Source organism: Lissotriton helveticus, chromosome 3_2 (assembly GCF_964261635.1).
Source record: "Lissotriton helveticus chromosome 3_2, aLisHel1.1, whole genome shotgun sequence".
NCBI classification, from domain to species: domain Eukaryota; kingdom Metazoa; phylum Chordata; class Amphibia; order Caudata; family Salamandridae; genus Lissotriton; species Lissotriton helveticus.
In genome coordinates, this window is record NC_136062.1 from 127595623 (window position 1) to 128172338 (window position 576716).

Below are 576716 nucleotides of genomic sequence, written 5' to 3' on the forward strand. Positions count from 1 at the left end.
CTTAATCTCGGTATATTGTGCAAAAACCCATGTTTATAATTTACTAGTTCTAAATTAAAAGACCGCACAAGACAAAATGTTTACGCCAGACCGTTTGATGCATTTATTTCTCTGTTTTTCGTTCTTGCTTCGAGCTTTTTTTCATCAAATAAGTCAACTTATTATATGTTTTCTAGTATTGCTCATCCACGAGTATTCATTCTAGAGCTATGGGTACTATGGTTGGCTTGTATTCCTGATGGAGCTCCAAAATTAATTAATAATAGTGAGCATGACTCATTCATTACACTTTGAACCACTCAACGCCACAGCACCGCTCAACGCGACAGCACCACTCAAAGCCACAGCACCACTAAATGCCACAGCACCACTCAATGCCACAGCACCACTCAACGCCACAGCACCACTCAACACCACAGCACCCCTCAACGCCACAGCACCCCTCAACGCCACAGCACCCCTCAACGCCACAGCACCACTCAAAGCCACAGCACCACTGAACGCCACAGCATCCCTCAACGCCACAGCATCAATCAACGTCACATCATTACTCAACGCCACAGCATCACTCAGCACCACTGAACGCCACAGCATCACTCAGCACCACTGAACGCCACAGCATCACTCAGAACCACTGAAGGCCACATCATCACTCAGCACCACTGAATGCCACAGCATCACTCAGCACCACTGAATGCCACAGCATCACTCAGCACCACTGAATGTCACAGCATCACTCATGACCACTGAAGGCCACAGCATCACTCATGACCACTGAAGGCCACAGCATCACTCAGCACCACTGAAGGCCATAGCATCACTCAGCACCACTGAACGCCACAGCATCACTCTGTGCAACCATTCAACAACAACTGGTTCTAATATGTTCTCTCAATGTTTCAAACTTTATTACAAATGTCACAAAAGATGTTAATATTTCACTTCAGTTCTTGGATTTTCATCACAATAAAATACACGGAACATAATCTTCCCAAAAGTTATTTACAAAAGTTAATGCTATTGCCATTATACATTACAATAACTTTTATTTAAGTATTAATTATTAAAAAAATAAAACCCATTGTTATTTGTAATATTAATACATCTAAGTCATGTAAATACAAGACATATTGCATTACAAATGCTATAGGTGTCACGTTTGCAAAAGTTAAAACTATTGGCATTGTAATGACAAAGCTATTCATTTCGCTATTTTCAAAAACAACACATAAATAAAAAATTTGTCATTTACAATACTAATACCTCAAACTTTCCTGATGCAAGACCTATTGCATTGCAAATGCTTATTTTCCTTCACTGCCACCCGGCCCTCTTCTGCGTGTCCAGCTTTATTACTTTGTGACTTTGTTTGCTCTCCATATGCTTAACGCCACCTACGAGAGCCGTTCCTCGTGCTAACCCTGAGAAGCACATCCAGCATTGAGTTGTGGCACCCGCTCGAGCTGTTCCCTTTACTTTGGTTGCCATGGATGGTGCTCGCTAGCTCTGCCTCGAACTAAGGGGGGACCCGGGGAGAGCCGTGCGCGAGCCAGTCTCTCCCCGGGTAGGTTCGCGCGGGTCGATGGCCACGACAGGTGGGGCTTTGATTAGTGAGGGTCAGGTGGGGTAATTAGGGTCAGCGCAGGGGAGCATTGCGCACTAGGGAGGCGGGCGGCGAGGTACGTTTTTGTCCCACCCACCCTCCCCCTTTTTTCGTTAGGCCTTTTTTGTTTTTCCAGTGCTTTACGTGCTGGTTTAGTGTTTTTTATTTTGCAACTTTAAGACGGGTTGTTTTTTCTTTGTAGGTGGATTTTAGTGGGGGGTGGGCAGCCTGGAGCGGGTTGGTCCATCCTCAAAAGGCAGTTGTAGGAAAGGAAGGGGTATACATAAGAGTTAGGGGCTTCTGGTTTGGTTAGGGTTAACTTGGTGGGGGGTTATCAGTTGGTAGGAATGATCTGTTAGGCTGAGAGCAGTTTGAATCAATAATTAAATAAATAAATGAACAAGTTGTTTGAGTTCACACCTGTCTTAATAAAGTGGCCTTTCTTGCTGACTAAGAAGTTGTGGACAGTGACTTTCTTGCGCGATTGCAGCTCGCTTTAGCTTTGCCTCGCGCCTACCTTTCCACGCACTACCGGTACTAAACCTTGCGACCCGATCGAGCTGCATTTTGTTTTACTCATGTTGCCATGGATGGTGCACATCAATTCAGTGTATGCTCTCGGCATGCCTAATATACAAGTAAAGAAAAGATTTACCCACCAGCTTACCTGCTTCCTGCATTTCCTTCACCTTACGCAAACTACATGACCACGTTGGCTTGTCTCCTTTGTCCCAGATATGGCATATCAACGAGTTCCACTGGATTGTCTTCATTGTCTTCTCTGCACCCCGTGTGGACATTCTTAGTATCACGCGGGCATTCTATCCCAGTTTCTCCAGCACTCCCAGTGGACCGAATTCTATTGCAGGACCGGAGGCTCCGATTATGCTTTCTCATTTCTTTTAATAGAAATGCTCAGCAGCCAATCAGAAACAGTAAAGACAACAAAAAACTACAATACCCAGGAATACCAGGGTATCACATGATAGATCATGATAGATCATGGAGTCACCAGTATAAAAGATCAGAGGCGCAACTAGAGTCAAATTTCGGAGGGGGGGCTAAGAAAAAATTTAGTGAGGGGGGCTGAGTCTTTAGGCAATCGGCAGAGTCGAGCTGCAGGGTATCTTAGAAGGGGTAAAACAACAATAAAGCCCCATTAACATGCACAAGGTCTTTTAAAGACCTGTGAAGTGCTCGGGTGCGGCTGTGAGTGGGCCCGGGAAGTGTCTCATCCCGGGCTGCCACACACGACGGGGGGGGGCTGAAGCCCTTTGTGGCCAATGGGTGTTGCGCGCCTGTAAAAGGTCCCATAGAGCAGAGGTCTTCAAACTTTTGTAGGTTGAGCCCCCCCAGCTCAATTTTTTTAGCTGTTGGGCCCCCCCAACACCTGACAGGAATTTCTGGAATCAGGTACACTACATAATTGACCGTCGCGCGCATATCCTGGGCCGTATCCAGCATATAATGTTCAGCATAATAAGAGTGTTTAGTTAAGTGCAGGTTTGTGAGTGGATGTGCTGAAATGACAGATTATTACATAGCTCAAACCACCATTTTCCTAGATAAAATGTGCGCAAATTGTTTTTACTGGGATGGTTTGTTTTACATATGACATTGATTGATAGCACCACCAACATAAATGTGACGGGTGTGCCTGTTTTTTGCCACAGACAGTCAATCTGTGGATGGATTTTTGCTACTGCCATCCTCAGGTTGTGCTCCACATCCAGGGGCAGATTTACAAGGAAGTGCCGCAGAGTGGCACCGCAAGCACTTTGGCTGCGCCACGCTGCAGCACTTCCGTAGCACAGGGATGCGACATATTTACAAGAATATGACACCTCTGTGCTTCCCCCTGTGCTGGCGCACAAACTGCAGCCATGCGCTGGCGTAGGCATCCTTGCACCATAGTGCAAGGATGCCTGCATCGTGGGGAGTTTGTTTTTGTGCAGGAAGAGGCACCTTCCTGCACATAAACAATCACTACTGGCATTTCTCTCTTTCAATGCATGCTGTAGAATGCAGCACGCATTGAAAGAGGGAAAAATGAGGAAAAATGAAAAATTTCTCCTCGTTGCGCCTCGCTAAGACACCCCTAGGGCGGCGTAGCATTCAGACGCATTTCCAGATTTACGATTCCTCGTAAATCTGGAGATGTGTCTTGTTCCATGTGTGTTGCGTGGGAACCCCCAAAGCAATACCCATGGAACAACCCTTCAACACAAAGTGCTGTGTGTGACGGGGCCGTATTTACAAGGAGAGGAAAAGTCACGCAAGGTGGCTTTTCCTGTCCTTGTAAATATGGAGGAGCCCCCTGCGCCACCAGAACGTCACGAAAAGTAACGCATTGGTGGCGCAGGGTGCTTGTAAATCTGCCTCCTAGTCTTTAATACCACAAGTGCTGAGAACCCAATCTCGCATAAATAGGACGAGCTGAAAGGCAAGGCTGCGGTACAGGGTGAACAGTGCAAGTGCATTGAGTGCAGAGTGATCACTGAGTGCAGGGTAAGTGGGTGAATGGTGTGAATGCATGGGGATCAGTGTGAGTGCAGGGTGAGCATGAAAGTGAAGGGCGAGAATGAGAAGTGAGTTGTCTGAATGCAAGGTCAAGGTGTTTGAGGTCAGCGTAGGGTTTCAACTGTGTGAAACTATTGCTATAGAGGTAACCAGGGATCAGGGTGGAGGAAATAAATAATGTGGTGATCCTGCAACAAACTCCCAGTCTTGTGATTAGGGTTGCCAGCTCATTATTTTGATGTCCCTGGTGGTACAAAAATAAGCAATCACCTAAAGCTGTTTTGTTAGTACTTGTCCATGCATACTTTGAACAGCAAATATAAGTTGAAATAACTTTTACTTGTGTTCTAGCGCTGACAGAATAATCTATGGCTGATAATACAACGGAACAAGCTTCTTTATTTATAGACAAGCAATTTGCAGTCTGTTGGCTTCCATTTTGCGCGCCTGCCTGTGTAATTTTTATTTTTCCACCTACTCAGTGTTTAGTCAAAAACTTAAGTAATAAGAGATTTTAGCTTGCTTACTACAGTGGCAACACAGCAAAGCCACAAAATATCACTTGTGAGTAGTCCGCATACAATTTTTTTACAGTGTTTTTTGTAGTTTAGCAACTATGTAAAAATAGTCTCATTAAAACACATAAAACATTACAAATATACCACAGTGCTTGCTTGACATTCCAAGTGCATTCTGTATAAGCTTTATCAATCCTTTTTGTACAGTGATAAAACTATGCACCATTTTAATTAACTACTCTCGATTTTTAGTGTTACATTTTTAACCAGCTTTAAAAGTGTAGACTCCTGATTCACTCCTTTCTTAAAACTCTCAGATTTTCCTTCATTGTTTGCATCTGCTACTGTTATTTTAAAACAATTCATACAGGGAGTGCCATTATAAATGAAAAACAATCTTTTCGCTGTTTCATTCAATGCATACATGTCACCATTAAACAGAAGATTTAACACTTGCAACAGAAGCAGTAACCTGAATTGTTTACCTGCAAACAATAAATGAAACTTTGTCTCCTTTCTGGGAAGCGCTAACCCTCCCAGGAGGGGGTTAATTCATAGAGCTGAAATGCTTCAGCTGGAGTGAGAAGCAGGATGTCTCCTCTACTATAATATCGAATGCGAAGGAACGGGCCTGTCTGTTACCTTCAGATTTAGCAGAGGAGATTTCCTGCCTCCTCACTGCAGCTGAAACAGAATGAATTAACCCCCTCCTGGGACAGCGAACATAATAAAAGCATGGGCACTTCGTGCCCCGTCGATTTCCCCTCCCTCCTCCCTTGACTTGCGTCAGGGAACAAAGGTAAAATTAAAGTGGAGTGCGGGCCCCCCTAGGATGGTGTCGCGCCCCCCGAGGTGGGCGCGCCCCACAGTTTGAAGAACTCTGCCATAGAGAATGCCAACTCCTCTTTCTTTGCTGCTCCGCAGCCAGTTAAGTCTACATTTCCATATTACTGTTTTGCTATTATTGAATTTGGCTTATTAATACTTTGAGCGCTTCCGACTGTTACCGCTTCCTTAGCGCTGTGGTTGCGCGCTGGCAGATACCTTATTTCGCCTCACCGGTGCGTCGTTTTTTCATTTGGCAGAGTTCTGGCATTCTTGCACTTCGGCGGACTCGCGTCGCTTCAGGGGGCGTGTGGTCACCTCCCCGGATAGGGCGCACCGCGCCCGTGCCTTCTTTTACTTTGTGGAGAGGGAGCAGGGGCTGTGAGGCTCGCGCGCGGAGCGTGAGTGCTCTATTTGATTTGCTTGCAGGCGGCCGATAAGGTGCTTGCGCGGTGTCCATTTTCTATGTTTACATCCGCGTAGTTCACGGATTTCTGTCAGACAGGCAGCGTTTCACCGCTTCCAGCCCACTACCTGCGCATTTAGCCCCTAATTACGCCCAGAGCGGTTTCTTACTGGCAAGCCCTCCCTCCACCTTTTAATTTGTGCTACAATACAGGTTTCTTTGAAAGTTTGTTCTATTGGCTTGCCTTGGGGTGGTCAACCCCCCCTGCATTGTGCCTTTGGTATACCTATATATTTTATCCTCTGTGGGCATTTAATTGTTACACTTTGTGTAATCATGGAAGATTACTTTGATGAGGATGATTATTATTATGGGGAGGATGCCTCTGGCTCCATGGAGCAGGACCTAGTGGAGGCTTTAGATCAGGGAGTGCAGCACTCCGTTAATAAGGCGCTTGTCCGCGCAATCACTCCTTTGAAGCGTCATCTTTCACTCTATGCGCAGCAACAAGGTTGGTTGCCATCTGCTTCCTGCCATTCTTCCCCCTGTAAGTCCCGCAATAATCCTCACAAATCTGATTTTCAACGCTTGGCAAAGACATTGTCCAGCGACCAGTCCACGTCCAAAGCAACTAAAGGGGCTTCTACGTCACAAGATGTTCCGACGGATACAGGTGATTCTTCTTCATCTTCCTCTTTCAATCATGATGTACCTCCGCCATCTAAGAAAGCTGGCAAAGAGCGCTATGTTTTTTTTTTAACACACTTTTTTATCGACTGTATTACGTCCTGTGAGAATACAATATACACGTAAACATAAACATACACAGTCATTTTCATTATCTCCCCCATCCCACACCGGACTAGTGCAAAGCAAATCACAATTTTTGTACAAACTCAAATTCCAGTATCATCTAGAGCAATAGAATCATCCCCCGCCCTAGCATTACAGGGTCAAGTCATAGACAATCCGCTTCTTGGGGTTCTAACACGTATTAGTTGCAACAAACCATTCTTACTAAACTAATGCCACCCACAACTCTACCCGCCCCCCTCCCTCCACCCCATTCCTGGTCAATCCTCCCACAACATATAATACCCATGTATTCTTTAGGCATCACCTAGTTTTCAGGGTACTGTAGGCTAAGGAAACTCAAATGTAGCATTAAGAAAGGGCCACTACCCACCAGTCATCATAGGACAAACTGAAATCATTGGGACCCAGCCTCCGCAGGTGGGGGGAAGTCCATTTCTTCCAGGGCAAGCAATATAGCTTCCCATTCCAGTGAAATAGGGTGTTTACGTAATCCCCTCTCTTCTTCCCTACGTAGGGCTGCCCCTTCCGCCCGGCCCCACAACAGCAGGTCAGCTCGCCAATTTAGCACTGTAGGGGGTCTAGAGGATTTCCATCTCATAGTTAGGACTCTGACAGCCAGCACATATGCTAGATCTAGGAATTTTAATCCCACTTCCTGCTTCCCAGAACGGCGTCGCAGTCCTAACAAGCAGGATACGGCCTCCACCGGAGTAGGCAACTGAGTCAGTGTTTGAAGGGTGCAGCAGATCTCATTCCAATATGCGCCCAATCTAGAGCAGGTCCATATCATATGTATAAAATTAGCCTCATCCTCCCCACAGCGGGGGCACCAGTGAGAAGTGTCCGGGAACATAAGATGTAATCTCCTGGGGGTTAGATAAGCTCTGTGTAGCACCATTGCCTGAATAAATCGAAACCTAACATTTCGTGACACTCTCTTGGGGAGTTCCAGTATGGACTGCCATGCTCTATCCACTATTTCTGTGGCTGTGTCCTTGGCCCACTGCGCCCTCAGGGGCGTAAGCGAGGTCGCTGCATGCGTCCGAAGCCCAGTATACAGCCATTGGACCAAGTATCCCCCGGGTCCCATGTAATATAATAAATGCACTAGCTCATGTTGTGTTGGTTCAGTACGTTGTGGGGCCCAGGTGGTCCTAATAAAGTGTGTCACCGTGGCGTGCATCAAATATAAACGTTCCAGAGCCCAGGTATTTCGAGCAAATGTGTCATGATCCAGTAGCGCACCATCCCCAAAAAAGGAGTCTACGTCCTCTACCCCATTCTCAGTCCAGTCCTGGAGCCGACGGCGAGTGAGCTTACCCTGCGGGGTAGGGATGCCAAGTAGAGGGATATTGGCCGCGTAGGGCAGGATCACCGAGGTATAAGAGAGGGCCTTTCTCCAGCAGAGCAGAGCACACTTTAGCAAGGGGGGGCAATCTGCAGGGATCCTAGCTTTGGGCAATAATAAAGAATGAAGTTCGCCACAGCTAACGTTTTCAGGCGCAAATCCGATCTCAGATAAATTCCTACCCACGGTCCAATAGGAAAGCCATTGGAGTTGGCTAGCATAATAGTACCCAGGGAAATCCGGGGCTCCCAACCCGCCCATCCTCGTGCCCAACTGTAGCTTCTTGAGGCTAATCCGTCTCCTACGCGTCCCCCATATCAGGGTAATCAAAATGGAATCCAATGTAGTAAAATAGACTGAGGGAGATTCACTGGCAGATTTACAAAATAATATAAAAGACGAGGTAGTACAACCATCTTCGAGATAGCAATGCGTCCCATCACTGAGAGGGGCAACGAAGTCCAGAAGCCTACACTGCTCCGGAGTCTAGTGATCGCCCTCAGGATGTTCCCATCAATTTGATCTGCTGGCGATCGATACACCTGTATTCCCAGATATTTAAAGGTGTCATGGGCTACCGGCATATGGTAAGTACCGAAGCGGATATGTGTAAATTGCGGCTGTTCCCGAAAAAAGAAGCCAACCAATTTGGTAGGATTTATTGCCAGGCCCGATAGTTGCGCAAATGTATCAAAAATTTCAGGCATGGGAGCATGATCGGCTAATAAATCCCTAAAGTATAACAATATATCATCCGCATATATAGAGATCAGATGTTGCATGCCTTGTACTGGTATTCCCATACGATCAGCCAAGCGACGTAAGGAGAGTGCCAGGGGTTCTAAGGCCAAAACAAATAGTAATAGGGACAAGGGACATCCTTGTCTCGTTCCCCTATAAACTACATAGCTGTCGGATATGTATTTCCCAGTGCGGGCGAGTGTAGAGTAGGCGAACCCAACGTAAAAAATTATCTGGGAACTTAAAACGCTGCAAGGATGCGAACATGAACTCCCAGGACAGAGAATCAAAAGCCTGCCTGAGGTCTAGCGCTATGCAGCCCGCGTTGGGATAGGTATCCGGTGTGGCCGACATTATGGAGTGTAATCAACGAGTGTTTAGGGAAGTGCTACGATTTGGGAGGAACCCACACTGGTCCTGATGGATCAATGCGGGAAGGTGCGATTGGATCCGAAGAGCGAGTGCCTTACTCAAGATCTTGTACTCTGTCGATAATAGGGAAAGCGGTCTATAGTTGGACATGTCCAGGTCATCCCTCCCTGGTTTTGGTATCGACGCAACCAGGGCCTGCATAGTGGACTCAGGTAGACGGCCCGTATCAAATGCCGTCTTAAAGACCGTTTCCAGGACCGGGACTAAGAGTTCCAAATATGTGAGATAAAACTCCACCAGGAGGCCATCCATGCCGGGTGTTTTGTTGCGGTTAAGACACTTAATTGCAGCGCAAATCTCGGATTGGGTAATGGGGCCATGAATATCTTTTTGAACCGCTTCGGGCAATGTCAGGAACGGCAAGTCTAGTAAAAACCTGACAATCCTTGCATTATCTACTGGCTCGGGGGTGCGTATAGCGCCTGGAGGTGGGTGCGAAACGCAGAATTTATGTCTGCTTGTGTACGCTTCACGTCCCCAAACTGGTCACGAATGCAAGTAATAGACGGTGGGTCAGGCTGATCCCTCACTAAACGGGCAAGCAGAGTACTGGGTTTGTCCGCCTCTGTGTGTTTTCTACGTGTATATTCTTTATAATCTATTACCCGGAGAGTCTCTAACGTTTCAGCATGATGAATGTATGCCGTGTGTAAGTCGCCTTTCTTCTCGGGATCATGAGCCGCCTCCCTCTCCAGAACTCGGAGCCTATCCTCCACATCCCTCAATTTCTGGAGTATTTCTTGTCGAGCCCCCACCTGTTTCCCCATTGCGGCCCCTCTAATCACGACTTTTAGGGCATCCCATTCAATCAGGTGGGAAGAAGCCGTATTCCAGTTCTCGCGAAGGTAGTCCGAGAGTGCTGTGGACAGCGAGGATCGGAAAAGGGGGTCCTCCAGCAAGCGCGGGTTCAACTTCCAGGTGGGTACCAGAGTTGGAACTCTCCCCCAGAGAAATGCCATTGACAGGGGCCTATGGTCAGAGAATGTTTTTGCTAGATATTCTGACCCACCCACGTGTGTAATCAGTGCCGTAGAAAATAGGAAACGGTCAATCCTAGTGTGAAGGTTATGTATATGAGAATAGAACGAGTATTCTTTGTGTGAGTGATGGAGAGTCCTCCAAGTATCAGCCAGGGACCATCCAGCAACCCAGGAGCTAAACTGGTCAGTCAATCTATTAGTGCTGGAGGCCTGCAGTGGGGGATGTGACCTATCCAGTCCAACATCCAGAATCGCGTTCCAGTCTCCACCTATAATCCAAGGTATCCCATCCCAGTCCGCTAGTGACAAACCCAATTTCTGCAAAAACTTATCCTGGTCAAAATTCGGGGCATAAGCACTTCCCAGAACCAGCAGAGACCCATCTAACGTACCTTTCACTAGGTCATACCTCCCTTGATCATCCACCCGCCGGTCAATCTCTACAAATGGGACCCCGTGACCAATCCAAATAGCAGCTCCCCTGGCAAAAGCAGAGTAGTTAGTCGAGTACAAACATCCCCTCCATTTCTTTCTCATTTTCTGAGTCTCAGCATCTGTTAGGTGGGATTCCTGAAGGAATGCAATATGTGTTTGGTGTCTGAGGAGAAATGCATGGATGCAGTGGCGTTTGTGAATAGACCCCAGCCCTCTGACATTCCAAGTGAGTAAATTATAGGACCCGTGTGGTGGGAGTGAAGTAGCCATACCGTCGTTGAGGAATCAAGAACAGTGCCCGCGATGCCTGTACGGGTAAACATGACCAGAAATCCCCATCCCCTGAAACTCGAACTAGGTCTAGCGCAGCGCTCCAACTGCACTGAGCCCAACTATAATATAACAGAAAAAAACAAAAATCAACCATGGTGCGTACGCTATGAGGGACATGGCCGGCCGCCAGCATGGACATTATACAGACGTCCATAGGGCACCCGGTGGCTCTACGTTACCCCATCCCGGGGGAGAATTTGAAATAAGTAATGTAGAGGCCGTACCAAAGAGGGTCGAAATCCATATCGGGCCCATTATCATGGAGAGGCCCCTAAGGCCTGGGTCAGATCCTAGCAATCCAAGACCCGGAAACAGGCACAGGACAAAGAGGAGGGGCATACAAACGCAGCGACCCTCCCTGAATGATCCAGAAGTGCCTTCCGTCCTGGTCCCACAAGGACGGGCCTAAAGACTCAAACCACCCGCATTGTACAGAACCTCATCATAAAAGACAATAGCGACAATAATTCTGTGCAGGAAAGAGCAGAGCCAAACAGTACAAAAAACATTCAACAATTATCTTTGAGGTCATCAGCCAATCTAGGCGTGATGTTGGGAAACAATATGGCACTATGATCAGAGTCTGAGTGTAGGGTGCTGTCGTCTGAGTCTGTGGCGTTCGTGTGTCGGTCCTCGTGAAATGTTCCTGCCGTCTCCAGCGCCGCCTCTCGGTCCTTCCGCAGCTGCTCTTTCGAAGGACCAGCACTCCCCCCCTTCCGGCCAAGTCTCGGGGAGTCATAAGGAAATCATTCAGGGGATTCTCGCACACCCCTCGTAGAAGATTCCAGCGCACCAGCTTGGCTGGGGCCTATACTCATCACCTCTAGCCACTCCTCAACATCGGTTGACTTTCAAAGAAGTGCGTCTTCTTCTCATGGATAACTTTCAGACGGCCATGGTATAGCAAGGCATATTTGAGTTGTGCGGCTTGAAGCTTTTTCTTGACCGCAGAGTAGGAGGAGCGCTGCCTCTGTACTAATAGGGTATAGTCAGGGTATAAAGACACTCGATGATCCTCAAATTGAATAAGCGACTTCTCCCGGACTTTCTGCAACAGAGTGTCGCGATCTCTGTAATTGAGGATCCTCACTATCAAAGGGCGAGGTGGTGCTCCTGATTTCGGTGGACCAGTCGGGACTCAGTGTGCCCGCTCTACGCAGAAATATGGGGAGAGACCTTCAGGGGCCACATGGTCCTTAAACCATTGTTCCATATATTCCGCAGCCTTGAACCCTCACAGCGCTCCGGCAGGCCAATAACACGTACGTTATTGCATCGATTGCGCCCTTCTGCGTCTTCTGCTTGGTCCAGGAGCGAAGTAACTTGCAGGTTAAGCTGTTTCAGGGAGGCGGAATGTTCAGCCACCTTTTGGGCAAGGTCTGTTAGGGTCAATCCCTGATCCTTTACATTGTCTGCCAGCTTACCATGATCGGCCTTCAAGAGAGTCAATCCGGTAGTAAGGGTGTCCAGCTGCATCTCCATTGCCACCCTAGATTTTCGAATTTCCTTAAGGAACAGGTCCACTTTGTCCGGCGGTTGATCTTCCTCACGGCTAGGTGCGGTGGCCCCCGGCGATGACTCTCCGCTGACCTCGCCCGACATTGCGTCAGGAGCGGCCGAGCCACCCCTTCCCAGTTGACCTCTCCCCCGATTCCTGCCCATAGATGCTGGCAACCAGCAATCCGGGGGGGAAGGGGGAATGGAGGGGCAGACAGGGGGGGGAGGGCACTACAGCGGTCAGCAGGATAGGCACAAGCAGTCCAAGGCTCCTCCACGTCCGAGCTCGGGGCGATCGGACACAGCCTTCGGCAGCCTAGGCAGACCACGGTCACCAGCAGGAGAGTTGAACAGGACCGGGCAGTCAGCGTGTGAAGAGGGGGGATGTAGCAAAGCGAGTCCAGTATGCAGGTCCACACACTCCCCCAGGCCCCCCGATCGGAGCTTCACACCTCAGGGTGAGCAGCCAGGCCTGGTCCAGCCCAGCAAGGTCACACGCAGGATCCAGGACCTCGGCGTGCGCCGAGGACTCAGCCACACCGTGGTCTTCCACAAAGCCCTGCGCCTCACTCCCCAGCCGCAAGTCTTGTCAGGGCAATGCTCGGGTAATCAGCACTCACACAGGTCCCACAGCTGCTCCCTGCCTGCAAGCCAGCCTGTGCACAGTCCTCCAGGTGTCCTAAGGGCACCAACATGCTTCGCTCCCCATTCGCCGCTCCTCACCTCAAAGTGGCATCAGCCAGTGCCTCCCACGCGGGTCGAAGGCGCAGGCCGCCGGCGTCGGTATGGCCCCCTGCCTCAGAGCGGCTCACCCGGCCAGCGCAAACCGCGGGCAACACCAGTCCGTACCGGCTCCACCGCCTCGCGACTCCCGCAGCTTCTGTCCCGGGGTCCCCACAGCCAAGGAATCAGCCGGGGGGGGAAGGGGGCCACCACAGCCGCGTCTCAGAAAATGGCGGCTGCGATCTACAGCGCGGTGTCCACAGCCGCTCGCCCGGGGTCCGGCACCACGCAGCCCCGCCCCCGCCTTCAGGAGAGCTCCTGGCCGCGGCAGGCTGTCAGCAGGAACCAGGCCGCGACTCTCCTTAGCAGCGCCGGTCGGGCCACGGAGACCCTCTTTGCTGCACCACGACCCACCAGGGCGTCGACACTTCAGGCACTCTACTCGTCAGGATCAGGCGCCGTGGAGAGCGCGTCTACAGGGTAAATCTCCCCTGGATGGGACTGAGCCGACTTAGGCTACGTCCACCATCCTGGCTGGCTAGCCACGCCCCCACAAAGAGCTCTTTATTGATGCTCCAATGCATCCTCAGCTCCTCACCTTTGAACCCTCTGACATCGTTCATCCGAATTCTTCTTCTTGGCTCCCATCCCAGGCTGTGGCTGAATATGTTCAGGCTCATATTCGTCAGCCATTCGCGAAGGATGTCAGGGCTCACCTCCGTTCAGAGTGTCCCTGCCCTGATTTGGCTGACAATTTAGCCGACACTCCGGAGGTTGACCCTGCTATGGTGACATACCTTAAGAAGTATGCTAGGGATCCTAAAAAGGGTATCGACAGAGCGTGGCGTTCCAACCTAGATAAACTGCTGGATCTCTTGGGCCCTCTTACGAAAATCTTGGACCTGGGTTTTCAGGCCAAGGGAGCATCGTCTCTTGTGGATCCGGATGAATAAATTGAGTGGTCCCAGAGAGCGATTTGCCAATTGGGGAATGCCAATTGCGCTATGTCCTGTGAGCGTCGGCGCCCCATTTTGCTTAAACTTGCTCCTAAGTTGGCTGAATTGTCATCATCTGAATCCGGTCCCTTACCGCAGGGTCTACTATTTGGTCAGCCCTTCTTGAAGGAATTAACGAAGTTTGTGGCAACTTTTAGTGGGCTAGATAAGGCTCAGGCATCTATCAGAAGAGCCTTTCACCCGGTTTTTGCAAGGGCCGGACAATACAGAGGGCGATCGTTCGGCCGTGGATCCAACCAGAATTCCCAGCGTGGATTCCAGTCCCACCGCGGCGGAGTCCAAGATTCAGGCTACAACAACCGAGCCTCTTTCTATCCCTCCCGTAAAGGGAGAGGTAAATACAAAAAAGGACGCTACGGCGTGGCCCCGGGTGGACATCACGATTCCAACACTTCAGGTGAGATTAATCCCTGCTTCGGAGGTGGTCTTGGGGGGCAGAACTCAATTTTTTCTACCAAACTGGCATCTGATCTCCAGCGATGGAGACGGTTCAGGTTATAGGATAGAGTTCTACCATGCCCAACATCAATCCCGCCCGCCTACTCCCCTAGTTCATTTCAGCAGAGATCGATTCTGTTCTGAAAAAAGGTGCCATCACTCCGACTTCCCGACATCCACAAGGCTGATCCAGAAAAAAGGGGGCGGGTCCAGACTGTTACTCAATCTCAAGGATTTCAACAAAGGGGTGCTTTATCGCCACTTCAAAATGGAAGGTATCCATCTTTTGAGGGATCTTCTTCGAGAAGGGGACTGGATGGTCCGTCTCGATCTGAAGTCCGCTTACTTGTCGATTCCCATCTACGGGCCGCACCATCGGTTCCTTCAGTTTCATTGGCAGGGGAATTGGTTCAATGTCAAGGTTCTCCCGTTCGGCCTCTCGTCGGCACCCTGGTGCTTCACGAAGCTTCTGAGGCCCGTCGTCGAATCCTTGCGAGCTCGGGGTGTTCGTCTAATCATATATCTGGACGATATTCTGATCATGGCGGATTGCCCTCACAAGTTATTGATACACTTGGAATGGTCCATCGATCTCTTACAGTCTCTGGGTTTTCTGGTCAATCCTCAGAAATCGATCTTTCTTCCTTCACAGTTGATAGACTTTCTGGGTTTCCAGGTCAATTCCCTTTCTTGTCAACTCCTCTTGCCCAATCAGAAGATTCGGTCTATCAAGAGGGAGTTCAATTTAGTTTTGTCCAAACAGAGTGTATCGTTGAGGTCTATAGCTCGGATTGTCGGCCTGTTAGCCTCCTCAATTCAGGCGATTTTCCCGGGCCCTCTTCATTACCGGGCACTTCAGCATTTGAAGGTACGTCATCTCCAGAAAGGCCTTCGCTATTCAGATCTGATCCCTCTTTCAGAGGAAACGAGGTGGGAGATGAGGTGGTGGTTGGAACATATGGAAGCCTGGAATGGTCGAGCCCTGTTCGGAGCGTCTCTAGAGGTGGTGATAGAGCCGGATGCCAGTCTGTGGGGCTGGGGAGCCCGTTGCGGACTGTTGTCGACGGGGGGGTCGATGGTCTCAGGAGGAATTGTCTCTCCATATAAACTGTCTAGAGCTTCTAGCGGGCTCGTTTGCGATTCGTTGTTTATCCCCACGCCAGACCAATTGTTGCATACTTCTCCGAATGGACAACATCTCGGCGGTTCGGTATGTCAACAAATTAGGCAGGACTCGGTCCAAGATATTGGCGGAAATTGCCAAGGACTTTTGGCATTATTGCCTTCAGAAGAAAATCACAGTTATTGCAGAGTATCTTCCCGGTCGCAACATTCTCATTGCTGATTGGAACTCACGTTATCTTCGGGACTTCAGCAATTGGAGGCTGCATCCTCGGCTATTTCTCTATCTCTCCCGTGTTTGGGGCAGGTGTCAGATCGACCTGTTTGCGTCTCGCCTCAACACTCAGCTTCCCCTGTTTTTCAGCTGGAGACCGGATCCAGAAGCCCTGGCCACGGGTGCTTTTCTGCAGACGTGGCCATCGCTCCTGTGTTATGCCTTTCCCCCATTTATGATGATCCCCAGAGTCCTCGCTCGCACAAAGCTTTATCAGTCGGAGCTGATTCTAATCACTCCTCTGTGGCGGGCTCAAGCTTGGTTCCCAGTTCTCCTGGAAATGAGTTGTGCAGTGCCGCTCCTTCTTCCCCCGTGGTGGAATCTCTTGCTGGACCCTCTAGGCAATCCACATCCCCTGATCGAGTCAGGTCATCTTCTCCTAGTGGCATGGCGAATTTCGGAGAACTCTGGCAAGTCCCAGGCCTTTCACGAGACGCTACCAGATTTATCAGCGAGGCTTGGTCACCCAACACCCACAAACGTTATGAAGGGTCTTGGAAGTGATGGTGTGATTGGTCTTCAGCAGATATCTCTCTGATTGTTAATTTTCTAGCTTCCATCGCCTCGTCCGGTCTGGCCTACCGGACGGTTAATAATTTCCGTTCAGCTATTTCAGCAGGTCATATCAATATTGATGGTAAACCGGTGGGTGAACATCCTTTGATTTATAAGTTGCTTAAAGGTATTCGCCTAGTGAAGCCGCCTTGTCCGAAATACGTGACCCTTTGGGATGGTCCTATTGATTTGCGGTTCCTGGAGGCCTGGCCTCCCAACTCTTCTTTGTCCCGCAAACAACTTTCAGCGAAAATGACTATGTTATTGTGTCTTGCCTCTTGGAAACGCGTGTCTGATGTTCGGGCACTGGACCTGGCAGGTCTCAGTTTTTCGCCTGAGGGTGTTACTTTTGTTAACTCCAGGCACAGTAAATGCAATACGTCTTCGGTTACCTATCCATCTTTCCCCAATAATCCCAAACTTTGTGTGGTACAATGTGTTAAGGATTATGAGGTGAGCACTGCTCCTTTTCCTCAAGATATGCAAGGTCAATTGTTAATTGCATTACAGAAGCCTTTACGTCCTGTCACCCCGGCGACTTTGGCATGTTGGATCAGATGGCTCATGAGTGAGGCTGCGGTGAGGTAAGCGCAGCAGCGTGTGCACTCAGTAATCAAATTATCAAAATATAACAGGTAATAGCAATTTCTCCAAAAAATTTACATTGCGTGCAAAACGGTATAAAGGCCCTACTAGACCTTTTGGCTGAAAGCAAACTATAAATCCTGGGAAATTCCCAGGGACCTAATGCACAGCTCTATTCACTCGAACGAGTGTAAACAGTATGTTTCCAAATTATTGAGTGGGTTCATCGTATATGACACATATTTAACAGTGATATTCATACATGAAACAATTCAAATAAACATCGCGAATGCCGTAATCAATGATTTGTTGCTCTTTCGTTGTTTATTTGGTGTTCTTGAGATGCTGTTAAGTAGTCACAAAATCCAGAACTGAAGCAACACAATTTAATTATGTTTCCCAATGCATTTCGGGCTAAACAACGTGCCCTTCGTCAGGGGAATCTACAAAATAACAATTATATACATTAATCAATAGTGTCGGCAGTAGTCTATGAGCACATAATTTTAAGAGGTCGGGAGTTTATAAAGTTTCAAATGCGGGGCAGCATTATTAGAATGAATGGATGTTGAGCAATCAGAGAAAAGACCCATGTTCCCAAAAGTGGGGAGAACGAGCCATTTAAAGGTTGTAACGAGGTGACATGCCAGTAATGTGCTGGAAATAAAGTGAATGCTTACGTGTTCTAGGCGGGGGCGCAACGTGGTGCCAAACGATCTCGGTAACTGTGTTTGATCGATATTTCGAAAAAGCTAATGAAAGAATTGATGGTGGAATATTACCAAAAAACGCTCATCCGTATATGAGCAGATAGCGCATCATGGTACGAGTAAAGTATTCGTGTATGAACTCACCCGTAGGTTGGTGTCGTGAGTGGAAAGAGAATTCTCTTCGAGTTGGCGTCCCTAAAAGTGAACGGAAAAACATGCTGTAAATAACGTCTTAAGTGGCCGCATGGTCCGGTAGGACGAACATGCGAACACGGAGGAAATCTCACCAGAAAAAGTTTCTCGGTTGCGAGCTGAATGTCCAGGAGTCGCGGCGAGTAGGAAAGAGGCGTGAGTGAAAATGATGCGTTAAAAAGAGTAACTGTGCTAGAAAAAGGACTATCGAGACATGCACCATGTTGAAGCTGGAAAAACCACAACATGGTTAGAAAAACACCGAAACACAGTCTAATTGCCTGCATCAAACTCTCTAATAATGTTACAGATGCCCATCTGGTTAAGTCCAAAACAAATTAAAATAGGAGATATGAAATAACGAGCAGACGATCATAAGGTTAGATTGCCACATGCTGTCAAAAGTAAGAAATATGAGTAGAACCTGCCACTCGGCGTGTGCACAATCTTTCATATTCATGATTGAGGAAGATGCAGTGACAAGCAAACACACTGTGATTGTGAGGTTACAGAAAGGAGGATAATTCAAATTTATCATTTAACCCTGTTGGGACCAAAGTTTGCATAAACCAAATCCAATATGACTCTCTCTGTGAAAGTGTCTGAGCACGGTCACGTTCTGGGTTGGGTTCTATTACCTCGAGGATACCGAATTTTAGTTGAGCTATGTTATGTCTGCTAGAGGACCAGTGTTGTGCTAGTGGAGAATTTACGTTTTGAGTATGTATTCTGCTCTTGTGCTCAGTGATGCGTGTGCGTAAACTCTGCTCGGTCTTGCCTACATAATATATGTCGCAAGGACATTTTATATAGTACACAACAAAATTGCTGTTACAGGTTGCTGTGTATTTGAGGGAAATTAGTTTGCCGGACCTTGGGTGATTAATGGTTTTCCCTGTGATAGCATTATTACAGTTGGAGCAATTCATACATCTGTGTAAACCTTTATGTTGAACCTTGGATTGAGGAAGATGTTGATTAAGAATTTCCTTAAGGTTGCGTGCCCTTTTGTAAGCAAAAAGCGGTTGGGAGTTGAACATACCTCCAAAATCTGGTTCTGATGGTAATAGGGACCAACGGTTCAGTATGATGGATTTCACTTGTTTGGATTGGGTTGAAAAAGTGGATACAAACACTTCCCTGGGGCAAGATGTGGATTCAGTGCTTTTCTGTAAGAGTGCCTCACGAGTAACATTTGAAGCTCGATCAGCTGCTTGCGCCAAAACTGTATCAGGGTAGCCTCGCTGCTTGTATTTCTCTTTGTGGACCTCAATCGTCTGCATGCCTGTGGTGTGATCTGAGTTAATGCGTTTGATTCGGAGAAACTGGGAGTATGGGAGGTGCCTTTTTAATGACCAGGGGTGGAAGCTTTGGTAAGCTAAAGCATTGTTCCTGTCGGTGGGTTTAGAGTAAATAGAGGTCTCAATGCGCCCGCTCTTTACAGTGATCATGACATCTAAGAATGTGATTTGTTGTGCTGCGATGTGATGTGTGAATTTGATGCGGGGATTGATGGTGTTGAGCTGTTTGATATTGGTTTCAAGATCCTGTACTGTGCCTTGCCATATGATGAGAATGTCATCAATATATCGCTTAAACATTAGCAAGGTGACGCTCCATTGGGGTTGTGAGAGGATATTTTCCTGTTCGAATTTCATCATGAAGATGTTTGCATAGCTGGGGTCTCCCGAAAAGCCCATGGAAGTTCCATTAGACTGTATAAAAAAGCGACCTTGCCAGTTAAAGTAGCTGTGAAACAGACAAAAATGCAAAATTTCCATGAGGAAAATATGATTGGCTCGTAGTGTATCTGCTCTCAAAAGGGCCCATTCTATAGCTTCCATCCCTTCCAAATGTGGGATGGAGGTGTACAATGCTGTGACATCCACAGTGCACAGCCAGATCTGTTTATCAATGGGGATCGTGATTTCTCTGAGAATGTTGAGTAGATGGGTGGTGTCTTGTATGTATGTGGTACTCGCTTGGACGATGGGTTGAAGGAATGTATCCAGGTAGCGACCTAAGGTGTCATGAATGGAACCACAACCCGAGACGATGGGTCTCAAGGGGGGATCAATGAGAGATTTATGTGTTTTAGGCACCATGTAAAGCCTGGGTCTACGTGGGAACCTCGTTTGCAGGTATTCTTTTGTTTTAGGGTTAATCCATTTCATTTCAAGAGCATTCGTGAGAATGGTATCTAGGACCACCTGAAAGTCACTCGTTGGGTCTTTGGCTAGTGGTAGGTACGTGGTAGTGTCCTGAATCATGCTTTCGACCTTGCTTTCGTACTGACATTTGTCCATGATCACCAGGGCTCCACCTTTGTCAGCCTTGGTGAAATGTAGTGTAGGATTAGTCTGCAGTGAACGAAGTACAGACCTTTCTCCAGGACTGAGATCGGATGGCGATTTAGTACGATGTGGTATTTTAGAAATGTCTTGTCTTACTAAAGTCTCAAATAGGTCGATGGTCTTATGAGACATGGGAGGAATGAAAGTACTCTTTGGTCTAAATTCTTGATATTCTGTGTCCGATGTGCTGGACTGATTCATCTCTATTGTAGAGAAGAAATGAAATGACGTAGTCTCAACTTACGAGTGAATTTAAATACGTCTATTTGTGCATCTAAGCTCTTAGCTTGATTAGTAGGTACAAATGAGCATCCTTTATTCAACACTCGTAATTGTAGTTGGGTTAGTGGTTTAGAGGAGATATTAACTACTAATGTTTCTTTCTCAGGCTGGGTTTGCCTGGTCCTGTGGCCTCTCCTGGTTTGATGATGTTGGAGCCTTGTGGTGGTTCGTTTGAGGCTGGGCTGGTAGACAAAAAAGCTGGCTGAGAGGTGGTGGAACTGCCACTAGGAGTGTCAGTGGTAGATACTATAGTTGTTCCTGTGTGGGATGGAACAGAGGGACGAGTTATTCGAGTGTCGGTGTCTGATACTACACTTTCTTCAGAGGACGTTTTTCCCGGTTGGTTCCAAGTACGTTTTTGGGCATATACTTCGGCCCACGAGTAGACTTCGTCCAGCTTATAATCAATAATATCGCGGCGGAATTTGCGTACCTTGCGTTCATGAATGTCTTTGGCGTAGCCATCTAGTCTAGTATTAATTTCCTCTAGGGTGGTTTTCCAAAGTTCAGCTTCCATTCGCTGTGTCAAATTGTTGTGCAAATCTTTGATTTCTGATTCTAATCCTACTAGGACTTGAGACAACTCTTCTACGATTAAAAGAATAAGGTCGAGGGAGCACTTATTAAGAATGGCGTACCATTTCTCCATGAATTTTTTATTCATCTTGAAAAGCTTTGGTTTAATAGCCAAACGAACTTAACCTGATGGGCATCTGTAACATTATTAGAGAGTTTGATGCAGGCAATTAGACTGTGTTTCGGTGTTTTTCTTACCATGTTGTGGTTTTTCCAGCTTCAACATGGCGCACGTCTCGATAGTCCTCTTTCTAGCACAGTTACTCTTTTTAACGCATCATTTTTACTCACGCCTCTTTCCTACTCGCCGCGACTCCTGGACATCCAGCTCGCAACCGAGTAACTTTTTCTGGTGAGATTTCCTCCGTGTTCGCATGTTCGTCCTACCGGACCATGCGGCCACTTAAGACGTTATTTACAGCATGTTTTTCCGTTCACTTTTAGGGACGCCAACTCAAAGAGAATTCTCTTTCCACTCACGACACCAACCTACGGGTGAGTTCATACACGAATAATTTACTCGTACCATGATGCGCTATCTGCTCATATACGGATGAGCGTTTTTTGGTAATATTCCACCATCAATTCTTTCATTAGCTTTTTCGAAATATCGATCAAACAGAGTTACCGAGACCGTTTGGCACCACGTTGCGCCCCCGCCTAGAACACGTAAGCATTCACTTTATTTCCAGCACATTACTGGCATGTCACCTCGTTACAACCTTTAAATGGCTCGTTCTCCCCACTTTTCTTATCACTGTTGGGAACATGGGTCTTTTCTCTGATTGCTCAACATCCAATCATTCTAATAATGCTGCCCCGCATTCGAATCTTTATAAACTCCCGACCTCTTAAAATGATGTGCTCATAGACTACTGCCGACACTATTGATTAATGTATATAATTGTTATTTTGTAGATTCCCCTGACGAAGGGCACGTTGTTTAGCCCGAAATGCATTGGGAAACATAATTAAATTGTGTTGCTTCAGTTCTGGATTTTGTGACTACTTAACAACATCTCAAGAACACTAAATAAACAACGAAAGAGCAACAAATCATTGATTACGGCATTCACAATGTTTATTTGAATTGTTTCATGTATGAATATCACTGTTAAATATGTGTCATATATGATGAACCCACTCAATAATTTGGAAACATACTGTTTACACTCGTTCGAGTGAATAGAGCTGTGCATTAGGTCCCTGGGAATTTCCCAGGATTTATAGTTTGCTTTCAGCCAAAAGGTCTAGCAGGGCCTTTATACCGTTTTGCACGCAATGTAAATTTTTTTGAGAAATTGCTATTACCTGTTATATTTTGATAATTTGATTACTGAGTGCACCCGCTGCTGCGCTTACCTCACTGTTAATACATACTCCTGCTTAGCAGACAGCAATTGCACCACCCAGATTAGAGTGTTGTAATCACACGATGGCTACATTGGATGACATTGTTCACCTGACAGAAAATAAAGCCCAGACAAAAGTATATTCCGCTGAAGAAGCGGCAGATATCTATGGCCTCATTAAAGAGGTCAGGAAGTTTGATGCCACTTCAGGCCCCGTCCAGCAACAGATCAAACAACTAGAATACCTAATGAGGCGTGAGATCAATCAGCGCCTGCATGCCACTACCCTCATACAATACCATCGCGCTAGTCGCATACCCAGGGGGCTTCGTTTGGCTATTAAACCAATGCTTTTCAAGATGAATAAAAAATTCATGGAGAAATGGTACGCCATTCTTAATAAGTGCTCCCTCGACCTTATTCTTTTAATCGTAGAAGAGTTGTCTCAAGTCCTAGTAGGATTAGAATCAGGAATCAAAGATTTGCAGAACAATTTGACACAGCGAATGGAAGCGGAACTTTGGACAACCACCCTAGAGGAAATTAATACTAGACTAGATGGCTACGCCAAAGACATTCATGAACGCAAGGTACGCAAATTCCGCCGCGATACTATTGATTATAAGCTGGACGAAGTCTACTCGTGGGCCGAAGTATATGCCCAAAAACGTACTTGGAACCAACCGGGAAAAACGTCCTCTGAAGAAAGTGTAGTATCAGACACCGGCACTCAAATAACTCGTCCCTCTGTTCCATCCCACACAGGAACAACTATAGTATCTACCACTGACACTCCTAGTGGCAGTTCCACCACCTCTCAGCCAGCTTTTTTGTCTACCAGCCCAGCCTCAAACGAACCACCACAAGGCTCCAACATCATCAAACCAGGAGAGGCCACAGGACCTGGCAAACCCAGCCTGAGAAAGAAACATTAGTAGTTAATATCTCCTCTAAACCACTAACCCAACTACAATTACGAGTGTTGAATAAAGGATGCTCATTTGTACCTACTAATCAAGCTAAGAGCTTAGATGCACAAATAGACGTATTTAAATTCACTCGTAAGTTGAGACTACGTCATTTCTTCTCTACAATAGAGATGAATCAGTCCAGCACATCGGACACAGAATATCAAGAATTTAGACCAAAGAGTACTTTCATTCCTCCCATGTCTCATAAGACCATCGACCTATTTGAGACTTTAGTAAGAGAAGACATTTCTAAAATACCACATCGTACTAAATCGCCATCCAATCTCAGTCCTTGAGAAAGGTCTGCACTTCGTTCACTGCCGACTAATCCTACACTACATTTCACCAAGGCTGACAAAGGTGGAGCCCTGGTGATCATGCACAAATGTCAGTACGAAAGCAAGGTCGAAAGCATGATGCAGGACACTACCATGTACCTACCACTAGCCAAGGACCCAACGAGTGACTTTCAGGTGGTCCTAGATACCATTCTCACGAATGCTCTTGAAATGAAATGGATTAACCCTAAAACAAAAGAATACCTGCAAACGAGGTTCCCACGTAGACCCAGGCTTTACATGGTGCCTAAAATACATAAATCTCTCACTGATCCCCCCTTGAGACCCATCGTCTCGGGTTGTGGTTCCATTCATGACACCTTAGGTCGCTACCTGGATACATTCCTTCAACCCATCGTCCAAGCGAGTACCACATACATACAAGACACCACCCATCTACTCAACATTCTCAGAGAAATCACGATCCCCATTGATAAACAGATCTGGCTGTGCACTGTGGATGTCACAAAATTGTACACCTCCATCCCACATTTGGAAGGGATGGAAGCTATAGAATGGGCCCTTTTGAGAGCAGATACACCTCGAGCCAATCATATTTTCCTCATGGAAATTTTGCATTTTTGTCTGTTTCACAGCTACTTTAACTGGCAAGGTCGCTTTTTTATACAGTCTAATGGAACTTCCATGGGCTTTTCGGGAGCCCCCAGCTATGCAAACATCTTCATGATGAAATTTGAACAGGAAAATATCCTCTCACAACCCCAATGGAGCGTCAACTTGCTAATGTTTAAGCGATATATTGATGACATTCTCATCATATGGCAAGGCACAGTACAGGATCTTGAAACCAATATCAAACAGCTCAACACCATCAATCCCCGCATCAAATTCACACATCACATCGCAACACAACAAATCCCATTCTTAGATGTCATGATCACTGTAAAGAGCGGGCACATTGAGACCTCTATTTACTCTAAACCCACCGACAGGAACAATGCCTTAGCTTACCAAAGCTTCCACCCCTGGTCATTAAAAAGGCACCTCCCATACTCCCAGTTTCTCCGAATCAAACGCATTAACTCAGATCACACCACAGGCATGCAGACGAATGAGGTCCACAAAGAGAAATACAAGCAGCGAGGCTACCCTGATACAGTTTTGACGCAAGCAGCTGATCGAGCTTCAAATGTTACTCGTGAGGCACTCTTACAGAAAAGCACTGAATCCACATCTTCCCCCAGGGAAGTGTTTGTATCCACTTTTTCAACCCAATCCAAACAAGTGAAATCCATCATACTGAACCGTTGGTCCCTATTACAATCAGAACCAGATTTTGGAGGCATGTTCAACTCCCAACCGCTTTTTGCTTACAAAAGGGCACGCAACCTTAAGGAAATTCTTAATCAACATCTTCCTCAATCCAAGGTTCAACATAAAGGTTTGCTCAGATGTATGAATTGCTCCAACTGTAATAATGCTATCACAGGGAAACTAATTTCCCTCAAATACACAGCAACCTGTAACAGCAATTTTGTTGTGTACTATATAAAATGTCCTTGCGACCTATATTATGTAGGCAAGACCGAGTGGAGTTTACGCACACGCATCACTGAGCACAAGAGCAGAATACGTACTCAAAACGTAAATTCTCCACTAGCACAACACTGGTCCTCTAGCAGACATAACATAGCCCAACTAAAATTCGGTATCCTCGAGGTAATAGAACCCAACCCAGAACGTGACCGTGCTCAGACACTTTCACAGAGAGAGACATATTGGATTTGGTTTATGCAAACTTTGGTCCCAACAGGGTTAAATGATAAATTTGAATTATCCTCCTTTCTGTAACCTCACAGTCACAGTGTGTTTGCTTGTCACTGCATCTTCCCCAATCATGAATATGTACATGTATTTATAAAGCGCAAATCACCGACCCGGTATCTAAGCGCTTGCTTAGGGAACCCGTCCTGGTATTTCCCTGTGAGATACCCCGGCAGGGTATCCACAAGGTGAAAGCCAGGCATCCCGCCGCGATGGGCCGTAGTGGAGATTAAGCAAGCTATTGCCCAGAGTCGCAGAGTGTGACCCCCGTGAGTCGAGTAGGCACCAGAGCGAGAATTGTTGAGTCCGTGGAATTTTTTTGAGCCCGAGACCCGCCGGGGCAGGGAGTCGAACCCTGGTGCACGGCCGATCTCAGCTTCCGGGTCTGCCGCCTCTAACCACTGAGCCACGCTTCTCCACTGATGATATGAAAGATTGTGCACACGCCGAGTGGCAGGTTCTACTCATATTGCTTACTTTTGACAGCATGTGGCAATCTAACCTTATGATCGTCTGCTCGTTATTTCATATCTCCTATTTTAATTTGTTTTGGACTTAACCTGATGGGCATCTGTAACATTATTAGAGAGTTTGATGCAGGCAATTAGACGGTGTTTCGGTGTTTTTCTAACCATGTTGTGGTTTTTCCAGCTTCAACATGGCGCACGTCTCGATAGTCCTCTTTCTAGCACAGTTACTCTTTTTAACGCATCATTTTCACTCACGCCTCTTTCCTACTCGCCGCGACTCCTGGACATCCAGCTCGCAACCGAGTAACTTTTTCTGGTGAGATTTCCTCCGTGTTCGCATGTTCGTCCTACCGGACCATGCGGCCACTTAAGACGTTATTTACAGCATGTTTTTCCGTTCACTTTTAGGGACGCCAACTCGAAGAGAATTCTCTTTCCACTCACGACACCAACCTACGGGTGAGTTCATACACGAATACTTTACTCGTACCATGATGCACTATCTGCTCATATACGAATGAGCGTTTTTTTGTAATATTCCACCATCAATTCTTTCATTAGCTTTTTCGAAATATCGATCAAACAGAGTTACCGAGACCGTTTGGCACCACGTTGCGCCCCCGCCTAGAACACGTAAGCATTCACTTTATTTCCAGCACATTACTGGCATGTCACCTCATTACAACCTTTAAATGGCTCGTTCTCCCCACTTTTCTTATCACTGTTGGTAACATGGGTCTTTTCTCTGATTGCTCAACATCCAATCATTCTAATAATGCTGCCCCGCATTTGAAACTTTATAAACTCCCGACCTCTTAAAATGATGTGCTCATAGACTACTGCCGACACTATTGATTAATGTATATAATTGTTATTTTGTAGATTCCCCTGACGAAGGGCACGTTGTTTAGCCCGAAATGCATTGGGAAACATAATTAAATTGTGTTGCTTCAGTTCTGGATTTTGTGACTACTTAACAACATCTCAAGAACACCAAATAAACAACGAAAGAGCAACAAATCACTGATTACGGCATTCGCGATGTTTATTTGAATTGTTTCATGTATGAATATCACTGTTAAATAAGTGTCATATACGATGAACCCACTCAATAATTTGGAGACATACTGTTTACACTTGTTCGAGTGAATAGAGCTGTGCATTAGGTCCCTGGGAATTTCCCAGGATTTATAGTTTGTTGTCATGAGTGAGGCTGGCATTGATATCTCTATTTTTGGTGCCCACTCTGCACGGGGGCTATGGCTTCTAAAGCTTTTTCTATGGGAGTGACATTACTTGACATCATGAAGGCCGCTGATTGGTCGTCTGATTCTGTGTTTAAGACTTTTTATTATAAACCTATTGCACATATTGCTTCTGTTGTGGTGGATCAGCTTTGAACAAGCATAATCGGAGCCTCCGGTCCTGCAATAGAATTCAAAATTTGCGAACATACGTGACAACAATTTTCAATTCTATTAAGGACACGGAGGCGAGGATTATCTGCTTATGACATGTATTACCTTGTTATTGATTATTGCTATCTGCATATGACTATTGGATGAATATTGTTCCTTGTTGTTACCCCCCCTACTTTTTCTTTGACTATACACCAGGAATGTGTATTACGGCTTTATATCTCTTTTTAGGTTCAGATCCTAAATGAATGCTTCTGTCTCGTCCTGCCTGGTGGTTACCTGCAACTCCAAGTTGTCTACGTCTACAATCCTCTGGTTCTTTCATCCTGATGGATTTCTGCTGTTGCTGATGACCTCCCGGTTCTGTTCTTCGTATTGGACTGTTCCTTTGTCGTTTGAACTGTTTAGTCACCAAAAGAAAGAGGCGTTGGCATTCTCTATGGGACCTTTTATACTGGTGACTCTATGATCTATCATGTGATACCCTGGTATTCATGGGTATTGTAGTTTTTTGTTGTCTTTACTGTTTCTGATTGGCTGCTGAGCATTTCTATTAAAAGAAATGAGAAAGCATAATCCTCGCCTCTGTGTCCTTAATAGAATTGAAAATTCTTGTCACGTATGTTCGCAAATTTTGAATCGGTACTACCATTTTACTGAATTTTTTCTTCATTTTCCCTGGATGAAACTTTATTGATCTTCATTGGATTTAAAGTATAGTTTTTCACTGTTTTCTTCACTATTACTTAATTTTATCGGGGTGTTTGTTATTTTTCAGTTACTAACTCTTTTGCTTTCCAGGTTTCATTCTTAAAATGACATATTGTAGTTTTCTTGCCATTGCTCCACAATGCAAACTGTTACACTCCCAGACTTTTTCTACAAGAACCATCTTTGAAATGGTGTTAATGGTACAGATTCTTCAATGCCTACTTAGGTGCAACTGATGGACTTAAGTGTAAAGCAGATGGAAAACGCAGTCTGTTATATTATTACTTCGGTGTATTCGATCACTTACCTGAATACACAGGTCATGACAGCAAAGATCTTGATGAATTTCAATTAGCTGTGAAACAATTGAGTACATATTTTAAAGGAAAAGTCAATTTAGTGGTACACAGACACAAGTTTGTTACGTGTGTACAAACTCCTAATGAATCAATTGACTCCTATGTGACTGCTCTAAAAATGTTGGCTGGGTAGTGTGATTTCGAAGGTTTCACTTCATAACTCATTAGAGACCAGATTGATTGTAGATGCCACTCAAAAAAGATTCAACAGAAATTGTTGTCATGCAGAAATCCGTCCTTGGACCGTACATACTACATCAGAGAGACCCTCTATAAAATAGGGAGGGCCACACATCAGTTTTGCTTAAGGGAATGCAGGGAGGAGGGCACCTTTTTGCACACCATATGGCAGTGCCCCCAAATTACAGCTTACTGGGTCCAAGTAATGAGAACAATGTTACAAGTTGTGGAGGTGTCACTTGTGCCTGAACCGAGGCGTTGTCTCCTAAATCTGTGGGAACCTGATGATCTTTCCCACCCAGCTCCAGATTGGGTAACGTTGGGGATGATGTTTGCTAAACGTAATGGTGCCAGGAAATGGGGGTCCGGGGAGTCGCCGATGCTCCGAGTCTGGTGCAAAGATATGGGCGAGGCTATGATGGCAGAAAGGGTGGTGTACATTCACCGAGGGTGCCCCTGGAAATGGGAGAAGGTGTGGGGAGCATGGAACAAATTCAGGGGATATATCTGTGACCCGCCCATGCCAGAAATGGACGACGTGTCCGAGTGAGGGGGAGGTTGGGCAGGTGGGGTTAAGCAAGATGCCAACAGGAACATGTATGATGGAACATGTATTATTAATTTGTGTAGTGTCGCCGACATTTGTTTTAATAGGAAGTGATCATTGTAAATGCCATATGATATTACAATGCCCTGATTTCTTCTCAATAAAAAGTTTTTTTTTAAAAAGAAATCCGTCCTTGGACGAGACTACTGACATAGCAAAAAGTATAGAAAATTCACAGCTTGATGTTAAGCAGTTAGAAGTCACTGCGCCTCTTACTGGGGTAGCTGTTGTCAATTCGGCCACCAAAACTCCTTACTTGGGCAGCACTAGTAGTACCAATTCTAAAGGGGGTGTTCAGGAGAAACTAATATTAGAGGACCGAAATGCATGTTGTTGGACATAGTTTTCCTAAGAGCCACTAGTACACATTGAAATTGAAGGGTGTGATATTCCACTGGTGCAAGGATTACCAGATACAAAGAGTTATGGTCTCGCAAAATGTTACCGTCACAACAGTGTTCGAAGGAAGTAAAATTGAATTAGGGGGGTACTTTTGGACCAATATCAAATTTGAGAACAAAACTATTCATGGTAAAGTGTATGTGGCATTTAAAGGTATTAATGTTATGGGATGGTGGCATCAAGCAGAGTTTGGCATGATCATCAGACCTAGTCAGTAAAATCCTGTGTCTTTAGTCAACTCAGTAAGTGACCAGGTACCTTGGAAAAAAAAGTATGAGAGTGTGTTTCAAGAAAGAATTGGGCATATCAAAAAAATTCTCATTTAATCAAGGTTAGGGAAAATGTTTCCCCAGCTAAGCACAAACTTCGCATTGTTCCTCATAGTATCAGAAATTAGTTATCTGCAATGTTAACTGAATGCTAAATGAAGAGATCATTGAAAAAGTGGATGCCACTTTGTGGTTGTTTCCTATCGTTCTGGCCAAAAAGAAATCTGATGAGTTAGGTCTCTTAACAATGCTATTTGGGAGGGGGCGTGGCTTGCAGCCAACCAAGATGGCCATACATTAGTGGAGCTCCAAGGGTGAGACCGACTCCCCTAATGAATCCGGACATTTATCCGTCCTTAACACTGTCCCAGAGTTGTTATTTCTGCGGTGGAGGCGAAGCGGACCCAGATGATCCCTGTCTGAAGCCCCTCTGTTTCAAGACCACGGAGTACCGGCAGATGGAAGACTGTGGTCTCTGACCACCTTCTCAGGCACCGGGCTAAATTTTTTTTTTTTTTATATATTTTTTTATTTTAACAGTAAGACAAGAGCAGGCAATACAGATATCAGGTGTTTCGCAGCAAAATACAGAACAGGGCCAGGCGGGGGAAATATACAAACAATAATCACTGTAAGAAGTAAAAGGCCCATCACGGGTACATATAACGGAAATAGGAAATAAGCAATCTATTAAGCAATCAAAGCAATCCCACCCGCGTGACCTCGTCCACAATGTTACAGGATAATTAAGCCAGCGAAGACACCCGGACAATAAAGGATTCGTGAAAAATAAACAGCCCATCTCTCGTAGAAGGAAAAAGAAAAGACAAAAGGGGCCATAGAACAAAAGAAGGCAAAATAAAAAAAAACACCCCTAACCCCCCACCCTGCACCCCTGCAATGGCTACGGTCTAACCCCACTAGCAGCGTGCCTGTCGCCCAAGAACTACCCTAAAGGAAGGGAAAAGAGAAAGCGGAGGAGGAGAAAGCAAACACACTCCCGGTCTCCCGTACCCCCCGCCAACAGCGACCACCCGAAGACATGGTAAAATCAATATTTAGCAATTATACAAACCAGTCAGGGGAGGATAAACAACAACCACCCAATTCTCGTCACAATATAGGCACAACCCCGGCATCGCTAAAAGCTATTTTATTGGAACCCAGCGATAAAGTTCAGCCCTGGCCAGTACGGTCCGTCATAAGAGTCTTTGCCACTCGAGCCGCCATTTTGAAGGAAAAGGCAAAGCGTCCACAAAAGTTCTTGTCAGCACAGGAGGATCGAATACAGGATAAAAGTTCACGGCTCGAACGAGGAAAGGTGTCCAAAAACAGCGAGTATCCCAAACCATCACCAAGGAACTCGTAGCCACATGGAAGACCGTCTATAGATGCGTTAGGCGGCAGCAGGATCAGGCAAGAGACGCTAGCGAGAAGCACGGGCTGGCTTGTCGGTAATAGGGGACCGTCAAGGTTCATGAACTCCGGGTTATGCACGGGGACCTCGACCTCTGATGTGCAATGCACCCCTGGTACCATCTCTAGCTGGAAACCAATCGAGGTGTCGTCCTCAGGTTCCAGGATACCGTCCACTTTCACCATCAGTGTCCGGAACACAGCGACTGTGTGCGAATGGAGCGCCCCAATGGCGGCCACAACGGCCTGCAGCGATGGCGCGCCTTCCGTCCGCTCCATCCCCTCTCAATAGGCGACAGAGCCGGACTTGAACCCCGGAGGCCGGCTGCTCCGGAGTCGCAGGCCACGCAAATCTGATATCAAGTAATGGGTGCTCCTTGTCTTACAGAACACACCTTTGCCGTCAGAGAGGGCCCCAGCCCGTCGACCCCGGGAGGGCAGCAAGGTCTCCGGGCACCGGACCCCCACCACAGCAGCCGGCGTGGCACGCTGGTGTGTCCTCGGTGTAGATCGTTCAAAGGATCGTCACAAAAAGTCAACAATTCAGGCACTCTTCGGGAGACCGGGCTCAGTCCAGGTCTCACGGCCGATGTTGTTCAACTTTGACCCGGATAGTCTACAAATCGAGGCCCCGGCTTCCACAGGTTGTTAGGCCGAGAATGGAAACACGGCGTATCTTCGTCAGCCGATGAGGTAGAAATCTCGGGATTGCACCTTTAGAAGCAGTAGACCTTCATAAACAAGAAAATCAGGTGTAAGGTCAGGATTGAAGACAGGATAATCGAGCTGCTGGCGGAGGTCAGCGGAGCCGGGAGCTTATGCGGCCATCTTGATTCATAGCGTAGCTCCTCCCCCCACCGGGCTAAATTTTGAAGGCACCCCGGCGCATGGACGGCGCGGCTGGCTCGGCGCGGGGGCGATGCGGTTCTGAGCGCCGAAAGTGAAAAGCACGGACTGCCGAAGCGGACGGGGACTGCCTGCAGACGGTGAGAGGTGGAAGCTGGCACCCCTCCCCCCATGTTGATGGTGGCAAATGCAACACGAGTGTGAGACGGCTGACTGCCTGTGGGGAGCGGCGCTGTGCGGGGTGCGGAGACGGCACCATTGAGTGTCCATAAGCCATAATCACAGGATAATCTGTCCGCGCCGAGTTTAGCGCACAGACATAAGGGGCCTGAGCGGAGAAGATAGGAGCTCCGGTGAGTGATCGGGCCGGACACTTCACCTTCCCACTACTAGCTGATGCCTTCAAAGAGCCCCTCTAACTTATACTTGTCACAGGCGGCCATAAGCAGGGAGACTAGGGGACTATGGTGTGATGAGCACAGAGCGGACCGGCAGTGAATGAAGACTCCCCGCGACAAGGGAACAGACAAGATAGCCGCGTGAGACACCAGTTGAGATCCAGGCGTTGAAGGACTGGCTCCTGGAGGCCGAGAGTGGGCAGCTGCATGAAACACCACTGTGGGGGCGCGTGATACCTGAGCGGCCCACAGTGGAGCACGACACTAAGCAAGGTGCGGAGACGGCGCCATTGGGGGTTACCTCACCACACACACAGAATATCCTGGATATATGACCAGCAGCACAACGACCACTGCTAGGGCCTCAACACAGTCAATCAGAGCATCGGCAGGTGCAGAGCTCGACCAATCCCCCTCCACTTGTTTACTGTGCAGATCTTGGAGACTCTGGTCAGACTGGCCGTCTCGGGCGGCCCCAAGCAGGAAGACTCAAGATTGAGATAGGGGTCCTTTGAATAGCGCACCAGCGGTGCAAGACCGGACTGACAAGGTATACGGACCCCCCGCCCCGTCACGGGGGATCGCACAGACACATCCGTGAAACACCCGTTGAGAACTCTGGGGGAAGTGTGAGGCGGTGACCACTCCCGGGGGTCTGGAGTGAAAGGCAGCAAGAGATACCCCTGTATGTAAAACAGAACGGACAACCCTCCAACAATATAGGGTGCTTTAAACGCCGACGGCCTTCACAAAGTAAGTGGCAGTGTTGCAAGAATCCGTGGAAGCAGTTCTTTTCACGATGAGTGGCAGAGGCAACCGCGCGACCCAACAAGGCAAACTTGACAAGTTTGCATATGCTAAGGACTTTCCCCCATTGCCGGATCAGACAGGGGCTGGTACTAAAGGCGCAGAGGGGGGGGGACCCCAAAATAACACTGGAAGATGTCATGGCGGCCCTGCACCAGGTACAGACCATGGTGGGTATGATTTCAACAGACGTCACGCTCCTACGAGCGGATCTGCAAAAAATGTCTTCCAGAGTCACTGCGGTGGAGCAAGTGACGAGATCTCTCACTACGGACACGGCACTCCTGGTTAAGAGAATAACACAACTGGAGGAGGACAATAGGCGAATGGCGGACAAGCTGGACGAACAGGAAGGGCGCTCCCGCCGCAATAACGTGCGCATAATTGGGCTTCCAGCGTCGGAGGGGGGACCAGCCATGGACCACTACGTAGAGGATCTCATAAAAAATGCGCTACTACCTAAAGGCCTTTTGAACTTTTTCTCTGTGGAGTGGGCCCACAGGGTACCAGGAGGACGCCTGTGACTCTGGGCCCCCCCGCGCCGGTACTGGCGCGTATATTTAATTTTAGGGACCGGGACCCCATTCTCCAGACGGCGCGGGTGGCGCCGCCTATACGGATCCGAAATTCAGAGGTTGCCGTACTCTATGCTATTTCCAGCACGACTCAGAGTGGTGGCTGACAAGAAAACTTGTTTTTTTGATACACCAGAAGAGGCACACGACTGGCTTGAAGGGTGGTGATCGGCGGAGGGGTCAAGTCGACAGGGCAGAAGGCGAAGACAACAGGGAAAGACCGGCGACTCTGAAGAACTTGGACAGGAGGAGGGGAGGAGGCTAATATGAATAAGGACTCCGGGGAATTATTCCATCACACACAAGGGAAGTATTTTCCCCTTACTTTTGTTTATTATATGATGAACTGCATTGGGTTGTTGATTAGGGCTCATCTCCCCTGGCTAGCGACAATGGAACTAATGATGGATCTGGACTCAGGGACTGGAAGGGGATGATTGGTCTTCCTTGGACTTTCCCACCCCTGTTCTTATAAGCAACGAAGTTTCAGGGCGGGGGTATTAAGCACTCTGCTAAGTTGGGGTGGCGGGCAGTTCTAAGTCCGCAAGGCAGGGAGGAAGGGAGGGGGTGTGAAGGGGGGGAAAGTTCAATATATTTTTTGTTTATTGCTTATGCGATGCACATATGTGGTTATTCTTGCGCGGTATCACTACTCACAGAAACTTCTATTAGCCTTAATGCCAAACAGGTCACTTACAGTCCTGGATCCTTTCAATATAATAATGGGGGACGACTCACTACCTAGTTCACAGGGAGGGCCTGTTGCCGTAGCCCCGTCCCTGTCCATACTCACGTGGAATATCCGCGGACTCGGTGATACAATTAAAAGAGGCCTGGTTTTACAATGTATAAAAAGGGGAGGAGCGGCGGTGGTGCTTTTACAAGAGACACACATCACGGGCACGTCTACCAAGGCATTGGACAGATGGGGTTATAGAATGGCGATTCACTCTGAATTTACCTCAGGCTCTAGAGGGGTTGGTATACTGATAAAAAAGCAGTTCCCTTTAATCGTAAAGACAGTCAAGTCTGACAATGCAGGTAGATTTGCTGCCATACATGCACAGTGGGAATGGAAACCTATCAATATTGTTTCTGTTTACATACCACCGGCCTTGCAAGCGGTGGCCCTCACAGATCTTAGTGCATTCCTGTTGGGACTTCCGGAGGGGGAACTACTAGTTGGCGGGGATTTTAATTTGGTTGTCGATGATTCAATGGATAGATTCCCCCTAAGAGCAGCTACGTCAGGGATGTCACGTCTGGGAAGCTTCATGACCGCTATGGGACTTGTGGACATTTGGAGGAAGTATCACCCTTTGGACCGTCAGTTTACCTATCACTCTGGCGTTCATAACAGCCTCTTCAGAATTATTATTTTCTGGGGTCGGTGGGAGGCCTTTGCAGTGTTGCTAGTGCAGAAATCAAGCCAAGAGGCGTCTCTGATCACTCCCCTCTCCTGATTAGTTACATACACCACCAGCAGAAAGGGCGCCTGACCTATCCAATACGTCCTGGCTATCTCCACAATCCCAAGATTAGGAAGGAACTGCAAAAGGTGACAAAACACTATTTTCAGGACAACGCTGGTTCCGTGGCCTCTTCCGTCACATTATGGGAGGCTTATAAGACAGTACTCAGTGGGCAGGCAATAGCCTCTATTGTCAATCATAAACATGAGGGACAAACGGAACTTCTAGCTCTAGAAACTGCACTAATAGACGCGGAGGCACAACACACTAATGACCCAACCCCTGCAGCGGCCCATAGCTTACAGATAGCACAGCTCCAACACAAGGCATACCTGACTGAAGTGGCCACACAACAACTGGCTAACGCACGACACAAAATTTATGACGTCGGAGATAAGGCAGGTAAACTACTGGCGTGGTTAGACAAACGGGAGAAGCGAGACAGATGGATAGCGCAGCTTGCAGCGGAGGGAGGACAGCCTACTACAGACCCACACATAATAGTAAACATGCTAGTACGACATTACATGAAAATATACTCCTCAGATTCTACAATCTCAGAGGAGGAAGCATTAACATACATCAAAGACCTTAAGATGCCCAAATTAACCCCAGAAGAAGCACAATCCTTGGAGGGTGACCCCACGACGGAAGAGGTCATACTAGCTTTTAAAGCATTACAATCGGGCAAGGCACTGGGGCCCAACGGCATACCAGTTGAATTATATAAACGAATGTCAGACTCACTTGCGCCACATCTGCTGAATATGTTTGCTGAAAGCCTAGAGGCTGGAGAACTTCCACCTATCCAACGCACAGCTACCATTGTAGCTATATTAAAACCTGGGAAACCGGCAGAACAATGTACATCATATCAGCCGATTTCCCTCATGAATGCTGAGGCCAAAATACTCGCTAAATTGTTGACGCTACGTCTATCGCCACACTTATCTAAACTCATACATAAAGATCAATCAGGCTTCATGCCTGGCAGAAATACAGCACTCAATTTAAGGAGAGTACATGGAGTAATGGCGCGTGCGGAAAACCTCCAAGAACCGGCAGTAATACTCTTACTGGACACACATATGGCATTCGACATGGTCCATTGGCCATTTCTATTTGCTGTGCTGCACCATTTGGGTTTTGGCCCGCAGTTTTGTGCCTAGATCCGCCTACTATATACGAAGCCCAAGGCACATGTCACAGCTAATGGCCATATCTCAACAGATTTCCCCTTGGCCAGAGGCACGCGTCAGGGCTGCCCGCTGTCGCCACTACTATTTGCCTTGGTTTTAGAGCCTCTGGTGGAGTGGATAAGATGGGAACCTACTATTCAGGGCCTTTAGTGGACTAATGATTGGGAGGATAGGATCTCCCTGTACGCAGACGATATCCTGCTATATTTCACCTCCCCTAGGCGTTCTATAGTCACCCTTGTGGATGTCTGCACAGCCTATGGACGGGCGTCCGGTTATTCGATCAATTGGTCCAAGTCCATCATGTATATACTTCATGGCCCACCGCTGAGCCTACCGGACAGCTGCCCGTTGCAGACTGCAAACAGCACGTTTAAATATTTAGGGATTTACATCACAGCTAACTCTGCCGACTTCTACAAACACAATTTGCAACCCCCACTTGAACGTCTCAAACGAGACATACGACACTGGGAATCACTGCCACTAACTCTGCTGGGCAAGGCGGCGCTTTTTAAAATAACGGCTCTGCCCCGCTTTCTATATATTTTGGAAAACACGCCATACCCCGTGCATACCACCTACTTTAAAACGATTGCGGCGCAGGTATCGGTTCTATTATGGGGTCATAAGCCCGTGCGTATTGCACAGGCCAAGTTAGTAAGAGGCTGGTACGATGGTGGTATAGCGCTCCCGGACATATGTCTTTATTACTGGGCAGCACAATTAAAAATCATTAATCAATGGCTACATCTTCCGCAATATGAACCGGCTCTAAAGGCAGACAGAGCACAGTTGGGTCTGTCTGGTATGCTGGCTCCCCTTTATGATAAAAAACTATCTCTCACAAAATTTGGACCATTAATGCACACACTCACAATATGGCATGCGGCGCAGGCAAGATTGGGATGGCCGGGGGTATTGACACAGCTTACTCCATTGTGGGACGCAAAGAGGTTGGGGAAGCTTAGGCACACCAGGGGCTGCGACCGTTGGGATGCTATAGGCATATCAACGATTGGAGATATGTGGCAGAGAGGACAAGTAATATCCTTTGAGACCCTAAGACAGCAATATGATTTAGCCCCATCAGAACAGTTCAGGTATATACAGATACGCCTCGCATTAATGACAGCACTGACGCCTGACTCAGAAGTCCCAGAAGCGTCCCCTCTCGAGGACAGAATATTGACAGACTAAATGCCATCGAAAGCGACTTCCCTAATTTACCGTAAGCTGGTGAAATAATTTACCCGACCCAACAGGACCATTACGGGAGAAGTGGTCTCATGACTGTGGGGAAATTGATGACTCGGAATGGCAACAGGCGCTGGCGTCCCCGAAGGAAGTAGGCATCCCCTCACGTCTCTGTTTAGTGCAATTGCGAATATTACATCGTTCCTACTACACTAGAAGCACTTTACATAAGATAGGATGGATAGCTCATCCATACTGCTTGAGGGGTTGTGCGGAGGAAGGGACCTTTTATCACACCATATGGGACTGCCACAGAATAGCTGATTACTGGAAACAGGTAATGAGAACTATGTCTCAATCGAATGGGAGTTTCCCTGCTGCCGGACCCCAGGCGTTGCCTTTTACATATATGGGAGCCCAATGATCTTACACGTTCAGGACAAGGTTGGATGACACTGGGTATGATGATAGCTAAGCGAAACATAGCGCAGAGATGGGGTGGAGCAGAGAGGACTACATTGACGGCTTGGAAGAATGATATGGATGCAGCTATGATTTCAGAAAGGGCGGTGTTTCGCAATAGGGGCTGTCCTAAAAAATTGAATAAAATTTGGGGGGCATGGAATGCATATAGAGGAAACATCTGCGAACCTCCTTCAGATAATGACGATACCAGTTCAGATTCGGTTAGGCCCCTAGGAACAATGCATGCTGTGAGAAATCCTACCTCGACTGTTGAAATAAGATGTAATTATGACTGTACAATAATTGTAACCGTTTCTGATGGAATGGTACTGTGCAAAATGTACTGTGTATACTTAATGAAAGTTCTGATGTATTATTTTGAAATGCGAATAAAAATATTTTAAAAAAAACAAAAAACAATGCTATTTGGGCTGAAAGTTCTCCCCTCTCACGAATTGATGAATTAATCACTGCAGTTGGTCAATCCAAATGGTTTTCCAAGTTTGATTTGCCGGCAGCATATCATCAAGTGGTTTTAGATGAGCATTCTCGTCATTTAACAGCTTTCGTTACTACTGATGGTACCTTTCAGTTCTCTCGCATGCCATTTGGATTGGCCTTGGCAGCCTCGGTTTTTCAAAATGTCATGACCAACATGTTCAAGGATGTACCCAATGTTGTGATCTTTCAGGGTGACATATTGGTGCATACTGACACAATGAGATTATTGAACAAGTCCTTAACACATTACATATGAATGGTGTAACACTTAGAGATCACAAGTACATTTTCGCGGTGAATGAAATTGAATATTTTGGTCACATTCTTTTAGATTAGGGTGTCAAACCAAAGCCTAGTATTGTTGAAGGCATCGGAAATGCTCCTCATCCTAACAATAAGAAACAAATAGGATCTTTTACGGGTTTGTGTGATTTCAATGCCAATTAATAAAGAACTATGCTGATCTTACAGAGTGTTTTAGACGTCTTCTAAAGAAGAGTGCAGATTTTTGGGGGACTTCTACGTGTGAAGAGCACTTTGAATTTATTAAGGAAAGTATTTTGGCTGCTCCGGCCCTTCAAGCGTATGTTGAAGGTCGTGATACCTACACCACTGCTGATGCCAGTTCTTATGGCATGGGGGCTATTTTGTCTCAAATGGTGGGAAATAAAGAAGTAACAGTTGGATTTGCATTGAGAAGAATGAAGTAGGTGGAACTTAGATACTCTGTTGAGAAAGAGATGCTTGCTTGTGTGTGGGGAATTGAGTTCCAATCTTATGTATGGGGAAGAGAGTTTCATCTCAGCACAGACCATAAGCCTTTGGTGGACATTTTGTTGGGCAACAAAATTAGGAAAACCACAGCCAGACTGGCACGTCTGTCCACCAAACTGCTGGAGTTCAATTTTTCAGTGCTTCATATTGCATGTGTTAAGAATATAAAGGCAGTTTTCTTATCCAGACTTCAAGAGGATGGCGATGTGCATTATAAGAAGCTTGAGGATATTGAAGAGTGCATTATTGCAAGTGTTGAAGACACAGTAATTTATCCCAATATGAATGAATGGCTGAATGCATTAAAGGTTGATCCCATTTTGAAGCAAGTTATAAACCTAGTTGTTACTGGTTGGCCTAAGTAAAAGTCTATCGATATTGATTTACAGCCTTATTGTAAAGTGGCTGATGAACTTTCTATTGAGAACGACTTTGTCAGGGGTGGGAGGTTAATTCCTCCAAAGTGTCTTAGACTTAAAATCCTTGAAACTGCTCATCTGGGCCATGTGGGAATGACTGCCACCAAGCGCATGGTCTGCAATGATTTTTGGTGGCCCAGCATTAATTGAGAGGTGGAGGCTTTGGTGAGGGAGTGTCTGTAATCTTTCCCTTTGAACCATAATGCCGTCTTTGTGTGAAATTTACACGTTAGGGCTACAGTCAGGGCCTCTCCACCGGACAGGGAAAAAGGCACATGACCAGAGGGCTTCAAATCAGTTCAGGCTGCCGAAAATATGTCCGGATGGGATGGAGGGGGCGGCTGCAGTGAAGGGAAAACATCGGGCATCGGAGTCTGCCAGCACAACCTCACCGGCACGGCCCAGAACAACCTACGGGTTGCGCACGTGGCACCTGGGCAGGCTCGCAACAAGGGAAAATAAGACCTTCAGCCATCAATGTCCCAATCACTGTCGTCTGACCTAACATTACTGGCCACATGACAGACTGTTCGCCATAAGTTGCAGGGTATGCTCAGACGTTAGTCCCTTGCTCACTTTGCCACTGGATTCAAGCAAGCCTGGCTGAAGACGGCTGAAATGCCAGAAACAGGTCCTAGGAAGCTTGTTTCCGGTCCAGGGAAGGCATGGCTTGGCAGTTCGGGCTGGACTGTTCCTCTGAGGCACAGGGTCAGACTGATTTGCATATGGCCATGTCTGAACTGGGGTGGCAGAGTTGGCTAAAGAACGGTGATGGATTAAACCCAGATCTGTTGACTGGGTGTGAGTGTTTGATTGGTTCAGATGTGCCGTCCATCACCACCCCCTTTTGTACCAAATGACAGACTGAGGCAGTTGTGGGGATATGCTGTCCTTTATTCCCTGAGCACTTAATTAAATGCAGCTCCGATAGTTACTGCCACTCTGCTTCATCCCTTCACAGTGCACAGATGGTCAAGGCCCTATACGTGGGATTAATGCATTTTAATGCAATGATGTGGGCCACCCCAAAAAATGCGCTAGTCTAACACTTGATGCGTCGTATTAGGCAGTCAGCAGTAGACTGGACTACGGCAACGCACTCTACGCAGGAGGCCCGGCCAAACTCCTGAAACGGCTTCAACGCATCCAGAACGCCTCCGCTTGCCTGATCCTCGACATACCTCACCGCAGCCACATCACACCCCACCTGAGAGACCTGCACTGGCTCCCCATCAACAAGAGGATAACCTTCAAACTCCTCACTTATGCACACAAGGCACTCCACAACACTGGACCAGCGTACCTCAACAGCCGACTCAGCCTCTTCACCCCCATCTGCCAGCTCCACTCTGCAGACAGCGCACTCGCCACCCTCCCCCGCATCCGAAGAGTGACCGCCGGCAGCAGATCATTCTCCCACCTCGCCGCCAAGACATGGAACACCCTCCCCATCCGCCTGCGGCGGACCGAAGACCTCCTAACCTTCAGGAGACTCCTCAAGACCTGGCTCTTCGAACAGTAGCAGCGTCCCCCCCAAGCGCCTTGAGATCCTCACAGGTATGTAGTGCGCTCTATAAATGCCATGATTGATTGATTGATTGACTGACAAGGCTAAGCAATTTATGCTGCATTGTGTTAGTGGACTGATTTTATTACTAATCTTTTGCATTAGCCTTTTAATATTTTTTTATTTTGCAGCAGAGATTCAAATTGATTGTGATCAGTGTAAATGTGTAAAATTTCATTTTATGAGCTTGTAATAATTGTGACGGCGTTATGAATTGAGGTGCTGTTGTTTTCTTTTATAGAGTATTTGCACGACAATGCATAATTTGTATGCTCCTATGGCTATTTTGAACTGCCGAATAAAGTTTTGAAATCTGAAAAATCTGAATCTTGTTACGCAGTCTATTTCGCACACTTAAAGCAGCAACATAACCTCTAGACAGTAGAGGAACGGCCATCTTGAAATGGAGTGTGTTTGTGAGAAGAGAGATGGTAATGAATCAAAAAATGTGTTTACCCAAGCGTCACATTTATGTTCAATGTATTCAGTACTATAACTATCTTGTTTGAATGGATATTCACACGCGCAGTGTTCTGAAACAATCAACGCTTTATCTTATTTAAAAGACTACAGTACTGCAGGAAATTGTACTGAAAAAACACTGCCTACGAATTTACTCACATCGTTACCTCTTAAACGTAGGCTACGGACACAGCAATGTGCATAAACTTTTTCTGTGTCTATAATACTTCATCTCCCACACTCCTATTGTTCAAGTGAGCGAATTCCGCCCTTCACGCTTGTCCTACTTTTATGTCGTTCCAGTGTCAGCCTCTTCAGTTAGTCCCTTGTCTATGTCTCTGAGGGTGTGAGCTGCCCCAGCCCATGGCTGCCAGAGCAGGTTCACAGGTCCCCGGAGAGTACTGCCTGCAGTGCACCCTCCGGGGATAAAGTCGCTCTGTGGGATCCGATAGTCAGGCGCAGCAGAGGGCCGTTACAACCAGTCACGAGCGGCCACTGTTTGAGGGGGGTACTGCCGCCAGGATCCACAGTGGTGAGCTACGGGCGGTTCCTCACTTTCTGTCCCACCGGGAGACGACTATGTTTTCCATGAAACCCCCGAAGCCTACCTTCCGATCCTACCTCCTGCCCCCTCCGGTGAGTGTCCTTTTCGGAGGGAGGGGCAGCACAGTCGTCAAAGTGTCCGAATTATGATGTTGCACTTGTGCGTGATTTGTCTTCTGACGGGAATTTAGAGCGAAGCGCATTGTGTCCTTTAGCAGGAAGGTCCCAGCTGTGCTGTGCACCTGGTATTTCGTTGTGGTGGGAGGTGGGGGGGACTGTTCCTCTGTTGTGTACTGCACCTGCTGCATGTCAATTCAATGGACTTTTCTACACAACGTTGAGTTTTTTGAGGGGTTCTATTCGTGTTCGCGAATACTGGTCCGCAAGGTACACCGTGCATTGCACTTTGAAGGATTGCAGCGCGGTCCTAACTTTAATCGCTCTAAAGTGCCTTAATTTCATATTTAATCTCCACTTAGTCTGGAGTGATGAGGTGAAGTGCAGGTGCTTTGGAACAAAGTGCTTTGTGATGTGTATGAAAACGTGGCATTTTTTTTAAGTGAACAGTGTCAAATGCTACAAACACAAACCTTGTTCGCACAGTGTATTCAGGTGTTGTCACTAAGGGTAACAGTCCTACATTGTTTCAGGTGGTAGGACTAAACTGAATATGGATGTTGTTGGTTTCATGCTAGTGATCCAGTGTAAGTGGTATAAGTATTTCAAGTTTAACTTCCACTTCACTACTCACTCCTCTATCCCTCTAATTGCACTGGGCCTCCTACAATCAGATGGACTACAAAATTACCCTCACCATAGAGGCGACTGGTCCTGTGATGGATCTTTCTCTGCCGATAGGAGCGGTGGGAATTCGAATGTCGAAAACACAATTTTAGCCAACAAATGAGGACCATTAATTAGCAACTAACTCACAAATTTGTAATAAGTATAAAATACACTGCTCTCAGGACCATACTGTAAGAGTAAAGTATCACAGTAGGGAGACCCAATCTCCCAAAGAAATTAAGTTTAACAAGAACAAAACAAACTAGGAGCTCTGCTATTGCGACACAAAATAGAAGAAGCAGAACTGTATATTCTGAAAAGATTAACTGATTTTCCCTACAATGTATTTAGATTAAAGGAGTAATTCAATACAGTATTAAATAAAGAACACCAGGACACAATAATAGACTCGGGCAATTTAGGACGTTATTTATTGTATTGATGTTCCGAAATGTATATAAATGAGCAATTTCTTAAGCATCTCAGTCAAGAATATTAAAACAAGTAGTGCAAGACTACACATTTCATCAGTGCTTCAAATCTAAAGAAGATGGTTTAAACAAACATTAGATAGAAAGTTTACCAACTTCTACAACCATTAAAGCATTTAGTTAGTTTAGTCCTATCTAAAGATTCAAAGCAAAGGGGTAGAAGAATCAGTTTTAAAATCCTCTAAGGGCAAGGCCGTGAGCATTGTCAAAAAGAAGCTCAAATCAATTAGTTTGGCACAACAAATTTTAAGTCGACTGCATAAATGTAGCAGCGTTGGAAAAAAGCAGTCCACGTTAGGAAAAATGTGAGCGTTGCCTTGCACCAAAGGAAAATATAGTATAGCGTTTCATTACCTAAGAGGTGTTGGCCCTCCGTTGGGGTTTCTACTTTTATAGTGATTATGACACCTTAACGACATGGTCTCACTTCACTAGTCAGTCCAACGTATGTAACCACAAAATACATTTAGTTACTCATGCATTCTTTCCCAAGCATTTCATATGAACTCCTTGGCTTTCCAGGACTCACAGGTTAGTCAATCGTTGGAAATATACAATGTAATAGAATATGGCATCGGATGAGAGTTGATTTTCCAACCAAGCTATTCCACCATGATGTTTGAAAGAATGTCCTTTGTTTGTATTCTGAAACATGCACAGAACAAATAAAGCAACATTTGCAAAATGTCAATGAATTATTATGCTTGCTAAGGAAAAAAACAGCAGCTCAAGAAAGAACATGTTTTATGCTTAAAATGCATAATTCAGCTTCTAAGTGAATTTAACTTAGAATAAACTATAATGCATCAAATTATTCTTTAATAATAAAAGAATAAAAATGTTTCACCAGTGTATTACACAAAACTGATTAGCGTTAGCTATGGTCTTCCTCCACAGATGTTTCAACATCCATACATGTAAATTATTCTTAAAAACCATTTTACATAAAATCGTTTCTACATTCCAAAATTCATTAAGGTCTTGACTATCACCGGTCTAAGTTTCAACTTCCTAGCTCATTTTATTGTATACTTGCACTACAATTGGGTTTTTACTAGCCATGGTGTCTGAAACGCTAGGTTTTATTAAAGACACAGAGGCGAGTATTATGCTTTCTTTACTTGCTTTAATAAACACAGCAGCCAAAAGAAAATATCATTACCCTGAAAACCGTGGGAAAGGAGTACTGTATTACATCACAATACTGCATCCAATAAGATGTTGAGTATAACAATAACTATCTTGACTAAGAGCAACACGCTCTCTTTTCGTGCAAGAGTCAAACAAGATGAGGCTCTGAAGACAAAATCAAAACTAAACATAAAGTTAATATCATAGTCACCATATCCTTAAAGATGCTCATAAGGAAAAGAGTCCCAATGTCTGGAACTGCAAAAGTAGACTTAAGACCCTGAAGGTTGAGAAGTAAATTGGGAAAAGGAGGATTCTGCTCCGGAAGGTCTGCCGATAGTTCCAATCACGTTGGATACCAAGGTTCAGACTGCTAATTGGGGGTGATCAGAATAAGGGACGACTGATGTCTGTGGACTTGAGCAAGGACTCAGTCAATAGAAAGGAATGGAGGTAAGGCATAAAGGAGGGACAGAGGCGAAGTCTGAAGGAGCGTGTCTGTAGCAAGAGCTAGTGGGTCCAGTCTCCAACTGAAAAAGGAAGGAAGTTGAGAATTGACACAGGAAGCAAATCTGTCTATTCTAATAGTGCCAAAGATCAAAGTAAGTCGATTGAACACTGATGGATAAAGTTTTGAAATGCTCAAAACGTGAAGCTATCTGGAAAACCAATTAGCCACCGCATTCAATTTGCCTAGAAGATACTCTGCTTTGACAAAAATGTTCCTTTGTAGGCAAAATTCCCAAAGACTCTTGGCAAGAACTGCCAAAGATTTGGACCTTGTACTTCCAAGACGGTTTATGTACCTGACCACCAACTGATTGCCCATCCAGAAAAGTACTTGCCCTGTCTTTTTATAAAGGCCTGGATGGCAAAGGAACCTGCAAGCATCTCTAAGCATTGATGTGCAATTATGACTCCTTAAGAGACAATGTACCTCCATTTTAGGGTTGACCACAGCTTGCACCCCATCCTGTCTGACTTGCATCTTACTCTAAGATTAGATTTGGGGCAGCATGTAAAATCGTTTCCCGTTCCGAGCATCTAAGTGACTCAGCCACCAATGAAGCTCTTCCCTGGATTCTCAATCTAGAATTACCAGATCTAAGTAAGCAAAACGTTTGTTCAGATGACAAATATGTAGCCTCTGAAGGGCCCTGTAATGCAGAGAGCCGGGAAAAATGGCTTGAAAGGAGGAAGCCAGAAGTCCTACTAGACAAACTAGCGATCTGAGGGAAAACAGAGTAAGAGAGACCGCGTGATGCATCGCCTTCTTTATTTGATCCACTTTTTGTTGAGGGAGTTGGAGAATAGACTGAGAACCTAGAAATTCCAGATGTTGTGACAGAGATTTCACCTTCTCTTGAACAAGTAGAAATTGATCCTGTGAGAAACGAAGAGGATGGGGAACATGACACTGCGTCGGAATCTGAAAAAGATCTGTGCAATAACCCTGAATATTCGGAATGACCTAAGGATCTGAGGTTAAGAATAACGAAGTCCCTAATCAATATTCCAACCTGCCTCCCACGAGAAGTAGGCCAAAATTGAAAGTTCTTACCTGAGAACTGATCTCCGTTGGCTCTGTATCACCTTTTCCGGAATACACAAAACAGTGGGGTTTGAAATGGGGTCTGTACTTCAGATAATATTCTTGCTGGGAGCCTTGATTATAGCAGCCTCTACGGAGGGGTTGACCTCTGGCAAAATAGCGGCCGGCAAAGCGACTCCTACCTTTGCCGGCTCTCCACCCATTGGCAAGGAATAAAAGATCTCCACCAAAGAGTCCCTTCATGGGTGACCGTTGGGTATTGCACCGCTGACCTGTTGAGGAGCAGACCTAATGATGAAGCATGGGACCTAGCTGGCTGAGTGTGTGAGGGTCCTAATTCTGAAAAGAGGGATACCCCCCCCCCTTCCGCCTCTGTCTATACGCACAACCTGTTTTATCCTTTCAGGAACTGCATACCCCTTTTTAGGGCTCAAGACCTGCATTGCACTGGTGAAAAACGGGGTTTGTAAGATGGCCTAAAAATCGCACATGCTTGTGCGTGTGCTTTTTCTTTTGTGGGCAGCTATTGGCCTTTGCATGCGTCTTTTAATGAAAGACTGCACGCAATAGGCCACAGGCGGGCGCATTGCTCCGCCCATGGCCTATTGGTGTCTATTACGCTCTTGGTGCGCGTAATAGACACCAATAGGCCATGTGGTCACGTGTGTCGCAGTGGCGCACGCGCACCGCTCGCGGGCGTGTTAGCAGCAGAGGCGCTGCAACAGACACTGGCTGACAGACACGCTCGCTCTTTAACTTGTGAGCTTTTTCTTCTGAACATGCTTGTTTTTGTTTTTATTTACCTCCTTGATATCCCTTCTTCAGCTCGAGGCTGATGATTTGGAATCTGTGACTTTAAAAAAAACTGCTTAAAGTTTAAAGGTGTGTTTTCTTTCTGCCTGACATTCTGTCAAGCGGCAACCCCTTCCTCCCCTCTCCATCTACCAAGCCTGGCTATGTTCAGCTGTTGAATGAAGGGTGCCTCCTCCACGTATTATTATAAGCCAACACCTCTCATTTTAGCTGGCATGACTGTACAGGTCCCTCTTCAATGTGGCGAGCGGCTAATCTTGGCTAATGTAACCGCTTATCCAAGAGGGAGGGGTCTGTTCACCCAGCACAGCAGCCCCAGCGCATATTATGAATGCCTCTCACAGTTGTCATATTTCATATTTTTCCCTTAATCCTTGCAGAGCAAAATCTTCTCTTCCCTTTCCAGACTTGCACTATGTGCCTATTTAAAAACATTACCTTTGCAGTAATACATTAAAAAAGGGCGAGCATTGTTTTGTATTTGTACTTATTCAGTGCTTCATAAAACTGAGAGGGCGGGTTGTACTTGGCTGGAAGGGTGTTAGATTTTTTGGGTAACCTATGTGAGAAATGCTTTGTGGTCATGCATGATGTCGAGAGTTCTACACTTATCCTGTCATCTGCCGTTGCGCTTAAGTGAATATTAGATTGAGGACGTTTCAGCTTTATATTAACTTTATATATTGGAACAGTGCATTAGCCAGGTCTGGTGGCTCATTAGAATAATGCATCCACTACGGGGGTCTGTGCTTGACATCATGGTCACAGGTTTGAATCATTGTGATTAACCTCAGACTTTCATCTTCTGAAGGTGATAAAATGAGTGCCGTTGGGTAAAAATGTACATCTGGTTTTTTTTTTTTTTATTCAAATCTTTTTTATTGAAGAAAGGAACATAAGAGAAACAGAAAGTAAATGACAAAAAGCATAGTACAAAAACTACATACAATACGTACGGATATGGCTGACACTGAAGTACTTGACAGGTGATGTATAAGATAACATTGTAAAAATGTACATTTATGACATTATACCTGTATTGTACAGCCAAGAAATTGTTTTACAAACTGAGCCAAATATACATGAAATAAATAAAGTATAAAATACACAAGTACATGAAAGGTAATTTGAAATAGCACATACACTGGTACTTTACGTTAAGAAATCGAATAGAGCCCATGCTGAGTTCTTGTCGGTGTCGCAATACTACAGTGTAGGAGGAAGCAAGCCATCAACTATGTCTCTCAGAGCATATTCGGGTCACCTACATGCAAGTAAGAGAACCTAGTATTCCTTCTACGGAGGATCGAACGAAAAGGAGGAAGCATCCAGAGATTTCCAAAAGTTTTTTTAGTGGATGCACGCCAAGGGGAGGATTGTAGGGCATTATTGTCTACTCCTCTGATACAAGAAACCCACTCTCGCCACATCTTAAAGGAGCATTCTTCCATTTACACAGTATAACCTTACAAGCTAAGGTGAGAAGCAGGTCTAGCAGTTGTCGATCATACTCATTAGTCACAGTTGGGTCTACAGCACCTAAAATGACATTGATAAATTCTCTCCGCAGCTTGATTTTAAAAATATGTTCTATGCAGTTGAAAATGTTATTCCAATAGTTGTTTAGGGAAGGGCAATGAAAAAACATGTGTGACAGGTCACCTTCAGCCTGATTACAGTTCCAGCATTTTGGGGTATCCCTTAATTTAAGTTTAAACAGTTTTTGAGGTGTCCAGAACACCCTCTTAAGCAACAAAAACTTTGTTTGTGATAGGATTGGAGAAACTTTGTTCACAAGAGCTGTTGCATTAATTCTGTCCCAGTCAAGTTCAATTCCGGTATTGTTGGGTTCTTCTTTCTTAGTTCATTACGTTTTTGTGCTTTCCCGGCGTTTGGGTTAAGTAGTTTGTAGACTTTTGATACGAAATGACCTGCTGCTTGGAGACGTGTTAGTTGTGGTTTAAGCCATGGTTCAAGGGGTTTGAGTGAACGTGAAGCCAGGACTGTTGTACATCTGTTATTTTAATGCCAAGGTACCCTTCTGGGTGAATTTGTGCTTTACAAGTGAACATGTTGTGTGGGTTACAAGTATGCATACTGTTGTGCATGCTATGTGTCGGTTTGACTGACTTAGGGCACTAATAAAGCTCACAAATTTCTTGATGGGATCACTAGGCACTCATGACCTAAGCTGCTTCAGAAAAGATGTGCCCTCAGCAGGGGTTTGAAGGCATATAAAGTGAAGTGAGAGATACTGGTTCATGTGATAACATCTGCCATCCTCGTTCAGCTAATACCTTGGGTTCTTGGGTGGGCATGGTCTTCATTCCTATGATGGCGACAGACCTGGTGTGGCAATGCCAACAGATTTGACTTAAACAATGACAGGAGTTTGATATCCTTAAAATATTCTAGAAATAGCAGGACCAGTATTAAAGTAATTAGATGCCTTCTCGCCACCCACGCCCGCCCACCTGTTGTCCGTGTTCCCCCCTGCTCCTGTTGTCCGTGATGCAATGCATTAGGTCTTTTGTAAATGCGAGTCCTATTGCATTGCAAATGCTTGTTGTATTTACGTATTGCTGGGCTTGTATGCTGTACCTGGTGAAAAAAAGCCCCCAGTTCCCCTTTTTGTACGCATAAATTGATAAAATGTCATGTAATGTAGTTTTGAAATATTTTCTCTATAAAGCCCTGCTCTGATGGTGAATCAAGCCATCACAATATCTACTCATCAGATCTCATCACAGATAATGGCTTTGTTGTCTTTACCCTCTTCCTTCTACTCTCCTCCATGATTTTCATTTTGTCATAGTATTTACATTGTTCATCTTCTATTTCAAGATCAGTTCTTGTTCTTTTCACTTCTATTTCAAGATCAGTTCTTGTTCCTTTTACTCCTTGTTTATCTTTCCGATAATTGCAAAATTTGATAGATATCAACATTATTTACAAAGAGATCATCACTAAAGGTATTACGATGGAAATTACCAATCCGTTTCCTAAATTACCTAACTAGTTGCAAGCAGTTGACAATCCCGTACCCATTGTTGTCCATGCACCATCAGCTTTTAAATTATCATTTATATTAGTGATGTTTTTGATGTAAGTCTCTTAGCCTCTGCTTTTATTAGGTTTCGCCTGTCGAAAGCTGCGCACTGCGCAGCTTTTCGTGCAGGCGAAATCTTATGTCTACAGTATGTGTGTGTTGTCCCGCCCCTCTGTTCCATTGGCTAGCTTCATAAATGGAGGCTAGCCATTGGAACAGAGATCTGTCCGTCAATGCCGGAGCAGATTCGTGGGCGTTCCCGCAATTTTTACTCATCCCACCCCTTTTCGTACGTCATGCGGTGGTGGGCGGTGTTTTTTTTGTGGTTTCTTTTGGTCAGTTCTCTGAAGATGGCGGCCGGGCAGTAGCCTTCATGGCGTGGTCCGCTTTAACACCCGACACAATGGCCGGGCGGGCCGGGAGATAATGAAAACTCCAGTAGCTCTAAGAGCCTAGGAAAGCGAGCGGCGCCCACCTGCTGGGGGCTCACCGCTCGCACACGTCAGCCGAGGTAGGTCCTCCCTCGGGGCTCACAGTTCCGCTGCAATTCTATTCCGGCCATCCAGGAGCACTCGCAGGCCGCTCCCCTGAGTCTGGGCTCGTGAATGTGAGCGCTGCCGCAGCTCCGATCAGGGCTGCTCATACGCCCACCAGTCGGGCGATCCCCAGCGATCAAGCTGCAGCACTGTGTCCGTCGCAGTCCTTTCACTTTCGAGCCGCGCGTTTGTTCACTTTCGCGGCCGCTCGTTTTTTTTTCCTTTGAGTGAGGGCTTGTTTTGCCATCCCAGCAGTAATGACATTTTACCAAAGCCACTCCCTATAGATGAAGCAATAGTTGCAATTTATGTTGACTATTGGATTGTGTTCCATGGTTAAATTTACTCGCAAGTGGGATATGTGTAGATTTATTACACTCCATACATAGAGCTTGCATGCAACCCAGCACTGCAGCCTTCGAGAGTCATCTTACAGCTCACATCACCGCTGCTGAATCCGCAGCAATTAACCACCAGTAGGAAAACCCTTGCGTGAAAAGCGCTGCATTGCCCCAGTGCATTAAGGTAGCACTAGCAGCACAAGAACTGCCATTAACAGATGCTTTTTTGGTACAGAGATTTTAGAATTAAATAAATAGCGACACACCAAGTATTTTTGTTTCGTAATTATTATGCCATATCTGAACATATGTAGCAGCCATCTGTGTTCGTTTGGTTACTATCGTTAAGACTGCGTTTACAATTTTCTGCTGATCATTTGTAGATGCTCCCTAGGGTCCACTGGTCGTTCCACTCGACGAGTTTCTCTGTCCAGAATTCACGTGCCGTGCCCGTTCACTTGCACTTGAACCGTGTGTGCTTTGCAATAAATCAGACGACCGCTGGGATTGCCCGTAACCGTCTGTCTGAGGTCTGGCAGGGTGCCGCGCCTGTCACGTCTTTTGTTCAGCAGGTTTTTAGCCTCTAATTTATCCCCGTCATAACAGTTCATATAGTTTAGTGTGCTGTGCACCTCCTGCAGAGATGCGTGTGCACGTGTATAGAGTTCAGTTCACGTGCACCTCTTTCAATGACTACCACTGAGTCGGGTATTAATAAGAATCAATATAGGGTACCGAATAATTGCTTATTATTTAGTGATCAAATGCACACACAATTTGCTTGTGAAAACGTAGTGTGCAACATCATGGTATGTTATGTCATACAATGCACGCTGTGTAATGTGTTCAGCTGTATTACATTATGATAAAGCGGGCATGTTGCCTTATGTCATGTTACGTTACATTAACTTATGTTGTAGTAAGTTTTCTTATGCAATTTTAGATATCATTGTTATGTCCTGTTATGTAATGTTACTCTCAATCATACTTTGGTATGTTATGCTTTGTTGTGCTGTTTGCATGATGTTAATGTGTTTATGTTACCTTACATAGTATGTTACATTAGCTCATGTTATGTTGACCGAATATCTAGCTGCTTTTGACAGCATAAGACATTCAATTGAGAAGACACAATCATGTTAAATTATGGTGTAAAAATGCAATCTACCACTCTGCTTTAGCCACATATCTAGTTTAGCAAGCCCAGCAATGATTTTTAGATTTTATTACCATTTACATAGTATTGCTCAAACTGCTGCCCCATGCTTTAGTAGGCTGTTGTGAGCAGCTCAGGCATCTATATTTCAAGTACAGGAAGAAGAAGATTTCATAAAAACAGTGAGTCTCAGAAATGCTTCCTTCTTACAAATTTATCAGAACTAAAAAAAGTTAATCCCCTCATTTAAGTCCCAAAAAATAATCTCTAGCAGTTCATTGACTTGAAGTCTGGCCAAAGAGATTTCCCCAAAAGCCCACCAGTGGTGTTACTGCTTTAGTAATGCAGTTCATGTTTATGCTTAACTGGATGTCTGATATGTTCAGGTGGTCAGGTTAAAGAATGACAAGTAGGTAGTGATTAGAGTATGCAAAATGTTCTATAGCTGAGGTAGTCTGAGAAAAGGGAGATGCTCAAAACCTCCTTTCACTTCTTTATACTGTTTACAGCACCGTATTAGGATAGCTGGCACCTCTTGCAGAAGAGAGTGCACCTTTTTGTGTGGGGTTCTGTCTGTCTGTCTGTCTGTGTGTGTGTGTGTGTGTGTGTGTGTGTGTGTGTGTGGGGGTCTGTCTGTGTGTGTGGGGGTCTGTCTGTGTGTGTGGGGTTCTGTCTGTCTGTGTGTGGGGCTCTGTGTGTGTGTGGCTCTGTGTGTGTGTGTGTGGGGGTCTGTCTGTGTGTGTGTGTGTGTGGTTCTGTGTGTGTGTGGTTCTATGTGTATGTGTGGTTCTGTCTGTGTGTGTGTGTGGTTCTGTCTGTGTGTGTGGTTCTGTCTGTGTGTGTGGTTCTGTCTGTGTGTGGTTCTGTCTGTGTGTGTGTGTGGTTCTGTCTCTGTCTGTGTGTGTGTGTGGTTCTGTCTGTGTGTGTGGTTCTGTGTGTGTGGTTCTGTCTGTGTGTGTGTGTCGTTCCGTGTGTGTGGGTGCATGTGGCTCTGTGTGTTGCTCTGTGTGGGTGCAAATGCAATAGGTCTCGCATTTGCAAGAGATTAAGCTTTTGGCATTGTAAATGACAATGCCATTTATTTATCTATTTTCAAAACCAACACATAAATAAAAATGTTGTCATTTACTATGCCAATAGCTCAAACCTTTCAAAAGGCGAAACCATTGCATTGTAAATGCTTGTCTTGTATGTAGGTGCAATAGTGTTGAACCTTTAATAATCAACAGACTATGCCCTCCTTTACGAGAAGGATATCCGGGGCAAGTTGAATTTGAATCACCATTTATGTTATTGATATAATTTCTAGAACAGAAAACCCCCAGCTTTATTGGTGGCTAATTTATCAAACATAGTAGAACGTTGTTTAATTTTGAGTTTATTGCTACTCCTACTGAAGGTATTACGGCTCCAAAAAGATCACATACTATTTCATTTGCACCTCTCCTCATTCTCCCATTCTCAAATTCGTTTTCTCTTTCAAAATCGTATCTTCCCCAGTTCTCACTCATTTAAAAAATGTTCATATTCGCTAGAACCTACAAAATACATGTTAATAGTTGATATTTTCCTATTTGTACAAAGTTTACATTTATGTTGCCAATCTAAAGCTAGTGAAGCCATTCTTTCTAGTACTTTTTATTCTTGCGGTAGTTTACAAGGAGTTAGTTTAGGCAATATATCAGTACTTCAGGTTAAATTATCTCTGCTACGTTCTACTAAGTTTATAAATATTTTCTGAGTTCTTACTAATTTACATTTTAGGTTATTTCTGAGTGCATACGCCATGTCCTAAGTTTGAGTCTGATCTTGAGAATAATAATAATGTAAAAGACCCGTACCATAGAATAAGCTGGTTAATACACTGCATGAAATTCCATACAACAGAGGGTAAGCTATGATAGGTTACACCCTCAGCCACTGTTGAATGTATTTGCATACATACATAGCAATTACCAACATTCATGGCAGGGCTCTCAAAATCAAAAAATTCTTACTAGAACTGCAGGTCTAGTAACTTCAAAAATCTACTCAACCTATCTGTAATGCACTTGACATCTGTGGGCAAATGTGACAAGTTAACAAGATTTAAAGGCATTTTTATTTCTCAATCAGTTTGTGAGAAATAAAGTTGCCTTTAAATCTTGCTATCTTGACACATTTGCATCTGCTTTCAGAGACGGAGGCAAACATCAGTCTTCCTTCCTACTTGCCAGAAAGAGCGAGTAGGACCTAAAAAATAGCTCACCTTAATTCAATCTGGTTCGTAAATGCTTGTGGATTTTTCGAGCCCTGCATGGTATTAACATATTCACTTAGTAATCTATTATATACACCTGTTGACAAACCAGTTATTGTAACAATATTATACACCTGTTGACAAACCAGTTAGTGTAACATTATTACGTAAGGCTTTCGTATTCAAAGAGATAAAATCCATGTTGTTAATCTGTGCTGTTTCAGTAGAGATTGTAAAAACAGCAGGAACATAATGAGGTAAATTTAAAACGATAAGCAAAACAAGTAATTTCAGAGAAATAATAGAAAAGATTCCAGTATATACATATTTGCATTTAGGAGAGAGAGTCCAATTTTGACTGGGTACTCTTTTCTCTTTTCCATTTCCTCACAGTGGTTTGCTCCTCATCAAAATCACTTTGTTCAGGCTGCTCAGAACTTTTGGGAACAGTTAGTGGTACTCGTCCTGTTAGGCAGCTTCTCAGAATTTCGGGCAAGAAACCAAACCCCAAACGAGAAGGGAATAAATGTCACCTGCCTATGATATAAAGTGAGCGTGCAGCGTCTCAGGATAAACACACAACAGAAAAAGACCCAAAGGAAGGGATGCCACAGGAACCAAAGTGGAATAGAAGGGAAAGGATATCAGAAATGCTTTATACAAAAGTTTTATTGAAAATGAAACTCTTTTTTGTTTATTTAAATTAAATATATAAGTATATATTTTCAATAGTTTTTGAATATGACAGTCATAATACACTACAACATTCACTCATTAAATCAGTCCTACTTCAATCATGCCCATACATTAACCAAACTATCAAGACAAACTAATAAAAGGTAGCGGTTACAAACAGGCACCACTGCCCACACGAGTAGTGGTGTCAAAAACTAAGATATGGGAGAAAACAAATGTTCTGTACTGGTAGAGAAATGTTTTCCAATTAACAGAATACAGTGAGTATATATATATTTCTATATATATATATCTATCCTATATTATTCACAGATCTCTAAAATGTACATTTTCTTCAGTACAGTTGCATTTTCTTCAAATGTTATGAATAAACGTAGATAAGTTGGAAGTGTTAAAGTAAATCGAGTTCTTCTTTCTTCGGTAAATGCAGCACTACGTCTTGAGATATGCTGACGTGCGGTTTGGTGTTGGGTTTCAAAGAAGTCACCACCTTCTTCAGGGCACAGAGCGATTGAGAAAAAGAGAACTACAAAGGTGCTGGGGGCAGGGGGTTGGAGGTTGTCGAAGAGCGGATGTCAGGACACTGTTAAAAGGCAAGAAAATCATAATTTCACCTCTTCTGGGCCAACAGTCTCCGGGTACTACTCACTTTCTTGCTGCAAAAGGCTCTTCACTAGGGTCTGTATCTCTTTCAGTAAACTTTGTTTGCTTAGACCGTTCGATACTGACAGTTGACTATCTCTCAGGCCCTCTCAGGCCAAATGTGTGCTCTCCCAGCAGCCTGCTAGTCCCCAACAGCTTGACTAACCGGATCCCTCTTTCTCACTGTGGCCACCGGTACATCAGGAACAGTGTTGCTTGCATGTACCCAATTCGGGAGACCTCCGCACTTCACAGCAGTGTTGGTGATTAAGATCACCTGGAAAGGCACGCTCCAGCGCAGTTCCATACATGTTTTACGCATGTGTTTCTTCACCATTACCCAGTCACCAGGACTGAGGTCACGGGACTGCTCCTGTTCTACCCTAAAAGCAGTTTCGTCCAACCTGCTGAAACACAGAACATACCACATTAGCCAGTCCCTTGCATCAGTCCAAAATAAGATGTCTATTATGTTTACTCCATCAGAGCAGCAGCCAATTAACAACCAAGCAGAAATAATTAAATACTGGCTTAAATCTGCCAGTAACCGCTTCGCCCCCATTAAGAAAACCAAGATTATGAGACCTCCTGATGCTCAGTGCTGGTTTTTTGATGACCTAAAACTGAAGAAACTTGCCCTGCGCCAAGCAGAACGCAACTGGAGACAATATTACTCCTCAGACAAAAAGATATATTCCTAATCCAGCTTAAAGAATTTAAAAATGCCATTTTACAAACCAAGGCTGCCTACTTTTCTAACAAGATTTTAAGCTCTGCCAATAACTCCAAGGACATATTTGCTATTGAGGATGAACTATGTAAGCTAGATAGGGTCACAGCAAAACCTGCCCCCACTCGAGCCCTATGTGATTCTCTTAACACCTGTTTTATTGAAACAAATGCCATCATCAAGTCTAGCATTCCTACTAATACTTTTCTTAGAGCCCCACCGTTCATATGTAGGAACCCTCTATTGCTAGATCAGGTCCCTTTGATCTCCAGGGAAGTATTTTTTAGCCTGCTAAGGAAGGTTGGATCCGGTTCCGCTACTGATTGCTGCCCACCGCACATATTACGGGAAGCTTTTCACACCTGCCCGGATCCACCTCTTTCGCTCCTGAATAACTCCCTCAAGCAGGGCATTGTCCCAAATGTATTTAAAGATGCGGAAATTGTCCCAGTTTTAAAGAAACAAGGGTCAGACCCCCTAGCCCTAACTAACTATCGCCCTATCTCTCTGCTATTTAGCTAAAGTTCTGGAAGCACACGTGGCTACTTACCTCAACTCCTTTTATCAAACGTCATCCTCACGGTCGTGTACACACTTAGGAGGAGGGCTGATAAGCCCATCACCCTGACCCTGGTACTTCTTGATCCCTCTGTGGCTCTCGACATGGTCGACCATGACCTTTTGATCGACCGTGTCAGTAACACCGGGATCCAGGACCTGGTTCTTAAGTGGCTGTCAACTTTTCTCAGTAACCGCTCTCAAGCTGTTTGCCTTGCTAATATCTATTCCCACAAAATTAAATTGACCTGCGGAGTTCCCCAGTTCTTCTTTCACTTCTTCTTTTTAACCTGTACCTACTGCTCCTGATCCGTACTCTCGGAGAAAGAAAGGTTGGCACCTTCAACTATGCCGACGACCTCCAATTGATATTTGATATCGATCAATCGGCATCTTCTGTCCTCAATTTTCAATCCACCATGTGATTTATAAGTGAGTGGATGAACTCCGATAAAACGGAGCTGATCCTTACTGGTGGGCCAGCTAACTCCCGGAACTCCAACTTCTGGCCACCCTAATTAGTCCGGGTATTATCTGCAATGACCTATCGGTGAAAGCCCAGACTGGGACAGTGGTTTCCTCCTGTTTCTTCCAGTTACGAAGGATCAGGAGGGTCAGTAGATTTCTGACTACAGAATGTCAGGATGCTTCTTCCTCAGGGTCTGGAGTGATGACATAAAGGGCCCACCTCTCAATACCTCCAACTCTGATTGTAATGATTACACAGAGTATTGAAGTGATTAAGCGGAGGGGAAAGGGAATTAGGAAGGGAACAGCTGGGAAGGAGATCTGAAAAGGAAAAGTTACTCACAAACAAAAATACACTCCCTTTCCTTTGCACAAAGACGTAAACTAGGACATCAGATTCTGTCCTATCAGGAACTAGCTTAAGAGCTTCGTGGCTTGCGTTTATTCAGACAATCAGACTCTTAGTTGACCTTTCTTAGATCCGCTATATTGTGGCGATAATACTTCACTTCAGTATCAACTGCTCAAAGGCATAAGCGGCAGAATTTGGTTTAGGACTTTCTATGACTAGGTTTTTAATCACCTAAACAATCATGCAACTACTTATAGAACAAGAATCACACTCGCGAATATGAAAATGAGCTGGAGAAAACATGCATAGAATTTCTACTGAACAAGATTCACACTTGTGAATAAGGTAATGATCTTGAGAATCAAAACTAATGTTCTTAATAATTCACTGAAATGTTTTTAACAAGATATGCAATCTTACCTGTAGAGTATGACCTACTCTACTTCTGGGTTAGTGACAGGTAATCCCCCAAAAGCTAGCCTCACCGGGAGCCGATCAAGAAGAGAAGCCTCAGCAGATTCTAAACTCCTCCTGCAGCTCAGCGAGCGTTGTAGCAGTCTTCAGGCACCCAGCACACTCCACCGATCAAAAGAAGAAGGCTGGCCTCACCGAGAAACGGAGCCCCAAGATCCTCTTCCTCCTTCACCAAAAGATGCTGAATAGTGAGCACGGGGAACTGGGCGCGGCCGCTGACGTCATCGTAGGCACGCCCATGCCAATTCCCACGCATCTCGCGTGCTATGCCAATTCCCACGCATCTCGCGTGCTATGCCAATTCCCACGCATCTCACGTGAGATGCCAAATCTCACTCATCTCACGTGAGATGCCAAATCTCACTCATCTCGCGTGAGATGCCAAATCTCACTCATCTCGCGTGAGATGCCAAATCTCACTCATCTCGCGTGAGATGCCAAATCTCACGCATCCTGAGTGGGGAAAAAGGTTAGTAAAGAGAACAAACATACTAGGACAAAAGAACATGCATCTTTAATCATTTTCGCCACCACAATCCTCCAGGGGCTACTCTATGACTTTTACCACATAAAGGTTGATCGCACAGGAACAGGCGTATGTGCCTACAGGATGGGACGGGCCCTAGACCGCAAGCCGCCCTAGTCCTGACACAGAAGCCCTGACCCAAGTCATCCTGACTTTAGTAATCTACCGCATTGATAGTGCCAACTCACTTTATGTGCTTATTCCGGCTTATCAACTAAAACGACTGCAGCTTGTGCAAAACCAAGCGGCCAGGTTAATCTACCACCAGCCCAAATGGCACCATGTTACGCAATTAATGGAAAGTCTACACTGGCTCCTAGTAGCTAAACGTTGTGCATTTAAGCTGGGGTGTATCACTTTTAAAGCTCTTTATGGCAACTGTCATGCATTCATATCCTCTCTGATTCAGCTACAACCCTTCTCGGGACCTGGGGCCCTCTCATCTGAATTTTTGGGTCATCCCGTCCTTCAAGTGTAAGAAACACGGGAGACTAGGATTTGCAGTCTTGGCCCCTCAATTCTAGAGGAAGATTCTACCTGTGGAGATTAGATCATTGACCTCCTATGTGCAGTTTAGGAAACAGTTAAAGACCTGTTCCGCCAGGCTTATGACTAAACTTCTCCCTGCTGCAGCATTCCCTGGACTCCAGCACCATGAAACCCTTTGGTGTACGTACTCTTTACAAGCTCATTTAACATAACATACTAATGCATTAGTAAGAACAGCTGACAGTCTCATCACTTGCCCCATAATTACTTTGTGCACTGACAATTCTGTCCTGTGTACTTTTGAAACACATCAACACAATCTATACTACTATTATAAAGGAAGAACTTTGAACCTTTGAGGCGGGTAAACTCGGGAACCACAGCGCCAATCCACACACCCGATACATCGTTGTAATCGTCGGGGTGTGCAGATGGACATAGGCTATATAAAGTTAAAAAATATTCGTTATTTAAAAAATTTAGCGAAAAAAAAGTAGTCCTGTGGAAGAAGCGCCGGCCGCGACCTGCGTGCTGACGCCAGGAGCGCGAGGAGGAGCGGCAGACATGGCGCGGGGAGGAGCGGCGGACAGGCGGGGCGGAGCGGTGAACTGAGGAGAGGCGGCTGAGGTAAGGCTCCGGGGGACCCACGGACAATGTCGGGGCATGTGGGGGTCGGGGCAGGGGGGGGACGGGGCGGGCGGGGGCCAGGGCTGGCGGGGGCCCTGAACACTCATGGCATGGGGCGGGCGGGGGCCCTGAACACTCATTTCGGGACGGGCTGCTATGTCGGGGCGGGCGGGGAAGCCTGATTGCTCCCGGACAAGTTCAGGGCGGACTGCTAGTAGGCAATACATCAGGTGACTTTAAAGACGTTGAAGCACATACTTTCGCCAATCTGGATTTCAATGTACCATTAACTTGCTCCATCAGGCCAGAATCTAGTGCAATGGAGCTTCTGCTCAGCCTGTAGTGCTGAGCACAATATTTTCAGAACTTCATTATTAAAATCAGTTCCTTGATCTGACTCGAGAGGTTGAAAATCCAAAATGTGGAATCAACTCTCTGAGCAATAATTGCACTCCAGTCAAACTGTTATATCTCTGTGTAGGATAGGCATCAACCAACCATTTTGAAAATATGCATACAATGACTAAAATATACCTCAAACAGTTGCAAAGGGGCATTTCAATGAAGTCCATTTGCATTTGGATGAAGGGTCCTGCGGAACTATCCATGTGACTCATGACAACCTGTGTTTTTCTTCCAGGGTTCTTTTGTTGGCACAATACACACTGGTGACAGTATATTTGCAGTCACTCTGAATCCTAAATTAATCCACACCTGTTGGAAAAGGCACATCTTTGCATCTTTTCCCACATGTGCAGGTTCATGGTAATGTCTTGCCATATATGGTAGTACACTGTCAGTCAAATCAGGTCTGCCGTCAGTGTAAACTCACACATCATTCTCTTTTGTTGCATCCTGCTCTCACCCAACCTTGCTGTTCAGTTTCTATCACTTCCTCTCGTAGCTTCCTCACCTTGTCCAAGGTATGTACTGCTGAAAACAAATTGCGTTCTGTGATGTTTCGTGATTCTTTCAAGAATTCCTCATTAAAAGTATGCACAATTAAAGCAAATACTTTGCCATTTCATCAACACATCAATTACCAACGGTGATCTAGTCATTGCCCTGTCTATGAGCAATATACTTCATAACTGCAATTTGGGTAGGCAATTCTAGGGACCGCAAAAGGCTTTTCACGCACTCTCGTTTCGTACTCGCGAACCAGAGGATGTCATGACAACGCAATGTAACCATAAGTGCCCGAAGTCATGTACGACTTCAATGCCGTACTGACTATCAGTGTAAATTGTAACTAAGTTGCTCTGAAATGCTGCAAGCACACGTCAAGGCGACAAGTTCCACGACTTCGGAAGAATACACTCCTTGCATCCATGATGCTTCCACAACACTATCAACTGTACATACAGCATTAGCAGCTTTCAGATTTCCTTCATTGTGTCTCAGACCGGATCCATCAACAAATACACGATCGCATTGAGGCAAAGGTGCATCCAAAATGTCAGGACACGCCTTAGTACATAATTCAGTCACATCCAAACAATCATTTTCAACTTCATCAGCCACGTTCTCATTTCCAGGCAATGGCATCAAGGTAGCTGGGTTTAAAATCGTACATCTTTTGAGCATCACATTCTGTTCACGAAGAAAAAATCTGTTCATACTTGATCAGATGACTGTAAGATACTGTGCACGTGTTTACAGTATCTCCATTGAATGAGGTACAAATGCAGTCAGTGTAGTCTCATGACTATGCTTTCACACTGTTCTAGACTCGCATAGGCAATCGCTTTCAAGCATCCAGGCAGTGCAGCCACAACAGGCTCAAGAGTCGTCAAAAAGTAGGCCATGGATTTGCGATAACTTTCATGCACCTGTGTCAACACTGAGAGTGCAGCCTTCTCTTTCACTGTAAAACACAAAGCATTTTTTGTAATTAGGCATCCTCAATGCTGGTGCCCTATAAAGGCATTCTTTCAGCATGGTGTAGGCTGTCACACGAATGCCATCCCAGGGTACTGGATCAGGCACGTCTTTGTGTGTCAACCTCCTAATGAAAAATTGGGAATCCAATGCCGACACTAGCCCACCATTCCAAAGAACATGCGGACTTCTTTTGAGTAGTGGGAGGATTCATATTAAGAATCGCTGCAATCCTTTCTTGTGACACTTTTCTCACTCCTTTCTCAATGGGATGTACTTTAGTACAAGACTTCTATTTTGACAAAATTGTAGCTTTCTGTTATCTGCAGAGTGATTCAAAAGTGCAATAGTATCAATCTTGCAAGCTTCCTCTGTATTTGATGCAACTAGTAGGTCATCAGTGTTGGTTGTTTGACATTACCACGCATGGTTTTACCACACAAGACCTTCCATCACATTTTTTGCCCCAAATACCATTACTGCGCTTATACGCACACTTCCACCACAGCTACCATTACTTATTACTTTAATAATATTACTTTTATGCGTTATTTAAATTAGCAATGTTGATTAGACCTCAAAATTTGAAAAAGCAAGTACGACCTGTAACTTCCACTTGAGTGGGGGTTTTTTGCTCTGACTAGACTTTGTTAGTTATGATACACTGTTTGATTCCCATGTTGCAGCTGTGTTCTTCCATTATCGGACAATGACACCTTAGCTGGGCCTTTGCCCCCATACATGGCCTCTCCCTGATGGCTGGTGAGTACTTTCTCTCTGATGTTGCCTTCTAAGTCTTGGACGGTCGCTATGCCCTCACCACCTATGAGTTTGAAAAATGTCAAAAGCTGAATCTACTCCCTTTTTGCTGGGTCTTAAGACTGATGGCTTATTTTGCCGACGCTTTTTGTTACCCCCACCCTTGTCCTTCATTTTTTGCGGCATGTGTAATTTTCTATTTGTTGGTATTCAATAAACGGATATTAAAGAGAACATTTGAACAAGCTGTAATTAAAAGTAAGGATTATGGTTTAAACACTATACTTTACATGCAACGTAACACTGCCACCTACTGATGAATATAAGTAATATTACCAATTAAAATAACTAATTTTAGTAAATATACTAGGCACAAAATACTTACCTAAAAATACTTCCCTTGTACCAAATAAATTCTGCAGTCCTTAAATACTGCTTAACTCGTGCCCAAAACATCAGATTGATATAATAAGAGCCGACATTTCCACATTTCACGTGCTCGTTACAGTAATGTTGAATGTCAAAGAGGTTTATGTGCATAAAAACACATTTTCGGGCAGATAACCTAAAATAAATGAATCCAATAATAAAATGTGGCATAGATACACAAAAGAAACAGAAATATGAACTCTGATTCAGTAAGGGGATGTGGATTTGTGGGGTAAACTTGCATTGTAATGACTTGCGTAGAAACAGTAAGTACGGTGTAAAGAATGCATGGTAATTGTTGTTCGTTGTAAAAACTACATGGTATAGGCTGTTTCCCCGGCAATGTACTGCATTAACACTGAATAATGTGGCATTACCAGAGACTCAAGATTCTTTTTAAGTATCTGGTTAAAGTTTTAGGGGTTTTCCGTATACCCTGGTGAAACTTGGTGCCATTCCAATACACAACTGCCGAAATGGAAAGCAAAAAGATTCTAACTATCTTCATGCAGTGAAATTGAGAAAAATGCATGACATAAGTCAATAATGGAAAACCTTTTGGCTTCACATGGAATTCGGAGCAATATAACAGCTGGATTCGGTACCACAGAACAACATGGAACAACAATCAAATTAACCCTACGCAAATCCTGCACAATACAATACATGCCATTTGGCTTCTGTAAGCCCATAATAGGACAGTTACATGGACGTCCTATAATCCCCTTTAGGATTCCTTGCTCATTCATTGAGTGAATCACAGGAGTAATTCCTGAAATAGAATCTGGAGTCAAATTGTATTGTGGGATTCTTGGAAATTCTGCTTTTGGTTTTCCTATCATTCAGACTGGTTCAACACTTTTCATTAGTCCAATATCTTTATCTGTAAAGTCCCAGACTTCAGGTTACATGGTGTCTCTCAATTTAATGGGCAAATCCTCACTTGTCAGGAGAGGATACATTGTCATATCAGTTTTCTGTCGAGCAAGTTTAAAAACATCTTCTCATTCGTGTGAAACTCGATACCTCTTGGTGTACAGTTAGTCACTTACAAGTAAATTCACTGCCCTTGTATCTCACACCAAAAATCTATGACGTTCCTCAAAGGACCCTATTTTATCTGACATGGGTTCGGATATTGGTAGGGACCACTTTCTGTTCGTGATTCCTACAGCTTGGATATTTTCTTCCGAGAGGGATAGTTGAGAAACCTCTGCTGTTCTCACAGTAGAGCAGGTAGCTCCAATGTTGACAAGGAATGAGACATGATTCCCAGCCACTTCTCCATCCACATAGACCACACTGGTCTACCTCTAATGTTGCACCAGGTACGCAGCCGTCCTCTCCACCCAGGCAGTCAGGCTAATAGGTCCTGATCTAAATCATGTAACTGAATCAAATACTTTTGTGATACATTCTGTTCTGGAAATAATTTTTTCAACTGTTGATTCGGATTTACATTATACCTCTGCACCTGTACATTATGTGGAGACATCAGAGCAGAGGGGCATTTGCATTTAAGAGATGCATTGGAATTTTGCATTCTCTGAACTTGTGCCTGCGGAGTCTCTCATGTTATTTCCTTGAGACTGTGCATATTCTATGTTCTGCATCTGATTCCCTACTTTATTCACAATTAACTTACACCTGCGTTTCCAGTGTCCACATTTTCCGCAACCATGACCAGGATTCAATTTCTTCAAAAGCGAACCATCAACACCAGTTCTTAAATCAACTGGATTACCACAACCCCTACCTTAAATTCTGTTGCTGTGAATCATTCACACCCTGCGCCATCTGAACGTAATTATATCCTCCTTGTAGGAAGAGATGTTATCAAAACACATCTGAGTCTGACCTTTCTGCATTGCTCTTATTTGTGCAACCATTAACTTCTCTTTGGTTTTTATCTCCATTTCATCACAATATTTCACATAGTGCAAAATCTCGTCTAATAGTTTACTTTGCCAACAAAGCAATTTCAGTTAAATTATATTAGAAATTTCAGATCTTAAACTATGCACACATCTGTAAACAAAATGTCCCATATCCTCTTCTGTGACATTTTCCAAACCACCATATTGTTTTAAAGCCTGTAGCAATCTCACATAATAAGCATGTACTGTCTCTATTAGTTTTCGTGTTTTGTCTATCTGTTGCCAATCAATTTCTTTGGGGAAATTTTAGTTTTAAAATCATTTATCACCTGCTTGTATTTCTTTAATACCACTGGAGTTGGTGCTCCTGTTCTAGGCTCCCCCTCCGGTTCTGTCTCAGGCCAATCCACAGTAGCTGTACATTCGGCACAGTATCAAACAGGGTATTTAAATCGGTCCATAAAACGTTCGACATTTTCACACATCTTTCAATCTCTCTGTACCATTCCACTGGATTTTCTCTAAATTTTGGAAAATCATTTGTAACCGACAAAATATCAGGGCTTGTCCATGTTACATGACCAAAACCTCCACCAGGTACTTCTCTCATTGGGTGCACCCGTATCCCGCCTTCATTTCCATCTAGGGCATCAGGTGACTGCACCCGAAATCTTTTTCGACCATCTTCCTTTCCATTTTTCTCTCTCCCTCCATTTTGTAATCCATTTAATCAGTTCTTTAATCTGCAACTTCATTCAAGGAACTCTCAAATCCATAATGTCTTTATCACTAAAAACCAACCTATATGATACATGAAAAATCTTTGACATTTGAATATCTACATCTTATTTTGGAGCGAATTTGGTCAATTTCTCATGTGTTAATCTTGTTCATCAAGTAATGTCTTTTCAGAGAAACAATAGTTTCTCCTCCTGGTATGTATCGCATCATGAAGGGCTAATTGTTCCAAAAATCATCTCTTCCAGTTCCACTTTTAGCCTATTTACATCAATTGGCTTTCTTTTTTCCTACATCAACTTTTGAATCTAACTTGGAACTTAAATCGTAGTTGGGACTGAAAAAGAAACTGGATATTTTAATGGAACTGGATCTAACCTTGAGACTGAAGCTGAAACTGAAGCATTTTCAACTTTTTGATTTTTATTCGAAATGCTGTAGCCTCTTGAGGCATGAATCCTGATTGCTCCCTCAATGTCCTCTGACCCTCCCCCACCGCATGAGACAGCTGCTGGTGGCCCGCTGCCCGTGGAATCCCACCCACCCCGACAGACCACACCCAAAACCTCAGCATCATTCTGGACTCCACCGTCAACATAACTCGCCAGGTCAACGCCGTCGCCTCCACCTGTTTCAACTCCCTCCGCATGACCTTCAAGTGGATCCCACACAAAGCCAGAAAAACCCCCACCCAAAGCCAGAAATACCACCACCCACGCACTCATCACCAGCAGACTGGACTACGGAAATGCCCTCTATGCGGGAATCAACAAATCCCTTCTACAGAAACTCCAAACCATCCAGAACACCGTAGACAGACTCCTCCTCTGCATCCCACGACCAGAACACATGACCCAACACCTGCGAGACCTACAGTGGCTCCTCATCGAGAAGAGAGTAACCTTCAAGCTACTCACCCACGCCTACAAATCCCTCCATGACATCGGACCCAAATACCTCAACAAAAGAATCTCTTTCCACGCACTCAAAAGACACCTCCGCTCCGCCGATCTCGCCCTAGCAACTACCCTACGCATCCGCAGAACCAGAGCCTGGAGAAGAGCCTTCTCTACATCGTGGCCAAAACCTGGAACGAACACCCACTCAACATCAGACGCTACCTAACCCTGCACGCCTTCAGGAAGACCCTCAAGACCTGGCTCCTCGCCTGACCCGGAGTTGATAAACCTCCTCCCACCAGCACCTTGAGACCCTCACGGGTGAGTAGCTTGCTCAAAACCCCCTGAATGATTGATTAATTGATGTATTTTGATTGAATCCTCCATTACTCAAACGTGTCCTTGTTCCAGGTTGCATGTTTAATGCAGATCTAGAACTCTACTTCCCCTTGTCCTATTTTCCTAGTCATGTCAGAAGCGTGGTAAGTCATCTCAGGATGTCCACTCAATCTGAGGCAATAGAAAATGTGGCCACCTCCTGAACCATTCTGCTCCTCTGGACACATTCAATCTGTTGAACTATCACTACAAATTAGAACCATCGGTGTGTGAAGCAGTGATATGGTTGTCAGTTCTGCTGGATTAGTTTGTCCTACATGTACTCCAGTAGGTACAGTCAAATTTTGAACCGTATTTACCTGTAACCCAGATTTGTAAAGAGGTACAACAGGTTCAATAGTAAGAGGTACAGTTAAAGCATCTGGAGCATTTGAATCAATCTGAACTGGAGCAGTGAATTATGTCCTCCCTTTTACAGAAGTAACACGTGTATGTTCTTTAGGCAGGCCATGAATTGTAGGTGCATTTGGAATCTCAGCTGTAATAGCGTTTGTTTAAGCCTCACTTTGAATCTCATTGTAAGGTGGTGGACAATTTATCAATAAATCATCTAAAAGTTCATCATCTATGTCACTCTTTTCCTTGTTTCCCTTTGTCATTCTTTATATCTCTTTGTTTCTTTTTCGCTTGTAATCTCCTTCAACCTCTAACACCGGATATACTATTGTACCATGTACAATATCTGCTCCCCACCTTTTCTGGTGCTCATTCCGTCTTGCTTCTGCATAATGATTTATAGTTTTGCTATATCTCCCTTTGATGCCCCTCCTTCTCTTTCTGATGTGCCATATGTTTAAAACTTCAAATGCGGTAGGTATAGGTGGTGGTTTCGTTTCGTTCCTCCTTAAAGTTTCAATAATTCCCAAATTAAATGTCCTAGAACAAGGAAACTGTAAACCCTCGTCTTCTTCAGTACTTGTGTGCCAAAACTCAGCCATAAATATGGATGTAATCCTTGTCCATCAGGTGCTTCTACCTTTGCCCCAACAGATATAGTCTATTTTTTCTTTACCATTCTCTGTAATTCTTTGAAAATTTTCATTTTAATTCGGTTTTGTATTCACATATGTTTTCAGTAAAATCAAGGGAATTAATTTCTTCCCACAATTCACTTGTATAGCTATCTTGACCAATAACAGTGCAACTTTTATGATGTAGTCAACCAACCACAGCGTGAATTTACACATTCACAGCACAACACACTGTGACGTCAATCCTGCTCTCTGCAGCAGCTCTCCCTCCTTTACAATTTTTCTTCTCTTAGCAAAATTTTAATACAAGGCAAGCAACAAATAAACCGGTCTACTCCACTAAAGGAAATACTCTCTCACAAAGTAATTATACTTTTTACAATCATTCACTTCAATGAAAAATCGGCCAGTGGGATTTCACCCAAATTGATAGTTATTCTCTTGCACCTGAGAGAAACTATACCAACTGTTTACCTCTAACCCACAAAGAGAACCCTTTTCCAAAATGTTATTGACTTCTTATGACTAACACCACCCCGATGAGAAGGAAACAAATGAGTCAAGGCAAGACAATACTCCCGAAAAAAGAGGTGATAAAAGGAAGACAAAATATAGGAGAGCGCAACGACCAATCTATGATGAAACCACTGATCAGGGTAGCAATCCTGAGCAAGTCAAGGCTAAGAAAAGACATACAAAGAAAAACTCAACTCCTAAATTAGATGGGAGACCCCATCATAAACAATTGACCAACGAAGAAGGAGGAACCGAAAGCATGGATAAAGATAGTATAAGATTAGAAAACCATTCAGAAACATCCTTGAGTGATGTTCTCAAATCTATAAAGCACTTTCATGCGGATTTGAAAACAGATAATAAACGCAATCATGTTGCAATTCAAAAACTACAGGGCTCCATCCAAAAAATCGACAATACTTGTTCAGAAATAGTGGACAGAATGAAATCAATTGAAACTCGTACAGAGAATCTCGAGTCAGATGTACTTAATCTACAAACTAAGGAAAAGCAACAGTCAGGCATAATCGACGATCTTATGACCAAAGTGGAAGACTTGGAAAATAGAGGAAGGAGAAACAACCTACGAATTCTGGGAATTCCAGAAGGAGCAGAAGGAAACGATCCAAAGGGGTTCATATCGGAACTCTTAAAGACAGCCCTCCCAGAAATACAATCGTGGGATCTAGAGAGAGAGATTCAACGGGCTCATCGCTTTCCCCTGACAGCCCCGAAATATTCACATAAGGCAAATAAATACCCAAGAGCTATGCTGGTCCACTTTGGGAACTTTCTTTTGAGAAAAATTATTTACGATATTGCCAGACCAACTAGTAAAAGAGAATTTAAAGGAATCAGCTTCTTCGCACGCCCCGACTTTGCTCATGCGACAGTAGAACGCCGGTGGAGGCTGCGACAACTTTTTGCCCCTTTTGAAAAAATAGGTGCCACCGTATATCTACAAAACCCTGCAAGTCTAAAAATCATTTATAAGGGATCAACTAAAAACTTTACAAGTGAAATTTTGGCAGAGGCATATTTGAAAGTACTTACCGAGACTGGCTCTCATTGCTCCCCGAAAATCACAACTAATCCTAAAGCGTAATTAAAGACAGAGACTATAAATCTCCGATATGATGTTAAACCTAAAGGACTTAATGATCCCTCAAGTATAATTGGGCGGGAGGTGGATGTTAACCGAATAATGTAATTCTCTACCCTTTGCTTTCCCATCTCTTTTTCATACTTTTGAACTGAACTCAAATAGAGTAGGAATAAATAGTTGTATATTTGTAAGAACACTTACATACTAGTACATTGGGCCATCTAAGGTATAGATGCTGGGTCTCGGAGAGGGCAGGGAAGACCGGACCGCCCAGACACACACACTTGGGGGAACCATGACCCAAGACGCCTCAAGTAAGGGGGAGGGAGGGCATGCTCACCCTGAGCGGGGAGGGATAGGAAGGGAGAGGGAGGGGGGAGGGGGCGGGGCTCACCCAGCTTACATTACTAACTACTAATAAAATTACACATACTAGTAACTTTTCGTCAAGGCCACAAATACAACTTAGACAGCCAGAATACTCGGAAAAAAAAACCAAATTTCGATGGCCACACTAAAAATTGTTTCCGCTAATATCTGTGGATTAAATGATATACGTAAAAGACAAAATGTAGCTATAGCTCTCCGATCAATTGGAGCTAATATCATTTGCCTCCAAGAGACGCATATAGAAGGACGGGAAAAAAAACTATTACAAACTTTGGGGTACACATTGATCACAGCCACAACACAAGCTACTAAAACCCGCGGTGTTGCTATCCTGGCATCAGATCCCATACTCCTGAGGCACAGCCGGGAGCTCTGTTTGCATTTCGCTGCATTTTAAAACTTTGTGTGTGAATTGATTTTAAGAATTTCACTCTTTTCCTCACCTGCTAGGCTGGTTGGGGCACTCATTCTGTATCTTAAACACCCGGGCAGCCGATCTGAACGCTGCCACGGGGTTAGAAATCGCCAGCACCACCATTAGCGAGCGAGCCTGTTCACAGGCCACGCCCACTTCCGGAGGCCACGCCCCCCACCCTTTTCCTGTATAAAACCATGTGCAACTCCCGGACGCGCAGCGGACGGGCGCAGCGGGCGCGCCGTCAGCGCGCCTAAGGCAAGCCCGTCTGGGCCCGTCCGGGCCCAGCCGGACCCAGGCCCAGGTACTCTGCCGGATTTGCCTCATGATCGTCTGGTGTATACTAGGGATATGCTCTGGGCCTTCCATCAGGAAAAAAATCAGGAGTGCCACTACATCAATACTGAAGGTAAATCCTTTATTAACTGTGCACGATGCAACCCAGCCGAACATTGCTCGCGAAAACCAGGACTTGAGTTCTGCCTCCTTAACTGCCGCTCCCTCCCTAAGCACGCGCATGAAATCAACTTGTTGATACTGGATCACGGCCTGGATGCTTTGTTTCTCACAGAAACCTGGCTCTCTGATAGCACGGACTCTGATATCGTCAGCACCCTACCCCCAGGCTATCTCATTCAAACCCTACATAGGCCCAAAAAGAGAGGAGGGGGGCTGGCAATCATTTACAGAGGACACCTGGTTTGTAGGACCAGTAATGCCAATGTTGAGGATTGTGAAAGCTGCCACTTTGCCCTTCAAATTTCCCCGGTACACTCCCTCTCAGGACTGTTGATCTACCGTCCTCCGGGGACACCAGGGAACTTCCTCAACGCCCTCACTGATACGGTGTCTCAATTAGCATCCGCCGCCTCAAACTTCCTTCTCGTAGGCAATTTGAACCTTCACCTTAACGATCCCACAGACTCCTCTGCGTCGGATCTCCTTCAGGACCTTAGGTCATTTAACATCCGAATGACCAGCAACGAACCAACCCATGGTAAGGGGCACCTATTGGACCCCGTTTTTACCAACATCATGGATATTACCTCGGGCCCCCCATCCCTTTCCCTTGGACAGATCACTTCCTAGTCCCTTTCTCTTGGCACCTAGTCACAGCACCCCCTCAACCCCCGAAAATCCGTGTGACAGACCGACGCTGGCATAAGCTTGCACCAGTTGAATGGGCCAGTGTGCTCTCAGATTCCACACCTGTGCTCTCCATGGACCCGGTGGTGGCCGACGAACAATTTAATTCCTGGATCATATCCTCATTGGATAAACTCCTTCCCAATACCACCACTCTTAAACAAACGAAAAGAGTGACCCCTGCTCCCTGGTACACCCCAGCGCTCAAATCTCTATGACACGAATGTAAGAGAACTGAGCGCTCCTGGAGGAAGGATAAAGCCAATGAAAAAAAGGATGTCTACCATACCGCACTACAAAATTATAAAACCGCCCTTCGTAACACCAAAAGTCTGTTCTTTCAAGAAAGAATAGAACATTCTGCTAGCTCCAGCAAGGAATCATTCACCATTTTAAAAGAACTCCTTAAAGTCCCCGACCCCGGACCGACAGACCCACCAGATCCCAAGGCAGACAAGGAAAAATGCCACAAGCTAGCCAACTTCTTTCAGGAGAAAATTCAAAAAATCCTCGACTCCATCCCGGCTACAAATTTAAACGAGGAAAAAGAATCCAATAATCTGCCGACCCCCCCCCATGTCTCACCTCTTGGGGACAAGTGACAACAGAAGAGGTTGAAAATACGCTGAATATAATTAAAAGCGGATCACCTAGGGACCCTGCCCCCTTACGGATTCTAAAAAAAGTCGCACCCTCGATCGCACTCCCCCTCACCCACCTTATTAACGCCTCTCTTCAAGAGGGAGTTGTCCCACCCAGCTGGAAGGCGGCAGTGGTCAAAGCATTATTAAAAAAAAACCTCCCTCGACCCTGCCGACCTGGCAAATTACAGACCAATCTCCCTCCTCCCGGGAACGAGTAAGATCGCGGAAAAACTTGTGAACAGGAAACTTTCACAATTTTTGGAGAGCAATAACCGGCTTAAAAGCTCGCAGACGGGATTCCGCCCTGGACAGGGCACTGACATCGCCCTCCTTATGGCAGTGGAGGAGGCCAGAGCACTTTTGGACGAAGGAGGATCAGTGGCAGTGATCCTCCTCGACCTTAGTGCGGCCTTCGACACTGTCAACCACCAGCTCCTAATTCAACGACTCAGGAGTGTAGGTGTTGAAGGGACCGCGCTTTCCTGGCTATCGTCCTTTCTGAGTCACCGCTCTTTTCAAATTTGGGAGAATAACACCCGCTCCTCCGACACCCCCCTCCAATGTGGCGTGCCCCAGGGCTCCTCCCTGAGCCCCACTTTATTTAATATCTACATGTCCCCATTGGAGGAGGTTGTTATCCCGTTCGGAGTGAGCATCGTCAGCTACGCTGACGACACACAACTAGTGGTGTCCCTTTCTCACCCCAGCCAACAACCTGCGGATCTGTACAATTGTCTTTCGCAGATACAAGGATGGATGAACAAATCCTCTTTGAAACTTAACGGTTCAAAGACTGATATTCTCCTCCTTGGCCAAAAGGGGCCCTCCTTGCTACAGAACATCTGGCCATCCTCTCTAGGTCCGCTCCCAGACCCGAAACCAGAGGTAAAAAGCCTGGGTATCTGGCTCGATAAGGACCTTTCATTTGCAACACAAGCAAAAAAGGTAGCCGGGACCTGCTTTGGGCTCCTCAGGTCAATGCGAAAGATTCTGCCCCTACTCCCTCCCAAATCTCAAAAATTGCTGATCCAAGGCCTGATACTCTCTAGGCTCGACTTCAGTAACGTCATCTATCTAGGAGCGCCGGAGGCTACTCTGAACAAATTACAAAGGGTCCAAAACGCAGCCGCCCGGATCCTTACTAACACATCTGTCAGAGCTTCAGCCAAACCAGCGCTGAAGCGCCTCCATTGGCTCCCGGTAAGAGAGCGTGTGAAATTTAAGGCCCTCTGCCTGGCGCACAGATTGCTCCAAAACAAAGGCCCCCCAAGCCTACAAAAATTCATTAAGCCATATAAAGCCCCCAGATCCCTTCGATCCGACCAGGAAAATTTCAGTCATCCCCAGAATCAAGAAAGCCCGAACAGGTGGAAGGCGCTTCTCGGTTCACACTGCACGCCTCTGGAACACCCTTCCTCTTGACTTAAGATCTGAACCCAACTACCTACGGTTCAGGAAGCGACTGAAAACACACCTCTTCCCCTAATCCCGTCCCAGGCCCCCCCCCTTGCTGAACCTCAGTTGTATTGATCTTAGCGCTGGGATACTCATGGGTGACTACGCGCTCTATAAATAAAAAAAAAAAAAATTTAAAATAAAGAAATTAAATTTCCCCGCACTGCAGCAGATAAATTCGGGTGATGGGTGATCGCCGAATGCATTTATGGGGCTGGGAAGCGCATAACTATATGCTCCATTTATGGATATGTTACTGACGATCCAGATCTCCTGGAATTTATCACCAGCAAATTATCCGATTGGCCACTACCGATTGTTATGTGCGGGGACTTTAATCTAAACCTACCGTCGGATTGGACCTATGATCAAAATTTCAAATATAATGGTAGGAAGCCTAGGGTGTTTAGGGAATTTGTAACACTATGTAAAACACAGGGATTGACAGATTTATGGCAATATAAGTTCCCCCAAAATACGGGATACACCTATTTTTCACATCCCCATCAAACATTCTCAAGATTGGATTATATGCTAGTTTCAAATACTATTATAACAAAGTGCCACTTGGAAAAACTCCCTATGGTGTTTTCGGATCACAACCCCTTACTTTTAACAATAGATATTGATAGAATACAGCAAGATCAGGCTAATTGGACATTTGAAAGGACACTATTAATGAACGAAAAATACTGCCAAATGATGGAAAAATGGATACCAGAATTCCTGGAAGATAATATAGGCAGTACATCCTTAGATGTGGTCTGGGACACACTCAAAGCTGCTATCAGGGGTGAAACAATCCGATTTTCCATAAGATATAACAAGAAAAAAAAAAAACCAATAACTGAATTAAATAAGAAACTAGCCGAAGCGGAGGAGGAACTTGTAAAAACTGTTGTAGCGGGTCAAAACATTGATAGTGTATTACAAAAGGTGTCAATAGCCAAAAACAGAATAATTGAAATCTTTGCTACAAGAGATATTGACAAAGCTACCTCAAATAAAGAAAAGGCATACGAACTAAATGAACAAGTAGGGCACCATTTAGCTATCCGTACAAGAAACCAAAATATCATCAATACTATAAAAGAAATCAAAGATAAAAATAATCTATTAACGCAAGACCCAGAAGCAATTAAAACAGAATTCCAGGCATACTATCAAAATCTATATACAGAGACTGATAAAAATCAACATCTAATCAACACATACTTAGACCAAGAACCGAGACCTAAATTCTTACAAAATGATTATGACAGCCTTGAAGCTATACCCCAATGGATCGAGATTCTACTCTCTATCAACAGCTTGCCTTCGGGGAAAGCCGCAGGACTGGACGGTATACCAGTCGAATTTTATGTAAAATTTTATAAACCACTTCAAGTAATACTCACGGCCCTTATGATTCAAGTATTTATAACTGGAAAACCACCAAAATCCTGGTCAATGGCAAAAATAGTAATCTTCCCCAAAAAAAACAAGCATCCTACTGAACTCGGATCATATCGCCCCATAACTTTGATCAACTGCGATTCAAAAATCTATTCTAAGATGTTAGCCACCCGATTAGCCCCGATCATCCATAAAATCGTATCGGTACGACAACATGGATTCGTCCCCGGTCGCTCAACTACAGATCATGTACAAAGGGTGATTACACTATTCGATATAACAGAGATTACGGGAGACCCTATGGCACTTATATTATTGGATGCAGAAAAAGCATTCGATAGGGTCTCCTGGCAATATCTTTGGACAGCCATGATAAAAAGTGGAATCGGAGAGCAATTCATCAATGCTATTCAGAGTTTATATTATAAACCAGAAGCAGGTGTGATGATAAATGGCGGAATGACGGGCAAGATTAAAATAACTAGGGGAACCAGACAAGGATGTCCATGCTCACCCTTATTATTTGCAATATTCATCGATCCCTTTATCAGTAAACTAGAATGTAATCAAAATATTTTACCAATAAAAACACCGAACGGAAATACTAAAATATTAGCTTACGCCGATGACATCGCGATCACCACAAGCAATCCATATGTTACAATAAAGCTGTTAGAAGAAGAGGCCTTACGTTTTGGAGAAATCTCTGGATATAAATTAAACGAAAATAAAACCCAGATAATAATCAACAAGAATATAAACTTAAGCGATGAAAGAATAGTCAGAAATGCTACATATCTCGGCGTTAATATCACCTCTAATTTGGACGAGCTTGTCAAAATCAATACAGATCCCCTCCTAAAACAATCATCGGACAGCTTGAGCAGACTAAACAATTTACATTTAACTCTTATAGGGAGATGCAATGTAATTAAAATGATTTATTTACCGAAGTTTTTATATTTTTTTCGCACTATGTTTAAATTTCGATACACTAATATTCAAACAAATCGAAACGCTTTTTTCTCGATTCATATGGGGATATCAAAAGACACGTCGAGCATATAAGCTCATCTCACTTCCAAGAATGAGAGGGGGTCTTGCAGCCCCAAATCTTAAAATATATTGGTGGACTTCATTGTTGAGCTACAGCAAAGGCTTACTTATGTCGGATGATTCTCCGATTATTGAAGGGGACGTCCCTTCTCCTTGCAGACTTATTCTGGGAGCAGAAACTAGTGACCATTTATGGCGACTAACATACGACAATCACTTCAAAAAAGTTCGATTTAAAACACTGTTAGGTATCTACAGCGCTTGGTCTAACATCCGTAAATTACTAGGAATAGGCAGATACTCTCATTACACTAGTCTCATCCGAAATCATAACCTTCCAGGAATATTTCATGATACATGCACGATCAGATGGATCAATACTGGAATTACACATTTGGGGGTATTTTTTTCACCATTGGCCATTAAATCTTTTGAGGAACTAAACATGGAATTTGGGCTTGAACATAGGGATTTTTTTAAATACCTCCAAATTAGAGATTTCATAATAAAAAAAGGGGGAGGCAGGGCCGAGTTTCATAAAGTCCCGATTATAGAAGATATTATAGGCAAGACTCCGATTAAAATAGGAGATATTTATAAAACTTTAATCTCACTGCTACCAGATGATCTGGATAGACATAGTCTCAAATGGCAAAATAAACTAAATATCACTATAGACGGCGTACAATCAGCATTTCAACTCTCTCAAACATCACTAATATCTACGAAATTACAGGCTCAATATTATAAGACTCTTTCAACTATATTACACACCGTCTCAGATTGCCAAATGGAGTATGGGTAAAGGTACGAATTGTCCAAAATGTGCTACACATGCCGCCGATATAGTACATATATTTGCCACATGCCACTCACTAACTATTATCAGATCAGAAATTTCTAAATTTCTTTCTGAAATTTTTCAAAGTCCAATCGTTATCACGACAACAGAAATAATGTTGGGATTAGAACAAGGTCTAAGATCCAGGGAAACACAGGGCTTGATATCCATATCTATGGCCATCTTTAGGATCTGTCTGGCAACTGGATGGCTGGATCCAACGCCTCCGCTATTCCAACAGTGGCGGTCAAGACTTCTAGCTAGCTATAGCCTAGAAATAGCTATATACAGGAGGAAGGGGATACATAAGAAAAAAAGGGGTCTCGAGATTTGGGGCCCCCTAATTAATTGGCTGCAAAATAACGATAGGCAGCAAGTAACTTATACATCGTGTGAAAATAACATGACTTAATAACTTGCAAACGAATGAGTATGGAAATAGAATATAAATATCCCTAACTTTTATAATTTATTGATCTAATAATCTAGCTACTTTTTTTTTTTTTTTTTTCTTTTTTTCTTCTTTTCCTCTCCCTCTTTCTTTAACAATGTGCTAGTATGTCATTCATCATATGTTATCGTATTTAGCAAGAACTAGTGAAATAAGTGTATATATTTGTTTTCGTAATGAAATTCTTGATCAAAAAATGTATAAGCTGGCTGGGCATGGGTGGGGAGGGACTAAAGTTGGGAAGGGACTAATGCAAAAAATGTACTAAATAAAGAACTGTTTAAAAAAAAAATGACTAACACCACAAAACAGCAGACAACTTACTCAAGTGTGTTCTACACTGAGACAACACATAGGTTATATCTCGGGATCTTAGGCCACGAGATGTTGGCTTACAACTTCAGCTTTGCATTGATCATTCATGGACTTTAACCTGGACGCTAACCACTTCGCTCCGCTCCATAACACAAAGCCATTTCAAAAACGGCAATCTTAGAAAAAAACATCTGCAACGCACATCTCTATCGGTATTCTCACTCCTTCAATGCTACACGGTGAATTCATCAGGACAAATACTTCATCAGCATTTCATCAATCCTTCTCTTTGCCGAGGCAAAATCTTGGGCTCTTCCTTAACAATAATTATATTGTGTTTTTTGTTTGCACCCTAAAACCTCACTTCTCTAGGCAGAACTATCCTCTGCTACCACATTTTATATCCAGTGTAAGCGGTATAAATCTTTCAAGATTAATTTCCACTTCACTACTTAGTCTTCTAGCCCTCTAACTTCTCTGGCCCCCTACAGTCAGATGGATTTCAAAATTACCTGTAGGCTAGCTTGAATCCAGTTCAGGAAATCATTTTACTACGCATCTACTTACTCAACGTGCTGTGCCAGCCCTCACATTGGGCACCCGGCTGAGTCCCTTGTGAGTATTCCCTTTTTTCTTTTTCACTTGCCTGTGGCACACATACATCACGCGGCTGCGCAATCATTCTCTCAGATGTCCCTACATTCTTAGGTCCTGAAGAGACTCTACATTGCACAAAGGGTCGAAACGTTGTCGACAAAATAACTAAAGCGAACCATTACCCATCGCTTATCATTGTATATAGACTCTGTTCTTACTGTGTATAATTTGAGATGGTCGACTTTATGAAACTTTGGCAACCAAGCGCATATGTGACAAACATGTCACTGATCTTTTAGGTTCCATTTTCACAGGGGACACCACACACTATTGTTGTATCACTTTTTGTAAATATTTGCTTAAACCTTCATTATTAAAAAACAGTTGTTAAAAATAAGAAACAAAGGTGTATGCGGTCTCTTCTCATTTTGATGTCAACCTAACCCTTTCCATTGCGATTCTGCACACCCATACCAGCATACATTGTTGTACTATTCCACAGGAATCATTGTTTCTGCTGTTAATGTGCCTTCACTTGCAGCAGCCAAAATGAGGCTCAAAGATTTAAAAAAACACATATATTTGTATTATTTCTGGCCTTTAGCGCACAAGTATGATCCAGCGCCAATACCAATAATTGATCAGGGATCAATAATGGAATAACATCACACTACAATGGCCCATACAGATTCACCCAGAATCCCTTATGCCCTGGTTTCAATTTGTTCATACGTTCAAACAATTCCTTCCTTTTTTAGATTCAAATGAGTCTATTTTTCATGACTAATCTTTAATATCAACTTTACTTCTATTTGGTCTATGGACCAATTAGTTGAATAGTTGATGGCAATGATTACCACTAACTTAACAACCAGTTAGTTAATTAAAATAATCGCAGACTCTCGGTAAGGTTACTAATGAATTTAACTCAAATATTTAAGGATGATGCTAAATTGCATTTGGTCACAAATTACAAACACTGAATCTCACAAAAGGAGAAATTATATATGAAATACAAACCCATCCTACATTGCATAAAGTCATTACTTAATTTGAAGTGGATAGGGTAAGAGACAAAAGTTTAGGTAAAAATGTATGCCAAACTCAATACACCTAACGGACGGAATAGATGAAGAGACAACAGTTTCATCTAAATAATACATATCAATACATCATTGACGGAGTGGATAGGTGGAGAGACAAACGTTTCAGAGACAAAATACATCTATAAGTAAAATTTCTGGAAGGAGTTAGGCTAAATACAAACCTATCGGTCTGTAGGAAAACCACCCCCTCAGCCTAGGAGATGGTGGGGGTTCCCTGAAATAGAATCAGGGAACTAAGGGTATAAGGAAAGGAACAGGACCGGTCAGTAACAGCTCAGCCTTTCTGTAAACCGACGGATAGCGACGCATCTCTCCGGTCAGCCTAAGCTCCCACCACACCCCTAAATACACCCCAATTATACCCTGAAATTGATATGTCCATCCCACAATCGTTTCAACCTATTATCAACTCGCAAAGGGATTGGTGGGCTTGGGAGGTGGTGTTGTCACAACACTATGACTCCACCTTTAATTCAACTAATTCTTTGTTCTGTGTTAATTCCCAGGGTTTTGGGTCTTAGTTCGTTCTCACGTTCCCTTCATGTGATACAATTTTTAACATTTTATTCTTTCTTAGCATCAGCCGTAGAATGTGTCTCCGGTCCCACGACTTGGACTTCTATTGGCAGTTGTCCACTGTTCTGGCCTTCACCCCTCTCATGTCATCTGAGTTGTATGGCACATTTTGTCTTGCTTCTGACAGCGCAGACTCACTCCTTGAAACTTCTCCCTTCCACTTTAGCTAAGTTTAAAATATGTTTGCTTCATTTAGCACACTAAAGTAAATGAAAAATGAACATTTATTAATTATGTGATAAAGAAACCGTCACTGTTTACCACCCACCTTTCACTATTCCCCATAATGTTACCTAGCATAAGCTTTGTGCAAAAGCGGCATTAATAATTATTCCAAAGCAGGATGCAACATGCAGAACACTGATGCACATGCGGCCTATTCATGCAACTTCTTTGTGTTTCTTACAAAGCACAAAGGTTATTACAATATTATTTATTTATGTGTTAGTTCAGGCATGCACAAAGCAGTTCCCATGTTGGGTGTACGTTAATTTATCTACAACTACTGTTTGTTAGTACGTATTATGGGGTATCAATTCGAGCAGGGTTAATTTTTGCGAAACCCTGCTCCACCAATTCCCCTCTGAAGGCTTTAGGAGCCATCATAAAATATCTACCATACAGAGTGCCATCTTAATTCATTTTAAAACTCTGCATTCTTCTCTATTTTTATGGCACCCTCATCTAAATTTTCATAGCGCTCTCCTTTCATTTCCTATAATTCTCTCTTCTTTTTTTCTTTCTTGCTATTCGTTGATTCTGTTACTTCTTCTCTCCCACTTTTACACTTACAACACTTATATGCTGTTATTATTACTAGGACTTCCATAGCAACTGAAACTATTGCCATTATTATTTTTCCAAATAAACTACTTCCAAGGGTAGAAAACCATTTACATACAGAGGTGAAACTCGTACCAAGTCTCTCCCAAACATCATCAACCTCCAGTTGGGTCAAAAAGTCATGTACTTTCGTAATATTCTTTATATATCCCTCAATTACTTTACTCTTCTCAGGGATATATGTGCAGCAATGTTAAACCTTCATCATACAACAGACTCCACCCTCTTTTGCCAATAGGATATCAGGGCAAGTCGATTTTGTAAAACAATTGGCCTGATTGCAACCATTTCTCTGTCAATCATCAAGACCCCACCAGTAGTATCTGTAGATAAACAATCAACTACTGTGGACAATTTTCGAATTTTGTGTGAATTCAGAACGACTCCAACTGAGGGTATCTATGCACCAAAAATATCAACCACTATTTCTGAAAAACTTGCTCTTTGGTTACGTGTAATTCCCTGCTTTATTTCGTTCAGTTTATGACTACTTCGGTCAATGTGGTATACTTTCGGAAAGACAATAGCAAAATAACACATTCCATACCAATGTGCAGGCAACCTATAGTAGGCTTTCTTCCTACACACAACATCTCAGCACGTCTTTTCACGCACTTCTTTGCTTCTCCCTTACTCCTTGGAGTACCAATGTTTTTCAATATATGATGGAATGTTTTTGCGATTTATTGTACCTATGGGCACATTGTGATTAAATAACAGTAGATTTCCATTATTTCTGTTTTTTTAATTATATTGTGTGCTGGGACCCCTCTCTTCATGTACCGTATTTCACCCAGGTCCCAGTGACTTTAATGGGTATACCCTTTACCCGTAACGCAAGTTATTCTTATAAGCATATTCTATGTCTAAGGTTTTAGTAATAAGGAATATCTCTCCCATATACAGTGCATTCGTATTACTCAAAACTGTATTTAATTCCTTAATTACAGGAATTTCTGAGAATACTCTAGTTTCCCTGTTACATAAAACAGGTGAGGTGGTGGAGCGCCAAAGTGATGTCACTTACCTGGTGAATTTGCAGACTACAAGGAACCCTTTGAGGGTCCTCCACGTGAACTGCCTCAAGCCCCACTTCGATAGGTCCGAAGTGAGCATGCTCTTGGCGACAGATGATAGGGTGGAAGAGGAGAGTGAACCTCTACCTGACCTCCTGTGTACCAAGGAGCACGATGGGTCAGTGGAAGGTGTGATCATCTCCCCATATCTGACCCCATAGCAGCAGAGCTACTATCACCAGTTGCTGGGTCAGGTTGCCCCACTGTTCGCTCTGACCCCAGGTGTTACTCACTGGTGTACCCATGACAAGGACAGCGGTGACAGCCCTCCTGTGAAGCACAAGATTTACAGGTTGACTGACCAGGTCAGGGCCAGCATCAAAAAATAGGTCTCCAAGATGTTAGCGGTAGAGGTGATTGAGCCCTCCAACAGTCCTAGGGCCAGCCTAGTGGTCTTGGTCTCAAAGGCTACTGCACCCGGTGCCCCTCCAGAACTGCGGTTTTGAGTGGACTACCGTGGGCTCAATGCCATCACCAGGACTGACGTGCACCCCATCTCCAGAGCGGATGAGCTCATTGGTCAGTTGGGAGCTGCCAAGTTCCTCAGCACTTTTGATTTAATGTCTGGGTACTGGCAGATAGCCTTAACCGATGCGGCCAAAGAGTCTAGCATTCTCAACCCCAGAAGGACATTACCAGTTCCGGATGATGCCCTTTGGGTTGAAGAATACCCCTGCCACCTTTCAGAGGTTGGTGAACCAGGTGTTGGCTGGACTGAAGGGTTTCAGTGCTGCATACCTGGATGACATTGCAGTATTCAGTTCCAGCTGGGAAGAACACTCGCAGCACTTCAGGGAAGTGTTGGGGGCACTGCAGAGGTCAGGCCTCACTATCAAGGACAGTAAGTGCCAGATCCGGCAGGGTTTTGTGGTGTACTTGGGACACCAGGTAGGAACCTGCCTGGTAGCGCCCCTACAGCCCAAGATTGACACCATTCTGGCTTGGGACCCCCCAAGACCCAGACAGAGGTGAGAGCCTTCTTAGGTCTCACCGAGTACTACAGGAGGTCTGTAAAGGGCTATGGCACCATTGTTGCCCCCTTGACAGAGCTGACTTCCGAAGAAGGTGATCTGGCTGAGTCCTGCCAGAAGGCTTTTGATGCTCTGATGGCCGCCATGTGCACGGCACCAGTGCTCAAGGCACCAGTGCTCAAGGCATCCGACTTTGTCGTGCAGACTGACTCTTCAGAGCATGGTGTGGGAGCGGTGCTCTCACAACTGAACGAAGAGGTGCTAGACCAGCTTGTAGTCTTCCTTAGAAGGAGACTACTCCCCAGGGAACAGAGGTGGAGTGCCGTAGCAAGGGAAGCTTTTGCTGTGGTCTGGGCACTGAAGAAGCTGAGGCCCTGCCTGTTTAGACCTCACTTCCGGGTTCAGACAGACCACAGGCCCCTCAGATGGTTAATGCAAATAAGTGGTGAGAATCCAAAACTGCTGAGGTGGTCCATCTCCCTACAGGGAATGGGCTTTATAGTGGAACACCATCCTGGCACAGAACACGCCAATGCAGATGGTCTGTCCAGGTTCTTTCGCCTTAGTGAAGAGAACTCCCAGAAGGGTGGGTAGTTCTCCCTACTTTCAGCTGGAGGGGACATGTGTTAGACTTGCCATCTTTTGGCGTGTTTCCCCTGAGTTTTTGCTTTCTAACTTCCCGGTTTTGACTCTGTTTGTGCTTGCTTAGTGTTTCTGCGCACCTTTCTCACTGGTGATCAGTGGTAAAGTGCAAGTTCTCCTGTGGTAAAATGTATTTTGGATTGGTGTTTCCATGATTGGCCTGTTTGATTTATGTGTCAGTCCCTAGTAAAGTGCACTGCATGTGCCAGGGCCTGTAAATCAAATGCTGTTGGTGGGCTGCAACACTGGATTGTGCCACCCACCCAAACAGCCTGTAAATGTAACTCCGGCCTGCCATTGCAGAGCCTGTATTCAGTCTGGTACAGCCATGTTGACTTGGCAAGTGCACCCACTTGCCAGGCCCTAACCTTCCCTTTTCTTACATGTCAGTCACCCCTAAAGGTAGGCCCGAGGAACCCCTGTGGGCAGGGTGCAGGGTATGTGAAAGGTAGGATATGCCCTGGTGTGTGTGGCATGTCCTGATAGCGAATTACTGCCAATTTAGTTTTTAACTATTGCAAGGCTACCTGTTCCCCATAGGATAGAATGGGGAGTTTGTTTATAACATCTTATAAACATAACTAGCCCTGGGAACTATGTAGAAAATGAAGTCTAGTATGCCTGAACTCGGAATCTAAAGATGCATATTTTAGTGAAGGTAATTTCTACATTCTGTGTTTGAAAGTACCACTTTTAGAAAGTAGGTATTTTCTTGCCTTACAATCCAGTGTGCCTCTACTCGGTTGGTGGATTGACTCTTTGGGTTTTGGATAACGGGCTGGGGAGCAGGAGTGGCTCCCGATAGTCTAGCTGGGTCAGGAAAAAGCTGAATAGACCTGGGCTGCATTTAGAGTAGGGGGAGAAGATTTCCTTGCACCTGAATGGGCCAGGTCTGCCTCTGACAATGCCGTCTCCACCTCCTACCAGGAAGCCACACCAGAACCTGTTTTGGCTAGCCACTGACACTCTCTGCCTAAGAGATCAAAGGATATTGGGATATAAATATTGGGGCCCAGACCCCTGAACTTTAGAACTCTTTTGAACCAAGACAACTGCCAAGAAGAAGAGCTGGAGAAGCTGTGACGAGGAACTACCATATTGCTGTGTGCTTTGCTGTGTTGGCCTGCAGTGGCTGCTTCTGTCTTGGGAAGTGAAAGCACTGGACTGAACTTTCTGCAAATCTACTTTTGTGTGTTTCTCCAAGGCCTCCAAGGGAGGTAGAGCTTGCCCCCTGTTTAAGAAGTCTCCGGAATAGCAAAGACTTCAAGCTCTTCTGCCCCCAGCACTGGAAACTGTGTGTTTTGTGCTGCAACAGAAGAAAAATCAACCCAACACCGTCTACGATGCCGCTGCCGACTCTGTTTCCTGAAAGCACTGCAGAGGGCACCGCCGCAACACTGCACCGCTACCCTGGTCTCACTGACTACGCCTGCTGATGCCGCCACCGAGCGGCTGCTCGCACCGCGACCTGTTAGCACTGCACTCTGCACCACCTTTTTTTTTTTTTTTTTTTGCAGAGTTTTATATAGCGCGAACTCGAACCGAATCAGTTATCAGAGCGCTTTACATAGCACCAGTTACGTTACATGAGGACACACTTTCATTTTTTTTTTAGGCATGGGGAGATTAAGTGATTTGCCCAGAATCACAGGGGTTTTTTGGCGTACTTACCGAGACTCGAACCCAGATCCCCAGGTCCGAGGTCGAGCGCCTTAGCCGTTAGGCCAACCCCTCTCCCCACCTTGCTTCACGACGGCGCCTTGGTATCCCCGACAACGACACTCCACCTCGAAATCTACACCGCTGCTTGAACCGTCGTTCGAGGGCACACTCCGTAAAGTTACACGATGCATCGCCCTCATCCCGCATCGCAGCCTTGGCCTAGAACGCTGGTGCTATTGACTCCAGTTCGTCAACTGACAACAGCGCTTCAGTAATGACTGTGCCGCTGCTTGCACCTCGACCTGCCGGCACCGCGACGAGCATCGTATTCACTTCGCTCTGCAACCCTGGTCTCACCGACGATGCCATCTGATGCCACCACCGCGCTGCTGCTCACACTGCAACCTGAGGGCACTGCATGCGGCGCCGCTGCACTTCGCACCGCAGCACCCGACGCCTGCTGACGCCATCGCTCCTGACTTCAACTGAGATGAGTTCGTTCTGCAACGTGTGTGACTTTGAGGGCCCCGACGACTCCTGCACCGACCTCCGGATCAGACGCCTGCAGACGCTTTTCTTTCGGGAAGCTCCGCGAGAGGTCGCCGACACCATGCAATTCTAAGAGGTACTGTTTGCAGGTCTTCCCGACACCGTAGCTGGCCCGCGACACCGCGGTCAGCCAGAACTGTTTGGATATGTTTGCTCATGACGCCGTGATAGCCCCGGACGGAGCTATCGACATCAAGGAACTGTTTTTCAAGCATATTTTGACAACTGAAGATTTTTAAGTATTGTGTTTTGGATTTTTATTGTTTTTGGTCTTGTCTTAAGTATACAAAAATATTGGATATTTTTCTAAACTGGTATGGTGTCCTTTTGTAGTGCTTGCACTGTATTACTGTTGGTTATGTGCAAGTGCTTTACACACTGCCTCTAAGATAAGCCTGGCTGCTCGTGCCATGCTACCAAGGGGGTAAGCAGGGGTTATTTCTGGAGTGTAACTCCCTTATCCTAACTAGGCAGAAGGGTCCCTACTTGGACAAAGGTGCAAATCCTTGCCAACTAGAGTCCCCCATTTGTAACAGTTGTGTTTTGAGGGCTTTCCTTTTGCAAGTAATGGTCACACCCACACAAGTTGGATACCATTTAATCGGGAGCAGTGAGATAACCGAATAGTTAAGGATTTGTTATCTGGTGAATTTCTCCACTTTTTTGGGTTCCAAATGTAAGTCTGTGTGCAAGAAAGAACATATTTTTCAAAATGACCTCTGAATCACATGATGGTATGGGTAACCCTAAATTCAGAGTTGGTCAAATAACCACTATTCCTAAACTCCGTATCTAGGCCACATTTCAGAAAAGCATAGGGTTCCTTTAAACCCATTTTTCATTCATTAGATTTTACTGAATGAATTGCTGCATGGTGGTCATAATGAAAAATAATTATAAGCTGCATCTTGGCTGTGGCAATCTTTTGGTTTTGGACAAGCAGTTAACACCTGTCTGCAACCACAAGGGTTTGACTGATGTAATAGAATATTGCATTTGTACAATGACCATCAGTGCAAAACAGTTACAGATAAAAACAGTAGCCATTTCTGTTTTTTCTTATTTCTTTTAACATTATTTTGGATTTTAACTATTAGTTTTCTTGGAGAAACTATGAGTATTTTACACAAATAGCCTCTTGCTCAATTCAGAATTTTGTCTAGTTTTGAGAAATGTATAGCTCTTTTGGTTCATCCACGGGCTTCACCCCAGTTTCCACCACAAACTGCAAGTAGGTTGAAACTACAAAAACTAGCAAAAATGGTCTACCACTTAAAAAGTGCGAACACTCTGGTCATTTTTAATAACGCTGCTTGTTCCTGAAAACTGGAAAGATGGTAATAGTAGTTCACCAAATGTTTTGGTGATGCCCTTTTTAGAAAACCAAGCACACATTTTCAGCAGTCCACATTTTTCTCATAAACTCAACACGTGGGGAAAAAAGAATGCAAATTTGACTTTGTTACCCTTTGTGGATAAAAGCTATGAATGGTTTCGCACATCGTGCTCCAAACTTTAAAAGTATCGACAAGTCCTAGAGCAAAGAAACTCCTCAACAGCTAAAGGGAGAGAAGAACCCCAGTTGCAGATTTTACCTCGAGTCAGTGACCCCTTCTCAGAGGTGGAGCATCTGGGACACTCATTAGAAGCTCTGCTGCTTTAGCTCATTCATTAATTCTTTATGGAGCCTTCTGATAGGTGGGAGAGCACATGATGTACATCTTCACTTCATCAGAGTGTATAATGTACTGGCAAAGCAGCACAGTCACATTTGAGCACCCTCAGTGGGCTCCCAGATATTAACCCCACTGCAGCGAAAAACACCTCCAAATTAGAACAAAGAGTATGTGGGTACAGCATGAGGTCATGATCGTCTCGCAATGCCCTCCAGCGAAGCCTTGATTGGCTCACAACTGCCTTGATCGCAGGTCCTGGTTTATTCAGCATAATTTGATAAGACACTACATGCTCTTAGGTATATTGAGCAGTCCCACAAGGATCTCCGCCATCCAGCTCAGGAACGGTTCATAGAATGATTACCCTTTCTGTCCAGGAAGCTTTCTTTTAACCCCTTCGGCGCTGATGACGAGCTCAGCTCGTCATCAGTTGCGCCGCTCGCACGCTGATGACGAGCTGAGCTCGTCATGTAACGCGGCTTTTGGAAAAAAGCCGCGGAGCGCAAAAATAGCCGCAGCGCGCATGCGGTTAAGCAGGATGTGAGAGTGATGCCAGTTTCTCTGCCACTTCGATTTGGTTTATCTGTCAGCTGACACTGGTGTTACTGTTTACTGTTTTGCTTCACTTCGCTTTCGGTCATTTTATTTTGGTGCTTTTGGTTCCTCTTGATGTTAGGTGCATCTTGTTTCTCTGTGTCGGTCGAGTTGGCCCTTCTTGTTTCTCTGCATCACATGACATTTGCTACTGGATTGTCTGTCCCCCTTACATCTGTTTGCTGCAGTCTTTGTATTAGCTGAATTTTTCTTGCGGTGTTCTGTTATTTAGAGCTGGTACTGTAGCTAGCTTTACTTTCTTGTTTCTTAATTATATTTCACATTTCGTGTTTTTGCTAATGCATCAGCATACTCAATTTTTATATGAACTTGAAACTTTACTCGACCCTAGCATCCTTTATAGCTTTGTGCTGGTATACTTTCAGAAAGAAGACAAGATAAGCCCGGAAACCAAGATTAAGAAATTAGAAGCTGTTTTGTTGCCAGGTAAGCACATATTCTTCTTTTAAAAATTGTACTTACTGGTTAAACGTTTTGTGATCCAAAATCAACTTGTTTCAGCTTTGAATAGGGAGATTGTTGTGTTCTGGAGTACTGGTTATTAGATTGTTCCCATTCTTCTCTGATAAATAATTAATAATTCAGTAAGGAGCGAGTCCTTTTTTTAGGGCTCGGCTCAACGCGCGAAGCGCGTCTCCGCCGAGGCTCTTTAGTCGGCGTGTGTGCTTCCCAGGAGACAATCCTGGCCGCGCGCATCGCCTTGGAGGCGATTTGAAAGTGGCACGCGCCGACTGGCACGCGCCGCGCTCGGCCAGGCTGTTTCCTGGGAAGCACAAACATACCCAGGCACACCTCCCCCTGCACGCATGCGGCCACACACACACACGAGCGCACATGCACGCAGACAGAGACACTCCCCCCTCCCCCCGCCGTCGCACACAGACACACACACGAGCACATACACACGAGCACACATACACGCACACATACAGAGACACATGTACACACATCCACACCGTGATGCCTTTGAAGTGTGACGCGCATGCCCCTTGCGGTGCAGTTTACCCTATATCCAGGCGCGGCTCGCACCCATCCATGCCCGGTCGCCCGGCGCCCTCTCACCGTCCCTCCTCCGGGTCTTGCTCTGCTTCCCGCGGGTCTCCGGCTGCAGCGCGCCCGGGTCTCCCCTCTGCGGGTCCCCGTCCTCCGTAGCTCTCCAGAGCGACTCCTGGCAGAGAGTGTGTGTCCGTGGCCGCTACCTCCGGCTTCGCTGGGCAGCCCCGCACTCCTCGCTGCTGCTTGATCTGGGAGTCCTTGGGGCCGCCCGGACACCCTGTTGGTCCGGAGGTCTCGCCGCGCTCCGGGCTCCTCTCTGCGGCTGCAGCCCTTTGATCTCTGCCCCTGACCTCGGCCTTCATTGGCTCGCACACTCTCCGATCCCTCTCTCAGACCCCGGAGGTCTCCGCTCCTCCTCCTTCTCCCGGCCCGCACTTCCCTCCTCCACAACTCATCCCCCTCCCCTGATTTGGACATCCTTTTCCAGGACACCCCTCCCCTGCACCTCCTCCTCCTTCTCTCGGTCTCACCACCCCATCGGCGTAGCTAGGGGGGGTGAGGGAGGCGGTCCGCCACAGGCGGCACTATATTGAGGGAGTGGAATCGAGTCTGGGGAGAATTAAATCGAGATGAGTTCACATCCGCCAATACCAGACTAGCTGCTTGACACCTGACCTGACTGGCTGTTGCCCTGCTCTTTCAGAGACTTTCGCGGGTTGGTGAGCGAGTCTTACTTTTCCGTCAGCTATGTGTGCCCTGTAAGTAACAGAAGTTTACACTGGTCAGCAGCGTCACTCGGCAGAGCAGCATTGGATGGCTCTCCGTGATAGGCTTGTTTTATTTCTCCTTTCAGAGTCTATTAGCCGAGCGCTTGCCCAAATTTCTCCCCCCTCCCCCCAATTCTCTGATTGTTTCTCTCTCCACGTTTTGCCCCTAACGGCAAATTACCAGCGCTATGAATTGCAAAGTATCTGCCAGCCTGAGCTGAGGGAGCAGGCAGCTTGCCGAACACAATCCCGTCTCCTCATGTAAATGCAGGCATCCTTTTTATGCACATATTATACGCCACATTTTTACAGCCTTTACTGGTAGGGACGGCGAATACCTACACATATTCAGACCTGCTCAACTCCTAAAAGATGCACATTCACCGTCTCCGCTGCCCTGTGTGGCAAAATTTAACAAGACGCAGGCACACATGTGTGCGCACAGGCAGGCAGAGACTCAGACGTGTCTGTTGGGGCGCGCCTTACAGACCTGCCAGGGATGTGTTCTGAATTCCTTGCACCCGTTGACTGCTGGATGCCGGGTAAGTGTATATAAATTGCCTTTATTATGCTTTTAAAACGCGCATTTTGTCTCTCAGGCATCAGCCTGGGTTTAACTTAAAGCACAAATTAATTTAAAGCACAAATATGTTAAATCTAGTTTCTGCAGCCACATCGACCTCTGATAATTTGACAGAAGGCCGCTCGGACAGGGGATGTCGTTACCAAATTCTTGCCTTTGTAGTTTGCACAAAAAAAAAACAACTTTCTTTATATGTGTTTTCCTATTTAAAAAATGTGTTGTTTTGGTTCCGCTTAATGTTTGATTCGGGTGGGACCGGGGAACTTGAGAGATTCCGTAGAAACATCATCTGACATGGGGTAAAGGAATGGTTAGGCCCAACCAGGTGTACAGACACAAAATAGAAAACATAATAAAAAGCAGCCGTCGCAAAACGCACAGAGCGTCATTTGTGAGTGGTTTTGTAGGCACAAAAATATTGTAACTGTTTTTATATAGCGCCTACAACTCCTGACGAGGTGTTGAAGCGCTTTTCGACGAGTAGCAGGAATTATTGAATTTATTATACGAAGAACAAAGCCAAAGAATTCAATAACTGACACCAGGGAAACTATTTGCACTTCTGTGGAGAGGTGCAATCTCCCACATCCTGCAAACCTGTCCTCCTTAAATTAATTATCAATTTAGATATTAAAAAAATGATAGGGCCTAGAAGAACAGTATGCAGTGTCCTTATGCTTTGAAAGATAAACTGACAAAAACCAGGCAGAGTGAAGCGAAAGTTCTGTCTGTCCTCGGTACATCTGAAGCGCCCAGTGAAATGGCTTTTTTTTCGGATTTCTGTCTCCTGCGCTCTGAGGCTCTGCCTGTCGTTTTCCAGACACGAAAATGCTGCTGAACGAGAATACAGACTCCCCAGTGGATGGCGTGAAGGAAACAGGCGCTAAAACTTGCTCAGAAATGACCAGATGCTGTGTGTGGTTTTTTTTTGCATAATATTCTGGATTGTGTCCATATACTGGAGGTCATCTGCCACCCTGATTAATCACTGTGTTTTCCCCAGCCCAACCTACACACCGTTCACATGGAGGGGAAACACTGCGTGAAGGAGGGTGGGAAACCAGACTAGCAGATTACGTCAAAGGGTTCAGTAAAGCTTGCTAAAATATAGCTTTTTGAAGACTGTCCGCCGCTGGCACTGGTCGCCAGAGAAACTATGCAGGGCTAAACTTTGTCATGATTTCAGGCATTGGAGAGGCGCGGAACACAACAGTAATATGGTGCACATCTGTGGGAAGGCACAAAACTTGACGAATACTGGATTTTGGTGTGGGTCTGTTTGAAAGCTGCCCTTCATACGCCCCCTGCCTGCATGGCGCTGCTGCATGGTGTTTCATTTTTATGTGCACTAACAAGACATGTAAGATGATTGGCAATTGCATTGGGCATTGGTAGATTGATTATCCTACGTCACTAAAGGACAAGTACAAGCCTGACACTTTTATTTAAGTATTAGTTATTAAAAAAAATAAAAGCCATTGTTATTTGTAATATCCATATATGTAAGTCACGTATATACAACACATATTGCATTACAAATGCTATAGGTGTCACATTTGCGAAAGATATAATTATCGGCATTGTAAATGCCATTTATTATGATTTAAAAAAATAAATCATGCGCAATGCCAATAGCTCTACCTTTAATGCTGCCGAGACCATTGCATTGTAAATGCTTGTTTTTTGTTGCTATTGTGGCATAGTTTCTGTAGTCTTACAGCATTTTAAAGTTTAAGTAAATAAATAAGTGTTCTTCATTCAGTTACTTTGACATGTGAATTGCTTAGGACTGTCCAAAAACTACACTTGTGTGATTTATTAATTTGGTATTCCCATGTGCTTTATTTAACGAGCTGTGTAAAATGTCTACTAAAGATTATAAAAAGCAGAGGACGATTTTTGCATAGCTAATATGGTGGATGCCTAAGCAGAGTGCTCCCGGCTTGAGGCTTATTACTCCACCCAAGTTATTTACTCGGGGAGTCTCCCTGAGCCCAATCTGGAAAATGTTCCTCCTGGTGAATGGTTGGCCTTGGCGGCCTTCCGTGCTGCACGCCTGAGACTACCGGAGCAGCATTATGACTTGCGGGCCGATTCCACCTTTGCTGCTCCACGGCCATTGGCAGAAGTGTGTTGCTGCTGACTCCCAGGAGTCACTAGGCAGTGGTAGGAGAGGCCCCATCAATGCCCAGTGCTCTGTCTGACTTTAGGTCCCCGAGTGAGTTTTTGGGGCCTGCCTAGTGTGACTAACAGAGACTGCACAGCAGTTTGCTGTTGTGTGACTGCCTGCTTTGAGGGTGTGGCTGGGCCAGGCCGGGCTCCTTCCTCATGGCCTGCTTGGTGGCCGTACCACACATCAAGGAGGTGTGCCTTGTGCTGCCTGCCTAGTGGCACAGATGGCCATCACAGGCCTCTCCTGACTACGACCTTGATCCTTCCTAAAATGCGTCCTACGATGTGGGGCCCGCCTGCAGTTGTGGAGGGACGCCTCTGTCATCTTCTGTGAGACGACCACAGAAAACTTGTGGAACGGGTCACTCAGTCTGAAAAGACACTGGCTGACCTCAACCCCACACTGCAGATCTCCAGAAGAAGCACCAGGACCTAATGGAGTGGGTCGTGTTTATCGAGAATCATTCAGAACTTGCAAAGAGATGTGCTCGGTGTAGTAATATCTGAATTGTGGGCCCCCTGGAGGGCAATGGTGGCCCCACGGTGCTGGATCACATAGAAACCTGGTTTAAGGATCTTCTTGTCCCTAAGTACTCCAATGCAATGTTGGTTGCAGCCAAACGCCCTTCTCAAGGAGCACCCTCCCGCCCAGTTGTAGCAAAAATCCCTCACTGCCACAGAATGCCAAAACCAAATGCATGCACATTATGGAATAACATGCTAACAATTATAGTCCCTTTTAGTTAGAGCTCATTTCTGGTAACAATTTTTACTTTCATTTTTGCTTGTTTCCTGTTGTCTACTTTTCTGGATTTAGCGCTGTGGCTTAAACAATCCTTACCTGTCGATACGGAAATGAAAAGGCAACCTTTAGCAGAAGCGTCCCAGGTTGTTAGATTTCCCCTCTAAGTATTTTCAAGCCCCATTTATGATTTAAGGATAGGTTGCAATATTTCTGCACAGTGGAATTAGAGTAAGTGAATTTGTAATAAATTATGGCGATGCAGATATGAAATAAATGCTATGGTTTGGAAAAGTTTGCTACGTGGATACAGTGATCGGTGAAACTGAAATATCCATTGTTCGAGGGATTTTAAAGGTGTTTTACTGGTGATAAGTCTCCAGCAATATGTGTTTCATTAATAGGCCTCAATTGCTTGTTCTTACAGTTATTACATTGATGCCAAAAGATCAGCAGACGGGGACGTTTTTAACTAATATTGTTTCCAATGGCTTAAAGTGGGAAGCCAAATACTGGTGTGGGAGTATCCTGTATGACACCACCAGAATACAGCTGATAGAAAAGGGGATACCTCGCTGACTAGCAATTTCAACTGTTGGCGCCATCTAATAATTAATTTTTAATAACTGTTGAACCAGCCATCACTTTAACTGAATGACAGCTGTACCAGGGCTTTCGGTGAAGGTCCCTGGTACATTGGCTGCTGACCTCCTCTCATATTGCCTGTACCTGGGGCTTCCGATGGAGGTTCCTGGTACATTGGCTGCTGGTCTCCCTTCATATTGCCTATACCGGGAGCTTCCAGTGGAGGTCCCAGGTACATTGGCTGATGGCCTCTTTTTGTATTGCCCTTCCTTCTCCTGCTTGGTGAGGGTGGGGCTGTCGATTGTCGCTGTGACACATCCCCTGTGGGTGGTGTTTTCCGCGACGCTGAGGTACTTGTCTGCTTGGGGGGGACGGAGCTGTTTTCCCTGTCCCTGTGGCTCATCCCCTGTTAGGGGGACTGGGTTATTCACTGTCCCGGCGATTTGTCCCTTGTCAGGACCTTGGGTTCACCTGAGCTGGGAGGGGTCCTCTCGCAGACCCTCTTTCCCCTTGGTTATGGCTAGGGTATCTATTCTACGTTAAGGAATCTGCGGGTAGTAGTCTCTATCAGATGTACGAGTTACTTACCTTCTGTAACGATGTATCTGGTAGAGATGATTCTAGCCGCGGTTTACTTCATGACCCGCCCTTCCTCCCCATTCTGTGAGGGCTCTCTTGGGCTTCTGCACTCATCTGCTTACGGGTGGTTGTCTTTTTGCGAGTGCCCTTTTCCTCCTCCCTCCCTCTGGGAATGCTCGCCTTGTTGCTCCAATTTTCTACTTTTGTGGGCACTTCTGCGCCCCTGCACCCTGGTCTCCAGTGTGGGGTTCGCTCTTCTTCCCTTTGTTACTTGCACTTCTGTCTTTGGCAGTTCTTGGGGTTGAGGTGCCTTGGTTGGTCTTGACCTTGGCTTCGGGAGACTTTCTCTCTGCTGGTATTATCTGGGGCTGAATGGTCATTGCTCTCTGTTCTGATCTTGGTGCCCCCTTCTGTTCTGGGCGGTGGCTGTAGACTTCTTGGTCTGCCTTGTATTTTTTTACATGCTTTTGCCCCGGGGAGGCTGTTGTATTTGTTTACGGGATTGCTTTCCAGTGGCGTTGTCCTGTTCTTTCATTCCAGATCTTGGTGCCTCAGTACCTGACTCTATCCTGCATGGTGCTGTTCCTCACCATTGTTTTTTTTCCTCCTGTTTAGCAGGGTTTTTCGCACACTGTTCCAGTATTCTCACAGTTTTGTTTGTGATGGCTCTGATTTTTGGTGCGGAAAAGTTCTCCGAAGAAAACTGAATGTAGGCGCGCCGGGGTGGGACTTATGTTTCCTCGCTGACGTCATGGACGCGGACGACGTCAGGGCGGAGTCACGTGGTGGCGTCCCCCAGCGCGCAGGGATGCTGTGGCAAAAAGTTTTCTGGATCCAGTCTCACGCCTTGGGATAATTCTACGTTAAGGAATCTACGGCTAGAATCGTCTCTACCAGATGCATCGTTACCGAAGGTAAGTAACTCTTACTTCTGACTTTATGAAAGTCCCTGCAGAAACACAAAAATGGGGGCTGGTAGACAAAATGGAAGAGGAGTAGAGGCTAACTTAACAGAATACATTTTTTACCGTTCAACAATGCTGTCCCATTGGGCATTCTAGAATTCACTGGTCCTGACCGCTCAAGTGTGGGGGACGTCTAGCAATAATTTGCTGTGATAAATTCCTCACTAAGGAACTTAAATTGACAGAGTTTCCTCATGCTGAACTACTGGGTTGCTCTGTCACCACTCTGGGCTGCACTCTTGGAATAGGGTGCTACCTCCCAGAGGAGGAAAGCGAAACCATTTATTAACTGCTTTCTTAATGTTGTTACTATTGTCTTCATCTCATATAAATTTGCTGGTGCCAGAAGATTTTCGTTTATGGATCAACTCTGTCATCATCGGCAGTATTATTGCTTATCTTATTAATGGAATGGTCGGCTTGAAGATTATTGGCCCTACACATCAGTAATGGCATCAAATAAAGTTATGGATTGAATGCTTGAATTAATCTCAGTGTTGGAATTTTCATACCATGGTTCAGACATGTCATTATAGCATGATATCCTCAACTAAAGCTGAATACTACTACTCAAAGAAAAATTTGCTGTAACTCCAAACTTACCCTATTCAGCATCATCACACTCTGCACTAACAAAGACAAGAGCCCAGCCATCATCTCAACCTGGGAAACTCCTTACTACGTCGACCCTCATCAGCTTTATTCACACTGGAGCTTCCTGGGTCCCCTGCCCCCACGACATGTTTAACAAGGGAACCAACTCCATCAGTAAGGAGCTTACCCACATCCTTAACACCTCCATCACCTCTGCCCGCTTACCCACTGCCTGGAAGCATGTAGAAGTCAAACGGTTCCTAAAAAAAAAAAAAAAACTTTTGCAGACCTCAAAAACTCCAGACACATCTCTCTACAACACTTTCCTGCCAAAGTCCTATAAAAAGCAATAAACATCCAACTTACCAAACATCTTGAAACCAACAACCTGCTGTATCCCTCGCAGTCAGGATTCCTTCCCAACCATAGCACGGAAACATCTACATATGACATCAGAGCCCTCATCCTCCTCGACCTCTCTGCAGCCTTTGACACCGTGTCTCACTGCACCACCCTCCACATCTTCCACTCCCCAAGTGTCGCTTCATTTCTCACAGGCAGAACCCAAAGCATCCACCTCCCACCCTACTCATCAGCATGCAAAGACATTGTCTGTGAATTCCTCCAAGACTCCTCTCTTAGCCCCACCCTCTTTAACACCTACATGCCCCCTCTAGCCACCCTGGTCAAATCTCAAGAATGAACGTAATTTCTTGCGTGGATGACACTCCGCTCGTCCTGTCCCTATCCACCAAAACAAAAGTCAACTTCCACATGTGCATGACCAATATTGCTTGTTGGATGCAGAGCACGTGCCTCAAACTTAACACAGATAAAACCGGGATACTGCTCTGTGGAAGCAAGAGTGCCTTTATTGAAAACAAGTTCTGAAAAAGCCAGTTGCTCTTTCGTGAATGTTTAGAGGGTGTGAGGGAGGAAAGGGTAAATGGAGGAGTAGTTATGGTGCTGTGGTGATGTGATAACCAAAATTGTTTGGTTGTCCCTCAACCTAATTTGTGTTATTAAAAATATCAAGGATGAATAGTTTCCTGTCAACTAATAAGTGTTTAAAAATAATCTTTTTATCTTCTATATAATCTTATTACCAAGTTTTATTGGGGGGGGCATGGGTGGTGGGAACATAGTTGGTATGGTGCACTTCATAAAGAATGTACCTCTTTTCAATGCAGAATTGCAGTGAGATTATTTTTCTGGCCAAAATTTCGAAGGCAATGGAAGAAACGCTTGAACCTACACCACCACCTCTGCCTATGGCCCTGTGCTTCTCTTCTTCTTGGGCAGATGTCTCTCCTTGGACCATGCACTATATTACATCCGTGGAACTCTGAACTGCTGACACCGCCCACCCCGATCCTGTCCTAATCTAATCTGAGGTGCTTCAACCCCTCATTGGACTTGATGTGGCACTCCCTCTCTGGCCTCTGCACAGGGCCTGCAAAATAGTGCCACTTGTGAAGTCTTTTGAATAGTGCCTAGGTAGTTCTCAAGCTTTGATAAGTTTCAGCAGTTTCTTTTGTAAATATGTTCATTGCCTTTTAAGTAAGACCGGGGTATACATCACAATATGCCATACATAACAGGTTATGTATACTACTCAAGCCTGTAAATATTTTTTCCGTTTTTAAAAGCCAGCAAGGAAGGACCTGGTTTGCCAAAGCTTGCTCGTGTGAATAAAAAACTGCGTACAAAAATATCCAGGGGCAGCAGAGAATATGTTAAATCAGAAGGGAGACGGAAGAGCAAGATATTTAACGAGGTCCTACTCCTATGCTCCAGACGCGTGGGGAGATGCCTAGATGAGACGGCAGCGCCCGCTCTTCCAATCAGGTGGTCCCTACAGTGGTCCGGTCCCACCCCTGCGCCTATGAAGTAGTGTACTCCCACCATTGAGGTGGAGACTTTTCACTGATTCCTATCCAGGATCAGACGCACTTTGGACATCCTCTATTTACGGGGAGTCCCCCGGCCCCACATGGGGGCTAATACCTCCTGTTTATTAAGGTCCTGATGAAGTGCCGCCTGATGTTGGGGCTCCATAGGCACGAAACATGTTGACCATGCACATATAAAAAGCTAACCTGGTACCTTAGGAACTCTTGATTGCGCCACTGTTTTTACTTAGTCCTGGAACCTTTTTGAATTAATCGGTTTTGGGGTCCGGTGCCTATTTTAAGTCACCTTGCACAGACCACAACACTGCGCCGGTCTGACGAGGAGCGCCCTATGACGAAGCATGACATCCTAACTGAAGTGTGATGGCATTATGATCAGAAATTCAGATCTCCCAGCGACTTGACTCCATGCCAGATAGCAGCTCTCAGTGCACCGGCTATTTAGAGGAACGTTCTCCCTTTGCATCAGCAGCGATTACAACTGTTTTGCACCAGTTGTATGAGGATTGTTAAGCACACAAACATGCCAGCTTTTTATAGGGCAATTCATCTTTGGAATTTTTCCAAAGATGGTTCCTCGGCTTGAAGCAGTGGTTTGCACATGTGCAGCGCAAAACTTTGCTGATGTGTTCCTTGGTGTAATATGTCCTGGGCCGCTCAAGAATGTAATGAGGCCGGCTTTTGAATATGTCACACAAGAATGTGTTCATTGCTGAATATCATAACTGCCAGCTGTGTTCTCAAGTTGGATCCTTTACCGAATCTTTGCTCTTTTTACGGCTGACGGTAAACCACAAAACCACATCACTTGTGTGACCGCAGATTCATATAGAACTAATGACAGAGCATACGATGCCAGTGTTTTTTCTTTATTCATCGTCTAAACCAGAGTATTTTGCAGCGGTCCTGAACATTCTTTGCTGTACCAATCCCTGCTAAATCATCCTAGTTTGAGGTTAGATTGAAATTGTGAATCGCTTTCAAAAGTCAGTTTCTGTAAGGAAGACTCCCTTATGATGTTGATGAGAAACTCGCATCAGCAATGTCTGCAAAATCCACCTGAGGCGGCCACTGTTTTGAGTACCACTGCTCCTTAAAATATTTTTAGGCTGCATTTTGTTTTCATTTTCCTTGATTTCAGTTCTGGGGGCCAACAGTGCATTTATAACTTGAATATTTTTCCATTGTATGTGTAGCTTACTCAGGAAAAAAACTGCAAAACTAATTTGTGATATTTTGGGGGCTACTAAATTGTATGTGCAAAAGAAAGCAACTTGATTCTGGGCCTCCTGTGCAAAGCAATTTTGTGGATGTAACATCTGAACCATTGCAACTGCAAAATTGCATTTTTAAATGTACAAAGCCCAAATTGCGATTCAGTAACACATTACTAAATCGCGTTTTGGGTTTGCGAGTAGTTACAGAATTATTTCGAAGGGGCATGTAAAAGGGATCCCTTCCAAATACCGATTCCTTAAGTTATTTGTTAATGTTTTTGCTGCCGAAATCCAGTCACAAAACATTACTATATTACTTCAAAGTCAAAATTCGCCAAAGGGAGGGGGATTTTTTTTTTTTTACTGGGCTACATAAAAAAAAAGTGCTTTATTTAAAATTAATCAGAAAACTGGTGGTCTGCCAACCCCAAGAGGCCATCTTATCTGTGACTCTAGCCAATTGTAATGGGTCGCAATTTGCAACCTATCACATTCATATGAATGAAGTAGGTCAAATTGCGACCTACTATGATTTGGTAGTTTGTGTACTAACCAATTAACACATGGGTTTGTTAGCAAAATACCAATTAATTCGGTAACATAGGGTGTGCAAATTGTGACCACTTCCACAGAAAACATTTTAGTTCATTCCAAATAAGAAATCACAAATTGGAAATTATTATTCAGAATTTACGATTTATTACGTTGAATATTATTGCATTAGGCCCTTGGTGAGATAATGATAGCTTAAATTTCAAATGTTATTTATATAGGTAGCAATGTGTGTACTTTTTTTGCCTTTCTTTTTAGCTTTAGTCAAGAAGGTCAAGGAAGGATATAACGAGATGCCTTATGAAGTAATATTTCAGCGGTCTTCAATCTTAAGATTATTCAAATAGTCTCTGTGGCCTTTCAGGCAAAGACAGACGAGACTGAGTCTGTCCCCACATACTACACACGGGGCATCAGCTTTATGTAAAATTTCACTGTAATCCACTTCAGGGTTTTATTTTGTGTTTTTTCTCGGTGGATTCCAAATGTGTCCATTTATTACAGGTGCATCTAAATGGGAATTCACAAACCAGTAACTGTTTATGGCCATTTGGCTACTTATTTGCCCTACTAAGAAGAGAACCGCTTGCTTGGAGGAGCCTAAGTGACCTGTTAAAAGTTGCTTTTCTTTTGTAAATATGTTCATTGCCTTTTAAGTAAAACCGGGGTATACATCACAATATGCCATACACAAAGAACTTTAGATCGACCCCCACCCATCCCAGCCTGCCCCGCTCGGTTAAGTATAAATGGACTAAAAATAACACTTGAATGACTTGTCATCCATGTTAATGTTACTAAGATTTTTAAAGCGCTCTGTTACCCTGAGGTGTCCTGGCGGTATACGCTACCATCTGACGGAATCTGTGACTGTACATGTGGGCAAAAACAATCACCAGGTGTTTAATTCCTTACTAAACGAAAGCAGCTCTATCGAGTTCCTTAGAAGGAAAAGAAGACTGTTCCATGCTTTGGTGGCACAATAACAAAAACTCCTGCCACCCCAGCTCTGTTTATTGACGCGGGAAAGAGTGACTTGTTTTGCTTGCGTGGAACGTAAGGCTCTTCCAGGAACGTACCACTGAATAGATTGCTTCAGAAAGTCAGGGCCAATACCATTAAGGGCCTTAAAAACTAGACACATAGCCTTAAACTGAATCCGGAGTTCGACCGGGAGCCAGTAAACGGCTCGAAGTCCTGCCCTCACCGAAACAATCTTAGGGGTCCCTGAAAGCAGCCTGGCTGCCGCATTCTGCACAATCTGGAGTCTGGACAGTTGTCTCTTCTGGATGTTAATGAAGAGACCATTTCAATAATCCAGACGTGAGAGAATGAGCGCCGTGACTGCTATTTTCATACTTTGTTCCAAAAGGAAAATTTAGATTTTACGCAGGATACGCAGGATGAAAAAACAGGCGGAAACTACCCTACTGACCTGATCACCATATGCCAGTTTCGAGTCAACAATCACTCCAAGGTTTTTCGCCCTGCCCACTGGAGTTGGGGGCACGCCCATTGTATCTGGCCACCAATCAGGTGTCCACTGATGTGCCGTGTTCCCAAAGATGATAACCTCGGTTTTCCCTGCTTTAAGTTTAAGGCAGTTTGATGCCATCCATACAGCGATTGCCCTGCATACAATTATAGCATTTTGAGCCAGTCTCCGCCTCAGCGCCTTTTTGAATTGAATAAACAATTTGTATATCATCGGCGTATCCATGTGATTGATATGGGGAAATGATTACATAAAGGTCCAAGTGGAAGTGAAACATGAATGCCACCCATTCCATAACCAGAAACTACACCTCACCTCTCAGTCTCCCACCTCTAACTCACGGGGGAAGATCTCCCACCTCTAACTCACAGGGGAAGGGCATCCAGGCTCTCTAGTAGATCGGCCATCATTTCCGCCCATACCTGCAGATCATCTGCTAGCTTGCTGACTCTACGAGTGCGTTGCATATGAATTTCGTCTGCCACTGCCCATTCTGCCATATCTCTCAACCATTCAGGCACCTTAGTGGCTATGGGAGATAACGACCTGATGGCTATTCTCCTCTTCGCAGGTACCAATCCCAGTAGGATAAACTTCCTACTTAACTTTTTTTTTCTTGCGATAAACCCCGTCTACCCGATGTGTACTTTAAGACCAATTACTCCATATTCAGAGTTGCCAAAGAGCTTCCAGACAACCTTGTTCTATCCCAGGGGTCTCCAACCTGTTGATCGCCAGCTACTGTTAGCTTGCTGACAACATGTCAGTAGCTCGTGGCCTGGTGCTCACTTTTGTATCCCGTCATTTTGTTTATTTTTAGGCCTTTTTGGCCTCTTCTCCATTCTTGCCGCTGTAACACACACCAGCTGCTCCCATTGGCTATTGAGCTATGCTGGGGCTGGGTCGGGTGAGGCGAGTGACAGCAGTCCAGTCCAGTGTTAGACTGCCCACCTTCTGTGACTGGTGTGTACCAGTCCATGTTGACAGCTTCCCATTGGCTGATTTACAAGGCGGGATATGCAGACTTGGATGTGCTTACACTGCCCCTGCCAGTCCCTGCGGGCAGAGACTCTGTGCCTGCTACGCTTGAAATAATGTAGGTTTGCTAGTGCAGCGCTTGTGAATTTGAAGCTTTTTCTAGAAATAGAGGTGCATCACCTGCTTCAGAAACTGCTATTAAGCTTTTTTCTAGTAATAGAGGTGCATCAGCTGCTTCAGAAGCTGATTGAGCCCCCACTCCACCAACCTATTCTCTGGAAATGATATAGCTTGACACGCATATAGCCCCTCCAAGTGTTGCTCTTAGTTGAATCCAGGCAATTAAACGTCTAAAGGTAAACATTAATGCAGCTAAAAAGCCCTTTTGTGTGCATGTTTGTGCTTGCGTGTTTCCGTTAGTGTAGTGTGCCCTTCTCTTCAGAGTCAAGTGTCAGCACCCTGCAGCATGACCTTCTGGGCGCTAAGCACAATTAATAACCAACACAATCACCCCCGTAGCTAATAGCTTTTATGTTAGATTGCACCTGCACCTGCACAACCCTGTAAACGATTCCAGCTCCCAACTCTTAAACAATTGTGTGGCAGCTTAAATACATCAAGTATATTGCCAGTCGTTACTGGGCAGAAACCGGTACCAGTAACCTAATTTTACATTTATTTTTATAAAATTTAAATGACTGAGATGGTGCGGCCAGAGATGCCGACTTAGTAGCTGGGGATCCAGTTTCGAGTCTCGGCGTCTGCTTGACATCCTGTGATTCTAGGCAAATCACTTAATCTCCACATGCCTCTGGACAGCGTCTAAAGACCCTCACAGAAAGTATTATGCATTTTAATTAAATTTATTTATTTATTTATTTTAGAGGTTTTATATAGCGCTGGCTGGACCCGGGGGTATCAGAGTGCTTTACATTTTAGAGACAAGAAGGTCAATAAGACAGGGGACATACATAGCATCAATGTATATAAACAACATATAAGTCTCCGCCTGACAGATTTCAAAATGATAAATATGGGAAATAAGCACAACAAAATGTGGAAGATATGATAATCAAAAATATCAAAAGGCACAAATTGAAAAAAAGAGCCGGAAAATTGCAGAGTCCGGATAGGGAGGTTATTGGTAGTTAGGTTGGTAAGGAAGAGTAGCGGGAGGGGCAGAAGTGGGGGGGGGTGTGGGGGGGGCGTTGGAGGGGCGTTGGAGGGGCGTTGGAGGGGATGAGGGCTGAGGGTGGACAAGGGAAGGGGGGTGCAAGGAGGAGTGAAGGTGGTAAACAGGAAGGGGGAAATGACGAGGCGAATAATGACGTCATTACGTCATTTATATTTCATTTTCTCCTACTCATATAACCCCACAACTACACCTACCTCACACACCCCTCTCTCATCGACCCACCCCACCGCCCCTAACATGGAACTTACGGGCAAGCACACATACAAAATTAACTACCCTCCCGAGCTCACCCAAAAAAACGCCAAACGCTTCAAACACAACGTACTGAAGGCCCACCCTGAAACCCCTTTCGTGGACTCCTACTTCTCACTGATCAATGGAGCCACAAGCACCGATATCATCTTCTACACCACTCGTAGAGCACAATGGAGGAAAGCGCTCCTCTCCCTCCTCACTATCGCCACCACCAGGAAATCCGCTCATGGCCTAACACTCTCTTGCACACCATCCCTACACTTCCCAGGCAGAGCTACCATCACTATTTACAACAATGGGATCATCCTATTCCAATCCACTGATAAGAACCTTGACCTGCTCGACAACCTGTTCCCCACCTTCAAAGAACATATCTCCAACAGGCAGACCTCCAATCCAAGCACCTTGGACTACACAACACCTCCTACCTCGAATCGCCTATCTGACCCTCCTAACCGTGCTCAGCATCAGAACGACATGCATCCCCACCCCCTCCCCCAGCCTCCCAGACGTAGATCACTCCCCCTCTCACATCCCCCACAACCCCACCCCCCTACCCCCCACCTCGCACCTCCCACTTTCCCGCAGTATTCCCCACCCCCCTTGAATCATCTCCCCCTCCTCGAATCATCTCCCCCTCCTCGCAACATGACCTTCTCCCACCCTATCCCCCCCACTCTTAGCCCCTACTACACCACTCTCCCAACCTGTCTCTCAGAACACAACACCCACCCTACCATAACTCCTCCCCCTCTCTCTCCCCCCATTCTCAGCCCCCACCACCCTACCTGCACCCCAACTTTCCCTAGCCTAGACTCATCCCCCAACTCGCCCTCGCCGCCTCCGACCAACACCCCCACTTTTACCACAATCCCCCCTTACTCCTCTCACTCCCATCACCCAGTTACTCCCTCACCGGCCGAATACCATCCTACTTACCAATACCGCAAAGCCCTGCACTAACACTAGCGCACCCCTCCCCCCACACTCCAACCCCAGTTACAATCATCCACCATCGGCTCTCATCCCCAACACCACCTCCAATCCTACACTGGACATTATTATGTCCACCCTCCTCCAAGTCAAAGAAGAACTTCGCACCATCAAAGAACTCCTCCTCATACACCCCCCTACAAACACCACTTCCTCGTCCAACAAGTCCCACAGCGTCCACACTGCCCCTCTCACTCAACCCTCCCCACATTGGCCCGTTATCCCGGCGCGCAACCGCACCAACCGCCCCCGCCGCGCCCTCAATCCTCTTTCGGTCCACAACATTCACACCCTCCTCCGCTCATATGGCCCAGTTCCCGTTAACCACACTGCCACCACTCACCTCTCCATACCCACGATTCTCTCAAATCCCCTTAGGCCCCCCACTCAAAACAACGGAAGCTCCGTCCCAGATAACCTTAGAAAAGTCCCCCTCTCTAGAACCCTCTACCACCCTTTTCACCCCCAGACTCAAATGTATCCTACTCAACTGTAGATCAGCCCCTAGACACTCCTCCGACATCGCAGATCTCATTATAACAATGGACCTTGACCTAGCCATTCTAACGGAAACCTGGCTATCTGAATCTTCCACACCCATAATGGACATTCTTGTCCCCCCCAACTACCACATCATTAGACTCGACAGGTCCGGCAAGACGGGTGGGGGAATCGCATGCATTTTTAGGAGCAACCTTTCCATTGCTCAAGGCACCTCCCCTTCCCTCACCTCCTGTGAACTCATCTGCCTCGACGTCAACAGTGAGGGCAAACCTGTATGCTCTCTACATGTCTTTTACCACCCGCCCGGAGACAGCCTCACCTTCACCCAACACCTCATGGACACGATCTCAGCCAATTCCTGGCGACAGAACACACAAATCTACCTGGGTGACTTCAATCTCCACTGGAACGACAAGAAAGACGCAGTGGTGAATAGTCTTAAAACTTTCCTTAATGCGCTTGACCTCACCCAAATCTGCAACAGCCCGACACATGACAAAGGCTCCATCCTTGACCTTATCGCCAAAGAGGACTCTACCCAACTGGGGTCAATCCAACCCTGCGATTGGTCAGACCACCACATTATCACATTCTACATCAATGGAAAAGTCAAACTTAACCCGGCTCAGCCTATCAAATCGAAGATCTGGAAAAGGGAACTCAAGAAACTCATCCCCAACTCCCTGCCTTCTCACAGCTGCAGTCTCCTCCTTCCCCCCACCGGCGCATCAGACATCCAATCTCTGATCGACCTCTACCTCAACTCTATGACTTCAATAATCGACGAAGTCGCCCCCCTGCAGCTGAAGAGTCTCCACCAAGAACTCAAACCCATGGTATGATGGCAGACTCCATGAAGACTGGCGTGCCATGTAAATGTAAATGTACAGGAATTTATATAGCGCAAATCACTGAGCGGTTTCTAAGCGCTTGCTTAGGGAACCCGTCCTGGTATTCCCCTGTGAGATAACCCCGGCAGGGTATCCGCAAGGTGAAAGCCAGGCATCCTGCCGCGAGGGGCCGTTGTGGAGAGTAAGCAAGCTATTGCCCAGAGTCGCAGAGTGTGAACCCGTGAATCGAGTAGGCACCGGAGCGAGAATTGTCGAGTCCATGGACATTTTAGGACTCAAGACCCCGCCGAGCCGGGAATTGAACCCTGGTCCCGGGCTGACTTCTGCTTCCAGGTCTGCCTCCTCTAACCAGTGAGCCACACTTCTCCACATGCGAATGGCTGAGCGCACCTGGAGATCCGACCCATCAGCACTGCACCTTAAAACTCTTAAGATGAAGAGAAATGCCTATTTTAGGAAAATCAAGCGCTCAAAATCAGCCTTCTTCAGCCTCCAGCTCGATCAGGCAAAAAATAGACCGAGAAAATTGTTTGAACTAGTCAAAACTCAAACCAAGGAACAACCACTACTATCAAACACCACCTCAAGCGATATAACAACCTGTGAAGAATTCTCTGCTTTCTTTAAGAGAAAGACCGATACTATAAGAAGCGATCTCCTCAATGATGTTTGCCGTTACTCCAACCCCATCGGCATAACTCCCACTCAACCTAAAAACAAAGCGACATGGTCAACCTTTGACACCTACTCAGAAGATGCAATTAACAAACTGCTGGGCACCCTGAAACCCTCTAATCACCTCACTGACCCCTTACCTGCGAACGCTGTAAAAGACGTCACCCCCCTGCTCCTCCCACTCTGGACTAGAATCATTAACTCTTCCCTTCAACAAGGTCTCATCCCTGACTCCCTCAAGGTGGGGCAAGTCACGCCTATACTCAAGAAACCTACAGCTGACCCAGCTGACCTTAACAATTACCGCCCTATCACCAATATCCCCACCCTGGCCAAACTGTTGGAAAAATGCGTTCAACTCCAACTGACTAAACACATCGATCAGTTTGACCTCCTCAACCCACATCAATCAGGTTTCCGAGCAAGACACAGTACGGAAACGGCCATGACACACGTAATTGACGACGCCCTCCAAATCCTAGACCGCAATGACTCTTGCCTCCTCATCCTACTTGATCTCTCCTCAGCATTCGACACCGTCAAACATGAGAACCTACTTGAGCTGCTAAACACCAGAATGGGCTATCGGGAACTGTCCTCAAATGGTTCACTTCCTTCCTACATCACCGGTCTCAGAAGTTCAAGGTCAACAACGTGCTATCCTCAGCTGTGCCTGTCTCATTAGGTGTCCCTCAAGGATCTTCACTATCCCCCACTTTGTTCAACCTATTCATGGAACCACTCACCACCTTGCTCCCAGCATCTAATGTACACTTTCATATGTACGCCGATGACACTCAACTCTACCTCAAACTACAATCCCCGGAAGACATCAAACTTCTGAACTCTACGCTCAAAAACACCCAATCATGGTTGGCCGATAATCATCTCAAACTAAATGCTCTGAAAACTGAGTTCCTTCTAATCTCACCTCCGGCGAAAATCTCCACCACTCAAACCTGGGTTAAGCACCTAACTGTGTTCAATGTCCAACCCACCATCGTGGACTCCGTGAAATCATTAGGCATTACTCTTGACGCCAACTTCAACATGCAGCAACATATCAACAAAGCAACTAGGGGAGCTAACTTCCAAATCAACACTCTGAGGAAACTTAAACCCTTCCTCCCAGCTAAGGACTTCCAAACTGCAGTTCAAGCCCTAGTCATTCCACGCATAGACTACGGAATCGTGGCTCTCAGCGGACTCCCCCTATCTACTACAGCACCCCTAAGAGCCTCCTTGAACGCTGCAGCGAGACTTATCACCGGTTCTAGAAAACACTCGCATATTTCCCCTGACTTAAAATCCCTGAATTGGCTCCCCTTTGAAGCCAGAATACAGCTGAAAATCGCCTGTATGACACACATGGCTATACACCACAAGTCTCCCAGCTACCTCACTCAAAAGCTGACTTTATCAGGAGGCTCGAGAAACAACAGAAGCACAAAGAATCTCCTCCTGAAACCTCGAAGATTTCGGAAGGAAAAAACGTACAAGCGCTCCTTCTCAGGAATGGCACCCAGGATTTGGAATGCCCTCCCTCCCGAAACCAGGCTGATTTCCTCCACTGCACTCTTTAAGAAAGAAGCAAAAGCCATCCTTATGGCTAGTCGCACTTGAACCCTTTTTTTGGGGTTTTCCGAAGACTGTGCACTGACTTTGTATTATTGCTTATTCTGTTGTCTACTGTACTAATTTGTCTATCGGACTTTTACTAGCCGGTCTATCTTATTGTCTATTCGTTCACAAGTTGTTTATCAGGTTACCATCCTAGTATGCTACCCACCTACTACCCATTTCTGTGTTACCCACAAGTTTGCTTAATCTCCCGCTTGTTTCCCTTACCCCGTGTTTACTGTAAAGCGCTCTGATATCTGCAAAGATCTTGTCCGCGCTATATAAAACTTTGAAAATAAAATAAATAAATAAATGAGAGAAATGTAAAATAGGTTCCTGGCTTCAGTTTGTGCCTAAAGACAACTTGCAAGCTGTACTTTATTTAATGGAAATCCATTTAAAACGCAGCTTTAATTTAATGAAATAATTTGAGAAATGTAAATTGAAGTGGGAAGTGTGTGGCATAATGAAGATAATGCTTAACACTTTACATTTATCCCATTGAAAACAAAATACCTCGCCCCTGTGATTGCTATTTTTCGGTTTTAAATGTGGCCAATACACTGGGAAAGCTGTAACATGAACCAAGCGTAGGTATATGACCTTTTCCTTGCCAGACCACAGGTTTCGAAATAATGCAAATAGTGACACAGAAGTCCTACAAAAATTTTATTTTTAAAAATCACAACTTTTATTTCTCAAATATGCATGTCACTGCATGGAGAGGCATTTTTAGAAGTGTTGGTTTTTAAACATGAAACAGTATGGATTCCCTCCGTCCCTGATGACACTGCTATATTAATCAACAAAGAGGCAAGTCATGTGAATACCATACATGTGGCATACCTTATAACTACATGGACCAACTTCATAGTCTGTCTGGGGAGATTTTTGTATAGGCACAGAGAACGCCCTGAACTCTAGCATTTCAAGTTGCTGTCGTGTGATAATAAAGTAAAACGAGCATTTGCAATTCAATAGGTCTCCCCCCTATGCAATTTGAGTTATTGGCATTGTAAATGACTATTCCTTTTATTTATGTTTTGTTTTTTAAACCATAAATAAAAGGCATTCTCATTTACACTACTGATAGCTTAAACTCTCGCAAATGCAAGACCTATTGCTCTGCTAATGCTTGTTTTCAATGTTTGGATCACTGTTTTGTTTAGACTGTGCTGTGGAGAGAGGCCTTCTGGACAGACCTCCGCCACGCCCACTATTTTTTGGGGCATCATCACACAGCAATCACTGCCGCCTGGATGATATGAACGCATAATAAAAATGCACCACACCATACAGCACTGTCCGTGTAAACCTGCACTGTTATTCCCTATTCGTGTAAAACCACAAGAAGTAAGATCTCTGCACTCTTACAATATCACATATAGCAGTGAACCATAAGAGACCGCTAATCCCTTGTTCACTCAGGGTATTATGTCAAGTGCTCTGACACCTTCCGGTCGAGTGCCCCTGACTAAACATGCAAAAACATAATGGGACAGAATGAAGACGGAGGGTGAAAACGGCACAGAAGGAGGCGGAAGTGCAAGAGCGAGACAGTGAAAAGGAGAGGATAGATGAAAGGGGCAGGCCCAGATTGTGAGAGAAAAACGGAGAAGGAGAGAGGAGTGGAAAACTTAAGCATCGGTTGATGAGACAATTCAGTAAGCAATGAGCAGGTATTCAAGTGCACCATCTTAGAAGTTTCACGGGACGCCATAGCCATAAAAAAAACCATGGAAGTGGGCATCACGCTTTGTTTCGGCACGGTGCCCGCTTTAATGTGTTTAGGTCTCGCCTACGCAGCGCGCATGCGCTGCATCGGAGGAGACCTTTAAGAATTGATTCAGGTTTTGGGCCAAAAACGTGCACTCTTTGCATTGCATTGCTTTCAATGGCAATGCGTGCACGTTTGGCGATTACCTTGCGGGAGCGAGCTTTAAAACCATCTGTTTGTAATTAACTTGCCAACAGATGCAAGGCGATGGTCATCCCGCTGCTAAAAAAAACGGGGCTCGACCCGAAGGTCCCAGCCAATCATAGGCCGATTTCGCTGTTGCCGGCCCTCGTTAAAATGTGGAAAAGTAAAATTTGCCATGTTCTGTGTCCCTACGCGTCCTCCATCATATGTTATATGTGCATGATTAATATGCATATGTTATTCCCCATGTTTGATTAAAGACGCAATTACAGTTGTGTCCACCTCTAGTATGGCAGTTTCCAGTTCTCGTGAATACTACGAATATCAGGCCTATGTAAAGCTACGTTGCCACGTTTCTCAGTGTGCACGTTATTCCATTGTAAAGTCCCCGTTTCTAGGCCTCAAAAGGGCCCGGACACCAGATTCAGCTTCTGTCTCCTGAACCCTCGCTGAGGAGCGACACGGCCCCCACCTGTATCCTCGACCCTTCACTTACTTCCTGCCTCGCAGTGCCCGGTTCAGCTTGGCCCTGCCTCTGAGTCTGCCAAGAGTATGTTATGATTCCAGATTATCAGTTCAGTCCTCCTCCTCTGCATTCCTAAAGCTACTGAACTGCATCAATAGTTTCCGTCATTGTCTAGCCTTTACGGCCCCACGTTAGAGAAATACTGTATTAATGGTCATTTAATATTCTTCATCACGCACTACATGTAGAATAATGCATGGTCCAGTCTTAGTGTCTGTTAGCCTTTCCCCTCCTGACTTCTAGTTTATATCAACATGTTCCCTAAACATCAGATACTAGATAGGGTTTAGGTACATGTCGCCCTGACTCTCCAGACTTCAGTCTCTGCTCCTAGCACAGAGTTCGAAGCCCCCAGCTTCTCCTAGTGATACGTCATTGCCAGTTTGCGCGCACCATCAGGTTAGAGGTCCCGGCTCCTCAGGTAGCCCCCTCCATGGTTTCCGCCCCATTCATGACATATTCTGTTACGTTTGCATTACATGTCTATGTATATGCCCTGTTACACCTCTTTTCACCCTTATCTTTCGCGACTGCTACGCGTCACGCCTATTGCTCCACCCACCGCTACGCCTATTGCAATGTTATGCTATGTGTTTGCGTTATGTATATATGCTCATGCACTGTTATTAAAAAGTTATTCTTTCCGCCGTCATTCCCGATCCTGTCCCCGGCAGCTGCCATCCTATTCCCGTGCAGGTCGTCCTGTTCCTGTCCTTATGCTGTATTAAACCTGCAAAACTCCTACTACCTCGAATCTTGACTCTTATTTATTGAGCTATCTGTTATTCATTTATTCATTCAAAAATAGGGTATTATTTATTTATTTACCACATAATGGCGCCCGAATAGGGACTTGCCCTTTCCCCACGCGTCGGTGAAGCCACGCCGACCCCCTGACCCTCTGCAGTCGTGACGGAACTCTTCTGCGCACCGGCAGATATTTCTGCTTCAAGTATCCCTCAGGCCCACGGAGGAGACGGAGGAGGCGGTCCAGCATCCAGACGAGACGGTGGAGGAACGCGGCGAGTCCCGACCAGAGCCCAAGCCGAGAGTCCAAGGTCCGAGGTATCCGGAGGTCCACCCGTAACAGAAGTCCGAAGTTCGTCCGTCCGGCGTCGTAGCAGTCCAGTCCAGTCCGAGGCCTTCCGTTCTTGCTGCCCGGTGAGTACCATTACTGGGGTAGTATCTAGACAGGGTCAATTTAATTGACTCTGGTCCATGGGTTGGTGGTACACAGACTCACAAACGAAGTGTCCCTTTCGGTGGATGCGGGTCCTGACGTGTCTATTTATGAGACCGGTAAGTTTCGTACTGTTTCAGCAGTGCATCTAGTCTCTGTTCTAGTCAGTTCTGTTATCGAGAAAATTCATGTATTCTGTGTTCCGTATTCCAGGTAGTATTCTGTTCGAACTGTTATTTTAAATGTTCTTCATGTATTTTAATGTCGTGGTATGAATGGGGAATAAGTATCGTGTTCATTGTGTATTGTATTGTGTCTAGATTACAGTCCAGTCATGCCCTTGTTTTCCAAGTTACGTCAGTTAAAAACTAGAAAGGGTCTGCTGGAAGCAGCAGTTCCCGTTCCGCCTAGGGACAGTCCAGGTCATTTTATGTATCAGAAGCATGGCATAAGCGCCATATTGTATCTAGATTTATGGATAGAGTATACCAAACAGTTAGAAGAAAAGTATAGATGGCCCGTATCGGGCACATGGGATGCCGAGTGCATCATGCGAGTAGAAGAAGCATTATGGAAAAAGAAAGCCAGACAGTCACAGAAAGATGCCATCGAGTTATGGCGCAAAGAAGCTCATAAAAGAACCGAAAAAGAAATCAGAAAGTCAGAATTAAGTAGAGAATCCTCAGAACGAGCACAAGAAAAAGAGTTAATCGAGATAGGTGAACGAATTAGAACTGAACAATCAGAGAGACAGAGGAATGCTCTTATTAAGGGTATGTATCCTCTTCTTGCCGAGGGCTTGCCAAAAGCGACCCCGGAGGCATCCAGTAATTTCCCGCCACCATTAGTTCCGACCAAGCTACGTCACAAACCGACCGCAGCTGATATTTTTATTTCGTCCTATTTGGACGACACAGTCCCGGAATATGCAAATCCTGTTCGCGCTCCGCCAGTCCCTGTAAATCAGGCACTTCCCGCTCCTCCAGACACCGGAGTACCTGTTACGGTACCCCCGGTCCAGCCCGCCATACAAGTTCAGCCTACATTTCCATTTCCCACTCTGCCAGGACGAAGAGCATCAGTAGACGACTCTAGTGTAGGGGCCGCAGGAGGAGGTCCTCCTCAGACCCCGCCGCCACACAAGCGTTTAACGTCAGCCGAATTACATGCACAAGCGTCACAGCGTACGCCCAGACATCAGTCTGTAGCAGAAATAAGAAAAGCCCTTAATGAATGCGGCTATGATCCAGTCCCAGGAGAGGATAATATGGTTTTATATTCATTACGTGTAAGAAATGTGGCCGAGTATCTAGTCACCCTACCGAATATGAAAGAAGACCTAGACAGAATATATCGTTTCATCCGTACAGGGGATGATCCAGAAAGCATTGGCGAGGCCATGTCTCAAAGGAAAGCTGAGACCCAGCTCATGATATTAAAGTTTCTGATCAATTGTCTAATAAGAGAACAAGATTACCCGTCCAAAGATCAAGCCGAAATGAGAACCCTGACAAAGTGGAGTGATAATATAGCCGAGGGTAAGCACAGAACCATGAGTGCTATGGACAGTATGTACAAGAGAATTCGTAAAGAAATAATAAGGTTACACGATCAACGTAAAGCAGCACAAGTAAGCGAGAAAGAAAGTAACTCTGATACTGAAGAGGTAGAGGACGAGAATCCCGACAGAATAGCGTATGTAGGAAAATCTAGATTTCCAGATCGTCATTTACGCCTAGAACACAAGTCTACTTTCCATCATCCAGCACCAGAACAAGGTTCTCTAGAACAAGTATTCCAAGCTACCGATCACATTCTGAAATCACGAATCGGTTACAGTGAGTTGAGTACCATGCATGAACAAGAACTAGTCCGATCAGCAGTCCGATGGATTACTGATTCTACCACTTTTCCAGACGAAATAGTGGCACAAATGTTTCTGAAAATGCCCCCAGCCGAGCAACGACTGGCGGGTATGTATATGATTCAGCACCTCATTACATTGTATGAGGGTCAGCACTCTGATCCAGGCCCGTTACATGATATCCTGAACGAGTTACTCCAGTATAGATGGAAAGGTTTAGGTACCGATTTAATTAGTGTCGTTCTAGAACAACGTCACAAATATAGAACGTTTTTGAACCCGCATTTTGTTCATGTCTCACCCCCAGAAAGTAAACCATTTTACATGGAGAGACAGAATCCGTTACGAGAAGTCCACCCAGTTAGAGGAACGGGTGGCGAACTAGAACGAGTGTTTGTTTACACTCCGATTACAAAGATGGAACTCCTCGAGATGAAGAAATTAATCCCCTGTCATGATAAAGATCCAGCAGGGTTCCACCGAGAATTAAAAGACATGCTCCGTATGGGAGAATACACGTATCCAGATATAATTAAAATGTTAAAGGTTCTGCTGCCCGCAGGGGTGTATGAAAAGCTCAAGGAAAAAGAATGGGAGGTGGGAGAGAAAAAGATCGATTGGGCAGTTCTAGAAGCTGAAGATAAGGCACGAGTACCAGGTACCGGTCTTGGAGCGAAATGTAAAGAATTACCAGAATTATTAATACAAGTTTTACCCAGATTATTGACAACTAGAAAAGAAGACTGGGATGCAATCTCAGCCTGTAAACAGAAACAAGACGAAGATATTAGTGATTTTTATTCTAGATTTGAGAAATGTTTTAGCATCAACAGTGGTCTCAAGACAAGTAGTGAGTCATACCCTCACCTTTTTGTTACTAAATTAGTCGAGAATTCAAGCCCACAAATTAAAAATCGAGTTTTGAAAGTCGAAAGTACCTGGCAAGCTAATACCCCGTCCCAGATGTTGCAGATGCTCCAATACCACCAGAATAGAATCAGGGAAGAGCAAGAACACGAAAGAAAGCGTATGAAAGACACGAAAATGAAAGTACTAGTTGCACAATCTGTTCCTCAAGACAGTCAGAAGAGGGGTCCAAATCAAGCCAGTCATCCTGCAGCTCCCGTTAAAGGGAACTGCAATTATTGTAAACAGCCAGGTCATTTTATAAACGAGTGTGCAGTTCTGAAACATAACATAGCTACCGGTAAGACTAAAGAAAGACCACGTCCGCCTAGACAAGAACAAGTTTCACAGACTCCTCAGCCACAGAATGCACCACAGACAGTTACAGCACCGCAGCCCATCGCTGCAACACAGCATGTTACACAGCAGATGTACCAGTATGCACAGTCTGAGTATCCAGAGTACCAGCAGTATTCATGAAACAGCCTAGAGAGGGAGGTAGGCTTGCCTCTCATCGAGATACCTGTAGATCAAGAAGGTCCCTATGTTCACAGTCAAGTACTAGGGAAAGATAGAAAGTTTTTGATTGATACAGGGGCAAGTAGGACCACAATTAGTCACGCCGAAGTTCCAGGGGCTCCGCTCTCAGGCTCAAGAAATGTTTCCCTTGGATTTTCAGGAAAACCTATCATAAATGAAATATCAAAGCCAGTTACTCTAGAAGTAGGTCCATTGTCCCGTACTACTGATCTGTTACTTACTAAGTCATGTCCAGAAAACCTATTAGGCATTAAAACACTGAAAGAATTAGGTGCAGTTATATGCTGTTCCCCAGAGGGAATACGTCTGTTCCTACGTGACTTCAAGGGTCACTATGTATTACGAGATTTTGATCCCAGATTGTCTAATGTTCCGCAGCATTTATGGGCGCAAGGTCCAACTGATGTAGGTTACATGCAAATCACACCCCATCGTGTGACTCTCAAGCCAGGTGTAGTGTTACCACGAATCAGACAGTACAGATTGCCACCTGAGGCTGTAGCAGCCTTATCCAAAATTATTGACGAGCTCATCGCTCAAGGAGTAGTTGTAGAAACTGACTCCAATGTATGCAATTCTCCGATCATTCCAGTCATGAAACGTACCGATCCAAATGCACCCCCAGTATATCGATTAGTGATTGACCTACGAGAGCTTAATAAATGTATTATTCCCCAGTACCCAGTAGTCCCAGATATCTCTTCCCTATTAACAGCCATTGATTCCGAAGTCACATTTTTCACTGTCATAGACCTCAAGAATGCATTTTTCAGTGTCCCCATTCATCCAGACAGCCAGTTCCTTTTCGGATTTTGTTTAAATGGAAGGAGCTATATGTTCACACGAGCTCCTCAAGGTTTCACAGAAAGTCCTAGTATTTACAGTCAAGCACTCAAGAGACAACTAGACAACATTCACATGCCAACTGACACTGCCCTGCTCCAGTATGTCGATGATCTACTGATCACAGCCCGTTCTGAACGTGCTTGCGAGCGAGCATCCCTTACAGTCTTGTATTTCCTAGCCGAGATGGGGCACAAGGTGTCCCCTTCTAAGCTTCAATTCTGTGTCCAGCAAGTGGTCTACTTAGGACACTTACTGTCCAAGAGGGGTAGGCAGTTGACACCAGACCGTATCCAGTTAATAGCGAGTCTTCCTCAGCCCAAGACCCAGAAGGAGGTACGTGCTTTTATTGGCCTCACTTCATATTGCCGACAATGGATTCCTCAGTATGCATTCCTAGCCAAGCCACTGATACAGTTAACGACACAGGAGGCAGCCGTATCGACTGTCCTCCCTTGGACATCTGAACATACACTCAGTTTCAATGAGTTAAAGAAAGCCCTATGTCAAGCTCCAGTTCTAGCTACACCAAACTACAGTAAGCCTTTTACACTTTTCGTCACTGAACGTGAAGGTACAGCATTATCCGTTCTCACACAAGATCAAGCAGGACAATACAAGCCATGTGCTTATTTTTCGAGCACATTAGATCCTGTAGCCCAGGCTCTGCCTGCGTGCCTCAAGTCAGTTGCAGCCACAGCACTAGCTATCAGACAAAGTGATTCTATAGTCTTAGGACACTCCCTGACAGTACAAGTTCCACACTCCGTGGAAGTTCTTTTAAACCGAACACAGACTCAGCATTTGACAATTGCACGTTTAACAGGTTATGAATTGACACTGTTCCAGCCACACATAGAAATCAGACGCTGCAACGTTTTAAATCCTGCTACATTGTTACCATCAGTTACTTTAAGTCCGGACACACATGACTGTGTGGAAGTAGTTAACATTACGACAAAGCCAAGACAAGATCTGACAGATATTCCGTTACCAGATCCCGACCTGACACTTTATGTGGATGGTTCATGTATGAGAACAAGTACAGGAGAACTAGTCGCCGCATATGCAGTGACTACCGACACCGAGGTTATTGAAACACACCGTATTGACACCCTGTCCGCTCAAGCAGCAGAGCTAGTTGCTCTGACACAAGCCTGCATACACGCTAAGAACCGGAAAGTTAATGTTTACACAGATTCACGCTACGCATTCGGAGTTGTACACGACTTTGGAGTGCTCTGGCAGGAGAGAGGTTTCATGACTTCTCATGGAACCAAGATTCAGCATGGTCTCCTTATTCAAGCTCTGTTAGATGCCATACATTTACCGACATCCATTGCTATCATGAAGTGCAAAGCACATACGAAAGTTACTGACATTATTTCCCAGGGTAACGATCTAGCAGATCGCACAGCCAAGCTTACAGCACAGACTCCAGACATTCCAGTTAACATGACACACACTCCAGATCCGACTACATGCATGACAGTTAAGGACCCTACACAAGATGTCATAGATATCCAGTTACATGCTACTCCTGAAGAAATCAAGAAATGGTCCGAACAAGGAGGGGTCCAGACAGATCAAGGATGGGTGACGAAGGGTAGAGCCACATGGTTTCTCCCCGACTCTATGGTTCAAGTCATTATCAATACCGCACATAGTCCAGCACATTTAGGAGAAAAAGCTATGTTAGACAGTATCCAGAACATTTGGTTCAACAAGCATTTACGAGCTGCAGCCAAGCAGAAAGTCCGTACCTGTATGATATGTTGTCAGTTTAATCCAGGTAAAAGTGTCCCGGTGGAACAAGGGGGATTCCAGCCTCCTGACCACCCTTTTGAAGTCCTCCAGATGGATTATATTCAGATGGAGCGATGTCGAGGTTTCAAGTATGTCCTTGTAGTTGTATGCGCTTTGTCCAGGTGGACAGAAGCATATCCAGTCCCAGATTACACAGCTGCGACCACTGCCAAGCAGTTGGTTCGTGAGTTCTTCCCCCGTTATGGACTCCCTAGGGTCGTGTATTCTGATAACGGCCAGCCATTCTCATCAGAGTTAATGAAACACGTTTCCCTATTGTTAGGGTACCAGTGGAAGTTCCATTGTGTACGCCATCCTGAAGCAGCCGGTCTCGTAGAGAGACATAACCAGACCCTGAAAATTCGCATCGCAAAAGTGTGTAAAGAGAAAGGTGTGGACTGGCTAGTAGCTCTGCCAGTTGCCCTGTTCTATATGCGCATGGTCGCACATTCCAGATCAGGTCTGTCCCCGTATGAGGTCGTTTTCGGCCGCCCCCCTAACATGTGGGGTACTCCTAGACCCCGAAGTATTACCGATGTTTCAAGTAATATGCTGACAGATTACCTAGCTTCCTTGATGTCTGCCCTCAACTCTTGTCGTTCACAGGTTGCCGCCGCATTTCCAGACAATACCGAGGTGGCACCGCATGAAATCGTTCCAGGATCCATGGTCCTTGTCCGGAATTTTGACCGCTCAAGTCCGCTGGAGCCACGCTGGAAGGAGCCCCGACAGGTCCTCCTCGCCACCCGTACAGCCGTGAAGTTGGAAGGTCGCAAAGGCTGGGTGCACCTTTCACATATAAAGAAGTTTTATGGACTGAAACCCGTCTCAAAGAACATTTCCCAGGATTTGAAGGATTGCCAAAATATTGTTCTCAAGGACTGTCCCGCAAAAGACATTGCTACAAACCCTCCCCTGTTAGAGAAAACTCCGCAGCAGGAGTATAAACTGAAACTCCGGTCTAGTAAAATAAGTCAGCCAGTTTGATTGTCTGTCCTCCCCTAGGTGAAACGGTTAGACTGTTTCTGACATGTATAAAATAGACCCCCATAGTGAGAGAGTTAGTCAAAACTCAATCCGATGTATCATTTTTCTATGTTTCATATTATTTCTCAGCATTATGATTTCCTGCACCAGTTATGCATTTTACCTGTGTTTCCCAGTTTCTCATGTAAATACGTCTTCTAATGCTACAGTAGAACACACGTTTAGTGATCTGCCTCCTCATGAACTCTCTTACCGCCTCGCTATGCGAAATAATTCTTTTATCCGCATGCTACATTATTCACACCAAACCAGCAATGCCACTAATTGTTGGGTGTGTGGTCGACTCCCCCCTTTCCAGACACCGAAGGGAGTTCTGCCACTTTTTCCTTATCCGTTTTCACATAATGGTTCGTGTGGAGCATGGTCCACGTTAACGTCATCCTCAACAGATATGTCTTTTCTTAACAGTACATGTTTTCCAGACAAGCAAGGTCTCCCCCACAGAATCGGGTTAGATCTAGAAAATGAAGTGTATAGTTTAGGTAATTATTCTTCGAATTTCATGGTCCTGAATGTTCAGTCTGATTCCACTCCAGATCTACCTGCTATTTCAGTACTACCAGTCAAAGGCGAATTATGTGTCCGAAATAATGGTTCCGTACACGTAGGACATAGTGATTGTACTACTATTGTCAAGTATAGTGACAGTGGGAAATCTATTTTCAAAGCTTCACGTCATTCTTATTTTATTTGTGGTCAGACCGCATATATTCGTCTGCCCCTCGATTGGGAGGGAACCTGTTACATTGCCTTCCTACTGCCACCAGTTTTCCTAGCCCCATCTGATTATCATAGAAACACACATCTAGTACACATTAGACATAGAAGGGAGATCGAGTCCCCAATTGTCGATTATACTGAAACTGCTCTAGAACAGTATACAGATTTCAATAGAGGTTTCTTTTTCTTTATAGGACCTATCCAGAATAGTAAACTAATCCGCAGGTTAACCAGAACCCTTGAAGCTGTAGTAAATGAGACTGCCTCTGCTCTAGGTAACTTAACCGAAGAGCAATCTGCTATGAGATTTGTAGTTTTGCAAAATCGTCTCGTCCTTGACGTCATATTGGCCGATAGGGGCGGGGCCTGTAGAGTCATCGGATCTAGTTGCTGCATTTTCATTCCAAATAACGCGCCGTCTGTTTATTCAGCTATAACCAGACTCCATAAAATTGCCCATCTGTTACACCAAGATCCAGGCACCTGGACATGGTCCGGTTGGTTCTGGAATATAATTTCCGCCTGGGGATGGAAAGTCTTGTCCTTTCTAGGTATTGCAGTAGCAATTATATTCAGCTGCTGCCTCTGTATACAATGTGGCCCTGCGATTTGCGGCATTTGTGCTACCTCCTGTATTCCTAGTATAACTCCTAGTCCCAAGTCCCGTTCTAAATCCCGCTCAAAAAGAATTCGAGACGAGCAAATGATACTGTATGAAATGATAGATGGTATCATGAATATTGATGTTTCCTGAAGGAAACGTAGTGACAAGGAGGGAATGTGGAAAAGTAAAATTTGCCATGTTCTGTGTCCCTACGCGTCCTCCATCATATGTTATATGTGCATGATTAATATGCATATGTTATTCCCCATGTTTGATTAAAGACGCAATTACAGTTGTGTCCACCTCTAGTATGGCAGTTTCCAGTTCTCGTGAATACTACGAATATCAGGCCTATGTAAAGCTACGTTGCCACGTTTCTCAGTGTGCACGTTATTCCATTGTAAAGTCCCCGTTTCTAGGCCTCAAAAGGGCCCGGACACCAGATTCAGCTTCTGTCTCCTGAACCCTCGCTGAGGAGCGACACGGCCCCCACCTGTATCCTCGACCCTTCACTTACTTCCTGCCTCGCAGTGCCCGGTTCAGCTTGGCCCTGCCTCTGAGTCTGCCAAGAGTATGTTATGATTCCAGATTATCAGTTCAGTCCTCCTCCTCTGCATTCCTAAAGCTACTGAACTGCATCAATAGTTTCCGTCATTGTCTAGCCTTTACGGCCCCACGTTAGAGAAATACTGTATTAATGGTCATTTAATATTCTTCATCACGCACTACATGTAGAATAATGCATGGTCCAGTCTTAGTGTCTGTTAGCCTTTCCCCTCCTGACTTCTAGTTTATATCAACATGTTCCCTAAACATCAGATACTAGATAGGGTTTAGGTACATGTCGCCCTGACTCTCCAGACTTCAGTCTCTGCTCCTAGCACAGAGTTCGAAGCCCCCAGCTTCTCCTAGTGATACGTCATTGCCAGTTTGCGCGCACCATCAGGTTAGAGGTCCCGGCTCCTCAGGTAGCCCCCTCCATGGTTTCCGCCCCATTCATGACATATTCTGTTACGTTTGCATCACATGTCTATGTATATGCCCTGTTACACCTCTTTTCACCCTTATCTTTCGCGACTGCTACGCGTCACGCCTATTGCTCCACCCACCGCTACGCCTATTGCAATGTAATGCTATGTGTTTGCGTTATGTATATATGCTCATGCACTGTTATTAAAAAGTTATTCTTTCCGCCGTCATTCCCGATCCTGTCCCCGGCAGCTGCCATCCTATTCCCGTGCAGGTCGTCCTGTTCCTGTCCTTATGCTGTATTAAACCTGCAAAACTCCTACTACCTCGAATCTTGACTCTTATTTATTGAGCTATCTGTTATTCATTTATTCATTCAAAAATAGGGTATTATTTATTTATTTACCACAAAAATCCTGGAGAAGCAGGTCCAGTCGGTGCTCTCCAATTTCCTGGAGTCTCATGAGATCTTGCATGACTCCCAGTCTGGCTTCCGCACTAATCGTAGTACCGAAACCGCGCTCCTTGAGGTCTCTGAAACCATCAAGGGAGTGTTGGATACCGGGGGCAAAGTCATGCTGGTGTTGCTGGATTTGTCGGCGGCTTTTGACACCGTCCCCCATGATGGCCTTCTCGCAAGACTCTATGAGATTGGCCTGCGGGGGACGGTGCTCAAATGGTTTTCATCCTTTCTTGCCGACCGCCGGCAAACGATCTGGACGCCGCCTGACACCGCTGTGATGCCGCCATTGGGAGTCGGGGTCCCGCAGGGCTCTATTTTGAGCCCGACCCTCTTTAATATCTTTCTGTCCCCCTTGGCGGCGGTCGTGGAGTCTTTCGGTGTCCGGATCGTGTCATATGCCGACGACACCCAGCTCCTCTTCTCTTGCGAGAGAGGGGCTGACTTTGACGGGGAGAGTATCCGGAGTTGCCTTGGGGCTGTGTTTTCATGGTTCCAACTGCACAGCCTCAAGTGCAACTCCGATAAGTCCGAGGTACTCTTTTTCGGGTGCGATGCGGAGCCTAGCTGGCAGGCCTGGTGGCCCACTGACATGTTCCCTCCGTCCGGTTCTTCCCCTGTGGCTAAGAACTTGGGGGTTAAGATGGATGGGGGACTGTCAATGAAAGCCCAGATTTTCGGGGTGACCGGCACCTGCTTCGGCCTATTAAAAATGCTGCGGAGGTTCCTGCCTCTTTTGTCGGAGGAGCATAGGAGGCTGACAGTGCAGGCCCTGATAGGCTCCAGGTTGGATTATGCCAACATTCTCTACCTGGGCCTACCTGAGTACCTGCTGCAGCGGCTTCAGGTTGCGCAGAATGCGGCGGCCAGGGCCATTTTTGGTCTAAACAGGCGCGCCAGTGCCTCTGGGTTAATTAGGACTTTGCATTGGCTTCCGATCCGTAAACGGATCGCTTTTAAGGCCATGATATTGGCCTATAAGGCACTCCACGCTGTAGGAGCTAAACATCTCCAGAAGAGAGTGGTCTTTTACCATCCGGGCCGCTCTCTGCGGTCTGAATCGCTGCTTATGGCGGTCGTCCCTCGCATTAAGAGAGCTCGCCGGGGCGGCCGTTCTTTCAGTCTGCTAGCCCCACAGATGTGGAACGCGCTTCCACTCTCACTTCGGGGAGCGACTAGTCTTTTGGACTTCAGGAGAGGTCTTAAAACCTGGTTGTTCACCCAGTAGGCCTCACTAGTTGCTCTTTCTTGTTTCTTTGTGTGTGTGTGGTCTTTTTGTGTTCTTTTTAATTGCGTTATGTTATTCTGAATCTGTTCCCCTTACCCAAAGCGCCGGGACACTCTTTTTGAGTATCCGTTGCGCTATATTAAAAACATAAATAACATAACATAACATAACATAACAGATGGTGCCCCTGCTCGCTACCGCAAGGGAATGCTTTGTGTGCTCTCGGCCGCACTTCCCCTCCCCCTCAGCTGCATTCCTTGCATCCCACAGCGTTTTGCCTGCAGGAGCGAGCAGTGCCTTGTTTGTTTCTGTCTCTGTTTACTTTATGTCCTATCTCTTTTTCTTATTTTAATATCTCCCCCACTCTCTTATACGGACTCCCCACCACTTTCTACCTGTATCTGTCTCTTCTCCCTTCATTTGTATCCCTGAAAGTCTCCTCTGTCTATCTCACTTCCCTATGTTCAGTTACATCTTTCTGTTGCTCACACAGCATTTCCAGCTTCCTTTCCCAATGCTGCTCTGTGTGTATGAGTCGCGTTTTCTCTCTCCCAGCTCTCTCTCTCTCTCTCTCTCCCTCTCCCTTGATTCCATTGCCCCTATCTTTCAGCCTCTTTCTTCCTCCGTTTCCTTCTTTTAAGACTTGTGCCCTGCTTATCGATCTATAAATTACCAACTTTGCCCTTTCTCAAGACGTCACAGGCTGGGGTGGGTCAGCAACCATTACTGACCCCACCCTGGCCTGTGACGACTTGGGAAAGGGTGGGGTTATAGTGCGATAATGACATGACCTCGGGGAGCTTCCAGATGCCCAAAGTGCTCCTGTCGGCCTGGCATTGTGTTTCCCAAGTTAGATAGTTGGCCCGGGGGCTTTGAAGATAAGAACAGGCCAGGCCGCACCGAGAAAAGGAGGCTGGCAAAGGGAGGGGCTGGAGTCCTTTCGCAGCTCAGATACAAGCAGTTGCGTAGCGAAAGAACGGAATTGGGGTGGCTGTGTGGATTATACTGGGAAATTAGGTTTGCTTTTATGAAGCGTTTCCTCTCTGCTTTATAACCATTACCTCAATAATGTAAAACATTGCCATGGTTATAAGAAAGCACTCGGTAAACTGTTGTTTTCCGTTTATTACAATTAATGATTGCATTCTGCCCCATTATTAACCCCACTGGCCTCTGACAGAGCCAGTCCAATCAAACGTGTCTCTGGAATCCAGGCTTTTCTATTGCAAAGGCTGCATCCTGCACATAAATCTTTAACCCTTCCCCTCGCTTTTAAATTTGTCACCATTCACTTAAAACGCTGAAAGGAAGTGGTTTCTTCCCCACAATATCATTTCAGATCATTGTTTCATGCAGGATTTCGTTTATAATGTTCAATAACTTATTTACGGTGCCACCAGTCGCTAGCTGAACTTTAAGGGGAAAGATTTGTCTGACTCTGTCTGGCACATTTCCCAATGCATACTTGGGTGAAAGTGTGATTTCAACATATTAAGGCTGTGAGTGCGTAATTCGTTGAGTGGCGTTCCTTGGATGGGGCTTTTCTTCCATTTAAAAAAATAACTATTGATTTATTGTGTATAATTGGCACTACTTAATTTGTTCTGTGGTGGCAGGTGTTGGGCACTGGCACTCGTTTTTGGGACAGGGGCTAATTATACAACACATTATGGCCCAGACCTAAACAGAACAAGCATTGACGTAGCCAAAGGTCTCACCTTTGGGACCTGACTGGGGAGGGTCCAGGATTCTGTTTTCTTCGAGGTATCGGGTTAGCTGTCTGTTGATGCTTTTTCCGATGACCTTGGCCGGAAAGGGGAGCAGAGAGATGGGCCGGAAGTTCTTGAGGTCTCTTGGTTCTGCCTTAGGTTTTTTGAGTAGGGCAATGATGTCTGTGTGTTTCCAGATCTCTGGGAAGGTCGCGGTCTCGAGGGAGAGATTGATGACCTTGCGCAGGTGGGGTGCGATGGAGCTGCTTGCTCTGTTGAAGACGTGGTGCGGAAATGGGTTTGACGGAGTGCCGGAGTGGATTGTGCGGATAGTCTTGATGGTGTCATCAATGCTCACGTTGGCCCAGGCTAGCAGGGGCTCGTGGTCGATGGTGTGCGGAGGGTCTGTTGTGTTGCTGTCTGTTGGGGCTGTCTGGGTGTTGAAGCTGTCGTGGATGTCTGCTATCTTGCGGTGGAAGAAGGTGGCGAGGGAGTCGCACAGGGCTTGCAACGTCGGGATGTCGTTGGTGTTGGAGCTGGGGTTGGAGAGTTCCTTCACGATGTTGAAGAGCTCCTTGCTATTGTGTGCGTTGTTGTCGAGGTGGTCTTTGAAGGAGGTCCTCTTGGCCACCCTGATGAGGTGGCGGTGGTTGCGGATGGCGTTCTTGTGTGCTGTGTGGCTATTCGGAGTTTGTTCACTGGGCCATTTCTACTCTAGTTTCCGGCAGGCTTGCTTGGAGGCTAGGAGTTCTGGGGTGAACCAGCTGACCCTCTTGCTGGTGTCTCTGTGGGGGGGTTTCTTCAGCGGGGCGAGGGTGTTGGCGCAGGCCTTAATCCATCACCTGAGGCTCCGGGCAGCGTTGTTGGTGTTGGAGGGTGCGATGGGTGGGCTGAGAGCGAGGTTTGCGTGTAGTTGGTTTTTGGTGATTTTTGCTCCAGCAGGGTGGGGGATCTGTTGGGTGCGGTGGTGTGTGGTGGGTTTCTGGAAGGGGAAGTGGATGCAGTGGTGGTCGGACCAGAGGAGTTTGGTGGTTGTGGCTGATGGAGACGTGCAAGCTTGAAGAGAAGACTGGGTCGAGCATATGGCTGGCGGAGTGGGTGGGCGTTGTGACGAGTTGCTTTAGTCTGAGGTTGGCGAGGTTATCTATCAGGGTTGTGGACTTGTTGTTGTACTCAAGGTGAAAGTTAATGTCTCCGAGGAGGATGTAGTCGGTGGAGGTCAGGGCGTGCGTGCTGATCAGGCCGGCGAATGAGTCGCTGAACTGGGGGTGGGGTCCCGGGGGGTTTGTAGACGAGGGTGCCTCTGAGGGTGGAGTTAGGGTCTGTGTGAATCTGGAAATGCATGTGTTCGGCGGTGCTGAGCGCGTCGTCAGTACTAGTCGAGACCCTGATGCTGTTCTGTGGACGATGGCCATTCCTCCTCCGACTCCGTTGGTGCTGTCTCTGCGGGTGATCTTGTAGCCGTCTGGGATGGCTATGGCAATGTCTGGTGCGGAGGAGTCATTAAACCAGGTCTCTGTCAGGAAGGCGAGGTCCGGGGATGTTGTGTTGAGCTGGGCCCAGAGCTCGACGGCATGCTTGCATGTGGAGCGGGTGTTCAGTTGTATGCATTGGAGGTGGTTGGGGTCTTTCTTTCTTGGCGGGTGGATCTTCGGCTCTGAGGCTGGTGTAGCTGCAGTTCCGGCAAGTGAAGGGGCCGTGTGTGCGTTTCAGGGCGGCCTTGAAGCAGGTGTAGCTCCATCCAGTTTTGAGAGCATGCAGAGTGCTGGCATCGCCGTGGCAGGTGCGGGGGCCAGGAGTTCTGGCACTGGGCACGGTTTGGGCACGGTTCAGGCGCAGACTGACTTGCCTTCGGCGTGCCAGTGGCGTGCCCCCTACACACGACCGCTCAGCGTCTGGCATATATGGTGAGGTGGGAGAGAGGAGCAGCTGGTAGGCGGGGGCAGCAAATGGGCAGTGGGCAGTCAGGGGGGCAGGGCCGCAGGGGACGCAGCGGTGAGGGTTGTGAGGGACAACGAAGGTAACTGAAGGAAAAAGGGGCACAGGAATGAGGGAAACGAGCGCTATAGAGGGGAGAAGGGCACAAAAAACGAGTGGAACAGAGGGCAGAAGGGCACAAAAAACGAGTGGAACAGAAGGCAAAAGTGGCACAAAAACAAGGAGAAAAATTGTGGCACAGAGGCCAGAAGGGCACAGAAAAAACGAGTGGAACAGAGGGCAGAAGGGCACAGAAAACGAGGGGAAAACGAGTGGCGCGGAGGGCAGAAGGGCACAGAAAAAATGAGTGGAACAGAAGGCAGAAGGGCAAAAAACGAGGGGAAAAACGAGTGGCACAGAGGGCAGAAGGGCACAAGAAACGAGTGGAACAAAAGGGGCACAAAACAAGGGGAAAACGAGTTGTACAGAGGGCAGAAGGGCACAAAGAAAACGAGTGGAACAGAGGGCAGAAGGGCACAAAAAAAGCGAGTGGAACAGAGGGTAGAAGGGCACAAAACGAGTGGAACAGAAGGCAAAAGGGGCACAAAAACAAGGGAAAAACGAGTAGCACAGAGGGCAGAAGGGCACAGAAAAAACGAGTGGAACAGAGGGCAGAAGGGCACAAAAACAAGTGGAACAGAAAGCAGAAGGGCACAGAAAACGAGTGGCACAGAGGGCAGAAGGGCACAAAAAAACGAGTGGAACAGAGGGAAGGGCACAAAAAACGAGTGGAACAGAAGGCAAAAGGAGCACAAACGAGGGAAAAACGAGTGGCACAGAAGGCAGACGGGCACAAAAAACGAGTGGAACAGAAGGCAAAAGGGGCACAAAAACGAGGGGGAAATTAGTGGCACAGAAGGCAAAAAGGGCACAGAAATACCGGAAAATTGAGTGGCACAGAGGCATCAGTGATGTCATCAGTGATGTCATTTGAGATGTCATCAGTGATGTCACTGACCATGTCATGAGAGATGTAATATGTGACGTTATCAGCAGTGAATTGTGGGCGCGCGAGTTATAGTTAGTTGAACTAACTAAAACGGGGGAATTTCAATGGTTTTGTATGAGTTTTGTATGAGTTTTGTATGAGTTAAATGTCCAGCTAAATTTCTAAGGTGTTTTGAATGCTAATTCCTAACTATAACTTGGCTGAAACCTATGGTTTTTTTCAGCGAATTTCTAAGGTTTTTAAAATGCTAATTCCTAACTATAACGTGGCTGAAACCTATGGTTTTTTCAGTGAATTTCAAAGGTTTTGTAAATGATAATTTTATGTACTAATTGTTATATTTTTTATACTGATTTACTACATTGTTTTAAACTATTTATTTTTAGATATTTTATTTTTTAAATGACTACATATTTTTAATATAAATTGAAAAAAATGTTTTTAAAAATATTGAAATTGTAATAGTTGTTTTTTATTTTATATATTTTTTTATTTATATATATTTTATATAGCAGGCAATGATATCCTATGAAAGGAAATTCAAGTTACTGAAAGTACGGTTAGAATTACTTTTCAGGATCAGTAGTGGCCTGAAAGATGCAGCACTGAGGTCTCTCCTGATAACAGGTGAGTAAATCGGAATTCGTAGTTCGGCTGATTTTAGAGGAATTTTTTTAAGTTCCAAAACTCCACACTTGGAAGAATTTCCAAGTAAAACCACTCCATGTTACCGTGTGGAAGGAAATTCACTTAGCAGGTAAGTAGTGTTATCATTACTATTTCTTACTCAGTGGTGGATCCTGCATCCAGCACTGGTGCATCTCCTGTAAACAGTTGAAAGAATGTGTTCAAGTCATTCTTGGAAATTCCCCTCTGGTGCTTTTAGAGACCAGGTTTTCTGGGAGGAGCTCCGCAACAAGATCGAGGAGTACTTTGCTATGAATCAGGGGTCGGTCTATTCGCCAGGTGTTCTATGGGAAGCTTTTAAGGTGGTAACGAGAGGGGACTGTATAGCAATCAAAACTGGGGTACTTGGAGATATCCGCAATACGCTAGGCAGGTTGGAGCGGGAAATTGGAGAACTGGAAAGGTTGCAGATGCATAACGCGTCCCCAGGCACTGCGTCGAGTATACGAACCAAGCTAACAGAATTCCAGGCCGAGGCAGAAAGAGAGATGGCATACTTGTATAAATATACACACGCACGGTGCTATGGAGAGAGCGGGAGGCCGGATAAGACATTGGCGGGACTGCTTCGCGCACCTAGAGGTGCCGCATACATACCTGAACTTCACACAGAGGCTGGAGAGGTACTTAGAACTCCGCCTGACATATTGGAGGAGTTTGCACACTACTATTCTGACCTATACACTTCTAAAATGTCCCCCTCGCAGGCAGACATTACGGACTATCTAGCTGGCATAGGATTAGCATGGTTTAACGATGGGGCTCGTAGATATATGGAACTGCCGATAACGGTGGAGGATGTGAAGCAGGTGATCAGTGGCATGCCAGGGGAAAAGGCCCAAGGGGCAGACGGCTTGACGGCAGCCTTCTATAAGGAATATACGGACATGATGGCCCCCAGGTTATTGCAGATGTACCAGGAGGCTATGGAGACGGGGGTACTGCCACCCACTCTACGCAAAGCTACGATTATTACTATTTTAAAGCCAGACAAGGACCCCTCCAAGTCGGATGCTTACCACCCTTTGTCACTGATAAATATAGATGCGAAAATCAATGCCAAGCTAATAGCGAACAGACTTCAGCCTATGCTACCGCAAATTGTCCTGACAGATCAATCTGGTTTCATACCGGGCCGTTCTACCGCCCACAACTTGTGCACCATATTTGGCATACTACACTACCCTGCACCCCAGGTACAAGCCACGGCGGCCTTGCTAGACGCCACGAAGGCGTTCGACTCTTTAGAGTGGAAGTTTTTATTTGCCCTCCTTGTAAGACTCGGCCTTAGCCCAGTTTTTCTGAGAGAGATACAGGTCCTATACACGACCCAGACGGCGAGGGTGCGGGTTAATGGTCAGATCTCCCCTCCTTTTAGCATAACCAGGGGCACGAGACAGGGGTGCCCGCTCTCCACCTTGCTGTTCGCGATTGCCACAGAGCCTCTTGCAGCCAAACTTCGCCAACATCACACTGATAAAAGCATAGGGTTCCAAACGAGGGGCATACTCGTCTCAATGTATGCGGACAACATGACGATATATCTGACTAACCCACGTGATAACTTCGATGTGCTAATGAGGGAATTTATAAGATATGCGGGCTTAACAGGCATCCAAATCAACTGGAAGAAGTCCACGATGCTACCGCTTACTGACGACACCTCACCCTTCACTTCGGAATTCCCGATACAATGGGCGAGTGGTGCAGTGCATTACTTAGGAATATATATCAGCAGAACGATGCAGGACTTGTGGGCTGCAAATCATGGTAGGGCAATAGACTGGCTGGAGAGCAAGGTCTCCAGGTGGAAAACTCTCCCACTATCATTAGCGGGGCGCATTGCTATTGTAAAGATGGTGATTCTCCCCAAATTTCTCTATTTGTTTGTAAACATTCCTATGCCACTGAATGCATACTTTTTTAAACGATTACATACAAATATTATTGAGCTGGTATGGGCGGGTAAACAGTCCAGAGTCTCGTGGAAGATATTGACACTGCCTTTTTCACAGGGGGGCTTGGGAGCCCCAGACTTTGAATTATATGCTTACAGCGCGCAGGCGCAATTTCTACACTTTTGGCAACATCCTACGCCGTTCCAGCCACACGTTGCCGTAGAAATTGACAGTATAGCGCCACTCCCACTAAATACGGCTGTGTTCCAATCTTACAAACACAGCAACAAATAGACACTGTTGAGACTGTGCGATGGGCATGGAAAAATATTGCGAAGCGAGCTAATCAAGACGTATTATATTCCCCGTCAATGCCCCTGGGCGGAAATCCACTGCTTAAGCCCCGGCTAGACAAAGCCGTCACACTCAGGGCACAGGCACATAACCTAATCAAAGGGAGGGATCTATTCCCTGCCGGAGAGTTCCTGACAATACAGGACATGTGCAGCTCGCAGGACCCTACTGCCTCGGATATGCTGCTCTACTATTATTTGAGAGCGGCATATAAGTCCACATACAAAGAGTTTCCAAGCGAGCCTCCTGGCCTGACTGCATTGGAAAACGTACTGTCGAATCCATCGCCCCGAAAGCTTATCACACGTATCTATAGTATTACACAGCGGGAGTCTCCGCTTGTTACCACTAGCTCCAGGGAGGCATGGGAGGTGGAAGCTGCTCTGATCATAACGGAGGAACAATGGACGTATTGCAGTTAGAATCTCTCTCACCTAACTACTGTCTCAGGCTTATACATTTTAATAATCTACACAGACTGTACCGCACACCGGTGCAAATGCATAGGATGGGCTTACAGGAGGACGCTAGATGCTGGAGATGTTGCTATCCTGACGCCACATTTACACACATGGTCTGGAGCTGTGCGGGGCTGGCACGCTATTGGACGGATATATTCATACACATACGCCAGATAATGGGAAGGCCAGTGACGGAGACATTACAGCTTGCCTTACTGGGTTACGTATAGGAAATTGAAAGGGAACACCGCAGACTTGTGGCGATGCTGTTGCTAATGGCAAAACTGCAGGTAGCGATTCATTGGAGGAAACAGAGACCGCCTAGGATTGCGGACTGGATTAGAGAAATCACGTATTGTAGAGACCAGCTGGCGATCTTCTGGGAGTTGATGCCTGATGGATCTAGACCGTCGGACATATGGGCACCATTCACAGAGTGGCTGCTTTCGGGTGGCATGGACTACCAGGCTGACTAGAGAATGATTGACATGGTTTTTATTAACAGAGCATATGGTAGACAGACTAAAAGGAACCAGATTTAGGTGGGTATGGAACTGGAAGATAAGTTTAGAACTCACAGAGACATGGACGATTGACAGCAAGACAACCAGAGCGAGGCAGACTTTAGTACCCTTCTGGAGATATAAGGTTCAGAGACTTGTGACGGTGGGGGGGGGGGGAGTTGGGAGGTTGAGTGTTGGGTTTGGATTTTGTCACGATCATGCACACTGCAATTACCTCTTGAATATGTACCGTTATTGATATAATCTCGCTGCCTGCCCCCGAGGTTGTTGGCAATACAGCTGTGTGAAAAGTTTCTTGGATGTAGGCCGCCGGCCCCTTTGTTGTAAGCAAATGGCAGTGTATATTGTAATCTGTGCAATAAACTGTTTAAAACCCCAAAAAAAAAAAAAATTGGGTTTGCAGGGGTATCTGGGTTACAAACCATTGGGGGATCTACGCAGGACTCACCTCCCTGGACTCCCCCGAACGTCTAATTTTCAGAAATGTCTGGGGTTGGTAGGTTTCTCTAGATGGTCGTTAAGCCTGGGACCAATAGCACAGGTGCCCCTTAGCAAAAACAGGTTGGTTTGTGATGGTGTTTGTGCCCAGCATCCCCCAGCAAGCCTCAGATTTAACATATTTTCCACATTTCCTTGCCGTCATTCTGGGCTGCACCCAACCTTCTTTTAGAAAGGAAATAAAAAAAATCTACTTCCCAGGGAGGCAGAAAGACTTTCCCTTTTGTGTTGGGGAGTGGGGTAGGGGCATTAACATGCCCATTGTGGATAGCCCCCACCCCTCTATTATTATTAAGAAAAACATTAATTCCTGGTGCCTCGTGTGCTTTTGGAGGCTATTGCCCCCATCTGCACCCTGGGGGGTTTGGGGGGGGGAGTGGGTAGTGGGGCACAGAAAAAAGTTGCAAATTATGGGGAGGGATGGGGGCGTTATAATACCCATTTAGGGCCGCCTCATCCCTAAGCTTTCAAAAAAATAAAAAAATAATCCCTATAGTGTGCATTCTCCCTCCCAGGGAGAGGCAGAAATAATGAATATGGTCAAATTTATATGGGGGGGAGAAAATGCCCTTGCCCAAGGGGCCGCTCCTCCTCATTGATGTCTAGTGGGTGGATCCCTGCTTGGCGATCACCCTCTTGCGGTGAGCCCCAAGCAGTTATCCACTAGGGAAGGGAGATTCTTCACTTTCCAATGATACCTATCCCGCCAAGAAATAACAGTAAACATGAACGTCCCACTGACCCTCTTTGCCCCGACCCATCTCCAGATGCCACTCATCCCAATCAGAGTTAGTCATAAGTTGTATGTTGGAACAACGAGTTCCTTTACAAAAAACTAACCCGAATCCCCTCATACCTACAAATTAACCCGAACCCCTCCCACCCCCAAAAAACTAGCACTAACTACCCCCTCCACCATTGAACCCCTTTTACCTGTTCCTGTCTGGCGCTCCTCTGAACTCCGCTATGCACGAACACTAGACCGAATTAGCCTTCACCACGCATGTGGGTGGTTAAGGCTAAGTTGTTCGTGCAACTCGTCGTTCGGCTTGCATGACTCCGGAACTCTTTGTTCCGTAGTCGTCGTTTTGAGGATGTTCCTCTTACTTAGCCACATGATTAAATACCAAGCTATAAACTTCAGTATATCGGTCCACATTACACGTGCTCCCATCAGATCAACCCTTGGCTCTGGGACCAAGTATTGTCTGGTATTTCCAAAGAATAGTGCTGTATACATTTGCCACACTACATTTAGACATTGCTGTTTATATTAAACTCTATACTATTGCATATTTAAAAACATTTTTTTTTAATTAGTTTGCTAGGAGCTTAACCAATGCTGGGACTGGTGGCAGAGCGGACTAATGCGTCCACAGTAGGGGCCTGTGTTCGACCTCATGATCACAAGTTCAAATCCAGACTGGTCCAGCCAGCTTTTCATCCTTCTGTGGTCGATAAAATGAGTACCATTGAGTTTGGTAATTTATTTTATTTTTATTTTATTTCATTTATAGGGCGCACAGCTACCCAACAAAGGGTTTCCCGGCGCAACAGATCCCGATATGATACGCTATGGCATGCTAGATATTAAATAGCCAGGTTTTTATGGCTTTCCTGAATAAAACAATAACAATAACAATAAAACATCTGTTATTCAGCAACAAGTTACCCTTGGGTTAACGTACGCTTTACAAATACACGTCTTGTTAATGAAAAAAAAAAATTGAGCGATAAATGTGTTGGTGTCAGAATTTGAGAGGCACATGTTGGGGACCTGATGTTGTACATTAATATACGAAGTAACAAAGGGAAAATATAAGAGCACGGATGACAAGGAGGCAATTAACTAATGAAACAAAGTAAACCAGAAGACAAACTGAGGGGTTGGAAGCAAAAATTACCACTGATACTCTGCAGTTGAAATATACTATTTTTGTGAGCATGGTGTGACAACGCAGCTATCACTGACCTTATATGATAAAAAGAAAAATCGATTAAAGAAACACTACTGAGAGGGGGCCTGGGTTCCACTCAAACGTTGACTCTTGAGTATAGATTTTTATTAGGTTCCGCTGAATAATGATACTTGTGTTGCACTCTTGCTTTATCATCTAAACCATTATTACTATTTTTTTTTTATTAACCTCTGGTTTCAGTGTATAAAACAATTGCTGGGATGTGCACTGGAGAGTTCCTGATCTTCCTTGAACTCCCATCTCTGAATCAAGTTTCCTTCTACAGTGCCCGTAAAATGGCCGTGCTCTTCCCGTCTTAAAAGCTTCCAGGGATTACCTTAAGAACAAATTGATAAGAAACTAAACTTCAGTTTAATATCTCTGCTTCATGCTGGACAACCCACTTACTCTTGATTTGTCCGTGAAGGAAATCACCAGTCTTTCCATATATCGATGGGTGTTGCTGTGGAATTATAAACTGTGCATCTCCAACTAGTACTTTAAGGCAGATGTGCAAGCTCTATTGATATCCACATATCTGCTTTTCAGAGTGTAGCTACAATATTTTGCCCTCTAGCTACCCTGCAAGCTGCTCTACCCTCCGGTCCACAGCTAGGCTGGTCCCCAACAATAATAAATATCTGCTTTCTCCTGTTCTGAAGCATCTTAATTGGTTCGCTCTGTAATCATATTAACTGTACAAAGCAGTACATGCCTCACTTATAAAGCTCTATACCACAACTGAGTCTAGAGCTTTGCTCAGAAACGTGACTCCTGTGGAAACTAGCATTGACAAAGCCAATAAATAGGTTTCGCCTATGCAAGATCTTTTAGCTTTGTTTTTTAGACATTGTGCGGCAGAGTATGCTGCTGTGCAACATGGCTTCACAGCACTTTTGTTTCCTTTTAAGCCATGTTTCACAGCAGCCCACGCTGCTGTGCAGAATATCTAAGAAACCATTTACCGAGCCAAATAGCCCTGCATATGTGAGGGCTATTTGGCTTTGTTGATGTTTTTGTGGCGGACAGATGGTTTGGAAAGGACAGGGGGAGCTGTGGTGGTAGGGTTCGAGGAACATTTACACATAACACGTTTTGTTATTTTAGAAAATATGCTACACATGTTTTTATTATTCAATACTTCTTCCTAGGTTTCAGTCTGAACATCTCATATAAGGTTGAACAATGTCATGCCTGGTTTTTCTGTGGTCGGTCAGCAACATATTTTAACATTTAGACACATCACGGAGGTTCTGTTTTCCAACATGGCACTTCTTATCATATAAAGGAAGACTTGCCTTTTTGAAAACGGAGAGGATGATTTCTAACAGAGGGAAAGGTCCTGAAACTGTTGCACCAGTTTTGCACAACCTAAAATGCAGCCCACCTAACTACTAATACCAAGTATGGGGTCTGGTTCTAATGCAAGAGATCACTGATTTATCACTCTGCTTACATGGTGAGCATAGGCTTAGGCAGATGGATTGTTCGCCATGGTAGGGCTTTTCATTATATACAGTTTGCTCTCAATGCTTATTACTTTGCTCAGTTGTATATGTTTTCTAATTGAAGCACAGATGCTTCATGATGGAGCATGATAATTTCAGTAAATATTGTAAACTTTCCTTGTGTCTTTCTTTTGTTTATTGTAGACATGTATGTGTGAGAACATGAAGAGCAATGATCTGTTTCCATGGTTCCCTTGGGGACTAGAGAGTTTTGTTCTGGGTTGCCAATTTACTGATACTCTTGGAAGGTTGGGAGGGCAGTAAGGTACTATGAGCTAGTCTGATTTGGGCCCATAGGTACTGATGTGGTATGGAGATGGTATCTACATTCTGACATCCTGTGATCTCAGTTATAGTTTTGTTCAAAACAGAATCGCTGCAACATGGGAAAAGGGATGGAGCAGCAACACAACAGACAGCAGGAGGAGGGCAAGATGGAAGTAACAAAAGTAAGGGCGGGGAGGGAGATTAAGACAAGAGCATAAACAGTGGGAAGGGAGGAAAAGTTTTGGAGGGAGCCAGCAAAATGATGGACAGCAGGGGTAGCGTAGCATTAAGAACAGTAAAAAAAAAACGTAGCTGCAGTAGTGTGTGATGAGTGGAAAGATATTGGCCATTGACAGGAAGCTGAATTTGGTCAATGCTCCATAGCAGGGACACACTTGAAGCCCCAGGAGGAAGCAAGAGGCGATATCCAATAAGGAGCAAGGAAACCCGAGTGACGTCAAAGCCAACCAACAGTAATTAATGGTAAGTACTAGGCACGTCCTAAGCCCATTTTAAGCCTTTTGTTTACGAAAGATTTTTGCTGACAGCGCAAGCAATGACTCAGCCAAAACCGTGCAATATGGTGTGGTTTCCTTTTTCATCCTAAGACTCTGTGTTTCTGGAAAGCTACCAACCTAAGAAGGTCCATTTAGCCAGTGTTCCCAGAAATTGTAACACTATTTCTGTGCATGAAGACTTCATTTTTGCCTACAGATATAAAACCAGTAGGAAAACATACGTGATGTAACCGAACTAAACTCTTGCCCTGTTCTTTTTGTTGCTCTCTCATTGACTTCAAACCATCCACCACCGCTTACCTTTAGTATGTGCATGATACATCTGTGGACTCTACTTCCATCTTGATTTCCCTTCCCTGCACATGGATGATGCACCCTGTGACGCCTTTACAACCTTTCTTCGTATCACTGAAAAGTGTAAACCCTACATAATCTATCCCATTCTACCTCTCCAAATTGCATCTTTTGGTTATTCTGCCTATCATCTCAAGTGCTCTGATGTGCTGCATGGGACTCAGCAGAGCTATAAAAAAATAATAATACATATAAGTATGCATAAATGAGGTTCTTATATTTGTGCCATATGTTATTAACTTTGTAAATTACTCATAACATAAATGGGGAGCTTTGCAAATGTTTGATTGCATTAAAAACAAGAAACTTTGTACACCCCCCTAAGGGATGGTCACTACTCACAAAAAGACAATTTATGAAGTTGGGCCTAAATGCGGGAGAATAAAGTAAATTATGCTCAGTATGAAGACAGTGGCTGGTTTTTATTGAAGGAAACGCAATTTAGGCTGAGATGTTATGCGTGTTTTAATTTTCTAATTTTTTTATTGCTTTTTTTTCTCAAAGGGGCACATTGTTAAAGTTGTGTGCTCGAGCTACATAGCAATGGCTGGGAACCTCTTTTGCATATCGTGGCAGCGTGGTTTATTCGAGATAAAATTTGGAGCTGATAGTTTCTGTTTTCAGAAAGAGAATTGTTGCAAATACTACGGCAAAATGTTACTGTCCATCTTTAGATTCACCTACAGTATAATATAAAAACACATGAAGTGGAATTGTGAAATCAGGAGTGTCCCAAAGTTTTAACTGGCATTTGATATTTTTAGGTCGAACCTGGGGAGCGCATGCGCTGCTCTACGAGGACTGCTGTATTCGGCATATGGGCTATCGGGAATTTTGGATACGCCCACCGCTTTTGGTTGGTTTGTTGGCTTGCTTTTAAAAAAAATAAAAATTCTCTGGTTGGTTAATATTATGCATCTGTTCTGCCTTTCGGTACTTTATTCCCGCCCAGTGGACATCACCGATTGATTCTTTTGGCTGGCCAGCTCTGGCCATCGCTTGACTCCTCGCTGGCAGCCCCCCTCACTTTCCCCCGCACAAATACAGCATCCATCCATGTCGTTATCTTGAGGAGGAATATTTAGGCACTTTTGTACAGGCCACTGGCCTGCTGTTGAACGTTTTGGGGTCCTGGAGGTAATTTGGTCTGTATTTTTGGTAAGCTGTTCAGGAGGAGCAGTGAAATCTCAGGAGTGATTTCATCACTCTATTCTCCCATTTCTGCTTTACTTGTTTTCCTTTTCTTTCTTTTACCTGTTCCCTCTTTCACGCGATTCCTGCTTTTTTTCCTACTTAGGCAGTTTTCACATCTCAGCAACCTCTTTTGTAGAAATTTAGCCCGAGAAATGCTTTTTTGCGTTTTGCCTGCAAAACTACTTCAATTTTTTGTGCTTTGAAACATTTTGAAAGTGAAAGAAGTCAAAGTTTTTCTTGTCTTTTATTTTGACGATGTTTATATCTTCGAGTGATAACCATTCCTTACGTGTGCAGATCCTGCCAGTCTGACTGGTGGACTTCATTCCATACTCCTTTTAAATGACCATGACCGAGCCATGGAGCCCAGCCCTCTCTTCTTGTGTAGTGTGCAGCGTACCTTGTTTATAGGGGAATTTTGAAGTGTTAGGCCAGGCAGAGATGTCTGAAGGAGCGTATGTTGGGGCAGTCTAAATTCTCACACACCTCATGCACTTTCATTTTCTGTTTGCTGCCAATGTCCGTATGTATTAATAACCAGGACACAAGTCCTAAGCCTGCATTTGCAATGCAATGGGTCTCGCATTACTGAAAGTTTGAGCTGTTGGCGTAGCAAATAATAATGCAACACCAATAGCTCAAACTTTCAGTAATGCGAAACGAATTATATTGCAAATGCTTGTTTTTAAAATTGTAGGTGAAAATTGTATTGCCTTGGCATTAGATTTGTGTGCCACTTACTAGCCATGACGAGTTGTTGAACCACTTTGTGGCGGTTAGAATGCGATTCCGGAACCAAACGTTAGTGGTTAATACAGGGGTTGTTGGTTATAGTTGGTTAATGTAATGATCCTTGTGCTGGCAAAGAAACCATTCCATGTATTTGCTCCAGTTTCTTCCCAGTAGATTATATGAATAGGAGTTAGGTGTGATCAGTAGTGGAGGGGTATGTGAGTTGACACAAATCGTTGGAGGAATGAATAGATAGACAAGAAGAGATAAAGTATTGTTACGTAGCCGGGGTATACGAAAGAGGAAGGAGTGCGATCTGTGGTGTAAGGTGTGGCCAATTTGTAGGGGTACAGTATTGGACAACACGGAAGAGAGGTGTGAGAATAAGACTAGACTATACATGCAGACAGGTGGCATGCAGAGGATGGAGCGTAAGTAGAGCGTCATTTAATTGAAAGAAGGCAAAGGGAGATCCTTAAGTTTTTAAATCCAGGTCCATTTTCATGGCAGTTTTTGGGGAATATAGTGGGAGGACACTGATAGCGTGCAATCTGAGGATGTAGAACTGTAGAGAGGCATTACATTATTGAAGGTGTCCGTATACCGCTCTGCGCTCCCACATGGGGTGTCGAAGCACCTGTCCGCCACAATAGCATTCAGAGAGTAATGTCACTGTGCAGTAATGTTACTCCCTAGAGTAACGGTCCCACTGCTGGTACTTCCCTTCTTCGGAGCAGTGTTTGCTCCTGCAGTAACGCAGATACCTCCTGCTGCCTCGATGGCCAGCGCAGTCAGTAGCAGAATCCCCACCAGTAACACCCCCAACCCCTGCTGGACTGATCTGCATCCCTAATGCGGAGATCTGTCCACCGTTTGCGTTGCATTCTGGGAGTTGTCATTCCTAATTGTAAAAGCAGACAGAATTACTGTGTAGGCTGTTTGCTAAGCTGGTAAAAGAAGTACAAAACAGGTGTAGGTGGTGATTGCGTGGCTTTCTTGGTCACTAAAACCATTCAGTTTTCTGGTTGGAGAGCTGAATTTAGATGGTAATTTTAGAGGATCCATAACCGATTAAACGGCTGCGTTGGTCGTGGTTTCCGCTTAGTCCGAGGTTGCAAGCCGATGGTTAGACTCCTTTACTTTTTTTGTTTCCTTTCATTTATTTATCACTTTTAAGACCTATGAATTGTTCTGCCGTTGCATGGCTCTCAGGGGAACTAGAAAACGCATCTGGTGGTGCGAAACGGTTATTGAAGACTCGGCCCCCTCCGCAAGACATGATCTTCTGTGATGTTTTATTATGTACCATTTGTACCAACAAATATCCTTTCGTTTTACTTTCCTTCCCCATTCAAATAGATCATCTGTCATCCAAGAAGGCTGCGAAGCGGCTTGGAAGTGGCATCCTGGTAAAATGTAACGTTGAAAAGATATACAGATCTTTAAATGCTTAGACAGCAGAGCTACAATTCAGGGGGCAGAAATCGTGGAGGTTCAGCTGCACCAAACGTGCAGGCCCTAGGCAGAAGAACTAGTCACAATAATTCCATACTGAGCCATAGCAGAGAACAGAATGCCTGGGCATCATTAGTGCATCCCCAACGCGGCATGGATTATCACACAAATATTTGTTTTAAGTATATTTGTAAAGCATTCTGTTTTCATGCTTCAGTTAACGTTTTAATTTTCTATAAGTAGACAGATTTTATCTCCAGTGCCACCCCATATAAAAAACGTCCATAGATCCCGACTCACCTATAAGAGCACGTACTGGAATCTGCCAAGGTTCAACCTATCATGGTTCAACAGACTGCAGCCTATCCATATGCTGAGAGCCATTACTTACGTTTACAACTACATCAAACCCCGACATAGTGACATCCTTTACCAAGAACAGCATAGCATAGGTCCATACCAGAATAGGTTTACCTTCATAAAAAGTATGCAGCTATGTTCATACAGGGTTGGGAATATATGATATCTATTGTGCATCTGCTCTAGTATTTGATTGTAGTGGAGTGGCACTATAGGCAGCATGTGAACTCACAGATTTTCTTTTTCATTTTATTAGCAATTTGTGGCTGAAGACTATTCAGTAATAAATGCCATTCATAAAAATCGTAGTTATTGTATTTGATTTATCATTAGCATTCACACATACCTTTACAAGGGTGTAACTTGTCCACCGGCTCTTGAACTCTTGAAATGGCCTGATGCTGCATGCTTCCACTACATATAGACTATGCAAAATACTCAGACCCAGGTTATCAACTCCTATTTTAAGCAGAATATTGGAACTGGCCCTTTTTGTAGGGTCCTCCCCAAACGTTTTGCCTTCCTCCTGTATTTTTTCTGACCTGTTTTTGTTGGTTTTATGACTCTTGGCACATTTACCACTGCTGATCAGTGCTAAAGTGAATGGGCTGTCTATTGTAAACTTGGTAAGATTGGTCTACACTTATTTGGTATGTTTAATTTAGCTGCAAGTCCCTTGTACAGTGGTATCCCGTATACCTAGGGCCTGTAAATTAAATGCAGCTAGTGGGTCTGTAGTGCTGCTTCCACCACCCACCAAAGTAGCCTTTCAAACCTGTCTCCGGCCTCTGCCACCGCCGGGACCTGCGCACGCAGTTTACTGCCGCAGTGACGTGGCATTTTGAAGTGGTTGCCACGTCTAAAACTCCCCTTTTACTACATTTGTCACCCCTAAGGTAGGCCCTGGCTTGCCATATGGGCAGGGTGCTGTGTAGGTAAAAGGTAGGACGTGTGTTAACTGTGTGGCATGTCCTGATTGTGACAAACAGCCTATCTGGTTTCTCACTGCTGTGAGTCTGCCCTCTCATAGGTTTGCATTGGGGGATTCCCTGACATGAGTTTCAGTGGTCATTTCTAATATGAGAGGGGTAGCACCGCCATATTTGGTATGTTTGGAATAGCTTATTATGGAAAGCAGATTTGTTATTACTATTTTAGAAATACCACTTTTAGAAGTGGGCATTCTGTGTGCGCATGAGTCTTTGTGCCCTGCCTGGATGTGCATTCACTGTCTGGCTTAGACTGACAAGAGAAAGGGGATGTGCATTCCCTCTAGACGGTCACAAGAGGGTGATGTGTGACCTGCCTTTACTAGGTGAGTTAGCGCTAGGCTGAATAGACCTTGGCTGCATTTAGAGTGGCGGGAGGAGTTTCCCTTGCACCTGAATAGGCGTGGTCTGCATTTAGAGTGGTGGAAGGAGTTGCGCCTGAATAGGGCTGTGCCTACCTTGTACAATTCTGCTTCCACCTACTGTAGTGTATCGGGGGCCAGTGCTTGGGATTTGAAAAGGGGTGTTGTGCACTTCTAAAAAAGTATTTGAAGTGCCCCCGAACAAAGACTTTTTCAGTATAAGTACAGGGGCTGTGACCCCATGATTGTAGACACTGCGTGGACGGTTATATGTCGTTACAACGAATTCCGTTGCAACGCATGCCTTTACCACGCATGCGTTACAACGGAATTCGTTTTCTACGCTTAACCTTTACCACTAATATTTCTTTACCACGCATAGATTAACAACGTTTTTCGTTGTTAATTTATGCATGGTGAGGGTATATTCTTGTTAAAGGTTCCACCTCTCCCCTTACACGTCCCCAGCCTCTACTCCTTATAATTACCCCTGCCCTTTTTGTTTTAAATTACATTTCCCCTTACCTTTTTAACTCGTCTTCTCTCCATCTCCTTGGTTACGTCGGCCATACGTCGGAAAGAGGAAGCAGAAGTTTAATTCCGTTTCCTCTTTAACGACGCGGATTGCTTGATCTTCGGCACTTCAGGTTAGTTCTTTTTTTGGAGGGGAGACCCCCCAACTCTCCTTTTTTTAATCCCACGCCTTTTCAGTTTTGGGGGGGAAACCCCCAAATCCCCTTTTTTTTTTTTCATTTACCACACATACCTTTGCTACGTATTTCGTAGTAAAGGTATGCGTGGTAAAGCCTCTCGTTGTTACCACGCATGCGTTGTAATGCATGCGTGGTAAAGGTTTTCATGGAAACGGCCGCGTTGTAGTGGCCGTTTCCCGCGTGGACTTGTAACCAGAAGGCTGCTGGACGAGTGAGTTGGGTGCCTAAACGCACAGGATTAGGGTCCGCAAGGGCCTAGTCTAGGCAGAGAACCAGACACAGGTAGGTCCTAGGGGGCCAAGCTGCTGCTCCTACAATGAAGTTGGCCCTGGGAAAGGAGAGGAGTACAGGGCAAGGTTGGCTTAGGCTGGGGAGGGCGCAGGAAACTGGGAGTGCAAGGAGCAGGTAATAAAGGGAGGGGCACGAGGGGGTAGCAGAAAAGGTTGGGAACATGTCACACGGGGGCAAAAGCATAAAGAGAGGACCGTGAAATAGTAAACAAATAAGGCACAGAGAGAGGCACAACATACATAAGTTAGGCAGAGAGAGCAGCCCAAAAACAGCAGATAGTTGGGCACCAAAACAGCTAAGGCAGAGAACAGCAGCACAAAAAACAGATGATGACAGTAAAGTGGCAAAACGACCAATGCAGAAATGAAAAACACAGTGGCAGACAAACAACGAAAAGGTAAAACTAATAGTGTGCACAGTGGCAAAGACAGCAGTAAAAAAGGCAGAACTGCTTTACAGTCCATGCAGAGCATGTGTATCTTTAGCCACACATGCCTCAAATGGAAAATGTTACTTACCCTGTAAACATTTGTTCGTGGCTTGTAGTGCTGTAGATTCAAGTAAATGTAAATGTGGGTGTACTTGTAAAGCGCACTGCGACTCCATGGAGTATCCTGGCGCTCAAGACCGCTGGGGAACCCGTCCTGGTTTTCCCTGTGAGATGGTCTCTTTCTGGGTATTGCCAAGGTGAAACCAGGCATCCGCGGCGTCTGTAGGGGGCCGTTGTAGAGCTGAGGCAAGCTTAATGCCCAGAGTTGCGAGTGTGTTCCCTGGTTAGAGTAGGCACCGAGGCGAGAATTATAGAGTCCGTTTTGACCCTGGTCCACGACCCTGCCGCGTTGGGATTTGAACCCTGGTCCCGGGCCGTTCTCTGCTTACGGGTCTGCCACCTCTAACCAGTGAGCCACACCACTCCACTCCAACAAGTGCGCCCACCCTCTTTCCCAGATGCCTGTGTCCGTTGAAGTATGTTTTCCCATCTCTTCTTCCTCTTATGCATGGACTTCTCTATATATTGCTTCGCTTCACATTCCAAACAATGTAACAATGGAGTCTATAACTGCTTGTATTATCACTAAGAGGAGGAGTCATGGTATCTCATGACTCGAAAGATGACTTCGAAGGAAAACAATTCGCACACATCCGTGCCCAACACTACATGGCAGAAGTATGCACAGTTTGTGATTCTATAGCACTATATGCCACAAACATGCTTACAGAGTAAGTAACATGTTCCTCAAGAGATCAAAGAGGGTCCCTGATTTAACTGGATGTGTTTGGAGAAGAGGGCAGGGAAGTTGAACTTAGTAAACAAAAGCAATAACTTCTCCAAAGAACTTGTACCATATGAACAGAGATGTGCATCTCTGTTTATATGATACAATACTCATTACACTACAAAAATTAGCATAATGAGCAGCAATTTTTATTCGTTGTGATTTTTTCTAATGTCTGTTATGTGATTACTGTAATGCATAGTCACTTGATGGATGTTTTTGTTATTGTATTGTGATTTATTATGTTTAGTGTTTTTGTGCTGTACTAGATTTAACATTTTAATTGTTTGCTCCTTAATGTGGGTGCTCACGACCCATGTACATATAACTATATATACTATTATTTTCGATCTTAAAAACATTATCTACTTAAAAATATGTTTGTACCCAAGATAAATAAAACTATAAAAAAATACTGGTCTGATTCATGGCTTTTGCACATTATAGGCATACTGCTTTTGCTATTTGAAGTTCTTTGGAGAAGTTATTTCTTTTGTTTGCTAAGTAACATTTTGCTCCTCACCCTTCAATATGATCCACACCTCCAACCAAGAACTGTCAGGGAGGGCATCTTTGTCACCATATACTCCCTAAACCTCCTCGATGGGAAGTAATAAACATTTTGGTATACTCCAGTCCGTTGTTATTCTTTTTTCTTTTGGACGGTGACAATTTCATTATCATTATGCAGGAGAAATTGTGGTAAATGAAGTCAACTTTGTGAGGAAATGTATAGCAACGGACACCAGTCAATATGACCTGTGGGGCAAGCTGGTCTGCACTAACTTCAAGCTTTCCTTCATTACGGATGATCCGATGCCACTACAGGTCAGTATTATTATGATAATACTTAAGCTCATATTGAAAGTCTTTTGAAAGTTCACCGTTTACTGGCATTTCCACTGCAGAAAAGAAGTCTTGCATTTAACCCTGCTTAATTGAAGATTTTTAATTCAAGAAAGTGTACTTGCATTATAATGTAGCATTGTCTAAACAGACATTTCTATTCTTAAGATGCTTCGTTTTCATTTTACTACAATGTGTAAATATATTCAGTTACATATTATAAGGTTATCTTGTTAAATTCGTAATCACTAATCCCCCCCCTCCCACCCCACCAATTCTTGCATGTTAAATAATACCTCAATCCCTTCTACCTGATATATGCCTCCACTATTGTGTGACATATGCCTCTACTGCCACTTTTTTAGGACCCTCATTCTTCACTTATGTTGTTGCACTTATCATCTTTTCATGCCATCTATTTAAAAACACATCATTCTACCCCACCACTCATCTCCTTCAGCACATTTTTAAACTGTCTCAGAACTGTCTTCCACTCAACGCCCCTCATCTGCCCCATGTTTAATGCAGCCAAACCCTTAGAAATCTTCAGCCCCTCCCCATCCTCCTCTTTCAAAGCTCTTCCAAATACTATCTCTTATATCCCTGATGTTACGCATGCTGTAACTCTTCCACAAATAATTGGGCAAATGTCAGTGCTCCTTTATTTTTCACTCTTGGACACTTTCATTATGACCTCAGTAAAGTCTAAATTTGCCATACTGCACCTAGAGATTTACTATGTCTGTTTAGTGGTAATATATAGCTCATTAGCTTGTACCTGTAGAAGTGATCAATCTGGAAAATACTTTTCCAGCAGGCAATATAATGTCCAATATCCAATGTAATCATACTGACAGGAGCCACAGTAGTACAGGTATATTATAGGAAGTTTGACTGTTTTCATAGATAGACAGAATCTGCTATTTATAGATGTAGCATTTTGATCGGTCTATAATTTATGCATCATTCTCTGACTGCAATGAAGCTATAAACCTGTCCTCTGTCAGAAAAATTAACCAGACAAACTGGTTTTTATTTCTCTGTTGTGAGAGGACGTGGGACATGAGGGGAGGATGCCTTGACTGCGGTTGCATTTGACAATACTGTCCTCAAAATGACTTCCAGTAGAGTCAAAATCAAGGAAGCTTTCTGGCAACTTGGTTTTCATGTAAGTAAAGATTAGTCTACATTTCTCAAAATTCTGAATTACTATCTCATTTTCCCTGCTTGGAAACTATGAGGAAGAAAGGTCAGTGTCTTCAGCAAAGCTTTGTTTAGCTCCTCAACAACCACGCATAGTTATGTCCATTCCATGACGATCCTATTAAGCTGTGACATTGTGAGAACACTAAAGGGACCAGTCAGCTGGTTCCCCTATTAGAATGACCAATATGAATACCTGCTCAAGGCATCTGCAATGCTGGCGTCCACCACCGCAGCACAGTTATAATTGTTGGACTCCTGTGCCCACTGGATCATTTGAGTGAAATCTGGGAAGCCATTGTTTTCAACTGTGCGGTACCCAGCCTTTCTCTTGAGGTGTATGAACATTTATCAGCACAACCTTAAGGTGTCCATGAAGAAAAATGTACAGGTTGTCTAGCTGGAAAAACTTAAGGGCACAAATTGTCACTGATCTTTGATGACATAGGACAAGTACAGTTTTGAACTTTATAATATGGTGCCATCTATCCCAGAAAATCTTAGTTGAACATGAATCTTCAGCGCTGACTAAGAACTAATTGTGGCACCTAAATATGGCTAGAGTTACTATGTAAGAATATCCCAACACTGCTAACCATTCCAATAACTTTGCATCAACTGATTTTATTGGAGGATCTTGCATGGACCTTTAGCAGCACCTGCCTCTGCAATAAAACAATCTTTGAGCTCAGATGAGACTGTGCATTAGAATCTGATGTGACTCATTTCTATGTGGGAGAATTGTTCAGTGGAAGACACTTAGAAGGGCTAGGGCTCGCTTTGGTCTTCATGGACCGCATTATGTAATGGGTGCTAAGCCCCTGTTTGAGAAACTGAACCAGTTGTTTTAAGCAGCCAGTCTGTCTTTCACAGTGCAGGCAGCACCCATCCCGTTTTTCAAAGGGTGGCAGAGATATCCCTGCAGGCAGGAGTAGTGAGTAACTGCACCTACATGCAGGTGAGTGCCAAGGGGAGGGGAAAGGTGTATGGGACCCCCTCCCCTCTTTAACACCCCCCTGTGGGGGAGGAAGGCGGGGTGGCGGCATACTGTACACCACCTTTTACTTGTATAGTCAGTGTACCGCCTGGCAGTCTCTTTGCCTCTACTACCCACCATTAACTGGGCCCAAGCGCAGTAGCAACATGTTTTTCCCCCTTAGCATGTGCCTTGTCACGATGCAAATGAGGCAATTTCCCAGTGGTGCTTTATGTCCCCCGGTACGATATGTATTGCAGAAAGAGCCATGCAAGCTTCTGCTGCCCTTTCTATAACACCAAAGCAACGCAAGCCCTATGCGCCTCTGCTGCACTTAATATAAAAAATATAATACGACCCCTGAAGTCCCTACTTTAGCTCAGATACTTTTCTTCAAACAAAGATTTCTTCACTCAAAGCCCTGCCGATCTAAGACTGCTGTGGATTATTCTGACACTGCTTTCAACTGGCTTCCACTTGAGTGAATCAAGCGCTCAAAATCTCTTAGAAGTGTATGAGGGATTCCCACCCCAGCATCTCAGCAGCGACTTCCGCATAATCTGTGTTTTTAGTCTGTGTATTTTAGAAGCTTCTAGCTACAATCTGTGATGCTATTTAAATTTGCAAGTATGTGTTGTGGTCTGACAACGGTAAATCGTGAGGGTCCTTATCTAATAACGCAGATGTGTTGGAGGTATAATTTCATTGATCCGCTTATTTGTCTTTCAGAGTGAGTGACTACAAAAAGTAGTAGATATTTGTGGAACGTAAGAAGGCAACCAGTGTCCAAGACACCTTGTAAAAACATTTGGTCTCTCCATACCAAAGATATTGATAGCACACCATTGAAATGCTGGTGTTTATTTGACAAAAACCAGCTTCAAAGGTTCTTTTCATTGCACACTGTAGGACATTATGACAGCCTTAAATGTGTATCTTGGAACTCGGTAATGGCAATATAAAAGATTCAAATATTTTCATGAAGGCAGCATTGTTTTTCCACTTATGATTTATTTTTTCCCTTTTTTTAAGCATACAGAAAAATAACTAGTTGAGTGCACATAATCTAAACTTTGATTGTCTTGTGACACCCTGTAAAAATAATGTAACTTGTACATGTTAACTAGGGTAGTATCACATTCTCTTCTTTTCCTTTTCTTCATTCTCCCTCTACTGCCCCACCATCTTTCACAGTCTGATTTCCACATACTGCTCATCCAGTGCACCGATCCATCCTGTTATCTTCTCTATGTCCTCTTTTTTTGCCCACTCGCCTTTCTATTTCCATATCCTTTCCACTCGCCATTCCCCCATTTGAACTCCCTGTCTTCAAAGTCTCTTGATACACTCGGTCCTCTTCACCCTTATTCTTATTTTCTTTCACTCGTTCCTGCATTTTCTCTTATGTGTTTTGTCCCCAATAAGAACACTTCCGGCCTTTTACTGCATACAGATTCATTTTTCATCTTCGGCCATGAGATTCGTTGTACCATTTACCCTTATCATGTCCCTTCTAAGTGAATTATCCCGCACAGACCACAGCCTCCCTGCTCCATCTGCTGCCTTAGCATGGAGGAGAAGTGTGAAAGAGTTGAAGCCCTAGTCTTGATCCACAAAAACTTTAAGGTAAGCATTTAATTACACAGCTTTTAGACTCAATTGATAAAGCAGATAATTTAATGATGGCTTATAAACATTATTCATTACATTGGACTTCCTCATCTCAGCATTTACTACATTGTCACCCCAGAGGCAAGATGTGTATCCTACCTTTACACATCTCGTACATTCATGAATTCTTTAAAAAAAATTAAAAAAAAGAAATCTTCCCTTCTTCGCTTTCTTCCGGTTGTAAAGCCGTTTCCTCCACCCTAGTAAAATGCAATGGCGTACCTAGAAGTGAGTCATGATCATGCTCGAACATGTAGCAGGACCTGTGGGGATGGCAGTACTGTGACGAAAAAGACCTGGAAAAATACTCTTGCCACCAATTTGTCCTTCATCTTACAATCATTAATGTATTTGAGGACTTATTCAAGCAAGAACAGGGGCTATGTCGTCACCTTATGAATATCCTCCAAAAAAGTGTTGCTTCTCTGCTGTCTAATGTCCTACAGTTGCCTTGAGGAGCAACAGTCGTGGACTTAAAGGTCTTGGTCGGATTATAAATATCACATGCAAATGTTTTTCAGGGTCCCATAAAGCCCTCCTACAACATTGTCAAGAGGGTTTTCAACCCTGAGACTTTAGGAGATGATATTTGATCTAGTCGCTGTCGGATTCACTAAGGAATTTCATCAGTAAAAGCCAGGGAAGTGCTCCAGACCTGTGTAGGTGAGTTGCAGAAAAAAATTATCTGATGCCAGTGGCCCAGACAGCAGCATACAAAGTCAGAATTTGTTTCTACTAGAGTAGATGGTTCCATGATTCCAGTCACATGATGCCGCAATGCATCACTGGAGAGCTACTGCTTGGGAAAAACGTTTCCAGATCCTGTGTGGCACATGGTGAAGAATTGTTACCAAAGGCAAGTTACTTTTTCATTGCTGCCAATATAACAGGGACCCACCGCTAAAGAAACAGGAACCCACCTCTAATGATCTCCAAGGCCATAAAACTAATATCGGGATCTAGGCTAAAGCCCTTGTGGCAGCCTCTGCTTGAAAAATCACCCCAGTAAATTAATATTTCTCAAGAATTGTGAATGTTCTACACAAATCGCCACTCCCAAGAGAAGCCTTTATAATGTAGGCCTAGCCTTTCAACCTCATTACTCTTTCTAAAACATACAACAAAGATAACTGAGGAAAAGAGGTTGATGACAGGGAGATTGACGTACTGGGTATTTCTTTGAATCCACCTCATCTGACTTACATTGAAGTGAAAATGTGAAGCACTTGGACATGAGCAGGACTAGTGACAGTCACATTTCTGAATATTTATGTTCTGCAGAACCCTGGTCGCTGGAGCAAATGGTATAAATCCATAAAACAGCCAGCTTGGCCACCGGAAGTAGTAGCCCAGGCTATAGCTATAGGTGTGGAGGATCTACCTACCAGGTCAGAGTAGTGTATCTCTGTAAAGTTGGTAATCGTTTCTGAACTGCACTACAAGTAGAACAAGAGATGGCGAAGTAATAGTTTTAGACCAAGATGCATAGAGTGGATCAACTGGGTGTAAGCAAATATTTCTCTCTAAGAGTCTAAACAAGATGGCCACCGGGTGGGAGCTCCTGATCAGAGCTCCGAGTGCGTGGGGTTCCAATTCTGGATTTAATCCCCGTTAGCACCCGCATCTTCGAGGATTCAACAAAGAGTAACTGGAGCAAGTAACTGGATGCAAAAGCTAGTGATATTACCTGGTCACACGAGCTGCCTAGCTGCCTCGAGATCGGCTGCTGAGAGGACGGCTGCTGCTCTGGCGCTGGACGTTGGAGGCGATGGAGCTGGTCTCTGGAGGTGCTGGAGTCCGAGATCGCCCTGAGGTCGAAGGAAGGCGCCCGTTCTGCACCGGACCACTCTGAAGAGCTGCGCACCGCAGGAGCTGCCTACATCAGGGATCTCTCTCTTGGATCGGTGAGCCCTGTGCTGCCTGCGGGAGGGCGCCTGCCTGCGGGGGTTTGCCTGAAGAGCTGCGCACCGCGGGAGCTGCCTACATCAGGGATCTCTCTCTTGGATCGGTGAGCCCTGTGCTGCCTGCGGGAGGGCGCCTGCCTGCGGGGGTTTGCCTGAAGAGCTGCGCACCGCAGGAGCTGCCTACATCAGGGATCTCTCTCTTGGATCGGTGAGCCCTGTGCTGCCTGCGGGAGGGCGCCTGCCTGCGGGGGTTTGCCTGAAGAGCTGCGCACCGCAGGAGCTGCCTACATCAGGGATCTCTCTCTTGGATCGGTGAGCCCTGTGCTGCCTGCGGGAGGGTGCCTGCCTGCGGTGGTTTGCCTGAAGAGCTGCGCACCGCAGGAGCTGCCTACATCAGGGATCTCTCTCTTGGATCGGTGAGCCCTGTGCTGCCTGCGGGAGGGCGCCTGCCTGCGGGGGTTTGCCTGAAGAGCTGCGCACCGTGGGAGCTGCCTACATCAGGGATCTCTCTCTTGGATCGGTGAGCCCTGTGCTGCCTGCGGGAGGGCGCCTGCCTGCGGGGGTTTGCCTGAAGAGCTGCGCACCGCAGGAGCTGCCTACATCAGGGATCTCTCTTGGATCGGTGAGCCCTGTGCTGCCTGCGGGAGGGCGCCTGCCTGCGGGGGTTTGCCTGAAGAGCTGCGCACCGCAGGAGCTGCCTACATCAGGGATCTCTCTCTTGGATCGGTGAGCCCTGTGCTGCCTGCGGGAGGGTGCCTGCCTGCGGTGGTTTGCCTGAAGAGCTGCGCACCGCAGGAGCTGCCTACATCAGGGATCTCTCTCTTGGATCGGTGAGCCCTGTGCTGCCTGCGGGAGGGCGCCTGCCTGCGGGAGTTTGCCTGAAGAGCTGCGCACCGCAGGAGCTGCCTACATCAGGGATCTCTCTCTTGGATCGGTGAGCCCTGTGCTGCCTGCGGGAGGGCGCCTGCCTGCGGGGGTTTGCATGAAGAGCTGCGCACCGCAGGAGCTGCCTACATCAGGGATCTCTCTCTTGGATGGGTGAGCCCTGTGCTGCCTGCGGGAGGGCGCCTGCCTGCGGGGGTTTGCCTGAAGAGCTGCGCACCGCAGGAGCTGCCTACATCAGGGATCTCTCTCTTGGATCGGTGAGCCCTGTGCTGCCTGCGGGAGGGCGCCTGCCTGCGGGGGTTTGCCTGCTAACACCGGAGCGGCTCCACAGGATTCACGGCGGCAATTCACGGCGGCGGCCCCCCCCATCCCCCCACCGCCCGATCCACGGCAGTGACGCGGTCAGGTACATGGGTGGCTGCCATCAGTGGAGCAGAGCCGCCGGCCCCGCAGCCCCGCAGCAGGCAGCAGGGAGTCACGGCGTCATTGGAGTGCCGAGAGAGGCTGAGTGCTGGGGGCGATCTGAGGAGTGGGGCACCGCCGTCTGAGGAGCTAGCGGAGAGGAGCCCTGTGGCTGGTGGGATCAGTGGGACGGAGGTCGGCTGGAGCCTGCCCTTGCCACGCCGGGAGCGGGAGCCATCTGCAAACATCGGCTTCGACGCTCACTCTGGATGATGAGTCTGCAGGCGAGGGGAGCTTTAGCGGAGCCTGAGTGAGCACCGTCGTGAGCACCGTCGCACACGCCAGACTGACTGGGTGATGGTTAGACCCGGTGTCTGACTCACAACGGGAGTGATCTCCCTGCCCTGCCTGGCAAACTGTTCGCCTGGCTGTTCGTCCCCTGCCTGCCGCCACCAGAGGAAGCCGCCACTAGAGGAAGCTGACACCAGAGGAAGCTGACGCCTTGCTGTAGGGTGGATGGTCGTTCCCCCCCTCCCCCCCTTTGTATCCAACACCCAGCTGCATTAGGAACAGACAGACCGACTGGTCTGCAAACGCTAGCGAAGATAGTCTTTGCCGAAGTGACAGCGACAGCTAAAGAAGGTATTTGTTTTGCCCCACTTCTGCGTTTTATGGGAAATGTGCACATTCTGCCCCACTCGTTTTGTTTTACAAAACCTCTGTTGTTCAAAATGGCGGGGGTCATAAACTGAGTACCTAATCCCCTCCTGTACCGCCTGAGCCCACGAGGCCCCTCAGCAGCCCCTCTTAAGATAATAAAAAAACTGAGATAAGACTCCCCTTGGTATGCAAGTTCCTGCGCCGGCCGAACAGACTCTGAAACTACTCTTCTCTGCTCGGATATCAGTAACAACAAAAAGAGGACTAATCGATCCTCTCTTCCTTGCTCCAAGCAATAACAACAAAAAAGGACTAGCGTCTCCAGACCTATCTGGCGGCCATTTTAGACTGACCTCTCTCTCTACTCAGCGGCCATCATGGACTAGTCATTGCCTTTACTGCAGTTTCTATTTTATTGTATTCTATCTTATTTTATTATTACTGGCTTCCTACACTGTATGCATTGCTATCACATTACTATCGTATATTCTAGTGTTATATCTGTTATTGCTGCAGTTTGTATGCACATTTATGGGATGCAGTAACTCATTAGTAGTTTAGCCCTATTTTAGCCTGCATTTTATATGCGGCAAGCTGCACATATCTCACCTCTATCCCCATCATTCACTGTCCGCTACCGCATTTATTTATTTGTTGTTTTTTTTTTATGTAAGCTACATCACGTTATTGCACTGATTATTACTACCTCATTCAACTCACTCTATCATGTAAGCTGCACACAGCCACTTTCTACGCCTAGACTACACTGCTGTTACCTCGTACATTCTAATATGTAACTTGGCTTCCACCTAATCGGTCCTACCTCTCATAGTTGGTTTCACGGTGTAAGCCGACCGCTACCTCATATATAGGATACTTGTGGTAAGATGCACCTACGCACTGTCTGTTCGGGGATCACACCGACTTCTACTCCTTATATCTTTGATCACTCACTAGTGTCGTCCTTGGCCCTGTAACTAGCGGCTGACAGTTTGTACTATCGTCCTTCTTCCTACACTTAACACCACAGCCTCCCCAAAATGGAGCTCAACGGCAAGCACACTTTTAGAATTAACTACCCCTCCACTCCTCTCTCCAAAAATGCCACTAAACGTTTTAAACACAACTTCTTGAGGTCGCACCCTGAAACACCCTTTGCCGACACTTACTTCTCATCGGGCAATGGAGCTCTGAATACCGATATCATCTTCCACACCTCACGCAGAGCCCAATGGAGAAAAACTTTCCTATCCCTACTCACAGTCTCCACCACCAGGAAAACAACTCATGGCTTAATTCTCACCATCACACCTTCCCACCTCTTCCCTGGCAGGTCTGCCATTACTATCTACAATAACAGGATTGTCCTAATCCAATCCACGGACAAGAACCTGGATTTACTAGACAACCTGTTCCCCAAGTTCAAAGAGCACCTCTCCAAGCTGCGGACCCCTACACAGAACTCCGCCAGCACTAGCACCCCTGACGTCGCAGCCACCACCTACTACACTTCTACCCCCAGCTCCCCAGTAAATGGCCCACCTGTTGTTAACGCTCCCCACTCCCCAATGACAGTCACAAATATCTCCACTGCACATACTAGCAGCCCCTCTAACATGACCCTTCTTATCCCCACCCACACCCCCTCCATCCCTCTCCCCCCGGACAGAACATCCCCCACCCACAACACACCACCATCTGAACAAGCCACCGCCCAAAGTTTATCCACCCCCCACTCCCATCCCCCCTATGACAGACACCTCTCCCTCCCCATCTCCCTCCCCACCCCCACCCACGAGTCTCTCACACCTGACACAACAACTCCCACCCACAACACGCCTACATCTGCACACACCATCACTCGGAGTTTATCCACCCCCACCATCACCCCCACGGCAGACACCTCTTCCTTCCCTGCTCCCTCCCCACTCCCACTCACAACTCTATCTCCCTCCCAACAAAAGATACAGAACATACCTCCCCCCTTACCTTAGCATCCCCCTCTCTCCCACCTCCTACTCAGCCCTCACTACCCTCCTGTCTCCCCCACTGTCTTCAGCCTTCACTCACTCTTCTACTCACCAGCACCGTCTCCCACTGAAGTCACTACCTATGCCTCCCAACCACAGCCTGCCACACCTCCAATACCCTCACCCCTCGCCCACAAACACGTCCACACCTTGAATACCATCCCACTCACTAGCACCGCGGAACCCCTCAACAACGCTAGTATACCCCCCCCCCCCCGATACCCTGCCTGCTCTCCAGCTCACTACTCCACCACTCACCAACGGCTCTCTCCACCAACACCTTCCCCAATGACCCTCCTGACCTGACTTTATCCACCCTCCAACAAGTCAAAGAGGAAATGTCACAAATCAAAGAAGACGTCCACGCAATCAAAGTCCTTCTCTCCTCACAGCCCAGTCTACCTCCCACCACCCAACTACCCTACAAACGACGCACCCTCCCTACATACCCTCGCCCCCGACGACACCAGCAATGGCCCACTATCCCCGCTCGCAATAATTCCCACCGCCCCTGTCTTGTTCTCAACCCCTTGTCGGACCGCGACCTATGCTCTCTCCTACACTCTTATGGCCCAGGTCCGGTAAAAGTCTTTTCCAACTCACACATCTCCATACCCACAATTCTTACTAACCCTCTGAGGCTCCCAACACTCAACAACAGAGGCTCCGTCCCTAACAACCTCAGAAAAGTTCCCCTCACACTAGAAAGCTCGACCACCCTTCTCTCGCCCAAACTCAAATGCATCCTACTAAACTGCAGATCGGCCCAGAGACATGCCTCCGACATCGCGGATCTCGTCTCAGATAGGGAGCTGGACCTAGCCATTCTAACGGCAACGTGGCTCACTGAAGCCTCTACCCCGATTATGGACATACTAGTCCCCCCCAACTATCACATCATTAGGCTGGACAGGTCTCCTGGCAAGACGGGCGGGGGAATTGCATGCATTTTTAGGAGCAACCTTTCCGTTACTCATGTCACCTCCCCCTCCCTTTCCTCCTGTGAACTCCTCTGCCTCGACATCACCAGTGAGGGCAAGCAAGTCTGTGCTTTACATCTCATCTATCACCCGCCTGGTGACAATCTCATATTCACCCAACAATTCATGGACCTGATCACTTCCAACGCCGGTCGGCAGACCACTCAAGTATACCTGGGTGACTTCAATCTCCACTGGAACGATCAGAAAGACACCGTGGTGAATAGTCTCAAAACTTTCCTCAATGCGCTTGACCTCACCCAACTATGCGATAAACCAACACACGACAAAGGCGCGATACTCGACCTCATCATTGCCAAAGAGAACGCTATTCAACTGGAGGCGATTCTACCCTGCGATTGGTCAGATCACCACATTATCACCTTCTTTATCAACGAAAAAGTTAAACCTAACCCTACGCAACCTATCAAATCCAAAACATGGAAAAGGGATTTGAAGAATCTTAACCCCTCCACACTACCTCCCCACATCGGCAACCTCCTCCTTCCCCCCTTCAGGTGCCTCAGATGTTCAATCACTGACTGACCACTACCTTGACTCTATGAATACAATAGTCAATGAAGTCGCCCCTCTGCAACTGAAGAGAGTCTCCACCAAAATTTCTAACCCCTGGTATGATGACAGGCTCAATGACGAAAGGCGTAATATGCGAATGGCAGAGCGCACCTGGAGATCGGACCCTTCAGCACTGCATCTCAAAAAGCTTAAGAACAAGAGAAATGCCTACTTTAGGAAAATAAAGCGCACAAAGTCTGACTTCTTCAGCCGCCAGTTGGACCAAGCGAAGAACAGGCCAAGAAAGCTGTTCGAGCTAATCAAGACCCAAACAAAGGCACAACCCACGCAATCAAACAGCACAACAAATGACACCCCACACTGTGAAGCCTTCTCTGCTTTCTTTAAACTAAAGACTGACAACATAAGAAATGACCTCATCATGGATGTAAGCCGATACCCCAACCACACCAGAAAGGCAGACACTCAACCTAAAAACTAGGCATCCTGGCAGTACTTCGATACCTATTCGGAAGAAGCAATACACAAACTGCTCTGCACCTTGAAGCCCTCTAATCACCTCACAGACCCTCTACCTGCTAATGTTGTAAAAGACTTTATCCCCCTGCTCCTCCCTCTCTGGACCAAGATCATCAACAGCTCTTTACAACAAGGCCACATTCCAGACTCCCTTAAGGTGGGGCAAGTCACGCCTATACTCAAGAAACCTACAGCTGATCCGTCTGACCTAAACAACTATCGGCCCATCACCAATATCCCCACACTGGCCAAACTGCTGGAGAAATGTGTCCAACTCCAACTGACAAAACACATTGATCAATTTGACCTCCTCAACCCTCATCAATCAGGCTTCAGAGCGAAACATAGCACTGAAACAGCTATGACACACATAATTGATGACGCCCTCCAAATTCTGGATCGCAATGAGACCTGCCTCCTCATCCTTCTTGACCTCTCGTCTGCATTTGACACGGTCAAACATGAGAATTTGCTGGAGCTGCTAAGTACTAGAATGGGGTTATCGGGAACTGTTCTCAAGTGGTTTTCGTCATTCCTTCACAACCGGTCTCAGAGGTTCAAGATCGACAATGTGCTATCTACACCTGTGCCTGTAGATCTAGGTGTTCCACAAGGATCCACCCTCTCCCCTACACTGTTCAACCTCGTTATGGAACCGCTCGCCACCTTGCTTCAAGCATCCAATGTACAATTCCATATGTACGCCGATGACACACAACTCTATCTAAAGTTACAATCCCCGGCAGATATCATACATCTGAATTCCACGCTTATTAACACCCAAGCTTGGCTGGCCGATAATCACCTCAAACTAAATGCTCTGAAAACTGAGTTCCTACTCATCTCACCCCCGGCGAAAATCTCCACCACCCAAACCTGGCTCAACAACCTAACAGCACTCAATGTCCAACCTACCATCGTGGACTCGGCGAAATCCCTAGGCATCACACTCGACGCCAAGCTCAACATGCAGCAGCACGTCAGCAAAGCCACAAAAGCAGCTAATTTCCAAATTAACACACTGAGGAAAATTAAACCCTTCCTCCCGGCCAAAGACTTCCAAACTGCTGTACAAGCTTTAGTCATCCCTCGAATAGACTATGGAATTGTGGCCCTCAGCGGTCTCCCGCTATCAACAACAGCACCCTTAAGAGCCTCCCTGAACGCTGCCGCGAGACTCATTACTGGCTCTAGAAAGCATTCGCACATATCCCCAGACCTAAAGTCTCTAAAATGGCTGCCTTTTGAAGCCAGAATACAGCTAAAAATTGCAGTTATGACACACGCGGCCGTGCACCACAAGGCACCTAACTACCTCGCTCAAAAGCTGTCTATATCAGGAGGTCCGAGATCCAATAGGAGCACAAAAAATCTTCTCCTGAAACCTCGTAGATTCCGGAAAGTGAAAACTTACAAGCGCTCCTTCTCAGGGATGGCTCCCCGGATCTGGAATGCGCTCCCTCCTGAAACCAGGCTGATCTCCTCCACTGCACTCTTCAAGAAAGAGGTGAAAACCATCCTTCTGGCCAAGATCTCCTGATCGTTATAGATGTTGGTACAGAGACTCTGCATTGCTTTGTATCACTGCTCACCCTATCCCCTGGCACTATATTCTACTTGTTGGGGGCACTACTACGCTACTCTCTTACTACCGACCAAGATATGATACACGTTGGTTTACTGATCCACCTGTACACCTCTGTAGTGTGATCAATGACCTGTGCTGTTCCTATATTACTCCCTTACCTGATTGTATATGGATTGGTTTTATGTATGTTTTTATTATCCATGTTATTACCATGTTATTGACTATTATACTGTCTCCCATTATCTCTGTTGACTCCTACTGCCCCTTCCCTGTCTTTGTGAAGCGCTCTGATATCTGTAAGGATCCTGTTCGCGCTATATAAAACTTTGAATAAATAAATAAATAATGGGAACCATTATTTGGACGTTTCAATTGTCTTTGCTAGTGAGCAGGACTTTCAGTTTGGTCTCGAATTCCATTTATTGTTGGATGGGGAGAAACAACCGGCCAGATCGATCCTGAACATGGTCTGAATGACTCTACTACCTGCAGGGATTGCAGTTGTTGCAGTTTCAGATTAAAACGCTACCTTTGTTGCTCTCAGCAATATTCAGACTTTCAGGCACCTGCACCATCAAGAAAAATTATGAAGTAATTAACCCTCCAGCAAGATACTGGAGAGTGAAAATGCTTTGTTTCATACAAAAGTCTGTCCAAGTTGCTTTGTAGATACTCTTACAGTCATGTTGAGCCCAAAAAGGAATGTGGTAATTTGGAACTACTGGTGTACTGTTGAGTAGTGTGCGTATTTATGAAATGTTGGATGATTGGGACTATAGTAATGTAGCGTGTAGGTCCAGGACGTGTAACAAATTTGCAGTTGACATGTTCTGCAAAACGACTATTTTACAAGTCTGCACGATAAAGTGATTCAAACTTTTAATTCCAGACCGACCCTGGCTTGTTTGGATGGCTAATGCCCAATATACAGGATACGCATTACACCTCTGTACCTCTACTCCTGGAACTAAAAGGGTTACTCATCTCGGCAACCTCTTTCTTATGAGCTGCTTTCTTAATCAGAGATTTGGGCATTGGTGTCTGGTGAACCTGCCAGATTGATCCAGATAGGACGCATGAAGGCATCATCTTGATCCGTTATCATCTTATTGCTCTGTACCACATCCATTGTTACAGCATTGAAGCAGACCATTGTTGAGAGAGCACCACCCAAAAACAGGAAGAGAACCCGTGAAAAGAGCATAGTCGTGGGAGGGCTGCTGGGGATGGGGCTTTTTTGACATCAGCAGTGGTCCCTGAGTGGAACCCTTCCCTCTGAAGGATCATCTCTGTAGAACAACTTGCTGATGTACTAGAAGTTGCCTGTAAAACATTTCACCCATGTCGATGAGGCTTCCTAAATTACAGGAGAAAATGTAAATCTGTTCTGTGCTGCTCATTCGTTGGAGCAAGATCAGCATTACTGCCAGGGACGTTTACTTGTATTGCTTGATGTGCAGCATCCCTGATGGAAGTTGTGCGCCTGCTTAAGACTTCTTTAGTGGAAGCAAAGACACTCATGACGTGCACATCTTAGTGCCTCTCTCTCTGTGAATGAGGGATTTTAATATATGTTGTGTTTTTGCCTGTCATTTGTGCTTCGCAACACCTTCATTGTATTAATTTATTTATAGCTATAGAAGTATATCTTTTTGTTTATTATTCAATATATGCATGGTAGATTAGATATACATTTGAGCTTTTTATTATGACAGTATAACAGTTTATATACTATCTATAACTTTGAAGTATATATTTTAGGTTTGTAATTGGTTTTCAACAGAAAAGATATGCTGATAGCATTAAACGGCAGTTTTGCAGTATTTTGCATCAAGCATCACTAGATTTGATGTTTAAAGACAGTTTTTGGAATTGTATTTAAAATGCAATTCACAGTCATGGAAAACTCAGGACTTCTAGGAAAAAAGATGGAAGGTCTGTAAGAAAAGATGCGCTGCAAACCAAATGCCGTGGGCTGTCATTCTTGTTTGCCTCTTATCTGAACTCTGAGCACAGAATGAAAAATAAAGATACTGCAGATGTTCTCTGGCACACAGCGTGCAAGAAGATTTACCAAAATCCTATGTTTACAGAGGTATCTGCAAGCCATTGAAGTATAGTTGTTCAATGCAGATCAGGTTTAATTCAGAGCTCTAAATCTGGGGAGTGATTTTTATCATGGAATGTGTCCAGTGCCATTAAATATGTTGACATTTTTTCTTGTTTTCACTTGGATTTCAAAGTTGCTTATTTTGCTGATAACGTGTCCATATGACCAGCACTAAACTAGGCCATTCGTTTATTAAATCCTTGCAAAATATACAGAGTAGATTTTTAGTGTGTGTTCATCCATATGGGTCGAGGGCTCTGGCGCCCACCTATAAATAATCCTGGAGGGGTGTCCAAGATGGTGGTTGAGCAGTTGTGCCTGCCGCGAGCTCCATCCCTGCCTAAACATAAGCACTTAGAATAGCCTTTCCCCTGGTCCCCATCACGGTCAAAGAGGGCCTCTCAGCACCGGAAGGTGGGCGACGCAGATTGGTGAGCCGGACAGAGCGAACCTGCCAGTAATCGGTCTAGCCCGAGCGGAGAGAGTGACGCGGCCTACCACACGAGCTTAGAGCTTGGTCGCTACAATCATCACAGCCCTCCCTGCAACCCCCTTAAGGGCATAAACGGAGGTGATCACAGCGGGCCCTGAGAGCCGGCTTTCGCTCGTAGACCCCACGCAGTCAGAGGAGCGGGTGAGACGAGGGGTGAGAGCCGTGCCTCCGGGCTGAGGGCCTAACAGTGGAGGTCTGGCACAAGAGCTGCGCCAGTAGCGTAACTACAGAGAGGGCCCAGAGAACTGCAAAGGACCCTGAGACGCTGACACGGACATCAGTGAGTAAGAGGCCCCCCTGCGGCTTCCCCGTACCAGCAACCCCACCACGCGGCAATGACCGGGACATGGGCCCTCCCAAAGCCTTCAGGAGGAGGGTGTACAATTTTGGCTGCGGGGGCTGGTGGCAGGGTGTTAAGAGCGGCCAGGCCGGGTCCCAACGCTCTCCATCGTGGGAGTAGGTGGCGTGCACTGCTGAGCCCCCCGCAAACCTCCACCTCCAATACCCCTCTGCATCTCGGTCCTTCCGGCCTTGGGGTCCTTGCCAGATTGCTTAGCGTGGTGCCCCCTCGTGCTTTCCTGATACCACCTTTGCCCCTGCATGGTTGCCCCGTAGCAATCCACTTGGTACCTCGTCAGCGACTAGGGACCTACATGGATTGCATGCAAGATCAGCCCCGTTCCAGCTTTGCACCAAGCGAGATCCCATGACCAGGTCTGGCCCAGCCATCCTCGGTGGCATATCCACGCAGGCATTTGGAGACCCCCTATTGACACGCGGCCTCCATGGCTGGAGCCAGTGAGACCTACCTGACTTCATGAGCCTATCCGCACCTAATCAGCGCACCGGGGGCCCTCACGGACCGCGTGTGGAACTGGCCCTGAAATAGCCCTTTGCACCTAATGAGTTTCCCTGTTCAGGACAGGTCCAGCCTCCTTTGGCGGTTCACCCACATTGACATTTGGAGCCCTCCTACTGGCGCGTGGCCTCCGGACTGGGAGCTAGCGAGGCCTACCTGACCTACGGCAGGCCATCCCCTTCTTGAACCCTCAGAGTCCTCTTCTTGTGCCCTTTGGCCTACTGTGGCTGGACTGCCCCATACCTCTGGAATCCTGTGGACCTTGGTGCTCTGATTGTTGCATCATTCACCCCCGGCACCTCCCCCAGTGGCTACTTACCTCGCTATGCCAACATGAAGCTATGGCAACCGCCAAGGCCAAAAAAGGACTGATCAGTCAAGGACATGCTGCTTAAAAGGTCTGCAGACGCCCAAGAAGAGAGAGCCTCCGTGGAGGCCTCCAAACTGTCAAGTGGAGCGGAGGAAGGGGACGAAGAAGTTACTCGCAAGTTTTTTCAAGCTCTTTTCACCTCACTCCGTGAAGATCTTCAAACAGTTAAAGACCTCACATCGGAGATCAGAGAGGCGTGCCGGGACATTGATGAGGTGGGTGAGAGTGTGGCAGCGTTGGAGGAAGGCTCACAAACTAGGGACGTGGAAATTGATGCCCTTCAACAAGAAATCATCCGCCTGCAGGACCAGTAGCTTGACCCCCAGGCCCATGCTGAGGATCTGGAAAACAGGTCCTGGAGAAACAATATACACATCTGGGGGACCCCCTACTGGTGACGAAGTAGCAGATCTGGAAGTCTATGTGCAGGGTTCATCTTGGGTATATCCTCCTCCAAGATTATCAAGATGGACAGATGTCAGAGTTTCCCACCCCCCCAGGGCGTTGCCCCGCCCGCCAGCGCACATACTGATCTGTGTCCACAATTTTACAGAGAAGGAGGCGATCCTTAAAGCGTCCCGTGCAGACCAGAAGCTTCAATTTCACGGCCACTCCCTCCAACTTTTTCAAGACTTGGCATCATCCACACTTTTAAAAAGAAAAGACTACCACCCGATCACGAGCCACCTCCGCTCGCGTGGAATATCCTACTCCTGGGGCCACCAGTTTGCCTCATTTTGCAATTGAATGGTAGGACACTGCAGCTGCGCTCCCTCTCTGAGGCCTATAAGACCCTTGAGATTACACCTCCTGACACCCCCCACCCCCGCACGACCCTCCACGGAGGACAGAGCGCATAGAGGAGGCAGCAGAGGTCCAAGGCACGGCATGAGATCCACGCCCTACCACCCAGACCCAGTGGTCATGGCAAAGGAGAGCTTAGAGGTGCTGCGCTCCCTTTCCGGAGGAGAGACACAAGTCACGGAACAGCCCCTATGAGGTACTGCACATTCCTGGCAGGGACGGAGGCCTAGCCCCACCTTGTATGGAGATTGCCGCCATCGTCGTGGCTGCCCAACTGGACTCAGACTTTCTTGTCCTGAAAGACTTTATGACCTGTTGGTTAGTTACACTTTTTTGTATTTGTTTCAGGGGTTGGGGGTAATGTTCTGGGGCTCGGCTTCCAACTAGAAATGTATGGGAATTAGGTTGCGCGTGTGCTTGTGGTTACCTTCTTCTCTCCTCCTGAGCCCCCGCGGTCCACCCAGTTAACCCCTAGGCTTGCTTTCCTGTTCCAGCATTGCTCTCCTTCTTGTCCACTCTATGGATGTCAAACTACTTAGCATAAATGTATAAGGCCTTAACAATCCCACCAAAAGAGCTGCAATACTCTTTCTCTTGGAGCACTCGCAAAGGGACATCTGTCTGCTCCAGGAAATGCACCTATTAGCACAAGACACCCACAGAATGCATTCCTGAAAGTTCCCACTGCTTTTCTGGTCGTCTGAAAGGGGAAAGTAGGGTAGTGTAATGGTTCTTTTCTCACTGCTCTCGAGGGGCAGTCCTAGGTTCCTGCTTTGAAATAAAGGGACAGCACTGGCTATACGGGTGCAGCTGGGGGCACTCAACTGCACTGTCGCCTCGCTTTATGCCCCCATGCAGCAATTACTCTCACTTTCTCTGTCCCCACAATCATCTCTCAACGACCCGCTTGGCGCTTACGCAAAACCTTGCTGCACTCTCCTGACAGTGTCCTCAATTAGACAAGTAATTTCTGACTACCTGGTAGTAAATGGCATCGGGGTTGTCCCGCTTTCCTCAGTCTGGGAAGCCCTTAAATTAGTTCCCAGATGTGCCCTCATTGCGCAATCAGCACATGAAAAAAAAATTAGAAGGGACAAAAGAGAGGAGTTGGGGAAAAGGTATTAAAACTTAAGTCCATACACAAACGTACAGGCTTGCCTCGAGTCTGGTGCGAATTAGAACAGGCCCGCTTCAGCTTAAACGCCTTGATCTCGGTAGGGCAGATTATACCATGCTTTGCCTCAAGCACAAATTCCACGAAGGCACCAACAAAGGGGGTCGGATGCTAGCTCACTGCCTACGCAGCACCCAGCACGCCAACACAGTTAAAACCCTTCAAACACATTTGGGCATGATAGCACATGATGCCACTGATGTAGCGGCTGAGTTCCGGGCATTTTATACAACCCTATACACAAAAGATCACTTAGTGGTTCCTGATCCACTTCCCTACCTTCTGTTGGCTGCGATCACCCCACTGCCACTGCAGGAATCTGACGCGCTCAACCAACTCATTAGGACTGAAGAGGTGATTGCAGCAATCACCAGACTAAAGCCCATGAAAACACCTCCTTTGCCGAGACCAGATCGCTAACCAAAACTATGCTACAAACGTGCATCTCAGTGATCCCCAAACCTGGGAAAGATCCTGAGCTCTGCAGTTCCTACCGCCCGATATCCCTGCTAAATTTTGATGCAAAGCTGTTTGCTGGTATTCTGGCACATCGCCTCAACTCCCTGATACCTGGCTTGATCGACCCAGATCAAGTAGGGTTTATCCCCTCACGGCAATGTGGGGACAGTGCCAAGCGTCTGTGGCACCTCATTGACAAAGTACAACGATCCTGTGAAGAGGCTCTCTTGCTGGCTGTGGGCGCGGAGAAGGCGTTCAATAGGATGCAATGGCCCTATTTGTCCACGACCCTTAAGCACTTTGTGTTGGAAGACCAGTTCTTGAAATGGATTCATAGCATACACAGCGCGCCCAGTGCAACGGTTCGGGTCAAAAAGGGATGAACTCCGAGGGGTTGCGTGTGGAGCGGGGCACCAGGCAAGGCTGCCCGCTTTCCCTGCTCCTATTTGCCATTTATATGGAACCCTTTGCTCGGAGGCTACAAGATAACCCTGAGGCAGTTAGCATCAAGTTTGGGGCGGATCAAAATCTCATCAGCCTTTATGCTGATATTTTTTTTCCCATCGCTCAGCCCCTTTCCTCGCTGGCGACTATCATCTCTGAACTGGACGGTTTTGGGCAAGTGTCAGACTTCAAGATAAACCTGTTGAAATCGCAAATTCTGAATCTCACCAACCTTACGGACACTTAACAAGCTCTCAGCGCATGGTATGAGTTTCAATAGGTGGAGGCCACGCTCCCTTATTTGGGCACAGCGCTAAACTAGAGCCTTTCAGAAACTGCCTGGACTAACTTCTCCATCTCGGAGCCATGATCTGTAAAGACCTCGGCCGGTGGCGCGGCTGCCTTTATCATGGCTGGCCAGGATTGACACAGTAAAAATGAATGTACACCCAAGGGCCATCTACGACTTCCATTATCCCCCCCGCCCGGAGATCCACAGCAGCTCCAGTAGAGCATATATCGCTTCATCTGGGGTGGGATGAAACCCAGACTGCAGAAACAACTACTACACCGCACAAAGCTGGAAGGTGGCTTAGTGGTTCCCAATGTTCTGCGGTATTACCAAGCCGCCAAACTTAGATTTCTGGTAGAATGGAACCATCCCGTTCCAGAAAAGCACTGGGTCTTCATGGACCAAACAGTGGCAGGCCACACATTTAGAAGAGGGTGGGCTGCCTCTTCGATTACAGTGGTATCATTCTCTTCGACGAGCTCAACGGCCAATACTCATTGTCGGAACAAGATAGGTTCACGCACACTCCACTCACTCACTGGGTACTTGGCTCCAATGTACTCCCCAAAACAGGCAGGCCCATGACCCCCTTCGAGAAATGGTTGTTTATAAAAATCAGACGATAAACTCATTTCTGAAATTTACCGCTTTTTAATTAAAACACCACACACACACACACAAAAGACGCCTGGTCAGAGACGGTGGGAGGCGGAACTGGGACGTGACCTCTCTGACAAAGAGTGGGGGAACATATTCTACAGGCTCACAGCACAACATTCAACACAGGCCACATGGAAACTGCTTTCAAAATCACCTCCTACTAGTATTTTACACCAACTCGTATGCAAAAGTGGAATGCACTCTGTGATGGCTAGTGTGGAGGGGATTTGAACCCCCCGGGTCACCAATTCACCTGCTTTGGAACTGCCCCAAGCTTAAGAGATTCTGGGAGAAAGTGTTCGACAACCTGGACAGCGCCTTCCAAACAGATATCCCGCGCTTCCCTGCGTATACACTGGTGTGGCTCCCCAACGCTCTCACCTACCCACTTCGGTCCATTAGGGGCCGTCAGGTGGCTATGGCCCTCAATGCTGCTCATAGCACACTGGGGCTAGAATAAAATCCCGGACCACTGGCAATGGCTCCACCAACTCTGGACACTATTGGGCATTTAACAGCTGTCTAAGCCGGTTAGCACAGACCCCTCAACCTATGCAAAATTATGGTCCCCTTTCATTACAATCCTGTCCAAGGAATTCAGAGAATTGAATTGCCCGGCATACCTGCATATCCTCAAATTGGTTCTGCCTGCTTAGGGAGTGGTTAGGTCACCACTGTGTGGTTTCCCTGAAACATTCCGGCTTCCCTAGCATACACTCACACCCAGGAATCTTCAGAAGGAGAGAGGGTGGGGCGCGGGTAAGGAAGGGTTTCTTGTTTATTTCAGTTAGCACTTAATTTCTGTAGCCGGCCCAGATGGGGTTGTAGGCAAATTGCTGTGTGAACTGCTTCCTTTATTTTATATTACTAAAATGATTTAATCCTAAATAATCCTATGGTTTTACAGAAGAGATTGTTGCCCAAATCCTATCTCTCGCAGTCAGGAGTTGAGGGCGCTGAAGTGGGGGTGATTTACTGTTGGGTCGATTTTCTCTCATACAATTAAAATGTTTGGCTCCCTTTTAACCTATCTGTCTAACTGGAGGCCTGAATTAAACCGTTTAGTAAAGTTAAACACTTATGGTAACGCCAGGATTTAGATTCCGTGTTATCCAGTATTTTCTTTCAGGATATCTACACGCTTCTGGGAACAAAATCTCATTCGGTCTCGCCTGACCGTGCGAGACATTTAGTAAGGGCTTTTGAACTCTAAACACACGCTTGTGTGTGTGCTTTTTTTTTTTTTTTATCTCCCGCTATTGGCCTTTGCATGCGTCTTTCTAAGACCCAGGCTCCCAGTGAGTAGGGTTCCCTTGTTCTTTGTTCCCATTTCTAAGAAAGACAGCACGCAATTGGCCCAAGGTGGGTGCATATCCCGCCTTCTTTCTCCCCTGAACTAGGGTGCTCGGGAGCGAGCATCAGTGCCATCTGTTTGCAATTATCGCGCCTGCGTCTCGCGTTCGCGTTAATTTCAAACTAATGGAGCTCATGCTGGCCCTAGTGCATTTTGGCTACAAACGCGGCGCTTTCACTTTCGCTGCTGACCTCGTTCTGCTGACTGCTGCCGGTGAGTCCAGCCGTCTGTGTGGACTCCTCACCGCACGAACTACTGCTCCGGGTCTACAAACATGGCGCTTTCACTTTCGCCACCAACCTCGTTCTGCTTCCTGATGCCGGTGAGTCCAGCTGTCTGTGTGTCCACCCCCTCCCCCCACTACTGCTCCGGGTCTCCTCATCCCAGCGGGGGGAACCAAGGCTTTTTTTCTCAAATTGAGGGGGTAACTCTGGGAAGATTTCAAACGGGTGCGAGCTCCGTGCCAGGGGGTCAGTCTGTCCTCTACGGTCTTGTTTTAAGGTATTGCGAATGGGATGAAGAATTTAGCATTTTGCACAATCTTTGGGTGGTGATCGTTTTATAGTTCCACCCTAAATCTCGTGGCTAGGTTCATGACTATCCATTTTCTGTCTTTTTGTCACAAGTTCTGATTTGCGCTTGAGAATGTATTCCCGTTTCTGTACATTCACTTCATCGCTTTCACTTTCGCCGCCGACCTTGTTCTACTTCCTGTGAGTCCAGCCGTTTGTGTACCCCCCTCCTCCCCCGCACGAACTACTACTCTGGGTCACCTCAGCCCAGCGGGGGCCCGAGGCTTTCTTTCTCAAAGGGAGGGGGTCTCTGTAACTCTGGGAAGATTTCAGCAGGGCGCGAGCTCCATGCCACCGGGTCAGCCTGTCCTGTACGGTCTTGTTTTAAGATATTGCGAATGGGATCAATAAATTAATATTTTACTCCATCTTTAGGTGGTGGGAGTGTGTGATTATTTTATAGTTCCACCCTACCTATATGGCCAGGTTCATGACTATTCTTTTTCTGACTTTTTGTCACAAGTTCTGGTTTGTGCTTCATAATGCATTCCCGTTTCTGTACATTTACTTGAAAAGACTCACTGCTGGTACTGGTATGGCAAATACATTGGGTATGGCAGTGTCACATTCATTAATAAACACTTAGATTGTAGAGTGAGTGTGGTGGGTGCATTTTTCATGAAAAAAAACAAAGCCTGCGTAAGTCCTGTAAGCATGCTGCCAACCTAAAACATTCTTAACCAACTGGTAAAGCCCTCCAAATACACCAATCAATTTGACTCCAAAATCGTACACCAATAGCTCGCTGTCCAGCTTCTAAACCAATTCGAACACAGTCCCTATAAAATATCCTTGTAGGAGGACTCGACCATCGTTGTCCACATTTTTAAGACGCCATAGTACAAGGGCATTTGCTCTGTATATATCGCTGTAGCACAACAACGGTTTTTTAAAACATCTTGATTGGATTGATGGTCCACTTTTCTAAGCCTTAAAAGGCCTTCGAACTAGACGGTATTGTTTTCGCTCTGTACCCCTCGACTCCATCCAGATTTTCATCTTGATCCGGTCGTCGACGCGGGCTGTTGGGCCTTATTGACGCCACGTGCGACATCAGTCGATGGAAAGGAGTCCACAATGACACTCAAAGTTCCCACATACTGACAAACACACAGTATGCAACAAGTGTTTGTCACCTGAACACAAAGAAGAGGATTGCCCGGTGTGTGCCCAATTTCGATCCAAGAAAACTATCCGTAATCGATGAGCTGCCAGGCGAAAGATGCAGATGTCGGCACCGGAACCGGAGAATATCTTAGAGGACGACCAAGAGCTTCCCGAAGCTGCCGACTCCGATCTCGAGATCGTCACCGTTGAGGACCAATCAGACTCCGATGACCAGATCACACCGGGGCAAAAAACTGTGAGTACCCAGCCCCCCACTCCACTCAGCTCAACAAAGAAGGCTCCGGTCGAAGCTTCGCTGAAAGGCCTTCGCCAAGATCGAGACATTCCTTCGGAGACCCCACCTCTCGGCCCGGCTCCGAAGCACAAACAAACGCCTTCAGGTAGCCCAGGCCCGAAGAGTCATCGAGCCAAAAAGAGTTCTCCAACTAAAGGTCATCGAACCAAAAAAACTGGTAGACACGAAGGGTGCAGAACTAAAAGAGGTGGCCCGACCGAAGATCATCGACCCAAAAAGTAAGGTCGTCGATCCAAAGGGTGTACAGCCTAAGAAAGCTGTCGACGCCGAAAGACCATCGGCACCGAAACCCTCGACACCGAAGAGCATCACGCCGCAAAAATCTCGGCACCAAAAGGCTTGGCACCGAAGCCATCCGAACCGAAGCCATCCGAACCGAAGAAAATCATACAGCCGAAAAAGGTCGTCGATACAGACGAACCTAAAAAGGGTGCCGAATACACAACAAAGACAATCGACCCAAAGAAACACCAGGCTTCGGACAAAAAACATATCGAACCGAAAGAAAAAAAGACTTTGGCACATCTCCCTCAAGGCCTTTCACTCCTCCTCCTTTTCTGCCTGATATGCCTTTCGTTCCTTACTCTCCCACACACTCTGACCACAATGAGGGAGAGGACATGGGGTAAGATCCTGAATACAATTATGATGAACCTGGGGATCCTGATCAACAAGATAACACATGGGATGACCAAGATGACGACGAGCAACAGCCCATCCCAGATACTTCCCCATACCCAACAAAACCGTCACCTACAGACGACACAATCATGTTTAATCAGCTTATAGATAGGGCAGCTAAATATCACACGGTAGATATGCACACTGACCCTATAGAGGAAGATTTCTTGTTCGACACCTTCCCCACTTCTGAGAAAAATGTCAAAACTCTTCCAATGCTTAAAGGGGTCCTCAGGCACGCACCAGATATTTTTAAAGATCCTTCTAGTGCACGAGTGCTCAATCCAAGAATAGAGCAAAAATATAAGGCAGCACCAGCAGACCCTACTTATATAAAACAACAGTTGCCTTTAGATTCTTTAGTCGTTGCAAACGCTCGTAAAAGAGCCAATTCGCAAGCAGGAGACGCTCCCCCTCCTGATAAAGAATCTAAAATTTTAGAAGCATCAGGAAAAAGAATAGCTTCACAAGCAGCTAATTCTTGGAGAATCGCTAATACACAAGCTCTATTAGCGAGATATGATAGAGCACACTACGACCAACTCGAAACTCTAATGCAACACCTACCAGAACCCTTTAAGGTGCAGGCCAACGACCTCATTCAAGAAGGCAAATTTATAACATGCGCCTCCATCAAATGCGCGCTAGTCGCATCCGATACTTCGGCCAGGTCTATCAACACCAGCGTTCTACTGCGCAGACACGCATGGTTACGCAGATCTGGATTTAAGAAAGAGGTGCAATCCACCATCCTCAATCAGCCAGTAAACCAAGACTTTCTGTTTGGCCCTGCAGTTGACACCATTTTAGATAAAATGAAGAAAAAAAAACACTTAAATTGCCAAATCAATGGGGGCGCTTCAGTTCCAACAACACCGGGGCTCCTTTCGTTGCTCTTCATATAGAGGTGCAGGAAGGGGCAGCACTTCGCAAAGCTCCTCCACCTTCAAATCAAATACCCAGAGCACTTTTAACAAAGGCTCCAATAGAGGAGGTTACAGAGGAAACAATAATAAGGGCAGAGGACGTGGAGGCAATAACACCAGAGCCTCCACTGCCACCAAACAGTGACTTCAACACACTCCCTCCAGAGCACACAACACCTGTCAGAGGCAGAATCAATCAGTTCCTACCTGTCTGGAACGCAATTACCACAGACAGGTGGGTGAGACAAATTATCCAGTATGGTTTATGCCTGGAACTCACTCCTACTCCACCCAACATACCACCCAAACACCGTCCTATGTCCAAAGAGCACATAACACTGTTACAGCAAGAGGTCCAATCCATGCTACAAAAGGGCGCCATAGAGCCAGTCCCTTTTCAACACCAAGGAACAGGAGTATATTCTCTATACTTCATAATTCCCAAAAAGGACGGGTTCAGACCCATTTTGGACCTCAGACCTCTGAACCAATACATACTATCAGAGCACTTCCATATGATAACCTTACAACAAGTTCTCCCACTGCTTCAGCAGGGCGACTTCCTTGCCACATTAGACCTCAAAGACGCATACTTCCACATTCCTATACACCCAGCTCACAGGAAATATCTCAGGTTCACAATACAAGAACAACACTATCAATTCAGAGTTCTCCCCTTTGGAGTAACTACAGCTTCAAGGGTGTTCACCAAGTGCCTATCTGTAGTGGCAGCACACCTCAGGCGGCAACACATCCACGTGTTTCCCTATCTCGACGATTGGCTCATAAAAGCCAAGTCAGACGTCCAATGTGCAAGTCATACGTCTCAAACCCTCCAGCTGCTGCACAGTCTGGGTTTCTCAATAAATTACCCAAAATCTCATCTGCAACCCTCCCACATACAACAATATCTGGGAGCTACAATAGATACATCAGTAGCAAAGGCATATCCCAATCCAGTCAGGATAGCCAACATGCAGACACTAATCCAAAGGTTTCAGCCACAACACTCCCTACCAGCTCGAGTGTTCATGCAACTCATAGGCATGATGGCCTCCTGCATATTCATTGTCCCCCCATGCCAGACTTCAAATGCGTCCATTACAAGAATGCCTAGCAAGGCAGTGGACCAGGCAGTGGACAACTAAAACACCTAGTGTTGGTAGACAGTCGCGCATACAACTCTCTGCAGTGGTGGAATCCACAAAACCTTTCCAAAGGGCGACTGTTCCAAGAGCCAGTTCCACAAGTAGTATTGACAGCGGATGCATCACTGACAGGATGGGGAGCCCACCTACATCAATACACAGTCCAGGGACTCTGGATAGCCAAACAATAGACACTGCATATCAACCACTTAGAGTTGCTAGCAGTTTTTCTGGCACTGAAAGCGTACCAAAACCACATATACAACAAAGCGGTGTTGATCCGGACGGAAAACATGACAGCCATGTATTACATCCAAAAACAGGGAGGGACTCGCTCTCTACAGCTTTCCTACTTAGCGCAGAGCATATGGAGGTGGGCAATTCCAAAGAACATCTTTCTCCTAGCACAACACCTGCCAGCGAAAGACAATCAAATAGCAGATCTGTTAAGCAGACACAGCCAACAGATACACGAATGGGAGATTCATCCTCAAGCTCTCCAACCATTCTTCCAAGAATGGGGGCATCCAGAAATAGATCTGTTTGCCACAAATGAAAACTCCATATGCCAGTACTTTGCCGCCAGGTTCCCACATCCGTTGTCACAGGGCTATGCGATATGGATGAACTGGTCATGCAGATTTGCGTACGCTTTTCCACCAGCCCCACTGATTCCGCTAGTGGCACGCAAACTATGTCAGCAGTCTCTGACACTGATCCTGGTTGCTCCAACATGGGCCAGACAACCATGGTACACAACATTCCTAGAACTCTCCGTGGTTCCACACCAAAGACTGCGTCTATCGCCACATCTCCTAACTCAGAACCATGTAGAAATCAGGCACCCAGATTCCAATCAACTGAACCTAGCGATCTGGCTCCTCAAGTCTTAGAATTTGGATATCTCAATTTGCCTCCTGATTGCATGAACATTATCAAAGAGGCAAGACGCCCAACCACTAGAGCATGCTATGCAGCAAAATGGAAAAGATTTGTAATTTATTGCAACAATAACCAAATCAATCCATTAGACGCTTCAATACAAAACATTATCTGTTACCTGTTGCATCTTCAAAGATCTCAAAAAAGAGAGAGTTCCCCAAAGAAACCAGAAAGGACTGGGTAGTATAAACAATAGACTAAATAGTTTTCCTTTCTGTGCTATTCAGTTGTTTACTATAGTGATACCATGACCATCTAGTTTCTAACATAACACAACTCCAGACAAAAATACAAAATAAGGTTGGTTTGTTGGTTTTATTAAAATACTCGTCTTTTTTTCTTTCTATAATGAAAGATACATCAGGTAAAATCAATAACACAGTTGTCACTATAGTTGATTCAAACAATTTTGATTCAATCTATACTTGCTATTTTTTGGTAGACTGTGTCCGCTATCTAATCTGCAATATTTACATACATAATTAATATACAGTAAATTTATACAAAGAAAAATAAAACGATAAAACAACAGTCCTCTTGTCGACGCGTTTCGGTGTCTTTTGTACTTTTTATACACCTTCTTCAGGACAGACAGTTAAAAACATAGCATCTTCCATATGAGTTGCCAGTGATAGGGCTCTCATTTATGCAGTCAAGGGTCTTCTCCTTCCCTTCTCGTAAACACTATGTGGGGCAATATCTTAACATTAGTGCCCACTGTTACTTATTAAACAGCGGATATTGTTTCTTTTGTATCCTTTCATTTATATTGTGCCCATCCTTGTCATGATGGTCATGCCGATTGATCTACGCTTTGACAATCGGCATGACCATCATGACAAGGATTAGACATGTTTGAAACTAGATGGTCTTGGTATCACTATAGTAAATAATTGAATAGCACAGAAAGGAAATCTATTGTGTCTATTGCATCTTCAAAGATGCAATCTAGCATACTCTTCAATAAGACTTCATCTTGCAGCTATAGCAGCTTACCTCCAAAACAGACAACACCTGTCTCTGTTCAGAGTTCCAGCAATCAAGGCTTTAATGGAAGGGCTCGAACGGATAATCCCTCCCAAACATCCATCTTCACGGTCTGGAACTTAAAGATAGTACTTACCAGACTTATGGGACCTCCTTTTGAACCACTCCACTCATGTGAACTGCAATTTCTGACATTGAAGGTGGCTTTTTTAATTGCCATCACTTCACTCAGACAAGTAAGTGAGTTACAGGCTTTAACTATTCAGGAACCTTACATGCAAATGCATGCAAAAAAGGTGGTACTACGTACTAATCCTAAATTCATGCCAAAGGTCATTTCCACTTTCCATATCAATCAGTCCATTGAACTGCCCGTTTTCTTCCAAAACCTGCAGTTAGTAGCTGAAAGAGCCTTACACACACTAAATGTAAGAAGAGCTCTGTTATATTACATTGACAGAACTAAACCATTCAGAAAGACAAAGCAACTGTTTGTGGCTTTCTCACCACAACATAAAGCTAACCCCATTTCTAAATCAGGAATAGCTAGATGGATAGTTAAATGCATTCAAATATGCTACCACAATGCTAAACGCACTCTAACAGTACCCCCAAGAGCACACTCCACGCGCAAAATGGGGGCATCCATGGCTTTCCTGGGAAATATTCCACTAGAAGACATCTGTAAGGCAGCCACATGGACTATGATGCACACTTTCACCAAACACTATTGTGTAGATGTGCAAGCAAAGCAGCAAGCTGCTGTAGGCCAAGCTGTCCTCCAAACTCTTTTTCAAACTGCTGCAGCTGGGACAGGCGTCCACCGCTAGAGGAGGTACTGCTATACAGTCTATGCAAAGATATGAATTCAGCAGCCCACAAGCCTCGAACGGAAAATGCTAATTACCAGTATGCATCTGTTCTTGGCATGTAGGGCTGCTGACATTCATATCGCCCACCCTCCTCCCCCGGGGCCTGTCGCAGCTGCAGGGTTTTCTTTGCACAGCCATCTTTACTCTACTATACTCCATCCTTGCCACAATGGCGAAAACAATCTAAGGATGCTGTGGATGCCCATGCGCACTATGGTCCAAGGGAGGAGTCACCTATCTCGTGATACTTGGAAGACTCTTCCAAGACAACAACGTGCAATCATCCGGACCCAACACTAGGCGGCGATCTATGCAAAGATATGAATGTCTGCAGCCCTACATGCCAAGAACAGATGCATACTGGTAAGTAGCATTTTCCTTTTTATTAATTTATTGTTTACACTTGTTTCGTATTTTAGATAAATAGAGCATTTATAGCAGAAAAAGAAACAAAAGAAATATTTGCGCATAAGTAAACAGCACAGCTTTAAAGCAAATGACACACGTAGCAGAGCAGAGTACATAAACAAACATGCATTAAAAATGCAATAGGTCTTGCCTTTCATTAAGGGAAAGCCATTTGCTTTGCTATACAATACCATTAGCAAAGCTAATGGCTTTAACTTAATCGAATACGAGACCTATTACATTGTCGATGCTTGTTTTTACAAGCTGGCAGCTTTTAAGATTTTAAGAGACAAACTGTTATGTGAATTTGATGTCTCTGTTTTATGTACTTTAAGTTAATGGATTACATTACATAAATACAATATTTTCTCTATCGAGTCTTTAATTTGAAGTTTTCGTTTTTTTGAGTTGATTCATTTTTCTCTGTCTTTTGAAACAATATTTAAGAAAGCTTGATTGTAATTTCCTTTCAAAAGCAAATCAATATTATTGTAATCCGTTGTCTCAGGTCCCCCTAAAAGGAGTGGGGCCCATAGGCCGTGCATACTTTTCCTATTTGGTAATCCTGCACTGTCGGCAACCCCTGATTCAGCAGACCGTTAATTTGGTGGTGACGTGTCACTGACAGTTGCTGTGGCCAATGTAGGGCAGAGTCCCGAAGATCAGACTCAAAAGAGTTACAGATTCAAAACCGCTCTTTGAAAAATACATCCACTTGTCGAGAAAGAACGTCCTTGGGTTTTAACCTTTCTTTTAAATATAGTAGGAATGTAGGGCCGGTCTCCTGAAAAATAGCTCATCTGTACCGCGGCTCTATGGTTTTACTAGGTGACAGGCGACACGCACTTCTCTCAGCGTGAACAATTTCCAATTCCTCTCTTGCCCGATGCGCTGTGCTCTGACGCTGTTTGTCGAGGGCTCCTATTGAATTAACGGCCCTGGTGTGAGGCCCGTGGCCACAGCCAGACTGCGATGCGGTGCTCGGTGTACGTCATTTCTCTAAAATGCCTGCAACGTAGGATAAGCAGCCCTACCTCCATATATTATTCGCAGATGTATAATGTACAGCGGAACCATGCCCGGTCTCCGATCACTGACCACAGAAATTATTCCCGAAGAGAACTGTAAACGTTTTATTGACCTCACAAGGCTAAGCAGCAGAGTAGTCCTCTCCAACATGATGGCCGGCAGAGATGTTACATAGAGGTTGTGAAAATGGGTGGCAGGAAATTGTGCAGTGCCGTGGCAGAGATGTACCGCACCAGGCGATATACCACACCAGGCAGAACGGCAGCACTGAAGGTCGAGAGGGTACATGAGAGCTATGGCCACGAAGCCAGCTGGTTATCCAATAACAATGCAAAGAGCTGCATAAAATACTTATATCGCGCAGTAACAATTTTGTGGGCGCTAACACAACAGATATAATACGTTTCATGTGCCGGAATACAAAGTGCAAAACGTGTGTCGTGCTGATAGGTGTATGCCACACACTTGATGACACGCTGAGGCCGCACTCCTTGCACCAGTTAGGGGCAGAGGTGCGGTTGCATACAGCGCCTCGAACGGATGGAGAGGGAGTGAGCAACATGCTGCGCATAAAGCACCTCGAAAGAAAGGGGCGAAAGAAAGGGAACTGCTGCCACATACAGCACCTCAGAAGGAAGGTGAGAGCAGGAGAGCGAATGAGGGGTGGAAGGAAGGAGAGAGGAAGAGAGGTGCTGGCACAGATAGCGCCTTGGAATAAAGAAGGAGAAAGTTGGAGGGAGTAAAGTGGTAGGACGAGGAAAGAAAGACGGGGAGAGCGAGATGGAGATGTAGCCACATAAAGCGCCTCGAAAGGAAGGTGAGAGGAGGAGGGAAGGAGAGCGGAAGAGCGAGAGAGATGCTTCAACATACAGCGCCTCAGAAGAAAGGAGAGGCGCGCTGTGACATATAGCGATTTGCAAGAAAGGAGACAGTGACAGTGACAGGGGCAATGGTACTGGCACTACAGTATATCAAGCAAAGAAGTGGGGGTGTAGGCTGGGAGAGAGGTGCTGACACCGACAGGGCCTCAGGAAGACTGTGGGGACAACGGCCGCTGTTGTCCCAGGTCAATAAAGAACCAGCATCGATCTCTTGTCTTTATGGAGCAAAGTGTTTCTAATTAGCGTGGAGGCGCACACTACCCCGACCTCTCAAAGGAAAAAAATCTTGACAAAACCAACATTGTTTTCCTTTGACAGTGCGCTCCTCCACGCTAATTAGAAATACATGGCCGCATAAAGATAACAGAGTGCTTTGCGACAGCAGCAAAGCAGGCGACCCAGTCCGGATCGGAGGCGAAAGGCATCAACAAAATTCCCTCATTTCCAATGGCAGACCACTGTTTAGCATAAATGGTGACGCAAGCCAATGGAATGTGGGGCTTAGAGTCCCTTTCTGAAAACCCCTCATCCACAAAATCTCTCGCTGAGCGATCAGCGCAAAGGCGAGACCTAAAAACGACTAGATTACTCCTAATTTCTCCCAGTATTACTTTTGTGGCAAAGCCATATGTCGAAAGTTTCACTTTTTTTTTTACACATGCTATCTTGGGGGTGCCTAATAACATTTTCAAATCAACGTTACCAGTGAATACGCTATAATTCAGTCTGTAAAAACTATTTTGCGCCAAAACGATGAAAAGCTATGTCTCTGAAACTAAACCGATGAGAAGTGTGGCTCAATGGTTAGAGTGGCAGACTCTGATGCAGAGGTGTAGCCCGGGACCAGGGTTAAATTCCCCGCCTCGGCGGGTCTTGGGCTCAAAATTCCACGGACCTGATAATTCTCGCCTCGGTGCCAATTCCAATCATGGAGTCCCACTCTGCAACTCTGGGCAATAGCTTGTTTAATCTCCACAACGGCCCCCACAACGCTAAGGATGCCTGGCCTCCACCTTGGGGGTGTCCATGAGTGGACACCTCACAGGGAAAGCCAGGATGGGTTCCACAGCGGTATTCGTACAAGCGCCTTGAGACCCTTGCGGGTGAGTAGTGCGCTATACAAGTATCAATTTACATTTTACATTAGTTTTATATTTCAACACTTCCTTCACAGCAGTGACGAAGATAGATAAAACTCGAGGTCTCTGTTTCCTCTTTAACAAAAAGCAACCAGTAATGGTAACACACTCGCCAGAACTTCATACAGAGACATTATCCTCTTTTAATAGCATCGACTTAACCTTTCATATGAATCATTATTGAATTATGAATCATGTATACGTCCTCTAGAGTGGCCTCTAGCGCTGGGTATCCTACTATCTTATCATTCCGTCCTTCATACATTAATAGCATTGTTGTGGCCAATATGCGTAATCATGGTGGGAACCCATCTGTAGGCTAGTATAGTGAGTTCAGGGCTTTGTCTCAGATTCTTCCAGCTTTCTGGGGTCTTAATCAGCCATCCCCCCATTCCGAGTTCTTGAATTTGTTAACATTTTGGCGGGCCACATGTGACATCCAAGTTATTGCTTTACATCATTTTGCCAGTACTGGGCATGATTATGTGTGCTATGTGTCAGACCTCCTTGGGTACCAAGAGTGGAGAAGGGTGTGATGGACAGAACCGATGTGACCGCTCTGTGTCCCCCAAGCTAGCAACGTAGCCAAGCAGGTACATCCAGTAGCCACTGGTAATTTTACAGACCACAGTCCATGTAGGATAGCACAGTGTGTTGACACATTTACTGCAAAGATCTGTATCTAATCTGCTGGTGTTAATGCACCTTGTACTGCAAAAATGTGTAAAGTGCTACATGTTGTATTTGCAGTTGAATAGCTCGGGTTCAAATCGCAGGCTTAACCCCGCTAGCAATTCTCCCGCAGTGCAGGAGAATTAAAGAATGGGCGGGGCTGCGTCGGCTAACGGATGTGCGCAGCACCAGCGAGGTAGTGCTTGCATAGGCCGTTGGCCGACGCAAGCACGTAATGGGTTAAAGAACCTGCTACAGCAAAACTTTGGTTTTCTTCTCCAGAAAGGATTTTTATTAGGTTATCACAAGCAAAATCAATGATATACAGCACTTAATGCATACAAATATTTTGGTACATGTTTGAAATGGGATTTTTGGACGGCTGGGGCATGTGCCAAAGTCGGGCAGAAACCACCACTCTAGTCAGGATAAGGGTGTTACACTCCTTAAATAACCCCTGCTCACCACCCTGGTAGCTTGGCACGAGCAGTCAAGCTTATCTTAGAGGCAGTGTGTAAAGCATTCGCACATAATTCAATGCAACATACACTCCACACAATACCACTCAGTGCCACATAATTATATGCTACATAATTACACTGCACTCAATGCAACATACACTCCAAGTACCACTCAGTGCCACATAATTACACGCCAGATAATTGCACTGTACTCAACACTCCACATAAATGCACCCTATACCACATACCACTGCAATGCAACATAAACTCCAAATAATAACACTTAGTGCCACATAATTACACGCTACATAATTACACTCTACTTAAAGCAACATAAATACACTCCACATAATATCACACAGTGCCACATACTTATATGCTACATAATTACACTGCACTCAATGCAACATACACTCCAAGTACCACTCAGTGCCACATAATTACACGCTACATAATTGCACTGTACTCAACACTCCACATAAATGCACTCTATACCACATACCACCAATCAACATAAATGCACTCCACACAATGACACAATTTCACTAAGCATAATTTCACTCAAAACCACAGTTCCGGGCCACACTATTCAACTCCACACATTTCCAATACACACCGCATAATTACACACCAAACAACATATTTCAACTCTACAATCTACCTCCAATCTACACCATATACTGTCACCACCTAAGCACCAAACATCATTCACCACCACCATTTTGCATCAGTGCACCACGTCAGTCTGCCCTTGGAATCTGGCATCTGTTGATTCTCCCCTAGTGTCCGTCCGCTGCTTGTGTTGTAATTAAATCACTGTTTTCCAACCTCCACTCCCCCGTTATTTATGTCCCACTCCCCCATAACAAAAAAAATTATAACAAACAAGCATGGGAACAGGCAGGAAGAAGTTGCCAACAGTGCAAGTACAAAAAGAGTAGAACACATTTTTTATGTTAAAATCTTTTTTTAATCCGGTTTATCAGTTGTATATTATGTCGTCTTCGAATGTATAAAGGTAACACAAATGGTTAACACTTTTTATTATAACTTTTCAACATAATGCACAGCAGCCACAATGCTCTACAACATAGCCAAAAGTTCTGGCTAAACACATAAGGTCCCAAAGGCCAGACCTGTTGGCTATGCCAATGCTTGTTTTTAAGTGGCCATGAGATAATAGCTGCCAGGTTTCCTTGTCTATGTCACAATGGTTTGCTAGTACTTCGGTCTGCAGAAGCCAATCTCGGCTCCTTTTTTAGGTCTCGCACCTGCGATACAGGGCGAAGCCCTGTCGCAGCGAGACCTATAGTGTGCGGGTCTGCTTACAAGGAGACAAGAGATGGGTACGCGCAGCATGCCGGAATCGGATCAGGTCGCGCACGTGAACACGCGCTCCGATTCCGGCATGCTGTGCACACGCACACGCGCGCACGGACACACACACACGCGCGCACGGACACACACACACGCGCGCACGGACACACAGACACGCGCGCACGGACACAGACACACGCGCACGGACACACAGACACACGCGCGCACACACAGACACACGCGCACACATCCCCTCCCCCCCCCCCCCCCCCCCCCACTACCACTACAGGCACGCGATGTGCCTGTCTCCCTTGGAAGCCTCAAGCACAATGGCATTTTCCATGCACCACTAAGACCGCCTCCGACCAATCCAGCTCGCCGTCCAAGCCAGCACCTCCGACCAAGCCAGTCCACCCTGCTATTCACTGGTCTTCACCCGGGCCCTCTCCTGGGACCCGGGACTTCTTCTGGGACCCGGGACCTCTCCTGGGACCCAGGACCTCTCCTGGGACCCGGGACCTCTCCTGGGACCCGGGACTTGTTATTCCTTGGCATGATGGAGCACCTCTGTGAGGCAGGGTCAGGCTTTCTCCATGCAGTCAGGCAGTGAAAGTTCGAGACAAGATGGCAGCGTAGCTCGGAGCCGCGTTATCGTGAGACTTCCGACTTCCGCATCTCGTGGGCCGTTCCCTTAATATGACGGTGGTCCTGCAGTGCCGGTAATATCCAGTCTTTGGGGAGACACGTTGGAGTACCGGCATTGCCCGCACCTTCGTCCTGGTATGTGAGGACCCCATGAGCGCTCTTCCCGCCACACTTGTGTTCTGCTTGGACTTAGCATAACCCATGCGCTGCCCCTAGTTTTACTGCGACACTTGTTTTACCAGCAGGCAGTCTCTTGTTGCAGCTGTCACGAACATTGTGCCCCTTGCCCCCACTGGACTAAGTTGATGAACATGACCCTCCCGCTTCCCCCGCCAAGGAACCCCCAACTGCCTGACACCGGGTCATTCGCGTGGGTGGTGGACACGCCAGCGCCTTAAGCGGTACCAGTTCAGTCAGCGCTACATGCCGCGTCTGTTATTTCCAGGGCTTCGTGCTTTCTTAAATTGGTCGGATACCAACACACAACACTAGCCCGTACGGAGGGACAGACCCACAAAACATTATCCATAACAACTAATCGTCCCCGCACGCACTTATCAAAGAGCAACACTTTCGGGAAAACTTGTTTAAAATAAAATTGTGGCATTGATCCCGTTGTTGATTCCATGCACCCACCACCCTCCGACACAAAGGCAGCCTAAGCAGAAACATATTAAAGGTGAGCAGCGGGTGTTTAATGTAGGTGGCTGCAGTACAAACTTAAAAAAAGACCTGACACAAATGCTTCGAGTACAAACATTAAGGTACGGCCGGATCTAGTCTAAAGCATAATTCATATTGCGTCACTTTAAGCAATTGCTTTTTCCTTGTTATATGGCAGGAACTCATCCCGAAGGTACTGTAGCACTTTACATAAGCGCCAGTTACATTATGCAAGGACACATTCATTTTGGTAGATAAGGGGAGATTAAGTGATTTGCCCAGAATCACAGGATGTTGGATCCCATGCCGAGACTCGGATCTGTTTCCACAGTTCAAAAATCAACTCTTCTGGCTGTTACGCCACACCTTCACTCACCTTTTCCCTTCTGAAGTAATATCTGCAGAAGGTGAAAGATCTTTGAAGTTTTTTGGGAGGGGCGGGGCTCCGAATGAGTACGATGTCGAACTCTCCGGAGAGTTCTCACTTCTTGCAAAATAGAAACGTAACCTTCTGTTGTCAACACATTCAAACGTTCCTTAGAACCTGACTGATGTGCATATGGAAACACTAATCGTGGACAGGATGAGAAATTGAGAATGCACGCCTTTTGGTAAAACTATCACCATCACAAGAAATGTCTTTAAAAATAAATCAGAAAGGAGGGTCACGTCTTCTTGATATGTTAATGAGTCTTCTTAAACCCCCCGCCCCCTCATTACTTCGATCGCACCACCCACTTTCCATTCAGCTTTCCAATTAACTGGGGCGCTTCCTGCCTTTGTAAAACTGCCGAAGAACAGCTTAATAGCTTTGGCCTCCCCTGCCTCTTGCGCTATTAAGTGAAGGTTCGGCGCCATAAAGGGAGCACATCTGCGCCGAAAACCCTTTATGCAGAAACTTCCCGCTGCTAACGCTCCTGCCATGACAGAGAGAGAGGTTTTCTGCGCCAGCTCTCCCCAGATACAGATCAACTCGATGGGTGCATGTTAGGTATCCTCAGTTTTCTACTGCTCTGAAATACATACATAAGTGCTACGACACAGATGGCATGATTGTGCAAACAAAAAGTTGTTCATCTGCACCTACGGATTTTGCCAAATAACATGTTCCTGAAGTACCGTGGAAAATCCGCCAGTCTCAGGTAATCCCATCGCGAAAGGGATTTATGCTGCCGCTGACAAGAGTAAATGACTATTTCAAGAGTGAGAAGGGGTGAGAGGATTTAGGAAAAAATACCCTCGAACTCTCCACTTCGTTCTTAAACTTTCTAGTGAAACCTAGTCCCGCCCTCCCCCCCCTCCTTGTGGGATTTACCCTCCAGCACTATTACATCAGTGTGGCATCTTAATATTAGCGAGTAAAAGAAATCACATTTATACGGCACCCTTTTGTGACAACCTTGCACTCATAAATCCTCAAATTTGCGCATGTAATTCGGATTCTATGTACCGTTGCCTGTTTATTATCCCTAGTTTTTGTAAGTTTCAGAGTGTATCTATCTATCTATCTATCTAGCAGCCTCACTCTTATCTATGTATCTATCTATATATCTAGCGGCCTCACTCTATCTATTTATTTATCTATCTATCGCCCTCTAACTATCTAATTATCTATCGCCCTCTATCTATCTATCGCCCTCACTCTATCTATCGCCCTCTCTCTATCTATCGCCCTCCCTCTATCTATCTATCTATCGCCCTCACTCTATCACATCACCACAGCATCACTCAGCGCCACCACAGCATCACTCAGCGCCACCACAGCATCAATCTGTGCAACCATTCAAAAACAACTGGTTCAAATATGTTCTCTCAATGTTTCAAGCTTTATTACAAATGTCACAAAAAAATGTTAATATTTCACTTCTGTTCTTGGATTTTTGTCACAATAAAATACACTGAAAATAATCTTCACAAAAGTTATTTACAAAAGTTTAAGCTATTGCCATTATAAATTACAATAACTTTTATTTAAGTATGCATTATTTAAAAAAATTAAAAGCCATTGTTATTTGTAATATCAATACATCTAAGTCACGTAAATACAACACATATTGCATTACAAATGCTATAGGTGTCACATTGGCGAAAGTTAAAACTATTGGCATTGTAAATGACAAAGCTATTAATTTAGCTATTTTCAAAACCAACACATAAATTAAACATTTGTCATTTACAATACCAATAGCTCAAACTTTCCTAATGCGAGACCTATTGCATTGCAAATGCTTGTTTTGGTCTGGGCATGCGAAATACTTTATTTTTCCCCGGCATCATGTAATTCAAGGTCTCCCTTTAGGACCTATTGGATTTCCCAATAAACAGTGTATTTTACAAAATGACGCTGTCACCGTTGTTTTTTGTTGTATTTATCGATCAGATATGGATTGGTAAATTAAAAACCACGAAAAAGAAACGCAACAAAAGCCAGAAGTGTCCGCAACAATTTGCTTGAGTACAAAATGACTTATTTTTTATTTTTTTATTTTAAAAGAGAGTGGCGATGGAGCAACAAAGGAGCGAGTGGGGGTAGGAAACAGGGAGTGGGCGTGGTAAGGTAAAAGCATTCGATAGGGGAAATCTACATGGGGTTGGGGCGAACCACATGAACGATAAAGCAACATGGGCCAGGGAGGCAATGTGTGTGCATGTGAGGGGTTGGGGGAGGGGACGTTGGGGCTGACAAGCACGGAAGAGATTTTATAACACGGAGACCGCAACAAGAGCGTGGGGGGACGTGTTTTTCTTTTTTTCTTTTTTTGGCGAGAGCTTCCAACTAAATAATAAACGCATTTTTTCCAAATCTTCATGGCATCAACCTAAAAATAAAAAATAAATGGCTTCAGTTTTAGGTTTCCAGTATAAACAGCTCACTCTGATATCACATGGTTTTAGGAGAAAAATATATATTTGCCAGAAACCTTTCCTCTTAAGAAACGCTCCTTGCCTGGGAACACACACTGTGCACATTGTGTGTGTGCTTTAAGCTACCTGACATATTTTAATTGTGTCTCTCGCAATCTCAGTTGGCTAAACCCTAGATAAAATCTTTCCACAAGCAGGGTTGGTTAAAATTATTTTTTGTCAAAGAAGCTCCAAACTCATTAGCATGATCTGTACATACTGAACTAGATCAATAGTTTGCGCAGCCTAGATTAAGCCTGTCTGGTGCATGATTGAACACGTTTTTGAGTACTGTGAACGCCAGTAATTTAACCAAAACTCTGTAACTGCTTCATTAACAACCCACAATTGGAAGTAATCCATGCCGAAGACGCTAGTCTATTAGCAATGCAAACACATTTCGTACCACTGAATTCCCACGCTCCAAACAAAATATACACGTTCACTAACTAACGCAATTTAGTGATTTCCAGAGGTGGTATTGATGTGGATGGAAACGCACTACTAGCATTTTTATTTTGTGTTTTTTTTTAATGCTCAAATGTTTTATTTCTTACCTGCCACGAAGCTCCTTTTAGTGAAGTTTAAAGTCAAAGTACATTTTTCGGCTTTACAAGCCATAAAAGTTTGTACCACAATAAAATAAGCATACAATTAAATGATTGATCGAGTCAATTTAACAATAAAATATAATAGGAAGTTCAAAACAATTGACCTAAAAATTTGCAGAATCGCATCCCGAAAATATAAACCTCCCAAAGGATTATACAATAAACACAAAGCACCAGAAACCACATCTAGGCCACCACCCTCAATCGGTATCAAGAATAAAGTAAAAAATGCAAAATATTTATTTTAAGAAGCAGCTGCTCTAGAGTGCATAGAGGCCTTGCGCCACAAGCATATAATGGTTGACAGTCAGTTTTTAATATGCACAGTGCGGCAACATACCTACATGTACCTAGCTGCCTACAAAGAAGTGACAGATATGTCACTGAAACCTAGACAAATGCCACCTCCGGCCCGGACATCGCCACTGCTACCCCCGACGGATACAAGATCCAGAGAAGGGACCACCCTCACCGCCCAGGAGGAGGACTCGCCATCGCACACAAGACCTCCCTTCGTCTGTCCACCTCCAACACTCGACCCCCCCTCACACCAACACTGAACACCTCCACTGCCAGATCCAGACCAACCCCAGACTACACTACACGGCACCCTCTCCTACGGACCTCGCACCCAGTTCGCAATCACCATTGCTGACCTCATGGCACCCCATCACCTCTCCGGACCACATCCTACTCGGAGACCTTTACCTCCACCTCGATAACCGCAGCGACCCCGACTCCCTCACCCTCCTTGACAACCTCTCCAACCTCGTACTAAAACAACTCGTCACCACCCCCACCCACAGAGCAGGACACACCCTCGACCCCATCTTTGCAGGAGGTACAAACATCCACTATAGCCACACCTTGCAGCCCCCCTGGACGGACCACTACTGCGTACACTTCACCTTCAACACCACCGAACCCAATCCCGCCCAGCGCCCGCCACGAAGGAACTGAAGCAAGATCACAGAAGAGCACCTTAACACCACCCTCCTCCAAGACCCACCGTGTACCAAGTCCGATGTCAACTCTGCAGCCAAGGCATTTCACAGCTGGATTACCTACTGCACCGACAAGCTCGTACCCCTCACCACCCTGGCAAACAATGCCCCCTGAAAGCCACCTGGTTCACCACCGAACTCCAAGAAGCCAGGCGCTCCTGCAGACGCCTCGAGAAAACTTGGCGAAACCGGAAAACCACAGAAGACCAGAATGGCTACCAGAGCACACTGAAGGAATACCACCAGCGCATAAGAGACACCAAGCGGACTTTCATCAAGAACAAAATCCACACCAATGCAACCAACGCTAAACAACTCTTCAACGTCATACAGCAATTCACCAAACCGCCCAGCGAAGTCATAGACGTCACATCGTGCCAGGAACTCTGCAACAAGCTCAGCTCCTGCTTTCCATCTGAAAATCAACGCCCTCTACAGCAACTTCAGCGAACAGACTCTGACCCCACCGACAAAGAGCCGACCATCACAAACTGGAATCCTGCCACCGTCGAACACACCACCGCGACCATGAAGAATACCCACTCAGGAGCCCCCACTGACCCCTGCCCACCGCACATCTACCACAGGGCAGCCGCCGCCATCTCATCCAAACTAGGACGGACCATCAATGCCTCTTTCGAATCCGGCATCTTCCCAGACGACTGGAAGTGGGCGGAGGTCAAACCCCTCCTCAAGAAACCCACAGCTGACCCGACGGACCTGAAAAACTACCGGCCCATCTCTCTCATCCCCTTTGCTGCCAAAGTCACGAGAGACTCGTAAACTCGCAGCTGACCCCCTTCATCAAAGAAAACTCCTTCCTAAACGCCTTCCAGTCCGGATTCCGCAGCTCTGAGACCGCCCTCCTCACTGCTACCGATGACCTCCGCATACTACTCGACCAGAGACACACTGCGGCACTCATCCTACTAGACCTCTCTGCAGCCTTCGACACCGTCTCACATCGCACTCTCGCAACCAGACTCCACAACGCTGGGATACGAGGAACCGCCCTCACTAGGGTCCGTTCCTTTCTCGCCGGTAAAACCTAAAGAATCAGACTCCCTCCTTTCTGAACCCACAGAGATCAACTACGGAGTACCACGAGGATCTTCTCTCAGCCCCACGCTCTTCAACATCTACATGGCCCCCCTCGCCAAGATCGTCAAACAGCACGGCCTGAGCATAGTATCATACGCCGACGACACACAACTCATACTCTCCCTCACGAAGAATCCCGAAGACACCAGACTCTGTTTCCAAGAAGGAAGGAGGGCTGTATCCGCCTGGATGAAAATCAGTTGCCTCAATCTCAACTCTCAGAAGACTGAAGGATCCTCCACCTGCCTGGGACATCTCTTGGTGGCCCTCTGCCTTAGGGAGCCCGCCCACCCCTACAGACCACGCACGGAACCTCTGCATCATCCTAGACTCCTCAGTCACCATTGCCTCCACCAGCTTCAACTGCCTTCGGCTCCTCCGGAAGACCTTCAAATGGATACCCCCTGAAGCAGAAAAAACCATCACCCCCGCTCTCATAACAAGAAGACTGGACTACTCCGGAATAAACAGAACTCCTACACAGGCTCCAAACCATCCACAACACCGCAGCCAGACTCGTCCTCGGAGCCCCATGACACGAACACATGACTCAACACCTACGAGACCTCCACTGGCTCCCCGTCGAGAAGAGCTCACCCACGCCTACAAATCCCTCCACATCGGACCCAAATACCTCAACGAGAGAGTCTCCTTCCACATACCCAAGAGGAACCTCCCCTCTGCCAACCTCACCCTCACAGAGACCCCCTGCATCCTCAGAACCAGAGCAGGCAGAAGAGCCTTCTCTTACGTCCCAGCCAAAATCTGGAACAAGCTCCCAGTCAACATCAGACGCTCTCCCACCTGGTTCTTCAACTGAACCCGAGCTGCCCCCTCCTCCCCCCAGCTCCTAGAGACCCTCACGGGTGAGTAGCGCGCTTTATAAATCCCTGATTGATTGATTGATATGTCGAGTGCCGGCAAAGGCAGGTGTCAGACCTGCCTTTTTCAGGAGGCTGTATCCTCCTACTTTTTGCTTTTTGGCCTCCTGTTTTTGTTGGTTTTAGGACTCTGGGCACTTTACCACTGCTGATCAGGGCTAGAGTGCATATGCTCTCCATATAAATTGTGTTTATGGATTGGTGATTCTATGATTGACTTATATAATGTACTACTAAGTCCCTACAACAATGCACTATGTGCGCCCAGGGCCTGTAAGTCAATTGCTGCTAGTAGGTATGCAGCACTGATTGTGCCACCCATGCAAGCAGACTTTTAACCCCTTCCATGCTGATGACGGCCCCCGTCCGTCATGCATCACAGTGGGCATGTGCTGATGACGGCTGGGGGCCGTCATGATCCCGCCCACTCTTTAAAACTGCCGCACTGCGCGAAAATTTGTGCGCATGCAAGGGGTTAAAAGGGTCTCAGACCATCCACTGCTGTGTCAGCGCGCAGTTTCTACTTCTATGTCAACTTGGCAAGTGCACCCACTTAAATATCACTAGAAATACTCCAAAGATTACACAACACCAGCAAATGCTGTGATGTGTACCCTATATTATAAAATCCAATACAGGGTCCTATTTAAGAGGAACCTTTAAGTTCATTGAACCTCAGGACTGTGACTGGTTATTCTAAACATAACCATGTGTAGGGGAAGACACTTTTGTTATTAAATTACCCTCACACACCCTAGTGGTGTCCTGCTTCATCATTGGGTCACCCCGACTCCTAAAGGTCGGGGTGGGCTCAACCACATGGTTGGGTAGCTCTTTGAATAGATGAAGAAGGGGGTCTTAAAGATAAAAAAGCCTCAGTCAGATCCCTGGTTTCCCTTTATTCTGGATAAGACTGGGTTAATTAAAAATGTAAAAATGGGTCTTGTTGGATTATTATGGTCCTAAGACCCTAGTGCTGACATGTTTCAGTCCATTAGTGGCCGTAAAGGTCCAGGACTTTCTTCAGGGCAAGATTAGAACACCCCCCTATATGTGTGGGGAATATCAGGATGAGAAGTCCCTATCCTAACCACGAAGCGAGGGAAGAGTAGCTTCTCCTCGTGTAATATGCAAAAATTATTGTGTCTGCATGTTGCCAGGCTCCATCTGTGGGGTTAAAAACAGCAGATTATATTTGCATTAGCCACAGCTCATTGTACAATATCCATTCTTTTAAGTAAGTTGTGCATCGTATACCAAATTTTGTGTGCGTGCCTTTTAGTCAGGGAAGTCCCCCAAACTGTGCCACTCATCATGGATACCTGTGACAAAACTGTTTGACTGTGACAGGTCTATGGTGTGGCGAATTAACTCGCATTCTAACACTATTTATGTGTTAAAATGTGTATCACAAGTAGTTCCCACATATAAAATCAATCTCAATTGCAACTCGTGGAGCACCAATTTGTTAAAACTTGGGATGTTATAATTATACATACGATGTGCACTCATACATCCATACCATTCATCTGTTAGTATTCGTTATGGCACTTACCCAACTTGTGGGGACTTTGAGCGTTTATACAGGACCGGGATTTAGTTAAGGCGGTCCTAAAGGAGGAGGATTCCAATGAAAGGCAGTATTTTGGGAGTATATTTAATCGACTACCCCTCATGCAGTCAGAGACAGCCGTCTCAATACGGAGAGGAATCCAAAAATAGCGGGACAACATGTTACCCGTAAAATAACTTATGCGCACTTACTCCAATTTCTGGTCACCTCATTCTCACACCTATTGCGGTTCGTGGTCCTGGGCTACTGCGGTCGGGGAGCTTGAAAACGGATTGTTTTACCCACCGGTTACGTGCTGCATTTCGAAGCGTGGGTGTGTCATTCTATGTGAAACCGGAAGTGACATCACGACGTAATGGCGTGACTGTCAGAGAGTCCGCGATTTGTCGAAAGAATTATGGGAATTGTAGTACTGTCACTAATAGATACTAGCGACGTGTTGTGCCCGATGGTAATTTTAACATATTGAAATTACATGAGTGTGTATTTGATAGCGTTTCTTAGCATGTACCTTCGAGGTACACCATCTAGGGCAAATTAACTTGTCTGATGGACATAATAATTTTTTTTATATGAATGCGTTCGTTGTCATATGAGAGTATTAGGACCTTGCATGCATTCGCTACTATGGTCATTTTTTTTTACACTTTTGCATCGTTGTAATATTAATGTATATCATGCTGTGCTTTCAACAATTACTCGAAATACTGAATAGTGGCACCACATGGTTATTCAATGGCGCATTATCAATGGGATATACCGGTTGGACCGTATGAATAGTCAGTTCTTTTATTGGGCAAAAGGGCTGCCATCAATACGGCAGTGGAAACGATCAGAAATGTCCTATGCAATTCAATAGTGTTCATTTCGATGTTTATTTATTTATTTGGCCCCATGGAATATCATCATTTAATCCAATTTCATGGGTTTTCAGGCAATACACCCATCGTTGCTCCTTGTCTAAAAGTATTTTCTGTAAGTTCTGGGTGCCATTCACTTTTTCAATAATTGTCCACCATATGTCTGTATCTTTATGTTGTTTTTCTACATAGTGGGCAGTAAGTCTAGTAGCATTCGCTGCTATTATGGTACTCCTGTGTTTGCCAATGCGGACCTTAGTTTTTCTGGAGGTCATACCCACATAGAATAAGTGGCATGGGCTTTTGATAAGATAGACCACTGCTTCTGTGTTGCAATTGGAATGGGACCTTTGCTCCCATGGGGTACGTAGGCCTATATCAATTGATTTTGTATGTTCAGTGAATTCACACGCTACGCACATTCCACATGGATAATGGCCGGTAACTGGGGGTGCATTCCACAGTGTAAGTTGATTCTCATTTTTTGGTTGATAGCTATTGGTATGGACAAGTGAGTCTCTCAAACTCCTGTTTTTCTTAAATGAGAACATAGGTTTCTCGTAATTTAACTTACTAGATGTAAATATTGTCCACTTCTTATTTACTATCTTCTTCACCTGGTTTGATGATGAGTTAAATGTTGTGACACATATCATTTGTTGAGGCTGAACACTCTCGTGTGTCCAGAAGGGTTTCTCTGGGGGTGTTACGTGCTCTCTTCTGGGCGTTTTCAATGATTTTGATGGGATATTTCTTTTCTTTCAGTTTATTCGTTAGTATTTGTGCTTCATTTTTGTAGTCCTTTATTTGAGAACAATTCCTCCGGATTCTTAAAAATTGTCCCACCGGCAGGTTCTCCCTGAGTGATCTAGGGTGGGCACTATCAAACCTCAGCAGACTATTTTTGTCGGTAGGTTTAGTATATAGGGAGCTGCTCAATGTGCCGTTGTTTTCTATAATATTGACATCAAGGAAGGAGACCTTTTCCCTGTCTTTAGTTATTGTAAACTTGAGGTGTGGGTCAAGTTGATTGATCCAATTGGTGAAATCCAGCAACCCATCCTCCTCTCCCTTCCAAACCATGAGCACATCATCAATATATCTGTGCACCCACTTGCCAGGCCTTAACCTTCCCTTTTCTTACATGTAAAACACACATAAGGTAGGCCCAAGGTACCCCTGTGGGCAGGGTGCAGTGTATGTAAAAGGTAGGACACTTCCTGTTGTTTGTGACATGTCCTTAGGGTGAAATACAGTGTATTTCGTTTTTCACTATGGAAAGGCTATCTGTCCCATTGGACAGAATGGGAGTTTATTTATAACATCTTGTAAGTATAACTTCTCGTTGGGACCAGGTAGGAAGATGGAGTTTAGTATGCCTGAACGCAGAATATAAAAAAGCATCTATTAGTAAAGATGATTTTTATATTGTATGTTTGAAAATACCACTTTTAGAAACTGGGTATTTTCTTGCTTACATAACATAATATGTGTATTTGTAAAGCGCACGTTCACCACTACGGGTGTCTTGCCGCTGAATAACAGATGGTTGTTGTTGCCCAACTCAACGGTACTCATTGTATCGACCTCACATGGATGAAGGCTGAGTGGACCCGCCAGGATTCGAACCTGTGACCACGAGGTCGAACACAGGCCCCTGCAGTAGACTCATTTGTCCACTGAGTCACCAGACCCGGCAAATCCTTAGCCATCCTGTGTTCCGCTTCTGGTTTGTGAATTGACTGTCTGGCTTTGGAGTAACAGGGTGTAGGAAAGTAGGATCTGCTTCTTATGGTTACCCTCACTTTTTGCTAATTGTGATACTGTTTTTGACTTGTCTGACGGGGATCCTGCTAATCAGGACCCAGTCTCTCTGCTTTCTCCCTAAACTGTTTTTTTTAAACTCTTTTTTTATTAACACACTAGCAGCCCGTCCCGACGTCGTCCAGGTATGAAGAGTTGAGTGGGTGACAGGTCGCGATAGAGACGCTGCGCGTGTTGGAAAGTGCTGTCAGTTTGAAGGTTAGTGTGCCAGCAGGGCCGCTTAGTTGCGTTAGCCGCCGCTTGAGGCCAGCTTCAGCCCTTGTTGATGTTGTGCGCTGTGTGTAAATTCGTTTATGCAGAGAATTTAGTGACAGCACGCAGGAGACGCTGCAGTTATTGTCCCCGCAGGCACGCTCAGTGGCGTGTGCCCCCGCTTCAGGCCCGGCTCCAGCGGCGACCGTATTAAAATGCGAATTATGTGACCCTTGAAAGTTATTTCCCGGTATTATTATTTTTTTAGACCCACATGGCGTGAAGGCAGGAACGTAACGGCAGTTTAATAAAGCACCGACGGCATTGGGCCCCAGTCTGTTTGACACGCACCTAGCACAAGGCACACACTGCATTCGGCCCCAGTATGTGTGCCACGCCCCCAGCACAACGTGCAGGCCCCCAAGTGAGTAGAGCGAACGGTTACTTACCACGCATCCAGCTGAAAGCAGACGCCCATTGAACGCATACGCCCAGGTGCGTGATTGGCATCATAATTTATGAATGTGGCGTGTTTGTTGGTGGCAGATTGCCGCGCCCGTTGTCAACGGCCCTTGCTCCTGTGCAATTCCGCAATTGGCGCGCCTCCAGCTGAACTCAGACGCCCATTGAGTGCTCTTGCTCCCATGCATTTCCGCGCCCATTGGCCACGCCCCTTGCTCCCATGCAATTCCGCAATTGCCACGCCCATTGTCTTTTTTCTTGCCCCTTGCTCTCGCGCGATTGCCGCCGCGCCCATTTTGTCACGCCCCAGCCTTTGTCACGCCCCCAGCACAACGCACACGTTTAAGGAACGCTTTTTTTTGTCGTCATGCCGCACCCCGCCCACGCACACAAGGGACTACTTTGCTGGCACGGTTCTATTACCTTTCAAATGTATATGGTGGCCATCTCTATAGCCTATGTCCTTCTGCTACAACTGCCCTTTCCAATGCTGTATTGGGTGTTGTGATTGGTGCTTTGGTTACTGAGATTACCCGCCTCAAAGGTTAGGGCTCTCTCTTTATAATATTAGTATATAGATATAACAATAAAACACATACATCGGGTGACACTCAATCACAAAACATCTGATGGTAATTCTTCCTTCTTCAAAACTTTTACCATACTAGTTTAATAGGGATCAGTGCGAATCCAACACCACAGTGACATCCCGTGCAACTGGGGGAGTACAAATATCTCCTCTGTACCCATTCCAGGCACCCCAGATTTTCCCCCATTTCCGGGGCCTTCCCCAGCGACATATACCGATCTTTCTCTGAACATACACCAGTCTAAATTCTCCATCCATTTTCCAATCTGGGGGGCCTGGCCGGCAACCCAAAGCTGGGCGATGTTGCTCTTGGCTAATGCGCATGCCAATGTAACCCATGTCTTCCCGTGTGAAGTAAGATCAGTCGGCTCCCAAACATTTAGGAGACATCATCGTGCCTCCAACTCCAGTTCCACTCCCCACACCTCTCGTAGTTTTACATGGACTTCAACCCAATACCTCCGTATGTCTGAGCAATCCCATAATATATGCATAAATGTTGCGACCTCCCCGCAACCCCTTCGGCACTCACCATTCACTGCCAGACCCATTCGCACCAGTCTCAGCCCAGTCACGTAAGAGCCATGTAGGATTTTCAACTGTACTAACCTGAGTCTCATTTGTATTGCGACCACTCTAGGGGAGGACACAGCCTCTCTGCAGTCCTCCTCATTCAAAACTAGGCCATCTGCCTCCCATTGTTCCCTAATAGTTACGAGTGGGTCCTCAGGGTGGTTGATAAGCTTTTTATAAATCAGAGAAATTGTTTTAACCGGAAGATGCCCGTCTAGCACCCTGTCCTCCAACGGAGAGACCTCCGGGGGAGTAACTCCATGGGGGATATTGGCTAGCAACGCATGTCGGATCTGCATATACCAATACCGCTCGCTTTCCTGCAATTGATGCCGCTCACGCAGAGCCACAAATGTGAGGATCCCTTCCTTCCCCCACATCCTGTGAGATCCTGATGAGATCCCACTTGTCAAAGCCTTTCGTCCTCCACAGACCTCCCAAACTCTCCGAGTTCCACAGCGGCGTAGCCAAAGTTATTTTCCCGTCCCAGTTGAGTGATCTGTTAGCCTCATGCCACATCCGTACCGCGATTGCCGCCGGCCAGACCAGTGGAAACCGCCCCTTTCTGGCATAAAGAGCCCTAGTATATTCGCCACCCGGCACCTGCCCACGATCCATCGCGTATCCAGGGTCAAGCGGCGATCCATAAATTGCCCGATTGATAGCTGCCAGTTGGGAAGCCCAATAACACTTCTGGACATTAGGCAAGCCAATCCCCCCTTCATACCAGGGCAACGTAAGTTTAGTGAACGCAATCCGTGGCCTGCCGTCCCAGAGTAACTGCCTCTGAAGGGACTCAATTTCCTTGAAATATGAGGGGGGTACCGGGTCCAGGGTGTTTTGGAGTGCATACAGGAAGCGGGGAAGGGCCATCATTTTAAACAGAACAGCACGTCCCGACAGGGAGAGCGGCAGAGACCTCCATCTCGCCACATCCCTCCGGAGCCTAGCCAATGGGGGCACCAGGTTAGTATCATATCGTACCTTTGGATCCAAAGAAACAAAGATGCCCAGATACCGGAACCCCACTGACTCCAAACATACCGGGCAATTCGCGGGGATAGCTGGGGGAGCACCGCTCAAAACAAAAAGGACTGACATTGACCAGTTAATGGCAAAGCCAGAATACCTCCCGAATATGGCCAGGACTTCCAAAAATGCAATTAAAGAGTTTTGAGGGGGAGGCCAGGTACAGAAGGATGTCATCCGCATGTAACGATATGTTCGAGGCATGTGGGATGCTGAATTCACATCTTATGCATAGATCGCCGCCTAGTGTTGGGTCCGGATGATTGCACATTGTTGTCCTGGAAGAGTCTTCGAAGTATCACGAGATAGGTGGCTCCTCCCCTGGACTACAGTGCGCATGTGCATTCTCTCCATCCTCAGATTGTTTTTTTCCGCCATTGGGTTCGGATGTACTTGTCTTAACTCCAGTTCGGAAACTTTTCTTCAAGGCCAAAAGGCCTTCGGGTCGTCTGTATTGTTCTTTCGTTCGGTGCCGAGTTCTTGTTCCAGTTTCTTTCGAAGCAGGACGTTGAAGAGCGCCGCGTGGCCTTTTCGACACCAGAGGCCCGATCGTCGATGGAACGGAGCCCGTTCAAACTATGCCCCCTTTGTAACTCAAAATACCCGCACATCGATGTACACCCGGTGTGCAACAAGTGCTTATCACCCGACCACAACGAGGACAACTGCCTAGCTTGTGCTCGGTTCCGGTCCAAGAAGACGCTTAGGCTCCGACGTGTAGCAAGACAGACAATGCCGAAGCCAGCGCCCGACCCGGTGAATATCTTCGATGAAGACGACGATGAGATCGTCGACACTGAGGATCCAGAACAGACGTTGGATCCAGGTTCGGAGCGCAGCTCCAACTACTATCAGGAAGACGAGGAGCACGCCGTTGAAGATGAAAACATCGAAGAGGTAAGGGACGACGTGTCCCCCATCGGAGCTGTCGATGACGACTCGAGTGATGAACCCGGCCCAACAGGGGGTACTGGGCCTCCCCCAACAGCACGACCTAAGGGAACGGATCCGACAAAAGGGATCGAACATTCCAAAACTGTTACACTTGGGAAGAGGAGTCATCCTCAAGAAGAAAGCGTTCTGTATCAGGAGCCATCCTATGATGAACAGTCAAAGCTCCATATCGACGCCGACACTGGTAGACTTAGTATAAATCAAAGAAAGATCAAGTCGGAAAATCCACTGGAATCCTATAAAATTCCACTTAAAAAGAAAAGGGACTCTTCCACATCGCCTGTCCTTTTTGAAAGTGTGCAGTACCATGACCAATACACTTATGCGTACTCACCCACACGCTCTACTGAGGAGCTGGGGTACAACTATGACGAACAATATGGTTACCCTGCGGACATTGATCAAGATGACCAGGCTCAAACTTGGACAGACAATGCTGACCAAGGGGAGTCACAACCTATCCCTGATACTCCTTCTTATCCTGTAAAAACCCACAGAGGATACAGCGGCGTTTAGCGCACTAATAGAGCGGGCAGCACATAATCATCATGTGGACATGCATGCTGACCCAATTGAGGAGGATTCTTGTTCGACACTTTCTCAACTTCAGAAAAATCAGATAAAACATTGCCAATGTTGAAGGGTGTCCTCAAACACGCAGGAGACATTTTTAAAGAGACCACCAGAGCAAGGGTTGTTAACCCCCGAATTGAAAGAAAATACAGACGGGGGCCTGTGGACCCTACATACATTAAGGGACAGTTGCCTTTGGACTCTTTGGTTGTCTCCAATGCCCGTAAACGGGCCAACTCCCAGACCACTGGTGATGCTCCTCCTCCAGACAAAGAGTCTAAAGTGTTAGAATCTTCTGGAAAAAGGGTGGCTGCACAAGCCGCTAACATCTGGAGAATTTCCAACACACAGGCCCTATTAGCCAGATACGATAGAGTACATTATGACACATTGGAGCAACTGCTACAACATTTGCCTGATGCATACAAAGAAGGAGCAGAAACACTAATACAGGAAGGGAAACTCATATCCAACGCATCCATTAAATGTGCGCTGGACGTAGCTGACACTGCAGCCATTAGCCATCAACACTAGTGTCATGCTCAGAAGGCATGCTTGGTTGCGTATCTCAGGGTTCAAGCTAGAGATTCAAACCACTTTATTAAATCAACCTGTAAACCCTGATTTCTTATTTGGGCCTGATGTGGACTCCATCTTAGAAAAAATAAAAAAAGACACAGAGACAGCCAAATCTATAGGGGCCTTGCAGTCTCAACAATTCAGAGGTGGTTCCTTTCGTCTCTCCAGTAACAGAGGCGCTTCAAGAGGACAGGCATCCCAGCAGACTCAATACAACAAAGGGAACACGCAAACCACCTATACTAAAACAAACAGAGGTGGATACCGTGGCAACAGCAGTAAAGGCAGAGGACGAGGGAATAATAACACCAGATCCTCCGCCAATACTAAGCAGTGACGCCTTGTCGCTGCCCCCGGACCATATAACACCGGTCGGGGGCAGATTACAACAGTTCCTGCCAGTCTGGGAAAGCATTACCACAGACAGGTGGGTGAGACAACTCATTCAGTATGGTTATTGTCTAGAGCTAACATCCACTCCACCCAACATACCCCCAAAACACCGTCCTATGTCCGCAGAGCACATACACTTATTGCAGCAAGAAGTTATCAGCATGCTGCAAAAAGGGGCCATAGAACTGGTCCCTATACAGGAACAAGGTACAGGGGTGTACTCTCTGTACTTCTTAATCCCCAAGAAGGACGGGTCTCTCAGGCCAATACTAAACCTCAGGCCCCTAAACCAATACATCTTGTCAGAACATTTTCACATGCTCACTTTACAGCAGGTTCTTCCATTACTCAGTCATGGAGACTTCCTCGCTACCCTATACTTAAAAGATGCGTATTTCCACATACCAATACATCCAGCACACAGGAAGTATCTCAGGTTTACCATCCAAAACAAGCACTACCAGTTCAAGGTACTGCCTTTCGGGGTGACTACAGCCCCCAGGGTGTTTACCAAGTGCCTAGCGACAGTGGCGGCACACCTACGGAGAAACCATGTTCACGTCTACCCCTATCTAGACGACTGGCTCATCCAAGCAAAGTCAGCCCAGCAATGTGCCAGTCACGTGTCCCGCACTATTCACCTCCTACACAGCCTCGGATTCTCATTAAACTACCCAAAGTCTCCTCTTCAGTCCGCCCACGTCCAACAGTACCTGGGAGCCACAATAGACACTCTGGCGGCAAAGGCGCAGCCAAACTCAACCAGAATCAACAACATTCAGTTACTCATTCAGAAATTCAGACCACAACACTCCCTCACGGCAAGGGTGTTTATGCAGTTGATAGGCATGATGGCCTCCTGCATTTTCATAGTCCCTCACGCGAGACTACACATGCGTCCGCTCCAGGAGTGCTTAGCACGGCAGTGAAACCAGACTCAAGGACAATTGAAGGACCTAGTGTTGGTGACCAGTCACGCATACAACTCTCTGCATTGGTGGAAACCACAAAATCTTTGCAGGGGACGACCGTTCCAAGAGCCTGTACCACAAATAGTGATGACGACGGACGCATCTCTCCTGGGATGGGGAGCGCATGTCCTCCATTACACAGTACAGGGACTTTGGACGAGACCGCAGAAGCTAATGCACATCAACCTGCTGGAACTGATGGCAATCTTTCTGGCGCTCAAAGCTTTCAAGGTACATTTGTGCAACAAAGTCGTGTTAATCCGGACGGACAACATGACTGCCATGTACTACATACAGAAGCAGGGAGGGACACACTCTCCACAGTTGTCCCATCTAGCGCAAAGCATGTGGAAGTGGGCCATTCAGAGGAACATCTTCCTCATGGCGGAACACCTCCCAGGCAAGGACAACCAGATGGCGGACCTGCTCAGCAGGCACAGCCACCAGATGCACGAGTGGGAGATACATCCATCAGTGCTGCAGCCGTACTTCCAGCGGTGGGGTCACCCAGAAATAGACCTGTTCACCACAAAGGAAAACGCAAAATGCCAAAGCTTCACCGCCAGGTTTCCCCATCCGCAATCTCAGGGCAATGCGATATGGATGAACTGGTCAGGCAGGTTTGCATACGCTTTTCCCCCAACCCCGCTCATACCACTAGTGGCACGCAAAAAGCGACAACACTCAATGACACTAATCCTAGTTGCTCCAACATGGGCGATGCAACCATGGTACACCACGTTCCTAGAACTTTCCGTGGTTCCTCATCAAAGGCTGCAATTAACACCCAGCCTTTTAACGCAGAGCCATGGCGACATTCAGCACCCAGATCGCAACAGTTGAACCTTGCGATCTGGCTCCTGAGGTCATAGAGTTTGGTTACCTCAACTTGCCTCCCGACTGTATGAATATTATCAAAGAGGCAAGGAGGCCTACCACCAGGGCATGCTATGCGGCGAAGTGGAAGCGATTTGTCATCTATTGTAAAAATAATGACATAAATCCGCTAGATGCATCTACTCAGAACATCATATGTTACCTACTACATTTACACAGATGCCATCTGGCTTACAGCTCCATTCGTATACATTTAGCTGCGGTGGCAGCTTATCTTCAAAACAGGCAGCACCTTTCACTCTTCAGAGTACCTGCCATTAAAGCTTTCCTGGAGGGACTCAAGCGAATCATTCCTCCAAGGCACCCTCCTTCACCTGTCTGGAACCTCAATGTGGTTCTTACCAGACTAATGGGACCACCCTTTGAACCTCTACACTCCTGTGAGATACAATTCCTAACGTGGGAAGTAGCTTTCCTAGTTGCGATTACATCACTCAGAAGAGTTAGTGAGCTGCAAGCCCTAACTATTCAGGAGCCGTTCATACAAATTCACGCTAATAGGGTAGTGCTGCGGACTAACCCTAAATTTATGCCAAAGGTGGTGTCCCAGTTTCACATCAACCAAGCTATTGAACTGCCGGTATTCTTCCCTAACCCAGATTCAGTGGCAGAACGAGCTCTACATACCCTTGACGTCAAAAGAGCTCTCCTGTACTATATAGATAGGAGAAAACTTTTCTGAAAGACTAAACAACTGTTTGTTGCCTTTTCCCTACAGCACAATGGCAACCCCATTTCCAAATCAGGTATAGCCAGATGGATTGTTAAGTGCATACAAATCTGTTATCAAAAAGCTAAACGCACATTAACAGTTCCCCCAAAAGCGCACTCCACACGCAAGTTAGGGGCATCCATGGCTTTCCTAGGAAACATTCCTCTAGAGGACATATGTAAGGCAGCCACATGGACTACCATACACACTTTTACCAAACACTACTGCGTAGATGTACACTCCAAACAGCAAGCAGCTGTAGGACAGGCTGTACTCAAAACTCTTTTTCAAACTGCTGCAGCTGGCACGGGCAACCGCCGCTAAGAGGAGACTGCTATACATTCTATGCATAAGATGTGAATTCAGCAGCCCACATGCCTCGAACGGAATATGCTACTTACCAGTATGCATCTGTTGTTGGCATGTAGGGCTGCTGATATTCACATCGCCCTCCCTCCTCCCCGGTGCCTGTAGCAGCTGTAGCATTCAAAATTACTCTCTAGCATGGACATCACTTACTGTATCATACCCCATCCCTGCCACAATGGCGAAAAACAATCTGACGATGGAGAGGATGCCCATGCGCACTGTAGTCCAGGGGAGGAGCCACCTATCTCGTGATACTTCGAAGACTCTTCCAGGACAACAATGTGCAATCATCCGGACCCAACACTAGGCAGCGATCTATGCATAAGATGTGAATATCAGAAGCCCTACATGCCAAGAACAGATGCATACTGGTAAGTAGCATATTCCTTTATCGTCCATCTCAGCCCCCCAATTGATCTATCCCAACGGACCCACGCCGCGAGCGACTCTAGCGCCAGCGCAAACAATAGTGGGGACAGGGGGCATCCCTGCCTAGTGCCCCTCCCCAAAGAAAAGTCTGCAGACCTATGATTATTCACCACCACTCTGGCTAGGGGACTGGAATACGGGAGGCGGACCCAATTGTTAAATTCCGATCCTATGCCCATCTTGCCCAGGACCGCAAAGAGATAAGGCCATTCATCTCTATCGAAGGCCATGGTAGCATCTAATGATAAGAGAACCGCCGGTTCATGTATCTTTGACGCTCCAGCCAGGATCCCATGCAATCGCCGTATATTAGGGCGGTATTACGGCGCGATATAAAGCCAGACTGGTCTGGATGAATCAGTGTCGTGATGACTTTTACCAGACGGGTTGCCAGCAGCTTGGCTAACACCTTTGGTTCGGCATTCAAGAGTGAAATCGGACGATAAGAGGAACACTCTACTTTCGGTTTGCCTTCCTTATGAATTAAAATTATATTAGCTAGTCTCTGATCATACGGAAGTTAACCCTCCTCCCTACTCTCAATATACATTTCTCTGAGAAATGGAGCCAATTTGTTAGCGTGCACTTTATAGAGCTCAATGGGAATCCCATTCGGACCTGAGGCCTTTCCGGAATGAACCCCTCTGATAGCCTGTGCCACCTCATCATTAGTAAATGAGGAGTCCAGGTAGTCCCTATCGTCATCAGATAGAGTAGGCATCGGAATATCACGTATCATGTCCGCATTTTCAATCTCAGTGTAGCCCCCTTCCGCTGTGTACACTGCCCTGTAATAGCTGGCAAATTCTTCCGCTATTTGCTGTGGATCTGTCATTCTACCCGACTCTACCATCCATAACTCAGGCACAAGGCGTGACGCCCACTCCCCCTTTTCCAGCCACACAATCAATTTCCCTGCCTTGTCACCGTGCTCGTATATCCTACTCTGAGTGTTTGCATGTTGCAACTTAGCCCTATCACCAGCTAGACTCCTGTACTCATCTCTAAGGAGTCGGCGGCGGTGTAGTCCCTCCGGGGTGGCGTCAACCGACACCTCCCTCTCCAAGTCAAGCAACTCAGTCTCCACCCTATCGACCTCAGCCCGACTCTTCCTTTTTCCCCAAGATAATCGACAGTACTTCCCCTCTAATAACAGTCTTATATGCTTCCCATAGGGAGCAGGCCGAGTCCACCGTGCCGACATTATACTGGAAATATTCATCTGTAATTCGGACAATCTCCTTCTTGATTGCAGGATCCCTCAGTCGCCAGGCACTGATTGGAGCGACCCTAGCTACATCCCCCTGCCCCAGCTCCACTCTAAACCAGACCGGTGAGTGATCAGATACTCCTCTGGCCAAATGTCTCACCTCATGGACCCATGCTGCCTGTGACGCCGGCACCAGTATATAGTCTATCCTCGAGAGGGAATTATGTGCCGCCGAGGCATGTGTGTATTGGGCTACACCAGGTTTTTCATTCTCCACCCATCCACCAGTCCAGTAGTTTCTACAAAATCTGACAACCATCTACGGGACGGCAGCAAAGTCCGGGCAGGGTGTCTATCCACTTAACCATCCATCACTGCATTAAAATCCCCCCCACAATCAATATCCCAACAGGCAACGTCAAAAAGATTTTGGACAGGTCTCGAAAGGTGTCGGACTGCAAGGCTGGCGGGACATAGACAGACAGAAATGTGACAGTCCTCCCTTCCCACAACCCCGAGATCCCAAAGTATCTGCCTCTATTATCAGCCCATGTAGCCTGGATAGTTAGCGGAAAGGAGTTTTTCATCAATATCCCCACCCCTCTTGAGCCAGTGGTGAACCCTGCGTGTGCCACTAACTTGTATCCTCCCCTATGTAGCGCCAAACAACGCTTACCCACAAGATGTGTCTCTTTGTAACAAGACCACATCCGGCGAGTGCCTTCTGACCAACTGACTGACCATTCCTCTCTTTATCTTGTCTCCAAGCCCATTCACGTTCTGAGTGTGGAGATCCCCAATCCCAGTCTACCGGAAGACATTATGGTAATACATCAATACTGAAGCAATCCGTGACACCCAATGCATAAGAAAAAAACAAACATCAACAACAAAACATTCCCAGCAGATCTCCATAACATATATCCCCCCAGCCCCCTCCCTGCACCCCTGCATGTGACTTGCGCTCATCCCCAACTCGCAGTGTGCCTGTCTCCCCCAATCTAATCTACAATTAACTAAAAGTAGAAAATCGAGGAGGACCATCTGACAGGTCCGCCACCCCCTCCCCCTTCCCGACTTGTCACAACCACCCCTGCATTTCCTATCCGCAACAATACTAGCTAAACACTATTAAGCAGGGGAGGGAAATAGTTGCCCCCCACAAACCTACAGCTACTTAATACTAATATGCCTGGTCACGGGTCTCGGAACCCGGCCTCTGTACATGGTCCAGCCAGTTCGCAGCCACATCAGGATTGTCGAAAAACCAGGTCCTACCATCAATCTCCACTCATAGGCGGGCTGGGTACATCATGGCGTATTAAATACCCTTGTCTCTCAGTCTCTTTTTGACCGCCAGGAAACCCAGTCGTTGCTTTTGCACCAGTTGGGTGAAGTCTGGGAAAAACAGGAGGGAGGCGTTCTCAAATGCCAACGGGGCCGTCGTCCGGGCGGCCTGAAGGATCACATCCCTGTCTCGGAAATTAAGGACTCTAGCTATCATAGGGCGGGGTTTTGCTCCCGGCTTAGGTCTGCCGCCCGGGACTCACCCTGGCCGGCGTCGAACCTGGCCTCCATCCTGACGTGATTCCAGAGCCGGACCGATGTCGCCAGACTTTGGATCCGCTGCTGAGAGGGGTTTTTGTGCCCCTGTTCACTCCTGAGGTCCCTTTTCAGCCAGATTGGCACCCAGATGATGAGGAGGACTGGGAGGAGTCAGGAGACCCTTTTACTGATCAGGTAGATTCTGAACAGGACTGGAGGCCGGCTCTTTGGAGCCTCTGCTTCCGTTCAATGAGGCCCTCACTGACATCCTTTTAGGCACTGGGTCCAGGCCCAACACGGGGGCTCCCATGGATAGGATGATCGCCCGACACCACCACCACCACCACCACCACCATCACCACCCCCCCCCCCCGAGAGCATGAAGGTCCAAGCCTCTACTTCCAAATGCACGTTCCCTACTGCCCCACCGGAAAGGGAATCCAAGAAGCTGGACCATCTTGGGAATATTTTCTCTTCCGCCACCTTAGGACTGTGGTCGGTAAATACTGCATGTCTCTTGGGCCGTTAATCCCACTCTGTGTTTGATACGGTTGTTCAGGCGCTGCCGGCTCAGTGTCTGGAGGAGGCCCGGACAGTGCTCTCCCAGGCTGTCGCTGACAGGTGGGATGCAGCGAAGTTTGCCATTCGTTGTGGGCAGGACACTGCAGACTCTCTGGGCAGGACCATTTCAACTTCGGCTTCGTCGCAACGTCTGGATGAGATCGCCTGGCTTTTCGGTGGATGTCCAGAACACCTTGATGGACATGCCCTTTGATGGTCGTCCCCTTTTTGGCGACAAAGCAGACAACGCTCTAGAGCGTTTCAAGGACTCGCAGGCTACGGCCAAGTCCTTGGGCCTCTCCACCCGCCCTGCAAAGTCTTATTTTCGCCCCTTTCGTGACTATGGAAGAGGTGTCCCGCTACATCCCGCCCAGATCCATAGGCCGCAGCAAGTTACCCAACCTTGACGTGGGAACAACCGTCGTGGTTCTGGGGGCCAGCAGGGGGGCCAGTCCACCAACCCCCCTCTTCAGCAGCCTCAACCTTTCTAGTCCGACATTTCAGGCCCATCAAACGCCGGTGGGTGGCAGGATTCGCCATCACATCCCCCATTGGCGCACCATCGCGTCGGATAGTTGGGTTTTGCATATAGTCTGAAGGGGCTACTCCCTTCCCTTCGAGGCTACCCCTCCAGCCATGCCACCGCAATACCACCGCATTTCGGAGGATCAGCTGGCCCTTCTCCACCAGGAAGTTATGGCTCTCTTGGCCAAGGGAGCCATCGAGCGCATTCCTGTCCCAGAAGTAGGTTGTGGTTGTTACTCCCACTACTTTCTGGTCCCCAAGAAGGACCAGGGCCTGCGTCCTATCTTGGATCTCAGGAACGTCATCCGCTTCCTCTGGATGGAGAAGTTAAAGATGTTTACGCTTGCTCGTGTTTTGTCTGTCCTAAACCTGGAAGATTGGTTGGTAGCGTTGGACTTACAGGACGCTTATTTTCACATCCCCGCCTTGCCGCCCCCGACGTTACCAGCAATTCACGGTAGGCCACGAGCATTTTCAGTTTACCGTGCTCCGCTTTAACCTTAACAGCTCCCCTTGGGTGTTCACGAACGTGATGGCGGTGGTCCCAGCTCAAAACCAAAGGGGATGATGAACATTGCAAGCACTCACTTCCAGTCAACTGATCTGGGTTTAATCCATCATCATTCTTTAGCTCACTCCGACACCCCAGTTCAGACATGGCCATATGCAAATCAGTCTGAACCTGTGCCTCATAGGAACAGTCCAGCCTGAACTGCCAAGCCATGTCTTCCCTGGACCGGAAACAAGCATCCTGGGACGGGTTTCTGGCTAATCAGCCGTCATCAGCCAGGATAGCTTGAATCCAGTGGCAAAGTGAGAAAGGGACACGCGTCTGGGCATACCCTGCCAATTTAGGGCAAACAAAGCAAAACCAGAGGGGATGATGGATGGAGTGTTGAACATTGTAAGCACTCGCCCCCAGGTGGTCGCAGCTCATCTGCGCAGATCAGGGGTTTCAGTCTTCCCCTATCTCGACGATGGCTGTTGAAGGCAGGCTCGCCCCAGGCAGTCGTCTCCCACCTCCAGACTATGGCCGACCTCCTGCATTCGCTGGAGTTCTCCATCAGTGTGCCGACGTCACACCTGATTCCCTCTCAGAAGCTCCTCTTCATCGGAGCGGTTCTGGACACGACGCAGTTTCGAGTCCATCCTCCCGAACAGCGAGTCCGGGATATTCGTGCTATGATTCCGATCTTTCAACCTCTATCCCGGGTTTCAGTCAGAATGACTCTGGGACTGCTGGGCCTCATGGCCTCTGCATCCTGCTGGTCGATCATGCCAGTTGTCATATGCAGGCTCTACAGAGGGACCTGAAGTTCCAGTGGGTGCAGCACCAGGGAAATCTGCACGGCAATTGCAGTGGTGGCCCACGAACCAGGATTGGGTCCACAGCAGATCCCTCTCCCTTCCCCAACCAGACCACACAGTGGTGACGGACGCGTCCCTTCTGGGATGGGGCAGCCACATGGGAGAGGCTGGAAACAGAGGCCTCTGGACTCCGGTGGAGTTCGGGCTCCACATCAACCTTCTGGAGCTTCGGGCTATTCGTCTTGCACTAAAAGCATTCCATCCCATCTGTCCGGGGAAGAGTAGTGCAGGTGCACCACCGCCATGTGGTGCTGCAACAAACAGGGTGGGTTGGGGTTGTGGACCCTATGTCAAGAGGCTCTCCGTCTCTGGACATGGCTGGAACATCAAGGCATATCCCTGGTGGTTCAACACCTGGCAGGTTCCCTGAACGCCAGGGTGGACGACCTCAGCCGGTAGTGCATGATGGATCACGAATGGCATCTTCACTCTGAGGTGGTGCAAGTTCTCTTTCAGCAATGGAGAGAGCCTTGGTTAGATCTATTCACCACTGAAGAGAACGCGCAATGTCTGCAATTCTGTGCATTGGAATTTCCAAGGTGGCACTCGCTAGGTAACGCTTTTCATCACGGTTGGAGTTGCGGTCTGTTGTACACTTTTCTGCCTATACCACTCCTGCCAGAGTGCTGAAGAAGAATCGACGCGACTGGGCCCATGTCATTCTTGTGGCTCCGGATTGGGCACGAAGAGTCTGGTATCCCGAGCTGCTCAACATGGACATCGATCCTCCGATCAGACTGCCTCTTCAGGAAGATCTTCTGTCGCAGCAGCAGGGGACGGTCCTCCACCCAAACCTGTCCAGCCTCCACCTGCTTGCGTAGAGATTGAGCGGCAGCAGTTGACATCGTTGGACCTGCCTCCTGAAGTCTGCGATGTAATCTTGGCAGCCAGGCGTCCCTCCACTAAGACGGTATACGCCTGTCGGTGGATCCCCTCTCTGCCCCTCTTTCTGAGGTTCTCTTGTTCCTCCTTTCTTTGGCACAGCAGGGCTCTGCTCTGGGCACTATCGAGGGCTATCTCTCTGCCTTCCGTTGGCTTCCAGATCAGCCTTCTCTTTTCAAGTTCTCGGTTGTCAATGGTTTTCTAAAAGGCATAACTCACCTCTTTCCTCCTATTCCTTTCGTTCTGCCTCAGTGGGACTTGAATCTGGTTGACCTTTTTAATGTGTGCTCCCTATGAACAGCTCCACAACTGTCCTTTAAGCCTTCTCGCGCTTATGACTGCTTTCCTGGTTGCCATCACCTCTTCCAGGAGAGTGAGTGAGCTCTAGGCTCTTTCATCAAAACCTCCTGACAAAGTGGTCCTTCGAACCCGTCCATCCTTCTTGCCAAAGGTAGTCACAGCTTTTCACATTGGGCAGACCATCACTTTACCCACCTTCTTCCGCATCCTACGAAAGAGGAGGAGAGGCTCCACCGTCCTGACCCAAAACGTGCGTTTTCCTTCTATCTGGATCACACAAAACAGTTCCTGTGGATGACCAGCTCTTTGTTGGGTATGTGGGTGCAAGGAAAGGTCGGGCTGTACACAAGCGAACAATCTCCCGATGGGTCATTTTGTGTCTCAAAGCATGCTCTTCTCTGGCAAAGGAGTCTCCAGTGGGGCAGCATGCCCATTCTACCAGGGCGACTGCAGCAACTACTGCTCTTGGACGAGGCGTTCCTCTAAATGACATCTGTCAGGCAGCAACATGGGCCTCGCTGCACACGTTTACAAAACACTACTATCTTGACGGTCAGGTCTGGAGAGACGGCTACTTTGACCGTTCTGTTCTCCAGGACTTTCTGGTGTGAGATTGGTTCGCAGACCCACCACCGGGGTTGGTATTGCTAGGGAATCTATTCTAAGGTAAGGCATCTATAACTAACGTGTTTCTTTCAGATGAACAAGTAACTTACCTTCGGTAACTATATATCTGTAAGAAATATTAGTTAGTTATAGATTCCTTACCGCCCCACCTAGCCTCTCCGTTCTGCGAACTGATTTCTAGGGTTAAGGTTATCATTTCAGGGCCCTAGTTTTGTGCACCAGTGGTCAGTGTCTTGCATGGCTCTGCGTTTCTGGCGTGGAAAGTCGTGTACAGAACGTACGTCCGCGCATGAGGGCGGCGTCCGAGTAGCTGCCGCAACGCCATCCCGGCGACATGACGCCAACGACGAACGCTGGGCCGACCGACGCCACCTTTAGACAGGCAGAGGTACTGCTGACGAAAAAACTTTCCAGATCCAGTCTGACGCCTGGGGGTAATTCTAAGGTAAGGAATCTATAACTAACTAATGTTTCTTACAGATATATCGTTACCGAAGGTAAGTAACTTGTTCGTTAATGCTGTATAAACTCGTAATTATGGTTCATTAATTAAAAGCCCTTATTAAGGTGAGCGTTCTAAGTAAATGTTGTAAGATCCTGCTGCACTTCTGATGTGGTTCCAGTATAAAAATGTGTACACACGTTTTCAAAGTTTAGCGATATGATGCTATGTATAATGCTCCCAGAATGCTCTGACTTGATGCAAATAGTTGCTGATGCTTGAAAGCAAGATTGATGATTCTTTGCTTTCAAAATAAAATTTTGATAAAAAAATGAAAGCAGGAAAAACAAGCATTTGCAATGGAATAGGTCTCTCATTTACACGAGTTTAAGCTATTGGCATTGTAAATGACAACGCCCATAGCTTCAACTCGTGTAAATGTGAGACCTAATGCATTGCAAATGTTTCTTTAAAACGGCGTGCGGCGCCGCTTCAAAGACACCGTGCTAGGTTTCTTTTTTTTAAACTTTACTCTGATCGCGGTGGCCTCGAAGTGGGCGCTGCGGTCAGTCTTAAAGTAAAAAAAAAAAAGAAACAAACAGTGGTGTCCTTGAAATGGCGCCATGCTCAGTTTTCAAGTAAAAAAAAATAAATAAACAGAGTGCGGTGAGGGACACCGCGTTCACTCTGAAAGTAAGATGAAAAAAATTTAAACAGAGCACTGTGTCCCAAAAGTGGATGCTGCGCTCAACATGAAAGTTATATAAAATTCAAATTTTAAATGATCGCGGTGGCCCTAATGCGGGTGCGGCGCTCATTATGCAAATACCCAAAAAAGCAGCCACTATTGTCCCAATCAGTGACAATAACAACAAAAATAGTGCTCATTTACTAGATTAAGCAGTCCATGTAACGTGCCAAGTAAAAGGTCCAGTCCTCATGGGCGGTGACAAATGGCGATAAGGCGATAACAAGGAGGGACTAATATGCCTCGTAATGAATCGGAAGCCAGCATTTACCAAGGGCAATGACCCCAGCCAATGAAAAATATGGGAGGGCTACCACAGCATACTCTACTACACCATGCCTCGCAGAGCAAGCAGCGCATGCACACTGCCGCTAGGCTTAACCTAAAAACCTTTTGCTAAACTACTGTAAAATGTCAGGTTCCATTTCTTTGCAGCATCATTTAGTAACTTGGGTTGATGCTTGCTAGTATTTTCCAAACGTATTTATAATGGAAAATCAGTGTAACCAGTGTCAATAAGGTTATGGGAAACAAAAATAAACAAGCATTGGCAAAAGCAGTAGGTCTGAAATTGGTGGTCAGTTTTTTAGTTTTGTCAATGTGTGAATTGTTTTGGCATGGTTTTTGTAAAACCTTATTGGTGTGGGAACTGCCGGGCCCTCACCATTATAACAAACATTGGTAAAAGCAAAAATTGTTTTTGGTTTCAAAAAGCACACACTGCCACAGTAGTTGCTGGCACTGAAAAAAAACTACTTTGTGTTCTGATATGCTACTTGGGAAATAGCAAAAGGCTGTCCCTCGCAGTGAAGCCTGCCGATACAAAGAGAGATTGACAGAATTTTAATAAACCAAAAGGTCATGCTGAACGCCAAACCAAATTAGGGGCCCAATTATTAAAGAAAGTTTCAAAAGTGCACCTATCGTATATGTCCTTGCATTAAGTGCAGCTATACAACTTTTGTGAATTCCCAAGAATTCACAGAAGTAGGACAAGAAACGGTACTACTAGAAAATATTTGTGGACTGCACTTTAGCTTGAGAAAATATGCATGTTCAGATTTGCTCATGCGGATATCCGAGTGTTTACAAGTTCACTTTCCCTCCAACCACTTTTTTCCGAATTCTGGAAGAATGTTTACATCTGCCGTTGAGAGGAGTACATTTCCAACATTCTCAGTGTGGGAAAAGATTAGAGAAGAGTTGTTGAAAACCTTTAAACATGCAAGTTAATAGAATTGCACAGACTCAAAAGAGCCTTTTAAACCCTGGAACTATTGCTTACCACTACCTTTTGCCCCAGTATGTAGATCTGCGGAAACGTGGTAACATAAGGGATTGCAAGTATTCACACACTACTATGGTATGAACCCTGGCATAATCAGAGGCGCTACATCAGAGCTCCTATATAATGAGATTGCTGCCATAATTTGTTGCTGCACTACATGGCTCCAAAGGGACAAGTGGATTTTGTTAAAGAACAAGTAGATTTATGAAGCAACCTGCCCCATGGACAAGTAGATATTTTATTAAATTACACACCCCTGTATTCGGGCCCAGACCCTAGAACTTTAGAATACTTCTGGATTCAAGAGGAATTTCTGCCAAGGAGAAAAGCTGGGAAAACTGAAGAAGTACTGCCCCTTTGCTGTGTGGGGTTGGCCTGCAGTTGCTGTTTCTGCCAAGGAGAGGACCAATAATTTGCTGTGCATCCTGCTTGAAGATCTCCAAGGGCTTGGTATAGAGCTTGCCTCCTGTTCTGACCTCCTGCACCTGGAACTGCTGTTTCAGCTGCCACAGAGGGAAATAGCAACATTGACGCCGGCGAGCGACACTGCGACCTGCAACAAAGCCATTGGCACCGTTCATGAAGTACACGACACACCACCCTGTCTTAAACTGCAGCATGGCGCTTGCTGACGCCGCACCGTCCCGACTCTGATGCAGTCACCGAGGCCGCAGCATGCGAGCCGAGAGCAACACTCGTGACGCTCATGGTGCACATGGTGCACAGCTCGACTTGCACTGCAGCCCGACATCACCGACGCCAGTACTTCATTGCGGAGCCGATACCTGACGTGGATTACCTCTAATCCATTGACCCCACATCGTTGGAAGGAACAGACACCTCGACACCACCACAACGTTGCCTCCCCAGCAACAGTAAGGAACAGATGCCTCCCCTCCCCTGCATTGCAGTAAGGAACCACCGCCTCACCTCCCCTGTGTTCGCAAGGAACGGTTGCCTCCCGGCACCAACAAAGCAACACCTTCCCGACACCGTGCTCCATCATTGTTTTCACCTTTTACCAAGGTACCGTTCTTTGGGTCAGTTTGAGTCCGGGCCCATTGCCGCTCACCTTGCGGTTGGCGCTAGTCTTTGGGTTTTTCAGCTGTCACTACGTCGTAATAGCCCTAGGTGGAGCTATTTGTTTCTATAAGCGTTATTTTTGTGAATAACTTATTTTTTATGCTATCTTGATATATGTATGGTGGGTTTTTGTTGTTTTGGTCTTGTCTTGTTTAGATAAAGATTTCCTATTTTTCTAAACTGGTGTGGTGTCCATTTATAGTGTTTTCACTGTGTTACTGTATGGGTGTATAAATGCTTTACACAATGCCTCTGTGATAAGCCTATCTGCTAGTGCTAAGCTAACAAGGGGGTGAGCAGGGGTTGTCTAAGGGCGGAACTCCCTTACCTTGACTAGCAGCAAGGGTCCCTACTTGGAGAAAGGGTCAAACCATTGCCAACTAGAGACCCCCATTTCTAACAGCAGGGCATACAAAGAGGACATGAGACCGTTTTCCTAAAAGCCTCACACGTGGGGCAAACCATAGATTCAGATGCTACCCATTTAAAAATTCATTATATACTAAGTTTAATAAATTCCTTGTAACCCCTTGGCAATTAGGCCCTTACTGAATAGCCCCCATAAGCCACACCTAGTGGTTTTTCATTTGTGATACCGTTCTTTTTCCTGCAGCCATTCTCTGTACTGCCTGTTGAATTAACTATCTTATCCCATTTTGTCACAGTTGTGCAGTGCTCTGTTGCTTATGTAACTAGGCTTTTGCTATATAAATAGTATGCATACGAATTCACCCATCTTCTTCCAACAGAAATTCCATTACAAGAACCTCCTCCTAGGCGAGCATGATGTTCCACTTACCTGCATCGAACAAATTGTTGTAGGTAAGTACTAATTATTATTTAAGAAGATGGATGCGTAATTTGCTTTACATATGAACTGCTTACAGTTTTGCCTAGACTGGACATTTAAGTTGGCAGCTGTACGAAAGGGAAACAAAGTATGAAACCACACCTGAAGTATTCTTCAAAAGAGACCTTTCTTTGTCCTCAAGTTAAAATGCTGAACAAGGATAACAAGGATAACACTTACTTTGAATATCCTGTGCTTTACTATTTTCTTTCAACTAGGTTGTTTTGCCTTTTTCCTTATTAGCTTAAGTCTGTATACCATATTTTCTTATGATAAACTATAACTTTTGTATGTGAAATTCATTATTATTCCATAGAGAGCAAATGTCTTGCATTTCACCAAGTTTGACTTTGCGAAGATATTATCCTCTGAGCACAAAGATTGTGCTTCAGGCCAGCCCTCTTCAGCCATTGATTTAAGACACACATTTGATGAATCTAGAGGAGTGTACACTTTTTAGTCTTCTAGTGTAGTGAGAGAGTGGTTTCGGGAGCGAGATCACTCAACATGTATCTGCGCATAGATGGCAGTCATAAATGGGTCCTTTAATAAATTGTTTCTGACATGCACATGCCTTCTAATTTTATTGCAAGAAAGCAAAAGAGACATAAATGATGGAAGGAATGCAGAACAGATCAAACATTCACATCTAGTCAATACAGCTTGGTTAAATCCACCCTTCTTTTGCCTTACCATGCCACCCTAGTTTAGACCCAGCCATATACAAATCAGTCTTGACTCTGCTCGGTCTGAACTGCCAAGCCAGGTCCTAGCTGGACCAAAAACAAGCAACCTGGGGACCGATTTTGGGGTATCACCCCATATCAGCCAGGCTAGCTTGAATCCAGTGGCACAGTGAGCCTGGGACCCACGACTGAGCATACGCGATCAAAAGACACACAAATGATGGACGGAATGCGGAACAAATCAAACATTCACTCCTAGTCAAGAGATCTGGGTTAAATCCATCCTTCTTTTTCTCACCATGCCACTTTAGACCCAGCCATATGCAAATCAGTCTTGACCCTGCTCCTCATGGGAACAGTGCATGTGTCACCCCGAGTGGGACGGGTATGCCCAGACGTTCGTCCCATGCTCTTCATGCCACTGGAGGCAAGCTAGCCTGGCTGATGAGGGGTGATACCACAAAACTGGTACCAGGATGCTTGATTCCGTTCCAGGTAGGACCTGGCCTGGCAGTTTGGGCTGGACTGTTCCCATCGGGAGCAGAGTCAAGATTGATTTGCATATGGCTGGGTTTAAACTGGAATGACATGGGGAGCAATATAATGATGGATTGAAGCCCAGATCTCTGTATTGGGGTTATTGCTTGTCATTCGGTCAATCAGTTTTTCTTTTTTGCATTCTAATTTAATTGGGCATCCAAAAAGAAACATTATGTTCATACGCAGGTGGTTCTTGGCACCTTAGGAAAATACAACCATAAAATTTAAAAGCGCTGGGGGAAAAAGGGCAAAAGATACTTAATTATTAAAAAGTAATGTTTTCGTCTGGTGTTTAAAGCAGAGTAGATTTGTTTCTCCCCTCAAACTCAAAGGGCAAGTATTCCACTGTTTGACCGCTGCTAGACATGTAGTCTCCATAAGCAACTCTGCTGGTCCTAGTGGCAGCAAGCAAAAATTGGTATGCATGTTTGAGGGACCATGGTGACTGTTGATAGAAGGAAAATTTACACCCTGAAAAAATAGTGATCTTAGTTGAAGGGCTTTATGGACAGTTCTTAGGCCCTTAAAGGCTACCAGAGGTTGCACGTGAAGCCAGTGTAGAGATTGCACTACTGGAGACATATGCAATGTTCGGGAAGGGATTTTTAAGCACTTGTGCATATTGAGCAAGTTGCAAATGTCAAAATATTTTCTCTGGTGATTCAAGGTAGATTAATTGCAATAGTCAAGATGAGAATGAATGGTAGTGTTCACTACTGGTGTATGCAAAGAGGGATCAATAAAGTGGAAAATCTTTTGGTGAAGGTGAGAAGATTAGGTTTTGGGCAACAGGGTGCAGTCAAAGAGTACTGCTAGGTTTCACACGACTGTCAAAGGATCGGGGGGGATGCACATTATATCTGGCCATAAACATGTGTCCGGTTCTGCTACCAATAAAGTGGAGGTTATTAAGGTCTCAGTTTTGGCTGGGTTTATCTTCAGGAATTTATCGACTGTCCATAAACTGACAGTGGTGAGAGTCACAATTGAATATCTAATTTTTTAGGTCTTGCTCCTGCGTTGCAGTGCGCAGCACTGCGCGCGCAGCGGGAGACCTCATGTAGGGGGGTTCGAAAACGGACCTAGGAATCGCACACGCACATGCTTTTCCTTTTGGCCCATGCTATTGGCCTTTGCGTGTGTCTCATTATCAAAGACAGCACGCAATTGGCCAAATGCGGGCACGTTGCTCCGCCCATGGCCTATTGGTGTTGGTTACCCGCACCACTGCCATGTGGTTTCAATTATCGTGCCCAGACACGAGGGGGATCGTCCTGGGCGTACCCTCGCCAACCTATTGAGACACCTGCGAGCAGCTTCTTACATCACCGCCCTTAGAGACGGAGGCCCGGATCGCACCACGTCCTTAGAGGAGATCAGGGCCCCGTTTGTAACGTTCTACTCCAGTCTTTATTCCGCGGGCTCCCCTCCCTCCTCAGCGGATTTCAACCAAGATTTCGAGTCCATCGCGTTAGTCTGGCTGGCGGACTATCATCGTAAATTCCTCGATGAGCCCTTCTTGAGGGAGGAGATCCTGGCGGCAATCAACAGCCTCCCGAGCGACAAGGCACCGGGTCTAGATGGCCTGCCCGCAGCCTTTTATAAAGCGTTTGCCGCTCTTCTGGTCCCGCATCTTGCCGCCATGTTCAATGAATCCTTCGATACTGGCACGTTCCCGCCGTCTCTCCGCGAGGCCTCGCTGACCCATCTTCTTAAGCCCGACAAACCTGCTGACCGCTGTGACTCCTACCGCCCCCTCTCCCTTATTAACATTGACAATAAGATTTTCGCTAAGCTGATTGCCTCTCGCCTTTTATTATTAATGCCCACCATTGCCCTTCCCGATCAATCTGGCTTCATCCCGGGCAGAGCCACCTCACACAATCTCCGTACTATCTTTTATGTAATACACCAAATTAACCCTGATCTTCCGGTTGTGGCGGCACTGCTTGACGCCCCAAAGGCGTTTGACACCCTAGAACGGCCCTTTCTATTTTGCATCCTTTCCCGAATGGGTTTCAGTGCCCATTGTTTGCAGAACATTTGTTTACTCTATGCTGCTCCCACGGCTCGACTTCGTATAAATGGACTGGTGTTGGATCTCTTCACCATCTCGCGTGGAACCAGTTGTTCCATTGTCGCCCATGCTTTTTGCCATCGCTATGGAACCCCTGGCTGCTCTGCTGCGGCAGCACCATACCCACAGAGGTATCGGTTTTTCATCTCGCTCCCTCCTGGTCTCCATGTATGCTGACGACGTCACTCTTTATGTTCGACACCCCCGAGAAAACCTAAGTCCCCTGGTACGGGAGGTGATCCGGTTCGGCAGACTATCGGACGTCCAGATCAATTGGAATAAATCGGTGCTCTTTCCCCTTACTGACGCTACTCATTCATTTGCGCCAGATTATCCTTTTGAGTGGGCTTCTGGCCCCACACGCTTTCTGGGGATTTGGCTGAGCAGACACCCAGATGAGCTCTGGCGCTCCAACTTTGGCCGCGCGGTAGATTGGCTCGAGTATTGGCTCGAGTCTAAGGTCCCCCAGTGGAGCCGGTTGCCACTCTCCCTGGCGGGCCGAGTTGCCATAGCTAAGATGGTGGTACTCCCCAAATTTCTTTACCTCTTTTCTAACATACCTATCTCTCTCACCTTCTATTTTTTCTGCCGACATCGGTCGCTAGTAGTATCGCCGATCTGGGCCAGGCGACATCCCACGATTGCTTACGACATCCTAACCTTGCCTATGTCGGCCGGCGGACTGGATGCTCCGGAATTTTAAATTGTACGCTCTCTGCGCACAAGCTAGTTTCCTTCACTTTTGGCTGCATCCCACCCCACGTTGCGGTGGAGCTGGATGTTGCCTCCCCTTGGCCTCTATCCATGGCACTTTTCGCTCCTGCGGTTCCTCCCCGGGCGGAAGTAAACACTGTTGAGACGCTGCGCTTGGCATGGCTATATCTTTGCCGCCTATCAGGTCTGTCTCATTTATCCTCTTACGCCGGACCCATCGTCGATCACCCGGATTTTCCGCCCCTGCAGTCCTCCAGCATGTCTCGCCACGCGGTGTCTCGGGGTCTAAAGACCGTTGCGGATCTGTACCCGGATGACTCCTTTTACTCCCTCCCTGAGTCCCCCTCCTTGATGGACACACTCCTCTTTTTTCAGCTGCCTGCCACCTGTCGGAAATTGCACCCGACCTTCCCGCACCCACTGCCCACTTTCCCGGCACTGGATTTTGTATACACTTCGGAGTCCCCGCACAAGCTTGTCACCAGATTGTATGACTTCGTGCTTATAGCATCCCCCATCTCATCGACTCGGGTGTGTGATGCGTGGAGTGCAGACTTCGGCGTGGACATCTGACGCCGATTGGTCGTACTGCTGTAACCAAACTTCTAAACTCTCCCCAAATTACCAACTCCGCCTGATTCATTTCAAATTCTTGCATAGGTTCTATCGCACTCCGGTGTATCTTCATCGCTTGGGACTGAGTCCGGAGGACTCTTGCAGGCGATGCTCGGCACCAGCCGCGGACTTAGCTCATCTGTCCTGGCTTTGCTCGAGGGTGCAGGGGTTTTGGATGGAGGTCTGCTCTACTGTATCTGAAATCACCGGCGCCACCGTGAACCTGGACTCCCTCCTCTGTCTTCTCGGTTTTGTCAAGCCGAGCCCAGACGCTTCTCGTCAGCTAATTGCTATGCTCCTGCTGCTGGCGAGACGCAGGATTGCGATGTGCTGGGGCCGCCCTCCCGCCCCTGTTGTTGTGGACTTGCTTGCAGATGCATCCCGTTGTCAAACGCTCCTTTCTGAATTTTGGGATCTTATGCCTGCTAAATCGTGACCCGTTAACATTTGGGGTCCCTTGGTCGCCTATCTTCTTTCCCGTTCCTCCTCGAGTGGTGCTGTCTCTCCTGCGCTCCCCGCCAGCCCTGGGTCCGCAGCGGCCACGGATGTGGCCAATACCTGATCTCCCACTCTGCTCCCGCCCTATGCATGTGCTGCCTGTTCTTTCCCCCCGCTGCTGCCTCTCCCGCGCTCCCCGCCGGCCCTTGGCCCACGGCGGCCACCGGTGCTGGCTGCTGCCTGACTTCCACCTGTCCCCTGTCCGGTCATCGCTGCACATATTATTCTGGAGCGTCCGCCGGGCATGCGGTCCAGCCCAGTGGACTGGATGACCCGGGAACACAGCGCCGCCACATTACTGTTTGTACGGACTGACGGCTGCCCTTTCACCACTCATTGTTTTGCACATGGCTGTCTTTGGAAGTGATTTTACACCCTGCGCGATGTCATGTTACGGAGCTCATACCTTGTCATGTGTTATTGTACTGCATCTTTTTTCAGAAAATGACAGTTTAAAAAAAAAAAAAAAAATGATCGTGCCCAGACACTGGCGCGATAATTGAAACCACATCTCTTGCTGTGGCACGCGCGTGCACCACTCGCGGATTTGTTTGTTTTGGATCCATTTCACAGGGAAACAACTAAATGAAAGAAGGAATGAGAGGTGGGCTGCTCGTTTGTATTACAGCAACCAACTTCTTACACTCATTGCATCTTTTGTTTGATGGATACTATGAATGTATCGAGACTTTTTTTAAACTTTTTTTTTTTAATAAGAGAGACATTGGGAGGAGGCGGGCTGGGCGGCTCTTGAGGCACTGGTGACGGCGGGGGAGAGGGAATGGGATGATGATTTTATGGATGTTCTACCTCATCACAAAGGCGCAGCGAGGTGCGACACCCTCCTTCCTGTGTTTTTTCCTAGGAAATAAAATCGGCAGCCAGAGAGCAGGTCTGCAAGTGCAGCCGCCGAGCAGAGCCTGTCTACTGATAGGGATATTAAATTTTAAATTAAGGTAGAACAACTAAAGAAGATATTGATACCCTGTCAGGAAAGATTATCCCTGGCAGAGAACAGCTTGGCATGGTTGAGGCGGGCTTCGGGGCAGCTCTCAGCTTTCGGCGAGTTTGGAGGCGAAAAACTGCATTTGGAAACTCAGATCTCCTTTCTGTATCCATTATAGACCTGTCAGTATTCTGGCAACCAGTCCACTGATAATGGCCAGTGCCATGTCCTCAGTTACTACGCCTCCCATCCCAATTACTACATACTAAGATGTCTGAGGCAGTGGGGAATAGTGCCGAGTGACTGAGAGAGCAGGGAGGGTAGGGCAGGCGGCAGAAGACAGGACTGCGTGTCCCATCAGGACTCCCTTGCGTGACCTTGAGATCTCACGACTCTTTACTTCTCCATGCTCCACCCAAAAGCAGACATGCTTAATATTCATATATCTATGGACTGCACGTACAACATGCAGTACTGTGAAAGTGCCACACCCATCCACACGCCTCTCCAGTTATGCATCAAAGCACCAACCTGCTTACTCCACAATAGAGTCTTTACACCAGCCTGGTGATCTTTTAAAGTGTTAGTTTGCAAACATCCACCTCAAATTGGGCTAATCGAGTGAGCAAGTCTGTCTTCCTTCAGAGGATTTCAGGAGTCTCCACTCTTCACCAACATTTCCCCCCCAAAATGTGGCAAAGTTTTGCATTTACTGCACTGTTAGTGTAAATATTAGGGCCCATATTTATCATAGTGTTGCGTTGCCCTTGCACCCTTGGTGGCCCAAGGGCGACGCAACACTAAAGTCAAATTTATCAAGCCACACAAGGTCACTCTGCATGGCTTGATAAATCTGGAGTAACACAGTGCACACAAATCGCTGCATTGCGTTACTCTGCCCCAGGGAGGCTTCCATGGGTGGAGTGTGGGAGTTTGCACACATTCACCCATGGATTTTGGCGCATTCCCAGATTTACCATTAGTGGTAGACCTGGGAATGCGTCAAAATGCTACCCCTCCCCAGGGGAGGCCTACCGAGGAACCATATATGTTCGAGGCATATGAGCTGCAGATTACACACTATGCATAGATGGCCATCTATGGGCCCGGATGTTTGCAGTTTGTTTTGTTGTAGAAAAGTCTTTGGAAGTCACGGGATAGGTGACTCCTCCTTTGGATGATACTGCGCATGGGCATCTGCTCCATCCCCAGATTGTTTTATTCCGCCACCGGGCTCGGGTGGGTTTCCAGCGCTCCGTGTTGGAACCAATTTCCTTTGGCGCGCAATCCTCACCAACTTACAAAAACTTAGTTTTGAACACTTTTCCAGTCGACGCGGCTCTTCAACATCGAGGATCTCGATTCCGGTCGTCGTCGACGGCCTTCGGGCCTAGCTAGGCCTCGACTCCAGCTCATGGAAAGAACGCCATTTAAAAAGTGTCCTCAAGGTGGGTCGAAGTTTCCCCACACAGACCCTCATCTAGTGTGTAACCTCTGCCTCTCTCCGGAGCACGAAGCGAAAGACTGTTCAGCTTGTACCTCTTTCCGCTCCAAAAAGACTATCCGGGAGCGAGGAGAACAATGGCTCAAAGATCTTCAGCTCCGATTCCGGACGACGTCTTCGAAGAAGGCGTTAATGTTCCAGAACAACACGACGTCGACAGCAGCTCCGAGGCAGAAGATTCCGATGTCGAGGACATCACTCCAGCGCAGCGGGTCGTAAGTAAGACCGTCGACCCCGACCCTTCCTCGACACACCCAAAGAAGTCCCTGGGTACACCCTTGCCCTCGGGTGCACACCGACACTCTGCTTCTACTGCCCCATCTTCAGGCCCGGCTTAGAAGCCAATTAAGCCTTAAGGCAACTCGGGCTCCAGTACGCATTCACACGGTGCTGGCGCACATCTACCGGCACCGAAAAAGATAATGGCACCGACTACACCTACATCCAAACCATCAGCGCTGAAACATACCACTACTCCTTCGGCACCGAAAACCAGGTCGGAACCAAGCAAACCCGCTTCGGATTCCAAAAAGCCACCGTAACTGAAAAAACCATCGGATCCGAAGAAACCATCGGATCCAAAAACCATACCGGAACCGAAAAAATCCTCAGAACCGAAAAAAGCTTCGGAGCTGAAAAAGACTCCTACTTCCCCGGTGAAAGACATTGTCAAGAAACCAAAACAAGCCACTTCGGTGCCCAAACCTTCCTCCGCACCTAAAGATCGACCTCCTGCAGAGGATTTACCTTATCCAGACCCTGCTCAAAAGACTCTAGCCAAGGATCCAATCACTGGACATTTAATTTTGGCTTAAAAAAAGCGACCACTGGACACACCAGCTCCAGCTCCGCATTCAAAGAAGGACATGGCTACCTCTCCCTTAAGACTGCCTTCCCCTTCTCTTTCACCTGTACCTTCACCACATCCTACCATACCACAGCATTCCCGGCATCCTCTATCATACCACACAATGACAACAGGGATGATAGCTCTGATGATAGGGGGGGGTAACATACCTGATCCAGCCACTCCTACAGGATCCCCTGACCTGTGGGATGATTATACCACCCCAAATGTCCCTCAGGATGACTTATACCCCTCATGGCCTTCCCCACCAGAAGACACTATAGGGTTTAATGAATTAATCCACAGGGCTACACAATATCATGGGGTAGACATACATACAGACCCTGTAGAGGAAGACTTCCTAATGGATACCTTTGATAATGCACAAAGGTCCTCATCCATTTTACCAATGCTTAAAGGAGTGATTAAGGAGCTCCTGAAGTCTTCAAGGACCCAGTCAGAACTCGGGTCATTAAACCTCGTATCTAGAAAAAATATAAAGCTGCCCCCTCAGACCCAGCATATATTAAAGGCCCAGTACCACTGGACTCACTTGTAGTTTCCAATGCACGCAAGAGAGCAAACTCACAAATATCAGGTGAGGCTGCACCACCAGATAAGGAGTCTAAGCTACTTAACGCATCAGGGAAAAGAGCAGCGTCTCAAGCAGCAAACAAGTGACGTATCGCCAATACACAGGCGTTATTAGCCAGATACGACAGGGCACATTATGACGAGTTAGAGTCATTAATGAGACACCTCCCTGACAGGTACAAGGATAGAGCAAACAAGCTTATCCAAGAGGGGAAAAACATCACAAACACCTCTATTCGGTGTGCACTAGATGCAGCAGATACTGCCTCTAGGGCAGTTAACACCAGCGTTTTACTACGCAGACACGCCTGGCTACGTATATCAGGGTTCAAACCTGAGGTATAAAGTGCCATTCTTAATCAACCCTTTGATTAGCAACACCTATTTGGACCCAATGTAGATGTATCACTAGAGAAATGAAAAAGGATACAGACACCGCCAAATCTATGGGAGCCCTGCAGTCGCAGGCTCCCAGACGTTCATTTCGTCGCTCATCCTATCAAGGTGCCACCAGGGGATATACTTCAGACACAGCTTCTACCTCGTACAAAGCCCCTACACAGTCCACTTACAGCAAGGGCTACCAAAGGGGTGGTTACAGGGGTAACAATAACAAAGGCAAGGGTAAAAATAACAACTCACGTTCTGCCTCTACCCCTGCCCAATAACTCCCTTCCCCCGTCCCATTCCACTCCTGTCGGGGGAAGACTCCAACAATACCTGCCAGCCTGGGAAAACATCACATCAGACAGGTGGGTGCTCCAAATAATTCAATCAGGTTATTGTCTAGAACGAACATCTACCCCCAAAACATACCACCCAGGCAGCGTCCAATGTCACAGAAACATTTAACATTGCTCAGACAGGAGGTAATATCCCTCCTGCAGAAAAATGCAATAGAAATAGTTCCAGAGCATCAGAAAAACAAAGGAGTACACTCCCTATATTTCCTAATACCAAAGAAGGACGGATCTATAAGACCCATCCTAGACCTCAGACCTCTAAACATTTACATACAGTTGGATCATTTTCATATGGTCACACTCCAGCAAGTCCACTGCTAGTACTAAACGACGTCCTTGTCACTCTAGATATCAAGGACGCCTACTTCCATATTCCCATCCACACAGGGCACAGAAAATCTCAGATTTGTGCTAGATGGGCAGCACTACCAGTTCAAAGTGCTCCCATTCGGAGTCACAACAACGCCAAGGGTGTTTACCAAATGCCTAGCAGTAGTACAGCGCACTTAAGACCACATATTCATGTCTTCCCATTTCTAGACGACTGGCTCATAAAAGCCAGCTCATACAGCCAGTGTGTGCAACACACTCACGCTACTATTCAACTGCTTCACGACTTGGGATTCACAGTACATCACACCAAATCGCATCTGCAACCCTCACCCATACAACATTATCTCGGCGCTACATTAAACACCCAACTAACACTAGCTTATCACTCTCCAGCCAGGATAACAAGTGTACAAACTCTCCTAACAAAATTCAAACCGCAACACTCGCTACCAGCTTGAGTGCTCATGCAGCTCATAGGAATGATGGCATCTTGCATATTTGTAGTACCTCACGCAAGACTGCAAATGCGTCCACTTCAAGAGTGCCTAGCACGCCAATGGAGCCAGACTCAAGGTCAATTGACAGACCTAGTGTTGGTAGACGGTCGGACTCATCGTTCTCTGCAATGGTGGAACACCAAAAACCTTTCCAAAGGGCGACCGTTTTTAGAGCCAGTTCCACAAATAGTCATGACAGCGGACACATCGCTCTCTGGCTGGGGAGCTCACCTACTGCATCACACCATGCAAGGCAAGTGGACACTGCAACAGAAGTTACTCCACATCAATCAGTTGGAATTGCTAGCTGTGTTTTAGCCCTAAAAGCATTTCAAATGCAAGTGTCAGGCAAGGCTGTCTTAGTCCGCACAGACAATATGACAGTGATGTACTACATAAACAAACAAGGGGGAACACACTCTCTGCAGCTCTCTGTTAGCACAGAAAATATGGAGATGGGCTATACCGCTAAAGATCTTCCTCTTAGCCCAACATGTCACAGGAGTACAAAACACTATGGCAGATCTGGTAAGTCGACAAACACAGCAGATCCACAAGTGGGAACTTCATCCGTTCTTTCAAATGTGGGGACAACCTCAGATAGACCTCTTTGCCACCCACAAAAACGCAAAATGCCCAAGCTTTGCCGCCAGATCACCACACCCATTGTCCAAAGGCAATGCGATATGGATGAACTGGTCAAAACTATTTGCGTACGCTTTTCCTCCTCTTCCACTACTTCCGTTAGTGGTAATCGCTCCAACTTGGGGCAGACAACCGTGGTACACCACGCTGTTGCAGATGTCTGTAGTACCACACCAAAAACTAAACCTATCTCCGCGCCTATTAACACAGAACCAAGGAGAGATCAGACACCCGGACCCAGCTCAGCTCAACCTAGCGATCTGGCTCCTGAGGTCATAGTTTGGTTACCTCAACCCTCCTCCAGAATGCATAAACATTATTAAAGAAGCTAGACGTCTCACTGCTAGAGCATGTTATGCTGCTAAGTGGAAACGCTTTGTCATATACTGCCAAAACAACCAAATAAATCCCTTAGACTTGTCTATTCAACACATCATAGGATATCTATTCCACCTTCAAAAGTGTAATTTAGCCTATACATCTATCAGACTACACCTTGCTGCCAATGCAGCATACTTGCAAAATAGACAACATCTATCTCTTTTTAGAGTACCAGCTATAAAAGCTTTCATGGAAGGACTCAAAAGAATAATTCCTCCCAGAACGCCTCCGGCACCAGTGTGGAACGTGAACATTGTTCTTACAAGATTAATGGGTTCTCCCTTTGAACCATTACATAAATGTGAATTGCAATTCCTAACCTGGAAAGTAGCTTTCCTAGTAGCAATTACTTCTCTCAGAAGGGTTAGTGAACTACAAGCATTTACTATTCAAGAACCTTTTTTGCAAATGCATCATAATAAAGTGGTTCTTCTGACTAATCCACAATTCCTTCCTAAACTCATTTCACCATTGCACCTAAATCAATCAGTTGAGCTGCCCGTATTTTTCTCGCAGCCTCAAACAGTCGGAGAAAGAGCTCTACACACCTTAGATGTCAAAAGAGCATTACTGTACTATATCGAAAGGACACAAACTTTTCGTAAAACAAAACAACTTTTTGTGTCTTTTTCACTGCCACATAAAGGCAACCCAATATCAAAATCGGGGATCGCCAGATGATTGTTAAATGCATACAAATATGTTACCAGAAAGCCAAACGTACGTTAACAATTCCTCCAAAAGCCCATTCAACAAGAAAGGTAGAGGCTACAATGGCATTCTCGGGGAACATTCCCCTAGATGACATATACAGAGCAGCTACATGGCTTACACCGCACACATTCACAAAGCATTACTGTGTAGATGTGCAAACTAAACAACAAGCCACTGCGGGCCATGCTGTACTAAAAACACTGTTTCAAACAACTGCAACAGATACTGGTGGTCGCCGCTAAGTGTGGGTACTGCTATACAATCTATGCATAGTGTGTAATCTGCAGCTCATATGCCTCGAACGGAAAATGCTACTTACCAGTATGCATCTGTTCTTGGCATGTAGAATTACAGACGCCCACCCGCCTCCCCGGCTACCTTTATCTGTTCCAGTATTATCTTAATTAGATACAAATCACATGGACATCACTACCTCTTGTACAGCTCCATCACTTCCCTAATGGCGAAAAACAATCTGGGGATGTAGCCGATGCCCATGCGCAGTATCATCCAAAGGAGGAGTCACCTATCCCTTGACTTCCAAAGACTTTTCTACAACAAAACAAACTGCAAATATCCGGGCCCAACACTAGGTGGCCATCTATGCATAGTGTGTAACTCTGCAGCTCTACATGCCAAGAACAGATGCATACTGGTAAGTAGCATTTTCCTTATTTCTCGTTGTTTTTAGGTAGCGCCTGGGAACCTCATGCGCTGCTCAGTGAGGAATGCTGTAGGGAATTGAAGCTCCGCCCACTCTCCGTCCATATTTTGTATTGGCTTGTGTGATTGTACACTGTAAAATGTGGCTGTTTATTGGTCGCAAGGCTTAGTAGTCCCTCCTTACTACTACCTTGTCTCATTTTGGCACCCCCTGTTACGTGTGTTGTTACTCGGTAGGTTTTAATTCCAGCCTCTGAGCACTTTTTTCTAAAAAAGCTTTGTCCTGCCTGCTGTTGCAGACAGGACACGCTCTCTCCTAGGCTTTAAAAAATAATGTATGGCACATATTTGCAATGCAATAGGTCTCCCATTTGCGAGAGTTTGACCTATTGGCATTGTAAATGACATTGCCTTTTATTTATCTGTTTTAAAAGGAACACATAAATAATAGGCAGTCATTTACAATGCCAATTGCTCAAACTCTCTCAAATGCGCGACTTATTGCATTGCAAATGCTCGTTTGACTGGGAGACTCTTACACATTAGTGAGGTTAAATATAGTCTTAGTAAGCTGATATGAGCCCCCCTGCTTTATGGGCTCTGGAGATCAGCCCTAGGAATTATCTGCTTTTGCTTAGGGACTTTTTTTCTGTTCAACTGCCTCTATTTAACTGTCTTGATAGCAAACGAACAGCAGAGGTCAGTAAAATACCAGAATTGCTTTCTGCTTATGGACTTTATCATTTTAATTTTTCTGGTAACTGCCTCTATTTAACTTAATAGAGAGAAAACGACCAGCAGAGGTCAGTAAAATACCAGAATCACTTGGGCATTACCTAGATTCCAATCCATAGAAATTGTCTTCCATGAGCACCCGTAGACAATATTTTTTTCAAATCTTGTATTTTCAGTGATATGACTACCGAAGGCCCTGATTTCATGTTAAAAACAGAGCTTTGGACTTTACCATGTCCCACTGGAAGGCAATATTTCTCTCCATGTGTTCCCATACCTGGCATGTCACGCAGTTTGATGCTTATTTTCCCTCCATGTTAAAGAACAGTTGATGTTTCAGCACCCAGGCTAAGATATTGCATAGCTAAATACATAAAAGGTCCCAAAGGCGAGACCAATTGCATTGCAAATGCTTGTTTAATTTGTGTGATGAGTCCAGTTGGCTCCTTGACTGCAAAATATATTTAAAAAGTGAAGTGGTGATAGGAATTGGATCATTAATGATTGAGTTCTGCAAAGTGGATGTTTTCTCTGAGGGGACAAGAGGCAATATTTTCACAAAGTACATGTGAAGGTAGGGGTTTGAGTCTTATTGGCGTGCATTGTTAAAGTTCAGCAGCCATGCGAAAGACCTGTTTAGATAGGCTTCTTACAGAGAAGGACATTTTCTCAACTTCCCTTTTTGGTAAATATATGAGAGCATTACAGAGTAGTACGCTCCTTATGTGAAGTGGAGTAGTATCTTTTCTATTTCTTTTCAGCTGGCTGAACTTCTAGCTGAAGTTTTTTAAAGTTCTATGTGCCCCTACACTCTCCACGACCAAAACGTTAAGCCTCCTAACATTGCAGAAGTGAGAGTGGGGGGGTTGGCCCCTTCTCCTTCACACTGCCAAAATACATGGAGAAAGGCTTTGCATTACACCCCTCACACTTGCCCATGGGAGAGTGGTGGAAATTGTACTCCCCTCTTGCCTTGCCAGTGACCAGGGGCTTAAAAATGTGAGGTTAAGGTGTCCTATACCCTGTTACCAATTGGCACTGGGCTTGATGCAAGCTGTTGTTCACCTACTGCATATTGTTGGTTGTATGCATGTATGATGGATGTTGTGTTAGCATATGATTTATGTTTTGTACAGGGTTGCTTTGTGTTTGAAAATGTGTTTGGCATTGTGAAGTGTATTCTGAAAATGAAGGTTAAGCTGAATTAGTACCGTGGGGAAGGTGAAGGTCGCACATGGAGTGGGAAAATGTGATCTATCTTGTGGGCCTATTAACCCCTTGGCTGCTGCCGTCGGCCAATGGTCGTCGCAAGCACTACCTTGGTAGTGCTGCGCACGTCCGTTGGCCGATGCAGCCGCACCTGTTTCTTCGAACGTTTAGCCCTGGCACAGAACGTTCGAAGCAACAAACGAGTTTAAAGTCCTACATTGTGCTTCATGGATGCTGTCTCATCTCTTCTTTTTGCTTTTGTCACCCTACGTGGGAAGGGTATGCCCAGACGTCGGTCCCATGCTCACTGTGCCTATAAATTAAAGTTAGCCTGTCTGAAGAGGGGTGATACCCCAAAACCGTTCTCAGGATGGTTGTTTCTGGTCCAGGGAGGATCTGGCTTGGCAGGACTGTTTCCATGAGGAGGAGTGTCAAGACTGATTTGCATATGACCCTCACCCAGGTCCCAGGATGTTTGTTTGGGGTCCAGTGAGGACCTGGTTTGGCAGTTTGTGCTGGACTGTCCATTAGGAGCAGGGTCAAGTCTGATTTGCCTATGGCTGGGTTTCAAAATGGCGTGGCGTGGTGAGCAAAAAACACAAGTTCAACCCAGATCTGTGACTTTGGGTGAATTGGACTTTGAATTGGCATTGTTCGGCATTCCATCCATCAATTGTTCATTTAGCTTTTGTCTCCCCGTGAAAGTCATTTAATAATAATTTTAAAACAGAACCATATAGTGAACCCAGCCCAGAACCCAGTTCTGTTGGCCTCAAAATCCTTACTTGAAACTTCAGATGAAACCCTTCTTCCAGGCAAATATGGCATTGTTGCTTGCATGTTGTTCGTCTGCAGTTCAGTGATCATGTTTGTATATTTGCATGGATACCTATATTCCCCTTATTTTAATCTGTTATTATTTTCCTTTCAGTAAACGACACGAAGAGGAAGCAGAAGATACTGACATCAAATCACAAACTTAAATTCAACCCGACAGAGTTAATTATTTATTGTAAAGACTTTCGCATTGTTCGTTTTCGCTTTGATGAGGCAGGTCCAGAGAGTGCAAAAAAGGTATTTATTTTGTTTAAATGGAAGACAAGCGTTTTACTGAATGCTGTACTATTTATAAAAGTGCATTTTCCCCTAGAAAGTACACTTGTGAATTTGTTAGTAATTCCTGAATTTATAATAAAGGAGGTGGAAATCTTTTCACAAAGAAGAATAGTTACTGTATGAGACAAGTGCAGGGCCTGGTGAAGCTTCTGAGATTTTGGCAGAGAATTAGATTCGAAAAGTCTTTATTTCGATACATGATCATGAAAGACATTTACATTTAAAACAATAATAACATAACATTCCAATTTCATTACAATAGAAAAATAACCTTATCTATAATAAGTCCATAAATACCCCCATCGTTAAATACAATAAATGAATCTAAAACGCAATAAAAGGTACCAAAAATCCCAGGCCATAGTACTATAAAAACCAGAATTTGATTAAGACCAGATTAAAAAATATAGTTTCTTTTCAAAGACCAGTATATCCAATGGCAGTTATATCTTACTCAGCCTATAGGCACGGGTCATCCACATTCCATGTAAAAATTTGGCAACCGCAATTACAGTTGATTCCTTACTATCCGTTTTTAATATCCTTAACGCTTCAGTGCCAGTATTGATCCCCATCAATAGACAGATGGGTTTCAACCATATGCGCCGCAATTTTATATAAGCCATACAAACGAGTAGGATGTGAGCTATTGTTTCTGACTGAGTCGGGCAGAATGGGCATTTCATACAAGTACCTAAACCCCATTTACCAGTGAATGAATTAATAGGGAGGATGCCCACCTTAAATTGGTGGTACCATTTCCTATCACAAGGTACCGTAATAAAATCCCAATTCCTTTCATAAGCAGAAGCGTCTTTGGACTCCATGAAATCTCTTAACAAAGAGGGCCTGGTTAAAGACATAAACCGTTTCATGGTGACCATATTCCAATATAGCTCCTTGAGATCCTTTTGAGATGGGAACGCATTATATGCAGGATTTTGCCACAAAGAATTAAGGCCCTTATCATTGTAAATGGCCTTTATTTATTTATTTATAAATTTATAGCGCGCCTGAATCAGCCCCGAATGGGTATCTCCGCGCGTTGCTTCTGGTAAGGCATTAAAGAACGTCCTGAGATATAGGACTGTACGGATAACAGGAGAGATCATTGATCTTGTGTGAAGAGGTATGTTTTTAGATTTTTCCTGAAGGAGAGGAGATTAGGGGTATATCTCAGCTGTGAGGGTAGAGAGTTCCATAACATGGGGCCCTTAGCGAGAGGGCCCGTCCTCCTTGTCTTGCTCTTGTCACTCTGGGCACCTTCAGCAACATAGTGCTACTAGAGCGTAGAACACGTCCTGGTGAGTAAAGGACGAATATGTCTTTTAGGTATTTGGGGCCAGACCCATAAATACACTTGTGCATTATGCAGCATATTTTAAAGTTGACACGTTGTCTCACCGGAAGCCAATGGAGGTGAGAGAGGAGTGGGCGAGAAGGAGTACGGGGAAAAGCATTCAAGATGAGCCTAGCTGCGGTATTCTGTACTACCTGCAGTCTGTCCAGTTGTTCTTGATTGGCAGATGTGAGAAGTCCATTGCAATAGTCCATCCGACCGATGACCAATGCTTGTACCAGCGTCTTCCTGTCGATGTCAGGCAGGAAGGGGAAAATGCGTCGTAAGAGGCCAATTACTCTGAAACAAGTTCCAGTAACTTGATTGACATGATCTTTTAATGTCAATGCTTGGTCTAGGCGCACTCCCAGATTTTTGACACTCTGTTTTGGTACGGGGACAGGTCCCAGCTCAAGTGGCGACCAGTCGGGGGACCATAGTAGGGTGGCCCCTCCAAACAACATGACTTCAGTTTTGGTCACGTTGCATTGGAGGAAGTTCTGGGCCATCCAATCTGCCACGGCTCTCATACCATTTTGAAAAGATTGTATAACTGTTGGTGTGAGAGTTTGGAAATGGTACAGCAACTGGGTGTCATCAGCGTAGGAGATTGGGGAGAACCCGTAAGATCTTGTAATGTCTGCCAAGGGGGCCACGTATACGTTAAATAACGTAGGGCTTAAACATGAGCCATGTGGCACTCCCTTGGTAAGCTCCCTACAGATGGATTTGTGGGAGCCTAATTTGACACCTTGTTAGCGCTCCGCAAGAAAGCTTTCTAGCCAAGCCATGGCAGTCCCTCTTATTCCCACCTCCCTCAAGCGGCCGAGAAGAATTGTATGCGACACCGTGTCGAAGGCAGCGGACAGATCCAATAGCACCAGAATTACTGAGCTCCCTCCGTCAAGTGACATCCTGATGATATCAGTCACTGACAGGAGAGCAGACTCTGTGCTATGGTTAGGCCTAAAACCAGATTGAGAGTGGTCTAGGCCGCCCGCTGCCTCGATGAAATTGGACAGGTGTGCGTTGACATGTTTCTCGGCAAGCTTACTAAGATAGGGTAGGAGGGATATGGGTCGGAGGTTGGAGAGCTGCCTTAGCCATAGGATTTTACCCACACTATCAGCATCCCTGATCTCAAGTAGAGCTTGTGCGTACTGGATGAGCTCGGGGGTAACCCAGAGCCTCCTCCAGTAGGCCACAGGTCTATAGCGTGCCACATCCTCTAGAAACTGGCATTCCAAATCATAATAGATGGGTAATAATGGAGTGGATTGAGGAAGACCTATTCTATCCCTCATAAATTTATTTTGAGAAGTTGTTAGTGCCGCTAAATTACTAAAGCCCCATAATTTGGCCCCATACAGGACAGAAGCAGTGATTTTTCAATTATCGATTTTTAACACTGGGGCAATCTGCTTCATATGGGAAAGGTGCTGTTCTTTCAACAAGGCACCAGATAATTGTGCGTGTTGAAGTACCAACTGGTCTATATGCGAGTTCCAATTTAATTTACAACCTAGCGTGATACCCAGGTGCATAAGAACTTGGGTCTGCTCAAGTATGTCATCGTTCATGGTGACTCTCCCTCTTACGATCATTTGTTTATGTAACACCATGAACTTAGTCTTGTCTATGTTAATTTTAAGGTAGTGATCCCGGCAGAACACTTCAAATCTCACAATTGCCGTCTGCAGACCTTGTTGCATTTTGGAAATAAACAGAGTATCATCTGCAAATATTAACAGAGGGATCTTCCTTACATCAAGAGTAGGGGCATCAGTGGGATGATCTGAAAAGTACTGTGTCACCCTATTAATGTACAGGGAAAATAGTGTTGGTGCCAGTACACAATGCTGTCGGACCCCTCTGGCAATCGGAAATCTGTCTTAGCACGTGGAACTAAGTCAAATGCCGACTTGAGATCTACGAATGCGGCATATATTCTACCACCTTTAAGGATCACCACGCGCCAATAAATTAAAACAAATCTAAAAGCCTGGTCTATTGTGCTCTGGTGTGAGCGCAACCCAGCCTGTAAAGGTGAAAGGATATCAAACTCATCGATCCAACCCTGAATTCTACTCAACTCAAGCCTAGCTGTCACCTTCTGGATGCAATCGATTAAGTTGCCAGGATCTGAACGATCCCCTTTTTTAAAAATCTGTATGATCTCCGCACCCATCCATGATTGTACAAGAACAGGTCAGCAGGAACGCAGTCAAGCCCGGGCGCCCTACCACTCGGTACAGTATTGAGTGCAATATCAACTTCCTGCTTAGTAAAGTGCAAGGGGGAGTTACCAACATAAATAATCGGGGGACCCTGGAATAGTTCACATTCTCAAGCGTTATTGGCGAACTGTATCTTAAAGTGTGAAACCCAAAGTTCAGGAGCTAAATGGTTGGTTGGCGTTTGGCTGGGCTTTCCCTTGCCCCACTTAAAGAAATGCTAGAATGCGACCATGTTCCTGTCTTTGCTAGCATGGTACAGCTCTTTCCAATATTGCTCGTCTCATTCCCTTTTGGCCTTATGTTGCACTAACTTGTACTCCACCCTCGCATTTTGAATCCTATCCCTGTTTTTAGATCTTATTGCTAGTGCTCTGTAGGCCGCCCTACATGATTTCCCATACCATGAATCAACCGATGCTTTGGCATAATTTTAGGATTTTTGAATACTAGTTATAAAAAAGCCCTTCAGCTTGTTAAAAAATTCAGTATGAATGGAGGTAACACTGGACTTATTTTCTTGTCGTATATAACAGTTTTGGAGGTCTATGGTCACCTTTACCACCAGCTGGTTAATAGCCTCTAACTGATCCTCTTTATTTAGTAAATTCGACCATTCGACCAATTTTCCATTGTACTCTCCTGGTATCATTACTTGGGTGTAGTTATACACCCGCAGGAGAGTCAACTACAACATGACTTCCTACTAGGTGAAATGATAATACCAGGGGGTTATGATCACTTTCCACCCTTTCCAAAACGATCATGTCTATTAGGCAAGGCCAATATTCCTTGTTGAGTCGTATATAGTCTATACGACTACATCGCAACCCACAATTGTAAGTGGGAGAGCCAGGCTTGTCCGATTTCGCCCTCCCATTAACCGCCCTTAATCCATGCTCCAGACAAAGCGATTTTAACTGTAAAGCAGCTTCCGACCATTTCTTAATGGGCTTCAATGTTAGTTGCGGGATGTCCCATTGCAAGTCCTCCTCATGGCCTAGGTCTACATCGTTAATATCTAGTGGTTCAGAGGAACAGTTGAAGTCCCTGGCAACTAGTATATTTCCCCCTCCTTTATACTGGTTGAGATAAGAATCAAGAAGAGCGACTGTACCTGAGGCTTTCCCTCCAGGAAGCCCTCTAGCATAAACACTAAAAAGTATAAGGTCCTCAGCAACATGAACCTTTATCTTGATTATTAAAATATCGTTACTATCAGTGTCCAACTGCTGTACTTTATGCCTGTCATTCTGTCTCATCCAAATAGTTAATCCCCCTTTGACCAACAATAGCAGGTTTATAAAAGTTTAAGTAGCCTAGTCTTAACTCGGGGTCCACTGACCATGCAGAGAATTCATTATGTGTACAAAACCAGAGTACCATCTAGATTCAGTGAACAGCCAAACTTTGAACAGCTATGCTATCATACGTGGTTACAATCACACAATTATGCTAATAGCTGGTGATCAAAAAGCTTCACTTTCTCCAGTTGATATCCTCCCAGAGTTAAGACTGGAACTAAGAGAGGGCAGACTGCACTCAACATTGTGGGAGCCTTCAAAGTGTATAGCCAAATGACCTTAATGCCAATACATCGATGTAGCCAAAGGACATGGTTAAATTAATTAATTAAAAATATTAAGTGTTTGTATTAGGGAATACAAAATAATGTATTATTAATTCAGCTACAATGGTTAGTGTAACTGCTTAGAGGGAGGACAATGAGCTACAAACATTAAACATAATTAAAACAAATAATAGCCTAAATATTAAGGTTAGGTTAAGGATAATAATTAAATTAGATAACATTTAATTAGTAATAAAAGAATAGGTCTGTTTATACCTTTGTCTTCCTTCTCGCCCCCAAACAAACTGTCCACTTTTTTGTCTGTTTTCACAGTAAACATTTGCAAGTATGGTTTTTGGTGAGGCAATTGTCAAATATAGGTTTGAATTTAAAAAGGCTTTAAAACCTAAATCAAATGAAATAATTTAATACTTTAAAAAAAGTTATTTTAAAGCTTTAAAAATAAAGCAGTTTTTAAATTAAGCATTTTTATTTATTTATTGAGCGTTTTACATAGGTCTTGGCAAGGCTATCAGTGTGTTTTACAGTCCATTTTATTTTCTGTTTGGCTAAGGGTTCTGTTTAGGTCAGGGATGGTTTTGGGAACACAGGAGCGGGGACAAGCGATGGTTCCAATGTTTGTAGTGGGCAGAGAATCATATTCATGGCGAAATCGGAGTTGGGGTTGGAGGTGTAATGAGTTCGTTTTCGCTGGGTGCGTTCGATGTTGGATATAGTGTTTGTGTTCGAAGCAGCTTGGGAGAACTCTGTGGAGATCCTAGGATTGGGGCAGGTTTTGTCCTGGTGTAGGTATAGGTATATGACGGCGATGTGGGTGGGTTGCTGTATAGCCATTAGAGTTCGGTGGGAGCGTAGTTGGCAGGTAATGTAGCAGTGTGGTCTTGTTGGGGAGTTGCTGCTGGGTTGTATTGCGCTATAAGGTAGATAAGTTTCAGGGAATGGTGAGGTGTTGATTAATTGCTTGAATTAGTATGTTCCTCATCCTAAAGATGGATATGATGACCTCTCCTTTGAAGCTTTGGGAGGGAGCAATAGTGCAGAATTTTGGTTGTATTACTTGTGAATGAAGGAGAGAGAAGAGTTCTCCTCTTTGCTGGACGTTATGCTAGAAGATTAAATCAGTCTTTAGATTACCCTTGTCTGTGCTGAAGTAGGTGTCTGCTATTAGTTGTTCCAGAAATTGTTTGACCAGGGTATGTTTGAACCTTTTCATAGCAGTTTTGGAGAGATTTTTAGAATAATTAATGCTCCAGGAGTTGGGATCATATCTCTCAATGTCGGAGCTGTTTAATTTGGGATGGGGCAGGGCATATTGACTGTTCTTGCGGTAGGTCTGCCAGCTGGGGTGTAGTGCTGAATATTAGAGAGAAAGGACCAGGCTAGGGGTCAGTGTCCCAGTAGGATTGGACCAGAATAAATCAGTAATTCCTGTGAGTAAGGAAATAATTCATATTTTATATATATATATATATATATAATTTTTTTTTTTTTTTAGTTCATACAATTTATGAGTGGGATTAGGATACTGTCATGTGTTAGAGGTGGTTACCAGGTTGGTGTATTCCATAGTATGATGTGATAAAATTACTTATTAAGCGCACGTTCACCAGCGGTTTATTGGCGCTAAACAGAGAGGCAAAGACAGATGCAGTGAGAATTAGTTAGGATTGATTTGGGTTGTCTAATATGGTGGTTTTAAGTCTGCCTGGAGGGAAGTATATAAAATGGCTGCCCCTCAGCTAGACCTCGTTTGAGTGTGCTCCTTCTCTCTCTAGAGTAGGAGCCTTCGAGTTGTCCTCTTTCTGTGTTTAAATTAGAGGAGGGGCCCCTTTTATGAAGACAGGACGCTGTAGTTATAAGGAATATATTCTCTATTCATAGCTGCCAAGGTTCCAGATTGCCATGTGTGACATTTCAGCGACTATGAGTGACAGTTTCTTGCGAGCAAAATGAAGACGATCCTAACATACAAACATCAGAAATTACATCCATTTTAGCGGCAAGAAAGTCTAAGAAGATCTTAAAACACCAGAAATTTCACAAAGCTGCAAAGCACCAGAAAAGAAAGGGCACTCAGTCATTGCACGATATAGCCTCTCATTGGATAGTAGATGGCTATGTGCTGTGTGTATCCCTCCCTTCCGCAGAGGACAACAGGCCATTTCTAAGCCCCACCATCCTTTGAAGATGCACACACACCTTCAGGGCATAGAAACTGCACCACAATAAACATGGCGTAGCTCTGGCTAAGTAGAAACGCCTTCATACAAAATCCCTGATGAGGTATCAAAGTGCTTTTCGAGGAGTAGCACGTTACTCCAGAACCCAAACAGGATCAGTAGTGAATTAATATAGGGAGATATGAAATTAATTTGAGCGGTGGAGATGTGAGTTTTTTAGTTGCATTGAAAAGGTTAGTGGCGGGAAAGGTCTAGAAAGTATTTGGAGATTACAGCAGCAGGTTTGGGATGAGTAGAGGGGGTGGGAAGAGTCAGAGGCAATGTGACAGTGGCTGGACGAGGCACTTTTGTGAGAAACCCTCAGATAAGCAAATGGTGCTCATAGGGTTAATGCTGCACTTGAAGTAAAGGGGAGTGAATTATTGGTGATGGACGGAGCATCTGAACCAATCAAACACTCACACCCAGTCAACAGATCTGGGTTTAATCCATCACCGTTGTTTAGCCCACTCTGCCACCCCAGTTCAGACATGGCGATATGCAAATCAGTCTGACCCTGTGCCTCATGGGAACAGTCCAGCCCGAACTGCCAAGCCATGCCTTCCCTTCACATAACGTACCTCTTAACCAGTATTTGGGTACTGCTCTGGTGTTGCGTCCAGACATTTTCTGGTGTTGCATCAAGACATATCACACAACAAGCATGCACCTAAAAGAAGCCAGACCTATTGATTTTGCCAACGCTTGTTAGTGGTATCAAATATGTGTACAACAATGGGAATCTTAATAATAATTAGAACTGAAAATATCAGACCATGAACTGAACATTGCTAAGATCTGGGTAGTGGTGTTCAGAGTGTCTCTATAACTCTTTCCCCCCTTGACACCACTTTACTCTACAGTCTCTCACTCTTCTAGACACTTAGGCCGTTTTTCTCCACACATCTTTCTGAAACCCTTCAATCTGCTTATCTCACACGCCAACTCCCTCCTCTTCTTCAAATTTTTTCACTCTGTCCTTGTGCAGGTACTTCCTTGTGCTATTTCCTGTTCACCACTCCATGCCAGTATGTGAGCAGGCGGCACTGCAAACAACTCTGTGCTCTAGAAGTTATTCTAAACCCTCCTCCAGTGGAGCCTAGCAAAGCTATTGTGGAGCAAATGTGCTGCTCCCATAATAGCACAATCATTTGTTGCACGCACCAATACAAATCTGCCTTCCACACTTCAGCTTTAAAAAGCTCTGGAAATCTTTCTCTTTATGCGCCTCTAGCAGAGACCCTGCACACTGGAAGACAGTGGGTGCACTTGCGTTCCTAAAGGAAACATGGGCATTAGTGCCTGGAAGTTCTTCTATTTATGGTGGTGCTCATAATTTTGTGGATTAATATCTCGTTTGGAAGTTGTTCTTGCCATACCATCTGTGTCAAGCGCTAAATTTACCGTTCCCTAACAGAAAGGTTACCCGTCCTAGTTGTGTGCAGTTTGGGTTTCGCTGCCTGCAGTGTAAATACCTTTCCCACACAATCCAAGTGAAAAAGATGAAGCAGACACGTCTCTTAGGCTAGTTACATTGTGAGTGCATTAAAGTACAATGTTAAAGCTTCTTGGACCTGTACATGAAATGCACCAGAAGAGAAGTTATTGCTGACTATTACACACAGTTGTTTCCTTGGGACCTTGGAGCTCGATGGGCATATTTGAAATTGAGCTTTCAAATAGCTAATATAGTGTTCGAGGCATGTGGGCTGCTAAATTCATATCTTAGCATTAGATCGCCGCCTAGTGTTGGGCTCGGATGATTGCACATTGTTGTCCTGGAAGAGTCTTCGAAGTATCCTGAGATAGGTGGCTCCTCCCCTGGACTACAGTGCGCATGGGCATCGGCTCCATCCCCAGATTGTTTTTTTCCGCCATTGGGTTCGGATGTGGTCTCGACGTCTTACTGTCGGAACCAAGTAAAACTATCTTTTACCGGCCAAAAGGCCTCGATTTTCTTGCGTCGGTATTGTCTGCGCTCGGTCTCGAGTCTTCCGTCTCTTGAAGCCGGAATAAGCGGAGTTTTCTTCGCTTTCTAAACTTTGAGGCCTTCTCATCGCGACACGACAGCGAGCCTTTACGGACATGGAGCGGAGCCCGTTCAAGTACTGCCCGCTCTGTGGGTCCAAGTACCCACACATCGATCTACACCCTGTGTGTAACAAGTGCCTTTCACCGGACCACGACGACGGCAAGTGCAAGGCCTGTGCACAGTTCCGCTCCAAGAAAACTCTCAAGCTTCGGCGCGCGGTGCGCTTGGAAGCTAGGCAAGCGGCCCCAGATCCGGAGAACATCTTCGGCGACCCGGAAGAAGAGGTCCAGGGTCACCTTCTGCAAATCTCCCCATCACAGACGGAGGTCGAGGCGGATCCGGGAGACGACGACGGAGTCGCGGGTCAGGTCCTCGAATACGTCGAAGAGGTAGGAGACGACGATGAGATTTATGGGGCCGCGGCGGATAGCTCTGCGGACGAGCTCTGCCCCGAAGGTTTCGAGGATACCGACCGGGACACGGGATCGCCTGTCGGCCTTACCCAGGACCCGTTGCCGCAAGCCACAGCCCCGCCTTCGGGCCCGGCTACGGACTCACTTGCTGGGCACGATGTTTCGAAACCGAAACTGAAACCGTCGGGGTCGTCAACACCTAAAATGGCCGACCCGAAATCGAAACTGAAACCAAAGGACTCGAGTGTCCCTAAGATGGCTGCCGTGCCTGTGAAGAAGTCGGTGCCCGTCACCCCGTCGGCTCCGTCGACCTCCGGTCCGCAGAAGCCGAGGAAGTCTGTCGATTCCGATGCTCCGAAATCGAAGCCGACGCCCGAGGAAGGGGCCCCCAAGAAAGATGGTCGGCACGGATCAGCGGCTCCGGCGCCGTCCAAGCCCGCCAAGGTCGGCTCCAAAGAGGCTACGCCCAAGAAGTCTGCGCCCCGGCCTCAAGATTCGGAGGAGCCGAAGACGGTTTCCGCGCCCAAACCGCACAAGGCCCGCGAGGACGTCGGATCCGAGGGACCGCTCAAAGCATCCTTGTCGGCGACGAAACCCACTGGCAGTGTACCGTCCCCCATTGCGGAGTCACTGCAGAGAATCAGGGAGAAAGCCTTTGCTCCATCGGCTCCGATGCCATCACCGCAGCCGCAAAAGGACGCTCCGGCTAAGCCTTCTGGGAAACTCCTTTTTCTCTTGCCACCTAAGGAGGCGCCGAAAGCGTTTTCGACGAAATCGGCTCCGAAACAGGGTTCCTCGCTGCCTGACCCTCTTCCACGTCGTGTACTCGAATCGGGAGACGATTCAGAGCATTTCATCGATGCTGCCACCGGCAAGCTGACACTCTATAAACGGAAGATCACTTCGGAGCCGGTGGACCCCTACGTCATCCCGTTGAAAAAGAAGAGGGTGCCCCTTGACGCCTCAGGCCTCACGGAACCGATTCAGCCTCCTCCAAGACGGAGCCCAACTCCCTCCCCAGAACACTCTGTGGGTGAGGAATATGATGAGGATGAACAGTACAATTTCCCTGTCGATGAACCTGATGTACAACCAGATTCTTACGACGACACTGGTGACCAGAACACCCAAGGTGTGGGCCAAGACCCGCAGACCTTTAATGCACGTGCATCCCCGACTGAGGACTCAGCAGGATTTCATGCACTAATTGAACGGGCGGCAGCCAATCATGATGTGGACATGCATGCCGACCCGGTTGAGGAAGACTTCCTTTTTGACACCTTTGCCATATCTGAAAGGACAGTAAAGACACTTCCTATGCTGAAAGGTGTTCTCAAACATGCTGGGGACATTTTTAAGGAGCCTACAAGGGCGAGAGTGGTCAACCCTCGCATTGAAAAGAAGTACAGGCCTGCGCCTGCGGACCCCGTCTACATCCGGGGACAATTGCCACTGGACTCTCTTGTGGTTGCCAATGCCAGGAAACGTGCCAACTCCCAGACAACGGGTGAAGCTCCTCCCCCGGATAAGGAGTCCAAAGTGCTTGAGGCAGGAGGCAAAAGAGTGGCTGCACAGGCGGCAAACTTTTGGCGCATCGCAAATACACAGGCGCTCCTGGCGCGTTATGATAGGGCGCACTACGACACCCTAGAACAGGTTATACAACACCTGCCCCCACAGTTCCAAGAAGGCACCAAAATGCTTATTGAGGAAGGAAAGCTAATATCAAACGCAGCCATCAAGTGTGCACTTGACGCTGCGGACACAGCTGCTAGGGCTATCAACACTAGCGTTATGCTGAGAAGACAAGCCTGGCTACGCATCTCAGGGTTTAAGCAGGATATTCAAACAACAATTCTGAATCAGCCAGTCAATCCTGATAGTCTGTTTGGTCCGGATGTTGACACCACCCTAGAGAAAATAAAGAAGGACACGGAAACTGCTAAGTCTATGGGGGCCCTGCAGTCCCAACAGTTTCGTGGCAGCAATTTTCGTCGCTCAGGTGCACGTGGAGTCACCAGAGGACAGATGGGGCAACAATCCCAGTTCTCCAAAGGTGGAACGCAATCCTCGTTCACTAAACAGAACAAGGGAGGTTATAGGAATAACAGCAACAGAGGTCGCGGCAGAGGAAACAACAGCTCCCGCACCTCTACTCCAAGCAAACAGTGACTTTCTGTCACTGCCCCCCGACCACATAACACCTGTCGGGGGGAGACTGCAGCAGTTCCTGCCCGTCTGGAGAAACATCACCACAGACAGGTGGGTGCGACAACTAATCCAGTATGGTTATTGCCTAGAGCTGACATCCACTCCACCCAACATCCCACCGAGGCAAAGGCCTATGTCCGCAGAGCACTTGCACTTATTGCAGCAGGAAGTGGTGGCGATGCTGCAAAAAGGCGCAATCGAGCTCGTGCCGGTGGGGGAGGAAGGCACAGGGGTATATTCCCTGTACTTCCTTATTCCAAAGAAGGACGGTTCTCTCAGGCCCATTCTCGATCTACGTCCCCTCAACCTGTACATACTGTCAGAGCATTTCCATATGCTTACACTACAGCAGATTCTTCCCTTGCTAAACCAGGGAGACTTCTTAGCGACCTTAGATCTCAAGGATGCTTATTTCCACATTCCACTACACCCGTCACACAGGAAATACCTCAGGTTCACTATTCAAGGCAGGCACTACCAGTTCAAAGTCCTACCCTTCGGAGTCACTACGGCCCCGAGGGTGTTCACCAAGTGTCTAGCGACAGTGGCGGCGCACCTCAGGAGGCAGAATATCCATGTCTACCCCTACCTAGACGACTGGCTCGTACAAGCCAAGTCAGAGCAACAGTGCGCCGCAGACGTGTCGACTACAATTCACCTTCTTCACGATCTGGGTTTCTCCCTAAATTACCCAAAATCGCATCTTCAGCCGGCACATGTCCGGCAGTTCCTGGGTGCTACGATCAACACCCTGACAGCCATGGCTCAGCCAAACCAAGTCAGAATCGACAGCATTCAGTCACTGATCCAACGATTCCGACCAAGACACTCCCTGCCAGCGAGAGTGTTCATGCAGTTGATCGGCATGATGGCCTCCTGCATCTTCATAGTCCCTCACGCACGGTTACATATGCGCCCGCTCCAGGAGTGCTTAGCGAATCAGTGGACACAGGCTCGTGGGCAATTGACAGACCTAGTGTTGGTTACCAGTCGGGCATACGACTCTCTGCATTGGTGGACTCCACACAACCTTTGCAAGGGCCGACTGTTCCACGAGCCCGTGCCGCAGATTGTCCTGACGACGGACGCATCTCTCCAGGGCTGGGGAGCACATGTGCTCACTTACACAGTGCAGGGACTATGGACGACGCAGCAACAGAAGATGCACATCAACTATCTGGAACTGATGGCAATCTTCATGGCGCTCAAGTCCTTCATTGTACATCTGAGCAACAAGGTCGTGCTAGTCCGGACGGACAACATGACCGCGATGTACTACATTCAGAAACAGGGGGGCACCCACTCGCCACAGCTGTCTCATCTGGCTCAGAGCATGTGGAAGTGGGCCATTCAGAGGAACATTTTCCTCATGGCAGAACACCTCCCGGGCAAGGACAATCAGATGGCGGATCTGCTCAGCAGATACAGCCATCAGATGCACGAGTGGGAGATACACCCTTCGGTTCTCCACCCGTTCTTCCAGCAGTGGGGTCATCCGGAGATAGACCTGTTCGCAACAAAGGAGAACGCAAAATGCCGACTCTTTGCCGCCAGGTTCCCTCACCCACAGTCGCAGGGGAATGCGATATGGATGAACTGGTCAGGCAAATTTGCATACGCTTTTCCGCCAGCCCCTCTAATACCGCTGGTCGCAAGAAAGCTAAGGCAGCACTCCATGACTCTCGTCCTGGTTGCTCCAACGTGGGCACGACAAGCTTGGTACACCACGTTCCTCGAACTCTCAGTGGTGCCGCATCAAAGACTGCGCCTCACGCCCAGCCTTTTGACGCAGAACCATGGAGACATTCAGCATCCAGATCCACGACAGCTCAACCTGGCGATCTGGCTCCTGAAGTCCTAGAGTTTGGATACCTTAACCTACCTCCAGAATGCATGAGTATCATCAAGGAGGCGAGGAAACCAACTACTAGAGCATGCTATGCTGCTAAGTGGAAGCGTTTTGTCATCTACTGTACGTCCAATGACATCAACCCACTAGATGCATCTATTCCCAACATCATCTGCTATCTGTTACATCTCTACAAGTGCAATCTGGCGTACACTTCCATTAGGATACATCTCTCAGCCATAGCGGCTTATCTTCAGAACAGGCAGCACCTCTCTGTCTTCAGAGTGCCCGCCATTAAAGCCTTCCTTGAAGGTCTGAAGAGAGTCATTCCCCCAAGAACGCCACCAGCTCCGGTGTGGAACCTCAACGTCGTTCTCACCAGACTGATGGGGCCACCATTTGAGCCACTGCACTCGTGTGAGCTCCAATTCCTTACGTGGAAAGTGGCCTTTCTGATAGCTATTACGTCTCTGAGGCGTGTCAGTGAGCTGCAAGCGCTCACCATACAAGAGCCGTTCATTCAAATTCACCCAAATAGGGTAGTGCTACGCACTAACCCTAAATTCCTTCCTAAGGTGGTGTCACAGTTTCATCTTAACCAGACTATCGACTTACCAGCATTCTTTCAAAACCCGCAAACGGTGGCGGAAAGAATGCTTCATACCTTAGATGTACGGAGGGCGTTGATGTACTACATAGACAGAACACAACCCTTTAGAAAGACAAAACAACTCTTTGTTGCCTTCGCACCACAACACAAAGGCAACCCAATTTCTAAAGCAGGGATAGCCAGGTGGATTGTTAAGTGCATCCAGATATGTTATCAGAAAGCCAAGCGCACTTTAACAATACCCCCCAGAGCGCACTCCACACGCAAACTGGGGGCATCCATGGCTTTCCTAGGGAACATTCCTTTAGAGGATATTTGCAGAGCAGCCACGTGGGTCACACCACATACCTTCACAAAACACTACTGTGTTGATGTGCATTCCAAGCAGCAAGCAGCTGTAGGACAGGCTGTTCTCAAGACACTTTTTCAGGTTTCTGCAGCTGGCACGGGCAACCGCCGCTGATGGAGGGACTGCTATGTATTCTATGCTAAGATATGAATTTAGCAGCCCACATGCCTCGAACTGAATATGCTACTTACCAGTATGCATCTGTTCTTGGCATGTAGGGCTGCTAACATTCATATCGCCCGCCCTCCTCCCCGGTGCCTGTCGCAGCTGCAGATATACTATTGTATTTATTCATTAGCATGGACACCCTTTACACTTTCACTCCATCTCCTGCCACAATGGCGAAAAACAATCTGGGGATGGAGCCGATGCCCATGCGCACTGTAGTCCAGGGGAGGAGCCACCTATCTCAGGATACTTCGAAGACTCTTCCAGGACAACAATGTGCAATCATCCGAGCCCAACACTAGGCGGCGATCTAATGCTAAGATATGAATGTTAGCAGCCCTACATGCCAAGAACAGATGCATACTGGTAAGTAGCATATTCAGTTCATCTGTTTCCCCTGTAACTTTACTTCACCTAAATCAAGTATGCTGTGTGAAGCTGGTGCCTTGGTTTTCCAGCATCTAAAGTTGGCACTAATTTCTCTGTTGATGTACTTCAATTAAAGGAAACGGATAAAAATTCAAGATTTCAAATTGTTTGTTGTGAGTGTAAAGTCACAGTGTGGAGTAGTTCTTTTGTCTTCATCTCCAATCAAGTCTGCCAGGAGGATGTTCACAGCGCCTCAATTACAGTTCCCCCAAAGTAACCAACACTCTTTGTGGATTTTCTTTATATAACCTCTGTTCGAGGCATATGAGCTGCAGATCACACAATATGCATAGATCGCCATCTGGTGTTGGGCCTGGATGTTTGCACTTGTTTTTGTCTTGGAGAAGTCTTTGGAAGTCACGAGATAGGTGACTCCTCCTTTGGATGATAGTGCGCATGGGCATCAGCTCCATCTTCAGATTGTTTTTTTCCGCCATCGGGCTCGGATGTGTTTATTGCGCTCCCGTTCGGTGCTGTTACCGATACAACTTTCGACGTGCAATCCATCACCCTTCATCCTTCTACGGTATTGTTTTCGATCAAGAATCCTAGTCGTCGCGCATCTCTCCAACATCGAAGTCCTCGATTCCGATTGTTGCCAAGGGCCTTCGGGCATACCTGGGCCTGAGCATCTGGCTCATTGAAAGGACTCCATTCAAAAAGTGTCCTCGATGTGAGTCGAAGTTTCCCCACACCGATCTGCATGAGGTGTGTAACCTCTGCCTTTCACCGGAGCACGAGGCCAGAGACTGCATGTTGTGCCTCTTTCCGCTCCAAGAAGACCATTCGAGATCGTCGAGGTCGAAGAACAATGGCTCGCTCGTCAACATCCATTCCCGACGACATCTTCCAAGAGGGCGCCAACGTTCCAGAACCGGAGCGGGTCGAAGAACACAGCGCCTCTGAAGCCGAGGACTCCGACATCAAAGACCTCACTCCGGCGCAGCGGGTCGCAAGTAGAGGAGTCGACCCCGACCTCCTCCATACACCATCCAAAAAGGCTTCGGTCACACCTTCACCTGCGGGCCCATGTGCACACCGAGAGTCTGCTTCCCATGCCCCGCCCTCGGCAAAGAAGCCTATTAAGCCTTCAGGCCACTCGGGCTCGAGTCAGCCTGCCATACGAAAACTCACTCATCGGCACCGAAAAAGAAAACATCCTCCTCCTCCGCGCTGAACACTGCCTCCACATCGAAGCACTCTGCATCGAAGCCACCAACCACCAAACACTGACTCAGAAAAAAACACTCGGAGACAAAAACTTTGTATCCGAAAAATACTCCGGAACCCAAGAAAACACTGGTTCCACATACAGAGACTGTAAAACCTCACGGCTCCATGCCAAAAGACAAAACCGTTCCAGAGCTGGTGCGCCGTAAAGCAGCGGAACCTAAAAAAATCTGCGCCGAAAGATCAGCCTCCATCAGAAGAGCTTTTTATGCCAGATCCTAAACAAAAGACTTTCATAAAAGACCCTAGAACTGGTCAGCTCATCCTAAGCTCAAAGAAGAGCCCATTGGATACGCCTGCACCAGCTCCACCTCCAAAAAATATTGCCACATCTCCACTTAGAATTCCTTCTCCATCACCTCCTCCTCCTCCTCCACCTTCTCCTCCACCACACCACTCTCCTCCACCACACCACTCTTCTACACCATCCACCCCACTAAGGGATGATGATGATAGTTCGAATTACACAGGGGAGGGTGCAGGGGGAGCGCCACTAGGAGACCTTAGTCTACCTTCTTCCACTGACCCCTGGGACGATTACAACACTCCAGATGTCCCTAATGTTCCACAGGAGGATGTATACCCCTCTAGACCTTCACCTCCAGAGGACACAACAGCATTTAATCAGCTGCTATACAGAGCTGCAGAATACCATGGGGTTAACTTACATGCAGACCCAGTGGAAGAAGATTTCCAAATGGACACTTTTGACACATCACAAAGGACCAACTCTACCTTGCCTATGCTAAAAGGGGTCATCAAACATGCACCCGAAGTTTTTAAAGATCCTGTTCGGGCTAGAGTTATCAACTCCATGATTGAGAAGAAATACAAAGCTGCCCCTGTGGATCCAGCTTATATTAAATGCCCCGTACCCTCAGATTCACTAGTAGTCTCCAATGCAGGTGATGCTCCACCCCCTGATAAAGAGTCCATATTCTTGGACGCCTCTGGCAAAAGAACAGCGCCCCAAGCTGCTAACATATGGCTTATTGCCAACACTCAAGCTTTGTTAGCCACGTACGTTAGGGCACATTACGAGGAGTTAGAGACCATATTACAGCACCTTCCAGACAAATATAAAAACAGGGCCAATGACCTTATACATGAGGGAAAAATAATTTCTAACACTTATATTCGCTGTGCTCTGGACGCCGCAGACACCGCTTCTAGAGCAGTCAACACAAGTGTCCTTCTGCGTAGACCTGCTTGGCTACGCATTTGTGGGTGTAAACCAGAAGTACAAACTTCTATTCTAAACAAACCATTAGATCAGGAACACTTATTGCGGCCTAACGTCGATTCATCACTAGAAAAAAAGGACACAGACACAGCCAAATCCATGGGAGCATTGCAATAGCAAGCTCCCAGACGTTCCTTTTGTCACTCCTTCTACAAAGGCACCTCCTGAGGATACTCCTCTGACAACCCCTCCACCTCTTACAGCTCCCACCCAGTCTACATTCACCAGAGGTTACCAGAGAGGCGGGTACAGAGGCAACAATAACAAAGGTAGAGGCAAGATCAATAATACCAGATCTGCCTCCACACTTACCCAATGACTTCCCTCTGCTCCCCCAGACCATTCCTCTCCGGTCGGGGAAAGAATACAGCATTTCCTTCCTGTCTGGAACAACATCCCCATAAACAGGTGGGTGAGACAAATCGTTCAGTCAGGTTACTGTCTAGAACTTACCTCTCCCTCCACCCCCCACCATACCACCCAGACAGCGTCCAATACAGTTAGAACATCTAACGCTGCTCAAGCAGGAAGTCATCTTACTCCTGCAGAAGGGTGCAATAGAACCAGTTCCCCTGCACCAACAAAACACAGGAGTTTACTCTCTGTATTTTCTCATTCCAAAAAAGGACGGCTCTCTAAGACCTATTCTAGATCTGTGACCCCTAAACCTGTACATAGAATCAGACCATTTCAATATGGTCACACTGCAACAGGTAGTTCCTCTTCTTTCACAAGGGGACTTCCTTGCCACTTCAGATCTCAAAGACGCCTACTTTCATATTCCCATTCACGCATCGCACAGGAGATACCTCAGGTTTATAGTGGAAGGTCAACACTACCAATTCAAAGTACTCCCATTTGGAGTCACCACAGCACCTCGAGTATTCACCAAGTGCCTGGCGGTAGTTGCAGCTCATCTCAGAAGACAACACATTCACGTCTTTCCATATCTTGACGACTGGCAAATAAAAGCCAGCTCATACAGTCAGTGTGTACAACACACTCATGCCACTATTCAACTACTCACCAACTTGGGGTTCACAGTAAATCAAGAAAAGTCTCATCTGCAACCGTCCCACATACAACAATACCTAGGTGCCACAATAGGCACCTCAAAAGCATTCGCTTATCCCAGTCCGGCCAGGATAGCAAGCATGAAAACCCTAATAACAAAATTCCTGCCTATTCACCCTCTTCCAGCTCGAGTGTTCATGCAGCTCATAGGTATGACGGTCTCTTGCATATTCATAGTGCCGCACGCAAGACTCCAGTTGCGTCCTCTACAAGAGTGCCTAGCACGGCAATGGAACTAGGCTTAAGGTCAGCTAACAGATCTGATGTTGGTAGACGGTCGCACTCATCGCTCTCTGCAGTGGTGGAACACCAAAAACCTTTCCGGAGGGCGACCGTTCATATAGCCAGTTCCATGGATTGTCATAACAGCGGACGCATTGCTCTCGGCTGGGGAGCTCATCTATTGCATCACACCATGCAGGGTATATGGTCTACTCAACAAAAATTACTCCACACAACCTGCCACTGCCTGAACCTAAGCCTCCCATTGGATAATTGTAGCTGGGGGCTGGCTCAAGACTGAGTTGAGGCAAGGAAGCTGTGCGAGCGCATTTAGAACTTGGGAGTGAGGGCTCTTGAGGAAAAATAAACTAAAGTAAGTGTGGACTTTTCACTTGCTGTGTAGCCAGAGTAGCATATCCTGCTGCCCTGCATTGCTGCTATCCTCAACGTGCTCGATGTGGCTGTGGCCCAATACAACTTTTGTGCGCCATGGTGTCACCTGTAGAATCTGTGCGCTGCACCCCAGCATGGTAATTCCTGAGCGTGCGTGATTCCAGTAGGCACCACATCCATACTTACCGGCATTAGCATCATTATGGCTGGGGACAATGCCTGTGCTGTAGCAGGCAGGGTCACAGCAAGCTGAGAAGTGAATGCCAATGGCGTTGCCATCCCTGGACCTACTAATTACAGGCAGCACTAGTAGTGACATCACCTGCTGTGCTCGAGAAGCTGCCTGTTCTGCAAATAACCCAGTTATAATGCACTGATTAATATATGCAAAAAAGCATTTTCATTTGGTGTACATTTTGTTTTTGCACTCGGTGTAGGTAAGAAAGTATAAACACGTCCTCTTCCTCATCTTTAGGAAAGACAACAGGCAAACACAGAGTTCAAAATAGCAGGGACATGTATAGGTTGATGACAGGGTCACAGGCAGCAGCAGTGTTATAGATAAGAGAGAGAGCTGGAGTAAAGAGGAGAAAGAAACAACAGGAGAGGAGAGAGATAAGACGGAGCGAAGTAGAAGAAAAGGAGAGCAAATCGGATACAAGGAGAAAGCAGCCATGATGTGAAGAAGAGAGCATTAAGAAGAGAGAATACAGAATGAAAGGATGTAGAGGACAGGAGACAAAAAAAAGCAGAGAAATGATAAAACGGAGACACAGCTAATCACTGCTAGAAGAGTGATCGTAAAGAGCCAAGATACAGGGGGAGCGAGAGCAGAGCATGGATAAAAGTGAAGAGGAAAAAGGGCAGGGGTAGAATGAATAGAGGGCAAATCAGAAACGCAGGGAATAAGGTAACACACCAGGTGTGACAAAGATGATAGAAAACAAATAGAGAGGTGAGAGGATAGACTCTTAGAGCAAAGACGAAGTGGACAGACAACAGATCAAGGTTAGAAGATAGAGACTGAGGCAGTGAGAGTGTTGAAAGTGGGGCCCACTGGAGGAAGAAGTGAGCTGTGGCTTCCTTGGCAAAATTTCCAGCACCTGCACTTTTTTTTTTTTTACAAATTAAGCACTGCTTATATGACACTAGAGAGAGAGCAGAGGAGGAGGTGCAGACAGACAGCGGGAGAGTGGTTTACATAGTGAAATAGACAATAATAGAAATAAATCAAATGGACTGAACGTTCACTTCCCCTGTGGGGCCCTCGGGAGGTGGGGGCCCTGGGCAAATGCTCACTTTGCCCATGCCTTAAAAGGTCTCTGCTTGAACAGATGAAATTTGTTTGGTTTTCGGTCAACTCTCGACTTTGCCTTATTGGATAATGTAAAGATGTGTCTGCAATAGAAACACTGTTCCGAAACACGTGTCTTGAAAACTGAAGCATATGACAGCACCTAGTGGCTGCCTCATTGGCAATATTTAATATCTCAAAAGCAAAGAAGGCCTTCTTTTGTGATATTCAAATACAATTTGCAGGGGCAGCTAGGGCCTGTGACGGGAGAGAGGCACCGAAACTGTATAACGAACAGGGGTAGCACAAGTGCTTTAAATGGGCAGGTACTGTCCGGTCCGGAGTACCTGTACTTCTCAGCACTACTCCAATACATTCAGTGCGAGAGTACCAGCACTTCTCAGGAGCAAATGTACTCCAACTAGTGAGTATCTGCACTTCTAAATTTCAATTCAAATAACTGGATGGTACTCAGGGCAAATTCATATGCTCATCCATTTCCCTATCTACTATATTGGCTTTTTATAGCGCTTTTCTGCCCCTCACGCTTTCATGGTGCTAGAGTAAACAGCAATGTTGGTTACGCATCGTTGGTAGAGTGTAGATTTGTTTTTAGAGTGTCAGGGGCCTAGCCCCCACCCCCCTTCTTACCTGCACGCACCGGCGGTCACTGAGAGTGGTGTATGTGCCCTGTCTGTGTATTAACATGGAGGCCCCGGCTCACACCGAGTCGCACTCAGATTGGCCGTTTGTTAGATTGTGAAGCTGCAGCAACCGCATCTAAGTGAACAGGATGTCCAATTTAATTTGACAGCAGTAATAGGGATAACCTAGTAAGAAAGGTTATTGTGTGCCATCTGCACAGATCTTCGCGTGTAACCTGGGTAAGATCCCGTTGGAGTCAACACTGATGCTATCCTTCTAATACTGACGAAACGAGAAACATTGCGTTGGGAGAGACAACGTCGGGTTTAAGATGTTGGGGTGTTTAGTCTTATTTTCAGCATTTAATTTTGTACTGTTCAATAGATTCCAGACCACTGTTTCTTGGCATTCGGTTAAGGAGACGACAGCATGTCAAAAGCCCCGGGAACATAAGAGCTTAAGTGACAGTGACCCGGACATTAAAATACACACCCCTGTTTGCCACAACACTCCTTTTACTTGCATGTCCTTTCATTTATTACACTTAAAACATCAAGGACATTTGCAAATTAAAAGACAATAGGTTTTTTTTTGCACTTGAAAACACCGTATTCCTTTTCATGCATGTGTTGTTATTTAGGACTATGCAATGAAAATACATCAATAGGGACAGCAGTGTGGGAGAGACAGCAGTGTGAGAGACATTTTATTTATGTTTTGGTTTTTGAAACCTAAATAAAGCGCATTGTTATTTGCAATGTCAATAGCTCAAACTCGCATAAATACACGACCTATTGCATTGCAAATGCAATAGGTCTCACATTTGCGAGAGATTAAGCTATTGGCATTGTAAATGACAATGCCATTTATTTGTCCATTTTCGAAACCAACACATAAATAAAAATGTTGTCATTTACAATGCCAATAGCTCTAACTTTTGCAAAGGCGAGACCATTGTATTGTAAATGCTTGTTGGTGTTTGGGAAGGGTGATTGAGTGTGCTTTCTCCTTTCTGTTTATCACTGAAAGTTAAAAAAAATTGTACATTTGGAGAACTAAATTGCCGATCATCTATTGTCCTTACAAGTGAATTCAGCTTGCCTTTGCCATTTGTTGCTACTGTTGTATACATAGTTGCCGTCCTTACGGGACCTGTTGAAATGTCTGTTTGCAGTGTGTAAAGTTAAAATGTAATAAAGTTAATATTGATTAATTTACTGAAGTAAGCAAATCCACGTGTGACATAACAGGCAGATTGGTTCCTGTTGAGTCAAACGACCTTGCTTTATAACCAGACGCCGGGTTCTTTAGCCCTTTTCTTTTGCTGATGTGCTTTTGTGGCGATTGTTTCTTTAAAAGAGATTTGAACAAGCAGCGAGTTTGCAGCCACACCATTTCCCCCACGTACGCTGTGTTGGTAAAAGAAATATGTATACAAAAAAAAAGGTTTAAAACTGTCGGTTCCAAAGGATCTTACATACAAGGCATAATGAAATATAGACTTTAAAATACTCGAGTTCTCGGTGCAGAATTATAAAATATATTAACTGCAAATATAATAGTGCATGAAAGAAATGCTTCGGTAATTCAGGACAGCTTTCCACGTATCACTTGGCTTCCTAATAAAGGAACAGTGTTGACCAAGGCTATATAACATCCAAGTGTTTTCCGTGTGATTTTTTTTATTTTTAATTTTGATGATTTATATAGAGCAAGCAACATTCAGGCACATACATCGTGAGATGCATTAGATCAGTAAATTACTGCAGAGATATGTGATAAAAGCATTCGTATTACAGGGATAAAAGACCCAGGTTAGCAGGGTAAGATAGGCACATATCATGGTTGCCTAATGAGAAATCAGATTTTGCGAATATACTTGGCATGAGTGAAGGGAACTTGTATTGAGGGGCACGAATGGGAGTAATTAGCTATATTTGATACATATTAATATTGCATATGTTTATTTGTAAAAACCGACGGCTGCCATAGCGCGAAGAGCTATTTATTCCATTGGAATTCATTTCACTGTGAAACTGGTTTTGAGAAAGTTTCTTCGGCCATTTAGTGTTGGAGCACTTGCAGTACTTGCAATTCTAGAATATCCGATTTTGCTTGGGTGGGGTTTTTGGAATGCTTTTGGGGACAGAGTGAAACTTGTTTTTGTTTATAGTGAAAGGGCCATAAACAAGTTGTTCAAGCCTAGGCATCTGGCATTCATGTACGCTTTCTGGAAATGGTGAACACTTCTCTCTGGCAAAGGCATCACATTAGAACTTGTTCAAACCTGCCAGCTTGGAGTTCGAACAGGGACTATTCACTGGCATTTGTTGGGTACATAAAGGCTCGTTTTCCTTTCTAAAGCTTATTTTGTGCCATTGAGTCTTTGATATGACCCAGTTGTGCGAAAATCTCCTTTTTTATATGAGGTACATTTAATAAGCATGGTATCATTATTGTACATTACTAGCGTAATTGTAGCTGAATTTTTGACCTAGGTTTGATTGTCTATAAATGCATTTTGTCTAAAAAAAAAATGGCGTATTGAGCATCCTGTGTAGAACTTTTGTCTTTCGGTGCCTGAAAGCTCAGATCAGAAGTGATGGTGACTGACATGCACATAATCTGTAGTATGCAACCTCTGTCACATACAAATTAGTCAGACCATAACCGATAAATTGATACAAAACATAAAAGGCGTTGACAGCCAATCTTTCGGGGCACTCACTGCTGTGCTCTCTAAAATTTATTTAAAAAAGCAGTGAAGCAATCATAAAAATATTGCAAACAGTCTCTCTTGTAGAGGTAGGTTTCTGAAAAGCTAAAAAAAGCCGTAGACAAAGCCCTAACGAAGAAATCCGTGTTCAGTGCACCATTTCTGCCATACCTATTTCGAACTGCACTGAGTAATCCCAAGTCTTGTAGGCGTGTGGAGGGGTTTCTACCCCATGAAATCTTAAATAATAGAGTGTGTTTAACACCACATTTTCCAGAACACATTGGCTAACAAGCTGTAGTTGCTTAAGGCAATAGTGTAGTGCTTCTGCTTGTGAAAGCTGCATTGAAGTTTTGATGCATGAGCTGTGCCATGCTGCATAGGAAGGGCCCGAATTAGAGATTAGTGAGAGTGGGTGTGATTTACTCCTGTATTACTCTTGACTTACTTATGAGTAAGTTTCAGTACATTTTTTGTGAATCGGGCCCTTATTGCTGTTAGTCAGCCATTGTGGAAAGAAGCATTAGTGAAGAACTGCTGGCAGCTGTTTCTGGTCAGTCGTACGCAGTAACCATTCGACCACTGCAGTTAGTAATCTACTTAGAACAAGTGTTCAGCAAGAGGGTGAGGCCCATCTTTATGCCACTGTGTTTTTATTTTTATTCAACCAATTTAGGTGATTCATTGAAGAATTTAGAGAAACAAGCAATTTACCACTGTGGTCTCCGGAGCCCTCTGTCGGTTTACAAAGTCGGATTCAACAATTGCGATGCATTGAAAATAACTGTAGCCTCATTACACAAGTCTTTAAAGAGATGATCTCTGCCTTTGAACTCAGAACATTATTGCCTGCAATAAGTGTCTTCAGTGATCGCTGCAGCTGTCTGCAACAGTGTAAAGAGTTTTACAAATTGCTTAGTAAGTCAGAACGGTGCATGCACCTTTTCCTCCTGCTAAAAGCTCTAGCTCGGATTGTGTACTAAAGTTGCCACACACAGGTACCTATGCTAAGATCCACCACAGAATATTTGCCATGTGGACTCACATAATATGCATTATGCCTTCAGCCAGTCTGAGATTTTAGGTAAAAGCTCACTGCATTCTGGGCTCTTAGGTTCACTTTGAACATTACATGTACTGGCTCAAAAATGTAAAGCAAATACAAGGAGATGATGGACATAGCGCTGAAGCTTTCCAGACACTCACCCTCAGTCACAGATCTGGGTTCAGACACTCACCTCCAGTCACAGATCTGGGTTGAATCCATTATCGTTCTTTAGCTCACTACGCCACCTCAGTTGAGACCCAGCTATATGCAAATCAGCCTTGACCCTGTGCCTCATGGGAACAGTCCAGTCCGAACTGCCAAGTTGGTCTTCCCTGAACCGGAATCAAGCATCCTGGGACCAGTTTTGGGGTAACACCCCTCTATAGCCAGGCTAGCTTGAATCCAATGGCAATGTAAGCAAGGGACCCACGTCTGGGCATACCCTGCCATGTTGGGGCGAACAAAGCAAACACAAGGAGATGATAGATGGAGCGCTGAAACTTTTCAGACACTCGCCTCCAGTCACTGATCTGGGTTGAATCCATCATCATTCTGTAGCTCATGTTACCACATCAGTTCAGTCCCAGCTATATGAAAATCAGTCTTCTTGACCCTGTAGCGGGTCGCTCCTGATCTTTAATGGAATCAATTCTGAATTCGATCCAGATACACTCTGAATTTCCAGGTCTGTTTGTGACTTTGCAGCAAGTACAGGTCTTTAGAGAGACCATGCTACGCAAATTCATTAACTTACTGGCTTCCTTACCACATGTTAGGGCCCAAACTTTACACAGTCTTTTTTGGCATGGACTCTGACTTCGATACCTAAAATGAAGGAGGGCAGTTATGTTCCCCAAATGAAGAGTAAAACTAGTAAGAGGAACTTCAAGATTCCCGTGAGCTGGACGCTTTCATAGATACTGACTGCCCTTGTGTCCCCCACCCTTCCCTCCCCCCAAACTCTTTTGCTGTTTTTATGCAGCAGAAGGTCTACATTTACAGCTCCCCACTATGGAAATGAAGGCTAATTTATTTACTCAAGTACTTCAACCTGGTCAGGCTCCCACAGGGTCTCTATTACCATTTAATGAGGCCCTTCTCAATACTCTTTTGGGCACTTTGTGAAACCATGATCAGGTTCAACTGTTAATAGGCAGGTTGCTTCTTTCATCGTCCGGCACCAGTGACCCGGCCTTTCTTACTTAACAGCTGAAGCCAGAGAGTGCTTTTCCTATCACTTTTCCTGATCACAAATCGAAAAAATAGACACATATGGCAAACTGATTTTCTCTACTACAAGCTTAGCCTTGCGATCAGTGAATGCAGCTGCTTTCGAGGCAGCTGCTCTAACATTTCTTTGCGATACCGTGGCACACATTCTATAGCTGCTCCTTCTGACCTATGGGCGTCCTTTGCCCATCCTTGTCAAGACTATCACGTCCGGCCTGTCACCTCCCTGGCCCCGCCCCCAAGACTCAGAACAAGATAAATAAAACAATAATAAAACTGGATTTTAACCCATTTTATTTTTCACGTTTTTAAGGGTGCTAGCTGGGGCGGGGGGTGCGGAGGAGCCGCCGCTGCCTACAGCACCTAGGCAGCACAATGAGGTTAGAATATTCTGTTGCTCCTATATTCCTCCTGGTCTCTTTGAACACTCCTATAACCTAGCTTCGACATATATCTGTATATATCTTGAGCAAACCTGCTCAAGAATAAAGTATTTTGTAGATGTGTACCCAATTCAAAATGATTGGACCTGAGCTATGATCTATATCATTCTAATTCCTCAGATGAGATACACGTGTTTAATTGGCTCCTGAAAGTAGTTTCTGACATTCAAGATATATATATTTTATTCTTTTTTCAGGTTTGCCTTGCCCTTGCTCATTATTCCCAGCCTACAGATCTTCAGCTTCTGTTTGCTTTTGAGTATGTTGGAAAGTCTTACCATAAACCAGGTAAATTACGTGTTCACATTAGTTTCTAGCAAATTTAAATGCATGTATATAAAACCGATTATCGGAGATGCACTGCAAATTAGAAGGCCTCTTTTGCCTAAGTAACTTTAAATATTTCGCTTTAACGATTGTTTACCTGTGTGAATTGAATTATAGGTTTGACTGAGTTTATCTAACATATTATAAAGGAACAGATGTCAATACAAGGATTATGTAACTGGGCATATATGCATACTTCCTCTCCCTCTAGCTGATAAAACAAATGGTATCGATCCTGGAGGTGGTCCAAAAACATCTTTGTTTGAAACCTACTCTGACTGGGACAGAGAAATACGAAGAACAGATGCATCTGAGTGGAGGGTTTGCTCTGTCAATGAGGGCTACATGATCTCCACGTGGTGAGTATACATTTAAAACCTCGAACAGTTGCATTTATACAAAAACATGTATAGCTTTTTACAGACTGCTATCTCCTACTATCAGCAAAGTCATTTTAACACTTTTGTACATTTCTGCTTCCTACTCCCAACCAGTTTTGCTTTCCCTCTTTACTGCTTAACATAAGAACATAATGTTCTAGCTTGCCCATCTGCCCTATACCCCATGATTACCCATGGCTCCCCATAACTGCCAAATCACTTGTCCGATTTAGTTATCCTTCTTTTGTGATTATAATATCATGTCAGCTATCAAATTTGTTGAATACCAAAAAAAATAGGCATTCATGTGACTGATGTAACAGATGACCACTCTAAAAGGCAGCTTGAATTAAAACCGTTTTTAATCTACTTTTAAATTGTGTGAGATCAGATATATTCCACAGTTATAGTTAGTTTTATTTCCAGCATTTGGCCTCCAGTACTTGAAGGATTTCTGCCTAGAGTAGCCAGCCTAATTTTAGGAATATGCATCCACTTTTATAGAACACAGCAGTGCACTATTGGGAATGTAAGGCTGAAATCTAGCTTTAGAGTGTTCAAGGTTATCTGACTATATGGACCTGTACATCACAGGTAAAGATCTAAACTGGATATGCTTGGTGTTTTGGTAGAGACAAACTGATATAATTGTTACAAGGAAGTCTAGCTACTACTCAAGATGCATAACTCGGATTCCTCTCTGTTGAGGCCACAGTATGTTGGGAACACCCACAGTGATACTTCTAAAGTAGTCTGAGAATAGCTCAGTTGTCTTCGGACACTAAGGCTACAAACAGATGTAATAACTGAAAGTGCGTGTAAGTGTGTTGAGCTGGACTTCCAGGCTCGTAGGGCCATCAAAAATCACTCCCAGTGTTTTTAACCCATGTGAAGAGGTCAGGTTAACATCACCTAATGTTCAGTTTTCATAGAGTGATCCAAGATTCTTAATGCACAGTGATCCCACCTCTCAGTCTTTTTAGTATTAAGAGCTACTGTTGTACTCTGCATCCATTTTTGGTATTCACTATATAGGCTTGTAAAAGCCTCAGAACTGTACCCCTCATGGGAAACAGCTGCTCGGTGTCACCAATATAAATGCTTGGACTTCCAGCACAGCACTTCTTGTTTACTTTAGCATGTACTGTAAACTGCACAGGTGATAGGAGGGAACACTGTAGCCCATGGCACCACCTGTGCAGACACACTATCTTTCCCAACCTGGGATTGTATGGTAAAAGGGGGCGGGGCGCAACAGACGTTTGCACCCATTTTGCTCGCCTCGGGGTACTTTGATATTACAGACGGTGCTGCAGACGTTTGTGCAGGCCCTTCTTTAATAGCAATAGTGCTGGAACACAAAGTGCCAGTGCTGTCTTCAGAAGGAATCCCTTTGCCTCTGCGTCCACGCCGTATTATGGGCACGGAGGCAACAAAGCTCTCAGGCGGTGCACTGACAGTGTGCCACTTAAAAGGTGGCGCACTGTCAGTGGAGCACAATTCATTTGCATACGGCTGGATCCAAACTGAGGTGACATGGTGTGCAAAATAACAATTGACTAGGATGCTGCTCCATATAATTACAAGTGGCTGAGATTAATTCAAGCATTACATCCATCACCTTCCAGTAATTAAATAAAATTCTGTTTGGAGTCAAATGCATACTCAAATGCATACCATAATGTTTCTGATGAATCTTACCATATCTACATCAACCTGAGTCTTGCATTTGACAGAAGATTTTTAGTCTCTTGTCAGTTCTTCTCTGTTACAGAAGGCATTCCGCTCTGGATTTTTTCTCCAATATATATGTCCATTAAAAGTAAAGTATTTATCTGTCAGAGGCTGTGGCATTTTTTATTGTGTTTATTTCGGGTGTTGAAACATTTGGGGCATTGTGCAATGCATATATATAAATCAAGACCTGCAGTCCTTGATAACCCACCCCTGAAAATATTATCAAGACTTTCTAGGAAATAATAAAACAATGATCACTTAAACTGGTCTGAAGCCTTTTCTTTGGGTCCCAAGCCAGTTGATAGTTACTGGACAGTATAATGGCTAGGCACTGTCATTATGCACTGGTGCCCCAAGTCATTCAGCACTGAAGCAGTGAAGCTGCATAGCATTTTTGACATATTTGATAGCAAGGAGGAGCAGCCAAAACTTACTTCAGAAGAGGCATAGGGTTCGGAACATAGATACAGTCTGGGACCATGTGAAGATTGAATGTCCAGTCAAGGCAATTTCTTTATAATTAATAGGTCTTTTATTTACAAGTGACTTGTAGGATACTTAAAATTAGGCACAATGCAAAAAAAAAACTAGAATGTATTAACACGTTTTGGCTTTGGTTCTGATCTTAATTATATTCTTAACAATCTATAAAATACTTTACTCCAAAAACGGTCCCATGGCAAATGTCTTATTGTTAGGGAGCTGAAAACCAAGCCTCTGGTGTTTGGTGTTATGCTATGGTTTTTTTCCCAGTTCCGAGTTAATAGACAACAGGTCCCCAGCAGAATGATAAATGCCTATGTTTCGAAATGGCCTGTGTTCAACCTAATCAACTGAGGTAGTTTGCGACTGAATGGTTATGAATCTGTCAAGGACATCCGATCGCTCACAATTCATAGCAGAACACTTAGGAGAACCTTAGGCATCTCAAAGCAGTCTCTATGTGAACCTGCTAGTGCTGGAAATGACTAAGCAATCCAAGCAGCTGTCATAGAAGTATCCAACTTTAAGGGCCTGGATTTTAAACAGCTGTGCACGTCAGCATTTGTAGGTCTGACGTTAGATGAAATCTTTTGATTGTACTAAATTATGTTTGCTGTGCTTACCTAAAGAATCTTCCAGCCAGGGCTCTTCATTCCTTGATCTGTTATTGTGATTCGCGTTTTTATTTCACCCTCTACTGCATAGAGTATTAGACGTGGGTCAGCCCACTTCTGCCCCTTGCTAACGTCACTGTGAGTTACTGTATTCTACCCTTATACAGAGAGAAAACCCACATGCAAAGTAGTTTCCTTCAGCCCCATGGACTACTATCACAATGTGTGCTCCGAGACCCAAAAATATGCTTTCAGAATTAAAAAAAAATGTTACATTGATGAGCACCTGGCAGCTCCATGACAAAACGAACACTGACTAAGGCTGGCAGAAAATGCAGTGCTTGTCAGTTTGATTGGGGACTTTCACTGGACTCTTCTTTTGCCAGTTAGAATTGAGGAAACGGAAATGTATGTTTAGAACCCACTTGAGACTTCAAACCGTAATATCGTGAGAACTGTACACTATAGTGGCTTTGCTACATTTTCAGAAGCAGAACCATTGAGCATGAGCCAACGGACACTACTCTGTGACCTAGTGTGAAGTTGTTCTGGCCAGATGGACTGTGAGGGCAGTTATAGTATGGGAAGCGTTGCGCTTACTTTTCTTGTCACATAGCTAATCACCTACACAAACTGCCAATGCAGCTTTCTCTTCTTCCAAGGCAGGTCGCAAATAGCAGAATATCGTCCAAATTCCAGACCTGCTTCTGTAGAAGTCCAGACAAAGTGCAATTACTGTTTTTCATCATAATTTGGGGGCAGAGGCTGGAACTTGTGAACAGTGAGTTGAGCAGAAAGGTGTGATTAGAGACTGTGGTTCCTGGGAAGGATCCACACTCTGACCTAGAATGGCATGATTCACCTCTGATGGAGAGGATCTCCAGTGAACTCTTAAACTATCAAGTCCATTCAGAACAAAAGTACAGGTGAGACCAGAAAAGGTCTCACAGTACCTTGTTATCAAGGGTGGGTGTAGCAGGCGTAGTGCCTCTACGCATAATTCCACCCAGTTTGAAAAAGACTCAGGGGAAATACTCTCCCTCTACCTCCCCCCTCCCAAATTAATACAAAAATAAAAAGGAAGGCACTTACCTGCGTGGCTGCTTCCTCCTCTGCCTGGCCGCTCTCCTTCCTGCTCCTCGTCATCCTTCTCCTATGAAAAACCACTATGTTGTGTGTCTTGCGCGTGCTTCCACTGTAATAAAAGTATCAGTCACTCTCGCCTCCAGATAAGTATGGAGTGCCTCCCGCACTATAGAAACTGCTGCTGCGCTGTCGTGGAGTGTCATTCCAATCGAGGATCGTGGTTCTCAACGTCTGAGGTACACTTCGCCGATAAAGCGGAAACGGGGCTCGGAAAGGAGGTTGTCCCTCCGGTTTGGCTTTTACATCAAACTGGTGCTATGGATCACGTTGTTGCTGAGTGGTCTTGCCTTGTCTGCAATCCGGTCGCTCCCCACCACCGAACTGTGGATCCGATGATTCCTGGAAGTAACGAGGAGAGCGTGGATCAGAAACTTGAAACCTCTGGCGTTTTAATTTTAGAGTGGTCTCGCAAATCACATCTACGTTCAGAAGCATCAGGTGTGAGTGAACCCGCATGTGAACCTTGCTCCTGCTGTGGCTGCCGCTGATTCCTATTCCAAGCCCTTTTAGAAAATAAAGGACGCCCCTCCTTTTCAGGCGGCGGCTTATTCTTCGTTCCAGTAAAAGGTCTTATTTGCAGATTATTGCACCCCAATGATTTATAAATATTCGCAATAATCTTTCGCAATACACGTTGTTTATCCACATCAGCTACTGCCTCTAGGCGCTGACTCACCTGCAAGCTAACAGTTTCCCCTTGACATTAGCAAGAATCATGTGTGGGACAATAGGGAACACACCCACCAATCTCATCCCCAACTCCAGGGCAGCCTCTGCCCCGTGTTCCTATTCATGAAAGAAATTATCGTTCCCATCAACAGCTGGAAACTTAACCCAAGAGTAAAAACCTTCAAATTGGAAAGCCGCGTCTGCCTCTACCACGAATATAAAATCTGCTCTCCCAACCGAGACTCCATGTCGAGTTAAATGAGCAGTTACTGCGGCGCGGTTAGGCTCAGCAATGTTAATTGCTTGTGCCATTATAGGCAATGGAAGGGAAACCTGTAGCGCAACACTTGTGAAGAACAACTAAACAAAACCTTTTAATATTAAGGTTGAAAAAACCTAAAAAAAATCTCTAATATAGGAGGTTAAGCCCTCGCACCACTGGCGTCTCCGAAACTGGTGAGATGGTATTGTGGACAAGCACAAGCGCTACTCAGGGGCCTCATGTATAAGTACCAGACAAAACGTTGGTGGCGCCATGTTTCAGTGGTTCTGCACATACACAGAACTATGCGTAGGAATATGGGACCTCCCACCACCTTAGTGCCCACGAGCCCTGGACCGACTAGCTATAGTGTCTCACTCGCTCTCCTACACACGCTCGAAGAAGCAAATGATTAGACACCCCAGAATGCAACACTCCAGATCTCTCTGCAATCGCTGTAACAAGACACTCCTCTTCGCTCACACTCGTACCTGTCTACAATAGGAAATGACTGAGACACGAATATAGTTTAAAATGTTTATTTTAACTATTGTGCTCTAACAATCTGTATATGTGCCACAACCAGCAGAAAAATGCATAAAACTAATACAGTTAGCATTGCAGTTAGGCCATATATCCTAAAAGGGAGATGCAAGCTATAATACAACAAATGCAGTGTGTGTTAATAAATGTACGATCAGTAGGCAAACATAAATATCAGATTGAAGACCTGATTCAAAATACCAAGCCTGACATTCTCTTTTTAACTGAGACCTGGACAGACCGTGCTTCTGGCCCTGACTGAAACATTGCATTACCACAGGGTTATGCTGTGATGTTCCAGGACAGAGAGGTCAATAAAGGAGGGGGGTTAGCAATTGTATATCGTGATTTTTTTAAACTGTATGTTGAAGCTGCGACAGATCTACCAGCAGAGGCATTTCATTTTTCTATAAAAGCATATAATATTTGGAAGCTCCAGGGACTCCTTATTTATCGCCCACCTGGGCCCAGAGCTGCTTTTTCACAAGCTCTGATGACACATCTGGAATCTTGCGTTGACTCAGACTCCATGATAATTCTGGGTGATTTCAACTATCATCTAGAACTAGCTAACAATACTGATACTGGCAGATTATTAGATAACTTTTTTTTTTTTTTATTCATCAGAAAGTACAGTTCCACATGATTGCAATCGATTATTTCATTCCAAATACACATTTTTTTTTAGCAGATGTGCACCATTATGAACAAGACAAAAAAATAATTTCACAGGTCATATAAGTCTTTACACAAACGAGCTAAAGTTCATAAGAACAAGAAACAAAAAAGTGAGAATTATTATAATGTTGTAAACTAATATTGTAAAATAGATTCTCCAGTATTACATCTTTCATAGATTCACATGCTTGTATCTTCCCCGTCGTCATGGTGGGAGTCTCACGGTAACAGAATGACCAAGCAGTATCATAGAGAAGAAAAACTGCATAGAAAATCCCCATAGGGGCTGTATTATTTGGTAACCAGACCATATCTTTGTTTGGACCAAAAGCCAGCCAATCAGCATTGCTGCCCTGCCCTCACACTCCCCAGCAGAAGCTTCCTGCCTCAGATTTCCAACCGCCTTCGTGTGATAAGGAGTCTCCCTGAGCTCTGCTCAGTTTTCTTTCTGTTCCTGAGTGAACTTTTGACCCTTTGGAATCTTGTTTCCTGTCTACTAGATTGAGGTATTGTGTGTACTTATTTCTCTCATAATGGCTGACAGCTCTAAAAAGAGGCTGTTCAGGCCATGCAGGTCCTGTGGGAAGGCCAGACTTTTCTCTGAGGACCCACATGAGGACTGCCTTTACTGTCTCTACCCTAAACACCTGGTGAAAGACTGTAAGCTTTGTAGAAAATTTTCTGACAAAACTAAAAGAGACAGAGAGGCTAGACTACTGTTATGGCTTCAGAAAAAGAAGGCCACATCAGGCTCAGATTCTGAGGGGGAATCTTCTCATTCAACTCCCAAGAAAAGAAAGGCTTCTGTTTCTGTGGAGAGAGTGGAGTCTAAAAGGAGTAAGCCTAAGGAGAAATTAACCTCATCTCTTCCTATTACTCCTGTGGAGAAACAGTCCAGCCTTAAGGAACCTGGGTCTGCACCTTCTACCAGCTCGCTGGCTTCTGCTCCAAGGCCTGTGGTGAAGACTTCAGCTCCGTCGACGACAACTTCGTCGACGACTATGGCCTCGTCGACGATAAGGTCTAAAGCTACGTCGACGACTGCGACGTCTACATTGACAACATCGACAAGTAAAATCTCGCTGTCGACGAAAAGGCCGTCGACGACGACCACGACGACTCCGTCGACGACAGGTTCGACGTCGAAGATGTCGACGGGGGCCCCGTCGACGAAGGTCCCGTCGACGAAGGTCCCGTCGACGAAGGTCCCGTCGACGAAGGTCCCGTCGACGAAGGTCCCGTCGACGAAGGTCCCGTCGACGATGGTTCCGTCGACGATGGTTCCGTCGACGATGGTTCCGTCGACGATGGTTCCGTCGACGACGGTTCCGTCGACGACGGTTCCGTCGACGAAAATCGTGCTATCATCCGCAAAAGCATTCAAATCACCGCAGTCGAAGACCATGATCTCGATCCGGTCTTTTCAGTCGACAAGAGGTTCATCTACCATCAGTGAAGCTGCAGAGTTCACCTCATGGACAAAGATTTCGCCTTTGCCGCCGTCATCATTGCTAGAACAGGACTCAGATGGCGAGGAGTCCTCAGGTGCCGCCTACAGTCCTTCTCAGCTTCAGATAAAGAGCCAAGACACGGATGAGGAGGAGGTTTATTCCTTCAAGGACAGACCACAATCTTCCAGATATGAGTCATTTCAGGAATCTGGTGATTACGATGAAGAAGAGGAGGAGCAGCATGAGGACTCAAGGGAGGAGGAACGTCAAGAGACGATTTCTATACCCATCACCCTTGTCTCTGATCTTAGGTTGATGTTAAACGACTACTACCGTCGCTTCCCAGAGGCGAATTCCTCGCAACCAGCTAGGCAGACGCCTTCCTCGCAGACACCTGAAGCACCTGCTCCCCAAGAACAGGGGGTGAGATCGCCGCAGGTTGTTACTATAAGGGACGACCTAACGGAATCCGACGAGGATGAGCAGCCCGAAGAAGGAGAACTCGTTCATGATGCTTCGGGGCAGGAATGGGACGAATGTTTTACCATCGGCTGCATCGCCTGAACCACTCAAATCTACCTCCCCTCCTCAAGATATCGGAGGCTTTCACGATCTCATGGAAAGGGCGGCCAAAAGATTCAATCTGGATGTGGAGGTACAAGAGACGGATTGTTTCTTGTATGATTTCAAAGATGATAACAAGAGGTCGCTTCGCTCAATTCCGATTATCCCTCACATCTGGGAGGAGGGACTGAAGATTCTGAAAACACCTGCGTCTATAGCGGTTTCAGTTCCCCGCATTGACAAAAAATACAGAGCTCCAGAGTCCACAAAAGCCTGCCTCATTGGGCACCCCAGGCCAGAATCAGTTGTGACGCAGGCGGCGCAAAGAAATTCTAAGAACCCGGTGGCTACTTCCCTAGTGCCACCAGACAAAGAGGGAAGGAGAATGGATGGTGCAGGTAAGAGGTTTGCGGTCATGGCTGCCTCTACCATTAAAGCGGCAAATGCTATGGCACTGCTTGGACGCTACAACAGGCAAATGTGGTCTGATATTGCACCCATACTTTCTGCACTCCCAGAGGATAGAAAGGAGGAAGCGGCAGCTATACTTAAGGAAGGAGCTAAATCTGCTGCCGAATCTATCGACATCGCCATGGATGTCTCGTCCATGGCCTTCAGGCAGATGGCTGGAGCGGTTTCGCTTCGCAGGCAGGGCTGGCTCAAGGCGACGTCTTTTCGTCCAGAGGTGCAGGCGAAAATCGTTGATATGCCTTTTGACGGTGAAAACTTATTTGGGAAGCATATCGATGAGGCGTTGCAAGGCATAAAGTCGGACACGGATACAGCTCGAGCGCTGGGATCTCTTCAGCAAGGAAGGTTTCAGTCCTTTCGGAAGAGGGGTTCAAGAGGTCAATTTAATCAAAGATCCTCTTTTCAGTCCAACCGATATCAGCCGTATAATCAGCAAGGATATCGACAGTATAACACTAACAACCAATTCAGGTCTTCCACCTCCTCTTACCAACAACAGTCCAGAGGCAAATCTAACGCCAGGGGGAAACCTCAGCAGTCTAATAGACGTCAATGATTTCAGGCCGGCGCTCCCCACACAACAGATCCCGGACAAAGACCACTATCTGTCTCAATTTTACACCAACTGGATGTCCATTACATCGGACAAATGGGTTTTAGATGTCATAAGCAGGGGCCACATTCTGGAATTTGTGGAAATACCTCCGGATCAACCCCCAGTACTCAGGCTCAACAAACATCGCCAGGAAATGCAGAAGGAAGTTCTCTCGCTTCTGCAAAAGGGAGCCATAGAGGAAGTGCCGCAACATCTCAGAGGGAGAGGCTTTTACTCGCATTTCTTCCTCATCAAAAAGAAACAAACCCGGAAATGGAGACAGGTATTGGACTTAAGGGATCTAAATCAATACATAAAAAAGATACCCTTCAGAATGTTATCGTTACAAGAAATCCTACTACTGATAAAAGAAAACAACTACATGGCGTCCTTAGAGCTCATGGATGCGTACTTCCATATTCCCATTCTTCGGAAGCACAGGAAGTATCTCAGATTTGTCGTGGAGAGTCGCCACTTCCAGTTCAAGGTCCTGCCATTCGGACTCAAGTCAGCCCCGAGGGTATTCACCAAATGCATGGCCCCGGTGGCGGCCCATTTAAGACTGCAAGGGCATTACATTTACCCATATCTGGACGACTGGTTGGTGACAGGTCCATCTTTCAGGGACGCAGCAACATCTCTTCAGAGCTGCATCCGGCTGTTTCAGCGATTGGGCCTGAAGACCAACTTAGAGAAATCCTCGCTGACTCCGGCCAAGGGCATCCAGTTCCTGGGGGCATGGATATGCACCAGTGCAGGGAAAGCCTATCCTTCCGAAGAGCGAATGGGAAAGATCATGAGGCTAACGGCATCACTTCAAGCAAAAAGGTCCACTTCCGTGAGGATATACAAATCCATGCTGGGGATGATGTCATCCTGCATCCCACTGGTACCAAACTGTCGGCTTCGAATGAGGCCTTTACAGGAACAACTGGACGAGCAGTGGGTCCAGGCCAAAGGTACCTTCGAGGATCGCATTACCATCACGAGCCATATGAAGGTGGCAATGTCATGGTGGAAGATTCGAAAGAACTTGGATCAAGGCTGAGCTTCATTCCTCTAGATCACGACTTCGTGATGACAACGGACGCTTCGCTGAAAGGATGGGGTGCGCATCTTCAGGAGCTGGAAATTCAGGGCCTTTGGTCAGACTGGGAAGCTCAGCTGCACATAAACATGTTGGAGCTCAAAGCGGTGTTCCTAGGCCTTCAAGCATTTCTTCCCAGAATACGCCAATCGTCAGTACTTATCCAAACGGACAGCACCACTACCATGTTTTACCTACTAAAGCAGGGCGGAACGAGATCCAAACAGCTGTCGGCATTGGCGCAGAGAATCTGGAAATGGCTCATAACCAACGGAATTTCAATTCAGGTTCAGCATATTCAGGGAGTCCTCAACACACGGGCGGACGCCCTGAGCCGTACTACCAAGGCGACGCACGAGTGGGAACTACACCACACTCCGATTCGCTTCTTGTTTCAAAGGTGGGGCACTCCCACATTAGACTTGTTCGCAACGCAAAACAACTCAAAGTGCGTTCAATTTGCGTCCAGATACCATCAACAGGGCTCCAAGGGAAATGCATTCCTCATGGATTGGACAGGAAGGTTTGCATACGCGTTCCCTCCCTTCCCGTTGATACCGCGAATACTGCGCAAGATGAGACTGGAACCGTGCCGGATCATATTGATAGCACCAGCCTGGCCGAGACAGGCGTGGTTTTCAGACCTACTTCTTTTGTCGAGGGGCGAAAAAATCCAGCTCCCGACATTTCAAGACCTCATCTCCATGAAAGAAGGGCAAATTCTGCATCCGAATCTGCAATCACTAAAATTGTCAGCATGGAACCTCACAAGCGGGAGTTTCAAAATCTAGATATTTCGCAAGAATGCAGACATGTTCTCTCACAAGCTAGAGCTGTATCAACAAACAAAACATATGCAGCGAAATGGACCCGTTTCTGCCATTGGTGCAGCAGACAAAACTTACATCCGTTTGAAGTACAACCTGAAGGTATCCTTCCTTACCTGCTGTCACTATCTAAGGCAGGTCTGTCGCATGCCTCGGTCAAAGTACACTTGGCAGCAATATCGCGCTTCCGGCGGAAGCCAAATGAACCATCTCTCTGGTCCTCCAGAATAATAAAGGAATTCATCAAGGGACTTTTTAGGGTTTACCCACCCATCCAACGCCCTCCTGTGCCGTGGCACCTCAACACAGTACTATCGCAGCTTATGAGGCCTCCTTTCGAGCCTATTCACAAGTCAGATTTACAGTTCCTGTCATGGAAAACAGCCCTCCTTCTCGCCTTAACATCAGCAAGGAGGGTTAGTGAAATCCAGGCCTTCTCAGTGGAGGAACCCTTCTTACAATTTCGTCAAGACAGGGTTATACTAAGAACAAATCCTACCTTTATTCCCAAGGTGGCAACATCTTTTCACCTCAATGAACCCATTATTTTGCCTACTTTTTTCAGCAATCCTTCATCGGAAGCAGAAAGAGCCTTACACTCTTTAGACATTTCCAGATGCCTAAAGTTCTACATTGAACGGACAAAAACGTTCCGCAGGTCCAAGCAATTGTTCATTGCTTTCGAAGGGCAAAGGAAGGGTCTTCCTTTGTCAAGACTGAGTATTGCCAGATGGATCTCCTCAGCTATCCTGAAATGTCATGAAAAAGCAGGGAAGCCGCTAGATTCTAAGGTGCATGCACATTCCACAAGGAAGATGGCAACTTCGATGGCCTTGTTTGCAGAAGTAGCGCTGCCTGACATCTGCAGAGCAGCAACGTGGAAGAGCGTGCACTCATTTACGAGACACTACTGTCTGGACACTGCGTGGAAAGAGGACACGGCAGTGGGACAAGCTGTTCTGAAGCGTCTATTTCAGTAAGGTATGACATGATGGCATAATTTGTTGTCTATGCAGTACTTTGATTTATGTGTCAACATGCATTTATCGTATTCCTTATGCTGATGTGTTTTGTTATACCTATGTCTTACGGCAGAGCTTCCTTCTTAGTTCTGTCCTGGAAACGCTACAAATTTGGTGAGCACTGCTTACTACTCTGATACAAGCATGTGAATCTATGAAAGATGTAATACTGGAGAAGGAATTAGTTACTTACCTGTACACTATAGTTCTCCAGTATTATCTTTCATAGATTCACATGCGCCCGCCCGCCTCCCCGTTTCTCAGGCAGATCCTGTTTCTCAGTATTTATCCATGTCTCTCACTCGGGGACGGAAATCTGAGGCAGGAAGCTTCTGCTGGGGAGTGTGAGGGCAGGGCAGCAATGCTGATTGGCTGGCTTTTGGTCCAAACAAAGATATGGTCTGGTTACCAAATAATACAGCCCCTATGGGGATTTTCTATGCAGTTTTTCTTCTCTATGATACTGCTTGGTCATTCTGTTACCGTGAGACTCCCACCATGACGACGGGGAAGATACAAGCATGTGAATCTATGAAAGATAATACTGGAGAACTATAGTGTACAGGTAAGTAACTAATTCCTTACCCCTCTATTCTTAATTTCCAATGCTCTACCGGTGCCCAAATCTGTTTACCTAGTTGCATCGCTTTACGACCTTTTTTTACATACAATGATTTCTCCAATGTATACATTGACAGCATTCTTATAAGCCATTGGTTAAATGACGGGGGATTAGGATCCTTCCACAGAGTTGCTATACAAAGTCAGGATATGGCCATTGCAATATATAAAAATTCCTGATGGGGGATATCCTGCCCATCTCTCCCTACACCCAAAATCATAATCTCGTTTGTTAAGTCAATCAATATCCTTAATTCGTCCCTAAAAAATATTTCGATCGCCTTTTTAAAAGGATTTAATTTTGGACATGCTGAAAACATATCAGCTTGTGTACTTTGGCATCTGGGACAAAATATTCCACTAATTCCCCCCATTGTGCTATTTTATGCGGCGTATAATATAATTCATGGAAGGTTTTGTAGCATTGCGCTTGTAAATTAGCAACTTTAAGAATAGAATTAGCAAACTGCAGCGATTTTTCTCCCTCGTTTCCCACTAAATTTAACTTCGTCCTCCATTTAGCAAATATTTTAATCCCGTCATCTTCTTTGCATTCACTCAACACCCCGTACAATTGTGAGATTGAGCAACCCTTCTCTTTGTGAATATATTCCATCAGATCTTCTCTTTCAAAATTATCTCCCCAGGGCAGTTTCCTTTGTATTACTGATCTGATCTGCAGGTATTTGAAAAAGTCTCTACGATCTAACTTATATATTTGACAAGCCCTTTCAAATGAAATTATACCCGTATCATCTATAATGTCTCCTATAATACAAACCCCAGCACTATCCCATCTTTTCATGACTTGATCATGAAACACTTCAGGGAGTAGCTCATTTTTAGGTTTCGCCTGGGGCACGGAGCGTTAGCTCTGCCCCCAGAGAAATCTCTAGTCTTCAGTAAGGGACTCTTGGAATACGCCCTCTGTTCCATTGGCTAGCTCCATAAATGGAGGCTAGCCATTGGAACAGAGATCTGTCCGTCAAGGCCGGACCAGATTCGGGGGCGGTCCCGAGATTTTTTCCCTGGGCGGAGTTTCGTTTTTTCCCGTTCCTTCCCCTTTCACTGAAAGTGATTTGTTTCTGGAGCTCGGGTCAGATGCGCTGTCCATTCCCGCCCCCCTCCGTGTGCCTCTCCGCCCCCCCTCCCGCTCCCCGTGTCCTCGTAGGTGCTTGTTAAGATTTATCATTTAAATGTTCATTTACATAATCATTCTTTCAATGGCTCAACCTATGTTTTGGTTTCCCACCTCAAGCGTCTCATGGCTGTCCCAGACGTCTTTATGAGTGACAGTTACCCTGGCCTGTGAGCGTACTGAAAATCTCTGCGCACACTAATCATGGAAAGGGAAGTGGCTGCTTGGGCGGGGCTTGCGTGCGTCATGGGTTGCTGTTACAGCTTGTCGGCATTGAGGGTTGTTGCCTTTGAAATGATAAATCAACCTGAAAGGTTCATTGAAAAGAATTGTTCTGGATGAATATATCGGAAAATATGGCTTGTCCGGTACAAGTTTGGTTCGAAGGAAAGTAAATCAGGTTTATAACTTTTAAGGCACCCCACAAGTTTGCACCCTTGCCCGCCACGCCCACACACTCACAGGAAGATAAACAAACTGCTTGTACAAATATGAGTGTACTCACAAAGTCACTAGTGTTTGTACATCTTTTAAACTGTTCTTTACAGGCAATGGCTGTGGGAAGGAAAGGGGGACGGGAAATGACAATGGACGGGGCACCTCGGCGGTGCAGTCAGTTCCTGCACATTTCCTCTCTTTCTGCTGCCGCTGGGAGGAGGGGAGGGGGCGGGGTGCGGCATCTGGGATGGGGCTGGCAAGTTTGTTGTTCTCTCGGAGCCCCGGTGTAGTGCCTAGGGTGCAGCAAAGGAGAGCAGCTTGCACGAGGCACCCTCCCTGGATATTGTCTCTGCCGGCAGAGAGCGGGAGCCTGGGCTGAGGGTCCCGGGAGATTGATCCACCCTGCGGGCACCCATGCCACCCCTGGGCTGGCGGGGATGCGGCATGTGTGGAAGCAGAGGCGGTAGATGCCGGGAGAAGGAGCGGCGGCGGCTCGGGGAGCTGTCACGGGGGGAGCAGCCTCCTCTCCCGCCTGGATTCCTTCCAGTTCTCCTGCTGACCTGTCTGTGGACTGAGCCGGTGTCACGAGGACACTTCCGGCTCCTGGAGCCGCCCGCGGTCGCAGGATGGAGCTCTCGCAGCTGCTAACCCTCACGAGGATCCGAGGAGGTAAGGTTTGGAGGGGACCTCGCAGTGCATTGTGGGGCACTTCTTTGCCAGCCTCCCTGGTCTCAGAAATTGGACCACAGCCGGTCCCTCTGACACCTTAACGGGATCTATTGAGTTTAATCAACAAGACTCAAACCTGGGATGTGTACTTGTTTATGGAAATGTAAACTTTTGTTGTAAGACCCTTGCATCTCACTTTTGTGAGGCGAGGTGGCCTTATGTGTCGCTGAGAAATGTCTCAGGGGTCTGTAACTCTGAACAAGCAGCAGGACCTTGGAAGACCACTCACATGTCACGAGCTATAGTGAAATCCAGAATTTTCCCAACGCGTGAGTTGCCCTGGCCTTTCCTGTGAGTGACGCTGCCTCAACCCACCTGGCCTGTCAGAGGCAGTCGTCTAGTATCAGAAAATCCTTATGACAACCCCGAGAGATGTCGGCCACAGGTGTGATCAGTGCAGAAAGTTGAAATAGATATGACACACACATGGAGAGGATATGACACATCCGTATTGCCGCAATCCTTAAATATGATTCTACATTGAGAAGGTGTCAAGATAGCGGCACACAATGAATATATTTATTATCTCCCAGTGATTAACTAGGCCAAGTAGCTCATACTCATACCTGGTAAGGTTGGGTTAAGCCTAACTGGCGTTTGCAGGTGATTGTGGTGGGCCTCTGTAAAAGTGGACTACTGCGCTCTGGACGCATAAATATGCTACGCGCAGCCCTCAAAACATTTAATCTCAGAATTCTCAAGGAACGAGAAAGATTTGAGAGCTTTGGAACAAAAGCTTAAGCTTTATTAACCATATTGCACAATATTTTTTAATGTAGGCCTATTGAGTCCATTCTCATGCCCTTTCTAAAAGAAGTAATTATTAGGTGCTACCGGTTTCCAAATTAATTCTACTCAATTTATCAGCCTCGGTAGGAAGGATTGCCAACTTGGCCCTGTTGGGATTCAAACTCGAGATCTGCAGATCACAACATATATCAGTGATGACTGTTTAACTCACTAATGCGAAGGTTATTTCTATGTATAGGAGTGGTTTGAGACTGTCTAACAGTGAGTCTGTGATCCAAGCCGTGACACTAAGGCCCAACAGGTGAGGTGTATGTGCCGTTCACTTTTACAATACAAAATATGCACTTGTGTCTCAACCTGCACAACGCGTTCCTAAGTGTGGTTATTAATGGGACCAATGGGCGACATACAGCAATGTTATTGAGAAGAAATATGACTGACCCAGAGAAAACCTCTTTTCACTGTTAGATAGGGGTCGCGTCCCTGAGACTCAAGATTTGTCCTAGGAAATTCCCGGTCTGGAAGGTTGGGGCATCTGTAGTCTTGGAGCATTAAACATAAAGTATAGAAACAAATGAGTGAGGTGAACTCTCCCCTTCCACATCCCGCGGGTAGGGGTGCTCAGTGAGAGAAGCAATCCTGTAGATCTCGACCTCAAACCCACAGAGGCATCACTGGCTAGCTGTCTGTCCTAATTCACCCCACTGGATTCCCTAGGGAAAGCAAACATCTGGTCAGAAATCTACTTCACCTGGCACAGCTCGTTGACATAGGGTATGGAACTTGTTCCTGCTAAATCAGGCACGACTGTGACCCTTTATTCAGTCCTCCAAACCATTCAGGTATTGGTTTCTGGCACAGGAATGAGCTTTACCCACTGGATTTGCCCAGGACAACAACCCTCTTTTAATTGTTAATCATTGGTGCCTTGTTGGTTTGTGGTTGATGGAGACTTAAGTTAAATATCCAGTGTTGTTTCCATGGAATGACTTGTGAACAATACAAACCGTCTTAGATTGTGAGTTTTCTTTAATTGGTGTGTTGTGAATGCATGTGTAGTGTTATGTGATTGCTGCATTGTGGGCTGTGAGAGCTGTGTGGGCTGTGAGAGCTGTGTGGGCTGTGAGAGCTGTGTGGGCTGTGAGAGCTGTGTGGGCTGTGAGAGCTGTGTGGGCTGTGAGAGCTGTGTGGGCTGTGAGAGCTGTGTGGGCTGTGAGAGCTGTGTGGGCTGTGAGAGCTGTGTGGGCTGTGAGAGCTGTGTGGGCTGTGAGAGCTGTGTGGGCTGTGAGAGCTGTGTGGGCTGTGAGAGCTGTGTGGGCTGTGAGAGCTGTGTGGGCTGTGAGAGCTGTGTGGGCTGTGAGAGCTGTGTGGGCTGTGAGAGCTGTGTGGGCTGTGAGAGCTGTGTGGGCTGTGAGAGCTGTGTGGGCTGTGAGAGCTGTGTGGGCTGTGAGAGCTGTGTGGACTGTGAGAGCTGTGTGGACTGTGAGAGCTGTGTGGACTGTGAGAGCTGTGTGGACTGTGAGAGCTGTGTGGACTGTGAGAGCTGTGTGGACTGTGAGAGCTGTGTGGACTGTGAGAGCTGTGTGGACTGTGAGAGCTGTGTGGACTGTGAGAGCTGTGTGGACTGTGAGAGCTGTGTGGACTGTGAGAGCTGTGTGGACTGTGAGAGCTGTGTGGACTGTGAGAGCTGTGTGGACTGTGAGAGCTGTGTGGACTGTGAGAGCTGTGTGGACTGTGAGAGCTGTGTGGACTGTGAGAGCTGTGTGGACTGTGAGAGCTGTGTGGACTGTGAGAGCTGTGTGGACTGTGAGAGCTGTGTGGACTGTGAGAGCTGTGTGGACTGTGAGAGCTGTGTGGACTGTGAGAGCTGTGTGGACTGTGAGAGCTGTGTGGACTGTGAGAGCTGTGTGGACTGTGAGAGCTGTGTGGACTGTGAGAGCTGTGTGGACTGTGAGAGCTGTGTGGACTGTGAGAGCTGTGTGGACTGTGAGAGCTGTGTGGACTGTGAGAGCTGTGTGGACTGTGAGAGCTGTGTGAGCTGTGAGAGCTGTGAGAGCTGTGAGAGCTGTGAGAGCTGTGAGAGCTGTGAGAGCTGTGAGGGCTGTGTGGGCTGTGAGAGCTGTGAGAGCTGTGTGGGCTGTGAGAGCTGTGTGGGCTGTGAGAGCTGTGTGGGCTGTGTGGGCTGTGTGGGCTGTGAGGGCTGTGTGGGCTGTGAGAGCTGTGTGGGCTGTGTGGGCTGTGTGGGCTGTGTGGGCTGTGTGGGATGTGTGGGCTGTGAGAGCTGAGCGAGCTGTGTGGGCTGAGAGAGCTGTTGGCAATGTAAATAACAATGCCATTTATTTATAAGTAAACAAAAAAAAAGAAATGTCATGAGCAATGCCAATAGATCTAACTTTTCCAAAGGCGAAACCATTGCATTGTAAATGCTTGTTATATAAAGGTGTATAGAAACTCATCCGTCCCAGCTTGATTTTTTTCCGGACCATAGACCATACCGATTTGGCTGCTGCAAACACCTTAAACTTTGTTCTTTTATAGTAGTTAAATTCTTTAAATGTAAGTAATCCTTTATTGGAGTCTCTAACTAATAGATCATATATATCTGGTATACCAAATCCATCCCGCCATCTATTGTTAGTATTCCCCCCTAGAAGTCCTCTAAGATACTGTAAAGATGCTGCTAAATAATATCCTTTAAAATATGGAACTGCTAAACCTCCCTTTTCCTTAGATAGTGCCATCTTTCTTATGGACCACCGAGTTTTGCCTTTTGCCCATATAAATCGATTACAGACCCTTTCAATATCCTTAAACCAGCTATTATGAAATATTAAAGGAATAGTTCGAAAGAAATATAACATTTTGGGAAGAAACATCATCTTAATTACATTGCAGCGTCCGATTATTGTAAGATGTAAATTATCCAACCTATCTAGATCTTGTTTAGCCTTTCTAATTACCGGAGTAAGATTTTCCTCCACTAACTTAGATAGATTGGATGTTATAGTTATACCCAAATAGACAGCCAAATCTATTACTCTGGCATCATCTATTATGGCAAATTGGTTAATGACTATCTGTGTTTTAGTCTGGTTCAATTTGTACCCAGACCAAAGCCCGTATTTTTTTACCTCTTTTTCTATTTCCACTAGCGCTGTTGCTGGGGTAGATGATGAGATTGCTAGGTCATCTGCATAACCCAAGATTTTTGTCTCATAGCCATTCAATACGACAGGACATATGAGCCTATTTCTTTCTATGTGTCTTATGAAAGAGTCCATGTAACAAGCAAAGAGCAACGGTGAACAGGGACAGCCTTGTCTAGTTCCTCGCTTGATGTTAATATGTTCACTATGTTCCCCCGCTAATCTTACTTTTATGACTGGGTTTTTATTAGATAACATGGCAGCTTTTGGTTTTAACTAACTGGTTATGGAACCCACCCATCAGGCGGGCCACATACTGGATGGCATATTCTACAACAACGTAGATATCGATGTGACCAAGGTGAATGCCCTCCCGTGGTCGGATCATAAAACAGTCTATTTTAAGTTCAATACCTTTCTGCCGGGGCGTCGTACGCAGAACGTTGCTGTGAAATCAAAAGTCAGATGTTGGAATAAGGTCCAAACAAATGATTTAGAAGCTGCGCTGGGTCAGCCTCCGAGTTGGGCAGGTGAGTCCAATGACAGGGCAGTAGCAGATTTTAATCAGTGACTTCTGTCAGCAGCAGATATTGTGGCCCCTGAGAAATCGGTGACGGCGAAGAGGCTCAAGCTCTCGGCACCATGGTACACCCCAGAGCTGAAAGGCTTGATAATTAGCTGCAGGAGAGCTGAACGACTTTGGAGGCAAAACTACACCAAGGACAGCAAGCTGATATATAACCAGGCTCTTACACAGTACAAAGAGGCTATCATCAGGGCTAAAAAGCTATTTTATACTCAGAAGATTGAGAAAGCTGGTAATTTGACCAAAGAACTGTTTAAGACGATCACGTTTCTATCTAAACCCCAGCAAGCTGATAGGTTTCAGCCTAACCAAGATATGTGTAACAGCCTGGCCACATTCTTTCAAAATAAAGTTCACCTTATCTATGATGACCTCTTGAAGAGTCGTTTAGATATGGATAACCAACTACAAACTGAGGCAAAACCAGTCCATTCTAGCTTAGTTAGCTTTCCAGCAGTTACTAATGAGGAGATTTGTGACTTATTAGTTTCGATAAAATCAGGTTCCCCCGCTTACCCTTGTCCCCCTACTATCATGCATTTAGGGGCGAGCCAAATCGGAGGCCAACTAACACCTCTGATTAATCAGGTCCTGAGTCGCGGAAGTACCCCACCGCTTGGAAGAAAGCAATAATTAGACCTATTCTCAAGAAATTCACTTTAGTCCCCTCAGAACCTAAAAACATTCGCCCAATAGCCTGCCTTCCCATAGCAGCTAAAGTCTTGGAGAAAGCATTGAACAAGACTGTAACAGAGTATCTTGATACTAACAATCTGCTGGACCCTACCCAACACGGTTTTAGATCTCATCATTCTTCAGAAACAGCCCTCATGGTAGCAACTGAGGAGATCCGGAAGACTGTCGACAGAGCGGGCAAGGCGATCCTCATCTTGTTAGATCTGTCGGCAGCTTTCGACACCGTAAATCATTCGGTGCTAGTCCAACGTTTGCAGGACATTGGCATAGGGGGCTCTGCCGTGGCTCTCCTTACATCATTCCTGGAAGCAAGAGAACAAAGTCTGCATTGGGACGGATTGCAATCAGATGGTTTTGGTCTTCCTTGTGGCGTTCCACATGGTTCAGCCCTTTCGCCGACACTGTTCAATATCCATGTCACCCCCTTAGCTAGACTTGTCAGGAAGCACAGTTTTGTAATGGTATCCTATGCAGACGATTCTCAGCTAATCATCTCATGGCGAAGAAACCTGAGGATATCGCTGCCAGGTTCCATTGGTGCCTTCTGGAGATCCTGACCTGGATGAACCAATGCTATCTAAAAATCAATACAGATAAAACGGAAGTCATGGAATTTGGGCAAGGACAACTCTTGTGGAATTTCTCGTGGTGGCCAACAAGTGCAGGGGAATGTCCCAAGCCGGTGCCCAAAGTCAGAAATCTGGGGGTGATTTTTGACAGTCAGCTCAATTTTTCAGCTCATGTAAACAGCCTTACTTCCTCCTGCTTCTACCTTATAAAAAAGCTTAGACGATATTCCCTTTCATTGACCAGGCTCTACAAAAGAAAGTGGTAGTGGGTCTCCTGCTTTCTAAATTGGACTACTGTAATCGCTGCTTCTGGGAATTGATAAAGCCCAGAGTAACAAATTACAGTCCCTGCAAAATGCAGCTGCTAGGCTGCTGTTAAACTGCCTAAAGGCAGTTCAACGTAGAAGGGAATTAGAAAGGACTATAATGCCTAACCTCCCTTCCCTTGGTAACAATAAGTAGGATTATATAATAGAAGATCTCTGGGCTTTGTCACCAAACCCCATACCTTAGTCCCTAGATGGTATATCTTAATCATAGGGAACTGCATTGCTCTTGTCCCTGGATAGCTCCCTCTCCAAGTGTGTGTTACCTAAACATGCATCCCCATAATATCAAAGTACGAGTTTCCAGCAGTAGCTGCATTAGCATGTTTTGTCTAATTGCTAGGGACTGACCAGAACAGAATAACAAGGGGCATTGTTAATCGACCTTGCTCACAGCGTTCAGACTAAACTCCGGGAACAGGCAGAGAACGAACAAAGCAGATGGTTCTCATGGGAAAGGCATAAACAGAGTCATGCAAAAATAAGCCATGTAGTAACGTGCACAAAAGCTGCATCATGGCTACCGGGCGCATGCTAACTTAGTGATGTCGACAATGTCTCTATCAGCCATGTGACAAGATGCCATCTTCACTTGTGTACTATTATTGATCTCTCAAAAAAGGTAAGTCATGCAAGGGTTAAAGAAGAATATTCAATTGGTCATGTTCAAGCCCTTTAAACTTCAAAAGCAGGATCCAGTGGCACAGACTTCTTCAGTAGGTAATCCGATCACATGTTGTGCATACTGTAGTATATCCAAGCAGCATGCTGCAGTCATAGGCCCTTACCAAATCAAGTACTATGTATCAAAGACAATTAGAAATGGAGTACAGGGTCGATAAACTGGAAGCCTGCATCTGACTCCTACAGTCTTTATAATTTCTTTTTACAAGAGGCTAATTATATTTAATCAAAAGCCAGCTTAAATGTTAAGAGAGCACTGGGGACATTATGCCTCTAAAGATGTCACCACAAAAGATTAAAATGCTTTTTTACCTAACCATATTTTTAAGCTAATGCCCTGTACAGAATATAAAATGTTCTAGCAGAAACTGAAATCATCAAGACTCTTTTGTTGAGTAGGATGGCACAAGTTTTTGATGACTGGTCTGCTGCACTCTCGTCTCTTATTTGAACATAGTAAAATTCTTCATTCCCCTTCCCCTCACTAGCTGTGCTTTTTATGTACATGTAGTGAATATTCTGCTTATCAGTCATTGGGAGAAAGAGCTGCACATTCGCACTCACTCCACAGTCTGGTTATCTTAACTTGATGAGACTCTGGATGGGTCACCTGCCCTTGGATCTTCATTAATGGCTGTTGCTTGAGTAATGCGGGTTGAGCAGTGCCAGAGCGGTCAGTGCCCTGGCTTAGTAGGCTCTCTATCAACAACATGTCAACACTTTGATGAACAGTAGGTTACTGGACATAGATGGAACAAGCAGAACTCCCTAGGTTTCAGACATCTGGGTTAACCCATCAGCAGATGTGATACATATTCTGGCCTCTCTGCTAGGAGTTACAGAACAAATACCCAATTAGTTCAGGATGAATTTGTCTAAAGGTACTTCTCAATTAATTCCTGCAGTGGTTTGAAACTTATTCTAAGGTTCTGGTTCACCCATTTAGATCATAACTATATACAAACACTATTAATGGGGAAATTGTGCATGGAAGGTCAGTTAAAACTTAATTTCCTACTTTAAATTGCCCCGTTAACCTCATCTTGTTTTGTATTTTCCAGGGAATTAGAAATGTGCATATTGAAAATATTGTATCCTGAAAGTGTGACTTCTTAGGCAATGAGCTGTGTCTGTACTTCTTGGAAAGAATAAGCTCTTTACATCAAATGTCATTGTTTGGCTTCTCATTTAATGATCACTGACATTCAACAGAGGATTCCCCTTTCTATTTGACTTGTATTCTATTACAGAACTTTACCATGATATGTCCATCCGAGTTTCTCATCAACAATCCTTCCAGAGTTCCACAAATAAATATATTTTTCCTCAGCCTCTCAAATTATCAGTGACATTGAAAGTTGTTTATATCTGAAAGAAACAGGTTAGTATTAGATTCCTTACCTTAGAATATCCCCAGGCGTCAGTCTGGATCCGGAATCTTTTGCGTAGCAGTACCCCTGCGCGTCGGTAGGCGTCGTCTGCAGGCGTCCCCTGCGGCTCCGCGTCGTCGGCGTCGTGCGCCGTGAAGACGTCGCTGGAGTATATAGACGCCGCCTCCGCGCGCTGACGTCAGTTCTTCTTTTTTCCGCGCCAGTTAGCGCAGATCCGAAGAGCAGTACTCCGGTCTTTTGACCAAGTGTTTGTAAAACTTAATCTTTCTACGGTGCCGGTAGGATGCCTGGGTTTAAGAGCTGCGACGAGTGCGACCGCATGATGTCGGTCACCGACCACCATCGACTCTGCCTCCGGTGTCTGGGCGCGGACCACGACGTGGAGTCCTGCGTCGACTGTCGGGCCTTGACTGGAAAAGCTAGGCTTCTCGAGCTCCGGGTGTCTGCCCCGCGTCGAGAGCGGTCCCGGTCCGGTCGGAGGTCGAGGGAGCGGTCGAGGGAACGATCGCGGAGCCGCCATGGGCGCTCCGGGAGTCGCCACCATTCCTCCGGCTCGTCAGGTAAGCACAAGAAGTCGGGGCGTCGCCATCGCACCCCCGACTCCCCCCGACGCCCGCGTAATGCGGCCGGGGGCTCGGGTGACCCCACCCCCGCGGCCCCGCGTGGGTCGCCGACGCCGTCTACCCCATACCCGTCGGTCCCTGGGGAAGGCGCGTCGCGTGAGGAGATCGAGGCCTTCCTCATTGCTATGAGGGCGAGGTCTTCTCCGGCGGGGCCTTCGGCGCCTGCGGGCCCGTCGGTCCCGTCTGGGGGCCCGAGCGGTTCGGGTGCTCCTGCCCCGGCGCCGCCGGCGGCTCTGGCCCCGGCGCCGCTGGTTCCCTCTGGTTCGTCGCCGGCTGGTCTCCCGGCCTCTCCGGCGTCGGTTCCTGTGGGCCAACCCCTGGTACCGCCCCCGCGTGGTGCAGCGACTCCGCCGTCGGCTCCGGCCGGCGTCGGGTCCCCGGCACCGACGCCGCGCGGCGCCACCCCCCTTTCCTCCCCGACTCCGGACGCGGAGTCGGACCGACGCCGGATCCGACGCCGATGGGGCCCGTTGACCCCGACGTCTATATCGTCGACCCAGAATATGGGTATGATGACGATGAGTATGGAGAGGGTTGGGAGGGGTCTGAGGACCCTCTATCCCGTGCCTGCCAGTATGATGTGGACTGGGTAGGTGATCTGGGTGATGCCAGTGGCCTGGACGAGTCGCCCAACCCTGGGTTTGTCTCTCCGTCCCCTGTGGCGTCTGAGGCAGGTGCTGCCTATTCGGTGGTCCTGATGAGGGCTGCCAAGGCCTTGCACCTTGAGCTCCCCGTCGCGAAGGTCAAGCCGAACATTCTGACCGAAGTGTTTAAACCGCAGTCATGCCCCCAGGAGCCTCTGCTGCCGTTTAATGAGGCCCTGTCGGATGTCCTTTTGGGCACCTGGTCCAGGCCCGCTTCTGGTGCGCCGGTTGACCGGAATGTCGCGAGGCGTCACCGTCCATGCTCGGACGACCCTGCCTTTTTATCCACCCATCCCTCCCCGGAGAGTCTGGTGATCCAGGCCTCCACTTCGCAGTCCGCATTTCCGTCGGCTCCGCCCGATAGGGAATCAAAGCGGTATGACCAATTTGGTAAAAAGGTCTTTTCCTCTTTGAGCGCTGGACTGCGGTCTTGTAATACCGCGTGCCTCTTGGGCCGCTACACCCACTCCCTGTGGGATACGGTCGAGGAGTGTCTGCCGCAATGTCCCCAGGAGGTGCGGGACAAGCTCACTCGGGCCTTAGTTGAAGGCCGGGATGCGGCGCGGTACTCGATCCGTTGTGGTCTCGACACGACCGACTCGTTGGGACGGGCGATGTCCACAACGGTGGCGATTCGTCGCCATGCTTGGCTGAGATCTGCCAACTTCTCGCCAGACGTCCAAAATTCGCTCATGGACATGCCATTTGATGGCAGTCGCCTGTTTGGTGACAAAGCGGACCACGCGCTGGAGCGCTTCAAGGACTCCAGGGTCACGGCCAAGTCCTTGGGTCTTTCGACCCAGCGCCAGCAGACGGGTTAGTTTCGGCCCTTTCGTGGCCAAGGGAGGGGAGGTCCCACACGTGCTGCCAGCCACGCGACGCAGAACGCTCCCCAGCGCGGTGGCGGCCGTGGTTTCCGCCGTGGTGGCGGTAGAGGCCAGCGGCGTGGTCAGTCCACGCCTCCCTCCGCTGCTGCATCCAAGCCTTCCTAGTCCGAGCTTTCGGGCTCACGTGACGCCAGTGGGTGGCAGGGTTCGCCATCACCACTCCCGCTGGCGCGCGATAACATCGGACAGGTGGGTGCTGCAGCTTGTCCGAAGGGGCTATGCCCTCCCCTTCGAGTCCACTCCTCCAGCCATGCCACCGCAGAACCACCGTGTGTCGGGGGACCACTTGACACTTCTGCAGGAGGAAGTTACGGCCCTCTTGGCCAAGGGGGCCATCGAGCGCGTTCCTGGGCCAGAAGTAGGGTGTGGTTGCTACTCCCACTACTTTCTGGTACCCAAGAAGGACAAGGGAGGCCTGCGTCCTATCTTGGATCTACGGAACGTCAACGGCTTCCTCCGGAAGGAGAAGTTCAAGATGTTGACTTTGGCTCAGGTCTTGGCTGCTCTAGACCCACAAGACTGGATGGTAGCGTTGGACTTGCAGGATGCGTATTTTCACATCCCCGTCCTGCCGGCCCACCGGCGTTACCTGCGGTTCACGGTAGGCCACGAGCACTTTCAGTTTATCGTGCTCCCATTCGGCCTTACCAGCGCCCCACGGGTGTTCACGAAAGTGATGGCGGTGGTCGCAGCTCATCTGCGCCGGTTAGGGGTTTCAGTCTTCCCCTACCTCGACGACTGGCTGTTGAAGGCGGGCTCGCCCCAGACAGTCGTCCACCACCTTCAGATGACGGCAGACCTCCTGCACGAGCTGGGGTTTTCCATCAATGTGCCGAAATCACACCTGTGTCCCTCTCAAAAGCTCCTTTTCATCGGAGCGGTTCTCGACTCGGCGCAGTTTCGGGTTTATCCTCCGGAACGGCGGGTCCGGGATATTCAGGCTCTGATTCCCATCTTTCAGCCGTTATCCCGGGTTTCGGTCAGGTTGACGCTGCGGCTTCTGGGGCTGATGGCCTCCTGCATCCTTCTGGTGCATCACGCCAGGTGGCGGATGCGGGCTCTGCAGTGGGACCTGAAGTTTCAGTGGGCCCAGCATCAGGGCAACCTATCCGACCATGTCCTGATCTCGGAGGGCACTGCGAGACAGTTGCAGTGGTGGCTTACGGACCGCGATTGGGTCAGGGGCAGATCCCTCTCCCTTCCCCAACCGGAGCACGTGGTTGTGACGGACGCGTCCCTCCAAGGCTGGGGTGGCCACTTGGGAGAGGCGGAGATCAGAGGCCTCTGGTCTCCGGCGGAATCCCGGCTCCATATCAACATGTTGGAGCTGCGGGCGATTCGCCTAGCACTGAAGGCATTCCTCCCCTTTGTCAACGGGAGTGTGGTGCAGGTGTTCACGGACAACACCACCGCCATGTGGTACTGCAACAAACAGGGCGGTGTGGGGTCGTGGACCCTTTGCCAGGAGGCTCTGCGCCTCTGGCAATGGCTGGAACGTCAGGGCGTGACTCTGACGGTTCAACACCTGGCAGGTTCTCTGAACGCCAGGGCGGACGAACTCAGCCGTCGGTGCTCGGTGGATCACGAATGGCGTCTGAACTCGGATGTGGCGAGAGGCCACTTTCAGCAATGGGGAGAGCCTTGGTTAGATCTATTCGCCACAGAAGAGAACGCGCAATGTCATCAGTTCTGCGCGTTGGAGTTTCCAAGACGGCACTCGCTCGGCGACGCCTTTCGGCGCGAGTGGAGTTGCGGTCTGTTGTACGCCTTTCCGCCTATACCACTTCTGCCCAGAGTGCTGAAGAAGATCAGGCGCGACCGGGCCCAAGTTATCCTTGTGGCTCCGGACTGGGCTCGAAGGTACTGGTATCCCGAGCTACTCAGCATGTCAGTCGGTCCCTCGATCCGCCTGCCCCTTCAGGAGGACCTTCTGTCGCAGCAGCAGGGGACGGTCCTCCACCCGAACCTGTCCAGTCTCCACCTCCATGCGTGGAGATTGAGCGGCGACAGTTGAGGCCATTTGACTTGCCTCCTGAAGTCTGTGATGTCATTCTGGCAGCCAGGCGTCCCTCCACAAAGTCGGTATACGCCTGCCGGTGGAACAGATTTGTGGCATGGTGCACAGCAAAGGCTGTGGATCCCCTTTCTGCCCCTCTGTCTGAGGTTCTCCTCTTCCTCCTTTCCCTTGCCCAGCAGGGCTCTGCTCTGGGCACTATCAAGGGCTATCTTTCTGCCCTTTCCGCCTTCTTGAGGCTACCTGATCAGCCATCTTTGTTCAAGTCCCCTATTGTGTTAAGATTCTTGAAGGGCATCACGCACATGTATCCTCCAACTCCGTTCGTGATGCCTCAGTGGGACTTGAACCTGGTTTTGACTTTCCTGATGTGCGCTCCCTTTGAGCCCCTTCATTCCTGTCCTCTCCGTCTTCTCACCTTAAAGACGGCCTTCCTGGTAGCCATCACCTCTGCCAGGAGAGTGAGTGAGCTCCAGGCTCTTTCTATTCAACCTCCTTTCTTGTCTGTTCATCCTGATAAGGTGGTTCTTCGGACTAGACCTTCTTTCCTGCCCAAGGTAGTCTCTGCTTTTCACATTGGGCAGTCCATCACCTTGCCCTCCTTCTTCCCGCCTCCGCATCCTTCAAAGGATGAAGAGCGGCTCCATCGTCTGGACCCAAAACGTGCGCTTTCATTCTATATGGATCGCACACGCCAGTTCCGGGTGGATGACCAACTGTTTGTTGGCTACGTGGGTGAAAAGAAGGGAAGGGCGGTACAGAAACGGACCATCTCTCGGTGGGTCGTCCTGTGCATCAAAGCATGCTACTCTTTGGCTCGGAAGGAGCCTCCTGTTGGGCTGAGGGCCCATTCCACTCGGGCCACAGCGGCTACTACTGCCCTGGGCCGGGGAGTCCCTTTGCAGGACATTTGCCAGGCGGCCACGTGGGCCTCGCTGCACACCTTTGCGAGGCACTACTGCCTGGACAGTCAAGTCCGGAGGGATGGCTTCTTTGGCCGTTCGGTCCTCCAGGACTTTCTGGTGTAGGTTGTATTGGTTCGCAGACCCACCACCGGGGTTGGTATTGCTGGGGTATCTATTCTAAGGTAAGGAATCTAATACTAACCGGTTTCTTTCAGATGAACAAGTTACTTACCTTCGGTAACGATATATCTGTAAGAAACAGTAGTTAGTATTAGATTCCTTACCGCCCCTCCCATCCTCCCCGTTCTGCGAACTGATACCTAGGGTTAAGGACATCCCTTTCAGGGCCCTAGTTTTCAAATGGCACCAGTGTTGGTTCTCACATGGCTCTGCGTGTTCTGGCGCGGAAAAGCTGTGTGCAAAGAACTGACGTCAGCGCGCGGAGGCGGCGTCTATATACTCCAGCGACGTCATCACGGCGCACGACGCCGACGACGCGGAGCCGCAGGGGACGCCTGCAGACGACGCCTACCGACGCGCAGGGGTACTGCTACGCAAAAGTTTCCGGATCCAGACTGACGCCTGGGGATATTCTAAGGTAAGGAATCTAATACTAACTACTGTTTCTTACAGATATATCGTTACCGAAGGTAAGTAACTTGTTCACTACTCATACACTATGGTCATTGTAGTTCACCAGTGAAATTTTGAAAAAAATAATTGTGGTGTTAGAACGGCTTTTTAAATTTACCTAGAGATTTCCTTTTGCTAGATGTTTTGAGCATTGATAGCTTGTTTAAATTGCTTTTTCTAAATCAGCACGGCTCATTTGCTTATGGGGTCTTATTTTATTGACTTGTCTAAATTTGGCTTTAATGCCTTCGTGGCTTTAATAAGATTCACAGTAATGCTTTTCAAATCTAAAAAAAATGTTATCAATGTTTTTGCTTTTCCAGCCTTCCAGAATATTTTGTAGTTCCCTCTTCTTTGGCAGATACAGATCTTAAGCAGTATTCTCATTCTTTTGTTGGAAGGCGGATGCCAGTAAGTGAACTTATTTTACTTTGACATGTTACCCTGCATTTGGGGGAAAACCACCAAAAGTGGGTTATTCTTGAAAGAATTACATTTGCATGATTAGAAATCTGAGGATCACACTTTAAAAATATTATACCAAATTCCTTACTTTAAATGGAAACAATTTGCTTGAACATTTTATATAACGAAAGTAGGTTAGCAACAAAAGCATTCTTGTTTCAGAGTAAAGAAGTATTTATATAATGTTCATTCTTCACTCTTAAGAGAGCATTGAATTCTCAAAAATAAGTTTTATTATTGTATCTTGTAACATTGATTTATGTTCTAATGGGGACCATATATATGGCTGTATTCATGTTGGTTATTTGGAATGTACATCTAATCCTCCTGGGGCAGTTAGAGGTTGCATAACATTCTGAAATAATTTTGACCAAATCTTTGTAGCATGTAATTGAGGGCTTAGGTGCAGTGCACTGACCTGTTTTAGAGTGTTCGCCCTGCCACATTAAAATCGCGATGTCAATTTTCTGATGGAGTAAGATGTTTAATCATCTCTTTGCTTCACGTCCCCTCATTTGTAAAAATTTGAGAAGCCCAGTTTGGAGGTCACATTGTTTACATAAATTCTTGTTCTTACATTGTATACTGAAATTTTGCTGACTGGTTTTGAGTTGTTAGACATTTTTAGATCTATTTAGTGGGAGAAAAGTATAACACAATGTTCGAGGCATGTGTGCAGTAGATACACATGCTTTGCATACTCCTGTCATCTAGTGTTGGGTCCGGATGTTTGCAAGTTGTTTTTCTTCGAAGCAGTCTTTCCTAGTCACAATGTAAGGTGACTCCTCCTATGGTGATAGTGCGCATGGACGCTGACTCTATAGTTAGATTGTTTTATTCTGCCATCAGGTTCAGTCGTATATTGCTATGCTCCGGTTCGAAACCGCTCTTCGGGTTCCCCTCGATGCGCATTCCTCTCTACCTCGACGTTATTGTTTCCGTACGCATTCCCACTTCTCCACGTATCGTTTCAACATCGGAATTGACCTTTTATCGGAAAGCTACATGGCCTAACTGCGCTCTGTTAGCTCTCCGTCGATGAATCAAACTCAGTTTAAATTCTGTCCTCGGTGCCTCTCGAAGTATCCGCACACCGATTCCCATGAAGTGTGTAACTTGTGCCTTTACCCCGAGCACTAAGAAGAAAATTATGATGCTTGCAGATCGTTTCAATCAAAAAAGATTCTTTGGGATCGTCAGGCTCGACTACGAGAGATGCAGCGTCAAAGCATCGAGGACACACTGGACGTCTTCCGTGAAGGTGCCGGCCAAGAAGACATCGGGGCATCAGCTGCGAGGAGGAGGAAGCCTTCTCCAAACAAGACTCGGAACTCGAGATTGACGCCGAGGAGCTGCATCAGGGACAAGGTAACGGGAGTGCCGTAGATCCCTTGCCCCCACAAACTCCTAATAGACATAAGGCTTCGACACCACCTCTGCCTTTTGGCCAAGGTCAACACCGAGACGTTTCCGACGTCCTGCCTACAGGCCCAGCACCAAAACAACCAGTCTAACCTTCCGGTTCGGTACCAAGTCGACAAAAGTCCTCTTTGGAGTCGAAACCTTCTGGGTCCAAGCACGATTCCAGCTCGGAGCCAAAATTCTCTGTACTGAAACCCATTCCAAAAGGCCAGCCTGCCTCAGCACCTAAGCCATCAGCACCGAAAACCTTGGCTGGACTTTATTCTATTTAAAACAAACCAGAAGCAAAACAAATGATATATATATTAACTCGGAGACTGGTCATATTCATACAAAACCACCTGGAAAAGGCAACCTTCAGGATGAGGACACTTATTGCAAGATCCACTTTGCATAGAAAATCTGTAGCTACAAGTCCTTTGCATCCACCATCCCCTTCACTTTCACCTCCTCCTCCACCTCCACCTTCTCCACCTGAGAATCCTTTGCAAATTACACCTCAGGGTTCACCACAGTCTCACCATTAGGATGATGACAATGCAGATGATTAGGGGGGATACATCTCCCAATAGATCCATGGAAAGATTACATAATTGATCCCCCAGGTGACACCGATCCAGACCTTTACCCAGCCAAACCTTCTCCTCAAGATGACAATGCATCAAACCAAGAACTCCTTGTCCGGGCTGCACATTGCCATGGAGTAAAAATGCACAAAGAATCACTTGAAGATTTTTAGTTTGAGACTTTAGCATCCACGCATAGGTCATCACAGACACTTCCCATTCTCAAAGGCATGATGCAACATGCTAATGAGATCTTTAAAGATCCAGTCAGAGCATGCATCTTAACTCCTAGAGTGGACAAAAAATATAAGGCCTCTCCCACAGACCCTATATTCATCAAGGGACAGTTGCCATTAGATTCTTTTGCAGTAGCTAATGCTCGCAAGTGGGAAAACTCTCAAATATCAGGGGATGCTCCTGCGCCAGATAAAAAGTCCAAATTAATTTATGCTTCTGGCAAACGCATAGCTGCTCCAGCTGCAAATCATCCGCGTATTGCAAACATGCAAGGACTTTTATCCAGGTATGACAGGGCACTCTGGGATTAAATGGGGCAGTTACTACAATATCTTCCAGATTAGCATAAAGCTAAAACACAGGACTTAGTAAATGAAGGTAAAATCATTTCTAATTCCTCTGAACAATGTGCTTTAAATGCTGCAGACACCGCAGCAAGAGAGGTTAACACCTGCATCCTGCTCAGAAGATACGCTTGGTTAAGGATTTCAGGGTTTAAACCTGAGGTCCAACAATCAAACCTTAACACAACCTTTGGATAAGGAACACCTAATAGGTTCTAAGGTAGACCAGGAGTTAGAAAAAATGAAAAAAGACACTGAAGTAGCTAGATCTTTGGGGGCATTCCTGACTTCCTCCAACAGAGCTCCTTTTGTCGCTCCTTTTGCAGAGGAGGGTCAAAAACCACACTCACAGATCAAAATACATCAACTTACAAAGGTAACCACCAGTCCTCTCCTTCCAGAGGTTTCTTTCAAGGAGGTTTTAGGGGCAACAACTTTAAGCGTAGGGGTAAGGGCAACACACTCTAACTCCCCTTCCCCCAACAAACAGTGACTTGCCCACGCTTCCCTCCGATTACACTACACCTGTCGGGGGGAGACCACCAATTTCTCCCAATTTGGCCATCTATAACATCGGACAAATGGGTGCTTGGAATTATCCAACATAGTTATTGCCTGGAACTAACCTGCAATCCCCAAACATTCCACCTCGATCTCACAAGCTGTCTCCAGAACACATACACTTGCTAAAACAAGAGGTCCAGTCCCTGTTACTAAAAGGAGCGATAGAGCCAGTTCCAATACAGTACCAGGGCTTTACTCTCTGTACTTTCTAATCCCCCAAAATTCTGGATCTCAGAGAGCTAAACCATTATATACTGTCAGAACACTTTCACATGGTGACACTTCAACAGGTACTCCCATTTTTACAGAGAGCAGACTTTCTCTACTCTAGATTTAAAAGACTTATATTTTCACGTTCCAATTTCTCTGGCTCATTACAAATACCTCAGATTTGTGATAGCAGGCAAACATTACCAGTTCAAGTTGCTTTCCTTCAGATTGACTACAGTGCCCAGAGTTTTTACCAAATGCCTGGCAGTAGTTGCTGCTCCTCTCTGAAGACAACAAATTTACGTCTTCCCCTATCTGGATGACTGGATTATCAAAGCCAGCAATGTCTACAGCACACACAGATCACAACAGATGTACTTCATCAATTGGGTTCACCATCAATGCTCAAAAATCTCACCTGCAGTCTTATCTATGAGCCAATCTAGTCAAAGTTCTAGCCTCTCCCAAAGTATCGAAAATACCTAATATTCAAACTACAATTCTACAGTTTCAACCCAACCAAGCATTACCAGCCAAGGTGTTCATGCAACTGCTGGGAATGATGACGTCTTGCATCGCAATTGTACTCCATGCAAGGCTTCAAATGCACCCCCTACAAGAGTGCTTAGCACATCAGTGTAATCAATCACAGGGTATATTAACCGATCTAGTGTTGGTAGACAGCCGTACCCATCACTGTCTGCAGTGGTGGAACCCACAAAAGTTATTAGCAGGCTGTCCTTTTATCGACCCTTTTCGACCTACACAATACAAGGTATGTGGAGCAACAAGCTCAAGGCCCTCCACATTAACTTTCTAGAGCTTTTAGCATTTTTTCTATCACTCAAAGCTTTTTAAAGTCACCTCATAGCCAAAACTGTCTTAGTCCGAACGGACAACATGACAGCAATGTATTAAGTGCAGAAGCAAGGGGGAGGGAGGACACACTCTCTCCAACTGTTGACACTCGCTCAAGTCATTTAGAATTGGGTGATCCATCACAAGATTTATCTTCTGCCAGAACATCTCCCAGGAGTGAACAATCAAGTTGCCGATCTCCTCAGCAGAAGAAGGCAGCAAATTCACAAGTGGGAACTTAACCCAATGTTCTCCTTTCATACTTTCAACGATAGGAATTTCCACAAATAGACGTATTCGCCACAGCCGAAAACGCAAAATGCTCAAACTTTGGCTTTAGGTTGCCACACCCACTCTCAAAGGATAATGCCCTATGGATGAACTGGTCAGGGATATTTACCTATGCTTTTCCGCCTTTCCCGCTCATTCCATGGTTGGTTTGGAAACTCAGGCAAACATCCCCCACACTAATTCTGATAGCTCCAACATGGGCCCGTCAACCATGGTACACCACCCTGTTTGAGCTGTCACTAGTTTCACATCAAAAACTGCACCTTGCCTCCAATCTCCTCACATAGAACCAAGTCAGACACCCAAATCCCAAAGAACTGAATTTAGCGATCTGGCTCCTAAAGTCACAGTTTGGTTATTTAAATCTACTACCAGACTGTATGAATATTCGGAAAGAATCAAGAAGGCCTACCACCAGAGCATGCTATGCAGCAAAGTGGAAAAGATTTGTTGTATATTGCAATAACAACAGACTCAATCCTTTTGATGTTTATTGTTACAATTACAGCAAACAGAACTAGCTTACACATCTATTCATTTGCACTTTGCAGCAGTAGCTGCATACTTACAGAATAGACAACTTCTGACACTATTTAAAGTTTCAGTTATGGAAGGCTTGAGAAAGGTAATACCACCGAGGATTCTCCATGCCCCAGTGTGGAATCTCAACATTGTTTTCACAAGCCTCATGGGCCCAACTTTTGTACCATTACACAAGTGCCCTTTACAATTCCTCTCACGGAAAGTTGCATTCCTCATTGCAGTCACATCGCTGAGGAGATTTGGTGAGCTACAGTCATTAACTTTAGAAGAACGTTTCAGCTGCACAAACATCGGATAGTTGTCCGCACCAACCCAAAATTCCTTCCTAAGGTCGTTTCTGTTTTTCATATAAACCAATCGGTTGAGTTACCATTTTTCTTTCCTCCACCTGATTCTGTGGTAGAATGCGCTATTCACACGCTTGATGTTAAAATAGCTTTACTGTACTACATAGATGGGACAATAGACTTTTTCAAAGCAAAAAAACTGTTTGTTGCATTTGCTCCACCTCACAAAGGCAATCCTATCTCAAACTCTGGTATTGACAGATGGATTGTGGAATGTGTTTAAACTTGCTACATTTAAGCTAAAAGAACTGTAACCATACCTCCTAGAGTGCATTCCCCTTTGCAAAATAGGGTAGTCAGTGGCCTATTTGGGCAACATCCCTCTTGATGACATATGTAAGGCAGCTACATGGTCTACACCACACACATTTACCAAACCCTATGTTGTAGATGTGTTAGCACGTCAACAGACTAAGGTAGGTCAAGCAGTACTAAAAACACTGTTCCAAACAACTGCAACATCTACAGGTTAGCCACCACTTTGGGAGTACACTGCTTTGTAGTCTATGCAAAGCATGTGTATCTACAGCACACATGCCTCGAATGGATAATGTTACTTACCCAGTAAGCATCTGTTCTTGACATGTAGAGCTTTAGATTCACATGCGCCCACCCGCTTCCTTGTAGTTGTTGCAGTTCTGCATTATACATTTATACACATGAACATCTCCATACTACACTTACTTACGCCATTTTCACTCTCTTGCGGGAAAGCAATCTAACAGTGGAGTCGATGCCCATGCGCACTATCACCGAATGGACGAGTCACTTTACCTCGTGACTAGGAAAACAACTTGCTAATATCTGGACCCATCACTAGATGGCTGGACTATGCAAAGCATGTGAATCTACAGCTCTATATGCCAAGTACAGATGCTAACTGGGTAAGTAACATTACCCTTATCATTATGCACCAAAAATACAATTGTGAAAAAAATTGCTAAATAAAGAATTCCCGAATATAGGCAAAACATGTGTCACTTGTCTTGTTCGGGGTTTTTTTTTTTGAAGCATTAAAATAATGAACTACTTCTCAACTAAAGATTAACAAGGGAGAGCGAGAGCACAAGAGGAAAAACCACCCTTTCATAAAATCACTCCTTTAGGTAAATAGTGGTTGCTATTAATTCAGTAAGAGAAAATTACTTTGGAAATGCTGACAACAGCAAACATGGCAAGAAATGTTCTAAGTGATAAAGGGTGTTTTAGCTTTTAGGCATCAGAAACACGGTATTTATTAAGGAGTGTTAAACCACCTTCCATTGTGATTTCTCAATCCCTTCCTATCATGAGGTTATTTTATGTTAGTTGCGTCATGTGCCCATCACATTTGAAAAAGTCATTTTCTACTTAAACCAACATTTGTTTTTAACAAATTTTGCAGTTTGTGTTTTCAAACCTATTGTAGTGCGCCGTTTACCACCAGAATTAGCCAGAAATGTAACTACTCTCTCAGGTTGGAGATATGCAAGTATTTGTACATAGCCATGGTCAGGAGGCACTGTACAGTCAGTGCAATGATTACAATCTACTGTACTTTAGAGATGAAAGGGGGTTACTTTATAACAGGTGGCATACTCTTATCCGTAAGGGTGCCCAGTCTTGCATTCCCAAAATCCGCAACAGCAACAAACCGCAGATAATCCATGGGATGAAACCAGAATGTCAGTCCACACTCACTTTTATTCTTTGATGGTTCGGGCAGGCCTCTATTGGACAGTTAGGAGTACTGTCACGTTCTCCTTACCATATATGGCTACGGTCAGACTCAATCGACATGACTCCTCAAGAATGCCCTGAATCCTGGAAGTCACATACATAATCACCACATAGTGCCCCCAAATTCGTGGAGCCCGATTTGTTGAGTGAGCAGGAAAGCTAGGCATGAGAGCACTTTTGATATCCGTGTGTGTACTACTTTACAAATGTCTAATTAGATGAAGATCTTGCGATCATTCATTTTCTAAAATGTATTTAGGTGTGGTGCTGGAATCACCCCAATGGAAATGCACTTGTGAGAATGGCCAGCATCAAAGATCTGCTGCAACAAAGAAAAGTAGACCAAAGGTCAGAAACATGATGCAACTGTATGTTTGTTTGAGATGCGTTTCAGTAATTTTTGCATGCCAGTGTGAAAAGGGGGCTTGTACATTTTAATCCAGCATACCGTAGTGTTCTTGTGTAAAATATTGTTCTTGCCCGAGAGCCTTTTTCATGGCACAATAAACTTGAATATGCCCTGTGTGCACAGCCACGTTTTCACAAAAAGTAGTGACCATACCACTCATGCTATTGCCTTCCCTTTGTAGACCGTTACCACCATACAATCAGTTTATCAATTTCCACTGGTGATGGAGGGACCCTGCCTACAGATTTTTTTTTTTAATGTAACTTTTGTATACTCCTCTCAACAATTTTCTTTCTGGTCTGATCAAAACTCAGCACATATACCCTTTATTGTCCCTCACGTGTTTTTGAATTTTCAGTCCAGATTCACCACCTGCTCTCAAACAGTGTGTCTATTTCATCTATGCACTCTTAGGCTCAGAGTTATTGTGATTTGGACAGTTAATGTCCATTGCACCACTCAAACACTGCGACAAATGACCAGGCACTCTGTTTTTCCACCTTCTGGGATGAAAGTTAATCTGTCTGCTGCTTTATCTTGGCCGCTTTTCTGGAATGCTATTGGAAGGTAGCAAACCAATATTTTTCACCTTCGTCATAGAAAATACACACACTATATTATAACCACAGTTCCTGTACCTTAACCAAATAGCTGGGCATCCAGAAGTGCACACCATAGACCACGGGCTCACAGCATCCTTTTTTACGATCTTTAATCCGCCTATACAGCTTATTACTATCCTCGTAACTCTTGCTTCTGCTTCGTGTTTCTTGGTGACAGAATTATAATGTCCATTAGGGCACCAACAAAGATTCATCTGGATTACAGAAGATAACTGGCTCAGAGTCTGCTGTGAGTGACCCATTTTTCATCTATAATGGCTGAAGTAAGGGTCATGAGTATGTTTGATACTGATATGGAAATGTCACAGGTTTCACTCACATAAGAGGGAAATCGTCCGTATTCCAAAGTCTCACTCGTTTCCGAATATGATCATTGAGTGATCAATACTCATGTCTGGGGCTTCCACTAGTGTGCTGTTCAATATATTGCCTGCTCCAGATGCCAGTTAATATAAACTAATCTGACTCTCTCAATTCAAACATCTAATGTACCTGCCATTGGCTGGTTTGAGAGTATATGCCATTTTACAACCGATGCCATTATAATGCGATCATTACAACAACAGCGTTGTTACATCTCAGACCATTACAACCCAAGTAATTACAACGACTTGCTGTAGGGAGGGGCGCTGAATGTTGGAATCGTATAATTCTACTATTCCAACTTAAGTCAGTGCAAAAGTAGAAAAGGTGTTTGATTTAAAATCCAACACCTTTTGCCCCCTACAGCAAGTCATTGTAACGGCTTGTGTTGTAATGGCATGCGATGTAACAACGCAGTTGTTGTAATGACAGTGTTGTAATGGCATGTGATGTGTAAACATCGTTGTGAATTATGCCAGTTATGGTCAACCTGTTTCGGTGGTAGTTTTAATAGGAGTTCTCTTTCACAGTTTCCCTGTGCAGTTACTGTCACATTGTTTTTTGAATGAGGCCGGTAATAATTTGGCTGTGGTTTCCCAGTGGAACTAGTATTCAGGCTCGCAATTCTAATCACTCCGGCAGTGATTTGAACTGCTGAATGTATTCTGTCTTTAGGAAAAATGTGGGTTACCTTGAGCTTACTCCTTTATTTTTGCATTTAAAGAAATTTTTCCCTTCTTTCATAATGCTGACTTGTATTGGGATGAACACCACCTCTCTGTTTTACATAAACGGAAGACGAGGAAATAATGGCCATCATCAGGAAAATGTAATTTAGTTGATAGACACAAGCATATATCCACCTACATAAAAGATTTTTTTTTATACAAAGAGGAATCTCTTCCAGAAGTCATTGGCTCCCTTAAAATGCTTTTTATTTAATTTTGGGCTTAGAATTAAGTCCAACCTTAAACACAATTGTGCTATTTTAACCTTTTTTACAACTTTTATTTTGAAAGGAAAAATATGCAGAAGGGATAATTTAGGGCTGATGCCTGTAATCCAGTAGCACCATGAAGAAAAGAAGGGCCGTGCAGATAATGATTAAATGGTGTGACTGAAGGAATTTTATTTACAGGAGTTACTGTGATTTTAAACCTGCACATTTTGGATGAGAGCACTGAAGTATCACGGACTTAAATCACAGTGAGGATAAGACGATAGAGGTATCCAGGGGACGGGTGGCACCAGTAATTTCCAAACTTGGAGTTATAGTTAATTTCTGTGGAAATTGGACATTGGAGGTAGATTGACTTGCGCCACCTTTTTGTCCAGTGTAGGTTTGTTTTGGTAATCAAGTTCGGAAATGTTGTTATCCAGTCCAGCAGCCTAGACTGCAATTTATTCCACCCTACTTTTAGTCCCGGTGGCACTGTTGCTGATACTGCATTAAGACAAACAACCAAATAAAAGTTGTTTGCATTCATCACCCCGTGCAGTATACTGATTTTGAAAACTTGTTTTCCCCTCTTTAAGTGTTGCACTAGTACTGGCGTTGCTACATGCATGCATTTTCCGGTATGCTACTTCTCTGTGATCAAAATGTTATGATTTATGGAAATGAGATTTGACAGCAATAGTAAAACCGTGCATATAACGTTTATTTGCCTTTTCTTCATACGGTGACCTAGGTTGTCGCACACCTGCTTTTAATGCTGCAGTATCATCTGGCCACAGGCTCTTCTAACATGTTGTTTAGGTCTCGCCCTGGCGAATAGCGCGCAAAGCGCACTCTCGCCGCGAGACCTATAGCCGTCCACCCTGCTTCCAAGGAGACAAGAGATGGTCACGCGCAGCACGACGGAATCGGATCAGGTCGCGCGCGCGTTGACCATCTCCTGTCTCCCTTGAAAGCACACACAGAGAGACACACGCACACACACGCATGCACACACACACGCATGCGCACACACTCTCAGGCACACACGCGCGCACATACACACCCTACAACTAAGCCTCACCCGCCCCACTCACCGGGTTACAGGCTCCGTCACGCGGGGCTTCACTGACTTGCATCGGCGGCCTCTGCTCCTCCTACGTGCGGGGTAACGTGCCTACAGCGTTTCCCAGCCTCCCCTAGGGCGGGACTTCCACCTTCTCGTCCAGTCACTTAGTGGGGGCGGGCTTCCCGCAGAAGGCGGAAGTCCCGCCCCAGGGGAGGCTCTGAAACGCTGTAGAGTGCTCACTGATGCATGCTGTCGCTAGCTGCCATGATTCGCTGGACTGCCGCTGAATTTTACTAATGTGCGTGAGAAGTGGGCCAGCTTAACATCCCCTTGTTAGAACTGCCGGTGTTCAGGACGGGCGGGACTCGGCCCACTGCCTGGGCTCAGGTGACTTACATTCTGATCTTGCATTGTGTGATCTTGGACACATTTCTTTATCTCCTACTAATCAGATCCCAAATATTAGAAGCTACTCGACTCCACTACAGAGTACTACATAAAGATTTCCGTATACTTTAACGGTCACAGTCGCTTGTGGTGTACAGCATTGTAAACATGCATTACATTTAAAAAGAAAGATCGGGAAATAAAAAAGTGAAGTGGACGCAGGTTGTTTACCTTGCGCATCTCTAACCCGCAGCGCGTCCTCACGAGACCTCCTCTGCCTCCTTGGACTGCCCCGGTAGCATCGCCCAGTGCTGCGCCCGCTCCCTGAAGCAGCCCGGTCCGAGCCTCGCGCTGCCAGGAACTCGTCCGGCCGTGCCTGTCGCCTGCCAAGCTAGCTCAGCAGACTCTGTCACTGCCCACGCGCCACCCGCGGCTGCCTGGTGCCTCCCCGTGTCCTCCTCCACGCCCCGGGCTGAGGAGGCCCCCCCACAGCAGTGTGCAGGGGAGCAGTGTCCAGCAGTCTGGCTCCTGCCTGGATGCTGTCATGTCTCACCTACAAACCCGCACTTGAGAGCACTGTCAGTCAGAAGCAGAAGAGGGGCCCGGGGCAACGCCACCGTGAAGCGCGCGTTAGTTTCCTATATTTAAACTCACAAACCCTGGCCTGAGCTCTAAATACCACGCACCCTGATCGGAGAGTGTGGAAGAAAGTCGTACACGCGAACAGCAGTGGAAACGATATGTTTCCTATTGAACTCTCCACACAGACCACAGGATCCAGGCATGGACTACATTTAGGGTCTTCAGATTATGACGCTGTTGAGCACACTCGAACTTCCTAGCACAGATTGCTGGGATATTCTCCTACCCTAAAATCTGTGTTTGTGGAAAATCTCAAGGCGGCAGGTAAATAATCATAGACTGGTTATGCACTGTCATATCGACGTGCTACACATTGATTTAGGTTTGTCTTAAACTTGAAAAGAGAGTGGATGCCTTCATGATACTTTACTATTGACTACAGATTTACTCAGCCTTTCATGTGAATGACTTGCAGCGTCTTTCTTCTTAGCGCCTTTTAGACACCTTGTATGAAAGCTATACATCAGACTGACACGCTGTAAAGCTTCAAACTCATTTTGTTGTACTGCAATTGCATTTATATTGCGCTTGCTACTTACGACGAGGCGTTGAAGCGCTTTATTGACACAGCAATACAAAAAAGCTCACAATATGGTTGTTTTTGAGCGCTGTCACTCGGAAACGTAACAAAGCTGGAGCACAATAGAACAGCTGCTTCACTAGTAGAATTCACTGGTGCATGCAATATGCCAGTGTGTTGGGTAATGGGAATGCCAATGTGTACTTTAATAGTTGTAACAATTGTGTTATAACCCAGTGTTTCCCAGCTTGGAACCACAGCACGCCTGTTAGGTAACAAACTTACGCAACCCGCCTGGCTGCACTGGCGATAAGGCGAGCAAAATGTGGCTCAACTGAAGCAACCTGTGACTGGCACTGGTTTATGGAGTGCACATTTTCTGCTGAAATGACCGGACATTCGCACAGAGCGTTTCATAGTTAAAATTGTATGGTATGACGGGAGCCTCAATGAGGATAGACGGGCCATGCGAATGGCAGAGCGCACTTGGAGGTCAGCCCCCTCTGCACTGCACCTAAAAAGCCTGAAGAAACAGAGAAACGCCTACTTCAGGAAAATAAAACGCTCAAAAAGATTTCTTCAGCCTCCAGCTCGCCCAAGCAAAAAACCGCCCAAGGAAATTGTTTGAGTTAATCAGAACACAATCCAAAGAACAACCCCAGACACTCAGCACCATGGGCGTTACACCTTCCTGTGAAGACTTCTCTGCTTTCTTTAACCAAAAAACCGACAACATAAGAAGCGATCTCCTCAATGACGCAAGCCTTTACTCCAACCCCCATCACACAGCAGCGCCTGAACCAAAGAACAATGCTACATGGTCATCCTTTGGCACATACTCTGAAGAAGAAATTGGCAGATTGCTCAGCACCCTGAAACCATCCAATCACCTCACTGACCCCCTTCCTGCAAACGCTGTAAAAGACTTTACCCCTTTGCTCCTCCCGCTCTGGACTAAAATTATCAATAGCTCTCTTCAACAAGGATCCATCCCTGACGCCCTCAAAGTCGGACAAGTCACACCTCTACTAAAAAAAACAACCGCAGACCCCACTGATCTAAACAATTACCGCCCTATCACAAATATTCCCACCCTCGCTAAACTGTTGGAAAAATGCGTACAGCTACAACTGACTAAACACATAGACAAGTTTGATCTCCTCAACGCTCATCAATCAGGCTTCCGTGCAGGGCACAGTACCGAAACTGCCATGACCCACATAGTGGACGACGCCCTCCAAATCCTAGACCAAAACGATACCTGCCTCCTCATCCTTCTGGATCTCTCCTCAGCATTCGACACAGTTAAACATGAGAACTTACTCGAACTGTTAAACACAAGAATGGGAATATCAGGGACTGTTCTCAAGTGGTTCACCTCCTTTCTACACAACCGGTCACAAAGATTCAAAAGCAACAACCTGATGTCCTCTCCGGTACCTGTATCGCTAGGCGTCCCTCAAGGATCCTCCCTCTCCCCAACGCTGTTCAACCTAGTGATGGAACCTCTCACTACTTTGCTACAGACATCCAATGTTCACTTTCACATGTATGCCGACGACACCCAACTTTATCTCAAAATACAATCTCCCAAGGACATCATGCTTCTGAACACCACGATCAGAAACACCCAATCCTGGCTTGCCGAGAATCACCTCAAACTCAATGCCCTGAAGACTGAGTTCCTCCTGATCTCACCTCCCGCAAAAATCTCTACGGCTCAAACATGGCTTAAGCACTTAACGGCTCTAAATGTACAACCTACCTTCGTAGACTCAGCAAAATCTTTAGGCATAACACTTGACGCCAATCTCAACATGCAGCAGCACATCAGCAAGGCAACCAAAGGAGCGAACTTCCAAATCAATACCTTGAGAAAACTTAAACCCTTCCTTCCAGCCAAAGACTTCCAAACTGCAGTACAATCTATAGTCATCCCTCACATAGAATACGGTAGCACCGCCCTCTGCGGGCTCCCCCTAACTACAACGGCACCCCTAATAGCGTGCCATAATGCTGCAGCGAGACTCATCACTGGATCAAAAAAACACTCGCATATTTCCCCTGACTTTAAATCCCTGAACTGGCTACCTTTTGAAGCCAGAATACATCTGAAAATCGCCTGCATGACTCACAAGGCTGTACACATAAACTCACCCGCCTACCTCACTCAAAAGCTGACAATTTCGGGTGGCTCTAGAACTACTAGAAGCACAAACAATCTTCTACTGAAGCCTCGAAGATTCCGGAAGGAAAAAACCTATAAACGCTCCTTTTCAGGAATGCACCCAGGATCTGGAACTCACTCCCTCCTGAAACCAGGCTCATCTCCTCCAACAAACTGTTTAAGAAAGAAGTAAAAGCGATCCTCATGGCTAAATACACATGATCTATTATTCTGTATTCCTCATGAATCCGCTCCGTAATACCTGCCTGACCCCTTGGTCTACTTGTACTACTTGTATTATGACTTATTTGATTGTATACGTTCCCTCTTTGTATATTGTTATATTGTTGACGCACCTGTCTGACCTTGCACACTGTACCTACACCACCTCAAATATCCCTACTCTTGTACTACTGATGTACCTGTGTGACTATACATCCTGCACTCACCTACCTCAACTATGCCCACCTTTGTTATCTCCAGAAAAACATTTTAAGCACGCTTAAAAAAGTATATGCTTATTTTTGTACTTTTATATTATTGGCGCAACTGTTTGACTATGCACCTTGTACAGACACTACCTCACCTGTGACCTACCTCTTGTTTTTTTGACCTACCTATGTAAGTATGCACCTTGTACCTAACTACCTCAACTATTACATTCTATTACTCTATCACCCTCGTGTCCTGTAAAGCGCTCTGATATCTGCAAAGATCTTGTTCGCGCTATATAAAACTTTCAAAATAAATAAAATTATGGCGAACAAATTAATGGTGTCAAATCAGGCCAGTGATTGTTTCTTTTGTGCCTCGCCCGTAGTACCTTGATTTGTTTCGGCTGTGTAAAACTATTGCTTACGTCGCAGTCCAGAAATACATGAAGTGCTTAATCTTTTACTTTCTTGACTGCTGAGTGTGTCCAGTACATTCACAGATATTTCTTTACATTTCCCGTTTCTAACTGCACAATAGAAGGAGAATGCAGCACCAACCCCAGTGCGAATAAATACAATTTCAGCATATTCGGTCAGCGGACATAGCCTTATCTTCGCCCTCCATGGTGTGATCTGAACTGCTATGACTATGCATCCATGAAAGCCTCGGCAAATCATGTGTACCCTATTACATCTTGGGATACACATCCGCTGTGATAACTACTATGCTCCCTATATATGGTATTTGTCGTAAATCAATGTTGTTGTCAACAGCAGGAACTCTGCTGGACTGTGTGAGGATATTCACATGCATGACCCTTTGACCCCACAGGGGGGGGGGGTCCCCCACTATGTGCTAACCAACTGTGGGCCAGATGTAGGAAGCCTAATACCGGTCGGTAACGGCCGAAATTACCGAATTTCGGCCGTTACCGACCAGTATTAGGCTATTGAGATGTAGGTGGCTACATTTCAGATTTGGTAATTTACCGAATCGGTAATTTAAGGAAGCGATAAATTACAGATTCCTTAAAATACCGAATCGGTAAATTACCGAATCTGAAATGTAGGGAGCACTCAAATGAGTGCATTGCATGGTTAAGGTTGCAGTGCCACATAATTACATGCCACATAACTACACTCTACTGAATGCAACACACTCCACACAATACCACTCAGTACCACATAATTATATGCTACATATTTACACTGCACTCAATGCAGCATACACTCCAAACAGTACCACTCAGTGACACATAATTACACACCACACAATTACACTCTACTGAATACAACATACACTCCACACAATACCACTCAGTGGCACATAAGTATATGCTACATAATTACACTGCCCTCAAAGCAACATACACTCCAAATACCACTCAGTGCCACATAATTACACTCTACTGAATGCAACACACACTCCACACAATACCACTCAGTGCCACATAATTACACACCACACAATTACACTCTATTGAATACAACATATACTCAAAATGCTAGTCAGTGCCACATAATTATATGTTACATATTTACACTGTGCTCAACACAACATACACTCAAAATACCACTCCGTGCCACATAATTACACACCACGTAATTACACTCTACTGAATGCAACACATTCTCCACACAATGCCACTCAGTGCCACATAATTACACATCACACAATTACACTCTACTGAATACAACATACACTCCAAATACCACACAGTGCCACATAATTATATGCTACATATTTACACTGCGCTCAATGCAATATACACTCCAAATACCACTCAGTGCCACATAATTACACGCCACATAATTACACTATTTATCTATCGCCCTCACTCTATCAATCTATCGCCTCTCACTCTATCTATATATCGCCCTCACTCTATTTATTGCCCTTTATCTATCTATATATCTATCTATCGATCTATCTATCTATCACCCTTTATCTATCTATCGCCCTCACTCTATCTGTCTATCGCACTCACTCTATCTATCGGTCTGTCTATCGCCCTCACGCTATCTGTCTATCTATCTCCCTCACGCTATCTATCGATCACACTCACTCTATGTATCTATCGCACTCACTTTATCTATCGCATCACCACAGCATCACTCTGCACCACTACAGCATCACTCAGGGGCACCACAACATCACTATGTGCTACCACAGCATCACTGAATGCCACATCATCACTCGTCGCCACCACAACATCACTCAGCGCCACCACAGCATCAATCTGTGCAACCATTCAACAACAACTGGTTCAAATATGTTCTCTTAATGTTTCAAGCTTTATTACAAATGTCACAAAAAGATGTTAATATTTCACTTCTGTTCTTGGATTTTCGTCATAATAAAATACACTGAACATAATCTTCACAAAAGTTAGTTACAAAAGTTTAAGCTATTGCCATTATGAATTACAATAACTTATTTAAGTAGTAATTATTTAAAAGAATTAAAAGCCTTTGTTATTTGTAATATCAATACATCTAAGTCATGTAAATACAACACATATTGCATTACAAATGCTATAGGTGTCACATTGGCGAAAGTTATAACTATTGGCATTGTAAATGACAAAGCTATTAATTTCGGTATTTTCAAAACCAACACATAAATAAAAAAATTGTCATTTACAATACCAATAGCTCAAACTTTCCTAATGGGAGACCTATTGCATTGCAAATGCTTGTTTTGCCTTGTGTGGTAGGAAAAGTAGCTTGTGAAATGGAACAATAGGAAAAGGACAAATATGTGGTATTATTGCAAAGTAATATGGTATTGTGTTTTGTGCTTTTTTGCCACATTATAGATACCTTTGTATAATTCAGAAATAACTTGCCTTTTCATGTTAGGATTTGTAATGCAATAACCAGAAGTCACCCACAAAGAAGTGATGTTTACAAATCAGATTTGGAGAAGAATCTACCAACTATTCAGGAAATCCAAGCTGCATTTGTCAAGCTCAAACATCTGTGTGTTATTGGTAAGTTGCCTATAATTTCTTTTATCCAAAGGTTCTTGTCAGTGCAAGGAAGTTTAAACAAAGGGAAGACAATCCGTGGTTTTAATTTGAATCCGACGTTAAATATCGCCGTAGCTGTATGTGCAGTCTCTGGAGGAAATTGGGAGAGGAATACTCATCACCTCCCCAGGGGCATTTCAGAACTATTCACAAACACTTCTTCCTCATACAGAGTCCTAGTAAATCTTCTCTGAGTGCTAAATCCTAAGCAATATCCAGCACAAAGTCCAACAAGTAATTTATTTATCATATATTCAAATGTTAAATCAGTGCTCCAAGAAGAAAAAAGAATTGACTGGGCAGTGCACGTGAGTTGTGAAAAAAAGTGATAGAAGGTGCAGTAACAACTCATAATAGGTAATAATTGTTCGGCTGCTGCAAATTCAATAGTTGAAAAGAGGCATAATGGTGTCCCTCATTATTTATCCTTTTATCCTCAATACATAAGGTACAGCTAAAGCAGTCCAAAAGTGAAAAATTCATAACGTTTTCGATTCCAGGGAGATTATTTAATCAGAGTCTTCATAAAAACAACTTTAGGGTGCGTCATCCATCTTTGCAGAAAGAATTTCATGAAAAGTAGGTGGAGTACGGAGGGGTAGGGAATATAATATATATTTTTGGATTGAGTTATAGTAAAGGTGTACTAGTTCAAGTAATACCGTCATTGGACTCCGGCTTCCCTGAAGTATGTGAAACAGTATAACTTCCAATCTCAAAAACAGAAACCAATTAATTAAGACAAGTTATGAATGTGGGGACAAACAACATGACGCAGTACACATGTTCAACATTGTAAAAATAATTCATCCCACATTAAAGGCAACTGGTTCAAATGTTCTCCTTGGTTTTTAGCACAAATTTATATTTTTATTTCATTTTTGGCAGTTAACACACACCTCACCCAAAGGCATTTAAGTGCTTTACATGGGAACAGAACAATTTATGCTTTTGTTTTTGTAGACACAGGAAGATTGTGATTTGCCCAGAATCACAGGATGTTCAGCAGAGGCCTCGAGCGGCAGAGCCATATCTTCTCCATTAAGTAATTAAACCAGGCAACATATAAACCAATATAAAAATGTTTATTTGGATTTGCTTTGCCAGTGCCGGATGTTTTTAAAATTGTACAGGCATTGACAAAGCCAATAGCAGTGGCCTAGCAACTTTGAATTTGACAATAAAGGAAAAAAAGAATTTCTATACTGCAACATATCGAACATTTGCATAGTGTAGAAAGTGTTATTTTCACTGCTTTCTGATAACCACCACATTGCTTGTAGACACAACGTGGAAGCACTCTTGAAAGTATTGAAAATAGCATTTGAACAATTCAGATAGCAGGCCACTGTCATTAGCTTTGTCAATGTCAGCGTAGTTTTAAAAGCACAGTTGGAGAGACTCTGAGGGAGGGCCTAAAAAGTGTAGAGGAAGGATTGGGTGGAAAGAACAAGGTGTGGGCGGAGAGAACCCGAAACTGAGATGCAGCAGTGGTTGTGTCAGAGGAAGCTGCCATCACATTTTCACTGGGGATAGGAAAACAGATGGAATAGTGGCGTTTGCTATTGAGGCAAGGAGCACACGCCTGAAAAAGAAAAGAGAGTAAAAAGCAATGACCTGCAATCCCATTGAGTGCTTTATCAAAAATTAAACTTGAAACAAAAATGTAAAAATTGCATACTGATGTATGGATTGAAAGGATGAGATTAGCAAGTTAAAAGCAAGAGTAAAACTGAAATACTGGGGCGGAGGCAAGATACCCATCGAATAAGGAGCAATGGTTTCAGTGGACAAATAAGCCTCCCATTCTGATTACTGGAGATGATCCGCAGACTACATTATGTAGTATTGTGTACAGTGATACCTGCAACGAACAGCTGAAGCTGTCCATAGCTAGATTGCAAAAATTACTTTGCAGAGACCGGCAATCCAAAATAAAAATTAAATGGAATGTTTAACTTTGTTATTCTGCAAAGAGATGTGGGATGAGTAAATGACTTATAACCCGAAAATTACGTGCAAATCTGAAAATGTCATTTCCCAGATATGATACTAAGTCATAATACACAGCTGACTACTGGCAATTTCTATTAATAGCAAAACAGTGGTCCTTATCCATTTTTCTTTTGATTCACATCCTATGCTCCACTACCAGAGAGAAGGCTACACGAACTTCCCATTCATGCCTTAACTGTGACAGTGGGCATTAGAAATGTGCCTAATTGTGTGGCTAAGGCAATGTGGGGAGTGAGTTGGGTAAAACAAGTGCAGTTGAATGGGTTAAATGCACATTATGACTGGTCTTGATTAATTGCTTAAATGTTTTACTTTTTTATAATATTGATGCCATAGCGTTTTTGGGTGGTATAGTCAAGTTTAAAATTAAAATAGAAGCGATAATCAGTTGAATTGCCTCAGCGAGCTGTGCCCAGTCAGTAGATGTTTGGAAGACATTTTATCCTGGATTTAGTATTGATCACGAAAGCCTCTGTAGTGTTCATACTCCGATGTGGCTAGAAAGGGCCTTGGATATCTGTAGCCGTGTAATCCATAAAGGGTCCCCATACATAGTCAATCGTTCCTATTAGATTTCTTTTTTGTCTCCTTACAGTCTTAGCTCCATGATGCTTTGGGGTAACTGGTCTCACTCGTTCCATGAGTAAATGTGATCCACCTTCTAACAGCCCTCATTGTTTTGGATGACAGTTGCTCTTTACCCCACAAGTTGGCAATCAGTCAGTCAATTAATGTATTTGTATTCACGGCTTATCACCCCACGGGGTATTAAAGGGCTAACTGCTGGTCTCATTCGAACAGCCATGTCTTGAAGTTTCTTCATGAAGGCGTTCAGTGGTGGTGCAGTGCGGAGTTGGAGAGGTAGGTCATTCCAGGCTTTAGTGGTGAGGTGAGTGAACAAGTGTCCTCCCGTGCGGCTGCTTCGTGTGCATGGTATCTCTGCGATGGCCAGTTGTGCTAAGCAGAGGTTCCTGTTTAGATGGTGGAAGTGCAGGCTGCGGTTCATGTAGGCGGGTCCTTGATTATGGAGGGACTTGGCAGCATGGGTCAGTGTCTTGAAAAGGCATCTTTTCTGGACTGAGAGCCAGTGGCAGTCCTTCAGGTGCTGTTTGATGTAGGAACAGTTGAGGATCAGTCTGCGTTCTGTATCAGCTGTAGTCTCTGCATAAGTTCGGTGGTGGTGGTGCCGGCACAGAGTGCGTTGCTGTAGTCTAGTCAGCTGGTGAGGAGGGCCTGTGTTACAGTTTTCCTGATGTCGGCGGGGTGCCACTTGAAAATCTTTTGGAGTGTGTGAAAGCAGGCTGAGGAGACGGTGTTGACTTGACCTTTCATGGAAAGTTTGCTGTCAAGGATGCTACAGCGGTTGCGGCCGTGGTCTTTAGATGTTGGAACGAGTTCCAACTGCCACCAGTAGTCGTTCCAGAGGGTGGTGTGCTTGCTGAAGATGAGGACTTCTGTCTTGTCTATGTTGAGCTCGAGACAGATGTTCCTCTTCCAGGCGGAAACATTCTTCATACAGTTTTGGAAGTTGGTTTTACTTGAGGTGGGGTCCGCTGAGCGTGATACGACGAGCTGGGTGTCGTCAGCGTAGAAAATGATGTTTGTCGTGTGAATGGATGATGTCCGCGAGTGGTGTCATGTAGATGTTGAAGAGGGCGGGCTCATGGATGAACCTAGAGGTATGCCACAAATGTGTTTGGGCCGTGATGTGAAGAGGGGGATCCTGACTTTCTGGGTGCATCCTGAAAGAAAACATAACGTCCATTTGAGAGTGGTGTTCGTGATGCCGATGTGTTGAAGGTGGTTGAGTGTGGTGGGGGACAGGGTTGAAGGCGGCAGAGAGGTCGAACAGCACCAGGGCCGCTGATTCTCATTTGTCCAATAAGGTGTGAATGTAGTCTGTTGTGCCATTCAGATACAATCAAGGTAATCTGGATGGTGCAGTCCTAATTTGTTCTGAATAAAATGTTACAAACACACAAAATTAATTTTTGGGGAGCAGCATTAAACATTAAGAGGGTTTAAGGATGGAGGCAGCTCTGACATCCATTGAAAAGGTATACCCTCTAGTTAAGAGGGGATAATAAAATCCCCCATTTGGCTAAGGGGAGTATTTATTCTGCCCCTACAGATCTGAGACAAATATCATGCGTGTGTTTTAGGGAGAGAAAACCATGGCAATAAACCACTCTGTATAAAGCCATCCTTGGTGTCGTTTGCATCTACTTTTGGGCAGGACATGAGTGGAATGGTGTTTTGGGAAAGAGATGGAGGGCTCCAAATAACCTCAAGTCTTTGTCTCACTATCTCCCATTACACTGGCACAAGGTCCCCCTAGTCCAAGAGGACTAAGGGACTGGAATATCTTATTCAAAGCTCACTTATTTGCTGGGGTGAGTGATACGACCAGTAGTTCAGAGTGTCTCAGATTTTATCTTTAATCTTTACACCTCTGAGAAGTTTTCAGTCTTTTGAATCCCAACCAACAGTGATGTTTCAGGTTAGCCCAGAAAAAGAGATATCTTAACTACATAGAGTCTGAGCTAATGCTTGTCTCCACCGACCAGTACACCTTTCATCTAATGTTCGTTGCCAGAGGTTCCATGACCATCGCACACTGCGTGAAATATCCTGCTTTGTGCCTCTCCTTAATGGAAAGGTTTTGTGAGTTTACCATTTACCAAAACAGAGGCTTTTGGGGCTAATTACTTCAGAAGTAAGCACCCCATCGTCGATACATTCCATCACCTCCCTCATAAAGGACCCTTCTGTGCAATCAGGTTTTTTGCCTGCCTCTGTTCTAACAAGTGCTATTTACACTAGTCTACCTTGTAACTTGTCAATATTATAACCATAAAATATACACAAGATATAGAATGCATTTTGAGGGTCATTCCCACCATGCCCTCACTGCAAGTGTTTGCTGTGCCCAGCATTAAGCGTGGATCACAAGTGTGCTGCTTCCCTCCATAGCAGGAGCGCAGATAAGCACGAATTTGCCACATTAATATTGTAAAAACCAAGAGGGCATCTCCATTTTCAATAGCAATTGCTCAACCAAATGTGGATCTCTCCAGCCTTCAACTCAAAATTCCTACTCTTCACTCTACCCTGTGGGACACCAAGTGTATTTATGTCAGGTTGCATTTTTCTGCCTGCTCCCTCATATGTCCTCCCGTGGTGATTTTGCTCCATGTCAGGTGCTGTCTTAGCTTTCCACATAGACACCAGTCCAGAAATATAAGTGCAGAGGTACCAAGTTGCCTCTGTCCTGTATGCAGTACTTTTCCACAACTCCTTTTCAGTTTCCTCCCCTCCTTTGCCTTCAGTTCGAGAATCTGAAACCGGTTGTAGAACTATTTTTGCTAAAAGGTTGGGTGACTACTGTGCAACATGAATATTATTGCTCGTTTTTTCTGATTCATAGAATGGCTAAATAGCAGCGCGCCGCAGCCGTTGGCCTCGCTGAGTGACGGCCGACGGATGAGGCGAGCTGCTATTTTCAGACTCTGAGACTTCTGCTCACAAGAAATACGAAGCAATTGACTTTAAACAGACGCCCCCAGACCGCTCATCCACGCAGCGGTGCTGGGTATACGTTCCCAATACCTGATGAAACTACAGGACAGATAATTGTTGAAACTTGAAACCAATACCTTGGTTACTCACCTGGTTATGTGCAGCGATAACCCCCACCCCCGTCCTGAGGAAGACCCGCAGCAGAGGACCCCACTTTCCCTTATACACTAGGGTCGAAATGTCGACGCCCCTGAATAGGCCTACACTCTACATCCGACCCCCTACACCCGAATCACAGATGATGTTACACTGTGTGAAAACCAACTTAGAAATTGTAGTGTACTTAACTGTGATTTCAGGGTTAGGCCTGAATGTCTAAAAGGAGACCTTCTTTCTATCCATACTGGATCCCTCATGGTATTACTTATTTGAATTTTTACCTTGATGAAACCTTCCTTTCTTTTCTATTTTTCACTTGAGCACCAACTTTGACACATTCCTTTTTTTTCCTCTTGAATATAACCGTGGATATAACATTGTATATCATATGGTTGACTTTGTTTTTGGAATTAACCCATCATGACTGAATAAAATGACATTATCAGTCTTTGGATAGTGGCCTGGAAACTTTTTTGCCAATATTCTCATGTGCCATGAATATCTATATACTCATTTAATGGTATTGAGCTACAATTAGTCAAGGACCACTGTTTTCCTATACCGATCGACACCCAGGTCCTTTGCCTCTACTTGGTAACCTCATTTATTATAATGGCTTGTAAAGGTGTGGGTAGGAATTCCTCCCACCTTCCCCCTAAACACCCTATTCAGTCAATCATCACCACTCTGCTACAGGAAAGGCACAACATCGCATGAAGTTTGTTGATCTGCACTTCTCCAGGGTGCTGTTGGAACTCCAATTCACACTTCCACACATTACTACTGCTAGGAGTCTTGATTCAAATGAGGATGCCCTAGTTTATTGGCCTCTTATGTGCAGGAAAATTACACAGAACAGATGGCATACATGCAAGAAACGGCTCCTAGAGCTGGTGCATCGTTTGGAGATGATGCCTCTGCAGGCATGGAGATGCCCTCTTCTCTGGCATCTTATTAAGTTTATTAAAAGAAAACTCAATGTTACCAGCTGTACCAGATTCAATCCATCCAGATTTCCGCCATGTATTCATCAGACCTAAAATTCTTCAAGTTCCAGAAAGTGCCATAAGTAGGGGCGTTTTGAGAAACCTTCTTTTTTCAAGCAAGCGCAGTGACATGTTTGGTATTACTTGACGAGGAAAAATCCTGCCGTAATGCACATGTGATGTACATTGCAAAAGTAATGGCATGGTTTGTCTGGGGTGATCTGTTTTTTGTCATTTGGATGCTACAAATACTTTATTATCACAGATATATTGCTTTATTATAACGTAATTTCCATCAGCTTGTCATTAATAATAACTGTAGGAGATCAGTTAAAAGCACAATGCTTCAGTGAGAAATTATATTGAGTAACCTTTCTGTAATCAATGCTCAGGAATTTACCTTACACAGATTAGATGGTAGAACCTCTTGGGTTTATTAGTTAAATTGCTGCCTGGTTACATGGTTTGCTTCTGTGAAATAGGCAAGCCTACAAACATGACCAAAAATCACTGGCATATTACTTAAATGTGCGTATTTATTTTGGAAGCGTTTGAATTTCACTAGAAATTTGGTTGATTATGTAATGTAACCTAAATATAATTGATTTCCCCAAATTAAAGTACATTTCATGTCAGATTAAATGTTTTTCTCGTAGCCATAACTCATCGACCATGACTCCCCTTTCCTGATTTCTATTTTAAATGGTTATTGGTGACTTGATGTTCACATTTACTCTTTTTCAGAACCATTTGATGAAACGGAAGAGAAATGGCTGTCTTTATTAGAGAATGCTCGATGGCTAGAGTACGTGAGGTATGTAGGCTTATTTCGTTAGTAAAAGAAATGTAAATACTAACAAGAGAAGCAAATAGCTGACGGCAACAGCTGGGGATAATTTTGAGGGCAAATGTTCCTGGTTGATATTTTATATACTGGAAAAGCCTTGCCAGAAATGATGACTGTTGCCTAAGATGAAGTAACTGTATACGTTTTAATTCAGTTTAGTTTTAGTAAAACTGTACCAATCTCGTTAGGGAGGAGGTTGCACTAGATATGGGAAATTGTTTAAAGAGTCTGTGACCTTAGGAGAACCCAACTGCAGAAATATAAACAGTAAATAGAAATGACCACTGAAATAATCTCTAGCTGTTAAATTCAGGTCTGCGCAGTCAGACTGAAAAATGCAAAGTGTCTATACACACTCATTGTTTAACATGTCTTGTTCTGTACACAGTTTAGATTAAGCAACTATCTGTCCATGAATGTACAGGCATTACATATAAGTATTACAGAGCAGTTTACTGCAGTCGTGAAAGTTAAAGTGCTTTGAACAGTTTCCTGATGTGAAGGTGATCCTATGAGCTCTATGCAAACATAGAGCAGGAGTTTTTAGAGGTGTGCTTTAAATTTGGGTATTCACAAAATATTTCTCATTGCAGTTTTGTGTTGCATTTACCAACCACTTGCACCAACATTCTAAAACCAGTCCCTTGGAGAAATTTACAGTGTAGGTGGTATCATGTACTGCATTCTGCGTTGTAGTGTACACAGAAAACACCTTTGGTTTCTATTAAGCCCAAGTTGAGTGTGTATCCTGCAGTTTGAGGGTTGTATCTTACGCATTATAGATAGTTCAATGTGTACATGGAAAGTGAAAGAAAGGAAGAATGAGGGATAGCTGCTACTTGAATTGCTGAAGTATCTGGATCTGTTAGTACACTAGAAAATTATTTCCAACACTGTTCCAAGCGTTATGCCCCTCCCTCCTGCTTTAAGCTATGTTCAGTTCAGCATGTCAGCTTTGTTATATTTTTGAGTTGCTCGCGGTCAGTGCTGTTGACGTTGTGCAGTCCTGTTGTCCAACATTTGAGATGCTGGATAGAGTCGACTTAGGATAACACAGCACGTTGATTCTTCTTGTTGCTGTGTGCCTGTGGCAGGGCTAAGCTGGCGACAGAATATTGCTGCTAACTTTGCTGGATCGGTACTTCACGTATGCCTTTACGCCACTGCCACAGGTTTAACCATGCTGCTACCTGCTACCTACAACCTGCAGGTGACTGTTGTCATTCCTCAATCTCAGGGAGCCATGAGTATAGAGGGTGCCAGTGGCATGGATACCAAATCTGTACTGTTTGCTCAGGAGTTGCTGTTGATGGGCTAGCAGATATTAAAACTGTCCCAGTGGAATGTAAAAAAAAAAAAAAATCGGTGGAAGTTGAAAAAAGAAAACTTGAGTTCTTGATAAGCAACATACCCCACTTGTTTTGTAGTGAAGTTGTGATGGTTGCATTTAAATAAGCGGACGCTGGCCAGATGTAGTTGGTGCAACGGCGCTTATTTTCTATTTTTTTTGTTTGTTTAGTAGTGATTAATCGGATGTTTGACTTTGAAATTGTTAGCTAGAAATCACTTTTTTTTAGTATTCGAAAATTGAGGGGTTTATTTTCAGTAGTACATTTTTAAGTTAATTATTTGAGAGTGATTAAGAATAAACCATATTATACCTATGGCTTCCCTTCATATTTAACACCAGGGGCGAAGATAGGATCAACAAAAAAGAAAAACAGCAAAGCTCCTAAAGATAACGTGGACATTTTGGTGAGATTACGTATATGGAATTAGGCTCTTTAGGACTAGACTGTCTGCGCCATCACCATTGGCAAAGTCAATTTCTGACTTCATTACTAAACACTAAAAGCTACAATGTAATAAGTTGCAGGGTGCTGCAATAAATATTGGGGAGAATAATATTGCAGACTGATTTGAGTGATGGTAATGTTTCACCTATTTGCATTGACAATAGTGAACTATTCTGATCAATTCTCTGTATCTATTCCAACGAACAATTGTAGTACTTATATCTCCCCATCTCCTTGATCAGATTTACCATCGATGTCGGTGAGCCTGTGCTTAATAAATCTCAAGATAAATAAATAATTCCTGAATGTATTTGTTAAATATTATTGTAAAATAATGTTATACATTTATTTTCCATACACAACAAAATAGAAAATATGCTAAACTACTTTTAGCTTCATTTTAAATACAATTTTAATTAAAATATATAAGATTTTTCTGAAGTTTGATAAATAAAGTCCAACCTACTTATAAAAAAAAATATACATTATTAAATATTAAAATAGGGAGAGGATGTAGCCTTTCAGCTAGAACGGTCGACCTCCAAGCTGGGGAAGCAGGTTGGACACCCCTCCGCGAATTCGTTTTATTTTTAGTCTCAGGGAGGTAGTGGTTCCTGGTGGGGGCCGCGTGGCCCCCTGCCATCATTTTAACATTTAACAACAAGGGGTGGTGATGGACAGAGTTCCTGAATTAAGCAGAATACTCTCACCCAGTCAAGAGATCAGGGCTAGATCCAACACCGTTTTTTAGCTCACTGCACCATCCCAGTTCAGAACATGGCTATATGCAAATTAGTCTGTTCCTGTCCCAGTGCATGATGGGAACAGGGCAAACCAAACTACCAAGCCAATTCTTACACTGGGAAGGAAACAAGCTTCCGGGGACCGGTTTCTGCCATTTCAGGCGTCGTAGGCCCGGCTTGCTTGAATCCTGGTGGTGCAATGAGCAAGGGACTCACATCTGAGTATACCCTTCCACGCTAACTTGCTCACTGCTCCATCAGGATTCAAGCAAGCCGGGCCGACGACGCCTGAAATGGCAGAAACCGGTCCCCGGAAGCTTGTCTCCTTTCTGGTGAAGAATTGGCTTGGTAGTTTGGTCTGCCCTGTTGCCATGATGCACTGGGCCAGGGACAGACTAATTTGCATATAGCCAGGTTCTGAGCTGGGATGGGGCAGTGAGCTAAATAACGGTGATGGATCAAGCCCTGATCTTTGGACTGGGTAAGAGTGGTCTGCTTAATTCAGACACTCTGTTCATCACCACCCCCTTTTCTGAATCATCATTTTAACATTAGCCCAACAGTGGTGGTGGTCCCCGGGGCATAGCATGCTCCTAGAGGGGGCCACGTGCACCTCTCGCCTTTAATTAAATTAAGGAGGTGTGTCCCTAGTACATGGCCAATGCTTTTTTGGTCCCAAAGCTTGGGTGTCAGGGTATTACTATCCTGCCCTCTTATCTTTCTTTCACGTTTTTCGGGGGGGAACTCTGCATCAGCTGCCAAAAACTCCTGGTTGAAGTGTTGGCAGCCAATCGGAGCTCTACAGCTTTCTGCACGAGCTCATTATTATTCATGAATTAGCCGCTTTCTCAAATATGCAAATTTGCATTTCCTTAAATTTTTCAGCAATGACGGAACAAATTTACACCAAATAACAAAAAGTACAATCTGCAGACCAAAAGTTAGCTTTCTGCCAAACTTGGTTTAATTCTGTTTCACGGATTTAGCTACAGCCGGGTCTAAATAGTCTTCGGGAATTAACAAGAGAAACACACTTACCCTAAGAGGCCTAGTTGACATTCCAGTACCTAGATAAACAGCACTATTGCTTTAACCAGCTGCTTGTCTTATCCTCCCTAGTACCTTCATGATCAGCTACTCTCCTACTCGTTGCTGTTTCATTTATCAGGTTGAAAGTTTACTTCTACTCAGTTGCACATCATGTAAACTTTAAGACCTGTATCAAAATCCTACTTCCTTGTGGGAACGCAGTCCAGTTCTTCATAAGCTGATGTGTTTCCTACTATAATGCCTATAGGGCATACATAAACTGTCAAAGAGAAAATGTTCTACTACTCTACTAGAACTAGTTCTCAAGCTTAAGAAAACATCACTGTTTACTAGTGGGCAATTAGCTGCGCTACCCATATGTGGAGTGTTTATGTCCATATGGTAGCGCAGACATTAATTCACTTTCCCATTAAGCTCTTGGTATCATAGTGTGGAAAAGTAAATTTTGCCATGTTCTGTGTCCCTACGCCTCATCCATCATATGTTATGTGTGCATGACCAATATGCATATGTTATTCCCCATGTCTGATTAATGACGCAATTACAGTTGTGTCCACCTCTGGTATGTCAGTTTCCAGTCCTCGTGAATACTACGAATATCAGGCCTATGTAAAGTTACGTTGCCACGTTTTCTCAGTGTGCACGTTATTCCATTATAAAGTCCCCATTTCCAGGCCTCAACAGGGCCCGGACATCAGATTCAGCTCCTGTCTCCTGAAAGCCTCGCTGAGGAGCGATACAGCCCCCACCTGTATCCTCGACCCTTCACTTACTTCCTGCCTCGCAGTGCCCGGTGCAGCTTGGCTCTGCCTCTGAGTCTGCCAAAAGTATGTTATAGTTCCAGTTATCAGTTCAGTCCTCCTTCTTTGCATTCCTAAGCTACTGAACTGCATCAATAGTTTCCGTCATTGTCTAGCCTTCTCGTCTCCACGTTAGAGAAATACTGTATTTAAATGGTCATTTAATATTCTTCATCACGCACTACATGTAGAATAATGCATGGTCCAGTCTTAGAATCAAGTTAGCTTTTCCCCTCATGACTTCTAGTTTATATCAACCTGTTCCCTAAACATCAGATACTAGATAGGGTTTAGGTACATGTCGCTCCGACCCTCCAGACTCTAGTCTCTGCTCCTAGCACAGAGTTCATAGCCCCCAGCTTCTCCTAGTAATACGTCATTGCCAGTTTACGCGCACCATTAGGTTAGAGGTCCCGGCTCCTTAGGTAGCCCCCTCCAATGATTCCGCCCATTCATGACATATTCTGTTACTTTTGCACCACATGTCTATGTACACGCCCAGTTACACCTACTTTTACTGTTATCTCTTGCGACTGCTACGCGTCACGCCTTCTGCTCCACCCACTGCTACGCCTACTGCAATGTAATGCTATGTGTTCGCGCTATGTATATATGCCTGTGTTTTGTTATTGAATATTAGCGCGCTCATCCCAGACCCAGCCCCGGCAGCTGCCGGGCCTTATTGTCCTATTCCTATGCAGGTTGTCCTGATCCTGTCCTTATGCTGTAATAAACCTGCAGAAACTCCTACTACCTCGAATCTTGACTCTTATTTATTGAGCTATCTGTTATGCTATATGCCTAGTCAAAAATAGGGTAATATTTATTTATTTACCACATAATGGCGCCCGAATAGGGACTTGCCCTTTCCCCACGCGTCGGTGAAGCCACGCCGACCCCCTGACCCTCTGCAGTCGTGACGGAACCATACCGTGCACTGGCAGATATTTCTGCTCCAAGTATCCCTCAGGCCCACGGAGGAGACGGAGGAGGCGGTCCAGCATCCGAACGAGACGGTGGAGGAACGCGGCGAGTCCCGACCAGAGCCCAAGCCGAGAGTCCAAGGTCCGAGGTATCCGGAGGCCCACCCGTAACTGAAGTCCGAAGTTCGTCGTCGTAGAAATCCAGTCCAGTCCGAGGCCTTCCGTTCCGTGCTGCCCGGTGAGTACCATTGCTGGGGTAGTATCTAGACAGGACCAATCTAAATTGACTCCTGGTCCGTGGGTTGGTGGTGCCCAGACTCACAAACGAAGTGTTCACCTAGGTGGATACGGGTCTTGATGTGTCCCTTTATGGGACCGGTATGTTCCGTACTGTTATAGCAGTGCATCTAGTAACTCTAGTCTGTTCCGTTCTCGAGAAAATTCTTGTATTTCTGTTCTCAGTATTTCAGGTAATATTCTGTTCGAACTGTTATTTATAATGTTCTTTATGTATTTTAATGTTGTGGTATGAGTGTGATGTGATTTCGTGTTTTCATTGTATATTGTATTGTGTCCAGATTACAGTTCAGTCATGCCTATATTTTCCAAGTTACGTCAGTTAAAAACTAGAAAGGGTCTGCTGGAAGCAGCAGTTCCTGTTCCGCCTAGGGACAGTCCAGGTCACTTTATGTATCAGAAACATGGCATAAGCGCCATATTATATCTAGATTTATGGGTAGAGTATACCAAACAGTTAGAAGAAAAGTATAGATGGCCCGTATCGGGTACATGGGATGCCGAATGTATCATGCGAGTAGAAGAAGCATTATGGAAAAAGAAAGCCAGACAGTCACAGAAAGATGCCATCGAGTTATGGCGTAAAGAAGCGCATAAAAGAACGGAAAAGGAAGTCAGAAAGTCAGAGTTAAGTAGAGAATCCCAAGGACGAGCCCAAGAAAGAGAATTAATCGAGATAGGTGAACAAGTCAAAGCCGAACAGTTAGACAGACAGAGGCATGCCCTCATTAAGGGTATGTATCCTCTTCTTGCCGAGGGCTTGCCAAAAGCGACCCCAGAGGCATCCAGTAATTTCCCGCCACCATTAGTTCCGACCAAGCTACGTCACAAACCGACCGCAGCTGATATTTTTATTTCGTCCTATTTGGACGACACAGTCCCCGAATATGCAAATTCTGTTCGCGCTCCGCCAGTCCCTATAAATCAGGCACTTCCCGCTCTTCCAGACACCGGAGTACCTGCTACGGTACCCCCGGTCCAGCCAGCATTTCAACTTCCCGCTCCGCCACGAAGAATGTCCGTCGATGACTCCAGTTTAGGGGCCGCAGGAGGAGGTCCTCCTCAAACCCCGCCGCCACACAAGCGTTTAACGTTAGCCGAATTACATGCACAAGCATTACAGCGTACGCCTAGGTATCAGTCTGTTGCAGAAATAAGAAAATCCCTTGCCGAATGTTGCTATGATCCAGTCCCAGGCGAGGATAATATGGTTTTATATTCATTCCGCGTAAGAAAGGTGGCCGAGTATCTAGTCACCTTACCGAATATGAAAGAAGATCTAGACAGAATATATCGTTTCATCCGTACAGGGGATGATCCAGAAAGTATTAGCGAGACTATGTCTCAAAGGAAAGCCGAGATCCAGCTCATGATATTAAAGTTCCTGATCAATTGTCTAATAAGAGAACAAGATTACCCGTCTAAAGATTCCGCCGAAATGAGAATCCTGACAAGGTGGAGTGATAATATAGCCGAGGGTAAGCACAAGACCGTCGGTGCTATGGAGAGTATGTACAAGAAAATCCGTAAAGAGATAATAAAGATACACGAACAACGTAAAGCAGCACAAGTAAGTGAGAAAGAAAGTAACTCTGATACTGAAGAGGTAGACGACGAGAATCCCGCCAGAATAGCGTATGTAGGAAAATCTAGATTTCCAGATCGCCATTTACGCCTAGAACCCAAGTCTATTTTTCATCATTCAGCACCAGAACAAGGTTCTCTAGAACAAGTATTTCAAGCTACCGATCACATTTTGAAATCACGAGTCGGTTACAGTGAGTTAAGTACTATGCATGAACAAGAACTAGCCCGATCAGCAGTCCGATGGATTACTGATTCTACCACTTTTCCAGACGAAATAGTGGCACAAATGTTTCTGAAACTGCCCCCAGCCGAGCAACGACTGGTGGGTATGTATATGATTCAGCACCTCATTACTCTGTATGAGGGTCAACACTCTGATCCAGGTCCGTTACATGATATTCTGAACGAGTTACTCCAGTACAAATGGAGAGGTCTAGGTACCGATTTAATTAGTGTAATTCTAGAACAGCGCCACAAATATAGAACGTTCTTGAACCCGCATTTTGTTCATGTCTCACCCCCAGAAAGTAAACCGTTTTACATAGACAGACAGAATCCGTTACGAGAAGTCCACCCAGTCAGAGGGACGGGTGGCGAAATGCAACGAGTGTTTGTATACACTCCAATATCAAAGATGGAACTTCTTGAAATGAAGAAATTAATTCCCTGTCATGACAAAGATCCAGCGGGGTTCCATCGAGAATTAAAAGACATGCTCCGTATGGGAGAATACACTTACCCAGATATCATTAAAATGTTAAAGGTCCTGTTACCCGCAGGGGTGTATGAAAAGTTAAAGGAAAAAGAATGGGAGGTGGGAGAGAAAAAGATCGATTGGACAGCTCTAGAAGCTGAAGACAAGGCACGAGTACCAGGTACCGGTCTTGGAGATAAATGTAAAGAATTACCAGAATTATTGATTCAAGTTTTACCCAGATTATTGACAACGAGAAAAGAAGACTGGGATGCAATCTCAGCCTGTAAACAGAAACAAGATGAAGATATTAGTGATTTTTATTCTAGGTTTGAAAAATGTTTCAGTATTAACAGTGGTCTCAAGACAAGTAGTGAGTCATACCCTCACCTTTTCGTTACTAAATTAGTCGAGAATTCAAGTCCACAAATTAAAAATCGAGTCTTGAAAGTCGAAAGCACCTGGCAAGCAAATACTCCGTCCCAGATGCTCCAGATGCTTCAGTATCACCAGAATAGAATCAGGGAAGAGCAAGAACACGAGAGAAAACGTATGAAAGACACGAAAATGAAAGTGCTGGTTGCACAATCTGTTCCTCAAGACAGTCAGAAGAGGGGTCCGAATCAAGTCAGTCATCCTGCAGCTCCCATTAAAGGGAACTGCAATTATTGTAAACAGCCAGGTCATTTTATAAACAAGTGTGCAGTTCTGAAACACAACATAGCTACTGGAAAGACTAAAGAAAGACCACGTCCGCCGAGACAAGAACAAGTTTCACAGACTCCTCAGTCACAGAATGCACAACAGACAGTTACAGTACCGCAGCCTATTGCTGCAACACAGCATGTCACATCACAGATGTACCAGTATGCACAGTCTGAGTATCCAGAGTACCAGCCATATTCATGAAACAGCCTAGAGAGGGAGGTAGGCTTGCCTCTCATCGAGATACCTGTAGATCAAGAAGGTCCCTATGTTCACAGTCAAGTATTAGGGAAAGACAGAAAGTTTTTGATCGATACAGGGGCAAGTAGGACCACAATTAGTCATGCCGAAGTTCCAGGGGCTCCGCTCTCAGGCTCAAGAAATGTTTCCCTTGGATTTTCAGGAAAGCCAATAGTTAATGAGATATCTAAGCCAGTTACTCTAGAAGTAGGTCCATTGTCCCGCACTACTGATCTGTTACTTACTAAGTCATGTCCAGAAAATCTGTTAGGCATTAAGACACTGAAAGAGTTAGGTGCAGTCATTTGCTGTTCCCCAGAGGGAATACGTCTGTTCCTACGTGACTTCAAGGGTCACTATGTACTACGAGATTTTGATTCGAGATTGTCTAAAGTTCCGCAGCATTTATGGGCGCAAGGTCCAACTGATGTAGGTTATATGCAAATCACACCCTATCGTGTGACTCTCAAGCCAGGTGTAGTGTTACCACGAATCAGACAGTACAGATTGCCACCTGAGGCTGTAGCAGCCTTATCCAAAATTATTGACGAGCTCATGGCTCAAGGAGTAGTTGTAGAAACTGACTCCAATGTATGTAATTCTCCGATCATTCCAGTCATGAAACGTACTGATCCAAATGCACCCCCAGTATATCGATTAGTGATTGATTTACGAGAGCTTAATAAATGTATTATTCCTCAGTACCCAGTAGTCCCAGATATCTCTTCCCTATTAACAGCCATTGATTCTGAAGCCACGTTCTTCACTGTCATAGACCTCAAGAATGCATTTTTTAGTGTTCCAATTCATCCAGACAGCCAGTTTCTTTTCGGATTTTGTTTTAATGGAAGGAGCTATATGTTCACACGCGCTCCTCAAGGTTTCACAGAAAGCCCTAGTATTTACAGTCAAGCACTCAAGAGACAACTAGACAACATTCATATGCCAACTGACACTGCCCTGCTCCAGTATGTCGATGATCTACTGATCACAGCCCGTTCTGAACGTGCTTGCGAGCGAGCGTCACTTACAGTATTGTATTTCCTAGCCGAGATGGGGCACAAGGTGTCACCTTCGAAGCTTCAATTCTGTGTCCAGCAAGTGGTATACTTAGGACACTTGCTGTCCAAGAGGGGTAGGCAGTTGACACCCGACCGTATCCAGTTAATAGCGAGTCTTCCCCAGCCCAGAACCCAGAAGGAGGTACGTGCCTTTATCGGCCTTACTTCTTATTGTAGACAATGGATTCCCCAGTATGCATTTCTAGCCAAGCCACTGATACAGTTAACGACACAGGAGGCAGCCGTATCGACTGTCCTCCCTTGGACATCTGAACATACACTTAGTTTCAACGAGTTAAAGAAAGCCCTATGCCAAGCTCCAGTTCTAGCTACACCGAACTACAGTAAGCCTTTTACACTTTTCGTTACTGAACGTGAAGGTACAGCATTATCTGTTCTTACACAAGATCAAGCAGGACAATACAAGCCCTGTGCTTATTTTTCTAGCACATTAGATCCAGTCGCCCAGGCGTTGCCTGTGTGCCTCAAGTCAGTTGCAGCCACAGCACTAGCTATCAGACAAAGTGATTCCATAGTTTTAGGACATTCCCTGACAGTACAAGTCCCACATTCCGTGGAAGTTCTTTTGAACCGAACACAAACTCAGCACTTGACAATTGCACGTTTAACAGGTTATGAATTGACACTGTTCCAGCCACACATAGAAATTAGACGCTGCAACGTCCTGAATCCTGCTACACTGTTACCATCAGTTAGTTCAAATTCTGACCCACATGACTGTGTGGAAGTAATTAACATTACGACAAAGCCAAGACAAGACCTGACAGACATTCCGTTACCAGATCCCGATCTGACACTCTATGTGGATGGTTCATGTATGAGAACTAGTACAGGAGAACTAGTCGCCGCGTATGCAGTAACTACTGACACTGAAGTTATTGAAACACACCGTATTGATACCCTGTCCGCTCAAGCAGCAGAGCTAGTCGCTCTGACACAAGCCTGTATACACGCCAAGAACCTGAAAGTTAATGTTTACACAGATTCACGTTACGCATTTGGAGTTGTACACGACTTCGGAGTGCTCTGGCAGGAGAGAGGTTTCATGACTTCTCATGGAACCAAGATTCAGCATGGTCTCCTTATTCAAGCCCTGTTAGATGCCATACATTTACCGACATCCATTGCTATCATGAAATGCAAAGCACATACGAAAATTACTGACATTATTTCCCAAGGTAATGATCTAGCAGATCGCACAGCCAAGCTTACAGCACAGACTCCAGACATTCCAGTTAACATGACACATACTCCAGATCCGACTACATGCATGACAGTTAAGGACCCTACTCAAGATGTCATAGATATCCAGTTACATGCTACTCCCGAAGAAATCAAGAAATGGTCTGAACAAGGAGGGGTCCAGACAGATCAAGGATGGTTAACGAAGGGTAGAGCCACATGGTTTCTCCCCGACTCTATGGTTCAAGTCATTATCAATACCGCACATAGTCCAGCACATTTAGGAGAAAAAGCTATGTTAGACAGTATCCAGAATATTTGGTTCAATAAGCATTTACGAGCTGCAGCCAAACAGAAAGTCCGTACCTGTATGATATGTTGTCAGTTTAATCCAGGTAAAAGTGTCTCGGTGGAACAAGGTGGTTTCCAGCCCCCTGACCACCCTTTTGAGGTCCTCCAGATGGATTATATTCAGATGGAGCGATGTCGAGGTTTCAAGTATGTCCTTGTAGTAGTATGCGCTTTGTCCAGGTGGACAGAAGCATATCCAGTCCCAGATTACACAGCCGCGACCACTGCCAAACAGTTGGTTCGTGAATTTTTCCCTAGATATGGACTCCCTAGAGTCGTATATTCTGATAACGGTCAGCCATTCTCCTCAGAGTTAATGAAGCACGTTTCCCTGTTGTTAGGGTACCAGTGGAAGTTCCATTGTGTACGCCATCCTGAAGCAGCCGGTCTAGTCGAGAGACATAATCAGACCCTGAAAATCCGTATTGCCAAAGTTTGTAAAGAAAAAGGTGTGGACTGGCTAGTAGCTCTGCCAGTCGCTTTGTTTTATATGCGCATGGTCGCACATTCCAGATCAGGTCTGTCCCCGTATGAGGTCGTATTCGGCCGCCCCCCTAACATGTGGGGTACTTCTAGACCCCGAAGTATTACCGATGTTTCATGTAATATGTTGACAGATTACCTAGCTTCCTTGATGTCTGCCCTCAACTCATGTCGTTCACAGGTTGCTGCCGCCTTTCCAGACAACACCGAGGTGGCACCGCATGAAATCGTTCCAGGTTCCCTTGTGATGGTCCGAAATTTTGACAGATCAAGTCCGCTGGAGCCTCGTTGGAAAGAGCCGCGTCAGGTCCTCTTGACCACCCGTACTGCCGTCAAGCTGGAAGGCAGGAAGGGGTGGGTCCATCTTTCTCATGTAAAACTTTTCAATGGATTGAAACCAGTCTCCAAGAACATTTCCAAGGATTCCCAAGATTCTAAAGACTGCCAAAACATTGTTTTAAAGGACTGTCCCGCAAAAGACATTACTACAACCCCTCCCTTGTTAGAGAAAACTCCGCAACAGGAGTATAAGTTAAAGCTCAGGTCTAGCAAAATAAGTCAGTCAGTTTGATTGTATAAGTCCTCCCCTAGGTGAAACGGTTAGACTGTTTCTGACATGTATAAAATAGACCCCCATAGTGAGAGAGTCAGTCAAAGTTCAATCAGATGTATCGTTTTTCTAAGTTTCATATTATTCATCAGCATTATGATTTCCTGCATCAGCTATGCGTTCTATCTGTATTTTCCAGTTCCTCATGTAAATATGTCTGCTAATGCTACAGTAGAGCACACGTTTAGTGATCTGCCTCCTCACGAATATTCTTACCGCCTCGCTATGCGCAACAACTCATTTATCCGTATGTTACATTACTCACACCAGACCAGCAATGCCACTAATTGTTGGGTGTGTGGTCGACTCCCCCCTTTCCAGACACCGAAGGGAGTTCTGCCACTCTTTCCTTATCCTTTTTCACATAATGGTTCGTGTGGAGCATGGTCCACGTTAACGTCATCCGCAACAGATATGTCTTTTCTTAACAGTACATGTTTTCCAGATAAGCAAGGTTTCCCCCACAGAACAGGTTTAGATCTAGAAAATGAAGTTTATAATTTAGGTAATTATTCGTCGAATTTCATGGTCCTGAATGTTCAGTCTGATACTACTCCAGACTCACCTGCTATTTCAGTACTACCAGTCAAAGGCGAATTATGTGTCCGTAGTTATGGTTCTGTACACGTAGGACATAGTGAATGTACTACTGTTATCAAGTATGGTGACAGTGGGAAATCTATTTTTAAAGCTTCACGTCATTCTTATTTTGTTTGTGGTCAAACCGCATATGTTCGTCTGCCCCTCGATTGGGAGGGAACCTGTTACATTGCCTTCCTACTGCCACCTGTTTTCCTAGCCCCACCTGACTACCATAGGAATTCCTTCCTAGTACATACTAGACACAAGAGAAATCTCCCGATTGTCGATTATACTGAAACTGCCGCAGAACAATTCATTGATATAGATAAAGGTGTTTTCCCTTATTTAGGTACAGTTGTAAATAGTAAACTAATCCGTAGGTTAACAAGAACCCTTGAAGCAGTAGTAGATGAGACTGCCTCCGCTCTAGGTAACCTAACCGAAGAGCAATCCTTTATGAGAATTGTCGTTTTACAGAATCGTCTCGTCCTTGACGTCATACTGGCCGATAGGGGCGGGGCCTGTAGAGTTCTCGGATCTAGTTGCTGCATTTTCATTCCAAATAACGCGCCGTCTGTTTATTCAGCTATAACCAGACTCCATAAAATTGCCCATCTGTTACATCAAGACCCAGGCACCTGGACATGGTCCGGTTGGTTCTGGAATATAATTTCCGCATGGGGATGGAAATTCCTGTCCTTTCTAGGTATTGCAGTAGCGATCATATTTAGCTGCTGCCTCTGTATACAATGTGGCCCTGCGATTTGCAGCATGTGTGCTACCTCTTGTATTCCTAGTCCTAAGCCCCGTTCTAAATCCCGTTCCAAGACAATTCGAGACGAGCAAATGGTACTGTATGAAATAATAGATGGTATCATGAATATTGATGTTTCCTGATGGAAACGTAGTGACAAGGAGGGAATGTGGAAAAGTAAATTTTGCCATGTTCTGTGTCCCTACGCCTCATCCATCATATGTTATGTGTGCATGACCAATATGCATATGTTATTCCCCATGTCTGATTAATGACGCAATTACAGTTGTGTCCACCTCTGGTATGTCAGTTTCCAGTCCTCGTGAATACTACGAATATCAGGCCTATGTAAAGTTACGTTGCCACGTTTTCTCAGTGTGCACGTTATTCCATTATAAAGTCCCCATTTCCAGGCCTCAACAGGGCCCGGACATCAGATTCAGCTCCTGTCTCCTGAAAGCCTCGCTGAGGAGCGATACAGCCCCCACCTGTATCCTCGACCCTTCACTTACTTCCTGCCTCGCAGTGCCCGGTGCAGCTTGGCTCTGCCTCTGAGTCTGCCAAAAGTATGTTATAGTTCCAGTTATCAGTTCAGTCCTCCTTCTTTGCATTCCTAAGCTACTGAACTGCATCAATAGTTTCCGTCATTGTCTAGCCTTCTCGTCTCCACGTTAGAGAAATACTGTATTTAAATGGTCATTTAATATTCTTCATCACGCACTACATGTAGAATAATGCATGGTCCAGTCTTAGAATCAAGTTAGCTTTTCCCCTCATGACTTCTAGTTTATATCAACATGTTCCCTAAACATCAGATACTAGATAGGGTTTAGGTACATGTCGCTCCGACCCTCCAGACTCTAGTCTCTGCTCCTAGCACAGAGTTCATAGCCCCCAGCTTCTCCTAGTAATACGTCATTGCCAGTTTACGCGCACCATTAGGTTAGAGGTCCCGGCTCCTTAGGTAGCCCCCTCCAATGATTCCGCCCATTCATGACATATTCTGTTACTTTTGCACCACATGTCTATGTACACGCCCAGTTACACCTACTTTTACTGTTATCTCTCGCGACTGCTACGCGTCACGCCTTCTGCTCCACCCACTGCTACGCCTACTGCAATGTAATGCTATGTGTTCGCGCTATGTATATATGCCTGTGTTTTGTTATTGAATATTAGCGCGCTCATCCCAGACCCAGCCCCGGCAGCTGCCGGGCCTTATTGTCCTATTCCTATGCAGGTTGTCCTGATCCTGTCCTTATGCTGTAATAAACCTGCAGAAACTCCTACTACCTCGAATCTTGACTCTTATTTATTGAGCTATCTGTTATGCTATATGCCTAGTCAAAAATAGGGTATTATTTATTTATTTACCACAATAGTCTTAGGAAGTCCTGGCTCAGACCCTTCATTGATGTTAAGTGAAGAGGAAGGCTGAGCCTGAAGGTGGATACTAGATATAGGACCACTGTTGACTCTATTGCCACAAAACCTGGAAACAGAGGAAGGAGGCCAATGCAGAGTTTTCCTGAACCCCAGATAGACAACCAAGTTTTTTGCGTTTACATTATGCCAATGAGCGTGCATTTAATGTTATACCTAAGGGTCCAATTTCTAGTTTGTTTTTCCTGATCAGATATTTTCGTTCTTTATGTAGGTTAATGCAATATTTGTTTAATTCATGTTTATTTGTGGTTGTGACTGTTTTTTAATCGTATTACACGTTTCGTAGTTGTTTGCTTAATGATCTTGACAAGAAATTTTATTTTATTTAATGACAATTCCCTGGTTTATTCCCAAAGTACTCTCAAAATTCCCCCTTAACAGCTATAGTTTCCCCCTACAATTTTATTCAGAGCCATAAGTGTCAGAAGAGGGATTTATCTGAAGGGATGCCCAAAGATATGGAGAAGACTAGACCTTTGAAAAGATCTGATCATTTCTTTATCCCCTTCAGTGATTCTAATACAGGGCATGCAATAACGAAATGTGGCATGCTCTGCATTGAGCTGTCACAACGAAGTGAGCAAGACATTCAAATCAAAATGCTTTATTCAAGCTCAAAAAAGCAGATCATAAAAGGTACATCATAGGAAAAAAACGTTCATAAATATTTAAACGGGGATAATCACTTAATAATTAAAAACACAATTCCCGTAAAAATGGACTGCTAGCACCATGGATAGATAAAAACAGCATTGCGAACACACTATTGGGCCACCTCCTCCCCCCCCCCCCCCCCCCCCCCCCCGCGAGTGGTTTGTACGAGACGGTATTCTCTAACAGCGGGTTTCATTACTTCCCTGCCTTCTCTCTGAGTTCTTCTATAAGATAAAAAACATTTATTGACCCAGCCTTTATCCTTTTTAGAAATACCCCCGGGCTTTTCATAAATGGAGGAACCGCGTAAAACACAAGTTGTCTCCCTGATGTATATATGCCAGGGGATTTAAACCCATGCGAGCTGGAGAGGCAATATAAAATAATTGTTCAATTTAGACCAGCCTCCTCAATTAACCAAATTGAACTCCACAGCAATAAATAGGCAAGGTTAATCAGATTTTCAACATATTCCAAGCCTAGTTATTGATGGGTTGCAAAATGCGGAGTTATTATATGAACCAACTCTGAATCAGAAGCCACTTAAAAGTGTTGTTTTAAATGACCCCATCCCCCAAATATTCTGAGGCAGCTTGACATTATAGCCTCAACAGTATGAGACCTCACCAGCGGTGTAGCAAGTGTGCCATGGCCCCAGCAGCCATGGTTCCAGGAAAATGTCTCCCACTCTTGGTTGTGTGGTAAAATACAGTCACTAATTGCGTTCATTAGTCCCAAAACACGTCTGGGACCTGATGCCTCTGCACCTGCTGCACTATTGGTAGTTATGCCCCTAGCACATGCGTACAACTCTGTTTACCTCAATTTGTATGGTTCCCACCAGTGGCGTAACAAACCTTGAGGGGTTGCCCCTGCAGATTACGTGAAAGGGCTCCCTCCGGACTCAATCTAGAGCTCCCCAGCGGTGCTGACGGGGCCCCATGGAGGGTGAGGGACCCCCCGCACCGCAGGGGCCTGTGTTACGCCCCTGGTTCCCACATCCCTATAGCCCCATAGCCATACATCAAAAAAAGGGGAGACACTTTCTCCTGGAAATCTCTAGAAAAAGGGCTTTGGGCTTTTTCTTATAAAGACAGCTAGAGAGAAAATAGAGCCAAACGCATGCAAGAAATAATTTTTCCTGTTCCCTACACTCTGGACCCAAGAGCATTCATTATCAAGCATCAACCCAAGGTACGGGAACTGACTCTTTCTCTATTACACTTACCCCAATACAAATACAATGTGTTTTGTGTATTTTGACCATGGTGAAGGTTTTTGAAAAGTTTGTATCCAATTCAAGCTTTTTCATAAACACAAAAAAAGTGGAAACCAATAGCTTTAATCCATTGGCCGTCCTACCAAGTAACACAGGATCATCACTGTACAGAAGTGCTGGAGCAGGTTTTTTGTTGACCAGCGGGACATCAGCCCCTACATTCACCAATTCAGTTTTAAAGTTGTTTATACAAAACAAGAATAAAATTGGTGCCAGCATACATCCCTTTTGTACTCCCCTATTAACTTGTATGGGAGGGTGGATGGTGTTCACTATTCCCATACCTCACAGTCCAGATGAAGATGTTTTAAAAAGGCCAGCAGGTCCGGCCCAAGAAGATTGGAATACCTCATAGCTTGAAACTATTTACACATGTTGGATCCATAAATGCCAAATGGACAGAACTGCTTTTGGCAAACATATTTAGACACAAGAAGATGGAGATTTAAACACTGCTCTCAGTGCCAAGGTCTTTTCTAAAGCCATACTGGACTGGAGGGAGAGTAATCTACTCCGTAGTTCAAAGGAGCAAACAGTACAGTATGATTCTCCCAATTATTTAAGTGACTGAGTCAAAAATTGAAATTGGGTAATAACACTTAGGATTATGTGCATTTCCTTTTTTAAAGACTGGCACGATTAAGGCCTGATGCCATAAGGAAGTGACACCAATCACCAATCTTGCAAGCAGAATTTATAAAAAAAAATTAAAAAGCAAGGGGGGCCAAAGCCCTGGATTTTCTTTAAATACATCCATAGGAACTCCATCCGTAACAGAGCTTTTTAAGAGGGTCTGTTATGGATGCCCTCCAAGACCACCTCAGTAGAAATTTGAATGTTCAAACGCAGAGGACATCAACCATTCCTTTCTCTGGGATAGAAGCTTAGAACAATAAATTCCACTAAAGTGATTGCTCCTGCTTTCGGGGCCAATATGGGTGCTCACTTTATTAGGCGACACACTGGTTACAAAGCTGAGCCTATACCGCCTTCCAAAAAGCCTGGAGTTCTTGGTCTGGATCTGACAAGAAGATACCAAAGCTTCCCAATTCTCATCTTTCAGGTCTGCCTTTGTCATGTTTAAGGCAGAGTGTAAGCCAATCAATTGCTTCTTGATCCCTGGGGGAGCACTTCAGTTCCCTTCATAGTCTAGTAGTTGCAGCCCTTATCAAGCCAGGGCTTATTGGATTCTCTGTGGAGAAGTGTGGCTCAATGGTTAGAGCGGCAGACCCTGATGCAGAGGTCTGGCCCGGGACCAGGGTTCAATTCCTGCCTCGGCTGGTCTCGGCGGATCTTGGGCTCATAATTCCTCAGACCTGATTTCTCGCCTCGGTGCCTACTCTAAGCATGGGTCCCACGCTGCAACTCTGGGCAATAGCTTGCTTAGTCTCCACAACGGCCCCCTACAGCGCTAGGGATGCCTGGTTGCACCCTGGGGATGCCCAGGAGTGGACATTTCACGGGGAAAAACCAGGAAGGGTTCCCTAGCGGTATGAGTACAGCGCCAGGACACTCAGGAGTATCAGTGCGCTTTACAAGTACGGCTACATTTACATTTACATTTATTGTGCCTCGTTTTATTTCCTATGGGCCTTATGAGCATGTCTCTTATACAAGAGGTTAATTCTCCAAAACTACTCCATATCACAATAGGTCTGAGTTTCTCCGATAAACAAGAGTTAACCAACCCTCACACCCATCAGTAATCTGGCCCATTATTGTCTTCATATTTGCAGAATACCAGACAAGCCTTCGTCCTGCATCTTTCATAGAAATTGAGTGTGCACACATATCGTAATTCTTTACACCATTTACATGGGCTTTTATGGATAAGATTAGTGGGTTATGATCACTATGTATGGTAGGAAGAGCATCCCCTTCCATGGCAAGAGGGTGCTTACTCCGTGAGACAAAAACAATCAATTACTGAGGCCTTGATTGTGGCTGCCTAGCGGTGCTGCCCAAACTGGCGGTGTGCCTTCCACGGACCGCTGGCAGAGTGGCAGCCGCAAGACCTGTGCAGCTGCTGGATGAAGAACCTACTGGGCCCATCTGAGGACCGCAACCGTGCTGAGGCACCACAGAGGAGCTAATCCACCAGTAACCACTATTGCAGGAAACCATTGCGGCCTCGAGATCTGTGCAGCCGCTTGAGGAGACCTGCAGGACTCAGCTGTGGATCAATGATGGCGTGGAGGAGACTGCTCTGCAGCAGAGGTGAGGGATGGTGGAGGTAGTCCTACTCCTTTACTCCCCCTCCCTCCTCCTTGTGTGCATTGGCTCCGACCATGTGTGTGGTGGAGGGGGGCCTGAGGGAGAGTCCAACCAGCCACAGACACCACATTTGCGGCAGTGAGGCCCAGCATGGGGACGCCCTTTGATTGCAGTGTCTGGCCCTTATGACTCCTAAAGGGCCCTGTTTTGTAGCTACAGGCTATCCTGGACCGGTACATGGCCCTTGTGTCTGGTGAGGGTAGTCTGCAGAGCACCTGTCCTCTGGATTCGTGGCGACCAACGCCGAGACCGAAATCAGCAGGTTTTGATGCAACTCAGGGTCCCCCAGCACCCGCTTCTCTGTACAGTCCACTTCTGAGCCGGGCGTCGGCACTTACCCTGCCTCTCCTGCTTCCTTGGCCATTCCATGGCAGTTTGGTTCGGTGAAGGCGGGGACTATTGCCTTTCTTGTGGATCTCCTATATGGCAGACTGCCTGTAGCTCCAGGCTCCCCTTTGCCAGTCCAGCCCTCTTTGTCCGGGACCGCCATTCTCTGCGACCTCGCTGGTGGGTTTCACCGGACCGCCTTGGAAACTATTTGGAGAGGGACCCCATAGGGACTGACCTGGCCAACCGGCCCTGGGCGTTGGGGATGGGGTGGGGTAAGGTAGCCGGCATCCACATAGATTTATCCTTGTTGCAGCGAGACCTGTGCAACGTGGTGGACAGGGCCATGGAGGTTAAAAACCAGGTCTCGGCCACTGAGGACAAACTCTTATGCCTCAATAGTCGGATGTCCAAGTTGTTCGCCTCCATATCTTCTCTGACTGAGAGGGCAGACGATGCCAAAAACAGGGCACGAGGAACAATCTTGGGATTGGTGACCTCCCCAAAACCTTAGAGCAAAGGGGTCTGGCTAGAGTGTTTGATTCCCCATGACAAACTGTCTCCATTTTTTATTATGTTATTGAAAGGCCACACTCTTCTCTGGTTCTGAAGCCTCTACTTGGGGCTCCCCAGCGGACTGTGATCCCTTAGGCTGCTTAACTTTAAAGACAGGTATGCAATACTGCTGGAGGCCTGGGCCCACCCTGACCTGTGGTTTAATAACTTGTAGATACTTTTGATCACAGATTACACCAGAGCGGTGCATCAGCAAGGCGCTCCTTTGTCGAGGTGAAACAGAAGCTGTGTGTGCTGGACCTGCGCTACACGCTCCTTTTCTCCGCTTGCTTTAAAGTAGTCTTCGTCTTGCACCCTCTTTGAGAGTCAGTCATTGAGCACTTGTTGCTGCAGTACCCCCTCCCTGAGCAGCTTCGACAGCCAAGCACAGTTACCTTCTCCCCCTTAGTTAGAGGTTTGGGGTTCCTTAGTTAGGGCAACAGATGCTTCCTTGGGTGAAGTGTGAAGTAGGTAGTTTTGTAGGGCTAATGAGCCTGGTCTCCTTTATGACATGTTCAGCTTTAACATAGTTTTTTTTTTTGGTTTGAAACGGCTATCACACAGGCTTGTGTGATTGATATACAGTGGCAGGGCATTGCGTGCTTACGGGGTTGCACATCCCCACTGTGCTAGTTGTGGGCTGCTCTATTTTAACTATGCTATGGCTTCCCCTAAAGTTACGGTACTCTCCTGTAATGTAAACGGCGTCCTGGATCGTATTAAATGATCCGCAGTGCTGAGATACATTAAGAGTTACAAACCAGCGGTCATCCTCTTGCAGGAGACTCATCTATTGGGTATGAGGTGTCCCCTCCTCGGGCAGCTTTGGCTCTGATGGGGTTTACCACTCTGGGTTCACATGCGCTACCATGGCGGTCGCTATACTGCTCTTCAATGTTTTTCCCCTGGCGGTTACTGCACACCACACAGAACCGCAGTGTTGCTATGTGGGTGTTGAGGGCCGTCTGGAGATGAGACATTACAACATCATATCTTGCTACACTCCGCCACCCCTATCGCTCCCTACTTGCGAAGATTACCCAATTTATGTGGGACGGGCCGACATAAAGTAGTGTTCCACTCACTACGTAAGTTTCCGTTTGACATCTCTCAGATATCTACTTAAATTCCTTGGTGGCACATTTGGTCCCAGTCAACGACTGGTTCATGGGGGATCTAGATTTCACCCCCCGCATGGCAATTCTTGGGCTGCTGAAGGAAGTGGGGACCCAAGGCTACACATGCATTCCCAGGGTTGGCCTGTTTGGTTGCCAAGCAGCATGTGGCACGCGAATGGCAGTGGGAGAAGCCACCAACGATTGGGAGTTGGCGGGCAGTGGTTGTCTGGTGCGGCCATCAAGACTAGTCTGTCTTCGAAGTGCATGGCTGCCCCCAGAAGCATGCGTGGATATGGGGTAAATGGTGTGATTATGGCCTGTCGTTTTGAAATGGTATTGTAGTTTGTCTCATGTATCCAAACCCACAACAATGTCACTCATGTATTTTCCTTGTATTTTCAACTGTGTGATAAACTGCCGCACCGGTTGGTTAGAAAAAAACTCCTCTTTCCACTGCATCCATGGAATAGGGAGATCACCTTTAGTTTGTAAGAACTTAGCTGAGAGAACAAACTGCATAGCGTGTGTTTAGTATTAAAACACAGCAACTCGCTTAAAAATGTCTGAAAACACCTTTGACATTAAAGTAACCGGTGCACTTAACTTGGAATTGATGTTGACTGAATACTTTTTTATGCTAACTCTTGAATTAAGATACACATAGCAGAAAAGCAATACCAAAACTATAGTACTAACCAATGAGAATTTTTTATCCAAATAAACAGTACTTTGATCGGAACGGATGAAACGATCGTCGTAACTCCTGAAAAGGAATTTGCAGGCACCACCAATACTCGCCGGTGACCATCCTCAATCTAAAATGGCCTTCACGTAGCTTTTTACAGAGGACTTCAAAAACAAACACCTTCCAACGGGTTGCTTGTAATGAAGGAAATGCTTGAAACCAATCCAAAGCTAAATCCTGTTTTAAATTTCACAAATACACACCGCTATCCATAAGCACTATATATCCACAGATAATTCAGTATCCAACCACGAGGTAATCCAGGAAATCACAGGAATGAGCTTTTTAGTGTCAAAGTATGTTTATTAAGTTTTGAAACAGAAGAAACAGGCATGGCATGGCAATAGACAATCAGCAGGCAAGGAAGGCAAGCGAGACAGACAAACACGTCTTCTCTTAGAAGCATTAAGTGAGCAGGGTGAACATGCCCAGATGGCGAGGCGCTGCCCGGAGGTCGAGAAGAGCCCCTAAGTGGAGCAGCAATCAAAAAGGCCAGCCTTAAAAAACACAACCCCCCCCCCAACATCCAACTCAAACACCCTCCCCCCGCCCCTACCAGTACGCCATTCTTCCGTAGTGATCGTGTGCGTTATAGTCAGTCCAAGTGTATCAGGGTGCCTTCGGTCGCTCGTGGTCCACCATGCACTCCGTAAGGCGTAGGATGCGAAGGTACTTTGGGCAAGTGATTTCATGGAATTCCCTGGAGAGTAACGTCAGGAGCGGTTGCCAAGTGGTTCGGAATGAGTCAGGCGTGTGAGTGAGCGTGGCCGGAATCCGTTCCATGCCTAACGTGAACCACAACTTATGCAACCAGCCTGTGTGGGTGGGAGAGGTGGTGGAGCCCCAGAGCGACAGGATGTGTTGGGACGCCGCCTGCATAGCGATGCCCATCTGTTTGCCGCGAGCTGATCTCAAGGGGAACATAAGCGCATTAGGGAGCCCTAGGATTGTGTAAGCTGGGAAGCGTGGGATTTCAGTGTCGAATGTGGAATCAATGTCGTCCAAGACGGCCTTCCAATATTCCTGCAGGGCGGGACATTCCCATAGGAGGTGAGTCAGCGTGCCCCGGCTGCCACAGCCCCTCCAACACAGCGCACTTCGGGTAGGGTTACCCTGGTTGAGTCTCGCTGGGGTTAGGTGCCAATAGATCGCCAGTTTTATCGCCGATTCCCTAGCTTTGGTATTGCGGGTGGTGTGGGCGGCTCTATAGTGTATGTGGTCCCATTCTAATGAGGAAAGAGTTCTCCCGAGTTCGGTTTCCCATCGTCGCTGGCCAGCAGTTTTAGCAGGGTCGGCAGCAGGGGTGAGCATCCGATAAAGGTCTGAGACAAGATGTTTATCTGAGTCTTTGGACACAAGCCAGCGTTCGAACGGCGTCATTTGCCGGCCGACCAAGGGGACAACTTCTGGGTGCAAGAGCCAGTGGCGAATTTGGAAATATTGAAACATGCGTAGTTTATCCACCCCGTAGGCCTGCGAAACGTCAGCGAGAGAGAGAAAACCCTCCAGATCAAAGAGGTGGCCGGCCGATCGGCAAGGCGTATCACGCCACTGCAGGAAAGCTCGAGCGTCCGTGCCAGGTGGGAATGCGGGATTATCAAAGAGAGGGGTAAGTGGAGACGGGAAGGTCGTGAGGCCCCGTTTGACCGCCACCATGTCCCAGGTTGCCATAGTGGTCCGAGTGATAGGGGAGCGGAGGAGATAGCGCGGTCTGTGCTGGCGAGCAAGAAATGGTACCTTCCACAAAGAGGTCTGAGCCATTGCCCTATCCTGAAAAAGCCATCTTTTCTCTGACTCGGGTCGGTACCATTCCACCAGGTATCGAATTTGCGAGGCTTGGAAATATTGCAATAGATTCGGGATCCCAAGGCCGCCCTCGTCCACGGTCCTGTGCGCTACTCGTCTATGTAGTCTGGCGCGTTTCTTCTCCCACACAAATTGGTGAATGTCGTGTTGGAGGTCAGCTAGCATTCCCGGAGGCGGGGATACCGGGATGGTCTGAAAAATGTACAATATCTTGGGTAGGACCGACATCTTCACCGCCGCGATCCTGCCAAGCAGGGAGAGGGGTTGCTTCGACCAGCGCGTGAAGTCGGCCCGGATCTGGGATGTTAAAGTAGAATAATTATGATTGACCGTCGAGATCGTGGAAGAGGTCAGGGTGATCCCCAGGTACGGAAGCCGAGCAGTGGATCGTAATTTGCAGCCGAAGGTAGGCGGCGGGCTGTTGGGAAGGGCATGGCTTCCCAGGGGCAGGATCAAGGATTTCCCCTGGTTAACTTTGAAACCGGACACCGCACCGAATTGCTCCAACTCCGCCAGGAACGCCGGTATGGAGCTGGACGGACGGTCCAATGCGGCGATTATGTCGTCCGCGTACAATCCCACCACGTGGGGTTCGTTGCCGAAAGACATCCCTGTAATGTGAGGGTTGTCCCGTATCTTTTGCGCCAAGGGTTCCACGTACAGGGCGAATAATAGGGGCGAGAGAGGGCACCCTTGGCGGGTACCCCTCTGTATCTCGAAGGGTTCTTATTTGAGGCCACCCAACCGGACACGGGCCAAGGGACGGTGATAGCAGCTCGCGATCCAGGCCTGAAACCGGTCGCCCAGGCGGTAGCGTCGTAGCACAGCCCGCAGGTAGGTCCAGTCGACACGGTCGAAAGCCTTCTCTGCATCGATGGCTAGTAGGGCAGAATCCGATACCTGAAAGTGAGCCTTGTCCACGAGATGCAGGAGCCTTTTTGTGTTGTCGCTGCACTGGCGATTCGGGACAAAGCCCGATTGGTCCGGTTCGAGGATGCCCAGGAGGCATGGACCTAAACGAGCCGCAAGCACCCCCGTAAACAGCTTCAGATCCAGATTGAGCAGGGAGATGGGGCGGAACGCGGAGCAATGCGTCGGGGGTTTGCCCGACTTAGGCAGGACCACGATATCAGCTGCCAGCATATCGGGTGGGATGGAACTCAGGCCTTCAAAGGAGTTAAACAGCCTGGCGAGGATAGGCGCCAGGACCTGGCCGAAGGACTTATAAAAGCCCGCCGAGAAGCCGTCAGGGCCCGGGGATTTAAGCGGGCGAAGGCGCGCAATAGCAGCGAGGATCTCGTCGGCACAGATAGGGGCATCTAGGGCTTCCGTGCTCGCCGGGCATAGCGGCGTGATATCAGCAGATTGCAGATATGTATCTATGTCTGCCGGTGACGCCCTGTCCGCGCTGTACAGAGAGGCGTAGAAGGACCGAAAGGCTGAAGCAATCTGTACGTCCTCCGTAACAGCGTCGCCGGCGTCGTCCAGTAGTGTCGTGATTTTGGAGCGTTGAAGTTTGGCTTTCAAGGCGCTGGCCAGAAGCCGGCCGGTACGGTTGCCCCCCAAGTAATATGTGTGGCGAAGGCGGAGAGCGGCAAATTCCGCTCTGTCGGTGTCGAGGCTGGCTAATTGAGCCCGGGCGGCTTTAAGTTGGCGCCAAATTCTTGGGGCGCCTGTGCGGCTGTGCGCTCTCTCCAACTCCGCGACCTTGTCGGAGAGGTCATCTCTCTTCTCCCTGCGAAGTTTAGCGTCCGCGGCCGATATTGCTATCAGCTCCCCCCGGACGACAGCTTTCAAGGCCCCCCACAAGGACGACACCGATACATCAGGGGTGTCGTTGGTGGCCAAATAATCTGATATGCATTTATGAAGCTGGTGGGCTACCGCCGGCTTCTGCAGGAGGGTTTCATTAAGCCTCCACGACCCCGGGGTGCGTGGCGACCTGGGCACGTTGAGTGACAGTTCCAATGCCGCATGGTCGGAGAGGGCTGCCGGGACAATTGACGCTGTGGCGATGTGAGGAATGAGGCCTGATGATCCCAGGAAGTGGTCTATGCGCGCGTAAGTGTGGTGTACGTGTGAGTAAAATGTGTACTGCGTTGTGAGGGGGTGTGTATGCCTCCAAAGGTCCGAGATGTCTCTATCATGCAGCCAGGTAACGCCTTTTTGCGAAAGTGCCCCGGTGTCTCCGTAGCGGTGCCCCGATCTATCCCTGTCGGTATCCATGACGAGGTTGATGTCCCCCCCGAGTAGCATGTGGGTGTGAGGAGCTTGAAGCGCTTCAGAGATCGCGGAAATTAAGAAGGGCTCTTGACCTGTGTTGGGGGAGTAGATGGAGCCTATTGTGTATGCAGTGTCGCCTATTAGGAAAGTGTGGGCTAGAAGGCGTCCTTTGATTTCCCCTATCTTGGCCCCCACCTTGCCCTTGAAGCGCCGTGATATGAGGATAGCCACCCCGGCTTTCTTAGATGGGAGAGAGGAGAAGAATTGCTGCGGGAAGGCGCGGGAGCGCAACCGATGCCAATCTTTAGCCAAGAGGTGGGTTTCCTGTAGTAAGCAGATGTCGGCTTCAGAGTTCTCCAAGTAAGAGATGATAGCTCTACGCTTTATCGGATTGTTGAGGCCCTTGACGTTAAGAGACAGGATTTTAATCGGATCAGGCATCACCACGGCACAAGGGAACAAGCTGGATTATGAGTGCAAGGCGCTGCGCAGCGGCGCAAAACATAGGGAGCCCGTGGTGTGTGTAAAGGCCCCATGGCGTACTGGATCCCTCCCACAACTCCCTCCCCCCCTCGGCCACCCTAACCCCAACAGAGTGGACCCTCCCAACCCCCTCCAAGTACTGAACCCTTGTCCCCCAAACCCCCCTCCCCCTCCCAGAACAACCCCCCCAACAACAACTGGTAAAAGTCTCGGGCCTAGTCGTGCAGGGCACAGGTCCGCAGAAAGTCAAAGAAAGGGGTACCATGGCTGCAGCCCAATTGGCGGCTCCCCGGCCCAACCCCCAGTTAAGCTACGTGCGAGTGAAAGCGCACCCCCGACAAGGTCAAAGTTCTACAGATCGGGTGCTGTGTTATCCGCCACTTCCTGTACTGCAGCTTCACGTTCCTGGGCGACCGTGAGTGGGTCCGGTTTTGGGATGGGTCTCGGCGTCCTCCTCCTGCGAACTGTCTGCCAGCCGTCTCTTGTAGGGCGAGACGGGTCGTCCTGTGACCGGGACGGAGAGGCGTCTCTGGAGTTGGAACCTTCCGGCATGTCTATCCCTAGGAGGGAACAGGCGTCACGGAGTGATCTGAGTTGATGAAGGGAGCCGTTCCATTTGAAGATCAGGCGGAACGGGTGACCCCAGGAGTAGGGTATCTCGGCATCTCGCAGGAAGTTCGTCACAGGCCGGAAGGACTTACGCTTTTGTAAGGTGATGTTAGAGAGGTCCTGAAAGAGGGCTACAGGGTCATCTCGAAACCTAATGGGCTGTGCTTTCCTGGCTTCTCTAAGGATGCGTTCCTTCAGAGGGAAGTCCGGGAGGAACGCCAGAATGTCCGGAGGTGGTGCAGGTGCTCTGCGTGCCATGCCTACCCTGTGAGCCCGGTCGATTCGGATTTCAAAGTCGCTCGGCTCACCCAGGATGTCCCTGAATAGGTCTTGGAGATAGCTGGTCACATTGTCTTTTTCAGCCTTCAACGGAACACCCCTGACCCGTATGTTATTCCGCCTGGAGCGGTTCTCTAAGTCTTCAGAGTGCGACTGTAAATCCACCTGTTGATCCTGAAGTCGCAGGATTTCCTGCTGGAGTCTCTCCACCTCCCCGCTGCGGGATTGATCAGCGTCCTCCAGAGAGGCAACCCGCTCACCCAGACCATCAATGTCACGACGGAGTTCGCGCTGTTCCCCGGCAATGTCCTGTTTCAAAGTCTGGAAGTCCTCTCGCAATGTGTTGAAAAGGGAGGCTAGGAAGGCCTTCGTGATGGGAGCGGAGTCCTCGTCCGGTGTCTGAGGGCTCGTGGGGGGCTTCGGGGACGGCTGTGGCTGGGTCTTATCTCCCTTCGCCGCTGCCTTATGCATGAGATCCACAACATTCCGGCCACCTTTGCGAGTAGATTGCGTCATGATGCCCCAAGCAGGGTGAGGGGCTCGGCCAGCGGGCGTCGTCGGGGCCGCCGAGTGATCGCCCAGCCACCGAAGCGAGGCCAACCGTGAGGGTCAGCGGGTGATGCGGAGCCGGCCCTGGGTAATGCGAGAGGGCAGGCGCGGAGATTCAGCAGGGGGGTCCGCGGGCTGGTCCGGGGGCCGCTGTCCGTCGCGGGGGAGTCGCAAGGGCGGCGCTCAGAGTGCGTAGTAGCCAGTGAGAGATTGATGGTAGGGGTAACCAGAATGTCCGGGTTAGGGCAATGCACTACGCCAAGCGGGGTTATATGTGGCTGGAGGAAGAGCAGTACGGGCCCAGGGGGAGCGTCTAGGCGTTAGGCAGGAGAACTGAGCCCCGGCATTAGCAAGAAGAGAGTCTTGTGAGTCTCGTGAGCCGGATGTCGCAGAGGGATCCACGGACTGCGCGGGGGTCCCGGTGGATGGTGGGCAGCAGGTAGCCGGCAGGCAGCTGGAGTCAACGGCCCCTTCCAACAAGTCCGCGTCCCCGACCACAGCAGCCGAGGGCCACCACACAGGAAATGCAGGGTCCGGGGGAGGGGAAGGCTGGCAGTCCAGGTCGCAGTGCGCAGCTCACCTTATGCCTCCCGTCCAGAGGGTCGTTGCCAACATGGGAAGATGCAGCTGGGTGGTGTCTCACGTCGTCGGAGTGCTCCTCCACCGGTAGGCCAGGGGGCGGGGAGGCCGCAGGGCGCAGGCGGCGGGCCGATGTCTCCTCGTGTGATGACCGCAGCAGATGGCGCGGTGGATGGTGGGCCCTCCGGCCGTCCAGCAGGCCCACGCCTGGCAGCTATTGGAAGGGCCCAAGCAAGTAGGCCCCCGCACAGGTGGGACCCCCCCGCTGGAGGTCTGAGGCGTGAGATGGGCACCGGTGGGTCGTAGGGGCGGCGGGTCCGGTCCTGTGGCACCACCCGGTAGGCCCACGCCGAGACCTAAAGTGTTCGAAAGGCTGGTGCTGCCTCGTTGAGTGACCGCCGTGTGTGGCGCAATGGGCTGTGACTCTTCCGGTCGCCCAGCAGGCCCGCGCCGGGGCGAGGGAGATCAGAGTCCTCGTAGGCTTCGGAGAGGCCGGGGGGGGGTAGGCCGCAGCACAGGTGGGTCCCCCCGCCGGAGGTCAGAGGTGCGAGGGGGTCCGGAGATCCGTGGAGGGCAGGCGACCAAAGTCCCGCCCGGTTTGTGGCTCCGGGGGGGCGGCGGGGTTGAGCCTGCGTCACCGCCCTGTAGGCCCACGCCGGGGCCTAAATTTGTAGAGGGCCGCTCAAGGCCCCGAGAGGGTGCAGCCGCCGGAGCTGGAGCGACCTCTCCGGAGGCAGCCGATGAGGTGGGGGGGGGCTGGTGGAGGAGCGCGGGGCCGGCGGCCCGTGTTCTGCGCAGCGCAAGCCCCCACAGGCCCGACAAGAAAAGGCGCGGGTGGTCGCCTGGAGGCCCACGCCGGGGCCTGAATTCGGCGGTCGGCTGGCGACTGGGCACAGGCTGTCCGGGGGCGGCCGGGAGCACCAGCCGATCGGGCTCTCCGCCGTTGGTCGCCCAGGTCGCCTCTCTGTGCTCCGCCGCTCGTAGGTGTGGAGCTTCGGTCAGCGACCGCAGCCGCCGATGCGTGGGTGTGCGGCGGAAGGGCTCTAACCTTCGTCGCCGACGCACCGGGCTTGGCAGCAACGGGAAAAGCGGGGTTCTAGCGGTCGTCGGCCCGGGAAACTCGGCTAGTGGTCCCCCAAGGGAGTGAGGTCGGCATGAGCCGAATTTGGGCAGGGGCACAAGGGGGTGGCAGCCAGGAAATCGTGCGGGAGGGACACAGGGCCGGGGAGCCTCGCAATCCGCGTCCTTTCAAGCCGCCATCTTGGCCACGCCCCCCAGGAATGAGCTTTTTAAACGTGGGTAGTTAAGGTTCCTGTGCTGCAAACGATAACAGGATACCTCAATAACTCGTCTCCATTGTTGCAAATAAACAATCCAATTAAACAGAAGTCCAGTAGTTTATTGATGGCATCACAGCAATTCGTCCGCACAGCAGGACCGCACCAGTTCAACTGCTGTGCTGCAGTATCCACAATCTCCTGAAATCCAGAATTCACTAAAAAACATAACATGGCATGTGCAGGGAATGTATGCAAATGCATGCTAATACCAAATGTTATGTTATGTTACTGAGTATTTCTAAAGCGCATGTTCACCAACCGGTCTCTTGGCGCTGGAATGCTAATACAGCCTTAGTCCCTAGTTATTGGTAAGCCTGTTTGAACAGCCAATTTTTCAGAAGTTGTCTGAATCTGGTGTAGTTTACAGTGGACCTAAGGTCCACTGGCAAAGGTGTTCCAGACTCTCGGAGCAATAACGGAGAACCAACGACCTCCTGTTCGTTGTTTTTTACACAGTTTGACCACCAAGTAATGTAGATGACTAGATCTCAGTTGTCTGGTAGGACAATACTTATTGATCCGTGACTTCATGAAGCCAGGACAGTTCAGATACAGGGCCTTAAATACCATGCAGCACACCTTGAACATGGTTCTCTGCTCAACTGGCAGCCAGTGAAGGTCCTTCATCACATAGGAGATATTGCCAAATTTGGGCTGATAGCATATCAGTAGGGCGGCCTAATTTTGAATTAGCTGGAGTCTGCACAGGATTTTAGGGAGGCCAAAGTAGAGAGAGTTGGCATAGTCAATTCTGGACATGACTAAGGCTATTATAGCCTATATCAGAGCCTCCTTGGTGAGAAATGTCCTTATCTTTTTTTATGTGCCGCAGTTGGTTAAAGCTTGTCGATGTAACGGCGCCTACTTGCTGCTTAAACGAAAGCTCCTCATCAATAATGACCCCCAGGCTTTTTACCACCTTTTTAGGGATAGGCGGAGAACCCATCTCACTAGGCAAGAGTGGTGACTATCTCCGTTTTGTCTGAGTACAATTTCAGCTGGTTACAGTTCATCCAATCCCGAATGAACTGAAGAGTATCCTGGAATTGTTGTCTAGATGTATGGCTACAGTTAATCTGGAACAGTAGTTGCATATCATCCGCGTAGTTGAAGATGTTAATATCTTTGTTCTTAATATAGCTAACCAAACTCCGGATGTAAATGTTGAAGAGGTGAGGGGATCGAGAGGATCCCTGCAGCACTCCACAATTCAGCTGTACCTCAGATGACACATAGGGGGGGTTAACCTGACTGATTAGAATCTCTCTCTCAGGAAAGAGGTAATCCAGCTCAGGGCTGAGTCTCGAAACCCTGAGGCCCCGATCCAATCAGCCAAAATAGCGTGGTCGACCGCATCAAAGGGCGCAGACGGGTCCAGTAGCACCTGGGCCTGAGAATTACCGTTCTCCACTTCCTTCTGAAAGCCATCAACAACTGACAAGATTATCACCTCTGAGGCGTCCGCTGGCCAAATTCAAATTTAATTTAATTTAAAGGAGTTTGTAAAGCGCATGGTGACGCCTCCCGGCGTGTCCCCGCGCTGTGGAGCGAGCATATTAGAAGGACAGAGAGAGCACAATCACAAAGTAAAGAGGCAAGTTTTCAACTTCTTTCTAAAAGAGGACTCATTAATCTCTAGCCTGATATCCAGAGGCAGGAGGTTCCAGTGCCTAGCCGCTAAAGTGCGGAATGATCTACCTCCCATTCTAGCTTTTTTAGGGCAGGCAGTTCTGAGCAGACCCATTCCTTTGGATCTGAGTGGTCTATTGGGTTCATACAAGGATGCCAGATCCAACATATAGGCCGGTGCTCTGTGATGGATTATCCTATGGCACCATAGCATAGCTTTAAAAACAATCCTCTTACTAATAGGTAGCCAATGGAGGGCTGCCAGAGAGGGTCGTGAGGGGGCTCTGCGGGGAAGCCTTAACACCAGGCGTGCTGCCGAATTTTGTAGAACCTGTAGTTTCTTGATGTTTTTCTCCGATGTACCCAGGAGCAGTACATTCCCGTAATCAATGCGGGAAGTTATTAATGCCTGCACCATGGTACGTCTGGAGTTAAGAGGTAACAGGTCAAGGGTGCGATTGAGCGTTTTCATCACCCCAAAGCATTTGCCTACAGTTCTCTTTATATGGCTGTCAAAGGACAGCTTGTTGTCAACCCAGACGCCTAGATTCTTAGCCTCTCGGTTAGGAGGAGGCAGAGGACCCAAGCAACTGGGCCACCATTCAGCTGTCCATTTGGCCTCATTGCCTCCAATGATGAGGACCTCCGTTTTTGTACCGTTCAGTTTTAAGCAATGCTCTGTCATCCAAGTGGCCAGCTTAGTCATGCAGGCATTAAAGTTATCAGCTTCCATGGACGGGGCTTGGGTCAGAGATATAAAAAGTTGCGTATCGTCGGCGTAAGAGACAAGCTCCACGCCGAACGATTGCACCACCTCTGCCAGGGGGGCCATGTACAGATTGAACAGGGTGGGACTCAGGGCCGAGCCCTGAGGTACCCCCTGTTCAAGCAGCACCCTGTCTGAGAGGGAAGTCCCTCTTTGGACTTGAAAGCTCCTATTGATCAAAAATGCTTTCAGCCATCCCAGTGCCTTATTAGTGACTCCAGCTTTGTTTAGACACTGTAGCAAGATGGAGTGTGCTACAGTGTCAAACGCGGCACTGAGATCGAGCATGATGAGGGCCATAGTCTTTCCCCCGTCTGCCCCCTCTCGTAAGGTTTCCGTGGCCCTCAGGAGAGCTGTCTCCGTAGAGAAACCAGATCTGAAACCCGACTGGGACTTATGGAAGACATTGTGGGCCTCAAGATGTTCCATGAGTTGATTGTTGGCAATTTTCTCAGCTAGCTTAGCCACATAAGGTAGCAAGGATATTGGCCGGAGGTTATCCATTGTGTCTTGGCTGATATTCGGCTTTTTTTTTATTGGTAACACTACTGCTTGTTTCCATTCCGTCGGCAAACAGGCAGTGAAGAAGGAGATCTGCAGTAGGTGTCTGAAGTGAGGTTCTAATGCAGGGAAAGCTTCAGCTAAGATTTTAGGAGGCGCCGGGTCTCGGGGAGACCCCGATTTGATTTTATTGCACAATTTAGACAGGACTTCATAAGGGGGAACTTCAAAAGATTTTAGGCACTCAGGTGTATTTACACGGTTGTCATTTTCAGTAAAGTCCGTGGCCGGCTCTGGCTGATTGGAGAAACTAGTATAGATTTTATTAATTTTGCCCGAAAAGTATTGTGCAATTTTATTACAAGATTCCACAGAATCATTTTGGGCGGAGGAAGTCACATCCACTATAGATATTTCTTTATATATCTGAAACAGTTCCCTAGAGGAGTTGCCTGCTTCCATGATACGAGTATGATAGTGTTCTGCCTTGGCCATACGTACTGATTTATAGTATTCTCTCTGTGCTGCTTTATACTGCATTTTAGTATCTGCACAGAAGTTCTGGCGCCAAATGCAACAAGATGCTGCCTTACATTTTTTCAAAAGTTGTTACTAATGAGAATTAACAGATGAATAGAAGACATTTGCATTCTAATTTGCCTGTATGCCGGATGGTGCAGTAAACTGAGCACTATAGACCAAAGCTTTAGAATTCGTATTCTAATGGTCATATTTCTATATTAAAAAGGATCAGGCTGCTCTTAATATCTAAAGGCTTTATTAGGGTCTTACATGTCAGCATTTAGAAATGATGTGGCCAACATGAGGAAAACATAGTTTGACCCCCTATATAACCTATTTGATTGGAACATTACTTAAAAAGGATTTCACAGACATTTTGCCCTCACATCTTAGCAGACGTATAGGCAGATTCAGCTAATTACATTCGAAGACCTGATTCCTTTCTTTGATACTGTTGTCCTTATAGTTACCCAGTCCCTAGTAGCAAAGGTATTTGACTCACAACTGAGACAAAGGGAATTGATTATTCCAAAGACTATATTTACTTTTAAGAAACAATGCTTATTTTTACAGGAAATAGATTCAATTAGTTGAGGAATGTCATGATTTACCAAATTGTATTGTAATCCTCCATGATCGCCACAAAAACTCAATTGTTATACCTTGAAACGCTTGCTAGTAACTGTGGTAAAGAAGACATGCTGGTCAAGGGGCAATATAAAACCTGTTGTGTAGTAGAAGTGCGGTATTAGCAGCTTTAAATGGTGTGAAAATCGGCGTTGTTCATTCATAAAAGTCCTCTTCCCAACTGACGATTTCTAATGAGTCTACTCGATTTACCAAACAAAACAGCATACTTTTTTTCATTAAATATCAAGTTATGGTAAAAAAGCTTTGGTACAATAAATAGCATATAGCAGTGATTTAACAATTATTTCTGCATTAAATTGACCACTAACAATTCCCTGGCTGCCTTTCATTAAAAATGTTCATCTGGTCGTTCTATACGAAAGCTAGTATGTAAAGAATCTCCAGTACACATACATGCTACATTACTGATGAACAAATCTTACATAGCCGAATAGTGATGAATGGAAAATATGACACTCAGTGGTAGACAGCCATACCCCAATTTAGTTTAACCCCACAGGAAGAACACTTCATTGACAATTCTGAATCTTAGCAACATAATGGCACAATGAAATAGAAATTTGATGAGGTCACAATTCTGTAGATGTGGTATAAGGATGAAGGAAACAATAACACTTATTTCAGATTATTCGAAAATGCATGCCTAATGTAGGATAATGAGCTAGGTTAAGAGATTCTAGAGAATTGCGATGTCTTTTTGAGACATGACCAGTATTCAATGACTGATTAATGAATGAAGCATGAAGACTAGAAGGGAAATTTTATGTGAGCTTAATAAAAGCGATTGATATCTGTTAATTTTGTCAAATTAATAATTGCTTGTTCGTAACGTGATTTAGTACCTTTCTATTGATTTTTCTGTTAATAATAAAACGTCTTCTGTCTTTGTTAATTCAGTGGTATGCTGCTTTAGATTGACCCATAAGGGCGAACACTTTTATTTATGAAACTCTCATTTACCAGTTGTGCAAACAAATGAATGCTTCAGATCATTTAGAAGTTCAGTTTTCTTATAAGCACGTATTCTCATTCCTGCCTGATACCTCGTGACTGTAGATTGGGAGAATAGCTATGCTGCAGCTTTGGATGTTGCATATGTTCGTACCAATTTAGACTTATCCCCCCACTACCGAATATTAAAGCAGATGAATTGATGCAAGATACCAGCTGTTAAAATTAGGTTACATTTTCTTCTCCAGCATTTGATGTTCCCGATATTCATTTTCTGCATCCTCGTGCAGGGAATTACCATACTGATGATGTAAGTAATTTGAAAGGCTGCGACTCTGTGATGCGTAATAACTCTGGATTAGAAAGAGCCCCATGCACCTTGCTATTCTGAAACCTAAACTGTTGGTTCACTATATAAGGAACAATAATTGTTCATTCCAGTTCGTTTTATGTTTAATACGGTTGTTAATTGGGGGTGTTTAAACGAATTATCTCGTTTTTAAGGACATTCCTGAGACATTCTGCTGAGCTTGTGTACATGCTGGAGAATAAACATCTTTCAGTCGTTCTCCAAGGTGAGTCTATTTACTTTTCTGATTGTTTGGTTTGTTCGTTTCTTTAGATGAAGGAAGAATACCCATCGGGTGTGTGCCTGTGTTTACCTGTTGGGCTCCCTTTATTTCACGAAAACCGTTGTTTCAAAAATCATTAAGGAGATTATGTTGTACTCGTGACTTTCCATTATTCATGGCAGCATTACAGTGAATTATGGGTTTTATCTGTGGGAGACCTCGTCCATTTGATTTCTATGCCAGATGGTTTCCAAACAAGACTGTGAATTTAGATAATGAAAACCATACTGCTAAGCTGCACCATTGTCCTTTGTTTCATCAGAATCTTCTCTATTGAAGGGTAAGAAAATATTAACATTCTACTTGCAGTCTTCTCTATGTTTTGCCATAGCTTCAACAAGCATTCAGTAACCTTAAGACATTTCAGAGTGAGGCGTTTTGCCAATAGGAACTTGAGTATAAACATTGTGCTGCAGCAGTGGTTCACCACGGACTCAATTTCAAATAAGTGCTAATTGCTAAGTCAATTAAATCACTTAATGCGATACATGTAAGGAGAAGATAATTTCTCTAGCCTAGATAATTCAGCTGAAAGAACTTTATAGTCCATAAACAATGACATCAAACATTCAATAAAGAGAAACAAACTGTTTAGTGCTTAGTGCAAGTAAGTGAGAGGGATAAGGGTATGTGTTTTTTAGCCACAGGGATCACACAAAGAACAAGAGAAATATAGCACATGTATATATGAGAATCTTATGGGTTGGATCTGTTAATTCACGGTCCAATTTTCCACCAATTAAGTGAAAGCCGTCTAGTAGAAGACCTTTAGTTGGGTAAGTCTGTGTGTCGTTTTTGCTGACAGGAAAATTGGCTGGCCTCTTTCGAATTGTTGGTGTTATTAGGACAAATGAGGGATACTTGTAAACGGCCAAGACTCAAAAAGATGGTATTGATTGAAACCTAAAAAATACAGTAATAGTATGTGCTGGCTTAGTGATATGAAAGTAGAAGGTCGACACCAACGTGAAGGAAACACAAACATATTTAACAGGTCTGAGAATGACGAATGGGTGAAATAGCTCTCTGGTAACAATTTCAAGTGATACAGAGCCCCTTACTGCAAAGTTAGTCTTTTACAGTAGGGCACTGAGAGAGGGTTTGTCATGTCTACTCTGGTACTCTGTTAGATACCATGCAGCCAGTACCGGTCTAAAACCTTTAGCAAAGTGTGATAGCAATCTACTGTTAGAGGCTTGTTGGTTTTTACAAATGCAGTTCACAATAAATGAGTCAAACTGCTTTTGTCATACCTTTTCATAATAAACATCCTTGATCTATGGAATCTAGCATGACATTTCCTAGCTCAACCATCAGAACTATATGTGTTATTACTGACTTGTCACTATAACCAACAAAGGCATACTGTACTGACTGTAAGCTTTCCCACTGGGCAACCATCAGTCATACAGTCACACAATTACAAATACATGCAAAATTACAGTTGGCAAAATACTACCACTTTCAGGAGGGCTTAAGAAGGATTCTCATGGTGCACATCTCCTATACCCAGGGTTTGCTAGAGATGGTAAACAATACCAAAATACTTCCCAATTTCGGTAATCTGTGAAATTTCATACAAAATCTGCAGGCTTTAATACAAAGTCATAAGAATCCACCCTTAAATTAATTTATATTAACATATGCTTTTCATAGTAAATAGTTTAGGCCTATTTCCTTTTTTGTAACGGGTTTTAATAAACAGATCAGCCCTTTAGCCATGGTCATTGGCTTGCCACTACAACAAACTCAAGCCTGCTATATTGAGTGCAAGCTTTGCCACTAACCAAAAAGTGCAAGACAAGTACTCTTTGTAGTGGAAGCGCACACCTCTTGTAGGGGGTTTCAATACGGACCTAGGAATCGCACACGCTCGTGCGTGTGCTTTTCCTTTTGCCCCACGCTTTTGGCCTTTGTGTTCGTCTTTTTATGAAAAACAGCACACAATTGGCCAAAGGCGGGCGCATTGCTCCACCCTTTGGTCTATTGGTGTCTATTACGCGCACCGCTGCCATGTGGTTTCAATTCTCGTGCCCAGATACAAGCGCGATATTTGAAACCACATGTCTCGCTGTGGCTGGTTTCATTTTTGGATCCATTTCACAGGGAAGCAACTAAATGAAAGAACCGCTGATGTCTTGTTGTTAATTTACCCGTGCTGCCCACTGCTTTTCATAAAAAAAAAAAATTTAAGTTAACTTCGATCACAGAATGAGTATCAGACTCCCCTCTTTGTGGCTTTGCACTTTGTGACTCCCCAGTCTTCTGCTCCCAGTTTGTGTGATCCCAGAGTATATTTTTTCCACGTCCAGTATTGCCTGAAACCATGCCATACAGTGTTGTTGATTAAAGATTTCCCTGCGTACCTTATTGCATAAATCTGATGGCTGCTGTGCCCGTGTAATTCGATGGCTTCTGTGCCTGTAGACGTTTATGCTTCGTGTGCACTTGCTACTACTTGGTATTTACTCTTGATGAGTTTGAATGCCCCGCCTTCTTTAGAAACAAACATACCTCACTCGTTCGGTAAACGAGAATAGTTTACAAAATGTGTATTTCCACCGTGTTTGGACTGGGTGCTTCAGCCAGCTAATTGTACTTGAGTGCTGTTTCCCGAAGGTCTTGACACTTATAAGGGTCGGTGAGAAGGTAGGGAGCCAGAAGTGGTTGTGTGCCTTCAATTAATTGTGATGTATTGACAGCAGACACATTTAGTCTCTCCTTTTGTCTGTACTTTTCAATCAATCAATCATTTGTAAGGCGCACTACATACCCGCGAGGGTCTCAAGGAGCTTGGGGGTGGGGGGGCTAATGATCGAACAGCCAGATCTTGAGTATCCTCCTGAAGGTCAGCAGGTCTTGGGTCTGTCGTAGGCTCAGTGGTAGGGTGTTCCATGTCTTGCCGGCGAGGTGGGAGAAGGATCTCCCACAGGTGGTTGTTCTTTGGATGCGCAGGACGGTGGCGAGTGAGAGGTCGGCCGAGGGTAGCTGGAGGTTGTGGATGTAGAAGGAGAGCCGTCTGTTGAGGTAGGCTGGGCCGGTCTTGTGGAGTGCCTAGTGTGCGTTGATGAGGAGCTTGAAGGATATCTTCTTGTTGATTGGGCACCAGTGCAGATTTCTCAGTTGTGCGGAGGCGTTTTGGATGCGTTGTAGTCGTTTCATGAGCTTGGTCGGGGCTCCCGCTTAGAGGGCGTTTCCGTAGCCGAGTCTGCTGCTGACGAGGGCCTGGGTGACACTTTATTGTATCTGTCGGGATCCATCTGTAGATCTTGCGGAGGGTTTTGAAGCAGGAGGAGGAGACAGCGTTCACTTGCTTGGTCATTGAGAGCGTTGAGTCGAGGATGATTCCCAGGTTACGTGCGTGGTCGGTGGGTGTCGGGGCTGCCCCCAGTGCCGTCGGCCACCAGGAGTCGTCCCAAGCTGAAGGATTGGAGCCGAGGATGAGGACGTCCGTCTTGTCCGAGTTCAGCTTCAGACGGCTGGTCTTCATCCAGTCGGCGACGGCCTTCATTCCTTCATGGAGGTTGGCTTTGGCGGTGATAAGGTCCTTGGTGAGGGAGAGGATCAGCTGAGTGTCGTCGGCGTAGGAGATTATGTTGAGGTCGTGCTGTCGGGCTACGTGTGCGAGCGGGACCATGTAAATGTTGAACAGTGTCGGGCTGAGGGAGGATCCCTGGGGTACTCCGCAGATGATCTCGGAGGCTTTGGAACGGAATGGGTGGAGGCGGACGGTCTGGGGTCTGCTGGAGAGGAAAGAGGTGGTCCAATCAAGAGCCTGGTCTCGGAACCCTGCGGCGTGGAGGCGTGCTCGTAGTGTGCCGGGGCAGACGGTGTCGAAGGCGGCAGAGAGGTCTAGGAGGATGAGTGCTGCAGTCTCGCTGTTGACCAGCAGGGTCCTGATGTCATCGGTGGTGGCGATGAGGGCAGTCTCTGTGCTGTGGTTGCTGCGGAACCCTGACTGGGAAGGGTCCAGGATTCTGTTTTCTTCGAGGTATCGGGTTAGCTGTCTGTTGGCGGTTTTCTCGATGACCTTGGCAGGGAAGGGGAGCAGAGAGATGGGCCGGAAGTTGAGGTCTCTTGGGTCTTCCTTAGGTTTTTTGAGTAGGTCGCGGTCTCGAGGTAGAGATTGATGATGTTGCGCAGGTGGGGTGCGATGGAGCTGCTTGCTCTGTTGAAGATGTGGTGCGAGAATGGGTCTGACAGAGAGCCGTAGTAGATTGTGCTCATGGTCTTGATGGTGTCATCGATGCTCACGCTGGCCCAGGCTAGCAGGGGGTCGTGGTCGATGGTGTGCGGAGGGTCTGTTGTGTTGCTGTCTGTTGGGGCTTTCTGCGTGTTGAAGCTGTTGTGGATGTCTGCTATCTTGAGGTGGAAGAAGGTGGCGAGGGAGTCGTACTGGGCTTGCGACGGCGGGATGTCATTGGTGTTGGAGCTGGGGTTGGAGAGTTCCTTCAAGATGTTGAAGAGATCCTTGCTATTGTGTGCGTTGTTGTCGAGGCGGTCTTTGAAGGAGGTCCTCTTGGCCGCTCTTATGTGGTGGTAGTGGTTGCGGATGGCGTCCTTGAGTGCTGCATGGCTGTCCGGAGTTTGTTCACTGTGCCATTTCTTCTCTAGTTTCTGGCAGGTTTGCTTGGAGGCTAGGAGTTCTGGGGTGAACCAGCTGGCCCTCTTGCTGGTGTCTCTGTGGGGGGTATCTTCAGCGGGCGAGGGTGTTGGAGCAGTCCTCGATCCAGCGTCTAAGGCTGTGGGCAGCGTCGTCGGTGTTTGAGGGTTCGGTGGGTGGGCTGAGAGCGAGGTTTGCGTGTAGTTGGTCTTTCTGTGATTTTGCTCCAGCAGCGGCGGGGGATCTGTTGGGTGCGGTGGTGTGTGGTGGGCTTCTGGAAGGCGAAGTGGATGCAGCGGTGGTCGGTTCAGAGGAGTTTGGTGGTGTGGCTGACAGAGACGTACAGGCTTGAGGAGAAGACTGGACTGAGCGTGTGCCCGGCAGGGTGGGTGGGCGTTGTGAAGAGTTGCTTCAGTCCGAGGTTGGCGAGGTTATCGATCAGGGTTGTGGAGTTGTTGTCGATGTTGTTCTCAAGGTGAAAGTTCAGGTCTCCGAGGAGGATATAGTCGGTGGAGGTCAGCACGTGCGTGCTGATCAAGTCAGCGATGGAGGCGCTGAACTGGGGGCCGGTAGACGAGGGTGCCTCTGTGGGTGGAGTTAGGGTCCGTGTGGAGCGCGTCGTCGGTGCTAGTCGAGACCCTGATGCTGTTCTTGTGGACGATGGCGATTCTCTGCGGGTAATCTTGTAGCTGTCTGGGATCGCTATGACTATGGCGGGTGCGGAGGAGTCGTTAAACCAGGTCTCTGTCAGGAAGGCGACGTCCGGGGATGTTGTGTCGAGCAGGTCCCAGAGCTCGACGGCATGCTTGCGTGCGGAGCGGATGTTCAGTAGTATGCATCGCAGGTGGTTGGGGTCTTTCTTGGCGGGTGGTTAGTCAGCTCTGAGGCAGGTGTAGCTGCTGTTCCGGCAGGTAAAGGGGCCGTGTGTGCGTTTCAGGGCCGCCTTGATGCAGGTCTGGCTCTGTCCGGAGTTGAAAGTGTGCAGAGTGCTGGCGTCGTAGTGGCGGCGATTGTCGTGTTGGGTGGGGGGGCCTGGGGTTCTGACGCTGGGCGCGGTCCAGGCTCGGACGGCACAGACGGGCTTGCCTTAGGCACGCTTTTGGCGCGCCAGCTGCGCTGGTGCGCAGCCGCCGGCATATATATGGGGAGGTGGGAGGGAGGAGCAGCTGGGAGGCGGGGGCAGCGAATGGACAGTGGGCCGTCAGGGGGGTGGGCCGTAGGGGACGCAGCAGCGAGGACGGTGAGGGACAACGAAGGTAATAGAAGGAAAAAGGGGCACAAAATCGAGGGGAAAACGAGTGGCACAGAAGGCAAAAGGGCACAAAAAACGAGTGGAACAGAGGGGAGAAGGGCACAAACGAGTGGAACGGAATGTGAAAGGGGCACAAAAACAAGGGGAAAACGAGTGGCATAGAGGGCAGAAGGGCACAAAAAATGAGTGGAACAGAGGGCAGAAGGGCACAAAAAACGAGTGGAACAGAAGGCAAAAGGGGCACAAAAATAAAGGGGATAACGAGTGGTGCAGAAGGGCACAAAAAACAAGTGGAACAGAAGGCAAAAGGGGCACAAAAACGAGGGTATAACGGTTGGAACAGAGGGCAGAAGGGCACAAAAAATGAGTGGAAGAGAAGGCAAAAAGGGCACTAAAACGAGGGAAAAAACGAGTGGCACAGAAGGCAGACGGGCACAAACGAGTGGAACAGAAGGCAAATGGGGCACAAAAACGAGGGGAAAACGAGTCGCACAGAAGGCAGAAGGGCACAAAAAACGAGTGGAACAGAAGGCAAAAGGGGCACAAAAAAGAGGGAAAAACGAGTGGCACAGAAATACAGGAAAAACGAGTGGCACAGAGGCCAAATACAGAACACAGAAATACAGGGGCAGCTAAGAACAGAAGGCAGAATGGGCAGAGAGGCACGGGGGCAGCGAGGGGAACAGAGGGAAGAAAAAGGGGCACGGACCACATACAGGCAGCGGGGAAAGACCGACAACAGCAGTCACAGACACAACAATTAAAATACAGGCAATACAATAAAATCAATAAAACAGAGGATGAACAAACCTACAACTGGCCACCTGGGATGAGGCGCAGGTGTTAGCCTGCGGGTGGTGTAGGGCCTCGAACTTCCTCAGGAGCGGCAGCTTGGGCAGGGAGACACAGGCGGTGCTGTGCAGAGGGGGAGCGACCTACCTGGTGGGGTCAAGGGTCGCTCTTTGGGGTGCTCTATGATACAGACAGACTTTACAACTCTCACCCCCCATTCTGCGCTTTTCTATGGTGCTGGGAAACGGTCTGTCACCACCACACACCACCTCCATGGTCTGCACCCCTCAACTCCATGTGTTATCGAATTTAAAGAGAAATGAAGCAGCAGCGTTTGCTCCTTCCCTCGACTGGACAGGTTTCCACAGCAATCCCCCTTAGGGCTGCACAGTGAAATCATCTTTCCAAACAGGTTTGCTCCCTGGTTCATTGTGCAGATAAAAGGCCCTGGGGGAGGGAGGCGCAGAGGGCTCTTCACCATACCCACACCGAGGTAGACGCACGGAGCTTTAGGCGCAACGCACATTGTAATTGTATAACTTAATTATTTAGATTACTTTTCCCTGTACTCTTTCCCAACACCCTTTATTCTGCAGCCACACCACAGGCCCGCTCAACTCGAGAATAGAGATTAGATTGCAGGTAACTTCAAGCGCCTCGAAGCCGCCGTGTTTTCAGTCTTGGGGCCCTTCCCTGCTCGAGCTTATCTGCGCGGGGGCCGACGCAGGAGGAGTGCTATGGTTCTGAAAATCTGGACCCTGTTGTCATCCCGATGTCGAGGTCCAATACCCGTTTCACAAAATATCAACGTACCGTGACGAATTTGGTGTCAGCGAACCGATAATGATTAGGGCATCATTCCCATGCATTTGCGTCATAATCGAGGGTCGCCAACACCCCCAAATCATAGTTTCTGTCCAAACCCCTTAGACTACATTTTGTGAACGGCATCCATCTTACGTCTTGCCCTCATGATAAGTCAATTAAAGGTCGAGCTTGATCTAAAAGGACTCGTCCTCCTTCCCTGACTTCCCCCTGACCTGTCCCAACTGACTCCATTGCCTTTAGCCAAACCTGTTTGGGCAGCCCCTCGCCCAGTGGCCAAGTGCGATAGCATCGATACATAACATTCCTCAAACCATTCACTACATACAAACCATGCTTTCTACAAACACACACCTGTCCTGTTCCCCGTTTATGGCCAGTTTTATGACTAGGAGGTGCCTTCCTTTATTGGGGGTTTCATCGATATCTGATGGGAGTTCCGGGCTTGGCTGAGTAATCTATCACGCATTGGACATCTAAAATACGGGCTTGCCTACATGACTTTGCTCTTTCGTATTATTGTAGAAATATGTGTATAGCCATATCGTAAACTCAAGAATTCTTGCTTGCAGCTATTATTTCTGTATATAAGGAGAAGGCTGGTTCTGTAAAAACGAACAGTCTCCTGAGAACACATGACCCGTGTTTGTCGTGCTTCTAGGACACCTGTTACTTGGTAGCTATCAATAAAACTCGATCTCTGACTCGACTAGAAGACTCCGTGTTTCTGTGGTCCGGAACAGGGAGAACTCAGAGGTCTTCGGGTGTTATCCCCTGGCACCAAACGGGTACCTAAAAACCCGTTACCTCAGTGCGCGTTTTAGGTCTGCAGCGAATGCATTCATGTTAAACACCGTAGAGTTAGTGCGTGAGCTGCTGAGCACGGAAACACAGGCAGTAACTGCCCGTTCGTGCCTCCAAGCTCCACGGTCATTGAAACCCACGCAGCACAAAGAATGGGATCACCAGGGGGCCCCTGGCGTTCCCTTCAATAACGCTCTGCATTCTGGGAGTTGTAGTGCTGGGTCAGCAACAGACTACGATTCTGATCTATACTAATAGGAAAACTGTCACTGGGTGTCCCAAAAGAATGGAGGGCGGAGGGTCACCCTCCTTGTGACAGCAGTGATAGCTCTCAAAACAGTCATCTCTAAAATAAAGAGCAAAGGACTGCATCACAATGTCCCTGCTCAAACTATGTGATCCTGGGCGAATCCCTAGCTCGACTCCTAAACCATGGGTGCACCTAGAAGCCCTTCAGCTCACAGGGTGCACAATAATATTTATCCATTTAACAATCCACCCCCTGGCTTAGTGAGCATGTGTACGCTTGAGATGAAAATATAGAGGAGAGGTTCAGCCTTAAAGAAGAGAAATCTATGTAAATATTGTTTGAATTTTTCTTACCGCCACTGTCTTCTGGCCCATGAAACCAGTCCTACTGATAAGGTCCATTAGACCAGCGGTCACTACAGCACACGTATAAAGTGCTTAAAAATCCAGCACGGGCCTCCTCGCGCTCGAGGAACTAAATAAGACAGACAGTGAGAAAACTGAACAAGCATTCGCAATGCAATAGGTCTCGCATTTACGAGGTATTGAGCTATTGGCATTGTAAATGACAATGCCTTTTATTTATGTTTAAAAAAAACTTCAGTAATAAAATGCATTGACATTTACAATTCCAATAGGTCAAAGGTTCGAAAATGCGAGATTTATTGCATTGCAAATGCTTGTTATTAATAGTAAAAGGTCCAAGCTGCCAAGCAGACCTAAAAAAGAAAATGCATGTGGGCGACTGTAGCTCTGGGTATCCTATACTGCTCTCAAACACACAACTACAGCTGAAGTCTATAGTTAATTATGGGAAGGGAAGGTGCGGCTTGCAGAAAAAAAAACAATGTAAATTATCTACTTATCGAAAACACTTTAACAGGGCCATGTGTGTGCCACTGAAAGGTGTGTTTGTGATCCTTTTCTAGGCAGCCATACCACTGCTGGCTCATGAAGCTGGATGAACAAAATAATCATTGCTGGAGGGGGGTGCACTTTTTTGGTGGAGGCACATACTTGCACCAAATCAAAACTATCTGATATAGACTACTAGCCGCATATTCCTTCACGTAGGATTACTCCCAGGCGTGAGACTAGAACCGGAAACTTTTTTGCCACAGCATCCCTGCGCGATGTGGGAGGGATGACATCACGTGACTCTGTCCAGGCGTCGTCCGCGAACGTGACGTCAGCGAGGTTACATGACACCCTCCCCAGCACGCCTACGTCAGTTTTTTCCTTTTCTGCATGCAACGCGGATCCGGTCCTTGCTACGGGCCCGTTTCAGGCCCTTTTTTCTCCATTTCTTTGGTGGAACGGTGTACGAATGCCTTCGGGCTTCAAAACTTGTACATTTTGTGGGTGTCTTATGTCGGCGATGGACCCACACCTCATTTGTATGTGGTGTTTGGGAGAGGATCACGGCACCACTGACTGTGAGGCCTGTCAACAGTTGAAGCCGAAGTCGGTGCGGGAGCGCCGCATGAAACTTCTCTCTGCGCATCTCTCCAGGTCGACGTCCTCCCCTCGGTCTGCTTCGATGGACTGCTTCAGGTACGGCTGTAGTCGTCATCCTCACCCTTCTCCGATGTCATGCGAGTGTCGCTCCCCGGTGGGTAAGTGTCGCAGTTTGTCCCCAGGGGCTGGTTTCCGGCCTGCTGGGGACGTGGACTCTCCGCGGGCGGTGCGTCCCGCGTGTCGTCGTATCCACTGTTTCCCGGTGTTGGGGTGTCGAGAGTTTAAATAGAGACATACGCGGTGGCTTTGCAGGCCTCGCTGGCGTCTCCCCCTCCTTCCCATCCTGGGGTGTCGGCGGACCCCTCACCTTGCGCTGAACCCTCCGCATCGCCACCGTTAGCCCCGGCTGGTTTGGATCCAGGCTAGGAGGATGTGGTGCTATTGAGGTGTGGCTCCTCTGTGGCACCTCCACCAGGCAACGGCGTCTCTGCCTCACCGCAAACTCCTGCGGGAGTCCCTGTGGTGTTACGGGAGGTCACCGGGGCTCGGGTCCCATCCCCGAGCCCCTCGCGGTCCTTTGACAAGGTGGTCCTGTCTAAGGCCAAGGTGAAGCCGCTACTGCGCCGGCAGCAGCTGTACCATGCGGAGCCACAGGAGTCGGTGAGCCCTCCTCGTCCCGCTCTGGGTCGAGGCAGGGTGAGGATCCCTCTCCGGGCTCCTCTCGTCCCTCCCCACAGATGGCTGCCTCGATGGAGGGCGAGTCGGAGGTTGGCTCTTCCCTGGCACCGCCGCGTGGGTTGCAGAGCGATCTCCACCTCATTCTGGGCTGCGGCTGGTGGAAGGCTTCAGTTCACTTCCCAGGCCCATCTCGTTCCCCCACGCAGGTGGCGACCTCGACGGGGGTCGGGTCGGTTCGACTCCAGCTCCGGTCTCCGGTGCAGGGTGACTTGGAGGAACCTTGTCCGGCGACGCCGGATGGTGCCGACACCCTGTCTCAGGCCGTGGACTCTACGGCTCCGCGCAGGGGTCGTACCGCGGATTCGTCTTCGGACGCTCCTTCTCCGAGGCAGGCTGTATATTGGAGTCATCCTTCCCGGAGACATGTCGCCGTGTGGTGTCTTTTTCACCGGCATCGAAGGGCGGCTCCCTGCCCTTCCTGAGGCAGAGGTGTTCGTCAGGAGAGGGGCAGGTCCCTCATTCTTCGGCTCCTTTTGACTTCCAGGTCTGGCCCTTGCCCGTCCCGCTTGGCCTCGGGGACGGCTGCCTTAGTTTGCAGCCGCCGCCGCCCATGGAGGAGCTGCTTTCCCCGCCGCAGGGCCCTATGGAGGCGGGTGCGGCCTCCGCTCAGGCGGTATCCACGGCTGTGGGAATACTGCTTATGGGTGACCCGGTGACTCACTTTCCGGCGGACCATCTATTGGAGGTCCTCAACAATCTTACTTCCCTTTGAATGTTCCCTCCTTTCTTCCTTGACGGGGGCTTGGAGGCGTCCTGCCTCAGGGGACCCGGTGCCTCAACATGTTCTTCACCGGCACCTCTGGCGCTGTGTGACCTGGCATGCCTTTCCCTCCACCCTTATATATTGGGGTGGTCCCAGTACAATAATATCAATAGTTTTAAACAAGGAGAAAATTGAAATAAAATTCAATTCAAAAGGCAAAGTTCAAACAAAACTTAGTGTTCCAATGTTATTTAATCACACTGAAAATGATCGTCATTTCTTCAGATAAGCATTGAAGGGCATACATTTTTATATAAAGATATCAACATTACAGTGCCCAAGTACTCACTAGAGTGAGCATCAGGAATCCCGAATTAATCAAGGAAGAAGGGAGATCTAATCACTAGTATCTCTGCTGTTCCCCTGTAAAGGGATCCCTTTCCAGGAGCACATCCGAGATTCTAGCGATTAGATGTCCCTTCTTCCTTGATTAATTCGGGATTCCTGAGGCTTAAAAGATACAGGATTTTGTTACCTCCATGACGACGGATCCATGATTTGCCTGTAGTTTAACCTTTGATAATTACCCTGAGTGTCATCTCACTCTTGTCTTCATTTCATTGAAAGCCACAGAGCCCATTGATCCTCCATAATTGATTAGTGAAAGGGCCCTCTTTTTTCACTCACGGTGCCCCTCCACCCCACACAAGTCAAGTCAAGTCAAATGTTTTTGTATAGCGCAACTTATCACCGTAAGGAGTGGTGGCCGTTTTGGGAGGTACGGACACGAGGCTGGACCACAAATGATTTATTGCTGGTTCTTAGAGGTCTGTTGGGTATATACCAATTAAATTTCTTTGAGATATATAGGGCCAGTGTTGTACAGGATGGCATGTGTCAGACTCAGAATCTCGGAGTGGCTTCTCTGACGAATGGGGAGCCAGTGGAGTTTTTTCAAAGTAGGGGCAGAGGCAGTTCTAGGTGGAAGGTCAAGGGTCAGTCTGGCCGCTGCGTTCTGCGTTGACACCAACTGTCCTAAGGAAGACCCTGGGAGTAAGGCCTGAAAAACCTACAGACCAACAGGGGTCGAAATGTTGACAGTCCTTTCAACAGTACTTACTTTACTGTGTAGTCTTGTACTACATGGCAACTTTATACGGATATTACTAATTGCATGAATATGCAATTGATTTCCTGCTTTCCAGGCATATAAGGAATATATGCCAGAATGGTTTGTGATTTTTTTTTTCACCATCTTTTACTTGATCCACCCCACTACCTCACCTGAATCACAGCCTTCCCCTATCCTACTTCTCACTTTGGGCACTGTAATGCGGATATCTTTATATACAAATGTATGCCCTTCAATGCTTATCTGAAGAAATGACGATCATTTTCTGTGTGATTAAATAACACTGGAACACTAAGTTTTGTTTGAACTTTGCCTTTTGCAATTGAATTTTATTTGAATGTTCTCCTTGTTTAACACTATTGATGCTATTGTACTGGGACCACCCCAATATATACTGTCTAGTACCCAGGTCCCAGTGATTCACCGGGTTTACCCTTTTGTGTAACCTTTCCCTCCACCCATCTGACTCCAGTCCTCTTTTGCGGACTGCTTTTCTCTCCCTGCCGCCGCTGTTGACTCGCCATCCCGAGGGGCCCGCTGGCTGGACTCTTGGGGGTGCAACATGTTTGCCTCGACTAGCGCTGCCCTGGCTTCGGGATGGAGTATTCCCTGAGAATATTCGGGAGCGACACATTGACCTTCTGTTTGATGGCAGCCTGTTGTTCCATGCCCCGGCCGACTGCACCATCCAGAGGCTCTTGGAAGGGCTCCGTCCTCCTCCTCCTCCATCCCCTCCTCAGTGACTCCTGAGTCAAGTTGATTCTGGGCATTCTTAGGCCGGTTGTTCTGGCTGTGGAGTGTGTTTTTTGGCCATTTGCGTCCTTCCTTGGGACTTTGGTATTGTTAGCTGCTGGACGGCCCTTTTGTTGATTATGTGTGTGTGTTGGAATTGTTGTGCAGACATGGCCCTGAGATTAGGCCTTCTGCTTGCTTGGGCTGCTTGTCAAGCCTTTCGCAGGGTATTTTTTTCCCTGTGGCTCTTTTGTTTTTTTCTCTGCTGCGGAAGTTCTTCCAAAGAGGGCCCCCATATTTTGGGACTTATCGTATCCTAGGTGGGGTAGTAGTAGCTGTTATATAGCTTGCGCCCTGCTGGAAGGTTCTGGTCGTCTTCGGATGCCTGTTCTCCATGGCGTTTGTGTAGGCTGCTTTTGCTCCTTGAGGTAGTGTGCGCGGCAACTCGTAGGGGTGTGCCCGGGCATCTCCTCCTCCTCCCTGCTCCTGCTCTGAGATCTGGGATGATCCTATGTTCTCCCTTGCCAGGCGCCGCCTACCCTGCCTTCCTGGGGCCTCTGGCTGTTTTTCTTGCTTCTGGCAGCTTTGACTGCCTGTGCTGTTCTGGCTGGCAGGTTGTTCTCCACCTGGAGTGGGTTTGCCTTCTTTTCCTTCACTTCCTTGGGTCTTTTAGGCTTCTTCTTCTTCCTCCCTTCCTGTGTTGGCATTGGGCGGAAGCTGTGTTGCCTTTTGGGGCAGTGGAGTGCTTCGGCCTCTCCGACCTTGCCCTTGGTTTCTCTTCAGCCTTCTTCTCCCTCTTGCATCCTTTGGGGTCATTGGGGGTCTGCTTGGGAGTTCCCTTTGCCTGGCAGGTACGAGATTCTACCTGGTCCAAAGATCTGGTTCCCGGTGGGGCCCTCTGTTCTGTATTGGTTGGTGGGACCCTTATGCAGACCCTCCTTCCCAGGGGGTATTGCTAGGGTATCTATTCTACGTGTAGGAATCTGCGGCTAGTAGTCTCTATCAGATGTTCGAGTTACTTACCTTCTGTAACGGTGTATCTGGTAGAGACGATTCTAGTCGCAGATTCCTTCACGGCCCGCCCTTCCTCACCTATTCTGCGAGGACCCTTAGGTTGGTCTTCGGTACTAGCCTCCCGGTGGTGGGCTGTATCTCCCGTGAGTGTCTTCTTGGTTTTTGACGGGTGGCTTCGTCTGGGTGCAGTTCATTCCTCTTTTGGTTCTTAGGAGGATGGGTTCCCAGTGTTTTGGTGCCTTGCTGCTCTGGCTACTCCAGTTTTGGGGGGGGAGGGGGGGCTTTCTATCCTTGTCCTCCCTTCCCTCCCTTCCTTCCATTGCTATCCTCTGATTAAGGGTCATCCGGCCATGTCTTGCCCTTGTCCCTTGTGGGTGGTTGCCCTTTATGTTGGGGTGGCTTGGAGGTTTGTTGTCCATGTCTGTGTTGGGACTGGTCCCCTTCCTTTCTCAGGTTGGGGTGGTGGGTTTCGTACGTGTACCATGTCCTTTCTCATGGTCCTTGCCTCCCGGGCTTAGAGGTGGGAGGCTGTCTATGTGCTGGCAGGGTGGTTGCGGAGGGCTCGGCTCGCTGCTTCTTCTTTCCCTGACTTGAGTTCTGCGGGGTGACACTACTGTGGGTGGTGTTGGTAGTCACTGATTCTTTTCAAATGTTCTGCTTTTCGCACACTGTTTCCATGCTTCCACAGTTTTTTATCTGGTGGTTCCGCTTTGTGGTGCGGAAAAGTTCTCAGAAGAAAACCGACGTAGGCGCGCTGGGGCGGGTCTCATGTGACCTCGCTGACGTCACGTGCGCGGATGCCGCCTGGGTGGAGTCGCGTAATTTCGTCCCGCCCCCGGCGCGCAGGGATGCTGTGGCAAAAATGTTTCCGGATCCAGTCTCACGCCTGGTAGTAATTCCACGTGAAGGAATCTACGGCTAGAATTGTCTCTACCAGATACATCGTTACCAAAGGTAAGTAACTCGTACTGTACTCCTAATCACCAGCATGTGAGTAGAGTTTAAGCCACTGTTTGCAGTACTAATGAAAGCAGATAATGTCTTTCGGTCATTACGCTATCAAGCTAGACCTAAAAAAAACTCTCAGTTCAGCAGAGAGAATACATTTTCTAGTATGCGAAACATTTCTCTACTGAAGCTTCACCTATTCATCGTGATGAACTGTTTGTCTTCTTTTTGCTCAAGACCGATAATCGACAGTCTATTATTTCACTTTTCATAGTTTTGCCTTGCTAAAAAAAAATATATAAATAATTAATAGATTTGTCCATGGTAATGTCAATGAAATGAACGTGCAATTTAAAAAAGACAGAATAGCTAACATGGATTGTGGCTCAGCAAAGACATCTCTGACTTAAGGTTTATTATATCACCACAATCCCTCAATGTCATTATTGGGCTATAAAACACTCTGACCTTTTATATCTCTATTATATCCAGTCATCTAACTATCCGTCTGTCTGTATGTATATATCAGTCTATTTCTGTATATCTTACTCTCACCAAGATTGGATGCTTTTTTCAAATACATTTGGTTGGTACTAATGTTTGCCACACTTAAAAGGAACAAACTCACTTTCTTCGCTGAAACATTTGTTGGATTTGCTTCATTAGAGAGACCTTCTCACAAATACATCCTGTGTTTTTTCAGGTGTCCTTTTTTAAAGTGTTTTATTTCTATCCTACAGAGGAGGAAGGACGTGATTTAAGTTGTATTGTCGCCTCACTTGTTCAAGTGATGTTGGATCCTTATTTCCGTACAATCATTGGATTTCAAAGTCTCATACAGAAAGAATGGGTTGTGGCAGGATTTCCATTTCGAGATAGGAGTAACCACTTGAAGAGATCTGACAAAGAGGTAGGTGCCTTAATATACATCAGACTCCGCTAATATGAAAGAGACTCTGCTTCTACAGACATTACTGTGGCACTGTATCTTTGATCAGGCATGTTAGAGCAGAGTTTGATCTCCTGATTCCTAGCAGACCATTACCTTCACCTTCCATTTGTAGGCATTTATTGACTTTATGAAGACTGTGCAAAGAAATATGACACAAGGTTTGTTTCAGATTTTGGTTCGAGAGTGCAAAAAGCTTTACTAAATTTTTGCCTTGATATATACAGTTTCTCTGCAAGCAAGATGAGGTTGACCAGCATTAAGGCTAACTTGACCATGTTTATACAAGAACTGTTGAATAACAAATTATTGTAAGTGTTTAGCTATCAATTTCAAGAAACATATTTCATCATTAGTATGTCTTGCTAGGTTTCTCCCTATGCTTAAACAAATCTCCTTTTTTCAGAAGAGTATTTCTAAACTTAGTGTATATGACATTGCTTAGCCGCTAGTTGAAAATTGCAGAGAGCAAGTCTTTTCTGTCCTCCTTTCGTTGGGGTGAGACAGGCAAGATTGAGAGGATTTGTGTGTTGATGTGAGAAACGAAATTCCTGGTTTGTTGAGGTATGCACCCTGGACAAGTAGGGACCACCACTCTAGTCAGTATAAGCTAGATATACACTAAAAGAGACCCCTTGCTCACTCACTGGTACCTTGGCACAGAGCAGTCCGGCTTATCTAAAGAAGCAATGTGTAAAGCAACACACACACACACACACTTATACAATGAATACCCAACAAAGAAACTCCAGACAGGTTTAGAAAAATTGAAAATATTTATCTGAGTAAAATAAGACCAAAACAACAAAAATTCAATCAGTAGAAGTCAAAATATGAATTTTTAAAGGTTAACTGCAAAAGTGGTTCTTATACGTCATTAGCGGTCCAAATGGTTACTTGAGGTCACGAAGGACCGGTGCAAATCCAAAGTTCAGGCCAATCGCAATGGAGGGGCTGGCCATCTACAGGACCGGTTAAAAAGTATCTTGGATGGAGCAAAGTGTTGATGGGGAGGGCTTGATGATTCGATATTTTACACGCAGTCAGATCACTGCATCATTGTCGAGCTTTGCTGAAGTGAAGGCAATGCTTCATTGTCGCGCAGTGTCATTGTCGGGCCGCGCATGCTGTAAAACTACTGTTGTCGAACCGCCTCTGCATCGGCGAAGCGTCTGTTTCGATTTGCGCTCTGGTGGCGATGTGTTGGCTTTGAAGCAGACAGCTGCAAAACCCACTTCTGAGGCCCAGAGCTTGGAAGGGCACCTCGTGCAAGGATAGGACTCACAGGAGGCAGAGTCCAGCAGAATTGCAGGAAGGCTTTTTTTGTCCTGGAGACTTCAGAAAACAGGAGGTAAGCCCTTGGAGATCACTTGGACGGAGGCAGATTCCAGCTCTCCTTCATCAGAGTCCGAGAGCAGCAGGCATCAGGACAACAAACAGAAAAGCAGTCCTTCCAGAAAAGCAGTTCAGTTGACTCATTTTTAAGCAGCACAGCAGTCCTTCTGACAGAGGTTCAGTTCAAGATCCAGAAGTGTCTGATTTCAGGGGTCAGAGACCCAGTACCTATACCCAAAAGTGCCTTTTAAGTAGGTTGTAACTTCAAAGCAGCTCACTGAAGTGCATAAGGATCCCTTTCAACCCAGTACTGTCTGTAAAGTAATCCCCAGGGGATTAAATCAGTGCTTTGTGTGTGAACAGGGCACTACCTATTGAAGTGTAAGTGTCAGCGTCAGCTCCTTCTATTTCTCGCTGCCCAGGAAGACTCATCGGAATGCAGATGAGTGCTCAGATTGCAGATGAGCCTCAGCTTCTGGTGTTTGTGGCTGTCTAGAGGGAATGCAGGAAGTGCAGTTGTCACCCAGACCTGTATTGGAGACTGGCTGTAAGTCACTAAGAGCAGTAAGTACAGGGAAAAGTCCACTTTCTAAAGTGGCATTTCTAAAACTGTAATGTTAAATCCACCTTCCCCAGTAAGGCGGATTTATCATTACTATTCAAAATATATGAAACCTGAAAAAGCTACCGCTCTCAGAACATGATTTACAGCCTAAAAGTGTATTAAGGAATTACCAATGCTGGCCTATGACAGGGGTAGGCCTCACAGTAGTGAAAAACAAAGTAGGCTGTTTGTTACTACCAGGACATGCAAAAACCTACATGTACATTTCCTACCTTTTACTTACATGGCCCCCTGCCATTTGGGTTACTTAGGGCCTACCTTAGAGGTGACTTATATGTAATTAAAGAAGAGTTTAAGACTTGGCAAGTAGTTTTAACTCCCAAGTGGAAGTCAATCAATCGGGGATTTGTAAAGTGCACTACTCTCCTAAGAGGGTCTCAAGGAGTTGGAGTTGTGGGGGAAGGGGAGATTTCGGGCACCTCCGGTTCATCCGAAGAGACAAGTCTTGCGGCTCTTCCTGAATGCTTGCAGTGTGGGAGTTCGCCTGATGCTGAGGGAGTTTGTTCCAAGGCTTGGCCACGATGTAGGAAGGATCTGCCTTCTGTTCTGGATCTGCGGATGCATGGTATTTCAGCCAGGGCAAGGTCGGCGGAGGTTCCTCTTGGTGGTGTAGAAAGAGATTACTTTGTTGTGGAGGGCTTTGTAGGCATGTGTGAGCAGCTTGAACGTCACTTTTTTTCGACGCGGAGCCAGTGGAGGTGTCCTAGGTGCTGTGTGATGTGGTCTTGTTGTGGGATATTTTGGACGAGTCACTGTGCAGCGTTCTGGACGGTCTGGAGTTTGTGGGAGTAGAGACTTGTTGATTCCGGCGTAGAGGGTGTTCCCGTAGTCCAGTCTGCTGGTTATGAGAGTGTGGGTGACGGTCTTTCTGGATTCGGGGGGATCCATTTAACGGTCATGTGGAGTATGCGGACGGTGTTAAACCACGTGCAGGATACGGCCTTGATCTATCAGTTCATGGTGAGGGAGGAGTTGAGTATGGGTTGCAGGCGTTTTCCGTGGGAGGGGGTCACCAGGTGTGGTCCCAAGCAGAGGGGGTGGGTCAGAGGACAAAGACTTTCGTTTCCTCTGAGTTAAGCTTCAGGCAGTTGCCGCTCATTCAGGATGTGACGTCCTTCATTATTCATTCCTTCCTAGAAACTGGTGGTGATGGGCTCCTTGGTGAGGGAGAGGATGAGCGGAGTGTCGTCGGCGTAGGATACTATGCTGAGTCCGTGTTTTTTGATGATTGTTGCGAGTAGGTCCATGTAGATGTTGAAGAGCGTCGGGCTCAGGGAGGCTCCTTGGGGTACTCTGCATCCGATCGCTGTGGGTTCGTAAAGGAAGGGTGGGAGTCTGATTCTTTGAGTTAGGCCGGCAAGGAAGGAGCGGATGCAGTCTAGGGCAGTTCCCTGTATGCCGGCTTCGTGGAGTCTGGCGGCTAGTATGTGGTGGGCGACTGGGTCGAAGGCTGCGGAGAGGTCTAGTAGAATGAGGGCTGCCGGGTGGCCTTGGTCAAGGAGAGTGCAGATTTTGTTCTGTGGTGGCTAGGAGGGTTGTTTCGGTACTGTGGTTGCTGCAGAATCCAGATTGAGAAGTGTTGAGGATCGAGTTGGATTCTATGAAGTTAGTGAGCTGGTTGTTCACGATCTTATCGGTGCCTTTGGCTGCAAAAGGGAGGAGAGAGATGGGTCTGTAGTTCCGGACAGTAAATTGCACACACAGGCACTGCGGTGGTGGGCCTGAGGCAGATTTAAAAGGCTACTTCTTTCGGTGGCACGATCAGTGCTGCAGGCCCACTTGTAGCATTTGAAGAACAGGCCCTGGGTATATGGTATACCACTTTACAATGGATTTACCAGTACAACAAATAACCAAGTCAGTTGTACACCAATGACATCATGTTTAGGGCAGAAGCACATGTACTTCAGCATTGGTTAGCGGTGGTAAAGTGCTCAAGAGTCCTAATGCCAGCATGCAAAACGTGTAGGAAAAAGGCGCAGGGGAAGATCACCCTAAGGATGTCAGGTATAACAGTTGAGCACTGTGATGATCCTTATGGGCAACATTGCTTGGTTTCGTTTTCAGCTAGAAACCTAAAGCACACGTGGAATAAACTGACTGACTGACTGATATTATAGTGAAAAGTTAAGAAAATTATGCAATCACTTGATTTTGTGATTCGAGGTTTCATTTATTTTTTAAAGATATTTAATTATCCACATCATTAAAATTTAAAACCTAAGACACTTGCCGCAAACCCAAATAATATCAATGTGATTTTTATTTTAAAAAGTTTCCTGAAATTCAGTTCTTTGAAACATTTGAACTTTAAATAATATACAACGCCCAGAGGCCTGGTCAGGTTATTTATGAATTTAGGCCCTGATGCAAGGACCCCAGATAAAGCACCCCAAAGCCCTAAATGTATCTTAAAGCATATTTGAGATACATTTGAAAGGAGCACAAAGTAAGGGCCAGACAAGTTTTTCAAGTGTTAAAAGAAATGAACTGAGTTAGATGGGTGTGATGACGTGGGTGTGACCCTCTGGCAGATGGGAGGATGAGGGAAAGCAGAAGGACTGGCAAGTGACATATGTTGGAGAAACTGGGTGTGATGGAGTGACAGGTTGAGAGCTTGGTGGAAAATGCACGAAGGATGAGAGGGGGACATGAAATAGGCAATGGCAAGAAAGGGAGTGTGGCATTATAAGGAGCAAAGCGGGCATTGGGAGTGAAGGGGAGGAGAGGAATTTGAAATAGAAGCACATTTTAGTAAGGAAGCAGAGAGACCTTAAGAGTCCAATGGAATGGTAAACACAGAACCGGTATTTAATGCACCACTTCTTAGTCCACAAAATATACCCTTGGGTGTGCGGAAGTCTTCTGCAAAAGGCATTCACAGTCCTCTTGGAAAATGTACATCTCAATACCACTGCATCAAAAAATATCCACCAAAAAACTCAGGTTATTTTTTGGCACCTCAGATTGGATAAACAAGACTAACCACGTGTCCTACTAAACTGCTCCAGAGACCTGGTCAGGTTATTTATGGATAGGTTATTTATGGATTTAGGCCCTGATGCACGGATCCCAGATTAGGCATGTTGGTCAAACCAGGAAGAAAATCCCAAAGCGACTTAATAAAATGGACTAATGGAAATCTGTAATAATTTGAGTTCAGAATTAGATCACCTCAGGCATATAAATGATGGTAGTCTAACCCTCTAAAATATGTTCATTTCTAAAGAACCAGTGTATCCAGGAACTGTGATAGCCTTATGAACTTTTTAGTTTTTTTAACAACTTTATTTATCCATTTCAAACCCTGCATCTACTTCTAACCATGAGCTGAACTCCGCCATCCAACATAAATTCTAGTAACTGTAATGAGCACACTGTGTCGACGAGTCAGCTCCACCTATCTAACAACATATGTCACGCCATCAAGACACAGGTTTGAGACCTAAGCTCCTACCCAGCTCTGTGCCCCTTTACCTCTAGGGATAGCTACAAAACATACCATAGCCAGAAACTATGACTCGAGATTGTGAGCACCACTACTGCAACCAGCAGCAAAAGTACTAATGGCCTTTATAGATCGTTTCCCCCTGTGACAGCATCAGACATCCTATATCTCTCTGCCAGGAGATCCTGGCTAATACTAGTCTCTGATCTCATTTCTGGAATACCAGCACCATATACAAGTCTGGAACCATCCATAGGGCACCAGCCTACTTGGAGGCTTCGCCCACATGATCTCTACCACAGAGTAAGTTTGAACGTGCACAGCCCTAACACCGCTCACCTTACTCGACCGCCTTCCAAATTCAAGTCAGCCTAATCTGTAACTCTCAAAAAGAAAACAAGCTTTATAAATCTACAAACCATTTAAAAAATCTAATTTTCAAATATTGTGTTTTACAGAAACTTGGATCTCAAAAGAGGCTATTATTGGTCAAGTAGTAACCAACCCTCTGTAACGAAAGCAAAGTAAACACCAAAAAGATTCTCATTTAGGTTCCATGAAAGGCACTGTCGTCAGAGGTTTGAAAAAAGCAGCATTGTTACTTTGAATACTATAGCCCATCCTATAACCATCAAACTACCTTTCTACTTGAGAGAGGACTGCACAGGCCAAGAACAGTGAAGGTAGCCTCTTCGCCATTCCCAGGAAGTAGTAATCTGCAGTGTGTTACACCAAATCATATTCTGCTGACTGAGATTTTAGTCTCTGTTGCAACCCTTCATAGACTTGAATCGATGTTGGGTTGGATTATAGCTAGACAGTTGTTCAAACTGTTGATGTCTTGCTTAGATGAGAACTTATCCTTTGTGGATTTTAATGTTATTAACCAACAATACAGCCGGGGACTCTGATTCTAGTTTGAGAATCATTGGCGAGAGGATTGAGATTTGGGAAAGGTTACACAAGACTCTGCTTGATTTAATTGGACAAATGTAGAACATTTTTTATCACAGTAGGTGTGACCTGCACTGAAATACTAATTACATCCACTTCCTCTTTTGAGTGTGTGGATACAAAACGCCTCTTAGGTTAAACAGCTTCATCATTATTGCAATCCTCTCCTGACAGCTGGGACATAACCCCAAATTCATGAATGAAATTCAATTACTTGCCTTACACCTGGAGACACTAATGGTCCCTCAACAGGAGTAGTCACTGGAGTACCCCCAGTTTTATATGACACACTGAAACAAGATTATTTTCATTGTTCCTCCCATGCCATCAGACATTGGTGGGCGGACAAGTTGGCCATAGAGTTGACTGATTCTGCTTGGCAGAGAGATCTTAGCTCCCTTAAATCAATATGGCCGAACACTTGGATACGCTTCACGCACTTCAATTATCTGCATCATACGCATCTTTCTCCGGATAGAATATGCAAGCTGTATCCCATATTTTATCATGGTAGGGTGGACCTCCTTCATATGGTCTGAGCATGCCCAGTGATCTCCAATTACTGGCATTTGGTGACTTTATGTTTCTCCGCTATTAGGCCTTCCATTCTACCATGTGACCCCACTCCTCTCCTTAATGCAGGGGTGGTAAACAAAAAAGCAAAACAATTGATGTGCTTTCAGGGTCTGGCACTTGTCCTAGCAAAACGGCATATAGCCATGTCTTGGAAGGTGACAGCCGCCCCTTTACTTTTGGTCTGGCAGAAGTATGTGATCCGCGGGGCTTCAGCTGAGCTCTCCACTAGGGCTGATGCACCGATTCAAGATGGGAGATGTAACCTATAGAAAGGTGGGAGGATTACTTTGGTGAATTGAATAATCTGTTGTCCCCTCCTGATTTGAAGTGGGTGTCTTTGAGCAGCTAGAAATTATCAGATCATGAGACTATTGGTGAGGGAGGGGAGAGTTACATTCAGGGGTGGCGATATTGGGCTTGGCTGTTAATTATGATTGGATTTGCTGTTTTGATTTCTTCTTTTAGTAACTTATAAATAATATTAGTAATTCCATTAGTAGAGCCTGGTTACACCCAACGGTGTGTCCAAGTGCTAGGATCCAGCCCCTCTCCCCTCCCCCCCCAAAGGAGAGCAGAGTTAGCACCTAAGGGAGAAGGAGGAGTACAGTAAAGCTATGGAGAATCTCACATTAGGGGTAGAAAAAGCATATTTTTAGATCTTCACAAAAGTTACTCTCATTGGGTTCAGCTCTCGGGGTCAGCGGTAAGGTGTTCTACTTTTTAGCTGCCAGATAACCAAAGGAACGCACTCCCATCCTGGCCCCTTCAGAATTTGGGCACTTTAACCAGGTAGGCTCCCATCGACCTCAGATTACGTACAGCAATATGGAGTGGAGATAGCTTGGACCTCTATGCCCCAAAATTCTGTGGTAATAGCACATTGCTTCATATATGATCCTTTTTTCCACTGGCAACCAGTGAAGTATGTCTACAGCTCAGGAGGAGGATGATCTTCTGGGAAATTTAGGACCAATTGAGCGGCTGCTTTCTGGATGCGTTTAGGTTTGATGAGACGTTTTTTAGCAGCTCTCAGATATAGTATATTGCCGTAGTCAATCTGAGATGTGACTAGAGCATGTACAAGAGTTTTTCTGGCCATGAGAGGTAGAAGGTTCAGGATTTTTCTTAGGTCTTTAAGAGTCACAAGGAATTTTCCAGCTACCTTCCTGATTTGATTCTCGAAAGAAAATTTGGGATCAAACGAGACCCCAATATTTTTGGTTTCTTCTTTGGGGGTAGGGGTTGGCCCCAAATACTGGGGCCACCAAGCCGAAGACCAGATTGAGGGTACTTTGCCTACGATCAGTACTTCAGTCTTATTGCCGTTCAATTTAAGGCAATCGCTGGACATTCATGAGGTGAGCTCCCCTAAACAAGAGAACTGATTGGCAGCTGTCTCTGTGTCCTTCGATAAGATGGCGATCAATTTCGTATCATCCGCATAAGATACAATGGTTACTTTGTATTTTTCCACAATTCCTGCAAAGGGGCCCAATATAAAGGTTGAAGAGAGTGGGCTCAGGATAGAGCCCAGCGTGACCCCTTGTGTGAGCGGAATACTTTTGGATGTGTGCGGATGTTGAGCGACATAAAACTGCGGGAAAGGAGAATGGAGGGCAACCAGTCAAGAGCTGAGCCCCCATCCCACAAAGCCTTAGTCTTGGGAAGGTGTAAGTTATGAGATACAGTGTCTAAAGCTGCACTTGGGTCCAGCAGGACCAGTGCAGCAATATGGCCTTCATCTGCACTTTTCTGCAAGGTTTCAGTTGCAAGAAGTAAAGCCATTTCTGTGGAGTGGGAGTCTCTGAAGCCAGAATGAGAGGGGTGAAATAAATTGTTGAGATTAATGTGATTAACCAATTGGGTGTTCACCACTTTCTCCACAATTTTAGCGAAGAAAGGTAAAAGCGAGATTGGACGTACGTTGTTTAGAAGACCATGGTCGGTAGAAGGATTTTTTTTCAAAGGGAGAACGTAGGGCAGAATAGTGTCCATTCCTTTCATCAGGGTCTTAGGCAAGGCTGGATCCAGGGGGAAGCCAGATGTGAGGCTCATGGCCAGACTCTTAAGCTCATCCAGCACGCGGGTTTTACATTCAGAGAGATCAATCCCTTCAAAAGAAGTATCGTAGGGGTTGGCAAGACTGACACCGCTACGTGCTTCTGACGGGAATGTGTTGTAGGTCTTCGCTACTTTAGATGCAAAGAAGTTAGCAATATTATTGCTTGGTCCACAGGGCTATTTCATCTATGGCTCCTAGAATACATTTTTCGACATCCGAGTTGGCTATATTGATGTCATCTCCTAGGAGGAAATTGGTGCTCCGAAGATTCTGAGTAAAGATTTCAGTATGAACGTAGTCGTTTCCTAGGAGTGATCCTCTGGCTTGACCTGGAGGGAGGAGCAAGTCTGATGAGAGGAGTAGAAAAGGCCATCAAATGGTGGTCTGACCAATGGACTATAGTCCGAGTGCCCACTTCAATCTCCGGGAAGTTGGAAAATATTGGGTCCAGTAAATGTCCTAGTTGATGCGTGGGGGTATTCACTTTTTGACTTAAATTTATAGTATTAAGTTCCTTACTTAAGGATTGTGCTTCCAGGTTTGAGTTTAGTGTCAAAGTGCAGATTAAGATCGCCTAGGATTATCAGACTTTTGTGGCGCAGTGCTGGTTGGACAGTGTTTTCAGCTAAACTAGATATAAATTTAGCGGTAGGTCCTGGAGGCCGGTAAATCAGGAAACCTGCTAGAGCATGGTCCTCTACAGCGGATAAGGTGAAGAAGATGGCCTCGCAGTTTTCAAATTTTGCGGCCTTGATGATACATTTGAGGGAAAGTTTGTAGATAATTGCTATAGATCTTTAGGGCGTGTGTGACATTGTCTCTCTAAATGATACAGTATATGCATATACTCATTTCTATAGCAAGATGGATGTGAGGTGGTACCTATTAGCACTACTATGTTGCATATTTCGTTGGATATCACCTTAAGACTGCTGTCAAGGTCTTCTGATGTCTACATACATTTGTTGTGAATAAATCAATAAAAAGAAAAAAACTAATATGGCAGGAGTAGTCACTGTGTGAGTCACTGAGTAGTGTTTTATCACAATGAAAGAAACCTATGTCACTTCCTCGATTGATGGTCATTACATTGCAGGCACAGTAGGGTGGGATACTATGACATCATCATCAACTGGATCATTTCTCATGTTTACAGGGTCAAAACCACAAGCCTCTTGTATCCACATTTCAAGGAGTCTACATTTCTCCAGCTCCAGAATCTATTTGTCAAGTGCATTATAGCAAGTTCCAATATTGAACAGTATCTCTCTGAGCGAGCACCAAGCCCAGATTAAAAAGGATAATCTGCATCAAGAATATTTATAGGAGGTCTATTTTAAGAGTAATGTTGCGTAGTGCTTCCCAACACCTCAGTACGAATCCTGGCCATCCCTTCCCCAGAAGGCCTATTCAGCTCTACAACTCCAAATTGTGTGGAAGAAAAGACCCTCTCACATCTTAAAGACATGAAGTTGTAATCCATCCCACAGACCACAACATAGTTGTAGTAAAATATATCCTACGCAATAGTTTAATTGTTTAACGGTAAGAGGGCCAAGACTGCAATCTGTCAAGCCACGAGGCCTAATACCTTGTTTCTTCCCTATTCAGCATCTGATGCATTTTCAATTTAGGAAAGGAAGCTGGTGTACTACTAACTATAGATCTTTAAATATTTGTTTCTCGCTTGCTTTTTTGGCACCCTTGGTCTCCACTGTGAGTCTGGCTTAATGGAGCTAAATTTGTAGCAATCTGTAGGATTGTTAATGTATGGTGGCTAAATATGACAGAGTTAACCTATAAATATGAAAAGAAAAGCAGATAGGTCAGGCAAATTAGAGTCAGATGTTGATACCCTTTCACATCAAATTCCTCAAATCCAATAGGGGCAGATGCATGTTCTATGTTTATCCCAACCCACATTGGGGTTGAAAATATGACTCGAAACGTTAAGGTTGGATAGCTTTTATTGATATTCAATGAATAGATATCTCCAGCCTTGCCCACAGAAAATTAATGTCACCAAATATGACAAAACTCCCAACGTTTGAAATCAACTCTATCTGATGATTCCAGGAATCAACCAAAGGAAGAGAACAAGGAGGAGGAAAATGAGTAGAGTGCAAAATACCAGAATTAATAGCATTACAAAACCTCTCCCTCTCATACGATAACAGAACTGCCACTTCAAATCCTTACATTAAAAAGAGAATAAACTCCTAGGAGGATAGGACAAGTAGTACATAACTGATAGAGATAACATTAAAATCTAAATGAATTAAGTACACCTCGGGGGAAATGGTTGGGAGGAGGCGGGGTGTACCCTTTTGTCTCTTTTGGTGTTTCTGTGGCCATTTTTATAATCTTCTCTTTTCTGCAATGAATCTCTTGTAACAACCTCCTGGGTTATTGTGTTAATCTATCCATACTCCACATTTGACCATCATCTAATAATGCTAAATTGTTTTTCACTTCTTTAATTCTTACTGGTTTGTAATATTTATCAAATTTGTTTTGGCTACTGTCCGGTTTCTTAACATACACCTATTGTCAAACTTTCTTCACACGTTTTCTCACTCCCCAATTTTTATCATTTCACTCTTTGTATTGCATAGAGGTTTTCTGACTTTTTCCTTCAACTCCTCTTTGTTCATCGAAACAATTTTGTTTTCACATAGCCAATTCACTGTCAGTTTGGTGCCAGGCTTCCGGCTTCTGAGCATTAAAAAAGGAGGTAGCCCAGTGACACTATTAGGTGTTGGAAAATACCACAGGTAGTGCACCTCTTTAATCATTCTTTTGGCCCTTTCCACCATCCTATTGGATTTAGGACAGTATATGGAAGTTTTTATGTCTGATAGAAAGTTCAGCAATGAAATTCTTGATTTCATCTAATGAACCCCTTCCTCTGTAATTAAAGTGATGGAAATACTTTCAGAGGTGAAGACATCAGCTAAGAAATTAATGAGGGATTTGGTAATCTGTGGAAATCCAATGCGAGAAATCGTTAATGAGTACACAATTCTACTGTTCGAGGCATGTGGGCTGCTGAATTCATATCTGTGCATAGGACACTGCCTAGTGTTGGGTCCGGATGATTGCACTTTGTTGTCCTGGAAGAGGCTTCGAAGTATCACGAGATAGGTGACCTCTCCCCTGGACTAGAGTGCGCATGGGCATCTTCTCCATCCTCAGATTGTTTTTTTCCGCCATTGGGTTCGGATGTTACTCTTAATACTCCAACTTTGGAATCGAATCAAAACTTTTCTAAAGGCCTTCGGCTTCGACGGTATTGTAATTGATGGGTACCTCTTGACTCGATCAAGCTTTCCATCTCGACTCGGTCGTCGACGCGGGCCGTTGGGCCTTTTCGACAACACGTGAGCCTGCCGTCGATGGAAAGGAGCCCGTTCAAAAGGTGCCCACAATGCCACAAGTTCCCGCATACTGACAAACACTCCGTATGCAACAAGTGCCTTTCCCCAGACCATAAGGAAGAAACCTGCACAGCCTGCGCCCAATTTCGGTCGAAGAAAACCATACGGATTCGACGGGCCGCTAGGCAAGAGATGCAGCGACAGGCACCAGAACCGGACAACATCTTCGATGATGACCAAGAACTTCCAGAAGCACCAGACTCAGACCTAGAGATAGTCACCGTCGAGGACTACTCAGACTCCGATGACGAGATCCCACCGGGGCAAATCGTGAGTACGCTGCACCCGACACCAATTACCCCGTTACCTAAGGCTCTGGTCGAGGCGTCGCCAAAAGGTCTTAGCCAAGATCCGAAAAAACATTCGACAGCTCCGCCATCCGGCTCGGCTCCGAAACCTTCAGAAACCCCAGGGCCAAGTAATGTCATCCCTAAGAAGGTTCCAGAGCCAAAAAAGTTGTCGACCCGAAGGGCGTCGACCCAAAGAAGGCCGTTCAGCCAAAATGTGTCGAGCCAAAGACAACCGTCGACCCGAAGAAGGTCGTCGGACCGAACAAGAACACCCAGCCGAAGAGCGCTGAACGGAAGAAGGTCGTGGACCCGAACAAGCCAGCTGTACCGAAAGTCGCCGACCCACCAAAGGTCGCCGACAAAAAGGGTGCCGTACCGAAGCCTGTAACCCGGCCGGAGAAGGCTATCGACCAAAGGACAAGTGCTCCAAAAACACCAGTCGATCCCAAAAAGACCATCGACTCGGCAAAGGACAGTCAACCAAAAAAAACTGTCGAGCACAAGAAACGTGTCGAACCAAAAGACCCTTCGACCCGAAATCACTCATCGACCCGAAGAAAGAGCCCGAGCCGAAAAAAGCACCAAGACACCAAAAAACATCGAATCAGAAGGTGTTATCGACCCAAAAAAGTCAAAACCACAACCAAGGACTGTAGAGGAAGAACTCTTCCATCCAGATCCATCAGACGACCAGGCAAAAATATACATTAATCCTGACCCTGGTAAAGTCACAATCCTGCTCACGAAGAAGAGGCCACTGGACACTGGCTCTCATTCCTCTATTCCACTGAAGAAGAAGGACTTTGGGACTTCTCCCTCTAGACCCTTCATTTTTCTTTCTCTCCCATTATGCCTACTACACCTTTTGCTCCTTACTCTCCTTCTCACTATGGGGACAATGAGGGGAACACAGGAGAGGATCCACAGCCTGAATATGATTATCCACCAGATCCTGACCCTCAGAATGAACCATGGGAGGAGCCAACTGACCCTCATAACACCCATCCCATCCCTGATGTATCCTCTTATCCAACTAAGCTGTCACCTACTGATGACACCATTGTTTTCAACCAACTAATAGACAGGGCAACGCAATACCACAATGTAGACATGCATAATGACCCTGTAGAGGAATACTTCTTGTTTGACACCTTCCCTACTTCAGAAAAAAGTGTCAGAACACTGCCTATGTTAAAGGGAGTGTTAAAACACGCACCTGACATAATTAAAGATACAGCCAGGGCAAGAGTAATCAATCCCAGGATTGAGAAAAAGTATAGAGCAGCCCCTACAGACCCTACCTACATCAAAGGTCAGTTACCATTAGACTCACTGGTAGTGGCTAATGCACGCAAAAGGGCCAACTCACAGACAACGGGTGAAGCACCTCCCTCCGATAAAGAATCTAAGATACTAGAGGCCGCAGGTAAAAGGGTAGCAGCACAAGCCTCCAATTCATGGAGGATTGCGAATACACAAGCTCTGCTAGCCCGTTACGACAGGGCAAACTATGACCAGCTTGAAAGCTTAATGCTACACCTACCTGAGCCTTTTAAAGCCCAAGCTAATGACCTCATACAGAAGGGAAAATTCATTACAAACGCCTCCATCAAATGTGCGCTTGATGCAGCCGACACCGCAGCCAGGTCTATTAACACTGGCGTTTTACTACGCCGACATGCATGGCTGCGTATTTCAGGCTTTAAGAATGAAGTGCAGTCCACCATTCTTAACCAGCCAGTCAATCAGGACTTTCGTTTTGGCCCTGCTGTCGACACCATTTTAGATAAAATGAAAAAGGACACAGAAACCGCAAAGTCAATGGGCGCATTGCAGTTTCAGCAACATAGAAGTTCCTTTCGACGCTCCTCATACAGGGCAGCCACACGAGGCAATACCTCGCAAACGTCATCTTCATACAAAGGCAACACACAAAGTTCCTTCACCAAAACCTCAAACAGAGGAGGTTATAGGGGCAACAATAATAAGGGAAGAGGAAGTGGAGGCAATAACACCAGAGCCTCCACTGCCACAAAACAGTGACTTCATCACGCTACCTCCAGACCACCTAACACCGGTCGGAGGCAGACTCCAACAATTCCTACCTGTCTGGAACGCAATTACCACGGACAGGTGGGTGCGACAAATTATCCAGTATGGCTACTGCCTGGAACTCACTTCTACCCCACCAAACATACCACCCAGACGGTAAACATCGTTTACAACGATGTTTTCACAACGCGGTACCTTTACACCGCGGCTGTGACAACGCAAGTCGTTACCACGACTTGCGCTGGAGGGCGCTCAAGGTCTAAAAATAGTTAATTTACTATCCTAACACCTTCCCTAGGGTCCACGGGGACTGGTGTTAGAATAGTAAATTAAACTATTCGAAATCCGCGCCCCCCCAACGCAAGTCGTGGTAACGACTTGCGTTGTCACGGCCGCGTTGTAAAGGTATGCGTTGTGACGGTACGCGTTGTACCGTCATATATCCCACCCAGACACCATCCCATGTCCAAAGAACACATCACCCTGCTACAACAAGAGGTGAAATGCATGCTGGAAAAGGGGGCCATAGAGCCAGTCCCTTTCCAACATCAAGGGACAGGAGTATACTCCCTATACTTCCTTATTCCCAAGAAGGACGGTTCCCTCAGACCAATATTGGACCTCAGACCCCTAAATCAATACATACTGTCGGAGCACTTCCATATGATCACACTACAGCAAGTGCTCCCGTTTCACAACAAGGAGACTTCCTAGCAACATTGGACCTCCAGGACGCGTATTTTCACATACCCATCCACCCAGCTCACAGAAAATATCTTAGGTTCACAATAGAGGGTCAACACTACCAATTCAAAGTTCTCCCCTTCGGGGTAACCACAGCTCCCAGAGTATTTACAAACTGCTTAGCGACAGTAGCTGCACATCTCAGAAGGCAACACATCCATGTGTTTCCGTATCTAGACGATTGGCTAATACAAGCAAAATCGTACCAACAGTGTGCAAGAGACACGTCTCAAACACTTCAGCTGCTACACAGCCTAGGGTTTTCAATAAACTACCCAAAATCGCATCTGCAACCGTCCCACACACAACAATATCGGGGAGCCACTATAGATACCTCAGTGGCAAAGGCATACCCACACTCAGCGAGGATAGCCAGCATGCAGATGCTCATTCGCAAATTTCTGCCACAACACTCTCTGCCAGCTCGAGTCTTCATGCAGCTCATAGGCATGATGGCCTCCTGCATATTCAGTGTCCCCCATGCCAGACTTCAAATGCGTCGATTACAAGAATGCCTAGCACGGCAGTGGAACCAAGCTCAAGGAGACCTAGTGTTGGTAAACAGTCGCGCTCACAACTCTCTGCAGTGGTGGAACCCCCAAAATCTTTCCTAGGGGCGACTGTTCCAAGAGCCAGTTCCACAACTAGTGCTAACAGCGGACGCATCACTGACAGGGTGGGGAGCCCATCTCCTTCAATACACAGTACAAGGGCTCTGTACAACCAAACAAAAGAAACTGCATATCAACCAACTAGAGTTGCTAGCGATATTCCTAGCCCTGAAAGCATTCCAAAAATACTTGTACAGCAAGACTGTGTTGATCCGGACGGACAACATGACCGCAATGTACTATATCCAGAAACAAGGAGGAACACACTCTCCACAGCAGTCCCACCTGGCACAGAGCATATGGAAGTGGGCAATTCCAAAAGAAATCTTTCTCCTAGCAGAACACTTTCCAGGGAAAGACAATCAGATAGCCGACCTGCTCAGCAGGCACAGCCAACAACTACACGAATGGGAGATTCACCCCCAAGTTCTTCAGCCATTCTTCAAACAGTGGGGTCACCCAGACATAGACCTGTTTGCCACAAAAGAAAACTCGAAATGCCAGTACTTTGCCGCCAGGTTCCCACATCCGTTGTCACAGGGCAATGCGATATGGATGAACTGGTCAGGCAGATTTTCGTACGCTTTTCCCCCAGCACCGCTGATTCCGCTGGTGGCACGCAAAATGCGGCAACAGTCACTCACACTAATCCTAGTTGCTCCCACATGGACGAGACAGCTGTGGTACACAACGTTCCTGGAGCTTTCAGTAGTTCCTCGTCAAAGGCTGTGCCTCGCACCCCATCTTTTAACTCCGAACCATGGAGAAATCAGACACCCAGATTCCAATCAGATTAACCTAGCGATCTGGCTCCTAAAGTCTTAGAATTTGGATACCTTAACTTGCCACCAGACTGCATGAACATCATTAAGGAGGCAAGACGACCAACTACAAGAGCATGCTATGCAGCTAAATGGAAGAGATTTGTTATTTACTGCAACAATAACCAAATCAACCCAATAGATGCTTCCATACAAAACATTATATGTTACCTGCTACATCTTCAAAGATGCAACCTAGCATACTCTTCGATACAACTACACCTCGCTGCTATAGCAGGTTACCTTCAAAACAGGCAACACCTTTCACTGTTTAGAGTACCAGCAATCAAAGTTTTTATGGAGGGTCTTAAAAGAGTGATCCCTCCAAGACACCCTCCTTCCCCAGTCTGGAATCTAAATATAGTACTCACCAGACTTATGGGACCTCCTTTCGAACCTCTACACTCATGCGAACTGTAATTCTTAACGTGGAAGGTGGCATTCTTGATTGCCATTACCTCACTCAGGCGAGTTAGTGAGTTACAAGCACTAACAATTCAAGAACCTTTCATGCAAGTACATGCTACCAGGGTGGTTCTTCGAACAAACCCTAAGTTTATGCCGAAGGTCGTATCCAATTTCCATATTAATCAATCCATAGAACTGCCAGTGTTCTTTCAAAATCCACAGTCACTAGCTGAAAGAGCCCTACACACACTAGATGTAAAAAGAGCTCTGCTTTATTATGTGGACAGAACAAAATCATTTAGAAAGACAAAGCAACTATTTGTTGCTTTTTCACCACAACATAAAGGAAATCCAATATCAAAGTCAGGAATAGCCAGATGGATAGTTAAATGCATTCAAATATGCTACCAAAAAGCAAAACGCACTTTAACAGTCCCCCCCCCAAGAGCACACTCTACAAGAAAGATGGGGGCATCCATGGCTTTCCTAGGGAAAATTCCTCTTGGAGACATTTGTAAGGCAGCCACATGGACTACTAACACACTTTCACAAAACACTACTGTGTAGACGTGCAAGCAAAACAGCAAGCTGCTGTAGGCCAGGCTGTCCTCAAAACTCTTTTTCAAACTGCTGCAGCTGGCACAGGTAACCACCGCTAGAGGAGATACTGCTATACAGTCTATGCACAGATATGAATTCAGCAGCCCACATGCCTCGAACGGAATATGCTACTTACCAGTATGCATCTGTTCTTGGCATGTAGGGCTGCTGACATTCATATCGTGACGCCCTCCTCCCCGGTGCCTGTCGCAGCTGCAGCATTTTCTTTTGCATGACCATCTCTTACTTTCCTATCTCCATCTCTGCCACAATGGCGAAAAACAATCTCAGGATGGAGAAGATGCCCATGCGCACTCTAGTCCAGGGGAGGAGTCACCTATCTCGTGATACTTCGAAGACTCTTCCAGGACAACAAAGTGCAATCAACCGGACCCAACACTAGGTGGCGATCTATGCACAGATATGAATGTCAGCAGCCCTACATGCCAAGAACAGATGCATACTGGTAAGTAGCATATTCCTTTCTTGGAATCCTGGGGAATTAATGCGACCTATAATGTCTAGCACGAACTTGTCCCATGGGTTAGAGGAAAGTGTTCTTAGGTTTATCCCTTAGGCTGCTAGCATAACAGTCCCTGACTATTTCTTCTATCAATGAATCCATGTTAGGGAACCAGTAATCTGCTCTTCCTTTGGTTTTAGTGAGGTTTCTTCTTAAGTGGCCCTCGTGCAGTATTAGCATTGTACTCCCTTAAACCCGTAGGGTGCTCAATTTTGCCTGCTTTTAAAATTCGGTTACCCTCTATGGACAAATTATCCCCAACATTCCAGTATGGTTGCAAATCCATTTGTAGTTCAGTACATTTTTAGGGCCAGCACTCAATGATTTTTTGTTTAACTAATTTCAATGTGTTGTCTTTATCCATGTTGTCTGTCCATTCTTCTTTTAAGAATGGCTGGGACCGATATATAGCTAGAACGAGAAATTCTAGGTCTTTGATGTGCGATTTTGTTTTTAATAGGTAACCTGGACAACAAATATGCAGCTGATCGGAGGCCCAAAACCCATTTTTAAATTCTGGGTGTTGGTGTCTATATTACTTCCTTGGACAAAACAGATACAAAACAGTAAAGGTGGACCCCACAAGTAAAATGTAAAGTGGTTAATTGTCCAAATGCAAGCTAGGGCTTCTTTCTCCAATGTAGAAAGTTTACTTCTGAATCAGTTAGTGATCTTGATGCGAGTGCAACTACTCTTTCTGTGGATTCAACAACTTGTGATAGTGTGGCACCTATCCCCTTTGTTGCCTTGCAGCCGTAGTCAATATGGTCTTTTAGTTTACATTGAAATTGCCGATATATGGAGCATGGGCATTGGCAATGGCATTCTTTATTTTGATGAAAGTATTTGTGTTCATCAGTCCATTCAAATAGTGTACCTTTTCTAAGTAAGGCCCTGATGGGTTGGACCGTATCTGCGAAATTCTTTATAAACTTGGGCATGTATTCTGCCAACCTAAGGAATGATTTGACTTCATCCTTATCATTGGTATGAGAGCTTTGCAAACTGACTATCAAGTCTATTTTGGGGTTAATACCTCCATTCTAATTAGCGTGTCTAAGATATCCCACTAATGTGACTCCTTTTTTACATTGACTTTTTTTTATTGTGAACTCTGCATCTCTTAGCTTACTCAATACAACTCTCAAATTGCTAGTATATTTTTCTTATTTTGACCCATAAATCAATATATCGTCTTGGAAGCACGTTTCTTTCAAGCATGTTGTTTTCTTAATCTTTTTCATTATGTTACATTATCCTCGAGAATGCAGAGGCTGCTGAGGCAAAGCCAAATGGCATTCTGAGGAACATGCATCTTCCAAAAGTTGTGGTAAAAGCTGTAAACATGTGATTCAGAATGGAGAGCTGCCAGATGGTACACTGTAGATAAGTCTAGGACTCTGGAATAGTTAGCCTTATATATGATGCTCAACATTTCATGTATCCTAGGCAGTGGATTCGATCTACACAGATGTTAGCATTTAAATCCCTTAAGTCCACACAAATGCGAATATTAATCCCTCCATCTTTGGATTTTCTTATTTTATAGGTGTGTTAATTTGAAATATCAATTTTATTTTCCTCCTGTACTCCTTCCACCTTGCTTATCACATGTATTTTTTTCTCAGGAGCTTTGCCAACTTTGGAAAACGTGACCTCTTTTATACATTTTATGCATATAATCCCACGTGCAGGACATTTGGGGTTATTAGCTAGATGATGCTGGTTCCCACCTCTATAGCATTTCAGAGTATCGTTTCTGGATTTGGGTTTCATTGTTAGTTTAATTAATTGTGCCTAATTTTATTCATTTGTAAGAGCTTTAGCTTTAACCAAACCATATTCCTTGCGTTTCATTAGATAACTTCATCCCTTTGGCACATATTGTTGTTTGTGCAATTCCTCTTGCAACATTAATAGCCATTGTGAGATCTGGATTTTGAGTTAACGTTTTTTTCTGAATGTTATGACAATTGTTACAAAGAACTAGTTGATATCTAATTCGTACTTCTGTAAGTAGCCAAAAATCACAAGTGGTAGAGAAGCCCCTTAAAATTGCAACATATGTAGAAAGTTTTTCTCCCTTATTCTGTTAAAAAATTGATGCCTTTCTAATACAACGTCAATTTTTTCTTTAAGGTGACTTTCTAATTTTCTTACGGTATCTTGAAAAACATTATCTTCACTGTCCTCCTCACATCTATCTTGATTACTCACGTTCTGTTATATCTTCATACACTTTCCTTCCTTGTAACCCTAAATTATGTAGCAAAATATGCTGTTTACACATAAGAGAATTCCTCACTCCATTAGCAAATACTTATGAGTTTAATATTTGTATCCACCTGTCCCATGGTATTTCAGTTTCTTCTGCATAATTCAAGAAAAAAGATGGTTGGTTCATATTAGCTGCTATAAACAGTCGAGAGTAACCCTTGAAACCAAAGGGGAACTGGGTAAATCACAATATAAAAACAAAAGTGTTCCCTTGGTAATTCCTTTTGTTGTCTGTTTTCACAGTATATTTTCTAACCTAATGAATTACACTCTATGAACCAGTCTCTACTTGTCGGACCTCATGCTCACCATACTACACTATCACTCACCCCACAGATATAAGTAGAGCCACAAAAAGGCACTTGTCCTCAATGAAAATGTTTAGCCTTACAAATCCAAATGTACATTCCGTTTTATTTTATTAAAACAATAAAAACAACTGTCTTTTAAGTTTCTTGCTTCGCAAAAACATTTTACTTTAAAGTTTATAACAACTTGTCCACTGTCTGCAATTGGTTAACACATATATTCAAGTGTTGTACTTTACAATACATGGTGCCAATATTCAACATGACCTTGAAAACATATACATAAACAATAATCATAAAAACCACAGAGGTTTATTGTTGACAAGTTTCGGTGGATTCTGCTATTCGCACCACCTTCCTCAGGACAGTTAAAAACAATAATCTGAAAATAAAGTCCAAAATCACTAATATACATTGGGATACATTTGCATATTCCACATACTACATTATTCTTTAAACATAATTTCTTCACAATGCCTCCATATGTTTCGCTATTTTGTAGTCACAACTAGATCATAATATCAAGAGTCATACTCCGCATTCTCACCGACATGGTTCACACTTAGCCCTTTTGTGATATTATTCAGGCTATTCCTCACATCATACATTGCTTCACACCTTTAAAGCCCTAGTTTGCATACCTTTTTTTTAAAAAAAACTAGTGCAGATTCCCGATGGACCATCTACGGGGACTGCAGTCTGCTCCAACCAAGTACTAATTTTGGCAACTGCAAAAACAAATGTTTATCTATTTAGTTTTCTTGGGTGTTCTTTCTTTGTTTCTAGCTGCTGCCATACCTTCAATAGAAAATAGAGATTAGATTACAGTTACCAATGTACCAGACATACAGGCACTCCTTCACAAATGTTGTATAAACATGTCCTCTAATATCTTTATAAGAAAGTTCATAGTACCAAGAAGTGCTCTTTGTCTCTAATCAAATACATCAACCTATACAGAAGGTTCATAGTGCACTCAAAATAGTCCTCTCGTTTTCTGTAAAATAGAGAGATGGCATAGTTACTCTTTATGGTATCTGGAAAATCTCCAGGCTGGATGGTGGAGTTAGCTTACTAGACCCACGTGTAGCCAAGTAATAAGGTAAGATTTACTTGTTTTGAAGATAAGACACTTGCTCCTCTATCATTACTGTTTTTAGTGAACGAGCTGCCAATGAAATTGATGAACTATTTCACTTCATATAGGCTTGGGTGCCACAAATACCGTTGAGGGCACTCCACTATAGAAGAAATCACTGAGCCCAATTGCACCGAGCACTCCCAAGGCCACTGATGAATTGCTGTGTTGCTTCTGCTCATACAGACCACCCACCACAGCCTCTGCTTATAACTCCGTGTGGCGGCGTTCCAGTACAACACCCACATGAGAGGGGGATTCATATGCTGCTCGCTCTCCTCCAGGATTTACATACTGCTTTCACGAATCTCCCTCAAAGGCTGCTGGTGAATATCACTGAGTGGATTCTCCTACTGCTGCTCTTCTGGTTAGGGCTTACTGTGCGTACCGTATCAGGCTGCTCAATACGTTCAGCCTTGTATGCACCTGTACATTCAGATTATTCTGAGGCACATAACTACAGTTTGTATCAGCAGTTGTCTGAATGCACCATAAGTATTGGCAGTAGGCTGAGTGCACTGATAATTACGTTTCATAAAAACCTTATTGGTGTAATCACTGCCACTATAACTTACAAGCACCTTCTAAGCAATACTTTGATTCAGGCAGAATTCTAAAAATGAACAATGGTGTTCAAAGCAAAAAGGGTATCACTCAGGAATGATCTAGTACTGTTTGAAAACCAAAATGTGAGTGAAGCTGCTTTGAAAAGGTCTTTACACTTTTGGGCAAAGATCCTGACCTCTATATATTGAAGGAGATGAACCTGTATGACTCTCACTAGTTGGCCGTGTGCCCAGACTTTAATAAGACTAGTATTTCTGATCCTCCAAAACTGGGGCAGTGATGTCCAGACATTTTCAGAGAACTGCTAGATACTTTACCATAGTATTTAATGCAAGTAAGTCCTCCAAACTCTCTCAGGTAGCTAAGATCCATGGGGCCAGATGTCTCAGAAGGCCAATTTGAATGAAATATGGGCAGCAGTCAGCAATCTCGATCAACACAGGCCATTCAGGATCTGGGGTTGCCGATTGAATCGTCAGTCCTGCTACGTAGCTGTCCTCAACTGTCAGGGCCACTACTTTGTGGGGCAGGGGACATACCACCAGGGATTGCTCAAGCAAATGCCCCTGTAGACGCCCTGAGCCCCAATTCATACCTCTCTTCTCTAAAACAGATCAACACTGAGTCTGACAATAGTGCTGCGAAGGTGGCAAAGAAGAATGTCAAAGTCGCACAAGTGCAATAATCCATCACCCCACCACATGGACCAATAGGCTCTGTTGCCCCCTGGCATTTGACTGTTTTCCTCTGCCATCGAATCCCTAAACACGCAAAGCCAGTTTTACTCCCCTTGTGAGCCAGCCGCACTACGGACCAGCCAAAATCACAGCACCTCCTTCCTCCCACACCACAATACTTTTGTTGGAGCCCCTCTGGCAGTCGAGTGACACTGCTACATTCTCACTTGTCTAACCTAAGGGTGAAAACAGTCTCCAATGGCCACCACCCATTTCTCAAGGATTGCATGGTCCTGGTATCTGATAGAGCAGGGGTCTCCAACCTTTTGTGTAGTGAGAGCTACTTCTGGTCAGTGAAAATTGTTGTGAGCTACTAAACCCCAAGCAACTCGCACATTTTTCCGGGAGACCCCCCACGCCCAATTTCATTGATTTTAAGCCTAATTTCTTCAGAACCCATACTGTGGTTTGAATAAAATACTTAAGAGTTCCCGTCTAGAAACACTGAAAGGAATGACTTTGGATTTGTGTCGTGAAGGCGCTTCAAAACCTTATAATTAATAGCTTCAAAATCGAGACCTTTCCTTCTTTGAATTATGACAATGCCCTGCTTCTGCCTGTTGAGACGTGTAGCAGAAGGAAAAGTTGCAAAGGAAGAGGCACAGACCTACCTGTTTCAAAAACATGTACTTTCAGAAATGCTGAAGGTGCGAGTACTGTTCTAGTTGGCACCAGTCTGACCTTCAGTTTCAAAGTGCACCTCATTTTATTTACAAAAATGCAGCTCCGTGCATGTGAGGCCCTTTGATTTTAAACTCGGCTGCCATTGCGCTTTACTTTTGAATGAGGATGTAAAGCGCGGTGGCAGGCAACGTTAGAATCTAAGATCCTTGCATGCTCTGAACTGCTTTCACAGTCATGCAAAGGCAAATATATATAGCGCAGTGTAGAAATCAGAGAAAGGCTTTCACTGATTACTACACTGCGCTAAATATTTGCCTTTGCATGACACTGAAAACAGTTCAGTACAGGCAAGCACCTTGGATTTTTGTGCTGGGTGCCTCCGTGCTTTATTGAAGGCAGGAAGATGTAAAACACGGTAGCCAGGGCCGGCTTTAGGGCTGGCGGGGCCCAGAGCGGCAATGCTTGTTGACCCCGCAAGTGACCAACTCCGCTACGGATTCCTTCATAACCATCCTTTAACCACATGCGCGCGGCGGTTTTTTCCTCTGCGCCCTGAAGTTTTTAAAACTCCGCGGTTCATGACGAGCTCAGCTCGTCATGAGCGCACGACAGGTAAAGCTCATGACGAGCTGAGCTCGTCATCGGCGCAGAAGGGGTTAACAGTGCCTCTCAAGCCCTCATAACCACTCTCTCTCAGATACATTTATTTTAATTAGTTTTATAGCGCCACTCCTACCAACCAGTGTAAGGTGTCAGAACACTTTACATGACACAGATTTACACAGGGACAATCAATCAGTGAAATGTTAAATAAGACAGAGGACAAAAAGCTATAGGAGTTACAAGTCATCCATACTGGTAGGCAGCATAGTTTAAGAGTGCTTGGTCAGGGAAGGCAGAAACATAGAATTTTTTTTAACTCCTCCTAACACCATGGTTGGGGGATTCTAATAGGAATTGATTTCTACCCAAATGAACCTATTTTGCAACAACTGGGGGAAATCATAATGGTCCAGCCCAGGCCAGCCAGCCTATACCTTGCAGTTTTCATGCAGCTCTTTGATAAGTTACTAGCTCACTGTTCTGCATTAGGATTTTAACTCATAAAGAGCTAGCAACAATCTGCTCCTTCTTTGCAACAGGCATATTAACCCTCTGTGCTACCTTACGGTGAGTACAAACTTTCTTTGTAAGTTTACAAATTATTACACAACCGATCTCTCTCTGTTTCCAGGAAGTACATTCATCAACTAGTTTGACATTTTTATTGTTGGCAGAAATTTGGTGGAGGTCAGGAACGCAGTAGCAGGTGTTTTCTATATTTACTTTGGCGCCCCCACATGGAGTCAGCATTAGCTCCCGGTGGCATAGGTTGCGCTGCAGCACAGTACATGCAAGGACTTTTAAATTGAATGTCATCTGCCACTGTGCTTTATTACTGTTAAGGCAAATGGTAAAGCACGGTGGCAGCCGATGTTAAAATCAAAGGTCCTTCCATGCTCTGAGTCTGACTGCTTTCACAGTCATGCAAAGACAAATATATAGCGCAGTGTAGAAATCCATGAAATCCTCTCACTGACTACTACACTGCGCTATATATTTGTCTTTGCATGACGGTGAAAGCGGTTCAGTGCAGGCAAGCACCTTGGATTTTTTGTGTTGGCTGCCACCGCCTCAGATCAAATAAAACCATTTATGCCTCAGGCACAGGGCTCTAACAAGTACTCTAAAGCAAGCCAAAGTGTAGGCAGATGTCGATCAATAGCACCATTACTTTGGGTAATTATACCAGCTGGCATAAAGAAGCTTTTGTAGAACGGAACGGTCGCCAATAGCGGGAACATACCAGATCCACTCCGGTTCCAAAAGCAAAACCGACACCTGCTGAAGATGGTCTTCAACACTCAACAAGCCCACTCCACCATAGGACACCCAGGTCCATATCACGACGCCTCCTAGTCACGCCGTAGTTAATACATCAAAGGCACTGGCATCGTTTGCACAAAAGTTACCTAGAGTGCATGCACTTCAATGCTCAAGCGCAGTAGCAGCACAGTGCATGCAAGGACTTTTAATTTGAACACGGGGTGCCACTGTGCTTTATCACTGTCGGTTAAGGCAAATGTAAGCATGGTGGCAGCCGATGTTAAATCAAAGGTCCGTGCATGCAAGTCTAAACCAAGCCTGCTAACAGCTGTCACAGTCATAAAAAGGCAAATATATATCGCAGTGTAGTAATCAGTAAAAGGCTTTCACTGATAACTACCCTGCGCTATATATTTGCCCTTGCATGAATTTGAAGGTGTTCAGTGCAGGCAAGCACTTAACGTTGGCTGCCACCGTGGTAGCGTGCCTGCAAGGACCTTTGATGTTAACGTTGGCTGCCGCCACACTTTATTCCTAATGCATATGTAAAGCACGGTGGCAGCCGATGTTAAAATCAAAGGTACTTGCATGCACTTTCACGGACTAATCCGCTTTTACTGACCACTACACGAAGGCAAATGAAAGCGTGGTAAAGTCAGTGAAAGCGGATTAGTGCAGACAAGAATCTTAGACTTTAACATCCACTGCGATACCGGCCCAGTGCCTGAAAGGACTTTTAATGTTAACGTTGCCTGCCACTGCGCTTTATTACTGAAGGCAGATGTAAAGTGCAGTGGCAGCCAATGCTAAAATCAAAAGGCTTTGCAAGCACTGAGTGCTTTTTAGCTGGCGACCCGGCTCATTCAGGGTCAGGGGCCTCTCTTACCTCACAGCAGCTCCAGGAGCCCCAAGTCAGTGGAACATGATGCAAAGGGCGGTGACAGCTTGGAAAAGGCAGGTGGCACGTGACGAGAAGGAAAAACGTCACGTTCTTCAGCTCGCCCTGCCCCACCTAAGCTCACTACAGCCAATCAGAGCAGCTGGTTTGTGTGAGGGCGGGCAAGGACGGATTAGTTGTGAAAAAAGGGCTGATAGTTCTGAAAGAAAACGATGGGATACAAAATAAAATTGTAAATGACGTCTTGATAATTAAATAGCAGCGCAAGCTACTCTCAGAGGGTCGGCAAGATACCGGTAGCTCGCGATCGACCTGTTGGAGACCCCTGTGATAGAGACTACTAGCCGCAGATTCCTTAACGTAGAATTATCCCCAGGTGGGATGCTGTGGCAAAAAGTTTTCCGGATCCAGGCTCACACCTGGGGATAATTCTACGTTGAGGAATCTGCCGGCGGGGCGGCACCACGTGACTCCGACCTGACGTCCGCGTCTGTGACGTCAGCGAAGATACACAAGTCCCACCCCGGCGTGCCTACGTCAGTTTTTCTCTTTTCCGCGTGCAACGTGGATGCGGATTGTTTCCTGGCCTGTTTTCAGGCTTTCTTTTCTTTTTCACGCTTTGGCGTTAGTGGACAGTGTGCGAATGCCTTCGGGCTTCAAGACAAGTACCTCTTGTGCACGTCCCATGTCGGCAACGGACCCTCACCCGATTTGCATGTGGTGCCTGAGCGAGCACCACGACTCGATGGATTGTGAAACCTGTCAGCACCATAAGCCTAAGTCACGGCGGGAGCACCGGATGAAATTGCTGTCTGCCTGCTTGTCCAGGTGGGTGTCGTCCCAGCGTCCGTCCCCTACCTCAGAAGCAAGGAGCCGCCGGTTCCGTCTGCGACATCGTCCCTCGCCACGGCCCCAAGGGCGTTGTTCGCCGGCTGGTAGGTCCTTCAGCTTGTCTCCGAGGCCCTGTCCTCCTTGGGCAGTGGGCGCCGGCTCCCTTCGGGATGTGCGCCCAAGCCTGTTGCCTTCCTACCCGCCGTTTCCCGGCGTTGGGGCGACTCGGGCCCAAATGACAACCTACACTGCGGCTCTGCAGGCTTCTCTGGCCCCTCCTCCACCTCCTGAGAAGTCTGTGTATCCCTTGACTCGTGCAGGGACTTCCGCGGAGTCGCCTGTGGCTCCGAACCTTGCGCCGAAGGTTTCGGCTTCAGGTCGTAGGAGGGTGGTGTCGTTGATGTGTAGTCCTTCAGGGCTCCCCTCTTCGGTGCCTGGTGTCCCTGCTTTGCCGCAAATCCCTACAGGGCTGCCTGTGGTGTTGCAGGAGATCCCCGGATCTCTGGGCTTGTCCTTGAGTGACCCTCTGTCCTCTGAGCAAGCACCTGCCTCGCCCAAACCGGTGCCATTTCGGCGCCGGGAGCCTTCCTTCCCAGCACCGGTGGAGTCACGGGTGGCGGCTGGGACCTTGGGTGCTTTCCCGAGTCCCTCTCGGTCCTCTGCGCGGGCGTCTGCCCCGTCTGAGGCAGAGCCGGCACCGCTCCTTCGCCGTCCCAGCGTCGTCCCCGCCCCATTCTCCTGGGGGTACGTGGTGGCAGAGGGTGATCTGGCGCCGCAAATGCCTACTCCAGCGCAGACCGATGTTGATCAGGCGCCTGTGGCAGACTCCACGGAGCCATGCCTGCGTCGGATTCTTGATTAGTCTCCTGAGGTTCCTTCCTCTCCAGAGGTATGTCATCTGTTGGTGTCTTCCTCCCCGGAGACAGGGCGCTACATTGTTGCCTTTTCACCGGCATCATCCAGGGAGGGCTCCTCGCCGTCCCCACGGCCTAAATCCTCAAACCCTTCTTTGCGTGGCTCGCGGCTGGCTTTTCCACTGGCTTCTTCGCCTTTCCCTGGGGCCCCTCAGGTTCCCCATTCATCTGTGGATCCCCCACTATTGCGGGGCTGGCCGCTTCTCCCTGGACTTGGGGACGGATGGCTCAGTCTGCAGCTGTCGCCCACGGAGGAATTACTTTCTCCTCTACAACGCCCTACTGAGGCCAGTGTTGCCTTTGTTCAGGCTATTTCCACAGCCGCTGGTATTCTGCGGATGGGTGAACCTGTCACTCCATTCCCTACAGATAACCTTTTGGAAGTTCTCCACCAGGGCTCTGGTGGATGGGAGTTGTTTCTTCCTTTTGAAGCGTCGCTCCATTATTCTCTTCTGAGGGCTTGGGGGCGCCCTGCCACGGGTGATCCGGTGCCTCAGCCGCTCCTGCATCGCCACCGTCCGGCTCCGCACGACCCTGTCTGCCTATCCTTCCACCCTTCTACTCAGGGTTCTCTTCTATGGACGGCTTTTCCGTTTTTGCCTGTGGTGGTGTTTCCTCCATCTCAGGAGGCCCAGTGGTTGGATTCATGGGGACGTAACGTCTTCACTTCTTCCAGTGCTGCCTTGTGGGTGCTCAACACTCTGTGTGTATTGGCTAAGGCTACTTCCAGCCTGTGGGACTCTGTGGAGTCCCTTCTTTTTCATGTCTCCCATGAAGGGTGCCCGTGCTGATCTGTGGAGCCATGTGTTGGATGGTAGGGAGTTGGCCGCGTTTATTCTTCGTGCGGCCTTAGATGTTGCCGATGCTCTCGGCCGTGCTATGGCCACTTCTGTGGCTCTCCGTCGCCATGCTTGGCTACGTGATGCTGTTTTTCCTGAAAATATTAGGGCGCGTCTGGTTGACCTGCCCTTTGACGAGGTCCTTCTGTTTAACACTCATGCAGACTCTGCCATTCAGTGTCTTGTTGCGGGGCTATGTCCCCCTCCTCCTCCCTCCTCAGTAGGCTGCCTTGTTGATTCTCCAGGAGTTGGCGGGAGGTGTTATCCCATTTGCTCCTGGAATCTGGTGTTTGGAGTGACCGTTGTACTTTCTGTGTGGTTTGCTGTGCCCTCTGGGACCCTTGGTTTGCCCCTCTCTTCAGTTGGCTGCTGGTTCAGCCCCTTTTGGGCAAGAGTGTACTTTTTGGCTGATTCTGTGGTTTCTGCCACAGGTTTTATGGTTTTGTTCTCTGATGCTGGATTTTCTTTCCTAAGAGTGGTTCCCATAATTTTTTGGGGACGTATCACACCCTAAGTGGGCTACTTGTAGCTATTGTATAGCTCTGTCTTTCGCTGGGAGGGTGTGGACTCCCCTTTGAGGGTTCCTCGCCCTTCCTGGTGTTGCTGTATTCTGCTGGTGCAGCTTCTTGGTATTGCCTGGGCGTGGCTTTGCCATCTACGGCGTTGTGCTGCGGTGTTTTTGCCCTTTTGTCCGCCGTTTGGCTTGGCCCTCTGTCTGGTGTTCCAGAAGAGATTCTTTCCTATGTTGACGGCTTGGTCCATCCTACTTGTTTCTCCTCTTATTTTCCGGCTGGTCGCACTTCTGCGTGGATCGGTTCTGTCCTATACGGTCTCCTCCCAGGGGTCGTTCGAGATTTTTTCTTTCATTGCCATTGTTTTGAGTCTGGCGTAGTCTGGGCGTTAAGTTGGTTGCGCTTGCCAGCGACCAGCTGCATCTGCCTGCTCTTCTGGTCAGCGGGCTGGGGCCTTGGCGTGGGCCCTGGCGATCCTGCATCTTGTTCTGCTGGAGACTTGTGAGACTACGTCTTTCTTTCACGCCTGCCCTTATTGACTGAGGTGGCATTCTATCTTGGCTGTCTTCTTCAAGCTGTGATAGGTGCGACTGCCCTCTTCCCTGTATGTGTTTTCGGGTGGAGGCCTTTGTCTTCGTGTCTACCTCTTCTCTTTGGAGTCTTGGGGTAGTTCTCTTCCCTGGTACTCCTCTATGCTGCCTGTACCTCTGGGGCTTCTGGCCAGGGGGGGCTCTAGTACCTTGACTGGGTTTGGGGTGCACTGGCCCCCTTTTCGCTTTGTCCATGCTTCCTCCTGCTTGGGGGGGGGCTGGGCTACCTCTCTTGTCTTCATAACACATCCCCTGTGAGGTCGGTGTTCCTCTAAGATGGCGAGGTCTCTTCTGCTTTGGGGGAACTGGGCTATTCTTCCTGTCCCTGTGACTCATCCCCTATTGGGACCCTGTGTTGTTCAGGCTGGTGAGGTCCTCTCGCAGACCCTCCTTCCCCTTGGTTATGGCTAGGGTATGTATTCTACGTTAAGCAATCTGCGGCTAGTAGATGTACGAGTTACTTCTCTTTGGTAACGATGTATCTGGTAGAGAGGATTCTAGCTGCAGATTCATTCACGACCCGACCTTCCTCCCCGTTCTGCAAGGACCCTTCTTTGGTCTTCTGCACTCGCCTGCCTCCGGGTGGTTGTCTCCTGCGAGTGCCTTTTCTTACTCCCTCTCTCTGGGGATGCTCGTCTTGTGGTTTACTCCATTCCTTCCTACTGGTGATTGGTTGATGGTTTCATAAATACTTCTGCGCCCTGGTCTCCAGTGTGGGGTTGCTCGTGTCCTACTTCCTTTCGTTGCTTGCACTTCTGGCTCCTTTGCAGTCCTTAGGGTTGAGGTCCCTTGGCCGGGCCTCGACCCTTAGCTCTTTTGGGAGATGTCTCTCCTTGCTGGTGTTGTCTAGGGATGAATTGTCGTTGCTCTTTCGTTCTGGCCTTGGCACCCTTCTCTGTTCTGGGTGGTGGTGGTAGACTTCTACGTCTGGTTTGCAATTTTTCACTTGCTTTCTCCCCCCGGGGAGGCTGTTGTATTTGTTTGCGGGCTTGCTTTACAGTAGCTGTGCTGCGTTCTTTCCTTCCAGGACTTCTGGTGCATGATACCTGGCACTATTCTGGATGGTGCTGTTCCTGACCATTTGTTTATTCCCTTTCTGTTTCGCTGATTTTTTCGCACACTGTTCCCGTATTCTCACAGTTTTTGTTTGTGATGGCTTTGCGGTGTGGCACAGAAAAGTTCTCAGAAGAAAACTGACGTAGGCACGCCGGGTGGGACTTATGTATCCTTGCTGACGTCACGGACGCAGACGACGTCAGGCAAGAGTCACGTGGTGCCATCCCCCCGGCACGCAGGGTTGCCTTTTTGCTGCAGGTTGAATTTTAGTTGAATGGTCCTCGGATCTTTATTTGCTGTTTAAGATGCCTGCAGATTGTTTCAAAATAAAACTTATTTCTCAGAATAAAGATCCATTATAATCATCAATTATTTCCAGTAAAGAGGGAACAATGTTTGATGGAAATGCTCCACTCTTCAAATATTCTTCGGTTTACTTTTATAACCTCCAGGTGTAAGTAAAACTTATGATACTGAAATCGGAGGTGCAGCTGACTCCGTAAATACCTTGCATCTGTTTTGCTGAGTTGACTGGCTGTTCTTGGAATGATGGGTGCCTGATCTCGGTAGGGATCAGGCACCCGTGGAGATTTCTTTGTTATTTTTGTTGTATAAGGTAACCATCATTAGCGTACTCCTCACATAGGACTTTATATTCTCTTGGAATATACATAGTTTATTCTTTCCATAGCTGTCCTACTGTTGTGCATTAAATATTTTCATTTTCAATTGTATTGTTCTTCTCACTAGTACACTGCTGTACAGTGACTTTGGTGTAGTCTGGTGTAATTAAACAATGACGCAAACGTAATGCTCGGAGCACTTAATAATTGTTATTAAGTGTTCGAGGCATGTGGGCTGCTAAATTCACATCTTAGCATTAGATCGCCGCCTAGTGTTGGGCTCGGATGATTGCACATTGTTGTCCTGGAAGAGTCTTCGAAGTATCCTGAGATAGGTGGCTCCTCCCCTGGACTACAGTGCGCATGGGCATCGGCTCCATCCCCAGATTGTTTTTTTCCGCCATTGGGTTTGGATGTGGTCTCAACGTCTTACTGTCGGAACCAAGTAAAACTGACTTTTAGCGGCCAAAAGGCCTCGATTTTCTTGCGTCGGTATTGTCTGCGCACGGTCTCGAGTCTTCCGTCTCTTGGAGCCGGAATAGGCGGAGATTTCTTCGCTCTAAGAACTTTGAGGCCTTCTCATCGCGACACGACTGCAAAACTTTTCGAACATGGAGCGGAGCCCGTTCAAGTACTGCCCGCTCTGTGGGTCCAAGTACCCACACATCGATCTACACCCCGTGTGTAACAAATGCCTTTCGCCTGACCACGACGACGGCAAGTGCAAGTTGTGTGCACAGTTCCGCTCAAAGAAGACTCTCAAGCTTCGGCGCGCGGTGCGCATGGAAGCTAAACAAGCGGCCCCGGATCCGGAAAACATTTTCGGCGACCAGGACGAAGAGGACCAGGGTCATCATCTCCAAATCTCCCCACCCGAGACGGAGGTCGAGGCGGATCCGGGAGACGACGACGGAGTCGCGGGTCAAGGCCTTGAATACGTCGACGAGGTAGGAGACGACGATGAGATTTATGGGGCCGCGGCAGACAGCTCGGGGGACGAGCTCTGCCCCGAAGGTTACGAGGATACCGACCGGGACACGGGATCGCCTGTCGGCCTTACCCAAGACCCGTTGCCGCAAGCCACAGCCCCGCCTTCGGGCCCGGCCACGGACTTACTTGCTGGCCAGACTGTTTCGAAACCGAAACCGAAACCATCGGGATCGACAACACCTAAAATGGCCGACCCGAAAACGAAACCGAAACTTAAGGACTCGAGTGTCCCTAAGAAGGCTGCCGTGCCGGTGAAAACAACGGTGCCCGCTACCCCATCGACTCCGTCGACCTCCGGTCCGCACAAGTCGAAGAAGTCCGTCGATTCCGATACTGCGAAATCGAAACCGACGCCAGAGGAGGGGTCCTCCAAGAAAGATGGTCGGCACGGGTCAGCGGCTACGACGCCGTCCAAGCCCGCAAAAGTCGGCTCCAAGGAGGCTACACAGGCACACGGAAAGAAGTCTGCGCCCCGAACGCAGGAAACGGAGGCGGTAAAGACAGGATCCGCGCCCAAAGCGCACAAGGCCCACAGGGACGTCGGATCCGAGGGAACGATCAAACCATCCTCGTCAGCGCCGAAACAAACTGTGAGTGAGGCGTCCCCCATAGCCGAATCACTGCAAAGAATAAGGGAGAAGGCCTTTGCCCCGTCGGCTCCGATACCATCGCCGCAGCCGCAAAAGGACACTCCAGCGAAGCCTTCTGGGAAACTTCTCTTTATTTTGCCGCCGAAGGAGGCGCCAAAAGCATTTTCAACCAAATCGGCACCGAAACAGGTGTTTTCTTCACCGACTGCCCCGCTTCCACGTCGAATACTCGAATCAGAGGACGATTCAGAGCATTTCATCGACGCTGACACAGGCAAACTGACCCTCTATAAGAGGAAAATCACTTCGGAGCCAGTGGACTCCTATGTCATTCCACTAAAGAAGAAGAGGGTGCCCCTTGACGCCTCAGGCCTCACGGAACCAATCCAGCCTCCTCCAAGACGGAGCCCTACTCCCTCCCCAGACCACTCTGCGGGTGAGGGGTATGATGAGGACGAGCAGTACAATTTCCCTATCAATGAACCTGATGCACAGCCGGATTCATATGATGACGCTGGTGACCAGAGCACCCAGGGTGTGGGGCAGGACCCGCAGCTTTTTAATGCACGTGCATCCCCGACTGAGGATTCAGCAGGTTTTCATGCACTACTCGAAAGGGCGGCAGCCAATCATGATGTGGACATGCATGCCGACCCGGTTGAGGAAGACTTCCTTTTCGACACTTTTTCAGTCTCTGAAAGGACAGTGAAGACACTGCCTATGCTTAAAGGAGTCCTCAAGCATGCTGGGGACATATTTAAGGAGCCTACAAGAGCGAGAGTGGTCAACCCTCGCATTGAAAAAAAGTACAGACCTGCACCTGCAGACCCCGCATACATCCGGGGACAATTGCCACTGGACTCTCTTGTGGTCGCCAATGCCAGGAAACGTGCCAACTCCCAGACAACGGGTGAAGCTCCTCCCCCGGATAAGGAGTCCAAAGTGCTAGAGGCAGGGGGCAAAAGAGTAGCTGCACAGGCATCAAACTTTTGGCGCATCGCCAATACACAGGCACTCTTGGCGCGTTACGATAGGGCGCACTACGACACCCTAGAACAGGTTGTACAACACCTGCCTCCACAGTTCCAAGAAGCCACACAACTGCTCATTGAGGAAGGAAAGCTAATCTCAAACGCAGCCATCAAGTGCGCACTTGACGCTGCGGACACAGCTGCTAGAGCTATCAACACTAGCGTTATGCTGCGACGACAAGCGTGGCTCCGCATCTCAGGGTTTAAACCGGATATTCAGACAACAATCCTTAATCAGCCAGTCAATCCTGATAGTCTGTTTGGTCCAGATGTTGACACCACCCTAGAGAAAATAAAGAAGGACACAGAAACTGCTAAGTCCATGGGGGCCCTGCAGTCACAACAGTTTCGGGGCAGCAATTTTCGTCGCTCAGGTGCACGTGGAGTCACCAGAGGACAGATGGGTCAGCAATCCCAGTTCTCTAAAGGTGGGGCGCAATCCTCGTTCACAAAACAGAACAAGGGAGGTTACAGAAATAACAGCAACAGAGGTCGCGGCAGAGGAAACAACAGCTCCCGCTCCTCTACCCCGAGCAAACAGTGACTCTCTGTCACTGCCCCCCGACCACTTAACACCTGTCGGGGGGAGACTGCAGCAGTTCCTGCCCGTCTGGAGAAACATCACCACAGACAGGTGGGTGCGACAACTAGTCCAGTATGGTTATTGCCTAGAGTTGAAATCCACTCCACCCAACATCCCGCCAAGGCAAAGGCCTATGTCCGCAGAGCACTTGCACTTATTGCAGCAGGAAGTGGTGGTAATGCTGCAAAAAGGCGCAATCGAGCTCGTGCCGGTGGGAGAGGAAGGCACAGGGGTATATTCCCTGTACTTCCTTATTCCGAAGAAGGACGGATCTCTCAGACCCATTCTAGATCTACGTCCCCTCAACCTGTACATACTATCAGAACACTTCCATATGCTTACACTGCAACAGATTCTTCCCTTGCTAAACCAAGGAGACTTCTTAGCAACCTTAGATCTCAAGGATGCTTATTTCCACATTCCACTACACCCGTCCCACAGGAAATACCTCAGATTCACTATCCAAGGCAGGCATTATCAGTTCAAGGTCCTACCCTTCGGAGTCACCACAGCCCCGAGGGTGTTCACCAAGTGTCTGGCGACAGTAGCGGCGCACCTCAGGAGGCAGAACATCCATGTCTACCCCTACCTAGACGACTGGCTCGTGCAAGCCAAGTCAGAGCAACAGTGCGCCGCAGACATGTCGACTACAATTCACCTTCTTCACGATCTGGGTTTCTCCCTGAACTACCCAAAATCGCATCTTCAGCCGGCACATGTCCGGCAGTTCCTAGGTGCGACGATCAACACCCTGACGGCCATGGCTCAGCCAAACCAAGTCAGGATAGACAGCATGCAGGCTCTGATCCAAAAGTTCAGACCACAACACTCGCTTCCAGCGAGAGTGTTCATGCAGTTGATAGGCATGATGGCCTCCTGCATCTTCATAGTCCCTCACGCACGGCTACACATGCGCCCGCTCCAGGAGTGCTTAGCGAATCAGTGGACACAGGCTCGTGGACAATTGACAGACCTAGTGTTGGTTACCAGTCGGGCATACGACTCTCTGCATTGGTGGACTCCACACAACCTTTGCAAGGGCCGACTGTTCCAAGAGCCTGTGCCGCAGATTGTCCTGACAACGGACGCATCTCTCCAGGGATGGGGAGCTCATGTGCTCACTTACACGGTGCAGGGACTATGGACGACGCAGCAACAGAAGATGCACATCAACTATCTGGAACTGATGGCAATCTTCATGGCGCTCAAGTCCTTCATTGTACATCTGTGCAACAAAGTCGTGCTAGTCCGGACGGACAACATGACCGCGATGTACTACATTCAAAAGCAGGGAGGCACCCACTCGCCACAGCTGTCTCATCTGGCTCAGAGCATGTGGAAGTGGGCCATTCAGAGGAACATTTTCCTCATGGCAGAACACCTCCCAGGAAAGGACAATCAGATGGCGGATCTGCTCAGCAGGTACAGCCATCAAATGCACGAGTGGGAGTTACACCCATCTGTCCTCCACCCGTACTTCCGGCAGTGGGGTCATCCGGAGATAGACCTGTTTGCCACAAAAGAGAACGCAAAATGCCAACACTTTGCCGCCAGGTTCCCTCACCCACAGTCGCAGGGGAATGCGATATGGATGAACTGGTCAGGCAAATTTGCGTACGCTTTTCCGCCAGCCCCTCTAATACCGCTGGTCGCAAGAAAGCTAAGGCAGCACGAGATGACTCTCATCCTAGTTGCTCCAACGTGGGCGCGCCAGGCTTGGTACACCACGTTCCTCGAACTCTCAGTGGTGCCGCATCAAAGACTGCGCCTCACGCCCAGTCTTTTGACGCAGAACCATGGAGAAATTCAGCATCCAGATCCGCAACAGCTCAACCTGGCGATCTGGCTCCTGAAGTCCTAGAGTTTGGATACCTTAACCTACCTCCGGAATGCATGAACATCATCAAGGAGGCGAGGAAACCAACTACTAGAGCATGCTATGCTGCAAAGTGGAAGCGTTTTGTCATTTACTGTACAGCCAATGACATCAACCCGCTAGATGCATCTATCCCCAACATCATCTGCTATCTGTTGCATCTTTACAAGTGCAATCTAGCGTACACTTCCATTCGGATACATCTATCCGCCATAGCAGCTTATCTCCAGAACAGGCAGCACCTCTCTGTCTTCAGAGTGCCCGCCATTAAAGCCTTCCTTGAAGGTCTGAAACGAGTCATTCCCCCAAGAACACCGCCAGCTCCGGTGTGGAACCTCAATGTCGTTCTCACCAGACTGATGGGACCACCATTTGAGCCACTGCACTCGTGTGAACTCCAGTTCCTTACGTGGAAAGTAGCTTTCCTTGTAGCTATTACGTCTCTGAGGCGTGTCAGTGAGCTGCAGGCGCTCACAATCCAAGAGCCATTCATTCAAATTCATCCAAATAGGGTAGTGCTACGCACTAACCCCAAATTCCTTCCGAAGGTGGTGTCACAGTTTCATCTAAACCAAACTATTGACTTACCAGCATTCTTTCAAAACCCGCAAACGGTGGCGGAAAGAATGCTCCATACCTTAGATGTACGGAGGGCGTTGATGTACTACATAGACAGAACACAACCCTTTAGAAAAACAAAACAACTCTTTGTTGCCTTCGCACCACAACACAAAGGCAACCCGATTTCCAAAGCAGGGATAGCCAGATGGATTGTTAAGTGCATCCAGATATGTTATCAAAAAGCCAAGCGCACTTTAACAATACCCCCCAGAGCGCACTCCACACGCAAACTGGGGGCATCCATGGCTTTCCTAGGGAACATTCCTTTAGAGGATATTTGCAGAGCAGCCACGTGGGTTACACCACATACCTTTACGAAACACTACTGTGTTGATGTGCATTCCAAGCAGCAAGCTGCTGTAGGACAGGCTGTTCTGAAAACACTTTTTCAGGTTTCTGCAGCTGGCACGGGCAACCGCCGCTGATGGAGGGACTGCTATGTATTCTATGCTAAGATGTGAATTTAGCAGCCCACATGCCTCGAACTGAATATGCTACTTACCAGTATGCATCTGTTCTTGGCATGTAGGGCTGCTAACATTCATATCGCCCGCCCTCCTCCCCGGTGCCTGTCGCAGCTGCAGATATACTATTGTATTTATTCATTAGCATGGACATCCTTTACACTTTTCACTCCATCTTCTGCCACAATGGCGAAAAACAATCTGGGGATGGAGCCGATGCCCATGCGCACTGTAGTCCAGGGGAGGAGCCACCTATCTCAGGATACTTCGAAGACTCTTCCAGGACAACAATGTGCAATCATCCGAGCCCAACACTAGGCGGCGATCTAATGCTAAGATATGAATGTTAGCAGCCCTACATGCCAAGAACAGATGCATACTGGTAAGTAGCATATTCAATACTTGTCAGTGTTTGTGGTAACACCGGCATGAGTGCACGCCAATGTGTTTTTTGGAAAGTGCTGAGGTTACGAACGAGAATACAGTGCATGTTTTTAGGTAACAAGTGAACTACAGATGTGGAGCCCCACAAAGTTTGGCTGTCTCTAGTGACTGATGAAGGTATGCATGTAGATGATTAATATTAGTTCAAACTGTTATGTAGCATCGCTATTCTAGTGTTCCATTCAGTGTTGTCCGCTATTCAAAGAATGATGAGAACATTTTACATATGAACTAGTTAATGTGTGGTAAATGTATTCATCTTTTTTTTCCTGCAGTCTCCTCTGTTTGTACTGTTCTTGGACTGTGTATGGCAACTGTTGGATCAATACCCTGCGGCTTTTCAGTTCACTGAAACTTACTTGACAGTGCTGTATGACAGCACTCGAATCTCTTTGTTTGGCACTTTTCTTTTCAACTGCCCTCACGAGCGAGTCAAGCAGAGCACAGTAAGTATTACCATTTGTTTACCAGTTGTTTTTCTTCAGGCGTTTCACAATTTGACAACAATAAAGATGAGAAGTGTTTTACCTAGAGCATTTGTAAATCAGGTGTAAATGTGTTTTCTGATAAATATCTGACTTCTGTGAATCAATGTTAATACATATTCAGATAGATTCTTACCTTTTGAAAGCACACACTTGACAATATTTTAAGTTAATGTAGAGCAATAATAAGCGAGAAGAGGGCAGTCACTATTTTGCACCAGGCTACTGTGCTCATTATGTTGAGTTTCATAAAGGAATTTCTCCCTTTTCTCTTTCATCCTTGAGCCGCACATCTCGATCCCCGAAGTGTATTATAAGGTTTCCTCTATTCTGTGCATTCTGGCTGTTTTCACTTCCTTTGGGGTGGTCGGGCAACCATATGTATTTTGGGACAACAGCCTTTCTTGTTAGTTCAGATTTTAGGTAACATGTTTTTGTAATTGATGCAATCAGTCTGCAAGAGTGGAAACATGTTGCTGCATAACACTAGATGTCACAGCAACCACATTCACTTTGTCTTCTGAAATCCTGTTATCTTTTATAACTATAGCCATTTCCGAAGGTGAATTTACCTCTAGAGGAGCACCAAAAGAAAGATGGGTGTTTGACCAAAGGTTATCAATATTGGATTTCTATATCTGATGATGACTCGAATAGGAATGACAGCAGGAGAACTTACACTAAAATAACTAATCTAAAGGCATAACCACCACTCCCAGAAGGCATGAAATGAACTCTTTTATCGAACACTCCTGACAAAACACCTAACCCTAGTCTAATGAGCAAAAAGAGAATCCGTCTATTCCTTGGTTATTGTTTGCACTCTGGGAAGTGGGCCGTATGGCCGAAAAATGACAGAACTCTTTCTTCCAAGTGCGTATTTATTCAGAAACTTCTTCTCTACTCGAAAAGTTTGAGTTTGATCATTGCTCTGTGAGAAAATCCTGAAAATACCATTTATTTGCTAAGGAATCTGGAGCTCAGCTGACACTCATCGACTCACTCTTTCATCAATAGATCCGCATGTCTTATCCAAATTCTATACACTTTAATAAATGTGAGTTGGCTCATTTTTGATACTTGGGTACCATCGACCATGATGTTTTTTGAAATATTAATTCAAATTTGTGTGATAAAATAAACGTCATGCTGGGATTACTTAATAATGGCAATTGGAACCTTCTAAATGATCCCAAAACCTTTGTACCATTCCTATGAAGGAATGTGTGAAAAGCAAGTTTTCCAAAGATCCAATATTTGTTAGGAAAATATAATATCAAATTGGTTAAAGAATAAGTAGAAGCACTTATTGCCTCAATGACATATTCATTGAGATGGATTTAATGTGTCTGGATTCTATCCAAAGCTGGGTTAATAGAATACACTCCTTCCCTTTAGTGAGATGAAGATGCAATCATACATTTCATTTTTTGGAATTCTTTTTTGTGTAGCTTGTTAGTCTACTCTTTTTTTCTCTTTGTCTCCTCTACTGAACTCTTGCTTGATCTTATGCAGTCACCCCCACTGGGTACCTACTTAATAAAATGGATACGTAGTCAGGGACTCTGCCTGTCCCATTGAAGTTTAGATCATGTTATTTACAAGTGTCTGTAAGTGCACAGCTAAAACTGTTGTGGGTGCTTTGTAAATACCATTGCTATTGATCACAGCTATTAAATATCTATAAATGTCTTAAAAATAACATGCAGTCTTTCACTGAGATGCATGAGTTTGATTGGAGTAGTATAATTTGTCTTTATTTATTTTACTTTTTATTGGTATTTATTAATTTATACATAGACACATACTGAGATGTACAAATTGGGTTACAGATATATATCCATTGTACATTAAACATATTGCGATTTTGACTAACAACCAAAACTGGTCAGCATGGTAGTATCGCAGTTACCTAAATATAAATCACAGCATTGTAATAGTATCTATTATAATTACACCCGGGTGCACATAACTTATCTTCATGATATTGTTAGCACTAACCCACGTCCATATTCGTTTAAAGGATATCCACAAAACCAATAGTCTAACCACTGTGTCTGAGTTGTTGCATTTCTCACCTTCTATGCTATGCTGGGTGCGGTTCTGCCAAGTAGAGGCTCACAATCTTATCGACACATGAAATGTTATACTGTTCTGTATTAGAACTAGGTCTATTACAATTTTTGGGTTTCTGTGAGTAGCGTGCAGGGTGGAGCTTGTCTGTAGGGGGTGTCTCAATTAGGGCTTCGTCCTCTCTAGTATGAGTATTATTATTTGACTGGAGTGTGCGCACCCAGGTCAGAACTGCTTCCCATATGTCTTTCAGTCTGGACTGGGTCGGCATCAATTCCCAATATGTGGATAGCTGGTTCTGGCAAAATCTAATATCTTGTGTCCAAGTTTTAATAGAAGGTGCACGTTTATCTCCCCAGTTTATTGCAACCCTGCGTTTAGCCAATAAAATCAATAGAGCATGTAATTTCCTTATCTCAGATGGTGTGTCTTTGACATATCATAATATGCCTACTGTGCGAGATGGTGTTACATGAATTTCTAATATGGTGTTTATCCTGCTGTCGATATCCGACTAATATTTCATTATAGGTGGGCAATACCAGGCCATACGCAGAAATGTTGCTGTGTCAGCCTTGCATCTCCAGCATTTTTCATTGGGTGTTAGACCCATGCGATGCAGTCGGATCGGTGTCCTGTAAAATCTATGTAAAAGTTTAAAATGAATTAATCTCAATTTGTAGTTGGGGGATAATAATTGCAGCTGACCACAACAGAATGCCATTGTTTCTCTGTGAGCTGAGGTTGTAAAGCCATGATCTGAAAGCGACCATTAGTTATGGATTCCTCACCTTAGTGTTACCCCCCAGGCATCAGACTGGATCCTGAGAATTGTTTAATCAGCAGTACCCCTGTGCGTCGATATATGGCATCGGTCTACTCCGTGGTTGCACTCTGACGTCAGTTCTATATTTTTTTTTCGTGCCAGCCAGCGCAGATTCAGAGAGAGTGGAACCTAGTCACTTATTGACTCTCTGTTTGCGACTTTTGTCGACGTCTTTTCAGGTCCTTCAACGCCTGGTGCACGCAGGGATGTCCCGTCCTCGAACCGGCTTCAAGGCTTGTGGCTCTTATCACAAACTGATGTTGGTTACTGACCCGCACATTGTGCTCCGACTGCCGGGCCATGAACCTGAAGTCTTTGCGGGAGCGGTCCCGAAAGCTTCTCAAGGCCTGGCAGTCGGCTCCACGTCGAGAGGGAGGTCGCGGGACTGATCGTGGAGTCGTCACCAGCATTCTTCATCCAAGTCTTCTGGTAAGTCGTGGCACAAAAAGAAGGTGAAGAAGCACCGTCGCTCTTCACGTTCTCCTGGTCCGTTGGCTGACGCAACACGGGAAGCGGAAGGTAGTCGTCCGGTTCCGCCCGCGGAGTCTGTTGGGTCGACTCTGGCCTTTCTGGGACCCGGAGCAACACCTGCCCAGCTTCGAAACTTTTACAGAGCCTTGCATTCAATCTTCGGGCATCCTGACTCCGCCGGCGCGCCCTCTGGCCTCGCTGACTCAGTTGGGGGCTCTAGGCCTTTCATGTCAGCGGCTTCGGCTCCAGCGCCGCAGTGCCCCCAAGGACCCTCCTCTGTGGTGAATTCTGTGACAACACCTCTGACGCCAGTTGTGTCCCCAGCTGACGTCGAACACGGCCTCCCCTTCGAAGTAGACGTGGAGCAGGATCAATATCGACCAACTGCGCCTACCGCTACCTGTGTGCTATTGTTCTCCCCAGGTGTTCCTTTTCATCCTGAGTGGCTACCATAGGAGGGCGAGGAGGTCTGGGCAGGGTTTGTGGACCCTCTAGCAGACCAGTTGGAAGAATCTGACTGGAGAGAGGAGTTTGGTGAGGACAGTGGTCTGGATACATCCCCAAACCTTGGCATGCTTTCTCCCCTTACTGTGGCTACGGAGGAGGGTGCACCTTAAGCAGTGGTGTTGCGTAGGGCGGCTGAGGCTCTAAACCTCGAGCTTTCTACGCTGGCAGTCAGGACTACACTCCTGACCGAGGTGCTTCAGCCGGCAGTGGCCTCTTTGGACCCCCTGCTGCCATTTAACGAGGCTCTCATGGACATCCTTTAGGCCACCTGGTCCAAGCCCGACACAGGGGCTCCTGTGGATAGGATGATTTCCCGACGCCACCACCCGGCCCCGGGCGACCCCCGTTTCCTCTTCCAACACCCCACCCCTGAGAGCTTGGTCGTCCAAGCCTCAACTTCCACGGGTGCATTCCCTAACACACCACCTGATAGGGAATCCAAGAAGCTAAACCACCTTGGGAAGAAGATGTTTTCTTCCTTCAGCTTAGGACTGCGGTCGGAGAACACCGCATGTGTCTTGGGCCGTTACTCCCACTCTGTGTGCGACAGTTGCGCAGGTGCTACCACTGTACCTGGAGGAGGCCCCAGCTGTGCTCTCCCGTTCTGTTACCAAGGGAGAGATGCAGCGAAGTTCGCCATCCGGTGTGGGCTGGACATGCCGACTCACTAGGCGGGACGATTTTCACGTCAATAGCACTGAGACGCTATGCCTGGTTGAGGTCTACTGGTTTTTCGGGTGATGTCCAAGCAACCCTTTTGGACATGCCCTTAAATCGCTATTTCCTTTTTGGCGAACAGGCAGACAATGCGCTTTAGGGATTCTAGGGCTACGGCCAGATCCTTAGGCCCCGCTTCCACCTTCCGCCCAGCGCAGTCTGCTTTTCACCCCTTTCGTGGCTACGGAAGGGGTGCCCTACCACGTTCCCCCAGAGCCACAGGCTTGTGCAAGCTGTCCAGCCTCTGCGCGCCCGGGGATCCCACCATCGTGGGTGGAGGGACCAGGGGCGGGCCAGTCTACAAGCGTGCCCTATGCAGCAGCCTCTAAACCTTCCTAGTCTGACCTTTCAGGCCCATCAATTGCCAATGGGCGACAGGATTCGCCATCACCTCCCCCACTATCTGACAGGTGAGCTTTGCTGATTGCCTGAAGGGGCTACTCCCTCCCCTTTGAGATTACCCCTCCATCCATGCCACCTCAATTCCATCGCATGTCAGAGGATCACCTGGCCCTTCTCCAACATGAAGTTACGGCTCTCTTGGCCAAGGGAGCCATCAAGCACGTTCCTGACTCAGAAGTGGGTCATGGTTGTTATTCCCACTAGTTTCTGGTGCCCAAGAAGGACAAATGCCTGCGTCCTATCTTGGATCTCTGGGACGTCAACTGCTTCCTCCAGAAGAGGAAGTTCAAGATGTTAACACTGGCTCAGGTCCTGTCTGCTCTCGACCCTGGAGACTGGATGGTAGCATTGGACTTGCAGGAAGCTTATTTTCACATTTCCGTCCTAACGACCCACCGGCGTTGCCTGCGGTTCACAGTAGGCCACAAGCACTTTCAGTTTACTGTACTCCCCTTTGGCCTTACCAGCGTCCCTCGTGTGTTCACAAAAGTGATGGCAGTGGTCGCAGCTCATCTGCGCAGATATGGGGTTCCAGTCTTCCCCTAACTCGACGACTGGCTGTTGAAGGTGGGCTCGCCCCAGGGTGTCGTCTCCCACCTCCAGACTACGGCCGGCCGACCTGCATTCGCTGCAGTTCACCATCAGTGTGCCGAAGTCACTCCGGATTCCTGTTCTGCAGGATGGGCCCAGGTCGCGTCTCCGTCCGCGGGCCCTAGATGGCAACATCCGATGCTCGGTATGTGTGGCTGTATCTGTGGGGGGGGGCATTAATGCACTTTCTGCCCTGCGATTGACAAGACATTCTTAGCTGTAGCACCGCCACGGGATTGCGGCACGGGTTCCCAGCGGCTCACCAGGCCGTCTCGTCTCCTCGCAGCGCCGTACGTTGCTTCTGCGTCACCAGGCCCCGTATCGCACGCCAGCAGAAATGGTGCAATGTGATATCGTGGCTGCTTGATTTTTGGTTTCATCTGAGTCTGCAGCAGTCCCCGAACCTGTGCTGCCATTTTGTATTGCCAATAGCTTCTCAATACACAGGATTATGCTTGGATAGTAGCATGCCCGGCAAAGCCCTCTCACAGAGCAGCCATCTTGCAGTTCGGCTCGGCCACCGTATAATTGGTCTTTAAATCATCTTGTTAGGATTTCTGTTTTTCTTTATTGGTCATATTTGTTTTTTTTAATATGATCTTTATTGAGATTTGTTAGGGGATAGACAATATTACATCCATTATCAGGATACACAACATTTCAATGTAATAGTCTCCAGATCAATATAACAGTCAAATCACAACATCTCCTGCCGCCCCCCACACCCCTCCCCAACACCTCCTCCCTACTGCTCTTGTATATGGTCACTACATAGATACTAAGAATTAACTGTTTGTGCTTGTAGCGGGAGTCACTATTCACAGGAGGAAAAGAAAGAAGGAATGAGAAAAAGAAATGGAATAAGTGAGTGTGCAAGTTTTATGTTCCCCGTCCCTTACTCGGCAGAACTGCGTGGTGGGCCGTTCACTGTGTACATATTCCCTGTGGGTTCTTTGAGGCTGGAGAGCATGGCTGCCCGTGACTGCAGGCCGTCCCGTAGCTTGCCATCCTTACGGACATTTCATTTGGGTCTCATCAGCCGTCGCCCATTCCAGAACATCTGTTAGCCAGTCTGTGTATTTTGGGGGAGCCAAGCTCTGTCATTGGATAGCAGTCCGGCACTTAGAGAGTAGAGACATAGAAGGATAAACGTCCTGCTAAGTTTCTTTGGGAAGGGAGAGGGAATCACGCCCAATAGTATTTGCTTAACTGTAAAGGGAATGCTCCACCTAGTAGCTCTGTTGATGTTTTCAACTATCACTTCCCAATAGGGAGTCAGGGAAGGGCAGGACTAGACCATGTGTATAAAATTCGCCTTGATATTCCCACATTGTGGGCCATTTTCGCTGCAGGAGGTGTAGATTGCATGGAGAGTTTTTGGGGAGAGATAGGTTTGATGAAAGTAATTATATTGAATTCATTTAAATCTAGCATTGGAGCTGACCAGCACACCTTCATTAACTTTGGCAACAGTCTAGTGCTTCCACCAATTTGACAAGATTAGGTATGTCTACTCTGAGGGCCTTATAAATGTTAGATATCAATGTCTGCCCTCCTGCCATATTTAACAACGTCACCAGGGTATCAGAAGGAGCCGGCCCACCCGGAAACGACAGCCAGAGATCCTAAGCAGTCGCAGAGTTTTTTGCGAATTTTAGCAAATGGCCTTTTCCCAGGGTGAAGGACGTCGAAGCATCATCCAGAGTGATAACTTAACTGTTAGAATAAAGGTCCCCTAGATAATTACAACCTCCATCTTTCCATTTTTGAACAGAAATAGTCTGCTATCTCTAAAAAGGGTTAGAGAGACCATATGTACATATCTGGGGAGTATGGTGCTTAGCGCAGTTTCCTAGTGTGTACTCCCACCCAGACCCCACAGACCAAGCGTACCAGAAATGACTCATCCGGCGGCACTCTTGACCCCCTCAACAAAAGAACAGAAAGAGGGTTATCTCCATAGGAGCCCTGAAGAAGTATTTTTTTCCCAATTATCCTCTGGGTCAACCAGTGGACGCCGTGCGGGAGGTGAGCAGCCATATAGTACAGTCCCAGCTGGGTTCCTTTTCCCAAGTATGTTTAAGAGTGGAAAGACCCACTCATTTCCATTTGTTGGCCCAAAGCAATTCCACACACAGGATGACATGGGTTGTGAAATATCGTCGGAGAATTAGAGGGTCCTCTGGAGGGATATATAGGCATCTGCGGAGTATGATCATTTTAGTGACCGCAGCTCTGCCTATCAGAGAAAGGGGGGAGCTCTTTCCAGAAACGAACTAAGTATCGGAGACCCTCTTTTACTCCCCTTGGGTTCAAATCTAGGAAGGACTAAGGGGTGTGGGCTAGCCTGAAACTAAATATTTCACACCTTCAGAGGCCCACTGAAGCACTGTCGCAGGAAGTGCTCTCAGTGTCATATTTACCAACTCATCCAGTGGGAACAAGGTAGATTTTGTGTGGTTGACTCTGAGGCCACAAAATTTTTTCCGAATTCGGAAATTGTGGCAAGGAAGGATTTTCAGGGTGAATTAAATAGATTATATTAACCTGGTATTTGTAAAGCGCGAACTAATCACCCCTAAGGGTCTCAAAGCGCTGGAAGATGTCGGGGAGATTAAGTGAGCTATTGCCCAAAGTCACCTGGTGCTGGGCTGATCTGCCTCCGGCGCTGGAGTTCAAGCCGTGAGCCCCATGCTCAGAGTCAGCCGCCCTGACCGCTGTGCAACACCTCTACCCAGGACGTCGTCAGTGTAGAGGGAACCCACATGAGTGGTCCCTCCTCTGGCAATCTCCCAAGGACGTATAACCATGCAGAGTGTTACTGCCTTGGGCTCCATTGAGAGCTCAAAGATGAGGGGCAACAGGCACTCCTGTCGAATTTCCTTATGCAGTTAAAATTCATCTGATACCTTCCTACCAGATCTCACCCTAGCTCAGGGGGATGAGTATAGTAGTTGGACCCAACAAATGAAATTGGGCCCCATGCACATTTATTCTTTTAAGTACGTACCTGCCATAAATAGAACCACCCTAGGGAATTGAACACCTGTTCAAAATCTAAAGGGGTTAAGGCATTAGATGTCTGTCGCACTTGAGGAGGTTGGAATAAGTGGAAAAGGCGACTGAGGTTATGGAGCTTGCTCTGTTAAGGAATAAACCATGATTGGTCAAGGTGGACTTAAGAAGTAGATGCACAGCGAGGATTGTACTAAGGATTTTAACATCTATGTTTAGTAACGAGATTTGGCAATAGAACTAAGCCACCGGGGGGTCCTTACCCGGTTTCAGTATCCTTATTATTAGGGCTTCTCGCATCGTGTTTGGTGGTGTGCCGTTCCATAGGGCCTCTTCCCACACCTCTTTTTTTTTTTTTAAGTTCTAGAGAAAGTTTATTGAAGCAAATAAGATAAAAGTTGACTAATTACAACAATGAAAATATTATAAAAAATCATACAGCAAAAACAAGTAATATTGGTAATAAGAGTAAATAAATCCAAAAAGAAATATGAATATAACCAGCAGAAATTACATGAGATATGAAAGAAAAACAACAAGGAAAAATAAATATACAATGTAGGCATGGAACATATAATATGAAAAGTATATATAACAAGCTCAAGGAAGTCATGGAGGTTTAGTAACTTCTTGTTGCAACGGAGAAAGAGACAAAGATCGACTAGCACTTGCATCAAAGAACGTAGTGACAGGGCCCCACAATTCTCTTCTTTTGGCGGCCAGACTCATCGGGTATACAAACGTTGTGTCTAATCTATGATTATAGCACACAGCATACCACAAAGCCTGAAAAGATATTTTGGTGAAATCTTTCCAAGATTTAGTAATTTGTTGGAAAGCCACTGCTAGTAATAAATCAATAATACGTATTCTAAAAGTGCAGTGATCCCAGATAGGAGAGACGCTGCCCATGAAAATGTGAGAAATAGAGAAGGAGTGAGTAGATGAAAAAATCTTATTAATTTGAGACCATACTTTTATCCAAAAATTATGAACTAGAGGGCATGTGAAGAGCATGTGATGAAGGTCTGTACCTGGTGAGGAACAAGACCAACATGTATCAATAGAGTCAGGAAATCGTTTACTAAGAACATGTGGTGAGAACAAAAGTCGGTTGTAAATAAAAAATAGTGTCTGAGTTGTGTTAGCCGCTCTGGAAGATTTGCGAATCTTTAACCAAATTTTATCCCACAATACAACAGGCCAGGAGACACCTAAATCTTTCTCCCAAGCTTCCTCTATGTTAGACTTGACACGGGGAGAAGTTGGAGTTTGGAGGAAAGCATACATTTTGGAGGCCTTGGCGTGTTTAAGAAGTAAAGAATGTAACGAAGAGGAAGTAGAGAAATTTTGACTGTAGGAAGGAGAAGGTGCATGATATGCAACATAAGCGGATTGTAATGCAGCCAATAGTAAAGAATATCTAGTTATAAAAGCGGGGGGTAAAAGAAGAACTGCCTATTGAAAAAGGAACAAACTGATCATTATGGAATAATTGATGAACCCAAATGAGACCACGGGAGCGCCAAGTTTTCCAAAAAAACGGCTTGTTATTGATTAAAATCAAAGTGTTATGCCAAATGGGTTGTTCTAAAAAAGAAGAAATAGGAAGGATTGGGAGAATTTTAGAGGTATATTTAAGAATAGGTGTGGATAAGGATTGCAGGTTTCGAGAGAACAAAAGGTATTCCTTAAATGAAAAAGGAGATACATAGGAATGTTCTAGGGATACCCAGAGAGGAGGAGAACGTGAGAAGTCTGATATCCAATTTGATGCTTCATTTAATAAAAAGGACTTGTAATAGAGAGAAAAGTTTGGAAAATGTACTCCTCCCTCCGATTTAGGGCGAGTCAATTTGGCCAGGGACATACGAGATTTTTTATGACCCCATAGAAATTCGGACAAAATGGAATTAATTTTTTTTAAATGCTTGGAGGGAATTGAAAATGGAATGTTAGAAATTGTGAAAAGGACAATAGGGGAGAGCATCATTTTAATTGTGTCTAATCTACCCCACCAGGAAAGATACGGAGGATGCCATTTTGTTGTGAGGGTAGTGAGTTTCTGTATACAATCTTCCATACAGCGAGTGACTGAACTCGAAAGGGAAGAAGTAAAATGAAGGCCTAAATATTTAATGTAAGTGGGGCTCCATGTAAAACCCGAATCGGAGAAATCATTTTTATAAGTAAATTTGGTAAGGGGTAGGATTTCGCATTTATCCTTATTTAATTTGTTTCCAGAGACGTGAGCGAAAGAATTAACTTCTTCTAAGAATGCAGGAAGGGACACGGTGGGTTGAGATAGAATTAGTAATACATCATCGGCGTATGCCGCCATTTTAATCGTGGAGCTTTGATAATCAAAACCATGAATATCATTATTTTGTCGAATTCTCAATAGAAAAGGTTCTAAAGCAAGATTAAACAAAAAAGGGGAAGAGGACACCCCTGTCTGACTCCTCTGTTAAGGGAAAAATAAGAGGACAAGCCACCGTTTGCCGAAATGGCCGCTCTGGGATGAGAATATAGAAGAGAAATCAGGGTAGAAATATTTGGACCAAAACCGAACCATTTTAAGGTATGAAAAAGATAAGGCCATTCGACCCGGTCGAAAGCTTTCTCAGCGTCCAAAGCTTTGGCTGCAATAGATTGAGAGGAATGCGAAGTCTTGGAAAGGATATTAAAGAATAATCTAGTATTATCAGCGAGCAATCTGCCTTTAACAAAGCCGGATTGTTCCTTTCCAAGGAGTTCAGGTAAATGTAGATCCAGACACAAGGCTAGGGCTTTTGAAAAAATCTTATAGTCAATGTTGACCAAAGAAATAGGTCGGTAATTTTTACAATGCTGTGTATCTTTACCTGGTTTAGGGAGAATGCAAATAAGAGCACCCAAAAAGGTACCAGAAGCAGAGCCAGAAGTGAGAAAGGTGGTAAGAAGGGTATGTAATTTGGGCAAAAGTAATTTAGAGAAGTGAGAGAAGAATTCAACCGTAAAACCATCTGGGCCCGGGGCCTTTCCATGTTTTAAAGAATTTAGAGCCTGAAGGAGTTCTGTTTGGGTTAAGTCTGCTTCCAATGAGGAGAGATCCGGAGGATTATCAAAGGGTGGCCGAATATTGGACAAAAATTGGGCAATGGAATGCTCAGAGGAAAGTGATTCAGTGGAGTATAAAATCTCGTAAAAGTTGAGAAATTCCTGTAAGATGTAATCATCTTTGTTTCAATGTGCCATCCCTACCATAAATGGATTCTATGTTGACCTTATTTTTCTTAACTTTCAAATGCCCTTTGAATATTGAGAGTGGTGCCCTCTGGCAGATTAAGGAGTTTTGGCAGAAAGGAATGAAAGCAGGCGATAGGATCCAACCCCTCCAAACCTTCCTCAAGGCCGTAAAAGGCGTAGGTTGTTCCGCCTACTCCTATTCTCCAAATTTTCGATCTGCTTGCCTAAAAGCGAGACCTGTGTGCAAACTGGATCGACTTTGGAAACAGAGGACTCCATTGAGGCAACATTCTGCTCAAGTGCAGTAATCCGCTCGTCTACAGAAAGCCATTTATCTGAAAGTTGCTGAATTGTAGATTTAGTCTCTTCAATAAAAGGACGCAGAGCTCCTATTTCCTCTAATAACAGATCAAATGAAGCAGACGTAGGAGCCTGTGAAGGTGGCGAGGGTGGATCTTTCTTTAGTCTTTTAATGGTACCTTTTTTGGTAGGAAGCGATGATGAAGTTGAAGATGTTGAACCCTTCGAGGACGGAGGATCAGGTAAGTCCTCCATTTCCAAACACTGAAAGCGAGAGCCTGTGTGAGCTAAGAGTTTCTTAGCAGTATTAGAAGGTTTGCGCAAGTCTTTAGATAGTCTCCCCATACAGAAGAATAACAAGTGTAAGACTATAAGATGTGTGGGGATAATCAGCACAATCTGAGGAAATAAAGCGTAGGCGCAAAATTTGCAGAGCAGGTAATGAGCCTCTCAAAGCCCACTAGAAAAGTGACCCATCTAGCTTAAAAATGCAAAACCTCATAGGACAACATGTGAAAAAGCATGACTGTATGAACCCACCTCAATAAAATAGAAGCGTGAAGCAAGAATAAAGACAATCAATCAAAACATATGTAGAACAAAATATGTTTGCAACACACTGCTTATAACATGAATGAGGAGCAACCTGCGCCCAAAACAGAGATGCACACAGTATCAAAAAGCCTGTGATAATTACAACAATATGAGGTTATGAGCAGCCAGGAAATGCAACATGAGCAAATGAGACAAAAAAGAATGTAAGTGCAGCGCTTTGTCAACAGCAGAAAATGTAATGTCTTTTACATAACAGGCATGAAGAAATGAAAGCCATGGTAAACCGTTTAGTAATTTATGAAGAGAGGCATGCCTGCATTCATGACCTTGTTAAGTTGTAACCTTCCAAACTCTGGTGAGACATTATGAGGCAGTTCGTGACATACCACGCTCATAATGGCGACATCCTGTCATGAGGCTGAAATGCTGAAGTAAAGGCTCCTTAAATGAGAACCCCCAATGAGGAAAAGAGGGTATAAAAACGTCAGGGAGGTCGAACTGTCCCAAGCAATGCAGCACTAGGCGAGAAAGCCGCTCGAGTCTATGGAAGGTGCCGCTAGAAGCCTCGCTCCGTCAGCGGGGATTACGAAATGGCGGCCATTAGGTCGACAACGCCACAAAGACTCACTTGCGACGACCGTAACACCAGCGGTCACCGGGACTTCGAAACCGGAGCAAAAGTCAGCCGGTTTTCTTCGTGAAGCACATTCTCCGTTTCCAGGCTCCGGCAGCAGCTAGAAAAGGGACGTCGGGCCGTTCTTCCACCTCGCCGTCTGGAGAGCTACGGAACCGCGGCCATTACCATCGGGCGCAAGCCACGCCCCCCTCTTCCCACACCTCTAATAATTTATCGGCTACTAGTTCCGCATAATGATGGTACAATTCAGCTGGGAGCTCATCAGTGCCAAAGGATTCAGCTGATTTCATATTTGATTGCCACAAGTATTTCCTCCCGGGCATAGAGGCTATCCAATTGTGTACCATTTGCAGGGTCGAAAGATGGGAGCGGTATATCTGCCAGCAAATCTCCCACTGTGTCCGTCAATTCTTCCCTGCGCCTGACGTAGTTCTCGCTAAGGTGCAGCTTAAAGAATTGGTGTATGGCCCGTTTGGTACAGACTAAGGAACCCTGAGCAGTCCGGAGGGCTAGTATTTGGGTCTTTAAGGTTTCTTGGTGAGTCAGATGGCTGGCATTGCACCTGTCTTATCCCCCTATGCGTGGAGTCTTTGGCAATAAGCCATGTAAGGATATCTCTCAAGGTGCCTTCAGTTATCCAGCCCCACATTACGGCTTTCTCGCCAGGCCCCTAATCTTTCTTGGCGGGTGGGTAAAGCCTTCTTGATGGCATCAAGAGCACCCTCATGTGATTGGATCCGGATGACTACTTTTATCTAGACCTCTGGAACTAGTGTTACCCTAGTTTTCTGAAAAGCATGGGATAGGCATTCTTGGTCAGTAGACTGGGGGATTTGATAAGGCCTGCGCCCTGAGTTTCCACATAGGAATTGTGGAGCATAGTCACTCCCCTGTCACAGTCAACAAAACTAGGGAATGATCTGATATGTATTAGGGGAAGTAGGAGATATCCCGACCGTCTTTTGCCAGACTGGTGGAGGTCAGGCAATAGTCCAGTCTGTTATGAGTTGCCACAGACTGGGTGTAGCAGGAGTATGTTCTTACTAGTGGGTGGTGTTTCCGCCATACGTCAGAGAGGTGGAGACCCTGCCTCACGTGATGTAGGGAGCCATGTAGTGAGCCAGTCATATGAGGTTTTGTTTGGTGTCTGGGGTGGGGTCTCTGTCAAGTGCTCCATTTAGGACACAGTTACAGTCTCCAGCCAATATGATATCGGCATCTAGGTAGAGCGATTCGAGTGTCGTCACTGATGTAAAAAGAAAGAAAAGTCTGGAGAAAAAATGTCTGGGACGTAAAAGCTTGAGACAGTTTGTGGCCATTCAAATCACCATAAAGAACCACGTATCTACCTTCCGGGTCAAGTACATGGGCTCTGTAACTGAAGGGAATACGGTCTCCCCCATGTGACTCCTGTAAGAACGCTATTGGGATTTTATAACATCTTAAATATGCATACACTCTAAAGTTTTTCGTATCCAGCTATACCCCTGACATTCCATGATAGCAGTTTAAATGACTGGTCTATCATGTCTAGTTCCAATCTGACAACCCTAAAAACTAGGGACTATGTTCACCACCCAACTAGTTCTCGACATTGCAAAAAGAACAAGCATTTGCAATGCAATAGGTCTTGCATTCACGCAAGTTTGAGCTATTGGCATTGTAACTGACAATGCCTTTTATTTATGTTTTGGGTTTTAAAACCTAAATAAAAGGCTTTATCATTTACAATACTAATAACTTAAACTCTCGCAAATACAAGACCTATTGCATTGCAAATGCTTGTTTTTTGTTCTCTGCAAAACGACATAATTAGGCCCAAGAATTATCATACAGAAACCTTTCTAAAATGTAACGGGAAAGAAAATCATGTTGCTACATATAATAGAACAATGCTTGGAAGTAAAGAATAGCTATGTCCCCGCCCCGTGTTAAGCATGCTAAATGGAAAGTCCGTCTTAAAATTAAGCACTGCAGGAATCCCATCTACTTCACTCAACTAGCGCAAAGAAACCATCTGTGATACATGCGCTTTTAATGTGTCACCCACATAACGTACATCTCTGTAGCGCTTGATCCAGCGCTCTCACCAAAATATTGCACAAATGACACTATCTACTACCACAAAACTTACACTACAACACTAGGCCCATAACAACAATAGAGCGCTTGAATCATGAGGCGATAAGATCTAAATATAGTTGTTTAAACTAACTACAATAATCAAGACCAGCTTGTCATTTTAGAAAGTTTATTTTAACACATCTATAAAAACTTAGGTTTTGGTATTTTATTAAACAAGCATTAGAAAATGTCATAAAGAAAGATTTATTCAGTATTAATAAAAAGAGCATAAATCAAGAATTATTATTCATTAGCAGGAATAAGTAAAATTAAGCATTTTCCAAAATCCTAACTATATCTCTGTCTCTACCCTCATCACCTAATAATAAAGTAATTAATAAAAACTCCTGTCCTCACGTGTAAAGTCCATCAGCATAACATCGTCCTCCAGAATTTCTCGAGCGTAAGCCAACTATGTGTTCTCTGAACCTATTCTTATACCCTAAATTGAGCTGAGCTAACTATTTTTCACATTCCAGCAGACGAATTCTAGTTCTCCATTGGCTGAGCCACCTCGTACCACAGTAAACTGTGACACCTCCTTCTTACATGCCCGGGCAAATTCACTAGTCCATTGTTCATTTAGAAGTCTTGGCAGTTCTTCCTTAGGCTGCTACATTTTGTAGCGACAGCTTCCTTTTAACCTTGAGCCTGTCAGCTCTGAACTCCCGTGGCACGTTAGCAAACGTTAGCAAATTTCTCCAAAAAGTCATCTTTTTAGCAGTTCATTCCAAAACCTTTCAAAATAAAAGCTCAGAGGCCTTTTCCATCCTTTCAGAATTATTTTCACTTGAGCCATTTTCATCATTAGGCCTCTTTTCAAAGAGCGTCAATTTTCTGCGCCACCTTCCCTGCGCCACTTTTAAAAGGGTACTAATTTTCTGCAGCCATCTCTAAGCTTCACTTGTAAAACTATTATATAAACAAACACAAAGAATAATTAATGAAAGAAATACAGTTTGTTCTGTTGCCTCCCATCATTGCTAATAATTAACCCATTAGTCTAAATTACCTAGCAGTAAAGCACAAATAAAGCAGCATTTTATATCTACCAGTCTTCATGAATCCATAAAACCTTATGTGCACCTAGAATAGTAGAAATGACATCACATAGACAAGGGAAGCAAAATAAGCACATGCCATTATTTCAAAAACAGCTGCTATTAGTTATGACATGACAATAGACAAGATTAATTTATTATTTTCCACATACATAAGAATGCAACATAATGCACATTTATGAGCACACATGTTAATTTCCCACGTGTTCTGTAATGTAATGTAACTTTAAACTAGGTTGAATTAGCACACACAGCACAAATTGTTAGCATTATTAATTTATTTATGGAAGTGTGACTTCACGGGTTTAAACAGATTTCTGTTTTCTATCCCGCTCCATCAACTCCCTCATCTGGTGATTAACAAATCACCACACCACCACCCAATATTTTAGCAAAGATTTTATCTAAGATGAACATGATTCAATTTCACCTGTGTTAGTATTTCTAAAGACTTATCTCATCAGTTTATCTGCAATTCTCATATTGAGTTTTAAGAAACCCCTCTAGTTCTATTTCTTTTTCTTGTGTAACATACAACTAAGCTTCAATAAATGTGTTGCAAAAACTATAACTAATAAAATGTCTGTATCTTGCTTGTCATATTAACTTTAAACTTCTCCTTGTTAATTTCTAAAAGAACAATAACCTAAATTAACCAAAGCTGAATTATTAGGAGCATATATATCAGAGACATCTTACACCATTTTTAAAATTAAGCATCTTGAGCTTGTTGAATGTATTTTCATTAAGCTTGCAAAGAAAAATAAAACAAAAATTTTAAAAATGTTACCTAAATTTTCTAAAAATTTCTAACACCCCCCTTTTTCAATTTTTTTTTTTTTTTTTTTTTTTTATATACTCTTTAAACCTTCTAACAGTTTTTCTTCGACCTAATGTCACAAATTAATTTTTCAGCTAACAGAATTTCTTCGACCTTGTGTCATCTAACAAGATTTCTTCAGCCTTATGCCAAAAACAGAAAACCTAAAAATTTAACAGGTATGTACTTCAATCATTGTCACTTTTGTTTTCAATCTTTTTCTGATTCTCATCATTTACCTCCATTACAGATATCATTTCTATTTTCTTTCCTGCCTCACTTTTCTTTACAGCATCTTTTTCACTTGATATCTCATTAATCTGTTTCTTTGATCTGTATCTCAATTTGAATTTTAGGCCTTCATTTTCTTCTGGCCATTCATCACTTTTTCTTGGTAATTTCTTCTTTTGCTTGGTCACATTACATTCTGTTCTCCAAGCTCCTTTTCTGAATTTTCTTATTTCAGAATCTTCATCACTTTCATCAGTTTCAGTGTCAGATATTTTCATTCTGGACTCAGGTACTTCTTTACTCAGCAGCTTCACTCCATTAGGAACGTCATCTTTGTAGCTGGTACTTGGCAATTCATCTTCTTCTTCAATTACCTTCAACTTCCCAGTTTCAGAATTCCTGTTCCTGCATTCAGAGCTACTTTTCTGCTTTTCAATACTCTCCTGGTCTTGAATCACAATCTGATCACATTCTTCTTCTGCTTCTTTTTCTGGCATATTTCCATCATTTTCTGAGTCTTCAGTCACAACTTTCAAGTCTTCTTCAATCAAGGCTTGTTTTCTATTCATGTTCTCCAGATGTCGACCAACTTGTCGATCTTCAAGATCTGGATTCTCTTCAGGCTCTTCTTCAGAATCTGAATCATCAGTTGTGACACTATCCTCATCAGGATTTTCAGGTGTAGTTACACGAAAAGTATGGCCAGTGTCAATCCACCTCTTCAGTCTTTTGCACTTCTCTGCATTTGCTGTGACAAGACTGACTAGCTTCCTTTTCTGCCACCTAGGCACTAGACATTTTCTTTTTAGACGAACCTTTTTCCTGATCCTTTTACCTGGTAACAGATCAAATACTTGCTCTTTTTCTCTTGTTTGCACTTCAGTTTCATCTTCATCAAACACAGTAATCATTTCATCTGATAAATTCCTGCAGTTCTCCAAATTGATGCTATCATTGATAGGCATCATTCTTTTCTCTGGTATGAATGTCTGTATTATGACCTTGTCCATCATAATATCACGTGGACTTAAATCTGTCTTTTTATCAGTAGTGTTTCTCAGAAACATCAAAACAAGTGGAAGAACATCTGTCCACTTTGTACCTGCAGCTAGGCACATTTTTGCATCTCTGTCTTTTATAGTAACATTCTCATGCTCCTCTACATCTGAAATTTTTAGTTTATCTGCACAATGGAGCAGTCTGTTTTCAATATGTCTTTTGCCATCTGATAATTTTTCAACAGTAATTTCATCATGTCGCATCTGAAATGTTTCAACCCATTTTGTAATCAAACAGTAAATCACAAAAATGTAGCACAGTTTTTCATGTAGTGACATCTCACAGAAATCCATTTGTAATCTGGTCAATGAATCACTCTCCTGTAATTCTGTTCCCATTCCCACAACTATTCTCTTAATTGAGTTCACTTGCTGATATGTCAGACACCTCTGGTAAAGAAATTCTGCAATTTTATGGTACATTCTGTCCATACCAGTAATTATACTATTTAGCAAAACTACTCTGTCATCTTTGTGTGTCAAAATTTCATCCTCATCTCGCTGTCTAAAATCTGCACTCAACCATGTGTTTCTCAACCATGTGTTATTCTCCTCATGAGTTGCTTCATCTTGTAAATCTTTGACTACCTGCCATGTTTCAACTACAGATGTTAGTATTAGTGAACTCAAAGCATGTTCATCATTCATTTTGTATGCTGCACATATCACGACAGCAAACCTTTCTGCCAATTGAATATCATCAATCAATCTTTTAATTAAATTTGCATTTCTGAAAAGCGAACCTGCAGAAGTCAATGTTTCAATCTGTTGATCAATTGCGTCCTTTACCTTGATGTCTTCACTCAAAAGAACATCATTTTTATTCCAACATTCTGGAAGTGCATTAATCTTCTTGGACTGTTTTCTTGTTTTGCAATGGCAATGAAGCCTTCTCATTCTGCTGAATCATTACCTGTCGCTGTATTTGTAGCTCTTTATTTAGCTCATTTATCTCAATCTCCTTTTTCTTTGACCATAATTTTGACTCATCAGACTGTGTTAATTTAATCAGATCAGTATCAGACTTCTCATTTGCTAAAACTAAAGTCATCTCTGTTTCTTGCTCGGTTGTAATCCCTACTAATTCAATTTCAAGTACAATAGAATAAACCTTTTCAGTTAATGGGACCTTTAAAACTGCGGGATTAGTTTCATCTTTTCTAAGTACAGGGACTATCTCTGTTTCCATAATTTTCATGGACTCCTTTAAATCATTTGATGAATTTACATAATCAGGAATATTAATTCCAGAAGTACTCGGCATTTCATCATGCTTTTCTGTCGCATCAATTTTAGTAGAAGTCTGAGCTAGCACTTTATCAATCTGATCTGACACTTTTGGCGTTGCATCAATCTGTTCTGGGGGTCTTATTGAATTCCTGTTCTGATCCATATTTACAACATCAATTGTACACTGATCAACATTTCCTACTCTGACACTTTTGTTATTTATTTTCGCTAATTTTGGAATCTTTAATTTACTCTCACATTTAGCTACAACCTTTTTCATTTTCTTGTATAAGGAAGACATTTTCTTTAAATAATTTGGTAAATGTACTCTTTAAATTTGTCTTGCAACGCTTGTTGATCAATTAATTAATTAATTTAAAACTATCAGGTGTAGAAAACCTTATAACTTGGTCAATTTAATATTTCTCCTAATTAACCTGTATCACTAAATTTAATTAACCTGTAAAGAAAATATCAATTTGCAAAAACAATAGCAACGCAAAATTTTTATTTATAACAGTAAATATCAACATATAATCACATGTGTTTTAAATGTACTTATTTTTCACTTACACACCTTCTGCAACGTATACCTGTGAAAAAAGAAAACCTATTCTGTTTGCCTTTAATTTAAATTCCTGTATCTTTAAATTTAATAAACCTGGGAAAAATTCTGTATTTGCAAAACAGCAATATAAAACATTTATTTAACACTTTAAATGTAACTGGGCATAATTTTAATACATTTGTACATTAATTTTGAGAATTTTTTGTTTTTCCTTTTAATTTTATATATGTGATACTGCTGCAAAAACCTCAGACCACTCCCTGCAATATTCAGCTTAAATATCTGCCTTCTACTGCACTTAGTTTAGCTTCTCACCCTCTTTCATTTTATTATCTGCAATCTTATGCCTCCTCAGCCTTTCAATGCCCCCACAAATATCAGCAGACACTAATGTGATCATAGCACTTTAATTTCCCACTCCTCGGCAGACAGGCAACTCCTTAACATTCAATTATAGTGCCCACCCGAGCCTCAACCAATCCGGTTGCATTACAAAGGCTCAACCAATCAGGTCGCGGCTCTTAGTTCAACTCCACAAAACTCTGACCAATCACGTTACAGCTCCTCTCTCTCGTGACTATACACGTCACAGCCAGTCACAGCATGTCTTTACTATGACGCTAGCAAATCAGAGCGCACCTTCCCTCGTGCTCCAAACAGTCTTTATGATTGTAATACAGCACACAGCGCACAACGCTCAGTTCTCACATTAGCTGCAATGCGCTTCGTTTTTAAACAATAGCGTATCTGAAAGGAAACCAAAGCGGAGACATTAAATTCTATAAACAATTCATTAGCGCTTTATCCAATCACAGCGCGACTTTGTAGTGACGCTATTGTACTCCTAGCCAATCAGGGCACAGCTCCTTGATGACGCGACGGGAATTTCACAAATGGGAGCACGGCGGCTGATGTAAACAGTCGCTGCAGCTAGGGCAGCTCTCCCCTTCTCTCCTCGCTCATTAAACGGCCCCTCCCTTACCAAATTAGAACTTTAATAGAGCGCGCTATGCTCTTCTTTTAAAACATTATAATGCCGAAGAAAAAGGGATTAAAACAGTGTTTTAACTCTAAATTTGATTACCAGACACTTGTACACAGTTACAGAGCTTTGCCCAATCCGGGCGCAGCTCACGGAGCCTTAACCAATAAGGTCGCGGCCTTGTGATGACGCTGCGCGTCAATAGCCAATGGGTGCGCGGCCTTGTGATGACGCGACGGGACTTCCACCAGTCACAGTGCGGCCCCTTCGTTATTTCTTCAACTTCGAGGGAGGCCAGCAGGTCAAGGAGACACAGCGTATCTACACGCACAGGCCTCGCCAGAACCCCGCTCAATGAGAGCGCGGCTCTTCTATACAACCCACACTACAAGATACCAATAATTAATTACAGAGCCTCGCCCAATCAGAGCGCAGCTCACGGAGCCTCGCCCTATCAGAGCGCGGCTCTGCCAATGACGCGACGGCGTTTTAGCCAATGGCAGCGCGGCGGCTGACGCAAGCAGCCGCTGCAGCTGGCAGCTCTCCCCAAGCAGCAGCCCCTCCTTTACAAAATACTCGGAACAGCGAGAAATGTTCTATTCAAACTACGAGCATTAAACAACGAGCAAAACATAAGGTAGGCTCAAGATGAGCAAGTATAGTTAGGCGGTGTGTGAACTAAAGGAAAGTAAATTATAAGAAAGCACATCGATCAATAGAAAATCTGGGAAAGAGATCCATTCCATAAAACTACGCTACTAACTACTAATCAGATCACTATTTTCTAATATAGTGCAATTTAAGAGAAAAAGAATAAAATGAATTTAATTATAATAGTATTTTAAATATAGATCGTACTTTATCCAATGGGAGCACTTACTCTGACACTCCAGGGATATAAACCAATCGGAGCGCTACTTAATGATGACGCTCCATACAGTTCTACCAACCAGAGCGCGGCAGGGCGATGACGTATGCAGCAGCTGCAGCTGCAGTCTCTCCCCACACGCTCTCACTCGCAAAACCAGCCCCTCCCTTACAATTTTCGATCGGGGCACATTTTAATCGTTTTAAACTACGGAGAACAATTTATTATTATAATTAAAGTGTGGAATGTTTATAAAATGTATACTTATCACTTTTTACTTATTTAATATTGTTTAACAACGTGGAATATCTTAATTATAGTCTAATTAACACCGAACATTCTAAAATGCTCCTGAATATTTTAAAATAGCACAGTTCACCTTTTTATACTTTTCAACTATGCTGAACACTTTTGAATTGAATTTTATTAGCGTGCAGAGCTTTTAAATGTATTTAAACACTGCACAACATCATAAAAAGTCTTAGAATGGTACAGACTTTACCTAGAACATTCCTAAGTACCTTAGAATTACCTTTGGTACAATTTTGTAAATACATAAAACGAACTCATCTGTTTGTTTCACTATTTAGGATAGTTTTACATGCATTCAAGTATTCTCATTCTCGGAATATAAGGCGCTATTCCCATAGAATATTTTTTATTTGCCAGTATAGTAACTCTTACCCTACCCTTCTAACACGTAAAATATGAACTCATTTTCCTCTGAACGCACCGCGAAGTGACAGTTCTAAGAGTTCCACTTGAACATACCTTACAAAACAATCACGCACTTTCACACTGAAAATTCCCTAACTTCAGTCACACATGAAATCCGTACAGGACTCTCACCTGTTTATAGAAATCATGCACCGTTAGCAAAATAACAACGTTATCCGTACAGGACTCTAACCTGTTTATAGATATAAAACATGTACCCGTACAGGACTCTAACCTGTTTATAGATAATCATGCACCGACATTACCCTGCCCTTCACTCAAGCTCGAATATAACTAATACTCTTATCACAGTGAGTTTTATGGAAGGCGCTTTGTCCCTATTCTCATGCTGCTCTAATTTCTTAGAAAACCCTCACTATTACAAGATTCACACCTAGCCCTAAAACTGTGTTGCTCGGCGACAACACTGTATTGCACGGCGACAATACTTCTGGTACACGGCGATACCAACAGTGATACTCGGCGATATCACAGAAACAGATCAGATATTCTGCATGACTACCTTCTCATCACACAGTTTTTGTACCGGTACACACATAGCACAAAATAAACAAACTCAACATGTGTTAAAACTTAATCCTATGAATTTACCAACATATATGTATCATGCATGTAACATGTATGTCAAAAACAACATATATAAACCGTCCGATGGCTACCAGAAATTGATCCAGCGCTCTCACCAAAATATTGCACAAATGACACTATCTACTACCACAAAACTTACACTACAACACTAGGCCCATAACAACAATAGAGCGCTTGAATCATGAGGCGATAAGATCTAAATATAGTTGTTTAAACTAACTACAATAATCAAGACCAGCTTGTCATTTTAGAAAGTTTATTTTAACACATCTATAAAAACTTAGGTTTTGGTATTTTATTAAACAAGCATTAGAAAATGTCATAAAGAAAGATTTATTCAGTATTAATAAAAAGAGCATAAATCAAGAATTATTATTCATTAGCAGGAATAAGTAAAATTAAGCATTTTCCAAAATCCTAACTATATCTCTGTCTCTATCCTCATCACCTAATAATAAAGTAATTAATAAAAACTCCTGTCCTCACGTGTAAAGTCCATCAGCATAACATCGTCCTCCAGAATTTCTCGAGCGTAAGCCAACTATGTGTTCTCTGAACCTATTCTTATACCCTAAATTGAGCTGAGCTAACTATTTTTCACATTCCAGCAGACGAATTCTAGTTCTCCATTGGCTGAGCCACCTCGTACCACAGTAAACTGTGACACCTCCTTCTTACATGCCCGGGCAAATTCACTAGTCCATTGTTCATTTAGAAGTCTTGGCAGTTCTTCCTTAGGCTGCTACATTTTGTAGCGACAGCTTCCTTTTAACCTTGAGCCTGTCAGCTCTGAACTCCCGTGGCACGTTAGCAAACGTTAGCAAATTTCTCCAAAAAGTCATCTTTTTAGCAGTTCATTCCAAAACCTTTCAAAATAAAAGCTCAGAGGCCTTTTCCATCCTTTCAGAATTATTTTCACTTGAGCCATTTTCATCATTAGGCCTCTTTTCAAAGAGCGTCAATTTTCTGCGCCACCTTCCCTGCGCCACTTTTAAAAGGGTACTAATTTTCTGCAGCCATCTCTAAGCTTCACTTGTAAAACTATTATATAAACAAACACAAAGAATAATTAATGAAAGAAATACAGTTTGTTCTGTTGCCTCCCATCATTGCTAATAATTAACCCATTAGTCTAAATTACCTAGCAGTAAAGCACAAATAAAGCAGCATTTTATATCTACCAGTCTTCATGAATCCATAAAACCTTATGTGCACCTAGAATAGTAGAAATGACATCACATAGACAAGGGAAGCAAAATAAGCACATGCCATTATTTCAAAAACAGCTGCTATTAGTTATGACATGACAATAGACAAGATTAATTTATTATTTTCCACATACATAAGAATGCAACATAATGCACATTTATGAGCACACATGTTAATTTCCCACGTGTTCTGTAATGTAATGTAACTTTAAACTAGGTTGAATTAGCACACACAGCACAAATTGTTAGCATTATTAATTTATTTATGGAAGTGTGACTTCACGGGTTTAAACAGATTTCTGTTTTCTATCCCGCTCCATCACGCTCTATATCCTTGATGAGGCCGCCAATCGCTCCTGTTTGTATCATGTTCATTGCGCCGTACTGTAGTGCTTGGTTGACCGAGTGTAGAATGAGGCATTTGAGGGTCAAAGATGTGCTTCTGACATGGGGCAGGCAAGCGACACTTATGAGAAACAGAACATATGAGAAACTGACGGAACCAGGCAACTTCCCATCCTGGCAGGGAGTGATCCTAATCTGGTGGTCTTTGAGGGCAGAATATGTGATCCGCAAGGCCAAGCAGGAAGTAGCGTATGTGGAATGCATCTAGAAGCCTGAGACCCTGTTTACCAGCATAAATAGGAGCTCACGGAACTGGGGAACACGTTTGAATCCCAGCGTAGGACCAACGCCCTGTGATTCCGGGCAAACAGCCTCACCTCTGCAGCTTAAAAAAATAGCAAACCAGGACCAATGGAATGATGCAACTGCGTAGATGGAGCACTTTCTGCACTAGCCACATAATCCATCTACTGCTGCAGAATTTGCAGATTAAGGGGAAAAAATGTTTAGAGTATCGCCAACTAACATTTACTATGTGCATGCAGACGGCCTCGGGGAATACGTTACAGTAGTCAAAGTATGGCGCCCGCGAGACAGGCTGGGGTTTCTTAGTCGGTTTGTGAGCGGTACTAAAATTACATTGCGCTTCCTAGCATGCCTTGTGTGGCTGGTGGATTGAACCGCCCCCAAGTTTTGTTTCTGACTTCCATCTAGTTATAGTCTTCATTATAGCAGCTATGTTGTTGAAACTAGGAAATAATTGGACATTATCAGCCATCTACAGACAAGTGAGAAGGGGCGGGGCAGACTGCTCTGAGAGGCCAAAGGCTGCACACACCCCATGTTCGCACACATTCACTTTTCCTACACACAGCATCTCCTGGATCCCCCTGGAAAGCAGGAGGGCAGTTACACAGGACCTGCTTGTTAGCAGGCTGGACTATGAAAATGCTCTCTTCATGGGCATGCCAGACTACCTCTTTAAACGCTTGCAAGTAGTACAAAACGCTGCGGCCAAACTGGAGTGCAACAAGGGCAAATACAGCTCAGCTACCGGCTGCATGAGACAACTTCACTGGTTTCCCATGCGTCAAAGAGCACAATTTAAACTCTTAGGGCATGCTCACAGGGCACTCCATCACACTGGCCCTAAGATTCTTCAGAATAAAATAAGATTTTACGTCCTCCCCCTCCCTCAAGATGCCTAAGGTCACATCAGCAAGCGCTAGCCAAAATTATAAGAATTAAAAAAGACTAAGGCAGGGGGACGCACCTTTGCGAAACTGGCAGTACTGCACTGGAACAGGCTTCCAGTAGAACTTACTCTGATTAAAGAGTACACCACTTTCAGGAAGAAACTCAAAACACACCTATTCCCTAAAGTCTGATGCAATATTCGAAATCAGCGCCGTGATATCCCTATGGAATGAATGTCGTTGCCGACCACTCTTCTTCCTGCATCGCTGCTCCTGGCTTCTGCTGCTGAGCAGTGGGAGTGGGGAGGGAGGAGGAGGGGGAAGAGGGGGTGTCATGTGAGTCCGGCACAGACCAATGCTCGAAGACATAGAGGGCTGCTGTATGAGAGTGTGGCATGGCACACTGTCATAAAATAAGAAATGGATGTGTTTGACTGCCATTATATATAATAAGTGCAGTCTGCACTCTACAATAAAAGTGAAAGTGTGCATGGCGCTCTGAATGTCCTGCCTGCAGTAGGGGAAACTCATTAAAGAATATAGTGCCTCCAGACAAAAATGAACGTAATGTAAAAACCCAAGTAAAAGGTCCAGTCCTTATGGGCGGTAACAAATTAATACAAGGCGGTACCCAAGAGGGACTAACAAGCCTCATAATGAATCGGAAGCCAGCGTTTACGAAAGACAATGACACAAGCCAATTAAAAATATGGGCGGGGGAGTGGGCGGTGTTTACACTACATACTCTATTACAGCATGCAATGCAGTTCGAGCAGCGCATGCTTGCTGCCGCTACACTCTGCCTAAAAAGGGAGTCAACCACTTTATATGAGCAGCATGTAACTCCCAAACTCTTCAATGAAACGGAGAACATTTCGCCAACACCTCCCTCCTCATAGCAGTTTCTGTTTCGAGTCCACACTGGCAGTTGACCAGGCAAGAAACGACTTCCTCTGCATCACATCACAAACTTCTGAAGCAAAGTTACAACAGGTTCTAAAATTAAACAAAGCTAGTGTGCTTTGCAAGGGAGCGGACCTCAGCAGAGGCGCGAGGTGTACACACTCAAGCTTCTCCGCTGTGTCCAAATACCTCCCAGCAAGGAGCCATGCCAACAAATGCATGAAGAACTATACAGTAACATTCAGAGAGTATAATGGTAATGGATTATCCTCTCCCAAAACCCCACAACAAGGCCTTATAGGTGGGTTCATAAACAACTTAGTCAGCTGGCAACTTCCCCACAGGACTTCTCAGCAATACTTCAGTTGGACAGTACTCTCAGATCTGATGATACTGGTCATGAAGCACCGAGATCTGCCCTCTGCATCTTCCACTTGTTCATCAAGTCTGGTAGTTAGTTTTCAGAGGGCTGAGACCATACCCTGAGGGATTTGACCTCTTGCTGAAGAACGTCTACTGACTGTTCAGTAGTAGTGACCCTTTCTGAAATCTTCTGAAGGTCAGCGCAGAGGAGAGTGACACCTATTGCCACCAAGACAAGTTTGGTAGTTAGTTCTGCCTTAGAGCCCTGTATTGCCGCAATAATGTCCGTAAGCGTGGGGCCAGCTCTGCCTTCTACACCTCTCCCCTCGTCGGATTCCTTCCATGAGATCTTTAGACAGGCCATCGGGGTGCACTGTGTGAGTAAGATTGTCAATTTTGTTGGATTGTGCAGGCTTGGGTGCTTTATCCTTCCACATGTTGGCTACAGAGTCCACAAGAAGCGCGGGGTGGTATATTTCAATGCGGACTCACAGAATTTTTGGGTGAGGATGGTCAGTCTCAAAGAGGGGAGCAGGCAACATGTATGGATCTATAAATCGGGCGTATTTGAGTGTTGAAGGAGACCCGATCAAGGAATACTTTTCACGATGTCAGTACTGTGTCTGTCGATTTGGAATGGCGTAGGGTGGGTCCTGCTGAAGAGAGAGAGAAAGAGAGCGCCTAGCGGGTGCCCAGATTCCACTCCAGAGCAGTGTAGGGTAGTCTCATGAGTGTGGCACGCCTCCCAGCTGGCGCATAAGGTAGGTAAATGCCTTGACTCAAGGGAGAGGCCTCCCAACAGGGCTGTCATCCAGGATCGAGGAGTGGAACTTAGGGGGAGAGCAGTCCCAGGGAGAACCATGGAGCAGGGTCTCCAATCGAGGGCCCCGGCCCCCCGCAAGCACCAGAGCGGCAACTACAGAAATGGAGGGCTGCACAGGGCCAGCGAACAAGGCCCGAAGTGGGCAGGGGAGACGGTGGGCAGCTAGAGAGCCCCTCTGGTATGGCGTAGTAGAATCAGGCCCCAGCCCAACCCCTCCCACCCCCCTGTTGCCAGAGGCTCTAGGGCTCCGAGGACTCAATCGCGGCTTCTTTGCGCTGGGTCAGAGGAGGCCAGTCACCCTGATTCTGGTGACCGCAGCAAGCAGGGGGAGAGGGCATGCCATATGGTGAAAAAATTACTGCAAACACAAGACTCAGCTTGTAGGCTCCACCGGCCTGCCAACAGGCCGACCCCTGCCTGAAAACACCCAATCACTCCAGGCATGCCGCAGATAATGCACTCGCTGCAAGGGGGGAATGCAATGCCTATGGCAGGCCAGAAGAGGTCATTCCTGTGCCAGCGAGGCTCTGCGCTCTCAGGGCCCAAGGTCTGCCTGTGCTAGGCTTAGAATCCCAAACGAGTCGGCAAGGAAGGCAGGGAGACGTCTCCACCCGCATCCGATCATTGGTTTGCAGCGATGGCACCAGGCAGCCGCAGTGCTCTGCTGGAGCTTGGGTTTTCCAGGGGGCACCGCGCAGCCTACGGCCAGACTCCGAGGCTCTCAAACTGGGCCCCAGGGATCTCCGGCAGTAATACAGCGCTGTGTGTGCAGGGAAGGCACCGGGTGGATAGTAGTTTACAGAGTGGTCGAAGTGGGAAAAAAAAGTAGGGGAACTGTGGGTGGAGAATCAGGGGGCAAGAATAACCGAAGGTTGAATCAGTGGGCGGAGTCAGGGGTGTGGCTAGAAATAGCAAAACATACCAATTTTAAGTACGTTTAGCATTTCATTGACCAGTTACAGCTTATAACGTTATTTAATTAAAACAATGGATACACATGTTTATTTGAGGTTTAATTCAGGAAAAAGCAAACACTCATAGAGAATACAGGTTTATGTAAAGCGTGTGAAATATAAGCAGGAAGAACATGTTACCTTAATGCTTTTACTCTCATTGTTCAGAAATCCATGATTATTTTTTGTCTCAAACATTGAGGTCATGAATACAGGGCTCCTCCTGTACACATGTGTTAAGCAGGGCTCAGAAGAGAAAGGGACTCTTCAGGAGAATCTAGACTCACGGAAACCCACAAAGGCTCCTTCATATTCATGTCAGCCAGCTAGCTGCTCAATCATAATATAGCTAAAAGAACAACTGGTGGACAGAATGCAGAACAATATCATACATTCACCCCAGTACAGACATCTGGGCCTAAATCTATTGTTTCTTTGGTCACCAGGCCATTCCAGTTTGGAGCCAGTCATATGCAAATCAGTCTTGATCCTGCACCCAATGGGAACAGTCCAGCCTGAATTGCCAGGCCAGGTCCTCTCTGGACTGGAAACAAGCATCCTAGAACCGGGTTCGGGCTTTCAGCCCTCATCATCCAGGATGGCTTGATTCCAGTGGCATGGAGAGCACGGGACTCATGTCTGAGCATACCCGTCCCACTCGGGGTGACGAATGCAAAAAGAACAATTGATGGACAGAATGCAGAATAAAATGTCATACATTCACCCCAGTACAGAGATCTTGGCCTAAATTCATTGTTTTTTTGCTCACTATGCCATTCCAGTTTGGACCCAGCCATATGCAAATCAGTCTTGATCCTGCGCCCAATATGAACAGTCCAGCCCGAACTGCCAGGTCATATGTATTAAAGTGTCCTTTCATTCGGGAAGTGAACACAAAGCAGTACCCACTGAACTATGCACATAACATATTGCTCTGGTACATGTTCTTTGCAGCAGGCATATTACACCTCTGCGCTACCTTAGATGAGTAAAACAGCCACTAGACAAAACATGCTCCCATCTCTCTCCAGCAGGTACATTGATCACCAAAGTTATCTTGGTACTTGTTTTGTTGACTGTAACCTGCTGAATCTACAAAGAACTTTGCAGTGTTTTTAAAACTCCTACACTTGTACAAAACCGGTCCACCCCCAAACTAAACTGGCCCCCTACCCTTCCAGTCGCCATGGGAAACCCCTCCCTTCTCCTGGCCCGTCACTTCTCTTGGCCCGTCATTTCTCCTGGCCCGTTCACTTCTCCTGGCCCGTTCACTTCTCCTGGCCCGTTCACTTCTCCTGGCCCGTTCACTGCTCCTGCCCGGTTCACTGCTGCTGCCCCGTTCACTGCTCCTGCCCCGTTCACTGCTCCTGCCCCGTTCACTGCTCCTGCCCGGTTCACTGCTCCTGCCCGGTTCACTGCTCCTGCCCGGTTCACTGCTCCTGCCCGGTTCACTGCTCCTGCCCGGTTCACAGCTCCTGCCCCGTTCACAGCTCCTGCCCCGTTCACAGCTCCTGCCCCGTTCACAGCTCCTGCCCCGTTCACAGCTCCTGCCCCGTTCACAGCTCCTGCCCCGTTCACAGCTCCTGCCCCGTTCACAGCTCCTGCCCCGTTCACAGCTCCTGCCCCGTTCACAGCTCCTGCCCCGTTCACAGCTCCTGCCCCGTTCACAGCTCCTGCCCCGTTCACAGCTCCTGCCCCGTTCACAGCTCCTGCCCCGTTCACAGCTCCTGCCCCGTTCACAGCTCCTGCCCCGTTCACAGCTCCTGCCCCGTTCACAGCTCCTGCCCCGTTCACCGCTCCTGCCCCGTTCACCGCTCCTGCCCCGTTCACCGCTCCTGCCCCTTTCACCGCTCCTGTCCTTTCACTGCTCCCGCCCAGTTACCGCTCTAGCTCATGCCCCGTCACCTCTCCTGCCCCGTCACCTCTCCTGCCCCGTCACCTCTCCTGCCCCGTCACCTCTCCTGCCCCGTCACCTCTCCTGCCCCGTCACCTCTCCTGCCCCGTCACCTCTCCTGCCCCGTCACCTCTCCTGCCCCGTCACCTCTCCTGCCCCGTCACCTCTCCTGCCCCGTCACCTCTCCTGCCCCGTCACCTCTCCTGCCCCGTCACCTCTCCTGCCCCGTCACCTCTCCTGCCCCGTCACCTCTCCTGCCCCGTCACCTCTCCTGCCCCGTCACCTCTCCTGCCCCGTCACCTCTCCTGCCCCGTCACCTCTCCTGCCCCGTCACCTCTCCTGCCCCGTCACCTCTCCTGCCCCGTCACCTCTCCTGCCCCGTCACCTCTCCTGCCCCGTCACCTCTCCTGCCCCGTCACCTCTCCTGCCCCGTCACTTTTCCTGCCCCGTCACCGCTCCTGCCCGTTCACTGCTCCTGTCCGGTCAGCACTCCTGCCCGATCACTGCTCCAGCCCCATCACTTCTCTCATCAGTTCACTGCCCCTATCCATTCACTGCTCCTGCCGGTTACCAAGCCTGCCCATGCCTAATCACCGCTCCTGCCCCTTCACTTCTCCTGCCCCATCACTTCTCCTGCCCCATCACCTCTCCTTTCCTGTCACCGCTTCTGTCCCGTCTCTGTTCCTGACACGTCAACTCTCCAGCCCCATCACTTCTCCTGCCCGTCACTTCTCCTGCCCGTCACTTCTCCTGCCCGTCACTTCTCCTGCCCGTCACTTCTCCTGCCCGTCACTTCTCCTGCCCGTCACTTCTCCTGCCCGTCACTTCTCCTGCCCGTCACTTCTCCTTCCCGGTCACCTCTCCTGCCCTAGTACCTCTCCTTTCCTGTCGTCTCTTCTGTCCAGTGACTGCTCCTGCCCAGTTCACTCTGTGTACAACATTGACACATTACACAAGGTGTCAAGTTCCCCACAGCACTCAGTTTGGGGAAAGCTCCTCTGTAATCACCAACTCCGATCTCACTGACACTTGATATGCTAAAGGCAGAGGGTGAGCACATTGTCATTCGAAAGGGGGTAATCAGCCTCAATCGGAATGACAATGGGCCTGCCCGCCGTCTTTGAGAGCTCAGGTAGGGGCTGCTGCAGCCTCTGGAGTTCAACAGAGAAGTGCGAGCAGCCCCTGGAAGCTGAATGAAAAAAGTTATCGTTTTAAGTAAGACTATTCTTGCCGTCCCGGGATGCTTTTTTGAAAGTAAGACATAGGGAAACGGACTAAAATCATTTTGAGAAGTAGGGGCACGCCGTGCCCTTCCGTCGTCCGTCCGTCCCCCCCCTCCCGCCCACTTCTGCCACTGAGTTTACACAGGATCCTGAAGTCACTGATGGAAGTTCCGCTGAAATGCAGCTTGTCGGCCATGATGCCTGGCCACGCCCCATTGGTCAATTGTTTTTAAATTTTTTATAGAAAACCCAATAGTGACGCGTTAAAGAGGGTATTATACTATAACATGTGACCCAGAACTTCAAGTGTTGTATTTATCAGTGAAAAAAAACCGGGTGTAGAAGTGAAGACTGGTTAAATAAAGAGTAGGACTTTCAGGCATCGGTTGTAAACAGGCGACTGTCTATCTTATCTTAGGTTGTGCTTTTTCTACTCCTGATTTAATCTGCAGGTGTACAGTTAAGTTCTACTGGCCTTTTGAATACAATGGTGCCATTTTCTGATCAAACTATAGCATCATATACCTTAGGCCAAACTAAAAGCATTTTGACTTGACCGTGTAGTCATCATCAGTGCACACATTTTACAAAAATTGTACAATGCATTTTACTCCATACATCCTTCATTAACCTGCATTAACATGACAGTATGAACTTAAGATATGCAAGTTCATTTGCACCTTACAAATGTGATTTAATTAGTAATTTTTTTCTCCAATGCCTGTCTTTCAGGAATTTGCCATTGGCAAAAATATCCAGCTTGGAGATGAAAAGGGTTTGAAATTCCCTAGTGTTTGGGACTGGTCTTTACAGTTTACTGCTGCAGATCGAGCCTTGTTTAATAACCCGTTGTATGTTGGAAAAAGTGTGGCACCTGTGCAAAATGGATCTGTGAAGTCATTTAAACGAACAAAGGTAAAAAATTGCTTTTTTATTTAAACTTTTTTTAAATCGGCTATTTTACAAAATGTTTTAAGTTTTTTCACCGAACATACATAAATATGAAAGGCTCATTAAGAGAATACAGCGGACTTGGTTTGAGCTCCAATGGAATGCTTGAAAATCTATCAACCACTGGCAATCGCTCTAGCATTCTACTCCATAATTTTTTTGCCCGCTGTGCCACGGATGACAAAGGCTGTCCGTATGCTAATCAGTACTGACCCTGCTCTTTATGGGAAATGTGCATTCCAAAAGGCCAGCTGAGGAGACTCCAAACGGCCTTCCAAGAAGACCGCCGCTCACGATGCCAGAGGTCTTCCTTCAGGAATATGTAGTAGTAATGCAATTTCTCTATGCTGACCATGTCGAAACTGAGTAAGAGAAGCGCAAATAAGGTGTGTTCTGCCCCTGATGCTGCAAGAATGCGTTTGAGGCTGATGTTGCAGTCATGCAGTGACTGATCTGAGTTACTCTACTGTTTTCCTTTCGTCTACCTCCAACCACCATCTCATGAAGGCGCTGTACTACCATCAGGAATACCGGCTATATGTTAAATGGAACCTTGCTCACCTTAATTCTGATTGGTCCTGGAAATTCAAAGGTTGGTTTAAGTTTTCTCGTCTGAATACTAGGACTTTTGCCTATAGCTTGGCATCCCAGTTCAACAATGCGGTAGGTCAGTATGACCTCATTGTAATGGATTTTTTCTGGTTTAAAAATAAAGTTAGGGTTGATTCCTTCATGGATAGTGTTATTGCTCGTGTTGCTAAACAAGGAGTCGAATATTTGAGCTATTTTATCAGCTAATATTTTGCGATAGTCTATGTAAAATGTGGCCGTGAAGCAGTCTGGGACGGGAGCTTTGCCAAATTTCAAATTCTTAATCACTTTCTTTACCTCTTTAATGGTGTTTTGGGAGTCTAGTGAGAGAGGATAGTGTGGTGCTAGAGTCTAGTAAAAGTCATTGAGGTGAAGTAAACATTTTATTTGTCATTATTGAAAGATGTAATCTAGATTATTAATGTCAGGGTGTCCAACCAATCTAGGCCATTCTGGACCCGGCCTTGCTCCTCCTGCAGTCTCTTCTCTTCGCTCTCTCGCCCTCTCATGCACCCCTCTTCTGCCTTTTTCCTTTTCGCTTTCCACTCTTGTTGCCTTCTCTGAACATTTGACTCTTATTCCTTTTTTAGGTCTCGCTAGACGTACGCAAAAGCGAAGCTTTTGCGTCTAGCGAGACAACTAATGTCATCACTTTCAGGGGAATGTAGACAGCAGACTGTCACGAGCGTCTCCTGCCGGAGATTCTACCTCGTGAGCGCGCACGTCGCCGTCCCTCATATTCCCATGCAAAGAAAGGCACACTGAACACACACATGCAGGCAAGAAGGCACACACACACAGGAGCGCACCTACACACATACAAAGCCCCCCACACCCCCCCCCGCCGACGCCGCATACATAGAAGTCCCCCCCCCACCTGCCGCCGCCGCCGCATACATAGAAGGGCCCCCCACCCACCTCCCTGCCGCCGCCGTCGCATACATAGAAGGGCCCCCCCTCCCCCTGGCCGCCGCCGCATGCATATAAGCCCCCCCCCACCGCCGTATACATAAAAGTGCCCCCCCAGGTGCCGCATACATGCAAGCGCCCCCCCCCACACCATACATGCAAGCGCCCCCCCCCCCACACCATACATGCAAGCGCCCCCCCCCTTACCGTGATTCTAAGGTCTTGCAGCCTCCGCGGGGCTCTCCCTCGGGCATGAGCCCCGCGTCACCAGCACTGCTTTCCCGTGGGCGCGTGCGCGGGCTTCCGAAGACGGAAGTCCCGCCCCAAGGAAGGTTTCGCTTTCGGAGCTGGTTTTTAATTGCCATGGCGCGCGCTTCACGGGCCGCCACTCACAAACATTTGATGTACATGGGCACTGCACTTTATTTCAGCATGGCGCACGCTTTCATGTTTTTGCTAGGGATTGTGTTGTCAAACGATCCTCGTTGAGTTTTGCAATCTTATTTATACTAAGTACCATTGCCACCCGTTATTCCACAGTATTTCACTTATCTCATTGTGCCGCTGTACAGTGTTGATCTCTTTGGGCGCTTTGTTTCCCGGTATCATTTTTGTTCATGTGCGCACACACAATGAAAGGATTATAGCTCAATGGTTACGTGCTTTCCATAGCTGCCGTCTGGCCTAGTGGCTATGGCACTGGCCTCCTAAGCCTGGGGTTACGGGTTCGAATCACATTTGGGGTGGGGAAACAAACAGTTCTGTTTTATTTTTTTATTTTTGTCAGGGTCTTTTCTAAAAAACATTAGTTGAGTTATATGCTGGGTTATATCAGTTTAGACCTGTGATGCCGTGAATTTACAAGGACAAGATTAAATGCAGTGGTTCAGAACCGCACAGTGTTCTGTATCACAGATCCTTGCAGCCAGTATCTAACCTGCCCTTTATGTAGGCGGTGCTATTGTAGTCTTTCCTTGGTTTTGATTTCGAATCCTTAAGGCTGTCGTGTGTGAGTGTCAAACTGATAGTTCCACAATGCTGGTGCATGTTTTTAAAGCTGCGCCGCGGTGCTGTGCAAACACGGAGCTAATACACTTTGTGATCATGTTTGATGTCACATTTGGTGTCTGCAGAATGACGAACGGGCTAATACTCAATGATTGCTGCCCCCAAATAGTACAGCTGTTTGTCAATGGAAGAAAAATAAATACATTTTATTTTAGTGTTTCTCCGTCTCCAAGCTCCACTGTCCTCGCTTCCTCCTCATCTTCCTCCGGTCACCGTCCCACATCCATGTCCTGCAAGATCTCTCCGCCATCTCCCACCTTTGTTAGTTACCCTCACCTCTCCTACTCTCTCCCCCTTTAGCTCTACCAGTCCCCTACAAGTTCTGTCTTTATTCTTTTTTTTGCACCTCCTTCTGCTATCGGCATCATTTCTACTTCTCTACCATCACCCTTTTCTTTTCTCTCTCATCTTCATCACTTATTAACCTCACATCTACATGCTCACCCCCTTCTCTTCCCTATACAATCAGCATAATTTCACTCAACGCCACACACTTCCACACCACACAATTCAAATCTTCACATTTCCATCATAATTCGACAAGAAACCACATAATTCAACTCAACAACACAATTACATAACACACCACATACATACATCCAATCCATACCACACATCTATCATCATGCCACAAAATTTAACAGCACACCACTTAATTAAACTCCACTACATACCACTCCATAACACACAATACCATTCCACATAATTGCATTCAATAATGCACAATCCCACTTTGCATCATTCCATGACACTCAATACCACATAAATTCTATCACAAAAATCCACTGCACACCATACCACATAATTCCACAACACAAATCCACTCCACACCACACAATTCCACCACACACAATTCCACAACTAACAATAGCAATCCAACCCACATAATTCCACTCCACACTACATACAACCACTACACTCCAAACCAAAACACATGGGTGAAAGACATTGTCATTTACAGCGCCAATAGCTATTTCTCTGACAAATGCGAGACCTATTGCATTGAAAATGCTTGTTGTATTTTACTCTTGGCCTTTTCTAAACTGTTGTGACCTTTTCCAAACTCTTTGTGCCTCCTGAACTTTCACTCTCTTGCGCTCTTCAATCTTTTCACCTTCAATCTTTCCATTCTCATGCTCTTTTCAGACCCTCTCGCCCCAACATACTGCTGTCCTCTTTCCATCTCCCGCCTTCTTCCTCTACCCTTCCCCGCTCCTTACCTGCTGTGCTGCGTCTTCTTCCTGCCATTTCTAGCCCATCCCCCTCCCAGGACCTATTGAATGGCGGCTGCACAACAGCCGTGCCGCAAGCATACTTTAATTTGTGTCTGTCCACACCTGAACCACGCGCAGCGCCACGATCTCTGGTTGGATCAGCCACCACTACTCTGCAGCGACCCTTCACATGCTCAACACAGGATGCCTATTCCCGTGCTGTTGCTGCAGGGCACCTCTCGGCACATTAGGGCCTTTCTCTTGCTTCCACTGTTGTTTCAGCTGCAGCACCACGCCCTCGTGCTCACCCCATACTCTGACTCTCACGCCACCCTCTCACAACCTCACCAAACACCACACCCAATCCTCCGCAAACATTCATGCTCAAAAAGCAAACAATCGAAATTTGAGATCTTCTCAGCAGCATTGCTCCAGGTAACCTCTTCTTGAGGGAAACCTGGATGAATGCTGCCTCATATCCTGACATCGCTGTTGCTGACCAGAAGGATACAAGATTGCACGCCAAGACCGCCTTCACAAACCTGGAGTGGGACTCGCCATCATATTAAAAGACACCCTCAAATGCACAACTACCACAGGCCTGTACACCCATGCTATTGAACACATGCACTACAGCCTACAAACCAACGACCGCCCCCCCGCATTCCCCCGAAGGGCACCCAAGCATACAGACAACCCAGGCCATAAAGCAACTTCAGCAATCTAATATCTGATTTCTTCTTACCCTCACTATCAACTCCAATGACATCCTATTTCTCTGCAATTTCAATTTCCATCTGGAAGTTCCCTCTGACCACTGTACCACTAACCTCCTCAAGAGCCTGCACAACATTGGACTTTCTCAGCTCGTCACAGACCCCACACACAGTGCAGGATACACTCTGACTCAATCTTTACATCAGGCAACCGCTTCAGCTGCCTCTTTGCCTCACCACTCACATGGACCAACCACTCTATCTCCACTTCAAAATCTCCACGCCACAAGCCAAAGCTCCCATCTGCGCCAACCTATCCAGCCGGAAATGGAACAGAATAACATAAACCGACCTGCACAGCGCACTCGAGTCACTCGCGACCCACCACTGACAACATCGTTGAGGACATCACCAACTTCAACCAGATGTTGTCTTAACTGTGCAAACCATCTTCACCCAGAACCGAAAAACAGGCCTCCTGGTACAAAAAAAATTCTGGGACTCCAAAAGATATAGCAAACAGCTGAAAGGAAATGAAGAGCCAACCAATCTACTAGGTCGCACTCTGGCACTACCACCACCTTCGGAAAGACACCAAGAGAAGATCCCTCACTGATGGCATCAAAGCTAACGCCAACAGTGGCAAAGATATCTTTGCTATTATCAAGAAGATCTTTGCTATTATCCAGGAGTTCATAACCCCAGAAGCCCCATCTAACTCCATCACCCCCTTCCCAGAAAATATACAACAACCTCTCCGACTTCTTCCATAGCAAAATTGAAAAAATCTACAATAACTTTATAAAACAACCGAGCCCTAAGGACATCATAAGCAACCTGCCCACCTACCATGCAGAAACTTACCTAACCTACTAGAAGACACTCACCGAGGAAGGCACCACGTCAGTCATGAAAAATGTATACTCTGGGGCCCCACAGACCACTGTCCACATCATATCCTTAGGAGGACCTTTGAGGAGCAAATACCTCACTCACATCATCCATTCCTCCATTGTTTCTCCAGACTTCCCTGAGGACTGACAAAATGCTGGAGTCATGGCCCTGCACAAGAAACCTCCGGCAGACCCCAATGAGATGAACATTTCCACCCCACCCCCATCACCCTAGGGCAGTGGTTCCCAAACTTTCTTGACCCGTGGCTCCCTTGACCAAATTGGCAGTTGGCCGTGGCTCCCCACCATTTTTTTACTGGTAGCACACTATGCTAAGCACAGATTGTTAGCTTAAGTGTTTTAAGCCACGCCCTTTATTACATCGGCCACGCCCTTTTGAGACCCCCAGTTTTTTTCATCCCACTTAAAGCCCTGCATTTACATAAAGAAGCAACAACATATCACCTGCCACCTTCTTTCTGCTCTTTATCCATCCTCTGATTGCGTACTATCTTAAATACCTACTCCCACTATAGTCCTAAAGCCCAGCACTAAAATGTACCTTGATTTTATAGCTAGTTATTCTCTCCTTTTCCAATGAGTAATCCTCTTCTTACAGTCCGTCCTCTACATGCCTTAATACAGTAGCCTCCTGTCTGTAATGCCTGCCCTCATTACTCTCTACTTTACTTAGTTCAGCAACATATTTTTTTTTTTTTTTTTTTAGTTTGTATAGCGCAAACAGCTACCCAACAAAGGGTTTCCCGGCGCTGTGATTCAGTTATGGCTGACCGGACAACTGACTTAGATGTTGAATAGCCATGTTTTCAAGGCCTAACCGTAACCATAACCGTACCTCTCCTCACAAATCACAAACTTTACTTCCAAGTAACCATTCCTTGCAGTCTAACGATATTTCATCTTCTCTACTCTATTTAAACTTCCAAGTTTGACTCAACGTTCATCACTAATCACTTCTCTTTGCCATCTAACATTACTCAAATTCCTCTAACCTATATGCTCCTCCAAGGATTAGCTTACACGAACTATCTCTAATAATGCCGATTAAATGCTAATAACGTATTCTACCACAAGAAACGGACAGAAATGCCTTTGAAAATTTCCTAAGAGCACAAATCTACCTCAATAACCAACAATTACTAATAACCACTAACATCAGGTAATGGTGTAGCGTGTTGCCCATTATAAATACCTCCAACACCTCATCATGGGTAGTAAGCAATATGTAAATCCAATTACAATACATAACTAATTGTCCTTTTCTGTACCTTCAGACCAGTCTTCATATATGCACTTCGCACATCCTGGATTTCAAAACATAGAAACCAAAATATTTTGAAAGGCGACAAAGTATGTTTTTAGTGCTGCGCATGTGATAAACGTGGTAAATACAGTGAAGAAACAAACTTAAGAGTCTAAATTATTTCTACAAACCCATGTGGTGTTTGCTTCTCATAGCTGTATTCATTCTGTGTAACATCTTCCACAACTGGAAACCGTACTTGGCACACAACCCGTCTCACGACGATCAAATGCAACTTTCTGTTAAGAAAACGGTGACTGCCAGAGCGGTTTGGTCTATCAACATGACCCGAGCACTTTAAGATCAAGTTGTGTAACAGTAGCACGTTATATCTTTATTAGCGCTCAGAAACATCGGAACCTCCCTGAATCCGATGGAAAGCACCTAAATATGTGTACACTTGCCTTACCTCACTATCGGTATACAACCCCTTGGTATGTTTAGTCTGCTGCGATTGATTTACAGGCACCACGGAGGGCCCGATTGTGGAGAGGGGGTTCGTTTGGTTCAAAAGAAGAGTCTTCATATATAACACGAGAAAGCAGGACATTACATAACCTGGGATTTGAAGGTTCAGCAGTTTCTCTGCTGACTGCAGCCGGTGATGGAAAGGATATGTTTAAAGCTAGAAGGGGTGGGGGGTTTAGCTACCCAGTCCAGTCGGGCGCTCTTAAAGAATGTGTGTAATGAGGGTGAGCTTATCGCAGCCTGTGATGCGATAGATTTCAAGAATGAAAACAGGAAGTGGAGGCTACCACCCTACACATTAGCACCCAAGGATGTGACCTGCGGAGTCCCTCACTGATAATATCAGTCCTACCTTAATCAGCATTTGCATTACACCACTCACAAAGTCATTAGATCTCCCTTCATCTTCCATCATTTCCTAGGCCGATGACACCCAGCTCATCCGCTGTGCCTGAAAAGTTCCTCATGCCCAGATCCAAGTTCAGCAATGCATAATCTCCATAGCAGAATAGATGGAAACCAATTGCCTGAAACTCTGCTCGGACAAGATGAAAGTACTGATTTCCGTGAACAAGTACTGTGCATGGGACTCCACCCGGTGGCCATCAGAGCTTGGTCCAACACCTATACCCACTAACAAAGCAAGAAACCTGGGTATCATCTTGGACAGTAAACTCAACTTTGCCTAAGAGGTGAATGCAGTCAGCTTCTTTTGCTTTCACATGCTATGCATCCTAAGAAAAATCTTCAAATGGACCCCCATGAGCACCCTGTCACTCAATGATGATGCGTACACCTAAGTTGTTTTTAGGTTGTCAGGGAAGTGACTTTTTGTTCTTTCATTATAGTAGCGAATCTGTAAGAACAGCTTCTCACAACAATATGAACTTATTATATTCAGATGGTGAACTGAAGCCGTGTGCTTTTAATCATACTTCTTTGTCTCTCAGCTCCAACAGTGGCCACACAGTTTTGAAAGAATGCCTTGGTCTAGTGGGTTTTGATAGAAAAGAGTGCTGTAGGTGACAAAGAATTATTCAATATCCAGGTTACATGACAAAGAATTATTGAGATTCCAGTATAAGTTTGTTGATAATTCTAAAGAACTTTCAGGTTCTGTGGGCACAATAGAGGAAACATGGAAGAATACTGCAACTCAAAGTGGATAAAAAAATGTTAACCAGGGAAGAAAAGCATAAGTACATAAATATAAAAAGTACATTACTTGAAATATATACAAAACATGTATAACTAAACCAATTTTGATAATGAGAGGGAGAGCCCCTCGGCAGGGGTGTGGAATTTAACAAAATATCTACTTGTCCATGGGGCAAGTTGCTTCATAAATCTACTTGTCCTGTAACAAAATCCACTTGCCCCTTTTGTGCCATGTAATGCAGCGACAAATTATGGCAGCAGTCTCAATATATAAGAGCTCTGACATAGCCTCTCCGATTATGCCAGGACTCATACCATAGTAGTGTTTGAATATTTGCAATCCCCTTATGTTACCACGTTTCCTCAGATCTACATACTGGGGCTGAAGGTAGTGGGAAGCAATAGTTCAAGGGCTAGAATGCCCTTTTGAGTCTGTTCAAACCTACTAACTTGCATGTTTAAAGTGTTTTCAACAATTCTTTTCTAATCTTTTCCCATACTGAGAAATGTTGGAAATTTACTCCTGACAATGGCAGGCGCAAACCTTCTTCCAGAGTTGAGGGAAAAAGTGGTTGGAGGGAAAGTGAACTTGCAAGCAGTCATATTTTCACATGAGCAAATCTACATGCTCATGCTAAAATGCAGTTCACAAATATTTTCTATGAGTACTATTTCTTGTCTTACTTCTTGGGAATTCAAGAAAGCTGTGCAGCTGCACTTAATGCAAGGGCATATACCATGGGTGCACTATTGACTCTTTAATAAATGGGCCCCTAATTTGGTCTGGCGTTGACCGTGACCTTTTTTTTATTTAAATATTCATTAATTCTCTCTCTCTCTCTCTCTATCGGCTGGCTTCACTGTGAGTGACAGCATTCTGCTCTTTGACAAGGAGCATATTGGCACACAAAGTAGTTATGTTCAGTGCCAGTAACTACTATGGGGCAGTGTGTGCTTTTTGAGACCAAAACCAATTTTTGCTTTTGCCAATGTTTGTTATAATGGTGAGGGCCCGGCGTTTCCCACACCAATAAGGTTTTACAAAACCCATGCCAGAACAAGTCACACATTGACAAAACTAAAAAGCTGACTGCCAATTTCAGACCTATTAGCTTTACCGGTGCTTGTTTATTTTTGTTTCCCACAATCTTATTGAAACTGGGTAATCTGATTATCCATTATGAATATTTTTGGGAAATACTAGCATGCATCTAACATGCAACTAGATGATTCTGTAAAGAAATGGTATCTGACATTTTACAGTAGTTTAGCTAAATGTTTTTTTCCAGCTTTCATTTTTTATGAACATTTTATTTTGAAAGCAAAGATTCATCATTCTTGCTTTCAAGCTTCTGCAAATATTTGCATCAAACCAGAGAGCATTATACATAGCCTCATATAGCTAAACTTTGAAAACCTGTGTACACATTTTTATACTGGAACCACTGTCAGTAGTGCAGTCAGAGCTTACAGCATTTACTTCGAGCACGCACCCTAATAATAAAGGCTTTTGATTAAACAACCATAAATACAAGTTTGAACAGCATTACCATTAGGCAAAAGTTTTACCTTAACAGCAGACAGTGCCCTTCCCTGATACATAATGTGGGACTGAAAACTGGCAGCCAAAGGGTTTGTGCTGCAGGGGGTTGGGCCTACTTGTCCCAAGGACAAAATGCACATGAAAACTTGTTGCCCTTGACCCCAAACAATATGTCCTGGGCGTCGGGCTACAGGAATTCCACATCCCTGATTTAAACTCCTCATGCATATGTATAGAAGGCACCTACATACCTCAACTGCCGCTGCCTTCACTTCCACCAGACTCCTACGTTCAGCTTCACTCTTACTCGAACACACAACCCGTATCCTCAAAAGCAAAACAGGTGGCTTAGCCTTCTCCTACATTGCACTCAAAGTATGTAATGACCTCCCTCTTTAGATCAGGGCCTCCTCTTCGGTTCTTGAATTCCATAAGAGGCTGTAGATCTGGCTATTCAACTAAACTCCAGCAAACAACCCACATACCTGCCTCAGCACCTGGACACTCTTCGGTATCCAGATGTGCTGTACATATCCAAATAACAATAAACATGTCCCCATTTTGAGAATGGGCTTGTTATACATTGTGTCAAGTTCGTTTTTTTATTTCTGATTCTGTAAGGTAGTATTTATGTATGCTTTTTTCTCTCATAATACTATCACTGTCTATACAGCATATTTCAGCATTCCTGTTTTCAGTTTCTATTTTTAGTTAACTCTGGTGTTTTTTTTTCAGTATTTTCAATACCCTAAAAGAACAAGTTACTTACCTTCGGTAACGATATATCTGTAAGAAACAGTAGTTAGTATTAGATTCCTTACCTTAGAATAACCCCAGGCGTCAGTCTGGATCCGGAAACTTTTGCGTAGCAGTACCCCTGCGCGTCGGTAGGCGTCGTCTGCAGGCGTCTCCTGCGGCTCCGCGTCCGTCGTCGGCGTCGTGCGCCATGATGACGTCGCTGGAGTATATAGACGCCGCCTCCGCGCGCTGACGTCAGTTCTTTGTACATAGCTTTTCCGCGCCAGAACACGCAGAGCCATGTGAGAACCAACACTGGTGCCATATGAAACTAGGGCCCTGAAAGGGAAGTCCTTAACCCTAGGTATCAGTTCGCAGAACGGGGAGGATGGGCGGGGCGGTAAGGAATCTAATACTAACTACTGTTTCTTACAGATATATCGTTACCGAAGGTAAGTAACTTGTTCATCTGAAAGAAACAGGTTAGTATTAGATTCCTTACCTTAGAATAGATACCCCAGCAATACCAACCCCGGTGGTGGGTCTGCGAACCAATACAATCCTACACCAGAAAGTCCTGGAGGACCGAACGGCCAAAGAAGCCATCCCTCCGGACTTGACTGTCCAGGCAGTAGTGCCTCGCAAAGGTGTGCAGCGAGGCCCACGTAGCCGCCTGGCAAATGTCCTGCAAAGGGACTCCCCGGCCCAGGGCAGTAGTAGCCGCCGTGGCCCGAGTGGAATGGGCCCTCAGCCCAACAGGAGGCTCCTTCCGAGCCAAAGAGTAGCACGCTTTGATGCACAGAACGACCCACCGAGAGATGGTCCGTTTATGTACCGCCCGTCCCTTCTTCGCACCCACGTAGCCAACAAACAGTTGGTCATCCACCCGGAACTGGCGTGTGCGATCCATATAAAATGAAAGCGCACGTTTTGGGTCCAGACGATGGAGCCGAGAAGGAGGGTAAGGTGATGGACTGCCCGATGTGAAAAGCAGAGACTACTTTGGGCAGGAAAGAAGGTCTAGTTCTCAGAACCACCTTGTCTGGATGAATGGACATGAAAGGAGGTTTGACAGAAAGAGCCTGGAGCTCACTCACTCTCCTGGCAGAGGTGATGGCAACCAGGAAGGCCGTCTTTAAAGTCAGGAGACGGAGAGGACAGGAATGAAGTGGCTCGAAGGGAGCACACATCAAGAAGGTCAGAACCAGGTTCAAGTCCCACTGAGGCATCACAAACGGAACAGGTGGATACATGTGTGTGATGCCCTTCAAGAATCTTGTCACAATAGGGGACTTGAACAAAGAAGGTTGATCAGGCAGCCTCAGAAAGGCCGAAAGGGCAGAAAGAAAGCCCTTGATAGTGCCCAGAGCAGAGCCCTGCCGGGCAAGAGAAAGAAGAAAGAGGAGAACCTCGGAAAGAGGGGCAGAAAGAGGATCCACAGCCTTTGCTGTGCACCATGCCACAAATCTGTTCCACCGGCAGGCGTATACCGACTTCGTGGAGGGACGCCTGGCTGCCAGAATCACATCACAGACTTCAGGAGGCAAGTCGAATGGCCTCAACTGTCGCCGCTCAATCTCCACGCATGTAGGTGGAGGATGGACAGGTTCGGGTGGAGGACCGTCCCCTGCTGCTGCGACAGAAGGTCCTCCTGAAGGGGCAGGCGGATCGGGGGACCGACTGACATGCTGAGTAGCTCGGGATACCAGTATCTTCGAGCCCAGTCCGGAGCCACAAGGATGACTTGGGCCCGGTCGCGCCTGGTCTTCAGCACTCTGGGCAGAAGTGGTATAGGCGGAAAGGCGTATAACAGACCGCAACTCCACTCGCGCCGAAAGGCGTCGCCGTGCGAGTGCCGTCTTGGAAACTCCAGCGCGCAGAACTGATGACATTGCGCGTTCTCTTCTGTGGCGAATAGATCTAACCAAGGCTCTCCCCATCGCAGAAAGAGGCCTTGCGCCACGTCCGAGTTCAGACGCCATTCGTGATCCATCGAGCACCGACGGCTGAGTTCGTCCGCCCTGGCGTTCAGAGAACCTGCCAGGTGTTGAACCGTCAGAGTCACGCCCTGACGTTAAAGCCATTGCCAGAGACGCAGGGCCTCCTGGCAAAGGGTCCACGACCCCACCCCGCCTTGTTTGTTGCAGTACCACATGGCGGTGGTGTTGTCCGCGAACACCTGCACTACACTCCCGTTGACAAAGGGGAGGAATGCCTTCAGTGCCAGACGAATCGCCCGTAGCTCCAACAGGTTTATATGGAGCCGGGACTCCGCCGGAGACCAGAGGCCTCTGATCTCCGCCTCTCCCAAGTGGCCTCCCCAGCCCTGGAGGGACGCGTCCGTCACAACTACGTGCTCCGGCTGGGGAAGGGAGAGGGATCTGCCGCTGACCCAATCGCGGTCCGTAAGCCACCACTGCAGCTGTCTCGCAGTGCCCTCCGAGATCAAGACATGGTCGGACAAGTTGCCCTGGTGCTGGGCCCACTGAAACTTCAGGTCCCACTGCAGAGCCCGCATCCGCCACCGGGCGTGATGCACCAGAAGGTTGCAGGAAGCCATCAGCCCCAGCAGCCGCAGCGTCAACCTGACCGAAACCCGGGATAACGGCTGGAAGATGGGAATCAAAGCCTGTATATCCCGGACCCGCCGTTCCGGTGGATAGACCCGAAACTGCGCCGAGTCGAGAACCGCTCCGATGAAAAGGAGCTTTTGGGAGTGACACAGGTGTGATTTCGGCACATTGATGGAAAACCCCAGCCCATGCAGGAGGTCTGCCGTCATCTGAAGGTGGTGGACGACTGTCTGGGGCGAGCCCGCCTTCAACAACCAGTCGACCAGATAGGGGAAGACTGAAACCCCTGATCTGCGCAGATGGGCTGCGACCACCGCCATCACCTTTGTGAACACCCGTGGGGCGCTTGTAAGGCTGAAGGGGAGCACGATAAACTGAAAATGCTCCTGGCCTACCGTGAACCGCAGGTAACGCCGGTGGGCCGGCAGGACGGGAATGTGAAAATACGCATCCTGCAAGTCCAACGCTACCATCCAGTCTTGCGGGTCTAGAGCAGCCAAGACCTGAGCCAATGTCAACATCTTGAACTTCTCCTTCCGGAGGAAGCCGTTGACGTCCCTTAGGTCCAAGATAGGACGCAGGCCCCCTTTGTCCTTCTTGGGTACCAGAAAGTAGTGGGAATAGCAACCACACCCTACTTCTGGCCCAGGAACGCGCTCGATGGCCCCCTTGGCCAAGAGGGCCGTAACTTCCTCCTGCAGAAGTGTCAAGTGGTCCCCCGACACACGGTGGGTCTGCGGTGGCATGGCTGGAGGAGTGGTCTCGAAGGGGAGGGAGTAGCCCCTTCGGACGAGCTGCAGCACCCACCTGTCCGATATTGTTATCGTGCGCCAGTGGGAGAGGTGATGGCGAACCCTGCAGCCCACCGGCGTCACATGGGCCTGAAAGCACGGACTAGGAGGATTTAGAGGCGGACGCTGCGGGGGGAGGTGTGGTCTGACCTCGCTGCTGTCCCCGACCGCCACCACGGCGGTTCCAACGGCCGCCGCCGCGTTGAGAAGTCTGTTGCGGCGCGTGGCTGGCAGCACGTGTGGGACCGCCCCTTCCGTGGCCACGAAAGGAGCGAAACGAACCCGTCTGCTGGCGCTGGGTCGAGAGACCCAAGGACTTGGCCTTGACCCTGGAGTCCTTGAAGCGTTCCAGCGCGTGGTCCGCTTTGTCGCCAAACAGGCGACTGCCATCAAACGGCATGTCCATCAATGCAGACTGGACATCTGCCGAGAAATTGGCGGATCTCAGCCAGGCGTGGCGACGAATCGCCACCGTCGTGGACATCGCCCTGCCCAGTGAGTCGGTCGTATCAAGACCACACCGTATGGAGTATCTTGCTGCGTCTCGGCCTTCAATCATAGCCTTGCCGAGCTTAGCCCGTACCTCCTGCGGGCATTCAGGCAGCAGTTCCGCGACCGTATCCCACAGAGAGTGGGTGTAGCGGCCCAAGAGGCACGCGGTGTTGCAAGACCGCAGTCCCAGACTCAGGGACGAAAAGACCTTCTTACCATACTGGTCGTACCTCTTAGATTCCCGGTCGGGCGGGGCCGACGGGAATGCGGTCTGGGAAGTCGAGGCCTGGATCACCAGGCTCTCAGGGGTGGGATGGGTGGACAAGAACTTCGGGTCATCCGTACACGGACGGTGGCGTCTGGCCACGTTCCTATCAACAGGCGAACCTGAAGCGGGCCTGGACCACGTGCCCAAAAGAACGTCAGTTAAGGCCTCATTGAACGGCAGCAGTGGCTCCTGTGGGCATGACTGCGGTTTGAGTACCTCAGTGAGGATGTTAGTCCTCACGGCCGCGACGGGGAGCTCAAGGTGTAAGGCCTTGGCAGCCCTCATCAACACCACTGAATAAGCTGCCCCCTCCTCCGTAGCCACGGTAGGAGGCGAGACAAAGCCAGGGTTGGGGGAGTCATCCAGACCACTGGCGTCACCCAAGTCACCTGTCCAGTCCACATCGTACTGACACTCGCGGGTCAGAGGGTCCTCAGACCCCTCCCACTCCTCTCCGCAATCTACATCCTCACCATATTCGGAGTCAACAATGTAGACCGGCTCCCCGGGGTCAACAGGCCCCATCGGCGTCGGACTCGGCGTCGGGCGACGCCGGTTCGACTCCGCGGCCGGAGTCGGAGAGGGAATGGGGGCGGCGCCGCCCAGAGCCGGCGCCGGAGACCCGGCGCCGTGGGTTGCCCCGATGGAATCGGCGCCAGAGAGGCCGGTTAACCAGCCGGCGTCGACCCTGAAGGTCCCTGCGGCGCTGGGGCCCGAGCCGCCGGCGACGTCGGGGCCGGAGCACCCGACGGCGTCGAGGCAGGAGCACCCGAACCGCTAGGACCCCCGGACGGGACCACCGGGCCCGCAGGCGCCGTAGGCCCCGTCGGAGGAGACAGTGCCCTCATGGCCATGAGGAACGTCTCTATCTCCTCGGGCGACGCGCCCTGCCCAGGGACCGCAGGGTATGGAGCAGGCCGCGTCGGCGACTCACGCGGAGCCGGGGCCACCCGAACCCCCGGCCGCATCGCGCGAGCGTCGGGGGGAGTCGGGGGTACGATGACGACGCCCCGACTTCTTATGCGTCCTACCTGAGGTACCAGAGGAATGGTGACGACTCCCGGAGCGCTCGTGACGGCTCCGCAACCGCTCCCTCGATCGCTCCCTAGACCGACACCCGGAGCTCGAGTAGCTTGCGGGACCGCTCCCGTCTAGCTTTAGTCGTCAAGGCCCGGCAATAGACGCAGGCGTCCACGTCGTGGTCCGGGCCCAGGCACCGGAGGCAGAGTCGGTGATGATCCGTGACCGACATCGTGCGGTCACAGTTGTCACAGTTCTTAAAATCGGGCATCCTACCGGCACCTTAAGAGTAACAGAAAGATTTCAAAAAACTTTGGTCAAAGACCGGAGTACTGCTCTTCGGATCTGCGCTAACTGGCGCGGAAAAAAGAAGAACTGACGTCAGCGGGCGGAGGCGGCGTCTATATACTCCAGCGACGTCATCACGGCGCACGACGCCGACGACGGACGCGGAGCCGCAGGAGACGCCTGTAGACGACGCCTACCGACGCGCAGGGGTACTGCTACGCAAAAGTTTCCGGATCCAGACTGACGCCTGGGGTTATTCTAAGGTAAGGAATCTAATACTAACCTGTTTCTTTCAGATACAGTGGTTATCAGTGATTACACATTTTCACGCCATTAAAACTAACAAAGTGTTTTTCTGATGTTTATGCTTTTATTATTGCTGGCTTTCTGCACTGAGAGTGCATGTGTATAGATAGTGTGCATACAGGGTATATCTGAAAGAAACAGGTTAGTATTAGGGTGTCGGCCCCGCGTCGGGAGCGGTCCCGGTCCGGACGGAGGTCTAGGGAGCGATCGAGGGAGCGGTCGCGGAGCCGTCACGAGCGCTCCGGGAGTCGTCACCATTCCTCTGGTTCCTCAGGTAGGAAGCATAAGAAGTTGGGGCGTCGTCATCGTACCCCCGACTCCCCCCGACGCGGCCGGGGGTTCGGGTGGCCCCACCCCCGCGGCTCCGCGTGAGTCGCCAACGCGGCCTGCTCCATACCCTGCGGTCCCTGGGCAGGGCGCGTCGCCCGAGGAGATAGAGACGTTCCTCATGGCCATGAGGGCACTGTCTCCCCCGACGGGGCCTACGGCGCCTGCGGGCCCGGTGGTCCCGTCTGGGGGTCCTAGCGGTTCGGGTGCTCCTGCCTCGACGCCGTCGGGTGCTCCGGCCCCGACGTCGCCGGCGGCTCCGGCCCCGGCGCCGCAGGGACCTTCAGGGTCGACACCGGCTGGTCAACCGGCCTCTCCGGCGCCGATTCCATCGGGGCAACCCACGGCGCCGCCCCCGCGCGGCGCCGGCTCTGGCCGGCGCCGGTGCTCCGACGCCGGCTCCGGGCGGTGCCGCCCCCATTCCCTCTCCGACTCCGGCCACGGAGTCGAACCGGCGTCGCCCGACGCCGAGTCCGACACCGATGGGGCCTGTTGACCCCGGGGAGCCGGTCTACATTGTTGACTCCGAATATGGTGAGGATGTAGATTGCGGAGAGGAGTGGGAGGGATCTGAGGACCCTCTGACCCGCGAGTGTCAGTACGATGTGGACTGGACAGGTGACTTGGGTGACGCCAGTGGTCTGGATGACTCCCCCAACCCTGGCTTTGTCTCGCCTCCTACCATGGCTACGGAGGAGGGGGCAGCTTATTCAGTGGTGTTGATGAGGGCTGCCAAGGCCTTACACCTTGAGCTCCCCGTCGCGGCCGTGAGGACTAACATCCTCACTGAGGTACTCAAACCGCAGTCATGCCCACAGGAGCCACTGCTGCCGTTCAATGAGGCCTTAACTGACGTTCTTTTGGGCACGTGGTCCAGGCCCGCTTCAGGTTCGCCTGTTGATAGGAACGTGGCCAGACGCCACCGTCCGTGTACGGATGACCCGAAGTTCTTGTCCACCCATCCCACCCCTGAGAGCCTGGTGATCCAGGCCTCGACTTCCCAGACCGCATTCCCGTCGGCCCCGCCCGACCGGGAATCTAAGAGGTACGACCAGTATGGTAAGAAGGTCTTTTCGTCCCTGAGTCTGGGACTGCGGTCTTGCAACACCGCGTGCCTCTTGGGCCGCTCCACCCACTCTCTGTGGGATACGGTCGCGGAACTGCTGCCTGAATGCCCGCAGGAGGTACGGGCTAAGCTCGGCAAGGCTATGATTGAAGGCCGAGACGCAGCAAGATACTCCATACGGTGTGGTCTTGATACGACAGACTCACTGGGCAGGGCGATGTCCACGACGGTGGCGATTCGTCGCCACGCCTGGCTGAGATCCGCCAATTTCTCGGCAGATGTCCAGTCTGCATTGATGGCCATGCAGTTTGATGGCAGTCGCCTGTTTGGCGACAAAGCGGACCACGCGCTGGAACGCTTCAAGGACTCCAGGGTCACGGCCAAGTCCTTGGGTCTCTCGACCCAGCGCCAGCAGACGGGTTCGTTTCGCTCCTTTCGTGGCCACTGAAGGGGCGGTCCCACACGTGCTGCCAGCCACGCGCCGCAACAGACTTCTCAATGCGGCGGCGGCCGTGGGAACCGCCGTGGTGGCGGTCGGGGACAGCGGCGAGGTCAGACCACACCTCCCCCCGCAGCGTCCGCCTCTAAATCCTCCTAGTCCGTGCTTTCAGGCCCATGTGACGCCGGTGGGCGGCAGGGTTCGCCATCACCTCTCCCACTGGCGCACGATAACAATATCGGACAGGTGGGTGCTGCAGCTCGTCCGAAGGGGCTACTCCCTCCCCTTCGAGACCACTCCTCCAGCCATGCCACCGCAGAACCACCGTGTGTCGGGGGACCACTTGACACTTCTGCAGGAGGAAGTTACGGCCCTCTTGGCCAAGGGGGCCATCGAGCGCGTTCCTGGGCCAGAAGTAGGGTGTGGTTGCTATTCCCACTACTTTCTGGTACCCAAGAAGGACAAAGGGGGCCTGCGTCCTATCTTGGACCTAAGGGACGTCAACGGCTTCCTCCGGAAGGAGAAGTTCAAGATGTTGACATTGGCTCATGTCTTGGCTGCTCTAGACCCGCAAGACTGGATGGTAGCGTTGGACTTGCAGGATGCGTATTTTCACATCCCCGTCCTGCCGGCCCACCGGCGTTACCTGCGGTTCACGGTAGGCCAGGAGCATTTTCAGTTTATCGTGCTCCCCTTCGGCCTTACAAGCGCCCCACGGGTGTTCACAAAGGTGATGGCGGTGGTCGCAGCCCATCTGCGCAGATCAGGGGTTTCAGTCTTCCCCTACCTAGACGACTGGTTGTTGAAGGCGGGCTCGCCCCAGACAGTCGTCCACCACCTTCAGATGACGGCAGACCTCCTGCATGGGCTGGGGTTTTCCATCAATGTGCCGAAATCACACCTGTGTCCCTCCCAAAAGCTCCTTTTCATCGGAGCGGTTCTCGACTCGGCGCAGTTTCGGGTCTATCCACCGGAACGGCGGGTCCGGGATATACAGGCTTTGATTCCCATCTTCCAGCCGTTATCCCGGGTTTCGGTCAGGTTGACGCTGCGGCTGCTGGGGCTGATGGCTTCCTGCATCCTTCTGGTGCATCACGCCCGGTGGCGGATGCGGGCTCTGCAGTGGGACCTGAAGTTTCAGTGGGCCCAGCATCAGGGCAACTTGTCCGACCATGTCTTGATCTCGGAGAGCACTGCGAGACAACTGCAGTGGTGGCTTACGGACCGCGATTGGGTCAGCGGCAGATCCCTCTCCCTTCCCCAGCCGGAGCACGTAGTTGTGACGGACGCGTCCCTCCAGGGCTGGGGAGGCCACTTGGGAGAGGCAGAGATCAGAGGCCTCTGGTCTCCGGCGGAGTCCCGGCTCCATATAAACCTGTTGGAGCTACGGGCGATTCGTCTGGCACTGAAGGCATTCCTCCCCTTTGTCAACGGGAGTGTAGTGCAGGTGTTCACGGACAACACCACCGCCATGTGGTACTGCAACAAACAAGGCGGGGTGGGGTCGTGGACCCTTTGCCAGGAGGCCCTGCGTCTCTGGCAATGGCTGGAACGTCAGGGCGTGACTCTGACGGTTCAACACCTGGCAGGTTCTCTGAACGCCAGGGCGGACGAACTCAGCCGTCGGTGCTCGATGGATCACGAATGGCGTCTGAACTCGGACGTGGCGCAAGGCCTCTTTCTGCGATGGGGAGAGCCTTGGTTAGATCTATTCGCCACAGAAGAGAACGCGCAATGTTATCAGTTCTGCGCGTTGGAGTTTCCAAGACGGCACTCGCACGGCGGCGCCTTTCGGCGCGAGTGGAGTTGCGGTCTGTTATACGCCTTTCCGCCTATACCACTTCTTCCCAGAGTGCTGAAGAAGATCAGGCGCGACCGGGCCCAAGTCATCCTTGTGGCTCCGGACTGGGCTCGAAGATACTGGTATCCCGAGCTACTCAGCATGTCAGTCGGTCCCCCGATCCGCCTGCCCCTTCAGGAGGACCTTCTGTCGCAGCAGCAGGGGACGGTCCTCCACCCGAACCTGTCCAGCCTCCACCTCCATGCGTGGAGATTGAGCAGCGACAGTTGAGGCCATTCGACTTGCCTCCTGAAGTCTGTGATGTGATTCTGGCAGCCAGGCGTCCCTCCACGAAGTCGGTATACGCCTGCCGGTGGAACAGATTTGTGGCATGGTGCACAGCAAAGGCTGTGGATCCTCTTTCTGCCCCTCTTTCCGAGTTTCTCCTCTTTCCTCTTTCTCTTGCCCGGCAGGGCTCTGCTCTGGGCACTATCAAGGGCTACCTTTCTGCCCTTTCGGCCTTTCTGAGGCTGCCTGATCAACCTTCTTTGTTCAAGTCCCCTATTGTGACAAGATTCTTGAAGGGCATCACACACATGTATCCACCTGTTCCGTTTGTGATGCCTCAGTGGGACTTGAACCTGGTTCTGACCTTCTTGATGTGTGCTCCCTTCGAGCCACTTCATTCCTGTCCTCTCCGTCTCCTGACTTTAAAGACGGCCTTCCTGGTTGCCATCACCTCTGCCAGGAGAGTGAGTGAGCTCCAGGCTCTTTCTGTCAAACCTCCTTTCATGTCCATTCATCCAGACAAGGTGGTTCTGAGAACTAGACCTTCTTTCCTGCCCAAAGTAGTCTCTGCTTTTCACATCGGGCAGTCCATCACCTTACCCTCCTTCTTCCCACCTCCGCATCCTTCAAAGGATGAAGAGCGGCTCCATCGTCTGGACCCAAAACGTGCGCTTTCATTTTATATGGATCGCACACGCCAGTTCCGGGTGGATGACCAACTGTTTGTTGGCTACGTGGGTGCGAAGAAGGGACGGGCGGTACATAAACGGACCATCTCTCGGTGTGTCGTTCTGTGCATCAAAGCGTGCTACTCTTTGGCTCGGAAGGAGCCTCCTGTTGGGCTGAGGGCCCATTCCACTCGGGCCACGGCGGCTACTACTGCCCTGGGCCGGGGAGTCCCTTTGCAGGACATTTGCCAGGCGGCTACGTGGGCCTCGCTGCACACCTTTGCGAGGCACTACTGCCTGGACAGTCAAGTCCGGAGGGATGGCTTCTTTGGCCGTTCGGTCCTCCAGGACTTTCTGGTGTAGGATTGTATTGGTTCGCAGACCCACCACCGGGGTTGGTATTGCTGGGGTATCTATTCTAAGGTAAGGAATCTAATACTAACCTGTTTCTTTCAGATGAACAAGTTACTTACCTTCGGTAACGATATATCTGTAAGAAACAGTAGTTAGTATTAGATTCCTTACCGCCCCGCCCATCCTCCCCGTTCTGCGAACTGATACCTAGGGTTAAGGACTTCCCTTTCAGGGCCCTAGTTTCATATGGCACCAGTGTTGGTTCTCACATGGCTCTGCGTGTTCTGGCGCGGAAAAGCAATGTACAAAGAACTGACGTCAGCGCGCGGAGGCGGCGTCTATATACTCCAGCGACGTCATCACGGCGCACGACGCCGACGACGGACGCGGAGCCGCAGGAGACGCCTGCAGACGACGCCTACCGACGCGCAGGGGTACTGCTACGCAAAAGTTTCCGGATCCAGACTGACGCCTGGGGATATTCTAAGGTAAGGAATCTAATACTAACTACTGTTTCTTACAGATATATCGTTACCGAAGGTAAGTAACTTGTTCATGAGGTCCAAATTAATTTTTACAAATCAAACTTATTATAGTACACCATACAATACTTTAGTGAGTTTTTGGTCATGTGCACTCACTCTTTCCTTCCCATGTAAACGTTTATCTGTGAAAAGGCTCTCTCGACATTGGCACTTGAGATGTGCAACGCCAAAACAGCCAGTACACAATTTGCTAACTCTGGCCACTGACATACCTTTCCATGCCCATACTGGGGCACCTGAAGATTGCGATTCTCTGGGACAGTTTCTGCAACATAGACATTGAACTGGACGCATATGCCCTCGGTTATTGAAGCCATAAAAAATACAGCAGTACTTTTAAAAGTCTGGAGAAAATTTCCCTCTACGAAAGGGATCTAGAGCTTGTGCAGAGTACTTCTGTGAAGCTTCATTGACTTGAAATGCCATGGTTAAAGTGACATTTCTATGCATCCTTGTAAGCCATTTCTCATGTACTGTAAACTAAAATGTCCTGAAATTCTCCTCAACGTTTCTTTGTTTACCAAGTAGCTGGAATTCTAACATGGAACATGTTACAGTGCCAAAGTCATAAAAAGTTGTTGCCCAGCCTACTCTCAAGGAGATGTTTTACATCTACAACAATTACGCTGAACACCTGGTAAAACAAGGATGTTTTCAGACTCTAGTCTTTTTATTATCTCCACTACTGCAGTCCCATTTTCCTGTAAAAATCCAAGAATGCAGTAGTGTACTTTTTTCACAGCACTATCAATATGCGACCAAAGACCCTTACATTTCTTGCCTTTGGCTTAATCACAAAGCAATATTTCTGCAAATAGTTGCCACATGGATAATATAGCATTCACGGCCTCTAGTTATGAAAACCACTGGCTAAATGACACAGTTGGGATGACTCTTTCTTTGATGCCACACAAAGCACAAAATTAGAAACATTTGCATTTTAGATTGGCACATTACGATACAGTGCACGAGAATGAACTACAAACTCAATAGCATTCTTCATTAACTCTGAAGATTGCAAAGATGCTTTCAGCATACCATCTAGCAAGTGGCAATTATCTCTTACTGGGAAGTATTTCAGATAAGGTATCAATTTTGACAGGTCATCACACAACTTGTTCATATATGTAGCTGAATTACTGCAAATACAAACGGTAACACTCCAATATTTGTTGAACTTAGTAAGAATTCTTGCAGCAGCATTCCAAGTGGCACTGCGTGCCATGTTTTCCAAACATCTGCTATCATGTTTTCACCACTATCCCAGATGCTTGGTGACGGCACTCTTTTCAGATACACCCGTCACTACACCTTGCATTGAATGTTTAAAACCTGGTTTGTTTGGCAATTCACCTACTATCAATACTGGCTCACTAGAAAAGGGAGCTGGTGTATCAAAGGGGTTTACCCATTCTCTGTCTGTGGGTAACTGTGATGGAACATATTTGGAAAGATTCTTAGGAAACCAGTCATTTTACCTATCACTGAATGAATCAAATTTAGCCAAAATATCAAATATGATTTTGATATTTCCTGATTCTCTACAGTTTATAAAATAATTAAATAAGACCTAAAACATGCTTCTAACCCCTGCATCTTTAGACCAAAGACCACAAAACTTCAAAAAGCCAAAGGATGATGAAACAATAATTTTGTGACATCCCTAAACAACAAAACTCGAGCAGAATGTTAGCCCAGTCTTTCTTGCTGCTGCCTTGTAGAACAAAGTTACATTGCATTGGCCCCTTCAGGAAGAAATCTAAATTACTCTTTCATCACCTTTCCCTTTCTTTGAATAGCATTTAGTTTATGGTTGCAAAGGTGTTTTTTCCAGTGTTTATATGTTTACACTGGTGGACGCTATTTTCCTTCCGTTTGGGTTTTATCAGTTAATATAAGTCTAAACCTAAAACCGGATTGGCTAAGCATATTGCAGGCTATTCCTCAATTACGGAGATATTTGTAGTTATCTCCTTGCTTTGCCCAGGTCTTTCTGTGTTTTACAGGAGCCAATTAGCTTGTGTTGCCTCTTAAAGCATGCTATTTGTCGCTCTAGTTTCGGTCTTCTTTCCTTTGCTTTTCTAATAATAGTGTCTTTGTAAGAGATGTGTTCACCTCTTATAACCGCTTTCCAGCACTCCATGCCATATCAAACACGGTTTTACCTATTGGGTTTTCTATGAAGTAATTAGTTATGTTTTTTTTATTGCAGAGGCAGGTATATGATCTGTCCACATTGGAGAAATATTTAGTTTTGTTAGCCTGTGTTGATACAGCCCCATATTTTCATGGCTCCATGCTGCTGTCAGTATTAAGAGGTCTGTAAACAAATATTCTCTATCACCTGTCTGTATTTAGCATTAATCCATTTTGGACTTTTCTCTGGACATTTGTTTTCAAACTTTTTGCCCAGTCTCTTTGTTTTGCTTATTCTGCAGCTTTGTTGTTGAAACTGCCATTCCTAGAATCTGTCTGGGTAAGCTTCCTGCTCAATCTTGGGCCCTTCATGTTATTTTAAGTTCAAAATGTTTATCGCTTCTGCTAAGTTTTTCACTGTGGGTAGAGTTGTTGATTGAAAACAGTAATTTGAAACTCTGGTTGTATGGGGGATCCCCTCAATGCTTTGATGGATTGTAGCCTTTTTTCATTTTGCGTCTTCTCGCCACAGTCTCGGCAGATATAATTTGAAAGAAATTGATTTTCTAGCCTTTCTATTCAGTAGAGTTGTGCTTGCCGTGCCAATTTGGAACCTCTTTTTCCATTCGAAAGCAGTGGAATCTTGTCAACACATCAGGAAACAAACATTTTTTTGTTTGATGGACAAGTAGACCTCTATCAAGCAAATTTCTGTGTCGTCTGGGATTTGTAGAATCTTTGGCAAATACATCTCGAGCACTGGCGTTGAAATGTCATTATTTATTCTAAAACACAGATCTTATTTCTTTAGGCCTGGTTTCTCCATTTTCTGATTTGTTCTGTAAGGCATTACATTGGTTTTCAACTGCAGTGGTTCTGACATGGAGTTCATCTTGCTCACGCCTTTATTCTGTAAAATTTGTTTCAAGATGATCTTCTATTGTTTCTACTTTTCGAATCGGTTGATCAAATTCCACCAAGGATTAGACAAGGCTTTTTTCAAAGTTGATGGGACTTTTATAAAGTCTGTAATCAGGTTTTGAAAAATTCCCTTTTATGGATGAACCTGTAAGGTCTGTTTGGGTGTCTGACTGATCTTTCTGTCTAGTGAAGCAAACAGGGTCTCAGCTGTCTTGTTTTAGTTAGTTCAAGCATGTCTTTCATGTATGTTGCCTTCTGTCTTTTGGTTTTGTTTGTAGTCATTTTTGCCCATTCTGTAAGTGCCTCTAGTAGTACCTCTCAATAATTAGCACTTAATCACTTTTCTGTTAATAGTGCTTATAATGGTAAATCATAAACTGACCAAGTCATAAAATAGGTATATTGTTTCCATGTAGGTAGCCTCCTTTTTATGCTCTATTTCAATAATGGTGACAGTTGTGGAGCGCTGTCTGCTTTGCACCTCTCTTCTCTGAACAATTCTGAGGACTAAAATCATGGTGGAACGGCATCCGGATATGAGCAGTTGGGCGGGAGGTGGGTGCCAACCAGTAGCTTCTTCTTTCTTTATTTAATAGCCCCGTACACCTTGCTCATCTCATTTCCTTTAATCATCAGGGATTTTCCATTTTCCTGTCTGTGCTACATCTTCAGGCCTCATTCTTACTGTGAACTGCCTTCCTCTCCTGGTCCAGACTCGTGGTGTCTCTCAATTCGCTGATCCTTCAATCTGACATTTCTCATACATCCAGTTTCTATCTCACTTCACAGCAGCTGCCTCTTGGAGAGTTAGATGAATCCACACTAAAGGCCCTTTTGAGGCTACGTTGTTTTTGACTTGCATCTAGCCTTTTGGTTGTGAATCAGGAGTCCTATTTGATGCAGGATGTTTTCTTTTTTTAACTTCTGGTGTCCGTTTCTTATTTTGGTTGTTTTTATATTGAAGGATCAGTCTTCTGCATCCTCTCGGGTATCCACCTTGGTCATGCCCCAATTTCCAACTTTTTGATACCCGGTGAGTGGGGTAATGGAGTTGCGTTTAGAGAATATTTAAACCTCTTTTTTCAGAAAATATAGATCCAGCATAATCTCCTGGATTGATACGAGAAGCCTCAGGTTCAAAGTACTGGCTACTGCTTATTCTTCATTCATGAAGTAAGCAGAGCCCTTGGTATTGAGGATGTTTACCTTTGCAAGTTATAGGCTCTTGATAAGGAAGCAGTGTGAAGCGCTTTGTTGGCTGCCTTGAAGGTCAAACCGGAAAGACGTGTCAAGTAATAATCGTAATCAAATTTGCCCAACAGTATAGCAAGAGTAAAAAGACAGGGAGGGTACTGGCACAATTGCTCAACCAGAGTAAATGGAAACCTCCAATTACTGTTGTTAAGGAGGGGATTCTTTTATTCATTCATTTTTAGATATTTTAAAGATCTGTACGGACACCAGATACTTCTAAATAGAGAGCAGAGCTGTGACTTGCTGCTGGAAGCTGCCCAAGGCTCCCAGAGGCAGACGAGTTGCTCTGGATTTATCAATACAGGAAGATGGGATCAGTTGGCCATACAGATTTAGGTTGATTGAAACTTTCCATAACTGGTGCTGTAAATTGTGGAACTCATTGCAGAATCTGTATTGGCACTGGTTGGAGGGTGACTGGTTGATTAGACACTTGCTGGTTGGAATTTAGTTGATTTTGTAGATGAGACGATAGGTTTCGGATGGGCCTTTTCAATATTTGGAAATTATAATTAGTTGAAACTGACCCAAATAATATGGAAAAAAAGACACTGTTGATATCCTGAAAGAGGTAAAGCAGCCCATGGAATTCTGGCAGAGTTCACAATGACACATCAGTAGAATGTTGCTGGTTAAAGTTGTCCTCTTGATTGTGACATATTTTTTAGTAATGATGATGCATACACCTAAGTTGTTTTTAGGTTGTCAGGGAAGTGACTCTTATTCTTTCATTGTAGTAGCGGATCTGTAAGAACAGCTTCTCACAACAATATGAACTTATTATATTCAGATGGTGAACTCAAGCCCTGTGCTTTTAATCATACTTCTTTGTCTCTCAGCTCCAACAGTGGCCACACAGTTTTGAAAGAATGCCTTGGTCTAGTGGGTTTTGATAGAAAAGGGTGCTGTAGGTGACAAAGAATTATTCAATATCCAGGTTACATGACAAAGAATTATTGAGAATCCAGTATAAGTTTGTTGATAATTCTAAAGAACTTTCAGGTTCTGTGGGCACTATAGAGGAAACATGGAAGAATACTGCAACTCAAAGTGGAAAAAAATTTTTAACCTGGGAAGAAAAGCATAAGTACATAAATATAAAAAGTACATTACTTGAAATATATACAAAACATGTATAACTAAACCAATTTTGATAATGAGAGGGAGAACCCCTCTACTTAGGAGGTTGCCATTTACTTGTCTTTCAAATCATTCTTTAAACAGTCCACAAAGTTCCATTCATCTTACATCTCCTATCACCTTTCTCCATCATCACCACTTCCATCTTTCAGTAATACATACAGGTGTACCACCAATATCTGATATGAGCCAGAATTTGGCGAGTAAAAGGTTCGCTATAACAGTTGTGACATGCACTACCCACTCAGTAGGGATATCTTACGCCAATATAAAAAAAAATCAGATCCCAGCATGGGGTAAGCTGCTGCCCTGTCAGAATATATATTTCTGATTAACAATTCTAACTGAACATCCCTCACCTTAGAATATTCCCCAGGCACCAGACTGGATCTGGATAATTTAGCAGGAATTATCCCATGTGTGAGAGGTGGTGTCATTTGGCTCCATGCTGACTTCTTATCGCCACAGAACCAATGACGCAAAACACTATATAGCATCACTCATGCGCTGACATCAATTACTTTATTTTTTGGCCTTCCGTCAAGGATCCGGAGCTCTGCTCCCACCTTTGTCAGTTTTTCCAACAACTCCAAACAACTCTTCTACCATGTATTTAGAATCAATGTCACCCCCCCCACCTCCCACCCAACAACTGCAGAATTCAAGCTGTGCTTTTACTGCAGAAAGCAAATATCAATTGTGGACTATAATGAGGTACACCTTTGATGCTCAAGCTCTGCCCACGATTTACAATAGTGTGACAAATGCGATTCAAGACCATCAGTTGTACACCTCTGAATTCCAGAAGTTGTGATCTTTGCACCGGTCCTGCTCCTATTTGGGGACCCAGTCCCAGTCAAGGGGCCCTTCCCACAATGCGCCACTTCTCATTCGAAGTCTATGGGTAAGTCAAAGCCCAAGTGCAAGCATAAAAAACCAATGTGGGACTTGTACCAGTGTCGTGCCCTGAAGTCATGTGTGGATAAGGTCAACTGGATTTTCTGGCAATGTGATGGACATGCCCTTGGATCAGTGACACCTCATAGGAAAAGGCAGACTGAAAAGCTTTATCAATAGTAAAGCCACAGCATGTTTCTTGGGGCTATTGATCCCAGCAAAGCAATTTCCTCATCAGCTCCGCAAATTTAGGTGCTGTGCCAAAGGGCTAGCCTATTGGCAGTGACTGGGTTTCTGACCAGTGATTAAACAAACAATGTAGCGCTTTCAGAGCCACAAAGGCGACACTAGCAGACATTGCACAGGTCAGTAGGGGCACCAGTCATCTAACTCCCATTCCCCTGCTACATTAACCAACAAGCGCTTTAGTTTGCCCTCAGTGCCTCACGTGGGGGGGTCAAGATTTGGTGCTTCCTCCCAGGTTGGAGAGCCATCACGTTCAACCGATAGGCTTGCAGATTGGTCACAAAAGCCTATGCACTACCCTTCTCTCCTCCTCACCCAACATTCCTCACATACCAGCACAAAACTTGCAGGAGGATCTGTCCATCCTCCTGCTGGAGGTGCATCTCTTACTCTCCAAAGGTGCAATTAATTGGGTACCAGACTGAAAGAGGCGAAGGCTGGTATTTGCAGAACTTCCTTCTTCTGAAAAAAGACCAGGGCTCTCAAACCTTTATTGGATCTTCTTCCTCTAAATACTACCCTGTGGAATAACAAATTCAAGGTTCTCATATTAGCTCAGATCCCATCTGATGCGAACAGAGTAGACTGGTTGGTGCACTTGGACTGCTCATCTTCTGAGGCTGGATGTTCCAGTATTCCCATAACTTTAGACTGCCTGCTGAAGGTGACTTTGCTGTAGTCAGTGATGGACTACTTCTGGCTGACGGTCGCACTAACGTCATTGGGGTTACCAGAAACAAGCCATATTTCCAGCGAATTCCATTATAGAGGCTTCCATTCATTGGGGGCACTCTTCAAGGCATTTCCTCCACCGCACTGACTCTGGCACATTGGGCCTATGGTCTTGTTATTTCATGCTTGATCCTGAATTCCGATGAGGGTGGCTCAGAGATTTCTTGGCCTCATGCATCCACTTTGTCAGATGACGCATGCATGCCCTGCACTGGAACTTGAAATCCCAGTAGAATCAGCAGCAAGGCTGCTTTTTCAACACCATGCAGGTCTCAGAGGCAGCGACCCAAGATCAGCAGTGGTGGGTGACCAGTCCTAATTTGTCTTCCGGTAGCACACTCTCTCTTCCCTGCATAAAGCGGACAGTGGTACTGTTTGCATCGCATCATGGTTGAACAGGACATCTGGGATGTGTAGTGGTCGGAGTCCTCTGGTCTCCAGCGAAGGGGTCCAGCGAGATTTCAAGATGCTGCAGCTATCAGCCATCTGTTTAGCACTCAAGGCTTTTGTGCCATTCATCAGAAGAAGCTGGTGCAAGTTCTCAAAGACAACACTACCGTCATATGGTACTGCAACATTCAGGGCGGAGAGTGGTCCTGGGCTTGTGCCACTAGGCTTTGTGGCTGTGGAAGCTACTGGAGCAGCCAAACGTCTTTCAGGTTGCAAACTAACTGGCAGGGTCACTGAATGAAAGATTGGACACATTGATTATCCTTCATCTAGCAGACCACTAGCAGCATCTGCATCCTGAGCTGGTGCAGGTCATATTCGACTATTTGGGAGAGCCCTTGCTACGTCATTGAACACACATTGTCAACAGTTTTGTACATTGGAGTTTTTGCAAGAGCACTCTATTGAGGACGCGTTCTGGCTGGAATGGGACAAGAGATTCCTATGTGCTGTCCTCCCGTTACCTCTCCTCCCCGAGTTCTGAATGAGAGCGATCAAGGAAAGGAATCCAAATTGTCACAGATTGGACCAGAAGAGTGCGTTACCTGGACCTTCTTAGTATGAGCATCATTCTTCTCGTCTGGAGGACCTCGTGTCTTAACAGCTTGGGGTCCTTCATCTGAACGTTTGCAACTTACACCTCCATTCATAGAGATTAACAACAGCAATTTATTGCAGTTGATTTGCAGTCTGAAGTGGTGGATTTCAATCCTTTTTGCCAGATGCCTTCCACGAAATGTATATATGCTGAGGGCTGGAAAAAGTTGTGACTTGGTGCGGTGCCCATGGCACTGCCCTATAAAAACCGAGCCGTTGTAAGTGTTGTTTTGTTTGTTGTCTTTAGTAAGAGTTTGACAAATGTATTCCCTTCCAAACCACTTGTGATTCCCCAGTGGAATCTTAACTAGGTCTTCTTATTCCTCAATGAATAGTTGCTCGCTGCATTTTTTGGCTCAGAAAACTGTCTATCATTGCAGTTGCATAAGCTGATCGAGTGAGTGAATTACAGGCACTTCAAATGCAAATGCCCTACACCTTCTGCTATCTGGACAAATTTGTGCTGAGGACTTAAGCGACCTTTTTGTCTCACATTGTGATTCTCTTTCATGTCGAGCTGCCGATCACTCTACATGTGTTCTTTGCTCCCCTGTCCACTCGAAAGAGGAGAGGCTCCATCGGCTGGACCCCGAAAGTGCTTTAAGTTTTTACATTGATCATACCAAGGGCCATTGAGTGGACCATCAGTTTTTTGTGGAATTTTCTGGAGCAATCAAAGCGAAGCCTGTGCAGAAGTGGACAGTGCTGAGGTGCCTAGTTCTCTACATCAAGATATGCTACATACTGGCAAGAAGGAACCCCATGAAAGGTGTAAGAGCCCATTCTACGAGGGCCAAGGCCGCTGCCACTGCATTGGTGTAAGCAGTGCCTGTGCTGTGCTGGATATTTGCCAGGCTGTGATGTGAGCATTAGTGCGTATGTTCATGAGGCGTGACGTATGACCGGTCCAACAGGAAGGACACTCACCCTCTCAGTTCTGAAAGACTTTGTGGTTTGAATCCACTCCCTATTCTCTCAAACCCTTGGGCTTTGAGATCTATTGTAAGGTGAGGTATCTAGGTAAAAGCATCCATCAGAAGGACTAGTTACTTACCTTCTGTAATGCTCTTTGAGGTCGCATACCACAGGCCTCGAGTGCTGAAGATACATTGTCAGAGGGAATTTAAGTTTTATTGATTCAGGCTCCCTCGGGTACGGGCCGTGGCTGTGGGGGTCCTGGTCGCATCCAACACAGTAGACCAGTCACTGCACACCTTCTTTACTTAACATCATTGTGAAACTGAGCAAATCTGACATTGTCCCATGGTTGAGCCTGATGGGGCTCTGCAGAACGCCGCATCCAGTTCTTGCCTCCTGCGGGTGTTCAGTAGATTGATATAGGACAGTAGCTACCTAGAGGGAGGATTTTGCACCAATTGGGTCTATGAAAAGATGAACTACTTAGCCTAACAGAAGCATTAATTGTGAATATCTTGTAGGTCTTTCCAAATAAATGTTTTGCCACAGGTCCATCACAAAAGGGTTTCATGAGCATACTATTGACTACGTACTGTAGTTTTCCACTTTGGAATTTACAGGTGCACAAAGAAGACAGGAGGATTGTAATGAATTGGGTATTTCAAGGTTAAGGGCATATAGGTGGCTTCTATTCATGCCCATAATTAGAATTCATTAGCTGTACTTAGCTAAGTATCCTATCATTCGCTACTAACCTGGAAATTGTAACATGGGACTGGAATTTAGCGCTGAATAATAATACAATAAATCTAGCAGTTGCTACAGAGCATCATAGCTTTATTATGCATAGGGAAGCAGTGAGCAGACATGGGCTTAATTGATGCCTGGGGTTGATCTCGGCTTACCGAAATTTACATTAATTAATAGACGTTTGAGGGCGGTAGAACGTAGAGTCCAGATGTCAGATCACTTACTGGTGAATTGCAAACTGCAATGGGAACCTAATGGGAAACAAGATTCTAGTGCTTTAACAAAGGTCTGCTACTTGATCGGGTAGTCTCATTAGTTTTGATGGACCACAATTGGGAAACTTTATAGGTCAGTGGCACTGAGCATTGTAGTTTGAATGTAGGGTATGATTCCCTCAAGGCAGTAATAGAGGGTCATAAGGGATCTTCATAATTCAGTTTCATCAAGACGAGACTCTAAAAACTTGGGAAATATCTTCACATCTACATTTAATAAAGAGATGGACCGTTAAGATCTGCATAGTACAGGATCTTTCCATGGAAGAATAGAACTACTTAAATAATGTCTCCTTAAAGCTATCTGGGCCTGATGCTATTGAAGATTAAAGGTTAGTAACTGTCCTAAATACTCCACTTTTTAGGTATCGCGCCTAGTGGTGCAGTGCACAGCACTGCTTGCGCCCCGCGAGAGACTTTTTGTAGGGGGTCTGTAAACGGGTCTAGGAATCGCACACACTCGTGCGTGTGCTTTTCCTTTTGGGCCAGGCTATTTGCCTTTGCGTGTGGCTTTTTATAAAAGACAGCACGCAATTGGCCAAAGGCGGGCGCGTTGCTCCCCCCATGACCTATTGGTGTCTCTTACGCGCATTGCTGACATGTGTTTCAATTATCGTGCCCAGACACGGGCGCAATATTTGAAACCACATGTCTCGCTGTGGCGCGCGCCCGCACCGCTCGCAGGCTTCTTCGTTTTTGGATCCATTTCATATGGAAGCACCTAAATGAAAGAAGGAAAGAGAGGTGGGCTGCTCACACGCACCACTCGTTTCCTTCTGCTGTTGCTAGGTTGTTTGTTTTTTTTGCATCAGGAGCTACCTCCTTCAAAGAGCAACCCCGCATTCCCTTCCTGGCACCTGATGGCACCCCCAGGCGACCCCGGCAACTACTTCTGATTGTCTCTGGCCATGCACCGGCAGTTGAAGCCACAGGACCGACGTATGTAAGTCTGCTAGTGTGGTTTATGCTGCTAAATTACTTGCGGTTTTGCAAGTGCTTTGAAGGAGGGCTGGTGCTGAATATTCTTTTCCAGAGGCGCTGTGTCAACATGGGGCGAACCTTTCTGATAGTTGGTGCTAGTTTTCTAAAGTCACCTGCCCCGTTGCCTCCCTTGCAGGGCTCCCCCAGCGGGGAGAATGAAAGTGGATGTTGGTGATGCCGGTTTACAGGTTGTAAAAGAAATGGACGCTGATTTGAGTTTTGTATTCCTTCTTTTCGAGCGGGTTGAGTGAGGGTAGCGAGAAGTCCGTTGTCTGGTTCATTCCGATTAATACTTGACTGCGGACGGTTCATCTGCATATTTGTGAGCGCTATATAAATGTTATCGTGCATAAGCGCTATATAAATGTTACAGTGCGCAGGTATGCCAGCTAGTGTATATGGCACGGGTCCTCGATGTACAGGTTGTTGAGGAGGAGGAGGGGGGTGGGGGAGGGGCGGACTGGGGTATGCTAAACCCTGCACAAGACAGAGGCAGGGCAATGGCAGCAAACAGACTCCCACCGGGTGAGATATGCATGACAACAAAAGGCCGAGGGCTCCCTTCACCCCGGGCAAGGCTGCATTGTCTTCTATCCAGGAAAGGCCCAGCCTTTCCAAAACTAAACTCCAAGCAATGCCTTTCCACAGGGATTTCTTCTTGAGCTAGAGAAGCGTCTGAGAGGCTCCGAGCATGTGCCTCCCTCCCCACCGGTGAGCTCTGCTCACAGTGCGTTAAAGCATCCACGGCTTAAAGTGTCTCTTCCGGTTGAGGACTGGGTTTCTAGCACACCAAACGTCCAATCTTGTGCAGGCTGCAGTACAAATTTCCTAACTGAAGGAGGCAGTATGCATAACCCCAACCAGTGAAAAGCAAAGTGATGTTGAGTCGGTTCAGAAATTCATATCACCAACTCCATTACAACTCATCCTTAAGAGTGCCAAAACCTCCTCTCATACTGAGTGTGTAGTTGTTGTTTTCTGTCTAGTTCTGTAGCGTGAGAGGCCCATCACCTGACAGAATCGTCAGGCCATTCATTAGCTGGAGACTGTCCGCAGCCTTTGGGTATTAGAATGTAGTTATTGGTGAGCTCGCGCGCGTGCCTAGGTGACAGGAACCCACTCTGTGAAGTAACACTGACTTTAGAAGGGTGAAGGCCGCATCTTTTTGGCTATCTTGAAGGTGATGTCAGTACAAAGGGGGCAGGGCTTTTTTATCTGACAGGCCAGTATTTTTAGCCTAGTACTACACCGGGTACTTGTGGTGGGAAGTGGCTTGCAATATGGGGAACCCACATCTCAACTGACAGCAGCATGCTACAAAACTGTGTTCTTACACTTCTGCATGCGTAGGGCGACCAGACGGCATTTGTCACAGGACACCCCACTTCCATCCTGGGCTTTTCTGCTACTAATCAAAATCATGTTCATTAAAACAATTATTTTAATTGAAATTAGCCAAGACTACAACTTCCAGAGAGCTCTGTATTATTAAATCAAAGTCCAGGGTTGGAGAGGTCCCGATGGAATAGTCTTTTGGTCAGTTCACGTCTTGACGGATTCTTGGGTACATGTTTAAGCGCTTGTTAATTGTCACAAGCATGCATACGTACTTTATTCGTCAACACGGGATGGCCAACCTTTTAGCACTGGGGCATGATAGACACTCCACTTCTAACGCATGTGCTAAAGGTTGACAGTTTGTAAAAGCCTTTATAGTTGCCGAGGGGTCAGTTGGAGGCAACTCGCTGGATCCAGGTGTACTCTGGACTTTGGACCCATGGGAGCGAGGGCGCGTGCGCACACTCACCTGTCTGGGTAAATGATTAAATACGGGAGTAACCTCCTGCGTAAACAAACTATACCAACGACCAGTGCGAGCGTTCATCGCCATGTGGCTCCAGACGATGAGCAATTACAGGGAACGCGCCTCACTGTTTACAGTGCAATTTCACACCCTGGAGGGCGCTTGTGAAAGTTTACACCAATAGAACTATGGGGCGCGCAGCTGTGCCTACGGTGTGCCTGAGGGCATCCACAGAGGTGTGGCGGCTGAACACGCAGTCATGGTGCGCACATTAACTGGTGTGCCCACCGGTTGATATCCGTGACGGTGCCCGCGTTCAAGGGCCATGCAGGCAGCTGCCCCATCAGCGGCAGCTTCACTCCCTGTGTTCTCTTCAGCTGAGGGCGTCGGGTTTCTTGTGAATCTGCGTGCCCGTCCGTGTTGTGACTTGAAAGTAAGATGGGGCATTTTGCTGCATGTGCCAGCTGCCTACAGCTTTGCCACGCAGGCCCTCAGGGCGCCTTTTAATTTTGGCAAAGTCTTCCAACCTCCGTCAGTCACAAAAGTACACGTTTTAAACGTTATTCCACCCACTTAATAATAGCTGGAAGGCAACTTAATATTGGCATATAACGCTCTACACAACTAAAGCTGAACCAGCACTGACTTAGTTGTGGCTTTTTTTTGCTGTCATGTACACCTACAGATACACAAGGGCACAGCCACAAACTTTCAAGCATCCACGTACACCAACCAACAGTCACCGCTTGTGTGCAGATGTGCCATATTCCCTGTGAATGGGAGCCTAGATTGGTGTGCACATAGGTACCACTGGTGCCCTGCACATCAGGGGTGCACGGTGAAGCAAAACACGAACTGCAGGTTGATGTGTAGTGGGTGGGCACATGGTGGTGCAAGTGAGGTTTAAAGTGGTCCCATGTCAGGTGTGAGTTGCTATTCCACTCAAGGATTTTTCTGAGACTAAACGTATCAAAGGGAGAGGAAACTTGCATTAGCAATGCAATAGGTCTCGCATTACTGAAAGTTTGAGCTATTGGCGTTGCATTATTATTTGCAACAACAATAGCTCAAACTTTCAGTAATGCGAGACCTATTGCATTGCAAATGCTTGTTTTTTTAATAAGGCTGATCCAACTGGCCAGGCTGTTCCACTGAGAGACAGGGTACTTGAGCCTTGTTAATATAATGTTATAATTAATTCCTTAATTTGAGTTCTCAGTTGCGTACAATGGGTTAGAAACAAAGAGAACAAATGGAACTGGTGCATTTGGTTGTTTTGGGAGTTATACCATTTCCCTTCATTTTCACTAATCAATGCCACATAAGACACCCATCAGACATGATCTTAATTTTGCACCAACAGTCTCCCAGCTTTATTATACTTCAACTCTGTTTCTATCCTTAAAGTGAAAAGTGAATGACTTGAAAGAAACCTTTTTACTCCCTCTTTCTAGTTAGTTTTTCCATCATATCTGTAAGCAGTTTCGATTTCCAATATAGCTTCTTTTAAACCATATTACTTTAATTTCATTTCTGATACATGGGTGATGTTTCGTTCTTAGCTATTGAGGTGTATAGCTTGTTCATTTAAACTTATAACAATGTCTCTGATGATTCAGTAAATCAAATGTGACTAGTTTCCGGGGAGCCACAGAAGGCTGTGATCCTTTAACTATGATCCACTTCTAGTCGATGGGTTGGCTTATGGAGTTGATGGACTCAAGCCTGGAGTTAACTGGTAACCATTACACGTTGATCATAGTTGTTCAATATTAGATGTAGCATCTATAAATTTCTGCATTTGAAAAAATATGTATTTTTGTGATCAGACCCATGCATCAACCCTAAGTTTCTTAGGAAGAATCTGAGGCTTAAAAAAAGGACAAAGCAGGTATAGAAATTGATGAACCTGACTAAAAGGCCTTTCGCAGTTATACTGACTACTGAAAGAAAGCTCATTCTTGATTCTGTTGTATGCAGATTATCTGCTAAATGAAGTAAGAGTGAGATTGCATCCCTTCTTTAAGACTTTAATTTACTATCTACAAGGGTGTATTCGTCTTTAAGAAAGGCATGTATTACTAGAACTTGTGTTAGACCAGTAACATTGACCAGAGTGCCCACATGCCTGTTGGTTTTAGACTGTTATCTGGAAACATCTGTATCTAGTAAAGAAAAATCATTTTTTCTTTTACCTGAATACAGTTTTAAATTCTGTAGGCATTGCACTTGTCCCAATAACAATAAACAAACGAAACAAATATTGTTATGAAATGTGTAAAAGAGCCACTAGCATGGTTGCACAGTTGAAGCCCATACAATTGGGCTTATTGTTCTTTCCCACTAAAAATGACATAGTATGAGCCAGGTTAACAAAGTGCCCATGGATTGAGTATTGTACTTTTTATTCATAGTTGCCCAGTAATGAGATTGAGGAGTTGCTGGTGTCTATATAGCAGGTATCCCCTCTCTCAATCTTGGAGATAGATGCCTACCTTACACCAGAGTACATTCTGTGTTACACCAGTTCATGAGTCTAATGTGCTCTCTAACTAGGAAATCGGCCTCCTTATCTGGCGGGCTTGTTTTATTGTTCATTGATACAGATGAGGTTGTTTACTTTATTTTCATTCCCATTCCCAATGTTGCGTACTATTTCTGAGATAAGGCACAAAAAATTGCCTGGTTTTGACACATGTTGGTACTGGTTTCTTTGACTATACAGTTACATTTATTTGTTCATTTACCTAAATCATCATACTCAAATTCATTATGCCACTTTTCCTTAAAATTCTAAGTTTTAGGGGTCAATCATTTCTTTCTTGTAGCCATTAAAGGTGAAAAAACGAATCTCTCTAATGCATATTTTTTGCTTTTTCTACAGAAAAACTACAGCTCAACATTAAGAGGAATGCCTCCTTCATTCAAAAATGGGCTGATCAGTGAACAAGAATTTCTTCCAAGGCGGAATTCACTGATACTCAAGCTCAAACCAGAATTCCTTCTGCAAAATGGCACACAGGTCAGCGAAATGGACCAGTATTTCAGAGAGTGGTTTTCAAAGCCAGTGAATCTCCATGGTGGTCTACTACCACAGCTTTTTGGAATAAACATAAAACTATGGAAATTATGCTACCTCCGTTGGGTTCCAGAGGCTCAAATTAATAATGGTGGCTTCATCACTGCTTTTCAGAAAATATCTTTACTGGCTGATGAGATTGAAAAACTGTACAAAAATATTAGACAATATAGAAGTAGCCCACTACCTGCAAGAGCTCTTGAAATGGAACAAAGCAGGATGTACTTTAGAGCTGATGGATTAAATGGCACTTGTGGAAACACAGACATTCTTTCCTCCTCATTCCCATTTTCCCCTGTGGGAAACCTATGCCGGCGAAGTATTTTGGGGACGCCCTTAAGCAAATTTTTGAGTGGTGCCAAAATATGGCTTTCTACTGAAACACTTGCAAATGAGGATTAAGCTGACAGAAATGGGACACCTATGTTGGAGACAAATGTAGAAAACTGTAGGCCAAGATGTTCTCTTGAAATTAACAATGCTAACTGCTGCATTCAAAGCTATATTTTATAAAATAATAACGTAGTTTTGCACATGTATGTAAAAGCTAACTGAATTGATCTTATATTATTTAAAAAGGAGATTATTATTTTTGTTTGCTATAGACATTTAAATGTCCGCTATTTTTTGACAGTTTTTTGTAGTTCTGCTACATTCTACAAAATAGAACTTTCTGTTTGGGGAAGTACAGTAGCTACTAACACCCTCTAAAAAAGATGCAATTTTTCTTGTTTGCAGTGTGTTTTTAATACAGGTATTTTGATTTGCCTATTGGACTGAACACAGTAGTAACCACAGGCAGTTGACATTTATTGAAGTATGCAAAGTAAGTGGTAAGTACTTCAAAGGGTAGTTTTGAGTCTCAATGCAGAAGGTTTTATTCTGTGTAGCATTATAAGCTTTAGTTTTCAAAGTGCTAAAGGGTTTTACATATATTTCTCCTATTTTTGTAAAGATGTTGTCTGTAGATTTTCTAATAACTGATATACTAGTTTGTAGGACCATGCAAATGTTCAGTTTCTCGGTAGATGCAAGTATTTTTTGTTATCAATGTGCATAGTCTAATTCGTTAGTCTGCTTTCCCACTTTACTTATCACTGTATATACATTTTAAAAATGATTATGCAAATATTTGGAAAAGCACAGCCACATGCTAAGTGCATCCATATTACAGCACAAGTTTTATCTGAATTGTGTAGCCTACTTGCCAAGTGAAGAAGCATGATATGCTCTGACACACAGTACGAAACAGTGATTCTTTGTGTTACATTTTTTTGATAAGAACATTTTGCACTATGTTGGCAAACTGAGAATCATTATTTTTTACTTTGAAATTGATCTTTTTATCTGTTCCATTTTCTTCAGGTGTGGCTACTTCAAGTGTCTGTTCAGAGCAAGTTCACACCTATAGAGAGGGATCTTTATATTGGTTATTATGAGCTCCCTGGTGGGTCATAGGAGAGAAACAAATATGATGTGCACTGTTACCTTCAAATCCTTCGTTGTAGATAATTGAATATAGCATTAGAAGTGCCTCTAACAGAAATGAAGTAATGTTACCATTTGTATATAATGCAGTGATATAAGGTTTTTAGAATGAGATGTGAAATCCTGCTTTGTATTGTACAGTTGTCTTTCATAGTTTAACGCTTTAAGCAAACAACAAAACACCAAATTCATGGCCATGTGGCTTTCTGTAAAGCAAAAGGATGACATGTCTTGCCATTTTTACCACTTCAATATAAAAAAGGAGGCTGCTGTTATCAACCTCAGGTACGCGGAACAATTATGATTGTTAGGCAGTTATTGTTGAAAGATATTTTTTTTGTTTTGAAATGTTAAAACAATTTCAGCACTATTCTACTGAGTATGAACTGTAACCGAAATCTATAAGCAAAATAATGTTTATGCACACCTGATTATAAAATGGGCCACTCGTATTTGATTCTCTTACATCATTTGTACCTAAAGCCCCGGGCAGAAAAATTGTTTTTCACATCTAACTAGAAATAATCATTCAAAGTATAAGGTTGAACTAATGGCCACTATCTCGCTACTGCTAATAGTAGTATAGATGTAGATGGTGGAACTATGATTATTTCTCTCATACAAAGGGCGGCAAGATCACTATGACCTTTTTTAGGGGGCGGCTAAGGTCAAAGTGTAAAAAGCACTGTTGCCTGTCAGTTTTTAACCCCTTTTCCTACTCAAATCTTCCAATCTCCAACATTCACATTATCATTATTAATCTTATACTGTTGCTGCTGGCAGCACCATTTTTTACTCCACACTACAGCCAAATATACTTTGAGAAGTATTCTGGTGAGAAAATGCAGATAATTGATTAATTGAGCTCTATTCCTATTCTAGAGTATAATCATTTGTAAATTAAGAATGTCTTTTTTCATAACTTTTTAAGAATTTTGACATAGCACTAGAATATAATTTTGATAGTCAAGCAAACGTTTAAAAAATGTGTTTACTTTAATAAGTATTTTCTTCAACCCTTATAATTAAGCTCTTTTCTTGGATATGTTTTATCTTCAGTCTATCCAGGAACAAAGTATAGCTTGCAAGATGGTTATGTTGCTTTATGAATATATTCATATGAGCAACACAGTTTTTCAATTAAAGAAATATAGATTTAGCAATGCCAAATCATGAGCTGTAGTATAGTTCATTTATGCCCTAATCAAGTCAGTCTTTCACTTAATCTTTAAATCATGATAGTACAACTTGTATATGAACCACCAGTTTAAAAAATAGTGTGCATTGACATTGTGACTCTGGGGAATGTGCTGTTTATCCACAAGCATGTGCGTCGCATCACATTAAAATATATATCACTATATATATATATATATATATATATATATATATATATATATATATATATATATATATAAAGAGAGAGCGATAGCTAAATAGATATATGATATATAGATAGATAGATAGATATATGATATATATTCACACGCCAATTCCTGTCTGTCACTGGTTAAGCAGAACCACCAGGCATGGACCTCGAGCACTCCCAAAGAACACAATTTACAACGTGATGTTGGTGGAGAAAGCAGTGAATTTAATCTAAAATAGTCCACAAAAATCAAACCGGCATAATGCCTGCCATGACGCGTTTCACTCGACACAGTGATATATCTCAGCAGTGGTGGATTGTACACTTCTACACACCACACAGTTTTTTAAGGGAGGAAATTGAAGAATAAGAAGATAGTGATTTATCCTGGATTACACTATTTGAACAAGTGTGGAGTTTTTGAGCTGGCAGCCTCCCCAAATATAACTAACATCCACCTCAAACGGTCTACAAATAATTACAGTTAACTGCAGTGTATTATTGCTCTGTGCATTAACATCCCATATTGTTGTGAATGTTTTCTTCATTTTTTTTTATTTATTTAATCATCACAAAGTATTTTATACCGCTGCTTTCACAGTGCCTAGTTGTAAAGAACTGTAAACATTCCCAGTGCATACGGAACCTGAAATGTTCAGATGTTTTCATTTTAGAAAGGAATATAATCAGGTTTAATTATAAATAATTATTTGCTTATGTCTTTGGTTACCCTCTAAAAAATACCACTTAGTATGGGTCCCGGATGTGTGACAGCACGAGAACATTAAGTTATGCTGTTCGATTTTCCTAAATTTCTGGGTTTTGTTACACTGAGTGTATTACATTGTGTAGAATTAGAAAACTTTAATTTGAAATTGTCAGTTGTTCTGTCCTGATTATTATACCAGTATGTTTTTCACAGTATGAAAAGTCACTACTTAGATTTCTAAATATACGTTGTTACGAAAAGAGTTTAAATACTGGCATTTGTGTACAAATTAATACCTGCAGGTATGGAGTGGAGTTCTAATGTGGGATGTTGTTCTGTTATGTTCTGTGGTACTACTCCGTACCAAAAAATTACAGTTAGCTATATGATATTTATATATAGTGATTGTACTACAAACTTACTGATGAAATAGATGTTTTATTTAACAAACCATTATTATTTTTGTAATACATGGGGTAAACAATGTATTAAATGGTGTGATAACATTTTGGCTGTATGGTATCCATTAAAAACAACCAAATATAATTTTTAGTGTGGGTGGATGAGGGACCAGATGTAGCTGCTTTCTTAATACTGTTTCCAGCAATCCCTTTAGCATCATAATAGTTGTTGGAAAATAATTTTATGAAAAAAAGTAATAAAATATTTGTGCATAACAATGACTGTTACTCAAAGTGGGGGTGGACAAAAAAGTGCAAAATCCTTTTACTGAGAGCTTCTGAATATGAAGATGTTTGAAAACTGAAACAAATAAAACACAAGTGTATTCTACCTTTTAAAAGGATTGTTCTGTTCCATCAGCCCATAAAAGTGATGTGCGCAAAAAATGATTGATATGGCACTGTGAAGGAATATAATTTAAGTTATGCACATTAGGAATACCAAGGTGGGTTATCATTTGCAGACCAATGCAAGAGGTATGGACTGAAACAAGTTAACATAACAAAAAAATCCACTGAATTTTAGCCGCTGCTTCTTTTCACTCTTCCTAGCTACATACTTCATTATTGTACAGAGATCCACGCTGTGCTATTCAAACTATGACTTTCATCCCTAAACTCAGTTGCTTGATAGATATACACAGTTTTTAGTGGTTTATCTGTAGGTGCCTGGCTCAGTGAACCTTGGACCAAACACATACTCTGGCCAGGCCCCTTCATACTTTCTTAAAAATAAAATTGTAATGTTAGGTTCTGTCTGCCCTATGGATTATGTTATCTATAAGAAAAACCTTCGATACTCCTCTTTTCATTAAAATTGATGTTAAATAAAAACAAGCCCTTTCTTTACATGCACGACTAGATAAGCAGGGTGACAGGATTTGCTAGTAGAGTAGAGTCTTGGATCCTGAGGCTGTAACAGGCATTTTAGTGGATATAGGGTGCAGAATTGAGTTTCATAAGTTGCTTTTCTGATCAAAGTGGAAGATCCAGAACGGCCATCCAGAAGGAGCAATATTTGCAACTTGGGCATTGGCGTGGACAAACTGGGCTCATGAAAGACTTTGTGGAACTTAATTTGGATTCAACACCTTACATTAAACCTGCACCAGCTGACTTCATAATTAGATTTCCAGAACTAGCGCTGTAGGAAGCTCGCTCTGTATATACTATACCAAAATGAGGTATAGTGTGCACAGAGTCCAGTGGAACTCCAAAGGTAGGCAGAGGTAAAGGTAGATAGCACCTTAATCTCTATTTGGGGTAGTGTGGGCGACCAGTAAGGCTTTATCAGCGGGTAGTGTTATTTCTAGATTCAAGCTAAGCCTGGTGCAGGTTAGTGGAGTAATACTTTGCAAAATCCTATGCAATGATTTACAGTTTAATGCAGGTTCAAATGCAGTTGGTTCAATACAGGTAAGTCAACAGTTCGAAATTACATTTCAGTTACTTTACAGATTACTGTGTATGTTACTTTTTGATCAGTCCTTTAGATTACTTATGTTGATCAGTGTGTTTTGATCAGTCCTTTAGATTACTTATGTTGATCAGTGTGATATGACTAGATATCACACAGAGACCTTTCCTAGACAAAAGGTAAGTAATTTACTTTTAGTACATTTGCAGTTTATCAAGTTTTCATACAAACCAACTCCACAGCAGTCAATGCAATCCTATGGAAGGAAATTAAGTCAACGGTTTGCATGTAAGTACTTATTTGTGGGAGTTAATATTCTGGGGTTAGAACCGGGTTTTCCCCAGGTTCGAGTACGCACACTCAGAGCACCCTCAGCGGCACTGGGGCGGCCGGGTGCAGAGTGCTGAGGCCCAGTGTTATCCAATGGGGATAGAGGTCCTCCGGTTGGTGGCTGCACCAGGTTGTGGGAGCAAAGCTCCTGGTGTTAGGCTCAGGGCAAATGGGGGATCTGAGTTATCATACAAGGTGTACCTACAGCGGCACAGGGGCGGCTTGTGCAGGGTGTTGTGGCGTTGGCAGCCCTGTTGTTTTGAATGGGAGTTGCTGGTTTTGGATTTTCACTGCCGGCTCGGTCCAGGAAGACTTCCAGGTGAAACCAACAGCTGGGCAGGTACGTTGGTGGGCTCGGGGACGTAGGTGCACCTCGGGTTCTCTTCTCCAGGGCAAAGTGTGGCTGGATGCAGCGGTGTCTTTTGAGGTCATATTTCACATTACTGGGCCACTCGCGGTTGGCGGGGGAGGCCTCCGTGCAAAAGCTTCAGGCGAAGTTGCGGAGTCCTGGAGGGGTCAACATCACGGTGGAATCGGACTCTCGAGTGCTGAGGGACCTCGCAGGGAACGGTGGGCCATTCGGGCCGTAGATGGCGCGTGCCGTGGTGGTTCCAGGAGTTGGCCGCCTTTGTCCTCAGAAGACTCAGAGCTGCTGTTCACAGGAGATCCGGTCATTGTTGAAGGCAGTCAACCCAGGGGTTCTGGAGGTCGCAGACTGCAGGACAAGGTCACTTTTGGCGCATGATCTCTGTAAACTGCAGACGGGCTGGTAGAGCTGGGGCTAAGTTAGTTGTTCTCTGCAGTCTCCTCTGCTGGATGTCTTCTTTCATCTTCTTCTAAGGTTATGGGAATCGGTCTTCTTGATTCAGGGAGCGTTTGTGGTCTCGAGGTCAGTAGCTAATGGGCTACTGACCTTGGGGTGACAACCCCTTCAGTGTGGGGGAGTGGGCACAATCCCTAATCCTGATTGGAGAGTGCACTGAAGAGTGGGCTTTACCTCGCCTCCCCCACCTGGAGGGTGGGGTTGGCAGAGGTGGGCACACTTTCTGGGCTGTGCTAATTTTTCCTGCCTGTCTTCTTACCGAAAAGGAGTGAAGACAGGAAGGGGGCTTGCTCCTGATGGCAGGAGAGGCTGGGGGTTGCATTACAAAGGCAGAAAGGCCTTTGAAGCTCCCCTGCCACAGATGGCTCTTCCTGTCCTGGGGAAAGTGTGACCTCCTCCCGCCCAGGAAAGGTTTTGTTTCTGGGCTCAGGGAGCGGAGGCTTCCACCCCAGGGGTCCAGAAACATGTCTCGTTGTGACAGGATGGTGTGTACCAGTCAGGGAATCCAGCAGAGGCTGGTCGTTTTTCAGGGGGCATCTTTAAGCTGCCCTCTGTGTGCATTTTTCATTAAATCCCACACTGGCATCAGTGTGGGTTTAATGTGCTGAGAAGTTTGTTACCAAACTACCCAGTTTTCAGTAAAGCCGTTATGATGCTGTTGAGTTTGTAATGACAAACTCCTTGCACCATATACTCTTTTTGGCATTGCTGCACTTACAATGTTTAAGAATTAGTCTTGACACTGTATGGGTACAGGGATCCTCACCACTGGTATAGTGCACCCAGCTAGAGGGGTGGCTGACCTGTGCCAGGGCAGTGGGTTGTAGGCATGGCACACGTGTGCCATGTCGACTCTTCACTTTGTTCTGCACCAAAACATGCAGCCTGCAATGGCAGTTATTGTAAAGAAAGACGCTGAGGCGAGGTAAATTCAAGCGCGTCTTTATTCAGTCATCTGCTCTCCGTAACTGATAACAGACGCAAGCCAACATTCTAAGGCAAGTTCCAGAGGAGTGTTACAAGAAAGGAGGGGGGAAAGGGAACGTACCAAGGAGGAAGAAAAGGAGGGAGGAAGATTACAACACATCTCCCTGCGGCCAATGAATAGAAATTACTATGGATACCACATATAAGGTTATAACGTATGGTAGAGTGACCTGAAACAAAATTTAGATGAGGAACAAGCTAGTCAGTATCAACTTTTACAAGGTTATCCCCACTCCATGTTTGACCATTGTCAATCTGAACAACTTTTTTGTTAACCTTCGTCAATTGATGTGTCGGGTAAAATTTGCTGTGATTTACCTTCTATCTGGATGGTATTTTGACTAGTACAGAGTCACCAACTTGCCAATTGATGTTTTTGTATTTTAGCACTGATTTCTTGTGTATTGGTAGAAACCAGCTTCCCTCCACCCAACAATAGAGGATTTATTTTAGTACTTGGCTCTCCTCTCTGATTGATACAAAAGGGGATATTCCAGTTACTAATTTAGGAGAAGTGTGATACGACCAAATACATTCACGTAAGGATTTGTTCACATCATGACCATTTACAATAGCCAATTGAACGTGTTCTTTAATCATTCGATTTGTCCTTTCAACTAAGCCATTGGCTCTGGGACAATATAGCAGTTTTCACTTGTTTGATGCCTAGTTCATTTAGGAACTCATAAATTTCCAATAAAGTGAATTGGACACCATTGTCGTTACTATTGTTTCCGGAATTCCTTCACTGCTAAACAACTCTCGCAAAAATTTGATACGGACACCTGTAGTGGTGCGTGAAATAAACTTATACTTAATCCAGTGAGAAGTGTAGTCAATAAGTACAATCATGAATCTCTTTTGAACACCCAAATAATCCATTGGACCGATTATGTCCATGGCCAGTTTGCTCAACGGCACACTTGGCACTTCTACTGGAGATATTGCCACCTTACGCAATATTTTTGTTTTATCGCTCTTAGCACAGCTGATACAATTTTTTACCTTGTGTTCGACCATAGAGTCCATGTTTGGAAACCAAAATTTATTTCTTATTCTGTTTTTTGTTATACTCCTGCCTAGTGACCTTCATGAGCTAAATCTATGATTTTGTCTCGAAGACCAACAGGTGGCACAATTTTATAATTTCTACATATCTTTCCATTGAGTACAGTTGGATGATGTCTTACTTCCCAGAATGTTCTCAATTCTTGTGCAATGTTCTGGCCATCCAGTTATGATGAGGTTTTTGCTCATGCACAGATCATTATCATTGCACATACAATTATCCCATTCGCTTTCAGTTATGGCAGGTATTTGTACAGCAAAATTTGGAACATCCAGGGGCTCGTCTTGTACATCCATTTCTAAGGGTGCCCTGGAAAGACAGTCAGCAATTATGTTTTCTCCGTCAGGTAGGAATTAAATTTTGAAGGAATAGCATTCCAACCCTAGTATCCATTTGGAAATTCTGGGGGAACCATAATGAGTTTTTTTAACAGAAAACCTGAATGTGAGATGTTTGTGCTCAATACGAATTGTGAATGTTATGCGTCAAAGAAAAAAATTAAAATGTAGTACAGCTGAAAAACAGGCAAGGGCCTCTCACGATTAGATTAATTGCGTTCTGCAGTGGTTACGCAACGAGAAGCAAAGGCAATAATGGTTTCACCATTTTCCTCTTTTTGTGATAATGTGACTCCCAACCCCTTGTTAGAGGCATCTGTGGTAAGGATAGGTTTTTTTGTAGGATCAAAGGAACTCAGTCCAGGTAACCGTAATATTTCATCTTTTAACTTGTTTACTGGGCTCTGCCTGCCATACAAACTTATTGTCTTTTCTTAACAGATCCCAAAGACATTCACACTTTCCAAAGAAGCTTTTCACATATTTAGCCATATATTTAATTAACCCCACCAATGATTTGAGCATTTCTTTGTTTTTTTGGGTAGGGTGCATCTTTTACAGATTGTATGAGTCTTTGTTTGGGCCTGAACACTTCTTGTGATGTACAAATAAAGGAAAACAAGACGGCAGTAAGGGATACTTAGAGCCGCACCACCTCGCTATACACAAAATGTAGATTTACTCATGAATTATGTTGCCCACCTCTTTAGTCCACTGCCAAAGGACCCAACAATTATAAAACAGTACAAAATGCACAGAGAGGCAACATAAATATTTCAAGGCATGAATGCACAAAACATCAGTCAATCCGGACTCTTCAGATGATCCTTTATTAGCTTCTTGGACCACTGGTACCGTAAAATGATGGAATGATACAGCCAACGTATTTTGCCCCAAATGGGGCTTCCTCAGGGCAAGTTTCGCAATGCACGAATCTTGATACCGATCACTGCAGCCCAGGATCTTACTATCTCAACACTTTTAAAAACTGTAAGGCAGCAATCCATTGGGTACGGATATCCACAAGGGGACACCTTCAATAGGTCTCCCACATATTCAAGAAGGTTCACAGTCTCTTAAAATACGTCGCAATAGTTGTCAATATGTAAAATATATTCCAAGAATCCAAACATTTCTTCTGGTCACTATGATAAGAGACTCTCCTGACGGTAAAGCAAGAAATATACCAGAATCCAAAAAATTATTTCCTTTTGGTCACTATGACAAGTGTCTCTCCGAAAAGTGTACTTCACACTCGTTACTGCATATCAGCGTTTCAGCTCGTCAGCTTAAAAATAAAAACACCCTTTTGCACTTCTTGTGATATGGTGTGCCCCAGGTAATCTACCGAGCTGACTTTAATCTTGCATTTATTTTGTTTAACAGTCAACCCGGAGTCCATCAGTTTTTGAAACCCTGTCCTCAAGATGTGTTCATGTTCTTCCACAGATGACCCCTAGACTAAGATGTCATCCTGGAAGCAAAAGGTTTTGTCTATGCCATTTAAAATCTTATGCATTATTTTCTGAAAAACTGCCACAGCAGAGGCCAGGCTAAAAGTTATTCTCATGAACATGTAAGCCCCAAAGGGAGTGGTAAACGCAGTAAGGGGCTGGACTCAGAGTGAAGTTCTACTTGATGATATGCCACAGATAAGTCAACAACCGAGAATACTGTGGCTTAGCCCATGGTACTTGGCATCCATTTATGTGTGGAAGAGGAAATCTTTCCACCCATACATTGTTATTTAAGCTGCGTAAATCCACACAGGCAGATTCCATCCCTACTGGCCTTGGTCGCTAAAACAATGGGGGCCAACCATTCAGAGGCCTCTATTGGTTGAATGACTCCCAGTTCACAAGGTTTATACAACTCCTTCTTCAAGGGCTCTCTCAACATAAGGGGAACTGGGCGAGGCTTGTGTACAATAGGTGTAGCACCTTGTTTAACTTTTATTCTATTTATGTAGCCCAAATGTTTCTGAGAATAATTCTGGATACTCATTACAAATCTCATTGGTTCCCTTATCACGCTCAATAAGGAGTACTTGGTTCTTATTATTATGATCAAGAATGATCCCCAACTCTTTCTGATAATGCCAACCTAAAAGATTGCATCCTTTTTTTTACAATGTACACTTTTCCACATGTGGATCTCCCCTTGAAATTTATAAGCATCTTCACCTTCCCAACTAAAGGTATAGTTTCTCTGGTGTATTCATCTGATGAGATGTCAGGTTCTGATATGTCAAGGCTGGAGATGTCAAACAAGTCATTGATGTCTTCTTGGTTAATTGAAGTGAAAGGGGAACACAAATCAAAAAACCTAACTAGAGGCTTATTGTTCAAATTAATGGTACATTTGGGATATCTAGGAGATGTGTCACACTCCGTATCCTTTACTTGAACCCATACTTATGTAATTGGTCCCCTTCACTACCAACCACTTTTACCTGGTTATTCTCTCTATCTCTGCAAACTCAAGCAAAGTTTCCTCTCCTATTGCACTTTTTACGTGTCATGTTGCAAGCGGTACAAAGAACATTATCCGCTAGGTGATTGCTGCTGCCACATCTGTAGCATTTTAAACTATTACTTTCTCTAGTGGGTCTATTAACTCTGACCTTAAGTACTTCATATTCATTATAATTGTCGTGTGCACTATTGAGGTTGTGAATATTTGCAATTACCTCATTATGTGTTTTCATTTCCTTGATGCACTTAGCTGTGTATTCTATGGATTGTGCTATGCTAATTGCCTCTCTTAGCGTGGGATTTTTGGCCAGAAGTTTCTCTTGTATGCGACTATTATTGGTGCATCTAACTAGCTGATCCCTGATCAGAGAATCATTGAGTTCACCAAAATCACATAACTTGGTTAGGCCTCTTATGCTGCGTAGTTAGTGACAGATTCTTGTTTATCTTGGATATGACTAAAGAATTTGTCGTTCCAAAACTAAATTTCTTGTCACCAAAATGTGTTTCTAACTTTAAGAGGGTAACATTGAAGACCTCTTGTTCATCAACATCCTCTTCCAACTCTGGCTCAGGTAATGTTCATATATTTTCCTACCTTGGATACCTAAATTATGCGATAAGACATGTTTTCAATCAGCAGAAAACCTTATGCCAACTAAGGCTATTTAGTACAAATCAAACAACTTAATGCAGTCTTTTCAATGGAATACTGGTTCCCCAATTTCCTTAAGGAAGGAAGGTGGTTGATTCATAGCTGGTACATCAATCGTAAGGTTATAAGGAGTAACTTGAGTAATAACAGCTCTAAAACACATTTTTTAGTAGGGGAAGAGTATTACCAGGATAAAGGAAAATACAGAATAAAAATAGCCTAATTACATTACAATTTTTTTTTTTGAGTTCAAATCTTTTTTTATTGAGCAAAAACAAAAATGATAACGGCCATAAGGCATCAGTAAAGTTACATTCGTATTGGAGTGACGCCGTGGTCAAGCATGGATCAGTGCATATAACACAATACATACATACATTAACGGAAAATAAAGCATAATGAAAACAAGAAGGTAACATCAGTCCGGATCTGTAAATGATATGAGATGAATGAGATGAATGAACAAATAAATGGATAAACAAATAAATAAATGAAAAGGTGAACAATAAAATATGCCATCATTGCAATCTTTACGTTTGTGTACGGTTCCGTAGTGCTCTCCATCCAGATCTAGTCAGATAATACTAGGCATACTTTGTCATCCCTGCACATTGTGTCTAAGTCTGGTAAGCCCATATGGGCAGGATATAACCAGTACAATTCGGTTACATTACAATTTAACTAATAACTGCTATAGAAGAGATGTAGGTTAAATTGTAATCAATGAACTGTGAATAAAAAGTATATGTCATAGACGATTGAGTGCACACAGTAGAGAACTAGTAGAATGTAGGATAAAGTGTGCGTGTCATCGTGAAACGAGTGCACACACAGTACCAAGGTTTGTAAATGAGGAACGGAGGTGTGCGTGTCACCGTGTAAAAGCAAGAATAAGTTATCAATAAGAGGTGTGCATGTCACCGATGAGAGAATAGGATTGAAGAATAAGGTGTGCGTGTCACTGTGTAACCAAGTGCACACACACTACCGACTTTGTAGAGGTAACATAGGTGTGCATGTCACCGAGTTAAAGTGCACACACTGTTGAACGAGAAAAGGGTGAAAACAAAGAGAAGACTCCCAGGGGAGCCGGTACCTCAGGCAAGTTGTAGTAAAAGGAAGGTGTGCGGTAATAGGGGACAGGAACGGCACCTCAGGCAGTACTCAACTGAGGCCCCCTGCGCTAAATCTTCACCAGTATTGTAAAGAAAGACGCTGAGGCGAGGTAAGTTCAAGTGCGTCTTTATTCTGTCATCCGCTCTCCGTAACTGACAACAGATATAGTCCAACATTCTAATTCAAGCTCCAGAGGAGTGTTCCAAGGAAGGAGGAGGGAAAGGGAACGTACCAAGGAGGAATGAAGGCAGGAAGGAAGGAAATAAAGAAAGGAGAGAGGAAGATTACAACAGCAGTATGTGTGTAAATTTACAGGACATCTAAGGGCGGCACAAGAAGTGCTGCAACTCTTATAGGCCTTCTTTGACCACAGTGCTCTTGCTACCCATGGTACCTTTTACAAGGGACTGACGTGAACAGAGAGGTGCCAATTGAGGCACAAGGTACAGTTTTGGGAAAACACAGGCCCTAGGAACCTGATAGACAGAGACCCAGGGCACATCAAGTCAAAGTGCATCAGTAGTCAGGCAAAAAGTAGGCACACTAAAGTGCAACAGAAACCCAGCTTCGAACAACACCTATACAGATTCATGTTTAAAGGTACATTTTACGAACCCAAAAAAAAGGGGCACACGCTTGGCAGAAAATGTTGCTCCCAGTATGGCTAATTTATAAATGTCTGGCTTCAAGGAGATATTACCATCCCAGATCTTATAAACCTAGAATGCTGGATTGATGGTGTTATATATCCATTTTATTTGCAGTTGACAACTATGAACCTCTTCAGCAATTGGATGAATGAACAGAACGCCAAATGATGTTTTACTTGTAAATTTGACAATCGTCCGGTTATGATTCATTGATGTTAGTATTCAAAAGACGGGGCACTTCAGACTACTCAGTTTATTTTAAAAATGGATCAAATTACATTATTACATTTTGTAAGTCAGCAGAAGCCTCAAAACTAGGCTGCCCTGTGGACAGGTCCTCCTTATGAGGAAGAACTATTCCTTAAAAGGGATTTTGAAAAACCTCCATACTGTAGAACAAACATTGCTACAAAGGGGGGGTGTGGTCAGGTATGAGACTACCTAGGACAGGTCTTCCCTGAGCTCTGCAATCTGTGCCTCGTATTACACCTTAAATAGCAGCTTAATCAGCGACAGCAGTGAGCATAGGTTCCACATTTTGGGTTGATTGCAGGGTTCGGGAGAATGAAGGCATCAACTTAGCAATGTTGGCTTTGCCTGAAATTTGCCCGGAATCGTAAGCCGCGTGGCCAAGAAACCAAGACGGCAGCGGCAAATCATGAGCAGAGTGCTCCTGGAGGTTATATAAACCTTCCCTCCCGTGGTATATGATCAACTACAGGACAGGAAGCCTAGCAGTGATGAGAGGATGGGGTATGGGGAGCTGAGGTGACGAGTGAACTGCTTTGTGGGCCTACACCTGATAGGATGAGGTGGGCAGACACTTGGGCAAATCTGGACTGGATGAATCCCAGGGGCATTATCCGCAGTGCAGCTCTGTGTGATGTGACACACCTCATGAATCCCATCACCAGCCGAGACTTAGCTGGAAACAACGCAACACCTCTGCTGCTGCATACTCCGCACCGCAACCTGAAGGGTGAGTGGCTTCCCTGCAACAGAGCTGTGAAAGTGTCAATACCTGCCGTGCTGCTATCACGGCCCCCACCTCTGCCAAAACTGGGCTAATTGTCTAAAGGGAATTGCTGGAACTCTCCTCTCATGATTCTTGACAAACATGGGCCCTGAAACTGATGCCCCAAAGGGTTGTAGAGGGCCCCCAGCCACTAGCAAAGGAGGACACCAATGCCCACGATCTTGAGGAGCCAGGGAGAACCTAGCGGCGAAGACACCAGTCTGTCAAGGAAGGACAGACTGCACCTGTAAGGGGAGGCACCCTGACCAGTCTGTGCCCTGGCTTTGACGTGAAAAGACAAAAGTTGTTTTCTTCAGCAGACATACTGCCTCAAAAGGTACTCTAGATAGAGTGGGCCGCATGACAAGGAAACACTTTGTGGGCCTCACTGCTGGCAGCAGACTAGGAGACAGTGAAAGAAGACCTCCCTGAGCATTGCTAGGCCCTCACCAAAAAGTTGAATCAAGGTCCCCCAACGACGGCCCTGGGGATCTGAGACAACCACCCCCTACCTGGAGGCCCGCAGACACCTCCACCTGTCGAAGCATCCCTAAGGCATGGGCAATGACGACCAACATGACAAAAACACCTCAATCCGCTTCCATTAGAGACTTGCTTTAGACATCTAAAGCTTCACGGCCACAATTAAGGGGCTCCCAAGCCTCTGCTTCCAAGTCACATGAGAGCCCTGATCCTCACACAACAGCTACCAAAGAGGGATATCCAGACACTGTTGACTGAATTTCGTAGAGATATCACTTCTCTCTGCCACAAATTCAATAGCGCCCTGTCTAACCTTGACCACTCTCTACGCCAAACCGACTCGTTTAGAGTTTGTAGAAACCACAGTAGCAAACCATGCCCAAGAAGATATTGATCACAGTACACTCTTGTAGTTAGGAGTGTTCATGCTCCAAGCTCTCCAAGATAAGCTAGACAATTTAGAAAACCAGTCCAGGTGGTAAAATATTAGGATTAGGGGCACTGCATCAACAATCACCTCAGTGGATGTGGAAACTCATGTTCAGGCCCTATTCGGCCACATATTTCAGCCAACTGAGGACGTCCTGATTCTCCTGGCCCATACTCACAGGGTTTATTCAACTTAGCAGCAACAAGGACTCTCCCTTTAGCTGTAGTCACCCTAGTTTATTACTTCCACATAAGACAAACCCTTTAGGGTAGCTCACCAACAGGAACCCATAACATCCCAAAAAGATACTATCCTGCTTATCCATGATTTCTCAGTCAAAATGTTGACGAGACTATAGGACTCTCATGAAGTTACCAACATCTCCAAAAGGAAAAAATCTCCTATTGCTGGGGGTTACCCTTTCAACCCCTTTTTGCATATAAGGAGAAGCGCCATGTAGTGAGTTCTGTCAAAGGCACGTCAGATCTTGGGCCTTTCTTCAACCTCCTCATCACAACAAGTTTTTGATTCTGCACACTCCAACTAGACAGATCAGGGTGGTGGCTGGCGCATTCAACCAACATGAGTATCCCGCAAGAAAGCTCAGCAGTATCGCCACCAGGAGAGAAAAAAAAGCGTCATCGAAGGAAGATGTTCTCCCCTAAATAAAATGTAACATATAATCACTAGATTATTAAATCCCAATGGTCTGAACATCAGTGTAGCTGATAACCATTTTCTTACAGTCTATGAGCAAGCAATAGGGGCACCCACCGTAGACCTAGGAACCAGCCCCTAAGTCCTTTCATCACTTTTTCTATTTTATGTACACTATCCACTTAAGACTCTAAGATTAAGTCACATATCTTATCTCTGTTTCTGATGGATACGTCTGTCTGTGGATTCCTCACCTTATGAATTTCCCCTGCACCAGCATTCCGCGGAATTTTTTCCTAGCTCTCCACGCCAATGAGGACGTCGGTTCCACTCGTGACTCTGCATGACGTCACAGGAGCCATGAGAGAGCCTCGTCTGCGTGATGACGTCAGTTCCCTTTTGTCCGTGCCATCGACACATAACTTTTATAGCGCACTCCATATTTTGTGGAGTTACTTTGTTGTTCCTTTTGCTTTTACTGTTGCTAGAAGTGATGTTGTCTTCGAGAAAGTCTGGTTTTAAACCCTGTAGAGAATGAGTTGCATGTCCATCACTGACCCCCATGAAGATTGTTTATGGTGCTTATCTTCGGATCACAACGTGGAGGACTGTTCCTGTTGCAGGAAAATGAATCCTAAAGCAATTAAAGAATGGAAAGCTAAATTGTTTCTGGCCAAGGCGAAGACAGAAGATAGAGGGCATAAGCGAGATAAGTCAAAGTCGTCAACTTCACATACATCGAAGTAGAGAAAGCATAAGAAAAAAAGAAGGCATGGATCCTGGCGTCACTTGTCAAAAGGGTAAGGTTTCGAGGTCGCCTTCGCCTGCCCCTCGACGTCGCCGTAAGGACTTTGTATCTCCTTTGCCCTCTCCTTCTCCTCGTGTGACTCCGGAGAAGTCTCCTACGCCTAGAGGCACTCCGGCGCAGTCTCCGGCGCTGAGAAATTCACCAGCTTCAGGCGTCTAGTCTGTTCAGGGTGTTCCATCTTCTCCTGTGCCTGAGATTGAACCGGTGGATCTGGATGTGGATCCGAATGTTCAGACGCTCGACACTCCCCGTTTGGATACTGGCTCAATTCCATATCCACAGTTCCCGGCTCCAGGGGCAGATCCGTCGCATTTTTTAAATGCTATGTACCGTGTTTTTACAAGGGTGGCTTTCCCATCCGGAGCACCTTCTGGACCTATGGGTCCGCTGGCATTCAACTTGGGTGTGCCCCAATACTATGCCCAGGCACCCTTCATGCCTTTCATGCCAATGGCGCCGTCATGGCAATTTCCGGCGCCATGAGTCTCAACGCCATTGATGGAATCCTCTGTGATCTCTGGTGAGCCCTCCTCTCGGCCTCGTGTGGATCTTGTGCCTCCTTTGGAGCCTCCGACGTCGGCGCCGCGTACGACGCCACTAACGCCGCTTCCACGGATTCGTTCACTGAGAGAAGCTCAGAGGCTTTTAGAAGAAGAGCAGTACCATAGAGAGGAGGTAGGAGAAGGCGAGTTGGGAGAGTCTCTGGATAAATTGGAATGAATTCAGGAGGCGAGCGGTTTGTATACCTCTCCAGAGTGGGAACTCTCTACTACAAGGTCTTTACCACCTCAGGAGAGCTCCCTTTCATTTGGTAATCAGGAAAGATGCAGAGCTTTTGGATTTGCAGTTACCTACTGCTGAATATAAGCCAAATTTATTGACGGAGGTCTTGCATGCACCATCCTCCACAGTTAAGCCTCTTGTTACCCTTTAATGAAGCTTTGTTGGATCCTATCCTCAAGGTTTGGCATAAACCACTCTCTTCGCCTGCCGTTTCTAAGGCTGTGGCTAGAAGGTGTAGGACTGCACCAGGGGATCCAGGTTTTATCTCTTTACATCCGTCTCCAGAGAGTTTGGTGGTGCAGGCATCTTGCTCCAAGCAATCTTCAGGTGCTTTTCCTCAGGCCCCAGCTGACAGATACTCAAAGAAGATGGAACAGTCAGCTAAAAAGGGTTTCTCATTGTACTGCATTTGCCATTTTACACGTGCTAAATCACATGTTGACCTCAATTCCATGCAATACTCTGATCTTCCATTTTGTTGCATCGTACTTCCATTTTGTTCTGCCTTGACCGGGAGTTACACTTCAGCAGTAACAAACATGTTTTTCACGTAAACCAGTACAAGCAGGTGTGAGGAATCTCGTGAGGATGCCTCGTGAGGTTATGTTGTACCTTCAGAGTGTTTTCATGCATTCCATACTTATCGCTAGGACAGAGGGAGGATGGCCGTGCAAGTCTCCAAGGCCGGAGATTGGGAAAGGAATGTCTTGCCTCGGCACCGCCAAAACAGAATCTGGCCAGGTCTGTCTGGGTGGGTCTGATGCAGAGATGGGGCCAGCACCTGCAAATCGATGGGCGAGAGCGCCTGCTAGAGGCTTCTCGAACATATTGATTTAAACTATAAAAAGCGGTGTCTCTGTGGTGGAGCTCAGGAACTCAGTCTTGGAGTGGACGCACTCGCGGGACAACTTTGGTGCCCGAAGAGATTACTCCCTGAGCTGCCGGTCTACGGGTTCCCGACTTGGTGTTCAGTGTTTGGCCCAGGGATGTTGAAGTCTCCGGTGCTGCAAATGAATATGGTGAGGTGCTTTGTACATTAACCGTTTATATACCTGTATTCATATTTATGTATATAGTGTGGTGTATTCATTGTTTATTGCCTTTCACTCGGTGCTTAAGAATTTATTGGCTTCAGTGACTTATTGCCTTTGCCTACAATATTAATAAAGCTCATTTTTACCTCCAGTGGAGTGTTGGAGTTTCTATGTGAGTAAGTGGTGTGTGTAAGTTCAGATTACTCAAGTGGGTAAAGCAATACATTTTGTCGTAGTCGGCAGGATATGTAAATTACGCGGGGAGGAACATGTTTAAAAAGACGAAAGGTGGTTCTGGTTCTTTGGCACCGAGTGAAATCCCTTTAGCCCCCATGCAAATTCCCGGATGGGAGGCGACGCCGTACTCCACGCTGGCGCGTGAGTATGCTAAAAGCTCAGGATTAAGTGAGAGCTGGTTTGACTGTTTGGGCGAAGCAACGGCAGAAGATGTTTTAAATTGTTTACAAAAGGTTCCTGTGGAGAAAGGAAAGGAATTATGTACAGTGGGTCGCAGAGGTTGGGCTCTCTTACATGCCTACCGTCAAGTTTTTGACAAATGTTTATCTCTGCAGCGGGAACAGTTGGGCTTAGAAAAACAACTTGTTGAAGCTAAGAATATTTCTACGATGCTATCCTGTCAGAATAAGTTATTACAAGATAAGTTAGAAACATATCAGACGATAGCAGAGCGGGCTGCAGTCCGTGTTGCTGAATACAGATATACGAAGAGGAGAGGCCGAGTTAGTAAACGGAAGGTTCATTTAGCGATTGCCAAAGCAGGCTTAGATTTCGACCCTTCCAATTGGGACTCCAACATCTGGGAATCGTCAGAATTCTCCTCAGAAGGAGAGCTGCCCTTGCAAGAGGAGGGGAGAGACGAGCAAGAAAAAAATGCTAAGAGAGTGGAAGCACAGCCCATTCTAAGACGGAAACTTCAAATTTCTCCAGGGAACCCGGATGGAGTTATGTTGAATAGTTTGGAGGATTTTACACAGCAAGAAATAAGTGATCTCTTAGCGAGGTTTAGACAGAAGCCTGGTGAGACGCTATTAGCGTGGATGGTGCGCCTTTATGATCATGGCGCCTCTGGGGTCATGTTAGATGAGGGAGATGCTGCCAAATTTTGTACTCTCAGTACTGATCCCACTGTGCAGGGATATTTTCGGACCATCCATGGTGATGACCAAACTACCCTGTTGCAGCTAGCTGCGCGGGGGTGTGGTCACAAGTACCCCACAGATTCTGACTGGCCTGGGAATGAAAAACCATGGTTTACCCTAAGAGATGCTGCGCAGAGAATTAAGGAGGAAGGGATGAAGCTGGCTGTTCTTGTAGGTGAGGCGCATAATTTAATGGGTCAGTTAATGACTGGGTTAATGCGAAACAAAATCATTTGTTTGGCGCCCCCTGCATACATAACGGTGGTAATGACTTTAATTAATCAAACTGGCAATACCATAGGAGAAGTAGTTGAGGCAGTCCGTGAACTGGGAGAGCTTGGGGAATGGGCCAAGCCAGACAGGGCTTCGCGCTCAGAGTCCCATACTGATAACAACAGAGTGACCAGACGTGATATGTTCTTGGCGCTGTTAAAGGATGGGGTGTCAAGGAGTGAGATTGATGGTATTGAGACCAAAAGCATGTGGGAGATGTACCGTAAGCGAGGACTGGATAAGAAGGAGGGGAGTAGGCATGTAAACAGAAAAGATAACAAGAAAGTGAGTCGCAGGGATGCAGAGCCTGAGGAGAAGCCTGAAAAAGCGGGTCAGGAGAGAGAGAGAGAGGGAATCTCATGTGAGAGTGACAAAAGAGAAAGGTTGGGACCGAGATTGCACAGATTCAGATGGGGACCGGGAAGAGGAGGAGTTGTTCCCTGAGGGTTACCCAACATTGTATTCAGATCTGCCCCGGGACCTGCGCCGGGCAGATGCAGAGCTGCGCAGGCGAAAATTAGATTAGGAAAGTGGCCAAGCTCCGGTGCAGGGATGGGCTCGCAAAGATAATAGACCACATGTGAGGGTTGAAATCTATTGGAAAAATAGAAATGTTCAGGAGGTGCGGGCTTTGGTAGACACGGGAGCGGAGGCCACATTGATACATGGCAATCCACGAAAATTTAAAGGACAATTTTTTACTATCACAGGCTTGGGAGGACAGGAAACACCAGCAGTGCAAACGGTAATTCAGATGAAAATAGGCAGGCTTCCCAAGAGAGCATATACTGTTTTGATTGAAGCTGGCGCATGACAGTTGATTACAGCGAGCTTAATAAGCATACACCCCCTTTGACAGCCGCGGTCCCAGACACCATCACTTTGATTGAGAAAATTCAGAAACACAATGGGACATGGTATGCGGCACTTGATATTGCCAATGCTTTTTTCACAATTCCAATTGCCCCTGAGTGCCAGGAACAATTTGCGTTCTCATGGAATGGTAGGCAGTTCTCGTTTCAATGTCTTCCTATGGGGTATTTACATAGTCCCACAATCTGTCACGGGCTGGTGGCAGAGCATTTGGACGAGGTGTCAATCCTTTCTGGAGTACAACTTTGTCATTACATTGATGATGTGTTGATTCAAGGAGAGACCCAAGAACAGGTGCAGGCTCAATTGGACAGAGTGGTAGAGCACTTGCAAAGCAAAGGGTGGGTGATTAACCCCGAGAAGGTGCAGGGACCCTCTCAGAGTGTAAAGTTCTTGGGCATTCAGTGGCATCAGGGACACAGAGAAGTGCTGCCACAAGTGAGGCAAAAGATCAAAGAGTTTGCAGTGCCAAAAAACAGGAAGGAAGCGCAGCGCTTCATTGGATTGTTTGGTTTTTGGAGACAGCACATTCCCCATTTGAGTCAGATTTCGGCCCCCCTGTACAAGGTAACGTGGAAGAAGCATGAGTTTGAGTGGGGGGAGGCACAGCAACAGGCGTTTGAGTCAGCAAAGGAGGCCATACAGCGTGCCTTGGACTTATGGCCCATACGAGAGGGAAGTATGGATTTAAATGTAACTGTTCAGGATCAGTATGCAACCTGGAGCCTGTGGCAAAAGCAGGGGAGACAGAAAGTGCCCCTAGGGTTTTGGACAAAGAAATTACCTGATGCTGGAGAGCGGTACACTCCTTTTGAGAAGCAGTTGCTGGCATGTTATTGGGCTCTGGTGGATACCGAGCAGTTGACCCTAGGGCACAATGTGTTTTTGAGACCTGAGATACCTATCATGCAATGGGTGATGAGCTCACCCGAGACACACAGAATTGGGCATGCACAGGAGGCTAGTGTCATAAAGTGGAAGTGCTACATACAAGACAGAGCGCGAGTTGGTCCTAAGGGTACCGCCGTGCTGCATGAGCAAGTAGCACAGACTCCTGTAGCAGATGCAGAAATGTTGCAAGATGTACCTAAAGTGCGAGAGTGCCCGGTGAAATGGGGTGGGCCTTTTTCAGAGTTGTCCGCGGAGGACAAAAAGCATGTGTGGTTTACAGATGGCTCAGCCAGATATGTGGGGACCAAGAGACATTGGAAGGCAGTGTCATATAACCCGGTGACCGAAAAGTTGTTGTCAACTACTGTAGAGGGAAGAAGTAGTCAGTTTGCAGAATTGTATGCTGTTTACCAGGCAATAAAGCAAGAGCTCCCTGGTACATGTCACATTTACACTGATTCATGGTCTACCGCCAATGGGTTAGCCACATGGCTTCCCACATGGCATGCTCACAATTGGATGATTCACAATAAGAGAGGTTTGGGGAAAGGAGTTGTGGCAGGAAATTTGGGAATTGTTGCCCCAGAGTACAGTTACAGTTTATCATGTCGATGCTCATTGCCCGACTGACTCACTAGAGCGTTGGTGCAATTCCTTTGCAGACCAAGAAGCGAAGATTCATGAAGCTGAGGTGGAGACGCAGGATTCTGACTTGGTGGGCATGGCTAAATGGGCGCACCAGAAAAGTGGACATTTGGGCGAGCGAGCCACTAGCAGGTGGGCTGAAAGTAGAGGGATGTATATTCCCCTTGATTTGATTAAGACTGCAATCATTCACTGTCCTGTTTTTCAGCATACTCAGCACAGACCAGTTCCACAGGTAGTGAGAGGCCAGCTAGGCAGAGGGAAGTTACCAGGGAAGATATGGCAAATTGATTTCATCGGGCCAATGCCAATGAGTCGAGGATGTCAGTATGCATGCACAGTGGTGGATACCTATTCTGGCTATCTCATCGCCTTTCCATGCAAGAGAGCAACCCAGTCTAACACTCTGAAAACGTTGAATTTGTTGATCTTGTATTACGGAATTCCATTGCAGGTCCAAAGTGACAATGGGTCACACTTTAAAGGAAGGATGGTGCAAGATTTTTGTGTGCAGCATAACATTGAATGGATCTATCACATACCTTATTACCCACAGGCAGCAGGTTTGATTGAGAGAATGAATGGTTTGCTGAAAGAACAGTTGAAAAAGTTGTCTGATGGGTCATTGAAGGGGTGGAGGGATCACTTGCCTGATGCATTGCAGATTTTAAACAACCGACCTCTTGCTGATGCAGAGACTCCTTTGATGCGCATGTTGACCCCAGCTTTGCAGATTAAGCCCCATGTGGCCACAAACACGATTCTGTATTGGGAGACAGCTCCCGGAGCTTTGGCTCCATATCGTGACACACCAGAAGCTGCCGGTCTTGATTTACATGCTTTGAAACTCTATCGATTGCAACCACGAGACATTACTTTGATTGAGACAGGAATTGGAGTTCAAATTCCCCCAGAGCATTTTGGGCTAATCGCCCCTCGATCAGGGCTTGCCCTTAAAGGCATCCAGGTTTTGGGAGGGGTGGTCGATGCCGATGACCAGGGGGAGATCAAAGTTATCCTATTGAACAGTGGAAACAATGATATGATGGTGCAACCCGGTGACCGTGTTGCCCAAATGGTCATCATGCCGGTTTATGGAGGAAATGTCATGAAGGGGACGGCCCCAGCCCTTCTAACTGTGCGAGGAAAGGGCGGGTTCGGATCTACTGACAAGAACCCAGGGGCAAAATTGTGGGTGGAGTTCCCAAACAAACCTCCTGAACCTGCAGAATTGATCGCTAAGGGCAAGGATAACATCCTAGTCATCATGAAACCTGGACAGGAAAAGTGGGAAAATGTACCTGCTGAAAAATGTTATTTGCGAGAGTGATTATACCAGTTTGTTTTCTGTTTCTAGATCACAGTATGGCTTGCCGCTGCGATGCTTGTGCTGTGTGGTCGGTGTTTGGGCGTGTCCGGAGGGGTCCGGGAGGGCCCGGGGATGCCGAAGGGGATCAACCGCCCGAGTCGGATGACAGCATTGTTGCAGCAACTGGATAACATCTGGACCTACTTGGCCGGGAATGTGCTGAACACTTCTCACTTCTGTATGAGAAATCTTCAGAGTACAGCTGATATGATATCAACGTGTCTTGTTGCCGTACCTACCCCTGCACAGGTGCTTCTGCACATTTTCAACCAAACTAACTTTGATGGGGTAGTGGAGGAAAGCGATGTTCAAACACATCTGAGTCTTTATGAGTACTGTCGCTTTTGCCTGGAGGTTACAAATAGCCTCTGGAGGAACATGACAAGTATTGGTACCTACAATATCTCTACTGGAGACGTTTGCTATCAATTAACTTGTGACCCTACCAAGATTGGCAAGTGTGGCCAATTAAAACTAGAGAAAAGCAAACAATTGACCCATGATCAACAAACATTATGTCAGACACGACATGACAGTTTTTGTAGTAATGTTACCAATTATATGGTTTGTAATCACACCGTATTAGCCGCTAGCCATGTTAACCATGTGAAATTACCTAAAGGATGGTTGTTCTCGTGTGGTAATATTTCATACACTTATATACCAGCTAACATAACTGGAGGACCTTGTGCCTTATCACGATTAAGTCTTATGCTTTTTCCCATGCATTCTGTTACACGTATTCGCTCTTCTAGAGCCGCTATTCAATTACCTGAGGATTGTGACTCTGATATTGATTTGCTTTCCAGAACAGAATATACCAGTTTGGCTCTGTCCATTGTAGGAGTGCCAGGACTGTCCGTTTATAATGCCAGAACAATTGCTAAGCTTGCCTGTTTAATTGTGAAGAATCTCAATCACACTTCTGCCGCTTTAGCTGAATTATTATTAGATGTTCAAGGAACAAGAAAAGCTGTTTTGCAAAATAGGGCAGCTGTAGACTATTTGCTGCTAAAACATAACCACGGTTGCGAGGACTTTGATGGGCTCTGTTGTTTCAATTTATCTGATCATTCTACATCTATCCATGCACATATTAATGCTTTGAAAGATTTAGTGAAAGGGGTTACCCAAGACGTTGACCTAGGATGGTGGGATTGGTTGTTTGGGTGGCTGCCTAATTTTGGACAGCTTAGGTATATCTTGGGTGTTATTATAGTCATTATTTGCATTTTTATTTTATTATGTTGTTGCATTCAATGTATTCCTAATCTTGTCTCTCTTTTTAGGCCCAGATCCATGGTATTTAGGCCAATGGGGTATGATAGGTGAATCGAAGGTCAAGGGGTGGAATGTACTGCATTTGCCATTTTACACGTGCTAAATCACATGTTGACCTCGATTCCATGCAATGCTCTGATCTTCCATTTTGTTGCATCGCACTTCCATTTTGTGCTGCCTTGACCGGGAGTTACACTTCAGCAGTAACAAACATGTTTTTCACGTAAACCAGTACAAGCAGGTGCGAGGCATCTCGTGAGGATGCCTCGTGAGGTTATGTTGTACCTTCAGAGTGTTGCATTCCATACTTATCGCTAGGACAGAGGGAGGATGGCCGTGCAAGTCTCCAAGGCCGGAGATTGGGAAAGGAATGTCTTGCCTCGGCACCGCCCAAACAGAATCTGGCCAGGTCTGTCTGGGTGGGTCTGATGCAGAGATGGGGCCGGCACCTGCCAATCGATGGGCGAGAGCGCCTGCTAGAGGCTTCTCGAACATATTGATTTAAACTATAAAAAGCGGTGTCTGTGGGGTGGAGCTCAGGAACTCAGTCTTGGAGTGGACGCACTCGCGGAACAACTTTGGTGCCCGAAGAGATTACTCCCTGAGCTGCTGGTCTACGGGTTCCTGACTTGGTGTTCAGTGTTTGGCCCAGGGATGTTGAAGTCTCCGGTGCTGCAAATGAATCTGGTGAGGTGCTTTGTACATTAACTGTTTATATACCTGTATTCATATTTATGTATATAGTGTGGTGTATTCATTGTTTATTGCCTTTCACTCGGTGCTTAAGAATTTATTGGCTTCAGTGACTCATTGCCTTTGCCTACAATATTAATGAAGCTCATTTTTACCTCCAGTGGAGTGTTGGAGTTTCTATGTGAGTAAGTGGTGTGCGTAAGTTCAGATTACGCAAGTGGGCAAAGCAATACACTCATCTTTTAGCATGGCTCTGAAATCGACCAATCCCACTTGTCTATTGGGCCGTTACTTACATGCTTTGATGGACTCAGCTAAACAATTTGCCCCCAAGTTACCTGAAGAGGAAAAGGGAAACTTTATGGATGTTCTGTTAGACGAGCAGGATGCTGCTAGACAAGTTATTCAATCAGGTCTAGATACGGCTTACTCAATAGTCAGAATTATAGGCTCCTCCATAGCTACAAGAAGGCAAGCTTGGCTTCCTTCTTCTGGATTTTCTCCTGATGTCCAAGCTACTCTTGTTGATTTGCCCTTTGACGGATCGAAGCTTTTTGGGGAAAAAGCAGATTCGGCCTTGCAGAGGTTTTAGGATAGCAGAGCCACTGTGAAATCCTTGGGATTGCAGACTCAGTTGAGAGGCTTTGGCTTCAAGAGATATCGAGGCTTTGGAAGGTCTTCCTTTCGCAACTTCCGTCAACCTCAGCAGCAGAAAATTCCACTCTATAAATCTTGTAGAGGAAGAGCCGGAGGTTGCAAACGTGGTTCAGCCCGCAATCTCTCCTCCTCCTCTTCTGCCTCTCCCGCTCTCTCTGGTACTGCAGGAAAGCAGCCCTAGATCCCCCATCCTGTAACATGTGGGTCATGGAGGGGGCCGGCTGTCCCACTTTCTGCAAGGTTGGAAATCGGTCACAATAGACCTTTGGGTTTTAAACCTTGTGGAGAATGGGTACGCCCTTCCCTTTTGGGAATTTCCTCCTTACCCTCCTTGCCATGGTTATTGTTCAGAGGACCATTTGCTTCTTCTGCAAAAGGTTCTTGCATTACTTCAAAAAGGTGCGATAGAGGTGGTTCCAGAGCAGGAAAGGCCTCAGGGATCCCCAAAAAGGACGGCAGGTTACATCCGATCCTGGACCTCAGGATCTTGAATATTTACCTGAAACAGGAGAAATTCAAGATGCTGACCCTTGCGCAGGTTCTTCTCACGCTGCAGGAAGAGGACTGGATGGTGTCGATCAACTTACAGGATGCGTATTTTCACATTCCGATTCTGAAGTCACAGAGGAAGTATCTCCGTTTTACGGTTGGGTCGCAGCACTACCAGTTTGTAGTCCTTCCGTTTGGTCTTACTACTGCACCTTGAGTCTTCACAGAGGTGATGGCAGTGGTGGCAGCTCATCTCAGAAGGGTGGGGATTCTTATTTTTCCCTATCTGGATGACTGGCTGCTCAAAGCGGAGATGGTGCTTCATTATCTGCGGGTAACATCTCATCTGTTGTTTGACTTGGGTTTTTCAATCAATGAGTCCAAATCTCACCTGATGCCCTCTCAGCGCAACCTGTTCATAGGGGCAGTACTGGACACTACTGTGTGTTGATCATTTTCTCCTCCACAAAGAATTCTCGACATTCACGAGATGATCCCTTTATTCCACAATGGAGCGGTTGTTCCAGTTCTGAAGGTCCTTCGCTTGCTCGGTCTGTCCGCTTCCTGCATTCTGTTGGTCAACAATGCACGCTGGCACATAACGGCGCTCCAGTGGTGTCTCTGCAGGCAGTGGTATCAGCACAACGGAGATCTCAGGGAGTCTGTCAGGATCTCCAGAGAAGCTGCAGCGGATCTGTCTTGGTGGAGCGTGGAGGGCAATCTGTCTCATGGAAAGCACTTTCAGCTTCCTCCATCGGTGGCCACGGTGATAATGGATGCCTCAACCCCAAGGTGGGGTGCTCATCTGGGAGATCTGGGGATAAAGGGTCTTTGGTCTCCGAAGGAAAGGTTGCTTCACATCAACTTTCTGGAATTGCGGGCGATACGTTTGGCGCTCAAGGACTTTCTCCTTTCCCTTCGCGGTCAGTCCGTTCAAGTCCTGACAGACAACACTACCGCAATGTGGTATGTCAACCAGCAGGGAGAATGAGGGTCGTACCGTCTCTGCAGAGAGGCTTTGCGACTCTGGTCCTGGGCTCAGGACCATCAGATTTGTTTGATGGCAAATCATCTGACCGGGGTGTTGAACATATGTGTGGACAGTCTCAGCCGGCAGTTCTCCGCCGACCACGAGTGGAGGCTTCATCCGGAAGTAGTTCAACACATCTTCCGGACACGCGGAACTCCTCCGTTGGACCTGTGTGCCCTTCTTAAGAACGCACAATATCGTCATTCTGCAGTCTCCTGTTTTTCTGAGGCAGGGAGCGTTGGGGGACGCGTTTAAGTTTAGTTGGAGCTCGCAACTCCTTTACGCGTTTCCTCCAATACCCTTAATTCCTCGAGTTCTGAGGAAGATTTGCCAAGACCGGGCCCAAGTCATATTGATCACCCCGGATTGGCCATGAAGGGTGTGGTACACAGATCTACTTCTCCTCTCATCACACCCTCTGCTCCGACTACCTCTGAGGGTAGACCTCCTCGCGCAGTCGCAGGGGCAGGTTCTTCACCCCCACCTCCAGAGCCTGCAGCTTTATGCCTGGAGATTGAACGGGCAACCAGAGTTCCTTTTCTCTCCCGCCTGACGTGGTGGACATTATATTATCGGGCAGGCGACGCTCCAAAAGTCTATTTACTCCAACAGATGGTCAAGATTCATTAAATGGGTGGAGAGAGATCTATTGACCCTTTAAAGGCCCACTTGTCGAATGTTCTTCAGTTTGCTCTTTCTTTGGCTCAGCAGGGTTGTGCTGTGGCCACGGTTAAGGGCTACTTGTCGGCCTTATCGGCATTTTTGTGTCTACCTGATCAGCCCTCTTTTTTTAAGTCTCCTATCGTTTTGAGATTTATCAAAGGCCTTACCAATAGGTTTCCGCCTACTACCTTTGTTATGCCTCAATGGGATCTTAAGCTTGTTTTGACTTTTTTTGATGGGTTCCCTTTTTGAACCCCTTCATAGGTGTCCTTTGAGGCTTTTGTCTTTTAAAACAGTCTTTCTGGTAGCCATTACCTCAGCAAGGAGGGTAAGTGAGCTTCAAGCGCTCAGTTCAAAACCCCCGTTTTTGACCATACATGCTGAAAGGATGGTCCTCAGGACCAGGGATGCTTTTCTGCCTAAGGTAGTTACTCCCTTTCATCTGGGGTAGTCCATAACTCTCCCTGTGTTTTATCTTCCCCCTTCCAAGGAGGAGGAGAGACTTCACTGCCTGGACCCTAAAAGAGCGGTGAGCTTTTATTTGGACAGAACAAAGGACTTACGTTTGGACGATCAGCTCTTTGTGGGCTACGTTGGACATTCAAAAGGCAAGGCTGTGCACAAGCGCACACTATCCAGGTGGATCATCTTGTGCATTAAGATCTGCTACGCCCTTGCTGGTAAGGAACCACCTGAGGGTATTGAAGCTCATTCTTCAAGGGCTAATTCTTCCACCTCTGCTATAGCCAGAGGTGTTCCTGTATTGGACATTTGTAAGGCAGCGACCTGGGTTACCCTCCACACTTTTGCAAAATATTATTGCTTCGATTCTGAAGTGAGGAGGGAGGGCCATTTTGCGTGCTCTGTCTTGCAGGACCTTTTGGTATAAGAAAGGTGGACACCCTCCTCCGGGAGTGGGACTGCTGTGGGAATCTATTCATAAGGTGAGGAATCCACAGGCAGTTGTATCCATCAGAACAAGTTACTTACCTTCAGTAACGCTTTTTCTGGTGGATACAGTATCAGCCTGTGAATTCCTCACTGACCCACCTTCCTCCCCATTGTTCACCTTTGTATACCTTAAAGGATGCCTTATTTGGCTTGTTGTTTGACATTGTATCTTCTTTCTATCTGGTACATTTATAGGAAATGCCGATATTCTTCAGCTTTCCTTTTTATTTTTGTACTGTGTATACGTTGGGTTTGTTGTTGGTCCACCTGTTTCGCCTCGGAGGAACTGACGTCATCACGCTGACGAGGCTCTCTTTTGGCTCCTGTGACGTCATGCGAAGTCATGAGTGGAGCCGAAGTCCTATTTGGCGTGGAGATCTAGAAAAAAATTCTGCAGAATGCTGGCGCAGGGGATATTCATAAGGTGAGGAATCCACAGGCACATACTGTATCCACCAGAAAAAGCATTACTGAAGTCAAGTAACTTGTTCTTCTGGTCATGACTCATTCCATCCCACTGTTCTGTTTCTGTTTTCAAAAGTTGCCCTAATTTTCCCAGTACACAAAACGTAAGCATAGGACACTACAGGTAACTGTAAGAAAGCGAAGTACTATCCTATCTATTACCCTAGTCGCACTGCACACCATCTCATCTTATCACCATGACATATCGAAAGATAGTCTGGCTTAAATTGCAAGGCCTTAATTCTCCAATCAAGGGCTGAGCACTCCTGTTGGGCTCAAGCAGAAAGAGGTTGATGTTGCTTTACTGCAAGAGACCCACCTTCTAAAGGCAGACACTAAACTGCTCCAATCTTACTAGCACCACATGCAATTCCATGCTTCCTGCACACGTAAAACATGAGGGGTAGCAATCCTTACATGCAGGAACCTGACCTTGCAAATAAGCAGTACCTACACCTATAGAGAGGGTCGCCAGGTGGGTACTGGGGTAAATTGAGTGTGTCCCCATTGACTTTTATCTCCTTTAGTGGCCCCAACAAGGATATACAAATCTTAAAAATAAATAAAGAGAATTGTTGTGCTGTTCTTTTACCTAGAATCTCTCATTTTACAACAGGCAATTTAATGGGGGTGGGAATGATTATAATGTGCTATTGAACCCCTTGATAGAACATTCCTACCCTAGACTTGGTAAGTTCCACCCTCACTGGCTCAGGGGATAATGGACTTGAGTGTAGTGGATGCTTGGCGCCACTATCACCCTGTCTAGAAAGACTATATGTTTTATTCCATTATCCACAGAACTTACTCCCGACTTGATTATTTCCTAACTTCTAGGAGCCTGCTATCTGGACTGATAGATTCGACCATTGATGTTAAATCTCTGCCCAATCGTGCCTCAATCTGGTTGCTGCTGATACTAGTAACACCGCAGAAACTATCCCCAAAGCCATGGATAATGAACGCTAATACACAAAATGATGCTGAGAGATCCAGCCATTAGAGAGCATATCAAAGAAACAACTGAACGTTATTTCACAGAAAATACTATGGCATAGTAACCCCCTCTTCTCTTTGGGACATAGATGTGGTATTACTTAGGGGGCATTTTCATTTCCCAGATGGCCATGTTTGAATGCCTAGCCAAACAACACAAAGTAGACCTAGAATTGCAATTATTTCAAGCAGAGACGCAACACAAAGTGGGGGATGGTATAGCACGTGGGAGACTCGCGTAGAATTAGAGAAAAACTCGGCAAAAATACAAAAGAAGGCACCAGCCAAGAAATTACTCTATATTAACCAAACATTATGAAAAGGGTAATAAAGTGAATAGACTACTAGGACACAGACTTGGGAAGTCGGTGTCAGATTCCACGAAGCCCAAGCACTGCAGGAACGTAGCATGCACCAGTCCCCTTCCCCAGCCCACAGGACACCCACAGGAATCACTCTATGGGTGCACCGGTAGACCTGAAAAGAGGGTGGTAAGTTGAAAAGACACCAAGTCTTCCACCCTTGTTGGTACCGGGACCCGGCTTCCTTGATCTTTACACTTCTGCACCTAGGTATAAGCAGGACAAAACAATACCATTCAGGTGCACTGTACACCAATATATCCAACCCCCTGTGACCACGCTTTAACAAACACACAACCCCTCTCACCTGTGGCACATGCAGGCTCCGCCTTGCAAAGAGAAGGAGTACTGTAACTTCGATCACCATGTACTCCTATAGCTGCGTTTGGGAAACTGGGCAGCAGGGGAAGGGGCCGTTTAGCGTCAGATCCTCGTACCAAAGAAGAATAATGAGGGGGAAAAGGTAGGCTTTAATGTGCAGCCGTTACCGGAAAAACCCCGAGATACACAAAAAGACCAAGGAAGGACTAAAAACAGGAAGCCCTCCGTTGCGCTATACTCTCAGCGCTTTCCCAAAACAAGGCAGTCGCGGAGTGACCCAAAACGTCACTACCGCACATAAAGAGGTGAAGCGCCTTCCAACAGAGACGCGCTCGCGCTTGCAGCGAACCTCAGCAATACAGCGTATGCGGACACGCTGGAGAGAACGGGAGCCCCCGAACCCTCAACAATAGAACACGCAAGGTACTGGGACAAAAAGACAAGGGTAGACAACAAAAGGAAGGGTTACCTGGATACCTCTAACACTCTATAGACAGACAACACGTAACACGAAAAACGGGTCAAAAGCAAGGCAGGCAAGGAAACAAAAAGATAAGCCTCTACACGAGCCCGTGAGAGGGGAAGGGTCAACTACAGAGGATTAGGGCAGCAAAGAGGAGGCTCTGCTCAGCACGTTTCAGCAACCAACAACCAGGAAGGGAATCCAAACACTGGCAATATCGAGCACTGAGCCAAAGGTAGGACTAGTTTTTGTACACCTATCCCCGGTCATGTGATGTAAAAGCATGGTCACAAAGAAAGGACTAGCCCGAATCCTAACAGTCGGCAACGTAGAACTACCTAAAAGCAAGAGAAAATTAGGAAAGCTTGATGATTTAAGAAGCACTGGAGATTTTTTGTGTTTTAAACGATTTTACTCAACCGTATTCCACACCAGGAGCTAGATGAGCACCTACAAGAAGAATAGCTCTGAGATTATATATGCCCATGCTTGGGGACAAAAATGCACCACTTACAGGAGGACATCTTGATCGTCTGGGTATGAGAAGCAATCAAGCTATTGCCTGCTCAGAAATCCCCAGACCGGATGAGTTTAAGCCCTCTTAATACAGAGCTTATCCTTCTCTGTTAGTCAAACCCTCACCATTTTTTTACAATTATTTTCTAGCATCGGGGGTGGTGATGGATATGATTAGAAATGGTGTTTCTGGTTGTCTACGGTAGACATCCAAGCCAGACAGAACCCATCACTCTAGTCCGAGTAAGCTAGACAAGCAGGGTGACAGAGATAACCTGTGCTCGCCCTCAGGGAGCTTGGTGCAGACCAGGCAGACCACCACCACCACCACCACTCGCCCTCAGGAAACTTGGTGCAGACCAGGCAGGCCACAGCCATCACCACACTGGTCTTCAAGGAGTCTTTAGGGGTATAAGGTTACGGAGTTGAAAGGGGGGTCAGCTCAGGGCACAAGAGTGGGTGGTACATGAGTCCTCACCCGGACCCTCGCAACTGACTAAAGGCAAATTCCACCACCTGCAGGCTCACTGTGCAGCTCAAGGGGCCACGCGGATATTTACAATCACTGCACCTTTTACTGAACGAAACAGGGCGTTGCAGGTGGGCTGCCTGTAATGATGATTTTGAGGACAGGGGTCCTCCGGTCGTGATCTCCTGCCTGGCGGCCTGTCTTTGTATAGCACTGGTGTATAGTGAGTAAGCGTGGCTGCTTCTCATAGGTGCATCTGAAGGGGGGGGGTTCGACGTTACCTTGGTAAACCCCTGCAACAGGAAGGATGAGATTGGGGATGCTGCTAGTCCGTCCCACTTCGGAAGTCGGCAAGAAATGCACCACACAGAGTTTGGTCTTGGTGCAGAGCTGAGCGCTGGCAATGCCATTGTTCTCTCCAAACAACTCTTGCAGCGCTATTAACAAAAACAGAAAGATGTAGCCTTTGACCCTGAGACTTCAGGGGACACGCCAACAAGTACTTGGAGAACACTTGAAGTCACAATGTCGAGCCAGCAGGCCAGCACAGCAAGGCAGGTAGCAAAGTGGCAGTTCCTCCTGCAGCTTAACAAGCAGCAGTCCAACACTGCAGAGCAGTTAGCAAAGTGGCAGTCCTCCTGGCAGCACAGCAGTCCCTCTGGCAATGTACTGATTTAGAGGCAGCAATGTCTGCTTACCTGTCCAAAAGTGTCTAGTTAGATTGGTTTAAATGACCCTTTTTGCAAGGTTAGCCCCAAAAATGTTGCTTCTTCCTCCTATTTTTTCCTGACCGGTGGTTGTTGGCTTTAGGACTCTGGGCACTTTACCACTGCTGATCAGTGCTAAAGTGCATATGCTCTCTGTGTAAATTGTGACTGGTTATCCAAGATTGGTATATTTGTTTTACCAGTAGGTCCCTAGTAAAGTGCACTGAGTGTGCCAGGGCTGGTATGTCAAATGCTAGTGGGCCTGCAGCACCGATAGTGCCACCCACGAGTAGCCCCAAAGAGATATCAGGCCTGCCACCACAGTGCCTGCGTGCAGTTTGCTAACTGCCATCTTTGACCTGGCCAGTGTACCCACTTGCCAGGCCTTACCCTTCCCTTACACATAGGACACCCCCATGGGTAGGGTGCAGTGTATGTAAAAGGTAGGACATGTACTGGTGTGTGTACCGTGTCCTGATAGTGGAATACTAACAATTTTGTCAATTTTGACAAATATCTTGCCCATAGGACAGAATAGGGAATGCTGTGTAGAATAGAATAGAATAGATGTGAACTTGTAAAGCGCGAATTGCTGCCCGGAGGCGTCCAAGCGCTAGGGTAACCAGAACCTACAAGAGAACTGAGGAGAAAGAAAGCTGTGGTTAAAGAGGGGAATTAAAAAGGAAGGTCTTTAGTTGTTTGCGGAACACAGAAAGGTTGGGATTGGCTCTGAGATGCAGTGGCAGGATGTTCCAAGTTCTGGACGCCTTATAGGCGAACGTCCTGCCGCCTGATCTGGATCTTTTTATTCTCGGAGCCACTGCCAGAAAGGTCTGGCTGGAGCGAAGACTTCTGTTGGGGATGTAGTGGGTAACTAGGTCGCGGGTAATGCTGGGGCCAGTGTTCCAGAACGCCTGGTGGGCTATGCACATTGCCTTAAAGAGGACTCTCTGCCGAACCGGTAGCCAATGAAGGCAGACCAGGCCGGCCCTCGCTCATTGTCTACGAGGGATTTTGAGCAGTAAACGCGCTGCGCAGTTCTGCACTATCTGCAGTCTGCGCAGGGTGTACTCTGGGGCTCCAAGATAGAGTACATTGTTAAAGTCAATGCGTGAGTGTATGAGACCTTGTATAGCCACCTGTTTGCCCTCCATGGGAAGGAGGGGAAAGATTTTGTTTAGCATCCTCAAGATGCCAAAGCAGGTGGCAGATAGTTTCGTGGCCTGAGCGTTGAAGGACAGGGGAGCTGTCCAGCCACACTCCAAGGCTCTTAATTTTGTTTTTGGGGGCTGGAGGGGGACCCAGACACGGAGGCCACAAGGACGGGGGGAGGCCGAGGTCTGAGGGGCCTAAGAGCATCAGCTCAGTTTTGTCCCCATTTATCTTGAGGGATGATGAAGACATCCAGGTCTTCACCTCCTCCAGGCATTCTCTGAGCCCACCTGACGCTGGCCGGTTTGCCTCCTGCGCCAGTGAGACCACCAGCTGCGTGTCGTCCGCATAAGAGATGATCTTAACCCCGAATGGACGGACGACCTCAGCCAGTGGTCTCATGTACAGGTTGAAGAGTGCGGGGCTCAGAGAGGAGCCCTGCGGAACACCGCACTTTAGAGGTCTGCTGGAGGACACGGACTCACCCTCAAAGACTCTAAAAGATCTGTCTTCCAAAAAGGATTTAAACCATAACCAGGCTTTGTCCTTAGTCCCAGCGCAGGACAGACGGTCCAGTAAGGTGACATGACTGACCGTGTCAAATGCTGCGCTTAGATCAAGGAGGATCACTGCCACTGATCCTCCTTGATCCAGGATTTTTCTTGCTTCCTCGGTGACCATGAGGAGAGCGGTCTCAGTCCCGTGTTTCGGTCTAAAGCCCGTCTGGGTGGGGTTTAGTAAGTGATGATTTTCCAAGAAGTTTACTAGCTGTTGATTGATGTATTTTTCTAAGACCTTGCTCACCCATGGGAGTAGGCAGATGGGACGGTAGTTACCCAAGTCAGCGGGGTCTAAATTAGGTTTCTTGAGTAACGACCTGACCATGGCCTGTTTCCAGATGGTCGGGACAATGCTGGAGGTAATGGATGCATTTAATACCTCCCTGATAATAGGCAAGGTGGTCTGGGAAGCAGCCATTATTATGTACGGTGGAGCAGGATCGTCCGGTGAGCCGGATTTGACGCTGCGCGCTAGTGATTCGAGGGTAGTCGGGTCTAATAAGGGAAAGTGGGTCAGGGCGGGTTGAGATGGATGAAGTGGGGGGGTCGGGAGGTTGTTAGGTTGGATTGAGGAGGGGATCTTTTTAGGGGGAAAGGCCGAGTAAATAGTGTTGACTTTTTGATAGAAGAACTCAGCAACGTTATTGCAGTGAGTGCTGGATTTTTCGGCCCGCAACGCAGGGGGGGATTCTTTAGCTCTTTGATGATCTTAAATATCTCCTTAGGTTTGGACTTGGCCCGCAATATACTGTCGGAGAAGTAGGTGGCCTGGGCTGCTTTTATTTGGGCTTTATATTCGCCGATAGATTCTCGCTAGCGGGCTTTATTGTCTGCCGAGTCATCTAAACGCCAGCGTCTTTCGGATCTTCTACAAAGCCGTTTCTTGTCCCTGAGAGCCTGCGTGTACCAAGGGGCAGTTTTGTGGGGGCGCTTCAGCGTAGTCTTACTCATAGGGAGTGTTGCGTCAAGGGTGTGAGTGATCCACTTGACATAGGCCTGATTAGCTAGGGCCGGGTCTTCTTGATCCCTGGGTTGAGAGCTGGCAAGTTTGATAGACCAGTTATCGACCGCGAGACGGGACCAGGCTCGTCTGAACCTTGAAGTAGGGACAGACGGCACTGGTTTGAGCGATGTCCAGCTGATAGGGACCAGGGAGTGGTCTGTCCAAGGCAGAGGGATTTGTGGACCGGCTAGGAGACCATGGCAGTTGCTGAAAACAGGGTCCAGCAGGTGTCCTTTTACGTGAGTAGGAGTGGTAACATGTTGGATGAGTTGTAGGGCTGCTAGATCATCTACTAGGGTGGCAGCTGTGTGGTCAGAAGGGGAGTCAAAATGCAGGTTAAAGTCGCCTAGCAGAGTAAAATTAGAGGTGGTACTGACTCTATCGGCCACACTTAGGGGAAGGTTTTCAAGGAACTGCTTCGAGGGGCCGGGAGGACGGTAGATAAGGGTGCCTGAGAAGCAACTGTTGGGTGAGAGTTCGATGTTACAGCCAAGACTCTCACAGTCCGGAATGGATTCAGAGGTAGCTCGGCAATGATATTGTTCCTTATAAATGATGGCCAGACCTCCTCCTCTCCCTTTAGGTCGGTCTTGCCGTATGATTTGGAAGCCTGGCGGAAGGGCTTCCACTACAGCGGGGTTGGACTCGGAGGTAAGCCAGGTTTCTGTCGGGAACAATATGTCAGGAGTGTGTTCCTCTAGTAAAAGTGCCATTTCAGCGCTGTGCTTAGGCAGGGAGCGACAGTTCAGTAAGAACATGTGAAAGTCGTATGTGGTTTCAGAGCTAGGTTTCGACTTAAGGGGGAGTAGGCAATTGGGCAGACTTGTGGCAGGGCGTCGGCTTGAAAAGCATGCCGATTGCAGGGGCTGGCAGCAGACCTGAGGCCATAGAGGGTTTCCATGTTGTAGCATGTGCGCTCTAATGGCTGAGATGAAGGGGGGGTGGCCCAGGGCCCGGAGCGGACGAGCGCAGACGAGCTTGCCTTATGCGCGCCTTCGGCGCGCAATTGTCGTACCCGCTGCGCTCGTCCGCTGCACTTCCGGTACATGCACATCTTTGTAGAGAGGGGATGATAGAGGGGGCGTGGCCTCAGAGTGGGCGTGTCCTACTCAGGGCGAGGGAATGGCGGTTGCAAATTCGGCGATTTCGGCCTTACCAGCGCTCGTTTTGGTGGAAGGAAGGGTGCCTGCACACAGCAGTCGTGTGACAGGGAGGAGGGTGAGTGATTTTTAAAACAAACAATTTCCAAGTTAAAAACAATGCAGGAACTCACACAAACAAACAACTCCCGGCTGTGCCTCAGGAGGAATAAGGTTATCTGTGCCCTAGCAGTTCAGCGCACTTTATATAACGTTTGTGGAGGGGGCGTGGCCTCGAAGTGGGCGTGTCCTACTCAGGGCGAGGAGAATGTCGGTTGCAAATTTGGCGATTTCGCCCTTACCAGCGCTCGTTTTGGTGGAAGGAAGGGTGCCTGCACACAGCAGTCGTGTGACAGGGAGGAGGGTGAGTGATTTTTAAAACAAACAATTTCCAAGTTAAAAACAATGCAGAAGCTCACACAAACAAACAACTCCCGGCTGTGCCTCAGGAGGAATAAGGTTATCTTATAAGGTGTAACATGTTTACTTGCATGTCTTCCCAAAGGAGTGAGAAAGAAAATTGGAGTCTTGCATCCCTGAACCCAGAATGTAATAACACTTCTTTTAGTAAAGATGGATTTAAAATTCTATGTTTGAAAATAGCACTTTTAGGAAGTGGATATTTTCTTGTTCAACCTTTCTGTGTGCCTCTGCCTGTTTGTGGATTGACTGTCTGGCTTGAGAGTGACAGGTGCTGAGGTGGCTCCAGGAGTATGGGTGAGTCAGCACTAGGCTGAATAGACCAATCTGCATTTGGAGTGGTGGGAGGAGTAGCACCTGAGACTGAATAGGGCTGTGCCTGCCTTCCAAAATGCAGGCTCCACCTCCTGCGGTGTGTCTGAAGACACTGGGCCACATTCACAAAGGAAGAAGTTGTGCATTGGCAGAGTGCACCCAGAACTGGTTTGGACTGGGTCCAGGACCCCTTACACATAGAGAACAAAGACTTTGGAATATAAATGTAAGTGCTGAAACCCCTGTAAATCACACTACTTCGTGATCAAGAGGAACCTGTTGCCAAAGAGGACAGCTGTAGAAACTGAGGAGAAGGACTGCCCTTGCTGTGTGTCTGGGGCTGGCCTGCAGTTTGCTTATTCTACTGAGGAGAGGACAAGGGACTTTGCTGAGTGTTGTGTCCCCCTTGCTTGCAAGAAGGACTTTGCTGTGTTCTGAAAGTATAAAAGTCTCCAAGAGCCGGAGGAGAGTTGACCTCCTGTTGCGGAAACACGAGGATATAAAAGTTTCCAAAGATCGTGAGGCTTGCACTTGCTGAACAGTGCTTCGCTTTTTATACCGACTCTACAAACAGATGTGTGTTTCAGGACACCACTGGTGCTCTTCGTGGAACACACATTGCCTGCCTGTGATCTGCCCCCAGGATAGTCTCTTTCAGGTTGTGTGCAAGCTGGCGCACAGCCCATGACCTGCAGGGAGTCTTCTTTGCCCCAGAGTGCTGCGTGTTTTCACCGCTGCCGGCCCCAGTCCATTACCCGAGCCGTGACCTAAGAAGTGCTGTGTGTTTTCAATGCCGCTTGCCCAAGTCCGCTGACTTTAGAAAAGAAGCTGTGCTGGGATCCATGCCAGTATGAGGCGGCGCCTGACAACCAGGACTCTCAAGCCGGATGTTGTCAGCGAAGATGAGAGAAGAAGAAACCAACCCCCAAGTAACGTTCAGAGTGAAACCTGAATGGCTGTGAGTGGCACTGCCTGGGGCGGGTTGCGGGGGCCGCAGAGAACTGCTCAGATACTGGGGACCTGCTTTCCCTTGTTCCTGCGGGCTCAGAGTGCTGCCGGGGGAATTCTTACATAGTGGCTTACAACAGAGTCAGACTTACTGTTGTGAATTCCGCATTTCTGGGGCCATATTCATTGTGCAAACATCGCCACATGAGAACCCTAATTCCCCAAAGGAGATTGTGGAAACGGATTCTACCCTTTCGTTAGTAACTCAGGCATGCCCAAAGGTAGCCACAAGAAGTAGTCGAATTGACATTTCAAACAGTCATTGAGGCAATTGTACTTATGTGTAAAATACGTGCACTGCAATGATTAACAGAATGGTGCGAAACATTGTTACCAGCATTACAAGAATGGTGAACAGATTGAATAATTCAACCATCGTGACTTTGCATTAGATTATATGCACTCTACCCATAAAGCATAGGGTGTGTGGGTCCGCCAGAATACCTTAGAGTGGTCTAACTTCCCATTTATCTGCAGTCGTGTGTCAACTGGCAGCCAGCCTTGGTGTAGGACAAGCCCCTGTCCTCTTCAGAATGGACTTGGAATTCAGGCATGTGCTAACCTTCAAGAATCCATAAAGATGCTTCTCCTTCTAAACAGGGGCATAATGTTGTTTATATAAGAAACTGCACTGATTCATTCCGTGCCTGAGTCCTGGTCCTCTTGTCATTGTTGATACTATCAACCCAGAGCTGTTGCCGAATAGACAACAAACAACGTTTTGCACAGTGTACTAAGTCCTTGTACAGAATGTTCTAAGGCCAGATAATATGCCAACAAAAAAATGTACTTGTAAGCAAACCATTTCTGAGTACATTATGTCATGAAGCTGAGTAAGTAGATATGTGTTAATGGTCATCGTCTAAAAAGATGTCAACTTTAAACACGGGCATGTAAAATGGTAGTTTTTATTCTGGGGGCCTGTGCAACCTCAGGACAAGACTTAATTGAAAAATGTAGCCTGGGCATATGTGAAGTATGTAGATTCACACTGGCCTTATGTTGGGTCAGGAAGAGATCTATCTGTGACATACTGTTCAGAGATGGGACAACAACATCAGACAGAGGATCATTTCCTGGCTTTACCACCATATCCGGGCACTCACGTCTCATACGAAACACACCTATGTTACCCAGTGGGTGAGAGATTTGGGAACTGAAATCTCATAGGAGGCCTGGAAGACTATTTAGAAGTGAACTGCGACGTCTTCAATGTGTATACGTAACAAGGAAATTCCACATAAAATATTGAAACAATGGTACCTCTCCACTATACGACAGCATAGGATGTTTGGCAGGCCTTTGCTATGCTATGTTGGAATGGTTGTGACAAACAAGGCACTCTACTGCAAACCTGGTGGTCATGACATCAAGTCCTTCTGGTATGAGGTTCTCCTAAAAATATGAGCTGTAACAAATGTCACCTTACCCAAGGACCCACTCCTCATTCACCTCGGAGATCCTGGAGAGCAGAGATTATGTCATATGATGTAATAGGAAAATTCTATTCACACTTATTGGTAGCTGCTCACCTAAGCATTGCTCAGCGGTAGAAACAACCACATACTCCCAACATTCAATGATCGTGTCCACAATCCTCGAAAAAACGTGGTGTCCATTTGACTCTTATATGAAAAGAGAACAAAGAGTGGGTGGCAACTACATGACACTGTCTAGGACTCTGCGATGCTCTGGCATCTGTGACACATCCTTCTCTGAACATAACTGTTGGAAAGTAGATTATTAATAGTGGTAAATATGCATCTACCACTGGCAATAATGCCACTGACACAATATAGAGCTCAGAATAGGTTTCAGAAAATGATTCCCATGCTCAACCCTTGGTAGCTTGGCTGTGAGCGGGCAGGCTTAACTTCAAAGACAGGTATGTAAAGCATTTAAAAACACCAAATCAGAAAATAAGACACAACACACAATAAAAATCCAAACCCAATTTATAAAAATAGGAAATATTTTTATCTTTAGAATTACACCAAAAGAAAAATAATTCAATGTAGGGAACTGGAGATATACATTTTTAAAGATGTAGCTCTATATAGCACATAGAAACCTAATGCACCTATTGGGACATCTGGTCGTGCTACACCTGGACAAAGTCAACGATATAGCCCTGTGCGGCTACCACTATTTGTAGGTCTTGGTCAAAGTTTTTACCTTCTGACTTAGAAACATTTCTGGAGCTCTTCTTCCCGGGGCCCCTCAAAGCTCTCAGCCTGTCCGGGTTTGGCGAGCGTTCGCTAGCTTGCCACTTCATCGGAGCCGCGTTGAGGGAAGGCAGGCAACTAGCCATTGCAGTAACCGTCAGTTTTTCTGAACAGAAAAGAAGGATCCCCCAATAACACGCACAGGCTCATGAGGTCTTAATTTTGAGTACCTAAAGTTTTTCATCGCCAATTGGGCGCAACGACACCTACCTATATATATAACATGGTTAGGTACATTACACATTGCTGTAATTAAATTTTACACTTTTACATTTACATGTGAGTAAGGGGAGGGTAAGTGCTATCCTTGTCCTGAAGAAGGAACCTCTGAGTTCCGAAACATGTTGACACTTTTCACAGTGGTTGTAATACCTTAATTAGTATTGTATCAACCACGCCTTGCACTTTTTTAATAATACCAGCCGGGGATTTAATAAATTTTGTTTCACCCACGCGCCAGGTATTTTTTAACCATTTTTTCACCTCACCTCACTCACACTTTTGTAGACACACACCCCCTTACATAGTTCACTTACAAGTGCTCCTGCGTATTCGCGAGTCGTAGCACGCCGCATCCCGTAGAGGGGTGCGAAGGCCCCGATGATGAAGCATGACACCAAGGGGCCTGTTGGTGTGTGAGGGGCATTTATACAACACTGTGTGTTCCCCATCTTGTTTGGGATCACCACCACTCTGAGTGGATTCTACTTTGTTTATGCAGGGAACTGGAGATATACATTTTTAAAGATGTAGCTCTATATAGCACATAGAAACCTAATGCACCTATTGGGACATCTGGTCGTGCTACACCTGGACAAAGTCAACGATATAGCCCTGTGCGGCTACCACTATTTGTAGGTCTTGGTCAAAGTTTTTACCTTCTGACTTAGAAACATTTCTGGAGCTCTTCTTCCCGGGGCCCCTCAAAGCTCTCAGCCTGTCCGGGTTTGGCGAGCGTTCGCTAGCTTGCCTTGCGACGAGCTCCTGGAAAACATATGGAAGTCAGACCTCCGGAGCTTTCCAGGAGGATGAACCACAGATTCAGGCCGGCTTGCGGTTAAAGGTGGGCGGCTTGACTCTCGCGGTTGGTCCCGGTCACCTTTTCTATGTTCAGACGTGGAAACATTTTCAGAGCTTTTTCGCCGGGGGTCCCTCAATGCTTTTCACCAGGCCAGATTAGATGGGAGTTTGCCGGCTTTGGGTTTCTACCTACTTGCGGTCAAACTCTAGCAGTTGGTTCTCAAACTTTTCACCTGGACGAACCTGGAGGGCAGGCCGGCTCGCCGTTGAGGGTCGCTGGCATGGCTGGCCAGGTTGAGTCTGTCAACTTATGGCGCTTTTTTCAAAGTAGCTCCAAAGTTCCTTAAACTTCTAGGACTTCTTCCTCTAGTCCCTTTGAGGGTCCCAAAGTGTCCAAAACTTACTTCAAGGGTCTGGAAAGGGTCTGGAAGCTCCAAGATGGTCCTTGAAAGTTTGGGACTTCAATTCCCACAATAAATTGCCACAATCCACTTGGACCAAACCCTTACAAATCTACTTGTTGTACTCCAGGCTGGGGATTATTGGTGGTGATGGTACAGTTGAGCTCTATTAACTTGCAGCTTGCAGGGAGTCCACTCTATAGTCTTTTTGAAGCAGGTTTGATCCGCAGGGCTGTAGTTCCAGATTGTGCAGCAGGCGCAGTCAGTCAGCATGCAGAGCCTGGTTGGTGCAAATTAAACTTCTCAGCATGGAGCAGTCTTCTTCCTTTATTTTAAAGCAGCAGATCTGTGCTCAGACCTCAGAGTTCTCTGGGGTCACAAAGGAGGGCTCTCCGGTCCAATGAGATGCAGGACAACACACCATACCATGACCATTTCCTCCAAAGTATGGCACAGTGGTCTCCCAGAAAGCACTATTTCTCCAAAATTCAATATGGCTGAAGTCTCAGCAGAGAGGCAAGAGCAGGATAAACCAACCTCCAGGATGGCTAATCTCCATGGACTCCCTCCCTGGCTTCTGCACATTCCTTCCTTAAACCTGCTATCTGTCTGGGTTCAGAGGGTAGTGGTGTAAATGAAACCAGTTATTTCTGCATGTCTCCTCCTTCTATTGAAGATATTGTGTACAACTCCTCCACCTTGCGCTAGCAGTCCTGTGCTAGCAGTCCTGTGCATCAGAACCCTATCCTCCCAGAATGGCTCCTTCACCCCAGGGGCTACTTATCCCCTCATCTAAGCCGCCTGGCTAATCCAATTAACTCAGACCAATCAGGGCAGATCACTGGAAGGCTAAATTTAGGGCTTCCAAACAAAGTCTTATAACTTCTTGTCTGTACATTTTAGGATGAATTCAACAATATCATATTGTTGGATTTATTATTACCATTCTAGTAAGTTCTTTGATTATATTTGTCTGTGTTCCCTGACCTGAGTTATTAATTAATAACTTCTAGCCATGTTAACCTATGTGGTTGGGGTTCTGCAATGGGGAAAATGAACTGGGTGATTTCTACAACATCATGGCTTATAAAACATCCTGCCTATATCTACATGAACCCCACCCCTGGAACACCTAGGGGAGACTTTAGGGGTTCTGAATATGTAAAAATATTACAGATCATCACTACACAGTGCTCCTAGCACAAACGTTGATTTTGGGAAGCACTTTACTACAATGTGGGAAATAATATGCACAATTTCACTAAACCCAAGGCATATAAAACCTATTTTATAATGTTCCTCCTTATAAGTAAATATAAAAATATGAATCCATATTTGTAAAGCGCGAACTATTCACCCTTACTGGTCTAAAGGCGCTGGGGGTATTCGTGGAAATTAAGTGAGCTATTACCCAGAGTCACATGGTGCTGAGCTGAGCTGCCGGCGGAGCCTGGGATCGAACCGTGAACCCTGTGCTCCGAAGTCAGCAGCCCTGGCCGCTGCACCACACCTCTCTACTGTACCTGACCCCCCACCACTTGGACACCTATGGGACATCCTTGGGGGTACCTAATATGCCAATATATTGTAGATTATTGATTTTTAAGTGCCCTAAACACCAACTTCGAGTCCGGGCACAATTTACACGTTAAAAGCAGTACTGCAAAACAGGGCTGCTTTTAAATTGGCCTCGTGCGTCAGCAGTGCACACATGCAAGAGCAGGAAGGGCTGCTGGCCTATAAACTGCCATGTCCTATTAAATACTAGGGACTTAAAGGGAGTTTTGATCCCCCTGCCCTAATATGTAACTAGGCTTATAGGCCAGTACCCAGTCAAGTAAAGGAATGCCATGACTTGGGTCTGGGTTGTTGGAGCTTCCGAATCCAGAATGGTGTGGAGGGGTTGGACTTGGCCTTCACCTACAAAGTGGACCAAGTATACAATAATTTGCTGCCCTTTCTGGCACCTTTGATGCCTCGATAGCTAGGGCTGCAGCTTGCAGGACGTGAAAACCTTTTCCAGTTGGACCAGGTGATCCTGCCAGTGCCTGGAAGAGCTAAATACAGCAATATCATCCAGATAAGCTGCACCAAAGCCTTCCAACCCAGCAAGTACTTGATTCACCAACCTATAGAAGGTGGCAGGGGTATTGTTTAGACCAAAGCGCATTACAGTGAACTGGAAATGCCCATCAGCTGTAGAGAATGCTGTATTTTCTTTTGCTCCAGGGGCCATGCCAATCTGCCATTACCATGCAGTTAGCCAGCCCCTAACTTATCTATAGATTCAACAGCCCTGGGGATAGGGTGTGCATCTGTCTTAGTGACAGCATTGAGGCCTCGGTAGTCCACACAAAACTTCATTTCTCTCTTTCCACCCTGTGGCTGTTGTTTGGGGACTAGGACCACTGGGCTGGCTCTGGGACTCTCAGAAGGCTCAATGACCCCCCAACTCCAGCATCTTGCTGACTTCAGCTTTGATGATTTCCTTAACTTGATCAGACTGGTGATAGATTTTGGTTTTGACAGGCAAGCTGTCTCCGGGGTACACCAAGGAGTCTCATCAGGGGTTAAGGAAAAGATCTGGGCATACTGTTGCAGTACTTGTCTGCAATCAGCCTGCTGTTGGGCAGAGGGTGTCTGAATAGACAACTCCATCTACTGACCCATCTTGGGGACTCTAGGAGAGGAGGTCAGGGAAAAGTTCACTCTCTATCTCCTGATTCTCATCAGTAACCATCAGTATGGTCACATTAACCCTGTTACAATAGAGTTTGAGGCGGTTCACATGTATCACCCTTTTGGGGGAAATGCTAGTGCCAAGGTATTTGTCCTGGAGAGCCCTTTGTGCCACTAGCTCAAAACCCCACACCAGTTGCCCACGTTGAAATTCTACCAGTGCAGCTTCCTGGTCATACAAGAGCTTCTGGAGAACTGGCGGGCCTCAAGACACTTTTATGTTTACTGGATGTACTCTGTCATCCTGGAACAAAGGCCTAGTATATAGTCTACCACATCTTGTTTTAATGCATGACGGGGATTCTCCCATCCTTCCTCACAAGTGAGAGTGGACCCCTTACAGGGTGACCAAACAGACTTCCAAATGGTGAAAACACTATTCCCTTCTGAGGCATCTCCTTCTGGGCAGAAAAGCTGGCAGGGCAACAGAACATCCAATATCATTTTGAGTTTTTAAGGGAGACCCATTATCATGCTTTTCAATGTCTTGTTGAATCTTTCAACAAGGCCATTGGTTTGTGAGTGGTAAGGTGTTGTGAACTTGTAGATCACTCCACACTAATCCCACATGTGTTTTAAATATGCAGACATAAAGTTGGAGCCTCTGTCTGATACTACCTCCTTAGGAAACCCTAGCCTGATGAATACACCAATAAGGGCATTGGCTACCACAGGGGCTCTGGTAGTCTTAAGGGGAACAGCTTCAGGATACCTAGTAGCATGATCCACTACTACTAGTATGAAATTATTTCCTGAGGCTGTGGGAGGTTTAAGTGGACCCACTATATCCACTCCTACCCTCTCAAAGGGTACCCCAACCACTGGTGGTGAGATTAAGGGAGCCTTTGGGTGGCCTTCTTTCTTGCTACTGGCTTGACAGGTAACACAAGAGCTTTCAAACTTCATCACTTTTTAGGACATCTGGGACCAATAGAAGTGGGTGACCAATCTTTCCCAAGTTTTGGCTGCCTCAGATGTCCAGCTAGGGGGATGCCATGGGCTAGAGTGAGTAGAAACTCCCTATACAGTTGAGGCACTACCACTCTCCTAGTGGCATCAGGTATGGGTTCTCCGGTCTCAGGGTACAGGAGTCCTACCTCCCAGTAGACCTAATGGGAGCCACAGACATCTCCCTGCTCCTGTACAGCAGCTTGCTGCCTCAAGCCTTCAAGAGTTGGGCAACCCTCCTGCCCAAGGCACAGCTGTTCCCTAGAGGGTCTCCCCCTGGTCCTAAGATCTCTAACTCGCAAGGTTCAAGCTCCATGGGCTCAGTTCCCTCTGGGTTGACAATTCCTCTCCCTGAGGAGAGGGGTCCTGATCCTTTTGGTGCGTGGAAGCGGTTTCATCAGTCTTCCTACCTATTCTCTTGGGAAGTTGGTCCAAATTTTCAGGCTCCACCTCTCCTTTTTCACCCTGTCCTATGCATTGTGCTCTTGTTTTCACACACACAACCTAGGGGATTTGCAGCATGCCTGCATGTGTCTTTCTTTCTACCTCTAAACAACAAGAAGAAGTGCCAATACTGATTCATTATTCAAAACTGTTTCTCCATAGATGCATAGACCACAAGACAATGCCTCTGAAAGCTCATTAGTAGCTTTTTATTCAAATATACAATTATTTTAATCACAGAAATTCACTGCATTAAAACCAAAGGGGACACAATGGGGATAAATATGGACACAAGGACTGGTGAAAAATCAAATTGGATTGACAAACATTCATTCACTCTCACAAGCTCACTCATTCAATATCATACCCGACACATTCAACCTACTGGGTGCAAATTTAAGAAAAGAATTAAGGGTGTAAATAGTTTGGTTTGGCCGTCCAGGTGCCCCTCAAGTGGTCTATTGAGTTCCCCTTGTTGTGTTTGCACCCAGTAGGTTTAATGTGTTGGGTATGATATTGAATGATCGTTTCCTTCTCAGGATTTTTTTTTAAATTGCTGCCACCTTTGATGGGTCCTAGGCTCATCTCTGCTCTCTCTCTAGAGCCAAGAGCCAAGTGTCTAGGTCTAGTTTTTTGGTCATCCTTGCTAAAAGGAGATCCTCCTCAGTGAAGGTGTCCTCACTGTCTGTTATGGAGGTAGCCGTTCCTCTGTAGGGGCCAGACCCTGTACCTCTTGGGTGTGGAGGGTAGGACACAAAGTTTCCTTCCTCCCTAAGTAGTCGAGGTGGTTAGTCTAAGACTTCATCATCTTCACTACTTTCCCCATTGTTCTGAAGGTCTTCACCTTCTGAGGGGTGGTCCCTCGCATACCCTGCCAGGAACTCCTGGAGTTGTATTCTGGTAGGGTTGGACCTGGTTCTTATTTGCTTAGCCATGCAGAAAAGCCTTAACTCTCTAACCTGCAGGTTGGAGTAAGTGGTGAGGTTGAGCTCCTCAGCCATATTCCCTGTGTTGCTCATTATCTTCCTAAAGTCGGATTCTTTTTTTTTTTTTGAAGACCAATACAAAATGTTCTAAGTATGCCCCCCACTCCTCGCCTTCCCAACTTATTGACTTTAACTTTCTCTAAAAAATGCTAAAGGGACTTAATACAAGGCCCTAACAGGATTTGTTTTTAGTAATTTGAAAAATCGTCAATTCAAAAAATGAGTTGTACTAAAGTACAAATTTTAATTCTTGTAATGTGATCAGAGATTGGCTAAGTTAGTCTAATAAATACAAGGCTTTACATCCCACCGCTGATCCACCAGTGTAGAAAGCTAACTCTGTATATACTATACCAAAGTAAGGTATAGTGTGCACAGAGTTCAGGGAGTCCTCAGAGGTATAGCAGATGCTAAATTAGGTAAGTACTAACAGCTCTCTTATTTGGGAGTGTGGGTGAGCAGTTAGGCTTATCCAGAGGGTGCCTTTATTGTATTCACTCATTCAAGGACTGATAACACACACTCAGAGACAGAATCCAGACCAATTGGGTAAGTATAAAAAAGGTATACTTGTATTTTATTTTTTAAGAACCAAGTAGGATTTAGTACAGGTAGGTAAAATGTACTTTAGATTGTCAACCTTTACACCGAGATGCAATTGGGAATGGATTTGCAATTGTTACAGGTTGGTATGGTTTCAAAAAGCAGTTTAAATTACACAGTAATTACTTTTAGGATACTTTTTGATTACTTTCAGATTACATTGACTACTTTGGGTGATATGCTTCAATACCACACAAGGGGATCTCGCAATATATGGTAAGTAAGACTTTTAAGGCTTTGCAGTTTAGTTATTCTTTTCTTCATACAAACATCAGTTCAGCACATACCATTGATCCCTGTGGGAGAAAAATTGTTGTCAGTTTCACATGTAAGTATTCAACTTATGAGTGGGAGCTTTGGGGGTTAGGACTAAGTTGCCCCAAAATCTAGGTAGGCACCCAAGTTGCACCACCTGCAGCAGTGGGGCGGCTGGGTGCAGGAGCCAGGGGCCCACTGTTAGCCAATGGGGCTAAGGGAGCCTTCAGTTAGGGACTGCTTATGAGCAGGCCACTTGGGTTTGGGAGCAAAGCTCCTGGGGTTGAGGTCAGCATTGCAGCGACCAACAATCAGCACAGGAGCTGCACCACCAACAGCACTGGGGTGGCCGGATGCAGGGTGCCAAGAAGACGTCAGGGTCCCTATGATTCTCATTGGAGACCTTCAGTTCGGCAAAGATGCTGTAGACTCCGGCAGGGAGACTTCCAGAAGACGACCACTGGCTGGAGAGGTAAGTTGGGGTTTTGAGGGATGCCTGGACCCCGTCGGTTGGGCCACCCTAGGTCATGGGGCTTCAGGTGCAGGGGTGTCTTTTGGCGTTGGCTTTCTTTACCAGCTCCGGTCACGGTCGAGGGACCCTTCAGGTTGAGGCTCTAGGCATTGTCTAGAAGCTTGAGGAAGGTTGGGGGATCAATGAATCCCAGGTCAGGATCGATGTGGAGACTTTCTCTTGGTGTTGGGTCACTGGTGCAGAATCACGGAGTCGCAGGAATCCGTATTCTGTGTGTGAGTCTTGGCTTGAGAAAATCTGGTGCTCACGGGAAACAGTGTCTGTTAGTTGAGGGCAGACAGGTCAACAGGGCTCTGGGTCTTGCTGGCTGCTGGACTCTCCAGGGTTCTTGCTGTAGGCAGGTCGTAGATGGGATAGGCTGGTAGGGCTTGGGTCAAAGCAGTTGGTGTCCTCTTCTTCCTGGGTCAGCATTGCTCTACGTCCTTCTTTTTTCTTCCTCTTATCTGAGGCAAGGTTCAGGGTGGCCCCCTAAATACAAGATTTAGGGGCATTAAAAGAATGTGCAGGTCGGGATCAATGGGTCTCTTCCTTGGGGTGGATACACCGTCCTATTATACCACCCTCCAGTGGGAGGGAGGCATGAGCGTCTCCCTAATTTGTGGAGTCCCCTCATCTTCAAGATAGAGGGGACTGAGATGTGTGCTTCACCTCACCTCCCCCACCTGAGTGGTGGGGTTGGCAAAGGTGGGCACACCTCTCTTCCTAGCTGTATTTTCCCACCCAAAGTGTGTGTGGGGGGGCAGAACCAGTGTGAACCATTTGCTGTGGGCAGCAAAAGGCAGGGACAGCTTCCAAAGGCAGCAGGCCTTTGAAGCTCCCTGGACCCAGCCCATCCTGGGGGAGGAGGCATGACACTTCTGCCCAGGATGGGATTTGTGTCTGGCGGTGGCAAATGGCGGACAGCCATTCAGAAACCACACCAGGGCTGTTTGCTTTTTCAGTGTGGGTTTAATGTGCTGAGAAGTTTGGTAACAAACTACTCCGGTTTTAGTAAAGCCATTATGGAGCTGTGGACCAACTCCCAGACCATATACATTTTATGGCTTTACTACACTTACAATATCTAAGAATGACTTAGACAGACAATGTAGAGGTACAGGGCTCATGCCACTGTACCCTCACCTGAGGGCTAGTGCACCCTGCTAGAGGGGTAGCTTACCTAGGCCTCAGGCAATGGGTTGTAGGCATGGCACACAGGAATGTGTGCCATGTCGACTTAACTTTTCTCTGCACCAAAACATGAAGCATGCAATGCGAGTGTGGGTGTTAAGGTACAAGGCCTCTAAGGGTGGCACAATAGGTGTTGCAGCCCTTAGGGACCCTCCCTGGTCACAGGGCCCTTGGTACGCATGGCCCCTTTTACAAGGGGCTTACCTGTGGCCAGAGATGTGCCAATTGTAGGTACAAAGGTACAGTTTTGGGAAAGAACATGGGCCCTGGGAACCTGATTTGTAGGGACCCAGGATGCATCAAGTCAGGTTGCATCAGAGGCCAGGCAAAAAGTGTGTGTGTGTGTGTGGGGGGCGTGGTAGCCATGCAAAAAGGGGCTCTTTCCTTCAGGGAGATCGTGCAAATCATAGGGGTACCCTAACTAATAGTGTACTTTAGTGCATTTAAGTGTTTGCACTGTATTCCAAGTGTTTTTTCAGCATAGCACTGGGCCCAGTCCTGGTTAGGCAGAGGCCAGGATAGGGAACACATAGAAAGATACAGTACATGGCAAGACAGACAATCATAATATCCGACTACCTATTGGGATAGGAACAAAATGATACAATAATCTAGAAAAGCAGTCTCCGCACCCTGGAACATTGTTCGGAAGAGCAGGGTGGGTAACAAAAGGAGTGGGGGCCAGGGATAATGCCATAACAATAGGTAAAGTCAGGTTACGGAGGAGAATGTAACGTGAGCATTAGGAGAGGAATTTGCCCATTAGGAAAGTTTTGGTCTCTTTTTTGAAGTGAGCTAGAGAGGGTATTCTTCTGATGGTGGGTGGAAGTGAGTTCCATATTCTTGGTGCGGCTCCAGAGATAGCCCGATTGTACGTTCTTTTTTCTTGAAGCGTTGCGGTTGGAGAAAAAAGGGGTCTGGCGGACCGGGAGTTTCTGGCTCCGCCAGATAAAACAAGTTTCTGTGCGAGAAAAGCAGGGGCTTTGAGTAGAGAGCCTTGTGGGTGATGCAAGCCAGCTTAAATTGGATTCTGGCTTCAAGCGGTAGCCAGTTCACAGCTTTAAGGAGGGGTGAGATATGGTTGAATTTCTTAGAGCCAGTTAAAATCTGGCAGTGGTGTTGAGGCAGGCTTTCAAGGGTACCAGAGAGGTCTTAGGTAGGCCAGCTAGGGTGGAGCAACCATATGTATGTATGTGCTCTAGTAAGGAGACTTGGAATTTTTCATCGTGCTGCACTCTTTGCATAATATTGCTGCAGGCGCGCTGCGCTTTGTATTTTAAATCACCGTTTTTTCTATCTCTGTTATTTTATTTTATTCAGCCCCTGTTTTTATTGTCGCCGCCGCGCCCACACACTTGCATCATAATTGGGCCCCCCACCGCTTTTAGAGCGGAGTTAATAGGATTTTGGTTGCTTGCTCGTGGCGCCTGGCCGCCATATTGGGGCTGCTGTTGTTCCAGCGCTCCTCCGGATCCAGCGCTCTAGTGCTCCGTTTGGAGACCAGGTGAGGCTGCATTTAAGGCGAGCTGGCAGAGCAGCTCGACCTCTAGTAAGGAGACTTGGCATTTTTCATCGTGCTGCACTCTTTGCATAATATTGCTGCAGGCGCGCTGCGCTTTGTATTTTAAATCACCGTTTTTTCTATCTCTGTTATTTTATTTTATTCAGCCCCTGTTTTTATTGTCGCCGCCGCGCCCACACACTTGCATCATAATTGGGCCCCCCACCGCTTTTAGAGCGGAGTTAATAGGATTTTGGTTGCTTACTCGTGGCGCCTGGCCGCCATATTGGGGCTGCTGTTGTTCCAGCGCTCCTCCGGATCCAGCGCTCTAGTGCTCCGTTTGAAGACCAGGTGAGGCTGCATTTAAGGCGAGCTGGCAGAGCAGCTCGACCTCTAGTAAGGAGACTTGGCATTTTTCATCGTGCTGCACTCTTTGCATAATATTGCTGCAGGCGCGCTGCGCTTTGTATTTTAAATCACCGTTTTTTCTATCTCTGTTATTTTATTTTATTCAGCCCCTGTTTTTATTGTCGCCGCCGCGCCCACACACTTGCATCATAATTGGGCCCCCCACCGCTTTTAGAGCGGAGTTAATAGGATTTTGGTTGCTTACTCGTGGCGCCTGGCCGCCATATTGGGGCTGCTGTTGTTCCAGCGCTCCTCCGGATCCAGCGCTCTAGTGCTCCGTTTGGAGACCAGGTGAGGCTGCATTTAAGGCGAGCTGGCAGAGCAGCTCGACCTCTAGTAAGGAGACTTGGCATTTTTCATCGTGCTGCACTCTTTGCATAATATTGCTGCAGGCGCGCTGCGCTTTGTATTTTAAATCACCGTTTTTTCTATCTCTGTTATTTTATTTTATTTAGCCCCTGTTTTTATTGTCGCCGCCGCGCCCACACACTTGCATCATAATTGGGCCCCCCACCGCTTTTAGAGCGGAGTTAATAGGATTTTGGTTGCTTACTCGTGGCGCCTGGCCGCCATATTGGGGCTGCTGTTGTTCCAGCGCTCCTCCGGATCCAGCGCTCTAGTGCTCCGTTTGGAGACCAGGTGAGGCTGCATTTAAAGCTCGCTTCCCTTCGCGCAGCGGAGACGCGCAGCGGTGGCGCCTGACTCGCGCCTGAGTCAAGCCAGAGTCCTGCCCGTCTGCGCCCGTCAGCGTCCCGGAGGCGATCGGGGCGGCGGGTGGGGCTCTGATACCAGGTATGTGTTCTTCTGGGCCACCAGTGCTGCATTATACTCCTGGGGAGCTTCGCTCTCTCAACAACCTAGCCACTGGCTGTTGCACTGTCTTTCCCGGACGTCATCGAGGTAAGTCCAGCTGCCCTGGCTGTGGCTGGCGCCCCAACCGCGCTCAGTTATCGCTTTCCAACAATAACATCGTCAGTGTTGGCTATCTCTGCATGCTATTAAACACCAGATCGGCGTGTAGACATGCACAAGACATATTTGAGCGCCTAGATACGGCGAAGCCACTTTGTCTTATGCTTACTGAGACGTGGTGGGGTGAATTTTCCAACCCAGATGTCGCCATGGCAATCCCGCCTGATTATAACATCTTCAGGAAGGATAGAGCTAAGGGAAGGGGTGGTGGAGTGGCACTGGTGGTGAAGAAGGGCACGCCCTGTGCTATCCTGTCAGTGGAGGATATCCGCGGCTCGGAGACCCTTGCCTTTTCCATCACTCTGTCTCCGCATCAATCAGTTAAGGGATTACTGGTATATAGACCGCCTGGTCCACCCGGAACGTTCTTTGAAGATCTTGACTCCGTGTTGCCGGGGTTGGCCCTGAAAGCGGAACACTGCATCGTGGCGGGGGATTTCAACTTTCGGATGGATGATCCGTCGGACCCTGCCGCTATTAAACTTTCTGAGGCTATGGCCCCGCTGGGACTGATCCCTCATCTGCAGGGGCCTACGCATGACAAGGGGCATACTCTCGACCAGGTATTCTCGTCATCCCTTCTTGAGGTGATTGAGATTATCCCGGTACTATGGTCAGACCATTTGCTTGCCAAATTTTCGATCAAAGGCATAGTTAAACCGGTTGCTGCTTCGTCTCATCAGCAGGGTCGAGTCCAGAGGGCATACCATCGAGTGACCCCAGCGATGCTGGCCCAGGCTGCCGTGGATCACCCCTGCTCCCTCTCAGGCGATCTGGAGAGGGATCTGGAGGCCTTGCAAGCTTGGCTTTTAGACAGGCTAAATGATCTTGCCCCGGAAGTGACACCCTGCCTGACAACGAAACGGGTCTCCGCACTTTGGTTCACCGCAGCACTGTCGACTATGCGGCAGCAGTGCAAGGTGGCCGAAAGAGCTTGGCGGGCACAATACGATACTGCAGCCAAGCTGACCTATAAGACGGTGGTTAAGGCCTATCACCGGGACATTCGCCTGGGAAAAAAAGCCTACCTGGCAGGGAGAATAGAAGCCGCTTCCAACTCCTGTAAGGAGATTTTCTCCATTGTGAGAGAATTTATCTCCCCAAGGTCCAATACCTCGGATGAAAGGCGATCTGATTCCTGGGCCTTGGATCTTGCTGATTTTTATACGAGCAAGATCCAAATTATACAGGATTCTTTTCCATCGGCTGTATCCACGGGCCTGATTCATTCTGAGGCCATCTTGTCTCCGCTGGCTTCGCCAGGTTTGACGCTGGGTGTGTTTCCTCCGATCTCTGCCCTTGCCTCTTTAGCTCTCATGGGCAATCTTAAATCGGGCTCGCCTCTGGACCCATGCCCCGCTAAATTTCTGGCGAAAGTTGCAGAGGTGATCAATCCGCTGGCGAACCCGCTATTGAATCTTTCGTTGAGCCAAGGAGTGGTCCCGCAGGCCTGGAAGCAGGCGATGGTGATTCCGCTGCTCAAGAAGCCAGGCCTAGACCCGAAGGCCCCTGTCAACTATAGGCCTATTTCTTTGCTGCCGGCTCTCACGAAGATTGTGGAAAAGCACGTTCAGGTGGTGCTCTCCAATTTTCTTGAGACCAATGAGATCCTGCACGCCACCCAGTCGGGCTTTCGTCCCCATCTCAGCACAGAGACTGCGCTCCTTGAGGTCTCAGAAACCATTAAAGGGGTTCTGGACTCGGGGGCAAAGCCATGCTGGTGATGTTGGACTTGTCGGCGGCTTTCGACACCGTCCCCCATGATGGCCTTCTCGTTAGACTTTATGAGATAGGTCTGCGGGGGACGGTGCTCGGCTGGTTTTCCTCCTTTCTAGCTGGCCGCCGGCAAACGGTCTGGGCCCCGCCAGATTCCGCTGCGATGCCGCCTTTGGGAGTCGGGGTCCCACAGGGCTCCGTTCTGAGCCTGACCTTATTTAACATCTTCATGACTCCTTTAGCGGCGTTGGCGGAGTCGTATGGGGCCCAGATCGTATCCTACGCTGACGACACCCAGCTCCTCTTCTCGTGTAAGAGAGGAGGACATTTTGACGGGGAGAGTATCTTGGATTGCCTTGGGGCTGTTTTCCAATGGTTCCAACTGAACAGCCTCAAGTGCAATTCCGATAAGTCCGAGGTACTCTTCTTTGGGTGTGATACAGAGCCAGACTGGCAGGCTTGGTGGCCCGTTAATATGTTTCCTCCGTCTTGTTCTTCCAAAATTGCTAAGAACTTGGGGGTCAAGATGGATAAGGGGCTAACTCTGAAATCCCAGATCCTCGGGGTGTCGGGCACCTGCTTTGGCCTCCTTAGGATGCTGCGGAGGTTCCTTCCCCTGTTGTCTGAGGAGCACAGGAAGCTGACGGTGCAGGCTCTAATCGGGTCCAGGTTAGATTACGCGAACATTCTTTACCTGGGCCTGCCAGAGTATCTGCTGCAGCGGCTCCAAGTGGTGCAGAACGCTGCCGCGAGAGCTATCTTTGGTTTAAATAGACGGGCCAGTGCAGCGGGTCTGTTGAAGACCTTGCACTGGCTTCCAATCCGGAAACGGATTGCCTTTAAGGCTTTGACTCTGGCCTATAAGGCCCTCCATGCGGTGGGAGCAAAGTATCTCCAAAAGAGACTGGCCTTTTATCATCCGACTCGCTCTTTGAGGTCGGAATCCCTGCTCCTGGCGGCTGTCCCGCGAGTGAAGAGAGCTCGCCTGGGAGGCCGCTCTTTTGGACTACTAGCGCCACAGTTGTGGAACTCTCTGCCGTTTACTCTGCGGGGAGCCACCAGCCTACTTGCCTTTAGAAACGGCCTTAAAACCTGGCTGTTTACCCAGTCGCCCGCTTTTTGTGTGCCCGCTCGGCCTTCTGTCCTTTTTCCTTTTTTAACTGTGTTATGTTATTATGATGCAGCCCTCCTTACTAAAAGCGCCAGGACACTCTTTTTGAGTAGCCGTGCGCTATACAAAAGATAAAATAACATAACATAACATAACATAACATATGCTAGCCTGGAGATGACTAGAGTCTGAATTGCCGATTTTAGATCTAGGGGGGTCGAGGAAAGGTTTCTGGTTTCTTGGGTAGTTCAAATGAAATCTGGCAGTTTTGGCCATCGTGTTGATATGGCCCTGCATGTTCAGGTTACCGTCTAAGGTAATTCCTAGGGATTTAGCAGAGTCCACAATGATAGGAGAGCAGTTTAGCACTGTGATAGCCTTGATCCAAACTTGAATGTCTGTATTGGCATTAGGTGGTGAGATTAATAGGAATTTTTTTGGGCATTGAGTTTTAGCTGGTTTGATGTGAGCCAGTGCACCGTCAACTTTAGGGCCTCGTTCAGGGAGCGGATGTCCTCTGGGGAAGAGATTTTGATGTAGAGCTGTGTGTCGTTGGCATACATGTGGTAGGAGATATTGGCAGTACGCAGCACTTCTGAGAGCGGTTCGAGGTAGAGATTGAAGAGGGTAGGGGACAGGGTTGAGCCTTGAGGGTCTCCAACTGTGATCAGATAGGAAGCGGATAGGTTGCCATTGATCAGGTGCCATCCAGGCCCATCCGAAGTTTGAGGCGATTCAGGAGAATTTCGTGGTTGACCGAGGATAGGTCAAGGTGGATCAAGAGGCAGGTTTTGCCTTGGTCAATGGCTTGAAGGGCATCATCCACAATGTGGAGGAGTGTGGTTTCCGTGCTGTGCCCAGGTCTGAAACCAGATTGCAAGTCGTCAGAAGGTGGAAGTTGGTGATGTGTTGGCTCAGCTGTTGTTGTACACATTTTTCCAGCACTTTAGCTAGGCGAGGGATGTTTGAGATAGGTCTGTAGTTGTCAGGAGAAGACGGATCTAGTGTAGGTTTTTTTAAGATGGGGAAAACCTGGCCGGCTTTGAGAGAGTCAGGAATCGATCCCTGTAGGAGGGAGGAGTTGATTATTGTCGTCCAAGAGGGAATGATAACCTGAGAGGCAGCGGCAAGGCAGTTTGATGGGAGAGGGTCGTTGAAGTGGTTGTTGGGGCTTAGGTAAGAGGTAAGGATTTTTGCGACCGATTGTTCATCATAGACTTTGAAGTTGGACCATAATGCTTGGTTTTTGAGGGAGGTCTGGGAGGGCAGCGCAGAGTGTGGAGGAAGAACCGGAGGGGTTTGGGTATAGGTAGCAGACATGAGTTCCTTTCCTAGGGCAGAGATTTTATCACAGAAAAAGGAGAGTTGCTCGCATGGGATTGGAGATATAGGGGTTTCTTTGGAAGATTTAGCTATATTGTTGGATTGGTGTTTGACCAACTCAAATAATTTGAGCGGTCTATTCTTAGCGTTACCCAGTTCAATCCTGAAGAATTCTTTTTTTGAGTTGATGATATTTTTGTTATAGGCATTTCTGGCCTGCCGGAGAAGTTTAAGATGGTCTGCGGAAGGGTGCTTTTTCCAGTTCCGTTCTGTTTGCCGGAGGGATCTCCTCTCATTGCTAACGGATCCGTTGAACCAAGGGTTCCTGTCCTTGATCTGTGTTCTTTTCAGTTTTAGAGGAGCAAGGTCATCAATTTATATTGGAGATCGTTGTTGAATAGTGTTCAGTGATGTTGTCGACCGTGGTGATATGGGGGGCAGGGGGAAGGTCTGATGCACAGCGGGCAGCCAGTTTCTCGTGGTCAAGGTTCTTGGTGTCACGGATCCATCTTTTGGGGATCACCGGTTGCGGTGTCCATGTCTTGTGAGTGCCAGGCAGACAGAAGGTGATAGCGTGGTGGTCAGACCAGTTGCAGAGGTCTATGAAGGTAAGTTTGACCACAGATTCCTTAGAGATGATCCAGTTCAGAATGGCACCTTTCGAGTGAGTAGGGAGGGAGCAGGGTAAGGGATTGGTCAGCCAAGAAGTCTCTGATGGCGTTGAACTGTGGGTCCTTGGGGTCGTCCCAGTTCAAGTTGAAGTCACCAAGAAAAATGTCATTGGTGTTATGGGAGGCTTTGGTTGTGATGATTTCCATGATGTAGTCTGTGAACGTATCATTCTTGCCTGGGGGATGGTAAAAGATGTGCAGTCTGCACTGAAAGGTGGTGCTGTTGCAGACGGAGAGGGCAAGATATTTGCAGGAATCCGTAGGTTTGGCTAGAAGTTCAGTGATAAGGAGGTTGGAGAGGTAGATGCAGGCTATCCCACCCCCTTTTTTTTGTGATTGCCTGTCCAGCCTTACGATGTGATAGTTGGGCGGGACTAGAAGGTCTAGGCAGGGCGAAGAGGATTCATTAAGCCAGGATTCCGTCAGGATTGCTACGTCCGTGTTTAGATTGAGGATGAGATTGGCGACATCAGCAGCATGCTTTACCGCAGAGCGGGAGTTGATGAGGAGACCGGATAAAGGGGGGGCGTGGTTAGAGGAAATGGGTGGAGAGGAGGCTCAGAGTAGGAAGTGGGGGGAGAGTACTGTGATAGCCGTATATTCGAGAGAGTGAGCTCGGTGAGGTGCAGGAGGTTTTTGAGGTCCGTGAAGGTCTTGTGGATGCTCAAGGTTAATTCAGTAGCTTTGCGGTGGAGAGTATCCAAATCATTAAGAGAGGGGTGCTCTTGCGGGCAGGGGTCAACCATGTGAGGACGGATCTGGTGGGGAGAGCAGGAGGCTTAGTGGAGTGGTTAAGACGACCAGAAGCATGAGTTTCCGTATCCCCACGGTAGGGAGGATTAGAGGTAGCAGGTTTAGGGAAGCTACTGATGGCTTGTGATGGTGACCTAGTAGATGGGTAAGACTTCTAGAGGGTTGGGTTAAGGGGGGGGGGTGTTAGGATCCGAAGGAGAGGGATGGGAATGTAGGTTGGGAGGTTGGTAGGGAGGATTTGAGGTAGCAGGTTTAGGGAGGCTACTGATGGCTTGCGTTGGTGGCCTGGTGGACAGCCTAGGACGTCTAGAGGGTTGGGCTAGGGGGGGGGTGTCAGGATTCATAGGAGAGGGGTGGGAATGTAGGTTGGAGGTCAGGGTGAGGGCTTGTCACAGTTGGTGGGTGCTGGATGCATAGTTGGGGAGCTCTGACGGCCTGTGTTGGGAGCACTGTCGTGAGTGGCTGGTGGGGGGGCAAGTTCCCTTGGAGGTTTTGGCGGGAGACGGTGCAGGGGGAGCGTGGATGAAGGGGGGTCGCGCACATGTTTTTTAAGGAGAGGGACGAGGTCCACAAATTTGTTAGGGTCTTTAGGTGGAACTTGGATCAGGATGATGCTGCTTTTATATAAGGTAATGGTGAGGTCAGCACGCTGGTTTGCGGATGGTGCGATCGTGAGCTTGCTGCCGTGAGGAATGTTCCTAGTATTAAGAACGTTGAGGAGGATCGAGAATGTGTTGCGCCAGACGGACGATCTCTTGGTGTAGAAGATAGGTCATTGATGATTGAGCCCTTGTCCGCGCAGGATCGATGGTCGGAGACCAGGGTCTCAGGGTGCCTTTTCAGGATGGAGTGGCGGTTTTAGAGAGGTTGGAAGGATAGATAACGGTGTATGCATTGTTGCCAGAGGGGGTCAGACCAGGACCGGCCATGTTGAGGAGAGTGTGAGTACTCTCGTCTCGGAAGTCATTTGAGAGTAGTGTAGTAAGTGGTAGGTCGGGGTCCACAAAAGGTCTGTCCTATGAGCAATGCTTGACTAGTGCACCATAATGACAGGACGTCTCAGTGAAGTTAGGGTAATCAGAAATCCGTGGGAGTGATTAGAACTGGGGGGAAAAACCACATTCCAAGATAACAGCTACAAAAGCTCTAAAGGTCCTCTTTCTTAGATCCAGGTACATTTAGAGCAGTCCTCTTTCGCCTTCCATGTGGGTGGATATGAAAGGATGGAGAGATTGATCAGTCCTCTATCTAATTTCATGTGTGCTTAGAAGCAGTCTGCTTTCACTTTCTATGTGGTGGGTCAAGCAGCAACATTAATAGGCTCCCAGAAGCACAACAAAGTAGCCCTATTCCTTAAAATGGCTGACCCGGACTGGTTCAGAGGCCGCCATGTTGGGGCCAGGCTGCATGCTGCTATTAGAGGATGGGATTTTATGTTAGTAAACTGGCCCAACTGGTGTTCATCCAAAAGGAAACCCAGAGAGCGAGTTGCTGACGTAGAACAGATCTGGGACAAGAAGAATAGTGGTGATTAGAATGCCAGCCGGCACCCGAGGGTCGAGGACCACAGCGTGATGAAGCAGCCCCAGAGGAGAGTGGCAAGGGGTCGTGTTTAGAAGCGCTGGAGAGTGCGCAGCACCAAGTCTGGGCCCGAGTGGGGCTTGTGCGCTCGTCGAAGGGCAAAGACAGCCTAGGCACTGGTGGGCTCGTCGGTTCAGGGGAGCACCCTCCTGGTCAGCCCAGCGGCCGCAGCGTCACTTAGACCGGCGCAGCACCAGCCTCACCAGACCTCGCAGGGGCGAAGCGGCCCCGGCCAGCAGATGCCGCAGCAGATCCAGGGTCGGTGCGACAACTTGCAGCAAAGGGACCAAGAGCACTCACCCCAATGACCAAACCCTTGATCGCGGCCCAGCTCCAGCACACTCAGGCTCCAAGGCAGCAAGCGGGCCGATCAGCAACCCCAGGGAGCCTCGCAGTCTCCACGTCTGACTCGGAAGCTGTGCCGTCCTCCGTCTTTCCCCGATGTCCCCGATGTCGTGAGTAACCCAAATGTAGAGGTTCGTATTTGAAGAAGTCCGTAGTGTTGTTGGGGGTTGTTGCAGATTGATGCAGGTAGGGGTTGATGCAGGTAGGATGGCCGGGTTAACTAGGGATATTCACCAGTATTGGCGATCCCAAACCCAGGAGCTCCGGCACTAGGCTCCTACCAGGACACCCAGGATGCGCAGCTCACTCAGCGACATTTATTGGTTACAAGAACTTTAAGAAGAGGGCTTCAAGCCCCGCCCCTCATTTCCATTGGCTGGCATTACTGTTTATGCTAAACGGTGGCCTGCTATTGGAAATGAGGGTTTTTGGTTGACGCCCTTTGGCCTCCGAGCCGAGTGGCTCGCCTGCTTTGCTGCTGTTGCAAAGCACTTTCTTATCTTTATGGGGCCATGTGTACATTGCCCCATAAAGACAAGAGATCCCCAGGCTCCGGCTGCAGAGCAGTCCTCTTTCACTTTCGGGACCACGCTTGTTGTTGCATTGGCTTCTGGGCACCAAAAGCCAACCATCCGCTGCTTTTGGAGGCATGCATGGGCCAATACTATCACGTGTCATAACACCGTGGAAACAACTTTAAATGCCAGCAGAGGAGCTTCCCCCTCACCCTCCTATTACACTTGATTGAAATGTTGGCCCAACAAGGATCCTACGTAGGGATGTGCGAGGCTGGTGCATTGCAATGACAGCCCGCCGCCAGTGCGTGCATGGCAGTGTGTGCGGCAGGACGGCCCTCTTCATCCGTGCAATGGGTGCTTGATTACTCTGAGGGAACAGAGAGGAAGGAGAGCCCTCTCCCTCCGTGGCTGCTCATTTCAATGCAACTTTCTTTTTTCCCAGGCAGGGGGCTGGTGCTCGCTATCTTCCCCCCTTACAGATGTGATCCCAGAGCCGGGAGGGGCGCGGACTACAGCAGTTAAGGGCGAAGGAGTCTGTAGACCCAGCCAGGGTAGCGAGGGGACCCCAGCCAGAAGCAGGCGGGCTGTGCTGGGATCGCCCTGCCGGGAGCAGCGCTCCCTCCTCTGCAAAATCCGAGCCCTCTCCACCCAGCAAGACCTGCTGCTTTCTGGATCCTTGAATCTCTCCGCGAAAAGCCGCCCCCCTTCCACAATCTCCATAAAGGACTCAGACTACATTGGCTGATTTCACGGGATCGACTCTGCAGAGGTGATCGCAGCCTAGAAGTTCTGGTCTCTACTGGGAGCAGATCACCGCTCGTGTGCCGGACCTAGTGGTGCCCCCCTTCCTCTGCTAGAAGAATCTGTCTGGATCTGCTGATGAATCCTCGCCACGTCAGAGACAGTCTGCTGGTAGGATCTCTGCGATCGGGTGTTCTCTTCCCGAGATCTGCTACTCTCCCCTGGATGGACCGGCTGTACTCTTTACGGGCTCTGCGTGAAAGGATCTGAGCCTGGATTTGCCAATCTCTCGGAGGATCAGCTCCTCCTGCCCGGCTCTGCGGGTAGATTTCCTCCGGACTGGCTGGTCTCTCCAGGATCTGCAGGGAGGGATCCCTCACCAAGGACCCACACACACCACCAAAACCAACCTCCACGAGGGAATGAAGGCCGTCGCCGACTGGATGAGGAGCAACCATCTGAAGCTGAACTCGGACAAGACGGAGGTACTCATCCTTGGACCCACCCCCTCAGCCTGGGATGACTCCTGGTGGTCTCGGTGCTGTGGTTTCATCTGAATCCGGACTGGGACGGGTCCAAGATGTTGTTGTCTTCCAGGTGGTGGGCCAATTGCCTGTTGATGATTTTCTCGATGCCCTTTGCCGGGAACGGGAGCAGGGAGATGGGTCTGAAGTTCTTGAGGTCCTGGGGGTCCGCCTTGGGCTTCTTGAGGAGGGCGTTGATTTTGGCGTGCTTCCAGCTTTCCGAGAATGTCGCGATTTCAAAGGAGATGTTGATGACCTTCCGTAGTTGGGGTGCGATGGCTGCGTCTCCTTTGTTGAATACGTGGTGTGGGCACGGGTCTAACAGAGATCCTGAGTGGATGGAGTTCATGACCTTGCGTGTCTCATCGCCGTTGACGTTGGACCAGGAGGTCAGGCGGATGGCGCTGGTGGTGTTCGCAGGGGAGGTAGAGTCTGGCGTAGTCTGGCGGTTGTGGTGTTGAGGCTGTCGTGGATGTCAGCGATCTTGCGGTGGATGAAGATGGCTAATGAGTCGCACAGTTCTTGTGAGGGCGGAATGTCTTTGGCGCTGGGGTTGGAGAGTTCCTTTACGATGCTGAAGAGCTCTTTGCTGTCGTGTGCGTTGTTGTCCAAGCGGTCCTTGAAGGAGGATCTCTTGGCTAATCTGATGAGGTGGTGATGTCTGCGGGTGGGCTGCGTGGTTGTCCGAAGTGCGTTCGTGGAGCCATATTTTCTCCAGCTTCCGGCATGCGCGTTTGGAGGTCTGGAGCTTGTCGTTGTACCAGGTGGCTCTTTGCTGGCGTGGTTGTTGGAGGGTTTCTTGAGCGGGGCGAGGGTGTTGGCGCAGTTGTCGATCCACTGCTGAGGTTGCGCGCAGCGGCGTCTGGGTTGGTGGGGTCGGTGGGTGGGTTCTGGGCGAGGGTGGTGATCAGCTGATCTTCGGTGACTTTGCTCCAGCAGCGGTGAGGCAGCTGTTGGGTGCGGTGGTGCGTGGTTGGTTTCTTGAAGGTGAATTGAATGCAGCGTCGGTTGGTCTAGTGGTGTTCAGTGGTGTGGTCGAAGGTGACGTGGGTGCCTGTGGAGAAGACTGGGTCCAGTGTGTGGCCGGTGGCGTGGGTGGGAACGGTGACGAGTTGTTTGAGGCCGAGGTCGGCGAGGTTGTCGATCAGGGTGGCGGAGTTGGCGTTGTTGTTGTTCTCGAGGTGGAAGTACAGGTTCCCGAGGAGGATGTAGTCCGTGGAAGCAAGTGCGTGGGTGCTGGCGAGGTCGGCGATGGAGTCGCTGAACTGAGCCCGGGGTCCGGGGGGTCTGTAGATGAGTGTTCCTCTGAGGGTGGTGTTGGGGTCGGTGTGGATCCGGAAGTGCAGGTGTTCGGCCGTGTGGAGGGTGTCGTCTGCGTGGCTGGCGACCTTGAGGGTGGACTTGTGGACGATGGCTATTCCTCTTCCGGTTCCGTTGGCGCGATCCCTGCGGGTGATCTTGTAGCCGTCCGGGATGGCTATGGCAATGTCGGGCGCTGAGGAGTCGTTCCACCAGGTCTCGGTCAGGAAGGCAACGTCTGGGGCGGAGGTGTCGAGCAGATCCCAGAGCTTGACGGCGTGTTTGCGAGCGGAGCGGGTGTTGAGGAGTATGCAGCGTAGGTGGTTGGGTCCAGTCCTTGGAGGTTTGGTGGTTCTGTCGCAGGTGAAGCTGCAGGTGCGGCAGGAGAAGGGTCCGTGGGTCCGTTTCGGGGTGGCCTGAAAGCAGGTGTGGTTTCGACCGGCGTTAAGTGCGTGGAGGCTGCTGGCATCATAGTGGAGTCTGGTGTTGTGGCGTTTGCGGGGTCCAGGGGTTCTGGCGCTGGGCGCGGTCCAGGAGCGGATGGGCGTAGACGGGCTTGCCTTAGGCGCGCTTTTGGCGGGGCGCGCAGCTGCCGCCATTTGAAGGGGAGCTGGGAGGGAGGAGTAGCTGGGAGGCGGGAGGCAGGGGACGGCGACTGGGCGCGAGGGGGGTGGGGCCACAGGGGCAGCAGCGGCGGGAATTTTGGGCAGTGGGCACGGGGGGGCACGGGAAAACAGCACCCAGGAATGGGCAGAACAGAAGGATGCGGGCACAAGCGCTGGTGGAGCTGCAGCGGAGGGGGAGCGACCTACCTGGCAAGGTCAAGGGTCGCTTATGTAGGGGAGCGTGCATCTGGGAGGCGGAAGCGAGGGTGGGAATGGCGGGAAAACCAGCGAGAGAGGGCTGTAGTGTAGAGTGACCTGAGGGCAGAATACAATGGCAGCGTACAGATAATACAGGCAAAACAGGCAGAAAAGAAGGCCAACAACCACGAGGTACAAAAACACAGGAGTACAAGGAAAAATGCAGTGAAGGCACGCGGGAAAAAGGATGAGGAGCTGTAGGTGTCACAGAGCGGGCTCGAACCCTGCCTGGGTTGGGCTCTTGGGGTCTGTGTCGGAGCAGAGCAGTGCGGAGCTGCTGGGGCGAGGGGAGAGAGCGGACCTCAGACAGGATCAGAGGTATTGCTGCTGGGCATGTGCTGTATCCTGAACAGCCAGCAGATATTTACTCCTGTTGGAAAATGCCAGTTGTGGTAATATAATTAGTTTGGCCTTAGTGTCTGCTCTGTGAACCCTTGGTGGCAGCCATCAAGATGTGACCGCATGTTACAGGACTTTCAGATGAGAACACGGGTAGATTATCACCCATGTTTTGAATGTATGCAGCACATGCCTCCCCAACCAGGGCTTCCCAGCATTAATGAACTAGGACAGCGTAAGAAAGGCCAGGTCTTCAGTTGTTTTCCGAAGAGCCTTTCACTTGGGCTCTGATGCAGATGAAGAGGGAGTGTTCTAAAGCTTGGATGCCGGAAAACGGAAAGACTGTCCTTCCGGTCGGGCTTTTTAATACTGTAATGATGTGTACATAATGACTTCACTCTGTGTGGTCAAACTCAAAATGGAACCAGGTAGGAGATGTAGCCATGCGTCTGAGGTGATCTTGCTGTGTTATTCCCCAGCCTTTGCTGTTCTCCATATTTCTGCCAAGGAGGTAACCCCTTGATGCTCAGCTCGACCTTACTAGTGGCGAATTCAAGCTAGGCCGGGTTTGAGGCTGGCATGAGCTGCCACACAGCTGATACCTCAAATATGTGCAACAAAATGAGCCTTCCTCCTCCTGTGCTCCCTCTAACCTATTTAGCCTTCAACCACCTGATCTCCCGACCAGCGTTCTGTTCTGTCCATCCTTACTTTATAATTGCTTTATCTGGCCAGGCACAAAGGGCCCGATTCACAGAATGAACTTAAGACAAAATCCTAAACTTACTACAATTTGGTATTCACAGAATGCACTTACTACGATTTAGTATTCACAGAATGCACTTACTACTTTTGGAATTCACAGAATGAACTTACTACTTTCGGGATTCACAGAATAAACTTACTACTTTCGGTATTCACAGAATTGATTTAAGACTACTAACTTTACGTCCGCCGCCGGGGAGTAATTTACGGCCCGTAATCGTAATTTACGGCATTGTGTCGTAATTTACGATTACGGGCCGTAATTTACGATTACGGGCCGTAATGTACGATTACGGGCCGTAATTTACGATTACGGGCCGTTGGGCATGTTAGCCAAGGGGAAACACCTGGCCAAGGTCCACCCATCCCCCAACATGGATCAGCTGACACACAGCAGCCAATGCCAGCCAACATCTCCATTTTGCCGTGGTGTATGCTGCCACTGCCTACCATCCCCCACCATGCTCCAGCTAAAGCCAATTAACACTAATTGACCAGTACCACAACACACATAAAAGCAGCACACAGTGAAGGAACAGGTTTGGCCACAGAGAGACTGTTACGACAACGCTTCCAGTGATAGAGACCATGGAGATGCGCAGAAAATAAAATTTCTCTGCAGAGGAGACCACCATGCTCGTGGAATACATAGTAAGGCACCACAAGCGCCTAAATGGGCTACCACCATATTGCACCAGTGGTGCACAGAAGCAACAACTATGGTAGCAGATAGCCACTGCTGTCTCAGCCCTGGGGGTGGAGAGGCGAACTGTACAGGACATTAAAAAAGGGGCAGGACGAAAAGCAGAGAGTAAAGGAAAAGTACTCAAGGATAGAACTGAGGAGAGTCCTCCCTGCTGCATGCCCTGGACCCCGCATCCAGCTCACCCCACTAGAGGAGGATATCCTAACAACTATACACCCCCACTTGGTCCATGGGCTGCCTGTTAGTGACGTCCGCTACGTGGTACCAGGTAAGTGGAATGAAAAGAAAAAGTGCATGAAGAGATTGTCTGTGTTACATTGTCATAGTGATCATGGAAATTGTCCAAAATGCATATATATAAGGTTAGTCAGAGACTCATGTGTCACCCACTACGTAGCACCACAAGTCCCAGAAACCTTTGCATCAGAAAAGGCTAATACCCACCACCCTATTAAAAACATGTGCACAGTACTGATTCAATAACTGTACATATTGACTGAAAATGTGCAATGACAAATGGAAATTTAAAATTACGTTAAATAAATAAAGTAGCTAAAGACAAACATTAGCAGGGAAGTGCCAGTACCAATGTGACATGCAATTCAAGCCATGCGCAAACACGGATGTGTCGTGTACATATGGTGGTGCACTGTGGTGCAGGGATAAACAGATGTGTGTTGAATCTGATGATGTCTAGGGGGGCTTTGCTGAAGTTGTGTCGCAAGAGCTTTGCAACTCCAACAATGTCCATGCACTGCCCATACCTAACGTGCTGTGCCACTCCTTACGTCTGCTTCAAGCAGGCGTAAGGTTGCGTCGCAGCGGCCTCTGATAAGTGATACTGTGAAATCATGTAGATTACACTGACTCACTTGGACGCGGCATATCCCAAAGGAGTGCACACCCTGCCTACCTCCAAGCTGATGTTGTGCAGGGCCTCACAACATGACGATTCACCCTAGTAGCGTCACGTTGCAAATAATCCTAAATGTGTTGTCTGTTGTAAACCACCGTCGTGTCACAGAAGTGATGCAACAACAGTGTAAATTATTTTTCTAGGGGGTCGTAGACCTGCCACTAAATCTCCAAAAAGTACTTCACCCTGTGCCAGCCTAAATCACAAAGCAGATGGTGAGAGTATCCTCTGATGTAAATATGTCCAACACATATCCTGTTGTCCAATTTCCACTCTGCCACGCCATTACATCCCCAACACACCACTGCTCCTACCTGCCCCGTCTGCGGCAGTTCCGCACAGTACTGTTATCACACAGAAGATATGGGCAAATCCCCGAAACGTTACACAAGCACATTTCCCATTTGTCAACTTTTCTCTCTTCTCACCCATTGACATATCCAGCCGGAGCACAGACAACTGCAGTAGCAGAGGGCACCGCATCGCATAGGAGGAATCGGCAACGTACCGAGGAAGGCATGTCAACCACACAAACTGGTAAGTCAAAGTGGACAGGAGATGTTCTAAATGCATATATCGTCAGAAGACGACAGAGGGACAAATAGTGCCCAGCTATGTAAGTCAACGATTTATGCCACATTTGCTGCATTACAATTGGAGTTGTCAATGGACATTCACCTTTAACATATGACATTTGTGAACAGCGAAAGACAAATCATAAAATGTCTTGGCTCATCATACCTTTGTAAATGTGGTACACAACATGTATTACACCAACAAACCCAGAACGGGGAAAGCAATCCTGTAATCGAGGGCCACAACAAGTCAAAAGGGTGTACAGACCATATTGTAATAGTGTATGTAGACCTTATCAAGAAATAGCATTTGCACCGATACGGAAATGAAGACCAAACAGTGAGATACCAGTCTCTGTAGTATTGACAATGCATACACTGTCCAACTTCTAATCTGTCATACCTACTTCATTCAGCACAGTCCACACAGCTGATCATGTACTGCGTACATTGGATGGATAATTTCCGGACATCAACAAAACACGATAGTGGACTTTACCTATGGATTCGTAGGCATGTCATTGTGACATAGGTAGCATCAAGGTAGTGGGCCCAATCTAAGTTATATGTGGGATCACTCATTACATAATGTATGACACACTTCTGCAACGGTGGTGAACATGACTGCTTGTGCCCGTCCTGTGCCAGAAATTGAATGCATCACATGTGGCAGCAGGAATGTAAAGTTGCTAAACAAACTTATCATTGTAGGTACAATGTTGTCCTCCCAGAACCCCAGACGCCCACTGACTTCTGCTACTAGGTTGGACTTGACATCTGGCCAGGGACCACCTACTGCTCCGGTGCAGGGCCACGGTAAGTCAAGCTTGCTGAATGCTTATTAATTGTGCCTTTCACCTCCACCGTATGTGTTGTACAACATTGTTATCCTGCATCACAATATGCTCACATAGGGCATTTGAACACATGGCCAATCAGACCCTGGTGGCAAATGAGATGCTGACACAAAATGTATGCCAAGTGTGTGCACAATGGACATACAATAGCACAATGTGTCATAAGAAACGTCCACAGCACAACAGGCGTGCAATTCAATGATATGCTAAATCCCTAGCAAAATTAACATGGTCAAATCAACATGAAATTGGTATGGCTGAGGCACACACTGGTGCCAGTTGTGTACCTGTGAGATGGGTGTAGGGGCTGCTAAGGTGAATCTTCATGCAGTTACACCTGCAAAATGATTTGGCTGAAGGGCAACAGGATAATCCCGTGCAGGTGGGAAGATTCAAAGCTTCTCACCTCATCTGCAATGTGTGATCTAAACCAAATGTTGTCTTCTGCTTGCCTCCCTTCTACCATATTCAAATGTATATGTGAGTGTATGAAATATGAGGTTTGGATGTCTGCTGCACAAGACACCATCTGTTGTCATGTAAGTAGTACCATGATGTTGGAAATGGAGCATGGGAACAGAGAACACTCAAAGGATGGACATTAGTAATCTGTGTTCGCTCATTCAAAAATGAGCTGTGTGACCTCATGGGTAGGGAAGCACAAATGGGCAACATCAGGCCCCTGACAACTGCACATCTCACACATGAACTCCTTTCTGACTTGTCAACAGACAACATTACACCCATGAAAAAAGTCAGTCACAATGGTAAGGGTGAAATCAGTAACCTTCTCATACAAGTTCGTCAGTTGATGGGTCATCTTATTGATGTCAGTGCTGCATGGCTGTAAGCTAGCAAATGCTGCTTGTGAGCAGGTGCCCACATGTTAAGTCAATGAGCTACACATGCTGCACATCGTCCTTGATTATCCACAAATGGCTAATGAGAATGTAATTTGATCTCATAGCTACAATCTGTTGTACTAAAATATGGCCATGTATTTCTCATCACAGGTGCTGACAGGATGAGACCACTGCAGCGGACACCATCACGGGGGTTGCATGACATCCTGGCTGCAGCTGTGAAACCGTCGCGCACCTGTCCCACAGGTAAATCGGGCATGAGGAGTGTCAACAGCTTAGATTTCAAAGCCATTACAGAGATCGAGATCCCCTTCTACATGGAATCACTAGTTGTTGATTACAAAGTAAAATACTGACCAGGAGTGACACATATGCAGGTCTGTCATTTGGTGAGGCAGATCGTTGAGAATGTTGTTTCTACCCTCTACAGCTATTTCTACAACAACTATGATGAGACAGGTGCAGCAGGATACACCAGGAGGGAACGCAAAGGGACAGAGAGTTGGGGCTGGAGCTGGTGAGTTTGCTAGTATCATGTAGATCTCCGTGTAACACCTCAGTGCTATGGTGTGAGCGGCCATTTGTGGTGGTACCCTAACATGATCACATGATCCTCATCTGCTGATGCAAAGTACAGTAAATACAACTCTGGTGTTGCTGCACATGTAATACCTGGTCAATCACTAATACAGTTACAACCTCTGTGTTTCAGATCATGCTGAGGGAGAGGCAGACAGCCCGACAACCAGTGGTGGCCGACGGGCAATCCAAGGGGAGAATCCTCTGATCCTCCAGGCAGCAATGTCGGCTGCAACTCATGCCCAAGAGGAGGAGGATCAAGATCAAGAGGACGGTGACTTTGAGGAGGATGATGAGTACATTTCTATTGATTCCGGGGATGACAGTACTGACGTCCTGGACTCACATCCTCTGACAAGCAACGCCCGTCTGCCTCCTCTCAAACCATCAACAACACGGCATACATCAAACCATCCACGGCTCACACACATCCACTCACAGATATCACTCACTCACAGCCCTCACGTCCGTGACCGACATGGTGGTTCCCCTACCCACTCTTCCCTACGCAGTTTATCCCAGCCATTCTCTCCAACAACTGTGGGAACTACCAGCCCTGTTGTGGACCTGGTATCCCCTGGGCCCCCTACTCCTACCCACAGACTTCTACCTGCCCCCCCCTGTTGTTGGACCTGCTCATCTCATCCCTGGCAGACACCAGCAGAGGGGGTCTGCACGTGACGATGGTGGCCAGTGGGAGCAGGACTTCTTCCGACAGCAGGCAGATGTGAGGCAGGACATTCGGGCCATAGGGGCTACCCTGTCCGACATTTCTGGGTCCCTGCAGGACATGGCCCAATTCCCTCAGGTGGTGGACAGGATGGGCCAAGCTTTGGATAGGATGGATAGCACTTAGCAGGAAATGTCTAGAAATATGAGAGACCTGATATCCATCCAAAGGGAAGAGAGTGCAAGACACCATGCCTTGGCCATGAGGATGATGGAGGGCATGGTGAGAGTGATCCAAAGTCTACCTTCACGGCCAACACAGGGAGGGGAACAATCATGTCGGCCTGTAGGACAGCACATCCCCACACCTGTAACACCAACTGCACAGCACCACAGCCAAGGTACCCAAGCACACCCGCACCCTGAACAGTCACTCCCACCACCCCCACTACCTGCCCAAACACCACCAACCTCTGCACAGTCACTCCCACCACCCCCACTACCTGCCCAAACACCACCAACCTCTGCACAGTCACTCCCACCACCCCCACTACCTGCCCAAACACCACCAACCTCTGCACAGTCACTCCCACCACCCCCACTACCTGCGCAAACACCACCAACCTCTGCACAGTCACTTCAACCACCTGAACAACCAGCCCTTGCCCAGCCACAGACACCTAATGTGCAGACACCATTGGCACCTGCACCTCTTGATCAGCCTGGACAACACCCACAGACACGAAGGCGACAACCTCAACCTCCCCCCTCACCGCGTTCCTCCCCCCCACTATTGCGGAAACACAAACATGACCGCCATTGACATGGCCAATTTGTTTTGGGCTCCTTAGGAGTATTTTGACAATAAATATCTACCAAAGTAATATCCTGTTGTGTACCATGTCCCTTCTGACAATGTAGGCATGTGTGTGTGTGTGTGTGTGTGACAGGTACAAGTGTAATACATCATAGCAACACGTTGTCATGTGCATAGAATGTTACTTACTAAATATGTGTCTATATTTGGGGATAGACATTCAAAATGAAGTCAAACTAGTCAGACAAAGTATAATTCTGCAAGTTATTTATGTAGGAACACAAACAAACCGTCCGTTTGGAAGGGAGAAAGGAAAACAAATGATGATCTTAATGCAGAAGGAGAATGGACCTTGGATTTGGGTGGGGCAAAACAAATATAATACCTCAGGTATCGTCATGGGAACCAGTCTATTCACAAGGGGAAAAAGAAATCTCCGTCCGAAACAATGTCTCAGTCCAACAGTCAAGTGTCTTTCTGGTCATACTCCAGGACCACAATGTCTAGATCCTCTGGGTCGGACACATCCACACGGCTGGCGGATGCAGGAACAGGCACCACACGTGAACGTGACACACGAGGAGTATGGGGGGAAACAGTGTGGGGCAACGGACAGGGGGACACATTGACGGTGGTATGGGAAGGCACTTGGGAGATGAAAGACATTATGGCTGTGTTCAGGGACTGGACTTGGGTGCCGAGGTTGTCCATAGATCTTACTAGGTCCGTGCTCATGGACTTGACATGGGTGGCGAGGTTGTCCAACGATCGGACTTATGTGCGCTTGCATCGATCGTATCTCCAGACACACCTGTAGCAAGATGCGAGCGGACATGTCTGGTTCACCCTCGACCATCCAACTCAAGTCCCCTGGCACAGCCACGGGAGGAACAGCACCGGCACGGGGGGGGGGGGACACAGAAGGGATGTGGTGTCTCAGGTCCGGAGCCGATGGGTTCGGCTTGGCGGCTACGAGGAGGGGGACAGGTATCAGGGGATTGAGCTGGAGCCCCCAATGGCATAGGAGACGCTTGAGATAGGGAGGGGCTGATGGCAGGCCCAGGTTGAACATTGGCCTGCCCCGGGGACACCTCTTCGTGACCCACTGGTGAGGTATGTGTGGCTGAGTGGCCATCCCCCACATCATGGTCGGAGGTGTCCGGTCCTCCACCCCCCCTTCAATGTCCACAGCCTCCACCCGGGACATAGTACCAGTGTCATGTTCTTCTTCATCCCGGGTGGGTGAAACCCCCTTGTCTGCAGATGTTGAGGGGCCCTCCTCCTCCTCCTCTTCCTCCTCCTCTCCTTCATCGCTGGTGGAAAGAGGGTTTAGCCGCCGCCGAACTGATGGTCTCCTTCTCCGGACTTGTTCCTGCGGATCTCCTGTCTCACCAGCCGTGCCTGCAGAAGTGTAAGCAAAATCCTGATGTGGTGGTTGTTCCATGCATGACGCTACACATACATTGAATAGCCTGGTTCCGAATTTTTTTGCCTCTGATCACACTGTATAGTTATCAGGGGCCGATTTACAACTACTGGCGCATCTCGCTAATCAGCAGAGGTGTGTCTGATGAGTTGCAACGCATCAGCCCACCCGTGCGTCACCCCTGATGGCCCGCATGTACAAAGCGGCACACCGTGGCGCTTCGGTGGCAGATGTGTGATGCATCCCCGGTGGAATAGCCGGGCTTTGCTGGAGTGGCGTGGCAAGTGTGAACCCGCCTCCAGCAAGGTTCAGGGGTGCACGATTGCTGACATGCTGCGGCAATCCTTACACCTGCTTCAAGCGGGTGCGTAGATTTCAATCCGCTTGGCCATAATAGTAACTGAGTGAAATCTTGTAGTTTCAATCAGCCACTTTTAGGATGCGATCCTGCACCGTATGCATCACGTTGTAATAATCCTGCAGCATGGCGCTTTGTGTGCTCCGCCGCTGCGTCACTAAAGTGACCCTATGGCGGTGCACAGAGGCGCAGGTGCCTTGTTGATCTGCCCATCAGTCCTTATGGACTCAATGGTGGTTGGGAGCACACTGCCTCACAGTCCCAGCACGGTATACAACCTTTACAACGCAACTTTTACAACGACCTACCATTACCACGCAATTTTTACAACGCAGGATCCATTACAACGAAGTACCATTACAACGCATGTATTTACAACGCAGGTACATTTACAACGCATACCATTACAACGTAAGTATTGGTAAGTATGTAATTTTATCAAAAATATTATAAGTTTGAGTTTTTGGGTAAAGGGGTATTTTTAGGGTTCAGGGTCAGTTTTGGGTTTTTGGATAAAAGGGTATTTTTAGGGTTCAGGGTCAGTTTGGGGGTTTTGGGTAAAGGGGTATTTTTAGGGTTCAGGGTCAGTTTTAGGTTTTTGGTTAAAGGGGTATTTTTAGGGTTCAGGGTCAGTTTTAGGTTTTTGGGTAAAGGGGTATTTTTAGGGTTCAGGGTCAGTTTTGGGTTTTTGGGTAAAGGGGTATTTTTAGGGTTCAGGGTCAGTTTTGGGTTTTTGGGTAAAGGGGTATTTTTAGGGTTCAGGGTCAGTTTTGGGTTTTTGGGTAAAGGGGTATTTTTAGGGTTCAGGGTCAGTTTTAGGTTTTTGGGTAAAGGGGTATTTTTAGGGTTCAAGGTCAGTTTTGAGTTTTTGGGTAAAGGGGTATTTTTAGGGTTCAGGGTCAGTTTTGGGTAAAGGGTATTTTTAGGGTTCAGGGTCAGTTTTGAGGTTTGTGGGTAAAGGGGTATTTTTAGGGTTCAGGGTCAGTTTTGGGTTTTTGGGTAAAGGGGTATTTTTAGGGTTCAGGGTCAGTTTTGAGTTTTTGGGTAAAGGGGTATTTTTAGGGTTCAGGGACAGTTTTAGATTTTTGGGTAAAGGGGTATTTTTAGGGTTCAGGGTCAGTTTTGGGTTTTTGGGTAAAGGGGTATTTTTAGGGTTCAGGGTCAGTTTTGGGTTTTTGGGTAAAGTTGTATTTTTAGGGTTCAGGGTCAGTTTTGGGTTTTTGGGTAAAGGGGTACAAGGTAAAAATTAAATACAATTAAATTCAAATTACATTAAATTAAATTGATTAAATTAAATTAAATAAATTAAATAAATTAAATTAAATTAAATTATTTAAATTAAATTAAATAAAATTAAATTATATTAATTTTAATTAATTTACATTTAAAAAAATATAAACTTACCAATACTTACGTTGTAATGGTATGCGTTGTAAAGGTATCTGCGTTGTAAATACATGCGTTGTAATGGTACTTCGTTGTAATGGATCCTGCGTTGTAAAAATTGCGTGGTAATGGTAGGCGTTGTAAAATTATGCGTTGTAACGTCATACATCCTCCCAGCACAGTTTGCCCCTTTGCATCAGGGTAAATGCTGTTTACAGTACTAACTTACTCCTGAATCATCTGTGTTTGTAGGGAATGCTGCCAAGTTCCTCTAAGATCACAGTAACACTCACAGGCACACAGCAAACCCAGATGATTAACTTTGCTCTCTGAAACTGCTGCTCTCTACTGATGAAGCGCTCATTCCAGGAACAGGTGTCTAGAGATATACAGCAAAGTCAGCTGCAAATTTGGTGTATGACTCCAGATTATTCCTAAGTAAGTTTGAACTGTGTACTGCATTTACCAGGATGCAAAGGGACAAACCGTGCTGGGACTGTGAGGCAGTGTGCTCCCAACCCCCATTCTGTCCATGCACTTACATTACATGTATGCACACCGTCATATACTGATTAGAGTTTGACATGGACATCTCATGTGTATTATTGTGGCTTGCGCAACTGCATTATCCAAACCTCAACTTTGGCATTGTTGTGATCTGTGTGTTGTGTCACTGCTGCATGTGCCAGTTCAACTACAAGTCCACCAGAGGAGAACATGAAGAGTCAAGATATAATAGATATTGGCCATTATTATGGATTTGCAGCTATTTAACGTCTGGACAAGTGTCATCTGCTTTGTAGCATTGTATGGGACAAGACAAATGTGGGTCACACATCCACGTGGGGTCTGGAGTACTCCTCTAGCTACATTGTGTGTCTGGCCTTTTGATGTCCCCACACATCTTTGGACAATCCAGTGCCACATAGTGTCTTACTTGACTTACAAGGTAGTGCAGTACACCGCTGAACAGTGGTGGGCGGTTGTGACAGCTACCTGTACATGTGAATTGTCATATAGGCCACTGAGGGTGAGACGTCTTTCAGTGGACACACCTTGCCAAACTATGAAAACTTGTGAGTGATGCAAGGATCTCAAAATCTATCATGACTCCAAGGCACATGATGATCTGTTTCAATTGGAACACAATGCTACAGGTGCAATGCTAATCACAACATCCAATCCCCTATGGCCTGACATGTGCAGACTGGACATTCTCTGTACCATCGCTCATCCAATGCACACATCTGTTATGATTGACTTGGTTCAATTGTAGTGGTGCTGGCAGAGCAGCAATATGGATGCATGAGAGTGGCTCATTTACCCAGTTGTCATGAGAAAACTACAACTCCCAAAATGCACCCTGGCCTGTATAGTACATATGCCACAGTGTGCCTCTTGAAACCTGGTGACTGCTGCTTGGACATGCAAATGGCTAATGGAGGCATGGAACACACAATGGTACAGCACTGTTTCACTCACATCATACTCCCAGACTCATATTGCATATGATGCACTTACTAGGTCCATGCTGCTCGTGCTCCTCCAGCTGAGTATGGAGGGTCGGCCAAGCTGCTCGCAGGACCCTCCTGTACAGTGGTGACAGGCGAGGACGATGTACATGGTGCTGGGAGGACAGGCCAGCCAGCTCGGTAGCCTTGGTACAGGCCCACCGCTTCATGTCCTCCCAGCGCTTGCGGCACGCCCTAGCCCTCCTGCTGGCCACTCCCACTGCACTGCAGCGCTCGGCGATGTTGGCCCATAGCCTGCCCCGGGCTGCAGTGCTCAGCTGGTGCTCAGGGTCCCCATATAGCTGAGGGAATTTCTCCAGCACCCCCTCCACCAAGATGTCCAATTCCCTGTCTGTGAAAGGGGGGGCTCTCTCCTCATATTCCTCAGCCATTATAGGGAATTAGGTCAGATGAGAGCAGCAGGATGCCTGAGGATCTGATCAGTGATAGAGGATGACTCAGAACGACCACAAAATGGCTGCCAACTACTTCCTGTGATGTATTTCCTGTCTCCCACTTCATGTATTGCCTTGCCTGTATGAAATTATGTGTTCTAGTTTATTTTCGTAATTTACAGCCCGAAATCGTAGTTTCCGTTTCCGGGTCGTAGTTTACGCGCACGCGCATTACGATGCGGCGCCGGAAACTACTTATTAGCGCCGTAAATTACGAAAATGACCCGGAACACATTATATCATACAGGAAATGTTATACAGGTAGTGGGAGACAGGAAATACATCACAGGAAGTAGTTGGCAGCCATTTTGTATTCATCCTGGGCCATCCACATTCAGTAAACAAATCCACTGCCATCCTGTTGATCTGATGTAGGGGAAAGTTAAATGACAATGCAGGTGTGTATCATGAATATGTATGAAAAGGTGGAACAGGTCATTTCTTGTCATTTATGCAGTGACAGGGGGTAGGGGGCTGACAACATCCATCCCACTTTCCTAATCTCATACTTTGCATTATGGGACATGTAGTTCATATTGAGTACTCAGTATCAGAGTTGAATGAAGTGTTATGTAACATTGGTGTGGATATGTCAGATACATATGGGGGCAGCTATACGAGCCCTGTGTGCACCAATTGCGCCACAGTAGCGTAACTTTGGTGGCGCAGCAGCGCTACGCCACCTCCATGCTGTGGGGTATCTTCAACATGACGCATCTGTGAAATGTGTCATATTGTAAGGCCCTGCACCGCAGTTGTGCATTCCTGCACAGGGGGGACCTTCCAGCACACAAACACCTCTGAACAGTGGCAGGGTGAAATTTACTAAATTACACTCAGTCATTTTCATGGCCATGCTGCGTCACAACCCTGCGCCTGCTTGTAGGAGGCCTAAGAATTGATGCAGCATGTTAGGCATCGGCTCGCCGCTTGCCTTGCTGGAGCTGCATTGCGCTTGCGACCCAACTCCAGTGGTGCTTCACCTTTATGACAGCATATGCTTCACGCTTCTGTCTATACTTGGCCCACAGCGCACAGCTTTATAAATGCGGCACATCCATGATGGCGCAAGGGATGTCTTCTGTGAGGCACAATTACTGGGGCATCCCTGCTGATATGCAGAGATGCAACTGTTATTGTGAACCTGACCCATGGTGCATGACTCTCCCATGACATCATCACTCACATTCTGTGCCCATCATTTGTGGGGGAGTCAAATCCGTAGTGGTCATAGGCCTGAGTATGCAACCTTTTGTGATTTGGTGACCCATCCTTATGAGGTCCAGGTATGTCTGTCAGGACATGTATTGTTTGTCATCAGCGTGAATAGTTTGTTTTAGGGATGTCCACTACGCTGCTTGCTGACATGGGCACATGACCTGAGGCACAATCCACCTTTTGACTTCTGTCAGCAGCTGTGATTTGCATGCAGTTAGTGTGGTTTGCAAAGTCGTCTCAGGGTGGCATTTATGGACACTGTTGTGTCTGTCCACATTTCATCATTGACAACAGACAGCAAACCACATGTTGGCCGTGACACTACAGGTTGCTCATGCAAAATACGTGGCAACGAGCTGATCACGGACTTGCATGCCCTGACGGCGGTCATGTGCAATAGCCCGGTCTCCCACATTCAGAGCTAGTCGAGGTTCGAGAGGCATGTGTAAGCCATGCATTAGAGCAATGTTGTGCAAAACACAACAGGCTAGTATGATCTTGCACACGACTACTGGGGAGTACAGAAGCACACCCCCTGTACGGTCGAGACATCTGAATCGCGACTTCAACAGTCCAAAAGTGCGCTCGATGATGGCTCGAGTACGTATGTGTGCCCTATTGTACCTACGCTGAGGTACAGTGTTAGCACGCCTGTAAGGGGTGAGGAGATGTAGAGAGAGTGCATACCCAGCGTCGCCTGAGGAGGGAAGAAAGGGCAGTTGTTAACATTTCACTCTTTGACTTTCACAGGACATGATCTATACGTTCATACATGCAGTGTCTGTTGGGCCATGTATCTTATTATACAATCATTACTATTGGGGGCATTCAGACATTTCAATGACGCATATCACTAATTTTCAGTGCTTGGTACTTACCCAGTAGCCACATGTTACCAAATTCTCCAGCAGCCATACGCCGAGCAAGAGGTGACATGCGGAATATGAAGCTGTCATGTGTACTTCCTGGGAACACTGCATGCACATTGATGAACCTTCCACTGGCATCACAGACAGCTTGTACATTGATGGAATACCATCTGTGTCTGTTGCAGAAGATGTGTGCAATGTGGCGGGGTGGCTGAAGGGCCACATGGGTGCAATCAATTGCACCCAGCACACGTGGGAATTGTGCAAGGAGATAAAAATCTCTTGCTGCCCTTTGTCTCATGGCCAAAGTATATGGCATTTTGATGTAGTTGCGGGCTCTATCAGTGATGCATCTCAGTACCTGATGCAGGCACCGCTACTGGCTCGCCTGGGAAATGCCCACATGGTCACTGGTGACCCTTTGGAAGGACCCAGTAGCAAAGAAGTGGAGGGCAGATAGGATTTTGAGGTATGCTGGTATTGCATGTGAGCAGCAGGTCACAGAGTCAAGTTCCTGCTCCCACTCACATACCATTTCCAAGATGACTTCAGGTGGGAAACGGTACCTGGCCCTTACATCCTGGCTGGACATTCCAAATATGTTGACCCTCTGCCTGTAGATCCTCTCTGCTCTTCTCCTCCACCGCAAGTAGTTTTGCCGCATGGCAAGGGGTAGTGCTACAAACACGTTCAGTGACATCCTGAAAAGGGATTGTTTGTGTCTGCTCTGCTTTCATACATGCTGCAGGGCTGGGATTGGCTGCTGTGTGTCAGCTGATCCATGTTGGGGGATGGGTGGACCTTGGCCAGGTGTTTCCCCTTGGCTAACATGCCCAACGGCCCGTAATCGTAAATTACGGCTCGTAATCATAAATTACGGCGCGTAATCGTAAATTACGGCCCGTAATCGTAAATTACGACACAATGCCGTAATTTACGATTACGGGCCGTAAATTACTCCCCGGCGGCGGACGTAAAGTTAGTAGTCTTAAATCAATTCTGTGAATACTGAAAGTAGTAAGTTTATTCTGTGAATCCCGAAAGTAGTAAGTTCATTCTGTGAATTCCAAAAGTAGTAAGTGCATTCTGTGAATACCAAATTGTAGTAAGTGCATTCTGTGAATACCAAATTGTAGTAAGTTTAGGATTTTGTCTTAAATTCATTCTGTGAATTGGGCCCATACTCATTATCTTTCGTCCGCAATGGTTTTGCCTTTCTCTAATAAATACGTTTTTAAAAGTTTGAAAAAGAAACCCAGTTGACGTTTCTCCCGACGTCTATGCTAATGCACTTGACATTCTGATATTCAACAGTCTACCCTCTTCATTCACAACCTGCTCAATTCTCTACAATGAGTCTACGAGCCTGTCCGCTTGTAGAAGCTACAGCTATCCTTCTCTCATGTCGCGAACTGCATCTCTTTCCACCATATTCATGTCTCTTCTAGCCTCATACCACTTATACTCTTCAAAGCATTGGATATTATAGACCCCCTGTGTAGCGTCTTCACCAGCCCAGGAGCATGTAGATGAATTACACAACACAGGAGCTGTGGTCAAGTGCTACTTTATGCTTCAGCATACACTCACACTGCGCATTACATCATACTTTCCGTAACCACACCCTAACACCTCTCTGCGTATTACATACTTCCTGTTCAGAGTCCGCCCCAGAACCACGAGGGTCCTACACCCAGCACTATCTGACACTTAACTGGTTGTCTTCCTACATTTCTTGCTCATTTTCCATTTCTGAACTTTTTGTTTCCTGCACCAACACCCCTTCCTATAAGCCTCCCAAAACGCAGAGAATGTGGCCTTCTCTTGGTCAGTCATCCTTTACTCCACATCCTCAGGTGACATCATTGCCTCCTTTGTATTCTCTGTTGAACTTTTCAAAGTAACAGCTTTTAATCCCCGAGATGTGGCACCTTTGGCTCCGCAGTGACCTTGTTCCATCAGAGAAAGTGACAACATGGAGCCATATAAAAGCGCCACACCTTTCCGCACTCTTCCTTGCGATCTGGAGCTCTGTTCCCAACTTTTCATCAGTGTTTAACGACTCAAAAAAATCTTGTTTTCCAGACCTAAGATAAATGCCCCCAAGACCACAGGTTTTTTAACAATACAGTGACGGCAGAAAGCAGATGTTAGTCACTGAATCAAATGCAATGTCTATCTGTGGTGTCCAGGTCTAAACACCCCGCTGAGTCTTGCAAAGAATACTCACCGATGCACCCAAGGGCTATTAGGTAGCATGAGGCAAACCTGTAGGTGCACTGCAAGGAGCAGACCTGACCAGCTCCAGGTCCAGCTCAAACTTGCCAGAGAAAACTGAGAGACAAGTCTCACCACAAACACAAGAAGTCCATGTGGGACCCATCAACATCCCATCTTTCCCTCGCACAGTTAAAGGACCTGGTAACTCTTCCATCATCTGACTCTGAACACATCTCGAAGCTGGTCATGGCGTGCGCTGTGTTCCACAGACTTTTAAACCCACAGCAGCTAGAGGACTTCGGTGAGGCCATGTTCTGTCTTTTAGAGGCAATGCTTGCTTCCTCTTGAGCCACAGTGGCCTCCTGTTGGGCCTCTGATGGTGCACCCGTCGTGGCACTAACTAACTGAATATATTGGGCTTTTATCCAGTCCATACCTCCACACCTGCACCAAATACCTCGTTAGTTACAACTGCTCCAGCGTCAGCCCCACTCCAGTGGTGCCTACCTATGGATCTGACACCAAAACCTATCTCTAACCTGGAGCGGATATCGGCCTGCTTCAACCTATGTCTCTTTACAAGATTACTAGTGCAGCTTCAGATTTTCAATGTACCCCTGTCTCTTATCCACGTCAGAAATGTTGTGGTCTGGAGGCCGTGTTTGGATTCGAGGATCAAGGGCTATAATATTCTCCTTGTGATGAGGATGATAATGAGGTGGTCAATTTACTCTTCTGTCATTAAACAGATTCTGGCCTCTACTTAGACCTAGAGCATGTCTTGCCTAGTTACCTCCTCTGAGACGGATATGGACTCCTCACCAGAGCCTCTCAATGTGAAGCTTGCCTCCTTTGTCAGTAGTAGAAGTGCACAGGGCATCAAAAGTTTTGGATCTCAGGTTATATACCATAGAGACCAAGGGAACTAACTATCAGAAATCTTGCAGCCTGGGCCTACTACTTCAGAGTCCTTGGTGCCTTTTATTAAGGCTTTGACAGGAAAGTTGATGAAAGCCTGGGCTAAACCTTCTGCGGATCGCCCTGGAAATCGTCCAGTCACTAGGAACCATAGAGCTGCCCCAGCGGATCCAACCTTCCTGCCCAACACCTGACCCCCAGGAGAGATTAGTGGTTCAGGCTTTCACCCTCAAGGTAATTTCCAACAGGTTCCCTAGTGTGTCTGTGGGCCGAGAGTCGAAGCACGCTGGTGCATTCAGCAAGAGAGTCTTTTCCTCTGCCAGCTTGGCACAAAGGTTTCTAACCATCGTCTGTCTTCTGGGAAGCAATGGGCCATTCCTGATTAATTCAGAAATATCTTCGCACAGATAACCAAGGTGCTCAGGACACACCTAAATATGTTTTGCGGGCAGGTCTGGACATGACAGACAGTGTGGGTCACACCATGGGCACCCCAGCGTCATGATCAGGTGACATACCTTGCTGACCACCACAGGGTTTTCCAGAGACAAGCAGGCTTCCTCTTTATGGCTATGACTTTTGAGCATGTCAGATGTTTTGGTGAAAGGCTAACTGTACAGCAGTACTTTAAGAACAACTGTACTATGGTAGCCCCATTTTAGGTTTATTCTCTCCGGCCCATTAAATATAGTTTTGGGTCTCCTCTCACCATGCGCAGTCTTTTCAATGCATGCACCTGTCAGATTTGAGGAAGGACTGAATGTGTTTTTCTCCCTGCTGAGATGTAGAGGTAGCATCACCTCTCAATCATCTGTGATTATTCGTCGCCAGTCCAAGTGGTTATGGAGTGGGCGAAAGGATAGCCCTAAGGGAAGGGGGTTGGAAACACACAATAAACTAAAATAACTTAAAAATAAGACAGAAGATGCAAAAGCATAAACTAGGAAAATCCCTTTAATGTATGTCCTTTTCTCCGATTTGGTTCTCTATCTTCCTATCTCTAAGTACACCTGCCAGCGGCTTTGTTCAACTTTCCCCCAGTAGTTTTCTTGTAGTTTTGAGAGAAGCATTGTAGTAGCTGTAATCTCCTACTAGCAACCTTAAAAATATATATTTTATTCACATATATCTTACTATCTTCAACATCCCACTTCTAGCTACGATACACTTCCATTTAGTATTCCCTACTCTGCATCTGCGTTAAGTTTCTTCTCATGTCTCAAATCTCCGTCCTGGACAATGGCACGTTCTACCAAATCTAAAGAGGCTCTGGGGTAATGAGGAAGAGGCTATAATCCTTAATTGGTTATTACTCAGAAACCATATTTACACTCCTACAAGTCTCAATATAAGATATTTTCTATCAACAAGAAGCATCAAATATAACACGTTTGTCTTTTCAGAGTTATCACATTCTGACATTAGAGTGATACAAGTACTTCATTCTTTTAATGCGGGGTATGTATTTCTGAACCAAATTTCAGTATTTTCTTTAGAGTGCAATACTTATAAATCAAATACAAATTTTGCTTCAGAACAACCTTTCATGTCTAGCCTTTCGTTCCTCCAACATGTTCCAAACGTTCCTCCAATAAAAGGTCTTTTTTTTCTAATGCCTCCCAATAATCCCTTCATGCATTTTATCGTTATCTATTCGTATCCTGCTTCAGTCTTCAGAGCAGCTTCTCCGGAGTTCTAAACACGAAGCATCGAGAAATTCGAGTGTGTGGCTTTGAAGAAAATTCTCCAAAATGGCGGCCAGAATTTTCAAAAGCTCACGAGAAGTCGTTGCACCCATATGGCAGAGATAGCACGAGCTCTAAGGCAGTGTCAGCAGCTAAATCGAAGTGTTAACTGTCATGATTTTAAGTCTCTCCCAAAAGCACATGCGCTGACGTTTGCAATACATTTAGGGGCAGATTTATGATGGGAATGCGCCACGTTTGCGTCACGCAACTGCGGCGTAAATGTGGCGCATCCCTACGACCCATTTACAACGTGACGCATCTAGGCAGAAGCGTCACGTTGTAAAGCCCTGCGCCACTTGTGGGCGTTCCGGCGCAGGGTGGGAGTTTCGGGGCAGGTGCGCCTCGCAAAAGTGGCTGAGTGAAATCTATAAGATTTCACTCAGTCACTTTCAGGCCAATGCTGCGTCAAAACCCTGCGCCTGCTTGAAGCAGGCGTAGGTCTTGACGCAGCAGTGTATAGATGGGGCACCCCCGAGCCTTGCTGGAGCTGCGTCGCGCTTGCGACGCAACTCCAGCAATGCGCCACCTTTACGGCACAGATGCGTCACGCATCTGTGTCGTTTTTGCCCCATGGTGCGCCGCATTGTAAATGCGGCGCACCATGGGTGGCGGAGCAGCGGCGCAAAATAACTGGCGCATCCCTGGGGATGCGCCAGTTATCATAAATCTGCCCCTTAGTTTACTCACAGGTGGTTGGCTTCACTCATTTCCATGCTTCTCTTTGGTCAGCAGGTGATAGCTTCACTATTTCTTCATGTGCTTGTCCCTCCCCAGGAGCATGGACAAAGTACTGATCCTCACCCAATGTTTGTCCTTCCACTGGTAGCACTTTTGGAGTTACTTTTGTTCTTTTACTTCCACTTAAACCTTTCAAAGTTAACATTATTTACGATTAAACCTTTCGATTGCTGCAATCATACAGCTACAAACATAATTTTGTTGCCCTGAAATGACACATTAATAATGATATTAGGTTGAATTTTAGTCTGATGTTTGCAATGTGATGTTGAAGTACATTTAACATGGATCTTGTTTATATCTTCTAGCATTGAGGGGAATACGTTTAGAATGTAGGGATGTGATAGATGGAACAATTACTCTCCCACCATAATTGTTAGCAAATCGTTTGATAGATTTGATTATGATTGATCTTTGTTTCTTACTTAATAAATGCCCCTTTCAGGATAACTTCTCTTCAATCGTTATTCCCAAATAATCATAGTTTTTTGCAGACTAGATAGTTTATATCCTAGTTTCCATATTAGTGGTTTAATACACTTTCCAAAGGTCATCATTTTGGTCTTATTTAAATCGACCACTAAACCATTCTCATGATTGAAATCAACCAATCTTGACAGTTCTTGTTGTAGTATACTAACAGGGGTCAATGAGGAAATAACTAGGACATCATCATATGCTAAGTGAGAGTTTAATTGGTTACTGAGTTTAGGTGAGAAACTCTATGGGGAAAGTAAATAACAAGGTAGATCCAAGTTTTGTAGTGAGAGTAACATTGGTGTAAAGCAAGGTTGTGTCCTACCTCCAAGCTGTGTACATCTTTGAAGAAAGATTATTATTAGCTGATAACTTGTAACCATGTTCCAGTGCATAGAGCAGATATGAAATGCAACACTGAGTTACCAATTTCCTATTTTAATAGTTTGTGCTGCAATCTACTCCAATCAACTTTGTGAAAAGTTATGCTGTGTTCTATCATCAAACACACAAAAGGTGATAGGAGGAATGTTTACAATAAGACTAACTACTAGCAATTGCTCAGGATAGCATACTAACCCATAGTTCGTTTGCACACCATTCCATCTCATTTTGGAGCCAGCAATATGCATACCAGTCTTGATCCTCCAATGCGGAGCCCAAACCAACAGACCAGGTCCTCCCTGAACTGGAACACAAGAAACTCAAAACTGGTTTTGCCCTGATTGGGGCTCTTCTGTTGGGTATAACTTAGTTCTAGTGGTACAGTGAACACTGGGACTCAGGTCTGGGCATACATTGGCCACTTACGGCATGACCTCAAACACCCAAAAAGTGTTCGGTGGAATGCTTGCAATAAGTCTAACCAATGGCATCTGCTCGGGGTGCACTTCAAACTTATTGTTCTTATGCCCACCATGCCACCTCAGTTTGGACCCAGCCACAGGCAAATCAGTCTTGACCCTGCTCCAATAAGAGGTGTCTGACCCGAATTGCCAGGCCAGGACCTCCATGAACCGGAACACAAGCAACCTAAGACCCGTTTTGCCCTGATTAGGGCTCTTCAGTCAGGTGTAGCTTGGGTCTAGTGGCACAGTAAGCACCGGGACACATGCCTGGACATACCCTTGGCCACACTCTTGGTGGAGAAGCGTGGCTCAATGGTTAGAGCGGCAGACCCTGATGCAGAGGTCTGGCCCGGGACCTGGGTTCAATTCCCGCCTCGGCGGCTCTTGGACCTTATCAGCTTTGGCGTTCTACCTGCAGCGCTACTTCATTTGCAGCTCTGGACTTTTTTATATATCCCGTTTTGTCATTTACTTTGCTATTTGCTTTTGACTTTTTCCCCTGTTTTTAAATCGCTGGTCACGCACACTCCCACTGCTGCCCTCTCAGCCGCACTCTAATTGAAGGTAACTCACCGCACTTTGCGGGTCCTGCGGCCCCGTCTCGTTGGCGGCCATCTTAGGTGTGTGGGGATAGTCTGCGCGTTATAGTCCTCTTTCTAGGAGGCGAGGCGAGCATAAATTCAGGCAACATAGACAGCTCGCTCTTATCAGCTTTGGCGTTCTACCTGCAGCGCTACTTCATTTGCAGCTCTGGACTTTTTTGAATATACAGTTTTATCATTTACTTTGCTATTTGCTTTTGACTTTTTCCCCTGTTTTTAAATCGCCGGTCACGCACACTCCCACTGCTGCCCTCTCACCCGCACTCTAATTGAAGGTAACTCACCGCACTTTGCGGGTCCTGCGGCCCCGTCTCGTTGGTGGCCATCTTAGGTGTGTGGGGATAGTCTGCGCGTTATAGTCCTCTTTTTAGGAGGCGAGGCGAGCATAAATTCAGGCAACATAGACAGCTCGCTCTTATCAGCTTTGGCATTCTACCTGCAGCGCTACTTCATTTGCAGCTCTGGACTTTTTTAAATATCCCGTTTTGTCATTTACTTTGCTATTTGCTTTTGACTTTTTCCCCTGTTTTTAAATCGCCGGTCACGCACACTCCCACTGCTGCCCTCTCACCCGCACTCTAATTGAAGGTAACTCACCGCACTTTGCGGGTCCTGCGGCCCCATCTCGTTGGCGGCCATCTTAGGTGTGTGGGGATAGTCTGCACGTTATAGTCCTCTTTCTAGGAGGCGAGGCGAGCATAAATTTCAGCCATGCTTACGCACAGCGGTGACGCGCTGCGTGGATGCCAGACTGACGCCGGAGTTACGCCAGAGTTCTGCCCGTCTGCGCCCGTCCGCGCTGAGGACGGGCTGCATGACGGGTTGGACCTGGCCCTTATTCCAGCTCCAGCTCCACTCGTTGAGGTAATTAGGCAATACTCCTCTGTAGAACTTCTGTCTTTTAGACCTTCAGCGCGGCATTGTTTTCACCGCTTCACTCCTGAGGAGATATTGATATCCCATTGTTGTAGGACGTGCACTGCTTCCTTTCTATTCCCCCTTGCTGGTCTTAATAGATCTTATCCTTCTTTTAGACAGTCTATTACCCCCCCTAGAACTGGCTTTCTTATTAATGCGCGTTCGCTCATTAAACACAACTTGGCCTTCCACGATTTTGTGGAGGAGAGACGGCCGGATTGGGTTTTTATTACGGAGACCTGGGCCTCTGACTCTTCCGGCCATGATCTACTGCTGGCCATCCCTGAGGGCTATTCTCTTCATAGGCAGGACAGACCAGTGCGCAGAGGAGGAGGAATTGCCATTCTTTTTTAAATCTTCTCTTCCTTGCACTGTTAAACCGATAACTATGCCTCAAGATCGTTTTGAAGCGCTATACTTTTGTATTATGTGTGCTCCATCGGTTTCTTTCACGGGGATACTGATCTATAGGCCGCCTGGCTCTAGAGCCAGTTTCTCTGCCGATGTATTGAGAATTCTCGAACCCTATTTTGGAAAGCCTTGTCTTGACCTAAATTTCCATCTTGACGATGATAACTCAAAGGACACTCTGTCATTGGTTGAATCACTCAGAGCCTGTAATCTCGTCCAGCTTGTGAACAGTCCCACACATAAGGCGGGTCATATCCTCGATGGTGTATTTTCCAGTGATCCGAGACTCTCCACTGGTCCCCCTTTGCCGTTGGTTTGGACTGACCATTTTGCAGTACCGCTGGAACTTGCTCTTCCTGCCTCTTGCCCTTCTAAACAGGCTACTACTCCATTTACTCTCAGAAGGAATTTCAGAAACATCACGGATGAGGCTCTTGCTCCTCTTGTCTTAGTTCCCGAGTCCTTCCCCCTGAAAGACGCGGATGAGGCAGCTCAGGATCTATGGATTCCATCACTATTGCAGTGGAAAAGCTTGCCCCCGCATCTCTGCGTTACGTAGCCCGGCGGAAGCCTACGGCCCCGTGGTTCTCTGACCAGTTGAGATCCCTAAGGCAGGGCTGTAGGAGTAGTGAGAGAAGATGGAGGAAATCCTGGGACCTTAAGGATCGGGAGGCCCATAAGCTTGCTCTGCGGGAGTATAAACAGAAAGTGGTATCGGAAAAGCAGGAGTACTTTTCCAACCTTACTAGCTCCCTCACTTCATCTAGGGAGCTCTTTAAAATCGCTGACTCGCTATGCTCCCTTCAACTCCCAGATCCTGTTGTTAGTTCTCAGGATCTCTGTAATGACATCTCAGACTTCTTTCACAACAAAATTCTCGACATTCATGTTTCTTTAGAAGTCCAACGCCATTCCCTGGATGTGAATATCCCTCCTGTAGTAATGAATTTGGATTCTTGGGATGTAGCTCCCTCCAGATCACTTACGGAATTTCCATCATTGTCCCTGGAGGGACTGTACCTCCTACTCGACAGGACCAAATCTTCTTCTCCAATGGATCCTCTACCTCTCAAAAAACTTAAAGTGTGTAGAAGTAGTTTCCTTCCTCCTTTGTTGGAGGTTATGAATAAGGCTATCGTTCAGGGTTCTTTTCCATTGGTATGGAAGAAGGCTATTGTGAAGCCCCTTCTTAAAAAACCATCACTCGACCCTGGCCTTCTTAAAAATTTCAGGCCTAATTCCCTACTTCCTGCCCCAGCAAAAATATTGGAAGCACACCTTAATCTCCATCTGTCTTCCTTTTTGGATGCCTCTGGATACCTTGATGACACCCAGCACGGATTCAGAAAACACCACAGCACGGAGTCCGCTCTCACTCTTGTGGTCGATAACATCCGACGCAAAGTGGACTCTGGCCAAACTACAGTTCTGGTCCTGTTGGACCTCACGGCCGCGTTCGATACCCTGTCTCCCGCTATCTTAACATCTCGCCTTAGGGAGGCAGGTGTTACTGGGCCGGCCTTGCGTCTCCTTAACTCCTTTCTCCTTGATAGGGAACAGAGAGTGATGCTCGGAAACTACCTCTCCCCTGCTAAGTCATTGCAATGTGGGGTGCCACAGGGGTCGGCATTAAGTCCGACCCTGTTTAACATCTATGTGGCCCCCCTTGCTAGACTAGTGAGATCGCAGGGGATGGAGGTGGTATCCTATGCCGACGACACCCAGATCATGGTGTCACTGGCCCATTCCTCTGTCAAGACATCCGCCTTCAGCTTCAGGTCATGCATGCAGCATGTGGCAGATTGGATGATCATCAACTCCCTTAAGCTGAACGGCGATAATACAGAGGTATTGGTTTTTGGGAAGGACCAAGATATTTGGTCGAGTGAGTGGTGGCCCTCTTCTCTTGGCACCTGCCCCACCCCCTCCCAATCAGCCAGAAATCTCGGAGTGGTATTTGACACCTCACTCTCGATGTCTCTACAAGTGAACCGAACTGTGGCCACTTGCTGGGGTGTGATTAGGATACTCAATAGAATCCATAGCTATCTCTCCCTTCAGGCGCTCAAACAGATTGCAGTCGCTCTTGTTGGCTCCAGGTTAGATTATTGCAACTCTCTTTGCATGGAGTCCAACAAGGGCCTTATACATCGACTGCAAATCGTGCAGAATGCTGCAGCGCGCTTTGTTCTGGCTCTTCCTAAAACATCATCTGCCACCATGGCGAGGAGAGATCTCCACTGGCTCCCTGTTCAGCACAGAATCTTTTTTTAAATTTTGTGTCTGACATATAGAGCACTCGCGGATAGTTCAGCGGGTGCTATCAGCTCCTTACTCACCCGTTATTCTCCAACAAGATGTCTCCGTTCTGCGGGACTATTCCAACTTGTTGTTCCCCGATTCAGGCTGACCAGATGGGGAGCTAGGGCTTTTTCCGTTGTTGCCCCTCAGCTCTGGAATGCAACTCCAATTGAGATTAAAACCCTACCCTCAATTGATTTGTTTAAAAAGGCCTTAAAAACGTGGTGCTTTTCCAGAGCATACTAATGATGGATTGCTTCGGTGTTGCTATCAGCTGGTATATATGAACTATATATGAAGTAGGCGCCTTGACGCCCATTGGGCTAAGTTCGCGCAGGATAAGACTCCTTTCATTCATTCATTCACTCAATCTCCCCGGACCTGATAATTCTCGCCTCGGTGCCTAGTCTAATCATGGGTCCCACTCTGTGACTCTGGGCAATAGCTTGCTTAATCTCCACAACGGCCCCAGCAGCGCTTGGATGCCTGGCTTCACCTTGGGGGTGCCCAGGAGTGGACATCTCACAGGAAAGCCATGAAGGGTTCCACAGCGGTATGAATACAGCGCTACGAGACCTCTGGGTAGAAGTGCGCTATATAAATACAAAACACACACACATTTACACACAAAAGGTGATAGGAGGAAGGCTTGCAATAAATCTAACCACTGGCGATCACTTGGGGTAGCATTCCAACCCATCGCTCCTTTGCCCACTGCACCACCTCAATTGGAGGACTGGTATGCAGCCCTGATTAATTACCAGTGGCTGAGATTAATTTAAGGTTTCCATCCATCACTTTTATTTGTATACTTCAGTACAATGCCCTACGTGGGATGGGTAGGCCCAGGTGTGGGTCCATTGCACACTGCCTTTCAAACCAATATATACCCAACTGATGAGCCCTAATAAGGACGAAACCGGTCTTGGGGTGCTTGTGTTTGAGAATGAGACTGGCTGTCAGAGTTCGGTTGGGCAAGGCTGGGAATCTGTCACACTCAGTGCTGCTATCACAACGGGCGCTAAGGCTGTATCTTGGCCCCTCTAGTTTTTGTGGTCTACATCAGCAACTTGTGCTCTACTCTGGTCACAGTCACATCCGAAAACTCAAAAACACCTTTGCGTCAGCACTGCTCTATACAGATGACTCGGTTCTAATGGCACAGAACCCAGGGGCCCTACGATTACTGGTACAATCCTTTGTTTCCGATATGACCAGCCTAAATCTGGTCTCTAATTGCAGTAAATCACATCCTGTGGTTCAAGAAAGAAACACCTGGCCAAGATAATGGTTAAGGGAAATTCATTGGGCTGTGTAAATGACTAACTATCTAGGGGTTACTTTTAGTAGAACAGGGACATGACATACACAGGTTAGAAACACACCTAAAGCTCAGCAAAGCTGACAGCGCTATCCTTAACTTGCCTCCGAGGGATAGCAGGGGTACCATCTACCCAAGTCTCAACATTTATAATGCTCGGTGTGTCTCTGCGGTACAAAAGGGGGTGGTGATGGACGGAGCATCTGAACCAATCAAACACTCACACCCAGTCAAAAGATCTGGGTTTAATCCTTCACCGTTCTTTAGCCCACTCTGCCACCCCAGTTCAGACATGGCCATATGCAAATCAGTCTGACCCTGTGCCTCATGGGAACAGTCCAGCCCAAACTGCCAAGCCATGCCTTCCCTGGACCAGAAACAAGCTTCCTAGGACCGGTTTCTTGCATTTCAGGTGTCTTCAGCAAGGCTTGCTTGAATCCAGTGGTAAAGTGAGCAAGGGACTCGCGTCTGAGCATACCCTGCCAACTTATGGCAAACAAAGCGGTACAAAAGGGGGTGGTGATGGACGGAGCATCTGAACCAATCAAACACTCACACCCAGTCAAAAGATCTGGGTTTAATCCATCACCGTTCTTTAGCCCACTCTGCCACCCAGTTCAGACATGGCCATATGCAAATCAGTCTGACCCTGTGCCTCATGGGAACAGTCCAGCCCGAACTGCCAAGCCATACCTTCCCTGGACTGGAAACAAGCTTCCTAGGACCGGTTTCTGGCATTTCAGCCGTCTTCAGCCAGGCTTGCTTGAATCCAGTGGCAAAGTGAGCAAGGGACTCACGTCTTAGCATACCATGCCAACTTATGGCAAACAAAGCGGTACAGGGGGTGGTGATGGACGGAGCATCTGAACCAATCAAGCAATCACACCCAGTCAAAAGATCTGGGTTTAATCCATCACCGTTCTTTAGCCCACTCTGCCACTTTCAGACATAAGTTGTTTACTAAAGTCAGCAGACGGCTGGTTGGCCTTTCCATTTTTGGTTTGTATGCAACATTTTCAAAAGTGGTAAAATGTATTAAAGAAAGTGGTGCTTGCTTTAATCATTTCCATGATTACAGCAAACAAATCACACGGAAGACTTTTAAGAAATCAAATAAGCCACCACGTTCACCTTTTGAGTAAGGCCACCTTCTTGAATAATGTTAGGAGGAATGCCAAGGTCTCCAGTGTTAGGTCTATTATCTGATCTTGAAAGATATAACAGGTACCTGTCAATCGCAGACTTTATTCCTTTTAAAAATAATTCTTAAATTATCACAGTCTTGAGCAATCTGGTCCCTTATAATGACTTATCTCTTTAGTTATTGAACGGATCAAAACATTTTTTAAAATTATTTTTGTTAATTAAAATATTTGGATACTTGAGCGTTTGTGTTACTAAGATTCTCAATTCAGCTAGTTCCTCCTTCCTAGCCCAGATGTTTGAGGCTATGGAAGTCGTAGGTCAGGTGGTCCGAGTGATGTTTCTAATTGGGTTATCTCCATCAAACCATTTCACACTAAGTAAATCCCTAGTTGATTTCTTTGAGATCAGTAAAATATTTTACAAGTTTCATTGTTTTAACTGTTCAAGATTCCATGTTTACCTTGAGTCTGGTATGTTGGTGCCAATTCTAACATGGTAGTTACTGGGTCCTTATTTCTCAACACTGGACTGTTTCCAGTCCTGTCCCGTGTAAACAGGCTGAATGTTACCTTGTTTATTTGATATGCACTTGCTAGACCTGCTATCAAGATTGCCCCCGGAGGACTTTGGGAGTTAAACCTGCTATTTATGTGTTGTGTAGGGAGTCAGCGGTATCTGGTGAAAGATGTGGGTGAAGATAATTTAGATCCTGTGTCGTGTTGGGTGGCTGTTCTGGAGGAGGAAGTTCCGCTGATGTCATGATAGTATTAAATGAAGTTTTGTTACTTGATGGGTTGGATAACTCTATAACCATGAGGGTCTTTGCCAAGCGGGCAGAGGTTTCGCCTATAATTCCAACTATTTCAGATGTATTAGATGATGTTTTATTTTCACAATTGGTGTTGTCCGGCACAGTGAGACCTGGGGGAACAGTGAGAACTGAGACAAGTATGTTCATTTACTACCACCACTAAATGTAGGAATCAGTTTATTTTCCCTTGTATATAAGTCTGCTGGAGATGGCAGGTCCTTTTGGTCTTTGTGTTTGCCACCTCCTGCCTGTCTTCATGTGGATGTTGATGCTGAGTCGTATATTGGCTTAATGTTTGAGTTAAAAATGTCCCATGCCGGTCAGCCCTGATTACTTGAGTGGGATATGGTTGTGTGTAACATTGTCAGTGGCAAGTGCTTGTAGTACGTTTTCCAATGGTACCAGTGGGTTTGGATTCCTAATTAATGGTAAGGTTTGTTAATAAAATGTCAGTGTTTACCGATACTGTTAGTTTCAGCCGTACTTGTGGACTTTATAAAAAGTGACTTGATTTTTACAGGAAGTAACTCCAACAAGAACAAGTTTATGATGCTATCCATCCGTTGTGTGTTGGCTATATTTGGTTCAAAGATCTTTAAGGCCTGTTCAATTGTTCCAATCTATTTGAATGTAATCAGTATTATCGGGGTTACTCTCAGTTGGGGTTTTCTCATCAGTGTCCTTGTAGCAATACATTTAGTCACGCTCAGATTGCATGTCTGTTTCACCTGGTAATCTCTGAAGATGAGGTACAAGATTAATTTCAGCCATAGGAGTAATAATGTTTGTGAGGGTCCTTCATGGATCTAGTACTCCAGTTAATGTTAGTTCTAATTGGGATTGAAAACAAGCTGTTTTCTGGGATTTTGTGGTATCAAAATAGTTTCATATAGATTGTTGTGTGGTAGATTTCACCTGGGATTTTTTAATTTGAATCTTCACTTTTATTAGCGTTGGTCTCCAAAATCTGGTTATATGCAATGTGTTGAGTAGGAAGCACAATAGTAGTTTAAATCCCCTCTGCCCCCGTCTTATCAATCGCCCATGATTGCCAATTATCTGAGTTTAATTCCCACCTTCTTGGCTGCCTTGCAGGAATTATCAGCCTGATTCATCAAGCCGAAATCGGCTCGCAAAGGGCCAGATTCTGAGAATCTGGCCCTTTGCGAGCGCTATTTTTGCATTTGGGATTCATCATCCCAAATGCAAAAATCGGTAATAGCGATTTCGCTATTTTGCGAGGATTTACATTTAAGGAATCTCTATTTGAGATTCCTTAAATGCAATTCATCATCCATTTAAAAATTGCGAATTCGCAATTTCGGCCCGCTATTTACCGCGAGGTCAAACCTCGTGGTAAATAGCGAAAACTTAGAAAAATGCTTTTAAAAGCATTTTTCTAAGTTGCATGTTGCACACACACGTCCTTTGGACATGTGTGTGCGCAACATCTGTTTCAATTTGCATTTAAGGGGTGCTACAGGGTGTCCTTTGGACACCCCTGGCACCCTTTAAATCGCTATCTTATTTGCGAGTAGCAAATTGCTAATCGCAAATAAGGAATAACTCCCCATGCATTCCTATGGGCCTTTGGCCCATAGGAATGCATGGGGAGTTATTCCTTATTTGCGATTAGCAATTTGCTACTCGCAAATAAGTATTGTGTAGGAATCGCTATTTATTTAGAAATTCCTACATGAATCCCGTTTTGCAAGTCCTTAATAGCGATTCCTTATGAATCGCTATTAGGGGCTCGCAAAACGGGAGATTGATGAATCAGGCTGTATATCTTTTGTCTTTTTTTTTTCTTTTTCTTGGCCTGCTGAAAGAATGAATCCTTGTGGTTGTGAACAGGTTTTATCTTCCACTTTGGTGTGATGGTTGTGATAGAGCGCACGAGGTCACCCAACCAATAATTTCGCCGCTTCCGGCTTCGGGCCCATATATTTCAATTCACCATATACATTGACCGGGTGACTTCACGGGCTGCTACCAATTTGTGTGAATTCCCTACTGTTATTCCTCAGCGTACCCGACTTACCATCGACCGACACGGGTACCTATGACCACAATGGATCAGGGAGCTAGCTGTAAAAGGAAAGGCAGCAAAATACAACCCAAAATGACATTCAATACCTTTGTAAAATGACCACGGACAACTGGAAGTTTTAAAGTCTTTATCTAAAGTTCGTTCTCAGTAAGCATTAGATTTACAAGGATAAGACAATCGATAATCAAGATAATGAAAAGTACATAACTATAGAGAAATAAAGTCAGGGTAATCATGGAATTGCTAATATGGGATGCAACAGGAAACGCTATGCATTTAGGGCAAAAGTTCTTTGGACAGTTTAAGAAAGGCCGTTCTAGACCATATCAGGAAATGACAAACTGCAATGCAAAATATGATTTCTAACAGGTAGGGTAACATGAGAAACGTTATGAAAATATGCAATGACTTTACGTTTCAATAATTTGCGGCAAAAGCATGGAAAAATCAACATATGCAAAGGTGTGTCTTTATTGAAGCAAAAGACAGAAATATAGAAAGGTGCAAGTTTAAAAGATTTCAGAGCAATATTTACCTAGACTGGTGTGGAAACCAAACTCTGGCCATGGGTCAGTTAAGGACAGGAAACCCTCAAGGAAGGATACCCCTCAATGGACAGCAGGTGCAGAATGGACACCCAGGACAGGACAGGAAACCCTCCGATTAGGAATCAGGACAGGACCTCAGGACAGGACAGGAAACCCTCAGGACAGGACCAGCACCCGCAGTTCGGAAGCAACGCCTGCGCTCCACCCTCTCTGCAGCTATCGATCAAGACCCCGATTGGGTCAGCGAACTCCCAGCAAAGTGCTTCGCCAGCACTTTAAGGTTCAGTAGAACCTTAGTCTATGGTCAATTTCGGACAGAGTACTCCGCAGTGCTCTGTATCTTCAGTCACCTATTGAGTGCGTTGGGTCAGTGACAGGTCAGCTAAACCAGACAAGTCGGACGACTTCCCTAGGTGAACCCAGGGTAGATATACAGTTTGGGGACGGTGTACCACCCTCCAATGTTGCAAAGTGTCAGAATCCCTCAATTTGGATTGGTCCTAAGATAGGATTTGGGTAACACACCAATCAGAACACACTATTTCGATGCCTACTTTGCATCTCAGGGTACCGCCTAGCGAGATTGGGGTTCTCATGAGAAAGTCCAGGGAAATACAATGACAAATTAACATTGTTTCAGAATAGGGACACATGACTCCGTCCTGCTGAGTTCGCAGGTCAGTTTCTCAGGAGCATCTTGCCCATCCCTGCCAGCTGGCTGAGTTCCACCAGCCAAGGTTGACTTCTCCCCAGGCGGACGGTCCTGCGCAGAAAGGACCTCCAAGATGGCTTTCGGCTCAGTCAGACCCCCGCGGTACATGAAAAGTAAGCGAGAACAAATTAATACATAGAAATAACGTTATGAAAACACATCATTGGTTTTGTACTTTCAACTTATCACAAAAAATATACTTATGCAGTCTAAATGTTAGCTACATATACACAGGCACAAGAGCAATGGCACGAGCAGTACCACGTTATTGCCAAAGCTATGTATTACGCATGCGCAACTATTTCCCTCCAAACCTGCAAACACATCAGGACACGTGAGTGTGACTGACGCATGCGCAGAAGCTATTTCAAAGCAGCGGCCATTTTATTGACTCGAATTAATCGTATTAGAAATACACATGTGCAAGCTTCATTTACCTCGTTCAAACATGAAATAAAGGTTAGTAAGACGTACAAATTATTACTTGGTTACACATGAGCGAGGTTCATGACTACAGCAAGTCGCAAATGCGAAGCTTTGCTTCATCAATCCCCTCTTTGATGATATTTACTATCATCACAAAATAAATGGAACCAGATGCCAACTTCTCACACCTTATACAGCTCTATCTCTTCCAGCAAGCTATTCAGCTTTTCTCTCTCATTTTTGGTAGGGTGAGAATTCTTCACCCTTTTGTATATCTGATTATTCATTTCCTCTAATTCAAGTTCATCCACACTTCGTTTCACTCCTCTTGCATTCACTTGATGCTTTCGGGTGTGCTTACGACATTTGCAACAGACAAATATGAAGAATAGGATAAGACCTATAATTCCAATTGGCATCAGTACCTTAAACAATAAGCTTTTACCTAAGCTAGCAAACCAATGACCTACATTTGAGAGACCATCTACCAGTCTCTTCCAGGCACTGTCAACCTCGAGTGGTTTGAGTTCCCTTTCCAAATTAGTAATGTTTTTCACGTATCTTTTGAGCTGTACACTTTTGTCCGGAATATAAGTGCAACAATGTTGTGCCTTCAACATCCGGCAGACTCCGCCCTCTTTTGCTAATAAGGTATCAAGAGCAAGTCTGTTCTGCAAAACCATTGATCTGATCGCAACCATTTCGGTATTGACCAGCAGAAATCCATGAGCTGTGTCAGTAGACAACACATCCACTATAGTGGACAATTTGCAAATTCTGTGAGTGTTCAGAACCACTCCCACTCCAGGTATCAGTGCACTGAAAATACTACCCATTATTTCACCTATGCTTTCTCTTTTACTACGCACTAAGCCATTAGTATTTTCACTGCTTCCAGCAACTTTGTTCACATGGTATATTTTCGGGAAGACAATGCCAAAATAGCAGCTTCCATACCAGTGATCCGGCAATTTGAAATAAGCCTTGTCCCCACAAATATAATAAATTCCAGGAAACACAGGCTCTGACCCATTTTTGAAACCCCAACCTCCAATTACCTTGTAATTATGTTCGCATTCACTGGAACCAATGAAAATGTTATTATAATAGCTAGTCTTCTCGCGGTGAAGACATAGCTTGCTTTTCTTTTCAAAATCCAGCAACAGAGCAGGACCCGCTCCACCATTTGAGGTGCCTTCCATGTTCTCAGCCCATTTTGGCCTTTTCTGTGTTTCGTTATCTGCCTTTCTTTTTATTTTTATTCTCCTTTTCTCTGCCATGTTCAGGAACATCTTTTCCTGCTCACGCAAAGAACAGGTCAAGTTATCTCTGTGTGCGTCACCTATGTCTATATTACCTATAGTCAGGAAGTATTCGCCCATATAGCGAGTAACGTCACTTTTAGTATGTACAGGATTCAAGTTCCCACGTATAGGGAGTTCAGAAAAGATCACGTCATTGTTTGAGTAATAGTACTGTAACGGTCCTCTTTTGTAAAATAAGCTTGCTAAAATGCTACAGGAGATTCCATATGTCAGGGGCAGGTGATGGTATGTCACGCCTTCAGCTACAGAGGTAGGTAGCTTCATGCAGACATAGCAATCTTCAATTTCCATAGTCTCTACATAGTGTATTAACAAGTTTGCGAAAACATTTAAATGCGTTTTATTCTTTACTCCATGATAATGTAGTCCTCCCTCATCTGATGCTTCTAGGTCTCGTTTTGTTTGTCTGAGTGCTCTCTCATGTATTGCTACACTTTGTGTTGTTAGCTCTTCAGTCTCAGTATTTACAATTTCAGTAGGGTCAATATTAGTATTTTTGCCCACCGCAAAAGGAATGAAAACTGTTAGTCCTATCCAAATTAATATCAGTATAACTATACTACATACACATACCTTGCAGCATGTTTTGCAACGACTGCAACTAGGTCTACCATTCACGTTTGAATCAGACATTTTGGCTCAGAAGAAGTTTCTCGACCCCTCTTTGTGTCTTTACACCAGTAGCTTACTTTGTGCAAATTCACGGTGGCTCGTCTTCTTCTTCGGCAGAGTACTCAGCGACTGGTTCTCCGTCGCTCTCGTCAGTTATATCAAGATCTTCAAATTCTTCTAAAACGAGCGTCCATTCAGGAGACTTGTACTTTTTGTTTTGTCTTTTTATTCGATCACTCCTTCTCTTGGAAGTATCTTCTGGTTGTTCTGCTATGCGAGCACTTCTTCTTTCTTCTGCACGTTTTTCTTCTACTGTTTTTATTCTCAGTCTCAATTTCTTTATGTATCCAGGCTCAATGTGCTTTCTTTTCTTAAGTCTTTTATTTGGCACTGAGACCTCGTTCTCTTCTCTTGCCCTTTTGTTTTCATTAGTTTGTGGCAATTCTGTTTCAGTTTCTTCCCCTTCTATCTGACTAGTTCCAGGGCTAGCATCTATTTCTTCTGCCTGGTTACTAATCTGGCCTTGTTCAGGACAGTTTTGCGTTTGTTTTTCAAAAGTCTCTGTTTCTGTTTCCTGAACACGTTCTTCTAATCCTATCTGATCCTGTTCAAGCACTTCGATCTCTTGATTTTCTTCTGCTCGAACTATTACACTATGTCTAGTCTGTCCCTTCTCGACATCAGGAGTCAGTGGAGGAGTATCAATCACTTGTTCTGTCCCTGTCTGACCTTCTCCTTCCTCAGTTTTGATGTGAATCTCAAGATCCTGAGGTTCTTCGCCTGTGCCTTGCTTTTCCTCTCTAGTCCACTCTCTACCTTCACAAAGTCGCTCTCTTGTTCGAATGGGGTCTTCGGTGAGATCAATCAATGGTATCCACTCCTCTGGCCATATGCTCGGCAGCTCGTCTTCAGCTACTTCTGGCTCAGTTTCTTGGACCCCTTCAGCAGGCTGGACTCTGGGTAGTTCGTCATCAACTATTCCTGGGCCAACGTCTGCTGATCCTGCAGCTTGACTGGTACTGGGCTGTACGTCGTCAGCTACTTCTGGTCTGGCTCCTGCAGAGCCCTCTGCTGGACGCCCTTCTTCTTCAGGCTTTTCGTCTGGTAATACCTTCTGGGTGTGGCTGGCGTGTATCCAATGTGGAACCCCTGCACACTTTACTGCTGTGGTTGTTACCAGGATCACCTGACGCTTCTCTCCCCACCTTGGCTCCAGGCAGCTCTTCCGAGTATGCTTCTTTTTTCTTGACCCAGTCCCCCGGGACCAGTTTGTGGAGAGGAGTCGTTGGATTGAGGATGGCGTCTTCTCCGATCTGGCGAGAGATAGAACGCACTTGGTCACCTAATCTCTTGCAGTATTCAAGCACCAAATCATCAGTAATACTCAACAGTTTGCTTCCTGGTACCCATGCTTGTCTCATCACTCTTCCCATCAGGATTTCATGGGGACTTAGGCCTGTCTTGCGGTCAGGAACACTTCGGAGTCCCATCAGGACCAGGGGCAGGGCCTTCACCCAGGTCATGCCAGATGCATCACACAGTTTTGCTAGTCTGTTTTTGATAGTTCCATTTATTTGTTCGACTATTCCAGAAGCCTCTGGACGGTACGCACAGTGAAGCTTTTGTGTGATTCCAAAGGCCTTACAGAGTTCGTCGATTACATCATTCTGAAAATGTCGGCCTCTATCTGATTCAATAGTGACTGGAACCCCGAACCTAGGTATCAGTTCTTTCAGTAAACACTTAGCTACTGTCAGTGCGTCATTTTGGGGAGTAGGGAAAGCTTCCACCCACTTCGAAAATAGGCAGACCATGACAAGGACATATCGCTTCCCTTCACAACGTGGCATGGTGATGAAATCAACTTGTATTCTCACAAAGGGACCCCCTGACCTCCCAATTTTCCCCAGTTCCACCGCAGTTCTTTTGCCTGCGTTCATCCTTTGACATGGCAGGCACCTCTGGCAGAGGGACTCTGCTACTTTCCTGAACTTTTTACTGTACCAAGTCTGTTGGAACACTAGAATCATGGCGTCCCTACCAATGTGTGATCCTTCATGTATCAATCTCGCCATTGTGCCAAGTAAGTGTCTAGGTAACACAGGCATACCAGTTGGGCCCAAGATGACACCATCCACACGTCTTGGTCTACACCCGTCTTCCTTCCACTTCTCTCTCTCTTGCCAAGGTGCCGCCTGCTGCCACTCTTTCACTTCATCCCATGTAGGCACTTCTTCAAACACTTGAAGTTGGCAGCTGGTTCCGGGCCCCCCTCGTTTTGGATTTATGATATATC

General features: G+C 46.3%; 2 protein-coding genes across 2 annotated transcripts; both read left to right on the forward strand.

The window, feature by feature from the left end:
* The first annotated feature begins 42561 nt into the window (after positions 1-42561).
* Positions 42562-476991, forward strand: MTMR10 (myotubularin related protein 10). The gene is made up of 16 exons (XM_078684918.1): positions 42562-42877; positions 88801-88861; positions 145007-145143; positions 213110-213182; positions 229083-229225; positions 256447-256537; positions 256788-256935; positions 286209-286296; positions 293711-293799; positions 303865-303995; positions 311459-311528; positions 347231-347301; positions 363349-363518; positions 402698-402868; positions 436138-436320; positions 474169-476991. Exons 1-16 carry the CDS (start codon positions 42821-42823, stop codon positions 474763-474765), a joined length of 2280 nt encoding a protein of 759 aa, XP_078541044.1. The 5' UTR covers positions 42562-42820; the 3' UTR covers positions 474766-476991.
* Positions 476992-498677: 21686 nt separating this feature from the next.
* On the forward strand, positions 498678-500002 carry LOC144826394 (uncharacterized). Its single transcript, XM_078684712.1, has one exon. The coding sequence runs from the start codon at positions 498683-498685 to the stop codon at positions 500000-500002; it is 1320 nt and encodes a 439-aa protein (XP_078540838.1). The 5' UTR covers positions 498678-498682.
* The last annotated feature ends 76714 nt before the right edge of the window (positions 500003-576716 follow it).

What these genes read in the sequence shown, in the direction of transcription:
- LOC144826394 (XM_078684712.1), top strand. Translation starts at nt 498,683, where the DNA reads ATGCTTGTGCTGTGTGGTCGGTGTTTGGGCGTGTCCGGAGGGGTCCGG.
- MTMR10 (XM_078684918.1), top strand. Translation starts at nt 42,821, where the DNA reads ATGTTTTCCATGAAACCCCCGAAGCCTACCTTCCGATCCTACCTCCTG. An exon ending in ATGATCCGATGCCACTACAG is followed by an intron (nt 145,144 to 213,109) that starts GTCAGTATTATT and finishes TTCTTCCAACAG; the next exon opens with AAATTCCATTACAAGAACCT. An exon ending in CATCGAACAAATTGTTGTAG is followed by an intron (nt 213,183 to 229,082) that starts GTAAGTACTAAT and finishes TTTTCCTTTCAG; the next exon opens with TAAACGACACGAAGAGGAAG.